Source organism: Pristis pectinata, chromosome 1 (assembly GCF_009764475.1).
Source record: "Pristis pectinata isolate sPriPec2 chromosome 1, sPriPec2.1.pri, whole genome shotgun sequence".
Classification (NCBI taxonomy): domain Eukaryota; kingdom Metazoa; phylum Chordata; class Chondrichthyes; order Rhinopristiformes; family Pristidae; genus Pristis; species Pristis pectinata.
In genome coordinates, this window is record NC_067405.1 from 144370059 (window position 1) to 144946774 (window position 576716).

Below are 576716 nucleotides of genomic sequence, written 5' to 3' on the forward strand. Positions count from 1 at the left end.
TTAGCTGACGGGAAATGTGTTGTTTTGCGGCAGTGGTACAGTGCAAAGGCAAAAATACTATAAATTACAAAAATAGATAAATAGTGCAAAAAAGGAATGATGAGGTAACGTTTATGGGTTCATGGACTGTTCAGAAATCTGATCACAAAGGGAAAGAAGCTGTTTCTGAATCATTGAATTTGAGTCTTCAAGCTCTTGGTAAATTGGCTTATTATTGTCATATGTACTGAGGTACAGTTTAAAAAAAAGCTTTGTTTTGCATGCCATCCATACAGATCATTTCATCACATCAGTGCATTGAGGTAGTACAAGGGAAAACAATAACAGAATGCAGAATAAAGTGTTCCAGTTACAGAGAAAGTGCAGTGCAGGCAGACAATAAGGTGCAAGGTCATAACCTCTTGAGGTCAAGAGTCAATCTTATGTGTGTCCTCCCCGATGGTAGTGACTAGAAGAGGGCATATCCCGGATGGTGAGGGTCCTTAGTGATGGATGCCACCTTCTCGAGGCACCACGAGGGGCAAAGACAGGGTAGATAGTAAGAAACGTTTCCCCATAGCAGAGGTATCTGGGCTTGGGGAAGGGGGGAGAGGTTTAGAGTGGATCTCAGGATGAATGTTTTCACCCAGTGGATGATTGGAACTGTGACCCACTGGTGGATGCAGAGACTCTCACATTTAACAAGCTCTCGAATGGCCAGGGCTTGGCAGGCTGTAGTGTAGTGTAGGCACGGTAGTGTAGCGGTTAGCATGACGCTATTACAGCACCAGCAACACGGGTTCAATTCTGGCCGCTGTCTGTAAAGAGTTTGTATGTTCTCCCCATGTCTGCGTGGGTTTCCTCCGGGTGCTCCGGTTTCTTCCCACATTCCAAAGACATACAGGTTAGGAAGTTGTGGGCATGCTACATTGGCGCCAGAAGCGTGGCGACACTTGCGGGCTGCCCCCAGCACATTCTCAGTAACACAAAAAGATGCATTTCACTGTGTTTCGATGTACATGCGACTAATAAATAAATATCTTATGTCGACCAAGTGTTGGGAAATGAGATTGGCCAAGGTAAGTACTTGATGGTTGACATGGACTTGGTGGGCCAAAGGGCCTGTTTCTGTGCTATGAGAATTAATGATTCAATGAATTAATAGCATTATTGTATTTTAAACATAATTATACTTGTTGCAGTTTAAATGTGACTGAGATTTCTATGGAAAAAGCTGTTAAACAGACTCACTTAAACCCAACATTTTCTGCTTACCAAGTACGTGGGAGCAAGAGGATCTTAACTCCTCCTTGGACCCATCTATTCAGGGTTCTCACAGAATGGTGGCTGGTGCACTGCCTGCCAATTCCCCACACCCACAGCCCAGGGTCATAGAGTCATACAGCATGGAAACAGGCCCTTGGGCCCAACTGGTCCGTGCCGACTGTGTTGCCCAGCGAGCTCGTCCCATCTGCCTGCGTTTGGCCCATACTCTCTAAACCTCCCCTATCCATGTACATATCTAGATGGCTTCTGAACATTGCTAATGTGCCCGCCTCAACCACTGTTTCTGGCAGCTCACTCCAAATACGCACCACCCTTTGCATGAAGAAGCTGCCTCATTTAAATCTCTCGCCTCTGATCTTAAACCTATGCCCTCTTCTTTTAACACCCCCCTCCTGGGAAAAAGACAATGTGTCTTCACCCTTTCTATGACCCTCATGATCTTATACACCTCTATCAGGTCACCCCTCAATCTCCTACGTTCCAGGGAATAAGGTCCTAGTCTACACAACCTCTCCTTGTAACTCAGGCCCAAGTCCAGGCAATATCCTGATAAATCTTTTCTGCATTCTATCTAGTTTAATAACTTCTTTCCTGTAACACGGTGACCAAAACTGTACACAATACTCTTAAGTGCAGTCTCACTAATGTCTTAACTGCAACATAACTTCCCAACTCCTGACTGACAAGTTCCCAACTCCTGTACTCAATGCCGTGACTGATGAAGGCCAGCCTGCCAAATGCCTTCTTATAAAAAAAAGTGAGAGACAACAGACAAGGCCCTTGAGAAATAGAAAGGAAGCAGGAAAGATCTGCAGATTTCTCAGGTCCTTGCAAGTTTGGGGGGTGGGGGGGGGGGGAATCAGGGGGTGAAGATGGTGTTGGGCACAAAAGAGGCAAGGATGGTGTCTCAGGTTAAATCCCATCCAATTTCAATTGATGTAGTTTGGCAAACAGAAGCTGGTCTGATGTAGTTGGAAACAGAACCAGTGCTTGTGATTGTATCAGGCCTGACCAATTGTGCTTGACAGATCTCTCCCTGCCTTTCTACATTTGTATATACTGGCCTTCTGGGCACGTCCCAGTAGACCAAACCAAACAACATCGTTCATGCTTCACAACATTCACCGCACATTGTACAAGATGCTGGTGAGGCCACACTTGGAGTATTGTGTGCAGTTCTGGTCACCACACTGTAGGAAGGATGTGATTAAGCTAGAAAAGATTCACAGGGATGTTACTGGGACTGGAGGGCTCAGATATTTATTTATTAGTCACACGTACATCGAAGCACACAGAGAAATGCATCTTTTTGCGTTTGAGAATGTGCTGGGGGCAGCCCGCAAGTGTTACCACGATTCCAGTGCCAACATAGCGTGCCCACAACTTCCTAACCTGTACGTCTTTGGAATGTGGGAGGAAACCAGAGCACCCGGATGAGATTCACACAGACACGGGGAGAAGGTACAAACTCCTTACAGACAGCGGCGGGAATTGAACCCGGGTCACAGGCGCTGTAAAGGGGACCTGAGGGGCAAGTTTTTCCATAGGGCGGTGGGTGTGTGGAATGATCTGCCAGAGGAGGTGGTAGAGGCAGCCACAATTACAATGCTTAAAAGACATTTGGACAGGTACGTGCATAGGAAAGGTTTAGAGGGATGTGGACCAAATGCAGGGAAGTGGGACTAGCTCCAGTTGGCACCTTGGTCAACATGGACGAGTTGGGCCGAAGGGCCTGTTTTGGTGCTGTGTAGCTTGATGACGTTATACAGACAAAGGAGCTGAACTGTCTATGCAATGACTGTCCAACGTTTCACCCTGTTACAGACATTTGCCCTCCCACCTTCTGTTACGTAGAACAACTTGCTTCCACTCTTTCTCAGTCCTGATGAAGGATCATTGACCTAGAACGATAACTGTTTCTCTCCCCACAGATGCTGCCTGACCTGCAGTGTTCCCAGAATATTCTGGTTTTTATTCCAGTGCCCTTTTGTTCATCTCCTGCCATCACCAGGTACAGGTTTCACTCCCCAACCTCCCTCCTCATGTTCAGTCAGTCAATCTCCGGGTTGGAAGGAGAAAATAAAAGTTACTTTCCTGTTGAAATCAATGCAGAAAATATCCAGAAATAAACATCAACTGTGGATGGCAGAAGGGTTTGAATGGCAATTCCAGATCGGGAGCATTTAATGGAGAATATGATGAAACCTACTTGAATCGCAGCCAACTTTCTAATTTATCTCTCGATGTTCCAGCAGTGGACAGGAAAGGCTAATCTGCCTTTTCCTGAAATCTCCAAGTTGTCTGCCTTTTGATCTGATGTTAAACTGAATAGAGAAACAGAAGACAAAGCAAAATAACTCAGCGGCTGAGGCAGCATCAATGGGGGCAAAGGGATGGTCATGACCCTGCTTGAATTTAGTGTCTTGATGCAGGGTCTCAACCCATAACTTCCACCACCCCTCTGCCTCCACAGAGGCCGCCTCACCTGCTGAGTTTCTTCAGTGGTTTGTTTCTTGATGCAGGGTCTCAACCCATAACTTCAACCACCCCTCTGCCTCCACAGAGGCCGCCTCACCTGCTGAGTTTCTTCAGTGGTTTGTTTTGTGCTCCACGTTTCAGCATCTGCAGTTCTCTCGTGTCTCCTGAGAAACAGAAGAACTCGGAGCATGAGTCAACCACGCAGCCCCGAGTCCACTCTGTCATTCAATATGACCTTGGCTGATCTGACCTTGGCCTCAGCTTTTCTTTCCTGCCACCATTCCCATACCCTTAGATTCTGCCGCAGACCAAAAATCTGTCAACCTCTGCCTGAAACGTATTTAATAACTCCACCTTACAGTTCTGTGGCGGAGAATTCCAAAGATCCACAACCCTCAGAAGAAAAATCCTTCTCATCTCTACCTGTCTATACTTCTCGCTGTCTCAGTAAAGCAGCCAGCATAATCAAAGACCCCACCCACTCCGGACATTCTCTCTTCTACCCCCTCCTATCGGGCAGAAGATACAAAAGCCTGAAAGCACGTACCACCAGGCTCAAGGACAGCTTCTATCCTGCTGTTCTAAGACTATTGAACGGTCCCCTAGTACACTAAGATGGACTCTTGACCTCACAATCTACCTTGTTATGACCTTGCACCTTATTGTCTGCCTGCACTGCACTTTCTCTGTAACTGTAACACTTTATTCTGCATTGTTATTATTTACCCTTGTACTACCTCAATGCACTGTGATGTAATGACGTTTTTCATTGTACCTCGGTTTATTATTGTCACGTGTACCAATTTATCTTAAATTGACAATCTCTTATTCTGAAACTGTGCTGCTGAATATGCTCTCTTGAGATGATCCATCCTTTTACCCTGTCAAGCCCTTTAAGATTCTAAGTTTCAATAAGATTGCTTGCCAATCTTTTTAACTCCAGATAGTATGGGCCCAATCTGTTCATGTTTTCCTCATGAGACAACATACAGGTTAGGAAGTTGTGGGCATGCTGTGTTGGCGCCGGAAATGTGGCGACACTTGCGGGCTGCCCCCAGAACACTCTATGCAAAAGATGCATTTCACTGTTTCGATGTACATGTGACTAATAAAGAGATCTCCTCTTACTTATCCCAGCAATTGACCTAGTGAACTTTCTCTGCTGCCAATGCAGGTATATCTCTCCTTAAATAAGGAGACCAAAGCTCTGTATTATACTCCTGGAGGACGATTTCCTTAACTCGTCTAAGAGGTCAAAACCGTACAATGGCCTGTACTTGTAACAAGAATCCCCTACATTTATACCCTGTCCCATTGACAATAAAGGTCAATACTCCATTTACCTTCCCAATCAGTTATACCAAAATCCTTTCCCTGACAGCCCTTGTTCAATCCTTTCTGATGGCTCCATGGTTGCAGCTATCACAAAGGATTGTTCTGATATTAAAATTTATTTTAAATTTTTGTATTAATGTAGATTAGACCCAATAACTACGTGAGCACCAAGCTGCACTCACCCAGGCAAGTGGATAGTAACCCATCATATTCCTGACTTGCCTTGCAGATGGTGGACAGCCTTTGGGGAGTAGGAGGGAAGTCACTCACTGCAGGACTCCCAGCCTCTGTCCTGCTCTTGTACCCACATTGTAGATATGGCCATTCCAGTTCAGTTTCAATGGAAAGGGTATACTTGCTGGAAATGCAGCAGAGATTCACCGGACTGGTTCCTGGGATGTTAGATCTGTCATCCGAGGGGAGGTTGAGTTGGCCAGGTCACTATCCTTTACAGTTTAGAAGAATGAGAGGTGACCTTCTTGAAATGCACAAAGTTCTTACAGGGCTGGATGCAGGGACGGCTGCTTCCCCTGGCTGAGGACTGTGGTACTAAGGATCAGAAATAAGAGGTAGACCATTTAAGACTGGAATAAGGAGAAATGTCTTCACTCAGAGGGTGAAGAATCCTTGAAATTCTCTATCCTGTATAGGACAAGTCATTGATTTCATCAAGGAAGAGACTAATAGATTTCTGATTACTAGAGGCATCATAGACCTGTACTGCACAGGAACAGGCCCTTTGGCTCACCATGTCTGTGCTGACCATGATGCCAAATTAAACTAAACCTATCTGCCTGCACATGATCCACATCCCTCCATTTCCTGCCTGTTCATGTGCTTGTCCAAATGCCTCAAACAACTCTATCATATCTGCTTCCACCACCACCCCTGGCAGCCTGTTCCAGGCACCCACCACTCTGTGTAAAAACTTGCCCCACACATCTCCTTTAAAGTTTCTCCCTCTCGCCTTAAAACTATGTCCTCTAGTATTTTACATTTCTACCCTGGGAAAATGACTGACTCTCTACTCTAGTTATGCATCTCATAATTTTATAAACCTCTATCAGGTCTCCTCTCAGCCTCCACTGCTCCAGAGGAAATAACCTAAGTTTGTTCAACCTCTCCTTATAGCTCATACCCTGTAATCCATGGGGGATATAGGGTTAAAGAAATGAAACGGTGTTGAGTTAGAACAGCTATTATCTTGTTGAACAGTGGAACATGTTGAAGGGACTGTGTGATCTATTCTCACAGTGATGTTTTCTGTTTGGATTGCAATCAATGGTTTTAGGCATGCAAACTTTATCCTTGCTGAAAATAGATTTAACAAACTTTGATGTTCCCAAGTTTAAGGAAAATATGGTCATGGTCATAAACAAATGTGAGATAGAAATTTGACTCTTCAAATTGAGTCCTCGCAAAATTAAACATAGAACAATACAGCTCAGGAATAGGCCCTTCGGCCCACAATGTCTGTGCCGAACACGGTGCCAAATTAAACTAAATCGCTTCTGCCTGCACATGGTCCACATCCCTCCATTCCCGGCATATTCGTGTGTCAATCCAAAAGCCTCTTAAATGCCACTGCCGTGTCTGCCTCCAGCACCATCCCTGGCAGCACTTTCCAGGCACCCACCGCTCTGTAAAAAAAAACTTACCCCATACATCTCCTTTATGAAATTGTCACGTCAGGCTTAAGTAAATTAGTCCACTTTATCGCAAGTTCTTTAATCTCTTCTGGTGACTTTTTTTTCATGACAGGAGCAGTTAAATTCTGCAAGGAGTGCATTTTGTTAACCATCACTCGATAGGCAACACTCTGGGCTCTGAGGCCGCAGGGAGTAAATTCAAATCCCACCACATCAACTTGAGCACAAAATCGCGGTGGGTTCTCAGTACTTGGGGGAGTGAGTGAGTGAGTTCTGCAGTGCCAAAGGTGCTCCTTTCCTGAGGCAATAGAAAGGGCTTCAGGAAGGGGGGGGGGTGGTGCACACGCTCCTGTCTACATCAATGGTGCTGAGGTCGAGAAGATTGAGAGCTTCTAGGAGTGAACATCACCAACAGCCTGTCCTGGTCCAACCATGTAGACACCATGACCAAGAAAGCTCACTAGTGCCTCTACTTCCTCAGAAGGTTAAAGAAATTTGGTATGTTCCCTTTTGACCCTCACCAATTTTTATTGATGCACCATAGACAGCATCCTATTCGGATGCTTTATGGCTTGGTATGGCAACTGCTCTGCCTGGGACCGCAAGAAACTGCAGAGAGTTGTGGACACAGCCCAGCACATCACGGACACCAGTCTCCCCTCCATGGACTCTGTCTGCACTTCACTTCCTCGATAAAGCAGCCAACATAATCACAGACCCCACCCACCCCGGACATTCTCTCTTCTCCCCACCTCCCATTGGGTAGAAGATACAAAAGCCTGAAAGCATGTACCACCAGGCTCAAGGACAGCTTCTATCCCACTGTTATAAGACTATTGAAAGGTCCCCTAGTGTGATTAGATGGACCCTTGACCTCACAATTTACCTCATTATGACCTTGCACCTTATTGTCTGCCTGCACTGCACTTTCTCTGTAACTGTAACACCTTATTCTGAATTCTGTTATTGTTTTCCCTTGTACTACCTCAATGCACTGTGTAATGAATTGATCTGAATTGATGGCATGCAAGACAAATTTTTCACTGCAGCTCAGTACATGTGAAAATAAACCAATTTAACAATTTACTAAATGCAAGTCTACTCAATGAGTTGTTAGAAATCCTGATGTGTAAAGTGGTGACAATTCCGAGAGTATGAAGGACACCCACACTTTCTCAGGGTTTTTATACTAAGAGTTTCATTGAAACACTCGTAGATTTTCCCCCCTTCTATTTGACATTTTGAAACAAGTTTTCAATTCTTCCACAAGCAAGACCACCATTTATTGCAAACCCCTAACTACCCTTGGGAAGGTGGCGGTGAGCTGCCTTCCAGAACTGCTGCAGTCCTTCTGAAGGTGCTCCCACAGTGCTGTTGGGGAGGGAGTTTTAGGATTTAGACCCAGAAGTGATCTACTTATGCAGCAGCACAGTGGCGCAGCGAGTAGAGTCACTGCCACAGTGACAGAGACCTGGGTTCGATTCCGACCTTGGGTGCTGTCTGTGTGGAGTTTGCACATTCTGTGTGACAGTGTGGGTTTCCCCCACGTGCTCTGGTTTCGTCCCACATCCCAAAGACATGTGGGTTGGTAGGTTAATTGGTCACTGTAAATTGCCCCTGGTGTGTAGGTGAGGGGTGGAATCTGGGGGGGGGGTTGATGGGAATGTTGGGAGAATAAAAAGATGGGAATAGTTTAAGATTGGTGTAAATGAGTTTGTGGTTGGCACAGACTCAATGGGCTGAAGGGTTGTAGCAGTTAGCATAACGCTATTACAGCACCAGCGACCCTAGTTCAATTCCCACCACTGTCTGCAAGGAGTTTGTACATTGTGTCTGCGTGGGTTTCCTCCGGGTGCTCCGGTTTCCTCCCACATTCCAAAGATGTACAGGTTAGGAAGTTGTGGGCATGCTATGTTAGCACTAGAAGTGTGGCAACACTTACAGGCTGCCCCCCAGAACACTCCACACAAAAAAAAATGCATTTCACTGTGTTTTGATGTACATGTGACTAAAAGATATCCTATCTTATCTCTCTGACTCTGTGAGGATGAGTCTCAAAGGAAGCAAACACAGCTCTGGGAACAGTTTTACAAATGATCTGATTGGGAAATCATAGCAGGGAGCAAATGTCACCGATGTCCGTGGAAGATGATATCAGGCAACAGTCTCGTGAGAAGTAAATCATTCCTTGATTACTGGAACTTGTGTATAATGTGTGGGAGGACATTTCAAAGTAACTGGAGCTTGTGAATTAATCAGGGCACATGTGGATATATTTTTCCAGCATTTGCTGTGCTTGGTCAAAACAACATAGAATTATGAAATTTAAGAAATAATCGATTACAGATGGGGACACAAGTTCTGCAGATGCTGGAATCTGGAGCAATACACAAGCAATGCTGGAGGGACTCAGCAGGTCAGGTAGCATCCATGGAGGTAAATAAACAGTCGATGTTTTGGGCCAAGACCCTTCAGGATTACAGATGGGTGTTCCAATCATTCTTAAGCTTGAAGAAAGCATTTTTTGAACCTGGCAGGTCTTTAGCAGGTGACACAGAAGAGCAGGGCAGGGGAAGCATGGTTATGGGGTTAATGACTGAGAGAAGATAGACCCAAGTATATTAAGCTACAACTTAAATATCTTAGAGCTGCATTCTAATTCAATTTCTAATTATGGCACATCTTGCTTAACTCAGTGACCAGATATTTGTTATGGCAGGCAGTGGGGATTCTGTCCTCTGCATTGCCTGCTTCTCTAACCAGAAGGGGCACAGATAGAGTGAATGCAGTCTTTTTCTCAGGGTTGGGGAATCAAAAACTAGGGGGCCCAGTTTTGAGGCTGGCACTCATTTACAAAAGAGTAATGATTTGGGCATCTTACAGCTCCAGAATGGATACAGTCATAGCATGAAACAGGCCCTTTGGCCCAACTTGATCATGCTGACTGGGTAATCCACCCAAGCTGGTCCCATTTGCCTGTGTTCGGCCCATATCCTTCTAAACCTTTCCTATCCACGTTTCACACATGCAGTGGTTAGCGTAACACTTATTACAGCACCAGTGACCCAGGTTCAATTCTGGCTGCTGTCTGTAAGGAGTTTGTATGTTCTCCCCATGTCTGTGTGGTTTCCCCCAGGTGCTCTGGTTTCCTCCCACATTCCAAAGACGTATGGGTTAGGGTGGGCATGCTATGTTAGTGCCAGAAGCGTGGTGACACTTGTGGGCTGCCCTCAGAACTCTCCACAAAAGATGCATTTCACTGTGTTTGATGTACATGTGACTAAGATCTTAATCTTAATTGTCCAAATGTCTTAATGTTATTGTACCTGCCTCAACCACTTCCACTGGCAGCTCATTCCATATACTCACCACCCTCTGTCTGAAGAAGTTGCCCCTCAGGTCCCTTTTAAATCTTTTCTTTCACCTTAAACCTATGCCATTTAGTTTTTGATTTCCCAACCCTGGGGAAAAAAGACTGTGCATTCACTCTATCTATGCCTCTTATGATTTCATACATCTCTAAGGCCACCCCTCAGTCTCCTACGCTCCAAGGAATAAAGTCCTAACCTGTCCAACCTCTCCCTGTAACGCAGTCCCTTGAATCCTGGGGACATTCTCATAAATCACTGGTAACTGAACTTCCCACCTGTGTCCTTTCAACCCCACCCACCACCCCAGTTCCAATGATACGGCCTCAGCCTGTCCTTTCATCCCAGATTCTGACTGACCAGAATTTGACATCCATCATTCTGCAAGTGCATGTCCAGTCTTGGAATTGGCCAGAATTTTACTTCAATGAGATAGGACGTCTGGTCCTCCAGGTCTGTACTGAAGTACATCCTCCTCCCTACCTTGATGGAAGATCTTTCCTTTGAGGACCATGTGCTTGGATCATTACAGTCTGACTCTGATTATCGTAGGCATCAACACATTGTGCAGAACTGGCATCCTGAATGAACCCTAACCCTACCTCAGCAACAGAACACTACAGACCACCTCTTGCACTGCCGTGGACTTGTCTCCGATAGTGTAAAAAAAAAGTCTGTTTTTCTCTCACATAGAATGCTGGAGGAACTCAGTGGGTCAGGCAGCATCTGTGGAGGGGAATGGACAGTCAATGTTCCGGGTCAAGACCTGACATCTGGACTGAAAGATAGGGGAGGTGGCTGGTCTAAAGAGGTGAGAGGGAGGGGTGGAGCAAGTGCTGGGAGGTGATAGGTGGACCCAGGTGAAGGGGGTTGATAGGCAATTGGGGGAGGGGAGAGTGGGAATGATGCCAGAAGCTGGAAGGCTGTAGATGGAGTCTGATAGAGGAGCAAGGAGCATGGGAGGTGGGGAGGGCAGAGGGGGAACCAGTGGGCAGTTGGGGAAGGGAAGAGGGGCATGGAAATAAGGAAAATCAGGAGGAGAGAGAAGGGACATAGAACACTGCAGCACAGTACAGGCCCTTCAGCCTATGTTGTGCTGACATTTTATCCTGCTGCAAGATCTATCTAACCCTTCCCTCCCACATAGCCCTCCATTTCTCCATTATTCATGTGTCTTAAATGTCCCTAATGTATCTTTGCCAGCAGTGCGTTCCACACACCCACCACTCAAAATCTTACCAACTTTTACCAATGCACCATAGAAAGCATCCTATCTGGATGCATCACAGCTTGGTATGGCAGCTGCTCTGTCCAGGACTGCAAGAAACTGAAGAGAGAGTTGTGGACACAGCCCAGCACATCACAGCAGCCAGCCTCCCCTCCTTGGACTCTGTCTATACCTCTCGTTGTCTTGGTGAAGCAGCCAGCATAATCAAAGACCTCACCCACCCAGGACGTTCTCTCTTCTTCCATTGGGTAGAAGATACAGGAGCCTGAGGGCATGTACCACCAGACTTAAGGACAGCTTCTACCCCACTTTGATAAGACTATTGAACGGTTCCCTTATATAATGAGATGGACTCTGACCTCATGATCTACCTTGTGACCTCGCACTTTATTGCACTGCACTCTGTAGCTGTGACATTTTACTCTGTACTGTTATTTTTACCTGTACTACATCAATGCACTCTGTACTAACTCAATGTAACTGCACTGTGGAATGAATTGACTTGTACAGTCAGTATGCAAGACAAGTTTTTCACTGCACAAGTGACATAATAAACCAATACTTACCTCTGACATCCCCTTATATCTTCTTCCAATCACCTTAAAATTATACCGCCTTGTATTAGCCATTGTTGCCCTGGGAGAAAGTCCGACTATCCACTTGATATTTGCCTCTTACCTTGTACACTCTCAAGTCACCTCTCATCCTCCTCTCCAAAGAGAAAAGCCCTAACTCGCTCAACCTATCCTCATAAGACATGCTCTCCAATCCAGGCAGCATCCTGGTAACTCTCCTGTGCACCCTCTCTAAAGCTTCCACATTCTTCCTTTAATGAGGCGACCAGAACTGAACACAATACTCCAGGTGTGGTTTAACCAGAGTTCTATAAAGCTGCAACATTACCTCGTGGCTCTTGAACTCAAAACCCCAACTAATGAAGGCCAACACACCACACGCCTTCTTAACAACCCTATTGACATGCACAGCAGCCTTGGGGGATCTATTGAGGTGGACCCCAAGATCCCTCTGTTCCTCCACACTGCTAAGAGTCCTGCCATTAACCTTGCATTCTGCCTTCGAATTCGATCTCCCGAAGTGTATCACTTCACACCTATCTGGGTTGAACGCCATCTGCCACTTCTCAGCCTAGCTCTGCATTCTATCAATATCCTGTTGTAATCTACAGCAACCTTCTACACTATCCACAACACCACCAACCTTTATCATCAGAAAACTTACCCACCCTTCCACATCCTCATCCAAGTCATTTATAATAAAAAAAAGTCAAGAGCAGGGGTGCCAGAACAGATCCCTGCAGAACACCACTGGTCACTGACCTCTAGGCAGAATACAATCCATCTACCACCACCCTCTGTCTTCTATGAGTGAACCAATTCTGAATCCACACAGCCAAGTTACCCTGAATCCCATGCCTCCTGACTTTCTGAATGAGCCTTCCATGAGACACCTTATGAAATGCCTTACTAAAATCCATGTACACCACATCCACTGCTCTACCTTCATCAATGTGCTTTGTCACATCCTCAAAGAGTTCAATTAGGTTCGTGAGGCACGACTTGCCCCTCAAAGACTGTCCCTAGTCAGCCTATGCTTCTCCAAATGCCCATAAATCTTGTCTGTAAGAATCTTCTCCAGTAATTTGCCCACCACTGAAGTAAGACTCACTGGTCTATAATTCCCAGGGTTATCCCTACTCCATTTCTTAAAGGAACCAACATTTGCCACCCTCCAATCATCTAGCACTACTCCTGTGGCCAGTGAAGATGCAAAGATCATCGCGAAAGACCAAGCAATCTCTTTCCTAATAACCTTGGATATATCCCATCCAACCCCAGTGACTTATCTATCTTCACGTGTTTCGAGAGTTCCAGCACATCCTCTTTCCACACATCGACATGCCCCAGCATGTCAGCCTGTTGTACGCCATCCTCACAATTGTCAAGATCTATCTGGTGCATTCTGAAGCAATGTATTCATTGAGGACCTCCCCTACCTCTTCTGACTCCAGGGACATGTTTCCTCTTTTATCCCTGATCGGTCCTACCCTCACTCTCGTCATCCTCCTATTCTTCACATGTGTAGAACACCTTGAGGTTTTCCTTGATCCTACTTGCCAAGGTCTTCTCATGCCCCCTTCTAGCTCTCCTAAGTCCATTCTTAAGCTCCTTCCTGGCTACCTTGTAACTCTCCAGAGCCCTGTCTGATCCATGCTTTCTAAACCTCAGGCAAGCTTCTTTCTTCCTCTTGAAGAGATATTCTACATCTCATCAACCACTGTTCCTTCACTCTATCATCTTTACCCTGTCTCAATGGGACTAACCTATCCAGAACCCCATGTAAGTACTCCCTAAACAGCCTTCACATTTCTGCTGTACACTTCCAAGAACATCTGTTCCCAATTTACGCTCCCAAGTTCCTGCCTAACAGCATCATAATTCCTCCTCCCCCAGTTAAATACTTTCCCATATCTACTCCTATCCCTCTCCAAGGCTATGGTAAAGGTCAAGGAGTTATAGTCACTATCTCCAAAATGCTCTCTCACCAAGAGATCTGAAACCTGATCAGGCTCATTGCCTAGTACCAGGTCCAGAATGGCCTCTCGTCTAGTCAGCCTGTCCACATACTTTGTCAGGAATCCTTCCTGGACACTCCTAACAAACCCCACCCCATCTATCCCCTTTATATAAAGGATGTGCCAATCAATTAGGGAAGTTGAAATCACCCATGACAACAACCCAGTATTTTTGCACCTCTCCAAAATCTGCCTCCCGATCTGCTCCTCAGTGTCTCTGCTGCTATTGGGGGGGTCTGTAGAATACTCCCAATAGAGTGATTGCTCCCTTCCTGTTTCTAACTTCCACCCACACTGACTCAGTAGACGATCCCTCCAGGACACCCTCCCTTTTTCCAGCTGTGATACTGTCCCTGATCAGCAAAGCCACTGCCCCACCTCTTTTACCTCCATCCCTGTCCCCTTTGAAACATCTAAAACCCAGAATATCCAGCAGCCATTCCTGGCCTTGCAGCAGCCAAGTCTCTGTAATGGCCATCACGACATAGAGCATAGGTAAGTATGTGGAACTAAGTTCATCACCCTTGTTCCTGATACTTCTCACATTAAAGTAGACACACCAGCCCATCCAACTGACTGCAATTTTGCCCTTTCAAATACTTATCCTTCCTCAGTCTTTCTACACTCTGTATCAACTTGTACACTAAATGAACCAACCTGACCCATCACTCTGGTTTCCATCCCCCTGACAAACTAGTTTAAACCCTCCCCAACAGTTCTAGCAAACCTGCCCGCAAGAATATTGGGCCCCCTCTAGTTCAAGTGTAACCTGTCCCTTTTTTTAGAAAGCAGGTCATACCTTCCCCAGGAGAGATCCCAATGATCAATAAACCTGAAACCCTGCCCTCAGCACCAATTTCTCAGCCACACGTTCATCTGCCAAATCATCCTATTCTTACCCTGACTGGCACGTGGCACAGGCAGCAATCCAGAGATTACTACCCTTGAGGTTCTGCTTTTCAGCTTCCTCCCTAACTCCCTGTATTCACTCTTCAGGACCTCATTTTTTTAAAAATCTATGTCATTGGTACCAGTATGTACCACGACCTCTGGCTGTTCACCCTCCCCCTTCAGAATGCTGTGGGCCCGATCCGAAACATCCCTGACCCTGGCACCAGGGAGGCAACATACCATCCAGGAGTCTTTCACATCCACAGCATCTCTTGTCTGCCCCTCTTACTATGGAATCCCCTATCACTACCAACCTCCTCTTCTCCCCCCTTCCCTTCTGCACCACACAACCTGGCTCAATCCATAATTGTCCCTGATTCTAATCCAATCTGAAGGCAGACCAGCAGGAATTGTACCCTGCACGGTTAGCCAGGAGACAATGGCATGGGCTGATCAGGGATAGGATGGGATTTTTTTTTATTCATTGTGAAATATGAGGTAGTCCAGTGTTAGTTGCCCGTCCTTGAGAAGGATGTCTGCAGCTTCTGCAGTCCTTCTGGGGAGGGTGCTCCCATCTTCCGGTACTTAGTCTAACTCCATCCATTCCCTGTATCTAGCGGTTAGCGTAACGCTTCACAGCGCCAGCGACCCAGGTTCAATTCCGGCCGCTGCCTGTAGGGAGTTTGTACGTTCTCCCCGTGTCTGCGTGGGTTTCCTCCGGGTGCTCCGGTTTCCTCCCACGTTCCAAAGACGTACGGGTTAGGAAGTCGTGGGCATGCTATGTTGGCGCCAGAAGCGTGGCGACACTTGCGGGCTGCCCCCAGAACACTACGCAAAAAGATGTATTGCACTGTGTGTTTCAATGTACATGTGACCAATAAAGAGATCTTATCTTATCTGTTCATGTGCCTGTCTAACTGTCTCTCAAATGTTGCTTTGTATCTGCTTCCACCTACCACCCCTGGTAGCGTGTTCCAGACACTCTCTGTGTAAAAACTTGCTGTATAAATCTCCTTTAAACTTTCCCCCTCAATCTCTGCCCTCTGGTATTTGAGACTTCCACCCTGGGAAAAAGATTCTGGCTGTCTACCCTATCTCTGCCTCTCATAGTTTTATAAACTCATATCAGGTCTCCCCTCACCCTCCGACGCTCCAGAGAAAACAATCTAAGTTTGTCCAACCTCTTCTTATAGCTAATACTCCAGTCCAGGCAACTTCCTGGTGAACCTCTTCTGCACCTTCTCCAAAGCCTCCACCTCCTTCCTGTAATGGGGCAACCAGAACTGCACACAATACTCCATATGTGGTCTAAGCAACGTTTTGTACAGCTGCAACATGATTTGCCAACTTTTATAGTCAAAACCCTGACCAATGAAGGCAAGCATGCCGTATGCCTTCTTTACCATCCTACCTACTTGTGTTGCCACTTTCAGGGAGCTCTGGGCTTGCACCCCAAGAACCCTCTGTACATCAATGCTCATAAAGGTCCTGCCATTAACTGTGTACTGGCCCTTGACGTTTGACCTCCCAAAGTGCAACACCTCACACTTGCCTGGACTAACCTCCATCTGCCATTTCTCCGCCCACATCTACAGCTGATCGATATCCTGCTGTATCCTTTGACGTTCTTCTACACCGTCCACAATACACCAATCTTTGTATCACCTGAAAACTTATTAACACACCCATCCACATCTGCCTCTGGGGCACTGAGGAAGTCTGCGTCAATATTGGAGTCATTAAAGTCACCCACTACCACAACCCTGTTTCTTTTACGTCTTTTCATAATCTATCTCCCGCTGGCTATTGGGCAGCCTCTGCTGCAACCCCATCATAGTGATGGCACCTTTCTTCTTCCTGAGCTCTACCCACATCACCTCACTGGATGAGCCCTTCCAGGACGTCCTCTTTCAGTGCCGCTGTGACATTCTCCCTGATCACAGCGGCGCGACTCCCCCACCTCTCTTACGTCCCACTATCGCGGCTGAATCCTGGATCGCTATCCAGTCCTGCCCTCCTCTCAACCAAGTCTCTGTCATGGCTACAACACCACAGTCCCAGACTTAAGAGAAAGGAAGAATCTTACCTTTTTGCTGCTTGGCCTCCCCACCGTGGATGAAGAAGCTGAAGGTGGCTGGGCCAGGACATTCCCTGAGGAATTCCTGCAGTGATATCCTGAGTCTGTGGTGATTGACCTCCAATGTGCAGAACCATCTCCCTTCGTGGACACTATGGCTCCAACCACTGGAGTGTTTTCCCACCGTGCCCATTGACTTCAATTTTACCAGGACTCGACACCCCTTTTGGTCAAACTCTGCCTTGATGTCAAGTGCCTCACTCTCAAAACCCCAACCACAATTCAGTCCATTGTCCATACCAGTTGTGATGAGGGCACAACCCTCCCCACCGTCGAAGACATCTTTAAGAGGCGGTGCCTCAAGAAGGCGGCATCCATCGCTAAGGACCCTCACCATCTGGGACATGCCGTCCTCTCGTTCGGGAGGTACAGGAGCCTGAAGACCCACACTCAACGATTCGGGAACAGCATCTTCCCCTCTGCCATCAGATTTCTGAATGATCCATGAACCCATGAACACTACTTCGTTATTCCTTTATTTTTGCATTATTTATTTTGTAATTTATGGTAATGTTATGTCTTTACACTGTACTGCTGCTGCAAAACAACACAATTCATGTTGTATAAGTCAGTGATAACAAACCTGATTCAGATTCTGAAATATTCCCCATGAAACCCAAAGTGACAACAGATCTGGACATTGACCTGACATGTTAACACAGTTTCTCTCTACAGATGCTGCCTGACCTCTTGAGTATTTCTGTTTTTATACCAGATGTACAACATCTGCAGTATTTTATTTTGGCCAAACTGAGTAGCAGCGAACAGTTTGCTGGCAGCATCTGTGAAAGGAGAAACAGTTAATGTTTTGAATCCAAGATCCTTTGTTGAAACCAGAGCCTTCATCTGCTTTTGGTGTGTTCGTTGTGCTTGTTCATGCCTTTGGTGACAAAACTCTTTGTTAATGATCAAGACCAGAGCTTCCATTCACTTTGGGAATGGTTTGAAGTGGAATGGAACAGGATGGAATGGGATGAAATGGGATGAGAAGGGAATTGAATGGGGTGTGATGGTATAGGATGAGATAGACCTGATGAAGGGTCTCCCATCTGAAACATAAACTCTGTTTCACTTTCCACAGATGCTGCCTGACCTGCTGAGTGTTTCCAGCATTTTCTGTTCTTATTTCCGATTTCCAGCATCTGCAGTTATTTTTGATTTCCAGAGTTTGAGATGGGGAGGGGTGGGATGGAACAGTTTGGGATGGATGGGAATGGATGGTTTCAGCTGGCTTGAGATGGTGTGGGTTTGGGTGGGACAGGATGGGTTGGTATTGGATAGTTTTAGCTGGGAGAGGATGGATGGTTTGGAATGGTTGAGAAGGGCATAGATGGGACAGGATGGGAAGTTGCAATTGGGAGAAACTGCAGAGAGTTGTGAACGCAGCCCAGTCCATCACGCAAACCAGCCTCCCCTCCACTGACTCCGTCCACACTTCCCGCTGCGTCGGGAAAGCAGCCAACATAATCAATGACCCCTCCCACCCCGGACATTCTCTCTTCTCCCTTCTCCCGTCGGGCAGAAGATACAAAAGCCTGAAAGCACGTACCACCAGGCTCAAGGACAGCTTCTATCCCACGGTAGTGTAGCGGTTAGTGTAACGCTATTACAGCACCAGCGACCCGGGTTCAGTTCCGGCCGCTGTCTGTAAGGAGTTTGTACGTTCTCCCCGTGTCTGCGTGGGTTTCCTCCGGGTGCTCTGGTTTCCTCCCACAATCCAAAGATGTACGGGTTAGGAAGTTGTGGGCATGCTATGTTGGCACCAGAAGCATGGCGACACTTGCGGGCTGCCCCCAGAACACTCGATGCATAAGATGCATTTCACTGTGTGTTTTGATGTACATGTGACTAATAGAGATATCTTATCAGACTCTCCAACAGACCTCTCAAACACTAAAAAAACGATCTCTTGATCTCCCAATCTATCTCGCTGTGGCCCTTTCACTTTATTTGTCTACCTGCACTGCACTTTCTCTGTAACTGCAACACTATATTCTGCATTCTGGTTTTCAGTTTTACTACCTTGATGTACTGATGTACGGCATGATCTGTCTGGATGGCACGTAAACAAAATCTTTTCACTGTATCTCGGTACATGTGACAATAATAAACCAATACCAATTCAAAGTGATGGAATAGCTTGGAATGGGATAAAAAACACTATGATGATGCTGGAGGAACTCAGCAGGCCAGGCAGCATCCATGGAGAAAAGCAGGCGGTCAACGTTTCGGGTCAGGACTGAAGATAGGAAAAGGGGAAGCCCAATATATAGGAGGGAAAAACAGAGCAGTGATAGGTGGACAGAAGAGGGGAGGTGGGGTGGGCACGGGGAGGTGATAGGTAGATGCAGGTAAGAGATAGCGATGGGCAGGTGCGGGGGAGGAGGGAAGAGCAGATCCACCGGGGGATGGGTCAAAGGTAAGGAGAAAAAGGAAATAAAGGTAGAAAAAAGAGAGGCTAGGAAAGGGAAGCATGGTGGGGGGGAGTGTGAGGGGGTTGTGGGGAAGGGGGTGGGGATTACCTAAAATGGGAGAATTCAATGTTCATGCCATTAGGCTGCAAGGTTCTAAGACGGAAAGTGAGGTGCTGTTCCTCCAGTTTGTGCTTGGAATTCTCCTGGCAGTGGAGGAGGCCGAGGACTGACATATCAGTGATAGTGTTGGGGCGGGTGGGAGTTGAAGTGACTGGCGACGGGGAGATGCAGATCGCAGTTATGGACAGAGCTCAGGTGTTCTGCGAAACTAGTCTGCGTTTGGTCTCACCAGTGTAGAGGAGGCCACACTCGGAGCACCGAATGCAGTAAGTGATACTAAGGGAGGTGCAGGTGAATCTCTGTCTCACCAGAAAAGACTGTTTGGGTCCCTGGATGGAGGTGGTGTAGGGGCAGGTGTTGTATGGCGGGGACAATGGAAAGTTCCCAGGGTTGGAGCAGGATGGGTGGGTGGCAGGGGAGAGGAGTGAACTCGGGAGTTGCAGAGAGAGCAGTCCCTGCAAAAGGCACAAAGGGGTGGGGAGGGGAAAATATGCTTGGTGGTGAGGTCCCATTGGAGATGGCAGAAGAGGCAGAGAATGTGAATGGGATAACTTTGGATTGTGTTGGGTCAGGAAGGTTGGGATGCCCACTTTATTCTACGCAGACTCTTGGTTTTACTTTGCTTAATTGCAGTGCTAATTGGGCATCGGATCTGGTGCCGATCCACATCAGGAGATTTAAGGGCAGTGAGGGGAGCTTAATCTGAGGAGTGGTGTTTGAGGAGGGGGTCCAAAATGAGCGCAAGCTGGAGAGGTGAAGGGAGGAGTTCCAGCACTTTGAACTAATAGCTGAAGGCATGGCCACCAATCAGGGAAGATGGACATCTCCCAGGGTGATAGGACTGGAGGAAATTGGTTTATTATTGTCACTTGTACCGAGGTACAGTGAAATACTTGTCTTGCACACCGATCGTACAGGTCAATTCATTACACAGGGCAGTTACATTGAGTTAGTACAGAGTGCATTGAGGTAGTGCAGGTAAAAACAATAACAGTACAGAGTAAAATGTCACAGCTACAGAGAAAGTGCAGTGCAATAAGGTGCAAGGTCACAAGGTAGATCGTGAGGTCAGAGTCCATCTCATTGTGTAAGGGAACCATTCAATATTCTTATCACAGTGGGGTAGAAGCTGTCCTTAAGCCTGGTGGTACATGCCATCAGGCTCCTGTATCTTCTACCTGATGGAAGAGAGAATGACCTGGGTGGGTGGGGTCTTTGATTATGCTGCCTGCTTCACCAAGGCAGCGAGAGGTAAGGACAGAGGAATGGAAAGGAAAATGCCAAGGAAGAGAATTTTAAAATAGAGGTGTTTCTTAATTGAGGGTGGAGAGCGAATGCAACAGAAAAGTTAATCGAACCTGAATATTACTAGCAAAACTCAATTTTGATCCTGACCTAACATTTTACTCTTAATCTCAATCCTTACAGGGAACCACCCTTAAACTTTGTTCAAACCTAAAAACGAAAGGTTTGTGGCTCAGTGTAAGAGTTCTAATACTAAGTTTTGGTTTTAAAGCAGTGAATTCTTTTTCAAAAAATACATTGATATTTAAGTAGAGCAACATCTTTGAACAGGAAAAAGTGCACAACATATTCTACTCCCCTTTAAAGGGCAGCAACCAGTTTGAGTGAGGTGGAGACTGGGAACATTTCCCCTGCTTTTCAAACAGATCCATGGACTATTTCATGTCCATCTGAAAGAGACAGCAGTTGATCTCTCTTGAAAGAAGGCATCTCTTGACAGTGCTCAGTACTGCCCTGGCAGGGTCAGGATTCATTCCACGTCCCAATTCTCACAGGAGTCGAGAGGATGCTAGCCCTCGAGGTAAAACTAGTGGTTTGGATATTAATGATACAGGATTTTGGTGTGTCGATCTGTTCCATCTCCTGTGCTTGCATGAGCTTCGCCATGGGCTCAAGGAGTCTCATCAGGATCCCCCGTGTACTCTCGGAGACGAAGGTGTAGAGAAGGGGGTCCGCCACACAGTTCAAACTGGTCAATAGCAGCCCAACGTGGTAAAAGTGGAACAACTTCTTCACGGAGGAGCAGTCATTCTCAAACAGAGTTCGGATCATCAGGAAGATGTGGTATGGGGCAAAACAAATACAGAAAATGGCAATGGCACTCAACACCAACTTTTTGATCCTTAACTTTTGGTCTTGTTGAATGCTTTCGCTCTTGTTTATTGATGTCAGCACCCTGTGGTACAAGAAGGACAACAGAATAATGGGGAGAAGGAACCCGACAGAGAGACGGTAGTAGTTAACGTTCCTCTGCCAGGGTTCAAGGGGATAATGTTCAAAGCACAGAATGTGGTTGTTTTGATCTTTCACTGTCTCGTTGTGGTTGAAGATGAAAAGACTTGTTCCGATCTCTTTACTCCAGACCAGGACACTGACCAGAACTGCAGCCTTCATGGTTCTCAAGGAATGGAATCTCAAAGGGTAGACCACAGCTAGGTAGCGATCCATGGATATGCAACAGAGAAAGGCGATGCTGACGTAGATATTCTCGTAGAGGACGAGACCAGTGAGCCTGCAGAGAAACTCACCGTGTACCCAGTTATCTTGCTTCAGTAGGTACTGAATCCACAGGGGCAAGCAAGCGAGGTGCAAGAGGTCGGAGATTGTTAGGTTGCAAAGGTAGACTCCCAGTTCGTTCCTCTGCCTCATTTGCAGATAGCTGTGGTACAGTGATAGGAGACTGGTGGGCAGGCTGATGATAAATATAAAGATGTAGACTGCCGAAAACAAGCCCTGGTGGACACTGTAATCTAGACTACAGTTGGTGCAGTTGGCTTCATTACACTGCCCTTGATTGGCCATCGTCAGGGAGAATCAGTTGGTTGGTTGGTTGGTTGGTTCTGATTGGTTCTCCTCACTGCAGTCTTGAAGTCGGAGAGAATGATCAAACTGGTTTGCTTTTTTACGGTCCTCCTAAGGGGTGGTAGAGCAAGGAAAATGGAAAATAATTTATTTAAATAAAACAGGTCGCAGGTTTTGTGTAATTTGGCAAGTGCAAATCTGAACTTTGGAAATACTGCTGAGCTGAAGGAAGGGCAACGAGGAGACAGGAGGAGACATGGATGGGACAGGGGAGAGAAAGGGGAAGCGGGGAGATACACAAGGGAGAACAGGAAGAACGGCAGAAGGGACTCAGCGGGGTCAGGAAGAGATACTGAGGAAGATGTGGACGGGATGCAATAGGGAGAGGAAGACACGCGATGGGGACAGGAAGTGGAAAAAACAGAACAGGAAGAGACGAATAGGGACAGGAAGTGGAGCAATGGGGACAGGAAGAGGGAAAAACGGGACAGGAAGGGGGACAAAAATGATAACAAGGCCATCTAACTCCTGTACATTGCCCGGCTAATTCGGCCTGATCAGCCTTTATCACCACTGCTTCGAATCCCAAACCTGGAATCCCAAAACCTTGCAAACCCAGTTTTGACATTTTCGCTTGACCCCCCCAGAGCCGACAGCTTTTGGGGAGACGATTCCCAATTCCCGCAACCATTTAGGTTATGAGTTGCTTCTGGTCTTTGATTTAAGGATCTGCTCCTCCCAGAAGTGACAGGTTACCTCCATCTACCTTGCCCACTCAGTTAAGCATAGTGCAAGTATGCATAATGGTTATAGCTGTGCATTATAAACCAGACGTCATGAACCTGCCCATAAATATGCCCCCCCCCCATTTTACACCCACACTGTCCAATGTACACCTGTTCCATGGACTTTGCATACCCCCGAGATCTGCATTCCATTTTATAATTGTGCCTTCTGCTTTACATTGCATCTTCTTATTTTTTTTCTTCCAAAATGTAACACTTTGCATCCCCTTTAATTCCCTTTAAAACCTCTTATGTAGGGTCCTCAAAAGCCAAATATACCTCGTCTGTATTTCTCTCGTCAGCCTTTCTGTCACTTCATCAAAGAACTCCATCGTTGGACACAATTTGCCTCTGACAACTCCATGTGGAATTTCCCCACCCGTGTCCGGGTGATTGCGAACTCAACATCCGATTATTGCTTTTAGTATTTTCCAACTGCCAAGGCTAAACTGACTGCTCTGAGGTTACTGATTCTGTCCAATGTATGCCGTGTCTTTCTCAGACACCCTGTCCAACCCACACCCCGATAATTTCATACACATGACCCAAAGTACACACCACCCTCTATATGCATACCTTGCCCAATATACAAACCACTGTCCACGTTATACACACTCTGCCCAATTGGTACTTTGCACCATTTACATCATACCCATTACACACACCTTGCCCAATGCCAATTAACATCCTGCTAATCAATGTACACCCTGCCCACTATACACCCCATACATTGGCCAACGTGCTCATTACAAACATAGTCAATAATTTCACCCACCATTGCACAGCACCTTAACCAATGCTACACCACATCTATTATATGGCCCCACCCAACATATGCTTCATCCATGGTACATTCCCCCACTGAATGCCTTGCCCATTTGTTGTACACCCGACCCGCTGTAAGCTCCATTATACATGGGCCAACAGAGGCGAATGATACATGGCTGGCAGTCCTGATCCTGATCACCAACCCAGGAGGAGCTACCTTTGCCACTTGTGGAAGTTCTCCCTGGAATAACACGGTCTAGCAGCCTTGGGTTTAACTCATTGTTGGCCCCTCGCGTCTTACTCTCCACAAAAGTGCTGATGAAAATTCTTCAACGGGAAACATTGGCAGTGCTTCCCTTTTCCCGGATGCTGAGCATGTCCAGCATGTTCAGTTTGTTTTATTTTATTCAACCTTATTAGGCACAATGGTCAATTCACACTTTTCTTGCAAAATGTCACGAGACGGCGGCGAAGCAGATCTGTGCAAATGAACTTTCTTAATTTGTCTTTAGGTTGCTGAGTCCCAGAGAGAATAGGATGAAATGAGTTTTAAGCCGTTAAAAAAGTAATGCATGATGATTTATAGGCAATAAACTTTAGGTCTACTGACCATGTTTCTGCTGGCGAGCAGGTAATGGGCAAGGTTTAACAGGTTGTTGCTGTCACTGACACTTGAAGAATGGGTTAAGCATCCAACAGGCTGGATGAACTTGCGAGATCGTGGAGAAGGTAGGGAAAAAAGAAATAGCTTCACTATTAAGAGGCACACGCTCCCTGCCCCTTCAAATACACAGTTAGATACCTGCACACACTGTCACACACTCAAGCACACGCTATGTTCTAACAAACAATCTGCTGGAGGAACTCAGCGGGTCGAGCAGCATCTGTGGGAGGAAAGGAACTGTCGACATTTCGGGTCAAACCCGTGCATCAGGACTGCTCAAACCTCCGAGTTCCTCCAGCAGATTGTTTGTTGCTCCAGGTTCCAGTCTCTGGTGTCTACACTTCTGTGTTCTATCAGTGTCTCTTTTGCTCAGCTTACATTGTCCTTTGACCTCTACACATCCATGCTCATTGGCTCTTGGAACTCTTTCTGTGAATACTGATTGAGTTGGATCTTTGCTCCATTATCGTAACCATTTTCCACCACTTTCTCGTGGCCCTGAGGTAAAAGTCTTGTTTTCGTGGTGACTGACGGTTTGACTTTCATCTCCAGTGTCTGAATTCCTTGCCTCCTTCTACAGCGGACGAGACTTGTTAAAGGATCTAGGAACCTGGCCAGCCAGCCTTGTGAGCTCCGAGAGATAAAACAGTACAGAATGGGATCGGCCACGCAGTTTAAACTGGTCAGCAGGAGCCCACAGTGGTAGACATCAAAAATATGATGAACAAAATCACAGCTTCGTTCAAATAAGGTCCGCACCATCAGAAAAATGTGGTAGGGAGCAAAGCAGACCAAGAAAATGATAATGGTCCCAGACACCAGCCTTTTGATCCTGAGCTTCCTCTCCATTTGGAGTCCGTGACTCCTGTGGACCACAGAGAGAACCTTGCAGTAGGAGAAGATTAACAAGATGAGCGGGAGAAAGAAGCCAATGGAGAGGCGGTAAATATTTAAGTTTATGTCCTTTGTGCGCAGGGGATAATGCTCAAAGCACAAGGTGTCATTCTCTTCGTCTTTACTGAGGACTTTGCTGCCAATGAAGAGGGTGCAGACCACTATCTCCTTGAGCCAGATGATGGCGCTGATGAGCAACGCGGCCTTCATGGTGTGCATGGACTTGAAGCTCATCGGGTAGGTCACAGCCAGGAACCGGTTGATGGAGATGAAACAGAGGAAGCCAATGCTGATGTAGATGTTCTGGTAGAGGAGCAGGCCGCTGAGCTTGCATAGCTCTGGCGAGAAGATCCAGTCGTCGTGCTGCAGGATGTACTGGACCCACAAGGGCAGGGAAATGAGGTAGAAGAGGTCAGAGATGGTCAGATTGCAGAGGTAGATTCCCAGCTCGTTCCTCTGCCTGATCTGCAGGTAGCTGTGGTATAGTGACAGGAGGTTAGTGGGCAAGCCGATGATGAAGACCAAGATATAAACAGTGGGGAACACCTTTTGATGGATCCCATGGTCAATAGAACAGTTGGTCATCTTCCAAAGTCAGGCAGAAACTTTCTTATAAAACTGGGCTCTGCTTCCCTGCCGGTAGACTGACTTATGTGATCAACTTTGTCCTGACACGATTTTATTTAAGTTCTTCTTCACTGACGCTTGTGTGACTGTGGGGAGAAGAAAGAAAACAGATAATGTATGAAACAATTGAATAATTTAAAATTACAATAACAAAAAGAGAAAATGCTGGAAAAACTCAGCAGGTCAGGCAGCATCTGTGGAGAAAGGAACAGGTAACGGAAGTGCTGAAGAGTCTTTGACTTGAAACATTAACTGTTCCTCTCTCCACAGATGCTGCCTGACCTGCTGAGTCTTTCCAGCACATTCTCATTTTATTTCACATTTCCAGCATCTGCAGCATTCTTGATTTTCATTTAGTTACAATGACATTGATAATTAAACTTACCGCATTACCTGTCATGTGCAAAACCTCAATACTAGCTCTAAAGCTCGGAGTTATAGGGTTATACAACACTTTGGCCCAACACCATCCATGCTGACCAAGGTGCCTACCTGAGCTGATCCCATTATAAGATGATGAGAGGCATAAATAGGGTAGACAGAATCTTTTTCCCAAGGCCAGAAATGTCAAATACTAAACATGCATTTAAGATGGCGGGGGGGGGGGGGGGGTAAGTTACAGGATCCTTGATTTCCTGACCAACAGACCGCAATCAGTGAGGACAGGCAGCAATACCTCCGGCACGATTATTCTCAACACTGGTGCCTCACAAGGCTGCGTCCTCAGCCCTCTACTCCCTATACACTCATGACTGTGTGGCCAGATTCTGCTCTAACTCCATCTAGAAGTTTGCGGATGATACCACCGTGGTAGGCCGTATCTCAAATAACGATGAGTTGGAGTATGTGAAGGAGATAGAGAACTTGTTGACATGGTGTCATGACAACAACCTTTCCCTCAATGTCAGCAAAACAAAAGAGCTGGTCATTGACTTCAGGAAGGGGGTCGGTGCACATCCTCCCACTTACATCAGCAGTGCTAAGGTCAAGAAGGTTGAGAGCTTCAAGTTCCCAGAAGTGAACATCACCAATAGCTTGTCCCGGTCCAACCACGTAGACACCACAGCCAAGAAAGCTCACCAGCGCCTCTACTTCCTCAGGAGACTAAAAAAATTCGGCATGTCCCCCTTGACACCAATTTTTAATCGATGCACCATAGAAAGCATCCTATCTGATGCATCACGGTTTGGTACGGCAACTGCTCTGCCCAGGACTGCAAGAAACTGCAGAGAGTTGTGGACACAGCCCAGCGCATCACAGAAACCAGCCTCCCCTCAATGGACTCTGTCTACATAATCAAAGACCCCACCTTTGGCCCCGTCCAAATATCTTTAAAACATTGCAATTGTACCCGCCTCTACCACTTCCTCTGGCAGCTCGTTCCACACACCCACCACCATCTGTGTGAAATACTCAGATCCCCTTTAAGTCTTTCCCCTCTCAATTTAAACCTATGCCCTCTAGTTTTAGACTCCCTTACCCTGGAGAAAAGACTGTGACCATCCACCTAATCTATGCCCCCAATGATCTTTGAAGTCACTTCCTTGGCCAAAGACCAGTCAAACTAGTGGAGAAAAATTTGGGACTAATGTTAAGCATTTGCTCAGCAATTTGAGACTCTCCCATAAGAACAAACACAAAGTTCACACGACAGAAACAACATTCGTATAAAACTTTGTAAAACTCTGGTTAGGCCGCATCCGGAGTATTGCATTCAATTCTGGTCGCCCCATTATAGGAAGGATGTGTGTGGGCCAAAGGGCCTGTTTCTGTGCTGTGCTGTTCTATGTTCTGTACGTAACTGGTCCCCTCACCTGTCCTGTGGCAAAGCCCGTGGATCTCACCTGCGGACCCACAGCACACTAATGTCATAAATACTTCCAGATTTTCTCACAACCCAGAAAGAGGCCATTTCGGCCCAGCAGGTCCATGCTGGTTCACTTTACTAATAAAATGTCTCGTGGTATTCAGTTATGGAATCTTAGTGTTATACAACAGGGAAACAAGCCCTTCAGTCCAACTCATCCATGCTGACCAAGATGCCTATCTGAGTGAGTCCCTGACATTGCCCATAATTAAACTAATGGAACACTGAGAATAGACCAGTACAGCACAGGAACAGGCCCTTCGGCCCACCATGTTGTGCCGAACTAATTAAACTAGTAATCAAATGTCCAACCAAACTAATCCCTTCTGCCTGCACATGTTCCATATCCCTCCATTCTCTGCACATTCATGTGCCTATCTAAGAGCCTCTTAAACACCTCTATCGTATCTGCCTCCACCACCACCCCTGGCAGCACATTCCAGGCACCCACCACTCTGCGTAAAAAAAACTTGCCCCGCACATCTCCTTTGAACTTACCCCCTCTCACCTTAAATGCATGCCCTCTGGTATCAGATATTTTGACCCTGGGAAAGAGATACTGGCTGTCTACTATATCTATGCCTCTCATAATTTTATAAACTTCTATATAATATAAGATTTCTTTATTAGTCACATGTTACATCGAAACACACAGGGAAATGCATCTTTTGCATGGAGTGTTCTGGGGGCAGCCCGCAAGTGTCATCACGTTTCCGGTGCCAACATAGCATGCCCACAACTTCCTAACCTGTACGTCTTTGGAATGTGGGAGGAAACCGGAGCACCCAGAGGAAACCCACGTAGACACAGGGAGAACGTACAACCTCCTTACAGACAGCGGCAGGAATTGAACCCGGGTCGCTGGTGCTGTAATAGCGTTACGCTAACCGCTACACTACTGTGCCGGCCCACTAATGTGTCAGTGTATTAGTTTAATTGTGGGTAGTGTTAGGGTGAATATTGGATGAAACAAAAGAATTATATCAAGTGTAGGTTGAGTATGGGTTACTACAGAAAATGGACGTTCTGACTTAGGGAGAAATCAGCTGACAGGCAGTTCTCAGAAACGGAAACCAGGGACTGCCTGTACTTATAGTGCAATGTCCCCACTAGGAAAACATCTGAAGTGTAGTCACAGCTGTAAAAAGGATAGTGTAGAGCTATGAGTGTACAGCAAGATCCAACAGTAATGAGACAAGAGGGTGGGTATAGATGCTCCCCAGCTTACGGAAGGTCTAGTTTACAGAAATACAACTTCACACATATTCTCCCATGAATTCTTAAAGCATTTTTAGTTTTAGATGTTAGTTACAAAAATGCAGATATCTTCAGAAGTTATTGGTAGCAGCTAGTTAATTCAAAAGACAACCAGTTTAAAAAAAAAATCTGTCCACACATAACCTCCCCACAGTAATCAAACATACAGACACGGCGAGAATGTACAAACTCCTTACAGACAGTGGCCAGAATTGAACCCGCGTCGCTGGTGCTGTAATAGTGGTTACGCTAACCACTACACTACCGTGCCTGCCAACTAATGTGTCAGTGTATTAATTTAATTGTGGGTAGTGTTAGGGTGAATATTGGATGAAACATAGTCTTCAAGAACGAAGGCTGACAGTTCACAGCAGGAGGTCGTTTAAGAGATTTGCTTTGGAAACTGACTAGGCAATCTCTTCTATCGATAGAACATAGAACATTACAGCACAGTACAGGCCCTTTGGCCCATTATGTTTACCCTCAACTTCCTATTAAATCTCTTCCCCTCTCACCTTAAACCTATGCCCTCTAGTTCTCGATTCCCCAATCCTGGGAAAAAGACTGTGTGCATTCACCCTATCCATGCCCCTCATGATTTTATACACCTCTATAAGATCATGTCTCAGTCTCCTACACTCCAAGGAATAAAGTCCTAGCCTGTCCAACCGCTCCCAATAACTCAGTCCCTCAAGTCCTGGCAGCATCCTTGTAAATCTTTACTGCACTCTTTCCAGTTTACTAACATCTTCCCGATAGCAGGGTGACCAAAACTGCACACAATTCTCCAAGTGCGGCCTCACCAGCGTCCTGTGCAACCGCACCATGACCTCCCAACTTTGATACTCAATGCCCTGACTTATGAAGGCCAGCGTGCCAAAAGCCTTCTTCACCACCCTTTCAGGGAACCTGTACCTGAGCACCAAACTCCCTCTGTTCTACAACACTCCATGGGGCACTACCGTTCACCGCGAAAGTCCCACCTTGATTTGACTTCCTAAAATGCAACACCTTGCACTGATCTGAATTAAACTCCATTTGCCATTCCTCAGCCCACTTACGAAACTGAACAAGATCCCCCGGTAATTTCTGTTAAACTTCTTCACTGTCCATTGGACTACCGACTAATGGAAAAAAAATCAATGTACGGATAGTTATCAGGAACAAAACCCTTATGTAACCCAGGGACTGCCTGTAGTCAGTTTCAATGATGATGGTCAAGGTTATATATTGGCCTCAGGACACCTGTGGAAACTCCAATCTGACCTTTGAAATAATGCTGTGGGATCTTGAATCAAGGAGCCTTGAACTAACATCACATTAAAAGATAAGGTCTCTGAGCAGGCAGCACTTCCTGAGCACTGGATTGTGTGCACTGCTCTACACTGCTTTGGACCTTGGTCTTGGTTCCTCTCTCCAGAGGGGGCAAAACCTTCCAGGGCACTAATAAAGGAAGACCTTTCTTCCCAAGATAAAGTGGGCAATTCATCTCACCTACACTCTGTGGGATCTTGCTGTGTGTGGATTAGCTGTCACTGAACAACATTGACAGCTGTTCCCACTCTAATCAGCACTGCTACTCCAATTTATGTCTTAAAACACAGACCAGTACAACTTAGGAACAGGCCCTTCGGCCCACAATGTCTGTGCCGATCACAATGTCAAATTAAAGTAAATCCCTTCTGCCTGCACGTGATCCATATCCCTCCATTCCCGGCATATTCGTGTGTCTTTCTAACAGCCTCTTAAACACCACTATTGTATCTGCTTCCACCACCACCCTTGGCAGCCCGTTCCAGGCACCCACCACTCTCTGTGTGAAAAAACAACACCCCACACATCTCCTTTAAACCTTCCCCTTCTCACCTTAAATGCATGTCCTCTAGCACTTGACATTTCTACCCTGGAAAAAAGATTCTGACTGAAAAGGCTTTGGTGAGTAGGATTAAGGAGAATCCCAAGGCTTTTTTCATGCACGTGAAGAGCAGAAGGATGACTAGAGTAAAGGTACGACTGATTAGAGACAAAGGTGGGAAGATGTGCCTGGAAGCTGTGGAAGTGGGTGAGGTTCTCAATGAATATTTCTCTTCAGTATTCACCAAGGAGATGGGCCTTGATAACGCAGAGGACAGTGTTGGGAAGGTTAATGTTCTAGAGCATGTAGATATCAAGAGAGAGGATGTGTTGGAGCTGTTAGAAAATATTAGGACAGATAAGACCCCGGGGCCAGACGGAATATTCCCCAGGCTGCTCCGCGAGGCGAGGGAGGAGATTGCTGAACCATTGGTTAGGATCTTTGAGTCCTTGTTGTCAACGGGGATGGTACCGGAGGATTGGAGGGTGGCAAATGTTGTCCCCTTATTCAAAAAAGGTAGTAGGGATAGTCCAGGGAATTACAGACCAGTGAGCCTTACATCTGTGGTGGGAAAGCTGTTGGAAAGGATTCTAAGAGATAGCATCTATGGGCGTTTAGAGAATCATGGACTGATTAGGGACAGCCAGCATAGAAACATAGAAAACCTACAACACAATACAGGCCCTTCGGCCCACAAAGCTGTGCCGAACATGTCCCTACCTTATAAATTACTAGGCTTACCCATAGCCCTCTATTTTTCTCAGCTCCATGTACCTATCCAAAAGTCTCTTAAAAGACCCTATCATATCCGCCTCCACCACCGTTGCCAGTAGCATGGCTTTGTGAAGGGAAGATCATGTCTCACAAACCTGATAGGGTTCTTTGAGGAGGTGACCAGGAAGATTGATGAGGGTAGTGCAGTAGATGTGGTCTACATGGATTTTAGTAAAGCGTTTGACAAGGTTCCACATGGTAGGCTTCTTCAGAAGGTCAGAGGGCATGGAATCCAGGGAGGCTTGGCCGTGTGGATTCAGAATTGGCTTGCCTGTAGAAAGCAGAGGGTTGTGGTGGAGGGAGTGCATTCGGATTGGAGGGCTGTGACTAGTGGTGCCCCACAAGGATCGGTTCTGGGACCTCTACTTTTTGTGATATTTATTAATGACTTGGATGAGGGGGTGGAAGGGTGGGTTATCAAGTTTGCAGATGACACAAAGGTCGGTGGTGTTGTGGATAGTGTGGAGGACTGTTGAAGCTTACAGAGGGATATTGATAGGATGCAGAGCTGGGCTGACAAGTGGCAGATGGAGTTCAATCCAGAGAAGTGTGAGGTGGTACACTTTGGAAGGACAAACTCCAAGGCGGAGTACAAGGTTAATGGCAGGATACTGGGTAGTGTGGAGGAGCAGAGGGATCTGGGGGTTCATATCCACAGATCCCTGAAAGTTGCCTCACAGGTGGATAGGGTAGTTAAGAAAGTTTATGGAATGTTAGCTTTCATAAGTCGTGGGATCGAGTTTAAGAGCCGCGAGGTAATGATGCAACTATACAAAACACTGGTTAGACCACACTTAGAGTACTGTGTTCAGTTCTGGTCGCCTCATTATAGGAAGGATGTGGAGGCATTGGAGAGGGTGCAGAGATTTACCAGGATGCTGCCTGGATTGGAGAGTACAGATTATGAGGAGAGACTAAGGGAGCTAGGGCTTTACTCTTTGGAGAGAAGGAGGATGAGAGGAGACATGATAGATGTGTACAAAATATTAAGAGCAATAGATAGAGTGGACAGCCAGCGCCTCTTTCCCAGGGCGCCAATGCTCAATACAAGAGGGCATGGCTTTAAAGTAATGGGTGGGAAGTTCAAGGGAGATATCAGAGGGAGGTTTTTCACCCAGAGAGTGGTTGGTGCATGGAATGCGCTGCCTGGGGTAGTGGTGGAGGCAGGTACGTTGTTCAAGTTCAAGAGATTGTTAGATAAGCATATGGAGGAATTTAAAATAGGGGGATATGTGGGAGGAAGGGGTTAAATAGTCAAGCATGGTTTAAAGGTCAGCACAATATGGTGGGCTGAAGGGCCTGTATTGTGCTGTATTGTTCTATGGTTTTTGGTTCTATGGTCTACCCTATCTATGCCTCTCATAATCTTATAAACTCCTATCAGGTCTCCCCTCAGCCTCCGACGCTCCAGAGAAAACAACCCAAGTTTGTACAATCTCTCCTATCACATGGCCTCTAATCCAGGCAGCATCTTGGTGAACCTCTTCTGCACCCTCTCCAAAGCCCCTACATCCTTCCTGTAATGGGGCGACCAGAACTGCACACAATACTCCAAGTGTGACCTGACCAAAGTTTTATACAGCTGCAACGTGACTTCCCGACTCAACTCAATGTCCCAATCTTATCTTCACTACTTCTATTTGTTTCCCATCCTTGCCCAACCTCCTGCTAGGTTTCTGGTGAAGCTATTAAGTCTGGAGTTTCTTTGAGGATAATTGCTTCCAGCTTTTCCACTGATTTCCCATTCTCCGGCACTGCAACCATTTGTTTCCAGAACACTTTTCCCATGATTTACCATTGCCTACACTTCTGTCTGACATTCACCTGGTCCATTGCTTGTAGGATCTCATCAACTGATCATTTTTCCTTTTTTGGAATCACTTCCAGGCTGTCAGGGATGGTCAGGGAATGTGAACGAGGATCACATTTGTATCCACAGCAAAGAAACAGGCTGTTTGGCCCATCTTGTTCCTGCTGGCACTTGATGCTCCACACAAGCCTCTTTCACCACACCAGCATGACTTCCTTTTGACATCTCCCCACAGGTCTTTGCAGAAAAGATCAAAGCAACTGGATGTGAACATAGAACATTACAGCACAGTACAGGCCCTTCAGCCCACATGTTGTGCCGACATTTTATCCCGCTCTAAGATCTATCTAACCCTTCCCTCCCACATAGCTCCCTATTTTTCTATCATTCATTTTTTTCCACAGAGGGAGGTTATAGTGTGGATGATGATCAGGGGCAGCTAGATAAGCACTCAAAGGAAAATAATTTGGAGGGCAAAGACTGAGGGAGTTAAATTAACTTAAAATTTAAATCTTGGTTTATTATTGTCACATAGTCAGACAGCACGAAAACAGGCCCTTCGTCCCAACTGCCTGTGTTTGGCCCAGAGCCCTCTAAACCTCTCCTATTCATGGACTTATCTAGATGGCTTTTAAATATTGCTACTGTGCCCGCCTCAACCACTATTTCTGGCAGCTCATTCCAAATACGCACCACGCTTTGTATGAAGAAGAATATCAAGGTACAGCACTGTATGGATGGCATACAAAACTTTTTTTTTGCATGCCATCCATACAGGTCGTTTCATTACAACAGTACATTGAGGTAGCACAAAGGAAAACAATAACAGAATGCAGAATAAAGTGTTACAGCTACAGAGAAAGTGCAGTGCAGGCAGACAATAAGGTGCAAGGTCATAACGAGGTAGATTGTGAGGTCAAGAGTCCATTTTATCGTACTAGGGTCCGTTCATTAGTCTTATAACAGCGGGATAGAAGCTGTCCTTGGTAAGTGCTCTCAGGCTTTTGTATCTTCTGCCTGATGGAAGAGGGGAGAAGAGAGAATGTCCGGGGTGGGAAGGGTCTTTGATTATGTTAGTTGCTTTACTGAGGCAGCGAGAATGTAGATAACAAGAATTGGACTGATGGGATTGTTCTACAGGAGCCAGCAAGGACTCAATGGGCCAAATGGCCTTATTTTGTGCTGTAATAATTCTGTGACTCTGAAATAGAAATAGTGAAGATAAGATTGGGACGTTGAGTATAAGAGCCCGGAAGTCACGTTGCAGCTGTATAAAACTTTGGTTAGGCCGCACTTGGAGTATTGACTGCAGTTCTGGTGCTTCGGCAAACCAAAGATCTAATCACATTTCTTTTGTGCTTTTCACGTTCTTGGGATGTCCCAGCAAATGAAATACTTGAAATGTAAGCACTGTTCTGGCTAGCGGCACAGTGGCACTGCTCATAGAGCCACTGCATCCCTAGCTCCAGAGACCCAGGTTCGATATTGACCTTGGGTGTTCATGTGGAGTTTGCACGTTCTCCCTGTGACAATGTGGGTTTCCTCCGGGTGCTCCGGTTTCCTCCCACATCCAAAGATGTGTGGGTCGGTGGGCTAACTGACCCCTGTAAATTGCCCCTGGTGTGTAGGATCTGGGAGGAATTGACGGGAACGAGGAGAGAATAGATTACAGGGAAAGTTAAGAGGGAAATGAGATGGAGACACAAGAGACCGCAGATGCTGGAATCTGGAGCAACACACAACCTGCTGGAGGGACTCAGTGGGTCAGGCAGCATCTGGGGAGGCAGAGGGATGGTGGACGTTTTGGGTTAGGACCCTGCGTCAGGGGAACGGGGTGCCTTTGTGAGCCAGGCATTTCTGCCTCTTATCTGGTTTGGAATCCACATGGAAATATAATGTGGGAATTGGTACACGGCAAGATCCCACAAATATCGACCAGATGATCTGTTATTATGTTGTGGGATAAATACCTGCCAGGACACCAGGGAGAACTCTCCTGCTTTTCTTCGAAAGAGACAGCACTGGGAGAATTGACAGGGACTGCAGATGAAGGTTTCCAAAGGAGGAGTCCCATGTACAGCCCCTCCAAGTCAGCAGCAGCTGTGGTCAGCTACACAGCTGAGGGCTGACAACCTGGACCCATCCTGCTGGGATACATTGTAGCCTCACCCAGATGTCCCACCCCTCCAGCACTTCCCACCCACATCTCATCAGGGTTACACAGACCCGGAGGATTAACTGCCTGACCCCCCTACCACCCCCCACCTTCCCCTCCAACTGCCTCGGTTTCCAAGTTTGCACAGAGATTGCCCATTCTTGGGTCGCTCCTGGAGACAAGCCAGCAACCTCTGAGGCAATGGTCCCAGAAGATTAGGACAGAGGACTAAAGAAGGAAGGAAACAACTCAGTCCTTTGATGCCTCCTTATTAATTCTTGGATAACCTTGGCTGATGAACAAAAAAACAAAAGACTGGCCATACCAATGACAGTGAAGGGCAAAGAGCCCAAGACAACAAATTTCTAGAGCAGGTCTCTGGGCACTGCACAGACTTCCTACCACTAAATCTTTCCTCTGAATGTGATTGAGGTGACCTTGCTCAATACAAGCCATAATTCGTTTGCAGGGAATCTGCTGAGACTAATCAGCCTGCAGAGTAAATAAGAGATTACTCATATCTAAGTGGTGCTCTATCACATCAAAATATCTTAAACTGCTGCACGCAAGACATCTAACCAAAGGGAGATCTTCACTGAGGCAGAGAAAATAGAATGTGTGTGAGATTTCTTCTGCCTATGTCCCTGGGTCAGGGATAGAACAGGCTCTGAGTCCTCAGGCTGGAAAGAGGCTGGTTTAATCTTATACCTGGGTGGACTTCGACTTCCGTTGGTGCTCAGCTAATGTCACGGGTAACGGTGCGGTCTCAGGTCAAAGGACACAACTGCCGGTCTTTGCTCAGAGTTGTCCCAAGCGACACGTCAGGAATGTTATTTAGAAATCAGTGGAGAACTTCCATTAGAATGCATCCCTGAGGGACTGCATCCCAATTATCTCTGCTTTGTGCTCACTTATCTTCTGCAATTTGTCTGTTGCATTACAAGTTGTAAGTTATGTAGAGTTTATGTTAATTTATGTTAGTTAACTTATGTTTGTCCTTGTCCTGTGCTGCTAAAAGCTAATTTCCATGGCATTTATATCCTGTGTATGTACGCCTAGTGCAACAATAAATTTGAACATTACCTCTGCAACAACAACACAAAATGTCTCCAGAACAACAGGGTAAACACTGAGTTTTCCAATTTTAGATAACCCTCTACCTCCAGTGTTTTTCCCCTCTCTCCTTCCAATCCTCCCATTTTTGTCCCCTTAACCCCTCCAGCCCCCATCTTGGACCCCCCCCCCCTCCTGGCTCCATACACCCACACACACAGTTCACCCCCTCCCCCACCCCCACCATACCCCACCCACCCCCACCCCCCCCCACCCACTATCTGGTTCTGATTCCACCTGTCATACACCTGTCCCCTAATGGTTCCCACTCTCACCACCTTTACTGATCAGAGTCCAGCGCTGGTGGCCCCGTGTTCCTGCTTATCTCCCTCCAGCAGCCGTCTCACACCTTGCTCCATCTGCCTCATTTTTTCTCCTCTCTCTTTGTCTGCTTCCATCTATTATCCACCTGCCATCATCTTCCAACTCAATCTCCCCTCCCCTCCCTGACACAACCTGCCTGTCATCTCAGACCCTTCCTCAGTCCATCAATCACCTCAGGCTCCTGTTTCACCACTTCCCCTCTCTTCTTTATACTGCCCAACTCCCGTCTCCACTCTCAGCCCTGGTGCAGGGTCTCGACACTGACAATTCCTTCCCCTCCCCTCTCCCCCGACAGACGCTGCTCGACCTGCTGAGTTCCGCCAGCAGATTGTTTGCTGCGACAAGCAAAAGCTACCTTGCGTGCAACAGCTTGACATAATTTGACGTGAAGGGAGACTGTTTAGAAGAAAATAATTATTTGTTGCTTCTGAGTTTGCCCTGATTTTGGGAAGGGTGCTATGAAAATGTACCTTGTTCTGCACACTGCTGCCTCCCAGTGTCAGAAACCCGGGTTCAATCCTAAACTTGGACTGACCACGTGGGTTTTCTCCAGGTACCCCGGGTTCCTTCCGCATCCCAGGGATGCGCAGGTTGGTGACTGTAAATTGCCCCTGGTGTGTAGGTTATTTGGGGGAAGTCGAGGGGAAGGTTAGGGAATAAAATGGGCGAAGGTATGATTAGTGTAAAAATGGGCGCTTGATGGCTGACATAGTCTAGTGGGCTGCCTCCATGTTGTTTCTTTCCTTCTATGACTATAGCCAGAGCATGTGTAGACACTACTGCAGTGTTGGAACCAAGGAACTGAATGTTCAGTCCTCCGTCGTACATTGGGTGGGGCAAGGAGACGAGAAAACATTACACCCTTGCATCAAATGCCCTGGTCCAACCATGTGGATGCCACAGCCAAGAAAGTTCACCAGTGCCTCTACTTCCTCAGGAGGCCAAAGAAATTCAGTTTGTTCCCTTTGACACTCACCAACTTTTATCGATGCACCATAGAAAGCATTCTATCCGGATGCATCACGGCTTGGTACAGCAACTGCTCTGCTCAGAACCTCAAGAAACTGCAGAGAGTTGTGAACACAGCTCAGGGTGTCACGGAAACCAGCCTCCCCTCCACGGACTCTGTGTCCACTTCTCGCTGCCTCGGTAAAGCAGCCAACGTAATCAAAAACCCCACCCACCCCAGACATTCTCTCTTCTCCCCTCTCCCATCGGGCAGAAGATACAAAAACCTGAAAGCACGTACCACCGGGCTCAAGGACAGCTTCTATCCTGCTGTTATGACTATTGAACGGTTTCCTAGTACAATAAGATGGACTCTTGACCTCACAATCTACCTCATTATGGCCTTGTACCTTACTGTCTGCCTGCACTTTCTCTGTAACTGTAAAACTTTATTCTGAATTCTGTTATTGTTTTTCCCTTGTACTATCTCAATGTACTGATGTGACCTGTATGGATGGCATGCAAAACAAAGTTTTTCACTGCACCTCGGTACATGTGACAATAATGAACCAATTTACCAACTTACCCTAGTTCAGAAAAGTACAAGGGTAAACTACAGGCCAGTGAGCTCAAGTTTGGTAGTGGGGAAGATGCTATAGTTGAAACTAATAATCATTCAGAGAAGTGCAGGTTAATGAAGGAAAGTCAGAAAAGATCTGTTAATAGTTAATCGTCCTCAGCTAACCTGAATGTTTGCGTTAGGGGACAGAGAGGGCTGAGGAGGGAATATGGTCGCTGTGGTTATGAAATGGAAAAAGACATTCGATATAATATCACTTATCTCCCGACAACCAAAAAGCCCTTTACAACAATAACAAGAGTTAGGAGTCTGACGAAACTCTCTCCATTTGCCTAGATGAGTGCAGCTCCAATAATACGGAGTTTGACATCATCCAGGATGATGCTGCCTGCTTGGTACTCATCTACCTTCCGAAACATTCATTGCCACTACCACTGGCACACAGTGACCACAGTGTGCTCCATCTGCAAAATGCACTGCAGTAACTCATGCATTGAAGGGCATGCATTTAAGTGAGAGGGGGGTAGGTTCAGAACTGACGTGAGGGGTACGTTTTTTACTGAGAGAGTGGTGGATGTCTGGAATGCGTTGCCTGATGGGGTGGTGGAGGCAAACTCATTGGGGGCTTTTAAGAGGGGCTTGGATGGGCACATGAATGAGAGGAAAATAGAGGAATATGGGCATTCTCTAGGTAGGAGGGATTAGCTATGTCAACACAACATTGTGGGCCGAAGGGCCTGTTCTGTGCTGTACCGTTCTATGTTCTAACTCGCTCAACTACTCCAGCTCTACTTCAAAGAAGGGCAAAGACACCAGGCAAAGATAAGGTAGATGATCAAAAGCTTTATAATCAGGTGAGAGGAAGGAGTTTCAGAGGGGATTTGAGGGGTTACTTTTTTTTCCTTTTTACACAGAGTGGTTGATATTTCTGCTGGAGGAGTCAGATACCAATACTACATCCAAGAGGTAAACCAAGAGGTATACTACATTCAACAGGCACTTAAATAGACAAGGCAGGCAAGTGGAGGTAACGTAGATGGACAAAAAGGCCAGTATTGTCCTGGTGGGCCTGTTTCCGTGCTGTACACCTCCTTGGATCTATGACTCCCGGCCCATGGGAACACCACCACCGACAAATTCCCTTTCATGTCACACACCATCCTGATCTGGAAATATATCACCGTCCCCGGAACTCCCTCCCCAACAGCGCTGTGGGAGCACCTTCACCAGAAGGACTGCAGAGGTTCAAGAAAGGCGGCTCATTGTCACCTTCTCGGGACTAGTAAGGGATGGACAATAAATACTGGTCTTGCCAGCGACTCTCACATTGTGACAAGCAACTAAATAAAGTATGTGGCGATGTTCCCCAGGAACTGACACACAGAACCTTGCTTTCCTTTAAGGTGCTTTGATGATTTGGACTTGGCAACATTTCAAGATACACAGATTTGGAGACACAAATCAGTGAGTCCAAGCACAGACTTTGTCAAACAACAGTGCTCCGTCTACCACGGATGTCTGGAGCTCTCGGTTGCCAGCCATGTTAACTTCCCAATCCCACACCGACCTGTCTGTCCTCAGCCTCCTCCACTGTCAGGACGAAGCTAAACGCAAACTCGAGGAACAGCACCTCATATTTTGCCTGGGTAGTCTACAACCTGACGGCGTGAACATTGAATTCTTCAGTTTCAGGTAATCTGTTCTTCCCCCCCACCTCTCCCTACTGTCCCTTTCTCTCTCCTCCTGATCTACCCAGGTCCTCCTACACTCATACCAGCCCCCATTACCCTGTTTCTTTCCTCTTTATTGTGTGCAGTTCTGGTCACCTAACTATAGGAAGGATATCAGTAAGATTGAAAGAGTGCAGAGAAGATTTACTAGTATGTTGCCGGGTCTTCAGGAGTTGAATTACAGGGAAAGATTGAACAGGTTAGGACTTTATTCCTTGGAACGTAGAAGAATAAGGGGAGATTTGATAGAGGTTTACAAAATTATGATGGGTATAGACAGAGTAAATGCAAGTAGGCTCTTTCCACCTAGATTAGGAGAGATAAGTACGAGAGGACATGGCTTTAGGGTGAAGGGGGAAAGGTTTAGGGGGAACATTAGGGGAACTTCTTCACTCAGAGAGTGGTGGGAGTGTGGAACGAGCTACCATCTGACGTGGTAAATGCGGGCTCACTCTTAAGTTTTAAGAATAAATTGGATGGATACATGGACGGAAGAGGTCTGTAGGGTCATGGACTAGCAGGTCGATGGGACTAGCGGAACAAAGTTTCGGCACAGACTAGAAGGGCCGAATGGCCTGTTTTCTGTGCTGTAGTGTCCTATGGTTCTATGGTTCCCCCCCCCCCCCACTATTCCCATCTGCCCTCCCCACCTCCCTCCCCTGGTTCCACCCTCCACCTTTCTTTCCTTTCAGCTTCTATCACGTGTAGCCCCTTGTTGACCCCATATAATGGATCGGTTCCCAATGCAGGAACTGGGGGCAGCTCAGTGCAAATCCTTACTCTGCTGGAGAAAGCAATTAAAAAAATGCATTTGGGTCCCTGAGTTTTGTGAACGGATCAAAGGACACAAAAGTAAAAAGGTTATATTGAACATTCAAGTTCACCTACAGCTAGAGTTCCTTCCTTCCTGAATGCCTTCATTGTGGATTGTTCCATCAGTGTCACAGATCACTACTTGCTGCCTGAAAATGGTCTTCCTCTGGGCTTTGGTGTTTTTGTTAATTATCTTAAATCAGTGTCACATGACTGTGGGTCCGTGTCAGAGTCACAGAGAGATAACAGCACAGAAAAAGGCCCTTTGGCCCACTGAGTCCGTTCTGACCATCAACCACCCAATTATACTAATCCTACGTTAATCCCGTTTTTTTGTTCTCCCCACATTCCCGTCAACTCATCCCGAATTCTACCACTCACCCACAGACTAGGGGCAATTTACAGTGACAATTAACCTACTAACCACATTCCTATTGAAAGGTGGAAGGAATCTGGAGGAGTCCCACACAGAGAATGAGCGAACTCCAGGCCAACAGCACCCGAGGTCAGGATCGTACCCGGCTCTCTGGCGCTGTGAGGCAGTAGCTCTACTCGCTGCGCCACTGTACGGCCGGTGCATACAATCTGCTCCACAGTGATGTTCCCCACACTCCAGCCTCATCCTGAGCACACACCACGTTCGAGGAAATGGGAGGGGGATCCTGGCAGCAATCAACATCAGGGATTTTGGGATGTGGGATGATCGAAGGGATGACCCACTGGGACAGGAATGGCCTTGGTCCTCCTGAATGGCAGAGCAGAGCTGTTGGAGTCCAACTGTTCCCTAACGAACTGCTGCCCCACAGCTCCGGAGACCCGGGTTTGATCCTGACTTCCAGCGCTGTCCGTGTGGAGTTTGCACTTTCTCGCTGTGACCACATGGTCTTCCAGTTTCATTCCATATCCCAAAGACATAGAACAGTACAGAACCTTCAACCCACGATGTTGTGCCGACCCAAATACACCTTATCACCATTCTATCTATCCCCTCTCTACTTCACCTCCCATAACCCTCTATTTTTCTTTCATCCATGTGCCTATCTAATAGTATCTTAAATGACCTTATCGTATCAGCCCCTACCACCACCCCCAGCAGTATGTTCCAGGCACCCACCACTCTCTGTGTGAAAAAAACCTTCTTCTGACATCTCCCCTGAACTTTCCTCCATGCATCTTAAACAGGTGACCTCTGGTATTGGCCACTACCGCCCTGGGGAAAAGATGCTGGCTGTCCACTCTGTCTATGCCTCTCATAATCTTATACAACTCCATCAAGTCTCCTCTCATCCTCCGTCTCTCCAAGGAGAAAAGCCCTAACTTGCTCAGCCTCTCCTCATAAGATGTGTTCTCCAATCCAGGCAGCATCCTGGTAAATCTCCTCTGCACCCTCTCTAAAGCTTCCACATCCTTCCTACAATGAGGTGACCAGAACTGAGCACAATACTCCAAGTGTGGTCTAACCAGAGTTTTATAGATCTGCAACATTACCTCTCGGCTCTTGAATTCAATCCCCCAGCTAACAAAGGCCAGCACACCCTACACCTTTTTAACCACCCTATCAATTTGTGATAGGTAGATTAACTGGCCACTGTAAATTGCCTCTCATGTGTAAATGAGGGGTAGAATCTGGGAGGGAGTTGATGGGAATGTGGGGAGAATAAAATGGGATTAGTGAAAATGAGTAGATGGTGGTCAGCACGGACTTGGTGGGCCAAAAGGCCTGTTTCCATGGTGTATCACCATGACACCAACCCCCCAGGAGGAAGAAGGGTGGTTGTACTGCTGACATCACTGTTTGCTCAGTGCAAACTTGAGTCAGAAGTTAGTGTTGCCCTAATCTCAGCAACCTATTGCTTCACCCTTCTTGGCCACTGGCTCACGGTTAGCTGCACACCCCTAGTCCCCTGGGAGCCAAGAAACCACACATCACCAAGCAACCCTGCCATGAGAGTGTGCAATCTCCCACATTTCACCCCGAGGGACAGATTCTGCAGTTGCACAACATAGATTCTACCTCCAGCCTGGAGCTCTTTAATTTGTCCCTAAAAGGCATGCTTTGTGCAAGGAAAGGCTGCGCTTTATTGACCAGATCTTTGCGTCTAAGTCACAGTGCTCACATGGCAACGAAAGCCAAGGACCAGGAGTGGGAGGGAGTTTAATTACAAGGTGACAGTAATTAGTTACTCAGGCAATGGACTGAGTAACCACCACAACCCTCCCTCTTAATGAGGGAGCACAACCCAGCCACACGCTATACTCAAAATTACTTCACTTCGCTGGCATTGGGGGAGGATTTACATAGAACACAGAACAGTACAGCCACAGGAACAGGCCCTTCAGCCCACAATGTCTGTGCCGACCATGATGTCAAATTAAACTAATCCCTTCTGCCTGCACGTGAACCATATCCCTCCGTTCCCTGCGCCTGTCTAAAAGGCTCTTGAGTTTCTTTCAGCTCCTCAGTATATTGTTTGGATAGAAGTAATCTTCCAATGTAATGTTTAACGTTGCAAGGCGCCAGTCCCCAGATGTACCAGCACATGGAGGGGAAGGGAGGGAGGCAGGGGGCAGTTATTTATAATAACCCCCGGCTGGTAGAGGCAGACCCTGGGATTGGTTGGAGCAGAGGGCTGGCAGGAGGCAGCCGAAGGTGTCCCAGCAAGAGGCAAGGGGCTCAGATGGAGGCAGCTCTCCTGCTGTTTCCCTGGAGGGGGCAACTGGTGTAGGATGGGCCGCTCCACATGGCTGAGGGATGGTCCTGTGTGACTCTATGGGACTTCATGCCCGTCACAGTGGCTCCTGCAGGAAGACTCGGGGGGCCCAATACAGGGACACCCCAAGATGTACACCCCTCAGCCCTTCCCTCACCGTCTCTGTAATCAAATCCAGCCCTACACACTCTCCAGCTCCAAGCCCTCTGAGTTACCAGCCCCACACATCCCTCCCTCCGAGACACCAGCCCCACTCACTCCCCTCCCTCCGAGACACCAGCCCCACTCACTCCCCTCCCTCCGAGGCACCAGCCCCACTCACTCCCCTCCCTCCGAGGCACCAGCCCCACTCACCCCCCTCTCTCCAAAGAACCAGCCCCACTCCCTCTTGAGGCCCCAGCCCCACTCACTCCCCTCGAGAACCCTGAGATATCAACCTCACTCACTCCGTCCAAGGTTTCAGCCCCACTCCCTCCCCCTTTCAACCTCCAGTGAGCAACCCCACTCACTCCCCACTACAACCCTCTGAGATATCAGCCCCACTCTAACCCTCCGAGGCGTCAAACTGGCTCACTCCAGACCTAATGGGAGATACTGATCCTGGGTTTAACATCTCCCCACTGGAACTGGAACCCAGGACCTTCTGACCCCGAGCTAGGAGTCAGCCCACCGATCCTGGACAGACCCTCACAGACCTGGAACCAGTGAGGGATTCTGTCATTTTCCAGCCGAGTTTACTCATTCCCTGTTGGAAAAACTGGTTCAGAAGCTTCAAGCTCATTCCTGTCACGGTAGGCGGTCTCTACCCACCCAACACCCGACTCACAATCTGGCGACCGTGTGAACCGTCTAAACGCAGCAGCGGAGAAAATCGGGGACTTGTTTTCGTCAACCTGACCGCTCAGAGACAGGAATTTGACCCGCTGGTTCTCAGGTACGGTTGAAAAAACAAGTCGCCCTGAAGGTTTGAAGGGGTTGACTCGCTCCGCCGTTACAAGGACAAAGGCAGCCGGGTTCAGAAAATACCTCAAGCAGAGCAAATCAGAAACTCAGTGCTTGTGAAATCTCACCCCTCGGGCACAGAATACCGCCAGTTGAATCAGGTCGAGCAATTCAACAATATGTTCCACACCTGGCGTGCACTTAAAAGTACATCCTCTTTAGAAGTAAACCACTACTGCTTTACACAGAAGTACTTAAACCTCAGACTGCCTTCACACTCTACCACATCTCGCACTACATTAGAGCTCTCTCCCCCCCCCCCCCCCCAGACAGAAAATTCCTGGCACAAAGCCCCACTGTGTTTGAAGTAGTGTAGTGGACTTGTTTGTCCCAGCTTTGCGAACTTAACTAATTTCTTCCTACGTGTATGAAGCAAAGTTAATACAAAACAGATGCTGCCTGACCTGCTGAATATCTCCCAACCGTTTTAACTTCTGTTCCAGATTTCCAACGTCTTTTTTTGCTTTACATTGAATGTTTTCTTCATCTCCTGAAACAATCTAAAGGTGGCTCCGGTCAAATTAAACTCAAGAGACTTACGCCAGGTTCACTTGGTTCCATCCTAGATCCCTGCGAATGTGCTTCAGTGGAGAAAAATTGGTGATATTGCCTAGTGGAGAATGGTGAAGAGACACACACCAGTCCTCGCCAGTTCTCTGGGAGTATCCGGAATCGTTCAAAGGTAATGTTTCGACAAATGTCCAAGGGTGGGACAGACTGAGTGTGGAGCTCTTTAATGAGTGCTCTTCGAGAGAGAGAGAGAGAGAGAGAGAGAGAGAGAAACTGGTTGTGTCAGGTCTCACTGCTTGAAGTGGAATCGAGCTGCAAGGCAGAGGAGGAAGCCACAAAGCAGACGCTTGGTTGGGTTTGGCATCGGTAGTCAGAGGGTGTGTTTAAATGCCGTCTAAATTGTGTCTCGGCACAAGAGGCCAGGAAGCACAAGAGTTTACGAATCTGTGGTGAAAGAATGGAATGCGGCGAAGGACGGGAATAAATAAAACCAGGCATTTCTGGGAAAGAGCGATGCTGTGATTCAATGACTGGCTCAGGATGGTCAGATTCTGTTGCTATGTTGGGCATTTGGGAATTCCAATGCATCACGAAAGATGTTCTGCCGCGTTACCAGTTATCAACGCGTCAGACAAACTCCCTCTGCGCCACAAGAGAAAGCAGAGGAACAGGAAGGCGAACGGGCCCTCTCACGCCTGCTCCACCATCCAGCAGCTCACCTTCACCCGGCGTTGCCTCAGTACCGTCGGGGATGCCTGCCATACCCTGGCCATTCCCTTCTCTCTCTCGCCTACCTCCTGGGAGAAGATACAGGAGGTTGAAAGCCCGGACGTCCAGACTCAAGGACAGCTTCTTCCCCACTGCTGTCCGACTTCTGAAACGTTCACCTCCTCTACATCCCCTTCCCGGTGGTGCTGCCAAGTCCCCGGACTCTTAATCCTACCTCTTCCACAAGTGTCACTTTGGCATCTCTTTCTGCACTGCCTCAGTGCGCAACACCATACTTGGCACCACCTCAGTGCGCACCAACATACTTGGCACCATTCCCTTGTGTTGAGCCTGTCGCTGTATTTATTATTACCATGTACACTGTTTATTCTGTGAGCTTCACACCAGCAAGGAATCTCACTGCACCCTGGTGTACAAGACAATAAACTAATCTGATCTAATCAAAATCATCTTCTGTCTCAGCACAATTTTCCTGCATTGTCCACTTAATATACAAAAATCTATCCATCTCCACTTTAAATGAACTCAATGACTGAACCCCCACAGACCTTAGAACATAGAACGCTACAGCACAGTACAGGCCCTTCAGCCCACAATGTTGTGCGGACATTTTATCCTGCTCTAAGATCTATCTAACCCTTCCCTCCCACATAGCCTGCCATTTCTCTATCATTCATGTGTCTATCTAAGAGTGTCTTAAATGTCCCTAATGTATCTGGCCCCACAGCCTCTGCAGGCAGTGCGTTCCACGCACCCACCACTCACTGTGTAAAGAACTTACCCCTGATATCCCCCTTATACCTTCCTCCAATCACCTTAAAATATGTCCCCTTGTGTTAGCCATTGTCGCCCTGGGAAAAAGTCTCTGTTTGTCCACTCAATCTATGCCTCTTATTATCTTGTAAACCTCTATCAAGTCACCACTCATCCTCCTTTTCTCCAAAGACAAAAGTCCTAGCTTGCTCAACCTATCCTCATAAGACATGCTCTCCAATCCAGGCAACATCCTGGTAAATCTCCTCTTCACCCTCTCTAAAGCTTCCACATCCTTTCTATAATGAGGCAACCAGAACTGAACACAATACTCCAAGTGTGGTCTGACCAGAGTTCAAAAGAGCTGCACCATCACCTCGAGGCTCTTGAACTTAATACCCCAACTAATGAAGGCCAACACTCCATATGCCTTAACAACCCTATCAACCTGCCTGGCAGCCTTGAGGGGTCTATGGACGTGGACCCCAAGATCCCTCTGTTCCTCCACACTGCTAAGAGTCCTGCCATTAACCTTGCATTCTGCCTTCGAATTTGATCTCCCAAAGTGTATCACTTCACACTTATCTGGGTTGAACTGCATCTGCCACTTCTCAGCCCAGGTCTGCATTCCATTAATATCCTGTTGTAAGCTACAGCAACCTTCTACACTATCCACAACACCACCGACCTTTGTATCATCAGCAATTTTACCAACCCACCCTTCCACATCCTCATCCAAGTCATTTATAAAAATCACAAAGAGCAGGGGTCCCAGAACAGATCCCTGCAGAACACCACTGATCACCAACCTCCAGGCAGAATACACTCCATCTACCACCACCCTCTGACTTCTATGGGTGAGCCAATTCTGAATCCATACAGCCAAGTTTCCCTTGATCCCATGCCTCCTGACTTTCTGAATAAACATTCCATGAGGAACCTTATCAAATGCCTTACTAAAATGCACGACCACTACAGCCACTGCTCTACCTTCAGGGATGATAATTCCAAAGAGTTACGATCCTATGTGAAGAAATTTCTCCTCGTCTCAGTCCTGAATGACCCACTCCTTATTCTGAGACGGTGATCCATGGTTCTAAACCTCTCAGCCAAGGGAAATGCCCCCTCTGTGTCCAGCCTGTTGAGCTCTGTGAGAATTTTGTGTTTCAATGAGATTACCTCAAGAGAACACAGGTGTAGTATATTCAATTTCTCCTATAAGGCAAAGCTGTCATACCAAAAAGCAGTCTACCACATCTTTGATTCCTTCCCTCTGCAGCAAGTACATCTATTATTAAATAAGGAGACTCCAACTGCAGTCTCACCAAGTTTGTACACATTTGCCATAAAATATCTTTACTCCGGTACCCAAATTGGTATATTATTGTCACTTGTAGCGAGGTACAGTGAAAAACGTGTCTTGCATACCGATCGTACAGGTCAATTCATTACACAGGGCAGTTACATTGAATTAGTACAGAGTGCATTGATGTAGTACAGGTAAAACAGTAACAGTACAGATTAAAATGTCACAGCTACAGAAAAGGTGCAGTGCAATAAGGTGCAAGGTCACAACAAGGTAGATCGTGAAGTCATAGTCCATCTCATCGTATAAGGGAACCATTCATCCTCTCATAATAATGGTCAACATAATATTTGAATTCCTAATTGCTTGCTGTACCTGTATGTTAGCTTTCAGAGACATACATCAACATTTCTCAATTGCTTACCATTCTAAAAATTCAGAGATACAAGAGACTGCAGATGCTGGAATCTGGAGCAAAAAAAAACTGCTGGAGGAACTCAGCGGGTCAGGCAGCATCTGTGGAGGGAACCGGACAGTCGACGTTTCAGGTCAAGACCCAACATCTGGACTGAAAGATAGAGGGGAGGTAGCCAGTATGAAAAGGTGAGGGGGAGGGATGGAGCAAGGGCTGGCAGGTGATAGGTGGATCCAGGTGAGGAGAGGTTGATAGGCAGTTGGAGGAGGGGAGGGTGGAGATAGCGACAGAGGCTGGGATGTGAGGGGCGGAGGTGACACAGGGCTGCAGATGGTGGGATCTGATAGGAGAGGAAGGTGGAAACGGAAAGTTTAAAAACATAGTTTGTTTTTCTGTTTTGTGGTAACAAGAATGACTTCCCATTTTGAATGACTTCACAGTTTTTCCACATTGCATATTACATCTACCATTTTCTCACCCACTCACTCAGCTTGTCTCAATTCTATTGAAGCCTCTGTACATCCTCCTCCATACCTACAATCCCACCCAGTTTTATTTCATCAGTAAACTTGGAAATATGATATTTGGTTTAGATTGTGAATAGCTGAGACCCAAGCAATGATCCCTGCTGTAATCCCCAGTAACAGCCAATAAACCGTTGCTCTTCACTCTTTGCTGATAACCAGTTCTCAATCCATGACAGTCCATTACCCCCAGTACCATGTTCTCCAATACTATCGATCAACCTGTTATGTGGGACCTTATCAAAAGCCATCTGAAAATTTAAGTGCCCTACATTTAGTTCCTGCTTATCTTCTCTACTTGATATGTCTTCAAAGAACCCCAGTGGTTTAGTTAAGTATGATACATTCTCTCTTCTCCCCTCTCCCATCACGTAGAAGATACAAAAGTCTGAAAGCACGTACCACCAGGCTCAAGGACAGCTTCTATCCTGCTGTTATAAGACTACTGAACGGTTCCCTAGTACGATAAGATGGACTCATAATCTACCTTGTTATAACCTTGCTCCTCATTGTCTACCTGCACTGTACTTTCTCTGTAGCTAGAATCATAAAGCACTACAGCACTGAAACAGGCCCTTCGGCCCATCTAGTCCATGCTGACCTGATCTTCTGCCTAGTCCCATCTACCTGCACCCAGACCCTATCCCTCCAAACCCCTCCCATCCATGTACCTATCCAAACCTCTCTTAAATGTTACAATTGAACCCGCATCCACCACTTCCGCAGGCAGCTCGTTCCACACTCGCACCACCCTCTGAGTGAAGTAGTTCCCCCTCAGATTCCCCTTATATATTTCATCTGTCACCCTAAACCTATGTCCTCTAGTTCTAGTCTCACCCAACTAGAAAAAGCCGACATGCATTATTATTATCTTATTATCTTGTACACCTCTATCAAGTCACCACTCATCCTCCTTTTCTCCAAAGAGAAAAGTCCTAGCTTGCTCAACCTATTCCTCATAAGACATGCTCTCCAATCCAGGCAACATCCTGGTAAATCTCCTCTGCACCCTCTCTAAAGCTTCCAAATCCTTCCTATAATGAGGCGACCAGAACTGAACACAATACCCCAAGTGTGGTCTGACCAGGGTGTTATGGAGCTGCAATGTCACCTCGTGGCTCTTGAGCTCAATACCCCCAACTAATGAAGGCCAACACATCATATGCCTTCTTAACAACCCTATCGACCTGCGTGGCAACCTTGAGGGATTTATGGACGTGGACCCCAAGATCCCTCTGTTTCTCCTTTCAGCCTGAGTAACCATGCACATTAAATCACCCCCTTGCAGCAAAAATGTAAACTTGACCATAACATTGACACCATATCAATCCAAAGGAGCAGAAATGATAGGCCTGATGCATTTTGGGAGGATTAATACGGGTAGGAGACATACTATGAATGGTATGGCCCCAGGGAGTATTGAGGAACAGAAAGACCTTGGTGTACAGGTCCAAAGATCCCCGAAGGTGGCAGCAGAAGTAGAGACAGGTGAAGCAAGCACAGGGGAAATGTCTTCATTAGCCGAGGCACAGAATACAGAGCAGGGAGGTTATAAAATGTTGGTCAGACCACACCTGCAGTATAGCATGCAGTTCTAGTCACCACACCAAAGGATGGGATTACACTGGAGAGGGTGCCAAAGAGATTCACCAGGACATTGCCTTGGGATGGGGCATCTCAGTTATGAGTAGATGGTGGGTTTGGATTGGAGGAGGCTGACGGGTGACCATTCAGAGGATTGTGAAATTGGGAGGGGCAGGTGGAAGGAAGGCTGCCTCTGCCGTGGGGAATGTCAAAACCAGAGGGCACAGGAGTATGGTGAGGTTTCGAGGGGATCTGAGGAAGAATTTTTTCACCTGGGTGGGGGGGGGGGGGGTGGTGTTGGAATCTGGAACGCACTGCCTGAGGGGGTGATGGAGGCAGAGACTTTCGCAACATATCGGAAGTATCTAGACGAGCGCTTGAATCACCGAGGCTTAAGAGGCTACAGACCAAGTTCTGGTAAATGGGGTTAGTGTACATAGAACATACAGCACAGGAACAGGCCCTTCAGCCCACAATGTTGTGCCGACATAGCTAATCCCTCCTACCTACAGAATACCCATATCCCTCCATCTTCCTCTCATTCATGTGCCCATCCAAGCCCCTCTTAAAAGCCCCCAATGAATTTGCCTCCACCACCCTATCAGGCAAGGCATTCCAGGCATCCACCACTCTCTCAGTAAAAAACGTACCCCTCACGTCTGTTCTGAACCTACCCCCTCTCACCTTAAATGCATGTCCTCTGGTATTGGATCGCTCAATAATGGGAAAAAAAGATATTGCTTGTCCACCCTATCTATGCCCCTCATAATTTTATACACTTCCAACAGATCACCCCTCAGCCTCCACTCCTCCAGAGAAAAGAGCCCAAGTTTGTCCAGCCTCTCCTGATAGCACATGTCCTCTAATCCAGGCAGCATCCTAGTAAACCTCCTCTGCACCCTCTCTAAAGCCTCAACATCCTTCCTGTCGTGAGGTGACCAGAATTGTTCTCAATACTCTAAATGCGGCCAAACCAGAGTTCGATAGAGATGCATCATAACGTCTTGACTCCTGTAGCGTAGATGGGTTTTTGATGGTCAGTACAAACAGTATGGGCTGAAGGGCCTGTTTCTGTGCTCAATGACCCCATGACTATGACTAAATATCTGGGATATCTGCGTGAGCACTGAAGTGGGGGCAAGCCAGGGGAAACATCAGCAGGCGGTTTGTTAGTGAAAAGGTTAAAATTAAAATTGACATACGATGTGGGCTGAGGGAGCTCCCTCTGACCCAGTGAGGTGGGATCTGGAGCCTGCTCCTGAGTGGGGTGCTGGCAGGAGATTCATTGGGGGAATTGGGTAACTATCTGAGGGTTGGTGACGTCGACGGCTGTAACCTTCCTAGCAGTGGAGCTGCTGGAAGCTGTGCAACAGACAGACAGATAGCTCAGTGCGGATGTGCAGCTGACCGTGGTTAGTGTGCCCGTGGAGATGGAGCCGTGAGATAGAATCAAACAGATCTTTCATGATGCACACAGCAAACCAAAGGCAGCACAGAGGGAGGGTTGTGGAGTTATACAGCACGGAAACAGGCCCTTCAGCCCACGAGTGCATGCTGTCCACCAAGTGCCCATGGTTTTACCCACATTCCCGTCAACTCCACCCATATCCAGAGTAAGGTCTGGCTTTCCTCGGAAAAGAACCCAACAGTCATGATGAGAAGTTTTGACTCCTCCTATACCTGTGGAGACTCTGTTCTAATATTAATCACAATGATAGAAAAGTAGGGGGCTATGTGGGAGGGAAGGGTTAGATAGATCCTAGAGTAGGATAAAATGTCAGCACAACTCAGAATGCAGGTGATGTCAGCCTCTGCACTAAGTGCTGCCCGTGGTTCTCAGATAAAGTTGTTTCACTACTCCCCATGTGCTCTCATACCTGATCAGTGTCAGTGGGGTTATTTGCTTCGCTCAGATATCTCCAGGTGTCTCCATTGCATCATTATTTCCAACAGCCTCTGTCTTAACATGATGGGTCAATGATACACACTTACATGCCCGTTTTGTCTCTCGCTGCCCTCCCACTCGTTTCTCTCTGTGCTAGACATTCCACTCTCTTCGTACTACCCCCATTCTATGTCCTCTCCTCTCCTCTACCTCCACTCCCTCTTTCTGGAATTGGAATTGGTTTATCATTGTAGAGAAATGGAGGGGCTATGTGGGAGGGAAGGGTTAGATAGATCTTAGAGCAGGATAAAATGTCGGCACAACATTGTGGGCCGAAGGGCCTGTAGTGTGCTGTTCTATGTTCCATGTACTGAGATACAGTGCAAAGCTTTTGTATGCGTGCCATCCAGACAGATCATTCCATACATAAGTATATCACACTCTTCCCCACCACCTCTCTCCTCTTCCCCACCACCTCTCTCCTCTTCCCCACCACCTCTCTCCTCTTCCCCACCACCTCTCTCCCCATTCCCTCTCTCTTTCTTTCCCTCCCCACCCATTTCTACACTCTTCCTATCCCTCTCCCTCCCTTCCTCGATCTCTTGCTCCTGCCCTGCCAACATTTTTTCTTTCTCCTGCTCCTGTACACTTAACTTATTTTTCCTGCACTCCCTGAGTCATGACCCTGGGAGATGGTTCTCTGAAGCTTCCCACCCCCAACTCTGCTAACGTTGTGCCTTCATTTCAGAAGAGCAGCAGGGCTAAGCCAGGGAACTACAGGCTGGTGAGCCTTACATCAGTGGTGGGAAAGATGCTGGCAGGGTTTACTTGCATTTGGAATGGCAAGGACTGACTAAGGATAGTCAGGAGACACAAGAGGCTGCAGACGCTGGAATCTGGAGCGACAAACAATCCACTGGAGAAACTCAGTGGGTTGGGCAGCATCAGGACTGACGCAGGGATTGGACCCAGAACATCGTTTCCCCCCCACGGATGCTGCTCGACTCACCGAGTTCCTCCGGCAGATTGTTCGTTGTGAGGGATAGTCGGCATGGCTTTGTGCACGGGTACACCTCTCCCCACCATCGAGGACGTCTACAAGAGGCGATGTCTCAGGAAGGCTACGTCCATCATCAGGGACCCCCACCATCCGGGCCATGCCTTCTTCTCGATGCTGCCATCAAGCAGGAGATACAGGATCCTGAAGACCCTCACCTCAAGGTTCAACAACAGCTTCTTCTACCTCAGACTATATTTCTCTCAGCTTGTACTAATGTTGTTATGGAAACACAAGAGGCTGCTGGAAATCTGGAGCTGGAGGTATTTTTTGTTTATTGTGTTGTGTAAGTTGTGTACAATTTATGTAACTTGTGTTTGTCATGTTTTGTAATGTACTGTTTTGCCTCTGCAAAAATCTAATCTTCAAGGCGTTTGTACCCAGGTATGTATACCCATGACAATAAACTTACATAGAACACTACATCACAGTACAGGCCCTTTGGCCCACAATGTTGTGCTGACATTTTATCCTGCTCTAAGATCTATCTAACCCTTCCCTCCCACATAGCCCTCCATTTTTCTATCATTCATGTGTCTACCTAAGAGTCTCTTAAATGTCCCTAATGCATCTGCCCCCACCATCTCTGCCAGCAGTGCGTTCCACGCACCCACCACTCTCTGTGTAAAAAAACCTACCCCTGACATCCTCCTTATACATTCCTCCAATCACCTTAAAATTATGTCCCCTCGTTTTAGCCATTGTCCCCCTGGGAAAAAGTCTCTGACTGTCCACTTGATCTATGCCTCTTATCATCTTGTACACCTCTATCAAGTCACCTCTCATCCTCCTCCTCTCCAACAAGAAAAGCCCTAGCTTGCTCAACCTATCCTCATAAGACATGTTCTCTAATCCAGGCAGCATCCTGGAAAATCTCCTCTGCACCCTCTCTAAAGCTTCCACATCCTTCCTATAATAAGGCAACCAGAACTGAACACAATACCCCAAGTGTGGTCTAACCAGAGTTCTATAGAGCTGCACCATCACCTCGTGGCTCTTGAACTCAATACCCCGGCCAATAAAGGCCAACTCTTATCATCTTGTACACCTCTAAACTTGACAATAAAGAATAAACTTGACAATAAAGAATAAACTTGAAATCGTGTCTCATGAATTTGAGTTTTTTGAAGAGGCGACCAGGAGGATTGACGAGGACAAGGCTGTCGAACTGTTTCTGTGCTGTGACTCTAGCTCACAAGAGTCTGATGGTCGAGCTGCTACCTGTCCTGGGTAACTGGGCAGATCTCCACCACCTCACCCAGTCGCTGTTGGGCGCAACTCCAGAGTTTATTTTGTCCCAACTTGGGGGAAGAAGGTTGGATTCAGTGGGTCAGCTGGAGAGTCAGACCACACTGGGGTCCCGGTTCTCCCAGTGCCAGGTTCCCACACGAGTCACTGGACGTGAGTGTGGGTTGATCGAAGGCCCCTCAGCTCTCCCAGGGGGAACGGAGGGCCAGGCCAGGGAAAGATCTGGCAGCTGCTCCTCTGGCAAGCGGCCTGAGCTCGGCTGCCTGCCAACTACCTTCATGTGGAGGCTCAGAGTCAACCCCATCAGAAGGAAAACAGTAACATCCCTGTGAATATCTCTCCAGCCACCTTTTATGGCCTTGCACACAACCAGATTCAATTCACATTAATCTGCCTTTTTGTTGGCGATGATTGAGACAGGAATATTACCATATTTTCTTACGACATAGAAGGAGGACATTCAGACAGTTGAGTCTATTCCAGATCACAGAACAATCCCTTTCCCCCACCAATTTTCCCTCTGATTTATTCTTCCCACATTCCCATCAACTCTGATAGAAGTTTATAAGGTTATGAGAGGCACAGATAGAATAGGCAGCCAGTATCTTTCTCCCAGGGTTGAAATGTCTAACACTAGAAGGGATTCATTTAAGGTGCGAGGGGGAAAGTTCAAAGGAGATGTGCAGGGCAGGTTTCTTTTACACAGAGAGCGGTGGGTGCCTGGAATGTGCTGCCTGGGGTGGTGGTGGAGGTGGATACGATAGAGGTGTTTAAGAGGCTCTTAGAGAGGCGCATGGATGTGCAGAGAATGGAGGGATATGGACCAAGTGCAGGCAGAAGGGATTCGTTTATTTTAGCATCGTGGTTGGCACAACTTTGTGGGCCGAAGGGCCTGTTCCTGAGCTGTACTGTTCTATCTTCTATGTTTAACTCCCCCTGCATTCTAACAGTCACCTAAATATTAGGGGCAATTTACAGCAGCCAATCAATCTTAATGGGGTGGACAGTACAACAGCCCTTCACCCTCCTGCAGATAGAGTCACAGTGATACAGCATGGAAACAGGCCCTTCAGCCCACTGAGTCCGTGCCAACCCATTTACATTAATCCTACTTCAACCATTTTTTTTTATTCTCCCCACGTTCCCATAACTCCCCCAGATTCTACCATAGGGAATTTACAGCAGCCAGTTAACCTACCAACCAGCATGTCTTTAGGACGTGGGAGGAAACCGGATCAACCAGGGGGAAACCCATGCAGTCACAGGGAGAATGTGCAAACTTGATTGAACCCAGGTCTTAGGGGTTGTGAGTCAGTGGCTCTGTTAACTGAGCAACTGTGCTCTCCTGTTGTCTCAGACAGTACAATAACGCTTGACTCGGTGTATAAGCTTTCAATTTTTACAGCAACTTCACCAAACTATGCAACAGTTAGTGCTATAACATTCCTTCTGGAGAGTGTCCCGCCTAAGAATGGAAAGAGTATAAAACTAGAGGGCATAGATTTAAGGTGAGAGGGGAAAAAATTTAAAGAGGGCCTCTGAAGGGCAACTTTTTCACACAGAGGACGGTAGGTGTGTGGAACAAACAGCCAGAGGAAGTGGTAGAGGCGGGTACAATTACAGTGTTTAAAAGACATGTAACATGGATAGGAAATGTGCTGAGGTCAAGAGGGTTGAGAGCTTCAAGTTCCGAGCAGTGAACATCACCAACAGCCTGTCCTGGTCCAACCACATAGATGCCACAGTCAAGAAAGCTCACCAGCGCCTCTACTTCCTCAGGAGGCTAAGGAAATTTGGCATGTCCCCTTTGACACTCACTAACTTTTATCGATGCACCTTAGAAAGCATCCTATCTGGATGCATCACAGCTTGGTACGGTAACTGCTCTGCCCGGGACCGCAAGAAACTTCAAAGAGTTGTGGACACAGCCCAGCACATCACAGAAACCAGCCTCCCCTCCACGGACCCTGTCTATACCTCTCGCTGCCTTGATGAAGCAGCCAGCATAAGACCCCACCCACCTGGGTCATTCTCTCTTCTCCCCTCTCCCATCAGGCAGAAGATACAGGAACCTGAGGGCACATATCACCAGGCTCAAGGACAGCTTCTACCCTACTGTTCTCAGACTATTGAACGGTTCCCTTATGGACTCTTGACCTCACAATCTACCTTGTTCCAACCTTGCTACCTGCACTGCACTTCCTCTGTAGCTGTGACACTTTACTCTGTATTCTGTTATTGTTTTTACCCTGTACTACCTTGATGCACTGTGTAATGAATGATCTGTACGAACGGTATGCAAGACAAGTTTTTCACTGTACCTCGGTACAAGTGACAATAATAAACCAATTCCAATACCAAACGTTTAGAGGGATATGGGCCAAATGCTAGCAAATGGGACTAGCTCGGATAGACAGGTACAATAACAACATTTAAAAGATACTTGGACAGGTACATGGATAGGAAAGGTTTAGAGGGATATGGACCAAACACGGGCAAATGGGACTAACTTAGGTGGGAATCTTGGACGGCATGGACGAGTTGGGCTGAAGGGCCTGTTTCCGTGCTGTGTGACTCTATGATTCTCTGACTCTAATAGGCTACTCCTTACTCTGAAAGTTCACCCCTAGCTCTGACATTGTTGTCTCTACTCTCCCCTCTGTCCTCAGTCAGCTCCAGCTGTTCGTACCTCCCTCAGACGGTCCGGCTGAGACTGACAAGCCTTCCACACCCTCTCTCAGTCAGCGCCTCAACACTTGTGTCATTCAGTCTTTTTTTGGTCTCCAGCCCATCACAGACTGCCCCTTGGCTCCCTCCGTCCCAATCCCTCCTCCACAACTCAAAGAATATTGGATTTCTAACTTCCCTACTTCTGCTGAGGAGTCATCAGTCTCAAACATTATCTCTTTTCCTCACACCACAGGTGCTGCCTGACCTGCTGCCAACCACACAGACTTCATATCTTCTCCATCACTGTCCTCCACAACAACAACCCTCATTTACTCCTTCAACAAAACAGCAAAATGCTTCACAGGAGTGTCAGCAGGCACACTATGGCACCAAGCCAGATGGAGAAACATTTAGGAGAAGTGACGAAGAGGAGATCTTGGGGTTCCCAAGGTGCTTTAGACTTCTGTGTCATCGTCACTGTTTTAACGTAGGCTGGTATTTTATCTAACCACATTGAAGTCTTTGATTATTGTAATTAGTCTGAGTGGAGGAGCAAGTGGGATTGGGAGGTGTTTGTTGTACTGTGTTGAAATTGTGGTTATTACAACACCTACAGGAAGCTGGTTTGAAGGCAACGACTTCAGATATTCTCTCTGGTGTGGGCTGATAAGGCAACAACTTAACGCTAAAGGTGGAATGACCTAGTCGCATGGGAACAATGGAAAATTCCACCACAGTGACGGCTTCTGAGGAGACCTAGAAGAAAATGAGACGAGGCAGTGGGACCTCCCCATTACTGCCCTGGGATATTGCACTAATTAAAATATAACTGAGCCTTGTACATCTAGTGGGAAGAGGCCACTCATCCCATCAATTCTATTCAGTCCAATCTTAGTTGATAACACAAGAAATAAGAGCAGGAATAGGCCTTCCTGTCCTTTGAGCTGCTTTCACCATTGCTCCACCATTCAACAACACTTTCTCTGTGGCCTATACTCTGCGCTCTGTTACCTTTGTACTACCTCGATGTACTTATGTATAGAATGAGCTGTCTGGATGGCATGCAGACAAAGCTTTTCACTGCATCTCGGTACACGTGACAATAATAAACCAATTACCAATTACTAATTACCAACTTCACGGTTGATGTGAACTTGCCCGACCTTCCACTGTCTGTCCTCCAGAACTCTTGACTCCCTTAAAAGTCTTGACCCCTCCCTTCTGTTCCTTCCTCCCTCCTTCTGATCTACCCAGGTCCTCTTGCGCCACCCCCCCCCCACCCCCACCCCCACCCTTCCAGCCCCTCTCACCAAGTTCCTTCCCCTTCTCCTATCTGGCTCCATCTGCCTACACCAACACACACACGCACACACACACACACACACACACACACGCACACACACACACACACACACACACACACACCCCCCCCCCCAGCCACCCCACTTGGTCCCTTTCTCCCTCCTCTCCCCCCCCCCCCCCCCCCCCGTTCCCATCTGCCCTCCCCACCTCCCTTATTGGTTCCAGGCTCCACCTTCCTCTCCAATCAGATCCCACCGTCTGCAGCCCTTTGTTGACTCACCTATCACCTCCCTCCTGGCTCCACCTGCCCGTCAACCCCTCCTCACCTGGATCCACCAATCGCTGGCCAGCTCCGCCTGACTCCTCCCCCTCACCTCTTTCACACTGGTTGTCTCCCCTCCGCACTCCCAGTCCTGAGGCAGGGTCTCGACCCGAAACGTCGACCATCCCTCTGCCTCCACAGATGCTGCCTGACCCGCTGAGTTCCTCCAGCAGTTTGTTTTTTGCCGAGATCCCAGCACCTGCCGTCTCTTGTGTCTCCCTTGGTCTTGAATAGATCTAGTGGTTCAGCTCCCTTTGGGCCAGAACATTCCAAAGATTCAAGATCCTCTGAGAAAAGAAATTCCCTCTCATCTCTGTCCTCCCCTTAGAGTCATAGAGCAATACAGCACGGATACAGGTCCTTCAGCCCAACCAGTCCATGCTGACCATGGTGCCCACCCAGCTAGTCCCAAATTCCTGCGTTCGGCCCATATCCCTCCAAGCCGCTCCCCTCCATGTACCTATCCAAGTGCTTCTTAATTGACACTATTGTACCTGCCTCAAACACTTCCTCTGGCAGCTCGTTCCATAGACTCACCACCCTCTGCGTGAAAAAGTTGCCCCTCAGGTCCATTTTAAATCTTTCCCTTCTCACCCTAAACCCATGCCCCCTAGTTTTGGACTCCCCAACCCTGGGGAAAAGACCGTTACCGTCCACCTAACCTATGCCCTTATCCTGAAACTGTGATCCTTGTTCTAGATTCCCCCACGGAGGGGAACATCCTCCCAGAGCAGTTGCCGTACCAAGCCATGATGCATCCAGATACGATGCTTTCTATGGTGCTTTGATAACAATTTGTAAGGGTCGACAGGGAAGTAGAGGCACTGGTGAGTTTTCTCAGCTGTGATGTCCCTGTGGTTGGACCAGGACAAGCTATTGGTGATGTTCACTCCTAGGAACATGAAGCACCATTGTCTGAGGTCCCATGAGTGACAACTGTAGTATGGGTCAAATGTCTGGTTTTTAGACCGCACATTCTATGCATGAAACAGTGTAGATATCGTCTAAGTATCACAAGTAGAAAATAAATGCTGGAACACCTACCTGAGTTCAGGTTTATTGCAGTCTCTGTTCCAAGCTTGGCCTCCGTGCACATCCTCTTCAGAATGCGTGTGGGTGAGAAGTATCAGAGGTGCCGTCTGATCGTCCGCAGTTGGGTTCCTCTCGCCCCTGACATGGAAGTCCACCTCTGCATGCTGAACCTCAAGTTGACCAGAAGAAGATTGATGCGCCGGTGTGAAAGTCTGCCGGTCAGACCAGTCTCCCGGTTCAATGACTGTGTGTCCCATTCATTGCTTCAGTGGTTCCACACGTAGATCGCTGCTGCGCTGTGCTCCGTGAGGTTCTGATGTGGAGATGTGGCAAAAGGCGGGTAACATCTGCCTCGGTGGTAGATTCCCATTTTCCTCCTTTGTCTCCAGGGTTCAAAGATTCCCGAATCGTTACAGATTTTAACTCCAAGACACCTTGGTCTCCACAGGGTGTGTGTAGTCCCTCTGACTACCATGGAGAGGAGCTGTCCAATGCCCCACTCCCTTCACACCACTCCATACAGTTCAGGTCAGCCCACCGCAGGGAGGAAGTGGTGGCTCTGGAGAAGGTGCGGAGGAGATTGACAGGGATGGTGTCAGGCCTGGGCAGTTGTAGTTCTGGGGGTGTTCTGTCCACATTGGGATTGTTTTGTTTGGAACAAAGGGGGGGAGAGGTTTAATTGCAGAGTATGTCATTATGAGAGGCCGTCAGGGTGAAGAGAGGGACCTTAAACTCCCTAGAAGAGAGGCCAGTAACCAGGGGATGTGGATTTAAGTTGACTGGTGGGAGGATTGGCAGGGGAAGGTGTGAGGATGGGGAAACTCTGCCTGCAGGGGGCAGGTGGGTCAGAGGTGGGGGCAGAAACCCTCGTCACCGTGGACACGTGGAGAGCTGGCCTGTGAGAATGAGGAGCACGAGTTCCCTCCCCTGATCTGGAATCAGATGCGATCGCTACGTTGAAGAGACATGCAGACGGGCACGGAATTCCTTGGGAGAGGAATGCAGGCCAACGGGATTAGGGCAAAAAAAGTCGGCATGGACGAGGTGGGCGAAGGGCCTGGTTCTGTGCTGTTCAACTCAGACTCCAGCTGGGAGGTGGTGTTAGTCCCAACACCTCTTCCACGGCTGGCAGAGTCATGACGGGCCAAATGGTCTCCTGATATCATAAATTTGTAAATTCTGCGATAATGGCTCAGAGGTCACCTCTGTCCGTCCTTAGACTAAGCGGATGGGGAACTTTCTAGAATTTGTCTTCTGGGGTTCTGGGGGAATTTTTAAGATTGTTTTTTTTTACTGATTCCCAAGGAATTTGTGCTGTGGGTGGACTGGGAGAACTTTCATGGTTATACCTCATGACCCAGGTGTGCCCTCTTTCATTTCTGCTGCCATCCTCCAAAGCACTGGAGATGGGGGACCTGACGTGGCCAGCAGAAGGCCTTCCCAGGTGGGACGAGCTCGATTCCGGTTCTTCACATGGGGCTGTGATCCCAAGGACATGGGTAGGCTTGGGGGGTGGTTCTGGTGGGGGGTTTAAACCCTCCCACCCATGGCCCTCCCTCAAAGCTTCCCACAGGCTGTCCGATTTCTTGGGGTGTTGTGCCCTTAAATTTAAGCTGGTCAGGGGAATCCCACACATTAAAATGACCAACTGATCTCCTGAGAGCTGATTGACTGCCTAAGTTCTCCTGACGACATTCAACTCTGAAGCAGCCTTGAGATTTAAAAAAAACTTTTCCTTTCCATACAACCACAAGCCAGTTGATTTTCAGTGCAAAGTGGAAGTGAAGAGGGAGAGGAGTGAGAAAGTGTCTCAAAGAGCAGTAAAGAGAAGGTGATAGGGAGCTACAGAGAGAGTTAAGAAACAGGGATAGACAGAGGCAGAGAGAATGAGTGAGACAGTGTGGGAGTAAGGTAAAGAGAGCATGAGAATCAGGGATAGACAGAGGCAGAGAGAATGAGACTGTGCGAGACAGTGTGGGAGTAAGGTAAAGAGAGAGGCGAGAGTGTGAGAATAAGAGATTGAGAGTGAGAAAGACTATGAACGAGAGAAAATTTGAGTGAGAAAGGGGAGTGGCAGAGAGAACAGAAGAAATACACATACATGCAGATGGAGACATGTGTGGCACACAGACACACATGCATGTGGAGACACATACACATAGAGAGAGAGAGAGAGACATACGTGTTATAGAGACGAACAGGCACATGAAATGCCAGAAACCAAAAAAAAAAATAAAAAGCTGCAGGTGCTGCAAATCTGAAATAAAATCGGGAAACGCCCCACACACACACACACACACACACACACACGCACACACGCACACACGCACGCCCACACACATGCACACGCACACACACACACACGCACGCACACACACGCACACACGCACGCACACACAGAGCAGGTCAGGCAGCATCTGTGGAGAGAGAAACAGAGTTACCGTTTCAGGTCGATGACATTAAATCTGCTTCTCCCTCCACAGCTGCTGCCTCTCACACTGAGTATTTCGATCTTCTCTTTTTATATCAGAGTGTAGGAAGAGTTGGGATGAGAGTTACCTTTCACATTTTGGGAGAGGTTCCATGACCGGAACATAGAACACAGAACATAGAACACAGAACAGTACAGCACAGGAACAGGCCCTTTGACACACTATCTGATATAAATTAAACCAATCCCTTCTGCCTGCCCATGATCCATATCCCTCCACTCCCTGCATATTCATGTGTCTTCCTAAAAGCCTCTTAAACGCCTCTATCGTATCTGCTTCCACCACCACCCCTGGCAGCCCATTCCAGGCACCCACCACTCTCTGTGTAAAAACTTGCCCCGCACATCTCCTCTGAACTTTCCCCCTTAAATGCATGTCCTCTAGTACTTGACATTTCTACCCTGGTAAAAAGATTCTGTCTACCCTACTTATGCCTCTCATAATTTTATAAACTTCTATCAGGTCTCCCCTCAGCCTCTGACACTCCAGAGAGAACAATCTAAGTTTATCCAAATTCTCCTTATAGGTAATACCCTCTAATCCAGGCAGCATCCTGGTGAACCTCTTCTGCACCCTCTCCAAAGCCTCCACATCCTTCCTGTAATGGGGTGACCAGAACTGCACACAATTCTCCAAAGGCGGCCTAACCAAAGTTTCAGTTTGGAAAAGTACAGCTGCAATATGATTTCTTGACGCTTATACTCAATGCCTCAACCAATAAAGGCAAACATCCCATACACCTTCTATACTTGTGTTGCTACTTTCAGTGAGCTCTCGACTTGGACTCCAAGGTCCCTCTGTACATCAATGCTGTTAAGGGTTTTGCCATTAACTTTCCCTTTACATTTGATCTCCCAAAGTGCAACACCTCACACTTGCCCAGATTAAACTCCATCTGCCATTTCTCTGCCCATATCTGCAACTGATCTATATCCTGCTGTATCCTTTGACAAGCTTCTTCACTGTCTGCAATGCCATCAACTTTTGTGTTGTTCTGTAGACTTACCAACCGTCTACATTTTCATCCAAGTCATTTATATGTATCACAAACAACAGACATCTCAGTGCTGATCATTGCAGAACACCACTGGTCACGGACCTCCAGCCAGAATAAACCCCTCCACCACTATCCTCTGTCTCCTATGGGCAAGCCAATTCCGAATACAATCTACCATGTTCCCATTCACCTTAATCTTCTGGATCATCCTACCATGAAGGACCTTGTGAAACGCCTTACTAAAGCCTATGTAGACAATATCCACTGTCCTCATCTCATCAATCATCTTCGTCACCTCCTCAAAAAACTCAATCACGTTTGTAAGACATGACCTTCTCTGCACAGAGCCATGCCGACTGCCCATATTTACCAAAAGTGAATAAATCCTAACTTTAAGAATCTTCTCCAGTAGCTTCCCTACCAATGATGTGAGGCTCATCAGCCTATTGGTATTGGAATTGGTTTATTATTGTCACTTGTACCGAGGTACAGTGAAAAACTTGTCTTGCACACCGATCATACAGGTCAATTCATTACACAGGGCAGTTACATTGGGTTAGTACAGAGCGCATTGAGGCAGTACAGGTAAGAACAATAACAGTACAGAGTAAAGTGTCACAGCTACAGAGAAAGTGCAGTGCAATAAGGTGCAAGGTCACAACAAGGTAGATCATCAGGTCAGAGTCCATTTCATCATATAATTTCCTGGAGTATCCCTATTTCTCTTCTTAAACAAAGGAAACAACATTGGCTACTCTCCTGTCCTCCGAGACCTTGCCTGTTGCTAGACTCACTGGGAACAAACTGGTTCACTGAGCATTCACAAGTGCTGGTGAGACAGAGAGACAGACAGGGAAAGGCAGGATAGAGAGAGAGAGAGAGAGAGAGAGATTGAAAGACAGATGGAAAAACAGAGAGACAGAGAGAAGACAGATAGAGAATTAGAAAGAGAATAGACAGGGAAAGGCAGGATAGAGAGAGAGAGAGAGAGAGAGAGATGAGAAGAGAAAAGAAGAAGAGAGAGACAGAGTTATTGAGAGAGAAGTTGTTTGAGAGAAAGAGAAATTAGAGAGGGACAGAGAGATTGAGAGATAGAGGGGAGAGATAGTGAGAGAGAGAGGGGAATAGAAAGGGAGAGAGATAGAGTAAGAGGAACAAAGAGATAGAGAGAGGGGAATAGAGAGACGGAAAAAGGTTGTCAGAAGGAATGATGGAGAGCTAGGGTAAGAGAGAGATAGAGAGAGAAAAAGATTGAGAGTGATAGAGAGAGAGAGATTGAGAGAGGGAGAGAGGGACAGAAAGAGACTGAGAGAGGGAGAGATCATCAGTCAGGCTTGACGGGTTGAAGGAATACCCCTGCTCCTATATTTTACATTCTCTGTTGCTGTGGTTTAAGATGAACTTACTGTGCAGAGGCAGTCGACATAGCAGTGCAGGAGAATGAATAGAAGCTCGCACCTAATGTTCTTTGGCTGCAACTTAGAGGAACACTAACACTTTGAGCAAATGTGTGGCGCTGGATAGTCACTGTCTGCACCAGTGGTGTGCAGTTCACATGCTGCTCGGTGGTTTTAACAGGAACCTCATTCTTTAAAGCTGTAACTACCTGGGAGGCACAGCCCGGTTCTATCCCGACCTCGGGTGCTGGCTGTGTGGAGTCTGCACGTTCTCCCTGTAACTGGGTGGTGCTCTGGTTTCCTCCTGCGTCCCAAAGATGTGCGGGTCGGTGGGTTAATTGGCAGCTGTGAGTTGCCCCCTGGTGTGTGTGTGAGGGGTAGAATCTGGGGGGAGTTTTTGGGAATGTGAGGAGAATAAAAAATGGAGCTAATGTAGGATTAATGTAAATTCATAATTGATGGTCAATGTTGACTCCATGTGCCAAAGGGCCTGTTCCCATGCTGCAACTATTTGACGTTGAAATTGAGATCAAATTAGAACATAAGAACATGAGAGGCATTGACTGTGTGGGTAGTCAGAGGCTTTTTCCCAGGGCTGAAATGGTGCCCACAAGAGGACACAGGTTTAAGGTGCTGGGGAGTAGGTACAGAGGAGATGTCAGGGGTAAGTTTTTTACTCAGAGAGCGGTGAGTGTGTGGAATGGGCTGCCGGCAACAGTGGTGGAGGCGGATACGATAGGGTCTTTTAAGAGACTTCTGGATGGGTACATGGAGCTGGGAAAAATAGAGGGCTATGGATAAGCCTAGTAATTTCTAAGGTAGGGACATGTTCGGCACAACTTTGTGGGCCGAAGGGCCCGTATGTGCTGTAGGTTTTCTATGTTTCTATCAGAAATAGGAGCGAGAGCAGACTATTTCACCCATCAAACCTGCCATTAACTTTCCCTTTACATTTGATCTCCCAAAGTGCAACACCTCACACTTGCCCAGATTAAACTCCATCTGCCATTTCTCTGCCCATATCTGCAACTGATCTATATCCCGCTGTATCCTTTGACAAGCTTCTTCACTGTCTGCAATGCCATCAACTTTTGTGTTGTTCTACAGACTTACCAACCGTCTACATTTTCATCCAAGTCATTTATATGTATCACAAACAACAGACATCTCAGTGCTGATCGTTGCAGAACACCACTGGTCATGGACCTCCAGCCAGAATAACACCCCTCCACCACTATCCTCTGTCTCCTATGGGCAAGCCAATTCCGAATACAATCTACCATGTCACACCATTATCAAAATCTTCTACCTCAGCACTATATCCCAGCACTATACCTCCCTTTTATCCCTTAATGTCCAGAAATCTACCCACCTCTATTTTAAATGAACTCGACGACTGAGCCCCCACAGCCCTCCAGAACAGAGAATCCCAAAGATTCATTAAGTTCTGAATGAAGAACTTTCTCCTCACCTCACCCTGAAATGGCTGACTCATTCTGAAATGGTGCCTCCCAACTCATAGACCACTCAGTCAGGGGGAAACACTCTCCCTGCAGTCAGCCTGACAATCACAGGAAGAATTTTCCATGCTTTGATGAGACTCCCTCTCACTTCCCAAGCTCTGAGCAGCACTGTTGCAGTCTGCACGATTGTTCCTCAAACAGCAAACCTGCCAAATTCTTTCAAAAGAACTTTGATAAACTTTCAGACAACATTACTTTGCATGCAGCAGACTTTGCTTCAGCGAAACAAAGCATGCTATCTTAACATCTCACTCTGATGCTGATGGTGCGATGGGCCACATCACACACTTCAGCGTCAGTTCTCAAAACTTCACAGTCGCTTTTTCAAGTTTTGTATCAGGGCAAAGGTGTCAAGATAATTTATGTAGCCCAGGGGAGTTTTTTGGAAAATATTTAGTGACTGTTGATGAGTAAGTAAATACCCTCTGCTGTTTACGCAGTGCGGTTTCAATGGGACAGTTTAAACTCTTAGGGTTTAACAGCAGGCAGACAGAAGATTCAGAACCAAGGGAGTCTGAGTAGGGAAAGGGTCTGTGACTCACCACTGACCTGAGAGTTCCTGTTGCTCAGAGAGTCATGGAGTCATACAGCATGGAAACGGGCATTTCACCCCAACTGGACCATACTGACCAAGATGCCCATCTAAGATAGTCCCATCTGCCCGCATTTGGCCCACATCCCTCCAAACCCTTCCTATCCATGTACCTGCCCAAGTACCTTTTAAATATTGTTGATGTACCTGCCTCAACCACTTCCTCTGGCAGCTCGTTCCATATACTGACCACCCTCTGGGTGAAAAAGTTGCCCCTCAGGTTTCTATTAACCTCCCCCCCCCTCTCATCTTAAACCTAGTTCTTGATTTCCCAATGCTGGGAGAAAGACTGTGCGCATTGACCTTACCTGTGCCCCTCATGAGTTCAGAGTTGTGGATCTTTGGAATTTTCTTCCCTGGAGGACTGCAGAATTGTTGAGAATGTTTAGAGTCATAAGAGACCCTACACTTAAGAGCAAAGGACTTTCAGAAAATGGTGGATTGCAGGGATGAGGATCTGGGTGGAAGGTGGAGGGATTAGATCAGGCATGATCTTTTTGGATGATACAACAGACTTGGGGAGCTCTGTGCCTATACCTGTTCATGTTTTCTAAATGTTTAAATGTGGCATCCATGTCAAACAGCGATGAGCTGACCCAACAGTTGGTTCAAATATGTGTGCATGTGTGCTAGTTTGTGTGGGTCAACATGTCTAAATGATATATATTACACATGTTTGTGATGTGTATGTTGGTTGTGTATGCCTGCATGATAGTCTGTATGTCCGTGTATATGAATGGGCGGCTGTGATCATGCATGTATGTGTTTGAATGTGTGTGTTGATGCACTCTGAGTGCATGTGTGTGTGTATATGTGTGTGTGTGGATATGTATGTGTGTATATGTGTGTGTATGTGTATATGTGTGTATGTAAATGTGTATGTATACTGTATGTGTGTGTGTGTGTGTATATGTGTGTGTGTGTATATGTGTGTGTACATGTGTTTATGTGTGTGTATTTTTGTGTTTGTGTGTGTGTGTGCACTCACATGCTTGGACCTCTGTACATGTACATTCATAAGTACACATATAAGCAAGTGCATTTACAGGTGTGCACTTGTGTGTACTCTTTGATGTATGTTTATATTGTGTGTGCTTGTGTGTGGTTTGCATGTTGTTACATGAACCAGGCAACAAGTTGAGGTAAGGAGGGAGAGGCAGAGAGAGAGACTGACTTACTGGAGTGGGTGGTGCTTTGAGCAGTCAGCTAACAGATTTTGATCACAGTGAGTGTGGGTGAGGATGCACTTCATTGGGACAGTGGTGGAGAAATCCTCTACTGTAATGTGATGAAACCCTGTGGTTAAATCTTTGCTAAGTTTAACCTCTGTGGTATTGCCTCTCCATCTGCACTGGATCAGCTGAAGGTTAAACTTTGGCTTCCCAAGTCTTAATTTCTCCAAAACTCTCTGAGCTTCAACTCCTGCTGTCCAACGTGCACATGGTCAAGGTCACTGGCACAACTTCCTGCCTTGTTTGGACCACCTAACACCTCCCCTTCCTCCATTACATGCTCCACCCTCATTACATACCTCTCCACCGCTGCACAACTTTACTTTACTACAAGCCCCCCCTTCATTACATGACATTACCATGCCTCTATCCAACTATCCATCACCAAATCCCCCACCCTCAGCAAAAGCCTCTCCTGCCCTATCCCGAGTCCCTCCCTCACCACACACCCCTTACCCACTGCACAACCTACTCCCACCAACCAGTTCCTATTCCCCACTACTCTTCAAGACCTCCAACCAATCCCCTCAGTAAGTTCTCCTTCCAGGCAACCCCACATGTCTTCTCAGTCGACATCATCAAAACCTACTGCATATTTTATTTGCCATAAACCCTGAACGTGCAGCCTTAACCTCAGACACAAATATTCTGTTTCTGGGACAGATTAAAGACAAACATTCAGGGCTTAAAAGAGAAAAAAGTACCTTCAAGTATCAAGATTCCCAGTGGACTCTCTCCTGATTTTCTGTGCTACGGTAGTCTGGTCAGGAAGTCTGCACACTCAACCCCTGCTCTTGTTGCAGGGACAGATTGTGACACTGTCTCAGCGTGCAGTGTGCTCTTGTGGCTTTTGTATAGGAAATGTCTGAATGTTGCTTGTCAGGCTGATTCACCCCTAGTGGCTGTGAGGAACTGGATGGTTGTACAGTCAGTACGATTGAAGTTTTCGATCACAGTCGTCTTTTGGCTGTGCACACTTTGCGGGCTGGAGCAGGGAACAGTGGCTGTGGCCGAGTAACGTCAAGAGCCCGTCAAACTACGTCATGGTAGGGGGGAAAACTGATTCAAGCCCAGCGGTTATACTGAAGGTCAGAAAAGCTGAAGATGCAAGAAATCTGGAATAAAGTCAGAAACTGGTAGAAACACTCAGCAGGTCAGGCAGCAACTGTGGAGAGAGAAACAGTTACTGTTTCAGGGTTGGGACCCTTCGTCAGAATTGAGGAAAGAAGGAAATGAGTCTAGGCAGCGGAGAGGGTGGCAGAGGGCGGTGCATGGAAACAAATGGAACATTTCTGATAGTCAAAGTCGGGTTTATTTTCATCTGCATAAGTCCATGTGTGCACAGGGGCAATGAAAAACTTACTTGCAGCAGCATCATAGGCACATAGCATCAGACACACAAAATTCAAAAGAAAAACATAAATTATACAAAATTATACAAGAGAGAACACAATTACAACAAAAAAAACATCCATTGTAGGACAAGGTGGTCCCGGTGTTGCTATACTGAGGTAGTAATTAGGGTTGTGCCGGTTGGTTCAAGAACCGAATGGTTGAAGGGAAGTAGCTGTTCCTGAACCTGGTGGTGTGGGACTTCAGGCTTCTGTACCTCCTGCCCGATAGGAGCTGCGAGAAGATGGCATGGCCCGGATGGTGGGGATCTTTGATGATGGATGTTGCCTTCTTGAGGCAGCGCCTCCTGTAGGTACCACCGATGGTGGGGAGGGATGTGCCTGAAATGTATTGGGCAGAGTCCACTACTCTCTGCAGCTTCTTATGTTCCTGCGCATTCGAATTGCCGTACCAGACCGTGATGCAACCCTTCAGGATACTTTCAACAGTGTTCTGTGACAAGCCGAACCTCCTTAACCTCCTAAGAAAGTGAAGATGCTGGCGCGCCTTCCTTGTGATTGCATCGATGTGCTGGGCCCAGGACAGGGCATCCAATATGTTAACGCCCAGGAATTTAAAGCTGCTGACTCTCTCCACCGCCGACCCCCCAATGTAGACTGGCGCGTGTTGATCATTAAGGGCAGTTAAGATCAGATTAAGCAATTTTGTCTGTGTAATGCGTTGCTAATATTGTATAGTCTGTGGAAAGTTGTGTTGGTCCATTGGGATGTAGAGAGAGACACGCTGGATGCTGGCATCTGGAGCAACAAACAATCGACTGGAGGAACTCAGCGGGTCGAGCAGCATCTGTGGGGGGGGAAGGAATTGTTGACGTTTTGGGTTGAAACTATAGGGATTGCCCAGTGCGCCAGACCATAGAAAAATGAAAAAGGAAAGGATTGCCATTCTGATACAGACAGAAAGAGAGAACGAGTTATCTAAGGCTGGAGGATTTGATATTGAGTCCTGCAGGCTGCAATGTACCCAGGCAGAAGCTGAGCCTCTGTTACCCAAACTTGCATTGGGTCTCATTGGGTGTTAACATATTGGATGACCAGTTCTGGGCCCAGCACATCACTGCAATCACAAGGAAAGCACACTAGCATCATTGTTATAGTGCAGGAGGTCACAGACAGAAGGGTCAGCGTGGGAGTGGGACGGGCAATTAAAGAGGCAGGCAATGGGAACCTTGGGGTCACTCCTGTGGACCAAACATAGGTGTTCCACAAAATGATCACCCAATCTCTGTCTTGTTTCTCCAGTGTTGAGGAGACCACGGAGCGAACATCAAATGCAGTTCACTCGGTTGGAAGGAGTGCAACTGAATCACTGCTGCACCTGGAAAGACTGTTTGGGTTTCTGGATGTTGGGAAGGGACGAGTTGAAAGGACCAGTGGAGCACCCCCTGTGGTTGCAAGGGAAAGAGCCATCGCAGAGGGAGTGGTGGATAGTGATGGAAGGGATCCCAAAGGGAGGGAAACCTTCAAAGTGCTGGAAGGAAGAGGATGGGGAATATGTGTCTGGTGGTGGAATCTTCTTGGAACTGGCAGAAAATGTAAATGGGAAAGGCTTGGAGCACGGAGTCAAGGTGGAACGAAAGAAGTTTGGTGAGGCAAGGGTAGGCTGAAATGGGTCTGCCATGGCAGTCCTGTTTTGGATCTCGGGCAGAAGGTAGAGGTGGGCTGTGTGGGGCTGGGGCCCCATAAAGCTGGAAACTACAGAGGGTAGGTGTCCTGAGGAAATGAGAAGTGCAGCTGTGTAGGAGGCAGTGGGCTGGTGTTTGAAGGTGGGCCTTGGTCTAGAGGGAGGTATGACGAAGTGTTTGAGGTCTGACATTGGGCCTCTGTGAATGGGAGTTCAGTTCTCCAGATCACAACAGCACCACCCTCGTTGGTAGACTTGATGATGATATCAGGGTTGGTTCCTAGATCGAATCAGAATCAGAATCAGGTTTATTATCACTGACATATGTCATGAAAGTTGTTGTTTTGCCACAGCAGTACAGTAAAAGATACAAAAAAAAGATAAACAGTGCAAAAGAGGAACAATGAGGTAGAGTTCATGAGTTCACGAACCTTTCAGAAATCTGAGGGCGGAGGGGAAGAAGCTGTTTCTGAATCGTTGAGTGTGAGTCTTCAGGCTCCTGTACCTCCTCCCCGATGCTGGTAACATGAAGAGGGCACGTCCTGGGTGGTGAGGGTCCTTAATAATGAATGCCACCATCTTGAGGCATAGCATCATATAAGCAGCATTCACGAGAGAAACGTAAATCATAGGCATTTTTTACAAGAAAGAACACAATTAAAACAAAATAAAAGTCCACTTCAGTGCAAAGTGATCAAAGTGGTCCCAGTGTTGCTATACTGAGGTAGTAATTAGGGTTGTGCCGGTTGGTTCAAGAACCGAATGGTTGAAGGGAAGTAGCTGTTCCTGAACCTGGTGGTGTGGGACTTCAGGCTTCTGTACCTCCTGCCCGATGGGAGCTGCGAGAAGATGGCACGGCCCGGATGGTGGGGATCTTTGATGATAGATTTTGCCTCCTTGAGGCAGAAGGCGGCATGCAGAGATGGGAGAAGAAAACAAATACAGAGGTGGGGTGGGGTGGGGGGTTGTGTGGTTGGGACGGGTAGTGTATGGAAGATAGAATGAGTGGATAAACCAGGAAGAGGGGAGCTGAGAGCTGGGGGAATGGGAGGAGGGTCTGGGTAGAAGGAAGGGATGGAGGGAGGGGTTACCTGAAATGGGAGAACTTAATATTCATACCATGGGGCTGAAGGCTACCCAGGCAGATAATCCCCTCCTCATTCAGTCATACCATTGAGGGAAGGATATCTGTTGGCTTTATCAGAATCAGAAGCAGGTTTATTATCTCTGACTTAAATGACATGAAGCGTGTTGGTTTGTGGCAGCAGTACAGTGCAAAGGTATAAAATTAGTGTAAATTACAAAAATAAATAAATGGTGCAAAAAAAAAAGTAGTGTTTATGGGTTCATGGACCGTTCAGAAATCTGATGGCGGAGGGGAAGAAGCTGTTCCTAAAATATTGAGTGTGGGTCTTCAGGCTCCTGTACCTCCTCCCCGATGGTAGTAACAGGAAGAGGGCATGTCCCGGATGGTGAGGGTCCTTAATGATGGATGCGGCCTTCTTGAGGCATCACCTCTTGAAGATGTCCTCGATGGTGGGGAGGGTTGTGCCCGTGATGGAGCTAGCTGAGTCTACAACCCTCTGCAGCCTCTTTTGATCCTGCACACTGGAGCCTCCGTACCAGGCGGTGATGCAACCAGTCAGAATGCTCTCCACTGTACATCTATAGAAATTTGTAAGAGACTTTGGTGACATACCAAATCTCCTCAAACTTCTAATGAAGTAGAGCCACTGGCGTGCCTTCTTCATGATCGCATCAATGTGTTGGGCCCAGGATAGATCCTCTGAGATGTTGACGCCCAGGAACTTGAAGCTGCTCACCCTTTCCACCGCTGACCCCTCAATGAGGACTGGTGTGTGTTCTCCTGACTTCCCCTTCCTGAAGTCCACGATCAATTCCTCAGTCTTGCTGACATTGAGTGCGACGTTGTTGTTGCGACACCACTCAACCAGCTGATCTATCTCTCTCATACTTGATCGAAACATACAATCTTGAGGAGACTTGGCAGGATAGAGAGAGAGGATGAAGTTTTCTCTTGTGGGACACTGTTTAAAAATAAGGGGATGACCATTTAAAATGGAGATGAGACTAATTTTTCTCTCAGAGGATTGTGAGTCTTTGGAACTCTCTTCATCAAAGGGCACTGGATGTGTTTAAGGCAAAAGGGGCCATTGGTAAAGCAGTGGGATTACATATGCAAGAATGTGGAGCTCAGGTGAAGGCACGCCAGCAGCTCCACTTCATTAGGAGTTTGAGGAGATTTAGTGTGTCACTAAACACTCTTACAAATTGTTATAGGTGGAGAGCATTCTGACTGTTTGCATCACAGCCTGGTACAGAGGCTCCAATGCACAGGCTAGCAAGCGGCTGCAGAGGGTTGTAGACTCAGCCAGCTCCATCACGGGCACAACCCTCCCCACCATCGAGGACATCTTCAAGAGGTGGTGCATCAAGAAGGCGGCATCCATCACTTAAGGACCCTCACCATCTGGGACGTGATTCTCGTTACTACCATCAGGGAGGAGGTACAGGGCCAAGGACATAGATGCATTCATAAGGAAAGTGCACCAGTGTCTTTACTTTCTTAGGAGGTTAAGGAGGTTCGGGTTGTCACCAAACACTCCAACACACTTCTACAGATGTACTGTTGAAAGTAGCCTGACTGGTTGCATCATGGTCTGGTACGGCAATTCGAATGTGTAGGAACATAAGAAGTTGCAGAGAGTTGTGGACTCAGCCCAATACATCACAGGCACATCCCTCCCCACCATCAGTGGTATCTACAGGAGGCGCTGCCTCAAGAAGGCAGCGTCCACCATCAAAGATCCCCACCATCCGAGCCATGCCATCTTCTCGCAGCTCCCATCGGGCAGGAGGTACAGAAGCCTGAAGTCCCACACCACCAGGTTCAGGAACAGCTACTTCCCTTCAACCATTCGGTTCTTGAACCAACCGGCACAACCCTAATCACTACAGCTTAGCAACACTATGACCACTTTCAATCACTTTGCACTAAAATGGACTTCGTTTTTTTTGTTCTAATTGTGTTTTCTTGTAAAAATTGTGTATAATTTATGTTTAATATGCTCTTCTTGTGAATGCTGCTTATATGATGCTAAGTGCCCGTGATGCTGCTGAAGGTAAGTTGTGCGTACGTGTACTGGCGCACATGACCTCGACTTTGAAGACCCACACTCAGTGATTCAGGGACAGCTTCTTCCCCTCCGCCATCAGATTCCTGAACGGTCCATGAACCCATGAACTCCACCTTGTTGTTCCTTTCTTTTTGCACTATTTATTTATTTTGTAATTTATAGCAATTTTATGTCTCGCACTGTACTGCTGCCGCAAACCAACAAATCTCACGTCACCTAAGTCAGTGATAATAAACCTGATTCTGATTCAGTTCAGCCACCTTATTAAGTGGAAGGAATTTAAAAAAAGAAATACTCAGCAGGTCAGGCAGCATTTGTGGAGAGAGAATCAGTTAACGTTTCAGGGTCTGGGACCCTTCATCAGAACTGAGAAAGAGAGAAATAAGGGAGACACAAGAGAGACGGCTGATGCTGGAAATCTGGAGCAACACACACGAAATGCTGGAGAAACTCAGTGGGTGAGGCAGCATCTGTGGAGGGAAATGAACAGTCGATGATTTGGACCGAGGACCTTCATCAAGACTGGCTGAAGGTTCCAGTCCTGATGAAAGGTCTCAGCCAGAAACATCGACTGTTCATTTCCGTCCATAGATGCTGCCTGACCCACTGAGTTCCTCCAGCGTTTCGTGTGTATTGCAAAGAGAGAAATAAGTTAGTCTAGGCAGCAGAGAAGTTGAGGGAACTTCTTTTTAACAGCATTTTCTATTTCTATTTCAGGTTTTTAATATATGCAGTTTTTTTGACTTTCTGTTCCTAAATGTCAAAGCAAGTTTAAGGGTGTGGTCTCCTGTCCTGATCTGTGTGTATGTTTGTGCTCTATCAATAAAAAGTAACTGCATGTTGCTGGTACAACCCCTTAGCTAACATTCAGACCTCTGCAATCTCTCATTATTTAGGTACAGTCATGTGCTTGCTTTATATTCTTGTATTTATGATCTTCCTCACAATGAAGCTCACCAAACCTATTCTTACAGTTATAATCTCAATTCTCAATCTATGTTCTGCCCACACTTCTTAGAACTGGATCCAGCACCAATGATTCGGAAGAAGTGTACTCTGATCTCACCAGAGCAACTTGAAGAACTCAAGTCTGTGTAGAAAGCAGTGGGCGGAATTTGAAGTTGCAAGCGGACAACCAGTTCCCAGATGCACCCCACGTGGTTGGCTCCTGTGAAGGGGCACCACAAGGTATGTGCTTGGATCAGATACACCTTCACTTTCCCACAGTGGTTAGTGATGGAGATTTAAACAACAGCTTCCTCCTCCAGCTCCCTCAGAGTTAAATGTTTAAAATCAGTGCACCATCTTAGATCTAGGTTGATCATCCAGCTTGATCCTGCCGTCAGTCAATGGAGGAGCAGCTCTTATTCAAACCCTAGGTTCCATTGCCGGAGGAAATGCTGGGAATTCCCTTGGGATTTTGCCAGCCCCCTAGATATTCTGTGCAAAAGGCATTCCCTAAATATGGGGTGAACGTTTGAATCACCCCAGCATTCTGTTCCTCTCCTGAATATTATGGTATGGTGATAAGGTGTCGGAATATTGTGAGCAATTTTGGACCCTGTATCTAAGGAGGATGTGCTGGCCCTGGAGGTGGTCCAGAGGAGGTTTACAAGAATGATCCCGGGAGTGAAAGGCTTAACCTATGAGAGACGTTTGATGTCTCTGGGCCTGTACTAGATGGAGTTCAGAAGGATGAGGGGGGGAAGCCTACCGGATACTGAAAGGCCTGGAGAGAGTAGATGTGGAGAGGATGTTGCCAGTCGTGGGAGAGTCCAGGATCTGAAGACACAGCCTCAGAATAAAAGGATGTCCCTTTAAAACTGAGATGGGGAGGAATTTCTTCAGCCAGAGGGCGGTGAATCTGTGGAATTCGTTGCCACAGACGGCTGTGGAGGCCAAGTCACTGGGTGTAGTTAAGGCAGAGGTTGATAGGTTCTTGATTGATAAGGGGGTTAAGGGTCACGGGGAGAAGATGGGAGAATGGGGTTGATAAAAAATCAGCCATGATTGAATGACAGAGCACACTCGATGGGCCGAATGGCCTAATTCTTCTTCTATATCTTATGGTCCTATGGCAACCAGACTTTGTCAGCTTGGACTGAAACAAGAGTTGACTAGTCCGCCCCTTAAGAATGCACTGCTGTTCAATAACATCAGATCAGCCGGGATCTCGCCCTCAGCTGGACTGCCCTACTTGTTCCCCATCAGCCTGTCCATCCCTGTGGACAGAAGAACTGTCTGTCTCAGTGTTGAATGGATTTGTTGACCCCAACAAAGATTGATGACACTCTGTAAGAGGGAATTCCTCTTCATTTTCACCATAACTGATGGCCTTGTATCGTGATCCAATGCTTCAGAATCTGTGAGATTTCCCCAGCAGCGGATTCATCTTTCAGTATCTACCTCAGGACCTTGTATGTTTCAGTAAGATCACGTCTCAGTCATAGAGTCGTACGACACAGAAACTACATCCACAAGATCACAAGACAAAGGAGCAGAAATAGGCCATTCAGCCCATCGAGTCTGCTCCGTCACTTCACCATGAGCTAAACTATTCTCCTATCTAGCCCCAATTCCCGGCCTTTTCCCCATGATACCCTGACTAATTGGATACCTATCAATCTCCGCCTTAAACGCCCCCAATGATCAGGCCTCCACACCTGTACGTGGCAACGAATTCCATAAATCCACGACCCTCTGGCTAAAGAAATTTCTCCGCATCTCTGTTCTAAATGGGTTCCCTTTAATTCTAAGACTGTACCCTCTTGTCCTGGACTCACCCACCAAGGTAAACAACTTCGCCACAACTACTCTGTCCAGTCCTTTCAATATTCAAAATGTTTCTGTGAGGTCCCCTCTCATTCTTCTGTACTTTTGTGAATACAGTCCAAGAGCCGACAAACACTCCTCGTATGTAAGCCCTTTCATTCTGGGAATCATCCTTGTAACTCTTCTCTGAACCCTCTCCAACATAAGTACATCCTTCCTAAGATAAGGGGCCCAAAACTGCACACAATATTCCAAATGAGGTCTCACCAGTGCCCCATAGGGCCTCATCAACACATCCTTTTATACGTCATTCCTCTCGAAATGAATGCCAACATGGCATTCGCTTTCTTTACTGCTGATCCAACCTGGCAGTTAACCTTTAGGGTATCCTGCACGAGGACCCCCAAGTCCCTTTGCACTTCCAAATTTTGAATTTTCTCCCCATCTAGATAATAATCTGCCCATTTATTTCTTCTTCCAAAGTGTACAACCGCACATTTCTCAATGTTGTATCTCATCTGCCATTTCTTTGCCCATTCTCCTAAACTGTCCAAGTCTCTCTGCAACCTCCAGCCTCCCCTCCTTGGACTCTTGTCTTTACCTCTCGCTGCTTTGGTGAAGCAGCCAGCATAATCAAAGACCCCACCCACCCGGGTCATTCTCTCTTCTCTCCTCTCCCATCAGGTAGAAGATACAGGAGCCTGAGGGCACGTACCACCAGGCTTAAGGACAGCTTTTATCCCACTGTGATAAGACTATTGAACAGTTCCCTTATACAATGAGATGGACTATGACCTCACGATCTACCTTGTTGTGACCTTGCACCTTACTGCACTGCACTTTCTCTGTAGATGTGACACTTTACTCTGTGCTGTTATTGTTTTTACCTGCACTACATCAATGCACTCTGTACTGACTCAATGTAACCGCACTGTGTAATGAATTGACCTGTACAATCGGTTTGTAAGACAAGCTTTTCACTGTAGCTCGGTACAAGTGACGATAATAAACCAATACCAATACCTTTCTGTTTCTTCAACACTTCCTGCTCCTCCACCTATCTTGGTGTCATCTGAAAACTTAGCCACAAAACCAGTTATTCCATAATCTAAATCATTGATATACAGTGTAAAAAGAAGTGGCCTCAACATCGACCTGTGCGGAACACCACCGGTAACCGGCAGCCAACCAGAACAGGATCCCTTTATTCCCACCCTCTGCTTTCTGCCTACCAGCCAATGCTCCACCCATTCTAATATCCTACCTGTAATTCCATGGGCTCTCATCTTATTAAGCAGCCTCTTGTGCGGCACCTTGTCGAAGGCCTTTTGAAAATCCAAATACACAACATCCACAGCCTCTCCCTTGTCCATCCTACTTGAGATTACCTCAAAAAATTCCAATAGGTTGGTCAGGCTGGATCTTCCCTTCATGAAACCATGCTGGCATATTAGATACATGATAATCATACTAGGCTTAATAGGCTGGGACTGTTTTCATAGAACAACATAGGGCATTACAGCACAGTACAGGCCCTTCGGCCCACAATATTGTGCTGACATGTTATCCTGCTCTAAGATCTATCTAACCCTTCCCTCCAACATAGACCCCCATTTCTCTGTCATTCATGTGTCTATCTAAGAGTCTCATAAATGTCCCTAATGTATCTGCCCCCACAACCTCTGCCGGCAGTGCGTTCCACGCACCCACCACTCTCTGTGTAAAAAACTTACCCCTGACATCCCCCTTATACCTTCCTCCAATCACCTTAAAATTATGTCCTCCCTGTGTTAGCCATTGTCGCCCTGGGAAAAAGTCTCTGACTGTCCATTCGATCTATGCCTCTTATCATCTTGTACACCTCTATCAAGTCACCTCTCCTCCTCTCCAAAGAGAAAAGCCCTAGCTCACTCAACCTATCCTCATAAGACACGCTCTCCAATCCAGGCAGCATCCTTGTAAATCTCCTCTGCACCCTCTCTAAAAGCTTCCACATCCTTCCTATAATGAGGCCACCAAACTGAACGCAATACACCAAGTGTGGTCTAACAGAGTTCTATAGAGCTCTGTAGAGTTTTCCCTGAAAGTAAAGGAGGCTGAGAGGTGGCCTTATAGAGGTTTATAAAATCATGAGGAGCATAGATAGACTAGACAGCTGTAGACTTTTTCCCAGGTAGGGGAGTTGAAAACAAGAGGGCATAGGTTTAAGGTGAAAGGGGAGAGATTTAAAGGTTGCACCGGGATTTAGACAGGATGCAGTGTTGGGCGGAGAAGTGGCAGATGGAGTTCAATCCAAAGAAGTGTGAAGTGATACACTTTGGAAGGTAGAACTTGAAGGCAGAGTACATGGTTTAATGGCAGGATTCTTAGCAGTGTGGAGGAACAGAGGGATCTTGGGGTCCAAGTCCACAGGTCCCTCAAAGTTGCCGCGCAAGTTCATAGGATGGTTAAGAAGGCGTGTGGTGTTCTGGTCTTCATGAGCCAGGGGATTGAGTTCAAGAGCCGCAAGGTTACGTTGCAGCTCCATGGAACTCTGGTTAGACCACACTTGGAGTATTGTGTTCAGTTCTGGTCACCACATTACAGGAAGGATGTGGAAGCTTTGGAGAGGGCATAGAGGAGATTTACAAGGATGCTGCCTGGGTTGAAGAGCATGTCTTACGAGGAGAGGCTGAGCGAGTTAGGGCTTTTCTCTTTGGAGCGATGGAGGATGAGAGGAGACTTGATAGAGGTTTAGAAGATTATGAGAGGCATAGACAGAGTGGACAGCCAGCACCTTTACCCCAGGGTGGCAGTGGCCAATACTAGAGGTCGCTCATTTAAAGTGTGTGGAGGAAAGTTCAGGCGGTGATGTCAGAGGTAATTTTTTTACACAGAGAGTGGTGGGTGCCTGGAAAGCACCGTTGTGGTGGGGGGTGCGGTGGGGGTGGGGGTGGTAGGGGCTGATACGATACGGTCATTTAAGAGACTCAGATAGGTATATGGATGAAAGAAAAATAGAGGGTTATGGGAGGTGAAGTAGAGAGGGGGATGGATGGAATGTGGATAAGGTTTATATTGGTCGGCACAACATTGTGGGCTGAAGGGCCTGTACTGTTCTGTACTGTTCTGTACTGTTCTATGGTCTATGGGACCTGAGGGACAAGTTTTTCACTTAGAGTGTTGTGGGTATGTGGAATGAGTTCCAGAGTTAGAACAGGTACAATTAAAATGTTTAAATGACACTTGGACAGGTAGATGCACAGGAAAGGTTTTGAGGGATATGGTCAAATGGTGAGCACCTTGGTCAGCATGAATGAGTTGGGTTGAAGGGCCTGTTGCCATGGCTAATCCCATTTGCCCACACCAAATCCATAGAGTCATAGAGTTGTCCATAGCTCTTTGTGCCTTGGCTATTCAAGTGCCTGTCCAAACACAGTTATATCTGCATCGACACCTCCTCGAGTTCCAGATATTAGCGACGGTCTGTATGAAAAACTTTCCCCTCTGATCCCACTACACCTTCTCCCTCCTCATCTTTAGCGTTCCTCTAAGCTCCAGACTGTGTAGATCCAGCTTGCTCAACTGTCCCTCACAGGACAATCCTTCCCCCTCAAGGATTGACCCAGTGAACCTTCTCTGCGCTCCCTCTACCATGTCCAACCTTTCTGACATACAAAGGTGAAAAGATTAGCGATCAAACGTGAGCTACACCTTTGAGAAGAGACAGTGGGCCACATAAGTAGGTAACTAAGAAAATTGAGGAAGGTTGAGCAGTAGACATGGTTTACATGGACTTAAGTAAGGCTTTTGCCACATGGTAGGCTGGTCCCGAAGGTTAAGGTACGAGGGATCCGAGATGTGTTGGTCCAAAATTGGTTAGGTGATTGCAGACAAAGGTGGTGGTGAACGGGTGTTTATCTGACTGGAAGTCTACAACCAGTGATGTGCTGCAGGGATTGGCGCTGGGATTGTTTGTAATATATATAAATGACTTGGATGAGAATGTAGGGGGTATGATTTGTAAGTCTGCAGACAATATAAAAACTGGTGGAACTGTGGGTAACAAAGAAGGCTTCTGGGGCATAGATCAGCTGGAGAGTTGGGTAGAGCAGTGGCAGATGAAATTTAATCGAGACAAGTATGAGGTAATTCCAAGCACAAACTGGAGGAACAGCACCTCATTTTCCGTCTTGGAACCTTGCAGCCTAACGGCATGAACATCTCCCATTTTAAGTAATCCCCACCCCCCTTCCCCACCCCCCCCTCCACCCCCACCACGCTTCTTCTCTTCTTCCCTTTCCTAGCCCTTTTCTACTTTTTTTCCCTCTCTCTCCTTACCTCTGACCCATCCCCCAGCGTATCTGCTCTCCCCTCCTCCCCCGCACCTGCCCATCACTATCTCTTACCTGCATCTACCCATCACCACCCTGTACCCACCCCACCTCCCCTCTTTTGTCCACCTATCACGGCTCTGCTTTTCCCTCCTATATATTGGGCTTCCCCTTCCCCTATCTTCAGTCCTGAAGAAGGGTCCTGACCCGAAACGTTGACCGCCTGCTTTTCTCCACGGATGCTGCCTGGCCCGCTGAGCTCCTCCGGCATCATCGTGTTTTGCATCTTGATTCCAGCATCTGCAGTCCTTTGTTTCTCTCTGAGGTAATGCACTTTGGAAAGTCAAATACCAATAGGACCTATGGAGTAAATAGCAGGGATCTTATGAGTACTTGTGTACAGAGGGACCTTGTGTGAAAGTCCATAGCTCCCTTGAAGTGGTGATACCAGTGGATAGGGTATTGAAGAAGGCATTTCATTTGCTTGTCTTCACAGGCATTGTATATAAGAGATGGGATCTCATGTTGCAGCTGTACAAAACATTGGTTAGATCACACATGGAGTATTGTGGACAATCCTCGTCACCACACTACAGAAAGGATGTGGTAGCATTAGAGAGAGTGCAGAAGAGATTCACCAGGACATTGCCTGGAATGGAGGGCTCTAATTATAAGGAGAGATTGGACGGGCAGGGGTTGCTCTCACTGGAATGTAGAAGGCTGGAAGGTGGCCTTATAGAGGCTTATTAAGTTAGAATTGGAAGTCAGAGTCATTTTCCCAGGGCAGGGGAGTCCAGAACTCAAGGACACAGGTTTAAGGTGAGAGGGGAGAAATTTAAAGTGGGTAAGTTTCTCCCACACAGAGGTTGGTGATCATCTGGGATGAGCTGCCAGAGGAGGTGGAAGATACCATTATTACAGTGCCAGCGACCCGGGTTCAATTCCGGCCGCTGTCTGTAAGGGGTTTGTACGTTCTCCTCGTGTCTGCGTGAGTTTCCTCCGGGTGCTCCGGTTTCCTCCCACATTCCAAAGACGTACAGGTTAGGAAGTTGTGGGCATGGTATGTTGGCGCCTGAAACGTGGCGACACTTGTGGGCTGCCCCCAGAACACTCTACGCAAAAGATGCATTTCACTGTGTGTTTCGATGTACATGTGACTAATAAAGAAATCTTATCTTATTACAATGTTTAAAAGGTGCTTGGGCAGGGACTTGGGTAGGAAAGGAGTGGAGGGACACAGGCCTAATGCAGGCAAATGGGACTCGCACTGATGGGTGTCATGGTTGGCATGGACCGAGGGGAGCTGCTTCGGTGCTGTACACGAGGAGTACGGGACATCAGATGTGTGTTGTGCAAGCCTGTAACAAGCGGTGTACCACAGGGGTCGGCGCATGCTGACAATCTGACGTCAGGGTTGGACAGGTAAACTACAACACCAGTCCGCATTTGAGGTCGGTTGCTGCCAGTTGTTCCCTCATCCTGGGCCCACATCACATGGGCGGACCTTTGGGACGACAAGGAATGGGCACCAAATGTACACATTGCCCCAGTTCTCACAGTAAACATGGTCACAGAGAGATACAGCATGGAAACAGGCCCTTTGGCCCATCGAGTCAATGCTGACCATCTCTGCCCATTTAGACTAATCCCACGTTAATTCAATGTCTTATTCTCCCACATTCCCATCACCTCCTCCTCCCCCCCCCCAAAATTCTACCTCTCACCCACACACTAGGGGCAATCCACAGCGGCCGATTAACCCACCGACCCGCACGTCTTCGGGACGTGGGAGGGAACTGGAGCACCTGGGGAAACCCCACAAGGTCACAGGGAGAGTGTGCAAACTCCATGCAGACAGCACCGGAGGTCGGGATCGAACTTGGATCTCTGTTGCTGTGAGTTGGCAGCTCTACTGGTTGCACCACTCTGTTGCCCTTAAACCTACCTACCTACCCATCTGCCTACCAACTCACTACCCTGGTTTCAATCCAATAGTGATCTCCCTTCTCTCTATATCTTGCTTGTAATCTAGTTTTCTTTTTAAACCTCAGGGCTTTCACTGTGGACGAACAATGGATACGTTCCTCACCTGGTACAGGTAACAGTTTCACCTGGGCTGTGTCAGTGGCTGAGGGTTTATGAATCATAAGTTTCAAAGTACAACTTCAGCCAGGAGACTTGGAATCTTTGAAAATGATTCTTCTTGGTAAATTGGTTTATTATTGTCACATGTACAGTGAAAAACTTGTCTTGCATTCTGTTCGTACAGATCAATTCATTAGAATCAGAATCAGGTTTATTATCACTGACATACATCGTGAAATTTGTTGTTTTGCGGCAGCCATACAGTGCGAGACATAAAGACATAAAAATTACTGTAGGTTACAAAAAATAAATAAATAGTGGAAAAGAGGAATTATAAGGTAGTGTTCATGGGTTCATGGACTGTTCAGAAATCTGATGGCGGATTACATCAGTGCATTGAGGTAGTACAAGGTAAAACAATAACAGAATGCAGAATAAAGTGTTATAGTTACAGAGAAAGGGCAGTGCAGGCAGACAATAAGGTGCAAGGTCATAACGAGGTAGATTGTGAGGTCAAGCGTCCACCTTATCGTACTAGGGGACCGTTCAATAGTCTTATAACAGCGGGATAGAGGTTTTCAGGCTTTTGTATCTTCTGCCCAATGGGAGGGGGGAGAAGAGAGAATATCCGGCGTGGGTGGGGTCTTTGATTATGCTGGCTGCTTTACCAAGGCAGTGAGAAGTGTAGACAGAGTCCATGGAGGGGAGGCTGGTTTCTGTGATGTGCTGAGCTATGCCCACAACTCACTGAAGTTTCTTGCGGTCTTGGGCAGAGCAGTTGCCATACCAAGCCGTGATGCATCCATGGTGCATCTTGCACAATGTAGTAGCATTTAGCTTCAGCTGTCAGCCTTAGAGCAGGGGAGGGTTCTGTTTGCGATGGCTGTTTGCCAGATCTCAACACTGCAACTGTATAAGCAAGGTACTGTTAAAGTTTCTCCCACCCTCTCACCTGGACAGGCAAAAGTGTGCCTTTTGTAAGGACCTGCATGTAAACTTTGGTTAATGAGCAACAAACACTGCTGGATCCAAATAAGCATTTAACTTCTCTTAACTTCTCCAAAGACCAGCGTGTTTTGGTCACAGTTTGATCTGTGGGAGTCGCTTTCATTAGTGGTTTACTGATTTACATACATTATATGGAATGAGCTGCCAGGGGAAGTGGTTGAGGCAGGTACATTAACAACATTTAAAAGACACTTGGACAGGTACACGGATGGAAAGAGATATGGGTCAAATGCGGGCAAACGGGACTAGCTTAGGTTGGCATCAGGGACCCCACCATCCGGGCCGTGCCCTCTTCTCAATGCTGCCATCAGGCAGGAGGTCCAGGAGCCTGAAGACCCCACACCTCACGGTTCAACAACAGCTTCTTCCCCACTGCCGTCAGGTTCTTGAACCCACCTGAAAAACCCCAGCTCTACCTTGGACTACACATTTTTTTCCCTCTCTCTTTCTCAATCTTGAACTAGTGTCATTATGTGTAAACACGTGTAAGTTATGCATAATTACGTTAATTTAAGTTTATGTTAACATATGTTTGTCCTCATTTTGTGATGCTGCTGCTGCGAAAAGCTAACTTTCATGGCATTTATACCCTGCGTATGTTGGCCTATGACAACAATATGATAAGGCTATTGAACGGTTCCCTTATACAATGAGATGGACTCTGACCTCACGATCTACTTTGTTATGACCTTGCACCTTATTGCACTGCACTTTCTCTGTAGCTGTGACACTTTACTCTGTACTGTTACTGTTTTTACCTGTACTGCATTGATGCACTCTGTACTAACTCAATGTAACTGCCCTGTGTAATGAATTGACCTGTACGATCGGTATGCAAGACAGTTTTTCACTGTACCTCGGTACAAGTGACAATAATAAACCAATACCAATACCAATACAATAAGCTTGAACTTGGTCAGCATGGACGAGTTGGGCCGAAGGGACCATTTCCGTGCTGTATGCCTCAATGACTTTATGACCCCTGTATGTTAGTGTTTTAACATGAAAGTTAAAATAAGCCAACCTCTGCCTCTTGAGGTCCAATTGCAGGCAAACATTGAGAAGACAGTGCGTGATTGCAATACTCTGGCATGCAAGTGGGCTTTTTAACAGAAGAGTTATAAAACAAAATACTGAAGATGTTGGAAATCTGAAATTAAATAAAACCAGAAAATGCTGGAAACACTCAGTGGGCCAGGCAGTGTCTGTGGAAGGAGAAATTATGTTTCAGGTCAAAGATCTTCCATCAAAGATTAACAGAAACATGGATTGGTAGCTGTGTCTTCAGCTATATGGAAATGGCCAGGGGTCACTTGTAGGCCAAACTAGGTCTTTAAACCTTCTCTTTGTTCAAACTTTAGAACATAGAACAGTACAACACAGGAACAGGCCCTTCAGCCCACAATATTGATAGGATAAGATAAGATACCTTTCTTAGTCACATGTACATTGAAACACACAGTGGAATGCACCTTTTGCGTGGAGTGTTCTGGGGGCAGCCCGCAAGTGTCGCCGCGCTTCTGGCACCAACACAGCATGCCCACAACTTTCTAACCTGTATGTCTTTGGAATGTGGGAGGAAACCGGAGCACCCGGAGGAAACCCACGCAGACACGGGGAGAACATACAAACTCCTTACAGACAGCAGCCAGAATTGAACCTGGTCACTGGTGCTGTAATAGCGTTACGCTAACCGCTACACTACCGTGTCTGCCAATTGTGCTGAGTTAATTAATCTAGTAATTAAACGCCTATCTACACTAATCCTTTCTGCCTACACAACGTCCATATCCCTCCATTCTCTGCATATTCATGTGCCTGTCTAAGAGCCTCTTAAACGCCTCTTATCGTATCAGCCTCCGCCACCACCCCAGGCAGCACATTCCAGGCACCCACCACTCTCTGTGTAAAAAATTTGCCCCACACCTCCTTTGAACTTACCCCCTTGCACCTTAAATGCATGTCCTCTAGTATTAGACATTTTGACCTTGGGAAAAAGATACCAGCTGTCTGCTCTATCTATGCCTCTCATAACCCTTTATCAGATCTCCCCCCAGCCTTCAGAGAAAACAACCCAAGTTTGTCCAACCTCTCCTTACAGCACATGCCCTCTAATCCAGGCAGCATCCCGGTGAACCTCTTCTGCTCCCTCTCCAAAGCCTCCACATCCTTCCTGTAATGGGGCGACCAGAACTGAATGCAATTCTCCAGATGTGGTGCAACTAGAGTTTTATAAAGCTGCAACAAAACTTCCTGAATCTTGAACTCAGTGCCTCAACTAATAAAGGTCATGTCTTTAAGTCATGCCTTCTCTTCGTGTGGCTTGGCTTCAAAGAAATTTGTGAGTTGCCGCAACTGACTGCAGTGCAGTTACTGGAATGATGCCAGAGCTATATAACTGGGTCAACTGTATTGACTTGGGTTGTATTCTGACGACGGATTATTCTGCTCTAATTGAGGCATTGAAGGATTTGCCTTGCCCAAGGGCCACTTCATTCTGCTTTCCTTCAATCAAAGAACATCCCTTTTTCCCACCTTTCCCTACAATTTGAATTGTAAAATTTGTTTTATCTTTACTACTTAAAGCGTGAAGTCTGCTTGTTTTCTTTTCTGGCTTGTTCTGACTTGACCAAATGAGCAGTTGAAGTAAGTCGCAATTTATTTAGTCTGTTGTAAACGTTGATGTGCAATCACAGTAAAAACCCTTCTTTGGATATGTAGCCTTCTTTGGAATCACTTGCACATTATCTCACTCTTGAGGTCAAGCCACTTTTTGACACATCTTGAATCTGGTGATTTTTCTATCTATTGGTTTAAGCACTGATTTTGCAGCAGATGTCTTCATGGCTTTACCTCAGAGATCTGGCAGCTCCCTTGGACCAGCGCTGACCCGAACCACGTCCTACCAGCAGATCAACATTTTGCATAGATCTGCAGCAACTGAGTTTGAAGTTCACAAAACACAGTCTGGCATTTCTTGGGAAGGGGTTTATCTCCCTCGAGTTAGTGAAAATCTAAATAAAAATTTGAGATGCCGGAAATGTGATCAAAATCAGAAAAGCACTCAAGTTCGACACGATACAGGACATAGCAGCTCACTTGACAGGCACCGCGTCCACACCCACTCACTCCCTCCACCACCGACACAGAGCAGCAGCAGTTTGTACCATCTACAGGATGCACTGCAGCAACTCACAGAGACTCCTCAGTCAGCACCTTCCAAACCCACCACCTCTACCAGCTAGAAGGACAAAGGCAGCAAAAGCACGGAAAACACCACCACCTGGAAGCTTCCCTTCAAGCCGCACACCATCCTGACTTGGAACTATATCGCCGTCCCTTCACCGTCGCTGGGTCAAAATCCTGGAACTCCCTCCCGAACAGCACTGTGGGTGTACCCCCACCTCAGGGACTGCAGCAGTCGAAGAATGCAGCTCACCACCACCTTCTCAGGGGCAACTAGGGACGGGCAATTAAATGCTGGCTCACATCCCTTGAATGAACACTAAACGCAAATCGTTGGAAATATAGGCAGCAGCTGTGCAAAGAGAAACAGGGTTTCAGGTGGGGACCCTTCGTCAGAATCGAGAAATTTGTTTAATCTCTAATATTTTCCAGTTTTAATGAAAGATCTGTGTTAAGTCTGTTATTTTCCCTTCCGTCGTGACTTCATTAATCTATCAACCAGACTGTTTTGTAAATAGTGTATCTTCATGACAACCCTGGTCTCACCCTGTCAGTGAGACTCCCTTTGAGCTATCCCATCCTTCTGCCATTCACTCCGATCTGACTTGCTTTCCCCTTTTCCCAGATCTGATGGAAGGTCTTTGATCTGAAGCGTTAAATCTGTTTCCCGTTCCACAGATGCTGTCTGAATATTTCCAGCATTTCCTTTTCCCATTCAAAATCAGAATCAGGTTTATCATCACTGACATATGACGTGAAGTCTGTTGTTCTGCGGTAGCAGTACAGCGCAAGGCATCAAAGTCTATCCATCACAAAAATAAATAATAGATACAAAATGAAAGGAAGAGTGAGGTAGTGTTCATGGATCGTTCAGAAATCTGATTAACGTTATTTCGTCCCGTTTGAGTTGAGATTAGGATATGATGGTTGGGTCCACTGTTTGACGTGAGCTGGCGCAGACTCAGGGAGAGGAGGGTCCCATCCGCCACTGAAGCATGCCCTTCACGAGTGGTCAAACACTGAACCCCCTTGCTGTCAGGTCCTGAATGAGTTCTTTGCTTTGGTCCGGTCTAGGCTCTTTCCCATTCACGGAGCAGCACAGCAGAGGGACAGGCCCTTTGGCCCACATGTCTGTGCCGACCGTGATGCCAAATGAAGCTAAACCTATCTGCCTGCACATGACCCACATCCCTCCATTGCCTGCACGCTCATGTGCCTGTCTAAATGCCTACTAAACGCCACTATCATATCTGCCTCCACCACACCGGCAGCCCGTTCCAGGCACCCAGCTCTCTCTGTGTAAAAAGAATACCCTGTACATCTTTAAATTTCTCCCCTCACAGCTTAAATGCATGTCCTCTATTCTATGACATTTCCACCCCGGGAAAAAGACTATTAAACTTAATTTATGCCTCTCATAATTGTATAAACCTCTGTTAGGTCTCTCCTGAGCATCCAGGGAAACTATTGAAGTTGATGACGCAAGGGTGGCGGGACCAGGGGGGATTCCTTAAGAGCGTGTGTGGTAGGGAGGATGGGGTGTGGTAGGTTGGAGGATGGGGTGTGGTAGGTTGGAGGATGGGATGTGGTAGGGAGGATGGGGTGTGGTAGGTTGAGTATGGGGTGAGGTGGGTTGGAAGGTGGGATGTGGTAGGAAGGATGGGGTGAGGTAGGTTGGAGAATGGGGTGAGGTTGGTTGGAGGATGGAGTGAGGTAGGTTGAGGATGGGGTGTGGTAGAGAGGATGGGATGTGGTAGGTTGGAGGATGGGGTGAGGTAGGTTGGAGGGTGGGGTGAGGTGGGTTGGAGGGTGGGGTGAGATGGTTAGAGGATGGGGTGAGGTAGGTTGGAGGATGGGGTGAGGTAGTTGGAGGATGGCTTGAGGTGGGTTGGAGGATGGCATGAGGTGGGTTGGAGGGTGGGGTGAGGTAGGTTGGAGGATGGGGTGAGGTGGGTTGGAGGATGGGGTGAGGTAGGTTGGAGGATGGGGTGGGGAAGGTTGGAGGATGGCTTGAGGTAGGTTGGAGGATGGGGTGAGGTAGGTTGGAGGATGGCGTGAGGTGGGTTGGAGGATGGGGTGAGGTAGGTTGGAGGATGGGGTGAGGTAGGTTGGAGGATGGCGTGAGGTGGGTTGGAGGATGGGGTGAGGTAGGTTGGAGGATGGGGTGAGGTAGGGTGGAGGATGGGGTGTGGTAGGTTGGAGGATGGCGTGTGGTAGGGAGGATGCGGTGAGGTAGGTTGGAGGATGGGGTGAGGTAGGTTGGAGGATGGGGTGTGGTAGGTTGGAGGATGGCGTGTGGTAGGGAGGATGCGGTGAGGTAGGTTGGAGGATGGGGTGTGGTTGGTTGGAGGATGGGGTGAGGTAGGTTGGAGGATGGGGTGAGGTAGGTTGGAGGATGGGGTGTGGTAGGTTGGAGGATGGCGTGTGGTAGGGAGGATGCGGTGAGGTAGGTTGGAGGATGGTGTGTGGTTGGTTGGAGGATGGGGTGTGGCAGGTAGGATGTGGTTAGTTAGGAAGGATGGGGTGACGTTGTTTGGACAGTAGGGTGAGGTAGGATGGAGGATGGGGTGAGGGATGGAGGATGGGTTGTGGTTGGGAGGATGGGGTTGTGTAGGTTGGAGGATGGGGTGAGGTAGTGAGGATGGAGTGTGGTTGGTTGGAGGATTGGGTGAGGTAGGTTGGAGGATGGGGTATGGTAGGGAGGATGGGGTGTGGTAGGGAGGATGGGGTGAGGTAGGTTGGAGGATGGGCTGTGGTAGTTTGGAAGATTGAGTGAGGTAGGGAGGATGGGCTGTGGTAGGTTGGAGGATGTGGTGGGGTAGGTTGGAGGATGGGGTTTGGTAGGGACAATGGGCTGTGCTAGGGAGGATGGGCTGTGGTAGGTTGGAGGATGGAGTGAGGTAGTTGGGTTGATGGGGTGTGGTGGGTTGGAGGATGGGGTGTGGTCAGAGAGATCTAGATGGGCAGAACCTCTGTGTGTCGCTGTACCTTAGCAGATACGAGGAGTGATATTCAGAAGCTATAGATCTTGGGTTGACATTTAAGATCTGGTAACTTGTCCGCACAGCCGTCTGTCAAGTAGTGGTGGTGATGGAGATGAATCGTCACCAACACATTGAGCAAGATTTCCATTCCATTTTGCGTACAAATGCAACACACCGATGCACTGAGGAATTTAGATTCCAGCTTCCAAAGTCTCAGCAGATAAATTCAAGGCTGACTAGTACATTGCAGGGTAACCTTCCCCACTGACCCAGCAGAAACACCACAGTGGACTGAGTAACCAATTTATCCAGTTTTCCAGCTATTGAGTCACCACCTTATGAGATTCACATTCATACACATCGAACGCCAGCTGCCAATTCCTTCTTCCCAGAGACCAGAATACAGCTGGCAACCTTCCCAGTATTAACAGGAATGTTTTCCTTTGATTCAGATGCCTTATAGGAATAGGAACACATCATTAAGCCTCTCGAATTTGCTCCAACCACCAGTTACATCATGGCTAATCTTTATTTTGGTTCAAATTCCACAATACAATTGCCAAATCAAAATCTCAGCTCTGCAATGTCCAATTGAACTCCAAACTCAACAGTTTATGTAAGGAGGGATTCCAGGTTTGAACTGCACTTGAGGGGTCGCAATGTTTCCTCCCAAACAACCTAACCCTGATGTTATAGTTGTGAACCATTGTTCTCGTCTCTCTGCTCAATCAGAGGAAATAGTTTCGGGCTAACTTGCCTCACAAAAATCCATTCCAAATGCCTCAGTTGGAACAGCACACACTCTTGCAAGCTCAAGGGAATATGTCCAGTCTGTTCAAATATGCACACAACATACTTTTAAGTGGAGATAATCATACAGGGGCAGAGAGGAAGAGAGGGTACCAGTTTCGTCTCCATAATGGACACAGAAGTCACAAAAATAATTAAGGAAAACCCCTTAGCGATCGAACTGATCTGGGACAAACCTCTGGCCCAGTTTTCAGAAGACGCAGGGGGTACCCAAAACATCTTGAAAATAATTAAAGGTCTTCGATGGTTCCCTGTGTTTCAGACCAGCACTCGAGGTTATAGGTATAAGAATAAATCCAGGACGCTGGAATTCACTAACAAGTGGAGTTAGTAAGGTGAATAGTATAGATACATCTCAGTCATTGAGGCATACAGCACAGAAACAGGCCCTTCGGCCCACCACGTCTATGCTGACCATTAGGTACCTGTCTATACGAATCCCATTTCGCAGCTGGATAAGAAAATGGGGCAGATCTGAATAGAAGGATAGAGATGGGGTGAGAAGGGTGGGCGAGAAATGCAAGCACGTCCCTGCTGGAGTACTGTCCCACTTCTGTGATGTACATTTTACGTAACTGACCCAAGGTGGGGCCAGTATTTCATATCAGCACAAACTCTATGCACTCTTTTTGAAAGTTACCTCTGGGAAAACTGTCTGAAGGTAAGGCATCCCACACCAGTACGACTTAAGGCCGGCCTACGGCAGTAAGGGCTATGACTATGACTCCAGCAAGCTTAGGGCATGTAGTTTGCCATCTGATTATCCTCTCAGGCAGATTAGGCCAGATGTAAATCAATGAATTGGTTGGTTTGCAAACCACAAATGGACAAACAGGGTGACTCTAACTCACATCCAGATTACATTCTTCATGGAATCAGTCATACAGCACAGAAACGGACCCTTCAGCCCACTAAGTCTGTGCCAACCATAAACCACCCATTTACACCAATCCAAACTCATTTTTCCCCCATTCCCATCAATTCTCCATGGATTCCACCAGTCGGGGCAATTTACAGCGGCCAATTAATCCACTGACTTGCATGTCTTTGGGATGTGGGAGGGAACCGGAGCACCTGGGGGTAACCCACAAGGTCACAGGGAGAACGTTCAAACTCCATACAGACAGCACCCGAGGTCAGGATTGAACCCGGTTCTCTGGATCTCTGAGGCAGCGGATCTACTGGCTGTGCCATCCCTTTGCAATAAATAAGTCTGTACTCCAGACTTGTCCACTCAGAAGGTAAACAAATAAAAACCGAAAACGCTGGAAACACTCAGCAGGTGAGGCAGCATCTGTGGAGGGAGGAAACAGGTTGAAAAACGTTCATCAGGTTTCCGGCATCTGCAGGTTTTTTTTGATTTTCAGAGGTGATCACCAAGGACCCCCCACCACCTAGGACTTGCCTTCTTCTTGTTACTACCATCGGGGAGGAGGTACAGGAGCCTGAAGACCCACACTCAACGATTCAAGAACAGCTTCTTCCCCTCCGCCATCAGATTTCTGAACGGTCCACAAACCCATGAACACTGCCTCGTTATTCCTCTTTTGCACTATTTGTTTTTGTAATTTATAGCAATTTTATGTCTTTGCACTGTACTGCTGCCACAAAACAACTAATTTCATGTCACATAAGTCAGTGATAATAAATCTGATTCTGAGAAAGTTGGAGTCAAAATTGGGTCAGTGGCAGGAAGCAAATGTAATATTTACTGTTTTAAATTGGTAAATTGGCTTATCCACCTGTGCTGCCACTTTCAGGTTTCTATGGACCTTTTTTTTGGACGTGGAATTGGTTTAGTATTGTCACACGCACTGAGATACAGTGAAAAACTTGTCTTGTATACCATTCATACAGTGCATTGAGGTAGTACAAGGGAAAACAATAATAGAATGCATAATAAAGTGTTACAGTTACAGAGAAAGTGCAGTGCATGCAGACAATAAGGTGCAAGATCATAACGAGGTAGATTGTGAGGTCAAGAGTCCATCTTATCGTACTGGAAACCATTCAATAGTCTTAGAACAGCAGGATAGAAGCTGTCCTTGAGCCTGGTGGTACGTGCTTTCAGGCTTTTGTATCTTCTGCCCAGTGGGAGGGGGGAGAAGACAGAATGAAAGCTGGAGGGCTGTTTACATGGTGGATCTGCAAGGCTCAGTGCTGGGTCTTGCCTTCTGCTATGTATGAGTGGCTTAAATTCAAACGTCAAAGTCATGATTAAGAAGCTTGTGCCGAGAATGCAAAAGTTGACAGTGTGGTCGGTAACAGGGAGAAAAACTGTGAACAGTGGGATCGTATCAGCGGACTGCTCCACAGAGGAGAAGTGACAAATGATGCTCAGTCCAGGGAGGTGTGGAATCATGCAATGGAGATGACAAACAGTGCAAGGGTATAGCAAATAAATGTCAGCCTACTGAGCAGTGTACGGGAACAGAGTGATCTTGGAACACACAGGTACATCCATAGAAAAGGCTTGGAGGAATGTGGGCCAAACACAGGTACATGTGTTTGATTAGACATCTTGGCCGTCATGAATCAGTGACGTTGAAGAGCCTTTTGCGTGCTGTATAACTCTATAAGAAGTCAACAGACAGAGCTTCAAGTTCCTAGGAGTGAACATCACCAATAGTACAGGAGCCTGAAGACCCACACTCAATGTTTCAGGAACAGCTTCTTCTCCTCTGCCATCTGATTTCTGAACGGTCCATGAACCCATGAACACAACCTTGTTATTCCTCTTTTGCACTGTTTATTTATTTTTGTAGTTTATAGATTTTTATGTCTTTGCACTGTACTGCTGCCGCAAAACAACACATTTCACGACATATGTCTGTGATGATAAACCTGATTCTGATTCTGTCCTGGTCCAACCACATAGACGCCACAGTCAAGAAAGCTCACCAGCACCTCTACTGGAGGCTAAAGAAATTTGGCATGTCCCCTTTGACCGTCACTTATTCTTATTGATGCACCATAGAAAGCATCCTATCCAGATGCATCATGGCTTAGTATGGCAACTGCTCTGCCCGGGACCACAAGAAACTGCCGAGACTTATGGACACAGCTCAGTCCTTCACCAAAACCAGCTTCCCCTCCATGGATTCTGTCTACACCTCACTGCCTCGGTAAAGCAGCCAGCATAATCAAAGACCCCACCCACTCTGGACATTCTCTCTTCTACCCCCTCCTATCGGGCAGAAGATACAAAAGCCTGAAAGCACGTACCACCAGGCTCAAGGACAGTTTCTATCCTCCTGTTATAAGACTATTGAATGATCCCCTAGTACAATAAAATGGACTCTTGACCTCACAATCTACCTCGTTATGGCCCTTGCACCTCATTGTCTGCCTGCACTGCACTTTCTCTGTAACTGTAACACTTTATTCTGCATTCTGTTATTGTTTTCCCTTGTACTACCTCAATGCACTGATGTGATGAAATGATCTGTATGGACGGCATGCAAAACAACGTTTTTCACTGTACCTCGGTACATGTGAGAATAATAAACCAATTTACCAAATTTGGTAGTGGGACAGATAGAAAAAAGTGATAAAAAGGCAGTGAAAAAATGTGGTAAAAACTTGAAAATTAAAAAACTGCAGATGCTAGAAGGAAATTGCTGAAAACACTGAAGTGCGTCGGTGGAAAGAGAAATAGTCGATGTCTCACGTCAGAGAGCCTTCATCAGGACTGGGGAAGGTAAAGAGATACTTGGCAGAGACATAGAATACAAGATCAAGGGGAACAGTGACATCAGTGAGGAGACAAGGAGAATGCTGTGTTCGATCCTGGACACCTCACTGTATGAAGCAACTGATCAAACTAGAGAGGGAGCAGAAGAGATTAACAAAGAGGATGCCAGGGAGGATAATATTATTTATGAAGAGCCTGGTTAGACACGGGTTGTTTTCCTTGGAACCTCGGGAACTGAGGAGATACTTCAGTGAGGTGAATAGAAAGGATTCATTTCCTTGCCTCAAGGTCTAGGGGGCATGGACTATGTTGGCATTCATCTCGAGAGGTATAGTGTATAAAAGTAAGGACGTGTTGATGAGGCTCTACGCGGCGCTAGTGAGGCCTCATTTGGAATACTGTGCGCAGTTTTGGGCCCCGCATCTTAGGAAGGATGTGCTGACGTTGGAGAGGGTTCAGAGGAGATTTACGAGAATGATTCCAGGAATGAAAGGGCTTAAGTATGATGAGCGTTTGTCGGCTCTTGGACTGTACTCGCTGGAGTACAGAAGGATGAGAGGGGACCTCGTAGCGACATTTAAAATGTTGACAGGTAAGGATAGAGTAGATGTGGCTAGGCTGTTTCCCTTGGTGGGCGTGTCCAGGACCAGAGGGCACAATCTTAGAATTAGAGGGTACAGTTTCAAGACAGAGATGAGGAGAAGTTTCTTTACCCAGAGGGTGGTGAAATTGTGGAACTCCTTGCCACGCACAGCAGTGGAGGCCAGATCAGTGGGGGTATTCAAGGAGGAGATAGACAGATATCTAAATAGTCAGGGTATCAAGGGATATGGGGATAAGGCTGGCAAATGGGATTAGAATAGTTTTTTTTCTCTCTTTTTTCCCACCCCATTTCTTTTTTCCCTTTTCCTTGGAGCAGACTCGATGGGCCGAATGGCCTGCTTCTGCTCCCTTATCTTGTGATCTTGTGACTTCAGGTAAAAGTACTTGAGGGGAACGGGAGTTAAGAACATTCTCCATCCTCCGACACAGCCTGGAAGTCTCACTGCGAACACCAGTTCTTGTGATCTACAAGGGCTACAACCTTAGACTGGTCAGGTTACTGAGCCATCCCAAACGTGATGGGTTAAATGCTTGCCTTTCTCTGTGGCAGATGCTTCGATAAGCCTTCATTATCCTGGGCTGGTATTGGTATTGGTTTATTATTGTCACGTACCGATGTACAGTGAAAAGCTTGTCTTACAAACCGATCGTACAGATCAATTCATTACACAGTGCAGTTACATTGAGTTAGTACAGAGTGCATTGATGTAGTACAGGTAAGAACAATAACAGTACAGAGTAAAGTGTCACAGCTACAGAGAAAGTGCAGTGCAATAAGGTGCAAGGTCATAACAAGATAGATCGTGAGGTCATAGTCCATCTCATCGTATAAGGGAACTGTTCAATAGTCTTATCACAGTGGGGTAGAAGCTGTCCTTAAGTCTGGTGGTACGTGCCTCAGGCTCCTGTATCTCCTACCCGATGGAAGAGGAGAGAAGAGAGAATGTCCCGGGTGGGTGGGGTCTTTGATTATGCTGGCTGCTTCACCAAGACAACGAGAGTCCAAGGAGGGGAGGCTGGTGTCTGTGATGCGCTGGGCTGTGTCCACAACTCTCTGCAGCTTCTTGTGGTCCTGGGCAGAGCAGTTGCCGTACCAAGCCGTGATACATCCAGATACGATGCTTTCTATGGTGCATCGATAAAAGTTGGTGAGAGTCGAAGGGGTCAAACCAAATTTCTGTAGCCTCCTGAGGAAGTAGAGGCACTGGTGGCGCTGGCCAACATGGACTAGGAGTTTTTTCTGTCTCTGTGGATCTAACAGCTCAGCCGACTTGCCTCTCTAATCGCATCCTCCCCTTGCTTCATAGGTGAATGGGAAATTGAACGCAACTAAAAGCAACTTGCATCATGCAGCCTCTTTCGCAAACTTGCAGTAGCATTTCTATTTTTTTCTGAAGTGTGGCCCCATTTGAGAAGACAGCTGGTTTGCACATTGTAAGCTCCCACCGACAGCAATAAGATAAAGAGCAGATGAACTTCCTGTGCAGTGTTGGTTGAGAGATAAACTTTGGCCAATGTACCAAAGAGAACTCTACAGCTCTTCAATATAATGGCACGGAATTCTTTTACATTTGTCCCAGGAAGCAGGTGGGACCTCGGTGTAACATCTCATCCATTAGGACTATGCAACATTTCTTCAGTGCCTCAACCCAATGGCGTGGACATTGAATGTTCCAATTCCAGGTAACCCACACCCCGTGTTCCTTTCCCACACCCAGCGGCCCACCCAGGTACTCCCCCATTACATAGATCCATTATTCTTCCCCACTTGGTTCCACCTGCCTGTCATCCCCCATTATCCGGTTCCACCAATCACTCACTCACCCCTCCCTCTCACATCTTTAAACTAGCCACCTTCCCTCTACACTCTGTCCCGATGTACGCCCTCGATCTGAAATGTCAACCATCCCTTTCCCTCCACAGATGCTGCCTGACCCGCTGAGTTCCTCCAGCAGTTTTTTTTTACACTACTTCTGTTCTGTACTGCGCAGTCAGCTTGGGTTCTGTGCTCGACTCTTCTGAAGAGAGGAGAGAGTGCCAGCCATGGCTTTCGCTGTGACTTCCATCCCGTGAACTCCCCCAAACCCCAGCTCTCCGAGTCCAAGGATTGGCCAGTTGAGTTGCCCGTTAAACTGGCCATGAAACTCTTGAGAATAGGTAGCAAGCAGCAGGGAGAGGAGAGTCCCCCACTGATGCACCCATTCCCCCCTTGACCACTTACCACTGATGTGTGAGGTTGCTTAAAAACCAAATACTCAACACTGGGCGGAGAAGATATTTAAATCACCATTCCAGGGAGCAACTTTGAACAATGAGGCGTTGGAGCTACCAATTAATAATAAAGAGGACTCGACGGTAAGAACAGAGTAAATGTCAAGAGACATGGGACTTTGCGGATGTCCTTTCTAGGAACCATCCAATGAATAACTTAATTCCAGAGTAGAATGATCTCAAAATTTATTGCAAAGAATTAAACTGTTAGCTGAAAAAGTAACATTTTCAAATTAAACTCCAATTTGCATCTTGGAGGCCAGTAATTATTGACAAAATTAATTACATCAAAGCCCTTCGTCCTGACCTTATCTACAAAAGGAAATGTACAACACAAAGGCAATTTCTTGTTCCTCAAAGAGCTTAAAACCCATGAGATTCTTTGAACACATAAGAAATTTCATTCAATTTCTCCACCCCCTCCCCCATCCCACCCGATCAGCAGAGAGACTTCTTCCAAAGTTGAACTATTTATTTTGGAGGGATAAGATCAATAGAACAATATACTCTCTTTGTTATTCTCCCAGCATTCCCGTTGGATCCCAAATTTGGATCTCATGTAAATTAACAAAACAATAACTGGGGGAATTACACAATTAATCCAGAACAGTATGAGATTCAATCAAGACTTGGAAAAGTACAGCAAGAACGCTGATCTTCGGACCAACAGATTAACCTGCTTGCTTTGTGTGTGCAGAGCTTGTGCATAACATCTCGCCTGGTTTCAGAATATACATTACAGCCAAAATTCCACTGCAATTACTCTCTCTCCCATTTACAGTTATTTACAGTATGCACAAGCCCAAGTATACACAAGGCAGCAAGAGTCAATGTTGGAACATGTGACGCCTTCCCAGAACAGGAGTGTTACCTCCCAGTAGCATTTGTCCCTTCTATTCCTTGAAAGACAATCAGCAGGTATGGTGGGGTTTCCATACCCACTGAGCACCCCGCTCTGTCCGACGTCTCCCTTCCTTCACCAGCTGTGCTGCTGGCTCCGATTTCTTTTGCTGTAGCACCTGTATGCTCGCAGCTTATCCCTTGCACAAATGGACAGAGTGCAGAAGTATCTTTGAGGGAATAGTTGGAAAGGAGGAAGGGAAATTGAAAGAGTAAACTTTCCACTGAAGGAGGTAGATTGAAAGTACTAAACAGCCATTGTTGAAGTACTAAACTATGACGTGGAAAGCACTGCCCAAAAGTGTGGAGAAATCAGATCTAACCATCTCTGATTCATGATAGGGGAAAGTTTTGCAAGGACACAGGAGAAGCAGAGTAAGATTTAACAAAAAATTCTGGGCTAAATGCAGAGTGCGATTCCATAGTCCAATGCCAATGGCAGAAGTCTGTCCAGAAGCCAAACTGGTTGAACGTTACATACGTGAATGAGTTAAACTGTTATGTCCTTCACTGTTGAAACTGGTTATTAGCTGTGTGAAGATAAACATGAAGAGCAGCCACATGAACCATTCTCCCTGACAGTCCAGTGCACACATTTCAAGGCACCTGTCTCAAATACCTTGCGTCTCCCAAGTTCCAGAAAAAGAAATAGTTTAGTCTTTCTTAATGAATTAAAACAGGAATCCAGATCATTCTGAACTAAACTTGTGTGCAGATTGCTTTCCTGCTGGGATAATGTTTAAATAAACTCTTGCCATTTAGTACTCAAAACGGAAAGGAACTTCTCATTACTTTGAGCCAATTCAGTGACCCAGCAGTGCCGCCTCCTCTATACACACCCGTACTCGTACCACACCGTCTGCTGGTCGCTGTTGGGATCGGGAGAAGCCGTCGTGTTTCTTGGTCCACCGGTGCTGCCCTTCCCTGGGTCCTCGGCGCTGCGGGAAGGATTGCCACACCCCGGAGACCTGCTCTGGGGGCTGGCGCTGGGATCCTCCTGTACCCTGCGACCCCAGCCCTTCTGCTCCTCGGTGGCCCTCGCGGGGGACACCAGGGCCCTGGGCTCGCTGGGGGTTGGGCTGCCTGGCCGGTGGCGCAGCGGCAGGGAGAGGACCTTGTCGTCCTTGGGGGCAGCCAGGGAGAGGCGCCTGGGGTCCAGGGTCCGGCAGCAGATGTCGATGGCGGGGGCGGAGCCCAGAGCCCTGGCAGACTGCGGTCTCTCCGGCTGGGACCCAGCACCCCTGCAGTCGCCCGTCGACTTCCAGCCGCTCTTCCTGCAGTCCCTGCCCAGTGGGGGGCCCTCCGCCTCCGCCCTGTGCGCCGGCTCTTGCTTGTGGCCCTCGAGCCGCAGGAGGTCGGCAGAGGCCAGGCTAAATGCCCGGCTGAGTGAGCTGCCTCTGCAAGCTCCGGACGCTGGGTGCTGAGGCTGCGCCACCTTCTCCACCAGCTTGGGCGTGCCTGGGGCCCCTCCGTGCCGGGGAGAGGAGGAAGAGGCCGGAGAGTCGTGCCCGGCCAGGCGGGGGTTTGGTCTGACGTACTGTCCCGGCTTGGAGACTCTCCCGTCCAGGGCGTCGGAAGAGGTCTTCGCAACGAGGCAGGTTGGCACTTTGGTCGCCTCCTTCCTGTTGTTGGGCTGTTCACTAATGAACGACGGCTTGCTTTTCTTCTTGAAGTAGTCACTCAGCAGGTCATCTCGGGAGCTCGCCTGCAAATGGCAACAGAGGACGGGTTAAAATGTGCCCCCTCCCGTGATTGGTAGCATAGCGGTTAGCGTGACGCTATTACAGCGTCAGTGACCTGGGTTCAATTCCTGCCGCTGCCTGTAAGGAGTTTGTACGTTCTCCCCGTGTCTGCGTGGGTTTCCTCCGGGTGCTCCGGTTTCGTCCCACATTCCAAAGACGTACGGTTTAGGAGCTGTGGGCATGCTTTGTTGGTGCCGGAAGAGTGGCGACACTTGTGGGCTGTCCCCGGCATGTCCTTAGTAACGCAAAAAGACGCATTTCACTGCGTGTTTCGATGTACATGTGACTAGTAAATAAATATCTAAAAAATATCTAAATGGGAATGGGGGTCAACTGTGGACACCTGAGCCTGTTCCTTCATTTAACAAGGCCACAGCGGGCTTTTCACCCCAGCACCCTTCACTTATTCCAACATCCTTTTAATTTCCTTGGTACCCATGCATATGTGTGTTGCTGTGTCTTTGTGTGAAGGTGTATCTCTGTAATGTAAATTTACATCTGTTTGTCATTTTGTCTGTGCACAATGAATGCTGCTCCTTATATATGTACACCTATGTTGCCGTGTGCATGCACGTATGTCATCATGCGTGTGTCGGTCTCTATAGCTCCCTTGTTCAGTGGCCCTTTCTCTCTCTCTCTCTCACTCACTCACTCACACACACACACACACACACACACACACTCAGTCTTTCTCCGTACCTCACTATCAACCTCTGGAAATGGAATTGGTTTATTATTGTCACTTGTACCGAGGTACAGTGAAAAACTTGTCTTGCACACCGATCGTACAGGTCAATTCGTTACACAGTGCATCGAGGTAGTACAGGGTAAAACTGTAACAGAATGCAGAATAAAGTGCAATGGCTACAGAGAAAGTGCAGTGGAGAATTCTTAGAGACATAGAATTTAGATTTTAAAAAATTAAGACAATTACAATAGATGTAATGAATGGATTTGCAGAGAGCACCCAGCAATGAGTTGCTATGCTCCAGACTGTTGTACATATTCTGTCCAAGCTTCACTTTTCAGCCATCTCTCTCCCTCCCCCCCCGGCAATCTCTCTCTCTCTCTGTTGCAATCTCTCTCTCTCTCTGTTGCAATCTCTCTCTCTCTCTCTCTCTCTCTCTCTCTCTCTCTCTCTATCATCCTTACATACTCATTTAGTTTTTCCACACTTGCTCCCTCCCTCCCTCCCCGTTTCTCACTTCCTCTCTGGGCTGACTTTTAACTTACAAAATCAGCTGGCTTGTGGTTGGTACAAGTTATTAAAAATATCAAGGCTGCTTCTGAGTGTAATGGTGCCAGGACAAGGTAGGCAGCCAGTCAGCTCTCAGAAGATAGGCTGGTCATTCGAGTAGCTGGGGGATATCCTTGACCAGATTAACTTCATCATTTATTGTTATAGAGTCACACAGCCCAGAAATGGGCCATTTGGCCCATCACATTCGTGCTGACCCTTTACCAGCACATGGTCTGTACCTTCCATCCAGAGCTCATCAGATACTTCTTCAAAGTTGTGAGGGTCTCTGCCTCCACCACACACTCAGACAGCACCTTCTAGACTCCATCTGGATAAAGGGTTCTTCCTCAAATCCCCTCTAAACCTCTTATCCCTTCCCTTAAACCCCCACGGTAATAAGACTATTGAACTGTTCCCTTATACGATGAGATGGACTCTTGACCTCACAATCTACCTTGTTATGACCTTGCACCTTATTGTCTACCTGCACTGCACTTCCCTGTAGCTGTGACACTTTACTCTGTAATCTGTTACTGTTTTTACCCTGTACTACCTCCATGCACAATTGATCTGTACGAACGGTATGCAAGACAAGTTTTTCACTGTACCTCGGTACAGGTGACAATAATAAACCAATACCAATAGTTTTGGACACCTATGGGGAACGTTTTCTACCATTCACCCAATCTATGCCCCTCATAATTTTGCCTCACTCCATTAGGTCCCACCTCAGCCTCAGCTGATCTGAGGAAAATAAACCCAGCCCATCCAGTTTCCCCTCATAACTGAACCACCCCGTCTCAAGCAGTATCCTGGTGAACGTCCTCCGAGTCAGTCTTCGTGTCATGAGCAGACTTACTTATCAGGCCACAGCCGTTCTCATCCAAGTCATTTAATGTACATGACAAACAACAATGGTCCCAGTACCAAACCCTGCGGTACACCACTGCTTAGACTCCCAGTCAGAGAAAAAACCCTCCCCTCTGCCTCCTACCACCAAACCAATTTTGGATCCAGTTTGCCAAAACACCTTGGATCCACGTGCCCTAACTTTCTGAACCAACCTACCACATGAGACCCCGTCAGCCTCCCTAAAAATCCATGTGTACCATATCTACCACCTTGCTTTCAACAGTTTCACTGGCAACCTCCTCAAAAACAAAATCAAATCAGATTCGATAGGCAGGGTTTCCCACACATAAAACCGTGCTGACTCCACCAGTCGGCCTTCGCCTTTCCAAGTGATCACAAATCCCATCCCGAAGAATATCTTTCCCCCAATATTTCACCCGCTACTGATGCAAGGCTCACTGATCTGTAGTTTCCTGGCTTATCCCTACCGCCATTCTTGAATATGGGAACATTAGCCACCCTCCGGTCTTCTGGTACCTCACCCATGGCTAAAGGTGCAAAAATCTTGTCCCTCAGAATTGTTCTGATAACTTACCTACCACCGACATTAGACTTACAGACCAACAATTAACTAGCCTATCACTACTGCCTTTCTTGAATAAAGGTACCACATCTGGAGGCTTCTGGTCATTTGGGACCTCACTGGTGGCTGAAGATTTGAAAGGCTCTGTCAGAGCCCCCGTGATCTCTTCCTTACCTCCCAAGTTGCTGAGATAAATCTCATCAGGCCAATGGATTTATCCATCTTTAAGCTCAGGAAGACATCTTTTTATTTATAAAATGTTCCAGAATTTCACTATTCCCCTCCCTGGATTCTCCTACAACAATGTGCTTCTCCTTAGTGAATACATGTGAGGAGTAGTCATTCCAACAGCATTTAAGAAGTGCCTGGATGAGCACATGAATCGCCTACGTATAGAAGACTACGGGCCAAGTGTTGGAAGGTGGGATTAATATGGATAAGTGCCCATTGGGCGACATGGACCAAATGGCGTGGTTCCAAGCTGTAGGACTCTATTTAAGATCTCATCTATATCCTCTGGTTACGGGCATGGATTGACACTTTGACCCTTAATAGCCCTACTCTTCCTCGATTACATTTGCCCTTAATATAGTTGTCTGGTTCGGTATCCCAAGAAACTCAACAGCTCAAGAGAAGCTTTGAGAAAAGGACCAGGGTGGGGCAGAGGTGGGAGGGCTGGGAGAGTTTAACAATCCCCCCAAGCTACCAGAACCTCCCCCAAGCCAACCCATGTCCCTGGGATCACAGCCCCATGTGAAGAACCAGAATCGGGCTCACCCCACCTGGGAAAGCCTTCTGCTGGCCACGTCAGGTCCCCCATCTCCAGTGCTTTGGAGGATGGCAGCAGAAATGAAAGAGGGCACACCTGGGTCATGAGGTATAACCATGAAAGTTCTCCCAGTCCACCCACAGCACAAATTCCTTGGGAATCAGTAAAAAAAAACAATCTTAAAAATTCCCCCAGAACCCCAGAAGATGAGACATTCTAGAAAGTTCCCCATCCGCTTAGTCTAAGGACGGACAGAGGTGACCTCTGAGCCATTATCGCAGAATTTACAAATTTATGAGATCAGGAGACCATTTGGCCCGTCATGACTCTGCCAGCCGTGGAAGAGGTGTTGGGACTAACACCACCTCCCAGCTGGAGTCTGAGTTGAACAGCACAGAACCAGGCCCTTCGGCCCACCTCGTCCATGCCGACTTTTTTTGCCCTAATCCCGTTGGCCTGCATTCCTCTCCCAAGGAATTCCGTGCCCGTCTGCATGTCTCTTCAACGTAGCGATCGCATCTGATTCCAGATCAGGGGAGGGAACTCGTGCTCCTCATTCTCACAGGCGCCAGCTCTCCACGTGTCCACGGTGACGAGGGTTTCTGCCCCCACCTCTGACCCACCTGCCCCCTGCAGGCAGAGTTTCCCCATCCTCACACCTTCCCCTGCCAATCCTCCCACCAGTCAACTTAAATCCACGTCCCCTGGTTACTGGCCTCTCTTCTAGGGAGTTTAAGGTCCCCTCTCTTCACCCTGACGGCCTCTCATAATGACATACTCTGCAATTAAACCTCTCCCCTCCCTTTGTTCCAAACAAAACAATCCCAATGTGGACAGAACACCCCCAGAACTACAACTGCCCAGGCCTGACACCATCCCTGTCAATCTCCTCCGCACCTTCTCCAGAGCCACCACTTCCTCCCTGCGGTGGGCTGACCTGAACTGTATGGAGTGGTGTGAAGGGAGTGGGGCATTGGACAGCTCCTCTCCATGGTAGTCAGAGGGACTACACACACCCTGTGGAGACCAAGGTGTTCTTGGAGTTAAAATCTGTAATGATTCAGGAATCTTTGAACCCTGGAGACAAAGGAGGAAAATGGGAATCTACCACCGAGGCAGATGTTACCCGCCTTTTGCCACATCTCCACATCAGAACCTCACGGAGCACAGCGCAGCAGCGATCTACGTGTGGAACCACTTGAAACAATCAATGGGACACACAGTCATTGAACCGGGAGATTGGTCTGACTGGCAGACTTTCACACTGGCGCATCAGGTGGCTTCCTGGGCAAAATTCGACCCGGAAAACTCACAAGGAGATATCCTGAGAGATGACCAAAGGCCCAGATGAAAGTGCGAGATTTTCATGGAATGACTGCGTGGGATCCCCCCCCCCACCCCACCGAGTGCTCCGGTTTCCTCCCACATCCCAAAGACATGCGGGGTCAGCGGGTTAACTGGCTGCTGTAGATTGCCCCCGGTGTGCGGGTGAGTGGTGGAGTCTGGGGGGAGTCGATGGGAACGTGGGGAGAATAACAAAAGTAAGATCAATGTAAGATTAGGGTAAATGGGTGGTTGATGGTCGGCAGGACTCAATGGGCTGAAGGGCCTGTTTCTATGCTGTATCTCTCTGTGATTCTATGAGAGGCCATCAGTAGTGGAAAGATGGAAATGAGGGTGAGCCAGCGGCCAGATCTGGAGGAGCATGGAGATTTTAGGGGGGGTTTTTTTGGGTGGTGTTGTAGAGGTTTGACTATTGAACTGGTTTGAATTTTGCCATCTTTGAATAATTATTTTTAAACACTCTAGCACCTTTCTTCACTGTTTCCTCTTTGTCCTCACACTGCGAGCTGCCAATGACGATGATCATGACAGCGGAAACCCAAAGATAACGCCTATGTCTTTTGCAGATCATGTGGGTTCTGAGTCAGAGCAATACAGGCCCTTCGGCCCATCAAGTCCATGCTGACCACGGTGCCCACCCAGCTAGTCCCAATTGCCTGTGTTCAGCCCATATTGCTTTAAGCCCTACCCCTGCGTGTACCTATCCAAGTGCTTCATTACAGAGGTCCCATTAGAGTCAATAAAATAATAATTTCATCAAATTTGCTGCACTGACTTTAACCCAATTGATTTGTGGTGTTTATGCTGTACGTCATCCTCATCCCACTCTCCACCGGCATCTTTCACCATTCCCTCATGTTTACTGAGCTGCTCCTTCAGTGCGGTCTCCTCAACCACTCCCTTGGGTACTGGGATGGAGGTCCATATTCCACTTTCTGTGAAGTTTCTCCTGAATTCCCATTGGATTTGTTACTGATCATCTTATATTTCGGACTTCTGCCGCAGGCAAGTTCATCTGGTTTGAAAGATGCAGATGGGGATGCCTAGGTAGGACGAGGGATGAGGTTCTGCTGAAAGAATGGGAACAGCTAGGGTCTAAGTTAATCAACGGAACCACACAAGGCGACTGCAGAGAGTTGTGTTCACAGCTCAGCACATCACGGAAACCAGTCTGCCCTCCTCTGATCAATACAGATCAATAGTCAAACCTCTACAACCCCACCCAAAAAAAAAAGCAGCATCTGGACAGTAAGGACACTTATGTTAGACTATTGTTTATTGACTACAGCTCTACCTTCAATACAATAATCCCAAGCAAACTTGTCACCAAACTCCGAGACCTAAGACTCAACACCTCCCTCTGTAACTGGATCCTTGAATTTCTAACCAACAGACTGCAATCAGTGAGGATAGGCAGCAATACCTCCGGCACGATTATTCTCAACACTGGTGCCCCACAAGGCTGTGTCCTCAGCCCTCTACTCTACTCCCTATATAATCATGACTGTGTGGCCAGATTCTGTTCTAACTCCATCTACAAGTTTGCAGATGATACCACCGCTGTAGGCCGTATCTCAAACAGCGATGAGTCGGAGTACAGGAAGGAGATAGAGAGCTTAGTGGAATGGTGTCATGACAACAACCTTTCCCTCAATGTCAAAAAAAGAGCTGGTCATTGACTTCAGGAAAGGGGGCAGTGTACATGCACCTGTCTACATCAATGGTGCTGAGGTCGAGAGGGTTGAGAGCTTCAAGTTCCTGGGAGTGAACATCACCAACAGCCTGTCCTGGTCAAATCACATAGATGCCACGGCCAAGAAAGCTCACCAGCGCCTCTACTTCCTCAGGAGGCTAAAGAAATTCAGTTTGTCCCCTTTGACTCTCACCAACTTTTACCGATGCACTATAGAAAGAATCCTATCTGATGCATCACAGCTTGGTACAGCAACTGCTCTGCCCAGGAGCGTAATAAACTGCAGAGAGTCGTGGACACAGCCCAGTGCATCACAGACACCAGCCTCCCCTCCTTGGACTCTGTCTACCTCTTGCTGCCTTGGTGAAGCAGCCAGCATAATCAAAGACCCCACCCACCCGGGTCATTCTCTCTTCTCTCCTATCCCATCAGGCAGAAGATACAGGAGCCTGAGGGCACATACCACCAGCCTCAAGGACAGCATCTATCCCATGGTGATAAGACTATTGAACTGTTCCCTTTTACGATGAGATGGACTCTTGACCTCACAATCTATCTTATTTGACCTTGCACCTTATTGTCTGCCTGCAATGCACTCCCCTGTATCTGTGACACTTTACTCTGTATTCTGTTATTGTTTTTACCCTGTACAACCTCAATGCACTGTGTAATGAATTGATCTGTATGAACAGAATGCAAGACGAGTTTTTCACTGTACCTTGGTACAAGTGACAATAATAAACCAATACCAATAATCTTTGGATTTCTACCTAAGCCATGTGCGATTTTGTACAGGATCAACAATATCAGAGTTGAATGCGTGGTGTGGAGCAAGTGGGTTTCAATTTATAGTCATGAAGTTATACAGCACGGAAACAGGCCCTTTGGCCCAACTTGTCCATGCTAACCAAGTAGCCTAGCTGAGCTAGTCCCATTTGCCTCTATTTGGCCCATATCCCTCCAAACTGTTCCTATCCATGTACCCGTACAAACATTGTAATTGTACCCGCCTCTACCACTTACTCTGGCAACTCGTTCCATATACCCACCACCCTCTGTGTGGAAGAGCTTGTCCCTTTAAATCATTCCCCTCCCACCTTAAACCTATGCGCTCGAGTTTTAGAATCCCCCACCCTGGGAAAAAGACTATGACCATTCACCATATCTATGCCCCTCATGATTTTAATCATTTAAATGATTAAAACCCTCAGCCGTCTTCTCTCAAAGGAAAAAGCCCCAGCCTATTCCGTCTCTTCTTACAACTCAAGCCCTCCAGTCCTGGTCACGTCCTGGTGAATCCTTCCTGCACCCTTTCCAGCTTAATCACATCCCTCTTATAGCTAGGCAACCAGAACTGCACACAATACTCCAAGTGTGGTCTCCCGATGTCTTGTGCAGTTGTAACATGACTTCACAAATCTTGTACTCAATGTCCTGACCAATGAAGGCCAGTGTGCCAAATGCCTTCTTCACCACCCTGTCTACCTGTGTCATCACTTTCAGGGAGTTATGTACGTGTACCCCTAGGTCCCTCTTTTCTACAACACTCGCCTGCCATTTACGATGCAAGTCCTACCCTGGTTTAAATTAACAAAATGCTATACTTTGCACTTGTCCAAGTTAAATTCCATCAATTCATTTGGCATAGAACAGTACAGTACAGGAACAGGCCCTTTGGCCCACCATGTTGTGCCGAACTAATTAAACTAGGAATTAAAAACCTACTGAACTAATCCCTTCTGCCTACACAAGGTCTGTATCCCTCCATTCACTGCACATTCATCTGCCTACCTAAAAGCCTCTTGAATGCCTCTATTGTATCTGCCTCCACCACCACTCCTGGCAGCGTATACCAGGCACCCACCACTCTCTGTGTAAAAAAAACCTGCCCCGCACATCTCCTTTGAATTTACTCAGCTTAAATGCATGCCCTCTGGCTTTGGACATTTCAATATACCAGCTGTCTACTCTATCTATGCCCCTCATAATCTTATAAACTTCTATCAGGTCTCCCCCTCAGCCTTCATCACTCCAGAGAAAACAACCTAACTTTGTGCAACCTCTCCTCATAGCTTATACCCTCTAATCCAGGCAGCATCCTGGTGAACCTCTTCTGCACCCTCTCCAAAGCCTCCACATCCTTCCTGTAATGGGGCGACCAGAATTGAATGCAATAGCACCAGTACTGGGAAAGGAGGGAGCTGTTGCACAGGATGGACTTGAACCAATTTGGGACCAGCATAATGCCAAATTGAATAACCAGGGCTAGATATTGGGGTTTAAGCTAAATAGTTTGGGAGTGGGGATCAAGTGAGGATAAACTGGGGAGATTAAAGAGAAAGGACAAGGCAGTAAGTACAGTGTAGTGACCTGGGTATTGATCACTGGAATGCAACAGAAAGGACAGAGCATACACACAAAAGAACATGCATGAAAGTGGAGTGAGAGCAGGGAGAAATTGTAAATGCACAAACCACAAACGTTCTTTATCTGCTGTCATTTAGCATTTGCTGCAAGATAAATGAACTGACGTCACAAATGAACCTAAATGGGTGTGATCTATTTTCAGAGACGCAACTGGAGGGTTATCTGACTAGATATTTCAGGGCACTGAAACCTCAGTAGGATAGACAGGAAGGAAAAAGTACAGACAGGTGATATTGATGCAGAAGATCAAGATGTAGAATCAGTTTGGGAGGTGATAAAGACATAGCAAGGAAGAGAAAGATCAGTGTGGGAGTAATCTTTAGACACATCCCCCTCCCCAAAAGTAGCTACTGTCCCTTGCTGTTGGATTTCAGTTATCAATACCCAGATCACTACACTGCACTACTGCCTTGTCCTTTCTCTTTTACCTCCCAAAAATTGTTGGATGATCATCAACAATCAACGGGACTTGCAAACAAGGTACTGCCGCCAGAGATTTTAATGAATGAATAAATGACCTCGCAATTAAATATCTCCCTGTGGAGCAGTGGTCACGACATGATAGAATTTCATATTCAGTTTGAGAGCGTGAAACTTTGGTCTGAAACTCGTATCTTCAACTTAAATAAAAGGCAATTACAAAGGCATGAATGCAGATTGGGTTAAAATGGGGAAGTAGTTTTAAAAATTCCATTGATTGCCATTGGGAGACATTGAAGGAGATATATCATAACTGTCAATGAAGATAAATTCCACTGATGAATAAAGACTACGAGATAGATGATCTCTCTCTGGCCAACTAAGGAAGTTAAGGATGACATTGCATTGAAAGAAAAGGCACAAAATGTTGCAAAGATTAGAGCGTATTGAATATGAGGAAAGGCTTAAGGTGCTAGGGCTTTATTCACTGGAAAGGAGGAGGATGAGAGGAGACATGATAGGGGTATATAAAATATTGAGAGGAATAGATAGAGTAGACAGTCAGCGCCTCCTTCCCAGGGCACCAGTGCTCAAGACGAGAGGGCATGGCTTTAAGGTTATGGGAGGGAGGTTCAGGGGAGATGTCAGGGGGAGGTTTTTCACCCAGAGAATGGTTGGTGCATGGAATGCACTGCCTGGGGTGGTGGTGGAGGCAGATACATTGGACAGGTTCAAGAGCTTGTTGGATAGGCATGTGGAGGAATGTGAGATAGAGGGATATGCGGGAGGAAAGGGTTAGGTAGTGTGAGGGTGGTTTGATGGACGGCACAACGTGGTGGGCCGAAGGGCCTGTTTTGTGCTGTATGGTTCTATGGATTAGTGGTAAACTGAACGATAGAGAATATTTTGAGATTAGCAGAGAGTGACTTTCAAAAAAGAGGGATAAGTACCCCATGAGTGTAAACTAGCAAGAAATGCTACAAAAAAAGACGGCAGGAGCTTCTAGTGTCTAAAAAGGAAGAGAGCAGCAAAGGGTAGATGTTGGTCCCTTAGAGGATAAGACTGGGGAATAAATAATGAGACATAATAGCAGAGACTTTGAACAAGTATTTAGTTTTCATTGTAACAAACACGAAAAGCATCCCGATAATTGTGGAAAATTCAGGGCAAAAAGGAGGGAAGAGCTTAAATCGATTATAATCAAGAGAGGGGGAAAAATATACTGAGGAAACTTATGGGACAAAAAACGAACTGCAGATGTTGGAAATCCAAAATAAAAACAGAAAATGCTGAAAATGATCAGCAGGTCAGGCGGCATCTGTGGGAAGAGAGACAGAGGCAACGTTGAAGGGTTGCTCAATGTTTCAAGCTGAAGAGCTGAAACATTCGCTCTGTTTTTCCCTCCATAGCTGTGGTCTGACCTGCTGAGTGTTTCCAGCATTTTCTTTTTTTATTAATGGGACTAAAGGCTGACAAGTCCCCCAGACCTAATGGTTGAAATCTCCCAGAAGAAGTGGCTGCAGAGTTAGCAGGTGCATTAGTTGTGATCGTCCATACGCCTCACCTGACTGTGCCATTCAACCTGACGGCTTCTCAATTCATCGAGTGGACCGTACAGAGTCCTCAGGCAAAGTTAAAGGTGGAGGGGTCTGCTTCTTAATCAATAACCTGTGGTGCTCAGACGTGACGGCCCTGGCGAGCTCCTGCTCACCCAGCCATGAATATCTAACGGTGGTGTCGACCATTCTACCTGCCAAGGGAGTTCGCTTCAGCTATCCTGATGGCAGTCTACATACCACCACAGACGGACATGAAGCCTGCACTCAATGAGCTATACTCCATGGTCTACAACCTTGAGACAGGATACCCTGAGGCCCTCTTCATCATCACAGGTGACTTCAATCAGGCCAACCTCAAGAGTGTGTTACCAAAATACTATCAGCACATCTCCTGCTCCACCAGGGGCGCCAACACCCTTGACCACTGCTATACAACCATCAAAGATGCCTTCCGAGCCACCCCTCGTCCTCACTTTGGGAAATCAGACCACCAGGCTGTGCTCCTCCCTGCATACAAACAGAAACTGAAACGGGAGGATCTGGTATGGAGAGTCGTGCAGTGCTGGTCTGAGGAAGCAGATGAGCTCCTACGTGACTGCTTTGAGACAGTGGACTGGACTATGTTCAAAGACTCAGCTGCCAGCCTTGATGAGTATGTCACCACCATCACAGACTTTATCAGCAAGTGTGTGGAGGACTGTGTACCAAAGACAACAATACGGGTGTTCCCAAACAGGAAGCCATGGATGAACCGGGAGATCCACTCCCTACTAAAGTCAAGAACTGCTGCACACAAATCTGGTGATCCTGATCTGTACAGGAAATCGAGGTATGACCTTGGTAAAGCTATCAGGGATGCCAAGAGGCAACACCAACTCAAAATTTAACAACAGCGCATACCTTCCTGATGAACCTAACACATTCTATGCGCTTTTTGAACAAAAGGGAAGTGGATTGTCACCATCCACCCACGCAGCTGAACCTGTGATCACAGTGGAGGGCGTAAGATCAGTCTTCCAGAGAGTGAACACAAGGAAAGCACCTGGCCCAGATGGTGTTCCGGGCCGCGTCCTCAGATCTTGTGCTGGTCAACTATTTGCGGACATATTCAACCTCTCCCTACTTCAATCTCAGGTTCCCTCCTGTTTTAAGAAGATCACTATCATCCTGGTCCCAAAGAAAAGCAAGGTAACGTGCCTCAATGACTACCAACCAGTGGCTCTGACATCCACCATCATGAAGTGCTTTGAGAGGTTGGTCATGGCACACATCAACTCCAGCCTCCCAGGCAACCTGGACCCATTGCAATTCGCCTATCGGCGAAACAGGTCTACAGCGGATGCCATCTCCCTGGCCCTACACTCAGCTCTGGAGCATCTGGACAGTAAAGACACATACGTTAGACTATTGTTTATTGACTACAGCTCTGCCTTCAATACAATAATTCCAAGCAAACTTGTCACCAAACTCTGAGACCTAGGACTCAACACCTCCCTCTGTAACTGGATCCTTGACTTTCTAACAAACAGACCGCAATCAGTGAGGATAGGCAGCAATACCTCCAACACGATTATTCTCAACAATGGTGCCCCACAAGGCTGCGTCCTCAGCCCTCTACTCTACTCCCTATACACTCACAACTGTGTGGCCAGATTCTGCTCTAACTCCATCTACAAGTTTGCAGATGATACCACCATTGTAGGCCGTATTTCAAACAGCGATGAGTTGGAGTACAGGAAGGAGATAGAGAGCTTAGTGGAATGGTGTCATGACAACAACCTTTCCCTCAATGTCAATAAAACTAAAGAGCTGGTCATTGGCTTCAGGAAAGGGGGCGGTGTACATGCACCTGTCTACATCGATGGTTCTGAGGTCGAGAGGGTTGAAAGCTTCAAGTTCCTGGGAGTGAACATCACCAACAGCCTGTCCTGGTCAAATCACGTAGATGCCACGGCCAAGAAAGCTCACCCGCGCCTCTACTTCCTCAGGAGGCTAAAGAAATTTGGTTTGTCCCCTTTGACTCTCACCAACTTTTACCGATGCACCATAGAAAGCATCCTATCTGGATGTATCAAGGCTTGGTACGGCAACTGCTCTGCCCAGGACCGCAAGAAGCTGCAGAGAGTTGTGGACACAGCCCAGCGCATCACGGACACCAACCTCCCCTCCTTGGATTCTGTCTTTACCTCTAGTTGTCTTGGTGAAGCAGCCAGCATAATCAAGGACCCCACCCACCCGGGACATTCTCTCTTCTCTCCTCTTCCATCGGGTAGAAAATACAGGAGCCTGAGGGCACGTACCACCAGACTTAAGACTATTGAATGGTTCCCTTATACAATGAGATGGACTATGACCTCACGATCTACCTTGTTGTGACCTTGCACCTTACTGCACTGCACTTTCTCTGTAGCTGTGACACTTCACTCTGTACTGTTATTGTTTTTACCTGTACTACATCAATGCACTCTGTACTAACTCAATGTAACTGCACTGTGGAATGAATTGACCTTTACGATCAGTGTGCAAGACAAATTTTTCACTGTACTTCGGTACAAGTGACAAATAATAAACCAATACCAATAACTAGAAGGTTGGTGGGGGGATTTCTTTCTCCTGTTGCTACTTCTGATATTCTGAGGATCTATGACTTACAATCAGAGGGGTTCCCCTCCTCTGAGTCACATTTGAACAGCTCCTGAAATAGACCATCATTTCCCTAACAGGACGCCTTCATTGAAATGACTTTAGTGAAGGAATTTACTGACATCAGATCTAACCCATGACTGTGACAGCTGGGTGTGGAGGACATATACGGTCTGACCTGCCGGGCATGTTCTCCTGCTCTGCACTTTGCAACTTCCACATCCTTTCGTCGATGTTTTCACTCTCTAACTGCTCCCCTTCACTCACTGACCAGATCACCTCGCTTACAGCTTATCCCCAGGTTTTACCCGATCAGAGACATCTCCCTCCTGCATCCTCCTTGCAGCTTAATGAGCTTCTCTTGTCTTCTTCCCAGTTCTGGCGAAGGCTCTTTGACCTGAAACATTGACTCTGTTTCTCTTCCTGCAGATGCTGCCCGAACTGCTGAGTATTTCAACCATTTTCTGTTTCTGTTTTAGATTTCCAGCACATGCAGTTTATTTGATTTTTGAAACACTCTCTGTATTGCCTGGATCCTGACCTGGAAATATATTGTTGTTCCTTCAGTGTTGCTGGGTCTAAATCCTAGAACCCAGTAATATCATGTTGCAGCTGTATAAAACTTTGGTCAGGCCGCACTTGGAGTACAGTGTGTAGTTCTGTATGGGGGAATTTAAAATAGAGGGATATGTGGGAGGAAGGGTTTAGATAGCCTTAGGTGAGGTTTAAAGGTCGGCACAACACTGTGGGCCAAAAGGCCTGTATTGTGCTGTACTGTTCTACGTTCTATGTTCTAGTTCTGGTCGCTGCATAGCAGGAAGGGTGTAGAGGCTTTAGAAAGGGTGCAGAAGAGGTCTGCTTGTGCTGGACTCTTCTAGAGGTTCACCAGGATGCTGAATGAATTAAAGGGTCTTTGCTGTAAGGAAAGGTAGGACAAACTTGGGTTGTTTTCTCTGGAGTTTTAGAGGCTCAGTGGAAACCTAATAGAAGTTTATAACATTGTGAGAGGCACAGATAGGGTAGACAGTCAGAATGAAAAACACGGTGATGTTGGAGGAGCTCAGCAGGCCAGGCAGCATCCGTGGAGAAAAGCCGGCGGTCAATGTTTCGGGTCACGACCCTTCTCCAGGACTGAAGATAGGAAAAGGGGAAGCCCAATATACAGGAGGGAAAGGCAGAGCAGTGATAGGTGGACAAAAGAGGGGAGGCGGGGTGGGCACAGGGTGGTGATAGGTAGACGCAGGTAAGAGATGGTGATGGGCAGGTGTGGGGGGAGGAGGGGAGAGTAGATCCACTGGGGAATGGGTCAAAGGTAAGGAAAGAGGGAAAATAAAGGTACAAGAAAAAGATAGACTGGGGAGGGGAAGGAGGGAAGAAGCGTGGTGTTTCTCCAGACAGTCAGAATCTTTTTTTCTAGGGTAGAAATGTCAAATACTAGAGGACTTTCATTTAAGGTGAGAGGGGGAAAGTTTAAAGAAGATATGTGGGGCAATTTTGTTTTACACAGAGAGTGGAACGGGCTGCCAGGGGAGGTGGCGGAAGCAGATACGATAGTGGTGTTTAAGAGGCTGTTAGACAGACACATGAACAGGCAGGGAATGGAGGGGTACGGATCATGTGCAGGCAGAAGAGATTTAGCGTAATTCGGCACCATGTTTAGCACAGACATGGTGGGCTGAAGGGCCTGTTCCTGTGCTGCACTGTTCTGTGTTCTATGTAACGCTTTCACCAGGACTTCAGTGGCCTATCTTGTCCAGGATTGTTACAGACGGCCAATGAATGTTGACCTTCCCTTCCCATCCCAAAAATGAACTTATAAAGATAACTTTTCCTTTAACTCCCTCCAAAAGGCAAACACATTAAAATAAATGGAATTACATCTTTTTCTAAATAAAAATGAGTCTTAGAACATAGAACATTACAGCACAGTACAGGCCCTTCGGCCCACAATGTTGTGCCAACCTATATAAACCTTATCCCCATTCAATCCATCCCCCTCTCTACTTCACCTCCCATAACCCTCTGTTTTTCTTTTGTCCATGTGCCTATCTAAGAGTCTCTTAAATGTCCCTATTGTATCAGCCCCTACCACCACCCCCGGCAGTGCGTTCCAGGCACTCACCACTCTCTGTGTAAAAAATGTACCTCTGACATCTCCCCTAAACTTTTCTCCTCTGACCTTAAAATGATGTCCTCTGGTATTGGCCATTGTCACCAAGGTGCTGGCTGTCCACTCTATCTCTGTCCCTCATAATCTTTTACCCGTCTATCAAGTCACCTCTCATCCTGTGTCACTCCAAAGAGAAAAGCCCTAGCTCACTCAACCTCTCCTCATAAGACATGCTCTCCAAGCCAGGCAGCATCCTGGTAAATCTGCTCTGCACCCTCTCTAAAGCTTCCACATCCTTCCTACAATGAGGTGACCAGAACTGAGCACAATACTCCAAGTGTGGTCTAACCAGGGTCTTATAGAGCTGCAACATTACCTCGCAGCTCTTGAACTCAATGCCCTGGCTAATGAAGGCCAACACACCATGCGCCTTCTTAACTGCCCTATCCACGTGAGGCAACCTTGAGGAATCTATGTACTTGGACCCCAAGATCTCTCTGTTCCTCCACACTGCTAAGAATCATGACATTAACCATGTACTCTGCCTTCAAGTTCAATCTTCCAAAGTGTATCACTTCACACTTTTCTGGATTGAACTCCATCTGCCACTTCTCTGCCCAGCTCTGCATCCTGTCTAAATCCTGTTGAAACCTACGACAACCTTCTTCATTATCTACTTCATCACCAACCTTCGTGTCATCTGCAAACTTACCAACCCACCCTTCCTCATCCAAATCACTTATAAAAATCACAAAGAGCAGGGGTCCAGAACAGTTCCCTGTGGAACACCACCAGTCACTGACCTCCAGGTTGAATACTCGTCTTCTACAACCACCCTCTGCCTTCTGTGGGCAAGCCAATTTCGAATCCACACAGCCAATTTTCCATGGACCCCATACCTCATGACTTTCTGGATGAGCCTACCATGGGGAACCTTTTCAAACACCTTGCTAAGATCCATATATACCACATCCACTGCACTACCTTCATCAATTTGTCTTGTTACTTCCTCAAAAAACTCTATTAGGCTTGTGAGGCATGACCTGCCCATCACAAAGCCATGTTGACTATTCCTAATAAGACTATACTTCTCCAAATGCTCATAAATCTTGTCCCTAAGAATCCTCTCCAATAGTTTGCCCACCACTGACGTAAGACTCACTGGTCTATAATTCCTGGGATTATCGCTTTTACCTTTCTTGAACAATGGAAAAACGTTTGCCATCCTCCAATCCTCCGGTACCACTCCTGTGGCCAGGGAGGACTTGAAGATCATCATTAATGCTCCAGCAATCTCTTCCCTCGCTTCCCATAGTAATCTGGGGTATATCCTGTCTGACCCTGGGGACTTATCTACCCTAATGCTTTTTAGTAGCTCCAACACTGCTTCTTTCTTAACCTTAACATGCTCCAACACATGTGCCTGTTCTACACTGACCTCCCCTTCATCCAAGTCCCTCTCACTGGTGAACACTGAAGCAAAATGTTCACTTAGGACCTCCCCCTACCTCCTTTGCCTCCAGACACATTTCTCCCCCCTTATCCCTGAGCCGTCCTACCCTCACCCTAGTCATCCTCTTGTTCCTCACACGTGTAAAATGCCTTTGGGTTTTCCTTAACCCTACTTGCCAAGGCCTTCTCATGTTCCCTTCTAGCTCTCCCTTTTTAAACTCCTTCTTGGCTACCTTATAACTCTCAAGAGCCCTGCCTGATTTTTGCTTCCTAAACCTTAAATATGCTTCCTTCTTCCCCTTTACTAAACCTTCCATCTCTCTTGTTAACCATGGTTCCTTCATGCTGCCATCCTTTCCTTGTCTCAGTGGGACAAACCTATCTAGAACCCCATGCAAGTGGTCCCTAAACAACCTCCACGTTTCTGTGGCGCATTTACCACAGAACATCTGATCCCAGTTTACACTCCCGCGTTCCTGCCTAATCCCATCATAATTTGCCCTCCCCCAATTAAATACTTTCCCATAATATCTGCTCCTATTCTTGTCCATGGTCACTATCCCCAAAATGCTCGCCCACCAAGAGGTCTTTCACCTGACCAGGTTCATTGCCTAGTACCAGATCCAGCATGGCCTCTCCTCTAGTCGGCCTGTCCACATACTGTGTCAGGAATCCTTCCTGTACACACCTAACAAATTGTGCCCCATCCAAACCTTTTGCACTAAGGAGGTGCTAATCAATACTAGGGAAGTTGAGGTCACCCATGACAACAACCCTGTTATTTTTGCACCTTTCCAAAATCTGCCTCCCGATCTGCTCCTCAGTGTCCCTGTGGCTATTTGGGGGCCTATAGAATACACCCAATAGAGTGATCGCTCCCTCCCGGTTTCTGACTTCCACCCGCACTGACTCAATAGGCGATCCTTCTATAATGTCCTCCCTTCCTACAGCTATGATATTATCTCTGATTAGCAATAACACCCCCCACCCCTTCTACCCCCTTCCCTATCCCTTTTGAAACATCTAAACCCCAGAACCTCAAGCAGCCACTCCTGCCCTGGCGACAACCAAATCTCTGTAATGGCCACGACATCGTAATTCCACGCATTGATCCGTGCTCTGAGTTCATCACCCCTATTCTTAACACTTCTCACATTAAGATAAACACATTTCAACCCATCTAACTGACTGCATTTATGCCCCGTCCCCTGCCTATCCTTCCTCACCTTCTCTGTACACCCGCAAATACTTCTACTCCAACTGATCCAGCGTCTAATCTGACACTCCGGTTCCCATTCACCTTGTCTCAACCTGGGTGTTATGGATCAATATTTAACCATCTGTTGGCACTCCAGCCTGATCCATAGACTGCAAACGAATAGCGTGTGATCCACACTGTTCTGAAGGGCTGACAGGAGCTTTGTGGCCCCAGTAAGGATGTGAGACCTTTATTTGAGATTTAATGATTTTGTTTTTAAACTTAAATTCTTTGGCTGTCATGGTGAGATTTTAATTCATGGCTCCAGACTATTAGTCCAGAACAAGTGATGGTCTGTGACTCTATAACAAGCGATAAGAATTCAGGCAGCATCTGAGGTGAAAAAGAGTGTTAAAAGTTTCAGGTTGATGACACTTCTACCTGAAAAACTGGAATCTCTAGACCTCTCCCTCTCTGGAGAAGAGAGAGGGAGAGAGGGGAGGGGGAGAGAGGGGAGGGGGAGAGAGGGGGAGAGGCGAGGGAGATGGGCGGAAGGGAGGAAGAGAAGAGAGAGATCTCTTTTCTCACCAGATTATAGATCCACATGGTCCAAGGGAGATCAGAGCACAAAGATACTATAACACTACTCAGCAAAGATTCTGCCAGTGTCAAGGCCATATTTTATCATTATTATTACTTCCTTGCTGCATAGGAGGAGGCCATTTGACCCATCAAGTTTATGCTGCCTTTCAGAAAAATGCCATCACTCCTATTCTCCCACTTATTTCCCTGCAACCTGTTCTCTCACACATGCTCATTAACACCCACTGATTCACAAACCAGGGGCGATTCACAGCAGCCAGTTAACCTGAGAACCAGCGGGTCATTGGGATGTGGGAAGCAGAGCAGAGCAGCCGGGGAAATCCATGTGGTCGCAGGGAGAATGTGCAAACTTCACACAGACACCACTAGTCAGGACGAAACTTGGGTTGGAACTGCAGGACAGCTGCACTACCCTCTGTGTTCCTTGTTCAAGTGCATCTAGAATACCGACTGTTTACATCACCATTTCTTAAGCAAACCAAACCCCAGGTGGCATTGGTACACATGTACTGCGCCTCAAATCACAAACACAAGTAATGTGACTGAGGAAGAACGTAAGTGAAAACATGAAGAGGAAATGAAAGTGGGCCCTAATTCTGAGTCACTCGGTCTGAACAATCACCCAAAACTGGCGGGAGAACAAAAACCCGAATCTGCCACTCACAGCCCAGTGCTAACAGAGCCCCGCTGTGGGAGTGCTGCACTGGCCGGGGTCCCCGCTGCGGGAGTGCTGCACTGGCAGGGGGTCCCGCTGATGGAGTGCTGCACTGGTTGGGGGGTCCCGCTGAGGGAGTGCTGCACTGGCTGGGGGGTCCCACTGAGGGTGTGCTGCACTGGCCGAGGGTCCTGCCGAGGGAGTGCTGCACCGGCTGAGGATCCCACCGAGGGAGTGCTGCACTGGCTGAGGGTCCCGCCGAGGGAGTGCTGCACTGACCGGGTGTCCTGCCGAGGGAGTGCTGCACTGGCTGAGGGTCCCGCTGAGGGAGTACTGCAGATGTCCATGGGGCAGCATTGTGGGAGTGCCATACCATTGGCAGGGGCAGGCTGCGGCGTCAGATGGGCAACGGTGAGGGAGAACTGTGCTGTGGGAGCAGCAGTGTTGAGGGAGTGCCACACTGTCGGAGGGTGGGTGCGAGGGCCAGTAATGATGGACTCCTTCACTGTTGGGGACGCCACTGTTAAGAAGATGACGAGTTAAAGCAAGATCCCACAGCCCTCTCTGGTGGCTGCAGAAGGCCCGTTTGATGAGTTGCAGGGGAGCCACAGTCCCAGGCTAATAAACAACCTGAATGAAAAAACCAGCTACCTGATCATTACCACATCCAGTACAGCACAGGAACAGGCCCTCGAGCCAATCATGTCTGTGCCAACCAAGATCCCAGTCTAACTAATCTCATCTGTCTACTAATGATCCATACCCCTCCATTCCATGCCTCTTCACGTGTCTACCTAAAAGCCTCTTAGACACCAATATCGTACCTTCTTCCACTACCTTGATGAAAGACACGATGATGCTGGAGGAGCTCAGCAGGCCAGGCAGCATCCGTGGAGAAAAGCAGGCGGTCAACGTTTCGGGTCAGGACCCTTCTCCAGGACTGAAGATAGGAAAAGGGGAAGCCCAATATATAGGAGGGAAAAGCAGAGCAGTGATAGGTGGACAAAAGAGGGGAGGCGGGGTGGGCACAGGGTGGTGATAGGTAGACGCAGGTAAGAGATGGTGATGGGCGGGTGCGGGGGAGGAGGGGAGAGCAGATCCACCGGGAGATGGGTCAAAAGTAAGGAGAGAAAGGAAATCAAGGTAGAAAAAAAGAGGCTAGGAAAGGGAAGAAGAGAAGAAGCGTGGTTGTTGGGGGGGTGGGGGAGTGTGTGGTGGGGTGTGGTTGTTGTGGGGAAGGGGGGGTGGTTACCTAAAGTGGGAGAATTCAATGTTCATGCCGTTAGGCTTCAAGGTTCCAAGACGGAAAATGAGGTGCTGTTCCTCCAGTTTGCGCTCGGAATTCTCCTGGCAGTGGGGGAGGCCGAGGACTGACATATCAGTGATAGTGTGGGAGGGGGAGTTGAAGTGACTGGCAACGGGGAGATGCAGATCGCGGTTACAGACAGAGCGCACGTGTTCTGTGAAATGGTCACCTAGTCTGCCTTTGGTCTCACCAATGTAGAGGAGGCCTCTTTTTCTCTTCCATGACCTTCCCTGGCAGCTTGTTCCAGGCTCCCACCACTCTCTGTGCTAAAGAAAAAATGCCCCGCACATCTCCTTTAAACTTTCTCCCGTGCACCTCAATGCTATCCCCTCTTGGATTTGACATTTGTACCCTGAGAAAAAGTCTCTGAATACCTACCCTATCTAAACCTCTCAAAATTTTACATTCTTCTGTCAGGACTCCCCTGAGTCTCTGATGCTTCAGAGAAAACAACCCAAGTTTGTCCAACCTCTCCTTATAGATAATACTCTCCAATCCAGGCAACATCCTGGTGAACCTCTTCTGCACCCTCTCCCAAGTCTCCACATCCTTCCTGTAATGGGGCGACCAGAACTGCACACAATACTCCAAATGTGCTCTAACCAAAGTTTTATAAAGCTGACCACACTTGGAGTATTCTGTTCAGTTCTGGTCGCCTCATTATAGGAAGGATGTGGAAGCTTTAGAGAGGGTGCAGAGGAGATTTACCAGGATGCTGCCTGGATTGCAGAGCATGTCTTATGACGATAGGTTGAGTGAGCTAGGGCTTTCCTCTTTGGAGAGGAGGAAGGTGAGAGGTGATTTGATACAGGTGTACAAGATGATAAGAGGCATAGATCAAGTGGACAGTCAGAGACTTTTTCTCAGGGTGACAATGGCTAACACAAGGGGACATAATTTTAAGGTGATTGGAGGAAGGTATAAGGGGGATGTCAGGGGTAAGTTTTTTTACACAGAGAGTGGTGGGTGTGTGGAACACACTGCCGGCAGAGGTTGTGGGGGCAGGTACATTAGGGACATTTAAGAGACTCTTAGACATATGATTGATATGAGACAGTGAAATGGGGTGCAATGAGGGAGGGAAGGGTTAGATCTTAGAGCAGGAATAAGATGTCGGCACAACATTGTGCTGCAGTGTTCTACGTAAACATGGGTTCCCGGCCGATGAACCCAAGTATGCCAGATGCCTTCTTTACCACCCTATCAACTTGTAATACCACTTTCAGGGAGCGATGGACTTGCACCCCAAGATCCCTCTGTACATCAGTGCTCCCAACTGTCCCACCATTTAGTACACTTTTCTCTTGCATCTGACCTCCCAAAATGCAACACCTCACACTTGTCCAGATTAAACTCCACCTGTCAGTCCTCGACTCAAGTTTCCAGCTGACCCACATCCTGCTGTATCCTTTGATGACATTCCCCACTATCCACAACGCCACCAACTCCGGCATCATCTGTCGACATTGTTGTTTGTGGGAGCTTGCTGTGCACGGTCTAGCCGCTGCGTTTGAAACCGCAGAGTAAAGACTTCAATCTGAAATGCTGCAGTTTCCTGCTCTACACTCTGCTCCTAGTAAATCCTGCAGCACGAACGATACCACAGCATTATTCAATAACAGAGGGTTTAGCTGGTGTCAAGAGTGAATTTGCCCTTTACACAACCCTGCACCAAGAATATCATTCATTTATGTTGCTATTAGTTAAGAAAACCATACTCCGTGTGGCACCGTTCAACATGCAGCCCACAGCATTCGGACGCAAGAACTTCATCTGAGGCATAACGTAAACACAAGTTTCTCCTTTTCACTGGAACAATGAAGGGGAAGTGAAAGACCTCTCAGTCGCTGGGTCAGGGGGTCAGGTCTCATGCAACTGGCGCGATACTAAAACCCCTGGCAGAAACTCACAGGGTGGTGCTGGGGGAGTGCTGCACTGTGGGTGCAGTGGTACTGGGGGAGTGCTGCACTGTGGGTGCAGTGGTACTGGGGGAGTGCTGCACTGGGAGGGGCGGTACTGAGGGAGTGCTGCACTGTGGGTACAGTGGTACTGGGGGAGTGCTGCACTGTGGGTGCAGTGGTACTGGGGGAGTGCTGCACTGTGGGTGCAGTGGTACTGGGGGAGTGCTGCACTGTGGGTGCAGTGGTACTGGGGGAGTGCTGCACTGTGGGTGCAGTGGTACTGGGGGAGTGCTGCACTGTGGGTGCAGTGGTACTGGGGGAGTGCTGCACTGTGGGAGGGGCGGTACTGAGGGAGTGCTGCACTGTGGGTACAGTGGTACTGGGGGAGTGCTGCACTGTGGGTGCAGTGGTACTGGGGGAGTGCTGCACTGTGGGTGCAGTGGTACTGGGGGAGTGCTGCACTGTGGGTACAGTGGTACTGGGGGAGTGCTGCACTGTGGGTGCAGTGGTACTGGGGGAGTGCTGCACTGTGGGTGCAGTGGTACTGGGGGAGTGCTGCACTGTGGGAGGGGCGGTACTGAGGGAGTGCTGCACTGTGGGTGCAGTGGTGCTGGGGGAGTGCTGCACTGTGGGTGCAGTGGTACTGGGGGAGTGCTGCACTGTGGGAGGGGCAGTACTGAGGGAGTGCTGCACTGTGGGTGCAGTGGTGCTGGGGGAGTGCTGTACTGTGGGTGCAGTGGTACTGGGGGAGTGCTGCACTGGGAGGGGCGGTACTGAGGGAGTGCTGCACTGTGGGTGCAGTGGTGCTGGGGGAGTGCTGCACTGTGGGTGCAGTGGTACTGGGGGAGTGCTGCACTGTGGGTGCAGTGGTACTGGGGGAGTGCTGCACTGTGGGTGCAGTGGTACTGAGGGAGTGCTGCACTGTGGGTGCAGTGGTACTGGGGGAGTGCTGCACTGTGGGTGCAGTGGTACTGGGGGAGTGCTGCACTGTGGGAGGGGCGGTACTGAGGGAGTGCTGCACTGTGGGTGCAGTGGTACTGGGGGAGTGCTGTACTGTGGGTGCAGTGGTACTGGGGGAGTGCTGCACTGTGGGAGGGGCGGTACTGAGGGAGTGCTGCACTGTGGGTGCAGTGGTACTGGGGGAGTGCTGTACTGTGGGTGCAGTGGTACTGAGGGAGTGCTGCACTGTGGGTGCAGTGGTACTGGGGGAGTGCTGCACTGTGGGTGCAGTGGTACTGGGGGAGTGCTGCACTGTGGGTGCAGTGGTACTGAGGGAGTGCTGCACTGTGGGTGCAGTGGTACTGGGGGAGTGCTGCACTGTGGGTGCAGTGGTACTGGGGGAGTGCTGCACTGTGGGTGCAGTGGTACTGGGGGAGTGCTGCACTGTGGGAGGGGCGGTACTGAGGGAGTGCTGCACTGTGGGTGCAGTGGTACTGGGGGAGTGCTGTACTGTGGGTGCAGTGGTACTGGCGGAGTGCTGCACTGTGGGAGGGGCGGTACTGAGGGAGTGCTGCACTGTGGGTACAGTGGTACTGGGGGAGTGCTGCACTGTGGGAGGGGCGGTACTGAGGGAGTGCTGCACTGTGGGTGCAGTGGTACTGGGGGAGTGCTGCACTGTGGGAGGGGCGGTACTGAGGGAGTGCTGCACTGTGGAAGGGGCCGTACTGAGGGACGGTCACACTGTGGGAGCAGTGGTACTGAGGGAGTGCTGCACTGTCAGAGGGGCAGTACTGAGGGAGCGCTGCACTGTTTGGAGAGGCAGTACTGAGGGACGGTCACACTATTAGAGGTGCAGTACTGAGGGTGTGCTGCACTGTCAACAGGGTGGTACTGAGGGAGTGCGGCATGGTTGTAGGGGCAACACTGAAGACATGATGTACCTTCACAGTATTGCAACATCAGGGCGAGGGACACAATGCTGTTGGTGGGACAGTTTTAAGGAAGCTCTGTTTTGTAAGGGAGAGCATTGTGCAGTCACTGTGGGAGTGCATGTGGGAATCGAGGCTCATTGTACCTCGATCAGTGTGAGGTGATTGTATGGGCAGCTGTACAGTCAGAGAGAGCTCCAGGAACTGCATCATATCCCAGTATGAGCAGAGAGCACGAGAGAGAGAGTGTGAGGGAGAGACACAGGGCACATGAGGTTTTTCTTGACATTTAGTAAAACCCAGAGTCAGGACTTCTGCATAAGTACTGGCCAGCTGTCAGTGCAGGGGAAACTCATCCTACAGTAGTGATGGGGGCCGTGTGAGTCTGTCACAGTGCAGCACTGAGGGGGTGCAGCACTGTCACAGGGGCAACACTGAGGGGGTGCAGCACTGTGGGAGGGGCAGCACTGAGGGGGTGCAGCACTGAGGGGGATTGCGCTGCTGGAGGGGCAACATTGAGGGAGTGTAGTGCTGTTGCAGAAGCAGTGCTGAGGGAGAGCCACACTGTTGAAGCGGCAGCTCTGTGGGTGTGCTGTGTTGTTACAGGGTGGCACAGAGGGTGTGCTGCACTGTCAGAGGGATATTACCAAGGGAGCATTACCCTGTCAGACGTGCAGCACAGGGAGCGCAGCACTGTCGTTGGGTCAATGATAAGGAAGGGCTGCTGTGTTTCAATGGTGCACTGCAGGAATTCTGCAGTATCAGAGGCCAACACTGAGGGAGCACAGTGTAGCCTGCTAGGAAAGGGGTGCACTACCTAGATAGACGGGGTGAGGTGATTGTACAGTCCGAGAGAGCACGAGCTTCACACCCCAGGAACTGAGCAGCACTGAGAGAACCAAGGAACTGTGAATGTAGAAGTGGGGGGGAAGGGGTAAAGAGGGTAGAAAGGGGGAGGAGAGGGCAAGGGGACAGAGGGCAGACGGATGGGAAAGTGAACGAGGGTTGGGGAAGAGGGGTGGGGGGAAAGAGGGGCAGGAGGGGGGAGGGGAGCGGAGGGGGGAGGAAAGAGAAGAATGGGTGTGAGAGAGTGCTGCACTGTGGGAGGATCAGCTGTTGGACAGGCAGTGCTGAGGCAGTGCCTGAGGGAGCGATGCATTGTGTGTGGTGCAGTGCAGAAGGAGCAGTGCCCTGTGGATGGAACGGTACCGAGGGCAGGGCTGCACTGTCGGTGGGGCTATCCTGAGGATGAAATGCCAAACCATCTGTTTTCTCATGTCAATTCGAAAGCTCCTAGGGCACCTTTGAAGAAGGTGAGGGGAGATTTGTCCACTGCCCTGAAGCTAATATTCACCCCTGGACAGCAGCAATTGGTTACAGGTCCTTGACTTATCTCCAGCCCGTACATACAAGTGAGCATTCGGGAGACCAGTGGGATGGATTTTCCAGCTGCCGGAGGTACCTTCTGCCAGGCGACAGCACAGTTTACGGCTCCGCTTCTGACTGGCGAACTGTCCGGCTTACAATCAGTTCACAGGAATGGAACCCTGCTGGAACCTGGTAGTTTGTGGGAGCTTGCTGTGCACACATAGACAGCCTTGTTTTTATAACATACAGCAGCGGGGGGATTTGTAAGACGTCAACGAGACGATGAGCAAAGGGGAAGTTGTTGCCAAGTTATGGGAAGTTGCCGAGCTCTGAGACGTTGCAGCTATATAGGACCCTGGTCAGACTTCACTTGGAGTACTGTGCTCAGTTCTGGTCACCTCACTACAGGAAGGATGTGGAAGCCATAGAAAGGGTGCAGAGGAAATTTACAAGGATGTTGCCTGGATTGGGCAGCATGCCTTATGAAAGCAGGTTGAGTGAACTCAGCCTTTTCTCCTTGGAGCGACGGAGGATGAGGGGGGACCTGATAGAGGTGTATAAGATGATGAGAAGCATTGATCGTGTGGATAGTCAGAGGCTTTTCCCCAGGGCTGAAATGGCTGCCACAAGAAGACACAGGTTTAAGGTGCTGGGGAGTAGGTACAGAGGAGGTGTCAGGGGTATGTTTTTCACTCAGAGAGTGGTGAGTGTGTGGAATGGGCTGCCGGCAGAGGTTGTGGAGGCGGATACGATAGGGTCTTTTTAGAGACTTTTGGATAGGTACATGGAGCTTAGGAAAATAGATGGCTATGGGTAAGCCTAGTAATTTCTAAGGTAGGGACATGTTCGCCACAGCTTTGTGGGCCGAAGGGCCTGTATTGTGCTGTAGGTTTTCTATGTTTCACCACTGTCTGTCTGCAGTAGTACTCGGAGATTACAGTAAAGTTTATATTTCTTTAGAAGAGCTCCACTGACGCTAAGGTGCTTGTGGACACTGAAGTGTCACAGAAAGGCGTCTATCTTTTTCCGAAATCTGGGAATTGAGGGAAGAGCAAGCCTGAGCTGAGAAGAACATTAGATCTCTGCTTACACTGGTTGCTGACTGTCCGCTCTCCTGTAGGAATTCCTCCAATGTCACCATTTCGCTGCCGGGCGAGGATGCCCTGGTCCTATTTTCCAGCTGCCTCTCTTTCACTCTCTGTAGCGTGCTGTATGACACAGGGCTCCTCTGAGGCATCGCAGGGTCCGGCTTGGTGCTGGGTAGCATGGTGGAACTGGACCGATAGAGAGCGTTCTCTTTGGGAGCAGCTCCCACATCTCGACTGGGGACCAGGTCGTCACTGCTGAGGCTGTCCGGTCTGCGGTCCACCAGGTCTGCAGCACCTGCCGAAAGAGGACACGGGTTAAACCGTTGCACACAATGAACAGGCGGCCGGGATGATTCACGGCTTGGTACGGCAACTGCTCTGCCCAGGACCGCAAGAAACTGCAGAGGGTTGTGGACACAGCCCAGTGCATCATGGAAACCAGCCTCCCCTCTTTGGACTCTGTCTATACCTCTCGCTGCCTTGGTGAAGCAGCCAGCATAATCAAAGACCCCACCCACCCCAGGTCATTCTCTCTTCTCCCCTCTTCCATCAGGCAGAAGATACAGGAGCCTGAGGGCACGTACCACCAGGCTCAAGGACAGCTTCTATCCCACGGCGATAAGACCATTGAACGGTTCCCTTATATGATGAGATGGATTCTTGACCTCACAATCTACCTTGTTGTGACCTTGCACCTTAATGCACTGCAATTTCTCTGTAGCTGTGACACTTTACTCTGTACTGTTATTGTTTTTACCTGCACTACATCAATGCACTCTGTACTAACTCAATGTAACTGCACTGTGTAATGAATTGACCTGTACGATCGGTATGCAAGACAAGTATTTCACTGTACCTCGGTACAAATGACAATAATAAACCAATACCATCTTGTATGATCCCAGTGAAAGCAGCCAAGGAGCCAACCTTGAAGGAAGAAATCACACTGGGGACTTAGCCAGCCTGGACCTGCTTGTGACTCATCCCAAACCACTGTGGTTGACCACTTTAAAATGGCCAGGAAAGCCACTCGGCTTGGAATGGACAACAAATGCTGGGCAGTCCAATAATGCCTGGGGTTGAGGAGGAGGGTGTCTAAAGGGATCGCTGCACATCATACATACAAGGCAAGGCATGGTAGTGTAGCGGTTAGCATAACGCTTTACAGCGCCAGCAACTCAGGTTCAATTCCTGCTGTTGTCTGTAAGGAGTTTGTACGTTCTCCCCGTGTCTGCTTGGGTTTCCTCCGGGTGCTCCGGTTTCTTCCCATATTCCAAAGACGTACGGGTTAGGAAGTTGTGGGCGTGCTATGTTGGCGCCGGAAGCGTGGTGACACTTGCGGGCTGCCCCCAGAACACTCTACGCAAAAGATGCATTTCACTGTGTGTTTCGATGTACATGTGACTAATAAAGAAATCTATAACTCCTGAACCCACGAGTGGAACAAACAACTCATGAACCAGAACTCACAAACCAAGAATGACCCACTGTGAAATTCCATTTCATGAGAAATAATATCATTTATTTGTTCATTGATGATTCAATAGCAACACACAAAGTGCTGGAGGAACTCAGCGGGTCAGGCAGCATCTATGGAGCGAAATGGACAGTCGCCGTTGCGGGTCAAGACCCTTCATCGGGACTGGAAAGAAAGATAGGAGGTGGCCGGTATAAAAAGGTGGGGGGAAGGGGTGGAGCAAGAGATGGCAGGTGGATCCAGGTGAGGAGGGGGGTGGCAGGTGGTGACAGCAGATGGGGAGCGGGGATGATGCCAGTTGGGAGGTGATAGGTGGAAGCGACAAAGGGCTGAAGAAGATGGAATCTGACAGGAGGGGAAGGTGGAGTAAAGGGAGGGAGGTGGGGAGGGAAACCAGTGGGAAGTGTGGGTGATGGGACAGGGAGGGGAGGAGATAGGGTGATGGGGGGGGGCGCAGGTGGATCAGGAGGAAAGAGAAAAGAAAATCAGAGGAAAAAGGCCAAAGGGGGAGCGGTTATCGGAAGTTTGAGAATCCGATGTTCCTGCCGCCGGGTTGGAGACTGCCCAGGCGGAATATGAGGTGCTGTTCCTCTGCGTTTAGCCTCGACCTGGCAGTGGAGGAGACCAGGAATGGGAAGTGGAATTTAAATGGCTGGACACGCGGAGATCCCGACTGGCACGGCAGACAGAGCTCGACACCTTCCTACGGTCTTCTACGCTGTGGCTGTTATGGATATCAAGTTGAACCTTAATGTCTTGAAGGATTCTCCCCTTTGTCCTGTTTCTCATTCCTTCTTGGGACTTTATGTAGCTTATTTCTGAGGATGGCAAGGCCCTTATATTGATCCCCAATTCCTAATTATAGCCAGACAGGTGCACAAAGTGATCTCCATCTGGGCTCCTCCTGGACCAGATGTTAGTCCTCCCCTTGTTTACCCTTTGCAGAGATATTTACTGAGGTTCTTCTGGATAGAACAACCACATAGGTAGACCTCACTGCCCCTGTCGCCAGTTCAACTCATGGTCAAAACAGGCGCCCATTTTCTGATGCTGCCCTTGGACCTCGTATGTAATCTGTTCCTGCACATTCCAGAGCTAGGATGATACAGCCAACCTCAATCTGCATTCATACACCCAGAAAATTTTGGGGACTATTGTGAAAGTCAACCTGCGCTGTAATAAAGCAGACAACAGCAGAACCAAGAAGTGTATAATTAATGCTTTATTATTTAACGCTAGTGGGAGTGAGGGATACAAGGAAAGAGTAAACAGTGTAACCCGAGCTCTGTACTGATCCCCACTCAGAGATTCGCATGTTAGTGTCCCTCCTTTTATACTTAATCCGTGGGAAGCCTTCGTGGGAAGTTGCATATACTAGGGCAGTTGCTTACAGCAAGCTTTTAGCAAAACAAAATGTGCCTTAAGCACATCTTTGTTTCTCACCAGCACATTATGCAGTCATAACTATACTTACATCATGGTAGAAGCAATATCACACCATGGTGGAACTACAGTCACGCCATTAACCCTTACATTCCCCGTCATTAACCCTTACATGTCCAGTTATCTTTTACACTAGCACTGAATGTAGTAGACCTAGTTCATCAGTACAAAGGGGAGAAACAATGGTGCGAGTTGGTGAAGAAAAGACTTGGTTATTTTCTACATTAAACAAGCGAGTTGAGCGAGTTAGGGCTTTTCTCTTTGGAATGACGTAGGATGAGAGGCGACTTGATAGAAGTGTACAAGATTATGAGGGGCATAGATAGAGTGGACAGCCAGCACCTTTTCCCTGGGGCGGCAACGACCAATACCAGAGGACATCAGTTTAAGGTCGGGGGAGGAAAGTTTAGGGGAGATGTCAGAGGTAGGTTTTTTCCACACAGAGAGTGGTGGGTGCCTGGAACGCACTGCCGGGTGGTAGAGGCTGATACAACAAGGGCATTTAAAAGACTATTAGATAGGCACATGGATGTAAAAAAAATGGAGGGTTATGGGCTGTGTAGGAGGGAAGGGTTGGATTGATTGTGGAATAGGTATTTATATAGGTCAGCACAACATTGTGGGCTGAAGGGCCCGTGCTGTACTGTTCTACGTTCTAAGATAATCAAGGCTTGGTCACCTCCAGCATTTTACTCAACTAGTGGTGCATTTAGTAAACTTGGATGGGTAGAACAGCAGAAATAATCTCCATGACTTACCCAGGCCTGCATTCCCGTTCTCGGTAAATTCCAATTCAAGCGACTGTGTCCGGAGGTCATCGTCCGAGTTAAAACCTTATTGAGTGAGACAAGGAGGAGAGAAATGAAACATTAACCAGATTCACCCGTGTAAGTCGCCAGTAATAGCTTTCCTTAATTGTAAAACTGCATACACTCTTCACAAAATCAAACTCTGTGGTGGCACCAATGATAACCACTAAGGTAGAGTTGGAGGGGACTTCCAATTGGCCTCTTTACACAGAGGAACCAGAGCATACAGAACTCACCTCTGAGACTACAGCAAGGTTTCCTGGTAACAGCAGGATTAGTTGGAAATCTTCAGCTGGAAAGTTACATAGTGCAAATGCCGTGCATAACATGAAGGGTCTCGACCTGAAACATTGATTGTCCATTTCCCTCCACGGATGCTGCCTGACCTGCTGAGTTACATAGAACATAGAACACCACAGCACAGTACAGGCCCCTCAGCCCACAATATTGTGCTGACATTTTATCCTGCTCTAAGAGCTATCTAACCCTTCCCTCCCACATAGCCCTCCATTTCTCTATCATTCACGTGTCTATCTAAGAGTCTCTTAAATGTCCCTAATGTATCTGCCCCCACAACCTCTGCCGGCAGTGCGTTCCACCCACCCACTACTCTCTGTGTAAAAAAACTTACCCCTGACATCCCCCTTATATCTTCCTCCAATCACCTTAAAATTATCTCCCCTCGTGTTAGCCATTGTCGCCCTGGGAAAAAGTCTCTGACTGTCCACTCGATCTATGCCTCTTATCATCTTGTTCACCTCTATCAAGTCACCTCTCATCCTCCTCCTCTCCAAAGGGAAAAGCCCCAGCTCGCTCAATCCATCCTCATACGACATGTTCTCCAATCCAGTTCCTCCAGCACTTTGTGTGTTGCTCCAGATTCCAGCATCGGCAGCCTCCCGTGGCTCCAGTTCCCTTGGCTGATGGGGGATTTATTGTACATGGCCTTCTGAAGTGATGGAAAATGTATTTTGCTCCCTATCGTACAGGGAAACTTTCTGCTATTCTCATTGGTAACCACAGCTGACAATCGGCTCCTGCCTGTGGAAGGACAGCTGCTTCTAACCAATGGGGAGTGGCCTCAAGTTCCACTTGAATCTGCTGCAGCACTCTAAAGCCAACGAACACAAGGTGCTGGAGGAACTCAGCGGGTCAGGCAGCATCTGTGGAGGGAAATGAAAAGTCGATGCTTCGGGCCAAGACCCTTCATCAGGATCTCGACCTGAAACGCCGACTGTTCATCTCCCTCCATAGATGCTGCCTGACCTATTGAGTTCCTCCAGCATTTTGAGCATGTTGCTCCAGATTTCCAGCATCTGCAGTCTCTTGCGTCTCTGGCATCATCCTACTCTCCCCCTCCCTCATCTGCCTGTCATTCCACCCCCCCCCCCCTCACATGGATCCACCTGCCAGCTCCTGCTCCACCTCTTCCCCCCACCTTTTTACACTGGCCATTTCCCAACTTTCCAGTCCTGATGGAGGGTCTCGATCCGAAACATCGACTGTCCATTTCCCTCCACAGATGCTGCCTGACCCACTGAGTTCCTCCAGACCTTTGTGTCTCTACCATCAAGCCAAGCTCTGGTGCGTTTTCATGAAGGGGTATCAGAGACAATCCATTTGGCTCCTTGTGCCTGCTGTAACATTCAATAAGATCTTTGCTGATCGTTTACCCAAGTGCAGGAAAGTGGCACTATCTCCATATCCCTTGATTCCATTTCTGAGCCATTCTCGAATCCAAGAGACCGCCTAAGAAGACGACCATACACACACATGAACTGGGGGGGCAGGAGGCCACTCAGCCCCTCAAACCTGTTCCGACAATCAATGGCTGATCTGAGTGTAACCTCCACGTTCCCATCTGCTCCTAGTACCCTTTCACCCCTTTGCTCTACAAGGATGTCACTAAGCTGGAAAGGGTGCAGAAAAGATTTACGGGGATGTTACTGGGACTGGAGGGTTTGAGAGACTGGGACTTTTCTCCCGCTGGAGCGAAGGAGGCTGAGGGGGTGACCTTATAGGGGTTTATAAAACTCTGAGGGTCATGGATAAGGTGATTGGTTACAGTCTTTCTTTGCAGGGTAGGGGAGTCTAAAACTAGAGGGCATAGGTTTAAGGTGAGAGGGGAAAGATTTACAAGGGACCTGAGGGGCAACTTTTTCCAAATGGAGGGTGGTGAGTACATGGAACGAGAGGACATGGTAGAGGCGGGTACATTTACAATGGTGAAAAGACATTTAGGCAGATTCATGAATAGAAAAGCTTTAGAGGGATTTGGGTCAAACACATGTAAATGGGACTATGGTAGACCCATGGATGAATTGGGTTGAAGGGTCTGTTTCCATGACCCTACTTATCTATTTTTGCCTTAAGAATACTCAAAACTTTTTCCACTACTCTTTGAGGAAGAGAACTCCAAAGACTTCCGACCCTCAGCAAAAACAATTGCCTTGCCTTTGCTGTCAATGGGTAACCCTTTATTTTTATACAGAGACCCCTAGATCTAGATTGTCCCACAAGAGAAAACACTTTCTCCACATCCAACCTGTCAAGACCACTCAGGATCTTGCCCACTTTCACTTTTCTAACCTCCAGAGACATTGAGTTGTTTCTGGACACAGGGAGTTGTTAAAACGTGGACTGCACTTCCTGAGAAAGTGGTGGAATCTGATTTCATCTGGAATTTCCAAGGATGGTTGAATTTGGAGTCAATTTTCAGGGGTAATTCAGGGCCCCATATCTAAGGAAAGATGTGCTGGCATTGGAGAGGGTCCAGAGGAGGTTTACGAGAATGATCCTGGGGATGAAAGGGTTACTGAGCGTTTAATGACTCTGGGCCTATACTCGCTGAAGCTCAGAAGGATCTCATTGAAACCTAATGAATATTGAAAGACCTGGATAGAGTGGACGTGGAGAAGATGTTTCTAGTAGTGGGGAAGTCTTAGACCAGAGGGCACAGCCACAGTCCCTTTAGAACAGAGAGGAGGAGGAATTTCTTTAGCCAGAGGGTGGTGAAGCTGTGAAATTCATTGCCACAGATGGCTGTGGAGACTAAGTCATTGGTCATTATTTAAAGTGGAGATTGATAGGTTCTTGATTAGTAAGGGCGTCAAAGTTTACGGGGAAAAGGCAGGAGAATGGGGTTGAGAGGGAAAAATAAATCTGCCATTAGGCTGAATGGCCTAAATCTGCTTCTATGTCTTATGGTCTAATTCTCAAATGTCAAAACACCAGATTATGTGATAGTACTGAACAGTCCCTTCATAGGGACCAGTGGACAATTATACTGATCAGGGCGATAGAATAAGTTGTGACATTTCTGGAGTAAAGCTTAGACTGAGAGGTGAAAAGCGATCGTCTTTGAGATAAAGCTGAGATTCTGTAGGGCAGAGATGGAGAGTTCAGTTCTACTTGCAGGTGACATCAGAACTCTGATGTAAACGAAACGTTGTAACCTTTCAATTCAAGAGAAAGTAGAAGTTGTGACCACAGCAGATAGCATAGAGGAGTTTAACGGGAAGTTGGACAGGCACACTTCAGAACTTTATAGAGATCTATATTGTTGGGCTTTGGTGAAGTGGAGTAGGAGGAGACCTACAGGTTCACCAAGACGCCAACAGTACTCCATTTCAGGTTTTCACCCTTAATCTCAGTAATTCTCTCATCTCTGGGTTCAAGCCTTGCTTCAGACCAAGGGAGTGCTGCACTGTAGGAAAAGCCGTCTTTTAGACGAGGTAGTAAACTTCCCACAAGTGGATGCAAACAATCTTGTCACTTGGAGCGAGCCAGGTTTCCCTCGGCTACTCCGGTTTCCTCCCACATCCCAAAGACGTGCGGGTTGGTAGGTTAATCGGCCGCTGTAACTGACCCCTAGTGTGTGGGTGAGTGGTGGAGTCCGGAGGTAGTCAAATACTGGAGGGCATAGCTTCAGGTGAGAATCGTAAGAGTCATACAGCACGGAGACAAGCCCTTTGGCACAACTGGTCCATGCACACCAAGATGCCCATCCAAGCTTGTCCCATTTGCCCTAGTTTGGCCCATATCCTGTGAGAGTGGGAAATTTAATGGGTGTGCAGGTAAGTTTTTTTCCCCACACAGAGAGCGGTAGGTGCCTGGATCGCTCTGCCAGGGGTGGTGGTGGAAGCAGGTACCACAGCAATATTTAAGAGGCATTTAGACAGGCACATGAACAGAAGGGAATGGAGAGTTATAGACGATGTACAGGCAGACGGGACTAGTTTCGATTGGCATCAAGGTTGGCACAGACATTGTGAGCCGAAGCATCTGTTCCCGTGCTGTACATTTCTACCTTCTATGAGTTCATGGGAATGTGGGAAGAAGAAAATGGGATTAGTAACAGGATGGTTGATGGTGGGCATGAATTCAGTGGGCTGAAGGGCCTGTTTCCATGCTGTATGACTCATTGACACAGGAGTGAGGGATGAATGGGATGGGGGTCAAGTTAGATCGTGGACAGCAGAACTTTGCATCAGGTGTTCAGTTTTGGACACCCTGCTACAGGAAAGATGTTACTAAACTGGAAATAGTGCAGAAAAGATTTACAAGGATGTTGCCAGGACTCGAGGGACTGAGTTATAGGGAGAGGTTGGGCAGGCTAGGACTTCATTCTTTGGAGTGTAGGAGACTGAGAGGTGATCTTATAGAGGTGTATAAAATCATGAGGGGCATAGACAGGGTTAATGTGCACAGTCTTTTTCCCAGGGTTGGGGAATCAAGAACTAGGGGGCATAGGTTTTAGGTGAGAGGGGAGAGATTTCATAGGAACCTGAGGGGCATCCATGTGGCTGTCTGAATGTCTTTGACGGATGAAGAAGTGAGATGCCTCTCTGGTGGCCATCAAACTTCTTCCATTAAATGGGAATTTTTTTTCCTCAGCAGTCTTGATCTCCCCCAACATGAAGTCCTGACATGATTTTCTAAACCAAACTTCTCCCTCAAAGGAAACTGTGCCCAACCAGTGCCAATTCTGATGCTCACTGCTTGCAGAACAGACAGCCTGTTTACCATGTTAACAACATTGCCAGCAGGTTAATAAGGCATAGATGAGAACATTTGGACTGGTCTTCAGGAGTTACTGCTATTAGGTTGTACTTTTCAACAAGGCAAAGTAGGCAGTCCTAGATTTACTTAATGTAATTCTTCTCACCGTTTTATCACTCGTCTAAAGCCTCATGACCATTAAACGTTGGCACAGTTGGACTCACAGTTGAGGTACTGCCTGAAGAAGGCAACATCCACCATCAAAGATCCCCACCATCCGGGCCATGCCATCTTCTTGCAGCTCCCATCGGGCAGGAGGTAAAGAAGCCTGAAGTCCCACACCACCAGGTTCAGGAACAGCTACTTCCCTTCAACCATTCAGTTCTTGAACCAACCGGCACAACCCTAATCACTACCCCAGTATAGCAACACTATGACCAGTTTGATCACTTTGCACTAAAATGGATAGATAGGGTGAATGCACTCAGTCTTTTTCCCAGGGCTGGGGAATCAAGAACTAGAGGGCATAGGTTTAAAGTGAGAGGGGAGAGATTTAATAAGAAAGGGCAACTTTTTACACATAGGGTGGTATCTATGTGGAATGAGCTGCCAGAGGAAGTGGTTGAGGCAGGTACAATAACAACTTCTGAAAGATAATTGGACAAGTACATGGATTGGAAAGATTTAGAAGGTTATGGTCCAAATGCTGGCAAATGGGGCTAGCTCGAATGGGGCATTTGGTCAGCATGGACCAGTTGGGCCGAAGGGCCTGTTTCCATGCTGTATGACTCTAGGTGGGAAGCCAGCCAGAACAGTGTTGGAATAACCATGAGCATACAATAAAGAAATTCGGCATGTCCCCTTTGACACGCACCAACTTTTATCGATGCACCATAGAAAGCATCCTATCCAGATGCATCACAGCTTGGTATGGCAAGTGCTCTGCCCGGGACCACAAGAAATTGCAGAGAGTTGTGGACACAGCCCAGCACATCATGGAAACCAGCCTCCCCTCCATGGACTCTGTCTACACTTCTTGCTGCCTTGGTGAAGCAGCCAACATAATCAAAGACCCCACCCACCTGAGTCATTCTCCCTTCTCTCCTCTCCCATCAGGCAGAAGATACAGGAGCCGGAGGGCACGTACCACCAGGCTCAAGGACAGCTTCTATCCCACGGTGATAAGACTATTGAACAGTTCCCTTATACGTTGAGATGAACTGTTGACCTCACAATCTACCTTGTTTGACCTTGCACCTTATTGCCTACCTGCAATGCACTTCCCTGTAGCTGTGATGTTTTCTCTGTATTCTGTTATTGTTTTACCCTGTACTACCTCAATGCACTCTGTAATAAATTGATCTGTACGATCGGTTTGCAAGACAAGTTGTTCACTGGACCTCGGTACAAGTGACAATAATAAACCAACACCAATAGTTAGAATGAGGACCTTGCTCTGACGGGGATTGGTTTGGTGGAATGGGATCAATACAGTTACAGGAAAGCTGGATAAACACGAGGGAGAGTGGAACAGAAGGATGTGCTGAAGGGGTTAAATTAGGTGGAGCTGGGTCCATCTCTGCATAACGTGTCCACCTTCCTTACTTTTGGTTTTGGTGTGTCGCCGGCTGTTGAACTTGGGAGTGGAGTGCAAGGCCGCGAGGTGGATGGCGGAGGTGGAGTACGCCATGGATCCCAGCTCCACCCGACGCTGCCGAGTCCCAAGGGTGCTCTCAGGGCTTGGATTGGTGCTGGGGGTGGGTGTTGAACTCCCGGAGAGCTCCCTGTGCTTCTGGCCTTCACTGGGGACTGAAAGAGACAAGAGCAGAGCGTGGTTACCAGAGCGAGTCAGCGTCCGTCGGAAAACTGAAGCACAGACTCAGCGGCTGAACAAGGTTTGGGTGGACTTGACGTTACTGCATCTGATGGATGGTGTGACAGTGATTAGATCATATCCAAACGTCCTGAGAGGGGAGTGGGTTACAGAAGACAAACACAACCAACTCTGAGCCTTGGAGAAATAAACACAAGCAGGAGGCAAAAAAGAAAACCAACACAGACGAACAGACCAGGCGGGATCCTCAATGCACGAGTGACCAGAATCTCAAAATCTCTTCAGGTCTGCCCTGGAACCTTCCGGATTTGAGGAGGTGGGTGGTGGGAGGGGGAGAGGGGGTTGTGTGTACTACAAACAAGAGGGCATAGGTTCAGGATCAGAGGTGAGAGATTTAAAAGGAACATCATGGGCAGCTTCTTCATGCGAAGGGTGGTGCGTATTTGGAATGAGCTGCCAGAAATAGTGGTTGAGGCGGGCACATTAGCAACGTTTAAAAGCCATCTACATAAGTCCATGGGTAGGAGATGTTTAGAGGGCTATGGGCCAAATGCGGGCAGATGGGACTGGGCAACACAGTCGGCATGGACGAGTTGGGCTGAAGGGCCTGTTTCCGTGCTGTATTTATCTATGACTCAATTAAGGGGTGAAGTTCTGTGGAGAGGGGAAAAACTGTGTTGAGAGATATTGGAAGATTTCCTTCTGAAAATGGGGAGTTTTCTGTTTAGGTGGGAGGACTTTCAGGTGTCTAATGGAGGGAGTGCTGTAGGGATCAAGTGATGGTGTAATGCAGGAACATATCACAGTGAAGGTATTTATAAACTATTATACTTTATGACTATTATAAACAAATGTGAGTCACTGTCTGATGTAGTTCCTGCCGTCACTAAAAGTTGACCAGAAAGTTTTCAGATTTCAGTGCGACTCTGTTGACAGAACACAATATCAGGCAGGTAATGTTGGGACTGCCTAAAGAACAAAGAATACGTGCAGTTCCTGTTTTCGCTTTACAGGAATGATGTGACTACACTGGGAGACTTACAGGAATGTTGCCAGAACTGGAAAATGTAGCTGCATATTTCTGAGAAAGGATAGGTTGGAGGTTTGTTCTGTTGGAACAGTTGAGGCTGAGTGCAAAACTTAACGCTGGTATTTAAGTGATGGAGACCCTGCACAGAGAAATAAGGAGGACCTGGTTCTCTCTGCACGGGTCAAAACCCTGGGGGCAAAGATTTAAAGTAACTGTGGGAGAGAATCGGTTGCAGGGGGGGGGGGGGGGGGGGGGGGGGGGGAGCCAAAAAGCTCTTTCCCCCAGAGAGTGATCTGAGACTTGTACAAAATGGCACTGGGCCTGTTGAGGCTGCTTCATCGCTCATTAAGGTAGTGGCCTGATCTTCCACCTTCATGCCATTTTTCCTTGCAGTATCTTCATTTTCCTTGACTTCTATCAAGAGTCTATCTTATCATGCTAGGGGACCGTTATAAAACTTTTGAATGGTTCTCTAGTACGATAAAAATGGACGCTTGACCTCACAATCTACCTCGTTATGGCCTTGTGCCTCATTGTCTGCCTGCACTGCACTTTCTCTGTAACTGTAACACTTTATTCCGCACTCCGTTACTGTTTTCCCTTGTACTACCTCAATGCACTGTTGATCTGTATGGATGGCATGCAAAATAAAAGTTTTTCACTGTACCTCGGTACGTGTGACAATAATACTGTTAACGTTACATGTACTGAGGTACAGTGGAAAACAATTTCCAGGAATCTCTCCTCCCCTGTTTTGAATGAACTCAATGACTCCACAACCCTCCAGGGTTAGTGAAGAAATTCCTCTTCATCTTGGTCTTAAATGACCTACCCCTTATTCTGAGACTGTGACCTCTGGTTTTAGGCTCTTCAGGCAGGGGGAACATCTTCCCTGTACCCAACTTGTCAAGTCCTGTCAGAATTCTGTAAGTTTCAATGAGATCTCCACTATTTCTTCTAAACACTGCAGAATATGGTCCAAGTCTACTCTAATCTCTCGTCACACAGCAAACCAGGCAGTTGAATCTTTGCTGCAAGACAACTTCTTTCAAAGACAACTCCATCCTTTTTTGTTTAGGGAAGGAGACTTGAACTGCATCTTACTCCTTTATACACATCCTCTTGTGCTAACAGGCCAACATACCAGTTGCCCAGCTAATTGCTTCCTGCAGCTGTATGTTGGCCTTCAGTGACGTGTGTACAAGGACACAAGAGGTCCCTTTGAACCTCAACATAACTCAATCTCCCACTGTTTAAAAAATACCCCATTTTCTGTTTTGTGCACCATAACGGATAACTTTACATTTTTCCACAATATATTGCCTCAGCCATGTTCTTGCCTGTTTACTCATCAACATCCTCTTGAAGCCTCTTTCCAGCCTCTTCCCCAATCACCAGTTTTGTATCATCGATGTACTTAGAAACATGATACTTGGTTTTCTCAACCAAATCATTGACGTATACTGTGAATAGCTGGGGCCCAGGCACCTGTAATACAACAGTCAGTCCCCCACAAACCTGAGAAAGATCTAATCACCCTCACCCTTGCTTTCTGTCTGATAATGGAATCTCAATGCATGTCGCTATATTACCGCCAATTGCACATGTTCTAACCTGCTTGACCAACCTTCAATGTGAGACGAAAGCCTTCTGGAATTCTACATATCCACATCTTCAAACAATGTCATCAGATTAGTCAAATGTAATTTTTCTTTAATAAATCTGTGCTGACTATGCTCAATTCTATTACCCTTTTTAAGGTCTTCTGTTGGCCTTTACTGACTTGTGTCCTTCGTTCAACATTTCCGAGCTAGGGGGACATGAGCTCAAGGTTTATTCCAGCGACTTGACCACTATGTCTAGACTGAAGCTCCAGCTGATTACTGAGAGAGTGTCATAAGGGCAGTGGGGAGGGAGCACTGCACTGTGGGAGGGGTGGTACTGAGGGAGTGCTGCACTGTAGGAGGGCGGTACTGAGGGAGGGTCACACTGTGGGAGGGGTGGTACTGAGGGAGTCACACTATGGGAGGGGCAGTACTGAGGGAGTGCCGCACTGTGGGAGGGGCTGTACTATGGGAGGAGCAGTGCTGAGGGAGTGTCACACTGTGGGAGGGGTGGTACTGAGGGAGTGCTGCACTGCGGGAGGGGCAATAGGGAGATCCTGTTGTCCTCTCAGCTGGGTGTAGTAGAGACAATACTAAGGAGGTGCTGCACTGCGAGGGACAACATCAAACCACTGGCACCATTTCTTACCTCCTATCTAAAACATCTCACCACCAGCTGTTCTAGCCAGCGTAATACAGACTAAAGCTCTCTCAGGACCTGAACTGGTGCCAGAGCACAGAAAATCTAGACCACAAAGATTGCCCTGATCACCTTCCACTGAGCAGGAGAACTGTTCTCTATAAGTACAGACACTCCCCGGGTCACGTAAGCGTCCCAAGAACCATCCGTCACCCAAAGCTTCTGTAAGTGGGAAATGCTGTTGGCTGAGATTGCACTGGTAGGTTAATTAGCTTAGTTCATTCTAGATCTCAGTTGCACCTTAGTTAGAATTAGTTAATTTGTACAGATCTGCATCACAGCTTCAAAACATGCCCGACTGCAGAAGCTGTGGACTGGAGTTTCAACCTGTTATTTTGCTGTGTGCAGATTGCATGCCTTGTGTTCTTTAAGCTGCATTATTTTCCTTTTATGCTTCAAGTGTCACAGATGTGCAATACTAAACCGTCCAGTGAGGAGATACTGACTGATATATTTGGTCCTGAGGCAAGGTTTTTATACTAAGCATCCCTTGGCAATAAGTAGATGGGATGGTGGTGGAGGGGGGAGGGGTAAAGGGGAGAAAATAGAGAATCCAAAATTGACTATTTAAACTAACAACTGCAAGTTGGGATGATCAGGATTACTCTGGAGATGTTCCTACAGTCCAGTCGCTCATCGGTATTCATTGCCTGGGTTCTCAAATAAAGGGTATCCATGTGGGCAAACTGTAAGGGCGTAAGGCAGCTCTAAGAGAGTGGGAGTCTGTTGGTGGCGCTCGATGGACTAAGTCATAACTTGGCTTTGGTCCAGGCACTTTTCAATCTATTATTTACCACCCTTCAACAAGTCTTTTATTCAATACTGGCACAAGTTTAATCTTGATTTTTAACTGTTAAAATGACCACCAGATCTAAAGCCTCTGTTAATGGTAAAGGTATTAGAGACCAACCTACTTTGGGAGCTATTTCTAATCTGGATAGAAAGTTTGATCGGAGCTTTGCCAAATTGAAGTCTATTTTAAAAGAGTTTGAAGACAAACAAAATACTCTTATCCAGGAGAATGCCAAACAAATGCAATTAATTGCTGAACTCGACCAAGCTGGTAAAGAGAGAGATGCCAAACTCCATTCACTTGAAAAAGCCTTAATTACGACCAAGCAAAACCTGTAAAAGCAGCAACCAAGGATCATCGACCTGGAAGGACGCAGCAGAAAGAAAAATTTAAGGATCATCAATTTTCCAGAGAACACCGAGACTGGTAACCCTATGGAATTCTTTTCTAATCTTTTGGTCGATGTGTTTGGTTCCCAAATGTTCCCTGTTCAGCCCATTCTGGATAGGGCTCACAGAGCATTACGATCTAAACCTGCTCCGGATCAAAAACCTCAGCCAGTAATACTGAGATTCCATTTTGTCAGGATCAAGGAACTCCTGATTCGTACCGCTTGTAGACGTGGAATGATCCAATTTAAACAATGGAAGTTTTGAATAGTTGAAGATTACACCCCAGAAGTTATGAAAGAAAGGCTGACCTACAAACCAATTATGGCTCATCTCCATCAAAGCAATTATCATCCTGCATTATTATTCCCAGCAAGGTTGAGAATTTCATTACCTGATAAATCTCGCAAATGATTTAAATCCATTCAAGAAGCCGAGAATTTTCTTTTGAATTAGCTTTTAATTTTAGAAGCTAAGAAATGTGGAAGAGACAGTGTTTTTCCTTTGATTTACTACCTACTTGTTTTATTATCTAATTAATTTTTAGATTTAAACTTTTCTTTTTTTTCTTTTAATATTTTTAATGTTTTGTTTTAATAACAATTAAGAATTTAACAAAATGACTGATCGTTTGCTTTCTTTTTGAAATAATTATTAAACTGTATTTTTTAATTGTCAGCTGTTAACGCCCTTTGGCTCTGTTTCAATCTCACAACTATGTTATGAGTTTGATATCTCTGTTTGTATTATGTTGTTCATTTTTAGACAAAACATGGGTGGTTTATATATTTTTTTCCAATTTGGACTACTGCCACCAATAGAACTGGGGTTACTTCAATTAGAGGGTAGCTTTCTGGCTGCCTATTGGCCAATTTTCGGGCTGTTGGGGGAGGAGGGTGGGGTGGTTTTCAGGTTTTTTTTTCTTCTGGGCTAAACTACAAATTTTTCTAAATTGTCGTCACATCCGTTTCCTCTTTGAATATTTTTTTTACTTCTTCCTGTTGGTAAGACTCGGAAATACCAAGATTAACCCTTTACATACTATGTGTTTTTTAATCTGTTAAAATGGATAAGACTATTAACTTTATTTCATGGAATGTTAATGGCTTAAATAATCTGCTTAAACGCAAGAAGATTTTTAAAGATTTTCATAGATTAAATGCTCAGATTATTTTCGTTCAGGAGACTCACATCAGGAAGAAAGATAATCAATGTTTTTTTAGATTTTGGAGGGGTCAACAGTTCCATCCAAATTCACAAGCAAAGGTGAAAGAAGTTTCTATTTTTATAGACTCCTCAATTTTGTTTGTCCATCATGAGACAATATCAGACCCAAATAATGGCCGAACGATCCATTTTGCTTAAATGGAAGGATCCAATACCCCCTACTACTTTTCAATGGTTTTCTCAAACTATATCATGTTTAAACTTGGAAAAAATTAGGAGTGGTACTGTTGATCCTTCGCTTAAATTTGAAGATATTTGGAGTCCATTTATTCAATATTTTCACATGATGTAGATCCCCTTTCAATAACTTTCCAACTTAGAGGAACGGAGTTGATGACATAATATTGCTCTGTTTCTACTGAGAAATTTTAGCTCAGTTTTTTTTTGTTGTTTGTTTTTTTTGGCAATTTTTCTGTTTAGTTTAGTTTATATTCTTTATAATTTTTCTTATTGATTTGGGTTTTTTCTTCTTTTTTAAATTTATATAATAAATCTTTTTCTTTCCTTTCTTTTATATTATATTCATTTACGAAGAGATTGTTGGATCTACAGATTTTTTAAAAATATATTTTATTGTTCTTTATGATTATCTATGCCATGATTGTTCTCCTGATCTCTTTGTATTACGTGTAAATATTGATGCTATATATCAATCTGTATTAATTTGAAAACTAATAAAAAGATTGAAAAAGAAAAAATGAGGTTAAAATGGCTCAGGAAAGGGCAATGGGTAGAACTTACAAGCAGAATTTTATAAATCTTGCACTCATTTCCCAATGGTTGACAGCCCTGGGTTCTAGAACCACCTGCTGGTCCAGTCACAAACAGCAGCTCAGCCGGGTAGATCTGCTGCTCATTTAATGCAGGTTACAAGTCACACTCACTCTCCATGTTTGTCACTATGCTGAGCATTTTATTGTACGGTAAAGAAGGCCAGTCCTCAATATCTGACAGGGGGTATACAGAGGAAGGGTGTGTATGGGGAGGAGGTTGTCGGATCAAAGTGTGCAATTCTGGTCGCCCCCATTGCAGAATATGGAGTTTTGGAAGAGGGTGCAGGAGAGGTTCACCAGGATGCTGCTTGGATTAGAGGGTAGTAACTATGAGGAGAGGTTGGACAAGCTTGGGTTGTTTTCTCTGGAGCATCGGAGGCTGAGGGGAGACCTGATAGGACTTTGTAAAATTATGAGAGGCATTGATAGGGTAGACAGGCAGAATCTTTATCCCAGGGTGGAAATGCCGAGTACTAGAGGTCATGCATTTAAGGTGAGAGGGGGAAAGTTTAAAGCAGATGTGCAGGGCAACTTTTTTTTTACACAGAGAGTGGTGGGCGCCTGGAACGGGCTGCCAGGGGTGGTGGTGAAAGCAGATATGATAGTGGTGTTTAAGAGGCTTTTATAATGACACATGAATATGCCGGGAATGAGGGGATATGGATCATGTGCAGGCAGAAGAGATTTAGTTAAATTTGACTGGCACAGACATTGTGGACTGAAGGGCCTGTTCTGTGCTGTACTGGTCTGTATTCTATGTCCGAAAGGCATACATCATTCTGAAATATTATGTTCATTCGTTATAAATTCTTAAGTATACATTTACAAAGGGAATGGCCCATGCAAACTCGTACGGTGCAGGGAGGGTGTCCAACAGGTTGACCAATTTCCATTAAAAACATGAATTTTTCATAGAAAACAATGATGTGGTGTGCACAGACAATAGACATACAAAACATTAACATAACTAATCACTGTCACATAATGCTCGCAGTTGAAATGATCATTGTGTTTAAGATACATATTTATTTTTAAAAAATCTTTAAAACCTTCTGGAGCCCAGTTCAGCGACTGTGCACTATTAGCAAAGCTCAAACAACACAAGGGCTGGAAGCAGTGCGCAGATCCAACGAGACACAGACCTAGCTCAGGAGAGAGACAATAAGCTACATATGTCCCTGCCCCACCTTCTCGCTAATGCACAGAGCCTCTCGGGTCAGTAACTTTACTCAGATGATCATCACGTATACAACACCCATGTATCAGTGGCTCAGCCATCGCTGGGAGCTTGACTGTTGTTCTCATTCACTGTCCACACACACACACACACACACACACACACACACACACACACACACAGGGACTCTGGACGGTTTCCTCTGTGTCTCGTTATAAAATCTGCCAAGGTCAACCTAGTCGAGGTGAGCACAGGCCAGGGATCGAACCTGGAGCACTCATGATCAGCACAGCTGAGCTGCCCCCACCTCCACCCCGCCCCGCACCCCCCCCCACCGCCCCACCCTCCACCCTTAGGAGAGGCCCTGTATGAGTGTACATCAAACATCTCCAGAATTCTTCCACCACAAGTCAGAGATACAGGTCCTTCAGCTCACCAGGTCCACGCCGACTATTGAGTGCCCATCTACATTAATTCCATTACTAGCACTTCATCCGTAGCCTTCTGTGCCTTGGTGATCCCAGGTGATCCTTAAAATATCACGAGAGACTCTGCCTCCACCATCCCCCCCCCCCCCCCCCCCCCCCCCAGGCAGTCTGTTACGGATTCCAACCACCCTCTGGGTGAAAAAATTCTTCCTTGTAGAGTCATAGAATTATACAGCACGAAACAGGCCTTTCAGCCCAACTAGTTCATGCTGACCAAGTTGCCTACCCGTGAGCAATTCCCATTTCCCTGCATTTGGCCCATATCCCTCTAAACCTTTCCTATCCATGTACCTGTCCAAATGCCTTTTAAACATTGTAATTGTACCTGCCTCAACCACTTCCTCTGGCAGCTTGTTGCACACACTCACCACCCTGTGTGTGAAAAACTTGCCCCTCAGGTCCCCTTTAAATCTTTTCCCTCTCACCTTAAACCAATGCCCTCTAGTTTTAGACTCCACTATCTAGGGAAAAAGACTGTGACGATCTCCCTTAAATATGCCCCTTATGATTTTATATAGTGCAGCGGTTAGCGTAACGCTTTACAGCACCAGTGACTCGGGTTCAAATCCGGCCGCTGTCTGTAAGGAGTTTGTACGTTCTCCCCGTGTCTGCCTGGGTTTCCTTCGGGTGCTCCGGTTTCTTCCCACATTCCAAAGACGTATGGGTTAGGAGGTTGTGGGCATGCTATGTTGGCGCTGGAAGCGTGGCGACACTTGCGGGCTGCCCCCAGAACACTACGCAAAAAGACGTATTTCACTGTGTCTTTCGATGTACATGTCACTAATGAAGATATCTTATCTTACCTCCTCTAAACCTATATCACTAAACCCCCTACTCTTTCCTTTAACCCACACCCTTCTGTTAAGGAGAAAAGTCTCCTGTAACTTTGTCCTTGATAACTTTGTACACCTAGAGAGAATAGACAGGCAGGTGCACAAAGACAGCACCCCTTCAAGTCACACACCGTCTCGACTTGGACTGACAGCAGCCAGACCCTCATGGTCTAAATCCTACCTCACTGTAGATCAGCAGTTTCAAATCCAGACTGCTGTCCAACAAGGTGGTGAGCCACCACCTTCTCAAGGCTAGAGGGGGGTAGGCAACAAATGGGAACTTTGCCAGCGATGTCCACACCCCACAAATTAAATTTTGGAAAGGTCATCGGGAGCTGGATACTTCTGAGGATGCCGTCTTACCCTGTGTGGAATAGTCACTGTATTGCAATTAAGTCTTTGGTGAAAGCAAAACAATGGGTGTCAAGTACTAGAGGACATGCATTTAAGGTGAGAGGGGGGAAAAGTTTAAAGGCAATGTACAGGTTAAATTTTTGTTTTACACAGAGAGTGGTGGGTGCCTGGAGTGTGCTGCCAGGCGTGGTGGTGGAGGCAGATACAATAGTGGCATTTTAAGAGGCTTTTAGACAGACACGTGAATATGCAGGGAATGGAGGGATATGGACCATGCACAGGCAGAAGGGATTTAGTTTAACTTGGCATCATGTTTGGCACAGACATTGTGGCCCGAAGGGCCTGTTCTGTGCTGTACTGTTCTATATTCTAGAACATAGAACAGTACAGCACAGGAACAGGCCCTTCAGCCCACAATGTTGTGCCGACATAGCTAATCCCTCCTACCTACAGAATGCCCATATCTCTCCATTTTCCTCTCATTCATGTGCCCATCCAAGCCCCTCTTAAAAGCTCCCAGTGAATTGGGACCAAAGGCAACACATTCCAGGCATCCACCACTCTCTCAGTAAAAAAAACGTACCCCTCACATCCTACCCCCTCTCACCTTAAATGCATGCCCTCTGGTATTGGATCACCCAATAATGGGAAAGAGATATTGCTTGTCCAATTCTATTTAATTAACACTGTCTCAGAACTAGCTAACAGGAGTTAGAGTTTAGGTCTGTGGGCACGTTGGTTCTTCCTTGATGTTATGTGCCTGTGATGCTGCTGCAAGTAAGTTTTTCAGTACACCTGTGCACACATGGACGTGCATCTGACAGCAAACTTGACTTTGATTTTTTTTTTGGTTTCAATGCTAACCGCTCCTATGATCGTCCCGCACTCTTCGCTGCCTTCAGTTGAGCTCCACTTGCCGTCAGGACTACAAACTGAATGATAGCTATTGGTGAGACAAGGGGGGGAGAAGAAACATCACACCAAGTGGAATTCAAGGCAGCAACAAGAGCAGCAGCATGGCACACAACAGGACGGGCAGGGAACCGGTCAATCCTGAGGCACGAGTTCTGGAAGAGCTTGGCGAAAGGAGAGCACAAGACGGGCAGCTTCACGGGCAACATTCATCGCATTGTAGCGGGCTCACTTACAAACATACGTGTCAGCCAAGTGATAAAGTTTGTAATTTGGGGTAAACTTTTCATATACAGTGAAACTTGTACATTTTGAGGACTTCTGAGAGGGATGTCAGTTGTTCCCTACTTACCTGCCCGAAGGTCATGACTCGTGTTGGAAAAATATTCTCAGCCAAACGGAGAGCTCTTTACCCAGCATGCAAGAAACTGCTCTATTCGCTACATGGAGCTGTACAGGCAACCAGTCCCCCAAATAGAGAGGTTTCTCTGTCACTGTGCATGCTGGGTAAAATGCTCCTCCATTGCAGCAAAGTCATCTCCTTCACCAAACCCCGCGCTGAACTGGTTTCTGTCATATGTTGTGCATACCAAGGCTGTCTGTAGTTTGGAAGCTGAGCGTGTCTGTGACGTCAATGTGCTGCTTGTGTGCCTTAGTGTGCAAGTAACCTGCGTATCTCAATAACCGTTTGTGTCTGTAGGTGTCTGGTGTGAGCAGTGCGGGGCACCATCTGTTCTGTAGCCACTGTCGCTGTCTACTGTGGGGGCAAGTGGATGAGGATACCCTTCCAAATCTGTCTGGCAAAGGAGGGGGTGGCTGAGCGAGGGGCAATGTCTGTCCTCTGAATGAGCACGGGGCTGCGTCTGCCTGCCTGACAGAGTGTGGGGCGGTGTCTGTCCGAGTGCCGGGCAGTGTGCATTGTCCGTCAGTGTCCATTTGTACAGGTTTCACTGTTTTATTAAAAATGCCAGATGCGACAAATTCAAAAGGTAAAAAGAAGTCCCACTCCCGCCCTTTACTGAAGTTTTCAATTCTTACTTCAGAAACACACTGAATTTGGGTTCTTTAGCGAAATAAAACATTAATGCGTTGCAGCACAGAAGCACATTACTACTTACATCTGAACTGCTCAGAGAGCCAAGTGCTTTGTTTAATTCTGTGTTGCACAGTCTCGAATGATGGGTGAATGGTTCTACTTTGAAACCCCTGGCACTAATGTGCCTGGTGTGTCAGATGTAGCATCTCAATGGATCTGTCTTTAATTTAATTTTAATTGCTTTACACGTTTACTCGTGTGCCTCCGTTCTGTGTCAGCCTTGGTGGGGACGGTGAAGGGACACGAGAGGTGGAGGACTCAGAAATTGCCACAGTCAGAGATGTGCAGAGGTGAATCAATAGTAGAGTCCGACATGTCACTGGAAGACCACAAACGGAGACGCAGGGGCAGCGATTGTCGTTGGTTGTTTGGGCTCAACGGTTTCTCCTGGAGTTTGTCTTTGCTCTTATTCCTCAGAAATGCAAACCTTTTCCGGGCAGCCACTTAAGTGAGAAATCAGGAAAAAAAATCCAGCACCCCAGTAATCGGGGGGAGCAGAGAAAGAGAAATAAGGGGAGAAGAGTGAAATTTAAAACAAAAATGACATTAAATAAAATAAATGCAACGATTCCCCCGTCCCAACCAGAGATAACTTCATTCAGACTAGAATCACTACGGAAAAACAGTTTGCTTCATCGTTTCAGTAACTTAATAATGCAGACTTTTCAAAAACATTTTCCAAATGTATTCCTTGGCTCTTATCTATGTATAGTCTTTGTCCCAGGGAAGGGGAACTAGAGGGCATCGGTTTAAGGTGAGAGGTGAGAGATTTAACAGGGACCTGAGGGGCAACTTCTTCATGCAGGGAGTGGTGCGTATATGGAACGAGCTGCAAGAGGCAGTGGTTGAGGCAGGTACAATAACAACACTTAACAGACATTTGGATAAGAACGTGGATAGGAAGGGTTTAGAGGGATATGGGCCAAACGCGGGCAAATAGGACTAGCTTGGTGGGCACCATGGTTGGCATGGATGAGTTGGGCCGAAGGGCCTGTTTCCGTGCTGTATGTCTCTATGACTTTGTAATTAAGTAGAAGGCTAAAATTTGGACATTTGTCAATGGAGTTACAGAGTCACACAGCACAGAAACAGGCCCTTCGGCCCACCATGTCCATGCCAGCCATCGTACTCATCTATGCTAATCCTTCAACAGCTGTCCCTTCACGATTCAAGTGCTCATCCAGATGCTTCTTAAATGTCGTGAGAGTCTCTGCCTCCACCATCCCCTCAGGCAGCGCGTTCCAGGTTCCAACCCACCTCTGGGTAAAAAAAATTCTTCCTCGGATCTCCTCTAAATCTCTTAATCATCGCCTTAACCTATGCCCTCTAGTTTCAGATGTCCCTACTACAGGTAAAAGCTTCTTAACATCTGACCCATCTATGCTTCTGGTAATTTTGTAAACCTCTTTCAGGTGCCTCCTCTGCTCCAAGGAAAACAATTCCAGTCTGTCCTCATAACTAAAGCACTCCATCCCGGAGTGTGAGCAACTGTTCAAATGCTCTCAATTTCTGACCACTTGAGTGGCAACATACCAAACCGTATTCTGTGCATTCAATGAGGGGCCTGTTGACTTAACTTCAGCGCGAACATAGCTAAATTCTGCCAATCCAGGACACTCTGACAGAACTGGGGAGGGAACGGGGTGGACCTACACCACTCTACCTGCTTCCGGTCATTGAACATGAACTCAGAGTAGTCAATGCCCCTACCAGAAACTTCCTCAAATTAGTCCAGCTCAATTGCAGTAACTAGACTCTAGGTAAGAAGGGAGCCTTGGCTCTGAGTCCCCTAACAGTCAAGTATCTCCTGGGCTGTCGTGGTGGTGCAGTAGTTAAATTACGAGCTTGTAATCTCAAGGTCTATAGAAACAATCAGTAGACACAAGTTCAAATCCAATGACAACAAAGGTAATAATCTGGGATTTGAAAACTGTTCATTATTAATGATGGCCACAAAAATTACTGGACTATTGTAAGCCCATCTTGTTCCATCAGGGGAGGAGATTGCTGAGTTGATTAAACTTGACAAATACTACTACATTAAACAGCTGACAGTGCAAATTGATCACTAGCCAATGAAACAGTCACTGGGTCAGGCTGTTCTGCATGGCTGGACTATTCCATGAGGGGTCGCCGCTCATCCCCCACCTTACCTTTACTGGGCGTACTTGCAGCTGGTTCCTCCAGCGAGCTGGACCCTTGCGAGGAGTTGTCCAAACTCGCTCTCTGTACCGGTGAAGCAGTTGGAACCTTTGCCGCCTCTGTCAGTTCTGTTTGGCGGACCTGGCCTTCAGGGGAAAGCTTTAGGCGCTCCTTGGCACTCTCCTTCTTGGGTTTCATGAGCTTAACCAGTGCCTTTGCAGCCACCCAGTTATTTTTCCTTTAGGAAAGGACAATTAAACTCATTACCACCCTTAAAGTGCATCTTATTTTGCTGTTGAACGTTAGCCTGAAGGAAACAGTGACAATTTCATGTTATACCCAGACCCCAACAACCTCAAAATACTCAAGTCCTATCAGCGCTACTGTGTTCAGAGGGATGTGAGCCAAACACGGACAAATGGGACTAACTTAGATGGGAATCTTGGTTGGCATGGACTAGTTGGGCCGAAGGGCCTGTTTCCATGCTGTATGACTCTGAGCCCTTGATTAAGAGTTTAATTTAGATGGACGGGTTTCATAAACTTGTCTTGCGTGACCTTGACATATGAAGCTTAGGAGGAGATCTGATCGGATCTGAGTTACTCATTTTTCTAAATGCGAGCATTGCTGGGCAAGCATTTATCAGTCGTACGGGTTAGGAAGTTGTGGGCATGCAATGTTGGCGCCGGAAGCGTGGCAACACTTGTGGGCTGCCCCCAGCACACTCTACGCAAAAGATGCATTTCACTGTGTGTTTCATAGAACCCCTTAGAGCAAGTACATCTGAGGTTCAGGAGGCAATAGAATGGTGACTGTCAGGGGAGGGAAGAGGAAGAAGAAGTCAGGCAGGCAGACAAAGCAGGGAACCCCGGAGGCTGTTCCCCTCAGTAACAAGTTTTCTGCTTTGGAAGCTGTTGAGGAGGATGACCTGCAGGGGCCTAGCTGCAGTTACCAGGCCTCTGGCACTGGGACTGGTACTGCTGCTCAGAAGGGAAGGGTGGGAAAGAGACATGCGGTAGTGATAGGGGACTCGATAGTCAGGGAAACAGACAGGAGGTTCTGTGGCAGTGAGCATGAATCTCAGATGGTATGTTGCCTCCCAGGTGCCAGGGTCCGGGATGTCACTGATCGGGTCCACAGGATTCTTGAGCAGGAGGGAGATCAGCCAGAAGTTGTGGTCCATGTTGGCACCAACAGCATAGGTAGGAAGGGGGATGAGGTCCTGAAGAGTGAGTTCAGGGAGCTAGGCAGAAAATTGAGGAACAGGACCTCAAGGGTAGCAATCTCGGGACTGTGAAGGAATCCCTTCACGCGATAGTGAAGGAAGGAATAGGAGGAGGTGGCAGATAAATGCGTGGCTGAGAAGTTGGTGCAGGAGGGAGGGTTTTAGATTTCTGGATCATTGGGATCTCTTCTTGGGAAGGTGGGACCTGTACAGAGAGGACGGGTTACACCCGAACCAGAAGGGGGCCAATATCCTCGCGGCGAGATTTGCTAGGGTGGTTCAGGAGGGTTTAAACTAGTTTGTGAGGGGGAAGGGAACCGGAGGAGTAGGTCAGAGGAAGAAGGGGATGGGGAAAAGTTAGATCAAACAGGTAGAGAGGCTTTGGGGAAGGAGAAGCAGAATACAGGCTATAACAGTAGTAAGGTAGATGGACTGAAGTGTGTTTACTTAAATGCAAGAAGTGTCAGGAATAAGGGGGATGAACTGAGGGCTTGGATAAGTATGGGAGACTATGATATCGTGGCTATTACTGAGACGTGGCTGACGTCAGGAGAGGAGTGGATATTGAATATTCCTGGTGTTTTAAGAGGGATAGGGAGGGGGGAAGAAGAGGAGGAGGGGTGGCGATACTGGTCAGGGACACTGTTACGGTTGTGGAAAAGATGGATGTTGTAGAAGGATCATCTCTAGAGTCCGTATGGGTGGAATTAAGGAACAAGAAAGGAGCAGTTACTCTACTAGGAGTATTCTATAGGCCCCCCGGTAGCAGTAGAGATATAGAGGAGCAGATTGGCAGGCAGTGTTTGGAGAGAAGCAAAAATAACAGGGTTGTTATAACGGGAGACTTCAACTTCCCAAATATGGACTGGAACCTGCTTTGTGCCAAAGGTTTAGATGGGACGGAATTTGTTAAATGTGTCCAGGAGGGATTCCTGACGCAGTATGTTGACAGGCCGACTAGAGGGAATGCCATGCCAGATCTAGTTTTAGGAAATGAACTGGGATAGGTGAAGGATCTATTGGTGGGTGAGCATTTGGGGGACAGTGACCATTGCTCCATAACCTTTAAAATTGTCATGGACAGGGACAGGTGCAGAGAGGACAAGAGGATTTTCAATTGGGGAAGGGCGAACTATGAGGCTATAAGGAGAGAACTTGGGAGTGTAAATTGGGATGTCCTTTTTGAAGGAAAATGTACCATGGAGACGTGGTCGATGTTCAGGGATCTTATGCAGGATGTTAGGGATAAATATGTCCCGGTGAGGCAGAGAAGGAATGGCAGGGTGAAGGAACCGTGGGTGACGAGAGAGGTGGAATGACTTGTTAGGGAGAAGAAGGTAGCATACGTGAGGTATAAGCAGCAAGGTTCAGACAGGGCCCGTGAGGAATATAGGGTAGCGAGGAAGGAACAAGAAGGGGCTGAGGAGAGCTAGAAGGGGACATGAAGAGGCGTTGGCTAGTAGGGTTAAGGAAAATCCCAAGGCCTTTTTCAAGTACGTGAAGGGTAGGAGGATGGCTAGAGTAAAGGTAGGTCCGATTAAGGACAAAGGTGGGAAAATTTGCCTGGAGGCGGCGGAAGTGGGAGAAGTTCTCAATGAGTACTTCTCTTCGGTATTCACCAGGGAGAGGGGTCTTGATGACGTGGAAGGGAGTGCTGGTAGGGGTAATGTTCTTGAGGTTGTAGATATCAAGAGAGAGGATGTGTTGAAGTTGTTAAATAATATTAAGACAGATAAATCTCTAGGGCCTGATGGGATTTTCCCCAGGCTGCTTCGAGAGGCTAGGGAGGAGATTGTTGAACCGCTGGTAAGGATCTTTGAGTCCTCGTTGTCCACGGGGATGGTGCCAGAGGATTGGAGGGTTGCGAATGTTGTCCCCTTGTTCAAAAAAGGTAATAGGGATAGGCCAGGGAATTATAGACCGGTGAGTCTCACGTCTGTGGTGGGTAAGCTGTTAGAAAGGATTCTAAGGGATAGGATTTATGAACATCTAGAGAATCATGGACTGATTAGGGACAGCCAGCATGGCTTTGTGAGGGGAAGATCTTGCCTCACAAGCCTGATAGAGTTCTTTGAGGAGGTGACCAGGAAGATTGATGAGGGCAGTGTGGTGGATGTGGTTTACATGGATTTTAGTAAGGCGTTTGATAAGGTTCCTCATGGTAGGCTTCTTCAGAAGGTCAGAGGCCAAGGGATCCAAGGAAGCTTGGCTGTGTGGATTAGGAATTGGCTTGCATGTAGAAAGCAGCGGGTTGTGGTGGAAGGAGTGCCCTCGGATTGGAAGGCAGTGACTAGTGGTGTCCCGCAGGGATCGGTTCTGGGACCTCTACTTTTTGTGATATTTATAGATGACTTAGATGAGGGGGTGGAGGGCTGGGTTAGTAAGTTTGCAGACGACACTAAGATAGGCGGTGTTGTGGATAGTGTGGAGGGCTGTTGGAGCTTACAGAGGGATATTGATAGGATGCAGAGTTGGGCTGACAAGTGGCAGATGGAGTTCAATCCGGAGAAGTGTGAGGTGGTACACTTTGGAAGGACAAACTCCAGGGCAGAGTACTGGGTGAATGGCAAGGTACTTGGCAGTGTGGAGGAGCAGAGGGATCTGGGGGTTCATATTCACAGTTCATTGAAAGTTACCTCAGAGATGGAAAGAGCAGTTAAGAAGGCCAATGGGATGTTGGCTTTCATAAATCGCGGGATTGAGTTTAAGAGCCGCGAGGTGATGATGCAGCTTTACAAAACTCTAGTTAGGCCACACTTAAGAGTACTGTGTTCAGTTCTGGTCGCCTCATTATAGGAAGGATGTGGAGGCGTTGGAGAGGGTGCAGAGGAGATTTACCAGGATGCTGCCTGGATTAGAGAGTACTGAATATGAGGAGAGGCTTAAGGTGCTAGGGCTTTATTCACTGGAAAGGAGGAGGATGAGAGGAGACATGATAGAGGTATATAAAATATTGAGAGGAATAGATAGGGTAGACAGTCAGCGCCTCCTTCTCAGGGCACCAATACTCAAGACGAGAGGGCATGGCTTTAAGGTTATGGGTGGGAGGTTCAGGGGAGATGTCAGGGGGAGGTTTTTCACCCAGAGAGTGGTTGGTGCATGGAATGCACTGCCTGGGGTGGTGGTGGAGGCAGATACATTGGACAGGTTCAAGAGCTTGTTAGATAGGCATATGGAGGAATGTGGGATGGGGGAATATGCGGGAGGAAGGGGTTAGGTAGTGTGAGGGTGGTTTGATGGACGGCACAACATGGTGGGTGGAAGGGCCTGTTTTTGTGCTGTATGGTTCTATGGTTTATAACAGCACAGTACAGGCCCTTCGGCCCACAACGTTGTGCTGACATTTTATCCTGCTCTAATATCTATCTAACCCTTCCCTCCCACATAGCCCTCCATTTCTCTATGTACATGTAAGTAATAAAGATATCTTATCTTATCAGCAATCCTTAATCGGTTTTGAGGTGGTGGTGGTGGTGAACTGCCATGTATGAATCACTGTAGGTGAAGGTGCTCCCACAGTGCTGATGGGTAGGGTGTTCTTTGATAGTCTTGCTCTCAGTCATAAGCATGAGACAGAGGTCTAAATTATGAAAGGTTTGGTAGGATAAATGTGGGTAACATCTTATCTTAGCTAACTTTCTTCACATGGGTGAAACCAGGAGCCATAAATTTACGACAGCCACTAATGAATCCAGACGAGAATGGCAGGGACCTCACTGATGAACAGAAGCGTTTTGTGGTGCAAGTCCAGAGCTCACATTGGTGACAGAGATGGACAGGGTAGTGAAGAAGGCACATGGGGTAGACACAAGAGACTGCAGCTGCTGGAATCTGGAGCAACAAATAATCTGCTGGAGGAACTCAGCGGGTCGAGCAGCGTCTATGTGGGGGGGAATGGAATTTTCCACGTTTCTGGTCAAAACGCTGCATCAGGACTGATGTGCTTGCCTTCAGAGGCAGAGGCGTTAAGCACAAGGGTTGGGATGTCACGTTGCAACCGTACAAGACATTGGTCAGATGACACTTAGAACATTGTGCACAGTTCTGGTTGCCACTCTGTTGGAAAGATGTGCTGGCAATGGAGAGAGCACAGAAGAGATTCACTAGGATGTTGCCTGGAATTGGAGAGCTGTAGTTATAAGGAGGAATTGGATAGGCTGGGTTTGTTCTCGCTGGAATGTCGGAGGCTGAAGGATGACCTGTTTACGAAGATACGAGGGGCATAGACTGGATAATTATTCAAAGTCTTTTTCCCCAGGGGAGTCTAGAACTAGAGGGCACAGAACTGAGAGGCAAGTTTTCCCACACAGAGGGCAGTGGGTATGTGGAATGAGTTGCCAGAGGAGGTGGTAAAGGCAGGTACTATTACAACGTTTAGAAGACATTTGGAGAAGTACTTAGACAAGAAAGGTGTAGAGGGATATGGGCCTAATGCAGGCGAATGGAATTAGCGTAGATGGGCATCACAGTTAGCAAGGACAAGATGGGGTGATAGGGCCTGCTCCTGTGATGCACAATTGTATGATTCTAATTCAGCCAAAACTTCTGTAGCCAGAGTTGAGGATGTGGAACTCACTCCCACGGGAAGTGGCTGAGAAGAACCATGCGTGGATTGTAACTGTGCGCGCGGACCAGCAGTGTGACTAGCTTGTCGCAGTGCCATGTAGTCTGAGTAACTCCCTCAGTGACTGCCCAAGGATTCTGTGAGTCAACAATCACCAAAACACAAAACTTCTTTGCCATAAAGTCATACAACATAGAAATAGGGCCTACAGCCCATTGTGTCTATGCCGACCATCAAGTATATAGAAAGCATCCTATCTGGATGCATCATGGCTTGGTATGGCAACTGCTCCGCCCATGACCACAAGAAACTGCAGAGAGTTGTGGACACAGCCCAGCACACCATGGAAACCAGCCTCCCCTCCATGGACTCTGTCTACACTTCTCGCTGCCTCGGTAAAGCAGCCAACATAATCAAAGACCCCACCCACCCGGGTCATTCTCTCTTCTCCCCCTTTCCATCGGGCAGAAGATGAAAAAGCCTGAAAGCACATGCCACCAGGCTCAAGGACAGCTTCTATCCCACTGTTATAAGACTATTGAACGGTTCCCTAGTACGCTCAGATGGACACTTGACCTCACAATCTCCCTCGTTATGACCTTGCACCTTATTGTCTGCCTGCACTGCACTTTCTCTGTAACTGTAACACTTTATTCTGCATTACGTATTGTTTTTCCTTGTACTGCCTCAATGCACTGTGTAATGAATTGATCTGAATGAACGGTACGCAAGACAAGTTTTTCACTAGCGGTTAGCGGAACGCTTTACAGCGCCAGCGACCCGGGTTCAATTCCGGCCGCTGTCTGTAAGGAGTTTATACGTTCTCCCCGTGTCTGCGTAGGTTTCCTCCGGGTGCTCCGGTTTCCTCCAATGTTCCAAAGACGTACGGGTTAGGAAGTTGTGGGCGTGCTATGCTGGCGCCAGAAGCGTGGCGACACTTGCGGGCTGCCCCCAGAACGCCCTACGCAAAAGGTGCATTTCACTGTGTGTTTCGATGTGCATGTGCTAATCAAGATATCATCTTATTATTTATCTTACGAGACAATAATAAACCAATTCCAAACAGGCTCTTCAGCCCTTTGTGTCTATGCTGACCATCAAGTACCCATCTATAGTCATCCCTCCCATTCGCCAGACCTTGGTTCACACCCTTCAATGCTTTGGCAATTCAAGTGCTCGTCCAGATGCTTCATAAATGTTGTGAGATTACCTGTCTCCACCACCCCCCCCCAGGCAGTGCGTTCCAGGTTCCAACCACCCTCTGGGTGAAAAGGTTCTACCTCAGATCCCCTCTAAACCCTGTACCCCTTACCCTAAAGCTACGCCCTTTAGTTTTAAATACCTCTACTATGGGAAAATGCCTCCGTCTGGTCTCTCCTCAGCCACTTTGAGGAAAACATTCCCAGCCTATTCAGTCTCTCCCCATGATGCTGTACCCCAGGCAACATCCTGGTGAATCTCCACTACACCCTCTCCAGTGCAATCACATCCTTCCTACAGTGTGGTGACCAGAACTCCATACAGTACTCCAGCTATGGCATAACAAATATTTTATAAGGTTGTACTCTCATCTCCCTGTTCTTATATCCTTTGCCCAGCTAATGAAGGGAAGCATCCCATACACCTTCTTCACCACCTTATATACCTCAGCTTCAGGGGACCTTGGACTCGTACATCCCTCTGTTCCTCAATACTCCCTAAGGCTCTACCATTCATTTGCTATATTTTACCCTTATTAGTCCTCCCAAAATCACCCTAAATTTACCAGGATTAAATTCTGTCTGCCAATGTTCTGCCCATCTCACCAACTGATCGAGATCATCCAGCAGCCTGGCCCATCCTGGTCAGCATGGACCAGTTGGGCCAAAGAGCCTGTTTCCCCGTTGTATGACTCCATGGCTATCCTCCTCACTAGCAATAACACTACTGATTATTGTATAAACTGCAAACTTACTGACCATACCTCCTACGTTTGTACCTAACTTGTTAATGTATAGAACAGTAAGGGTCCCCAGTACCGATCCCTGTGCTACACCACTGGTCACAGGCTTCCAATCGCACAAACCTCCTATTAATAAGTCAATGTTGCAACCAATTTGCCAACTTGCTCTGGATCCCATGAGCTTCAACTTTTAACCAGTTCCCCACGTGGGACCCTGTCAGAGGCCTTACTGAAGTCCATGTAGACCACATAAACCACACTGCCCTCATCAAAACGTCTTGTCCACGTCAAGGGAGGGATTCACCCATTACCTCTGATGTAGAACCACCTCACGGACAAGTCAATTTGCAAAGTAAGGCAATACCTTTTTGGAGTTGACTCGTAGAATTTATACTGGTCCATTATTTTCTCTTCTAATTTCTCCTTTTGTCTTCGAAGGGAATTTAACCTGTCACTGGAGGAGGAAATGAACGTACAATAGTTGATTAGCACAGGATTCTTGAGGTTTAGATATCAAACATGAACAAGTCGCCAAGTTCTGTAAATATTCCAATCTAGGGACACGGACTGTTAACTTATTGCCTGCCCCTGGTTGCTCTGAGAGATCTTCTGCTTGAGATGCCACAGTCCATCTGATGGGAACTCCTAGTACTGCTAAGAATGAAACTTGCTTTTCAACCAGCCATGGCGAAGGAAGGGTCACTGCCCTGGCTAGCTTGGTGTGTGATTTGGAGGGGATCCTGGAAACGTTGGTGTTTTCCTGCACATTATCATCAGGTTGCCTGGTCAAGAGCTTTGTGATTATGTCTCAGTCGGATTGTTCCTGCCTCTTCATTTGACTCCTTGACAGGTTTTCATGGAATCGGGAATGTGCTATGCCGGTTACATCACTGAACTAGCAATGCAGATAATGGGAATAATGATTGACAGAAGCGAGTTCAAATCCCACTATTTACTGAGTTAATTTTGCAGCTGCTTTGTCTACTTGCTCTAGATCCCATGAACTTTAACTTTTAACCAATTTCCCACATGGGTCCTTGTCAGAGGCCTTACTGAATTCCATGTAGACCACATAAACCACACTGCCCTCATCAATATGTCTTGTCCATGGAATTTAAGTTTAACAAAGTGAAAATGAGAATAGAGAACTATTACTGGCAATGGTGACCAACAAACTATTGGATTATTATAAAAACCCATTTGATTCAGTCAGAAGAAGCCAGTCAGGCCTCTATTTAACTCTAGATTTTGATTCCCTAATGCACCCTTCCAGGTGGCCTTGTTGGTGACCCTCTTCAAGATGCATTAGTGATAATTAAACACTGGTCCAAGTGCAATTGGAAGAAACTACACCAATATCCTCCCTACAGTAACACCAGCCCATTGATACGGGGCTGACTTGCACCAGGCCAAGGAACATCCTACATTCCGGTTCAATTCCATGCATATCCTGCAGCAAGACCAGCCACAAGGGCTAGAGGATACTCAGTCAGTATTACTCAGCTGACCTCTCAAAGACCAGGACTTGCTGTCTCATGTCTCTCCACAAAAATCTATTGCTAAAGGTTAAGCACAAGGGTACTTGAATTGGTCTCAACTTAGAGACCAATCCAGGCCATGCCATCTTCTCGCAGCTCCCATCGGGCAGGAGGTACAGAAGCCTGAAGTCCCACACCACCAGGTTCAGGAACATCTACTTCCCTTCAACCATTCGGTTCTTGAACCAACCGGCACAACCCTAATCACTACAGTTTAGCAACACATGATCACTTTGCACTAAAACGGATAGATAGGGTGAATGCACTCAGTCTTTTTCCCAGGGTTAATGTTCTAATTGTGTTCTTTCTTGTAAACATTGTGTTTAATTTATGTTTTTCTTGTGAATGCTGCTTATCTGATGCTATGTGCCTGTGATGCTGCTGCAAGTAAGGTTTTCATTGCACCTGTGCACATAACAAAAAACTCAGCTTTGACTTTGAGAATGTCAAAGTGAGCAAGAACAAAAAAAAACAGGCCAAATAAGCCCTTAACTCACATATACTGCTTCTGTTCCTCATGGTAGAGTTCCTTGCTCTCCATGGACCGCTCCAGGAGGTTTTGGTTCTGCTGGTTCAGTGACTGAACCTGATTCAGCAGATAATGATTCTCCTCCTCCAGGTTGCTCTTCAGTTGGGTCAGCAGCTTTGCAAAAGGAAGATATCTTTATCAGTCACATGTACATCGAAACACACAGTGAAATGCATCTCTTGCATAGAGTGTTCTGGGGGCAGCCCGCAAATGTCGCCACGCTTCCGGCGCCAACATAGCATGCCCACAACTTCCTAACCCGTACACCTTTGGAATGTGGGAGGAAACTGGAGCACCCGGAGGAAACCCATGCAGTCATGGGGAGAACGTACAAACTCCTTACAGACAGCGGCCGGAATTGAACCCGGGTCGCTGGCGCTGTAACAGCGCTACTCTAACTGCTACACTACCGTGCCTGCCGTGGACCAGAAAAAGAAAGCAAGAGTGAAGGTTGGAGTTGGAAACCAAAGTCCGTCTCCTCAGTCTGAACCTGAAGAGACCTGACAATGTGTGTCTGAAAAAGATCACGAAGTCCTTGGCTTGGAACAGCCCACCACCACATAAATAAATGTCTTACCATTCAGGAATCTATAAATATTTCATAATTACTCTATTGCACATTACAGCCACATGATACAAGCTTTGACTTGAAACATCCACAATTCCTTTCCTCCCACAGATGCTGCTCGACCTGCTGAGTTGCTGCAGCGTCCGGTATTTTCTGTTTCATTTTAAGATTTTTGACATCTGCGGTTCTTCTGTGCTTCTCAGTAAAGTGAGAAACAGTTATCCCTGCTTCCAAGGGTAAAACAATCTTCATGTAACTGGCCTCCTGCCCCAGCCACCCTTCCTTCTCCTCTCCAATGGGGGAACCAACCAGTGGGGACATGGTGGGTTCAGACCCACTAGTTCAGGTTCAGTGCATCCTGAACAAAGCAGAGATCGAGATTCCAAGGACGACGTTGGTTCCACCCCTGCCCCAATGAGGGGGCTGTTGGACTGCGTGGATCGTCACTCACCCTCTCTCCCCCTACAGAGAGTGCAATTGAGCGAGGGTTCAAAACCAGCCCTCCACCCTCTGTCACCAGATGCCCTAGGGTTGGGTTGAAACCTCATCCCATGAGAATTAACGCAAGTAAACCGGGACCTTTTACTACACGGAAGACGTCATTATCTCAACAGGAGCAGTTGATGCCATCTCTGTGCACAGTGACACACACTGTGTTGACCTCTGGTTCTTGTGTTAACCTGTTCATTCTAAATGGAGGATTTCAACAGCAAGACTCACACAACCATTAGTAACATTACACCGTTAAAGCATTGCCAACTTACATTGTTGGGATTTCCTTGCACATTATTCTGGTTTAATTGGAGACACCAGGACTGCATTGTGTTGCTGCTGCTAAAAGCTCATTTTCGTGACGTTTATACCCTATGTACGTATGCCTATGACAATGAACTTGGACTCCACATCACACACCCCCAGCATGATTGCAAACTTCCATAAGGTGTGTTGCACTTTGGGAGATTAAATGTGAAGGGACAGTACACTGTTAATTGCAAGACCCTTAACAATGTTGACCTACAGAGGGATCTTGGGGTCCAAGTCCATAGCTCCCTGAAAGTGGCTGCACAGGTTGACAGGGTGGTAAAGAGGGCGTACAGCACGCTTGCCTTCATTAGTCGAGGCATTGTGTTCAAGAGTCAGGAAATTATGCTGCAGCTCAAGAAAACTCTAGTTAGGCCAAATCAGGAGCATTGCATTCAGTTCTGGTTGCCCCCTTACAGGAAGGCTGTGGAGGCTTTGGAAGGAGTGCAGAAGAGGTTTACCAGGATGCTGCCTGGATTAGAGGGCATGAGCTACAAGGAGAGGTTGGACAAACTTGGGTTGTTTTCTCTGGAGCGGCAGAGGCTGAGGGGAGACCTGATAGAGGTTTATAAGATTATGAGAGGCATAGGTAGAGTAGACAGCCGATATCTTTTTCCCAGGATAGAAATGTCTAATACCAGAGGACATGCATTTAAGGTGAGAGGGGGTAAGTTCAAAGGAGATGTGTGGGGCAAGTTTTGTTTTACGCAGAGAGTGGTGGGTGTCTGGAATGTGCTGCCAGGGGTGGTGGTGGAGGCAGATACGATAGAGGTATTCAAGATGCTCTTAGATAGACACATGAATGTGCAAAGAATGGAGGGATATGGACATTGTGCAGGCAGAAGGGATTAGTTGAGTTAGGCATTTGATTACTAGTTTAATTAGTTCATCACAACATGGTGCTGTTCTATGTTGTGACGAACTAACACCCGTTCTATGACACAAGAGATTCTGCAGATGCTTGAATCTGGAGCAACACACACAAAATGCTGGAGGAACTCAGCAGGTCAGGCAGCATCTATGGAGGGAAATAAATAGTAGACGTCTCAGGTCGAGATCCTGACGAAGGGTCTCGACCTGAAACGTCGACTGTTTATTTCCCTCCATAGATGCTGCCTGACTTGCTGAGTTCCTCCAGCATTTTGTGTCTGTACTGTTCTATGTTGCACCAGTACCTCACAATGATTGCCCATCTTGGTCTGCGAGATGTCCAGGTTCTGGTGCTGCTCCTTCAGCTCGTGATACTGTGCCTTCCACCTCTCCAGCTCCAGCTCAGTGCTGTTCAGACTGCTCCTGCACTCCTTGGTGACGCTCTGCAACCGGTCATACTCTTCCTTCAGTGTGCCATTCATCGAGTGCAGCCTGCAACACACAGGTCACAAAGTGTGAAATGCACCATTGCACCTTCAGTGTCAGACGAGGCATGGAATACAGCAGCAGGGAGCTCACACCAGAACACCAGTTACACCTCAGCTGGAAGATGGTGTACAGTTCTGGGCACCACACAGCAGGAAGGATGTGACCACACGGAGGAGATTAACAAGGATTGTAGATAACTAGTTATGAAGGAAGTTTGACTAGGTTGGTGGTGGTTGCTTTTAAGTCGAGCCTAACACCTACTGTTAAAAATTGAGGGAGTCACTTTGAACCAAGGTGCCATCTGCTCACTTGAATGGACCACAAAGATCCTTAAAGTTGAGGAAGAGTAGGGAGATCTCCCTGGTGTCCAGAGAATGGTTATTGCTCACCAAATGGCTGTTTGTTACTGGTTTGTTCTGGGAGCTTGCTGTGCGTGAATTGGCTGTCTCAGCATCCCATTGGTTGTGAAACGTTTCAAGTTTGTAAAAGGGACCATGTGAAAGCAATAATCATTATCGGATCCTCACCAGTGAAGTCACACAAAGATCTGGAGTTTGTTTCTTCCGCAAACTTCCAGTGATGAATCCTCAGCTCCACCTCTTCTCCACCCACCTGCCCGCCAGACTCCGCCCCCACCTGCCCGCCAGACTCCGCCCCCACCTGCCCGCCAGACTCCGCCCACACCTGCCCACCTGCCCGCCAGACTCCGCCCCCCACCTGCCCACCTGCCCGCCAGACTCTGCCCACACCTGCCCGCCAGACTCCGCCCACACCTGCCTGCATAGACTCAGAACCTCCACCTGCCCACACAGACTCCGCCCACACCACCTGCCCGCACAGACTCCGCCCACACCACCTGCCCGCACAGACTCCGCCCACACCTACCTACACAGACCCTGCCCTCCCACCTGCCCATAGACCCCGCCACTCCCACCTGCCCTCACAGACTCTGCCTCTACCCGGGCTCGGTCCCATTCGAATGCAGAGGCTAGGCTCCACCCTCATGTTTGCATAAATCCAGGCCCCACTCCGATTTGAATGCAATGAGTTTAGGCTCCGCCTCCTTGCTTGCACAGACCCGAGTGCACACAGCCCCATCCGATTTTGGGCACCCCCCCCACCCCATGTACCTGACCCCTCACCTGCTCACGTCAGCCTTCAGCTGCCTGTTCTCCTCGGTGATGACGGCGTTCCTCCTGGACTCCCGCTGCAGGCTCTCCCTCTGCGCTCGCAGTTCTGAGTCCAGCTGCTGCAGCTTGGCCTGCTCCTTCCGCAACCCCAGGTACCTGCAGGCGGAGACATAACACAACAGTCACACCAGGTCACCACAACGTCCGCAGCCCCAGGTACCTGCGGGAGGAGACACGAGACAACAGTCACACCGGGTCACCACAACGTCTGCAGCCCCAGGTACCTGCGGGTGGAGACACGAGATAACAGTCACACCGGGTCACCACAACGTCCACAGCCCCAGGTACCTGCGGGAGGAGACATAACACAACAGTCACACCAGGTCACCACAACGTCCGCAGCAAGCAACTGGGGGAGGAAACGAACAAGGGGCACCCACTGCAGCACAGGCAGGCAGTGTGAGTCACTCCCTCCCTCCCTCCCGAGTGTATGTAATGGGAGTTTATAGATAAGGTACCACAATGACCAAGAACGATTTTAATTATCGAATACATTGGACACAAATCAAATTGGCAAGGGTAGTCTTGAGAACAAGTTCATAGAGTGTATTATGGATCGTGGGACGCTGTGGGGTGACCTATAGAACTTTATAAAATCATGAGGGGCATAGATAAGGTAAACTTTTCCCAGGGTAGGGGAGTCCAAAACTCGAGGGCATGGGTTTAAGGTGAGAGGGGAAAGATTTAAAAGGGACCTGAGGGGCAACTTTCTCATGCAGAGGGTGGGTTTATGGAACGAGCTGCCAGAGGAAGTAGTAGAACATTACAACGTTTAACAGACACTTGGGCAGGAAAGGTTTCGAGGGATAAGGGCCAAATGGGACTAGCTCAGTTAGGCAACTTGGTCGGCATAGACAAGTTGGGCTGAAGGGCCTGTTTCCATGCTGTATAACTTGGGATAGCTTCTCAACGCAATAAAGTAAGGAATCAACTCGGGAGCAAGCTACTAAGGTCAGGCAGCATCTGTAGAGGGAAATGGACAGTCAACATTTTTAGTTGAGACCCTTCATCTGATTTTAAATATGATATTGTGCAACAGGACAGGATTAATTAATGATTTTGTTTTAAAGGATTGCCAAGGAGAGGGTAATAATAGCTTGGTAGAATTTCAAATTCAGTTTGAGCGTTGAGAAAATTGGGTCCTAAATTAAAATGAAAGGAATTAACAATGGTGTGACAACAGGGTGGATTAAACTGGACTGGGAAATGAGATTCAAGGTTCAGATGAAAGGTCAACGGCAGCAGCCATTTAAGGAGATATTTCATAGATCTCAGCAAAAATATATGTATAAGGCTCTACGAGGCGGTCACGCCATCCAGGGTTAACTAAGGATGTTAAGGATTGAATTAAAAAGACATACAATGCTACAAAGATTAGCGTTGGGCCAGAGGACTGGGGAATATTTAGAATCCAGCAAAGGATGACTAAAATAAAGGGGGAATAAAATAGAGCAAACTAGCAAATAAGTAAACAGATCAGAAGAATTCACACTGGTATATAAAAAGGGCAGCTAAAGAAACATCGGAAACAGGGAATTAATAATGGGAAATCGAGAAGTGGGAGGGATTCTGAATAATTATTTTGGATTGGTCTTCATGGGAAAAGACACCAAAAGCATAATTAATAATAGCTAATCAAGGGCCTATCGGGAGGAAGGAACTCAAAACAACCGCTATCACTGGAGAAAAGTGCAAGCCAAGCTAAAGGGGCTTGAAGCTGACAGGTGTCTTATACCCAATGGTCTGCATCCTAGAGTCTTAAAGGAAGTCACTACAGAAATTTACTGGTTGCATTATAGAACAAAGAACAGTACATCACAGGAACAGGCCCTTTGGCCCACGATGTCTGTGCCGAACATGGTGCCGATTTCACCTAAATCTCTTCTGCCTGCACATGATCCACATCCCTCCACTCCCTGCACATTCATGTATCTAACAGTCTCTCATACACCACGATCATATCTGCCTCCACCACCACCCCGGCAGCCCTTTCCAGGCACCCACCACTATCTGTGTAAATAAAAACTTGCCTCGCACATCTCCTTTAAACTTTCCCCCTCTCACCTTAAATGCATGTCCTCTAGTATTCGAATGAAATGAAGAATAAAGTATAGAAGTTGATGGACACGTGTGAAAGAATAGATTACTGGGGCAGGCACGGTGGTGTAGCGGTTAGTGTAACACTATTACAGCACCAGCGACCCGGGTTCAATTTCGGCCACTGTCTGTAAGGAGTTTGTACGTTCTCCCCGTGTCTGCGTGGGTTTCCTCCGGGTGCTCCGGTTTCCTCCCACATTCCAAAGGCGTACGGGTTAGGAAGTTGTGGGCACGCTATGTTGGCACTGGAAGCGTGATGATTCACAGGGATGTTACTATGGACTGGAAGGTTTGAGTTAAAAGGAGAGGCTGGGGCTTTTTTGTCCTGAGCATAGGAGGCTGAGGGGTGACCTTACAGAGCTTTATAAAGTCACAAAGTGAATGGTCACAGTCTTTTTTCCCCAGAAGAGGGAAGTCTAGGAGGGCATAGGTTTAAGGTGAGAGGGGAAAGATTTGAACAGGATCAGAGGGACAACAGAGAGTGGTGAGTACATGGAACGAGCTGCCAGAGGAAGGGGTAGAAGCGGGGACAATTACAAAGTTTAAAAGACATTTGGACAGGTACGTGGGTAGGAAAGGTTCAGAGGGATATGGGCCAAACGCGGGGAAATGGGACTAGTTTAGCTAGGCATCTTGGTCGGTATGAACGAGTTGGGCCGAAGGGCCTTCTTTCCATGCTGGATAGCTCTATGACATACACACCCAAAATATAGACACATGCAAAGATACACACTTATACAACACAGGAACAGACAAACACACACACACACACACAAAAGGAGGCAGACACATACACTGCACACACACACACACACACAGAGGCAGACACATGCACTCCACACACACACACACACACACACACAGGCAGACACATGCACTCCACACACACACTAAGCTGCTGGAGCTCCTGGCACACCACAGGCAGATACATGTGCACACACGAGCTGCAGTATTTAATGTCAACCACTGGAGGTCACGGGAGCAGATGGATCCATGCACCATCTACAGGTGAGGTGGAGTCTTTCCTCAAGGGTACAAATTGAAGGTGAGTCTTCACACTGGAACAAATTCACCAACCCTTCACCCTGAGTCATTGCACAAGGCCACTGATTCACACAAGTCATGCTCTTCAAGAGCAGAACCCCACTGGAAGGCAGGTGCATCTATCGCTGGAGTTCATCACTTGGCTAAGTCACTTACTTAAAAAGTCAAACAGAAAGCAGAACGCTGGAAGAACTCAGCAGGTCAGGCAGCCTCTGGGGAGGTAAAAGGCTGAGACCATGCATCAGGACTGTGAGGGAAGGGGAAAGATTGTCAGTGGAGAGCAGTATGAAGGGGGGTGCGATGGAGGCTGGAAGGCGATAGGTGGAACCAGACGAGGAGGGGATGGGGTGGGCGGAGGGAGAGGGGGGAGGTGATGGGGAAGGGGAACAAGGGGAGAGGGAACTAGGCAGGCAGGTGGAAATTCGACATGCATAGTGTACATCCCTCACAGAACTGGAGAAAGAGGGGCGCTAATGCTGCAACAAATAACTTGCATTTCTGCAACATTTCACACGACGACCTCGAAGGTTCACAAGGTGAAGGGAGGGCAGGATTGGAATTGTGTAATTTTCGTAAGTTGGACTGAGGTGAAAGAGCAGGGCTGAGTCCAGCACAGAGTGGGGCGGGGGTCAGTCCAGGGGTCAGTAGAGCAGGGGTCAGTCCAGGGGAGGGTGCGGCAGGGGTCAGTGGGACAGTGGGGCAGGGGTCAGAAGTCAGTCCAGGGGAGAGTGGGGCAGGGGTTAGTCCATGGATCAGGGGTCAGTGGGATAGGGTTTAGTCCAGGGGTCAGTGGGGCTGGGGTCAGTCATGCAGAGAGTGGGGCAGGGGTCAGTCCATGGGTCAGGGGACAGTGGGGCAGTGTTCAGTCCAGGGGTAAGTCCAGCAGAGAGTGGGGCAGGGCTCAGTCCAGTAGAAAGAGGTGGTGGAGGTGGGAACAGAGCTAGCCGAGGTTAGAACATAGAACAGTACAGCACAGGAACAGGCCTCATGGCCCACAATGTTATGCCGAACTAATTAAGATAATGACACCTAATCCCTTCTGCCTGCATATGGACCATATCCCTCCATTTCCTGCACAATCAGGTGCCCATCTAAGAGCCTCTTAAACACCTCTATCGTATCTGCCTCCACCACCACCCCTGGCAGCACATTCCAGGCACCCACCACTCCCCGTGTAAAAAAAACCTGCCCCGCACTGAACCCTCTCACCTTAAGTACATGCCCTCTAGTATTAGACATTTCGACCCCGGTTGAATCAGGTCACGGACAAGAGTCTGAGGGGGAGCGGGTCTCGACAGGCGTGAGTGCTCTGTGGTCATCAAGCCAGACCTCTGGTGCAATGCAACCTCCTGGGTGAGAATTACCTGCCCTCCAGGTCCTTGTGCTTGGACTCCAGGCTCTTGTACGAGGCCTTGAAGCCGGCCTGCTGGGCGATGAGCGCTTCGCACTCCGCAGACTGCCGCTCATTGAGCAGCATCAGCTTCTCGTGGTCCTGGAGCAGGGAGTCGTGGGTGGCCTTCAGCTCCTCCTTCTGCCTGGCCAGCTTCTCCTTCTCGTTCTCCAGTCCCGACTGCGCGTTCTGCAGCATTGCGTTCTGGCCCATCAGCGCGGCGCTCTGCGAGTTCAGCGTCGAGTTCTCAACCTGAGAAACCCATCCCCGCCACACACCCAACAACGTTAGATGTCAAGAGGGACAAGCACTTCCGGACAGCGGCGTCAACCGACACGGGGGGAAGCGTGTTCTACACACCGAGAGCAATGGGTGAATGGGCAGAATGACAGAGACATGGGGGGGCTACGTGGGAGGGAAGGGTTGGATAGAGCAGGACAAAATGTCGGCACAACATCGTGGGCCGCAGGGCCTGTACTGCGCTATGGTGTTCTATGATGCAAGGGGAGAGGGGGTAAAGGGGAGGGAAGGAGGGAGTGGAGGGGGGAAATAATCATGGGAAGTGGGGAGGGGGAGGGAAGGAGGAAGGAAGAGGGGTGGGGTGAGCGAGAGGATTTTGAGGGACAATAGGAGGGAAAAGAAGAGGCAGGGAGGCTGGGAGGTGGGGCAGGGAGGTCGGGGAGGGTCAGGGAGGTCCGGGGGGGCAGGGATGCGGACACGGGCGTGTGGGAAGGCAGTGGCTACCTGAAGCTTGGCGTTCTGAATCTGCAGAGCATTGCTGTGCTCCTGCATGGATGCCGCCTGTCGCTGCAGGATGACGATCTGGGAGTTGACAGCACTGTTCTGTGCTTCCAGCTGCTTTATTTGGTCCTTTAGCAGCTCCTTCTCAGCCTGCAATGCTGCATTCTGCGAATACAAGAGGCAGCTCAGATGTGGCTTCAGCAACTCCTCGGAGAAACACCGACTCAGCCGCACTACGGATTGGTAATTGGTTTATTATTGTCACATGTACCAAGGTACAGTGAAGAGCTTTGATCGAGTAGGCACAGTAGTGTAGCAGTTAGCGTAACGCTATCACAGCGTCAGTGACCCGGGTTCAATTCCGGCCACTGTCTGTAAGGAGCTTGTACGTTCTCCCCTTGTCTGCGTGGGTTTCCTCCGGGTGCTCTGGTTTCCTCCCACATTCCAAAGATGTACGGGTTAGGAAGTTGTGGGCATGCTATGTTGGTGCCGGAAGCGTGGCGACACTTGCGGGCTGCCCCCAGAACACTCCACGCAAAAAGATGCATTTCACTGTGTGTTTCGATGTACATGTGACTAATAAAGATATCTTATCTCATCAGATCATTCTACACATAAGTACATCGAGGTAGTACAAAGGGAAAAGCAATAACAGAATGCAGAAAATAGTGTTACAGTTAGAGATAAAGTGCAGTGCAGGCAGATAAGTGCAAGACGAGGAAGATTGGGAGATCAAGAGTTCATCTTTAGTGTACAAGAGACTTCTGATGAAACATGAAAAGAAGCTTCAGAAGAGGAAACACCTGGGCTTCAGTCTCGATGGAATGAAGCAGGCATTTGCAACCCAGCATAAAAATAATTTCCTTTAAGACAGAAGATGTCAGCATTTTCCAAAAGGAGGGGTGTTGGCACGGTCATGGTTTTGGGATGGGGGAGGTGGGAGGGAAGATTTACAATGGAAATTAAGTCGAGTTGTTTGCAAAAACATTTATAATTGTCGTGTATTCTGTGAGCTTGGGACTATCCAAGGGAACGTTATGGAAACAGAGTGGTGCAGCTACTAAAGCCACTACTTCACAGATCCAGCGATCCTGACCTCCGGTGCTGTCCGTGTGGAGTTTGCACGTTCTCCCTGTGACTGCGTGGGTTTCCTCTGGGTGCTCTGCCTTCCTCCCACATCCCAAAGATCCGCGGGTTGGTAAGTTGATTGGCCGCTGTAAATTGCCCCTTGTGTGTGGGTGACTGATAGAATCTGGGGGGCAGTTGATGGAAATGTGAGGAGCATAAAATGGGATTGGTGTAGATTAATGTGGTTGACAAGAGCCTGTACCTGTGCAGTGTGACTCAATGAACATCCAAGGAAACGCTTTCGAAATGTAACTAACAGTGAAGTGTGAAAGATAAGATTTTGCTTGCTGCAACCATCAACATGGCAATCTGATAATGACCAATAATCTGTTTAATTTATCAGGGAGGGATACGACAAACAATCTGCTGGAGGAACTCAGCAGGTCGAGCAGCATCTGTGGCAGGGGCGGGGGTGGGGGAGGAATTGGTGACGTTTTGGGTCAAAACCCGACATCAGGTATAAACATTCCAGGACACTCTTGCTCTTTACAATTGTGGCATTGTTTTCAGCCCGAGAGATCCTCCATTAGATATCTTTATTAGTCAGATGTACATCGAAACACACAGTGAAATGTATCTTTTGCGTAGAGTGTTCTGGGGGCAGCCCGCAAGTGTCGCCACGCTTCCAGCGCCAACATAGCATGCCCACAACTTCCTAACCTGTACGTCTTTGGAATGTGGGAGGAAACCGGAGCACCCAGAGGAAACCCACGCAGACACGGGGAGAACGTACAAACTCCTTACAGACAGCAGCGGGAATTGAACCCGGGTCACTGGCGCTGTAATAGCATTACGCTAACCGCTACACTACCGTGTAGCCTTCTCTCTGCCCACCCACAATATCCCCACCCCTCACGGGGTTACACCCTGTGGTCCCACTGCTGGCACTCACGTTCCTCTCAACCTCGATGACGGTGTCCTTTACTTTCAGCAGCTCCAGGGTGGTCTCCCACTTTTCCTTCTCGCCGCTGCTCGACTGGGAGAAGCCCACGGGGGAATTAGGCGAAAGTTTTTCCTCTTCCTGACGCTGCAACAGAGCTTCCAGATTCCACTTCACCTGGGAAACATGGGGCAGGATGAGAAAGTTACAAGACTTGCCTTTATGAGCAAAAAAATACAGAGACAGGAGAGACCGCAGATGCTGGAATCTGGAGCAACACACAAGGAGCTGGAGGAACACAGCGGATCGGGCAGCATCTGTGGAGGGAAATGGACAGTCGACGTTTCAGGCCAAGACACTTTCTCCTGGATCATTTAGCAAAAAAAAACAAACTTCTGGAGGAACTCAGCAGGTCAAGCAGCATCTGTGGGGGGGGAAAGGAATTGGTGACGTTTTGGGTCGAAACCCTGCATCAGGTATAAGTAGAGTCCACCTTCCATCATTCTCAAGTGATACAACAATAATGGAGTATCTGACCAACCCCAGCCAGCAACCTCTGTCAATGTGCCTCCTACAGACCCGGGCACAAGATAAGAAAACACCATTGGTGGAGATGTTGAGTCTAAGATCACCTGTTCCTTCTGAGAATATATGTATCACAATAGCCCTAAACTAAGCAAAAATATTATAGAACATAGACCAGTACAGCACAGGAACAGGCCCTTCGGCCCACGATGTCTGTGCTGAACATGGTGCCAAATTAAACTAAATCACTTCAGCCTGTACATGATCCAAATCCCTCCATTCCCTGCACATTCATGTGTCTGTCTAACAGCCCCTTAAATGCCATTATTGTATCTGCTTCCACCACCATCCCTAGCAGCCCGTTCCAGGCACCCACACTCTCTGTGTGAAAAAAAAGTATCCCCCTCTCACCTTAAATGCATGCCCTCTAGTATTAGACATTTCTACCCTGGGGAAAAGACTTCATCTACCCTATCTCTGCCTCTCATAATTTTATAAACTTCTATCAGGTCTCCCCTCAGCCTCTGACTTTCCAGAGAAAACAATCCAAGTTTGTCCAACCTTTCCTTTAAGCTCATACCCTCTAATACAGGCAGCATCCTGGTGAACCTCTTTTGTACCCTCTCCAAAGCCTCCACATCCTTCCTGTAATGAGGCAACTGGGATTACACATGATATTCCAAGTGCGGCCTAACCAAAGTTTTACGCAATTGCATCATGACTTCTGGACTCTTCTACTCAACGCCCCAACCAATGAAGGCATGCGCACTGTACGCCTTCTTTACCACCTTATTGCGTGGCCACTTTCAGGGAGCTATGGACTTGGACTCCAATAGCTCCGTCCGCCGCAACAGCCAGGACCTCCCGGTGGCCACCCACATCAATTCCACATCCCACTCCCACACTTACACGTCCATCCACGGCCTCCTCTACTGCCACGTTGAGGCCAGACGCAGGTTGGAGGAACAACACCTCATATTCCGCCTTGAGAGTCTCCAACCTGAAGGCCTCAACATTAACTTCCAGTAACCCCTCCCCTTCTTTTTCTTCCCCACCCCTACCCACTCCTTTGTCTTCCCTTATTCCTGGGGCTCCCTTCCTCCGCCTTGATGACCTGCCCATCTCCTCTCCTCCCCTCCCCTCCCCCCCATCCTTTATTCCATGGTCCACTGCCCTCTTCTACCAGATTCCTCCTTCTTCAGCCCTTTGCCTCTTCAACCTATCACCTCTCAGCTTATTACATCTTCTCCCCCTCCCCCGCCCACCTACCTTCCCCCTCTCACCTGGACTCACCTCTCCCCTGCCTGCGTGTGCTCCTCCCCCTCCCCTCCCCCCCCACCACCTTCTTATTCTGGCTTCTGCCCTCTTCCTTTCCAGTCCTGATGAAGGGTCTCGGCCCGAAACGTCGACTGTTTATTTCCCTCCATGGATGCTGCCTGACTTGCTGAGTTCCTCCAGCACTTTGTGTGTGTTGCTCCAGATTCCAGCATCTGCAGAGTTTCTTGTGTATCCCTCTGTACATCACACTTGCTGAAATAAATCCATCGATGCACTCTGTCTTTGAGTGCATTGAACAGTTCCCTCCATTGCTCCAGGGAGTTCGATCCATCCTGTGGTTGCTGGCCCCTACAGAGTGACCGCCCTCCTTACCGTGCTCAGCTCAATCCGCAGTTGCTGGTTGAGGTTGCTGGACTCAGCCAGTCGAGACTCGAGTGCTTGGACCTTCTCCTCCTTAATGTCTAGTGTTTTCTTCAGTGTGGATTCGATCCTGGTCTCCAGGAGCTTGTATTTACTGAGAGCAACACAGAAAAAAAAAACAGAAGTATTGGTCTTTGGCATGTCGAACTCTTTCTTGGGGTTAGCATCTGAAGGAAGCCAAGACTTTCATTCTTCATCCTCCCCAACAAATCCCCTTCCCACCAACGGCACCACAGGGCAAGCTCCAAGCGACTGGTGGGTCTGTCTCCTTCTGCACAAATCGGTAAATCAGTTTATTATTGTCACTTGTACCGAGGTAAAGTAAAAAAACTTGTCTTGCATACCGTTCGTACAGGTCAATTCGTTACACAGTGCATTGAGGTAGTACAGGGTAAAACAAATAACAGAATGCAGAGTAAAGTGTCACAGCTACAGGCAAGTGCATTGCAGGTAGGCAATAAGGTGCAAGATCATAACGAGGTAGATTGTGAGATTGAGAGTCCATTTTATCGTATAAGGGAACAGTTCAATAGTCTTGCATGCCATTCATGCAGATCATTTCATCACATCAGTGCATTGAGGTAGTACAAGGGAAAACAATAACAGAATGCAGAAAAAAGTGTTATAGTTACAGAGAAAGTGCAGTGCAGGCAGACAATAAGGTGCAAGGCCATAACAAGGTAGATTGTGAGATCAAGAGTCCATCTTATTGCACTAGGGGACCGTTCAATAGTCTCTTAACAGTGGGATAGAAGCCGTCCTTGAGCCCGGTAGTACGTGCTTTCAGGCTTTTGTATCTTCTGTCCGATGGGAGGGGAGAGAAGAGAGAATGTCCGGGGTGGGTGGGGTCTTTGATTATGTTGGCTGCTTTACCGAGGCAGCGAGAAGCGTAGACAGAGTCCATGGAGGGGAGGCTGGCTTCTGTGATGTGCTGAGCTGTGTCCACAACTCTCTGCAGTTTCTTGCGGTCTCAGGCAGAGCAGTTGCCATGCCAAGCTGTGATGCATCCAGATAGGATGCTTTCTATGGTGCATTGATAAAAATTGGTGAGAATCAAAGGGAATATGCCACATTTCTTTAGCCTCCTGAGGAAGTAGAGATTTCTTGGCTTCCTGAGGAAGTAGAGGCACTGGTTAGCTTTCTTGGCCGTGGTGTTTCTGGTGGTTGGACCAGGACAGGCTATTGGAACAAAGGGAAGGAGTGATCAGGGACTATAGAGGTGGTTTGCAGAGTATCGATAAATACTTGAGGGGCGTGCTGGGGGAATGGGAAGGTTAAATGAAACGGAGAGCTGAAGTATTCTTACAGCACCTCAAAGTATTTACATCCAGTAAAGTCTTGTAATGGAGGAAAGGTAATACCCAAGTTGTGCTCAGAAAGATCCCATGAATAGTAATGCTGATGATGTTCTGGGTAATCAGCCTTGGTGTTTTTTCCCCAGGGATGTTGTCCAGGAAATCAAGGTGAACTGCCCTACTCTTCTTCGTGTTGGGACCTTTTACTTCTGCTTGAGAGAGCAATTTAACATCTCATCTGAAAGAAAACACCTCCCAAATGTGTGGCACTCCCCCAGTAGTGCGCTATAGTATCAGCGTAGATTTTTGTACTCAAACAGCTGATAAGGAATGGCAAATAGACAAAGGAACTTGGGAGCCCAGGTAAGGAAATCACAGATACAACAAGTAGTCGACCTGATGCTAGAACATTAGCTGGATTACAAAGCTGTGGTGGGGGAAGATTAGATAAGATTTCTTTATTAGTCACATGTACATCGAAACACACAGTGAAATACATCTTTTGTGTAGAGTGTTCTGGGGGCAGCCCGCAAGTGTCGTCATGCTTCCGGCGCCAACATAGCATGCCCACAACTTCCTAACCCATACGTCTTTGGAACGTGGGAAGAAACCGGAGCACCCGGAGGAAACCCACGCAGTCACGGGGAGAACGTACAAACTCCTTGCAGACAGCGGCTGGAATTGAATCTGGGTTGGTGGCGCTGTAATAGCGTTACGCTAACCACTACACTACCGTTGGGTGAAGGGAAGAGAATCTGATGATTCATCAGTATTGATCCTGGGTCAGATCCCGTCTGCAGTGACCACACTTGGTTCTGACCATTGTACCTCAGGAAGGAAGTAGTGGCCATGAAACATGAGAGTGGTGGGTGCCTTGAATGCCCTCTCAGGGGAAGTGGTGGAAGCAGATACGACAGCAACATTTAAGAGGCTTTTAGACGGGCGCATGAACGGGCAGGGACTGGAAGGAGACAGACCACATGTAGACAGATGGGATTAGATTAAATTAGCATCATGGTTGGCAGAGACGTGGGGGGCTGAAGGGCCTGTTCCTATGGTGTACTGTTCTATGTTCTGTGTTCTATTTATAGCATTGTCTACCTGCACTGCACTTCCCTGTAGCTGTGACACCTTACTCTGTATTCTGTGATTGCTTTTACCCTGTGCTACCTCAATGCCCTGTGTAATGAATTGATCTGTACGAACGATATACAAGACAAGTTTTTCACTGTACCTAGGTTAGCGTAACGCTTTACAGCAACAGCGACCTGGGTTCAAATCCAGCCACTGTCTGTAAGGAGTTTGTACATTCTTCCCGTGTCTGTGTGGGTTTCCTCCGGGTGCTCCGATTTCCTCCCACGTTCCAAAGATGTATGGGTTAGGAAGTTGTGGGCATGCTATGTTGGCGCCGGAAACGTGGCGACACCTGCAGGCTGCCCCCAGAACACTCTACACAAAAGATGCATTTCACTGTGTGTTTCGATGTACATCTGACTAATAAAGATATCTTACCTTACAAGTGATAATAATAAGCCGATACCAATCTGTAGTCTTTTGATATTGGTTGTGAAGTGAATATGAATGCAGAATTGGGAGATCAGTTGAAGCCCAATTCTGTAGCACCTTCTGCCAGTGAATGGGGCAGGAGCTATGGGAGGCAGCACACACAGGGATCATCAACGACCCTTGTTCTACACTTCTCGCTGCCTCGGTAAAGCAGCCAACATAATCAAAGACCCCACCCACTCCAGACATTCTCTCCTAACACCAGACCCACACTCAACGTTTCAGGAACAGCTTCTTCCCCTCCGCGAGCAGATTTCTGAATGGTCCACGAACCCATGAACACTACCTCGTTATTCCTCTTTTGCACTGTTTATTTTGGTAACAGAGTAATTTTTATGTCTTGTGCTGTACTGCTGCCGCAAAACAACACATTTCACAACATATGTCAGTGATAATAAATCTGATTCTGATTCTTCTCCCCCTCCCATCGGGCAGAAGATACAAAAGCCTGAAAGCTTGTACCAGCAGGCTCAAGGACAGCTTCTATCCTGCTGTTATGAGACTATTGAACAGTTCCCTAGAACAATAAGATGGACTCTTGACCTCACAATCCACCTCGTTATGACCTTGCACCTTATTGTCTGCCTGCACTGCACTTTCTCTGTAACTGTAACGCTTTATTCTGCATTCTGTTATTGTTTTCCCTTGTACTACCTCAATGTACTGTTGTAATAAATTGATCTCTATGAACGGTATGCAAGACAAGTTTTACACTGTACCTCGGTACATGTGACAATAATAAACCAATTTCTACTGAGAAAGCATATGTTGGGAGGCAGCAGGTCAATTATATGGGGATGTTTGATGGATATAACGGCACTTTGGCATGCTATGTTGGCGTTGGAAGCGTGGCAACACTTGTGGGCTGCCCCAGAACACTCTACGCAAAAAGATGTATTTCACTGTGTGTTTCGATGTACATGTGACTAATAAAGATATCTTATCTATTTTATCTTATCTAGAACATAAAAGCAAGGATGTAATGCTGAGGCTTTATAATGCGTTGGTCAGACCGCATTTGGAGTATTGTGAGCAGTTTTGGGCTCCTCGGTATCTAAGGAAGGATGTGCTGGCATTGCAGAGGGTCCAGAGGAGGTTTACAAAAACGATCCCGGGAATGAAAGGGTATGAGGAGCGTGTGATGACTCTGGGCCTGTACTCACTGGAGTTTAGAAGGATGAGGGGGGATCACATTGAAACCTACCAAATATTGAAAGGCCTGGATAGAGTGGACGTGGAGAGGATGTTTCCAGTTGTGGGAGAGTCTGGGACCAGAGGGCATAGCCTCAGAATAAAAGGAGGTCCCTTTAGAAGAGAGATGAGGAGGAATTTCTTTAGCCAGAAGGTGGTGAATCTGTGGAATTCATTGCCACAGACGGCTGTGGAGGCCAAGTCATTGGGTATACTTAAATTGGCGGTTGATAGGTTCTTGATTAGTAAGGGCATCAAAGTTTACGGGGAGAAGCAGGAGAATGGGGTTGAGAGGGAAAAATAAATCAGCCATGATCGAATGGCGGAGCAGAATTGATGGGCCGAATGGCCTAATTCTGCTCCTATGTCTTGTGGTCTTATTATGGATATCTATGGCCTACAAGTACTTATACAGGCCACATCTTCTCCCCCCACCCGCCCCCCCCCACCCCACCATCCCACTTAATTTACCAATCGTAAAAATCCACAGCAGAGAGAATTATTTAGTCATATTTCAGGGACTGGTAATCAGCTGGAAGGTCAGAATTTATTCTCTACCCCTCATGGACCGGGAGAAGCAGTTCTTGAACTGCTGTTGGTGAAGGTGACCCCCTCAGTGATGTCAGAGAGGAAGCTTCAGAACTTCCACCCAGCGACGATGAAGAATGGGCAATACATTTCCAAACAGGGGAGAGCGTGCCACGCCACAGGGAGGAGTGCAGCCCACGATAGGGGAGAGCGCGCTTGAACTGCGGGTGGAGATGCAGTGGGCGGGTGGAGAACGCATAGGGGCCAATAAATGAGAAACAAGAACGCTGCAGATGCCAGAAATGTGAAATACAAATACAAAATTCTCTAAATACTCAGCAGGTCAGGCAGTAGCTGTGGGGGAAGGAATTGTCAACGCTTTGGGTCGAAACCCTCCGTTCGTCCTGATCTTGGATTTTGACCCGAAACGTCAACAATTCCTTTCCCCCCCGCAGATGCTGCTCGACCCGCTGAGTTCCTCCAGCAGATTGTCTGTGGCTCCAGATTCCAGCATCTGCGGTCTCTTGTGTCTCCAACAGTTGAGGCTGATGACCTTGAAAGTGGAAATAAAAGGCTGATGAAATCCATTCAATTAAACTGGCAACCATGGGGTTAAACAAAGAGTAATAAATGGCCTCAATCTGAATCAAACTTCACCAATTATTGTTGTTTAGAGTTAAATTTACTCAGCACCTGCCTTGCCAACACACAGACCACTTCTGAGGATGCATTTCGTCAGCTCCTGTTGTGGCCAGCAGATGGGGTGCTTCACCGCAGTGAGGGTACTCCCGGCTCAGGCACCTGCCTGCCTGCATTATGTGGACTACCCCAGCACCACTCATAGGTCCAAGGAGCCAGGCAAGTCCTGTCCATGGGGAGACGCAGTGTCCCCGACAGCTGTTGGCTGCAGAGTCCAATTTCATTATCGCCTCGCTTACAGTCTCACACTAATAAATTCAGTCTTAACTGGCTAGCAAGGAGGAGGACAGGGCAGTTCCCGGTGAAACAGACCGAGAGAAGAAACTAAACATAGATTCCGAATCAGATTTACTGTCACTGACCTAGGTGACACGTTGTTGTTTTGTGGCAGCAGTACAGTGCAAAGATATAAAATTACTGTAATTTACAAAAATAGTGCAAGAAAAAGGAATAACGAGGTAGTGTTAATGGACTGTTCATAGATCTGGTGGTGAAGGGTCCATTGTACCATAGTGCAGACATTGAAACCACTTCTAAATTTGTCAACCTGCACTGCTCTTTCTCTGTTACTATAACACTACATTCTGCATTCTGTTTTCCTTTCGTACGACCTCGATGCACTTACGTATGGAATGATCTATCTGGATGGCATGCAGACAAAAGCTTTTCACTGTATATCGGTACGTGCGACAAGTAAATACCAATTACCAAGTACAGGTGTTTCCCCAATTACAAATGACTGAACAGAAATCCTACCTGACGCAAATTCTCCCATCTATTTTTCATAAGTGTTTTTCAAGATAGAAGTGATAATAATAAAATGTTTCATGGTATTCATTTGTGACTGATGCTGGGGTGAATGTTGGATGAAATGAAATTTCTACCCCACTGTGATAAGACTATTGAACGGTTCCCTTACACAATGAGATGGACTCTGACCTCATGATCTACCTTGTTGTGACCTTGCACCTTATTGTCTACCAGCACTGCACTTCCTCTGTAGCTGTGACACTTTACTCTGTACTGTTATTGTTTTTACCTGTACTACCTCAATGCACTCTGTACTAACTCTATGTATCTGCACTGTGTAATGAATTGACCTGTACGATCGGTACAAGTTTTTCACTGTTCCTCGGTACAAGTGACAATAATAAACCAATACCAATTATAGCAAGTGTGGAGTGTTACAATATGGGCGGCTATAGAAAACGGATGTTCTGACTTAGTGAAATCAGCCTATGGACAGTTCTCGGGAACGGAACCCTTGCGTGACCCGGGGACTGCCTGTGCAGTCACTGTTGCACAGACAACTTGCACATTGCAGAACCCCCACAAGCAGCAGTGGGATAAGTGGGGAGACGATCTGTTTTAATGAACTTACTAAAGGAAGGAAGGGTGTTGTCCGAGTCACGGAAACAGGACCCCTCAGCCCTTGTTGTCCATGCTGACTAAGATGTCTATCCAAGCTGGTCCCATTTGCTTGTGTTTGGCCCATTTCCCTCTAAACCTTTCCTATCGTGTACCTGTCCAAATGTCTTTTAAATTTTGTAGTCGTACCCGCCTCTGCCACTCCCTCTGGCAGCTGCCCATAGACCACTTCAGAAAAAGTTGCCCTTCAGATCCCCTTTAAATCTTCCCCCCTCACCTTGAACCTATGTCTTCTGGTTTTAGACCCCCCCGCTACCCTGGGAAAGAATATACTGGGAGAAGGGGGGAATTGCAGAGGAGTGGGACTGACTTGTGTCTCCTGAAGCCTCCTTCACTGCAGGGTCAGCGGGTTGTGTTTGGGAAGAGACAAGCTCAATTATCAACACTCGTGCTCCCAGTGCAGAATAAAGTAGATGCCACCCTGTCTTTTCAATGCAATGTTAGAACAAGGTGCAGCGTGCTCACTCAGGAGGATCCGGGTGCTATTAAAGTCATAGAGTCACACAGCATGGTATCAGCCCCTTCAGCCCTACTTTTCCATGCTGACCAACATAAGATAGATATCTTTATTAGTCACATACACATTGAAACACACAGCGAAATGCATCTTTTGCGTAGAGTGTTCTGGGGGCAGCCCGCAAGTGTCGCCACGCTTCCAGCGCCAACATAGCATGCCCGCAACTTCCTACCCCGTACGTCTTCGGAATGTAGGAGGAAACTGGAGCACCCGGAGGAAACCGGAGCACCCGGAGGAAACCTATCTAAGCCAGTCCCATTTGCCTGCGTTTGGCCCATATCCCTCTGAACCTTTCCTATCCATGTACCTGTCCAAGTATCTTTTAAATGTTGTTATTGTACCTGCCTCAACCGCTTCCTCTGGCAGCTCGTTCCATATACTGACCATCCTCTGTGTGAAGAAGTTGTCCCTCAGGTCCCTATTAAATTTTTCCCCTCTCACTTTAAACCTGTGCCCTCTAATTCTTGATTCCCCAACCCTGGGAAAAAGACTGTGTGCATTCACCCTATCTATGCCCCTCATGATTTTATACACCTCTGTAATGTCTCCCCTCAGTCTCTTACGTTCCAAGGAATAAAATCCTAGCTGCCCAACCCATCCCTATAACTCAAGCCCTCATGTCCCAACAACATTCTCGTAAATCTTCTTTGCACTTTTTCAAGTTCAATGCCATCTATTCTGAAGGTTAGAGGAGCATTCTTCCAGTTTCCTGCCTAATATTTATACTTCAACCAATGTCAAAGAACTGACGCCCTGCCTGTTATCACATTGCTGCCTGTGGGAGCTTGCTGTGCCCAGTTCTCCATCTCCAATATCAGAATGGTCTATACTTCAGAAAGTATTGCATTGGCAATAACGATTTTGGAAAGTCAGGAGATTCTGAAAGGTGTCATAGAAATGCAATGCCATGGAGAAAATCAGGCAGTCAACATTTCTTCAGGTCTTGAAGAAGGGTCCTGACCAGAAACGTTGACCGCTTGCTTTTCTCCACGGATGCTGCCTGGCCTGCTGAGTTCCTCCAGCATCATCGTGTTTTTCATCTAGATTCCAGCATCTGCAGTCCTTTGTTTCTCATACAGATGCAAGTCTTTCTTGTTAAAGAGGCAGCACAGTGAGCTCAATAACCTGTGTTGTGTGAAAGATGGAGAGAACGCGAGAGTACAAGTGAGAAAGAGTGCAAGTGAGAGAGAGTGAATGAAAAATAATGAGAAAGAATGACTGAATGAGAGATAATGAAAGAGAAAGAGAGAGTGCAAGGTGGAGAGGGAGGTCAGCTATAACATTAGCCAGACCTCAGACTGAGAAAGATGACCCTGTGGAATTCATTAGCCATGGATACATCCCCTCTCACTGTACCATGCCAAGAGGTTATCAGAATAGAAAGACTGGGTTTGCTGAGGCAGATGATCTCCAACTCTAACTGCAGTGTAAAGATAGCTCGGCCCAAGAGTTGCAGTCTTCTCCTCCAATACACCAGCCACTGGCCCTCAAAGCTCAAGGGGAAAACCCTTAATAAAGAACTATTAGAGTGAATAGAATTTCTCCCCAAGTTGCTTTGCAAAGTTCCTCTGATCTATGCAGCTCCCTAACTACTTTTAAGCTCTTTGCTCTATTGTTTTAGCTATTATTTAAGCTCTTTGCAGTTGAGTGAAACTTGGATGTTTCTGCAGTGCTCAGAGGCAACAGGGAGTGCCACCACTTACAATCACCTTGTGTCAAACCTTCTGTGGAGAGACTGCACTCTCTCACTGTCTTGCAATCCCACAGGCAGTTAATTAAGTTGAAGATGAACCACAATCTCATCAAAAGACAGACAGGCTCAAGGAGTTAAATCGCCACTGAGACACCACCCCACCGTTGAATAACTAAGGACCTGTTGTCATGTTAACTTCTCTCCTGGCCAGATTCCAGCTTTGATCATCTGGAGGATCCAAGATGGAACGTGCTGGGTCCAATCCTGGGAACCCTTTCCCCCGACAACACTTGGGGGATGGGGGGGGGGGGGGGGGGGACATCTTCCCCAGAAGGACTGCCATGGTTCCAAAAAGGCATCTCACCACCACCTTCTCAGGGCCAATGAAAGATGGGCAATACATGGTGGTCTTGCCAATGATGTTCACATCTCGAGAAATGAATTTAAATAAAAAATGCAAAGTATTCCCAAGGATGTAATGACCTCTAAAACAAGACTGACGACAACTGTAGTGTTCACGAGTGGATGAAGCCAGGGATTCCTACATGTCTGACCTCCTTACTTTGACCAAGCAAGACAGGGTTACATTTTAATTCCTTCCCCCAGCAAAAAAATTATCACATCCCAGAGATTTTGCCACATTCCAAGGTCTTTGTGATGTGTCTTATCCACAAACCCCTTTTGCTTTTCTTTATGCAAGGGAGCATAACGTGGCTGGCCTCGCGCCCAGGACAATACACACTCTATCGACTCTACCCCTTCAGTAGACCTCTCATTTTGGCTGTTTCTGACCCCATGAGGGCTGCTGACTCCATACGGATACAAGTCTGGAGGTTCTAACAAAACAGGAGCTCCTGCTACCAAATGCCTGCCCAATGAGCTACGGCCTAAGCCCTGTCCAATCAGCAACGGCCGCTGAGAGCCCTGTCCAATCAGCAATGGCCGCTGAGAGCCCTGTCCAATCAGCAACGCCGCTGAGAGCCCTGTCCAATCAGCAACGGCCACTCGTGGCCCCATCCAATCAGCAATTCTGCCCCTCAGCCTCTGGGTGGATGCTTCAACTGGTTAACCTCAAACACTTCCAGTGGCAGCAAGTTCCACATTCTTAACATTCTGAGTAAAAAAATAAATCCCCTATTAGATTTGCAACTATTCAACATTTGACCCCTATTTTTGGACCTTTTTGGAAAATATGCCCAACTGATCCATAACCTTAAAGAACGCTAGCAGGTCACTGTGTTATTATGTGTTGTTATGTAGTTATAATAAAGAACTACAATTCCCAGTAAGCAATGCAAGGGGTGGTAACATGGCGGAAACAGGAAGTGGCTGGAAAGAGCAGGAGAGCAGCCAGCCTGTCTGGTGCACGTCTGTTGCAGCCTGTTGTTTTGTTGTTTTAATAAATGTTCAGATATTAAACCCATGCCAAGTTTGTCTCGTGGTGAAGAACAAACATAACAGTCACCACAAAGTCCCTCTTTTCGAAGGAAGCACTCAACCTCTCCTCTCATCCAACAGTGACAATTTCCTTATTCCAATATTAGCCTTGGAAATCTTTCTGCATTTCAGTGTCTTCACATCTAATGTGACCTGAACTGAGAACTGTATCCAAGAACACATCCGACCAAGATCTACAGTGAGATTTAACATTGCTGAACTACTTTTATATTTTAATCTCCAGTAACAAATACTTTTTTATTGGTATTTTTAATGGCTTTGATGATCTGTGATGCTGCTTTTAAGGATGTGTTCATCTATACTCAGTGATTCATTAGTTGTCACATCTTATTCTGTTTATTTTACAAGTTGCTGGTGTTTTTCTGATTTCGAACTCTGTCATCGGAGAAGATTAGATATTTAGATATTTTAGATATTTATTTATTAGTCACATGTACATCGAAACACACAGTGAATTGCATCTTTTACGTTACTGAGAATGTGCTGGGGGCAGCCTGCAAGTGTCGCCCGCTTCTGGCACCAACATAGGATGCCCACAACTTCCTAACCCGTACGTCTTTGGAATGTGGGAGGAAACCGGAGCACCCGGAGGAAACCCACGCAGACACAGGGAGAACGTACAAACTCCTTACAGACAGCGGCAGGAATTGAACCCGGGTCACTGGCGCTGTAATAGTTTTACGTTAACCGCTACACTGCCGTGCCTGCCCACAAGATGACCAGGAAGACAGAGAAAATGATTAAAGGATGCACTCAAAGTCTCCTTGAAAAATAGCAACATCCCCGCTGATTCTTGGGAATACCTGGTCCATGACTGTCCAAAGTGGAGAAGGAACGTTCAGGATGGTATGGAGTACCTTGTGTTTGTTCGTTGGGAGCACACAGAGGCTTGGTATAATGACAGAAGGATTGTACCATTGGACATAGAACAGTACAGCACAGGAACAGGCCCTTCGGCCCACAATATTGTGCTGACCGCAATGCCAATTTGAACTAATCCCATCTGCCTGCACATGATCCATATAACTCCATTCCCTGCATGTCTAAGTGCCTGTCTAAATGCCCCTTAAGCTTTGCTTTCGCATCTGCTTCCACCATCTCCCAGGCATCTACCACACTCTGTGTAAAAAAAAACTTCCCTCACACGTCCCCTGAAAACTTTCCCACCCCTGCACAAACTACCCATCCCTCACGATCTTGTGACCTCACGATCTACCTTGTTGCGACCTTGCACCTTATTGCACTGCACTTTCTCTGTAGCTGTGACACTTTACTCTGTACTGTTATTGTTTTTACCTGTACTACATCAATGCACTCTGTACTAACTCAATGTAACTGCACTGTGTAATGAATTGACCTGTACGATCAGTATGCAAGACAAGTTTTTCACTGTACCTCGGTACAAGTGACAATAATAAACCAATACCAATTATCATCCACCTCATCACCCATCTCCTGTCTCACTACTGAAGATTCAGAGTTTCCCCACATTGGCCTCACTGGAACCAATAAGTTGGAGTGGAAGTCTTCCTTGTCCTGAGGGACTGCCTAAGGTGAAGGTGTTCGCTCGATCAGCATCCTTCACTTCACATTTAACCGACTTAAAATATGCACATTTCTAATACTCTGCCAATTTTCTAAAGCCTTCCTCGCCTGACATCTTGCATCTTCCCACACTCAGCCAACCACGACATCTCAGCTTGCTTTTAAAGGAACCAATTGACCCAAAAATTAGCCAATGGTTTCCTGTACACATCCTCAGTGGTGGTAATCACGGTAAGTATGGCAGATGTGAGAGGCAGGGAGGAGAACAGAGAGGAAGTTCTCCATTCTATAATATTTACCAGTGATTTCCAGAGAAGAGTTGAGGCTGTTTCAAGGGCCAGAGAACAGGGAGAGGCTGCCTAGGCTGGGGTTAGTTTCTTTGGAACAAAAGGCGTACAAAATGATCCAAACCCTGGACATAGTGAATGTTAAAGATCTATTTTCCTTAACAGAGAAGTCAATAACTTAAGGGCACAGGCTTAAAGTAAAAGGTAGAAGGATTAGAGGGGGGTTTTGAGGAAAGGCATTTTCACCCCCTTATTCACAATTCTTGAGATAAGGTCTGGAACTCACCGCCTGAAACATAGTGGAGATTGAAACCCTCAGAACATTAAGACGGAGACACAAGAGACTGCAGATACTGGAACCTGGAGCAAAAAACGAGTTGCTGGAGGAACAACATCCGTAGAGGGAAATGGACAGTCAACGTTTCGGGTCGAGACCCTTCATCTTGAGAACCTCCAGATGGAGGGTCTCAACCTGAAATGTCAACTGTCCACTTCCCTCTACAGATGCTGCCTGGCCTGCTGAGTTCCTCAATCAGTTTGTTTTCTGCCCTTGTAACACTAAGCAGGTACGTGGATGAACAATTGATGAGTTCTCACCTAAAAAGTTACAAACTGAGAGATGGGAAGTGTGATTAGGCTAAATATCTTTTTGTTTTACCCAGCATGAACACAATGAGCTTAAATACCTCCTTCTGTGCCATAAATTTATGATCCAGTTTCAAGAACTTCCTGTTTGAAGTTGTTCACTTTGGTAGGTCAAGTATGATGGCAGAGTACAGTATTAATGGTAGGACTCTTGGCAGTGTGGAGGATCAGAGGGATCTTGGGGTCCAAGTCCATAGGACACTCAAAGCAGCTGCACAGGTTGACTCTGTGGTTAGGAAGGCATGTGGTGTATTGCCCTTCATCAATCGTGGAATTGAATTTAGGAGCCGAGAGGTCAGACCCCACTTGGAGTACCGTGCTCAGTTCTGGTCGCTTCACTACAGGAAGGATGTGGAAGCCATAGAAAGGGTGCAGAGGAGATTTACAAGGATGTTGCCTGGATTGGGGAGTATGCCTTATGAAAACAGGTTGAGTGAACTTGGCCTTTTCTCCTTGGAGAAATGGAGGATGAGGGGTGACCTGATAGAGGTGTATTAGATGATGAGAGGCATTGATCATGTGGATAGTCAGAGGCTTTTTCCCAGGGCTGAACTGGTGGCCACAAGAGGACACAGGTTTAAGGTGCTGGGGAGTAGGTACAGAGGAGATGTCAGGGTTAAGTTTTTTTATTCAGAGAGTGGTGAGTGCGTGGAATGGGCTGCCGGCAACGGTGGTGGAGGCGGATACGATAGGGTCTTTTAAGAGACTTTTGGATAGGTACATGGAGCTGAGAAAAATAGAGGGCTATGGGTAAGCCTAGTAACTTCTAAGGTAGGGACATGTTTGGCACAGCTTTGTGGGCCGAAGGGCCTGAATTGTGCTGTAGGTTTTCTATGTTTCTATGTTCTAAGATATCCAAATAGGAAGAGGAGTGTTCTTACTTATCATCACTGTTGTGTTCCTCTTGCAGAAGTCTCTCCTTGGTTAGTCCGATTTTCTCCAACTCCTGATTGAGCTTTTCCAACTCATTGGAGAGCTCCTGGCTCCTGAGCTTCTCGTGGAAGAGTTCCTGGAATTCAGACGCACAGATCAGCTCTGACCCGCATAACCGGATTACCAGCGTTCTTAGCACGGTAATCCAATAACCAGAGAAAATCTCAATTCTGCTGCCCCAATCAACACACCAAACTGAGTGCAGGAGGCAAAGACTGGGAAGTAGTTCTGAAGCGTTTTCAGGAGAACTTTCTTGACTAGCATATTTCGAGAGCCGCGAAGTGATGTTGCAGCTCTATAGAACTGCACACAATACTCCAAGTGTGGTCAGACTACACTTGGAGTACTGTGTTCAGTTCTGGTCACCTCATTAAGGGAAGGATGTGGAAGCTTTAGAGAGGGTGCAGAGGAGATTTACCAGGATGTTGCCTGGATTGGAGAGCATGTCTTATGAGGATAGGTTGAGTGAGCTAGGGCTTTTCTCTTTGGAGAGGAGGAGGATGAGAGGTGACTTGATAGAGGTGTACAAGATGATAAGAGGCATAGATCGAGTGGACAGTCAGAGACTTTTTCCCAGGGCGACAATGGCTAACATGAGGGGACATAATTTTAAGGTGATTGGAGGAATGTATAAGGGGGATGTCAGGGGTAAGTTTTTTTTTTACACAGAGAGTGGTGGGTTCATGGAACACACTGCCTGCAGAGGTTGTGGGGGCAGATACATTAGGGACATTTAAGAGACTCTTAGATAGACATATGAATGATAGAGAAATGGGGGGGTGATGTGGGAGGGAAGGGTTAGATAGATCTTAGAGGAGGATAAAATGTCGGCACAACATTGTTGGCCGAAGGGCCTGTACTACACTGTAGTGTTCTACTTTCTATATCAACTTAATAAGAAAGAAGGCAATGCTTTTGGAGAAATTATAGGGAGTTATAGGGAGAGGTTGGCCAGGCTAGGTCTTTATTCCTTGGAATGTAGGAAAATGTGGGGCGACCTTATAGAAGTGTTTAAAATTATGAGGCATAGATAAGGTGGACGGTAACAGTCTTTTCCCCGGGGTAGGGGAGTCCAAAACTGGGGGGCATAGGTTTAGGGTGAGAGGGAAAAGATTTAAAAGGGGCCTGAGGGGCAACTTTTTCACACAGAGGGTGGTGAGTATATGGAACGAGCTGCCAGAGGAAGTGGGTGAGGCAGGTACAACAGTATCATTTAAGAAGCACTTGGATAGGTACGTGGAGGGGCGGGGATTGGAGGGATATGGGCCAAACTCAGGAAATTGGGACTTGCTGGGTGGGCAGCGTGGTCAGCATGGACTGGTTGGGCTGAAGGCCTGTACGTATGCTGTATTGCTCCGTGACTCTATGACTAAATGAGGCAGGTCAAATGGAGCAATTGTCAGAGAGCATTTAGGGTATGGCAATCAGAGTATTAAAATGTTTGAAGTATTACCTCAAAGGACAGGAAGCACTAAGAATAGTAAGGAGAAGGGTCAATTTCGATGAGATGATTGCAGATCTAGCTTAGCTAAATTGGAATCAAAAACTGACAGGCAAAACTGTACAGTTATTGGACAATGGGTGAGCTTTGAGGAGGAGGTGGTTCAAATTCTAGGTACATTCCCATGAAGGAGAGAGGTAGGGCAATTGATAGAGGTGTGTAAGATTATGAGGGGCATAGACAGAGTGGACAGCCAGCACCTTCTCCCCCAGGGCGGCAGTGGCGAATACCAGAGGACATCCGTTTAAGGTGAGTGGAGGTAAGTTTAGGGGAGATGTCAGAGGTAGGTTTTATTTTACACAGAGAGTGGTGGGTGCCTGGAACGCACTGCCGGGGGTGGTGGTAGAGGCTGATACAAAAGGGGCATTTAAAAGACTCTTGGATAGGCACATGGATGTAAGAAAGATGGAGGGTTATGGACTGTGTAGGAGGGAAGGGTTAGATTGATCGTGGAATCGGTTTGTATGGGTCAGCACAACATCGGGGGCTGAAGGTCCCGTACTGTGCTGTATTGTTCTATGTTCTAAAAACCAAAACACCCTGGAAGATAAAAATAGTGTAAAATAAAGCATTAGAAAGAGGGATCTATCACATGTATAAGCATTGATATATTAATCTGTATTAATTTGAAAACTAATAAAAAGAGAAAGAAAGAGAGAAATAGAGAGAGAGAGAGAAATAGAGAGAGAGAGAGAGCGAGAGAGAGAGACATGACAACTGGTCGGAGAATGAAGCTCATTATAGGAGGATCAGGGAGAGGTTTTAAAAAGAGTGGCAAAGGGAGAGCTCAAGAGCACGGACAGCACAGTGGCGCAGAGAGTAGAGCCACTGCTTCACAGGTCCAGTGATCCAGGTTCGAATCTGACCACTGGCGCTGTCTGTGTGAAGTTTGCATAGATGTATATTGGTAGGAATAGGTAAATTGGCCACTGTAAATTGTCCTTGGGTATAAGTGAGTGGCAGAATCTGGGGGGGTGGGAGGGGTGGTGGTGGGGTGGTTGATGAGAAAGTGGGGAGAATAAAATGGGACCAGTGTAGGATTCATGTAAATGGGTGCCTGATGGTTGGCATGGAATAGCTGGGCTGAAGGGCCTGTCTCATGCTGTATGACTCCATGAGAAAAGACTGACAGCAAATGTAGAAGGGAACCCAAAGATATTCTATACACACGCGAACAGTAAAGGGTTAAGTAGAGAGCTGGGATCGATCAAGGACCGAAAGGAAGATCTGCTCACGGAAGCAGAGGGAATGAAAGCGGCAGTTCCTGGAGTCTCAGCGAAGGAAGATGTAGTCAAGATGTTAGATGAGTTAAACATTGATCAAGAGGAACTACTAGAGAGTTCAGTTGTATTTAAAGTGGATAAATCCCCTGGTGCAGATGGAATGTATCCCATGTTGGTGAACAATAAAGAAATTGCAGAAGCCCTGGCCATAATCTTTCATCTATAGATTCAGGGGTAGTGCTTGAGGGGGAAAGAACTGGAAATGTTACACCCTTGTTCAAAAATGAATTGCAAGGAGAAACCCAGCAACTACAGGGTAAAAACACGATGATGCTGGAGGAACTCAGCAGGCCAGGCAGCATCCGCGGAGAAAAGCAGGCAGTCAATGTTTCGGGTCAGGACCCTTCTTCAGGACTGCAGGGTAATTAATTTAACCCGATGGAGCAGAAACATTTAGAAATGATACTTTTGTCCTTGATTATCATTTCTAAATGTTAATCAGGGACAAAAGTAACAGTCACTTGGCCAAGTATGAACTGATTAGGCAAATCCCACATGATGGAGTTGTAACGAACGGTAGTTTTTTTGATGAAGTAAGAGAGAGTCAAAGAGAGAAATGTTGTGGCATGCATTGTTGAAAACTGTAACAGTTCCTCCAGGTGCTCCAGATTCCTCCCACATCCCAAAAATGCGCGAGTTAGTTGGTTAAGTGGCCACATAAATTGTCCCTAGCATAGGCAACAGAATCAGGTAGAAGTTAATATGGAACATAGAACAGCACAGGAACAGGCCCTTCGGCCCACTGTCTGTGCCAAACATAAACTAAATCTCTTCTGCCTATACATGATCCATATCCATGTCTTTAACAGCCTCTTAAATGCTACTGTCACATCTGCCTCCACCACCACCCCTGGCAGCTCGCTCCAGGCACCCACCACTCTCTGTGTAAGAAAAACTTGCCTCGCACATCTCCTTTAAACTTTCCCCCTCTCACCTTAAATGCATGCCCTCTAGTATTCGAAAGAAGTGAAGAACTTGATGGACACGTGAAAGAATGGATTACTGGTAAATAACTGGTTATTTGGGACTGATGGGAATGTTCTGACATCCAGCATAGAATTAATGGGCTGAATGGTCTCCTATAATGTCATAAGAAAATACAATGTGAGGAAACAACTTAGAGGAGAGCAGTTTTAATGTTCAACAGGCAGCCCTCTTCCTTACTATACTGGACTTAGCCCAGAGACTTGGGCTATTCATTTGAAGGGGACATGTTCAAATGTCTCCCTGCAGCAGTTGGGGAATTTAAATTCAGTCAAATAAGTGATCTGGAACTTAGAATAAAACTAGTGTCAGTCATGGTGACCATGAAACAACCAGAATGGTGTAAAGTCTCATCTGGTTCACTAATGTCCCTCACTGCAGGACCCAGTTTTTACCTATTCTGGCTTCTGATGGCTCATCCTCAAGTGCCCTCTGAAATGGTCTAGCATGGCATTCAACTGTATCAAGACTACTGAGCTGAGAAACAATAAGGAGGACTTCAGTGGTTCAAGGAGCATCTCAAGACTACCTTCTCACAGGTAATCAGAGATGCTAGCCTTGCCAGTGATGTCCATAGCCTGCAAAAGTGACTAAAGAACATCCTACCTCCCTGAGAGTTGCTAGTGTCCTTGTATTAATTGTAGATTGCTTGACCACTTCCTTGTAGTTAACCTCCAGCTCCTTTAGCTTGGTTGTGCTCTCCTTGTATCTGACCACTTCCTTCTCTAGTGTTCGTTTCTCCTTCTCCAGGCTCGACAGCTTTTGGCTGTTCTCGTCCAGGACCGCATCCTTCAGCTCCACCTGCTGCCACAGCCGCTTGTTCTCCTTGTCCAGCGTGGCCTTGTCCTTCTCCAGCTGTGCTGCTTCGTGTTCCAGTGTCTTGTTGTCCTTCTCTAGCGTCTCCAGCCTTTTGCTGGAGAACTTCAGCTCCTCCAGGTTCTTCTTAAGAACGTGGTTCTCATTCTCGGTGTCCTGGAGCTCCTTCTCAAGCTGGCGGACTTTGGCATCGCTGTTGTCCAGGACCTTCTGAAGTCTCTGGTTTTCCGAATCCAGACTTTGATAGCTGATCTCCAGCCGCTCAGATTTCCGATTCAAGGACTTCAACAGCTCCACGCTTTTCCTAAGTTCATCTTTCTCCTTTTCCAGCTCCCGCTTCTCCATCTCCTCTTTGATCAGCTTTGTCCTCGTGAACTTCATGGTCTCCACCATCCTCCTCAGCTCCACATTCTCTTCGTCCAGCTGCTTATTGTCCTTCTTCACCGACTCCAACTTGATCAGCGAGTTTTGCAAGCTGTTGAGAGACTTCTTCAGCTTGCTGTTCTCCAGCTCGAGGTTCGAAACCTCTTGTTCCAAGGCCCCGACACCCTCACACGTGATCTTCAAGGAAGCAATCTTCTTCTGAAGCTGTTCGTTGTCTTGTTCGAGCCTGTGGACATCCTTTTCCAGTGCTTCGGCCCTCTCCTCCTTCTCCTTGTACTGCAGGATCTCCTTGTGGGCCTGCTTCTTCTCAAATTCCAGCTTGGCTAACTGGCTGCTCGTCTCCGTGATGGTCTCGTGAAGGATTTTGTTCTCCTTCTCAATGTCCTTCACCCTGGCTTCCGCACTGATTTCTGAACGTTCCCTGAGTGAAGTGATGGCCCGGTTTAAGTGTTCATTCTCCTGCTCCAGTGCCTTTACCTGGAGACAAGAGGAGAAAGTATCAAAGGTTACTACACTAATGAAAACTCACACATCAAGCAAGACAAAAACGTAATCCCTACACATACAACATTTCTTCCTCTCCTTTATAGATATGAAAGCAAGTTAGAGTCATAGAGTTATACAACACAGAAGTAGGCTCTTTGGCCCAACTTGTCCATGCCGTACCAATACCCTTTGATTCTTACCAACTTTTATTGATGCACCATAGAAAGCATCCTATCTGGATGCATCACAGCTTGTAATGGCAACTGATCTGCCCGGAACTGCAAGAAACTGCAGAGTGTTGTGGACACAGTTCAGCGCATCACGGACACCAGCCTCCCCTCCTCGGACTCTGCCTTTACCTCTCGCTGCCTTGGTGTAGCAGCCAGCATAATCGAAGACCCCACCGACCCGGGTCATTCTCTCTTCTCTCCTCTTCCATCGGGTAGAAGATACAGGAGCCTGAGGGCACGTACCACCAGATTTAAGGACAGCTTCTACCCGACTGTGATAAGACTATTGAACGGTTCCCTTATATGATGAGATGGACTATGACCTCACGGTCTACCTTGTTGTGACCTTGCACCTTATTGCACTGCACTTTCTCTGTAGCTGTAACACTCTGTATCGTTTTTACCTGTACTACATCAATGCACTCTGTACTAACTCAATGTAACTGCACTGTGTAATGAATTGACCTGTATGATCGGTGTGCAAGACAAGTTTTTCACTGTACCTCGGTACAAGTGACAATAATAAACCAATACCAATACCGACCAAGATGCCTACCTAAACTAATCCCATTTGTCTGCGTTTGGCCCATATCCCTCTAAACCTTTCCTATCCATGTACCTGTCCGAATGTCTTTTAAACATTGCAATCATACCTGCCTCAACCACTTCCTCCGGCAGCTCACTTCACATACGCACCACCCTGTGTGTGGAAAAAGTTGTCCCTCAGGTCTCCTTTAAATCTTTGCCCTCCAGCTTTAGACTCTCCTACCCTGGGAGAAAAAACATTCACCTTGTCTATGCCCCTCATGATTTTATAAACCTCTACAAGGTCACCCCTCAGCCTCCTTCACTCCAGGGAAAACAGTCCCAGACTATCCAGTCTCTCCTCTAGCCCTTCAGTCCCAGCAATGTCCTTGTGGATCTTTTCTGCATCCTCCAGCTTAATCACGCCCTGCTTCCATATGACCTTACAGAAGGCAATTGGATAGGAACTGGTTTGGAGGTTGTTGGGACAAAGCTGGTGATGGAGTGTTGGCCTTCATTTGTCAGGGTATTGAGTTCAAGAGCTGCCAGGTAATGTTGCAGGTCTATAGAACTCTGGTTAGACCACACTTGGAGTATTGTGTTCAGTTCTGGTCACCTCATTATAGGAAGGATGTGGAAGCTTTAGAGAGGGTGCAGAGGAGATTTACCAAGATATTGCCTGGATTGGAGAGCATATCTTACGAGGATAGGTTGAGTGAGCTAGGGCTTTTCTCTTTGGAGAGAAGGAGGAATGAGAGGTGACTTGATAGAGGTGTACAATATGATAAGAGGCATAGATCGAGTGGACAGTCAGAGACCTTTTTCCCAGGATGACAATGGCTCACACGAGGGGGCATAATTTTAAGGTGATTGGAGGAAGGTATAAGGGGGATGTCAGGGGCAAGTTTTTTTTTAAATGCAGAGAGTGGTGGGTGCGTGGAACGCACTGCCGGCAGAGCTTGTGGGGGCAGATACATTAGGGGCATTTAAGAGACTCTTAGATAGCCACATAAACGATAGAAAAATGGAGGGTTATGTGGGAGGGAAGGGTTAGATAGATATTGGAGGAGGATATAATGTTGGCACAACATCGTGGGCCGAAGGGCCTGTACTGTGCTGTAATGTTCTATGTTCTATGAGCAGCGAAATAGAACAGCCCTTTGTTTGTCAAGGTGCAGAGAGTGAGAAATCAGAAAAATTCTCTCTTCTCCCCCATCCCATCAGGCAGAAGATACAAAAGCCTGAAAGCACGTACCACCAGGCTCAAGGACAGCTTCTATCCCACTGTTATTAGACTATTGAAAGGTGCCCTAGTACAATAAGATGGACTCTTGACCTTACAATCTACCTCGTTATGACCTTGCACCTTATTGTCTCCCTGCACTGCACTTTCTCTGTAGCTGTAACACTTTATTCTGCATTCTGTTATTGTTTTCCTTTGTACTACCTCGATGCACTGTGTAATGAAATGATCTGTAGGGATGGCATGCAAAACAACGTTTTTCACTGTGCCTCGGTACATGTGACAATAATAAACTAATTTACCGATTTAACCTCATCCACTCTGTCCTTCTTTAAGATGTGCCCTGAAACCTACTTCTCCTACACCATTTTTGGCTAATCACATTGTCAGACAGAGCATCCACTGAACAATGCAATCAGATCACTTGGGTCGATGATGTTTTCTTTTACCTGCCGCTCTTTCTCAGCTTGGAGAATGTCCATGCTTTCCTTTAACTTGGCTTTGTCCTGCAGAAGCTCCTCACTCAGGCTCCCCATGTCTTGGTTGCTTTGCTTCTCCTGTTCAAGCTCCGTCTGAAGGTTTCCCACCTGACAATGAAGCAAGAGATCACAAGTCAACTTGGTCAACACGGAAGGAGAAAGCTGGCGGTCTTTCGTGCCTTTCACAGAATGCCCTCAGGTATTTGATGGCCATTCAGTTATCGAGTCATTCAGCACGGAAGCAGTCCCTTCGGCCCAACTAGTCCATGCCGTCCAACACACCCATCCAAGCTCGTTCCACTGTCTGCATTGACCCATATCCCTCTAAACTTTTCCAATCTGTGTACCTGTCCAACTGTCTGTTAAAAGCCATTATTGTACCTACCTCAACCACTTCCCCTGGTAGCTCATTCCATATATGGACCACCCTCTGTGTAAAAAATGTTGCCCCTCAAGTTCCTATTGAATCTTCTTTTAGATGTGTATAAAATCATGAGGGGCATAGATAGGGTGAATGCACTCAGTCTCTTTTTCCCAGGGTTGGGAAGTCAAGAACTAGGGGGCACAGGTTTAAGGTCACAGAAGAGAGATTTAATAGGAACCTGAGGGGCAACTTTTTTTTATACACACAGAGGGTGGTCCGTATATGGAATGAGCCACCAGAGGAAGTGGTTGAGACAGGTACAAATAACAACTTTTAAAAGACATTTAGACAGGTACATAGATAGGAAAGGTTTAGAAGGATATGGGCCAAACGCAGGCAAATGGGATTAGCTTGGATGGGCATCTTGGTTGGCATGGACCAGTTAGGCCGAAGGGCCTGTTTCCAGGTTGTATAAATCTTTGCCAAACATCAAACATCCATTTCCACTTATCCCGTTTTATTTCACCCCCATTCCCATCAACTCCCCCAAATTCTACTACACTTTCTCACCTACACTTGGGGCAATGGACAGTGGGCAATTAACCCACCATCCCGCACATCTTTGGGATGTGGGAGGAAATTAAACTACCCTTCTAGGGATAGACATCCGGGTTTGGACGAGTTGGGCCGAAGGGCCTGTTTCCATGCTGTATAACTAACTCACCCACATCCTTCACATCCACGTGAGAGAACAGCCGGATGTTGAGTTTAACTTCTCAAACAAAGAATGTCAAGTTCACATCCACGTGAGAGAACAGCCGGATGTTGAGTTTAACTTCTCAAACAAAGAATGTCAAGTCCAACACTGCAGATATTTATTGGGCTTGTGCTCAAACCATTTGAGGAAGACTGGAAATGCGTTCTTGGGGTTAGAAACTGTGCCTAGAGCTACAGCTGAAGAACAATAGGGTTTTGACCTGTTGTTCCCATAGAGATCCCTCAACACCAAGTTACTTTTATCAATGGGGATGGGTGATCTGGATAAGATGGGAATATGTTGTTGGCTTTCAAAAATAGCACAAGTTAATAAATACATGTTATAAAATCTTGGCTGAGTAATGATCGAAAAAGGCTAATCCTGAGAGGGTGGTGTTGGCACCTTCAACAGCAACCATCCAAATGAAATTGGCTGGAACTGTGCAAACCACTGGCTGAGAACTGCCTTCAGATCTAATAAGGCAGGCACGGTAGTGTAGCGGTAAGCGTAACGCTTTACAGCGCCAGTGACCCGGGTTCAATTCCGGCCGCTGTCTGTAAGGAGTTTGTATGTCCTCCCCGTGTCCACATGGATTTCCTCCAGGTGCTCCGGTTTCCTCCCACATTCCAAAGACATACGGGTTAGGAAGTTGTGGGCATGCTATGTTGGCGCCGGAAGCGTGGCGACACTTGCGGGCTGCCCCCAGAACACTCAACGCAAAAGATGCATTTCACTGTGTGTTTCGGTGTACATGTGACTGATAAAGAAATCTCATCTTATGGGAAGGATGCGTTAGGGGAGAGTGGATGCAGAGGGGGTTTACCAGATGTTCTCAAGGCTGAGGAAGCTTTGCTCTGATGATTGACTGGTTAAGACTGGGTTGTTTTCTTTGAAACAAAAGAGGTTGAGCGGAGAATTAAATGAGGTTATATAAGATCATGAGAGCCCAGGCAGGGTGAATAGGAAAGAGCTATTTTCCTCAGCCAAGAGGTCGATAATCAAGGACATGGATTTAAAGTAATATTAGGGGACATGTTTCCACCCAGAAGGCGGGTTCACTCCTTGGATTGGCGCTGGAAGAAACAACCCTCGCGGTGTTCAAGAAGGATTCACCTCTGCAATGAGTGTGGCAGCCTACAAGACTATGGACTAAGTATGCCAGCATACAAGAGTAGCAGGTAATAAGGAAGGCTGATAGAATTTTGGCCCTTATTGCAAGAAAGTTGTTGTATAAACATTGTCAGAGTCAGAGTTAGAGTTGTACAGCATGGAAACAGGCCCTTCGGCCCAACACATCCATGCTGACCAAGTTGCCCATTTGAGCTTGTCCCATTTGCCAGCATTTGGCTCCTATCCCTCTAAACCTTTCCTATCCATGTACCTGTCCAAATGCCTTTTAAATGTCATAATTGTGCCTGCTTTAGCACTTTGGCAGCTTGTTCCATATACCCACCATCCTCTGTGTGAAAAACTTGCCCCTCATCTCCCGTTTAAATCTTTCCTCTCTCACCTTAAACCTATGCCCTCTGGTTTTAGACTCCCCCTACCTTGGGAAAAAGACCGTGACCATCCTCCTTATTCATGCCCCTCATGATTTTATGATCATAGGGAAGTTTTACTATAACTGTGCAATTCAGTAGTGAGGCCACACCAGGAGTATTGCAGGTTTTGGCCCCCCTGCTTAAGGGAAGATTTAATTGGAGACGACTCAGAGAAACTTTGTTGGGGGTGATTGTGAATGATGGAGGGGTTGTGAAGGAATGATGAGGGAATGATGGATAGGTTGAGGGACACTTAAGAGACTCTTAGATAGACACGTGAATGATAGAGAAATGGGGAGCTATGTGGGAGGGAAGGGTTAGATAGATCTTAGAGCAGGATAAAATGTCGGCACAACATTGTGGACCAAAGGGCCTGTACTGTTCTTGTCCTCTGAGGAAAGGCCAAACAGGTTGGGACTTATTGGAGTTTGGTTGAATGGAAGATGATCTTACTGAAAGATATAAGATTTTCAGGGATTAACCAGTGTAAATGCTGAGAGGTTGTTTCCTCTCATGGGAGAGTCAAGAACCACAGGGCATGGTCTCAGACTAAGGCAATGCCCATTCAAAACTGAGATAGAGAGTCATACAGGCCCTTCGGCCCATCTGTTCCATGCTGATTCCCATCTAAGCTAGTACTATCGCCCGCGTTTGGCACCATATCCCTCTAAACCTTTTCTATCCATGTACCTGTCCAAGGGTCGTTTAAATGCTGTTAATGTACCCATCTCAACCACTTCCTCTGGCAGCTCATTCCGTATACAGACCACTTTCTGGGTGAAAAAGTTGCCCCTCAACCTCTCCCTTCTCGATTTGGATGATGGAATAAATGGTTTCGTGGCTAAGTTTGCGGATGACACCAAGGTAGGGGGAGGAGTAGGGAGTATTGAAGAGATAGGAAGGTTGCAGAGGGACCTAGATAGTTTAGGAGAATGGGCAAGGAAATGGCAGATGAGATTCAATGTAGGGAAATGTGCAGTTGTACACTTTGGAAGCAGAAATAAGCGAGCAGATTATTATCTAGGAGGAGAGAAAATCCAAAGCACGGAAGTATAAAGGGACTTGGGGGTACTCGTGCAGGATACCTTAAAGGTTAACCACCAGGTCGGATCGGTGGTAAAGAAAGCGAATGCTATGTTGGCATTCATTTCGAGAGGTATAGTGTATAAAAGTAAGGAAGTGTTGATGAGGCTCTACGGGGCACTAGTGAGGCCTCATTTGTAATATTGTGCGCAGTTTTGGGCCCCACATCTTAGGAAGGATGTGCTGACGTTGGAGAGGGTTCAGTGGAGATTTACGAGGATGATTCCAGGAATGAAAGGGCTTACGTTTGAGGAGCGTTTGTCGGCTCTTGGACTGTACTCACTGGAATACAGAAGAATGAGAGGGGACCTCATAGCGACATTTAAAATATTGATAGGAAAGGACAGAGTAAATGTGGCTAGGCTGTTTCCCTCGGTGGGTGAGTCCAGGACCAGAGGGCACAATCTTAGAATTAGAGGGTACAGTTTCAAAACAGAGATGAGGAAAAATTTCTTTAGCCAAAGGGTGGTGAACTTGTGGAACTCCTTGCCACGTACAGCAGTGGAGGCCAGATCAGTGGGGGCTTTCAAGGAGGAGATAGATAGATATCTAAATAGTCAGGATATCAAGGGATATGGGGATAAGGCCGGAAATTGGGATTAGAATAGTTTTTTTTTCCTTCTTCTTCCCCCATTCCCCATTTCTCATTTCTATTTCCCTTTCTTTGGAGCAGACTCGATGGGCCGAATGGCCTGCTTCTGCTCCCTTGTCTTGTGATCTTCTCACCATATCCCCCAACCCTGGGATAAAGGCTGATTTTATACAACTCTACAAGATCACCCCTCATTCTCCTACACTCCAGTGAATAAAGCCCCAGCCTGCTCAACCTCTCTCCATTACTCATTCCCTTGAGTCCCAGCAACATCCTCGTAAATCTTCTCTGTGCTCTTTCCAGCTTAATGGCATCTTTCCTAGAGGAAGAAGCACGAGGAAGAAATTTTTCTCAGAGGGTTGAGAGTCTTCGTAACACCTTGTCTCAGAGATCTATGGGAACAGAGTCCTTGTGTATATTTCAAGTCGATATCGATAGATTTTTAATCAGTGAGAATCATGAGGTATGGGGAAAGGGCAGGAAAATAGACCTGAGGAATGCTGGATCATCCACAATCCTACTGATTGGTGGGACAGGTGCTGAATGGCCTACTCCTGCTCCAACTTCTTATGGTTTTAAGTGGTGGAGATGGTTCTTGGCTGGATAATTCTTGCAGACAAGTTTAGCTGACTGCCCCAGCCCAGCCCTGAGATCCTACGACATTGAAATCTTTGCTGACTATTGATAGCCACAGTGTCTGGATTCCAATTCAGACCTTTGCGCTGAGAAGCTTGTTCTCCGTCTCCAGCTCGGCAATCCTGGCTTTGCTCTCCTCTGCTGACAGTAAGGCTTGTCGGAGTTCTTGAACCCCGTGTTGCAGGCTCTGGTTTTCCTTCTCCAGCTTCAGGATCCGGCTTGAAGCAGACTCGTTCATCTCAAGCACGAACGACTTGCGCCCAGCTGCAAAGGAGATCAGAATACAAGCGGGGACTTAGTGGTGGAGTTCTATCTTTTCTATCCATGTACCTGTCCAAGGGTCGTTTAAATGCTGTTTTTCTTTCTTTTATATTTTATAAGAAATCTTTTTCTTTTATATTATATTCATTCACTAACAGATCATTGGATCTACAGATTTTTTTTATACTTTATTGTTCTTTATGATTATCCATGTCATGATTGTTCTCATGATCTCTTTGTATTACATGTATAAACATTGATATATTAATCTGTATTAATCTGAAAACTAATAAAAAGATTGAAAAAGAAAAAGAAGCTGCAAAGTGATTTTAAAAGTTCTCATCATCCTTTCCAAATTCATCAATAACCATGGCCCTCCCTATCCCTGTGAAACACTCCAACCCCTCCCTATCTCTGTAAACCCCTTCAGTTCCAACACCCCTTCCTATTTATGTAGTCCCCGCCAGCCTCTACATCCCCTCACTATTTTAACCCCTCCAGCCCTATCAGCCCCCTCTCTGTGTAACCTCCTTCAGCTCTCGATCCTCTATCCCCGACACCTCCTTCCTATCTCTGTAACCCTCTCCCAACCAGCACCCTTCTCAGTAATTGTAACCCTCTCCAGCCCCTGTACCTCCCTCTCAATCCCTGTAAACCCCTCTACCCTGACATCACACTCCATCTCTGTAACCTGCTCTAGCACCTACACCTCTCCCAATCACTGTAACCTCTCCCTATCTCTGTAATCCCCTCCAGTCCTATACTCCTGCTCTAACTCTGGCCTCTTTCTAATGTACCTACATTTAATCCTTGCATCAAATGCCTTCAGCAACTGGGGACATTAAACCTCCCTGCTCCTCCTTAAACCTGCTCTAAAGCTCTTGTTATGGAGCTCAGTGTCACCTTTTACCTGAAGATGCTCCTCTGAAGCCCCTGCGATGTTGATACAAGTTGTATTGATCTGGCTCACGAGGGCAATATCTACTCTCCAATTAATAGCCCACAGTGTGAATCACGTGATCATTTTCTGATGTGAGATTATGAGCTTTAGATGGAAAGACCATCATAGAACCCCACACCTCAGGGACTGCAACGGTTCAAGGAGGAAGTTCACCACCTCCTTCTCAAGGGCAACTAGAGATGGGCAATTAAATGCTGGCTCAGCCTGCAAAGCCCACATCCCTTGAATGAATAGAGAAAGGAAATCTCCAAGATACTATATGGTCCTTGTAACCATTTTCTTAGCCTTCTCAAGACATATGAAGGCTTTTAGCACACTGGCCTTCATAAGTCAGGGCATTGAGTATAAAGGTTGCGAGGTCATGGTATAGGATGCTGGTGAGGACACACTTGGGAGTATTCTGCTCAGTTTTGGTCACCCTGCGATAGGAAAGATTTTATTAAACCAGAAAGAGTGCAGAAAAGATTTACAAGGATGCTGCCAGGACTTGAGGGACTGAGTTATGAGGAGAGGTTGGACAGGCTAGGACTTGAGCATAGGAGACTGAGAGGTGATCTTATGGAGATGTATAAAATCATGAGGGCCATAGACAGGGTGAATGCACTCAGTCTTTTTCCCAGGGTTGGGGAATCAAGAACTGGAGGGCATAGGTTTAAGAACTAGAGGGCATAGGTTTAAGGTGAGAGTGGAAAGATTTAATAAGAACTTGAGGGGCAACTTTTTCCACACAAAGGTTGGTATGTATGTGGAACAAGCTGCCAGAGGAAGTGGTTGAGGCAGGTACAATAACAACTTTGAAACGACAGTTGGACAGGTACATGGATTGGAAACGTTTGGAAATTTATGGGCAAATGCTGGCAAATGGGACTAGCTTGGTTGGGGCATATTGGTCGGCATGGACCAGTTGGGCTGAAGGGCCTGTTTCCGTGCTGCATGACTCTAATGCATTGCTGCTTTCAATGATTTATGCGTTTATAACGGTGGATCTAACGTTTATGCCCGTCTGATTTATATTGTGCCTTTTCTCCACCTAAAACCAGCCACAGAAACACGTGAGCTATGTAGATGGGACAACCATTTGATGAAATTGGGTAACTGGCCAGAAGTGGGGAAGAAGGTAGTTGAAGAAGGTATAGAAAATACATCAAGGTGGTTAGCAAAAGAACCAGGAGAGGATGGCCAACATGTTTCCGTATGTGAAAAGTTGCTGCGTTGCACTGTTGGAAAGATTTCATATTTCCTCATGACACAAAAGAGGCCATTCTGCCCATCGAGTCCAAGTCAGCTCTCATTGCAATCTCATCAGTCCCGTTCCACCACTGTAACCTATTCTTTCTCACATTCCCATCAACATCCTCCCAATTCTCCTATCACCCCATACACCACAGGTAACTTTAGCGGCCAATTAACCAGCCAACCAGCATGTCTTTGAGATGTAGCAGGTAACAGAGTGCCTGATGGGGACCCCTGCAGACTCGGGGAGAACGTGTGGGAGCTGAATGGAAAGGGTCCCCTGGGGAGGAGGTAGATTTACGGATACAATTTTAAAAGGTAACTAAAGCAATAACCTTGAAAGAAGGATGAACAGGCCATGAGAAGAGGAGAGGCATAACTACACTTAGACCAGAGGATATAGGAACATAATTAGGCCATTCAGCCCATCGATTTAATTATAGCTGATTTTTTTCCAACCCCATTCTCCTGCCTTCTACCCATAACTCTCAACACCATCCCCCCCCCACCCCCCTCCTTACCAATACAGGACCTATCGATCTCTGCCTTCAATACACCCAATGACATGGCCTCCGCAGCCCTCTGTGGCAATAAATTCCACAGGTTCACCACCCTTTGGCTGAAGAAATTCCTCCTCATCTCAGTTCTAAAGGGACGTCTCTTTATATTGAGGGATCATTCTCGTTATCCACGAGGGATAGGGACACAGACTTCCCACTGGCAACAAAAGCATGGATACCACTAACACTGTAACCTATATATTCACCAAAAACACATAAATATGCCCTATAAGGTTCTAACATGCATTAATAAACACATGGACCTAAAAGGAAACATTAGATATTTCCATTGAATGTATAGATACTTGCAAGCAGTGTTAGGTTTTGAATTCACAAAGTGCAGCTGTGTAACAAAGGCCAATCTCTGTTAGAACAGGGTACATCAGACTGTCTCTTGGCACATGCAGTGTGGAAACTGATCACTATTTATACAGACAATAATTGTTTCCTGAATGTGTGTGTGTAAATAGACATATGTGCACAAAAAAAAATTTGAGATGGGACTGGGGACGACCTCACAAGAAGGTGGATAGAAAACAGCTAAGAACGAGGACTGAGTGGAATGGGATAGTTCCTCAAATGACCTGCTGCAGGCACAAGGGCCAAATGGCTCCCTTCTGTGTGGTACAGAACTATTGTGCTCTTGGGAGAAAGGGTAAGCAGGTTGAAAAGTGACTGAACTAATGAACATCAATAAAGAACGAGTACAAGAGTATTACTGAATGCAAAAAGCAGCAGGTTGCAGACATTTCATCAACATATCTCATACCAACAATGTGACTCTTGCTCGAATCAAGAATCTTTTTTCTACAATAGTTAGAAATAGACACCATCTTAAGTAAACGGCATTTCCACAGCTATAAATGTAAGCAAGGAGAAGTCTGCACTTTTGACAGAGTTAGGCTTCCTTTGTACAAGATTTCCCACTAAATAAACCCACAGCATCTTCTCACTAAAGGCTTGAGGGGTCAGGTCGTGAATTCAGCATCAGTAACCTGATGAAAATTCAGTACATTCGACCCGAAGGCAGGGACAATCAAAATACAAACACTGAGCCTATTTTGAAATGAGTTTTGAAGGGAACCAGGTCATTACTTTCCGAGGAGGTTTTTGTTATGGAAGTGAAGAGTTCAGTCACTTTCAGATCTGCAACAAAACCCTCTCTCCTGAGGAGATAAGTCCCTCTCCGGAAGTCGTTAATGGGGATTGCTGAGGGAAAGATTGCTCGACCATCAATTCATCAGATTCTTTCTGCAAGCTGATGGAATAAAAGGTTTTTGTCCATCACAGAGTTGTTCAGCACTAAACTCATGAGGCAATAAGCTATAATGAATTCTCCCAGTCACAAAACACTGCTTCAGGTCAGAACTATCCAAATGTCAAACAATATATTCCAAAAATATATTTGTTTTATTTCTGGTCTATTCTCTGTAAGATGACAGACTGTTTTTTTAAGAAATTTGTGGCTTGCTGGTTATTCACTTAAGATCCACCTGGGTGGAGTGGGACTGACATGTTAGGTTATGTGACAGGAACCTCTTATAGTACATTGCTGAATCAGACTTCAACACCAGAGGTTTGAGCATTCAGTGCTGAGGGAGCACTGCACCATTGGAGGTGCCAGCTTCTAGTTGAAACATTGACCTCCACCTCACCTGCCCTATCAAGTGGATGCAGAACGACTGCTCTGAAGAGGAGCCAGGGACGTTCTTCCCTGGCCAACAGTTATCCCTCAATTATTATCACTAAAACAGATTATCTGATCATTATCACAGAACTGCTTGCTGTTGACAAACTGTGTTTCCTCCATTGCCACAGTGACTACCAAAGTGCCTCATTGGCAGGAAAGTGCTTTGTGATGTCCTGAGGTCATGAAAGTCACTGCAGATTGGTCAAGTCTTCTTCTTAAAGTGACATGGGTAAGCCATTTGAGCTTTGACCACTATCCACATGCTTCACTGGCATGTTAACCAGTGCCAGATGTTACCTCGAGTTGCTAGGGTGGGACTTGAACCCACATACGCTGGCCTGTCCTCTACTAACCCAGCCTTGTCCATCTGCCCATGAACCCTCATCACTGCAGTGCCTGCCCACAGTATATGCCTGCGACAGTGACAAGCCAGGAACTTGGCTACAGTCCTGATAAAACACCACCTTTTCCAGTGTAATTGAGAGGGATCAGAGCTTCAATTTCCTAGGGGTGAACATCACCAATAGCCTGTCCTGGTCCAACCACGTAGATGCCACGGCCAAGAAAGCTCACCAGCGCCTCTACTTCCTCAGGAGGCCAAAGAAATTCGGCATGTCCCCTTTGACACTCACCAACTTTATCAATGCACCATAGAAAGCATCCTATCTGGATGCATCATGGCTTGGTACAGCAACTGCTCTGCCCAGGATCTCAAGAAACTGCAGAGAGTTGTGGACACATCTCAGCACATCACAGAAACCAGCCTCCCCTCCATCGACCCTGTCTGCACTTCTCGCAGTCTCAGTAAAGCAGCCAGCATAATCAAAGACCCCACCCACCCCGGACATTCTCTTTTCTCCCCCCCCTCCATTGGACAGAAGATACAAAATCCTGAAAGCACGTAGCACCAGGCTCATGGACAGCTTCTATCCTGCTGTTATAAGACAATTGAACGGTTCCCTAGTACAATAAGATGGACTCTTCACCTCACAATCTACCTCGTTGTGACCTTGCATCTTATTGTCTGCCTGCACTGCACTTTCTCTGTAACTGTAACACTTTATTCTGCATTCTGTTATTGTTTTACCTTGTACTACCTCAATGCAGTGTAGTGAATTGACCTGTACGAACGGTATGCAAGACAAGTTTTTTTTACTGTACCTTGGTACATGTGACAGTAATAAACCAATTTACCAATCTAAACCACCAGGCTTGTCCTCCTGGTCTGACCGATACAAGAACACGAAGATATATAGGAGCAGAGGAGGCCACTCTACCCTCAAGCCAGCCCCACTACGCAATACAATCATGGCCACATGTGCCAATTCCTCATAACCCGCAATTCCCCGATCTTTCAAAGATTTATCCACCTCCTCTCTAAATACCCCCCATGATCTCGTTTCCACAATCCTACATTGCAGAGAATTCCAGAGATTCACCACCCTCTGCAAGAAGGAATTCTTACACAGCTCAGTTTTAAACAACCCTCTCCTCAATATTGTAACTATGTCCCTCATTTGAGCCTCTCCCACTTACCCATTCCCTTGCTGCCTGCGGCTGCTTAAGGTGTGGAGTTACCATTGATTGTGATGTCAAATGCTGCTCAGGGTCCCAGAGCAGAATGCTGAGACCTTCCAGCTCATAACTACTTGGTCAGAGGCCAGGCATCCTGCAATGAATGATTCACCTCTCCACACCACAGCCATCAGCAAGGCAAAGTCCAGCAGCTCAATGGAATGCTCTCCCCTTACCTGTTTGAGTACAGCTCCAACAACTTTCAATACAGTGGCTGCAGTGTGTGCACAGTGTTTGTCCAAACTCTCACTCACCCAGGCTATTCCAACAGTACCTTCCAAACCCACAACCTCGACTAGCAAGGACAAGGGCGGCAGGTGCAGGGGATCACCTCCCCCTCAGGTTCCTCTCCAAGTTATATTCCATTTTGAATTGGAAATCTGACCTTAATCCTTTGTCTGCCTTCGCTGCGTCTATAATCCTGGAACTTCCTCGCCAACAGCACCCCTGAAGCACGTGCAAACAGCATACAAGGTGGTGGCTCACTACTTCCTTCTTAAGGGTAACGAAGGATGGACAAAAAATGCCAGTCTTGTCAGAGATACCCAGATCCCAAAAAAATGGATAGATAACTAAACGAAAAGTTGACAATGCTTCCTGCATATATGGATGCCTGGAACACAAAAGGCATCTGTGATTTCCCACCTGGCACAAGATGTGCATTTAATTAAACTTAGGAGCTCTGACAGGCCAGATGAACTAAATATCCAACAATTATTGCAAATTAACAACAGGTCAATCAAGGACGTTCAGCGCGGATTCGTAAATAAGCACCTGATTGGTCAAGGAGCTTTTTTCGACAAGGTAAATATGAGGTCGATGAGAGTTGGCACATGGAGTTTAGCAACAGATTTGACAAAGTCCTAGCTGGTAAACTGTGCAGGAAACTAAACACCCATGGAAACCATTGAAGAGTTGGATTCAAAGTTGGTTCATCAGGGTAATGGTTGCCAGGAGTTTTGGAGACTGGATGGTAATGTCCGAAGGGGTTCAACAGGACTTGGGACTTGATGCCTTGTCTTTTATGGTATGTGACTTGGACAAATGTTGGGCAATGATTAAGGAGCCTGCAGAAGATACCAAAATTAGCAGTGGTTCACAGTGAAGAAGAAAGTTGTACACTGCAGCAAGACTGATGGGGAACAGGGTGATTCTTACAGCTCCAGTGATCCAGGTTCAATCCTGAGCTCAGGTGCTGTTTGTGTGGAGTCTGCATGTTCTCCCTGTGACCATGTGGTGTCTGGTTTCCTCCCACATCCCAATGACATGCAGGTTGAGAAGTTAATTGGGTGCTGCAAATTGCCCCTAGTGTGTGGGTGGATGAGGGGAGTTGACGGGAATATGGGATGAATAAAATAGGATTTGTGTGGGATTAGTGTAATTGGGCAGGCGTGGTAGTGTAGTGGTCAGCATAACGCTATTACAGCGCCAGCGACCCGGGTTCAATTCTGGCCACTGTCTGTAAGGAGCTTGTACGTTCTCCCCGTGTCTGCGTGGGTTTCCTCCGGGTGCTCTGGTTTCCTCCTACATTCCAAAGACGTAGAGGTTAGGAAGTTGTGGGCACGCTATTTTGGCACCAGAAGCATGGCGACACTTACTGGCTGCCCCCAGAACACTCTACACAAAAGACGCATTTCACTGTGTGTTTTGATGTACATGTGACTAATAAAGAGATCTTATCTTACTCAGTGGTTGGCAGAGACTCGGTGGGCAGAGGGGCCTGTTTCTGTGAGATGTCAATGGAAAAGGCAGGCACAAAAGAAGCAAATGGAATTCAATTCAGAGAAGTGTGAAGGGAAATAATTGTTGAGGGACAGAGGGAGGTTGGAGTATGGCAGCAAGACAGGTGGATAAGGTGGTTAACACACAGTAGGGGATACTTGCTGTTTATTGACAAAGAAACATAACATGGAAAAACTGTAAGAAGCATTGTAGCACATTACAGAGAGGGTGTAATTGTACAGGAGAAGGGCAGAGAGGAAACTAATAAGGATTGGAAAATTTTAGTATCCGTAGAGACCGTCTAGACTGGAATTGTTTAATTTGGAACTAAAGTGATTGAGGGGAGATTTAATTGTGGGATAGACAGGAAGCTGGAAGGGTCTACCTGTACGGTCTACCTCTTGCCCCCTCTACTTTCCTACCATTTAGAGGGGACAATAACCAAGGGATAGAACAGGCAGGCACGGTAGTGTAGCGGTTAGCGTAACGCTTTACAACACCAGCGACCCGGGTTCAATTCCGGCCGCTGTCTGCAAGGAGTTTGTACGTTCTCCCCGTGTCAGCGTGGGTTTCCTCTGGGTGTGCTGGTTTCCTCCCACATTCCAAAGACGTACGGGTTAGGAAGTTGTGGGCAATGTTACGTTGGCACCGGAAGCGTGGCGACACTTGCGGGCTGCCCCCAGAACACTCTACGCAAAAGATGTGTGTTTCAATGTACATGTGACTAATAAAGATATCTTATCTTAACTGGAGGAAAGAAAATTAGTCAAAGAATGCTGCCTGAAAGGCAGGTGGGGCGGGACTTTCATCACATTTGAAAGGTACGTCAGTGAAGCCATAACCTCCAAAGATGCTGAACTGAGAGTCAAGAAATGGGGTGAATACAAAGAGTTCAGTTTTTGGCCAGTGTGGACCAAATGACCTCCGTTTCGTGCCATGAATTTTAATCACAAGTGCACTCTACCCCTTCCTTCTCAACTCAACCACCTTGCCCACCCTCTGCAACGATGTGTTGGAGACGATTTGTCTCTCCCTGCCATCCAGTCAATCACTGACCGTCTGACCCACACGACACCTACTATCCAGGAGGTCGGTGCTCTTGGACATCTGCTCCAGCTCCCAGCCCAGGTGCGCCGACTCGTTCATACTCTGCTTCTTCTCAATTTCCAGCACCATGTTCTCCTCGAGCAGCTCTTCGATGCGCTTCCTATCCGCCTCCCGGTCCTGCCCAAGGTGGAAGCAGATACAAGAGCAAGGTTTAATGGGCATTTAGACAGGCACATGAACATGCAGGAAATGAAGGGATATAGGGCACCTGTAGGAAGATGGGATTAGTCTCAATTGGCATCATGTTCAGGCAGATGGAATTAGTCTAAACTGGCATCATGGTCGGCACAGACATGATGGGCTGAAGGGCCTCTTCCTATGCTATGTTCTGAATACCCTCTGATACGGGTCAGCAAGATAGTCAGCTCTGGGAACAGATTATTGATGGTCTTGGTAGTGGGAGCATATCCCACGAACCCAAAACTGGGAAAAAAAGATATAAGTTACAAAACAACAATTCAAAAGAAAATAGGAAATGACATTGGAGGGATTATTGTGTGCAGTATTTATGTGCAGTTCTGGTCACCTAACTATAGGAAGGATATCAGTAAGATTGAAAGAGTGCAGAGAATATTTACTAGAATGTTGCCAGGTCTTCAGGGGTTGAGTTACAGGAAAAGATTGAACAGGTTAGGACTTTATTCCCTGGAACGTAGAAGAATGAGGGGAGATTTGATAGAGGTTTACAAAATTATGAGGGGTATAGACAGAGTAAATGCGAGTAGGCTCTGTCCACCTAGATTAGGAGAGACAAGTATGAGAAGACATGGCTTTAGGGTGAAAGGGGAAAGATTTAGGGGAACATTAGGGGGAACTTCTTCACTCAGAGAGTGGTGGGAGTGTGGAACGAGCTGCCATCTGACGTGGTAAATATGGGCTCACTCTTAAGTCTTAAGAATAAATTGGATGGATACATGGACGGGAGAGGTCTAGAGGGGTATGGACTGGGTGCAGGTCAATGGGACTAGTGGAATAAAGTTTCGGCACAGACTAGAAGGGTTGAATGGCCTGTTTTCTGTGCTGTAGTGTTCTATGGTTCTATGGATGGGTAACTGGAGTAAACCTACAACATCCACCTCATGGGAATCCAACACTACGCAGCACAAATACTCTAGACTCATTGATACACCTCAAGCAAAGCCCCTGTTATAAGCCTCAGCACCAATTTGGCCTTTAACTACGTTCAATGCAGTGAGCGTTCTCTTCAAGTTGGGTGGAGACAGTGAGGTGCAGCACTCACCATTTCTAGGTCCTGCAGCTTGGATTTGAGCTGGAGGTTTTCCTTTTCCAGGTCGTGCAACTTATCACAACGAGCCCTCGCGACGATGAGCTGCTCCTCCAGCATGGTCTTCGTCTCGATCAGGACTATGTTGTCCTCACGGAGTTCCTGGGAAACAAGCAAGGTTCAAGTTAGGCCCCCTCATGGGTTCAATACCCAAACCCTTCCTTGATTCTGAACAACTTAGACAGGTACATGGATAGGAAAGGCTCAGAGGGATAGGGGCCAAACGCAGGCAAATGGTACCAGCTCAGGCAGACATCTCAGTTGTGTTGGGCCCAAGGAGCCTGGTTCTGTGCTGTATGGGCAGGCACGGTAGTGTAGTGGTTAGCGTAACGCTTTACAGTGTCAGCGACCCGGGTTCAATTCTGGCCACTGTCTGTAAGGAGTTTGTACGCTCTCCCCGTGTCTGCGTGGGTTTCCTCCGAGTGCGCCGGTTTCCTCCCACATTCCAAAGACGTACGGGTTAGGAAGTTGTGGGTATGCTATGTTGGTGCCGGAAGCGTGGCGACACTTGCGGGCTGCCCCCAGAACACTCTACGCAAAAGATGCATTTCACTGTGTGCTCCAGTGTACATGTGACGAATAAAGATATCTTATCTTATCTATGGCACTCTGTCATATATAATCTCAGAAATGCATATTTCCTTACATTATAAGGAAGCCATTCAGCCCATCATGTCGATACAATTCTCAAAGCAATCCCATCAATCTCATTCCCCACTTAATTCTCTGAAACCTATTTCTTTCACACACATGCCCATTGACACCCCATTCTACTGCCATTCACTGACCCTACAGGTAATTTACACTGGCCAATTTACACCTGTCAACCAGCTCGTCTTTGGGATGTGGCAAGAAACCAGGGAGCCCTTGGGGAAAAAACCCACGCGATCACAAGGCAAACAGACAGACTCCATACAGACAGCACCAGAGACCAAGATTGAATCCGAATCGCTGCAACTGTGAGACAGCTACTTTACTAGCTGCACCATCGTGTTTCCCCCTGCCCCCCACCCCCAGTTATTGATCCATTAACTATTTAAAACACCGTTTTTTATTTACTTCATCTAAACTGTTGATTACTCTAAATTACATCGGTATGCAAGACAAGTTTTTCACTGTACCTCAGTAGAAGTGACAATAATAAACCAATACCAATAAATTAAATGTGAGGGATTCTAACACCACTTCTTGACATGGTTCCCTTCCCTGGAAACAGACCAAAAGCAGGAAATGTACCACCTGCTTTGCTAGCTCAATCTGGGCTATTCTGCATGCATGGATACAGACACCATCGGAGTAATTTTGGTATTGGTAAATTGGTTTATTATTGTCACTTGTACCGAGGTACAGTGAAAAACTAGTCTTGCATACCATTCATACAGATCAATTCATTACACAGTGCATTGAAGTAGTACAGGGTAAAAACAATAACAGAATATAGAGTACAGTGTCACAGCTACAGGGAAGTGCAGTGCAGGTGGACAATAAGGTGCAAGGTCATAACAAGGTAGATTGTGAGGTCAAGAGTCCACCTCATCGTATAAGGGAACCATTCAATAGTCTTATCACTGTGGTATAGAAGCTGTCCTTGAGCCTGGAGGGGTACGTGCCCTCAGGCTTCTGTATCTTCTGCCTGATGGGAGAGGGAAGAAGAGAGAATGACCCGGGTGGGTGGGGTCTTTAAATTTATCCAAACCTTAAGTGTTCTTTTCTTTGTAATACGGGTTCAGTGGAGGGGGTGTTTAACTGAGGCCCAGAGTAGGCAGGAAGATGCCATTTCCAGGGACAGAAGGGCCAACGATTAGGGAGTGGACAGTTTGGCTTTCAATGTTAGTTCAGATTCATAAAATCATACAAGGGGAGAGATAGGATGGGCTCTGGAGTGAAGGAGGCTGAGGGGCAAGCCTCAGATAATTACAAGATATTGAGGGGCATAGATAGGGTGGAGAGTCAGAATCTTTTTCCTAGGGTATGGGTGTCAAAAACAACAGGGCATAGATTTAAGGTGAGAGGAAGGAGTCTTAAAGGGTATCTGAGGGGTAAGTTTTTTTTATATATACAGAGAATGGTTGATATCTGGAACTTGCTGTCAGAGGAGGTGGTGGAGTCAAATACAACTACTATGCTTAACAGATACTTAAACAAGCAAGGCATAGACCGATACAACCCTAATGCAGGCAAATGGAATTAGTTTTTTGGACAAAGGGTCAGCTTGGGTGTGGTGGGCCAAACAGAACCTTTTCTGTGTTGTACAACCTTGTGACTCATGAGGAGGGCATTGGGCCAATCGAAGAGGTATTCAACTTCAATCCACTTCCCAGCTCTAGGCCCATATGTTCACAAGATCACAAGACAAGGGAGCAGAAGCAGGCCATTTGGCCCATCGAGTCTGCTTCAAGGAAAAAGGAAAAAAAGAAGTGAGAAATGGGGAATGGGGGGGGGGGGGGAACAAAACAAAAAAAAACCTATTCTAATCCCAATTTCCGGCCTTATCCCCATATCCCTTGATACCCTGACTATTTAGATATCTATCTATCTCCTCCTTGAACACCCCAACTGATCTGGCCTCCACTGCTGTACGTGGCAAGGAGTTCCACAAATTCACCACCCTCTGGCTAAAGAAATTTCTCCTCATCTCTGTTTTGAAACTGTACCCTCTAATTCTAAGATTGTGCCCTCTGGTCCTGGACTCACCCACCAAGGAAAACAGCCTAGCCACATCTACTCTGTCCTTTCCCATCAACATTTTAAATGTCGCTATGAGGTCCCCTCTCATTCTTCTGTACTCCAGTGAGTACAGTCCAAGAGCCGACAAACGCTCATCAGACGTAAGCACTTTCATTCCTGGAATCATCCTCGTAAATCTCCTCTGAACCCTCTCCAACGTCAGCACATCCTTCCTAAGATGTGGGGCCCAAAACTGCGCACAATATTCCAAATGAGGCCTCACTTGTGCCCCGTAGAGCCTCATCAACACTTCCTTACTTTTATACACTATACCTCTCGAAATGAATGCCAACATAGCATTCGCTTTCTTTACCACCGATCCGACCTGGTGGTTAACCTTTAAGGTATCCTGCACGAGTACCCCCAAGTCCCTTTGTACTTCTGTACTTTGAATTTTCTCTCCTTCTAGATAATAATCTGCCCGTTTATTTCTGCTTCCAAAGTGTACAACTGCACATTTCTCAACATTGAATCTCATCTGCCATTTCCTTGCCCATTCTCCTAAACTATCTAGGTCTCTCTGCAACCTTCCTATCTCCTCAATAATCCCTACTCCTCCACCTATCTTGGTGTCATCCGCAAACTTAGCCACAAAACCATTTATTCCATCATCCAAATCATTAATGTACAAGGTAAAAAGGAACGGCCCCAACACCGACCCCTGCGGCACACCACTAGTAACCGGTAACCAACCAGAACTAGATCCTTTTATTTCCACTCTCTGCTTCCTGCCAACCAGCCAATGCTCCACCCATTCTGTTATCCTACCCATAATTCCATGACCTCTCATTTTATTAATCAGTCTCTTGCGAGGCACCTTATCGAAGGCCTTTTGAAAGTCTAAATACACAACATCTACCGCCTCTCCCTTATCCACCCTACCTGTGATTTCTTCAAAAAATTCCAATAGGTTGGTCAGGCAGGATCTTCCCTTCACAAAACCATGTTGGCTAGGACCTATCTTGCCTTGCGCCTCTAGGTATTCCGTAACCCCATCCTTGAGGATAGATTCCAATAACTTTCCCATCACTGACGTCAGACTAATAAGTCTGTAATTTCCTTTATGCTGCCTCCCTCCTTTCTTATACAGCGGAACTACATTTGCGACCCTCCAGTCCTCCGGAACCATGCCGGAATCTATCGATTCCTGGAAAATTATCACTAATGCCTCCGCTATCTTTAAAGCCACCTCCTTCAGAACCCAGGGATGCACCTCATCCGGTCCGGATGGATTACGGCACTTCAAGTGCTCACTAAATGTCATGAGAACTTTGGCCTTGTTAACCTTTCAGACAGCGAGTTCCCCACCTCCACTGGTACTCTAAGTGGGGAAAAAATGTCCTATCAATTCTTCTGCTATCAACCATCTTTAAGCTGCACGTTGGGTGGCACAGCTGAAGGAGATATATTGGTCAGGAGACCTCCTTGGGTTTCTGAAAAGGATGGTGGTATTTTGTGTAAACACCTCATTGGAGGAATGGTACCACGGACAATGTAGCCCAGCCTCAACAATACATTCTGGAGACTGCAGATGTTGGAATTCCACCTGGATAGTCTATAACCCAATGGGATGAACACTGAATTCTCCAATTTCAGGTAAACTGCTCCCCCTCTGTCCCTTCTCTCTCTCCTCCTGGTCCACCCAGTTCTTCCTACACTCACCCCAGTCCATCACCATCCCCCACCACCCCCCACCCCCGTTTCTTTCCCTCCCTCCATCCACACCATGTGCCCATCACCCACACACCCCTCCCACTGGGTCCCCTCCCCCCCCCCCCCGTTCCCATCTGCCCTGCCCTCCTCCCTTATCCGGTTCCAGGCTCCACCTTCCTCTCCTATCAGATCTCACCGTCTGCAGGCCTTTGTTGCTCCACCCATCACCTCCCAGCCTCTGTCGCTATCTCCACCCTCCCCTCCTCCATCTGCCTATCACCCCTCCTCACGTGATCCACCCATCACCTGCCGGCTGTTGCTCCACCCATCACCAGCCAGCTCTTTATACCGGCTATCTCCCCTCAATATCTTCTTTATATCTTCTTTATATTTTCTTCTAGTCCAGATGAAGGGTCTCAACCAGAAACGTCGACTGTCCATTTCCCTCCATAGATGCTGCCTGACTTGTTGAGTTCCTCCAGCATTTTGTTTGTTGCTCTACAATGCATTGCCTGGTTTCTAGGTTCAAACAGGTCTCAAACCCAAAGTGGGAGACATTAGGATCAATGTTGACTTGCAGAGCTGGTGATCCCAACCTCCCATTGTGTTCCCTGATGTCTATCTCCCCTCCACGGACTTCAAAGGACACAAGACAATGGTAAAGAGCAGACCATGGAACCACTGACACCGGCAAGTTAAAATGAACACTACACAAATAACTATGGAACAAAAGTTACTAATAAACTTTGTAATCAAAGAGAACTTCATGATGTAATTAATAAGCAGAAGCTGGACAAACACAGTTTATCCAGAGAGATAGGAATAGAAAGAAATGCTATTTGCGCTCTTGTGAACCATGGGCCCGATGGGTCAAATGGTCTGGTCGTTGTGCCTTGCATTTGATGTGAAAGAAATGGATTTATACATGCATGCACCCAACTCACAGCAGTTTGGTTCCATTGTGTCCTACCATCCATAAAGGCAGACAGCTAACTACTTATTTAACTTGGCACTGAGCCAGTCAATAGTAGGAGCGTCTCCACAGAACAAAGCGAGGAACACCCCAGGCATGAAATTTCCACAACTGTTTATGTCACAATTGAACATAAAAAGCAGAACTCACAAAGACTGTTGGCAAGGATTCAGCCCTCCATCTTAGAGTTTCATCTGGGAGACCCCACCACCCCACTGTTTAATCAGAGACCCCACAATTCCAGTGTGTAATCAGCAGAGACCCCACAACCCCACTGTTTAATCAGAGACCCCGCAACCCCACTGTTTAATCAGAGACCCCGCAACCCCACTGTTTAATCAGAGACCCCACAACCCCAGTGTGTAATCAGCAGAGACCCCACAACCCCACTGTTTAATCAGAGACCCCACAACCCCACTGTTTAATCAGACACCCTGCAACCCCACAGTTTCATCAGAGACCCCACAACCCCACTGTTTCATCAACAGACCCCACAACCCCACTATTTAATCAGCAGAGACCCCACAACCCCACTATTTAATCAGCAGAGACCCCACAACCCCAGTGTTTTGTCTGTACATCTACACTGCCAACACCATGTCTGCAAAGTACAACAGCTTGTCCTCACTGATCTAAGTTGGCAATGTCATTGAGCATTGTGTCATCAAACGAGTGCCATTCGCTTCTCTGAGCTCGGCTGTTCCAAACTTTTGCTCCAGTGGCTTGCTCTCTATTGAAGACCGCTATTTTTACATTTGAGCCCTCTTTGCCCTCAATTTAAATACAATGTGCTGCAGTCCTCAAAGGATTCCCGTTTACCCACTTGTTCGACACAGTCCTGGTGTGTGTTCTCTACCTACTGTGGTTTGCATTCCAATGAAGCCTATAAATCAAAACATTTTTTGTATATATTATTAAGGATTCAATTCGCTTGCCAAGGAACAAGCTGATGTAGGTATATGGGGAAAATGCAACTCAGATATAGATTTTTCAGAACAGAGGTCAGAGACCTTTGTAAACCAGAGCAAATGAGTTAATAAGGTCTTGCTCACGAGTTCATCTGCACACCACACTGGGTCATGTTGCGGTGAAAAAGATCAACTGTGTATATTTTGGCAGGGCTTGGGGAGGTTTTATTGTACATTAACTTCAGGGTACTGGTCCTAAGACACAACCCACTGTGCACGCATATAATCTAACCCACTGCTGTGCAGGATAAGTGGGGTTGGGTAAATTAACTGTGCTAACTACTGAATTTTCGAAACACAGAACATGGAACAGTTGAGCACAGGAACGGGCCCTTCGGCCCACTATGTCTGTGCTGACCACGATGCCAAATTAAACCAAATCTATCTGCCTGCATGTTGTCCATATCCCTCCATCCCCTGCATGTTCACGTGTCTGTCCAAAAGCATCTTAAAGGCCACCACATCCACTTCTTCCACCACCCTTGGCAGCAAGTTCCAGGCACCCGCCACTCTGTGTAAAAGAAAAACTTCTCTCGCACATCTCCTTTAAAAGACAGTTGGACAGGCCATTGGGTTTGGAAGGTTATGGGCCAAATGCTGGCAAATGGGACTAGATTGGAAGGGTCATCTTGGTCAGCCTGGACCAGTTGGACCAAAGGGCCTGTTTCCACGCTGAATAACTCTATGACTCTAAACTTTCTTCCTCTCACCTTAAAGCTATGTTCTCTAGTATCTGACATTTCCACCTGGGAAAAAGATTATATGCCTCTCATAATTTTATATAGTTCTCAGCCTCTGCTGCTCCAGAGAAAACAATCCAAATTTGTCCAACCGTCCTTCTAGTTTATACTCTCTAATCCAGGCAGCATCCTGGTGAGCCTCTTCTGCACCCTCTCCAAAGCCTCCACATCCCTCCTGTAATGGGGCAACCAGAACTGCACTCAATACTCCAAGTGTGGCCCAACCAAAGTTCCACACCACTGCAACACTAATTCACGACCCTCACACTCAGTGCCCTGACCGATGAAGGCAGGCATCCCGTACGCCTTCTTTATCACCCTCTTCATCCACGTTGCCTCTCTCTGAGAAGTTCAGGATTTGAGTGACATCCCCGTTGAAACATCCAAGTGCTCCTCCGCACACCCTCCAACCCCGTGGTCAGGAATTATCCGAGCAGCAGATAATTCTGGCGGAGGTTGAGGGGTGATCTGTTGGGAGTGTATAAAATTATGAGGGGCATAGATAGGGTGGACAAGCAGTATCTTTTTCCCATTATTGAGTGATCCAATACCAGAAGGCATGCACTTAAGGTGAGGGGGGTAGGTTCAGAACAGACGTGAGGGGTACGTTTTTTTTTACTGAGAGAGTGGTGGATGCCTGGAATGCGTTGCCTGATAGAGTGGTGGAGGCACATTCATTGGGGGCTTGGATGGGCACATAAATGAGAGGAAAATGGAGAGATATGGGCATTCTGTAGGTAGGAGGGATTAGCTATGTCAGCACAACATTGTGGGCCGAAGGGCCTGTTCTGTGCTGTACTGTTCTATGTTCAGAGACAGCAGCTTTACTTGGATGGTACAGATAAGATTTCAACTGAGTGCTGCACAACGACTCAAAGGGAAACAATGAACAGGAATAATCAGGGTGTGGATGGACACAACTGTGGAGTTAACATAGGGGGAAGGAAAGTAGAGGGCATCACAGTGCCACAGTACTCAGCACTGCTGCCTCACAGCACCAGGGACCAAAGTTTGACCCTGGCTCACTGGTGCTGAGGCAGTGGTGTTAATGCAGACACAAGAGGCTGCAGAAAATCTGGAGCAAAGATGCAGCCTGGTGCTGTCTGTATGGAGCTTGCGTGTTCTCTCTGTGACTTTGTGGGCTTTCCCTGGATGCTTCAGTTTCCTCCGACGTCCCAGACACATGCTGGTAAGAAAATAGTAACTTAATGTAGGCGAGTAGCAAAGGAATTGAAGTGGAGTTGATGGGTGCCTGAAAGAAAAGTAGTTCAGGAGTGAAGGGAAATAAGGAGAGGAGAGAAGGGACTGACGGGTAGCACAGTGGGGCAGCTCAAAGAGCTGTTGTCTCAATACTCCAGTGACCTGGGTTCAATCCTGACCTCGGGTGCCGTCTGTGTGGAGTTTGCATGTACTCCTGACCTCAGGTGCTGTCTGTGTGGAGTTTGCACGTACTCCTGACCTCAGGTGCTGTCTGTGTGGAGTTTGCACGTACTCCCATGTCAGCATGGGTTTCCTCCCGCATACTCTCTAATCCAGGCAGCATCCTGGTGAGCCTCTTCTGCACCCTCTCCAAAGCCTCCACATCCCTCCTGTAATGGGGCGACCAGAACTGCACTCAATACTCCAAGTGTGGCCCAACCAAAGTTCCACACCACTGCAACACTAATTCACGACCCTCACACTCAGTGCCCTGACCGATGAAGGCAAGCATCCCGTATGCCTTCTTTATCACCCTCTTCATCCACGTTGCCTCTTTCTGAGAAGTCCAGGATTTGAGTGACATCCCTGTTGAAACATCAAGTGCTCCTCTGCACACCCTCCAACCTCGTGGTCAGGAATTATCCAAGCAGCAGATAACTCTGGTGGAGGCTGAGGGGTGATCTGTTGGAAGTGTATAAAATTAAGAGGGGCATAGATAGGGTGGACAAGCAGTATCTTTTTCCCATTATTGAGCGATCCAATACCAGAGGACATGCATTTAAGGTGAGAGGGGGTAGGTTCAGAACAGACGTAAGGTGTACGTTTTTTACTGAGAGAGCGGTGGATGCCTGGAATGCGTTGCCTGATAGAGTGGTGGGGGCAAATTCATTGGGGGCTTTTAAGAGGGGCTTGGATGGGCACATGAATGAGAGGAAGATGGAGAGATATGGGCATTCTGTAGGTAGGAGGGATTAGCTATGTCGGCGCAACATTTTGGGCTGAAGGGCCTGTCCTGTGCTGTACTGTTCTATATGTTACCCCTAGTGTGTAGGTGAGTGGTAGAATCTGGGGGGGGGCAGGCGGGGGGAGTTGATGGGCATGTGGGGAGAATAAAATGGGGTCAGTGTAAGATTAATGTCAAATAGATAGTCAGTGGGCCAAAGGGCCCATTTCCATTCAATGTGACCCTGCTGAGGGTCAGCATTTACCCAACGGTCTCCTTTCTGTGCATCAACAAACATGTAAGAAGAGCTCTCAGTAAGTGGTTAAGTATGTTGATGGAACTCAAAAAGCAAAAACTGCATGTGCTGGAAATCTGTTCCAGGAAAGATCATCAACCTGAATCATTGAATCTGCTTCTCTCTCCAGAGGTGCTGCCTGACTTGTTGAGTATTTCCAGCGTTTTCTGTTTACCTCACAGAGAACTCTCAGTCAATTTTACGAATCAGTTCTGGTTATTCAGCAGTCCACAGATTATCTCTGGACTGCAGCAAAAACAATTCTTGATCTCACCGACAGCCAGGTCTTCAGATAAAATTAATTTCTTCAAAAAAATGCATTGAATAGAGGATGGTACTCAAGTCTGAGGATGGACAGCGAGGAAAGCTATCAAAGCTTGCAAAGTGATCTGGACTAGCTGGGAAAATGGGCTGAAAAATGGCAGATGGAATTTAATGCAGACAAGCGTGAGGTGATGTACTTTGGGAGGACAAACCAGGGTAAGTCTTACACAGTGAGTGGTAGGACACTAAAGTGCGTGGTAGAACAAAGAGACCTGGGAATACAGATTCATAATTCCTTGAAAGTGGCATCACAGGTAGATAGGGTCGTAAAGAGAGCTTTTGGCATATTGGCCTTCATAACTCAGGGCACTGAGTACAGGAGTTGGGATGTTATGTTGAAGTTGTACAAGATGTTGGTGAGGCCAAACTTTGTACACAGGTATTTTATACACAAGTATTGTGTGCAGTTCTGGTCACCTACCTACAGGAAAGATATCAATAAATTTGGAAGAGTGCAGAGAAAATTTACACGGATGTTGCCGGGACTTGAGGACCTGAGTTATAGGGAAAGGTTGAATAGGTCAGGACTTTATTCCCTGGAGCATAGGAGAATGAGGGGAGATCATATAGAGGTATACAAAATTATGAGGGGTATAGATAGGGTGAATGCATGCAGGCTTTTTCCCCCCAGGTTGGGTGAAACTAGAACTAAAGGTCATAGGTTTAGGGTGAAAGGTGAAATATTTAAGGGGGATCTGAGGGGGAACTACTTCACTCAGAGGGTGGTGCGAGTGTGGAACGAGCTGCCAGCGGAAGTGGTGGATGCGGGTTCAATTGTAACACTTAAGAGAAGTTTGGATAGGTACATGGATGGGAGGGGTGTGGAGGGATATGGTCTGGGTGCAGGTAGATGGGACTAGGCAGAAAACCAGGCCGGCATGGACAAGATGGACCGAAGGGCCTGTTTCTGTGCTGTAGTGCTCCATGGCTCTATGGTGTATGCAGTAGAGTTGAGTTGAGTTTATTGTGATGTGCACAAGTACAGATACAAATGATGTAGATACAGATACAATGAAAAACTTGTTTGCAGCAGCATCACAGACAAATAGGTTCAGACAACACACAGAACATAAATTGTACGTAAATTATACAAGACAGTGAAGGCAGAGAAAAAAAGACTGCAAAAACAAGAGCTTAGTGCATAAAACAAAAACACAATCAAAGACAAGTCCATGGTGGTGCAAGAGGTGGTCCATAGTGTTCCATTGCTGAGGTAGGGTTAGGGTTGCACAGGTCAGTTCAAGAACCTGATGATTGTAGGAAAGTAGTTGTTCCTGAACCTGGTGGTGTGGGACTTCAGGCTTCTGTACCTCCTGCCTGATGGTAGCAGCGAGAAGAGGGCATGACCCGGCATAATTAATAGGAGGATTACTCGTGTCCATTTTGCCTGGGAATATTAGAAATGAATAAAAAAAGGAAGGAACTTACTTCCATTCTGGCCTTGTAGAAATCCACATCGTGTAGCCTCTCTCTGCACCGTGTGAGCTCATTTTCTAGTCTGTCCACCCGGTTCGCTTTCTCTCGCAGCGAGTCCAGCTCATCTTGATACGCTCTCACCGAACGTGCATCTGAGGTCAACTGCATGTTCTGAGTAAGAACCAAAAGAATTTTGTGGTTAAACCATTAATTTTTCTGCCTTCATCCCAGTGCCAAGTTCAGAATCCAAACAGTGCAACACTCCATCCTGCAGCACAACAAATTCCATTTTCCTAAAGGAATCAAGGGTCGAGGGAGAATGAGGAACTGAGTATTGGTCAAAATAAAAAGGTAGAGCGGCTGGTGAGCTTGAAGGCTGATAAATCCCAAGGACCCGATGGTCCACATCCCAGAGTTTTGAGGAAGGGGCTTTATTTAGAGATGGTGGATGCTCTGGTAAGCATCTTCCAAAGTTCTGCAGATCCTAGAATTGTTCCTGCAGATTGGAGGGTAGGAAATCTGATCTGACTATTTAAGGAGGGAGGGGAGAGAGAAAATGGGGAACTACTGATCTGTCAGCCTAAGTGGTTGGGAAAATGTTTAAATCCATAATAGCAGAACACTTTGGAAAGAACAATAGGATTGAGCAGAGTCAACGTGGATTTCACCTCTTTCACACTCCCTGCTGCACATTCTCCTACTCTTATCTCTTCCTCTGTTATTCCATAATTATCACTTTATTACTTTTCGTGCACTGCTTCAGATTGCACTACAACCTTTGCACCATTCTGGAGAAAATCATTTTTGACTAATTTATTGGATTTCTTTGAAGATGCAATGAGTAGAATCGACAAGAAAGGTACCAGTGCACGTGGTGTATTTGCTGCCTGGATCGGAGGGCATGTCTTATGAGGATACGTTGACAGAGCTGGGGCTTTTCTCTTTGGTGAGGTGACTTGATAGAGGTGTACAAGATGATAAGAGGCATAGATCGGGTGAACAGAGACTTTTTCCCAGGGTGACAATGGCTAACACGAGGGGACATAATTTTAAGGTGATTGGAGGAAGGTATAAGGGATGTCAGGGGTAAGTTTTTTTACACAGAGAGTGGTGGGTGTGTGGAACACACTGCCGGCAGAGGTTGTGGGGGCAGATACATTAGGGACATTTAAGAGACTCTTTGATAGCCATGATAGAAAAATGGAGGGCTATATGGGAGGGAAGGGTTAGATAGATATTAGAGCAGGATAAGATGTTGGCACATTGTGGGCCGAAGGGCCTGTACTGTGCTGTAATGTTCTATGTTCTATGTCCATTCTGCTGTTTTGCGCTCGATATATTTATTGTTGCATCATTACCATGTACACCGATTATGTTGTGAGCTTCACGCAAGCATGGAATTTCACTGCACCCTGGTGTATATGACAATAAACTAATCTAATCTGATTGGGAAAGTCATTTTGGACTGATTTATTGGATTTTCTTGAAGATGCAAAGAGTAGAATTGACAAGAGGGGTACAAGTGTATGTGGTGTGTTTGGATTTCTGGAAGAATTTCAATAAAGTGCCACTGAGACGATGGTTAATGTGGAAGTGGAGGCAATGAACTGACATGGACTGAGAGCTGGTCATCAGACAGGAACCAAGGAGTGCGAATAAACAGACCTTTCTCTAGTAGGCAGACGGAGACGAGTGGGGTATGGCTGGGATCAGAGCCCGAGCCTCAGCTATTCACAATCCACAATGACAATTTGGTCGTGGGACTGAAATGTTACATTTCCAAGTTTGCTGATGATGCTAAACTAAGTGGGGTTGTTTGTATGGTGGAGGATGTTAAAGAGGCTTCAAGGGGACAAGGCGGATGGAATGTAATGTGGAAAAATGTGAGGCCATCCATTTTGGTACACAAAACAGAAAAGCAGAGTATTTGTTAAGTGGTGAGAGATTGGGTAGCGTTGATAGAACGTAACAGCACAGTACAGGCCCTTCTGCCCACAATGTTGTGCCTACACTTTATCCTGCTCTATCTAACCCTTCCCTCCCACATAGTCCTCCATTTCCCTATTATTCATGTGGTTATCTAAGAGTCTCTGAAATGTCCCTAATGTATCTGCCCCCACAACTTCTGCCAGCAGTGCGTTCCACGCACCCACCACTCTCTGTGTAAAGAACTTACCCCTGACATCCCCCTTGTATCTTCCTCCAACCACCTTAAAATTATGCTCCCTTGTGTTAGCCATAGTCGCCCTGGGAAAAAGTATTTGACTGTCCACTTGATCTATGCCTCTTATCATCTTGTACACATCTATCAAGTCACCTCTCAACCTCCTTCTCTCCAAAGAGAAAAGCCCTAGCTCACTCAACCTATCCTCATAGACATGCTCTCCAATCCAGGCAGCATCCCGTTAAATCTGCTCTGCATCCTCTCTAAAGCTTCCACATCCCTTGTATAATGAGGTGACCAGAACTGAACACAATACTCCAAGTGTGCCCTAACCAGAGTTCTATAGAGCTGCAACATTACCTTGCGGATCTTGAACTCAATACCCCCGACTAATGACACACCGCACGCCTCCTTAACAACCCTATCAACCTGCGCATCAACCTTGAGAGATCTATGGATGTGGACCCCAAGATCCCTCTGTTCCTCCACACTGCTAAGAGTCCTGCCACTAACCTGGTATTCTGCCTTCAAATTCAACCTCCCGAGGTGTATCACTGTTTGGAGGATGATCGGAGGGACATAGGTGTGCTTGTAGACAATTCACCAATGGGCAACATGCTGGTGCTTCAAGGATCAGGAGGTCAAATGGCATTAGCCTATATTACAAGACGGTTTGGTTACAGGAGTAGGGAAGTCATTTTGCAATTGTGTAGGGCCTAGGTGAGACTGCAGCTGGAGTATTGTGAAGAGTTTTGGTCTTCTTACCCAAGCAAGGGTGCACTTGCTCAGAGAGAGTGCAGTGAAGTCTCACTGGACTAGTTCCAGAGATGGTTTTGCTGTATATCAATGTCACCCAGAACGGAAACAGGCCCTTCAGCCCACCAATTCTGGGCTGACCATTAACCCCATTTTATTCATCCCACATTCACATCAACTCTCCCCAAGATTCTACCACTCATCTACACTCTTGCAGCGATTTACAACAGCCATTTATCCCGCACATCTTTGGGACGTGGGAGGAAACAGGTTCACCCAGGGGAAACCCAAGCGGTCACAGGGAGAATGTGCAAACCCCACACACAGACGGCGCCCGAGTTCAGGATTAAGCCCAGGTTGCTGGCACTACTTGCTGTGCTGTGCTGCCTTTGGGGGAAGGTACTTAGGAATGAGATGAGGAAAAATATCTTCACCCAGATGTAGACTCATTGTGTTTATTCAAAACAGAGATCAATAGATCTCTGGGAATTGAGTCAAGGGATAAGGGATATTGCTGGACAAGGGAGCCAAGGTGGAAGATCAGCCGCCATGTGGTCTACCCCTGCTCTTATGACCTTATGCTATGATCCCCCAGTAACCTCCCGACATCTCATTTTCAAAGGCCTGCTGAACATCTGACGTTGCTCCTCCACCCTCCCCTCCTAGCTCCTGCTCAGCGTCCTCTTCCCCCACCCCCGCCGCCCCCCCATCACATACCTTATTGTCAGCCACGGCTCAGTGGGCCAAATCGAATGTTCAAGGGTTCAAGTCCCACTCCAGAGACGAGTGTAAATCGATGTGGAAGGAGTGCAGTATTCCCAGAGGTATCATCTTATGGTTATGTCAAACTGAAGTCCTGGCTGTGTTCTCAGGTGGATATCAAAGCCTACAGCCACCTTTTTTTACAGGTCAGGGGAGTTTTCAATGGTTACGTTTGGCTTATATTCATACCCCAATTAATTATCACAATTAATTAGCTGCTCATTATCAACTTGTTGTTGATGGGATTATGCCATGTCCCATGTCACAAAGATTTCTGGATGGAAAGGCTTTGGGATGTCCCAAACCCCCTAAAGGTGTGTGGAACTGCAAGTCGTTCTTGAGATACCCAACTAGTAGCACAGAATATACAGCAGTAAAACAGCCCAATTGGTTCTTGCTGGCATCTATGCTCCATATAAACCTCTTCTCAACTGAATACCAAAGGACACTTCTGCTTTTCTTTGAGGGGGCAGGCAGGGCTGTGGTTTAGCACTTCACCTGAAGGACAGCAAGTCTAATAGCAAAGCAATCCCAGCATATTCCACTGCATTTCCAGCCTGGACCACACTATATCCTGCACTCTGTTTTCTTTTTACGACCTCAATGTACTTATGTATGGCATGATCTGTCTAGATGGCAATGCAAACTAAAATTTTTCACTGTATTTCAGTACATGTGACAATAATAAATCAATAGACTTTTTGTGCTCAAGTCTCTGGAGTGGAACTTGAACCCCCAACCTCTGAATCACAGGTGAAGAGTATGACCCATTGAATCATGCTTGACAGTGTGCAATGTGCTAGCACGGTAGTGTAGCAGTTAGTGTAACACTATTACAGCGCCAGCGACCCGAGTTCAATTCTGGCCACTGTCTGTAAGGAGTTTGTACATTCTCCCCGTGTCTGCGTGGGTTTCCTCCGGGTGCTCCGATTTCCCCCCACATTCCAAAGACGTACGGGTTAGGGAGTTGTGGGCATGCTATGTTGGCGCCGGAAGCGTGGCGACACTTGCGGGCTGCCCCCAGAACACTCTACGCTAAAGATGCATTTCACTGTGTGTTTCAATAAAGATATCTTATCTTATCTTGACTGCACTGAGTCGACAGGACTCTTGGAGCAGACTCCTTACCTCCTGTCGCAACCTCTGCGACTCTGCATCGAGTCGCTCCACTTCATGCTTGGAGTCAATGAGCTGCTCTGCCTTTTCTTCCCTAGGGATGTTTCAGGAGGAAGGAAAAGACATTGTTAAGAGACCAAATACCTCCTGTTCAACAAATTACTATGCATTGTGAAGCACCACCAGCTTTTCAAAGATAACCTCCTTCAACACACCTACTAGATGCACTTTTGTATTGGCCTGGAGATAATCTCTGTTACACTGTGGGCAATAGTGAATAAGCAGGTGCAACCTCTTTATTCGTTCTTTGTAAGAACAGCTTTAACTGGTGGAACAAGTAGTTGAGTAATTTAGGCACAACTGCAGTTAAGGAGAGACTGGAAATCTGGCACCTTTCATTTGCAATCCAAATTACCAGTCTTGCTGCTTTTTCAATTCCTTTTCAGTGGAGTCAACATAAGCTCTGCTCCTTCTATGGGTATCTCTGCAGTCCCTAACCAGTGAGGACGGGGCTTCAGAAATACCTGTAACCCAACACCATAAATAGTTAACCATTGTCAATTTACGTTGAGCGTGCCAAACCTCTAATTCAATGTCATAATTATCAAGGAGTCAGCTTTCAAGCTGCTTAGATTGGGCAGCCTCCTTGGGGCAGTCTTATTACGATTGAGGGAGCATTCATGAATCTCAGACCTTGCCTTTCAACAAAGTGGTCAACTTAGGAAACATGGCGGCAAATTTCTGCACAGAAATACCCCACGTGAATGACCAGACTTTCCACTTCAGAGATGTTGGTCTGTTGATCACGAAGGATAATAAGGAAAACTCTCCTGCTCTTTGTAGGGTATTGCAGTGGCATCATTAACACCTGCCTGAGAGGGCAGTTTGAGGTGGGGGGGGGGGGTGGGGTGGAGGGGCTTCATTTTAATGTTTCATCTGAACAACCTCCCTGTAAAAGATAGGTGCTCCAAGAAGTTCAAGATTGGTGTGACCTCTTGCATCAAACAATCTGCTGGAAGAACAGAGGACAGAGCAGTATCTGTCGGGGGGGTAGGGGAGGAATTGTCTATGTTTCGAGTCAGAACCCTGCATAAAGACGGCCTTACCGACAATTCCTCTGCACACCCCACAAAGGCTGCTTGACCTGCTGAGCTCCTCCAGCAGATTGTTGGTTGCTCCAAATTCCAGCATCTGCAGTCTCTTGTTAGTGTAACGATTTACGGTGCCAGCGACCCGGGTTCAATTCCAGCCACTGTCCGTAAGGAGTTTGTATGTTCTCCCCATGTCTGTGTGGGTTTCCTCCGGGTGCTCCGGTTTCCTCCCACGTTACAAAGACGTACAAGGTTAGGAAGTTGTGGGCATGTTATGTTGGTGCCGGAAGCATGGCGACACTTGCGGGCTGCCCCCCAGAACACTCTACACAAAAGATGCATTTCACTGTGTGTTTTGATGTACATGTTACTAATAAAGAAATCTTATCTCATCTCTCTCTCTCGGTGCGACCTTTTGCTCAGTTCCAGGAAATTTCCCACAACTATTTCACCCCCGAGTGGTCCATACTATAAATGGCTAGGGTGGAAAGTGTGTATGCAGTGAGACACAAGCTATCACAATAACATGGGAGAGGCTGAGCAGCTGAAGGGTTTATGCTGTCATTATGTGTGAGACCAAGTGGTGCACTGTGATGGATGTATTATGTTGAGGTGTCACCCTATGCTTTAAATCTACAATCTTCTGACTTGATCCCGAGACCCAGAACTGAAGCAAATTTTAGTTCTTAAATTCAGAGGATGGGAATGTTACTGGGAAGAATAGTATTTAACGCTCATCCCCTATTACCCATTAACTGTGTGGAATCAGGGGGCAGTTTAAGAGTCAACCTTGGTCCTGCAAGTTACTTCTAGGCCAGACTAGGTGAGCACACAAGACACAAGGGAGACTGCAGATGCTGGATTATCTGGAGCAATACACACGAAATGCTAGAGGAACTAGGCAGGTCAGGCAGCATCTATGGAGGAAAATAAACAGTCGATGTTTCGGGCTGAGACTAGGTGGGCATGTTAAATTTCTTCTCCTAAAGGGATATTAATGATTTTGTTTGAAACAACAATCCACAAGCACTAATTAGCTTTCTATTACAAAGTTATTTGTAATAGAAATAACTGGGGCAGACACGGTCGTGTAGGGGGGAGGCACAGTAGTGTAGCAGTTAGAGTAACGCTATCACAGCGCCAGCGACCTGGGTTCAATTCCGGCCACTGTCTGTAAGGGGTTTGTAGTTTTGGGTCCCATATCTTAGGAAGGATGTACTGATGTTGGAGAGGGTTCAGAGGAGATTTACGAGGATGATTCCCGGAATGAAAGGGCTTACATACGATGAGCGTTTGTCGGCTCTTGGAATGTACTCACTGAAGTACAGAAGAATGAGAGGGGACCTCATAGAAACATTTAGAATGTTGAAAGGTGGACAGAGTAGATGTGGCTAAGCTGTTTCCCTTGGTGGGTGAGTCCAGGACTAGAGGGCAAAATCTTAGAATTAGAGGGTACCCATTTAAAACAGAAATGAGGAGAAATTTCTTTAGCCAGAGGGTAGTGAAATTATGGAATTCTTTGCCACATACAGCTGTGGAGGCCTGATCATTGGGGGCATTTAAGGAGGAGATGGATAGGTATCTAATTAGTCAAGGTATCAAGGGATATGGGGACAAAGCCGAAAATTGGGGCTAGATAGGAATAGTTTTAGTGTAGCTCATGGAGCAGACTCGATGGGCTGAATGGCCTACTTCTGCTCCTTTGTCTTGTGATCTTGTACGTTCTCCCCGTGACTGCGTGGGTTTCCTCCCATATTCCAAAGACGTACGGGTTAGGAAGTTGTGGGCATGCTATGTTGGCGCTGGAAACGTGGCGACACTTGCGGGCTGCCCCCAGAACACTCCACGCAAAAGATGCATTTCACTGTGTGTTTCAATGTACATGTGACTAATAAAGATATCTTATATTTTATCTTATTTAAACAACTGGATATGAATTTCCCAGCTTGCGAGATCTGAACTTGTGTCTCATTAGTCCAAGGATTGCTGATCCAGTAACAGAACCACCATGAGAATAAGCTGGCAGTGGATACTAACAGTTCTTGTCTGATCCTCCTGAGTTTTGCCTTGGTGTCAGCCAGGTCCACCGCGAGATGCTGCTTCTCCCCTTTGTCGAGCTTTCCGTTGGGACTAGGTGGACAGTCGGGGTTTGGGGACTTCACAGGACTTGAGTCTAGCTGCTGCATCTGTAAGTAGTCACGGTCTTGGGTAAGCTCCACTATCATCTGCCAAAAAACAAAGCAATTAACAGTGTGGACCTTCAGGTGCTGATTCTTTGTTTGGCCAGATGAAAGTCCAAAGAGCTTTAGGAGGCATCTGCCTGGATTGTTAAGTATCATGGGGAGGTAAGGAAAATAAGATAAAAGACAATGGAACATAGTTTTTACTATCTAGAGACCAGGGCAAAAGGCATTTTACAGGCCTGGTTTTAAAAATCATGAAAACTTTAGATAAAGTAAATAAAGAACAATGTTTTAAATAGTTAATGGATAATAACCAGAGGGGACACGATGGTGCAGCTAGTACAGCCGCTGTCTCACAGCTCCAGCAACCCAGGATCAATTCTGGTCTCTGGTGCTACCTGTGTGGAGCTTGCCTGTTCTCCCTGTGACGGCGTGGGTTTCTCCTGAGCGCTCCCTGGTTTCTTCCCACATCCCAAAACTGAGCTGGTTGATGGGTTAATTGATCAGTTTAACTTGCTCCGACTGTCAGCGAGTGACAGGAGGTTCGGTGGAGTGTCAGTGGACATGTGTAGGTTACAGAGAAATAAGTGGGAAATGGGATTGATGGGATTGCTCTGAGAATTGGCATAGACATGATGGGCTGAATGGCCTCCCTCTATGATGTAAGGAAATATATATTTCTGAAATTATATATAACTGTGTCATAGAGTATACAGCACAGGCCCTTCAATCCAACTTGTCCATGCTGACCAAGATGTCTATCTAAGCTAATCCTATTTGCCTGTGTTTGGCCCATATCCCTCTAAACCTTTCCTAACCTGTCCAAATGTCTTTTAAACATTGTAATTGTACCGACTGTGGTGAGGTAGATTCAATAGAACCCTTCAAAAGGGGGTTGGAGAAATACTTGTGGAGAAAACACTGCATACATAAAAAGAGCGTGTGATGAACTGATAGTTCTTGGCAGATTCAGCAGACTTAATGGCCTTCTATCTTGTACTAGACTATGGTTCTATAGTATGACATCTTTCCAAACCTGCCTCTTCTCCTTCCAAAGTTCCTATCATTCAAGTACAAGTTGTACAGGGTCCTGGTGAGACTACACCAGGAACATGCTCTGGTCGCCCTAAGGAAGGATATACTTGCCATAGAGAGAACGCAGTGAAGGTTCACCAGAATGATTCCTGGCATGGATGATTTGCCCTGAAGTGGTTGAGGCCTATACATAGACCAGTATAGCACAGGAACAGGCCCTCAGCCCACGATGTTGTGCCGAACTAATTAAACTAGTAATTAAAAGCCTACTAAACTGGCCCCCTCTGCCAACACAATGCCCATATCCCCCCATTCTTTGTGTATTCACATGACTATCTAAGAGCCTCTTAAACGCCTCTATCGTATTTGCTTCCACCACCACCCCAGTAGCACATTGCAGGCACCCACCTTTCTCAGTGTAAAATACTTGCCCCGCATTTCGACCCTGGGGAAAAGATACTGGCTGTCTATAAATTTCGATCAGGCTTCCGCCGCTCCAGAGAAAACAACCCATCTTTGTCCAACCTCTCCTCATAGCACATGCCCTCTGATCCAGGCAGAATCCTGGTAAACCTCTACTGCACCCTGTCCAAAGCCTCCACATCCTTCCTATAATGGAACAACCAGAATTGAATGCAATACTCCAAGTGAAGCCTAACCTAAGTTTTCTAAAGCTACAACATAACTTCCTGACTCTTGAACTCAATGCCTCAACTAATAAAGGCAAGCATGTCATATGCCGCCTTTACTACCCTATCAACTTGTGCAGCCACTTTCAGGGAGCTATGGACATGGACCCCAAGATACAGAGGGATCATCAACTCTGTTAAGGGTATTGCCATTAACAGTGTACTGTCCCTTTATGTTTGATCTCCCAAAGTGCAGCACCTCATACTTGACCAGATTAAACTCCATTCACCATTTCCCCACCCACATCTGCATCTGATCTACATCCTACTGTATCCTTTGGCAATCTTTTACACTATCCACAACGCCACCAATCTTTGTATCGTCTGCGAACCTACTAACCCACCCATGCATGTTTTCATCCAAGTATGTATGGCCCCAGTACGGATCCCTGCAGAACACCACTAGTCATGGGCCTCCAGCCAGAATAAGACCCATCGACCACTACCCTCTCTCTTCTATGGGGCAAGCCAATTCTGAATCCAAATGGCCAAGTCACCGTGGATCCCATCCATCTCAATCTTCTGGATGAGCCTACCATGTGGGATCTTGTCAAACACCTTACTAAAACTGTACTCTCTAGGGTTAGAAAAATGAGAGACGATCTCATCGAAACATACAAAATTCTTACAGGGTAGATGTGTCCCCTGGCTGGGATGTTTAAAACCAGGGGTCACAAGGCTTTGAAGAAGGGTTGGAGGTGGACAGGAATTTCCTCACCCGGAGGGTAGTAAATCCTTGGAATTCTTTACCTGTGAAAGCTGTGCAGGCTCACTTGTTGAGTCTATTCAAGACAGAAATCAAAAAAAGATGTTTTGATATTAAGGCATCAAGGGACATGGAATTACTGCAGGAAAGTGCCACTGAGGAAAAATAATAGCCTTGATTTTATATAATGACTGAGCAGGCAGGAGGGGCTGAATGACCTGCTCCTACTTCTGTGTTCTTAACCATACTCATTAAAGTGAATGTCCTCCAGAGCGGCTTACAGAAAGGAAGAGAGACGACATAAGATTTCTTTATTAGTCACGTGTACATCAAAACACACTGTGAAATGCATCTCTTGCATAGAGTGTTCTGGGGGCAGCCTGCAAGTGTCGCCACGCTTCTGCCGCCAACATAGCATGCCCACAACTTCCTAACCCGTATGTCTTTGGAATATGGGAGGAAACCAGAGCACCGAGAGGAAACCCACGCAGACACAGGGAGAATGTACAAACTCCTTACGGACAGTGGCCGGAATTGAACCTGGGTCGCTAGCACTATAAAGCGTTATGCTAACCACTACACTACCGTGCCTTTTTACGATTTGCATTTCTAATGCACCTTTCCTGACCTCAGAACGTCCCTGAGCACTCCCCAGCCAATGCAATGCCTTTGAAGTGCAGCCAATCACAAGGAGCCACTGCGCAGCCAGTTGCAAACTCCTCAGGTTCATTAAAAGCTTTTGTGAATCATTAACTTCTCTCTCCCTCTCAGGGTTGCAATGAAGCAGAAATAATTTGCCACGTCATAAAGCACAGTGTGAGTGAGCACTGCTGGCTGGAAGCAATGCAAAAGTTTGTTGCGAAACAACTGCTTAATTATCAGCGATCGGAATGGAAGGGACACAGATTGTGGTGTGAACAACACCTCATATTCTGCCTTGGGAGTTTCTAACCTGACGGCCTCGACATTGATTTCTCTAACTTCTGGTAACCCCTCCCCTTCTTCTTCCCCCTCATTCCTTTGTCTTCCCTTATTCCTGTGGCTCCCTTCCCCCACCTTACCTGCCCATCTCCTCTCCTCCCCCCCATCCTTTATTCCATGGCCCACTGCCCTCTCCTACCGGATTCCTTCTCCTTCAGCCCTTTGCCTCTTCTACCCATCACTTCTCAGGTGTGGTAGTGCGCAGACACAGTAGTGTAGCGGTTAGCATAACACTATTACAGCGCCAGAGACCCGGGTTCGATTCCGACCGCTGTCTGTAAGGAGTTTGTACATTCTCCCCGTGTCTGCGTGGGTTTCCTCCGGGTGCTCCGGTTTCCTCCCACGTTCCAAACATGTACGAGTTAGGAAGTTGTGGGCATTGTGTGTTGGCGCCGGAAACAAGGCAACGCTTGTGGGCTGCCCCCAGAACACTACGCAAAAAATGTATTTCACTGTGTGTTTCGATGTCCATGTAACTAATAAAGAAATATTATCTTATTACATCTTCCCTCACTCCTTCTCCCCTCCCCCCTCACCTGGACTCATCTATCACCTGAATTCACCTATGACCTGCCTGCGTGTGCTCCTCCCCCTCCCCCCACCTTCTGCCCTCTTCCTTTCCAGTCCTGATAAAGGCTTTCGGCCCAAAATGTCGACTGTTTATTTCCCTCCATGGATGCTGCCTGACCTGCTGAGTCCCTCCAGCACTTTTTGTGTATTGCTCCAGATTCCAGCATCTGCAGAATTCCTTGTGGTAACCACATGTTACTGCCTACTTTGTAACTAGATCGTAATCGCTGGAACAATGGAAGGGATCCCAGAAAAAGGTTCACGCACCAAGATGATTAACTCCTTTAGAGGAAGAAGTGCTGGATGAATTCAGACTGGAAAAGTAACTCCTAGCGATAGGGAGAAGTGCTGACAGACGAGTGCAAATATTTCTTAGTGCATCGCAGTGGCACAGCTAGAAGATCTGCTGCCTTGCAGCGCCTGAGACATGGGCTTGATCCTGACCTCAAGAATCGTCTGCGTGGAGTTTGCACATTCTACTTGTAACCATGTGGGGTTCCCGTGGGTGCTCCAGTTCTCTCCCACATCCCAAAGATGTGCGGGTTGGTAGGTTAATTGGCTGCTGTAAATTGCCCCTAGTATGTGGGTGAGTGGTAGAATCTGGGAGGAATTAGTGAGAATGTCGGATTAATGGGTCCCTTGATGCCTTAATATAAGAAAATCTTTTTGATTTCTGTCTTGAATAAATTCAGCGCCAGCGACCCGGGTTCAATTCCAGCCACTGCCTGTAAGGAGTTTGTACGTTCTCCCCCTGTCTGCGTGGGTCTCCTCCGGGTGCTCCGGTTTCCTCCCACATTCCAAAGACATAGGGGTTAGGAAGTAGTGGGCATGCTATGTTGGCGCTGGAAGCGTGGCGACACTTGCAGGCTGCCCCCAGAACTTTCTATGCAAAGATGCATTTCACTGTGTGTTTTGATGTACATGTGACTAATAAAGAAATCTTATCTCATCAAACAACTGAGCCTCCACAGCTTTCACAGGTAAAGGATTCCAAAGATTTACTACCCTCTGGGTGAGGAATTTAATGGGTGGTTGGTGGTCAGGAAGGACCTGGTGGGCTAAAGGGCTCTTTTCCGTACTGGTGACTCCCTTTTCACAAGAGAACATTCATTCAGTCTCTGCTTCAGAGCGATTAACAAACCTCCATTCTCTCCCTGTTGATCAAATGTGCCGACGATTGCAAGATCACGGCTTCCGATGTTCTGAGTAAAGTATGCACATCCTCACCTCTGAGTACTCATCCCGATCATCAAGAAGCCTCTTCAGGTGGAAGACCATTGACCGTGACAGAGTCTCCAGATCTTCTGCATTCACCTCAGTCAGTTCCATCCACTGAAGGTCAAACACATTCTCCTGGTTATGGGTGATCTGCGAGGGCAAGGTTTAAAAGGAACATCAAGGTTACAACACAGAAATGGGCCGTAGTACAGGCTCCACATAAGCCTTCTCCCACCACACTCTGTTTCACCCGATCAGTACAACAGCTTCCCCTTCAATGCATCAATGGTATATGCCTCAACTATGCCCTGTGGTACAAAGTGGTAAATTCTCATCACACTCTCAATTTCCTATTGCATTAATTTGAAGCTGACTTGTATTTATGGACCTTGGATTTGTCTGTCTTCATACCATAGAACAGTACAGCACAGGAACAGGCCCTTTGGCCCACAATGTTGTGCCGAACTAATTAAATTAGTAATAATATGCCCAACTAAACTAATCCCTTCTGCCTACACAATGTCCATATCCCTGCATTTCCTGCACATTCATGTGTCTATCTAGGAGCCCCTAAACACCTCTATCGTATCTGCCTCCACCACCACCCCTGGCAGCGCATTCCAGGCACCCACCACTCTCTGTGTCAAAAAACTTGCCCCACACATCTCCTTTGAACTTGCCCCCTCTCACCTTAAATGCATGGCCTCTAGTATTAGATATTTTAACCCTGGGAAAACGATACTGGCTGTCTACTCTATCTATGCCTCTCATAATCTTATAAACCTCTATCGGATCTCCCCTCAGCCTCCGCTGCTCCAGAGAAATCAACCCAAGTTTGTCCAACCTCTCCTTATAGCTCATGCCCTCTAATCCAGGTAGCATCCTGGTGAACCTCTTCTGCATCCTCTCCAAAGTCTCCACATCCTTCCAAAAATAGGGTGACCAGAACTGAATACAATACTCCAGATGCGGCCTAACTAGAGTTTTATAAAGCTGCAGCATAACTTCCTGACTCTTCAGTTCCATGCCTCGACTAATGAAGGCAAGCATGCCCAATGTCTTCTTTACCACTCTATCAACCTGTGTAGCTACTTTCAGGGAGCTACGTACTTGGATCCCAAGATCCCTCTGCTCATCAACACTGTTAAGTGTCTTGGCATTAACAGTGTACTGTCTGTTGAAGTGGAAATATCTTCTCTATGTCTACGCTATTAAGTTATTAGTATCTGTTGGGTTCTGGCTTGACCAGCATATCCTGAGATGGACTTCTGCACTCAGCAAAGCCAAATCTATAAGCATGGAGCCTGCAGTGAAGAGAACAAAAGAGGCTGCAGATGTTGGAATCTAGAACAAAAACAGAACGGTGGAAGGACTCAGTGGGTCAAGGTTGGTTACAAGCCGTAACGTTGACTTGCACTTTTCACCTCTACAGATGCTGCTTGACTGGCGAGTTCTTCATTCTGTTTTTGTTATGCAACCACTTGCCCCAATTCAACACTCAATAACCCATCTATATTAGGAAAGAGAGATGGCACATCCAAAATTTTCATGCGTGTAGAAGTGGTGCCTGTGAAACTCCCTTTGTGGTGGGTTCAGGTGGGTCTGTTGGAGTGATCTGGGTATCTAGATTTCATTCAAGCCTTCCCTATCCTCGAGCAGTAACACCAACCAACCCTCTCACCCAACTGTTCTTGCCTCATCCAGTGTTCACTTCCACACAACCCCACCTACCAATCTGCTGACCTGACCCCCACTCCCTCGACCACTGGCTCCCCCCACACCTCAGACCACCACCATCACAGCTCCTCCACCTTGACTACCCAATGCAACCTCCCACCTACCAATCCTACCCCCACCACTCACCGCCTTTCCCACCCAGTCCCAAACTGCCAACCTCAGTCCTTGGAGGATGACTCTTGTCCTCTTTGCTCCATCCATTGACTGACCCGGAGAATTCCCAGTCCACAAACCCAACCCTAAGGGGGTTCTCCTGCCTGATGCCTGTTCCCCATTATCCTCCACCCCCACCCGATTTCCTTTCCCGAATGGGTCCCAAAAAGCTCATTGGCTCACTCAGACTGTAAGACCCACTTCAGAGGATCAATATATCAGGACAGATTTTGCAAATGGAAGAAGAGCAGGTGATTTCTCCCAGTGCCCTGACCAACATTTATATATCAATAGCTGTTGGTCGGGCCATGCTGTGGCTAAATTGCTTACCATATTCTTGCTGTACGTTGAACAGTCTCTGTTCCATGCATACTCCGGCCCCATTCCTCAACTCCTTCTCCGCTATATCAATGACTGCATCGGTGCCACCTCTTGTAACCGGGTGGGACTCAACACTTTCATAAACTTCGCCACTAATTTTCACCCAACTCTCCAATTCACTTGGACTACCTCTGACACCTCTCTCTCCTTCCTCGATCTACCCGTCTCCATCTCAGGAGATTGCTTATCCACCGACAGCTTCTACAAACCCACTGACGTCCACAGCTACCTTGATTACAGTTCCTCCCACCCTGTCTCTTGCAAGGACGCGATCCCTTTTTATCAATTTCTCCGCCTCTGCCCTATCTGCTCCCATGATGAGGCTTTTCACTCCAGGACATCCGAGATGTCCAAGTTCTTTTCTAACCGGGGCTTCCCCCCCCGACTGTGGTCGAGAGAGCTCTCACCCTTATCTCTGCCATTTCCCGCACCTCCGATCTCACCCCTACCCCTCCCAGACCCAACAGGGATGGGGTCCTCCTTGTCCACACATCATTCTCTGCACTTCTGGCATCTCCAACGGGACCCCACCAGCAAGCATATCTTCCCCTCCCCACCCCTTTCTGCCTTTTGCAGGGACCGCTCTCTCCGCGACTCCCTAGCTCCCTCCCCATTCCACCCCCCACCCATCCTGCTCCCAGCTCGGGAACTTTCCACTGCCCCCGCCATAGGTGCAACACCTGCCCCTACACCACCTCCATCCAGGGACCCCAACAGTCCTTTCAGGTGAGGCAGAGATTTACCTGCACCTCCCTTAATATCATCTACTGCATTCGGTGCTCCAAGTGTGGCCTCCTCTAAACTGGTGAGACCAAACGCAGACTAGGTGACCGTCTCACAGGAGACGTGCACTCCATCTGTAACCATGATCTGCATCTCTCCATTGCCAGTCACTTCAACTCCCCCTCCCACACTATCACTGATATGTCAGTCCTCGGCCTCCTCCACTGCCAGGAGAATTCCAAGCGCAAACTGGAGGAACAGCACCTCGATTTCCATCTTGGAACCTTGCAGCCTAACGGCATGAACATTGAATTCTCCCACTTTAGGTAATCCCCACCCTCCTTCCCCACAAATCCATTCCCCCCCCCCACCACCGTGCTTCTTCTCTTCTTCCCTTTCCCGGCCTCTTTTCCCTGTCTCTCCATACCTTTGACCCATCCCCTGGCGGATCTGCTCTCCCCTCCTCCCCCACACCTGCCCATCACTATCTCTTACCTACATCTACCCATTACCACCCTGTGCCCACCCTGCCTCCCCTCTTCTGTCCACCTATCACTGCTCTGCTTTTCCCTCCTAACTATAGGGCTTCCCCTTTTCCTATCTTCAGTCCTGAAGAAGGGTGCTGACCCAAAACGTCGTTTGCCTGCTTTTCTCCACGGATGCTGCCTGGCTTGCTGAGTTCCTCCAGCATCATTGTGTTTTTCAATGTATTCAGATGTTGACATAGCCACAGGTCATCCCAACTGGACTATTTTTAAGTGCTGTTCGGAAGGCACACTTCAGGTACAAGGGAGAGAAAGTATTAGAGTATTCTAATTTGCACTAAGTCCTGTGTGGCCATCACTCGGAGCTCATGGCTGTACGCTGGCTTGCAGTGCAGTGCAGTGGTGCAGTGGGTAGTGTGGCTGTCTCATAGTTCAGGTGGCTTGGCTTTCTGTGTGGAGTTTGTACGTTCTCCCTGTGACTGCCTGAGTTTCCCTGGGCTGCTCTGGTTTCGCCCGTCACCCAAGAGATGCAGCTAGGTTAATCAGCCCCCCAGTATCAAAAGAATCAAAGGGGCAGAGGGTGGGGGTTAGGGGGGTAATTGGTGGAGAAAAGAGTTGATGGTCAACTGGGAGAGAATAAGTTACACAGTTACAGCAAAGTAAGAAGGGAATGGGACTGTGGGAATTGCTCTGCTGGGAGCCATCATGGAACTGATGGGCTGAATTACCTCACCACGTGATAGTAGGTAAAGTATGTTTGCACGTTTCTCAAACTGATCTTCAAACGCCTGTGGTCTCTCCCTCCCCATCTCTGTGGCCTCTTCCAGTCCTACTAACTGAACATAGACCCCTCAGCTTTATACACCTCACTTAGATCTCTCCTTTGTATGGCAGGCACGGTAGTGTAGCGGTTAGCGTAACGCTATTGCAGTGCCAACAACCCGGGTTCAATTCCCGCCGCTATCTGTAAGGAGTTTGTAGATTCTCCCCGTGTCTGTGTGGGTTTCCTCCGGGTGCTCCGGTTTCCTCCCACATTCCAAAGACGTACGGGTTAGGAAGTTGTGGGAATGCTATGTTGCCGCCGGAAGCGTGGAGACACTTGTGGGCTGCCCCAGAACACTCTACGCAAAAGATGCATTTCACTGTGTGTTTCGATGTACATGTGACTGATAAAGATATCTTATCTTCATTCGGTATCAGTCAGGATAACTCTCCCACTCCCAAAAATGACGTGGGTTTTTTTACGTCCATCCAAGAACATTTGGGCCCTCAATTCATCCAGAGGTCAGCACCCCTGACAGTGGAACACTCGACCCGTATACACTGATCTGCCAACCTGGGTTACGTGCTCAAATTTCTAGAGTTGGATCAGAACTCATATCCTGAGGCAATGACACCACCAGGTTCAGGAACAGCTACTTTCCATCCACCATTCGGTTCTTGAACCAACCGGCACAACCCTAATCACTACAGTTTAGCAACACTATGACCACTTTGATCACTTTGCATTACAATGGACTTTGTTCTAATTCTGTCCTTTCTTGTAAAAATTGTGTATAATTTATGTTAAATTTATGTTTTTTTGTGAATGTTGTGCATCTGATGCTCTGTGCCTGTGATGTTACTGCAAGAAGGTTTATAATTGCACCTGTGCAGATATTTACTTGTGCAGATGACAATAAACTTGACTTTGACTTTGAAAGCCTACTAATTGATGCAAACACATGAGGCCTAAACAAGCTCACCAGCGCCTCTACTTCCTCAGGAGCCTAAAGAAATTTGGCATGTCCCCTTTGACCCTCACCAATTTTTATCGATGCACCATAGAAAGCATCCTATCCAGATACATCACGGCTTGGTATGGCAACTGCTCTGCCCATGACCGCAAGAAACTGCAGAGAGTTGTGGACACAGCTCAGCACATCACGGAAACTAGCTTCCCCTCCATGGACTCTGTCTACACTTCTCACTGCCTTGGGAAAGCAGCCAACATAATCAAAGACCCCACCCACCCCGGACATTCTCTCTTCTCCCCTTTCCCATTGAACAGAAGATACAAAAGCCTGAAAGCACGGACCACCAGGCTCAAGGACATCTTCTATCCCGCTGTTATAAGACTATTGAACGGTCCCCTAATACGATAAGGTGAACTCTTGACCTCACAATTTACCTCGTTATGAACTTGTACCTTATTGCCTGCCTGCACTGCACTTTCTCTGTAACTTTATTCTGCATTCTGTTACTGTTTTCCCTTGTACTACCTCAATGAACTGATGTAATGAATTGATCTGTATGAATGGTATGCAAGACAAGTTTTTCACTGTACCTCGGTACATCTGACAATAATAAACCCATTTAAAGGTGCTGGAGAGATCAGAGGTCAACGTAAAGGTTTACCTGAGTAACACCGAGGGATTACATTATGATTACATTAATTACAAGGGCTACAATAGCAGAATACAGTGATTTTGGTAATGGGTTGCCTATCACACTCAGCTCAGGTCAACTGGGGATGTAATGCATCATCTGTGCCAACACCACGAAATGGATTTTCAATCTGAACCACACATTTTATTTGGATTCATCCTCAACCGTACAATTACAATTTACCAGTGTGCCCTGCACACCATCCCTCTTACCGACAGCAACAAGTTTTCGCTGAGACTCACCTCTTGTATGTGAGCAACTATGGCTGTCTGAGTTGTAATGTCCAACTGTTTGATCCGTTCAATGAATTCTTCCTTTCGTTCGCACTGTGTTGGATAGGGAGAAGAATAACTTATTTCAAATTACTGTAATTCTTGTTCAAATCCCACCTGCTGAGGACATTCTCCCCTTTCCCCTCTCTCATCGGGCAGAAGATGCAAAAGCCTGAAAGCACCTACCACCAGGCTCAAGGACAGCTTCTACCCCGCTGTTATAAGACTACTGAACGGTCCCCTAGCACAATAAGATGGACTCTTGACCTCACAATCTACTTCGATATGGCCTTGCACCTTATTGTCTACCTGCACTGCACTTTCTCTGTAACTGTAACACTTTATTGTGTATTCCGTTATTGTTTTCACCTGTACTAACTCAGTACTACGCACTGATGTGATGAAATGATCTGTATGGATGGCATGCAAAATAATGTTTTTCTACCGTACCTCGGTACATGTAACAATAATAAACCAATTTACCAAATCACAGTATTTAATAACTAAGGGTACACATGTACAGACAAGCACACGCATGCATACACACGTCAGTTTCTGAAGAAGTTTGTATCTGGTTTAAAAAATGGACTCTGGCAGAAAGAGAGGAAGGAACTTTCACTGCAGTTATACAGGCATAGATAGGGTGAATGCACACTGTCTTTTTCCCAGGGAAAGGGAACCAAAAACTAGAGGGCATAGGTTTTAAGGTGAGAGGGGAAAGATTTAAAAGGGGACCTGAGGGGCAACTTCTTGACACAGAGAGTGGTGGGTACATGGATCGAGCTGCCAGAGAAAGTGGTTGAGGCAGATACAATAACAACATTTAAAAGACATTTGACAGGTACATGGATAGGAAAGGTTTAGAGATATGGGCCAAATGTGGGCAAATGGGAGGAGCTTAGATGGGCACCTTGGTCAGCATGAACTAGTTGGGCCGAAGGGCCTGCTTCCGTGCTGTATTACTCTATGACCGTAGGCTTGGTAAAATCACGTTGGAGGGGAGGAATAGTGATGAAACTTGAAGAACTGCTGCCTCACAGGTTAAATTCTGATCACCAATTCTGTCTGTGTAGAGTTTGCACGTTCCCTCTGTGGTGCACGAGTTTCCTCCGGGTGCTCCGGCTTCCTGCCGCATCCCAATGATGTGGGGGTTGGTAGGTTAATTGGCCGCTATAAATTGCCCCCAGTGTGTAGATGAGTGGTAGAACCTGGGGGGAGCTGATGGGAGTGTAGGGAGAATGAATCGGGATGAGTGTAGGATTGGTGTAGATGATCAGCGGGGACCTGATAGGCCTATTTCCATGCCGAATGTCTCTGCAGTGGGCAGTTTTGGTCCTGGTATGAAAGAAAGGACATACTTGGAGACTGTGCAGCTTAGATTTCCTCCATCAATTCTCGAGAACGAAGGCAGGGAGGCAAAAATGAGGAGAGGGCTGGGGAGATATCTTGTGAGGAGAGAATGAGTGGTGTTGACCTATACCATCTGGAGTTTAGAAGAATGAGTGGTCAGCTCGTTAAGATGACCAAGATTCAGACAGGGGTAGAAGGACATCCACTGAGAAATTGTTTCCTCAGACAGAAGAGTCTGGAATTAGAGAACCATAGTCTCAGGATGAGAGGTTATCCATTTGAGACAAGGAGCAATCTCTGTGCACAGAGAGTTATAAATCTTTGGAATTATCTCCATAGTAAAAGAACAGACAACAGTACAGCACAGGAAAAGGCCCTTTGGCCCACCATGTCTGTGCTGAACACAATGCCAAATTAAACTAAATCTCTTCTGCTTGCACATGACCCATATCCCTCCATTCCCTGCATATTCATGCATCTCTTAAACGTCTTTATCATATCTGCTTCCACCACCACCCCTGGCAGCTTGTTCCAGGCACCCACCACTCTCTGTAAAAAAAAACTTGCCCCACACATCTCCTGTAAACTTTCCCCCTCTCATCTTAAATGCATATCCTCTAGTATTTGACATTTCTACCTTGGCAGAAAGATTCTGACTGTCTACCCTATCAGTGCCTCTCATAATTTTCTAAACCTCTATCAGGTCTCCCCTCAGCCTCCGCTGCTCCAGAGGAAACAACCCTAGTTTGTCCAACCTCTCCTTGTGGCTCATACCCTCTAATCTAGGCAGCATCCTGGTGAACCTCTTCTGCACCCTCTCCAAAGCCTCCATCCTTCCTGTAACGGGGCAACCAGAACTGCACACAATACTCCTTGTAGCTGAGATCAAGATACTGGAAAATCAAGGGATATGAGGATCAGCCCAGAAAATTAATTAGGTACAGGATCACCCATGATCTCCTTGAGTGACAATGCAAGCCCAAGGGACCTTGTGGCCGACACCTGCCTTTATACAGACGCTGAAATCTGGAGTTGTTTGGAATCATCAGGAATTGTTTGTTCCTCCTGCTTTGATGCCTTTTGTGAGTATGCCTTTTCTGTTTGGATATCACACAAAGGAAAGGATCGGGACGACAAAGAGCACCAGTAATAACACTTGCATATCCAGAGTCCTTTTCTTGACCTTGCGAAGTCCAACAGTCCTTGAGGACAAGGAAGAGTTTTGAAGTCGATTGTTGTAATGCTGGGATTGTGGCAGACAATACATGCACAGAAAAATCCCACAAACAAAATGAAAACGTGATATCAAATTGAATAATTTGCTTCCAGCAATTTTAGTTGAGGGATAAGCGTTGGTAAGAACTCTTCCGCACTCCTTTAACAGTGCTACGTGATCTCTTACATGAGTGGGCAGGAGGTTTAACAGATAATCTTTAAGGTGGCCTCCTGAAGGGCGGAGGTCATTCAGTGCTTAGAACACAGCACAGGAACAGGCCCTTTGGCCCACAGTGTTGTGCCGACCATAATGCTAAATTAAACTAAACCTTTGTGCCTGCACATGATCCACATCCCTCCATTCCCTGCCTGTTCACGTGCCTGTCCTAATGCCTCTTAAACACCAACAATCATGTCTGCTCCCACCACCACCCCTGGCAGCGCATTCCAGACACCCACCACTCTCTGTGTAAAAAGCTTACCCCACACATCTCCTCTCAACTTTCCCCCTCTCAATTTAAAGCTACGTCCTCTAGCATTTGAAATTTATACCCTGGGAAGAAGACTATCAACCCTGTCTATACCTCTCATAATTTTATAAACCTAGATTCATCCCACTTCCAGAAGATATAGTAGGCCTATATATTGGGCCCATGGTCCAAACATTGTTAAAAAGCTGGGGCTATGGAACTGTAAACTAGCAAGTTTAAAGGAAAGGGAAATGCAATCATTTTGCAAGCTCTGAGTAGAGCAGTGCAGTGGGCTGGTTCAATACCTCTTCCAAAAATCCATCACAGGAAGGATGGGTCAAAAAGCCTCTTCCTCTTTTGCAGTTCTGGGAATCCATGAATTAGCAGAGATCCCTGTCGTCTGGGCTTCACTTACTTAACATCCTTTTCAGTATTAAGCAAATGTTAAGATTTTGTTTTCCCTTGAAGCTGCTTTTTTTTTTGGTGATTCTGCTATAACACACGTTTCCAGAACGCGAATTGGTTACAGTACAATTAATGGATTAGGGAGCACTATTTAAAATAACATGGGGTACATTGATCAGAATCAGAATTGTTATCACTGACTAATACATCGTGAAATTTGTTGTTTTGCAGCAGTAGTACAGTGCAAAGACATAAAATTACTGCAAGTTACAAAATAGGTAAATAGTGCAAAACGAAAGGAATAACAAGGTAGTGTTCATGGGCCGTTCAGAAATCTGATGGCGGAGGGGAAGCAGCTGTTCCCAAATCACTGAGTGTGGGTCTTCACGCTCCTGTGCCTCCTCCCTGATGATAGTAACGAGAAGAGGGTATGTCCCGGATGGTGAGGGATGCCGCCTTCTTGAGGTCATAGCACAATCGCGATTGGGAAAACCTGTTCAAGTCTGTGGTTTGAAGGTGGCTACTACCTGTTCTGCTATAACATATCTTTGTATAACGCGAGGTTTTTAGGAACATAACTATCACGTTATGGCAGAACTGCTTGCATGAGCAAAAGAAAAATCCACAAACTATTCCTTCAACAGCTTCTTTCCTGCACACGTGACAAATCCATGAACGCCACCCTGAAGTTGCAGAAGGTTTTTTTAAAGGGATCGCTCTTGCTCAACAGAATCTGTTGCGAGCCCAGAAGCACACTGAAGGCTTAATTTTGTCACATTCCTGCAAGTTTATCAGGCCAGGCAGTGCTACTTACCTGCACAGCACACCCCAGCATGAGTAACAGCACTTTCTTGATTTCATCCATGCTTTTTCCTGAAGGGGGGTAAAGAGAGGGAAAAACCATAGTGAAAGTCACTCCTTATATGGAAACTGCAAACTTTAAATTAGACCAGCTTTGTAAAAGTAATCAAATGGATATACATAGCCAATTTTCTAGTCGTGATCTCTGCACAAGGAATTCCAATGGAAAAGGAACGTTTGGCTATCACACAAAGGTGGGCAGGCACGGTAGTGTAGCGGTTACCATAACACTATTACAGTGCCAGCGACCCAGGTTCAATTCCGACCGCTGTCTGTAAGGAGTTTGTACGTTCTTCCCGTGTCTGCGTGGGTTTCCTCCGGGTGCTCCGGTTTCCTCCCACATTCCAAAGACGTACGGTTTAGGAAGTTGTGGATGTGCTATGTTGGCGCCTGAAGCGTGGCGACACTTGCGGGCTGCCCCCAGAACACTCTACGCAAAAGGTGTATTTCTCTGTGTGTTTTGATGTACATGTGATTAATAAAGAAATCTTATAAAGAATCGAGATAACAAAGAGGATCGGTAATAACACTTGCATATCCAGAGTCCTTTTCTTGACCTTGCGAAGTCCAACAGTCCTTGAGGACAAGGAAAAGTTCTGAAGTCAATTGTTGTTATGCTGGGATTGTGGCAGACAATACATGCACAGAAATCGGATAATTTGTTTCCAGCAATTTTAGTTGAGGGATAAACGTTGGTAAGAATTCTTCTGCACTCCTATAACAGTGCTACGTGATCTCTTATGAGCGGGCAGGAAGTTTAACAGATAATCTTTAAGGTGGCCTCCTGAAGGGCAGAAGTCACTTGGTACTTAGAACACAGAACGAAAACAGGCCCTTCGGCCCACAGTGTTGTGCCGACCATAATGCTAAATTAAACTAAACCTTTGTGCCTGCACATGATCCACATCCCTCTATTCCCTGCCTGTTCACGTGCCTGTCTAAATGCCTCTTAAACACCAACAATCATGTCTGCTCCCACCACCACCCCTGGCAGCGCATTCCAGACACCCACACATCTCCTCTCAACTTTCCCCCTCTCAATTTAAAGCTACGTCCTCTAGCATTTGACATTTATACCCTGAGAAAAATACTCTATCTACCCTGTCTATGCCTCTCATAATTTTATAAACTTAGATTCATCCCACTTCCATATGAAATAGGAGCAGAATTAGGCCATTTGGCCCATCGAGTCTGCTCTGTGTCACAAACCAGCAACAAAAGAAACACACTGAGCATGATTCAGTGTTAAAAACTATTTTATTAATCACTACTTATGATAATACGTAAAATAAAAGTAAAAAAAAATGTTAGTATGTTAGAATTCAAGAATGTTAAACCTCGAACATTAACCCCAAAACTAAACTCTTCGTGTGTGTGTGTGACAAAGTCCAAAACTCCCAGTTCCTGAATGGTTCTTAAAGTTCAGTTCCGCAAGCCATAAGGTGAAACATGAGCAAGGGCTTCTTCAACAACCACCGTTGTCTGAAGATAAGATGTAGATGTAGAAAAACATAGAGAGAGTACATACGAAATCCAAATGTTCCATGATGGAACCCAAACGACACTTCAGTGTTTACTCGGTAGTGACTTCCTCACCCCGAAAAGCATCCGAACCGTGGTCGTCCACACACAAATACCTGTTTCCTTCTACAGGTCAGCAACAAAGTGAACTCCACTGGATTACTTCCAACTTCCATACATGGATTTCAGTGGTAAACACAGTTATTGTTTCTCATCCATCGATAGAGAAAACAAGCAGGCTGGTGTCTCTCTCCCTTCTCTCTCTCTCTTCTTCTTCTTCAACAACGTCATTACGTCCTTTATCTTCTATTGACGTAAGCACGCCCCACACACACATACACACACACTCTCTATCTTAAAGGGACTTTCACTGAGTCCGTAACATCTGCTATTCAATCATGGCTGATTCTTTTTTCAACCCCATTCTGCTGCATTCTCCCCGTAATCTTGAACCCAACAATCTCTACCTAAATACACCCAATGACTTGGCCTCCACAGTCCTCTGTGGCAATGAATTCCACAGATTCACCACCCTCTGGCTGAAGAAATTCCTCCTCATCTCAGTTTTAAAGGGACGTCCCTTTATTCTGAGGCTGTGCCCTCGGATCCTGGACCGTCCCACTGATGGAAACATCCTCTCCATGTCCACTCTATCCAGGCCTTTCAGTATCCAGTAGGATTAAGATAAGATATCTTTATTAGTTACATGTACATTGAAACACACAGTGAAATGCACCTTTCGCGTAGAGTGCCCTGGGGGCAGCCCACAAGTGTCACCACACATCCGGCGCCAACATACCATGCTCACAACTTCCTAATCCAGATGTCTTTGGAATGTGGGAGGAAACCGGAGCACCCAGAGGAAACCCATGCAGACAGGGGGAGAATGTACAAACTCCTACTCCAGTAGGTTTCAATGAGATCCCACCTCATCCTTCTGAATTCTATTGAGTACTTTATCCTAGATTTTGTGCTCAAGTCTAGGATTTGAACCCACAGCCTTCCCCTGCTGACTCAGGCGAGCCTGATAGAGCAACCATTGACACCAAGACTCGTATCCCTGAACAAATCATCAAGGTTAACACTCGGGTGCTACAGCGTTGGGGACGACATATTTTGGATGAGATGTTAAACAAAAGCCCTCTGAGGCGAATGTAAAACAGCCCAGGATTGCCTATCTGAAGAAGAGCATTTTATCTGCGTGGGTTTCCTCCAGGTGCTCTGGTTTCCTCCCACATTCCAAAGACGTACGGGTTAGGAAGTTGTGGCTTGCATGTTGGCGCCGGAAGCGTGGCGACACTTGCCAGCTGCCTCCAGAACACTCTACGCAAAAGATGCATTTCACTGTGTGTTTTGATGTACGTGTGACTAATAAAGATATCTTATTCTTTCCTACTTGCACACAACTTGTCCTCTGCATTTGTTGAATTACAACTGTAATTATAATTACAAACAGGTTCATTGACTGTGAAGTCTCACTGACATGCTGAGATTGGGAAACACAAATTATATTTTTTCTTTAATTACTCTGTGAAGTACTAAGCAATATCACACTAGGTGTTGGTTAAGGCTTTGAGTGAATGTTAATGAACTCCAGCAGAAAAAAACTGCTGGAGGAACTTGGCAAGTCGAGCAACATCCGTGGAGGCGAAGGGATGGTTGATGTTTTGGGTCAAGACCCTGCATCAGGACTGGAGGACCCAAAATGTTGATTTCTGCGTAGATGCTGCCTGACCCAGAGTTCCTCCGACGGCTTTTTTTTCCGCTCGGGATTCCGGCATCCACAGTCCCTTGTGTCTCCGTGACCTGGAGTGCGTGACTTTGGTGTTTGAGTCACTGGGGTGGGGGAGGGCTTGAACCTGTCACATTCCATCTCCCCAGTCCAGATGAAGGGTCTTGACCCGAAATGCCAACTGTCCATTTCCCTCCACGGACGCTGCCTGACCCGCTGAGTCCCTCCAGCTCCTTTGTGTGTTGCTCTGGATTTCCAGCATCTGTGGTCTCTTGTGCCTACATTCCATGTGAGGTCTCTTGTGTCTCTATAGTGAACTCCAGTAGTACAAAGATATCAATGAGAAGCAGGAGGATGCCACTCGGCCCCTCAAGCTTGTTCTGCCATATATCATGACTCATCCGAATGTAACTGCAACACATTCCTATCCACTCAGGAAACCTTTCACCCCTTGCTTACCAAAATCTATCTACATCTACCTTAAAAATATTCCAAAGCTGCTTCTCCTGCCCTTCGAGGGTTCCAACGACTCACAATTCTCAGAGAAGAAAGATTGCCTCATCTCCATTGTAAATGAGGGACTACCAGATTTAGATTCTCCCACAACAGGAAGTGTCCTCCACACATCTTCTCTGACAGGACCTCTCAGTCTGTTGAATATAGCTTCAACCGAATCTCACACCCCGTCATTCACATTGTTGGGGTAAGTTACCAAACTCTTTATAAACCAAAGTTCTCTGAATGAAGCTCAGTGAAACACAGTGGATTCAGTTGGAGATTTCTCCGAGCAGATTGTCGAAGGCACTTGACAGAATAACTCATTGCCAGAACTCCCCAACAAGTCCCAAGACCTTAATTGGCTGGTGGCGGGAAGAGGCCTCTATTAGATCCTACACAGCTAAATTCTCATAGAGTAATACAGCACGGAAACAGGCCCTTCGGCCCAACCAGTCCATGCCGACCATGGTGCCCACCCAGCTAGTCCCAATTTCCTGCGTTCAGCCCATATCCCTCCGAGCACTGCCCCTCCTTGTACCTATCCCAGTGCTTCTTAAATGATACTGTTGTACCTGCCTTAACCACTTCCTCTGGTAGCTCATTCCATATACTCACCACCCTCTGCATCAAAAAGTTGCCCCTCAGGTCCCTTTTAAACCTTTCCTCTCTCACCCTAAATCTCTAGTTTTTGGCTCCGCTACCCTGGGGAAAAGGCTGTTACCGTCCACCTTATCTATGCCTCTCATAATTTTAAACACTTCTCCTCATTTAATATGCTGGAAGGAGAGCAGAGAAGGTGGCTGCTTTGTGGAGATGGTCAAGGTGGCTGCTTTGTGGATGAGGTGGTCAAGGTGGCTGCTTTGTGAATGAGGTGGTCAAGGTGGCTGCTTTGTGAATGAGGTGGTCAAGGTGGCTGCTTTGCGGATGAGGTGGTCAAGGTGGCTGCTTTGCGGATGAGGTGGTCAAGGTGGCTGCTTTGTGGATGAGATGGTCAAGGTGGCTGCTTTGTGAATGAGGTGGTCAAGGTGGCTGCTTTGTGGATGAGATGGTCATCCTTTGCCTTGTGGACTGTATGTTTGCCAAAAAGGTCTGGAAAGGGATGCAGTGGTCTTTGCGCATGTTCATCCTGAACAGCTGAGTGACATAGACTCTACAGGCTGTTCCCAGGGACACACACTGAGACAAACATTAACTGCTGCTGGAAGATCATCAGCTCGGTGGAGGATGCTCTTAGGTCTGCCCGAAAGTCGTTGGTCTTCCAGTGTGAGGAGATGTCTGCAACTGAATGCTGCTGCAGGACGCACTGAAACTCAGTGATGCCACTACAAAGTCTCCAGGGAAAAGGCACCACCAGACCTGGCAGGGCCCTGGGGAGTGCTGTAGAACAGAGGGACCCAGGACTACAAGGATATAGTTCCCTGAGAGTGGTGTCGGAGGTAAACAGGTTGGTGAAGAAGGCTCTTGGCACACTGGGCTTCATCAGTCAGGGCACTGAGTACAGAAGTTGGGATGTTACGCTGCAGTTGTACAAGACGTTGGTGAGGCCCCATTTGGAGTATTGTGTTCAGCTTCGGACACCCTGCTATAGGAAAGATGCCATTATGCTGGAAAGAGTGCAGAGGAGGTTTACGAGGATGTCGCCATGACTCGAGGGACTGAGTCACAGAGAGAGACTGAGCAGGCTATGACCTTATTCACTGGAGCATTGAAGAATGAGAGGTGATTTTATAGAGGTGTATAACATCACGAGGGGTCATAGACAGAGTGAATGCACACAGTCTTTTTCTGCAGGCTTAGGGAATCAAGAACTAGAGGGTACAGGTTCAAGGTGAGAGGGGAGAGATTTAATGGGGACCCGAGGAGAAACTTTTTCACTCAGGGATGGTCCGTATATGGAACGAGCTACCAGAGGAAGTGGTCGAGGCAGGTACATTAACAACATTTAAAAGACACTTGGACAAATGCAAGGATAGGAAAGGTTTCGAGGGATATGGACCAAAGGCAGGCAAATGGGACGAGTTTAGGTGGGCATTTTGGTCGGCATGCACCAGTTGGGCCTGAAGCTGAGAGGTAGAAACCTGTGTAAAAACCTCAGAGTTATCACTCGTGGGATGTTTGTGAAAGCAAATAGATGCCATGTTGATGTAATGTAAAGTTTGTAAACAATTGATATGCTAGGAGCAGTTAATGGTAACATATACCATTATGTATACATGGTAGTGTAGTGGTTAGCGTAATGCTTTACAGAGCCAGTGACCCGGGTTCAATTCCCGCCGCTGTCTGTAAGGAGTTTGTACGTTCTCTCTGTGTCTGTGTGGGTTTCCTCTGGGTGCTCCGATTTCCTCCTACATTCCAAAGACATATGGGTTAGGAAGTTGTGGGCATGCTATGTTGGCGCCGGAAGCGTGGCGACACTTGTGGGCTGCCCCCAGAACATTCTACGCAAAAAGATGTATTTCACTGTGTGTTTCGATGTACATGTGACTAATAAAGATATCTTATGTAAATGTCCTGTTTTATCAACGTCCGCAATGTTTTGAAATACACTGGTGATATACTGGGGAAGAGTATTTCACTGTCAAAGAAAGCTGCAACTTCAAGGAGTTACCGAAGTGACTAATGGAAAATTTCATGCCAGTTTGCTTAAACCCAACATTGGCAAAAACAACAAGTCCAGGTAAAATGTTCAGCCGACAGCAACTGCACAGCTACAGTGAGGTAGCTCACAGTATAAACATTCCACAGTGACAATGAACTCCACCCTGCAAAGCAAATCAATAGCGGCCTCATTTTCTTTTCAGCGTGGTTTCCCTGACAATAAGACACACCCAGTTGGGCCAGCTGATTCACTTGGTCCTGGAATGAGTGAGAGGACGTGCTTGTATGTTCAAGGATATCCCCCTTCAAACAATCTTCCCAATTAGCTCCAGTTTCATAAAGAAAGGCTCAGCCTTCTGTCAACACTTTATTGTAGAAGAGGGTACAAGCCAGAGAAACTTGTTTACCGGGAGCTATTGCTGCAGCACCGAAGGACATTCTGGGATTCAAAAGCTTTAAATCATCGCTGACACATGGAGGTTGCAACAAGATTGAATAAAAGGAAGCAAATTAGCATGTCAGTTTAACAAAATTGAGGAGATTTGGCAGTCAAGTAGCTTCCTGCAAAGGCCAAGCAACATGTGCATCTTTCAATAAAGGTCAAGGCAGCCTTTGGTTTACGTCTGGAGTGCCACTTCCTTCGTTGCAGACCTTGCAACCTGCAGTTACTTCAAACTACAAACTACAAGGAGGGTTTCAAGCCCAGCATCAAACAAAGCCTCCTTGTAGTTTGACACTACTGACTAGCTGCTGTGAGATGACAGAGATACCTTTATTAGTCACATGTACATCAAAACACACAGTGAAATGCATCTTTTTGCGTAGAGTGTTCTGGGGGCAGCCCGCAAGTGTCGCCATGCTTCCGGCACCAGCATGGCATGCCCTCAACTTCCTAACCCATACGTCTTTGGAATGTGGGAGGAAACCGGAGCACCCGGAGGAAACCCACACAGACACAGGGAGAACGTACAAACTCCTTACAGACAGCAGCGGGAATTGAACCCAGGTCGCTGGTGCTGTAAAGTGTTATGCTGACCGCTACACCACTGTGCTCGGCATTCCGCAGCAGGCTCGGCAGTCATCGAGGGATACGACACGGAAACAGGCCCTTCGGCCCACCAAGTCCATGCCAACCATCAACTACCCACTTACACTACCCCTACACTAATCCCATTTTATTCTGGAGCCACAAAAGACTGCAGATGCTGGAATCTGGAGCAACACACAAAAGCGTCGGAGGAATTCAGCAGGTCAGGCAGCATCTGTGGAGGGAAATGGACAGTCGAAGTTTGGGGTCGACACCCTTCATCTGGACTGAATTTCTTTCTTTCCACATTCTCATCAACTCCCCTCAGATTCTACCCCTCACCAACACGCTAGGGGCAGTTTACAGTGGCCGGTTTAACTACCAATCCAGAAACCCATGCGGTCGCAGGAAGAACATGCAAATTCCGCATGGGAAAGCGTCAGAGGTTGGGATCGAACCCGACACTGGGAGCCAGCAGCTCCACTAATTGCGCCATGGTGCCATTCATCAGATTGGTGTGAGGCTTGACTACAGGATAGCAATGGCAGCTCCCAACCATAAAGAAAATTGGAGAAGTTTTTGCATTTTTATGATCGCATGATCATGATGTGATTTTTATTTCCGTTCTTAGTAAAATTTAACGATCTTGAACGATCACAGAGGAAGCAGACCCTGAGAAATAGGAATAGGAGCAGTGACAGGATGTAGAGCTCCAAATTAACTCTGCGTTAAAGCTCTGGTACTGCTCTGTGTACACAGTCTGGGTCCAGACACAAACCTGCCAGTGGATCGTGAACTGCAAGCATTGGAGTAGCAGTGTGCTGTGACCATGCAAGTCATTGACCATCATGCTTCTACCCTGATGCAGGCGGAGTCAGCGACACTCTGTCCATTACTTATTTGGATGTTAACACAACAAACAAGCTGCTGGAGGAACTCAGCGGGTCAGGCAGCATCTGTGGAGGGAAATGGACAATCGACATTTTGGGTAGTGGGGGGAGGTAGCCTGTATCAAGAGGTGAGGGGAAGGGGTGGAGCACGAGCCGGCAGGTGATGGGTGGATCCAGGTGAGGAGGGGTGATAGGCAGACGGAGGAGGGGAGGGTGGGAGTAGCGACAGAGGCTGGGAGGTGAGAGGTGGAGGTGACACAGGGCTGCAGATGGTGGGATCTGATAGGAGAGGAAGGTGGAGCCTGGAACCAGATAAGGGAGGTGGGGAGGGCAGGTGGGAACAGTGGGGGGGGGAGGGGACCCAGGGGGTGGGGTGCGTGGGTGATGGGCAGATGGAGAGGATTGGGGGGGGTAAAGAAACAGGGTGATGGGGGCTGTGGGGGAGGGGAGATGGAGGAGGAACTTTCCAGCATCTGCAATCTGATGTGGGGTTTCAACCTAAAACGTCAGCAGTTCCTTCCCCCCCACAGATGCTGCTCAGCTGCTGAGTTCCTCCAGCAGGTTGCTTGTTTCTGCACTCTTGTCTCCTCTCTGATATTCTTTACACGTCTATTATGAAAAGACTCCTAATTGCCAATTAAGCCGCACACCATTTCCTTCCATCCAGAACACCATGCTGATAGCACACAAATTTACTTCAGACCAGAATTATGTCAACATCATTAGAGCACTTGAGGGTTATAAAGAAGCCAGAAAGGAACTCAGAAAGGGAATTAGGAAATCCAGGAGAGGCCATGAAAAGTAGGACTAAAGAGAACCCCAAGGCATTCCATACATACATCAAGAGCAAGAGGAAAACTAGGGAGAGGGTAGGAACATGCAAGGGTAACGGAGGGAACATGTGCTTGGAAGCGGTGGAGGTGGGCGAGGTCCTTCATGAGGACTTTGCATCAGTATTTACCAAGAAGGAGGATGTGGATGGGGAGATCAGTGTGGAGCGTGCTAACATACTGGGGCATTTCAAGATAAAGGAGGAGGTAGTGTTGGGTCTCTTAAATAGCAGTAAGGTGGATAAATCCTCGGGGCCTGATGGGATATACTCCAGGTTGTTGAGAGAGGCAAGAGGTGAGATTGCTGGGGCCTTGACCAATATCTTCGTGTCCTCTCTAGCCACAAGCAAGGTCCTCAGGAATCCGTAAAGGGACCTCTGCTGTTTGTGATGTATATAAATGACCTGGATGAAAACGTAGATGGGTGGGTTAGTAAGTTTGCAGATGATACAAAGATTGGTGGCATTACGGACAGCGTAGAAGATTGCCAAAGGACACAGCAAGATATAGAGCAGTTGCAGATATGGGCGGAGAAATGGCAGATGGAGTTCAACCCAGCCAGATATGAAGTGTTGCACCTTGGGAGATCAAATGTAAAGAGAAAGGATGCTGTTAATGGCAAGACTCTCAACAATATTGATGAGCAGAGGGATCTTGGGGTCCATGTTCATAGCTCCCTGAAAGTAGCTACACAGGTTGATAGGGTGGTAAAGAAGGTGTAGCGCATGCTTGCCTTCATTAGTCGAGTTCAAGAGTCAGGAAGTTAAGCTACAGCTTTATAAAACTCTAGTTGGGCTGCATCTGGAGTATTGCATTCAGTTCTGGTTGCACCATTACAGGAAGGATGTGGAGGCTTTGGAGAGAGGTTTACCAAGATGCTGCCTGGATTACAGACCATGAGCTATAAGGAGAGGTTGGACAAACCTGGGTTATTTTCTCTGGAGCGGCGGAGGCTGAGGGGAGAACTGATAGAGGTTTATAAGGCATAGGTAGAGTAGACAGCTGGTATCTTTTTCCCAGGGTTGGAATGTCTACTACCAGAGGGCTTGCATTTAAGGTGAGAGGGGCTAAGTTCAAAGGAGATGTGTGGGGCAAGCTTTTTCTCCCCCCCACAGAGTTGTGGGTGCCTGGAATGCACTGCCGGGGTGGTGGTGGAGCGCATTGTGTAGGCAGAAGGGATTAGTTTAGTTGGGCATTTGATTACTGATTTATTGGTTCAGCGCAACATCGTGGGCCGAAGGGCCTGTTCCTGTGCTGTACTTTTCTATGTCCATCAGAATCGGTGAAATGAAGGACAAAATGTCACTGACTCCACCTATGTGGAAAGTATGATGGGCACTGGTCATAGCTCACTGCAACTCTATTGCCTGCAGCTACACAATCCGCTGGCAGGTTTATGTCTGAACCAGGACTACACTCAATGTCTACACAGTGCCGGAGAGAGAGCTTTAATTAATAGATTCTGATATTAACACAGGTCTTTACAAGTATTTCAGAAAAGCCATGTGATTAGAAAATGGGGGTGGTTCAACTCCTTTTCTAGTAACCTGAACGTGTGATCCAAGCATTGGTGCTACTGAGGGAGTGCTGAACTGTCAGGGGTGTGTCTTTCAAATGTAACATTAAACCAAGGCCCCAATTTCTTCCCCGAATAAAGATTCCAAGCCAATACTCTGAGCTGCTGCGGTGTTAAACCCTGGCGTCCTGGTTTTTATTTCCCCTCACAATCAGCCTTAGTAAAAATCTGATTATCTCCCGATGCAGGATCTCGACCCAAAACATTGACAATTCCTCCTCCTCACCAGCCCCCCCCCCCCCCGCACCCCCCCACAGATGCTGCTCGACCCACTGAGTTCCTCCAGCAGATCGTTTGTTGCTCCAGATTCCAGCATCTGTAGTCTCTTGTCTCTCTCCGATTATCTACTTGTTATCACATTGCTGCACATGGGACCTTGTTGAACTATGTTGACTGTATTACAATTACTTGATCCCCAATCATACCAATGAAATTCCAATAATCAATTTGCAACAGACTCTGACACAAGGCAAGGAAACCCCAGAAGGTGAAGAGCTTTGGGACCCAGAGGTCCATAGTCACCTGTTCCTCCAAAGCAAGACACAGTTTGCCACATATCATGCCCCAAATTATTCAAATACTGTGCCATAAATTATTATTTACCGTTTTAAGCAATCAGAAACTCAAGAGCTGTATCAGGCTTGCCTGTGCCATGTTCTATGGAGGGAACATTTGGCAATTTTAGTTACATATTAACAATAAAACAATCTTGTGTATGATATCAGGAAGTGGCCAAAGGCAGTTTCTCACAGGACCAGAGACCCCGGTTCAAACCTGACCTCTGGTGCTATTTGTGCAGAGTTTGCACGTTCTCCCTGTGACCGTGTGGGTTTCCTCTGGGTCATCCACTTTCCTCACACATCCCAAAGACGTGTGGATTGAAAGGTCAACTGGCCACTGCGTATTGTTCTTAGTGTGTAGACTAGTGGTAGAATCTTGGGGGGGGAGCTGATGAGAATGTAGGGAGAATAGAAAATGGGATTTATAAAACTCTAGTTAGGCCGCATCCGGAGTACCGCATTCAATTCCGGTCGCCCCATTACATGAAGGACGTGGAGGCTTTGGAGAGGGTGAAGAAGAGGTTCACCAGGATGCTGCCTGGATTAGAGGGCATGTGCTATAAGGAGAGGTTGGACAAACTAGGGTTGTTTTCTCTGGAGCGGCAGAGGCCGAGGGGAGATCTGATGGAGGTTTATAAGATTACAAGAGGCATAGATAGAGTAGACAACTGGTATCTTTTTTCCTGGGGTTGAAATGTCTAATACCAGAGGGCATGCATTTAACATGCAAGGGAGTACGTTTAGCAGAGACGTACAGGGCAAGTTTTTATTTTACACAGAGAGCAGTGGGTGTCTGGAATACACTGCCAGGGGTGGTGGTGGAGGCAGACACAATAGAGGTGTTCAAGAGGTTCTTAGGTAGGCACATGAATGTTCAGGAAATGGGGAGATATGGACATTGTGTAGGCAGAAGGGATTAGTTCAGTTGGAAATTTGAGTACTAATTTAATTAGTTTGGTACACAATAATTAGCTGACGGGCTTGTAGCTGTGCTGTACTCTTCTATGTTCTGTTAATGTAGGATTAGTGTAACTGAGTGATTGATGGCTGACAGAGACTCAGTGGGCCGAAGGGCCTATTTCCGCGCTGCATCTTTCTAAGACTGCTGTGCTCAACTTCATGAATCGCAAGGGGTGGTTAGAATAAGGAAAACTGAATCAGACCTCACAATGGTCCATCATTGGTTAAGGATTGAAGGCACTCACCTGAGAGTGGATCTTTTGCAATCAGGAGTACATTCGGCAGATTCATTACCACCAACTGTTGCAGACACTCCTGTTAATAAAACACACAGCAAAATGCCCTGATTACTTTCAAAGAAGTGCACTTCCAGTCAGTACATTTACTTAGCAAGCAAATATCAATCTTGCCAAAATTGACTCAGTCTCAATGACCTCAAACTCTATATTGAGATATAATGGAAAGTTCTCACACGGGGACACGAGGAGGAGACAAGCAATTTCCACAACAGAAACAACTTCTTTCTTTATCACATTCCATAGTACCTTCACAGAATAATATTTCTTTTGTTCAAGTAATTATCGCTGGGCACAGACTGTCCCAGTGTTGTCAGTTACCTGCTGACATGATGATAGAGATTGTCTGAGTACAACAGGATACAAAGCATATTCCTGTTGAGAATTTTTTATAAGTTGGTCTCTCTGCTCCTCAAAACGAACAGGTCGGAAAGGTAAGTGTCTCCTGGGGTCTGGTTACAGCGGGAGCTAAACAACGCGATAATGTTTGCCGTGCACTGGGGCTGTTATACCACAGGGAGTTTGTGAGGGGGTGGTGAGAGCATCCTGCTGTGGTACGTCAGTAAGAGCTGGGACCTCCTTGTACTTCAAACAAAATGCTGGAGGAACCCAGCAGGTCAGGCAGCATCTTGGAAATGGAATATTATTGTCACGTGTACCGAGGTACAGTGAAAACCTGTCCTGCATACTGCTCATACAGATCAATTCATTACACAGTGCATTGAGGTAGTACAAGCTAAAACAATACAGAATGTAGAATAAAGTGTTACAGTTACAGAGAAAGTGCAGTGCAGGCAGACAATAAGGTGCAAGGTCATAACGAGGTGGATTGTGAGGTCAAGAGTCCATTTTATTGTACTAGGGTACCATTCAATAGTCTTATAACAGCGGGGTAGAAGCCGTCCTTGAGTCTGGTGGTCCGTGTTTTCAGGATTTTGTATCTTCTGCCCGATGGGGAAGGGGAGAAGAGAGAATGTCCGGGGTGGGTGGGGTCTTTGATTATGTTGGCTGCTTCACCAAGGCAGTGAGAAGTCCATGGAGGGGAGGCTGGTTTCCGTGATGTGCTGAGCTGTGTCCACAACTCTGAGGTTTCTTGTGATCACGGGCAGAGCAGTTGCCGTACCGAGCCGTGATACATCCAGATAGGATGCTTTCGGAAGGAAACGGACAGTTGCCGTTTCAAGTCGAGACCCTTCAATTGGACTAGATCAGGGCCCTGCTGTGTTTTGTTCCGACTGTGTATCAGTCTGACGAAAATTAACGCAGTGACAGCTGTGCAGAGGTAAAGTCCAGACAAAGGGTCTTGACCCGAAACGTCAACTGAACATTTCCCTCCATAGATGCTGCCTGACCCGCTGAGCTCCTCCAGCATCTTGTCTGTTGCTCCAGGTTCCAGCCTCTGCAGTCTCATGTCTCCAGTGGTTGTACTTCCTTGCTTGCACGTTCCTTGGGATATCTCCCACAAGTAAAACTCCGATAATCTGACATGCTCAGGAATTTGGTGGTTCTGGAGTTTAAAGGGAGCATGGGAACGAGGCCCCCATGAGTTTAAAGGGAGGGCAGAAAATAGGGTTCTGGTGAGCCAGATGCTGAACTATTGTGATTTCCAACTAGCAGGATGGTGAATTATCGAGGCTTTACTGCAGCTTTCCCCAGTACATTGTTTAGGACTCCTTGATTTAAGAAGTCGTGGTCCAAACAGTCTGCAGTTGATACCTGTGGAATGAAGCTCTGCTCCATTACAGGGCTGAATTATACTGGAGCACTTGTTTTTGTTGTCCACAGCACAGCAACTAATCGCCTGACTGAAACATTATCACAGACCTAGAAGTAATAAAGATCCTGCAAAATGATGCATGTCTAAACCCCCTGACCTCTAAAACATCTATCATAGAAAGGACAAGGAAAATGTGTTTTCATAAAGCAGCCTTTCTAAAGTTCCTGGATTTATACGACATGGACATTGTTGCTTGTAGGAAACTGATGAAGGAATTGGTAAGATCTAAACTCCTATGAGCAGCAGTGAGGTAAATGATCACGTATTGGGTTGCTGGTAGTATTCTGGATGGATAAGTATCAGGCAAGCCACCATCTCCTGCTCTGCTTCAGACTTCCTCAGGGTTCCTTAATATCCACTTGAATGCGTTAGGCAAGCTCTTGGTTTAATACCTAACCCAAGAGTCATCACCTGCAACAATACAGTACTCACCTTAGTACTCTTGTGCTGAGTCTTAACCTTGCTTAAGACATCAGGAGAATGAGAGAAGTAACACTGAGCCATAGCCGACACACAGCAGAATTTCTACTTGCTGCACTTTGCTTCAGTAAGGGAACCTTAACAAATGGTTTACGCACTAACGTTTTCAGCAGGCCAAAGTGATGAACCTCACATTTATTATATAACCACCTCCCTGGGCCTTTAACCGATAGTAATGTCTCAGGTTTGCCTAGCTTGCATGGGAATGGTTCTCACCACCGACTCCTCTGTGGGTGAGCTACCATAACTATCTCTTCATCTGCATTACAGCAACGGGACTGTTAGCCCACGGAAGCCAAGAAAATCCCAATTCCCCATGGCAGGGGAAACTCCAGAGACACAGAGTAACAAAAAAACTGCTGGAGGAATTCAGTGGATCGAGCAGCGTCTGTGGAGGCAGAGCGATGGTCGATGTTTCAGGTTGAGATGTCGATCATCCCTACTGTTTTGTTTTTTGCTCCAGATTCCAGCACCTGTGGTCTCGTGTCTCCAGAGACACAGGCGCTGGCTGAAGACGGAATGTTGCTCCACAGGGATTTCCTCCTTGCCACCAACTGTGTGTCCCAAATTCATTCCACCACTGGCAAAGCTCACTGCCAAATAATGCCCAATAAAACTCATGGGATGTAAAGGTATAAGCCTTCTTTAACCAATAACTCACTGGACATAGTTACACAAGCAGGCACAGAGAACATTGAGCAAAGGGCTAGAGGATGGAATCAGTTCTTGGGACACTGGGTCTATTATAAAAGCAGAGATCAAAAGAGATTAGACTTCTAAAGGTTCATTAAATCGTACAAAATTCTTAGTGGACGCAACAGGGTAGATGCTTCTCCTGGCTGTGGAGGCTAAAATTAGAGGGACATTGACTCAAAAGAAGGGTAGGCCATTTAGGACTGAAAAGTGAAGAAATCGTTTCACTCAAAGTGGGTTAATCTTTGGAATTCCTGACCCTGGAAGGACATGAAGCGTTAATGATTGGCTGCATTTAAAACAGATCTCGACAGATTTCTGAATATTAAGGGAATCAAGGAAAATGGAGCTGAGGTAGAGCATCAGCCATGAATTTGTTGAATGGCAGAACAGGCTTAAGGGACTGAATAGCCTACTTCTGCTCGTATTTCTTATGTACTTTTCCTTTGATGCCCTTTGACTTCAGTTTTACCAAGGCACCTTGATGCCACACTCGGTCAAATGCTGCCTCGATGTGATGGGCAGTCACTCCCACTGCACCTCAGGAATCCAGCCCTTCGCTCCACTTCACTGGTCTCCAGTCTACTTGTGCAACCTGGTAATGTGTGACCCTTTTGTCTGTGTTCCAAGTGTCATGAATTGTTTGACGGTTTGAAATTTGATCTTTGCAAATCAACTTTCTTAAAACTGTCACGGCAACATTAATGCAAGGACACACACACACACACACACACACGCACACGCACACGCACACGCACACACTGTTCAAGTCAGCACATGCTGGTAGGAGCCCAACCCCACCCTATAAACAAAGCACCATCAATTTTCCTGTCTAGATTGCTCCTCTGATTCACCACTAGGGCCATGAAGGGAGAACAAAGAGTAACAGCAGTGGTCGAGAACTTCACCACAAGGAAAAGGCAACAATTAAATATTTAGCATAAACCTTTCCTTTAACTTTCCTTCCTAGTTGCTTACACAAATCTAGGCTAACACTTCAAAAAATTACCAAAGGGGCATTAGAGATACGTTTCACTCATCAAGACACTTGCCAATCCACTCTCTCAAGTGGATTAAAAGATCCCAAAGCATCACATGGAATCCACATTGGTGTTTTGGTCAACATTTATCCAACTTCACAAAAAAAAACAAATTACAGTAAACCTACAAAATCAGACACACTCGGGGCTTTGTTGGTGTTGGATTAGCAAATTTTCTGGACAATTGGATGTTATTCAAATGTAACAGGCACAGGAGCATAGCGGTTAGCGTAACATAGAACAGTACAGCACAATGCAGGCCCTTCGGCCCACAATGTTGTGCTGATCTTTAAACCTCGCCTAAGACTATCTAACCCCTTCCTCCCACATATCCATCTATTTTAAATTCCTCCATATGCTTATCTAGCAATCTCTTGAATTTGACCAATGTACCTGCCTCCACCACCGCCCCAGGCAGCGCATTCCATGCCCCAACCACTCTTTGGTTAACAAACCTCCCTCTGATATCTCCCTTGAACTTCCCACCCATTACTTTAAAGCCATGCCCTCTTGTATTGAGCATTGGTGCCCTGGGAAAGAGGCGGTGGCTGTCCATGCTATCTATTCCTCTTAATATTTTGTACACCTCTATCATGTCTCCTCTCATCCTCCAGCTCTCCAAAGAGTAAAGCCCTAGCTCCCTTAGTCTCTCCTCATAATGCATACTCTCTAATCCAGGCAGCATCCTGGTAAATCTCCTCTGCACCCTTTCTAATGCTTCCACATCCTTCCTATAATGAGGCGACCATTGATGGTATCTCTTGACATCACAATCTACCTCATTATGGTCCTTGCACCTTATTGTCTGCCTGCACTGCGCTTTCTCTGTAACTGTAACAGTTGATTCTGCATTCTGTTATTGTTTTCCCTTGTACTACCTCAATTCACTGTTGTAATGAATTGATCTGTATGGATGGCATGCAAAACAGTTCACTGTACTTTGGTTCATGTGACAATAATACACCAATTTACCAAATACCAGTAGCACTCAGCAGAGATAGTTAACATTTCACGCAAGTTACCCTTCATCAGAAGGTACAAGTGTGCAAGTCTCTCATAAAATGCAGAGGACACTACTCTCAATTAATCATTGTGAATCAGTCACCAACAAATGTTTGATAGACTAGGTCAGTAAGGGAAATGCAACCAATGACAGAATGGATTTAGGACAAGGGTCAACCATGAGGAGTGACCTTATACAAAATCATTAGGGGCGTAGATCAGGGGAGTAGCCACAGTTATTTCCCCAGCGGAGGAGAGTCGAAAACATAAGGGCATAGGTTTAAATAGAGAGGGGAAAGATTTAAAGGGGACCCGAGAGGCAACTTTTTCATTTAGAGGGTGGTCCGTATGTGAAATGAGCTTCCAGGTTAAGTGGTAGAGATGGGTACAATTATGACATTTAAAAGACCTTTGGGCAGGAACATGGATAGGAAAGGGATATGGGCCAAACACAGGCACATGGGACTAGCTCAGTTAGGCAACTTGGTCAGCACGGACAAGTTGGGCCGAAGGGCTCTATAGCTCTATGTTCTTGCCAAATGCCTCTTGAGTTATAACCTCAACCTGATTCTGTGACAATAGATTGCAAAGATCAGGTTAGAAAGTCCACTGATGGCAAGAACTTCTTTAAGAATTCCCAGCCAGGGGGTACTGATACTTTTAAGATGAGAAACATGCAAATATTTGACACAATCCTTTTTGATGACTCCCACACACTGACTGCCAGCTTTCCTCAGTTTTAAACAGAGATCAAAGTAACCAGAATTTACTGATCTCTAGCAGCATTGGGTTGAATCCAGCGTCCCTGCCAATGAGATTACAATGAACAGCTCCAAAAGAAAAACAAGCTAAACTTGCGAAAGAACCATTCATAACTTGAAAACAAACATTTACATTTTCCACTTTGAGTAAAGGGCAAGTGCAAAACCCAAACAGTATGTTTTATAATTCTTCCATTGCTTGTACAGCCAGAATTCCTCTATGGAGTCCTAGAGATATACAGCACGGAAACAGGCCCTTTGGCCCAACTGATCCATGTCGACCATCGACCATTGACCATCCATTTACACTAATCCTAGCCCCAGATTCTACCCCTCACCTGCACACCAGGGGCAATTTACAGCGGCCAATTAACCTACTCACCCACGCATCTTTGGGGCACGGGAGGAAACCAGAGCACGTGGAGGAAACCCACGCGGTCACAGGGAGAACGTGCAAACTCCACACAGACAACCCCCAATGTCAGGATTGAACCTGGGTCTGTGGAGCTGTGAGGCAGGGGCTCTAACACCTGCACCAATGTGCCGCCCTTCCCTAACATTCCTTGAGGTGGTGATAGTGAGCCCCTGCCTTTAAAACTGCTGCTCTCCCTGTGGTCAGGAGGAATCTGCAGGTGGTGATGACCTTGTCTTTCAAGGTCAGACATTCTGGAAATGCTGTGAAAGAATCCTTGATGATGATAAACACGATGATGCTGGAGGAGCTCAGCAGGCTGGGCAGCATCTGTGGAGAAAAGCAGGCGGTCAATGTTTCGGGTCAGGACCCTTCTTCAGGACCGAAGGTAGGAAAAGGGAAAGCCTAATATATAGGAGGGAAAAGCAGAGCAGTGATAGGTGGACAAAAGAGGGGAGGCGGGGTGGGCACAGGGTGGTGATAGGTAGATGCAGGTAAGAGATAGTGATAGGCAGGTGTGGGGGAGGAGGGGAGAGCAGGGGTTAGAAAAAAGAGATTGGCTAGGAAAGGGAAGAAAAAAAGAGGCATGGTTGGGGGGGGGGGGGGTGGAAGGGGTATAGGGATGTTAGGTGTGAGAATTGATGATGTTCAGCTGCCTGTCTTATAACTAGAGGTGGAGGGAAGGAGCTTAAAGTTTGAATGCTTTTCAAACAGATGGTGTTGCACTGGATGGCATCAAGCTTCTAGTGTGTTGGTGCTTTGCACTGGATGGTGTTGAGCTTCCAGTGTGTTGGTGCTGTGCACTGGATGGCATCAAGCTTCTAGTGTGTTGGTGCTGTGCACTGGATGGTGTTGAGCTTCTAGTGTGTTGGTGCTGTGCACTGGATGGCATCAAGCTTCTAGTGTGTTGGTGCTTTGCACTGGATGGCATCGAGCTTCTAGTGTGTTGGTGCTTTGCACTGGATGGTGTTGAGCTTCTAGTGTTGTTGGTGCTGTGCTCATACAGACAATTACAGGCAGGATACATAAGGGATCCATTTCTGGGTTCTATCCATAAGCTGATATGTCCGTTTTCCATAGTAACCGGTAACGTATCACTAGACAAACACTTGCTACAATTCTTTCAGTTCATTCAATAATCACTCATAATTAAACTAATGGATTTGGCCATCCTTGGGGCAAGGACACCCAACTTATGGAAACCATCTACATACGAATGAGCTCCCATAACATTATTAAATTCATAAGTCCGATGTATGTACATATGAAAAGTAGAACTAGTTTCCTCTCTCTCTCTCTCCACTTTTAGTAATTGTTCTTTCTTGTCAGCCTTGTGTACGTTTGATGCCATTCATGACAATACTGTAGGGGTGTGGTTACCATAGAGTGATTTTTGTATTTTCCAGCTTATGGACAAAATCGACTTATGGACGTCTGTAAAAAGCCACTCGTTATCTGGGGATGACCTGTATATAGTGTATCCAGTCAGTAATGAATACCATGAAGCATTTTATCATAATTATTACCAGCTTGAAAAAATGCTTTGAAAATGTATGGGAGAAGTCAGATTTCCGTAAATCATGTCATTCTTAACCCGGAGAACCCCTGAATTCCACACCCCTGATCTGCACCACCTAAAGCTTCATGGTACCAGGAGGTGAGGCACCCCTGCACGATCCCAGCCTCTCTGACCTCCTCTTGTAGGCACAGCACTTATGCCATCCGAGCTACAAGGAGAGGTTGGACAAAATTGGGTTGTTTTCTCTGGAGTGTCAGAGGCTGAGGGGAGAACTGATAGAAGTTTATATAGTTTATGAGAGGCATAGACAGGAGACATTCAGATCTTTTTCCCCAGGGTCAAAACGTCAAGTACTGGAGGATGTGCATTTAAGGTGAGAGGAGGAAAGTTTAAAGGAGATGTGCGGGGCAAGTTTTTTTCTTACACAGAGAGTGGCGGGTGCATGGAACGGGCTGCCAGGGGTGGTGGTGGAAGCAGATACAACAGTGGTGTTTAAGATGCTGTTAAGACAGGCACATGAATATGCAGGAAATGGAGGGATATGGATCATGTGCAGGCAGAAGGGATTTAGTTGAATTCAGCACTGTGCTTGGCACAGACATTGTGGGCTGAAGGGCCTGTTCCTGTGCTGCACTGTTCTACGTCTCTGGTCCAGTTAAGTTCCTGGTTAACAGTGACCTCCTGATGATGGAGGACTGGCTGATGGAAACGGCCATTGAGTGTCACCACCTTCCCCTGACATTCGGTCTTGCTAGAGATGGGCTTTGCCCGACACTCATGGAGTGCAAACTTTACTTCCCACTCACTACTCCATGCATGGACATTGCCAACGGACTGATCAAGATAGCAGGTTCAATTCCTGCTCTGGCAGATTGAGAATCTCAATTCTGTTTGATGAAATCTGGAATGAAGCAGCTAGTATCTGTAATGATGATCATGAAGCTAATCGAAAACATATTTTAAGTCAGGAAATCCACAGTCCTTATCCTGACTAGCCCATGTTCACCTCTAGAATCACCCACCCACCCCCCAGTGATCTTCTTGACTCTTAACTGTCTTGAATTTTCACAGCTGTAACCAGGACTGGCTAATAAAGGGCAGCCTGTCCAGTAACATTCACATGAGAAGAATACAGTTCTGAAAAGCCCTAGACAGATATCTCAGCATGTTCAAACTGTACTCCCCAGGAAGCACAAGCCAAGGAAACCAGCAGTCTCCCAGACTAAATCTGGAGTCTGGGCAGAGCAAGTCACATTCACCCAGACTCCCAAGGACACGTACATATATATCTCAGTGTGTTTCTTCAACAACACTGATGGAAGCTGGCATGGTAGTTTTTCACTGTACCTCGGTACAAGTGACAATAATAAACCAATACCAAGCCACCTTAAATGGAGCAAACAATTACATTTCAAGATTTTTATCCTGCAAAGATGAAGGAACTCCCTGTCTAATGGCACCCAGGAGGATACCTTTACTACATAGACCGTAGCAGTTTGAGGGCCCGACATTATCTTCTGAAAGGCAACGAGAGAGACATGGCCCTTGCCAGCAATGTGACATGGCATACTTGGTAAACTCACAGTTATGCAATATAACTACAATTTAAAAAGCCACAGTGATGCTAGTCAGTATTATTGACTATCATTCCAATTGGAGAATACAATGATTCAGAAAAATAACACAACAGCATTAAATTTTTCCGACATAGACTCAAAGTGTCATAGAGTTATAGAGCTCTTTGGCCCAACTGGTCCATGCCGACCAAGATGTGCCATCCAAGCTAGTCCCATTTGCCAGTGTTTGGCCCATAACCTTCGAAACCTTTCCTATCCATGTACCTGTCCAACTGTCTTTTAAAAGTTGTTATTGTACCTGCCTCAACCACTTCCTCTGGCAGTTCATTCCACATACATACCACCCTTTGTGTGTAAAAAAAAGTTGTCCTTCAAGTTCCTATTAAATCTCTCCCCTCTCACCTTGAACCTATGCCCTCTAGTTTTTGATTCCCCAACCCTGGGTAAAAGACAGAGTGCATTCATCCTATCTATGCCCCTTGATTTTATACACCTCTATAAGATCACCTCTCAGTCTCCTACACTCTAAGGAACAAAGTCCAAGCCCATCCAACATCTCCTTATAATTCAGTCCCTCAAGTCCTGGCAACATCCTTGTAAATCTTTTCTGTACTCGTTCCAGTTTAATAACATCTTTCCTATAGCAGGGCGACCAAAACTGAACACAATACTCCAAGTGCGGCCTCACTAACATCCTGTACAACCGCACCATGACCTCCCAACTTTTATATTTAATGCCCTGACTTATGATAACATTCTTTAATATTATGAAAGTGATACCTTCTAGTACAAGACAAGTGGATTCAAAAAGAGATGGGAGAACATGGCATTTCGTTGAGCAGTAAAACTTACCTTGGTCAACAGTGGCCATACCTCTACAATGACATTCAGCTCTGGAACGTAACATTGGCTAGCATGGACAGGTTGAGCTGAAGGACATGTTTACGTGCTGTGTAACTATTACTCTATAGCAACAAAGCTCCACATCCAGCACTTGCAGAAGAGTTTCTTAGATTGTATCACTTAGCCTGCCCAATTAAAGTTTAGAACCATAGAACACTACAGCACAGAAAACAGGCTATTCGGCCCTTCTAGTCTGTGCCGAAACTTTATTCCGCTAGTCCCATTGACCTGCACCCAGTCCATAGCCCTCCAGACCTCTCCCATCCATGTATCCATCCAATTTATTCTTAAAACTTAAGTGAGCCCGCATTTACATCAGATGGCAGCTCGTTCCACACTCCCACCATTCTCTGAGTGAAGAAGTTCCCCCTAATGTTCCCCCAAACCTTTCCCCTTTCACCCTAAAGTCATGTCCTCTTATCTCTCCTAATCTAGGTGGAAAGAGCCTATTGGCACTTACTCTGTCTATACTCCTCATAATTTTGTAAACCTCTATCAAATCTCTCCTCATTTAATTTAGGAAACTTGATCAACACAGGAAAAGATGACCGTGGAGGGGTTAACATGGCACTGATCCAGCCGGGAAGCATGAGCCTATTTACTCATGGGCTGGTCTCTCTCCCTGAACTCATTCTATTCAGTCAAAGGCAAGGAACAGTGGCAGAAACCCATTAATCATGCAGCCAAGTTTGTGTACGCGCTGGGAGCAGATTGACAAGACCTATAATCAGGCAAAACCTCCCAGCTTGTACAGAAAGACCTTCCAACCGTACCAGACGGCTGTGACAATTTGCCAAGACCTGCATCAGGGTGTAAACAAGTTTACTTCAGGGTTTGGCAAAAACAGTCTGAAACCAGTGTACGGGTCTGCTCCACTGCAGGCGAATCAGACTGCAAATCCTCGCCCCGCATAGCTGGATGAGAGATAGTGCAACAACCAGGTGCTATAGCAACCTTCACTGACTGTTGTAACTGTAGACATGGAAAAAGAAACTATAAAACAATAAATCACTTCAGTAGGTTGAGAAGTGATCACAAGCACATTCCAATTTGTAACATAGAGGAGACCATTCCGAATGGCTTCAAAAACCTTCATTAGGAAATCGTAATCAGGTCAAAGAATTACAGAAGGGTAAAGTACTGGAGTAAAAATCTGTATCACTACAAATCTTAATTTCTTTAACTCCTTTATGAATAAACTAGATCTACTTGTGCAACAAGCTGCCTCAGGGCACCTTATTCCAAGACACATGTTCTTATTACAGTTGCTTTTGATTCATTACATTTTGCAACCTTCCCACTGGTAAAATGTGGATCCAGTTAATTGTTCAATTATTTCTTTAAATAACCGACAATCAACTAGAATATCCAGCTTCGAAACCAAACCATTCTTGATACATTATCTCCACACTGAAAGGAAGAGGCAGCATTTATGGAACAACATTTGCAACTTTGGGACATCAGAAAAAGCAATGAAGGGCATCTGGCGTGGGTCCTTTTGTAGTGTAGGAAACAATTTGCACACAGAAAGCTCCATAAACAATGATGCAATAAAGACTGGATAATCTGTTTTGAATACACTGCTTGAAAGATAAATATTAGGTCAGGATACAGGGGAGAAATTTTGTTTATCCAACCCTTTGATATTCAGGGTTCCTTGGAATTGTTGGCAACTTCCACCTTAAAGGGTGCACATGAGTCCCAAGTGCATGAAACACAAAGGCTTGGCATGCAGGTAACAACGAGTAATTGGGAAGGCTCGTGGCTAAAGTAGATTAGTTTTGATGCACCTGGAATACTGTGTAGAGTTTACGGTTGTAGAGTTAAACAGCACAGAAATATTTCCATGTTGGAGGTAGAATATAGTTGCATTGGAGACAATACAGGGACGTTTAAGTACATTGATTCACGAGGTGAAGAGTTTGATGTATAAAGAGAGCTTGAGCCAATATTCTCTGGAGTTTAGAAGAAAGAGAGGTGATCATAGAAACAAAAATAAGGGGAATTGATAGGCTAGATGCTGAGGGAATGTATCCCGTAGTGGGAGTATGTATATCTAGATGCCAGAATAAGTAGTTGCCCATTTTAGGTGGAAAGTGAAGGAATTTCTTCACTCTAAGAGCTGTAACTCTTTGGAATTCGCTACCCGAGAGTTGTGGAGGCTGTCTTTGGATACATTCATCAGACATTTGAAATACAAAGGAAGAGTCAAGGGCAAGAGCAGGAAAAAAGTGCCGGAGAGTCATAGAGCTATACAGCACGGAAACAGGCCCTTCGGCCCAACTTGTCCGTGCCAACCAAGTTGCCCAACTAAGCTAGTCCCATTTGCTTGGGTTTGGGCCTTCTCCCTCTAAACTTTTCCTATCCATGAATCTGTCCGAATGTCTTTCAATCATTGTGATTGTACCCGCCTCTACCACTCCCTCTGGCAGGTCATTCCATATACCCACCACCGTCTGTGTGAAAGCATTGCCCCTCAGATCCCTTTTACATCTTCCCCCTCTCACTACTTTGTAATTTACAGTAATTTTATGTCTTTGGATGGTACTGAGCCCCAAAACAAATTTCACAACATACACGTCAGTGATAATAAACCTGATTCTGATTTAAACCTATGCCCTCCAGCACTTAGATTGGATCAGCTATGATCTGACTGAATGGTATTGGTTTATTATTGTCACTTGTACCGAGGTACAGTGAAAAACTTGTCTTGCATACCATTCGTATAGATCAATTCTTTATACAGTACATTGAGGTAGTATAAGGTAAAAACAATATCAGAATACAGAGTAAAGTGTCACAGCTACAGGGAAGTGCATTGCAGGTAGACAATAAGGTGCAAGGTCATAACAAGGTACATTGTGAGGTCAAGAGTCCATCTCATCATATAAGGGAACCATTTAATAGTCTTATCACCGTGGGTTAGAAGCTGTCGTTGAGCCTGGTGGTACGTGCCCTCAAGCTCCTGTATCTTCTGCCTGATGGGAGAGGGGAGAAGAGAGAATGACCTGGGTGGTTGGGGTCTTTGATTGTGCTGGATGCTTCACCAAGGCAGCGAGAAGTGTAGACAAGAGTCCATTGTGGGGAGGCTGGTTTCCGTGATGTGCTGGGCTGTGTCAACAGCTCTCTGCAGTTTCTTGCGGTCCCGGGCAGAGCAGTTGCCATACCAAGCCATGATGCATCCAGATTGGATGCTTTGGTGAAAGTCAAAGGGGACATGCCAAATTTCTTTAGCCTCCTGAGGAAATAGAGGCGCTGGTGAGCTTTCTTGGGTGTGGTGTCTACGTGGTTGGACCAAGACAGGCTATTGGTGATGTTCACTGCTAGGAACTTGCAGCTCTCAACCTTCTCGACCTCAGCACCATTGACGTAGACAGGAGCGTGTACACCGCCCCCTTTCCTGAAGTCAATGACCAGCTCTTTTATTTTGCTGACATTGAGGGAGCAAAACAAAAGAACTGGTCATTGACTTCAGCAATGGTGGTGCTAGTTCAAGGGACTGATTGGCTGACTCCTGCTGCTGCTTCTTATGTGAAGTGCCCTGGAACATTTTACTACATTATAGGTGCTAAATAAATGCAAGTTGTTGTTGCATGACCAAATCCTAGAAACCAGTACGTCTCAAAAGTAGAACCCGAATGTGAACAACAGCATTTGTGCATGTGACTGAACTTAGAAGGTCACCAAACAATAAGACTTGGGTTCCTTGCATGTGGGTTTATATGGAATCAGAATTATTGGTGTAACATTTCAGGATGAGCTGACAAAGGTTTCGGGCAATGGGAATGCGTCTGACACTCATGCAACATACTCAACCCATTTTTTTTGGCGCCTTTACCAAAGTAACAGCTCGAGCAAGTAAAGTTTCTAAAAGGTGACAACAGATGTATTTATGTTTGCAAGCATCACAAAAACAAATCGCAGCGAAGGTCAGGACAATAACCTGCAGATCCTCACAGTGCCTGTCAAGGCACCAAAACATTGTAAAGACAGATCAAGAGGGGGAAGAAAGGGACACCAGAGGTGAAGGGTGTTGACTAAAGCTCCAAAATTCCCTCATCGCCAATAATCACCCCAAAAAATACGTTAAAAAGAAAATTAAAAGCATTTATTTTTTTCTCATGAAAGTTGCTTGGAGCTGGGCCCTGGAGATCAAATTTAATTTCCTGGAACCTCAGGCCAATCCTGAGGTGATGTTAGAGGCAACACATAAAAGGCGCTGGAGGAACTCAGCGGGTCGGCAGCATCAATGGAGGGAAATGGACAGTCAACGTTTCATGTCGAGACCCTTCATTTGGACTGTCCATTTCCCTCCATAGATGCTGCCTGACCCACTGAGCTCCTCCAGTACCTTTGTGTGTTGCTCCAGATTTCCAGCATCTGCAGTGTCTTGTGTCTCCATGATGTTAGAGGCAGTGGGAAGGGTTAGCAACCCTATTAAGATGCAGAGGATGAAAGGAAACCTCCAGACAGAGGAGCAGAGAGACAGACAGAGGATATGTAAGTGTAAGCCTAAATCTGAGGAATCATGGGTCACAGAATTAGGTGCAGCAAAGGAGCCAGAGGAGACGAGATGAGACATTCTGATAAGGAGCGAGTTGCTCTTGAACAGGAAAGCACTGTCTGAAGGTATGATGGAAGCAGATTCGGCTCCAATCTGCAAAAGGGAACCAAGTAAACACTGTGCAGAGCCTTGGGAGTAACAAGCAATCTGCTGGAGGAACTCAGCGGGTCGAGCAGCATCCGTGCGAGTAAAGGAATTGTCGACGTTCCGGGTTGAACGCCTGCATCAGGATCAATCCTTGGACAAACTTGGGCTCTTTTCTCTGGAGCAGTGGAGGCTGAGGGGTGATCTGTTGGAAGTGTATAAAATTATGAGGGGTATAGATAGGGTGGACAAGCAATATCTTTTTCCCATTACTGAGCGATCCAATGCCAGAGGGCATGCATTTAAGGTGAGAGGGGGTAGGTTCAGAACAGACATGAGGGGTATGTTTTTTACTCAGGGAGTGGTGCATGCCTGGAATGCGTTGCCCGATAGGGTGGTGGAGGCAAATTCATTGTGGGCTTTTAAGAGGGGCTTGGATGTGCACATGCAGGAGAGGAAAATAGAGAGATCTGGGCATTTTGTAGGTAGGAGGGATTAGCTATGTCGACACAACATTGTGGGCCAAAGGGCCTGTTCTGTGCTGCACTGTTCTATGTTCAACATTAACGACAATATTAACAACATTTAAAAGGCACTCGGATAGGTACCTGGATAGGAAAGGTTTCGAGGAACACGGGCCAAACGCGGGCAAATGGGACTAGCTTAGATGGGCATCTTGGTTGGCGTGGACTAGTCGGACTGAAGGGCCTGTTTCTGTGCTGTGTGGCTCTATACTGCTCAACCAGCTGAGTTCCTCCAGCAGATTGTTGGTTAGTCCAGACTCCAGCATATGTAGTCTCTTGAGTCTGTGGGAGAGTCGAGTCTGTACCACATCAATCTGAATGAAAATTCTAAAACAAGTCTTTCTCCCGAGCTTTACAGTTTCCATTTTTGCCTCCAATTTCCAGTGTTGTTGCCCGCTCTGTTTCTGTCCTACATCAATATTTAAAGTACAAACTCAGAAATTGAAGCGCCAGTGCTGATTTTTTCCAGTTACTGAATCAGCAAGAGCAAAAACATTTTACCATCGGCATTGCTTGCCTAGTTACTGTGGGGTGGCGAAGTCAATTTCAAGCATGTTCGCTCATTGTTTTACAAAGTGTAGTCAGTGCCTAGCACATCACACAAGTTTTTTGGTCACAGAACGAATTGATTTCCCTAAGCAGATGACCAATAACTACTGGGGCACAGGATTAAGGTCAATAACCAGGGGGTAAAAGATTAACATTGCAGGTAGAAGGAACTGAGGGGAGTGGAGAAAATATTTTCTCTGAACCAAAGTACAGTAGGGATTTGGATCTCACTGCCCTAATGAAAGATGGAGGCAGAAACCCCCACCATTTTATAAAGTCTCTGGGTGAGCACTTGATGTGCCAATAACCTCCAGGGCTATGGATCAAGAGCTGGAAAACAAGATTAGTCTCAATAACCGTTTCTAAGCCAGCATGGACACAAATGGGTTGAATGGCCTCTTTCTGTGCTGGAAACACCAACCACCGTTCATGCCAAAAGACCAAGTTATAATGGAAAACTATCGAATCTTGGGTGTTGAAAGGAGGTGCAGCAAAATATCAAACTCCATGTGAAAGTTGATCTTAACTGATGTTAAAATTTTGACGCGGATCAATTAGACCAAAGCATCAGCTCCTGTGCTGTATACACTGTCAATCCATGCAACAAACCTAACATAGAACAGAAGATACAACCAGCAAGAGGCAACTTTGGGTGGACTCTACAATGACTGGGAAACTTGGAATTATTTAAGAATGATTAAATATTAATAAAGCCAATATATTTAAGGTGAGGGGGTGGGGGTAAGTTCAAAGGAGATGTGTGGGGCAAGATTTTTTTTTACACAGAGAGTGGTGGGTGCCTGGAATGTGCTACCAGGGGTGGTGGTGGAGGCAGATATGATAGAGGTGTTTAAGAGGCTCTTTAGATAGGAACATGGATGTGCAGGAAATGCAGGGATATGGGCATTGTGCAGGCAGAAGGGATTAGTTTAGTTGGGCATTTGATTACTATTTTAATTAGTTCAGCACAACATTGTGGGCCAAAGGGCCTGTTCTGTACTGTTCTATGTTCTAATGAGGTCCTCGAACTGTGATGCAAGGGTCATTATGAATGGATGAACCAATCTCCATCCCTATTGAAAGACCTGGATAGAGTGGACGTGGAGAGGATATTTCCATCAGTAGGAAAGTCTAGGATCTGAGGGCACAGCCTCAGAATAAAGGGATATCCCTTTAGAACTGAGATGAGGAGGAATTTCTTCAGCCAGAGGGTGGCAAATCTGTGGAATTCATTGCCGCAAATGGCTGTGGAGGCCAAGTCATTGGGTGTATTTAAGGCAGGGATTAATTAGATTCTTGACTGGTAAAGGGGTTATGGGTGACTGGGAGAAGGTGGGAACTAAATAAAATGGCCATGATTAAATGGCAGAACAGACTTGATGGGCCAAATGGCCTACTTCTGCTCCTATATCTTATGATCTTGGTTAGTACTCCAGCTGGAATAAGGAACGCATTACTTTAGATTATCATTACAGAATCTTGCTGATTCAGAGGACAATGAGTCAGGAGATTGTAGGTTCAAGCCCACCTTTGTAGGAGAGCCCAGAATTCATGCTAACGGAGTGTCACATAGTCCTTTGTGGACTGAGGTGTTAAACTGAAGTGACAACTGCCTGTTCAGGTAGACGATAAGATTCCCAAAGACCAGTTTGAAGAGAAGGCACCCCAACCAGAATTCTGCCTTGGATGCTGCCAAAAACATTACTTAATCATTCATTTCACTGCTACTGATCAAAGACTGGTGTACAAAATGAGTGCTGTGTTCACCCTTTTGAATATGCCAGACCACATATTAGAGCAAGGCCTTAGCTCTCCCTTCGAAATCTGGCTTCTCCCAGACTGCTGGCCAGTGTCTCAGAGCTAATGACTTTGATTAAACTAAGGCACAAGAAAGAATTTAATATTGCATCAAATTGCTGCAGTTGAGTTCATACTTTATTCAGCAATCGGGGGTCAGGGGTCGGCTGACATGTGCTTTTGTGGTTCAATACCAAGGTCTTTTGGGATCTCTTCACAAGAACATTCTGCAAGAGGAGATGTGGGGGCAGGAACTGGGGAATTGAGATCTTCCAGAGATTGACTCGTTAGTCACATGTGCCCAAATGATTTGAACCAGGGGCCCCCATTTTCCCTACTAAGGGCATCCATCGAACATTACTAAGGCATCCATCACTGAGGACCCTCACCATCCTGGACATGCCCCCTTCTTGTTACTACCATTGGGGAGAAGGTACAGGATCCTAAAGACCCACATGCAATGAGTCAGGAACAGCTTCTTCCCCTCTGCCATTAGATTTTTGAACGGTCCATGAACCCATGTACACTACCTTGTTATTCCTTTTTTTTGCACTATTTATCTATTTCTGTAATTTATAGTAATTTTATATCTTTGCACTGTACTGCTACCACAGAACAACACATTTCACATCATATAAGTCAGTGATAATAAATCTGATTCTGACTTTTGGTATTTTAACATAAACAGAGGCAGCATAAGCAGAGTGTGGCCAACACAGAACTTCTTTGATGCATCGGGCTTCACCTGCTGTGCATCGAGCAGACTAAATGGCCACATCCAGCCCCTGTGTCCAGACAATTTTGTTCCTTTTTAAAATAATGAGACCACTTGAGGGCAGTTGGCCTCCTCTCCCAAAGAAACAAGATCGTGTACAAGCCCAACACGTGGCAGAAACAGAAGAGAAAGTTCCCATTATCTCGATCGAAGTAGTGGCTGGCACACCAGGTCTGGGAAGTGGCTGTGCCGTATTATTAGCCAGTGGTGGGTTCCTTCGTACAGTGCACACTCCTACTGCTCGGATGGTTCCTTCACAGCCCATCAGTCATCTTCAAAGTCAAAGTTGAGTTTATTGTCACATGCACACGTATGCACAGGGGCAATGAAAAACTTTATTGCAGCCACATGACATCACATAAGCAGCATTCAACAAGAAAAGCATAAATTAAACATAAACTACACCAATTTTTATAAGAAAGAACACAATTAGAACAAAAAAAATGTCCATTTTAGTGCAAAGTGGTCACAGTGTTGCTAAACTGTAGTGATTATGGTTTTGCCGGTTGGTTCAAGAACTGATTGGTTGAAGGGCAGTAGGTCCGGGTGAATGTAAGTGGCTGCTCTCTCTCGCTACCCTTCAGAGCGTCTTGGTCACACAGCCTCACATGCAGAGGAACAACAACAAAAAACAAAGTGCAAAATGACAGGTAGAATTAGATGAGATAAGATGTCTTTATCAGTCACATGTACATTGAAACACACAGTGAAATGCATCTTTTGCGTAGTGTGTTCTGGGGGCAGCCCACAAGTGTCGCCACACTTCCGGCGCCAACATAGCATGTCCACAACTTCCTAACCTGTACATTTTTGGAATCTGGGAGGAAACCAGAGCACCCAGAGGAAACCCACGCAGACACAGGGAGAACGTACAAACTCCTTACAGACAGTGGCCGGAATTGAACCCAGGTCGCTGGCGCTGTAATAGCGTTACACTAACCGCTACACTACCGTGCCTGCCTTCTTTTCCACTTGCAAGTGACGTGGGTGACACCGGCATTCCCTGGGAATGCTCCTGGTGAACCACTGAGGTTCTTATGTCGGGGGTGGTGTTCAGTACAACACAGAGTCCCTCTGGATGAATTTTATGCAGTTGTTGAGTATTTTCTGCTTTACTGCTGACTTGTAGTACTTAGATTTGACATTACTGCGTGCTTGGATTAACACAGGCTGGGTCAGGCAAAGGGATTAGGTTTCCTGAAAGACATTAGTGAACCAGATGGGTGTTTATAACAACCTGGTAGTTTCTTGGCAACCAATTATCTTTTTATTCCAGATTATTGAAGTGAATTTAAATCCCTAGTTGCCATGATGGGATTTCAACTCACATCTGGCCTTTTCACTCATCTGTGAGTTTAAATGTATTTACTTTAAAAATAATAATTTAACCCTTTTAATTTGTTTTAATCACCAAGCCTGTTTTGTAATATCACAAACATTCAACTGCAATGACAGCTTTGGCAGCCGTTATGCCCAAGTTTGGGGGCGGGGCTTCACCAGCAGTCGAAGCCACTCCGAGATGGCCATTCGGCCCCTTGTTCCGCACTAGGCTTTGCCGCGCATTTGGGACCCTGTAAGCCTGTGGAAGACTGTTGCTGGGACCACGTTGGGGTAGCCATGGGCAAGAGGCCAGCATCTCAGGATCAGCAGATCTACCCATCAGGATGCACGAGGAATGGCTGGGGAAGCAGGTTTCACAATGGGTCCTAACAAAGTGGAAAAATTTAGGAAGGGTAATACAGCACAGAAACAGGCTCTTCAGCTCACTAATCCATGCTGACCATCAGTACCCATCTATGCCACAAGTCCTTCCCAGGTAATGTGAGGGTTCCATTCCCAAGAACTGTTCGTAACCCAAACAGTTCGCAACAGTACAATAAGACGGACTCTTGACCTCACAATCTACCTTGTTGTGACCTTGCACCTTATTGTCTATCTGCAATGCACTTTCTCTGTAGCCATGACACTTTGTACTGTTATTGTTTTCACCTGTACTATCTCAATGTAACTGCACTGTGCTCTGTATGATCGGTATGCAGGACAAGTTTTTCACTGTACCTCAGTATAAGTGACAATAATAAACCAATACCGTCAGAAATGCAGCCATCCGGTAATATATTTAAATAAAAACATTGGCCAGCCAAGGGCAACGTTTAGTCAAACCAGGGTGTTTAACTCGAGCATTCAGATATTGACGCAAACTGAGTTCCCAGACAGAAGATACCTGCAGCTCCGCAGCAGCTGGCAAATCCATCCTGCCAGTCTCCCAAACACTCGCTCATACATATAGGCTGTCCTCAAGTTGGGCGCTCGTCACCTAGGGAGGACCTGTAATCCAATTTACCTGCACTAGACCCACAGCCTTCTATGCCCTGGTGATTCATGTGCTCATCCAGGTGCTTCTTAAATGTTATGAGATGACCTGCCTCCTCCGACCCCTCAGGCAGCGCATTCCAGATTCCAAGCATCTTATGGGTGAAGAAGGTTCTCCCTCAGATCCCCTCTAAACCCCTTAGGCCTTTACCTTAAAGGAGACACAACGGTAGTGTAGCGGTTAGCGTAACGCTATTACAGCGCCAGCGACCCGGGTTCAATTCTGGCCACTGTCTGTAAGGAGTTTTTACGTTCTGCCCAGGTCTGCGTGGGTTTCCTCCAGGGGCTCCGGTTTCCTCCCACATTCCAAAGATGCACAGGTTAGGAAGTTGCGGGCGTGCTATGTTGGCACTGGAAGCGTGGCGACACTTCCGGGCTGCCCCCAGAACACTCTACACAAAAAGATGCATTTCACTGTGTGTTTTGATGTACAAGTGACTTGGAGCGACGGAGGATGAGGGGGGACCTGATAGAGGTATATCAGATGATGAGGGGTATTGATCAGGTAGATAGTCAGAGGTTTTTCCCCAGGGCTGAAATGGTTGCCACAAGAGGACATAGGTTTAAGGTGCTGGGGAGCAGGTACAGAGGAGGTGTCAGGGGTAAGTTTTTTTACTCAGAGAGTGGTAAGTGCGTGGAATGGGCTGCCGGCAACAGTGGTGGAGGCGGATACGATAGGGTCTGTTAAGAGACTTTTGGATAGGTTCATGGAGCTGAGAAAAATAGAGGGCTATGGGTAAGCCTAGTAATTTCTAGGGTAGGGACATGCTCGGCACAGCTTTGTGGGCCGAAGGGCCTGAATTGTGCTGTAGGTTTTCTATGTTCTATGTTCTAAAGATCTCTCTCTTATCTGGAGCAACAGACAAAACACTGGAGGAACTCAGCGGGTCAGGCAGCATCTATGGAGGAAAGTATACAGCTGACATTTCATGCCACGACCCTTAGATGCTGCCTGACCCATTGAGTTCCTCCAGCACTTTTTGTGTTGCACCTTACCAGAAATCTATGGCCTCTGGTCTTACACACCCCTGCCATGGGTATAAGACTTTTTTACTATCCACTCTATCTGTGCCTCTCATAATTTTGTATACCTCTATCGGGCTCCCCCCCACCTCAGCCTCCTCCATTCCAAGGAAAACAAATTCAGCCTGTCCAGTCTCCCCTTATAACTGAAATACTCCAATCCAGGGCATGTCCTGGTGAACCTCCTCTGCACCCTCTCCAGTGTAATCACGTCCTTCCTTAGAGTGTGGTGACCAGAATCACGCACAACCCCAACCAATGTTTTATGCAGTTGCACCAAGACCTCCCTTCTATAATACTCTATGCCCTGGCTAATGAAGGCAAGTATTCCAAGCTTCCTCTTCACCACTTGTCTACCTGTGCTGTGTTGGTAGTGAGAGGCCATGCAGTCTGCAGTCAGCCACATCCTCAGAATAAGTACAATCCATGGTTCTACCACCTGTCGGTGGTTTCCTGGGACAAGGCAACGCACAGGAAACCGGTAGTTGGATAGAGAATGAAAATTTCAAAGGCCACGTTAACACTTCATTGAAATACAAGTGCAGTCCGTCCCCAGGTAACAAACAGATTCAGTGTTTACAGACGTCCATAAGTCGGAAAATACATAAAAATCACTCAACATGGTAACCATCATCTCTAAAGTATTGTAATTGGCTAGGTACAGCAATTCCAATGCACAGGAACGCAAGAGGCTGCAGAGTAGCGGACACAGCCCAGTCCATCACGGGCACAGCCCTCCCTACCACTGACAGCATCTACAGGAGGAGCTGCCGCACAAAGGCGGCATTTATCGTCAAGGATCCCCACCATCCGGGTCATGCCATTTTCTCACTGCTATCATCAGGCAGGAGGTACAGAAGCCTGAGGTCCCACACCACCAGGTTCATGAACAGCTACTTTCCTACAACCATCAGGTTCTTAAACCGACCTGCACAACCCTAACCCTACCCTCAGCAACGGGACACTACGGACCACCTCTTCTTGCACTACCATGGACTTGCCTCTGATTGTGGGGTTTTTTTTGCACTGTCTTGTTATTGCATGGTCTGTTTTTCTCCCTCTCTTCACTGTCTTGTATAATTTATGTTCTGTGTGTTGTCTGTACCTACGTGCCCGTGGTGCTGCTGCAAGCAAGTTTTTCATTTTACCTGTACCGTACTTGTGGACATTACAATAAACTCGACTTGATTTGATGAATGGCATCAAAAGCCCATAAGACTGATAAGAAAGAACAGTTACTAAAAGTGGAGAGAGGGAGAGAGAGAGGAAACTAGTTCTGCTGTTTGTAAGAACGAACAAATGTATTAAAATCAAAGATGAGTTTATCGTCATGGTAGGGGAGTCCAGTACAAGAGGGCACGACTTCAGGATTGAAGGGCGCCCATTCAGAACAGAGAGGCGGAGAAATTTCTTTAGCCAGAGAGTGGTGAATCTCTGGAACTTGTTGCCACGGGCGGCTGTGGAGGCAAAGTCATTGGGTGTATTTAAGGCAGAGATTGATAGGTATCTGAGTAGCCAGGGCATCAAACTTTATGGTGAGAAGGCGGGGGAGTGGGGCTAAATGGGAGAATGGATCAACTGATGATAGAATGGCGGAGCAGACTCGAAGGGCCGAATGGCCGACTTCTGCTCCTTTGTCTTATGGTCTTATATGCACAGGTACATGTACAGTAATGCACAGGTGCAAAGAAAAACTTACTTGAAGCAGCATCATGGGCACATAAGATAAGACATAGCATCATTCACAAGAGAAACGTAAATTAAACATAAATTATGCACAATTTTTACAAGAAAGGACACAATTAGAACCAGGTCCACAAAGTGGTCCCAGTGTTGTTATACTGAGGTAGTGATTAGAGTTGTGCAGGTTGGTTCAAGAACTGAATGGTTGAAGGGAAGTAGCTGTTCTTGAACCTGGTGGTGTGGGACTTCAGGCTTCTGTACCTCCTGCCCGATGGGAGCTGTGAAAAGATGGTATGACCCATACGTCCGTGAGATTTTTGAATTTAGTAATATTATGGGAGTTTGTTTGTATGGTTGGGTGTCTATAACTCAGGAGTTCATAACCCAGGGACTGCCTGCAGAGGACTGCTGGATTGCCAGTGTGGGAAGAAGGAACAAGGTCAAGATGCAGCGGCATCAGGTTAAACCACAGCCACTGTGTAACAGAGACAGAGGAAGACATCCCCCCAAACTCTCTTCACACAATTGAACGATGTAAAACTCCACCCACCCACCATTAAACTTCACTGAAATCACAGCAAGCCCTCTGGCCTGACAACTTCTGCACAATTAGACATGGCACCGGCCTCTCTCACATCACACGGTGCCAATTCATTCTCCAGAAGCTTGGGGATGGGCCAAGACCATGAAAATTAGACAGGGAAATCATTACACCAGGAAGTTAGACAAAGCCAGTAAACCACAGGGGACGGATTTAAAATGCGCACGTCAAATTTAATATTCAATTAAAGGATTTGGGCAATTTACTTGAAATACTAATTTATTTCAAATACACTCATCAACCCTGTAAATTAAGCTCAGCTCACAAAGAATATGTGCTAGCCACTCTGCATCTATTGCGCCCATGAAGACATTAATGAAAGGCTGTCGTGGTCACTGACACCAATCACTTGGGCATAGCTAAGACACTCAGACAAGCTCCCCAACAATATATATTGCAGAAGGCAAGGATGGAGTTGAGGCAAGGATTGAGTAGAGGGAGAAATACATTCAGCAAATACTTTTTCATCGGGGGTGGGGGGGGGGGGGTTGCAATAAGTGAATCACATCAGCAGGAACTCCAAGGCAAGAGGTACTTGCTCTGGGGTTATGCAGTTTGTTGTGTAACCTTTTGGCCACAGTCCTTCTTCCAACCCGAAGACTGGAATCCCACAAACCTGATGCAACGTAATACATGATCACAGGAAAATTATAAAACAGGAGGCCAGTCAGCTCCGTGTGACCATGCTGGTTGAAAAGAGTTATCCGCGAAACTTATTTAGCAGATCCTATTAGTAAATAAAATTTCTCACCATCCTGGACACTCTTGCTTCTCCCCCCTCCCATCGGGCAGAAGATACAAAGGCCTGAAAGCACGTACCACCAGGCTCAAGGACAGCTTCTATCCCACTGTTATAAGACAGTTGAACGGTTCCCTAGTGTGATAAGACGGACTCTTGACCTCACAATCTACCTCGTTATGATCTTGCACCTTATTGTCTGCCTGCACTGCACTTTCTCTGTAACTAACACTTTATTCTGCATTGTTTTACCTTGTACTACCTCAATGCACTGATGTGATGAATTGATCTGTATGGATGGCACGCAAAACAAAGTTTTTCCACTGTACCTCGGTACATGTGACAATAATAAACCAATTCGCCACATTTTATGCTGCTATCTGGGCCCTCCTGAATAGAATAGTTTCCTCCCACATCCCAAAGACACGTAGGTTGGTAGGTTAATTGGCCGCTGGAAATTGCCCCGAGTGGTGGGATCTGGGGAGGTTGATGGGAATATGGGGAGAATAAAATGGGATTCATGTAGGGTTAATGTAAATCAGTGGCTGATGGTCAGTGTGGACTTGTTGGGCTGAAGGGCCTGCTTCTGCGCTGCATCTCTGAGAGAATCTCATGCTTCAGCACAAATTGACTCAAAGCCATCAGATTGGGAGTTCTAGATACCTCCAAATAAAAGATCACGACTGTGGGGGGAGTGATTCTCATTACAAATCAGGAAATATGGCAATTTATGCACACGGCTCCCACATGTAGCCATGTGATGGACGCCAGTAATTTGCTTTTAAAAGAGATGCTGATAGACAATGGGCATAATTCCCTGCTCTTCCAAGTAGTACCGTGGGATATTTTATCTCTATCAAAGAGGGCTGATGCATCTCATCTGAAAGACGGCACTTCTGACAAGGCGGCACTCTCTCGGTACTGCACTGGAGTATTGGCCTAGATTTCCGTGCACATGCTTGCGGAGTGGATATCAAACCTTGAACCTTCTGACCTTGCTACCTGGCACTCTCATGAACCCCAGAGGTAACAACAGGCGACACAAGAAATTCTGCAGATGCTGGAATCTGAAGCAATACACAAAAAGTGCTGGAGGAACTCAGCAGGTCAGGCAGCATCCGTGGATGGAAATAAACAGTCGACGTTTCGGGTCGAGACCCTTCAGACCCTAGTGGTTAGCATAACGCTATTACAGTGCCAGTGACCAGAGTTCAATTCCGGCTGCTGCCTGTAAGGAGTTTGTACGTTCTCCCCGTGTCTGCATGGGTTTCCTCCGGGTGCTCCAGTTTCCTCCCACATTCCAAAGATGTACGGGTTAGGAAGTTGTGGGCATGCTATGTTGGCGCCGGAAGCGTGGTGACACTTGCGGGCAGCCCCCAGAACACTCTACGCAAAAGATGCATTTCACTGTGTGTTTCGATGTACATGTGACTAATAAAGAAATCTCATCTTATATCAGGTGTTGTCTTAATAAGATTTCATCAAACCTGGTGCTGTAGCTGTGTCAAACCATCTGCTGAGCATCGTACTTGTTCAGCAAGATCCCAACTTACTGGGATGCAAGGGAGGGCAAACAGCAAAGCTTCTGTGCCTCGTAAATCTGATTACTGAAACTGAGCCCAGCTTCCATAATGGAGATGATTGATTTATTCTCACCACACACTGGGGCAGGGGTATGGATAAAAACAGTATAGACGCAGTGTGATTCACGCATTTCACACTCCAAACCACCAGCCTCCATGTGCTCAATCTGCAAATCCAACAGCAACAGTTCACAAGGGCCAATGTTACGTTGACATTGAACTTGTTCCAAAAGCTGATCTCCACAAGAAGCCAGAAAGAAGGAAGAGACATTGATGCAAGATCCTGAATGGCCTCTCATCGCGTTCCCCTGGTGCCTTGAACAGTATCCATTCCTCAGTCAACAACTCTAAAACAGTGACCTACCTCGCTGCTTATGGGACCTTGTGGTGCTCAAATGACAGGAGATTTCAAAGGCTGCACGGTGGCGCATCAAGTAGAGCTACTGCTTCACAGCACCAGAGGCCCGGGTTCAATCCCGACATCGGGCGCTGTCAGTGTGAAGTTTGCACGCTCTCCCTGTGACTGCGTGGGTTTCCCCCTGGGGTGCTCCTGTTTCCTCCCGCAAGCCAAAGACACATGGGTTGGAAGGTTAATTGGCTGCTGTAAATTGCCGCTAGTGTGTAGGTGAGGAGGAAGATGATACGAATGTGGGGAGAATAAAATGGGATTCACGTGGGATTAATGCAAATGGGTAGCTGATGGTCATGGTGGGTTGAAGGGCCTGCTTCCTTACTGTATCTCTCTGAGAGATCCTTATGCTGCAGCACAGTTTGATTCAGAATCACAGTCACGTCATTGGGAGTTCTGGCTACCTTCAAACAAATGTCACACTGAGGTCAATGGGACTAGCAGAATAAAGTTTCAGCACAGACTAGAAGGGCCGAATGGCCTGTTTTCTGTGCTGTAGCGTTCTATGGTTCTAAGGAGGGTTGGTTGCTCTGGATTTGCTTCCTTCTCTGTCATCCCCTCAACAACAGCTGGCATTACTGTGGCAACTTGAATGAAGGAACAAAAAAAAGAGTCCAGACTAAACTTGAGAGCGAGCCAAAAGAGAAGTTTGGCAAGTGACCAACAGCTCGTGCAAAGAGGCAGGTTTTTAGGGAGAGCCCAAAAGAGAGAGACAGAGCTTGAGGGAGGGAATTCCAGAGTGGAGGCTTTCGGCTGCTGGAGCTGAGTGTGGACGTACAGGGAACAAAGAGATCTTAGAGGTTCAAGATTAAAGGAAGGCGTTGGTGATCAGTCACTGGAAACAAGAGACTGCAGATGCTGGAAGCTGGAGCAACACAAAAAGCGCTGGAGGATAAGATAAGATATTTATTTATTAGTCACATGTACATCGAAACACACGGTGAAATGCGTCTTTTTATGTTACTGAGAATGTGCTGGGGGCAGCCCACAAGTGTCACCACTCTTCTGGCGCCAACATAGCATGCCCACAGCTACTAACCCGTACGTCTTTGGAATGTGGGAGGAAACCGGAGCACCCGGAGGAAACCCACGCAGACACGGGGAGAAGGTACAAACTCCTTACAGACAGCGGTGGGACTCAGCAGGTCAGGCAGTATCAATGGAGGGAAATGGACAGTTGATGATTTGGGTCAAGATGTCGGCCAGTGATCAGTTACTGGTTGGTTTAGGGATAGATATAGGGAGAACATGCACCTCTTGAAGATAATCCCTTGGAAACTCTTATAGACAGGGCCACAATCTAATACCTCATCTGAGAAACAGCATCTCCAACAGTGCAGCACTCCCTCTGTACCACACCGAGTGTCAGTCGAGATATTTGTGCTCAAGTTACTGAAGCATTTTTCCTCAAAAACCCAAACCTCATCTTCTTTCTTAGACAGCCCCTCAGGATCAAGGATAACTCAGTTCCACTCCAGTTCCAGGGGTTCGGAGGTGGCTGGCAGGACCAACAATAGGAACTGCAGAATGTCCTACAGAGGGGGAGAGGTTGGACTGGCGAGGACTTTAGGAGACTGAGAGGTGATGTTATAGAAGTGCACAAAATCATGAGGGGGGAAAGATAGGGTGAATGTGCTCACTCTTTTTCCCAGGGTTGGGGAATCAAGAACTAGAGGGCATAGGTTTAAGGTGAAAGGGGAGAGATTTCATAGGAACCTGAGGGGCAACTTTTTTTTAAACACACAACCACACACACACACACACACCCACACACACCCACAGAAAGAGTGGTATACATAGAACACTACAGCACAGTACAGGTCCTACGGCCAACAACGTTGTGCCGACATCTTGTCCTGCTCTAATATCTATCTAACCCTTCCCTCCCACATAGCCCCCCATTTCTCTATCATTCATGTGGCCATCCAAGAGTCTCTTAAATGTCCCCAAAGTATCTGCCCCCACAACCTCTGCCGGCAGTGCGTTCCACGCACCCACCACTCTCTGCGTAAAAGACTTACCCTTGACATCCCCCTTATACCTTCCTCCAATCACCTTAAAATTATGCCCCCTCGTGTTAGCCATTGTTGCCCTGGGAAAAAGTCTCTGACTGTCCACTTGATCTGTGCCTCTTATCATCTTGTACACCTCTATCAAATCACCTCTCATCCTCCTTCTCTCCAAAGAGAAAAGCCCGAGCTCGCTCAACCTATCCTCATAAGACATGCTCTCCAATCCAGGCAGCATCCTGGTATGTATATGGAATGAGCTGCCAGAGGGAGTGGTTGAGGCAGGTACAACAACAACCTATGAAAGACAGTTGGACAGCTACATGGATTGGAAAGGTTGAGAAGGTTATGGGCCAAACACTGGCAAATCGGACTGGCTTGGATGGGGCATCATGGAGCAGTTGGGCTGAAGGGCCTGTTTCCGTGCTGTATAACTCTATGAGCAGGGGCAGGAAGTGCTTGACACTTAGTTTGGGAGGTGGGACACTCCTTCCGCTGCTTACTTTGGGTTTCTGCGTGCTCCTAGTGAAGAGACTCGAGGGCCTCAGTGCCAGCTCAACCGCTCCCCCTCCATTCTGAATGCTCAGGGGCCACGGACTCCCCGGGGTCAGAGGGGTTGTTGCACATTTTTTCCCCCCGAGAAGGCTTTGAGAGGAAGCCAATAAGGTGCTAATTAACAGCATATTTATTGACTTTCTCCACATCATGTACATGCAAGAAAAATAAAACAATCGTTCAGCTAAGGTTACTTGGCATGAGCTCGTAACATCCCCGACACTGTGGACACGGTGTGGCACAAGGTCATTCCAGCTCCCAGGTCCTGAAAGATTGGCATGGTTGATGTTGCCATGGATATATGTCTACTGTAACAGACAACCCTTCTTTCAGGCAGACAAGACTTCAGTGTTTAGAGAGAGGTGCACAGGATATAAATACAGCAAAAGCATTTAAAATATTCCATTGCAGGCTGCTTGGAAAAACGTTGCGGTACATTTAATAAATTCTTCAGCTGCATAAAGAAGTTTGTGAAGGCAGCAAAACGCAGTTACAAACTGTTTGAGAATCAGATGAGATATCGGGCCCTGACGACAGCGGCCAAGATGACAAAGGCAAGGAGATTATGTGAAACACTGACACAAACGTTGGCACTGCAGCTTCCCAGAAATTCGAGGGCATGGGCTACAGGGATCGGTTGGACAAACTTGGGTTGTTTTCTCTGGAGCAGCGGAGGCTGAGAGGAGACCTGATAGAGGTTTAAGATTTCTTTATTGGTCACATTTACATCAAAACACACAGTGAAATGCATCCTTTTTGCAGCGAGTGTTCTGGGGGCAGCCCACAAGTGTCACCACTCTTCCGGCGCCAACATAGCACGCCCACAACTTCCTAACCCATACGTCTTTGGAATGTGGGAGGAAACCGGAGCACCCGGAGGAAACCCACGCAGACACGGGGAGAACGTACAAAATCCTTACAGACAGCGGCCGGAATTGAACCCAGGTCGCTAGTGCTGTAATAGCGTTACACTAACAGCTACACTACCGCTCCTGACCATGTAAGATTATGAGAGGCATAGGTAGAGTAGACAGCTGATATCTTTACCCCTGGGTCAAAATGTCTAATACTAGAGGGCATGCACTTAAGGTAAATAAGGGGTGGTAAGTTCAAAGGAGGTGTGCGGGGCAGGTTTTTTTTACACAGAGAGCAGTGGGTGCCTGGAATGTGCTGCCAGGGGTGGTGGTGGAGGCAGATACGATAGAGGTGTTTAAGAGGCTCTTAGATAGGCACATGAATGTGCAGAGAATGGAGGGATGGACATTGTGTAGACAGAAGGGATGAGTTTAGTTAGGCGTTTAATAACTAGTTTAATTAGTTCTGCACAACATCGTGGGCCGAAGGGCCTGTTCCTGTGCTGTACTGTTCTATGTTCTATTCATAAGTCACTAGGGAGGTCTCAGTTATGAGGTCCTGTCCCCTCACCCACACACTAGGGAGGACACCAAAGGCTTGGACAGACAGAAGTGGTTCCCTAGACTAGCACTAGCTTCAACAGAATGCCGAGACTGGGACCGCTTCCATTAGCAAGAAGGTTGGTAACCAGAGGGTAAGGTAGTTAATAAAAGGGAAGATATTTTTTATATTTATGTATAAACACTGAATATGAAGATCAGGAATGTACCAGAAAGAGGTTGCTGAAAGGATATTTAATCGCAACTCTCTAAAGGAAGAATTGGACAAATACTTGGAAGTAGAAAGTACAATGTACAGGCCTGTGAGAATGGGACCACTTGGTTCATCTTTGCCAAAGGGCTGGCAGAGATACGATACCAGCCCCCAGCAAAGCTAACAGGATGTCAAATAGCCTCCTGTGCTGTATTATTCGATAATTCTTGGGACTATTTAGAACATAGAACAGTACAGCACAGGACAGGTCCTTCGGCCCACGATGCTATGCCAAACTAATTAAACCAATGACTCCTAATTAATCTAATCCCTCTTCCCCACACGTCGACCATATCCCTCCCTCCTCTGCATAGTCATGTGCCTATCTAAGTCTCTTAAACTCTCCTATGCTATCTGCCTCCACCACCACCCCTGGCAGCACACTCCAGGCACCTACCATTCTCTATGTAAAAAAAAACTTACCCTGCACATCTCCTTTGTACTTTCCCCTCTCTCCTTCACTACATGCCCTCTAGTACTATACATGTCAACCTGGGGAAATGTTACTGGCTTTCGACTTTATCTATGCCTCTCATAACTTAATATTTGGCTTTAGCATGCCAATGCCATTGAAAGAAAATGGTTACTGCTCATTCCAGGTGGCAACATCACCTTCCATATTAGGAAAATGCCCCACATCACTCCTCAAGAGCGTTATCAAACAAACCCTGACACCAAGCTGCTTAGTAGTTAACTAGTTACCAAAATGGCTCAGTTTCAGGAGCATATTAAAAGGGCAAGGGGAAAGGATTAGGAGGGAAAGGATTAGGAGGGAAAGGATTAGGAGGGAAAGGATTAGGAGGGAAAGGATTAGGAGGGAAAGGATTAGGAGGGAACTCCAGAGTTTAGCTTCAGCAATACGGAGCAACAAACAAACTGCTGGAGGAGCTCAGCAGGTCGAGCAGCATCTGTGTGTGTGTGGGGGGGGGGGGGGGGGGGGGGGGGGGGGGGGGGGGGGGGGGGGGGGGTGGGGGGAGGAACTGTTGACGTTTTGCGTCAAAGCCCTGCATTATGTTTTGACCCAAAATGTTGACAATTCCTTCCTCTCCCCCCCACTACAGATACAGCTTGACCCGCTGAGTTCCTCCAATAGGTTGCTTTGATGCTCCAGTTTCCTGCATCTGCAGTCTAGTGTGTCTCCAGAAATACGCAAGAGGCTGGGGGGGGGGGTGGTGGGGATATATATGGAGTTCACAATATCAGCACCAAGATCCATACCTTAAAATTGAAGTATTGCAGGACCAGGATCTAATGTACATTGCAGTACAGAGTGAATAGCAATGGTGCAAGTTTGGATATTGACAGCAGAGATTGTAAGTCAAACTCACAGTGAATTTGCAGTGCCGTTGACCAGGAAAGCACAGGAGTAACTAAATCTGCATATAATAAAGCCACAGGCTAGGGTCTCCGCAGCAGACATGCTGAGGCAGGCGCCAGAGAGGTCACGGAGATGATGCATGGTACAGGTATGATTCAGAAGCCCAGCCTGGGTCAAAGAGGATGCCAAACGTACTGTCTGAGACCGTACCCATGTAGGTGAAGAGTGGCTAGGGTGCATGATACAATATGGGAACTGCATTGACTTTACTTCCTATAGCAGGCATTTCATTACATTCACTAACAATATTTACAAGTTCAAGTTACTTTATTGTCATTCACCCATATGCGATAAAAACACATGGAGGAATGAAACGTCGTTTCCCCCAAACTCACAGGACAAAGGAACAGAATACAGATTTAGTGCAGAGTTAGTGCAAAACCGATATAGTGCAATATATCAACATATCATTCCCAAACATTGCATCAGCTACAGTATTACACAGGCCCAGTCAATGTGCGGGGGGGTGAAAGGTGAGGATCTTATACTGTGGCCAGCCCTTGTGGACACTTTGCAGTAACTGCACCAAGCTTCATTATGTCCCTCAGCGTGTGGAGTCACAGAGTCATGGAAACAGGCCCTTCAGCCCACCGAGTCTGTGCCAACCATCAAGCATCCACTTATACTAATCCTGCCTCAATTCCGCTCAATCTTCCCCACACTCCCGTCAACAACACCCCCCCGCACGCCAGACGTCTGCAATCAAACACTGGAGAACCGACATGTTTCAGGCAGACCAAAGTGCGTCTTTCACTGAGCTGACGACCTTCCAGTCTCCATGTGTGTCCCCGAGTTGCACGGATGCTCGCTTTGAACCTCGACAGAACCGTGATGTCCCTTTGCACAGTAGACAAGGTGGTGGACGGCAGATTCCCCTGTACCGCCGTCCTTTGCAGGCAGTGCAGGGTGGGATTGTGATGGGGTTGGAAGAATTGAAGAAACCCAACTATTATTCAGCCTAGACATTAAACCAAGATACAGTCTGCTCTCTCAGGTGGATGTGAAGATCCTCTGGCAGCTGTTCCATAAGGCCACAGAGTTACATAGCATGGAAACAGGCCGTTCAGCCCAACTCACCCATGCCAACCAAGATGTTTATCTAAACTATTCTCATTTGTTTGCATTTGGCCCATATCCCTTTAAACCTTTCCGATCCACGTCCCTGTCTATATCTTTTAAACACGGTAGTGTAGCGGTTAGTGTAATGCTATTACAGCGCCAGAGACCCGGGTTCAATTCCGGCCACTGTCTGTAAGGAGTTTGTACATTCTCCCCGTGTCTGTGTGGGTTTCCTCCGGGTGCTCCGGTTTCCTCCCACATTCCAAAGATGTATGGGTCAGGAAGTTGTGGGCGTGCTATGTTAGCACCGGAAGCCTGGCGACACTTACGGGCTGCCCCCCAGAACACTCTACGCAAAAGATGCATTTCACTGTGTGTTTCGATGTACATGCGACTAATAAAGAAATCTTATCTTCTACCCACCTCTGCCACTTCCTCTGGCAGCTCGTTCCACATACCCACCACCCTCTGTGTGAAAAAAGTTGCCCCTCGGATTCCATTTAAATCTTTCCCCTCTCACCTTAGACCTATGCCCTCTAGTTTTAGACTCCACTACCCTGGGAAAAACACTGTGACAATCCACCCCTCATAATCTTATAAACCTCTACAAGGTCACCGCCTAACCTCCTACGCTCCAGGGAAAACAGTCCTAGCCTATCCAGTCTCTCCTTGTAACTCAAACCCTCCAGTCCTGGTAACATCCTCGTGAATATTTGCCTGCACCCTTTCCAGCTTAATACCATCAGATTTCTGAACGGTCCATGAACACTACCTCATTATTCCTTTTATCTTGCACTGTTTATTTTTGTAATTTATAGTAATTTTTATGTCTTTACACTGTACTGCTACCGCAAAACAACACATTTCACGATAAGGTAAGCCTAGTAATTTCTAAGGTCGGGACATGTTCGGCACAACCTTGTGGGCCAAAGGGCCTGAATTGTGCTGTAGGTTTTCTATGTTCTATGTTTCTATACGTCAGTGATAATAGACCTGATTCTAATTCCTGTTGCAGTGTGTCATTATTCGTATCACTGATGCTGATGATAGCCATGTAATCATGGTACTATATGCAAAAGGGACAAAGTGACTGCTGCATTTCCTATATCACAGCAGTGACCACACATTAAAAGTACTTTGGGAATATAAATACAATTCTTAACTAAGCAAGCACTGGTTTCAAAGCCTATGGGAACCAAGAACCAGACATTATACGTGCCTGCAGGATACACTGGCAATCCTGCACATCTCATTTGTTTACTCATTAAGTACTACAGTTTGCATAACACGCTATGCAAATTGGATACAAATGCAAACAGACGCTCTCTAATTTCCATGTTTGATCTACTTCACGTTGAGCTAACTGCGCTGAAGCAGTGGTGTTGTCCCAACCTTGAACGAATCAAAAATAAAGAGCCAGTGCTCTGGGTCCCCGTTGAAAGACTCCTGTGGGAAATGTACACTCTTGGCTACAAAGAGCAAACAGTCTGCTACACTGATAGTTGAGGGTTACAAGCGAGGCATGACCACTATGCAATGCCAGGCACACAGCTACAGGGCTGACATTTGACTGCCCTCTGAAATGTTCCAGACAACCGTTCATTTTGAGACCAGGATATTAAGATGAAGCATAGATGAGGTTTTGCCTCATGAACATTTCTGATTTAATTAAACAAGACGCCCCATTACAGGAAGGATGTGGCGGCTTTGCAGAGGGTGCAGAAGAGGTTTACCAGGATGCTGCCTGGTTTAGAGGTCATGTGCTATAAGGAGAAGTTGGACAAACTAGGGTTGTTTTCTCTGGAGCGGCAGAGGCTGAGGGGAGACTTGACAGAAGTTTATAAGATTATGAGGGGCATAGATAGAGTAGACAGCCGGTAGGGTAGGCACAGTAGTGTAGTGGTTAGCATAACGCTGTTACAGCACCTGGGTTCAATTCCGACTGCTGTCTGTAAGGAGTTTGTACGTTCTCCCCGTGACTGCGTGGGTTTCCTCCGGGTGCTCCGGTTTCCTCCCACATTCCAAAGACATACGGGTTAGGAAGTTGTGGGCATGCTATGTTGGCACCAGAAATGTGGCGACACTTGCGGGCTGCCCCCAGAACACTCTACGCAAAAGATGCATTTCACTGTGTGTTTTGATGTACATGTGACTAATAAAGAAATCTCATCTTATCACTTTGCACTAAAACGGACTTTATTCTTTTTTGTTCTAATTGTGTTCTTTCTTTATGAAGATAGGTTGAGTGAGCTAGGGCTTTTCTCTTTGGAGAGGAGGAGAATGAGAGATGACTTGATAGAGGTGTAAAAGATGATAAGAGGCATAGATCGAGTGGACAGTCAGAGACCTTTGTCCCAGGGCAACAATGGCTAACACGAGGGGACATAATTTTAAGGTGATTGGAGGAAGATACAAGGGGGATGATAGGGATAAGTTTTTTTTTACACAGAGAGGGGTGCAGGCGTGGAACGCACTGCCAGCAGAGGTTGTGGGGGCAGATACATTAGGGACATTAAAGGGACTCTTAGATAGACACAAGAATGATAGAGAAATGGAGGGCTATGTGGAGGGAAGGGTCAGATAGATCTTAGAGCAGGATAAAATGGTCGCACAACATTGTGGGCCGAAGGGCCTGTACTGTGCTGTAATGTTCTATGTTCTTGTAAAAATTGTATATAATTTAACGTTTTTCTTGTGAATGCTGCTTATCTGATGCTATGTGCCTGTGATGCTGCTGCAAGTAAGTTTTTCATTGCACCTGTGCACACATGGACTTGTGCAAACAACAATAAACTCAACTTTGAGAAGTGCTAAGGTCTGACACTACTTTTTCCTTTGGACCCAGGAGGTGCAAGATACAAACAGCGAGTCAATATTGACTTTTCACATGCTGATGCCATCCAAGGGCTCCCTTCCCCATCGCTTTTCCCAGAAGCAAGTTTCATGGAAACTCGAGAGATGAATTTGTTCTCTTCAGTTGGGTTACCGAAATGTCAATCTTAAGGCTGCTGTATAATTAAACAGAAGATGGCTTTCAAAAGAAAAATCGCTTCATTTGTATTCACTTCAAGATGGTAACCAGTTTTATTTTTAAAATGGTGTACTGTATTTTCCAGTTGCTCAGTGTGTCTGACCGTTATGGGTTTGAGTCACAGAAGGCAAGGGTCAAAGGTTTAACTCACTGACCTCTTAAATTAGCTGATCGTAACTACAGTGGGTGTGAAGCTTTGGGAATAATTAAACTTCTGGGTCGAGAAAGCAAACAAATAAGGTCTGACAGAGCTTCTACAACACACAAAGGAACTCTGCATCAGGGACCTGGGCACTTGTCCCCACTGCCATCTTGTCCCACACGTCTTCCAGCCTCCCAGTTGGGTCCCGGCAAGGATCCTAGGTAGTTATGTCTCATTGACTGGATCTCTCTCCCTAGGCTATGAGCTACCCTCACTGCAATGCGCAGATATCTGCTGGCCCAAGTGCTCACCCAGAGCTTCTACAACTTGCCTTTTGCCGAGGCCCTTTGTTCTGCTCCCGCAACTGTAACCCAGAAAGGCACAGCCCGGTAGGAGGCTCTTTGGCCCAGCTTCTCTTTGGCCGATCAGGAACAATCCCTGCCCTTCTTCCAGAGGTGAAATAGGAGCAAGCTTTTTGGCCCCTTTACCCTTCAAGATCCTCCTCCATCTCCTTAAGCAATCCCTTGGGATCGAGGACGATTGCTCCTACTCCGATTTTGTGGGGTTTTGAGGTGGTTGTTGATGTGACCTCTCCTGGTCCCTCCATACTGAAGGCAGCACACCAGCACGTGAACGTTCTTGGGCATCTGAGAAGATTCGGCTTGTCCACGAGGATTCTCTCGAACTTCTGCAGATGCGCTACAGGAAGTATCCTGACGGGTTGCATCTCCACCTGGAGTGGCAACTGCTCTGCTCTGGACCATCAGAACCTGCAGAGAGTGGTAAACACTGCCCAGTCCGTCACGGGCTCGTCACTCCCTTCCAAGCAGTCCATCTTCACTCTGCGTTGCTTCAGGAAGGATGGTGGCAGTGTCGGGGATGCCTGCCACCCTGGATATTCCCTTTTCTCTCTTCTCCCTTCTAGAAGTTATAGAAGCTTGAAAGCCAAGATGACCAGACTCAAGAGCAGCTTCTTCCCCACTACTATCAGACTTCTGAATCAATCACCTCTTCCCGGCGTTACTGCCATGTTCCCATACTCTTAATGCTACCTCTTCCAGTATTGTCACTTCAGCATTTCTTTTTGCACCAGGGGCAATTTATAGTGGACACTTGGCCTACCAACCTGCAACACCTTTGGGATATGGAAGGAAACTAGAGCATCCGGGGGAAACCCACGCGGTCACAGGGAGAACATGCACACTCCACACAGACAGCACTGGGGGTCAGTATTGAACCCAGGTCTCTGGAGCTGTGAGGCAGCGGCTCTACCCGCTGTGCCCCTGTACGTTTTTGTCCCCCCTCCTCACCAGGAAAACATTTGGGCTGACACTTGAGGCTTTGGTCATAGCTATGATGGACCACTAATGCCTTCTCTGCATCTTGAGGAAGATTTGCTCAAATCTGATCAATCTGGTCATTGATTAATTGACCAATCTGGTCATCCGTTGCTCCCTGGAGCTAATCACTACTTCAGCAACGAAAAGATGCATTTTTGCAAAATCAGAATTAGTTTACATCAAAACTCTTCTGCCTTCATCTTAACCTGAAGGGATTCCCATTGCCCCCGAATCCTAGTACTGCCCAGGTCTACACTGATTCCCATTCCCTAATTCTCATCCTGGTAATACAGCATGTCTCCTTGGCCTCTCCCCTTCCCATCTCTCAAATGTCCTCAAACGCAGCAGGTCTCCGACAACTCCGTGTTCCTCCAACTTTTGGCGCCGGAAGCGTGGCGACACTTGCGGGCTGCCCCCAGAACACTCTATGCAAGGATGCATTTCACTGTGTGTTTTGATGTACGTGTGACTAATAAAGATCTTATCTTGGTGCTCTTACACCACTTAGTTTCCTTTTACCCTCCATTTGAAGCCTACAACTTCTGCTGGTGTGGCATTAAGTTTGGAAATTCCCTCCCAAAATCTCTCCTGTTTAAAACCCCACTTAAAATTCAAGGTCAATGTCAGTATCTTTCCGCCCATTTCATTGACCCAGTCTCATTTGACTTCACACCTCTGAAGTACCATGTCGTCATTACTAAGTGAAAAGATCTCTAATCAACACAACTTGTTGGTGTTTATTGCACAATTCTGTGTAGCCTGGTGGATTCTGCTGTGGAGACACACGAGACAGCAAATGCTGGAATCTGGAGCAACAAGCAAACTGCTGGAGGAACTCAGTGGGTTGCACAGCATCTGTGGAGGGAGAGGAATTGTCAGAGTCTCGAGATCCTGCATCAGGATTCTGCTGTGTTCAGTCCAGCTGTTCTTTCTGTTCGTCCATGGGGTGAGAGTGTGAATGGCAAGGCTAGAATTTCACATCCATCCCTAAATGCCCTTCAACTGAGCAGGTTGACTCGTTGGGCCAACCTGGAGGACAGTCAAACCCAACCAGGGTCTGGAACCTTAGATGGATGGTACCAAATTTTCATTATGCAAAATGGATTTTTAAGACAATAGCTTCATTCATTATTTAATTCCTTGTATTTAAATTTCTCTCCAGACACCAGGGTGGGATTTGAACTCATGCTTCAAATCACTAATCCAGGAATCCAAATACTGATGAAGAGTCTTCGATCTGAAACTTTGACTCTCTTCCCACAGTTGTGGCCTGACCCGCTCAGTATTTCCAGTGTTTTCTGTTTTTATTTTAGATTTGCAACATCTACAGTTTCTGGTTATTTCCAAATACTGGTGGCATATCATACTGCCCCGTATTACCACATGGTTGCCTGAACACCAAATATGTAAATTACATGCGCATTATTTTTTTTAATTGTAGATGAGAGGTAGGATCTTTTTCCAAAGCCTTGTCCTTTTTTTCCTGCAAAGCTTGGCTTAACATACGAGGGTCTGTACTCAATGGAGTTCAGAAGGATGGGGGAGGTCTCACTGAAACCTACCGGATACTGAAAGGCCTGGATAGAGTGGACGTGGAGAGGATGTTTCCATCAGTGGGAGAGTCCAGGATCCGAGGGCACAGCCTCAGAATAAAGGGACATCCCTTTAAAACTGAGGTGAGGAGGAATTTCTTCAGCCAGAGGGTGGTGAACCTGTGGAATTCGTTGCCACAGAGGGCTGTGGAGACCAAGTCATTGGGTGTATTTAAGGCAGAGATTGATAGGTTCTTGATTGGTATGGGGGGTGGGGGTTAAGGGTTACAGGGAGAAGGCAGGAGAATGGGGTTGAAAAAAAATCAGCCATGATTGAACGGCAGAGCAGACTCGATGGGCCAAATGGCCTAATTCTGTTCCTATATTTTATGGTCTTATGTTTCGATGGAATCTTCTTGCACGCTCTTTTGGATGACACATATTGAAGCTCGGGAAATGCTCCCACTAAGGTGTCCAAAACAAAATCATCTGTTCTTATTGAAAGGTACCCGCCACCACTGTGGTCTTGAAGGAGTTAAATTAACTTGGTTGGTAAACTGCTGAGTGTAACCTTTGACACGACTGACTTTCTGCAGATTATCTGATTCCCAGAGGTGTCCGGTTTCCAATAAACTATTCACCTAGATCGCGTTTAAAAACGCCATTCTCCAAGGCAGCTTACAAGTGGAACAGTCCCGAGTTCAGCTGTTGTTCGAATCTTCTGCCAGTGATGTGATGTAAGGCTCGATAATGTTACAGCACAGCCTCTCACCCAGATGTACGCTGGAACGGGGAGCAGAGACCTTGTTTCTCTGTAGTTTTGAAAGCATAGAGCTTGGTGTCACAACAATAGCCCTGCAGCCTCTGGGTCACGAGGATCACCTCACACGTCTAGGCTGGGATCTTGCTGGGTCTAAATTAGCCATAGTGACTACATTTTGAAAGCATTTAGCCTGAACTGCACCATCTGAAACTACCCCCATCACCAGGGACCGCCTCCTTGCACCTGCCCACCATCTTAGACCATCTGCTGAAACAATGCTCCAAGCTTTTGTCACCTCAAGGACTAACCATAGAACATTATAGTGATAGGCAGGTGCGGGGAAGGAGGGCAGAGCAGATCCACCGGGGGATGGGTCAAAGAACACAGAACATTACAGCATAGTACACGATGTTGTGCCGACGTTTTATCCTGCTCTAAGATCCATCTAACCCTTCCCTCCCACATAGCCCTCTCTATCATCTGTCTATCTAAGAGTCCCTTAAATGTCCCTAGTGTATCTACCCCCACAACCTCTGCCGGCAGTGCGGTCCACGCACCCACCACTCTTTGTGTAAAAAACTTACCCCTGACGTCCTCCTTATATCTTCCTCCAATCACCTTAAAATTATGGCCCCTCATATTAGCCATTGTCGCCCTGGGAAAAAGTCTCTGACTGTCCACTCGATCTATGCCTCTTATCACTATTGTTCTCCTGGTTGTTTCCATCCTCCAGACCTCAGCCAGAACCCCACCTGTATCCTACCACCCCCCCACCCGTCTCATTGTCCATCACCTCCTCTGTAATCATCGACTTCCATTTGCCTCCAATGTAATATTTCCCCTGCTTAAATCCTTCTCCCTTGCTGCATTCTCTTCCAGCTCTCAATCTCCCACCAACTCTGGCTTCATGAGGTAGAATGAGGACACAAGAGATTCAGCAGATGTTGGAGTCCAGGGCAACACACGAGATGCTGGAGGAACCCAGTGGGTCAGGCAGCATCTGTGGAGGGAAATGGATAGTCGACGATTTGGGTCAAAACCCTTCATCTGGACTGAAAGGTAGAGGGAAGATGGCCGGTATAAAAAGGTTGGGGGGGAAGGGGCGGAGCAAGAGCTGGCAGGTGATAGGTGGATTTTGGTGTTTTCCTCCATAGATGTCCATGCTAACCAAGGTGCCTACCTGAGCTCATCCAACTTACCTGCTTTTGAACCATCTCTCTCTAATTAATTCTCTTTCCCTGGGAAAAAGACTGTGTACATTCACCCTACCTCTGCACCTCATGATTTGATACACCACTGTAAGGTTACCCCTCAGACTCCTGCGTTCCAAGGAACAAAGCCCCAGTTTGGAGGGATATGGGCCAAACACAGGCAAATGGGGTTAGCTTAGATGGGCATCTTGGTCAGCATGGACGAGTTGGGCCAAAGGGCCTGTTTCTGTGCTGCATAACTCTATGAAATGAAATCAGATTCAAAGTACATTTAACAGCAGAGAGTTCGCACCCAAATATCTAATCCAGGCCACAGCTTCGGTTGTAACAAGATCAAAATTTGCCTGTTATCTTCAAAACACAAAGATTGTGTCCATAAAGACAAGGAAACTGCAAACTAGTGAAAGACAAGTGTGGAGCATTTTGACTGGTTGCATCACCGCCTGGTGTGGAGGCTCCAATGCACAGGATCGCAAGAGGCTGCAGAGGGTTGTAGACTCAGCCAGGTCCATCACGGGCACAACCCTCCCCACCATCGAGGACATCTTCAAGAGGTGGTGCCTCACTAAGGATCCTCACCATCCAGGACATACCCTCTTCTCGTTACTACCATCGGGGAGGAGGTACAGGAGCCTGAAGACCCACATTCAATGTTTCAGGAACAGCTTCTTCCCCCTCCACCATCAAGAAAGATAGATCTCTTTATTAGTCACATGTACATCGAAACACACAGTGAAATGCATCTTTTGCGTAGAGTGTTCTGGGGGCAGCCCGCAAGTGTCGCCATGCTTCCAGCGCCGACATAGCATGCCCACAACTTCCTAACCCGTACGTCTTTGGAATGTGGGAGGAAACCAGAGCACCCGGAGGAAACCCACACAGACACGAGGAAAACTTACTGACAGCGGCTGGAATTGAACCTGGGTCACTGGTGCTGTAATAGCGTTATGCTAACCGCTACACTATGCTACGCCACCTGATTTCTGAATGGTTCATGAACTGACGAACGCTACCTTGTTATTCCTATTTTTTGTACTATTTATTTATTTTGTAATTTATAGTAATTTTATGTCTTTGCACTGTACTGCTGCCATAAAACAACAAATTTCACAACATATAAATCAGTGATAATAAACCTGATTCTGACAGTGAGACCTGGCCCTTTCAGTGGGTTCTCGGAGCAGAGACCACATAGACTTGTTACAGTCTCAAAGGCTGACAAAACCATTGACCAGTATGTTCCTCGAGTTTGTTACAAAGGTGGTGTATACACCTGAAAACCTACACATGTGCAAGTACACACACACACACACACACACACACACACACACACACACACACACACACACAAATGGCTGTATATTTGTAGATTAAAAACTCACCACAAATTTTAAGTACAAAAAAAATTTTTTTTGAAAGGGGAACACAAGCCACAAATTATCTTTCTCTGTTTTATGATGACGTTGCTTAGATGTTGAGATAAACTGGAAGCTCGTTGCCCAGAAGAGAAATTACAACCAGCATAAAACTAAGCCACATGACGTCAACTCGACAGCTTTACAAGCAAGGCTGTGTTAGATGGAGGTCCTGGGAGTTAATCTGGCATTACTTTCCAAATTTTTTTCCAGAAATTTGTTGTATTGTCTCAGTTTCCTTGTTTTCCAGAGTTCCAGCCTTGGAAGTGAGCAGGGAGAGATGGAGATTGAGGCTAAGATTCTACTGAAGTGTGTTAAATATGCAAAATCATCAACCGTCTTATAATGCTGTTCTCTACAGTGTTGGTGTGTGTAGGGTGTGGGGGCGGGGGTGGCTGGGAGCACATGGTTACTGGAGGTAGCACTCTTGAGTGTTGGAATGGACAAAGTAATCTTTAGCCATCATTGGCATCACTGGTCTCCGAGTCAGGAGGTTCTGGGTTTAAATCCCACCTTCAGTGACTGGTACAAAACCTGGGCTCGTGGAAGGATTATGAATCTTTGGAACTCTCTTCCTTAAAGGTCAGACTCTGATTTTTTTTTAAGCAGAAGTAGATTGACACTGGTTAGACAGTGAAAGGTTTCCATGGATAGACAGGAACATGAAGTTGAGGTTATAATAAGATCAGCCATGGTCTTAGAGAAACAAAAGGACTGCAGATGCTGGAATCTAGATGAAAAAACACTATGATGCTGAGTTCCTCCAGCATCATACTATTTATCAGCCATGGTCTCATTGAATGATGGATAGGGTTCAAGGGGCTGACTGCTCTGCTCTTAACATAAACATAGAACATACAGCACAGGAACAGGCCCTTCAGCCCGTGATGTCCGTGCCAACCATGATGCCAAATTGAACTAAACCTACAAACTTGCAAATGGTCCATATCCCTCCATTCCCTGTACGTTCATCTGTCTGTCTAAATACCTCTTAAACGCCACTATCGTATCCGCTTTCACCACCACCCCTGGCAGCCTGTTCCAGGCACCCACCAGTCTCAGTATAAAAAAACCTGTCCCACACATCTACCCTAAACCTTCCCCCCACCTTAAAGCTATGTCCTCTCATATTTGACATGTCTATGCTGGGGAAAAGACTCTGTTTATGCTGTCTATGCCTCCAAATATCTTTGAGGATTGGAGACAGGAGACTGCAGATGCTGGCATCTGCATCATGGCACAATAAATGGACTCTTGACCTCACAATCTACCTCGTTATGATCTTGCACCTTATTGTCTGCCTGCACTGCACTTTCTCTGTAGCTGTGACATTTTATTCTGCATTCTGTTATTGTTTTCCCTTGTGCTACCTCAATGCACTGATGTGATGAAATGACCTGTATGGACGGCATGCAAAACAAAGTTTTTCATGGTACAAGTAACAGTAATAAACCAACGAATAATGAATTCAATGAGTGAATCTGGAGCAAAGAACGAGCTGCTGGAGGAACTCAATGGGTCAGGCAGCATCTGTGGAAGCAGAGGGATGGTAGATGTTTCAGGTCAAGATCACGCACCAGGATTTCTCATTACTCTGGTTTCTGGAGACCAAAACAGTCAAAAGATCCATTAAAAAAAAATCTCCTAACCTACGTAAAATAAAAGGCTGACCGGGGAAAGTCTTCTTCATGTTGCTGTGCATCAGGGACCATAATGAGATTGCTAATGCTGTAATTTTGAAACAAGCCTGCAGCAGGATCAGACCAGGCTCTGTGAATCTGCCGCTGGCATTTGGAAAGCAGATTTAACAGCATATGACAGACACCTGGGAACTTACCACACCACCAAACCAAACCACACCACTCAGAATAATATCCTCCAGCTCTACAAACAGTTAACAAGCTCAATTAATGCTTTAATATTAGTGTTAATTGAGTCACAGCTTCAGAGAGATATAGTACAGAAACAGGCCCTTCAGCCCATCGAGATTGTGCCTACCATCAACCACCTATTTACGCTAATCCTACATTAATCCTTTTTTTTATTCCCACATGCTGTTCATCTACCTCCAGATTCTGCCACCCACCTACACACTAAGGGCAATTTACAGTGGGCAATTAACCTACTGACCTGCATGTCTTTGGGATGTGGGGGGAAACCGGAGCACCCAGGGGAAACCCACGCCGTCACGAAGAGAACATGCAAACTCCACACAGACAGCACCTGGGGTCAGGATTGAACCAGGTTTCTGTCACTCTGAGGTAGTGGCTTTATTAGCTGCACCACTGTGCTGCCCAGTTAATATCACACATCCTCATAACAGTGACGTTGACAAAGGCAAGTTCAAAGCAAGTTCACAGAACTTGGCCATTCAACCCATCAGTTCTGCACCGACTCTCTGCCAGAGCACCTCTCTAGTTCCACCCCACCTCTTTCTCCATGAACTTGCCCATTTTTCTTCACCTTAAATTTATCAAATTCTCTCTTGAAGACCACAGTGGAACCTGCCTCCCTCACATCTGCAGGCAAACATTCCAAGCAGACACTGCTTGAAAAAAGTTTTTCCTCATGACCACCTTAACCTTTTCCCCCCTTTTATTTTTAAACCTGTGACCTCTAGTCCTTGACCCTCCAGAGGAACAGCCTTCCACTTACCACTCAGTCCAGCCTCATTATGTTAAGTAATTCTATCAAACCTCCTCTTATCCTTCCCTTTACCCCTTCACATCTTTCTTCTGCTGCCTCAGAGGGTGGCATTTGCAATACAGTGACTGTGACTCAAGATAATGATGGCTAGGAAATTGCAGTGTTTCGACTGAGACATTGGGAATCACTCTCTCTTCCCCCCAAGATGGAATCTAACTTGGACAAGTGCGAGGTGATGCATTTTGGCAAGTTATGCCAGGCCAGGACTTGCACAGTAAATGATAGAACCCTGGAGAGTGTTGTAGAACAGAGACACCCAGGGGTGCAGGTACATAGTTCCCTGAAAGTAGCGACACAGGTAGACAGGGTGGCGAAGAAGGCATTTGGCACACTTGCCTTCATCAGTTAGGGTACTGAGTACAGGAGTTGGGACAGGATGTTGCAACTGTCCCAAATCACTGATGGGACTACACTTGAAGTATTGTGCACAGCTCTGATCGCCCAGCTATAGGACAGATGTCATTAAGCTGGAAAAGGTGCACAAAAGATTCACGAGGATGTTACCAGGACTGGAGGACTTGAGAGACTGGATAGGCCGGGACTGTTTTCCCTGGAGTGCAGGAGGCCAAGGGGTGATCTTATAGCAGTATATGAAATCTGTGGATGGTCACAGATAAGGTGGATGGTCACAGTCTTTTCCCTGGGGTAGGGAAGTCTAAAACTAGAGGACATAGATTTAAGGTGAGAGGGGAAAAATTTAAAAGGGTCCCTGAGGGGCAACTTTTTCCATGCAGAGTGTGGTGAGTATATGGAGCGAGCTGCCAGAGGAAGTGGTAGAGGTGGGTACAATTCCAACATTTGGAAGGCATTTGGACAGGTACATGGATAGGAAAGATTTAGAGGGATACGGACCAAACACAGGCAAATAGGAGTAACTCAGATAGACATCTTGGTCAGCATGGACAAGTTGGGCTGAAGGCCCTGCTTCCGTGTACAACTCCATGACTCTTGGACTCTCCCCATCTCCCTTCCAGCACTGGCTAATCAGCAAATCTCTGTAACAGGGAAAGTTGCTGTGGTATGAAGAATTTACAGATTCAGATAGCATGAGTGCGTTCATCAATCAATACCCTAATGAAGGAACTATAATTAGCTTCCATTCTCACTGCTGAGCAAAATCATTCTTCTGAACAGTTCTGCGCCCTCTGAGATTTGTACTATCAGCCAACAGAAAATTGAGAGACTACAGTCAGTTGAAGTTCCATCACTGGCACAGCTCAGCTCATTGCTGCAGTAAACCCACCATTAAGTGAATCCTGTAAGCAAGTATCGAAGCTCCAGCTTCATTTTCACCTGATAAATGCAAAATAAAATCTACATCACAACTTTCACAATCTCAGGATGTCCCAAATCCACAGCAAGTACTCCTGAAAGTTAGTCCTTTGTTTTAATATTGGTATTGGTTTATTATTGTCCCTCGTACCGAGGTACAGTGAAAAACTTGTCTTGCATACCGATCGTACAGATCAATTCATTACACAGTGCATTGAGGTAGAAACAATAACAGTGAAGTGTCACAGCTACAGAGAAAGTGCAGTGCAACAAGGTAGATTGTGAGGTCAGAGTCCATCTCATCATATGAGGGAACCGTTCAATAGTCTTATCACAGTGGGGTAGAAGCTGTCCTTAAGTCTGGTGGTACGTGCCCTCAGGCTCCTGTATCTTCTACTTGATGGAACAGGAGAGAGGAGAGAATGACCTGGGTGGGTGGGGTCTTTGATTATGTTGGCTGCTTTAGCAAGCTCCCACAAATGCCAATGCTTTTCCCAGAGCACGTCTATTGAGAGATGAATGTTGGCCAGAATCCTGGGGATGACTTTTTAGATTAGAGCCTTGTGACCGGTCAGATCCATCTTAGACACATCCTCAGTCTCGCACTTCACCTGACAGACACCACATCAGACAGTTTAGCTTTCCCTCAGTAAAACAGCCTCGAATTCTGTGCTAAAGTGTCTGGAGAGATATCTTAATCATCAACCAGCTGACCCAATTGTGATTGTGACCCACTAAATCATAGAAGACAACAAACAGACTCCTACAGTCAATGAATCCTTGTTTAAAACTCCACTTAGCTAGTTATTATTATAAAATTTGTTCCATTAGCCACTTCAATAAGCTACACAATTCTTGCAACCGACTGATTATTTCTGCAAAGTGAAATGCCTCACCCTTTATACTCTGATTATGACCAGGTGTATACAACACAGGCTTCTAGTGGCTGGATTATTTAGCTACACCTTGGACAATGAGAAACTCCATCCAGCCCAACAGACAAGGCAACAGTTAAACATAACAGGCTGAGATTTTCAAAATTAATCAAAGTATTTAAGAACAGATTTATATCTTTAAGGAAACGAAGGAAGCATAAAGCAGAATTGTGTGTTGATCAGTTCTACACAACTAAGGCTCTCAAAATGTAGATTAACTTGGTGTTTATTAGATTATAATCAAACCTTGAGAATAAATGGGAGATAAACCAATTAAATAAAACTGAGCAACAAACCTTTGGGAATACATTTTCAAACCCAATTAAAATGGGCCATTACAGAGAGCAGAGTTCAAATGCCCAAGATAATTGCATTGTAAGCTAATCATATTTCTTCACAAGGGCCAGAGGAAATCACTTTACTTTCCAGACGAGAGGTCACACATCACAAAAAGCTTTTAATGCTGTGGAGGTTCAGTCACTGATTCCACTTGAAGCAGAGAGATAGATTAAGATAGATCTTGATCAAGAGAATCAAGAGACACGAGGATAGTGCAGGCAGATGGTGTTTGTACTAGAAAGTCAGGAAAGGGAGCGGTGCACACGATCCTGTCTGCATCAACGGTGCTGAGGTCGAGAGGGTTGAGAGCTTCGAATACCTGGGACTGAACATCACCAACAGCCTGTCCTGGTCAAATCACGTCGATGCCACGGCCAAGAAAACTCACCAGCGCCTCTACTTCCTCAGGAGGCTAAAGAAATTCGGTGTGTCCCCTTTGACACTCACCAACTTTTATCGATGCACCATAGAAAGCATCCTATCCGGATGCATCACGGCTTGGTATGGCAACTGCTCTGCCCAGGACCACAAGAAACTGCAGAGAGTTGTGGACACAGCCCAGCTCGTCATGGAAACCAGCCTCCCCTCCTTAGACTCTGTCTATACCTCTCGCTGCCTTGGTGAAGCAGCCAACATAATCAAAGACCCCACCCACCTGGGTCATTCTCTCTTCTCTCCTCTTCCATCAGGTAGAAGATACAGGAGCCCAAGGGCACATACCACCAGGCTTAAGGACAGCTTCTATCCCACTGTGATAAGAATATTGAACGGTTCCCTTATACAATGAGATGGATTCTGACCTCACAATCTACCTTGTTATGACCTTGCACCTTATTGCACTGCACTTCCTCTGTAGCTGTGACACTTTACTCTGTACTGTTATTGTTTTTACTTGTACTACATCAATGCACTCTGTACTAACTCAATGTAACTGCACTGTGTAATGAATTGACCTGTACGATCGGTTTGCAAGACAAGTTTTTCACTGTACCTCGGTACAAGTGACAATAATAAACCAATACACGATCATGTCAAATGGCAGAGCAAATTTGTACATGAGGCACTGTCTCAAGGAGGCAACACCTATCATCAAAGATCCCCACCATCCGGCCCATGAAATCTTCTCACAGCTGCCATTGAGCAGAAGCCTGAAGTCTTAACAGGACTTAAAGTCTTAGCAGGAGGTACAGAAACAACGCAGATGTTGGGACGGTGATGGATCAGCTCCAACAACTGTCAAGACCTCAGCGCCATCCAGGACAAAGCCCACCCGAATGACACCCTGCTAGATAATATTCCGTCCGTGACCAGTGCAGTGGCTGCAGTGGGTACCGTCTACAACATGCACGGCGGTTACTCACCTAGGCACCTCCCAAACCAGTGATATCGATCCAGACTTAGAAATAGATCACCACTAGTTATTCATTGCTGGGGCCAACTGCTGGAACTCCCTCCATAACAACGAAGTGTGATGGGTTAAGATGACATAAAATCCCCAGGTTCACTTGTTAAGATATGCAGTATGCCATTCCCCAGTTGTGCACATATCAAGCTTTCATGTGCCTAGCCCAAAAACACCTCTTCATTTGGTTTAGTCTAACAGCTCTTGTATCAACGAGTGCTGGACATTTGAGTTCTGTATGAGTCATACAGCATGGAAACAGGCCCTGTGGTCCAACTGACGCACAAGAGATTCTTCAGATGCCGGAATCTGGAGCAACACACACAAAATGCTGGAGGAGCTCCGCAGGTCAGGTAGCATCTATAGAGGGAAAGTCTCGACCTGAAACATCAACTGTTTATTTCCCTCCATGGATGCTGCCTGACCTGCTGAGTTCCTCCAGCATTTTTTGTGTGTTGCTTTGGCCCAACTGGTCCATGCCAACAAAGATTCCCATCTAAAGCTAATCCCAGTTGTTCGTGTATGTACTACCTCAATGCACTGTATAATGAATTGATCTGTACGATCGGTATGCAAGACAAGTTTTCTGCTGTACATCAATATAAACCAATACCAATAAATCTTTCCTATCACTGTACCTGTCCAAATACCCTTCCAATGTTATTAAGGTACCCGCTTCAACCACTTCCTCTGGCAGCTACGGTAGTGTAGTGGTTAGCGTAACGCTATTACAGCGCCAGCGACCCGGGTTCAATTCCGGCCGCTGTCGGTAAGGAATTTGTACGTTCTCCCTGTATCTGCATCTGTTGTGTTTCCTCCAGGTGCTCCGGTTTCCTCCCACATTCCAACGACATACGGGTTAGGAAGTTGTGGGCATGCTATGTTGGCGACAGAAGCGTGGCGACACTTGTGGGCTGTCCCCAGAACACTCTATGCAAAAGATGCATTTCACTGTGTTTCGATGTACATGTGACTAATAAAGATAACTTATCTTAATTCCAAATACTGACCACCCTAAGGCTCTGCATGCACTCAGATTACATCAACCTGGCCCACTGGAATCCAAACTAACTCGGGTCAGGTTCAGGTTGAAAGCCGGCAGTGCTGGTTTGGAGTGGACCAGAGGACGTTTCAGTTTACTTCGTGTGGTTCTCAACTTCATTTTGCGCACTGCTGACACATTATTCAGTCAGCTGTCCTCGTATCTCCTTCCCTGGCTTGTTGTTGAACTGGTTTGGTGACACTTCAGTGAAACCCCATAGGATGTTTTGCAGCATCTATCACTCGTGATGTGTTTGAAAAAATACAATCAGCAATGTGATCTGTGCAGCAGTCCATTGCCTCATTGTCCTTCAATGTTAGAACATAGAACATTACAGCACAGTACAGGCCCTTTGGCCCACAATGTTGTGCTGACATTTTATCCTGCTCTAAGATATATCTACCCCTTCCCTCCCACATAGCTCCCCATTTCTCTATCATTCATGTGTCTATCTAAGAGTCTCTTAAATGTCCCTAATGTATCTGTCTCACAATCTCTGCCGGCAGTGCGTTCCACGCACCCAACACTCTCTGTGTAAAAAACTTACCCCTGACATCCCCCTTATACCTTCCTCCAGTCACCTTACAATTATGTCCCCTCGTGGTAGCCATTGTCGCACTGGGATGGGTTGCCAGGGGTGGTGGTGGAAGCAAGTATGATAGAGGCATTTAAGAGGCTCTTAGATAGGCACATGAATGTGCAAAGAATGAGGGGATATGGGCATTGTGTAAGGCAGAAGGGATTAGTTTAGTTAAGTGTTTAATTACTAGTTTAATTAGTTTGGCGCAACATCGTGGGCCGAAGGGCCTGTTCTTGTGCTGTACTGTTCTATGTTTTATTGGTATTGGTTTATTATTGTCACTTGTACCAAGGTACAGTGAAAAGCTTGTCTTACAAACCAACCGTACAGGTCAATTCATTACACAGTGCAGTTACATTGAGTTAGTACAGAGTGCATTGATGTAGTACAGGTAAAAACAGTCCCTCATCAGAAGATTGGCACCTTTAACTGCACAGTGCTCTGTCAGTCCTGTAGTAGGATGTCATCTTGGATTTTTATGCTCTTGGACTAATGGAGAGATACAGCACAGACACAGGATGTCCAGCTCACTGAGTCCATGCCGACCGTCAACAATCTATATACACTAATCCTACACTAACCTATTTTATTCTCCCCACATCCACAAGTCACCCACACACCAGGGGCAATTTACAGCATACAATTAACCTAGCAAACCGCAATTTTGGGGTGTGGGAGGAAACCGGAGCATTCAGCAAAAACCACGCAGCCTCAGGGAGAATGTGCAAACTCCACCCATACAGCACCAGAGGTCAGGAGTGAACCTGGGTCACTGGAGCTGTGAGGCAGCAGCTCGACCAGCTACATCACTGTGCTGCCACTCGAGGTTTACACCTGCAGCCTCTGGGCAAAGGAGCAAAATTGTTTTCTACCAAGACACAAGCCAATTCTGTACATCATGGAAACCAGCCTCCCCTCCAATGGATTCTGTCCACACTTCTCGCTGCCTCAGTAAAGCAGCCAACATAATCAAAGACCCCACCCACCCCGGACATTCTCTCTTCTCCCCTCTTCCATCAGGCAGAAGATACAAAAGCATGAAAGCACGTACTACCAGGCTCAAGGACAGCTTCTATCCCACTGTTATAAGACTACTGAATGGTCCCCAGTATGAGAAGATGGGCCCTTGACCTCAGAATCTACCTCGTCATAGCCTTGCACCTTATTGTCTACCTGCACTGCACTTTCTCTGTAGCTGTTAACACTTTATTCTGCATTCTGTTATTGTTTTACCTTGTATGACCTCAATGCACTGTGTAATGAATTGATCTGTATGAAAGGTATGCCAGGCAAGTTTCCCACTGTAGCTCAGTACATGTGAGAATAATAAACCAGTTCCAAGCATTGCAGTGGCACAGAATCTGCATGTGCCCAGGACACCAGCAACCTCCCCCTCAGTTTCCGTGCCAAAATGGAAAGTAGCACAGGTACGGAGGGTCAAAGTGCCCTGTATGAATAAAGATAAATTGGTCCATTGATTTAAGAGATTTGTTGCCATGGAAGCAAAATACCACTCTCAAAGGAATACTCGGGCGAGAATTCAGAATAAACTAACCAGGAAGTGTGATTAGAGTCTGTTACTCCCATCCAGAGCACACACCCAGTGCAGTTCGAAAGTAGTACTGCAGAGTTGCGGGAAGAATAAAGGTGTAGACTATTTTCTAAATTGGGAGGAGATTCAGAAATCAGAGGTGCAAAGGGACCTGGGTGTCCTATTCAGGATTCCCTCGAGGTTAACACAGCTTGAGTCAGTATTAAGGAAGGCAAATGCATTGTTAGCATTCATTTCAAGAGGACTAGAATATAAAAGGAAGGATGTAATGCAGAGGCTTTATAAGGCGTTGGTCAGACCGCATTTGGAATATTGTAGCAATTTTGGGCCCCGTATCTAAGGAAGGATGTGTTGGCCCGGGAGAGGGTCCAGAGGGGGTTCACAAGAATGACAGGCTTAACATATGAGGAGTGTTTGATGTCTCTGGGCCTGTACTCACTAGAGTTCAGAAGGATGAGGGGGGATCTCATTAAAACCTACCGGATACTGAAAGGCCTGGATAGAGTGGACATGGAGAGGATGTTTCCATCAGTGGGACAGTCCAGGATCCGAGGGCACAGCCTCAGAATAAAGGGACGGCCCTTTAAAACTGAGATGAGGAGGAATTTCTCCAACCAGAGAGCGGTGAATCTGTGGAATTCATTGCCACAGACGGCTGTGGAGGCCAAGTCATTGGGTATATTTAAGACAGAGATTGACAGGTTCTTGATTGGTAAGGGGGGTTAAGGGTTACAGGGAGAAGGCAGGAGAATGGGGATGAAAAAAGCATGATTGAATGGTGAAGCAGACTGAAGGTCAGGCACGGTAGAGTAGCGGTTAGCGTAACGCTTTCCAGCTCCAGCAACCCGGGTTCAATTCCCACCGCTGTCTGTAAGGAGTTTGTACGTTCTCCCCATGTCTGCGTGGGTTTCCTCCGGGTGCTCCGGTTTCCTCCCACATTCCAAAGACGTACGGGTTAGGAAGTTGTGGGCATGCTATGTTGATGCCGGAAGCGTGGTGACACTTGCGGGCTGCCCCCAGAACACTCTATGCAAAAAAAGCATTTCACTGTGTGTTTCGATGTACGTATGACTAATAAAGAAATCTTATCTTATCAGAGGGCCCGATGGCCTAATTCTACTCCTATATCTTATTGTCTATGGTCTAAAGTGTGAAATTAAACTGAGACCATCCGTCCAAAGTTATCTGGTCTCTGCTGTCGTGAGATCTTGTTGTGTGCATATTAGTTGCACAAAAGTGACTATGCTTCAAAAGTACCTCACTGGCTGCAAGTTGCTTTCTGAAATTGAGGGTTTGGAGGGTGCAATCTCCGTATAAAGAGGCAACAAATTCCCAAACATCGAGATGGCCTCCACCGAGACCAATATTATGCTCAGAAGTGATGGCTTCGTGTAAAAATTCATTCATACATGTGACATTGCTGGCAAGGCCAGTGAATTACCCATCCCTAATTACCCCTGACCTGAGAAGCTCACTGGATCATTTAAGAAAGCAGTTGAGTCATACAGTCACACAGCTCAGCGGCAGGTCCTTTGGCCAACCAAGTCTGTGCTAACCATCAACAATTTATTTACACTAACCCAACGTTAATCTTACTTTTTATTATTCTCCCCACATTCCCATCAACTTCCTCCCACCACCCCCAATTCTACCATTTACCCACACTAGGGGCAATTAACGCACCAACCGCGCATGTTTGGGATGTGGGAGGAAACCGGAGCACGGGGGGGGGGGGGGGGGGATCCCACAGGGAGAACGTGTAAACTCCACACAGGCAGCACCCAAGGTCGGGATTGAACCCGGGTCCCTGGCCCCGAGAGGCTGTTCTTACCCGCTGCGCCACTGTAGATTCACATTGATGCATGAGGATCACAAAGGCTGGACTGGGCAAGGACAGTCGTGAAATAGATGGGGTTTTTACGACAAATCTGCCCATTTCATCGCCATTGTTTCCTGTCCCTAGCTTTTTATTCCAGATTATTTAAAGCAGAGGGGAAGGAGAAAGTGAGGAAAAGGATCAACTTTCCCAAGAAGCCAACAAGTGCCGAACTCGCCACCAGCAGGCCTCGCAAGGACGAGCATTGCGACATTCTGACTGCACAAGTAAACCCTGAAGTTCAAAAGAAGTGTGGACTACCTCTCAACCCCTCAGAAAATTTGACCCAGGTCACAAAAAGTAGAGAACAATGCCCTATTTTTGGCAGCAAGGTAAAAAAGCAACACTCCTCAAAGAGGAACTCCAGTGAAGTACAGAGTAGATTACGTCTCTGCAAAGCTTCAAGCACTCAGATACATTAAGATGGCTTATACTCCAGTTGATAAATATACAAGTTTTTAAATTGAATCATTCTTGGGATGCAGTTGCTGCTGGCCATGATTCCATTTTCTCGCAACCTTAAATCAATAAATTATTTAACTGCCAAATCTCTTGGTGGCATTTGATTATATTAAAGTCATTATATTAATGTTCTAGTAGACTCTTATAGTATTGAACCAGCTGCATTTTTATTACAATCTGACAGCTCCACGGCCCCTTATATGGAGACAAGACTTATAATTCCTGTTCTTAAAACAAGAATAAACCGAATTCAAATCCTCAAACAACCAGCGGATTAATTTTCCTTGTCTTTTGGATCATTAGTTCAGGAACATTTACCCTGCAGGGTGCTCAAGGGTGCAGGTGGAATTTTCTACGGTTCTAATGTAATTGTAAAATTAATCAAAACCAAACTTTTATTTAATCGTACACAGAAAGGCGGAGAGATATAGCGAGGGAAATCAAAGGGTCAATCAATACTGCAGATGCACTGCATCACATCGCTGGGAAACTGCACACCAGATATTTAGATACTTATTTGTTAGTCACATGTACATCAAAACACACAGTAAAATGTGTCTTTTTGCGTTACTGAGAATGTGCTGGGGGCAGCCCGCAAGTGTCGCCACGCTTCCGGCACCAACATAGCACGCCCACAACTTCCTAACCCGTACATCTTTGGAATGTGGGAGGAAACCAGAACACCCGGAGAAAACCCACGCAGACACGGGGAGAAGGTACAAACTCCTTACAGGCAGTCGCGGGAATTGAACCCAGGTCACTGGCACTGTAATAGTGTTACATTAACTGCTACACTACTATGCCACCCCTGTGTTGCATATATTAACAAATTAACATGGGGATTTTACGTCACCTTAACCCATCAGACTTTGGAATGCCAGTCTGCCAAATGTTCGTATGATCGAGTACAGATCATACCAAAGTTACAACCACCTGACTTACAGAAGCCCCTATATACTACTGAGCTCCCATAATAATAAACTCAAAAGTCTGATGTACGTATACACGTTTGCTTCATTGTACACACCTATCTCGTTATGGATAACGAGATAGGAATTCAGAAGAATGGGAGGGGATCTTGTAGAAACATATAAAATTATGAAAGGGATAGACAGGATACAGGCAGGAAGGTTGTTTCCACTGATCGGTGAGACTAGAACCAGGGGACATAGGCTCAAGATTCGGGGGAATAGATCTAGATTCAGAGATGAGGAGAAACTGCTTTTCCCAGGGAGTAGTTAATCTGTGGAATTCTCTGCCCAGGGAAGCAGCAGAGGCTACCTCACTGATAGATAGAATATCTATCTCATTATGGCCTTGCACCTTATTGTCTGCCTGCACTGCACTCTCTCTGTAACTGTAACACTATATTCTGCATTCTGTTATTGTTTTTCCCTTGTACCATCTCAATGCACTGATGTGATGAAATGATCTCTATGGACGGCATGAGAAACAAGTTTTTCACTGTACTTCGGTACATGCAACAATAAACCAATTTTCTACGAACGCAAAACTAGATTCCTCTCTCTCCACTTTTAGTAATTGTTCTTTCTTATTAGTCTTATGTGCTTTTGTTGCCATTCATTACAATACCATCAGATATAGGAGCAATATTGGGCCATTCGGCCCATCGAGTCTGCTCCACCATTCAATCATGGCTGTTTTTTTTCAACCCCATTCTCCCGCCTTCTTCCTGTAACCCTTAAGCCCCCCCCCCCCTTACCAATCAAGAACCAATCTACCTCTGCCTTAAATACACCCAATGACTTGGTCTCCACAGCCCTCTGTGGCAATGAATTCCACAGATTCACCACCCTCTGGCTGAAGAAATTCCACCTCATCTCAGTTCTAAAGGGACGTCCCTTTATTCTGAGGCTGTGCCCTCTGGCCCTGGACTCTCCCCCTGATGGAAACATCCTCTCCATGTCCGCTCTGTCCAGGCCTTTCAGTGTCCAGAAGGTTTCAATGAGATCCTCCCTCATCGGTCTGAACTCCATCGAGTACAGGCCCAGAGACATCAAACGCTCCTCAGAGATTAAAAATACTGTGGAGGTACGGTTACCATTTCGGGCATTTGTGAGGTCAAGAGTCCATCCTATTGTACTAGGGGACTATTTAATAGTCTCATAACAGTGGGATATAAGCTGTCCTTGAGCCTAGTGGTACGTGCTTTCAGGCTCCTATATCTTCTGCCCACTGGGAGGGGGGAGAAGAGGGAATGACCGGGGGGATCTTTGATTATGTTGGCTGCTTTTCCAAGGCAGCGAGAAGTGTAGACAGAATCCATGGAGGGGAGGCTGGTTTCTGTGATGTGCTGGGCTGTGTCCACAACTCTCTGCAGTTTCTTGGGGTCATGGGCAGAGCAGCTGACGTACCAAGCTGTGATGCATCCAGATAGGATGCTTTCTATGGTGCAACGATAAAAGTTGGTGAGTGTCAAAGGGGACATGCCAAATTTCTTTAGCCTCCTGAGGAAGTAGAGGTGCTGGCGCATTTTCTTGGCCATGGCGTCCATATGGTTGGACCAGGACAGGCTATTGGTGATGTTCACTCCAAGGAACTTGAAGCTCTCAACCCTCTCGACCTCAGCACCATTGATGTAAACAGGAGCCTGTGCACCGCCCCCTTCCTGAAATCAATGACCAGCTCTGACTGACGCATGGATCTGGAATCATACGCAGAGCAGGTCAAAGGAGCCCCACACGTTGCTGGGACTGGGCAACAGATCCCATTAACGAGGGAAAGATTGGCAGTTCTGCCAGCAATGTCCATGTGAATGAATAAATAAAGGGCAGCTACATGAATAGAAAAAAAAGAAAAATACAGCACAATACAGGCCCATTGGCCCAAATGCAGGGTCCAGTTTCAGAAGCGGTTCCTGCAGGGCAGATGTGATGCACAGAGCAATAATTCTGCTGCTTTGAGAGCAGCAAGTCCCCAAAAGCCCACAGGTCCGGCTCTTCCTCCATCTGTCTAAAACCAGCACATCAAACCCTGCAGCGGTTCAAAACTGCAGATGCTGGAAATCTGAAACTAAAAACGGAAAATGCTGAAAACACTCAGCAGGTCAGGCAGCATCTGTGGAGAGGTGAAGGATCTTTGATCCGAAATAACTTTGTTCTCTCTCCACAGATGCTGTCTGGCCTGTTGAGTGTTTCCAGCGTTTTCTGTTCTTAAACACACTAGCGTAGCATCATCACTGTGAGGTAGACGAGCCTCTAAAGGGGGAAAGAGTGGCGCAGCGGGTAGAGCCGCTGCCTCACGGCACCGGAGACCCAGGTTCGATCCTGACCTCCGGCACTGTCCATGTGGAGTTTGCACGTTCTCCCTGTCACCATGTGGGTTTCCCCCGGGTGCTCTAGTTTTCTCCCACATCCCAATGACTTGTGGGTTGGTAGATTAATTGGCCACTCTAATGTGGGCAGGCACGGTGGTGTAGTGGTTAGCGTAACGCTATTACAGCGCCAGCAACTAGAGTTCAATTCCCGCCGCTGTCTGTAAGGAGTTCGTACGTTCTCCCCGTGTCTGCGTGGGTTTCCTCCGGGTGCTCCGGTGTCCTCCCACATTCCAAAGATGTACGGGTTAGGAAGTTGTGGGCGTGCTATGCTGGCGCCGGAAGCGTGGCGACACTTGTGGGCTGCCCCCAGAACACTCCACGCAAAAGATGGATTTCACTGTGTGTTTCGATGTACATCTGACTAATGCATCTTATAAATTGCTCCTAGTGTGTGGGTGAGTGGCAGAATCTGGGGGAGTCAAGGGGAATGTAGGGCGAATTAAAAATGGGATTAATGTAGGGATAATGTAAATGAAAGGTTGATGGCCAATGAGTCAAAGAGCCCGCTTCTATGCTGTATCTCTGTATGACGATGACTGCGCTGCCTTCCACAGTCAAGTAGTTTGGCATCCCCTAGCATGGATCACAGGTGAGAGGGTGGCTGGTTCCTCCAGAGTCATTCCCCAGGAGTCAGTGCCTTCGGAGGACGAGGGGGAGGGAGATATAACTGAATGAATGGCTCCGTGAGACAGGCTTATGCACAAATAACAGAGGAGTTGTTCACCTGTGAACAGGTGTGCTTCAGCGAGAAATCTGCTTGCAACATAACTTGTTACTTAAAATGATGCAGGAAGTAAAAAATCAAGACCTTGTCATCAGATTGAAGGCAGAGCTGTGGTGAATGTGTGATGGCCAGAGTCCCAAAGCAACGGCAGCCATTAAAGTAGAAACAATAGCACAGCTGCTCCTAATAAAGCAGCCATCACCCCCAGGAACCTTGCTGGGAGATGATCAGAGAGAGCTATAGGGGCAGGGAGGAGAGACAGAGACACAGAGAGGGAGGAAGGAGGTGCAGTTGGAGGGAGGGGGCAGAGAGAGAGAGAGAGAGAGAGAGAGAGAGAGAGAGAGAGAGAGAGAGAGAGAGAGAGAGAGACAGAGGGGGGGAGGGGCAGAGAGAGAGAGGGAGGGGGCAGAGAGAGCGAGGGAGGGAGGGAGGGAGCATAGAGAGAGAGAGAGGGAGGGAGGGAGGGGGCAGAGAGGGAGGGAGGGAGGGGCAGAGAGGGAGAGGGAGGGAGGGGGAGAGGGAGGGGGGAGAGGGAGGGAGGGAGGGGGCAGAGAGAGGGGGAGGGGGAGGGGTCAGAGAGAGAGAGAGAAAGGGGGAGGGGAGAGAGAGAAAGAGGGGGGGAGGGGAGAGAGGGAGGCAGGGGGAGAGAGGGAGGGGGCAGAGAGAGGGGGGAGGGGGCAGAGAGAGAGAGGGGGAGGGGGCAGGAGAGAGGGAAGGAGGTGGCAGAGAGAGGGAGAGGGAGCTGGCAGAGAGAGGGAGAGGGAGATGGCAGAGAGAGGGAGAGGGAGATGGCAGAGAGAGAGGGAGGGGGCAGAGAGAGAGGGGAGGGGAAGGGGGCAGGGGGCAGAGAGAGAGGGGGAGGAGGGGAGGGGGAGGGGCAGAGAGAGAGAGGGAGGGAGGGGGCAGATCCCTCAACACATTCCAAACCTTTTATTTGCTGTTTTACCACAAACCAATAACCCAATGAGTGTGTTAGTGCCTCAACCAAATCGGGGGCAAAGAAACGTTCTCTTTTACTGTTGTTTTATGAAGCAGATCAGAAGCTGCCAGTAGCACATTGAGGACCACTGATGAAACACTTGGCTCTATGGTATTTCCTGCCTCTCCTTGTGGGATGCATTCCAACTGGAGAGGTTTCCAAAGGCTATGGGACAAAGGTGGAGAAGTGGTGTTGAGGTATAAACTTTTGAGCAAATGCAGGGGTGGAGCAGGACATAGGGGCTGAACGGGCTACTCCTGTTCCTCTGCACAGACGAGCTGAGGGAAGTTTAAGCCTTAAGGACACACAAGAGACTACAGATGCTGGAGTCTGGAGCAAAAAACAAGAACTCAGTGGGTCGAGCACATCTGTGGGAGGAAAGGGATCGTCAACGTTTCAGGCTGAGACCCTGCATCAGGACCGAGTGGAGGGGGAAGATAGACGATATGAAGAGGAGGGGGGGGAGTGGCGAGACAAGGGCTGGACACTGATCGGTGGACCGAGGTGGAGTGAGGGATGGTGGACAGATGGAGTGAGTTGGGGGGTGGGGAGGGGGGAGGCACAGAGGTGGTGTTGGAAGACAGAGGCGGTGGTGTGGGGGGGGGGGGGGGTGGGGTGGGGGGTGATTGGTAGAAAAGGACAAGGAAAATACAGCAGAGAGAGCCAGACAAGGGGAGGGTGAAGACAGAGAAGAGAGGCTAGAGGGAGATATGTGGAGACGCAAGAGATGCAAAGGCTGGACGCTGATAGAACATAGAAAACCTACAGCACAATTCAGGCCCTTCAGCCCACAAAGCTGCGCCGAACATGTCCCTACCCTAGAAATTACTAGGCTTACCCATAGCCCTCTATTCCATCCAAAAGTCTCTTAGAAGACCCTATCGTATCCGCCTCCACCACCGTTGCCGGCAGCCCATTCCACACACTCACCGCTCTCTGAGTAAAAAACTGACCCCTGACGTCTCCTCTGTACCTACTCCCCAGCACCTTAAACCCGTGTCCTCTTGTGGCCACCATTTCAGCCCTGGGGAAAAGCCTCTGACTATCCACACGATCAATGCCTCTCATCGTCTTATATGCCTCTGTCAGGTCACCCCTCATCCTCCGTCACTCCAAGGAGAAAAGGTAAATAAGTAAAGTAGGAGGTAAGTGGAACCAGATAAGGGAGAGATGGTGGGGATCTGGAACCAGGTGGGGAAGGGAGAGGAGACCCTGTGGGGAAAGGTGAGTGGGTGACAGGCGGATGGAACCAGAAGGGAGGGGCAGGGAGACAAAACTGACGGGGTATGTTCTTTTGTGTACGTTCCCACTTTCTAGCTGCTCCCATTCACTCATCGACCAGATATCACGAATGAAAAACATGATGCTCAGCGGGCCAGGCGGCATCCGTGGAGAAAAGCCGGCGGTCAACGTTTCGGGTCAGGACCCTTCTTCAGTGCTGAAGATAGGAAAAGGGGAAGCCCAATATATAGGGGGGAAAAGCAGAGCAGTGACAGGTGGACAAAAGAGGGGAGGTGGGGTGGGCACAGGGTGGTGATAGGCAGATGCAGGTAAGAAGTAGTGATAGGCAGGTGTGGGGGAGGAGGGTAGAGCAGATCCACCGGGAGATGGGTCAAACAACATAGAACATCACAGCACTGTACAAGCCCTTTGGCCCACAATGTTGTGCCGACATTTTATCCCGCTCTAAGATCTATCTATCCCTTCCCTCCCACATAGCCCTCCATTTCTCTATCATTCATGTGTCTATCTAGAGTCTCTTAAATGTCCCTAATGTATCTGCCCCCACAACCTCTGCCAGCAGTGCGTTCCACGCACCCACTGAGTTCATCTAAGTGAGGAGAAAAATAGAGGAGGATAGGAAAAAGAGAGATAGGCTTGGAAAGGGAAGAAAAGAAGAGGCGTGATTGAGTGTGGGGATTACTTAAAATGGGAGAAATCCATGTTCATGCCGTTAGGCTTCAAGGTTCAAAGACAGAAAATGAGGTGCTGTTCCTCCAGTTTGCGCTTGGAATTCTCCTGGCAGTGGAGGAGGCCGAGGACTGACATATCAGTGATAGTGTGGGAGGGGGAGTTGAAGTGACTGGCAACGGGGAGATGCAAGTCGTGGTTACAGACGGACCAGATATCATTGTTTACACCTTGTCGCCATGTTTGACACAAGAGTCTGCAGATGCTGGAATCTGGAGCAACACACACACACAATCTGCTGGAGGAACTCAGCGGGTCGAGACATCTGTGGGAGGGGAAGGAACTGTCGATGTTTCGGGTTGAAACCCTGCATCAGGATTGAGATTGGATATCCACGATACAGGGCTTCAACCTGAAACATTGACCATTCCTACCCCCTCCTCCCCTCACAGATGCTGCTCGACCTGCTGAGTTCTTCCAGCTGTTTGTCTGTTATCCCCATGGTCCCCTCGATTTTACCCTGTCAGCGACATCCCTCCTCCAGCTTAACGGAACTCCTTTCTCCCCCTTCCCAGTTCTGATGAAGGGTCTTCCACCCAAAACATTAGCTCCGTTTCTCTGCCCAGAGATCCGGCCTGACCTGTGGAATGTTTCCAACATGTTCGGTCTTTATTAACGGTCCCTAAAGGCAGCACAAGGTAAACAGGCATCGATGGAAGGGCACGGAGCAATGAACACTCCAGTCATCATCTCCGCAATGCTGAGTGAACCTTTCCGATTGAATTTTCCCAGCACCGGGCGTGTAATGTCATGAACTTCCCCCCTCTGCTAACATGTTATTTTGGTTAAAACCCCACCTCATAACAGAGACCAGTTGCTGCTTCAGAGATTTTAAAAAAACACAACAAATGTTCACCCTTTCACACAGCCAGGTCTCACCGGACCTTTTAAATCACTCCATTATTTTCTTTTGAAATAACAGGATGCTCCCTTCTATTTCCTTCTGGGTTATTTTTGTCAGTTTGCAAGTGAAGGGACAGGATTAACCTGCTGTGAAGTAGGTTTATTCCCACTGAATGATTAGGCAGAATGCCATAAATATCAAAGCTCATCATTGAACATTTCTACTAAATGATAGACATTTATTCATGGGCTTAATGACAACAATTAATACCAGCCTGAATGAGAGAGGACTTGCATTTCCAGCATCCAACCTCGGGATATCCCAAAGCATCTGTGGCCAAGTTTTGAAGCATTTTTCACAGCCCTCTTGCATTGTTGTGTAGATGTCAACTCCTCTCCTGTTAATACACTCTCATTTTCCTTTCCCATTGTAAATACTTGGTTTAACCTGTCAGCTGAGAAATGTACTTCTGAATCAGATTTATTATCACTGACTTAAATGATGTTAAATTTGTTGTTTTGCAGCAGTAGTACAGTGCAAAGATAAAAAATTACTAAGATTACAAAAATAAATAAATAGAGCAAAAAAAGAGTAACGAGGGAGTGTTCATGGGTTCATGGACCATTCAGAAATCTGACGGCAGAGGGGAAGAAGCTGTTCCTGAATCATTGAGTGTGGGTCTTCAGGCTCCTGTACCTCCTCCCTGATGGTAGTAATGACAAGAGGGCATGTCCCAGATGGTGAGGGTCCTTAATGATTGATGACACCTTCCTGAGGCACCGCTTCTTGAAGATGACTTTGTAACATAAAGTTGACTTAAAGTTCATTGGCGTTTTTGTTTCTCTTGCACAAACATGAACTTTGCAGCAGTCAATTTGCTGCCACGAACTTAAAACCAGACTGAGCATTTACCTTAAAGCTGGTCTCACTTGAAAAATTAATGCCTCTCATTGGTGCCTTTTGGTCTTCCTCATGCTAGAACTGTTCTAACCACTGTCGTACAGCCACTTCATCAGGTTTCTAATGTCAGAGAGGTTAGCAGACAGTAAGATCCCACAGATAGCAGTGCACCATCACATCACAGCAGCTAGGAACCATAAATGCCGGCACAGACTCAAGGGCCAAATGGCCTCCTTCTGTGCCATAATAATTCGATTCATTTTTAGGTGATGTAGACAGAAGGATAATTAGTGGTCAGGACAACAGGGAAGAACTGCCCTGCCTTTATTTAAAATGGTGTTTGTGATTATATTGAGATTTTTAACCCTCAATCTTCTAACTCAGCAGGCAAGCTTACTACCCACTGAGGCACAGGAAAACCACGAATAGCTGTCCGCCTGCCAGTCACCATCTGGGCCAAATTATCCACAAAAATAACTGATCCTATTTACACATGCACTGCGAAACAATAATAGGGCAGGCATCATCAGATGGGTATCCTGCCTAGGTCAGTGGGAGAAGAATAGAAACTCCCAATTAACCTTCTGATGAAAATGGCTCATGACAGCGGTTAAGTACAAGGAATCAGAATCAGGTTTATTATCACTGACTTGTGACGTGAAATTTGTTGTTTTGCGGCAGCAGTACAGTGCAAAGATATAAAAATTACTATAAATTACAAAAATAAATAGTACAAAACAAAAGGAATAACAAGGTCATGTGCATGGACCGTTCAGAAATCTGACAGCAGAGGGGAAGAAGCAGTTCCTGAATCGTTGAGTGTGGGTCTTCAGGCTCCTGTACCTCAGAATAAGGTTTATTATCTCTGACATATGTCGTGAAATTTGTTGCTTTGTGGCAGCAGTACAGTGCAAAGACATAAAATTACTATAAGTTACAAAAATAAATAAATAGTGCAAAAGAGGAATAATGAGGTGGTGTTTATGGGTTCATGGATGGTTCAGAAATCTGATGGCAGAGGGGAAGAAGCTGTTCCTAAATCGTTGAGTGTGGGTCTTCAGGCTCCTGGACTTCCTCCCTGGTGGTAGTAACGAGAAGAGGGCACGTCCCGGGTGGTGAGGGTCCTTAGTGATGGATGTCGCCTTCTTGAGGCATCACCTCTTGAAGATGTCCTCGATGGTGGGGAGGGTTGTGCCCGTGATGGAGCTGGCTGAGTCTACAACCCTCTGCAGCCTCTTGTGAGCCTGTGCATTGGAGCCTCCATACCAGGCTGTGATGCAACCAGTCAGAATGCTCTCCACCGTACATCTGTAGAAACTTGCAAGAGTCTTTGGTGACGTACCAAATCTCCTCAAACTCCAACAAGGCACCAACTGAAAGCATTAATTTTTCCAAGTGAGACCAGCTTTAAAGTGAATTGCTCAGCCTGGTAATAAAGTCTTGACAGAAAATTGATGTTTACACAAGAGAAACCTAAAGAGAATGCCAGTCAACTTAATCTCTGTTTAGACTCTTGAACAGACCTCTCATACACTAAAAGATGAACTCCTGATCTCCCACATCGTGGCCCTTACACTTTATTTGTCTACCTGCCCTGCACTTTCCTTGTAACTGTAACACTATGTTCTGCAATCTGTTTTTCTTTTTACTACCTCGATGTACTTATGTATGGAACGATCTGTCTGGATGGCACGCAAAACAAAATCTTTTCACTGTATCTCGGTACATGTGACAATATTAAACCAATCCAAATATCTTGTTCTTGGCTGACAGGAAACCACATTTGTACAATGAGAAAGGAAAATTAAGACTGAATTTTCATGAGATGAATAGAGGGACTGACATCAAGAGCAAGAGGTCACAAGGCCAATGGTCATTCCTCCGAGACTCTAGTACTGGAGTGGACTCACAGGGAGTGACTTATTTGCCAGCTTGCTACCTTCTTACCTTCACCACTGTCAAATTACCTAATCTGGACACAAATCTCATCCAGTTGCCTCTGCAATCAGTTCAGTCATGGCCTTATTAAATGACACAGCAGTTATGAGTGGGCAAGTGGCCAATTTCTGCCCCAATTTCCTGTGTTTGTCTGCATCAGCTCACATGTTAACACCTAGAAGACAAATTGCTGAAACTGGTTGAAGTGGAGTAGCAGCTTAGGGATCAGAAGGGAGGGCGACACAGTAGTGTAGCGGTTAGTGTAACGCTTTACAGCGCCAGCGACCCAGGTTCAATTCCAGCCGCTGTCTGTAACGAGTTTGTACGTTCTCCCCGTGTCTGCGTGGGTTTCCTCCGGGTGCTCTGGTTTCCTCCCATATTCCAAAGACGTATGGGTTAGGAAGTTGTGGGCATGCTATGTTGTTGCCGGAAGTGTGGTGACACTTGTGGGCTGCCCCCGGAACACTAGGCAAAAGATGCATTTCACTGTGTGTTTCAATGTACATGTGACTGATAAAGATATCTTATCTTACTGATTGATGGAGCAGGTTCGATGGGCTGAGTGGTCTACTCCATTTCTGATGCAAGGGGGCAGTGGACATCATTGACTTCTTGCAGATCTCGACTTGCTAGAGGTGTATAAGATTATGAGGGACATAGATAGAGTGGACAGCCAGCACCTTTTCCCCAGGGCGGCAATGGCCAATATCGAAGGACATCAGTCAGAGGAGGAATGTTTAGGGGAGACGTCAGAGGTAGGTTTTGCTTTTACACAGTGGTGGATGCCTGGAACGCACTGGCAGGGGTGGCGGTAGAGGCTGATGCAACAGAGAATTTTAAAAGACTCTTAGATAGACACATGGAAGTAAGTAAAATGGAGGGCTATGGGCTATGTCGGAGGGAAGGGTTAGACTTATATATGTTGGCACAACATCGTGGACCAAAGGACCTGTACTGCACTGTTCTATGACAGGATGAATAGACCGTGGCTTCAAGAGCAGAGCTCACTTTCTGATCAAAGCTCAAGTCAAGAGTGTAACAGAATGGTCACTCACTTGGATCCACATAGCTGCAACACTCAAGAAGCTCAACACTGCCCAGGATGGAACAACTTGCCCCATTAAGGCTACCCCCCCATGATCAACCTTCCATCTACAATCTACAGCGTGCAATGCATGAACGTGCCAATCCTTCCAACGCTGAGGGAACAAGAACTGCTACTTCTCCCAAACACACACCATTCTGGTGAGGAACACCTCCCCAGTTTCTCTTCACTGCAGGGACAACATCCTGGAATCTACTATCTAACGTCATTGTGGGACTGTCACAGAGTTGTACAGCATAGAAACAAGGTCCTTTGGCCCACAGTGTCTATGCTAACCATCATGCCAATCTAAACTGATCCCACTTGCCTGCATTAATTCCATATCCCTTTATTCAAGTACCTCTCAAGATGCCTCTTAAATGTTCCTGGCAGTTCATTCCAGTTACCAACTACTGTGTGAAAAAGTTGCCCCTCAGATCCCCTTTAAACCATCTCCCACTCACCTTAAACCTATGCCCTCTGGTTTTAGATATCCCTACCATGGGAAACAGACTCTGGCTATCTTCACTATCGATGACTCTCATAATTTTATAGAACATAGAAAAGTACAGCACAGAACAGACCCTTCAGCCCAAAATGTTGTGCAGACATAGCTATTCCCTCCTACCTACAGAATACCCATATCCCTCCATCTTCCCCTCATTCATGTGCCCATCCAAGCCCCTCTTAAAAGCCCCCAATGAATTTGCCTCCACTACCCTATCAGGCAACACATTCCAGGCATCCACCACTCTCTCAGTAAAAAATGTACCCCTCACATCTGTTCTGAACCTACCCCCTCTCACCTTAAATGCATGCCCTCTGGTATCGGATCGCTCAATAATGGGAAAAAGATACTGCTTGTCCACCCTATCTATGCCCCTCATAATTTTATACACTTCCAACAGATCACCCCTCAACCTCCGCCGCTCCAGAGAAAAGAACCCAAGTTTGTCCAGCCTCTCTTGATAGCAGATGCCCTCTAATCCAGACAGCATCCTAGTAAACCTCCTCTGCACCCTCTCTAAAGCCTCGACATCCTTCCTGTAGTGAGGTGACCGGAACTGCATGCTAAATGCAGCCTAACCAGAGTTCTATAGAGATGCATCTTAATTTCTGGACTCAATACCCCAATTAATAAATGCAAGCATTCCATAAGACTTCTTAACCACAAAAGGTTATGTACCTAAACCACAAAAACTGTGGAGAATCAAAGCCCACAATCTCATGACAACAAATGCAATTTTCTGAGGCCCTGAGGGATTATCAATTCAAAGTTCACTCCAGAGACTGGGGCTCAAAACTCTAGCCTGATATTCCACCACAAGACTGAGGGGGTGCTGCATAATCACAGGGTACAGTTTTCAGGCGAGACATTAAACTGAGGATCTCCCTGTCCTATCAAGTGAACTAAAAGATCAATAACAAGAGGACTAGGGAAATTATTTCCCCTGTCCTGGTCAATACTTAACCCCATAATCTTTATAAAAAAAAGATACCTGGACATTCACATTTCACCTCAGGTCTCGAAAAAGAATCTGCCTATTACCACATCTATGCTTCTTATACGGATATTGTCGGGACACGAGGACTTGAGTTACAGAGATAGGTTGAATAGGACTTTATTCCCTGGAGCGCAGGAGAATGAAGGGAAATCTTATAGAGGTGTACAAAATTATGAGGGGTATAGATAGGGTTTATGCATGCAGGCTTTTTCCCCCTCAGGTTGGGTGAGACTAGAACTAGAGGTCATAGGTTTAATGAAAGGTGAAATATTTAAGGGGAATCTACTTCACTCACAGGGCGGTACGAGTGTGGAACGAGCTGCCAGCAGAAGTGGTAAATGCGGGTTCAATTGCAACATCTAAGAGAAGTTTGAACAGGTGCATGGATGAGAGGTATGGAGGGATACAGTCCAGGTGTAGGTAGATGGGACAAGGCAGAAAACCAGGCTGGCATGGAATAGATGGGCCAAATGGTCTTTTTTTGTGCTGTAGTGCTCCATGACAGGACATGGCTTTCGGGTGAAAGGGGAAAGGTTTAGGGGGAACTTTTTCACTCAGAGTGGTGAGAGTGTGGAACAAGCTGCCATCTGATGTCGTAACTGCGGGCTCACTCTTAGTTCTAAGAATAAATTGGATAGATACATGGACGGGAGAGGTCTGGAGGGTGCTGGACTGGGTGCAAGTCAATGGAACTAGCGGAATAAAGTTTCAGCACAGACTAGAAGGGCCAAATGCCCTGTTTTCTGTGCTGTAGTGTTCTATGGTTCTATGACTCTATGTACCTCTATAGGGTCACCCCTCATCTTCCTGTGTTCCAGGGAAAAAAAAAGCCCAGTCTATCCAATCTCTCCCCATACCAAATCCCTCCATCCAGGCAACATTCTTGTTGATAAACTAAAAAAAATTGATTTCCTTCAAATTCAATATGCTAGAAATGAACTCAAAAAGGCCTTGTTAGAGGTGTACAAGATGATAAGGGGCATAGATCGAGTGGACAGTTAGAGACTTTTTTCCCAGGGCGACAATGCCTAACACGAGGGGGCATAATTTTAAGGTGATTGGAGGAAGGTATAAGGGGGATGTCAGGGGTAAGATTTTTAAAAACACAGAGTGGCGGGTGCATGGAACACTGCCAGCAGAGGTTGTGGGGGCAGATACATTAGGGACATTTGAAAGAGTCTTAGATAGACACATACATGATAGAGAAATGTTGGGCTATGTGGGAGGGAAGGGTAAGATAGATATTAGAGCATGATAAAATGTCAGCACACTATCATGGGCCGAAGGGCCTGTACTGTGCTGTAATATTCTGTAACTAAAGTGCATCGAGAAGCCATTACCCAGTTTATAATGAGTGGGGACACACGAGACTGCAGATGCTGGAATCTGAAGCAAAAAACAAACTGCTGGAGAGACTCAGTGGGTCGAGCAGCATCTGTGGAGGCAGAGGGATGAGTGACATTTCAGGACTAGGTGCAGCGTCTTAACCCAAAACATCAGCCCTCCCTTTGCCTCCACAGATGCTGCCTGACCCACTGAGTTCCTCCAGCAGCTTGTTTTTTGCTTGTAATCAGAGCGCTTTGAACAAATAGACTCTTTTGCTGGCACAGCAAGTACTTGTTCAGGTGCTCAAACCCTCTCTACAGAATGCATCAAGCTTGCAAAGTAAGGCAACTGGTCCTCAGCATCCAGGACATTACTTTCCCATAGGAATTAGATACAAAATCTTCACAATTCTGGAGCAAAAAACGAACTGGCAGATTGATTTATTATTGTCACTTGTACTGAGGTACAGTGAAAAACTTGTCTTGCATACCATTCATACAGATCAATTCATTACAACAGTGCATTGAGGTAGTACAAGGGAAAACAATAACAGAATGCATAATAAAGTGTTACAGTTACAGAGAAAGTGCAGTGCAGGTAGACAATAAGGTGCAAGGCCATAACGAGGTAGGTTATGAGGTCAAGAGTCCATTTTATCGTACTAGGGAACCATTCAATAGTCTCATTACATCGTTGGAGGAACTCAGCAGGTCAGACAGCATCTGTGGAAGGAAATGGACAGTCGATGTTTCAGGTCTAAACCCTTCACCTGCCTGACCCGCTGAGTTCCTCCAGCAGTTTGTGCTTTGCTCCAGATTCCAGCACCTGCAGTCCCTTGTATCTCTATTTTAGCAATTCTCCACTCTTCCAAACTCTCAGGGATGCCTTCCGATTTAAACTACTGCATCAGACCATAATCCTCACCCTCTCCTAACGAGAGCACGGCTACCTGACCCAAGTCTGAAGGAAGCCGACTATGGATTTGGGATGAGTGCACAGTCTGGTACATTTGGCTATAGTGTGATTCCCAGCTCGGTATTTTATATTTAATCGCTTATAATTACTGCTGTTCTTGATCTATATTTTGTGCTTAATCCTGAAACTGAAGGAGATTGTTCTAATTATGATGATGGTTGGGTATACAAAAAATTAATAACTCAGACTTGTGTTCAGATTGACTGTGGTCAAGCTGGGTTCTCAGGTACATGGATAAGAAAGGTTTCGAGGGATAGGGGCCAAACGCAGGCAAATGGGACTAGCTTAGATGGGCACCTCGATCAGCGTGGCCGAGCCGAGCCGAAGGCCGTGTTTCTGTGCTTTATTACTCCATAACTCTAACTCCAAACCACCTTCTCACAAGTAGGGAAGAGCAAGTGCTCCTGACACTCAAACCCATTATCTAAGCTGATGATACTTTGGAGTACTAAGGGAGTGCTGCACTGCTGGAGGTACCATGTCCAAATGAGATGTTAAACCCAAACCCCATTACCCTCTTGGGTGGAAATAAAAGATCCCAAGGTACAACCAGAAACAAGAAGCGCCCTGAAGCGCCTCAGACTTATTTTTCAACAAAGCTATTTAAAATCGGAATATCTCTCCATTTGCTTAAATCAGTTGCTATATTTTCCAGCTGCTCAGCACATCTAAATCATTGGTTGTAAAGAACTTTGAAAAGTGATCCCAGGAGATTTTTTTCTTGCCAACAACAGGAGAGAGTGCCAAGGAAGGTTCGTGGCCAAGCTGTGAACATTATCGCTTGACATTGTGGCGCTGAGCATGAATTAATCGAGGCTCTTGCAAAGCATGCCTACAATAGCTCCAAAACTGCAGATCGTGCACGTGGTGTACAAGTTGATGGCTCAGCATCACCTTGCACACTTAATCATGCATTGCACCATCTTTCTCAGGCTCTCTGGCAGTTCCACCAGTACCTCAGAATTCTCGTGGGGACACGAGAGAGACTGCAGATGCTGAAAAACATGATGATGCTGGAGGAATTCAGCAGGCCAGGCAGCATCCGTGGAGAAAAGCAGGCGGTCAACGTTTCGGGTCAGGACCCTTCTTCAGGACGGAAGATAGGAAAAGGGGAAGCCCGATATATAGGAGGGAAAAGCAGAGCAGTGATAGGTGGACAAAAGAGGGCAGGCGGGGTGGGCAGAAGGTGATGATAGGTAGATGCAGGTAAGAGATAGTGATGGGCAGGTGCGGGGGAGGAGGGGAGAGCAGATCCACCGGGGGGGATGGGTCAAAGGTAAGGAGAGAGAGGGAAAAAAGGCTAGGAAAGGGAAGAAGAGATTAAGCGTGTGGGGTGGGGGGTCTGCGGGGAAGGACTGCAGATGCTCGTGGGATTACACACATTCAGATTAAAGGGAAGCATTCAGAAACCAGATTAACGTACAGTAAATCTTGGTTACCTGGCACTTCACTAACCACCACATTCCAGTAACTAGCACTTCAGAGAGAGAGAGTGTCCTTCAGACATTGCTTTAACAAGCATATTTGTTTAACTAGCACCTGTCACGTCCAGTGTTTGCCAGATAACTAGAGGTGACAGTAAACTGGTGTAGGCTGGCATGGCTCACTAGTAGGAAAGTGACCAACACATTTGGCACAAGTGGGTTAAATCAGCAATGTCAGTCATGGGCTCTTATCTGTAAGAAATTTACATTACTTTCACGTATAATGGAGTGATTTGAGAAAATAATGCATGGAACCTTAACACGCATCTGGGCGAGCACTTGAATCGTCAATACGTAGAAGGCCACAGATCAAGTGTTTATAAATGGGATCAGTTATAGAGTCAGAGAGTTGTACAACACAGAAACAGGCCCTTCAGCCCAACTCATCCATGCCCACCAGGTCGCCTACCTGAGCTAGTCCCATTTGCCTGCGTTTGGCCCATATCCCTCTAAACCTTTCCTATCCATGTACCTGTCCAAATGTCTTTTAAATATTGTAATCGTACCCACTTCTCCCATTTCCTCTGGCAGCTTGTTCCACATACCCGCCACCCTCTGTGGAAAAACTTGCCCCTCAGGTCCCCTTTAAATCTTTCCCCTCTCACATTAAATCTCTGCCCTCTCGTTTTAGACTCCCCTATCCTGGGAAAAAGACTGTGGCTATTTGCCTCCTTCGCTCCAGCTAAAACAGCCTCAGTCTATCCAGTCTCTCCACATAACTTAAGCCGCCCAGTCCCGGCAACATCCTCGTGAACCTCAGTGTGGTCTCACCAACGTCCTTTACAGCTGAAACGTGATGCCCCAACTCGTATACTCAGTGCCCTGACCGATGAAGGCAAGCATGCCAAGTGCCTTCTTCACCACCGTCGATCTGTGTCACCACTTTCAGAGAACTAAGTACTTGTACCCAGAGGTCTCTTTCTGTTCCACAACAGTCTCCAGGGCCCTGCCATTTACTGTGCAAGTCCTGCCCTGCTTTAACCTCCCAAAATGCCACACTTTGCACTTGTTCAGGTACACACAGGTAGTTTGATGGCTGACAGAGACATGGTATGCTGTATGACTATGGATAACCCTCAAAAAAGATAATTGCAGGTTTGAAGGTAACCACAAGTGCAAACCTTCACAGGTTTATAGACTTGAAAAGACCAATGAGAATATTTTGAATAAATTCACACATTGGCTCAAAGAGATTTGGGAAGATTTGGGAAAATTTGGAAATCAGCATCAATCTGAACCGAGTTACCAAAGTTCATTGTAAATTGCCCCTAGTGGTGTTGTGGATAGTGTAGATGACAGCAGAACATTGATAGAATTCAGACCTGGGCTGAGTAGCAGATGGAGTTCAACCCGGAAAAGTGTGAAGTGATACACTTAGCAGTGTGGAGGAACAGAGGGGTCTTGGGGTCCACCTCCATAGATTCCACAAGGTTGCCGCGCGGGTCGATAGGGTTGTTAAGAAGGCATATGGTGTGTTGGCCTTCATTAGTCGGGTTATTGAGTTCAAGAGCTGTGAGGTAATGTTGTAGCTCTATAGAACTCTGGTTAGACTACACTTGGAAGTATTGTGTTCAGTTCTGGTTGCCTCATTATAGGAGGGATGTGGAAGCTTTAGACAGGGTGCAGAGGAGATCTACCAGGATGCTACCTGGATTGGAGAGCATGTCTTATGAAGATAGGTTGAGTGAGCTCAGGCTTTTCTCTTTGGAGTGGAGGACGATGAGAGGTGACTTGATAGAGGTGTACAAGATGATGAGAGGCATAGATTGAGTGGACAGTCAGAGACTTTTTCCCCAGGGAGACAATGGCTAACACGAGGGGACATAATTTTAAGGTGATTGGAGGAAGGTATAAGGGGGATGTCAGGGGTAAGTTTTTTTTACACAGAGCGTGGTGGGTGCGTGGAACGCACTGCCGGCAGAGGTTGTGGGGGCAGATACATTAGGGACATTTAAGAGACACTTAGATAGGCACATAAATGATAGAAAAATGGAGGGGCTATGTGGGAGGGAAGGGTTAGCTAGATCTTAGAGCAGGATAAAATGTCGGCACAACATAGTGGGCCGAAGGGCCTGTAATGTTCTATGTTCTAGTGTAGGTAGGTGGTAGAACTATCGGGGGGGGAGTACATGGGTACGTGTGAGAGAATAGTTACAGGGGAATAAATGGGGGAATGGGATTGATGGGGATTGCTCTGAGAGATAGCATAGCCTCGATAGGCCAAAGGACCTTCTTCCACAACAAAAGGGAAGTAAGGAGCAATCCAAATTCCTGAATCACAATTAAAACCAGGGCTGCTTTAATGGATGATAACCAACCTGAAACTCTTGATCCCAATATCTGAGATGGACACTACCAGCATAGAGCAGCAAGTAACAGACCCTGCACCCTCCAACTGTCGAGTGCATATACATTGCAAAACATCACAGGAGTGCATTGGATTAAATAAAAATGGATATTAAGCCACATAAAGAGAATTGCATCTGGAAGCATTTACTTCTGTGACAGTGCAATGGTTGGAGCAAATCTCTCTCATCTCCAAGATTCACTTCCAATCCAAGCTATCCAGAGGGGAAAAAAAAATCAGGATCAAAGCCCTCACTAATGCAAATCAAAAAGTATTCAAATCGTTCCAACATATTTTCCAGTTACCAAGTTCAAAGATAGTAACTATATCAACCTCATTATTCACCAAAAGGCAAACATTATTTGGATATACAAGTTATAATTCAGAACAGAATTTGTTTTTTTTAAATAAAAGTTGCTGACTATTTAACCCATTATGACTTGAAGTCAAGTCGAGTTTATTGTCACGTGCACAAGTACAGTGAGGTACGGGTACAATGAAAAACTTGCTTGCTGCAGCATCACAGGCAGGTAAGTTCAGACAACACACGAACATAAATTGTACAAGAGAGTGAAGAGAGAAAAAAAACTGCTAAAACAAGACCTTAGTGCAAAAACAAAGACACAAGTCCTCAGTAGTGCAAGAGGAGGTCTGTAGTGTCCCGTTGCTGAGATAGGATTAGGGTTGTGCAGGTCAGTTCAAGAACCTGATGGTTAGGGAAGTGGCTGTTGAATTTATAAAGTGCTTTTAATCTAGTAAACTGTATCAAGGCACCACTGAAGTAAACACAAACAATTTGCACATTGCAAGCTCCTATGAACGGGAATGGAATTCTCTCTGGATACCATGTTTTAGTGCTGTTAAGGATAAAGATCAGCCAAGACTCACGAGGTCCACTTCAAAATGAGATTGGATGGCTGTTGTACCTTCTCAGACAGTACACCACTGAGGGTGCAATGCTCTCTCAGTATTCCAATAGCGACAGCAACCTAGTTTATTCTTGGGGGGACCCAAACCCAAGGCAGGGTCTTGACCCGAAATGTTGACTGTCCCTTTGCCTCCATAGATGCTGCTCGATTTGCCAAGTTCCTCCAGTGGTTTGTGTTTTGATCCAGATTCCAGCATCTGCAGTCACTATATTCTGAATTCTGTTATTGCTTTTCCCTTGTACTACCTCGATGTACTAATGTGATGTGATCTGTATGGATGGCATGCAAAACAAAGTTTTTCACTGTACCTCAGTACACATGATTGGTATTGGTTTATTATTGTCACTTGTACTGAGGTACAGTGAAAAACTTGTCTTGCACACCGTTCGTACAGGTCAATTCATTACACAGTGCAGTTACATTGGGTTAGTACAGAGAGCATTGAGGTAGTACAGGTAAAAACAATAACAGTACAGAGTAACGAGTCACAGCTACAGACAAAGTGCAGTGCAGGTAGACAATAAGGTGCAAGGTCACAACAAGGTGGATCGTGAGGTCAGAGTCCATCTCATCATATAAGGGAACCGTTCAATAGTCTTATCACAGTGGGATAGAAGCTGTCCTTAAGCCTGGTGGTATGTACCCTCAAGCTCCTGTATCTTCTGCCTGATGGGAGAGGAGAGAAGAGAGAATGACCCAGGCGGGTGATTATGCTGGCTGTTTCGCCAAGGCAGCGAGAGGTAAAGACAGAGTCTAAGGAGGGGAGGCTGGTTTCCCTGACAATAATAAACCAATTACCAATCTCGTGTGTCCTTGTAACCTTCCAGCTCAGCTACAACTTTCACTACTCTCTCTGTACATGCTTATTGAGCTGAGTGCTCTGAGCAAACACCAAGAATCAAATCCATGGATGTGGGCTGTATTGAAGGTCCGTGCACTCCCAACCCTTCCAATGAGACTTTTTACACAATCATAGAGTACAGAAACAGGTCCTTCAACTCACCAAGTTCACACTGACCATCAAGCATCCATTTCCACTAACCCCATTTTATTTATTCCCCACAAATTCCCCTCAATTCCTCCAAGATTCTACCACTTACCTGCACACCAGGGACAATTTACAGCAACCAATTAACCTACCAACCTGCACATCTGGAGGCACAAAACACTGTAGATGCTGGAATCTGGAGCAACAAAATCCGCTGGAGGAACTCAGCAGGTCAGACAGCATTGGTGGGAAGAAAGGAACTGTCGACATTTCGGGTTGAAACCCTGATGTTCGACCCCAAACATCGACAATTCCTTTCCTCCCTCAGATGCTGCTCGACCTGCTGAGTTCCCTCTGCTGATTGTTCGTTGCTGCACGTCTTTGGGACGGGGAAGGAAACCAGAGCAGCTGGGGAAATCTCACACGGTCACAGGGAGAACATGCAATCTCGACACAGGCAGCACCCAAGGTCAGGATTGAACCTGGGTCACTGGAGCTGCAAGGCAGCAGCTTTCCTGGATGAACGACTGTGCCTCCCTTGCAAGGTGGAGCTTCACATTCTCGTCCAAGGCAAGTAGCATTCCTCGAGGCAAAACAGTCAATTCCTCACACTAATCCTGTCATTCAGTGAAGGACGAGGCGCCTATTTTGCCAGCAGATGCCTGCGCAGAAACTTTTAAATAGAGCACACTGAGGTAGCATGAGCAAATTTATAGAGTTAAGGTTGTGCAGGTCCATTCAAGAACCCAGAGCAACAAACAATGTGCTGGAGGAACTCAGCGGGTCGAGCAGCATCTGTGGGAGGAAAGAAATTGTCTAAGTTTCGGGTTGAAACCCTGCATCAGGACTGAGAGGGGAAATGGCCGGTATCAGGAGAAGGGGAGGCTTGGTATATTATTGTCACTTGTACAATGAAAAACTTGTCTTGCATATCGATCGTACAAGTTAAGTCACTACACAGTGCAGTTACATTGAGGTAGTACAGAGTGCATTGAGGTAGTACAGGTAAAAACAATAACAGTACAGAGTAAAGCGTCACAGCTACAGAGAAAGTGCAGTGCAATAAGGTGCAAGGTCACAACAAGGTAGATCGTGAAGTCAGAGTCCATCTCATTGTATAAGGGAACCGTTCAATAGTCTTATCACAGTGGGGTAGAAGCTGTCCTTAAGTCTGGTGGTCCGTGCCCTCAGGCTCCTGTATCTTCTACCCGATGGAAGAGTAGAGAAAAGAGAATGACCAGGGTGGGCGGGGTCTTTGATTATGCTGGGCGGATTTGTGAGATGTGCTCTCCCCCTGCGTAAAACCACGCTGACTCCTCGTAAATCAGTCCCTGCATTTCCACGTGAACGTAAATGCTGACCCTCAGAATCTTATTCACCAACTTCCCTATCACTAGTGTAAGCTCACCGGCCTTTACATCAAAACTCCTGGCATCCCTACCATTTACCTTATACGTCCTGACAGAACTTGACCCCCCAAAAAGATGATTCCCAGGCAATTGGTGGACTCAGGGAGGTGGGGTGTAAGGTGACAGGCAGGTATGGCCAGGTGGAGCGGAGGGGGTGGGGGGGTGGAGTTGGGAGACAGTGGCAGGTGAACGATAGATGGGGGCAGACAGAGAGAGAGAGGAAAAAGATGGAGCAAGGGGAGGGGGAGGTGGGAGGCAGCTACAACCATCAGAAACAATTTGCACATTGCAAGCTCCTGTGAACTCTGGATAATGTGTTTTAGTGTTGTTATAATTCCTTTGGACCTGTGAAACTGTAGTGCGTTACTTTAAATTTGTAGGAAAGAATCTCACTGACCCCAAAAGGCAGGTTTCCTGAGTGGTTAATGAGTGTGAATCCATCCGAACTTATCACTTACAGTGGTGTGAATGGTTGGCTGTTAACATTGCTGGGTTCTAGTGCAAAGTATGTGCAAAACATTTCCTTTCATGAACACAAGAACAACAGGCCTGAACTGGGTTAGTTACCATCATTGATAAGTGAATGTACTAGCTGGCAAACCCAGAGATCAATTCTCATCACGGCAAGCAGTTGTAACACCGACTTCAAAAGGGTAATTTGAATGCTGACACCAGGAGAGCAGCTGGATTATAAAGCCCCCAACCAGCTCACCGTCCCACCCAGCAGGGAACTCACTGTCCTTATCACATGACTGAGCCAACACCCTCTTGGAAAGAGGCCCAATAAAACTCTCTCAGCTCATCAGCATGTGTTCACATGGCAAATGCCATGAGCCACAAACAGTTTAAAACATTTGTCAGCCTCTGTGCCTCCAAGGGATCTATTACACAGGAAGTCGATGTGGAATGACTAAATCCCTTCTCACTTTTGAAGGTGGAACATAATCTGGGTTTCGCATTGCCACAGCCAAAGAGGATAAAGCAGAAATTTTGCCAGCTGAATATTTCACAAAAGAGCATGGACAGAGATAAGATTTCTTTATTAGTCACATGTACATTGAAACACACAGTGAAATGCATCTTTTGCGTAGAGTGTTCTGGGGGCAGCCCGCAAGTGTCGCCACGCTTCCGGCGTCAACATAGCATGCCCACAGCTTCCCAACCCGTACATCTCTGGAATGTGGGAGGAAACCGGAGCACCCGGAGGAAACCCACGCAGACACGGGGAGAACGTACAAACTCCTTACAGACAGCGGCCAGAATTGAAAGCCGGTCGCTGGCGCTGTAAAGCGTTACGCTAACCGCTACACCACCATGCCGAGTCCGATTGCAGTCTACTCCAGTGGATCATGGGAGCAGCGGCTGCAGGGTCTTCGACTTGAAACACCCAAGTTTCTTTCTCCACAGATGCTGACTGACCTGCTGAGTTTTTCCAGCATTTTTGGTTTTTACTTAAGCTAGTAACGGTGACCCATTCTTTCAAAGGATGTGATGTCAACTCAATTAATTCTTTCAGATCTCAGTTGCTTACTAGTCAAAAGTACAAAGAACATGGAGCCCAAGAAGGCTAAGCGGAGTTACAGTCCAGATCAGCCTTTATGATCCTTCTGATTAACAAAAACACAAGTTTAATAACAACTTTTAAAAGACAGTTGGACAGATACACAGAGAGGAAAGGTTTAGAGGGATATGGGCCAAATGCATGCAAGTGGGACTAGCTTAGATGGGCATCTTGATCAGCATGGATGAGTTGGGCTGAAGGGACTGTTTCCATGTTGTATAGAGTTACAACAGCCAGGACCTCCCAGTGGCCACCCACTTCGATTCCACATCCCACTCCCATACTGACATGTCTATCCACGGCCTCCTCCACTGCCACGTTTGAGGCCAGACGTAGGCTGGAGGAACAACACCTCATTCCGTCTTGGGAATCTCCAACCTGACGGCCTTAACATCAATTTCTCTAATTTACAATAACCCCACCCCTTTTTCTCTCCCTCCCCCTCCCCCTCCCCCCCCCCCATTCCTCTGTCTTCCCTTAATCCTGTGGCTTCCTTCCCCCACCTTGATGACCTGCCCATCTCCTCTCCTCCCCCATCCTTTATTCGGGTCCACTGCCGTCTCCTACCAGATTCCTTCTTCATCAGCCCTTTGCCTCTTCTACCCATCACCTCTCAGCTTCTTACATCTCCCCCCTCCCCCACCCACCTACCTTCCCCCTCTCACCTGGACTCACCTGTCCCCTGCCTGCGTGTGCTCCTCCCCCTCCCCTCACCTTCTGATTCTGGCTTCTGCCCTCTTCCTTTCCAGTCCTGATGAAGGGTCTCGGCCTGAAACGCTGACTGTTTATTTCCCTCCATGGATGCTGCCTGACCTGCTGAGTTCCTCCAGCACTTTTTGTGCTTTGCTCCAGATTCCAGTATCTGCAGAATCTCTTGTGTCTCTGTATAGAGTCATAGAGCTACATGAAGAGTTATGAATGTTGTGTTGGCACAGGAACTTTGAAGTTAGTCCCTTTTCATGACATCAGGTGCAATGTCTCTTACTGGAAAGGTTGCAAGGTGTGAAAGTTAGCTAATTTTATTAGAGGCTGGAAAGCAGATTAGTTGTAGCAGGAAATGGTTGTCTCCTAATAAACTACCTAACTCACAAATACTCAGTTAACTGCAGCACAGGACCCGATGGCATTCACATGGAACAAACGCCTGGGCTCTTCGAAGTGAGATCCCGGGATGCGAGCGGGGCCAGTGTCGTGCATGGACCCATGCCGCCTCTTTACTCCAATTGTGTGGGTACAGCTGTCTGTACAGAGGAAGTGCCATGCCAAGCAATCAACACAGTGACTAACAAATCAGAAGCTGGAACTTCCTGCAAACAACAGTTTCATAATAGAAGTATCAGTCTGATTATAGACTTCCAGAATGCAAATCAACCATTGAAGCTGCCTGCCACTTGTAGCAGTGGTAAACACTGAGGCTTTGTTACTACCAACTGATTATTCGGTTACTTGTGCCCAACCCCATAAACGTTCGTGAGGATATCATCGCAGTCACTTTATCACTGTGTGCACCTTCTGAAAACAATAGACTAGCATTTCAGTAACATGTTTCCCAGCCTCAAAACAACACAAAACTGCTTTACAGATACAATAACTTCTTTCTGAACTGCGATCACTGTTGCAGTGGCGGAAATGCAACAGCCTATTGGCAAACACAACAGTGACAATGACCAGATTAGTAGCTTTGATGGTTCATGTGCTGAGGGAATTTCCAACACCCAGGCTCACTCATCCAACGCCTCTTCCCGAGGAAGCACAAGCTTTGCAGTCCCTGTTCTTTCACCCCTTCCCTTCCCAAAATGCCCCTTCCGTGAAAAGCAGCAGTTTATAGAACATAGAACAGTACAGCACAACACAGGCCCTTTGGCCCACAATGTTGTGCTGACCTTTAAACCTCCCCTAAGACTATCTAACCCCTTCCTCCCACATATCCCTCTATTTTAAATTCTTTCATATGCTTATCTAACAATCTCTTGAATTTGACAAGTGTACCTGTCTCCACCACTACCCCAGGCAGCGCATTCCATGCACCAACCACGCTCTGGGTAAAAAACCTCCCTGTGATATCTCCCTTGAACTTCCCACCCAGTACTTTGAAGCCATGCCCTCTTGTACTGAGCATTGGTGCCCTGGGAAAGAGGCACTGGCTGTCCACTCTACCTATTCCTCTTAATTGAGGAGACACAAGGGACTGCAGATGCTGGAATCTGGAGCAACAAACAATCTGCTGGAGGAACTCAGTGGGTTGAGCAGCATCCTGGGGGGGGGGGTGGGTTGGTGGGGAAGGAACTGTTGATGTGTCAGGTCGACATCCTGCATCAGGACAGAGTGGAGAGGGGAGATGGTCAGTATAAAGAGGAGAGGGGGAGGGGTGAGACAGGAGTCTGTGGTGATTGATGGACTCCCTTTCTCTTTATACTGGCCAACTCCCCTCTCCACTCTCAGTCCTGATGCAGGGTTTCAAGTCGAAATGTCAACAGTTCCTTGCCTCCCACAGATGCTGCTTGAGCTGCTGATTCTGATGCAGGGATTGACCTGAAACCTCGACAATTCCTTCCCCACCCCCACACAGAGGCTGCTGGACCTGCTGAGTTCCTCCAGCAGATTGTTTGTTGCACTTTATGGAGCTTTTTTTGTTACATTCACTGCTTGTTGTGGCCTCTTTTGCAATGGGGAGACTAAACACCGAGTGGGTTAGCCCTTTGCTGAGCGCTCCTTTGAGTCTGCGAGCATGCCTACGATCTCCCAGTCGTCTCTCACCAACTCCCTGTCTCTCCCCCACCCAAGTTCTGATGCTGCAGTAGGGAAGCATGGTGGAACACTTCACCTTTCAATTGCAGACATTATAACCTTCAGAATACAATTAGCTCAATAATTTCAGGTGCTGCTGATGACTTTGCCATTGGATGACCAGCCCTGGATTCCAAATCACAGACCTTATATCTTGTTTCTTTCTAAAGCCCTAACAAATAATCCATCAACCCAAGTTCCCAGGAGTGAACATCACCAATAGCCTGTCCTGCTCCAACCACGTAGACACCATGACCAAGAGAGCGTACCAGCACCTCTACTTCCTCAGGAGGCAAAAGAAATTTAGTATGTTCCCATTGACCCTCACCAATTATCATAGATGTACGATTCAAAGCATCTTATCTGGATGCATCACGGCTTGGTATGGCAAATGGTCTGCCCAAGACCGCAAGAAACTGCAGAGACTTGTGGGCACAGCTCAGCACATCACGGAAACCAGCCTCCCCTCCATGGACTCTGTCTATACCTCTCGCTGCCTCGGTAAAGCAGTCAACGTAATCAAAGACCCCAGCCACTCCTGACATTCTCTCATTTTCCCCACCCCCCCATTGGGCAGAAGATACAAAAGCCTGTACCACCAGGCTGAAGGACAGCTTCTATCCTGCTGTTATAAAACCATTGAACATGGACGCTTGACCTCACAATCTACCTCGTTATGACCTTGCACCTTATTGTCTGCCTGCACTGCACTTTCTCTGTAGCTGTAACACTTTATTCTGCATTCTGTTATTGTTTTCCCTTGTACTGCCTCAATGTGATGAAATGATCTAAATGAACGGCATACAAAACACAATTTTTCACTGTACCTGGGTACATGTGACAATAGTAAACCAATTTACCATCACATCTTCAACCTCCTGTTCTTGTACCAATGTCATTTCCCTCTCCACTGATGCTGTTCGGCCTGCCAAACACCAGTCTTGCACTAGTATCATCATTTATTGTTGTTCATTTTATATACGTATAAATTATGCATAATTATGTTAATTTAAGTTTATGCTCACTTATGTTTGTCCTCATCCTCTAATGTACCATGCTGCTGCTGCGAAAAGCTAATTTTCATGACATTTTTACCCCATGCATGTACACCTGTGACAACAATAAACTTGAACATTTTCTGGTTTTATTTCAGAAATCCAGAGGAAAGAGATGCACAGCTTCTGCTGCTCTCAGCAACACACGCCACAGCGATGAAGCCAACAATGCCCGGTCAACTTCCCAAACTCTCACTGTTAGTCCCCTGGAAGGTTGCGAGGGGTCAGTGAAGGGCTCGTTCTCGACTGCTTGCTTCAGAACTAATGGCCCTCACTCAGCCCTGGCTTTGTTCCACACAACGATAAGCATCTGACAATTGGTCCTGAGCAACAAAGATCTCAGGGTGAGCCACACCTGCAAGTGGAAACAGAGAGTCCCCATTTCTCACAGGGTGTCAGTCAGCAAGTCTATTCTATACATTATGCCGACATGCAAAGGGGATGAAGAGTAAACAGGAGATAGTGTCGTGTAGTGTCACGGTTAGCGTAACACTATTACAGCACCAGCGACCCGGGTTCAATTCCGGCTGCTGTCTGTAAGGAGTTTGTATGTTCTCCACGTCTCTCTGTGGATTTCCTCCGGGTGCTCCGGTTTCCTCCCACATTCCAAAGACGTACGGGTTAGGAAGTTGTGGGCATGCTATGTTGGCGACGGAAGCGTGGCAACACTTCTAGATAAAGTTTTGTATCTTAAGGGATCTTAAGTTATCTCAAAGATGGGCAGATATTTATATTCCCTTAGAGGAAGGAAACTTGCTATGGAAATGTACTCTTGTAGATAAAGTTTCTCAAGTGGCCAATGAACTCTAGAACCTTAATCTAGTCAGCATGCTTGTAACACGGATGGATGACAAATGTGAAGACTGTTAAAAAGCCATCAGCTCATTAAAAATAACCAGCAAATAGACACATTTAAGTCTCAAAATGAAAAACACAGGCAGCACAACAGGAAATGGTTGGGGGTTGGGAGAGACGGTGTTCGAGGGTGAGCGAATAGAACGACAGCCTTCACAACCCTTCTGAAGATAAAACCACAAGAGGCAGGAAGCAGTGTGCAGCCACGTACCTGGTAGTAGTTCTTTATATGCCTCACTAATATGGTGAGGTTCTGAATACGCAAGTTGACATCATTATTGATGTGCTTGTTGACTCTTTGATTCGTTGGTCTTGGGTCTCTAAAACAGGGGAAAAGAACAGAAATATCATTAAATCTCAGTTCTGATCATCTGAAACATGACCTCTAGTTTTCTCTCCAAAGACACTGGATTCCCCAATGAGTGTTTCCAGCATTCATTTTTTTATTTCTGATTTTCCAACTAAATATATTTAGAACATACAACAGTACAGCACAGGAACAGGCCCACGATATTGTAGAACATAGAACAATTACCGCACAATTCAGGCCCTTCGGCCCACAAAGCTGTGCCGAACATGTCCCTACCCTAGAAATTGTGTCCAGCTAAATAAATTAGTAGTTAAATGCCTAACTAAACTAATCCCTTCTGCCTACACAATGTCCATATGCCTCCATTCTCTGCACATTCATGTGCCTATCTAAGAGACTCTATCGTATCTGCCTTCACCGTCACCCCTGGCAGCACATTCCAGGCACCCACCACCCTCTGTAAAAAAAAGAACCTGCCCCGCACATCTCCTTTCAACTTTCCCCCTCTCAGCTTAAATGCATGTCCTCTAGTACGAGGCATTTTGACCCTGGGAAAAAGATACCAGCTGGGTACTCTGGCTATCAGTGGGCGAGCATTTGGGGGACAGTGACCATTGCTCCATAACCTTTAGAATTGTCATGGACAGGGATAGGAGCAAAGAGGACGGGAAGATATTTAATTGGGGGAAGGCGAATTATGAGGCTATAAAGTGAGAACTTGGGAGTGTAAATTGGGGTGAAATTTTTTTAAGGGAAATGTACTATGGAGATGTGGTCGATGTTCAGGGATCTTTTGCAGGATGTCAGGGATAAATTTGTCCCGGTGAGGCAGAGAAGGAATGGTAGGGTGAAGGAACCGTGGGTGACGAGAGAGGTGGAATAACTAGTTAGGAAGAAGAGGGCAGCATACATAAGGTGTAAGAAGCAAGGATCGGACAGGGCTCGTGAGGAATAGAGTAGCAAGGATGGATAGAAAGGGTGAGGAGAGCGAGAAAGGGACATGAAAAGGCTTCGGCGAGTAGAGTTAAGGAGAATCCCAAGGCTTTTTTCTCGTACATAAATAGCAGGAGGATGGCTAGGGTAAAGGTAGGTCCTATTAAAGACAAAGGTGGGAGGATGTGCCTGGAAGCTGTGGAAGTGGGTGAGGTTCTCAATGAATACTTCTCTTCAGTATTCACCAAGGAGAGGGGTCTTGATGATCCTGAGAACAGTGTCGGTGAGGGTAATGTTCTAGAGTATGTAGATATCAAGAGAGAGGATGTGTTGGAGTTGCTAGAAAATATTAGGACAGATAAGTCCCCGGGGCCTGACGGAATATTCCCCAGGCTGCTTCATGAGGCGAGGGAGGAGATTGCTGAACTGTTGGTTAGGATCTTTGAGTCCTTGTTGTCCACGGGGATGGTACCGGAGGATTGGAGGGTGGCGAATGTTGTCCCCTTATTCAAAAAAGGTAGTAGGGATAGTCCAGGGAATTACAGACCAGTGAGCCTTACGTCTGTGGTGGGTAAGCTGTTGGAAAGGATTCTAAGAGATAGGATCTATGAGCATTTGGAGAAACATGGACTGATTAGGGACAGCCAGCATGGCTTTGTGAAGGGAAGATCTTGCCTCACAAGCCTGATAGGGTTCTTTGAGGTGGTGACCAGGAAGATTGATGAGGGTAGTGCAGTGGATGTGGCCTACATGGATTTTAGTAAGGCGTTTGACAAGTTTCCACATGGTAGGCTTCTTTAGAAGGTCAGAGGCCAAGGGGCTGGGGAAGCTTGGCCGTGTGGATTCAAAATTGGCTTGCCTGTAGAAAGCAGAGGGTTGTGGTGGAGGGAGTGCATTCAGATTGGAGGGCTGTGACTAGTGGTGTCCCACAGGGATCGGTTCTGGGACCTCTACTTTTTGTGATATTTATTAACGACTTAGATGAGGGGGTGGAAGTTTGGGTTAGCAAGTTTGCAGATGACACAAAGATCGGTGGTGTTGTGGATAGTGTGGAGGGCTGTAGAAGCTTGCAGAGGGATAGTGATAGGATGCAGGGCTGGGCTGAGAAGTGGCAGATGGAGTTCAATCCAGAGAAGAGTGAGGTGGTACACTTTGGAAGGACAAACTCCAAGGCAGAGTACAAGGTAAGTGGCAGGATTCTGGGCAGTGTAGAGGAGCAGAGGGATCTGGGGGTTCATATCCACAGATCACTGAAAGTTGCCTCGCAGGTGGATAGGGTAGTTAAGAAAGCTTATGGGATGTTAGCTTTCATAAGTTAGGGGATCGAGTTTAAGAGCCGCAAAGCGATGATGCAGCTTTAAAAAAACTCTGGTTAGGCCACACTTAGAGTGCTGTGTCCAATTCTGATAGCCTCATTATAGGAAGGATGTGGAGACGTTGGAAAGGGTGCAGAGGAGATTTACCAGGATGCTGCCTGGATTAGAGGGCATGGATTATAAAGAGAGACTAAAGGAGCTAGGGCTGTTCTCATTGGAGAGGAGGAGGATGAGGGGAGACATGATAGAGGTGTACAAAATATTGAGAGGAATAGATAGAGTGGACAGCCAGTGCCTCTTTCCCAGGGCACCAATGCTCAATACAAGAGGGCATGGCTTTAAGGTATTGGGTGGGAAGTTCAAGGGTGATGTCAGAGGGAGGCTTTTCACCCAGAGAGTGGTTGGTGCATGGAATGCGTTGCCTGGGGTGGTGGTGGAGGCTGATACATTGGACAAGTTCAAGAGATTGTTAGATAAGCATTTGGAGGAATTTAAGTTAGAGGGATATGTGGGAGGAAGGGGTTAGATAGTCTTAGGTGTGCTTTGAAGGGCGGCACAACATGGTGGGCCGAAGGGCCTGTATTGTGCTGTATTGTTCTATGGTTCTATACTCATAATCTTATAATCTTCTATCAGGTCTCCCTTCAGCCTCCACTGCTCCAGAGAAAGAAAAAAACCCAAGTTTGTCCAACCTCTCCTTATAGCACATGTTTATCTTCTCGCCTCTCCCATCGGGCAGAAGATACAAAAGCCTGAAAGCACGTACCACCAGGCTCAAGGACAGCTTCTATCCCATTGTCATAAGGCTATTGAACAGTCCCCTATTACGATAAGATGGACTCTTGACCTCACTATCCACCTCGTTATGACCTTGCACCTTATAGTCTGCCTGCACTGCACTTTCTCTGTAGCTGTGACACTTTACTCTGCATTCTGTTATTGTTTTACTTTGTACTGCCTCAATGCACTGTGTAATGAATTGATCTGTATGAATGGTATGCAAGACAATTTTTTCACTGTACCTCAGTACAAGTGACAATAATAAACCAATTCCAATTCCCTCTAATCCAGGCAGCATCCTGGTAAACTTCTTCTGTACCCTCTCCACATCCTTCCTGTAATGGGGTGACTAGAAATGAATGCAATACTCTAGATGCGGCCTAACGAGAGTTGTATAAAGCTGCAACATAACTTCCTGACTCTTGAACTCAGTGCTTCAATTAATAAAGGCAAGCATACCAAACGCCTTCTTTACCATCCTACCAACCTGTGCAGCCACTTTCAGGGAGCTATGGACTTGGACCCAGATATTTTGCTTCATGACTAAATCAATCTGTGGGCTCACTTCGTAGCAGACTATTACAAATTCTGGGTTACAGAATGGTGGATAACATTAAAAAAAATGCACTGTGAATCTATGGAAACGGAGGGAGGAATCTGTTTTGTCTTTAGCTCAGCACGTCCAGGAGTTCTACTCCCATTAAGCCACAGCCCCGTCACTGTTTGTTGCTGTGTTATTCATTAACTAACAGCAACATGCCACAGTTCAAGGCCTCAGTGCATAGGAGTCAGACTCAAGAATCTAATCTCCTTTTCTCATCTGGTTTTGAAGGCACCACATGCTAACACCGTCTCATGTTTCCCTCCAACACAGTAGGAGGGCAATCGGCCCATCAGTCAATGCCAGCTCTCAGAACACACCCATTGGTCCTACCCTCCCACTTACCTCCCTGTCTCCAGCCAGCACTTGACAAGATTACACCAGCAATCTGCCAATTAAGTAATGAAGCTACTCAAGTGCTCCTACATGGAAAATGCCCCACCTTCCCTCTCCCCTCCTGCTCAACACCATCACCAATCCACACTGTCAATCACACGTTTCATTTTCTTCAATCAATGGCCAAAGATCTGGAGGGGAATCTAGAAGAAACACTGCGCCTGAATCAGAGGCTGATCCCATAAATAATCTAACCAGGAGGTTGGACTGGGCTTCAAGGATGAGGACGTTGTAGGATTACAAGGATGAGGCATACACCATGAATGGTAAGGTCCTAGGGAACATAGAACATTACAGCACAGTACAGGCCCTTCGGCCCACGATGTTCTGCCGACATTTTATCCTGCTCTAAGATATATCTAACCCGTCCCTCCCACATAGCCCCCCATTTCTCTATCATTCAGGTGTCTATCTGAGAGTCTCTTAAATATCCCAAATGTATCTGCCCCCACAACCTCTGCCGGCAGTGCGTTCCACGCACCCACCACTCTCTGTGTAAAAAAACACCCCTGACATCTCCCTTATACCTTCCTCCAATCACCTTAAAATTATGCCCTATTGTTTTAGCCATTGTCGCCCTGAGAAAAGGTCTCTGACTGTCCACTCGATCTCTGCCTCTTATCATCTTGTACACCTCTATCAAGTCACCTCTCATCCTCCTCCTCTCCAAAAAGGAAAACCCTAGCTCACTCAACCTATCCTCATAAGACGTGCTCTCCAATCCAGGCAACATCCTGCTAAATCTCCTCTGCACCCTCTCTAAAGCTTCCACATCAGAAATGAACACAATACTCCAAGTGTGGTCTATAGAGCTGCAACATTACCTGGCAGTTCTTGAACTCAGTACCCCAACCAATAAAGGCCAACACACCATAGGCCTTCTTACAACCCTATCGACCTGCGCAGCAACCTTGAGGGATCTATGGATGTAGACCCCAAGATCCCTCTGTTCCTCCACACTGCTAAGAGTCCTGCCATTAACCTTGCATTCTGCCTTCGAATTCGATCTCCCAAAGTGCATCACTTCACACTTATCCAGGTTGAACTGCATCTGCCATTTCTCAGCCTAGGTCTGCAATCTATCAATATCCTGTTGTAACCTACAGCAACCTCCTACAGTATCCAAACTTACTAACCCACCCTTCCACATCCTCATCCAAGTCATAGTGGATAAGCATAGTCATAGGGAGTATTGAGGAACAGAGGGTGTACAAGTCTAAAGATCCTTAAAGGTGGCAGCATACATCGACAATGTGGTTAAGAAGGCATATGGGACACTGGCCTTCATTAGTTGGGGCATTGAACACAAGACCAGAGAGGTTATGCTCTAACTTTATAAAACATTGGTCAGATGTTTTGGAGTACTGCGAGTTGTTCTGGCCACCACACCATATGTGATAACGTTGGAGAAGGTGCAGTGGAGATTCAGCAGGATGTTGCCTGGGATGGAGCAGTTCAGTTATGAGGAGAGATTGGAGAAGCTGGGTCTGTTTTCCCTGGAGCGGAGGAGGTTAAGGGGAGACATGATTGAGGTATATAAAACTACGAGAAGGATAGATATGGTGGACTGCAGGAAACTTCCCATTGGAGGTAAATAAAAGAAGAGGACAGAGATTTGGAGTTAGGGGTAAGCGGCGACCTGAGGGAGACCTTTTATCACCCAGAGAATGACGAGTGCCTGGAATACACTGTCTGAGAGAGTGGTGGAAGCAGAGTCACTGACGATGTTTAAGGCGTGTCTAGATGAGCACCTGAATTGCCTCTGCATGGAAGGCTACGGGCCAAGTGCTGGAAGGTGGGATTAACACGGATGGGTGCCCACCGGTTGGCATGGTGGGCCAAATGGCCCATTTTCATGTGGTACAGCGCTATGGACAGAAAGCAAAACTTGGGTCTTGCAATGTCAGCATTCATTCATTTCAAGAGGACTAGAACATAAAAGGATGTAATGCTGAGGCTTTATAAGGCGTTAGTCAGACCACATCTGGAGTATTGTGGGCAGTTTTGGGCCCCATATCTCAGGAAGGATGTGCTGGCGTTGGAGACGGTCCAGAGGTGGTTTACAAGAATGATCCCGGGAGTGAAAGTTAATGTATGAGGAGCATTTGATGGCTCTGGGCCTGTACTCACTGGAGTTTAGAAGGACAAGGGGGGATCTCATTGAAACCTACCGAATATTGAAAGGCCTGGATAGAGTGGACATGGAGAGGATGTTTCCAGTAGTGGGAGAGTCTAGGACCAGAGGACACAGCCTCAGAATAAAAGGATGTCCCTTTAGAACAGAGATGAGGAGGAATTTCTTGAGCCAGAGAGAGGTGAATCTGTGGAATTCATTGCCACAGACAGCTGTGGAGGCCAAGTCATTGGGTATATTTAAAGCGGAGGTTGATAGGTTCTTGATTAGTAAGGGCATCAAAGGTTATGGGAAGAAGGCAGGAGAATGGGGTTGAGAGGGAAAAATAAATCAGCCATGACTGAATGGCAGAGCAGACGATGGGCCAAATGGCCCCTTCCAGTACTACACGTTGGTGGGATTCCTGCACAGTTGGGTCATTTGTCAGCTTTGGCCTCTGGGTTCTGATGCCTGCCTGGGACCATCGAACAAGAGCAACAGTCTGGTGTGGACCGGGCACTGATGCAAGAACAGATTGGGCTTTGGTGCAAAGGATTCCTACAACAAGGTGACCAGAAATGAACACCCTCAAGACCAGGCCATATTTTATAATGACTTCCGTGCTTTTACACTCTATGCCTCTGTTGATAAAGCCCAGAAGTGTGCATGTCTTGCTAACCACTTTGTCATCCTGCCTTGCCACTTTCAACGACGTGTGCTCCCACACTCCCAGTTCCCTCTGCTCCAGCATCCCTTCTACACCAACAACTTTTATTCTACCTTGCCTCTCCTCATTTTCCCCACCTAAATAGATCACCTCGCATTTGCTAGCATTTAAATTCATCTGCCACACATCTGCGCATTCCCCCAGCCTATTTACGTCCTGCTGTCATCACTATCCCTCTTTGCATTCATTATGCTTTCAAATTATGTGTCGTTTGCAAATTCAGAAGTAGTTGCTTGCACTCCCAAATCGAGGTCGTTAAAGCAACAGTCCCCACTCCAATCCCCGGAGCACAGCATTATTGACCTTGCTCCAGTCCGAGAAACAACCCCGCACCCTGGCTCTGTTGTCTGTTGCGTAGCCAACTCAGGATCCATGCGGTCAGTGTCCCTTTTATGCCAAGTGCTTCTACTCTGCCGATAAGCCTTTTATATGGAACCTTATCAAAAGCCTTCCGGAAGTACACCACATCAACTGCATTGCCCTCAATAACTCCATTTGCTGCCTCACCTATGTTATCGCTACCCTTTAAACAGTTTCAAATCTCTTGATCAGAGAAACCCCTCCATTTTCCAACCTGAAAAGATAATGAGTTGGCACAGAATATGGACCCCGTTGGCACTACCAGCATTTAGCAATTGCCCTAAAACTGAACGTCATGCTTAGAACTTCAGAATTAACCTCTTGGGAGGGCTCAAAATCACATATAGTAATTGGTTTATTGCTGTCACGTGTACCAAGATACAGTGAAAAAGCTTTGTTTTGCATGCCGTCCAAACAGATCATTCCAAAACATCAGTACATCGAGGTAATACAAGGGAAAAATCAATAACAGAATGTGGAACAGTGTTACAGTTACATAGAAAGTGTAGGTAGACAGATAAAGGTGCAGATATAGGACAGGCCTACAAAGGCAGTGATATCCTCCCGTGAAGCAATGATTTTCTTTTACAATGATCCAATGGTTTCATTGACACTATCACTGTGATAAGCATTTTATTTCAAAATTTAATTTAAATTCTTCAGATGCCACAGTGGGATTCGAACCCAAGTCTCCAGCTCAATGGTACTGTGGATACCACAATCCAATTTAACCCACCAAAAAAAAAATCATCCTGAAACAAATTAGACAGCCTTGGACATTAGACATCTCAGGGTTAAAATTAAAGCTTCCTTGGCACCCTTCACTTGGTGTTTTGACACATCAGTAGTCAGTGTTCTGAGTCCTGTTCCCCTACAGACGTTAATTACTGAACAGTGTTGACACAGTTAGGCAACTGCATACATGTATGAAATTAAATTGATGGAAGCAGAGTCTGCTATCAGCTGTCAGTGGGCCTGAGGAACAGCTGTAGACACGAGCACTAACTAGTGCTGCGAGAGACTGGAAGTACATTGTTCTACCATGGCCAGTTTGCATTGATGCCTCATCTAATTGGGAACTTGATTACCCACCGTTCCTTTAACACTGCTCCCCACAAACCCAACCCCCACATTGCAAACGTCCTCTGGTAATGGGTCTGTGCAAAAGGAAATCCCACTGAATTTTATTAAATCACAGCAATTGACATCCCACACCAGGTTCAGGAACAGCTAATTTCCTACAACCATCAAGTTCTTGTACCAACCTGCACAACCCTAACCCTAACCCTACCTCGTGACAGAACACTACGGAACACCTCTTGCACTCCCATGGACTTGTTCTCAAGTGTGTATTTGTTTCTATTTGCACTAAGGGCTTGCTTTTGCACAGGTTTTTATCCCCCCTTCACGGTATAGTTCATATTCTGTGTGTTGTCTGTACTACATGTCTGTGATGTTGCTGCAAGCAAGTCTTTCATTGCACCTGTACCTCACGTGACAATAAACTCAACTTGACAATTTTTACAAACACATGAAGATTACCCAGCAGTTCTTTATTCAGCTTCCATCATTCACCCTGCACCAATTCTAGCCACTCGGGCTGAATCAGCTGACTTTACCATGTCTGCTTGGATGGGGTTGTGTGGAGTGGCCACTGTGCATTTTTGTGGACTCAATTAATACAGGTCTACACAATGTAGGCGACCGCACCTGGGTAAGGCAACAGTGCAGTAGAATTACCTACCACCCAGTGCATTTAATGACAGCTTTACTCTGTATTAAATGAAGGAGAACAGAAGTCAAGCGTCCAGGACTGTTTAACGGTCCCCTAGTACGATAAGATGGCCTCTTGACCACCTCATCATGGCCTTGCACCTTATTGTCTGCCTGCACTGCACTTTCTCTGAAACTGTAGCACTTTATTCTGCATTCTGTTATTGTTTTCCCTTGTACGACCTCAATACACTGATGTGATGAAATGATCTGTATGGACGGCATGCAAAACAAAGTTTTTCACCGTACCTCGGTACATGTGACAATAATAAACCAATTTACCAAGTGTCTCTATCCTTTGTACCAGCAGTTAAATCTCCTCGTAGAACAACAAATTTTATGGCAACATTATCATGTATTCCCATCTAGAATAAATGATCAATAAATCAATTGAGGTTTGGACTTTGGGCCGGAAATTCCGAGTTCAGTGCTAGCTGAAATCAAACGGTCTCTTGGCAAGGTTGAACAAAGTGGCCTTGAACCTTGCGTCTGCCTCTTGATGCAAGGCGTGACTGCATGACCCTGATTGGGCACGATCACCAACATTAACACAGCAAGTTTCACAACTCAGAACAACAAGGCTTCCATAGGCTACTTTGTTTTGATTTAAAATCTTTGGAATTCCCCTTGCCTGGATCCATGGGAGAGAGAGTGGGGTGGGGGAGAAAGGGATACAAAGACAGAAATTACTATGGGCATTCAGGTCAGCCCGTTCTACAATTACCAAAACCAATCTGCTTCTGATTTCTTTGCATTTCTGTTTTCACACCATAGAAGCTGTCGTGTGGCCAATCAAAGCCCATGCATAGAATCATTTGATGACAAGCGGGAATGTATCATGCATTGCACATGAACGTGTTGCTAAAAGTTGATGATAAGACATGCTGACAGGTCTGGGCCCTTGGTAAGCTTCTATCAGAACTACAGACACAAGGGACTGCAGATGCTGGAATCTGGAGCAACACACAAGATGCTGGAGGAACTCAGCGGCATCCGTGGAGGGAAATGGACAGTCGACATTTCGGCTCCAGATCTCAGCCCAGAAATGCCGACTATTCAATACATCAATGGTACATCCCTCCCCACCATCAATACCATCAATAGTATCCACATGCAATCCATGGGCCATCTTCCAGTTACCATTGGGTAGGAGGTACAGGAGCCTGAAGTCCCACATCACCAGGTTCAAGAACAGCTATTTCCCTTCAACCATTCGGTTCTTGAACCAACCAGTACAACCCTAATCACTACGGTTTAGCAACATTATGAACACTTTGCACTAAAATGGGCTTTGTTCTTTTTGATCTAATTGTGTCCTTTCTTGTAAAAATTGTGTTTAATTTATATTTTTCTTGTGAATGCTGCTTATATGATGCTACGTGCCTGTGATGCTGTAAGTTTTTCATTGCACCTGTCCATGTACCTGTGCAATGACAATAAACTCGACTTTGGCATAACACTGCCTTCCTATGGTGTGGTGATCACAGTTCTCCCAACGAGCTCTCACCAAGGCCCCATACAACTGAGACATCATTTCCTCCCTTTTGTCTTGCACTCCCTAAGATACAAGCCAACGTTTCATGCGTCTTCCTGCTTGCTCTTTGAACCTGTGCTATGGCTTCCAGTGATGTGTGCGCACAGAAGCCCGAATCTCCCAAGCTCACACTCCTTGGAAAGTACTCATAGACACAAAGTGCAGGACTTGATAACTAATCCTCTGGACAGGCAGCAGCGGATGGCCTCGATTCAAGTCACCAGACAACAGCCATTAATTCTCTTAACAGCTCAATGAATTGCTAACCAGTCTCTGAGGAACAGGGCCACATCCCCCCCCCCAAAAAAACAGACAATAAACCCTTTGTACTTATCACCAGCATTATTTACAAAGCTGTTCTCGGCATATAAACCCATCATTTACACAAACAACACAACGAATCATCCTATAGTCCCACAGTAGAAGTTCACTTGCAGAGAAGTTAACCCTGGGTTTAACCTCATACAAAAAAAAAGGACACTTGAAGTACTTGTGTTTACAATACAAAATATTTCAGACTGCAGTTTCAAACTATTTCACTGGCTGTTAAGGCTTCAGGATACTCCAAGTTTGTAAACTTCTGGTCACTATAGAAATGCAGAGTCTGTCACTTAGTATAATAACATTAAAAATTAATTAGGAGTGCTTTTTGACACGGTATGTAGATGGACCAATGAGGGAAGGAGCATCACTGGGCTTTATACAGAGGACTGTAGATGGTCAGGTGGAGGGAGAGTCAGTGGGGAAGCATTTTGGATATAGTGACCAAACATATTTCAAAGTGGTCGTGAAAAAGATAGGGTTACACCAGGAATAAAGGTCTTAAATTGGGGGAAGGGCTAATTTCATTAAAATGAGGCATGACCTGGCGAAGGTAGCCTGGTAGCATCTACCTGCAGGTAAGTTTACATCTGCACATGGGAAGCAGTCAAAGGAGGAGTAATGAGAATTCAAGGCCAATGTGTTCCTGTAAGAGTAGAATTCAATGTATAAGTGAGGCCCTGAATGAATGTTTTTCATCAGTATCCACAAAGGAAACAAACTTTGTCGTTGGAGAACTCAGAGAAGGGAAAGGTGAACTTGGCAAATGGATTTATTATTGTCATATATACTGAGGTACAGTGAAAAACTTTGCTCTACATGCCATCGATACAGATCATTTCATCACATCAGTACATTGAGGTAGTAGAAGGGAAAACAATAACAGAATACAGAATAAAGTGTTACAGCTACAGAGAAAGTGCAGTGCAGGGAGACAATAAGGTGCAAGGTCATAACGAGGTAGATTGTGAGGTCAAGAGTCCATTTTATCGTACTAGGGGACCATTCAATAGGCTTATAACAGCGGGATAGAAGCTGTCCTTGAGCCTGGTGGTACATGCTTTCAGGCTTTTGTATCTTCTGCCCGATGGGGTGGGGGGGGGGGGGGGGGGGGGTGGAAGAAGAGAGAATGTCCAGGGTGGGTGGGGTCTTTGATTACGTTGGCTGCTTTACTGAGACAGCGAGAAGTGTAGACAGAGTCCATGGAGGGGAGGCTGGTTTCTGCGATGCGCCCACAACTGTGCAGTTTCTTGGAGTCACGGGCAAACAGTTCTAGTGCAAGTCTCCGTGAATAAAGAAGAGGTACTCTAGCATCTGCAGTCCTTTGTTTCTCGAGAAGAGATACTCAATAGTTTAAGGGGGCTTAAAAGGTGGATAAATCCTCAAAGCTGAATGAGATTTATGCCAGACTGCTGCAAGAGGGAAGGGAAGAGACTGCTGCAGCTCTGGGTGAGATTTGTAAACCTTTGTTGGACACACAAAGTACTGGAGAATGGCAAACGTGGTCTCTTTTCAGGAAGGCAGCGGGGAAAAAGCCTGACAATTACAGACCTGCCAGCCTAACATAGGGAAGTCATTGGGAAAAATACTGAGATGATTAATGGTCATCTAGAAAGGAAGGTCAGAAATGGCCAGCATGGCTTTGTCAAGGGCAGATCCTGTCTCACCAATCTGACTGAATTTCTTTGAGAAGGTAAAAAAAAGTGTATAGAATAGGGCAGTACGGTAGATGTGATTTACATAGACTTCAGCAAGGCCTCTGAAAAATGTCCCACATGGGAGACTGGTCCGAAAGGTTAGGGTCCATGCGATCTAGGGCAAATTGGATCCAAAACTGGCTTGGCGATAGGAGAGAGGTAATGGTAGAGGAGTGTTTTTGAAATTAGATGCCCGTGACTAGTGGTGTCCCGCAGGGACATTTTGTTGTTTGTAATATATGTAAGTGATTTGGATGTGATGTGGGTGGCATGATCAATGAGTTCATGGGCGACACAAAAACTGGTGAAGTTGTTGATGTGAGGTGGGTAGTCAGGCTGCAGAGTGAGACCGATGCATTCGTGAAATGGGCAGAGAAGTGGCAGATGGTGTTTAATCCTGATCAACGTGAGGGGATGTATTTTGGGAGTATTAATGAGGCTGGGGCATACACCAGGGAAGGCAAGGTATTGGTATTGGTTTATTATTGTCACTTGTACTGAGGTACAGTGAAAAACTTGTCTTACAAACCGATCTTACAGGTCAATTCATTACACAGTGCAGTTACATCAAGTTAGTACAGAGTGCATTGATGTAGTACAAGTAAAAAAAATAACAACAGTACAGAGTAAAGTGTCACAGCTACAGAGAAAGTGCAGTGCAATAAGGTGCAAGGTCACAACAAGGTAGATCGTGAGGTCATGAGGTCATAGTCCATCTCATTGTATAAGGGAACTGTTCAATAGTCTTATCACAGTGGAGTAGAAGCTGTTCTTAAGTCTGGTGATACGTGCCTTCAGGCTCCTGTATCTTCTACCCGATGGAAGAGGAGAGAAGAGAGAATGACCCGGGTGGGTGGGGTCTTTGATTATGCTGGCTGCTTCACCAAGACAATGAGAGGTAAAGACAGAGTCCAAGGAGGGGAGGCTGGTGTCCGTGATGCGCTGGGCTGTGTCCACAACTCTCTGCAGCTTCTTGCGGTCTTGGGCAGAGCAGTTGCCATACCAAGCCGTGATACATCCTGATAGGATGTTTTCTATGGTGCATCGATAAAAGTTGGTGAGAGTCAAAGGGGACAAACCAAATTTCTTTAGCCTCCTGAGGAAGTAGAGGCGCAGGTGAGCTTTCTTGGCCATGGCATCCACATGGTTTGTCCAGGACAGGTTGTTAGTGATGTTCACACCCAGGAACTTGAAGCTCTCGACCTCAGCACCATTGATGTAGACAGGTGCATGTACACTGCCCCCTTTCCTGAAGTCAATGACCAGCTCTTTAGTTTTGTTGACATTGAGGAAAAGGTTGTTGTCATGACACCATTCCACTAAGCTCTCTATCTCCTTCCTGTACTCCGATTCATCACTGTTTGAGATACGGCCTACAACGGTGGTATCATCTGCAAACTTGTTGATGGAGTTAGAGCAGAATCTGGCCACACAGTCATGAGTGTATAGGGAGTAGAGTAGAGGGCTGAGGACGCAGCCTTGAGTGGCAACAGTGTTGAGAATAATCGCGCCGGAGGAATTACTGCCTATCCTCACTGATTGCGGTCTGTTTGTTAGAAAGTCAAGGATCCAGTTACAGAGGGAGTTGTTGAGTCCTAGGTCTCGGAGTTTGGTGACAAGCTTGCTTGGTATTATTGTATTGAAGGCAGAGCTGTAGTCAATAAACAGTAGTCCTTACTGTATTGTAGTATGTGTCTTTACTGTCCAGATGCTCCAGAGCTGAGTGAAGGGCCAGGGAGATGGCATCCGCTGTAGACCTGTTTCACCGATAGGTGAATTGCAATGGGTCCAGGTTGTCTGGTAGGCTAGAGTTGATGAGTGCCATGACCAACCTCTCAAAGCACTTCATGATGGTGGATGTCAGAGCCACTGGTCAGTAGTCATTGAGGCATGTTACCTTGCTTTTTTTTGGGACCGGGATGATAGTGGTCTTCTTAAAACAGGTGGGAACCTGAGATTGAAGCAAGGAGAGGTTAAATATGTCCGCAAATACTTCTGCCAGCAGATCAGTACAAGATCTGAGCACGCGGCCCGGGACACCATCTGGGCCAGGTGCTTTCCTCATGTTCACCCTTTGGAAGACTCATCTTACATCCTCCACTGTGACCACAGGTTCAGCTGCGTTGGTGGCTGTCAGAGTGGATGGTGACAATCCACTTCCTTTTTGTTCAAAACATGCATAGAATGCGTTAAGTTCATCAGGAAGGGATGCACTGTTGTTAGCTATGCAGCCTGACTTTGTCTTGTAGCCTGTTATGGCATGTAAGCCCTGTCATAACTGGCGGCTGGTCAGGGACTCTATTTTGAGTTGGTATTGCCTCTTGGCATCCCTGATAGCTTTCCGAAGGTCATACCTCGCTTTCTTGTACAGATCAGGATTACCAGATTTGTGTGCAGCAGTCCTCTCCTTCAGTAGGGAGTGGATCTCCTGGTTCATCCATGGCTTCCTGTTTGGGAACACCCGTATTGTTGTCTTTGGTACACAGTCCTCCACACACTTGCTGATAAAGTCAGTGATGGTGGTGACATTCTCATCAAGGCTGGCAGTTGAGTCTTTGAACATAGTCCAGTCCACTGTCTCAAAGCAGTCACGTAGAAGCTCATCTGCTTCCTCAGACCAGCATTGCACGACTCTCTGTACCGGACCCTCCCGTTTCAGCTAATGTTTTTATGCAGGGAGAAGGAGCACAGCCTGGTGGTCTGATTTCCCAAAGTGAGGACAAGGGATGGCTCGGAAGGCATCTTTGATGGTTGTATAGCAGTGGTCAAGGGTGTTGGCGCCCCTGGTGGAGCAGGAGATGTGCTGATAGTATTTTGGTAACACACTCCTGAGGTTGGCCTGATTGAAGTCCCCCGCGATGATGAAGAGGGCCTCAGGGTATCCTGTCTCAAGATTGTTGACCACGGAGTATAGCTCATTGAGTGCAGGCTTCATGTCCGTCTGTGGTGGTATGTAGACTGCCATCAGGATAGCTGAAGCGAACTCCCTTGGCAGATAGAATGGTCGACACTTCACCGTTAGATATTCCAGGCTGGGTGAGCAGGAGCTCGCCAGGATCATCACGTCCGAGCACCACAGGTTATTGATTAAGAAGCAGCCCCCTCCACCTTTAACTTTGCCTGAGGACTCTGTACAGTCCATTCGATGAATTGAGAAGCCGTCAGGTTGAATGGCACGGTCAGGTGAGGCAGGTGTAAGCCACGTTTCAGTGAGACATAGTACACAACAGTCCCTCAGTTCTCTTTGGTAGGTCAGTCTTGCCCTTAGTTCATCAACTTTGTTCTCAATAGACTGGACGTTAGCTAGAAGTAAGCTGGGGAGGGGGGTCTTGTAACCACGTTGTTTCAGCCTCGCCTGCAGCCCAGCCCCCTTGCCACGTTTCCGAGATACGCGGCGGCGACTCTTCGGTCCTGAAGTGGAGCCACCAGGTAAGTTATTGTTGAGGGTCAGACCTGTAAGACCTGGAGTGGATTCCCCTGGACTGGATGGTAAGTATCTCCTCCTTGCTAGACTTTGAAGACCTGGTGCTAGGTGAACTACCTCAATGCACCGTGCAATGAAATGATCTGTATGAACGGTATGCAAGACAAGCTTTTCACTGCACCTCAGTACAAGCAACAATAATAAACCAATACCTTGGTCAGACCTCAGCTGGAGCACTGCATGCAGTTCTGGTCACCACACTATAGGAAGGATGTGATAGAGGAGATTCACCAGGATGTTGCCCAGCATGGAGTGTTTCAGTTATGAAGTGAGACTGGAGAGGCTGGGTCTGGTATCCTTGGAGCTGAGGAGGTTAAGAGGGGGCATGATTGAGGTACGAGTGCAGGAAACTTTTCCCCTTGGAGGTGAATAAAGTAAGAGGACATGAATTTAGGGTAAGGGGTGAAAGACTTAGAGGGGATCTGAGGGGGAATCTTGTTTGCCCAGAAACTGGTGAGTACCTGGGATGCACTGCCTAAGAGAATGGAAGAAGCAGAGTCACCGACAGCATTTAAGAAGTGTCTAGATGAGCACTTGAACTGTCCAAGGCATAGAAGGCTATGGGGCAAGTGTTGGAAGATGGATTAGTACAGATGGGTGCCTGCTGGTCAGCCTGGTGGGGCCAATGGCCTGTTTCTATGCTGTACGACTCTCCAACTAATGAGCAGGACATGATGCTGTAGACACAGCAGCTATCAGAGGAAGGATCAATGCACCTATTGGGCAGTGAAAATATTGGCTTGAAACCTAGATCTTCATCCAACTAGAAGACTGAACCTCTTGACAATGTAGCACTCCTTAGGGAATGTGACCCATGCAATCCCGGCCTGCAAGTGTTTCATGGATCAATGTACGAGGAACTTCACTCTGTGTATCCACTATCTGCTGTAGCTGTCTAGGAGGTGCAGTCAATGTGGATTGTTTTGGAGGCTGGAAGTGAAGTCCCACCCTCTACTCGGTCTTGAGGAATTGTTTAACAGTAGGAAAATAACAGAATCATGGAAATTTACTAGCTATAAAGTTCTGTCCAGCTGGCACCTTCCAGCTCTCAGTATCTGGCAGTTGTGCTTCACCCAGGTCCCTTTCAATGGTGAGGAGGCTTTCTGCCTCCACCATTCTTTTAACCAGCACCCCCGAATTCTCAAATCCTACAACCAATTCCCTCAAATCCAAGGCGTCCTGTGTCTGCATGGGTTTCATCCGGGTGTTCCGGTTTCCTCCAAAGACATACAGGTTGGGAAGTTGTGGGCATGCTATGTTGGCGCTGGAAGCGTGGTGACACCTGCGGGCTGCCCCCAGAACACTGTGCAAAAGATGCATTTCACTCTGTTGTTTCAATGTACATGTGACTAATAAAGATTTCTTTAAAAATGTTGAAAAAAGTGTGAAATGTTAAAGGTGTTAAGTGAAACAGGTGCTTCCAATCCACTCTGAGCCTCTCCATTTTTTTTTGAATGAACAACAGTTTCACTACCAGGATTGGGGAAGTCCTACATTTATTACCCTTTGCCGTTAAAAAGCACAGCAGATGTGATCACCACAAATCCAGCCCTAGGCTACATCTCAGCTGAAACATCGGCAATTCCTCTCCACTGCAAGATACTGCTCGAGCCACTGATTTCCTCCAGCAGTTTGTTTGTTGCTCCAAATTCCAGCATCTGCGGTCTCTTGTGTCTCTAAATCCAACCTGGAATGGGAAGGTTGTTTTCAGAGCAAAGGGTGTACCAGCTAAGCTTGTATCGGCTGGAGTGAGAGGGGACCTGAGCGAAGCAGGTGAGATCCAGAGGGGTCTCGACACGGTAGATGTGACCATAAGACAAAGGAGCAGAAGTCGGCCATTCAGCCCATCGAGTCTGCTCCGCCATTCTATCATGAGCTGATCCATTCTCCCATTTAGCCCCATTCCCCCACCTTCTTACCGTAACCTTTGATGCCCTGGCTACTCAGATACCTATCAATCTCTGTCTTAAATACACCCAATGACTTTGCCTCCACAGCTGCCCGTGGCAACAAATTCCACAGATTCACCACTCTCCGGCTAAAGAAATTTTTCCGCGTCTCTGTTCTGAATGGACACCCTTCAATCCTGAAGTCATGCCCTCTTGTACTGGACTCCCCTACCATGGGAAACAACTTTGCCACATCTACTCTGTCCAGGCCTTTTAAGATTCGATATGTTTCTATGAGGTCCCCCCTCATTCTTCTGAACTCCAAGGAGTACAGCCCAAGAGCCGACAAATGTTCCTCACATGGTAACCCTCTCATTCCTGGAATCGTTCTAGTGAATCTTCTCTGAACGCTCTGGAGAGGACGTTTCTTCTTGAAGACAAGTTTTGTTCCAGCCCTTGGCTCCTGTGTCTGCCAGATCATTGCAACTCTGTGCACAGTCATTTGTTACCACAACTAACATCTGAACATACAAATTAGGAGCAGGAATAGATGACTCGGCCCAAACAGCCTGCTCCACCATTCAATGAGGTCACAGCTGCAACCTCAACTCTGCATTTCTGTAGCCCCGGTAACCTTTCATCCACTTGCTCATCAAGAATCTACCTACCTCTACGTTAAAAACATTCAGACTATTTTTGCTGCCCTTTGAAGAGAAACATCCAAAGACTCAAAAATTTGACCTCATCACTAAATGGGTGAACCCTCATTTTTAAACACAAGACACTAAAAAATAGGAGCAGGAGGCCACTCGGCCCCTCAAGCCTGCCCTGCCTTTCAATGTGATCACGGCTGATGAGTCCCAGATCTCATCTCTTCACCAGCCCTCAATTCCGCAACCTTTCAGAAAATTTATCTACCTCTCTTTAATTCCCTCCAGCGATCTAACCTCCATAACCACCCAGGGTAAAGAATTCCAGAGAGTTGCCACTTTAGTGACGTCTAGTTCTGGATTTGACTCCAAGAAGAAACATCCTCTCCACATCCACCGTGTCAAGATCCCTCTGCATCTTACCCATTTCAATCTGATCCCCTCTCACTCTACCTGATACAAGCTTAGCTGGTACAACCTTTGCTTGGAAGACAATCTGTCCATTCCAGGTTGGATTTAGATCTCCATGGACGTGATCCAGTTTGTTGTCTTTGAAACTGCTCCAACAACTTCCAGACACTGGTCTATACCACTCTTCCTACAGCACAGGAGTCTCCTCCCATTTAGCCTTATAGAGGTTTATAAAATCATAAGGTGGATGATTACAGTCTTTTCCCCAGGGTAGGGGAGTCTAAAACTAGAGGGCAGAGCTTTAAGGTGAGAGGGGAAAGATTTAAAAAGGGACCCAAGGGGCAGGTTTTTCCCCCACACAGAGGGCGGTGGGTGTGTGGAATGAGCTGCCAGAGGAAGTGGTAGAGGCAGCTACAATTACAATATCTAAAAGACATTTGGACAGGTACGTGGAAAGGAAAGGTTTAGAGGGATATGGGCCAAACACAGGTAAATGGGACTAACTTAGATGGGCATCTTGGTCAGCATGGACGAGTTGGGCTGATGGGCCTGTTTCTGTGCTTCATAATTCTATGCCTTATATTGCCTTCACACCTCCCTTTAAATTCAATGAGGCTTAGTATTTCAAACACTCCCTGTGGCAAAACGTTCACTCACGGCGGGGAGCAGATCATCACCACTCATTATAAATAAGTCAGTCGATAATTTTCTTTACTTTGATAAGACTCTCTTATCAAAGGCACTGCACGGTAGCATAGCGGTTAGCGTAACGCTATTACAGTGCCAGCGACCTGGGTTCAATTCCCGCCACTGCCTGTAAGGAGTTTGCACATTCTTCCCGTGTCTGCGTGGGTTTCCTCCAGGTGCTCCGGTTTCCTCCCACCTTCCAAAGACGTACGGGTTAGGAAGTCGTGGGCATGCTATGTGGGTGCTGGAAGTGTGGCGACACTTGCGGGCTGCCCCCAGCCCATCTTTAGCAATGCAAAAAGATGCATTTCACTGTGTGTTTCAATGTACATGTGACTAATAAATAAATATATATATTTTACACACACACACACACACACACACACACACACACACACACACACACGTCCAATGTTCCCAGTAACTCTGAAATCCACTACTTGGTTCAGATTAGCTGTGAAGAGATGGTCCTGTATCTTTATCCAGCACCACAGAGAACCTAGAACAATAAGGGCCATGAAACTCATTGGGCCCAAGTCAGCTCCATGGAAGTCCACTCTCCAGATCTTTCCCAGAGCCCTGTAACATATTATCCCCTCAAATATTTATCCAACCCAGTTTAATATACAGTTTCACGAGAGATTCTGCAGATGTTGGAATCTGGAGCAACACACACAAAATGCTGGAGGAACTCAGCAGGTCAGGCAGCATCTATGGAGGGAAAGGAAGAGGACAAAAGCCAGAAGAGGGTGGGGGGGAGGGGGAGGAGCACAGGCAGGCAGGGGAAAGGTGAGTCCTGGTGAGAGGCGGAAGGTAGGTGGGTGGGGGAGGGGGGAGATGTAAGAAGCAGAGGTGATGGATAGAAGAGGCGAGGGGCTGAAGGAAGGAAGGAAGGAAGGAATCCGGTAGGAGAGGGCAGTGGACCATGAAGAAAAGGGAAGGAAGTGGGGAATGGATGGCAGGTCATGAGGCCAGGGGGAGGGGAAAGAGAAGGGGTGAATGGGCCACAGGAATGAGGGAAAACATACAGTTAATATACAGTTTTCCTGCATTGAAGACAGTGCATTCAACATTACCTCCCACTGCATCAACAGGCACCAGCCCCTGGGAACTGTGGTGGGACAGAACGTTATTCCATGCAGAACTAATTCTAGTAAGAGGAGACAACATGGGCACCATGGTCGGCATGGACAGGTTGGGCCAAAGGGCCCGTATCCGTGCTGTATTACCCCACAATTAATGACAACCAAGGCACTAAGAATGTAAAAAGTTTCTGCACTGTGTTACTCTTTGTGTAAATATATTTTATTGTGAGCAAACTTTATTTTTGAAACAAACTTGGGATTTAAATTGCACCCTTAAACGTGCCAAAGTGCCACACATGCTCAAAATCTGACACCGAGACACACAAGGAGATGCTCGAACTAGGAACAGGAAATGTTCAAAATAGCTACCAAGCCAAGCAGCGTCTCTAGGGAGAGAAAGAACTTCATGTCTCAGGTGGATAACCTTCTAGCAGAATCTCTCAGAATTAGTGCAGGCGGAGAGACAACCAAATGCTCAATTTTGGGCAGCTAAAGGAGGGAGCTATCAGGTTTAGGACCCAGTCTCAGCTGCCAATGGTGAGCCAGAGGGAGTGGAGCATGGGTGAGATAGCCAGAGAACTCAGAAGGCCCCAGAGAGTTGTGGGGCCTGAGGATCTTACATAATAGTGAGGGAGCAGAATTTCTACCCAACTGGTAAAGGGTGGATTCAAACTCACTTTCTAGCACACTGAGCCACACCAATTCCTTGCCACAACAGTGCTATCTGATTGCAACATATATCATCTACAAAGTGCACTGCAGCAACTCCCAAACCCATGACCTCCATCACCAGGACATCAGGCACATGGGAACACCACCTGCAACAGGTTCCCCTCCAAGCCACACATCATCCCAACTTGGAAACACACGGCCATTGGGTCCAAATCCTGGAAATCTCTCCCCAAAAGCACCTTCATCAGAAGGAGTGCAGTTGGTCACCACCACTTCAAGGATTATTACAGGTGGAACACATACGAAATGCTTGAGGAACTTAGCGGGTCAGGCAGCATCTATGGAGGGAAATAAACAGTCAACGTTTCAGGCCAAGGCCCTTCATCAGGCCTGAATAAACATCGACCGTTTATTTCCCACCATGGATGCAGCCTGACCTGCTGAGTTCCTCCAGCATTTTGTGTGTGTTGCTCCAGATTCCAGCATCTGCAGAATCTCATGTCTCCCTAATACAATAAATGCTGGCATTGCTAGCAGCACCCACATCTGATAAGTAGAAACAAAAAACTCCATTACCCTAACCTTCCATTGGTGAAAAGGGCATTTAGCACGCTGGCCTTCACCAGTCAGGGCATTGAGTATAGGAGTTGGGACGTTATGTTGCAGTTGTACAAGTCGTTGGTTAGGCCGCACTTGGAGCACTGTGCACAGTTTTGGTCGCCCTGTTATAGGAAAGACGTGGTGAAACTGGAAAGAGCGCAGAGAAGATTTACGAGGACGTGGCCAGGACGAGAGGGTCTGAGTTATAGGGAGAGGTTGGCCAGGCTGGGTCTTTATTCCTTGGAATGTTGGAGAATGAGGGGAGACCTTATAGAAATGTTTAAAATTACGAGAGGCATAGATAAGGTGGACGGTAACGGTCTTTTCCCCAGGGTAGGGGAGTCCAAAACTAGGGGGCATAGGATTAGGGTAAGAGGGAAAGATTTAAAAAGGGACCTGAGGGGCAACATTCTCCCCACAAGAGGGTGGTGGGTATGTGGAACGAGGAAGTGTTTGAGGCAGGTACAATAGTATCATTTAAGAAGCACTTGGATAGGTACATGGAGGGCCGGGGCTTGGAGGGAAATGGGGCAAATGCAGGAAATTGGGACTAGCTGGGAGGACACCATGGTTGGCATGGACCGGTTGGGCTGAAGGGCCTGTATCCGTGCTGTATTGTTCTATTACTCTCTGGTCTCCCAGCAAACAGACAGTATCTTGGTGAGAGCAAAGCTTTAATATAGACTTAATAATGCCAGCGAAAGCTGAACAGGATCTTCCAGTGAGCTGATCTTGCATACTCCTCATTGTCGAGATGAGATCAGGAGATATTGAGCTTTGTGCTCTTGCGGTTTGCAATTGAACCAAAAATACTTTTTATCAGTTAGAGCCAGACCAATAACTTCAAATCATTTCTACTGAAACTCAAAAATTTCCAGACTTGGGAAGTCTCAAGCAAAAAAAAATTTCCCAAACTCTTTAGAACAAGTACCAAAGCAATCAACAGTAGCAGGAGCTCCACAATAATACATGCACTGTGTTTAATTACTGCTGAACTATTGTTCTGTGTGTGGTTGCCATTTTATACCAGCGAGTATTTACTCTGATGACAACAACCACTGAATAACCAGCACTGGCTGGTTTAGAATGACACATCATGCAAGGAGACAACATGACTCACCACAACTGTGTCAGCTCTTTGAAAGATCTCTCCAACTAGACCCATTGCTCCTACATCACAAGACAAAGGAGCAGAAGTAGGCCATTCAGCCCATCGAGTCTGCTCTGCGACCTCACCATGAACTAAATTATTCCCCCACCTCGCCCCAATTCCCAGCCTTTTCCCCATATCCCTGACTAATTACATACCTATCAATCCCCACCTTAAAGATCTCCAATGATGGGGCCTCCACAGCTGTATGTGGCAACAAATTCCATAAATCCACAACACTCTGGCTAAAGAGATTTCTCCTCATCTCTGTTCTAAATGGGTACCCTCTAATTTTAAGACTGTGCTCTCTTGTCCTGGACTCACCCACGAAGGGAAACAACTTAGCCACATCTCTGTCCATCTTTTCAACATTCGAAATGTTTTTATGAGCTCCCCTCCTGTTCTCTTCTATATGTTCCTAGCTCGATATACATATGTATGGCATGTATCTGCCTGGATGCCACGCAGACAAAAGCTTTTCACTGTATTGCAGTACATGTGACAATAATAAACCAATACCAATTGCATAATTATGGACTCATGCAGTGGGGAAACAGGCCCTTCAGCCCATCGAGCTCATGCTGACTGTAAAGCACCAATTTACACTAGTCCCATTTTTTTTATTCTCCCCACACCGGAGGACGGCACGGTAGTGTAGTGGTTAGCGTAACACTATTAACAGCACCAGTGACCCAGGTTCAATTCCGGCTGCTGTCTGTAAGGAGTTTGTACGTTCTCCCCACGTGTCTGCGTGGGTTTCCTCCAGGTGCTTCGGTTTCAGAACATAGAACAGTACAGCACAGGAACAGGCCCTTCGGCCCACAATGTTGTGCCAAACCAATTAAATTAGTAATCAGATGCCCAACTAAAATAATACATTCTGCCTACAATATGTCCATATCCTTCCATTTCCCCTCACATTCATGTGCCTATCAAAGAGCTTCTTGAATGCCCCTACCGTGTTTCCTCCATTACCAGCCCAGGCAGCACACTCCAGGCACTCACCACTCTCTGTGTAAAAAACCTACGCCACACATCTCCTTTGAACTTTCCCCCCTCACCTTAAATGCATGCCCTGTGGCATTAGGCGTTTCAACCCTGGGAAAATGATACTGGCTGTCTCCTCTGTCTATGCCTCTCATAATCTTCTCATAAACCTCTGTCAGGTCTCCTCTCAGCCTCCACCGCTCCAGAGAGAACAACCCAAGTTTGTCCAACCTCTCCTCATAGCACATGCCCTCTAATCCAGGCAGCATCCTGGTGAACCTCTTCTGCTCCCTCTCTAAAGCCTCCACATCCTTCCTCCTCCCACATTCCAAAGACATACGGGTTAGGAAGTTGTGGGTATGTTATGTTGGTGCCGGAAGCGTGGTGACACTTGTGGGCTGCCCCCAGCACATTCTCACTAACGCAAAAAAATGTATTTCACTGTGTGTTTCGATGTACATGTGACTAGTAAATAAACATCCTATCTTATCAAACCACACGTCTTTGGGATGAACAAGCCACAGCATCATCGGGAGAGTTTGTAAACTTTAGACAGACAGTACTCGCGCTCAGGATCGAACCGGGGTCACGGGAGCTGCCAGGGAGGCAGCTCTACTAGCTGCACCACTCTGCCTTGCAAATCTTCCCCTTCTAATATTCACCAACGTCCTCTGTGGCTCGGTGCTTCAACGACTTGGCAGCAGAAGACTCTGGATTAGCTCAACTTGGGAGAATTGGGCATTAAAATCTCAGCTGAAGCCCAAGTGCATTATTGCAAACAGAATCACTGGGAGGTTAAAGTATGGAAGCAGGCCATTCAGCCCACTAAATCTGTGTTGGCTTTAGGTAAGAGCAACTCAGGATGACCCCCATCCCCTACCACCATCCTCTCCTCCCCCACTACTTACCCAGTTCTGTTCAAATGCCACAATTAAATTTGCACCCACTACACTCTACAACAGATCCGAACTGCTCACTGTATATAAACACTTTTTGGTTCTTACACTAATCGCCTTCATTCTATGCCCCATTTCTTGACCCCTCTACCAAGAGAAAGTTTCTCTCGATTCACTCTGTCTATGCCTTTCATGATTTTAAAATACCTCTGACAGATCTCCTCACAACTTCCAGGGAGAACAACTCCAGCTTCTCCAAGCAACAAACAATCTGCTGGAAGAACTCAGCGGGTCAGGCAGCATCTGCAGGGGTGGGTGGAGGGATTGTCGACGTCTTGGGTCAAAACCCTGCAGGACCTGAAAGGTCAACAGTTCCTTTCCCTCCACAGATGCTGCCTGACCCGCCGAGTTCCTTCAGCAGATTGTTTGTTGCTCCGATTCCAGCAACTGCAGTCTCGTGTCTCCAGATAAAAAGTCTCCAATTCCAGGAATCATTCCAATCGACCTCTCTGCCCCTCCTTCACCTCCTTCCTAAATTATGGCACCTAAAAAGTCTATTATTCCATACACTTCCATTGCTTTCTCGACAACATCTCATTGTTCCTCTAACTCTTTTCAAATTGTATTCTTCAGTTTACATTCCCTCTCTCAGAACAGTACAAGAACAGGCCCTTCGGCCCACAATGTCTGTGCCGGCCAGGATGCCAGATTAAACTAAACCAATCTGCCTGCACATGATCCACATCCCTCCACGTTCATGCACCTGTCTAAACACCCCTTAATGCCAATAACGTGTCTCCTCTCCTCGTTCTTCCCACTGAAGTTAAATACGTCACAATTTTCTGCGTTAAATTCTACCTACCACACTTGGGCCCTGTCGATACCCTCTTGAAGATTTTTACCCCCCTTTGCGTGGTTCAGCATGCTTCCAAATTCTGCATCACCTTCATGACTGGAAATAGTGACCTGTGCACCAGAGTCAGTAATATAGAGCAAGCAGTGGTCCTCACACTGATCCCTAGGGAATTCTGATGTCCAGAGAGTCATACCGCACAGAAACAGGCCCTTTGGCCCAACTGGTCCACGTCGACCAAGATACCCATCCAAGCTAGTCCCATTTGCCCGCGTTTGGCCCATATCCCTCGAAACCTTTCCTATCCGTGTACCCGTCCAACTGTCTTTTAAATGTTGGTAATGTACCTGCTTTAACCACTTCCTCTGGCAGCTCATTCAAGTACACTGACCACCCTCTGTGCAAAAAAAGTTGCCCCTCAGGTTCCTATTAAATCTCTCCCCTCTCACCTTAAACGTGCCCTCTAGTTCTTGATTCCCCAACCCTGGGAAAAAGACTGCGCGCATTCACCCTGTCTCTGCTCCTCATGATTTTATACACCTCTTTAAGATCACTCATTCTCCTACACTCCAATGAATAAAGTCCTAGCCTGTCCAACTTCTCTATAACTCAGTCCCTCGAGTCAGGAACACAACCTTTCACGGCACAGTTTTATGGTACTTGGCCAGATTTCTCTCCTTCCTTTTTCATGGGCTTCAGTCTTGCTGGCGAGCCTACATATAAACACATTGACAAACACTTTTTGGAAGTCCATATACATCACATCAACCCTGTAACCTCTTCAAAAAGCCCTACCAAAGTTAGGACACAATGAACCATTTTCTCTAGTTTAATGTTTCTGCCAGACCAGAAACATTGAACTAGAGAGATTTAAAGGGGACCTGAGGGGCAAGTTTTTCCACACAGAGAATGGTTGGGTGTGTGGAACGAGCTGCCAGAGGAAGTGGTTGAGGCGGGTACAATTACAACGCTTAAAAGACACTTGGACAGGTACATGGATAGGAAGGGTTTAGAGGGATAGGGGCCAAATGTAGGCAAATAAGACTTGCTGAGGTAGGTCAATTGGTTGGCACGGACGAGTTGGGCCGAAGGGCCTGCTTCTGTGCTCTATAACTCTAAGGTTCCATCAGCTGGATGCTAAGGGTCCCAGGGCACAACTCTGAAGAAGAACTGGGGAGTTCCCTCTGGTGCCCTGACCGACATTTGATCCTCAATCAACGTTCCCAAAATAGACCACCTGATCATTGACATGTTGCTGTCTGTGGGAGCTTGCTGCGTACCAAATGCCACATTTCTCACAATATAACAATGATTGGTAGATTGTACAAGTGCAGTGGGACATTCTGAAAGGTGTACGCATAAGAACATGACAAAATAGAAGCAGGAAGAGGCTATTCAGCCCCTCAATCCTACCCCACCATTCAATATGGTCATGGAAAATCTGATGAGGGCCTCGTCTGTCCCGGTCACCCACAGCCCTCAATTGCCAGATCTTTTATAAAGGCATCAACATTCACAACAAGCACCCTAAATCATCCAGCCTCCACATCCCTCCAGGGTAGAGAATTCCAGAGATTCACCATCCTCTGAGAGAAGTTCCTACACACCTTCATTTTGAGTGACCACCGCCGAACTTTCAATTATGTCCATTTGTTCAAGTTTCTCCTACCCATGGAAATATCTTGATAACCGATGTCTCGTCTGTTTCAATAAGATTAACCCCCTATGTGTACAGTACTCCAGGTGTGGTCTCACCAGTACCCTGTACAATTGTAACAATACTTCCCCATTTCTAAACTCCAACCCACTTTTGCAATAAAGGCCAACATGCTATTTGCCTTCCTACCAACCTTTTGCACTTGCCTGCAAACTACTCTTAGCAGTGTGGAGGAACAGAGGGATCTTGGGGTCCAGGTCCATAGATCCCTCAAGGTTGCCACGCAGGTCGACAGTGTTGCTAAGAAGGCGTATGGACTGTTGGCCTTCATTAGTCGGGGGACTGAGTTCAAGAGCCGCGAGGTGATGTTGCAGATCTATAGAACTCTGGTCAGACCACACTTGGAGTATTGTGTTCAGTTCTGGTCGCCTCATTATAGGAAGGATGTGGAAGCTTTAGAAAGGGTGCAGAGGAGATTAACGAGGATGTTGCCTGGATTGGAGAGCATATCTTATGAGGATAGGTTGAGTGAGCTAGGGCTTTTCTCTTTGGAGAGGAGGAGAGGTGACTTGATAGAGGTGTACAAGATGATAAGAGGCATAGATCGAGTGGACAGTCAGAGACTTTTTCCCAGGGCGACAATGGCTAACACGAGGGGACATAATTTTAAGGTGATTGGAGGAAGATATAAGGGGGACGTCAGAGGTAAGTTGTTTTTTTTTACACACAGAGAGTGGTGGGTGCTTGGAACGCCCTGCCGGCAGAAGTTCTGGGGGCAGATACATTAGGGACACTTAAGAGACTCTTAGATAGGCACATAAATGATAGAGAAATGGGAGCTATGTGGGAGGGAAGGGTTAGATAGATCTTAGAGCAGGATAAAATGAAGGCACAACATTGTGGGCCGAAGGGCCTGTGCTGTGCTGTAGTGTTCTATGTTCTATGCTTAGCCCTGATGGATGCTATTTAAATACTCTTTCTTCTTCATAGAGCAAAAGACTCTAAAATGTGCCCTCTGCAATTACAGACCTTTCCACACAGCTCTGCTTTACTTACTCAATCAAAACCTTTACGGATCTTAAACACTGCTACCAAGTTCTCTTGTAACGAGTGACACTGGGTCTCTGGCTGACCCGATAGTGGTCTTTACAATTAGGAAGGGTTGCAAGCTGATACAGAGAGCATCTTTCCACTTGTGGCAAAGAACACAGCTCATGTCCAACGTTGGGGCAGCACAGTGGCTCAGCTGGTGGAGCCGCTGCCCGACAGCACCAGTGACCCTGGTTCAATTCCCGACCTCAAGCGCTGTGTGTGTGTGTGGAGTTTGCACGTTCTCCCTGTGACCCCAGGTGCTCCGGTTTCCACCCACGTCCCAAAGACGTGCAGGATGGTGGGTTAATTGGCTGCTGTGGATCGCCCCTGGTGTGTGGGTGAGGGGTAGAATCTGGGGGGGAGTTGATGGGATTGTGGGGAGAATAGAATGGGATTGGTGTCAGATTAGTGTAAATGTGTGGTCGTTGATAGGTGTAGACTTGGCGGATCAGTGAGCCCGTTTTATGCTGTACCTCAATGTTTCTATTATAAAACAGCCCCAACAGGTAATTCAAAATATATATCTTTTACTAAATAGGGGCAAGAATGTGGAAGAGAAACCAGTTGAAGGTACAATTAAGGCAAGGTTGAGCAACCAAATAAGGGAGAAGGGAGTAGAGGGTCACACTGATAGAGATGAGGAGAGACAGAAGCTTGAGTAGAATGGGAAAGCTGGCAGAGACTAGGGGTCAATAGCCCACGTGTGTTGTCTATCTACATAGTCCTCTGTAATCTGTTCAAGGAGGAAGCTCAGCTTCTCTGGGTAACCTACTCCTGTAGTGGTTAGCATAACACTATTGCAGAGCCAGCAACCCACGTTCAACTCCTGCTGCTGTCTGTAAGGAGTTTGTACGTTCTCCCCGTGTCTGCGTGGGTTTCCTCCGGGTGCTCCAGTTTCCTCCCACATGCTACGTTGGCGCTGGAAGAGTGGCGACACTTGCGGGCTCCCCCCAGCACGTTCTCAGTAACGCAAAAAGATGCATTTCACTGTGTTTTTCTATGTACGTGTGACTATTAAATAATTGTTCCAATAAATCTCACCTGCAACCTCTCCAAGACATTCAACTCCAAGCCAGACTAGTAGGTCAATAGACACAAGGTGACCTCCATCACACATGTACCACTCCCTCCAGGGTCACCCCAAACACATTTGCAGCCAACTTTACTGAGATTCCAAAACTGACCACATCTGCCCTTGCATAGCGACAGCTAGTCAACCTCAACCTGCAATATGCGTTTCAAACCGGGAGGGGAGGAAGACTTCCATTCCTATAACACCATGCTCCATCACAGCTCACCCCAAAGTCCTTCAGAGCCAACCACATACTTCTGATGTGTTGTCACTGTTGTGACAATGTGCAGTAAGATCCCACAGTATAATATTCAATCTGTCATTGGAACGATGTTGGTTGACAACCATTCTGGCTGGGACTTCACGAATCCCTTTGCTTTTTTTTTGAGTAGCGTTATAGATCTTCTACCAGAGAGCAGAAGCAGGAGTTGTGTATTATCTCCCACCTCAGTGTAAGCACCGTGGAGACTGCAGTCCACTCATGGTGCTGTACGGGAGCAGCAGTTTGTATACCTTGTACACCAGTTTGTAAGTTTCAGGACTATCACTTCGACCGACAACACCACAATCACTCGACGACCCACCAAGCCATCACTGAGATGGGTGCCGAGCGCGGTTCTCTCGCTGGGTGAACGGACCTTCCTCAGCCAGGACCCAATAGTCCACCCGGAGATTCTCCCCAGCTTTTCACGGAGGAGGTTCCAGTCTGGTTGAACCAGCAGGTAGGGAGTGGGAGATGGTGGCCAAGGGGGGGGGGGGAAGGAATGAGAGAGAGAGGGATCCCCTATGGATAAGAACAAGGAGGACTACTACTTTGGAAAGCGTTGGACCTCAACCCAAAAGGCAACAAAAATGTTGCCACATGAAAATCAACATCACAGGTTTCAAGGGCCTGATGAGTAAATCTTTTCTCTGGTGGGGTCTTTTGGTTACAACCAACAAGAACCGTGGTGCCAGGACTGCCCGAGGGTCACCATTAACAAGGCAAACCACGAGCATCACTCCCATGAGAACAACCCAGCAACTCAGAAGCTACTTAGCTCTAAACACAAGACTTTCTTCAACTGGAAACTCCAGCACACCTCAGGGGAAAAAAGAACATATAAAAGTCACACAGTCATGCATGCAGAAATAGAGGAGTCCACAGATGTTTTAGAACAACTGTTCAACCTCGGCTACTGCAGTTTCCGCCAACGCTACAATGCAATCAGTGGATGAGGGTAGGGAGATCACACACACACACACACACACACACACACACACAGGACAGGGAAAATCCTCAAACTCCATCAATCCTCACAAACGATGAAAAACACGATGATGCTGTAGGGACTCAGCAGGCCAGGCAGCATCCGTGGAGAAAAGCAGGCGGTCAACATTTCGGGTCAGGACCCTCTTCTGTCCTTGAAGAAGGGTCCTGACCCGAAACGTTGACCGCCTGCTTTTCTCCACGGATGCTGCCTGGCCTGCTGAGTTCCTCCAGCATCATCGTGTTTGTCATCTAGATTCCAGCAACAGTTTCTCTACCCTTACAAACTGTTCCCTAATCCGCTGCCCAGTTCCAATGGAGCTACAGGTTCTGGCTGGGTTCCCAGGATAATGAAGCCTAGATCCAAAGTTCAGGAATTCCCTCCATAACTGTTCTTGCTCCTTTAAGGCTACCTCTTTGTCCAAGCTGTTCGACAAAACTTGATGTGGCTCAACGATAGATTTGCTCTGACCACACCATTGGACACAGGCAGCATGCAGCTGGTAGAGCCACTGCCTCACCGGAGACCCAGGTTCAATCCTCACCTCCAACAACACGTGTGTGCAGATTGCACATCCTCCCCGTGACCATGTGGGTCTCCTCAGTGTGCTCCCATCCCCTCCCACATCCCGAACACGTGCAGGCGGTGGGTTAACTGGCTGCCGTGAATTGCCCCTGGTGTGTGGGTGAGGGGGTAGAATCTGGGTGGGGTTGATGGGAATGTGGGGAGAATAAAATGGGATCAGTGTAGTATGGTGTAAGCGGTTGATGGTCAGTATAGACCCAGTGGGCACAAGGGCCTGTTTCTATGCTGGATGACTGTAAAACACCTTCCCACAGAAGGCACATCCCTGTTGACCCTCACCAATATTTATAGATGTACCATAGAAAGCATCCTATCCGGATGCATCACGGCTTGGTACCGCAACTGCTCTGTCCATGACCACAAGAAACTGCAGCGAGTTGTGGACACAGCTCAGCACATCATGGAAACCAACCTCCCCTCCATGGACTCTTGTCTATACCTCTCACTGCCTCAGTAAAGCAGCCAGCATAATCAAAGACCCCAGCCACCCCGGACATTCTTTCTTCTCCCCCCTCCCATCAGGCAGAAGATACAAAAGCCAGAAAGCACATACCACTAGGCTCAAGGACAGCTTCATTGAACGGACCCTTAGTACAATAAGATGGACTCTTGACCTCACAATCTACCTCGTTTTGACCTTGCACCTTATTGTCTGTCTGCACTGCACTTTGTAACTGTAACACTTTATTCTGCCTTCTGTTACCGGTTTCCCTTGTAGTACTTCAATGTGATGAACTGATCTGTCTGGATGACATACAAAACAAAGTTTTTCACTGTACCTCAGTACATGTGACAACAATAAACCAATTTACCAAATACAAGCTATCGGCTGTTGAAGGTGAGAGAACAGGAGGGCCTCACGCGTCTGAGGGAGACCTCAGTGCACCTATTGCTTCGCACTATATTTGGGAAGTGGTTTTAGAAATCACCACTCTCATTAGAGGGAGTTTCTTCTCCGATCACTCCTTTAGATAATAAGCCAGTATCCAAGAACATCAGCTCTAAACTCAAACCCGATCACCGCCATCAACCCATGCACCACACAATCCCCTGGTCTGTATAACCGGCACAGACTCTCACCTACCCCTTCCTACAACCCACTTCCCCCCGTCAACAGCCCTTGTTCACAAGGTTCTCTCTCCCTCTCTCTGGCTATTCCTGATTCGAGCGTCTAGTAAGATCTGTGCTGGGAACTCCGGGAGAGATCAGAAATCTTTCGACCTTCGCAGGGAGACTTCGTCAATCGCTTTCTGCAAGAATCAAAGCTGCCGCCTCGACGCGGATGTGGTTTTTAAATGATGCCGCCGTTAAAACGGTAAAGTCAAAGCGAAAGCGAGAAACTCACATCTCCAACATGATGTCGTGTAGGAAGACACCATCGACCAGATCCATGTACATGGTCCCGTTCTCCTCGCTTGTCCCGCCCAGCGGGCCAAAGGTTTTCACCTGGAAGATGATTTTTTAAAGTTCTCGGTTAGAAGGTGTTCATTGATGATCCACCAGATGGTTAGAATTTCTCTGCAGTGTCAGAAGAGGCTGCAAAGCAACAGCCAGACACCCGTCACGTTTAGGAGCGAGCATTTGCAGTTGTTAAACTGAACTTGGCAGACACGGGCTCGCTGATGGACCCCTGACTCAGTGACACATCTCCCCTGCCCCAGCGCTGAGAGACCCCACACTAACACAGCCATCCCCATCTCCCACACAGTCTGACAGATCCCCCTTTCTCCCTCCACACAGTCTAAGGCATCCCTCTTCCCCACTTCCTTCCCCTCCCCTCTTACCCCTCTCCCCCACTCCCTGCCCCTTCTCTCTCTCCCCCTCCCGTACACACAGATTCCCCTCTCCCTCCTTCACACAGTCTAATACATCCTCTCTTCCCCCTCCTTCCCCTCTCTCCCTCTTCCCCCCTCTCCCTCCCCCTCTCTCCCTCCTTCACACAGTCTAATACATCCTCTCTCTTTCTTCCCCCTCTCTCCCTTCCCTCTTCCCCCTCTCTCCCTCCCCTCTTCCCCCTCTTCCCCCTCTCTCCCTCCCACACACACACACACCCTCCCCCGCCGCAGGTGCCGAGCCCCCGCCTTCACTCACCCAGGTGACCAGCGGGCTCCCCAGGAACTGCCCCAGCAGCTCAGAAATGGTCACATCCATGGTGAGCATCGAGGAGATCCGAGCCAGAGGGGGAGGGAGGGAGCTGCGGGCCGGGAGCTGCTCAGGGCACGGAGAGAGGGATCCGGGCAGCCCGACCCCTCATCACCCGCGGTGCGGCTGGGGCTGGGGCTCCGGCTCCCCCCGGCCGCCGCCGGGACCCCGCGACGATTCACCGAGTGCCGCCGCAAGCCCGGGCCGGCACCATGGCAACGCGGCGCGCCGCCGGTTTATGTTTCCATGGGGAGGGGCGGGCGGGGAGAAGTTGCTGCGAGGTGCCCGGGCTTCGGGTCACCACGTCCCGCCGATGGAATCCCGAGACTCGGCGAACTGATACAAAGCGGCGGAACAAAGCGGCGCCCGCAACATTGTAACCAGCGCCTGCGACCCGCCGGCCCGAGCGACAGCGCGCTCCGCCAATCGCCGCTCGCCGCCGCTCTCCGCTGCGGGAGGGGCCTCAGCCAATCGGGGGACGGGTGGGGTGAGGTGGGCGGGGCTTTCGGCCGCTTTGTGAACTGAGCGGCGGTGGGGGGGGCGGGGCCTGGGGGCCGGGTGCCCCCTGGCGGGACGCGACGTGTACTGCAAGCGCATGGTGAGAGGGACGGGGGTGGGGTTGGGGTTGGGGTTGGGGTTGGGGTTGTTGGGGTTGTTGGGGTTGGGGTAGTTGGGGTTGGGGGGTTGGGAGGGTTGGTATTGGGGTGGTGGGGGTTGGGGTAGTTGGGGTTGGGGGGTTGGGGTAGTTGGGGTTGGGGGGTTGGGGTAGTTGGGGTTGGGGGGTTGGGGTGGGGGTGTTGGGGGGTTGGGGTGGGGGGGTTGGGGGGTTGGGGGGTAGGGGGGTGGGGGGGTGGGGGGTAGGGGGGTGGGGGTGTAGGGGGGTGGGGGGGTTGGGGTGGGGGGGTTGGGGGGTTGGGGTGGGGGGGTTGGGGGGTTGGGGGGTAGGGGGGTGGGGGGGTTGGGGGGTAGGGGGGTAGGGGGGTGGGGGGGTTGGGGGGTAGGGGGGTGGGGGGTTGGGGGGTAGGGGGGTGGGGGGGTTGGGGGGTAGGGGGGTTGGGGGGTAGGGGGGTGGGGGGTTGGGGTTGGGGGGTAGGGGGGTTGGGGTTGGGGGGGTTGGGGTTGGGGTTGGGGGGGTTGGGGTTGGGATGGTTGGGGTTGGGGTGGTTGGGGTTGGGATGGTTGGGGTTGGGGAAGCTTCTCCGGCAGGACACTGGCTGTTACTGCACTCGGTCCCTGCTGGGCTTGGGATATGGACAACACACTGCCGTGGAGACACAAGAGACTGCAGATGCTGGAATCTGGAGCAAAAAGTACAAACTGCTGGAGGAACTCAGCGGGTCAGGCAGCACCATGCACCTGTCTACATCAATGATGCTAAGGTCAAGAGGTTTGCGAGTTTCAAGTTCCTAGGAGTGAACCTCACCAATAGCCTGTCCTGGTCCAACCACGTAGATGCTACGGCTAAGAAAGCTCACCAGCGCCTCTACTTCCTCAGGAAGCTAAAGAAATTTGTCATGTCCCCTTTGACACTCACCAACTTTTACCGATGCACCATAGAAAGCATCCTATCCAGATGCATCACGGCTTGGAATGGCAACTGCTCTGCCCGCGACCGCAGGAAACTGCAGAGAGTTCTGGACATCATGGAAACCAGCCTCCCCTCCACGGACTCTGTCTTTACCTCTCGCTGCCTTGGTGAAGCAGCCAGCATAATCGAAGACCCCACTCACCCAGGTCATTCTCTCTTCTCCCCTCTCCCATCAGGCAGAAGATACAGGAGCCTGAGGGAACGTACCACCAGGCTCAAGGACAGCTTCTATCCCACGGTGATAAGACTATTGAACAGTTCCCTTATATGATGAGATGGACTCTTGACCTCACAATCTACCTTGTTGTGACCTTGCACCTTATTGTCTACCTGCACTGCACTTCCCTGTAGCTGTGACACTTTACTCTGCATTCTGTTATTGTTTTACCCTGTACTACCTCAGTGCACTGTGTAATGTATTGATCTGTACGAACGGTAGGCAAGACACATTTTTCAATAATAAACCAATTCCAATAAAATAATAAACCAATTCCAATACCAACCTGTGGAGGGAAATGGACAGTCGGCATATCAGATTGAGACCCTTCATCTGGATGAAGCTGAACCCAGTGGATCGAGGGGCATCTGTGGAGACGAAGAGACAATCGACATTTCGAGTGGAGACACTGTCCTCTTTATCTGTCCTCTTCAGATTCCAGAGTCTGCAGCCTCTTGTGTCTCCAGGGATCAGAATGCGCGGCCACCACTGGAGACCTGGAGAAATGCTAACTTCTACTCACCTGGACCTCATCCTTTCTCCCCAGATCCAGTCTCTCCCCAATTACACACGTGTCAGTTCACCATTGTGGACGTACCCACACCTCAGCAGTTCAAGAAGGCAGCTCACCACCACCTTCTCACAGGTAATTAGGGACGGGCAATTAAATGTGAAGCCCACATCCCTTGAATAAGAATCAGAATCAGGTTTACTTATCACTGACATTTGTCATGAAATGTGTTGTTTTGCAACAGCAGTACAGTGCAAGACATAAAGACGTAAAAATTACTGTAAGTTCCAAAAATAAATAGTGCAAAAGAGGAATAACGAGTCGGCCATTTGGCCCGTCGAGCCTGCTCCGCCATTCAATAAGATCACGGCTGATCTGGCCGTGGACTCAGATCCACCTACCTGCCTTTTCCCCAAAACCCTTAATTCCCAACTATGCAAACATCCGTCTAACTGTGTCTTAATGAGGTCGCCTCTTCTGCTTCCCTGGGCAGAGAATTCCACGGATTCACTGCTCTCTGCGAAAAGCAGTTCCTCATCATCTCCGTCCTAAATCTACTCCCCCGAAACTTGAGGCTATGTCCCCCTGGTTCTAGTCTCACTCTGCAGACTCTCCGCAATGAATCAAAGAAAGATGCCCTCTGCCTCTTTGACAATTTCCAATTTCCTGGACCCAACCAATTTGTGTCCGACCAATAAACAAACTGCTGGAGGAACTCAGTGGGTCAGGCAGCATCTGTGGAGGGAATTGGTATTGGTTTATTATTGTCACATGTACCAAGGTACAGTGAAAAAGCTTGCCTTGCATACCATTCGTACAGATCAATTCATTACACAGTGCATTGAGGTAGCACAAGGTAAAACAACAGAGCATGCAGAGCAAAGTGTAATGGCTACAGAGAAAGTGTTGTGCAGGCAGACAATAAGGTACGAGATCATAATGAGGTAAATTGTGAGGTTAAGAGTCCATCTTATCGCACTAGGGAACCGTTCAATAGTCTTATAACAGTGGGATAGAAGCTGTCCTTGAGCCTGGTGGTACGTGCTTTCAGACTTTTGTATCTTCTACCCAATGGGAGGTTTGCACTGTTTTTATTGTTGTATATAGTTTGTTTTTTATGATGAATAAAGTTTATTTTGGAATTTAAAAATAAAAGAAGGGTTTCGGACCTGAATCATGAACTCTGTTCCTCTCCCCATGGCTGCTGCCTGACCTGCTGAGTATCTCCAGCATTTTCTGCTTTATTGGAGCAAGGCATTTGCCACAGGAAAGAGGCTCCTACTGCAGGACACAGGGTACACTGCACCCACGGTCTGACAGGCGCACCATCTGCAGGACATGGCCTGCACTGCAACTACTGGGAGCTCAGAGCGAGATGGAATTGGTTTATTATTGTCACTTGTACCGAGGTACAGTGAAAAACTTGTCTTGCATACCGTTCATACAGGTCAATTCATTACACAGTGCATCGAGGTAGTACAAGGTAAACCAATACAGAATGCAGAATAAAGTGTCACAGCTACAGAAAGTGCAGGTTGACAGAATCAGAATCAGGTTTATTATCACTGACGTACGTCGTGAAATTTGTTGTTTTGCAGCAGCAGTACAGTGCAAAGACATAAAGACGTAAAAATTACTATAATTTACAAATATAAATAAATAGTGCAAAACAGGAATAACGAGGTAATGTTCATGGACCGTTCAGAAATCTGATGGTGAAGGGGAAGAAGCTGTTCCTGAAACATTGAGTAGAAATTTGCAAGATGACTTTCTCACGTTTCCAGAATTGGTAAATTGGTTTATTATTTTCACATGTACTGAGGTACAGTGGAAAACATTCCCTGCATACCAATCAATTCTTTACACAGTGCAGTAAATAGCTTCTTCCTCTCCACCGTCAGATTTCTGAACAATCCATGAACACTACCTCATTATTCCCTTAGTTTCACATTATTTATTTATTTATTGTGATTTATTGATTTTTATGCCTTAGCATTGTACTACAAATTTCATGAAATTTTCTAACATGAAGGATAGAAAAATAGGGGGCTATGTGGGAGGGAAGGGTTAGATAGATTTTAGAGCAGGATAAAATGTTGGCACAACGTTGTGGGCCGAAGGGCCTGTACTGTGCTGTAGTGTTCTATGTTCTATATGTCAGTGATAATAAATCTGATTCTGAATTCTGAGGTAAGATAAGATATCTTTATTAGTCACATGTACATTGAAACACACAGTGAAATACATCTTTTTGCGTAGAGTGTTCTGGGGGCAGCCCGCAAGTGTCGCCGCGCTTCCGGTGCCAACATAGCACGCCCACAACTTCCTAACCCGTACGTCTTTGGAATGCGGGAGGAAACCGGAGCACCCGGAGGAAACCCACGCAGACACGGGGAGAACATACAAAACTCCTTACAGACAGCAGCCGGAATTGAACCCGGGTCGCTGACGCTGTAATAGCGTTACGCTAACCACTACACTACCGTGCCTACCCCTGTCGCCAAGCTTCTGGAGCCAACATAGCATGCCCACAACTTCCTAACCTGTACATCCTTGGAATGTGGGAGGAAACCGGAGCACCCGGAGGAAACCCACACAGACACGGGGAGAATGTACAAACTCTATGCTGCTGCAGGTAAGTTTTTCATTGCACCTGTGCATACTGTACTTGTGCATATGGCAATAAACTGACTTTAACATTGACTTTGAACACCCTGTATGGCACCTGATCAAAATCCTTCTGAAAATCTGAGTAGAATCATATGAGTTAAACTGAACCAGGCCAAGTTGTTCACCTGAGCTCATTCCCATTTCCCCATGTTGGCCCATATCCCTCTACATCTTTCCTATCCATGTACCTATCCAAGTGTCTTTTAGACAATGTACACTACATCCACTGAATCAGCCTTTTCTCATATTCAAATCCTCAAAGAACTCCAGTAGTTTACAAATTTTCCTTTCAGACTCCCATGATTACTCTGCTCGATCTAATATAGGTCTTCGGGCTCTTGTACCTCCTCCCCGATGGTAGTAACGAGAAGAGGGCATGTCCCGGGTGGTGAGGGTCCTTAGTCATGGATGCCGCCTTCTTGAGGCACCGCCTCTTGAAGATGCCCTCGATGGTGGGGAGGGTTGTGCCTGTGATGGAGCTGGCTGAGTCTACAACCCTCTGCAGCCTCTTGCGATCCTGTGCATCTCACCATCCGGGACATGCCCTCTTCTCATTACTACCATCGGGGAGGAGGTACAGGAGCCTGAAGACCCACACTCAATGATTCAGGAACAGCTTCTTCCCCCCCTGCCATCAGATTTCTGAACGGTCCATGAACCCATGCACACTACCTCATTATTCCTTCTTTTTGCTCACGTGAAGCTCACAGAGTAAACAATATACATGGTAAATAATAAATGCAACAATAAATGCAACGACGATCACGAAACAACAGATTGGTGCAAAGATAAGATTTACCTATTCATCACATGTACATCGAAACACACAGTGAAATGCGTCTTTTTGCGTTACTGAGAATGTGCTGGGGGCAGCCCGTAAGTGTCGCCACGCTTCCGGCGCCAACATACCATGCCCACAACTTCCTAACCCGGACTTCTTTGGAATGTGGGAGGAAACCGGAGCACCCGGAGGAAACCAACGCAGACACGGGGAGAACGTACAAACTCCTTACAGACAGCAGCGGGAACTGAACCCGGGTCACTGGCGCTGTAATAGCGTTGCACTAACCGCTACACTACTGTGCAAACTGAAGTAGTGCAAAAAGAAGCACTGAAGTGACTATAATGGAACAACTGAGAGAGGTAGAATTAAGAGCGTGAGAACGTGGCAGCTCTGTTTTTCAATTTGCTTCTCTTTTTCTTTTGTCTCTAACTATCATTTTTTAAAGTAATTGTAACCTTGACAAATTTGGTCTGTATCCTATCACAGACATTGCCTCTGTTTTAGGGTCGTAGAGTCACAGAGCTATACAGCACTGAATTCTGCACACTCCCCCTCTCCACAACATCAAAACACACTTTGTTCCTAATTTTCAGCAATACTCATAGTCAGTGATACTCAGCGGGTCAGGCAGCAACTGTGGAGAAATGGACAGTTGACGTTTTGGGTCGAGAGCCTTTATCTGGACTGAGAGATTGAGGGGAGATGGCCGGTACAAAGAGGTGAGGGGAAGGGGTGGAGCAAGAGCTGGCAGGTGATAGGTGAGGGGGATGATAGACAGATGGGGGGCGGGGAGTGGGAATGATGTCAGAAGCCGGGAGGTGATGGGTGGAAGTGACAAAGGGCTGAAGAACCATAGGACACTACAGCACAGAAAACAGGCTATTTGGCCCTTCTAGTCCATGCCGTAACATTATTCCGCTAGTCCCATTGACCTGCACCCAGTCCATAACCTTCCAGACCTCTCCCATCCATGTATCTATCCAATTTATTCTTAATTCCCCCTAATGTTCCCCCTAAACCTTTCCCCCTTCACCCTAAAGCCATGTCCTCTCGTACTTATCTCTCCTAATCTAGGTGGAAAGAGCCTACTCGCATTTACTCTGTCAATGCCCCTCATAATTTTGTAAACCTCTATCAAATCCCCCTCATTCTTCTGCGCTCCAAGGAATAAAGTCCTAACCTGTTCAATCTTTCCCTGTAACTCAACTCCTGAAGACCCGGCAACATTCTATAAATGTCCTCCGCACTTTCAATCTTACTGATATCCTTCCTATAGTTAGGTGACCAGAACTGCACGCAATACTCCAAATTTGGCCTCACCAATGTCTTGTACAACCTCACCATAACATCCCAACATGAAGATGATGGAATCTGATCGGAGAGGAAGGTGGAGCACGGAATGAAGGGATGGGGAGGGGAACCAGTGGGAGGAGTGCGTGGGTGCTGGGCAGCTGGAGAGGGTAAGGGAGGGGAAAGAGAGGGTGATGGGGGTCAGGTGGATCAGGAGATGAGGAATCCTTGCCCACTGTTTCTCTTTCAGCAGATGCTGACTGATCTGTTGCACACTTTCACGAGAGGTGTTTTTGCACTGCCCAGCCATCATCCCCTGCTACCCCACTCTCAGCTGGTGACACACAGTCCCCACGGGAACCTCCAACCACTTGGAGATTTAAACTTGTAAATTGGTTTATTATTGTCACATGTACCGAGGTGCAGCAAAAAATTTGTCTTGCATACCGTTTGTACAGATCAATTCATTGCACAGTACATTGAGGTAGTACAAGGGAAAACAATAACAGAATGCAGAATGAAGTGTTACAGTTACAGAGAAAGTGCAGTGCAGGCAGACAATAAGGTGCAAGGTCATAACAAGGTAGACTGTGAGGTCAAGAGTCCATCTTATCGCATTAGGGAACCATTCAATAGTCTTATAACAGCGGGATAGAAGCTGTCCTTGAGCCTGGTGGTACGTGCTTTCAGGCTTTTTCCCTCTCACTTTCCTCATGTAATTGAGCTGAAACATTAACTCCACAGTGAAAAACGTTGTTTTGCATGTCATCCATACACTACAGTACATCGAGGTAGTACAAGGGAAAACAATAACCGAGTGCAGAATAAAGTGTTACAGTTACGGAGAAAGTGCAGTGCAGGCAGACAATAAGGTGCAAGGGCCATGACGAGGTGGATAGTGAGGTCAAGATCTGGAGCAAGGCAACCCTTGCAGGGTACAGGGGTGCAGTCTATTTACAAGGTGACAGGTCATTCACATGCAGGATACGCTGCAGCCATTGGGGAGATCTGCAGCAAGGTGTCTCCTGCAGGAAATGGGATGCATTAAATTCCAAGCAGAAGATACAAAAGTCTGAAAGCATGTACCACCAGGCTCAAGAATGCTGTTATAAGACTACTGAATGCTCTCCTAGTGCGATAAGATGGACTCGACCTCACAATCTACCTGGATATGTCCTTGTGCCTTATTGTCTGCCTGCACAGCACTTTCTCTGTAACTGTGACACTTTATTCTGCATTCTGTTATTGTTTTCCCTTGTACTACTTCAATGCACTGATGTGATGAAATGATCTGTATGGATGGCATGCAAAACAAAACTTTTGACATTAATAAACCAACTTACAGATGCTGCCTCCTGCAGGACACAGTCTGCACTGCAGCTACCGGGAGATCAGCAGCAACCACAGGCAATGCAGCACGTGCCATTTCACCTCTTTCCTTTTCGCCATCCAGGGACCCAAACACTCTTTCCCGGTGAAGCAGCGATTCACTGGCACTTCATCCGACCCAGTGCACTGAATCCAGTGTTCACGATGCCACTACCTCTACAGTGGACAAACCAAACACAGATTGGATAATCACTTTGCAGAGTGCTGGCACTCACTACACAGGAGTGACCCTGTCCCTTTAATTCTCCATCCCAGTCCCACCCTCAGCGCTCTGTGGCTTCCAGCACTGTTCTAACCAGGCCCGGCATAACCTTGAAGAACAGACCCTCATCCTCTGCCTGGGCATATATTGCAGCCTTTGGGACTCAATATTGAATTCAAAATTGGTAATTGGTAATGGTATAGTCCATGGAGGGGAGGCTGGTTCCGTGATGTGCTGGGCTCTGTCCACAACTCTATGCAGTTTCTTGAGGATTTCAGGTAACTCACCAGTTCTGCTCTGGGTTACCCATTTGTATTGATGCTCAATTTTTCTCTTTCTTCTAACACTGCCTGACCTTCTGGAAATTTCCTGCAGGTCTGACCTGCAGTTCAGCTTTTACATCTCCCCTTGTTTGTTTCCACTCTCTGCAACTTCCCTTACTGATCTATCAACTAGATCGTTTCATTAACAACTTACCACCACTGCAACCCTGGCCTCACCCTATCGGAGATATTTCCTTTGTCCTATCCATCCAACCTCACCCTCCCTGCAAGTTTAAACCTTTTTGCAGTTTCCCAGCTTGAATGGTGGGTCTTTGCCCTGAAATGTTAACTCTTGTTTCTCTTTCCACAGATGCTGCCTGACCTATTGAGTATTTTGCTGTGTTTATTTCAGATTTTCAGCATCTGCAGTTTTTTTGATGTTCAGAAACTGATTCTGTTGATTGTGAAGTCCAGAACAAGGATACAAGGATGAAATCACAAACACTTCTACACCCACAGAGTGGTAGATATTTAGAACTCTCTCTCATAGGTGACAATTGAGCCTCCCCTCCATGGACTCTGTCTACACTTCTCACTGCCTCAATAAAGCAGCCAACATAATCAAAGACCCCATCCACCCCCAGCATTCTCTCTTCTCCCCCCTCCCATCGGGCAGAAGATACAAAAGCCTGAAAGCACGTACCACCAGGCTCAAGGATAGCTTCAATCCCACTGTTGTAAGACTATTGAACAGTTCCCTAGTACGATAAGATGGACTCTTGACCTCACAATCTACCTCGTCATGGCCCTTGCACCTTATTGTCTGCCTGCACTGCACTCTCTCTGTAACTGTAACACTTTATTCTGCATTCTGTTATTGTTTTCCCTTGTACTACCTCAATGCACTGTGTAATGAATTGATCAAAGTTTTTCACTGTACCTCAGCACATGTGACAATAATAAACTAATTTACCAATATAAATTTACCAAGTTGAGGTTGATAGATTTTGGTTACCTATTCAGAATAGGGTTGGACGATCAAATGGAATCTTATTGGCTGGTGGAATAGGCTGAATGGTGTTGTGCTGGCCCTGTTCCAATATTTCTCATTAATCCTAAATGGAATCAGCTGCATTGTGCAGAGCAACTTTTAAACCTGGCATCCTTTGTACACTGCCCCACAGTACTTTTAGTGAGCTCTAATCTTCAACTGTACACTGATTACTTGGCCAAGGTTAACTATCTGCTTTATTGAATTATCCCAGAACACTCGATATACATTTAATGATTTAAAGCTTGCTAATTGGATGAAGCAATGTAAGCCACAAGAGTATAACAGCAGGAGAGAGACTCACCATGTACACCAAGACTTCTTGTCAATGATTGTGCAAATGTATGAGAGAAGCAATTGTTTATAAATCTCGCAACATATTGAACTTCAAATTCCACAATTGTTACGTATTTCTCTGCGCCTTGCATTTGTCAGAGTAAGGAACGCAACCAGTTCATCACGGAAACCAGCCTCCCCTCCATGGACTCTGTCTACATACCTTGCTGCCTCGGGAAAGCAGCCAACGTAATCAAAGACCCCACCCATCCTGGACATTCTCTCTTCTCCCCCCTCCCATCGGGCAGGAGATACAAAAGCCTGAAAGCACGTACCACCAGGCTCAAGGACAGCTTCTATCCCACTGAACAGATCTCTCATACACTAACAATGGAACTCTTGATCTCCATGCTACCTTGTGGCCTTTGCACTTCAATTGTCTACCTGCACTGCCCTTTCTCTGTGATTGCAACACTATGTTCTAAAATAGGATGAGATTTCTTTATTAGCCACATGTACATCGAAACACACAGTGGTGTGGGATTTCAGGCTTCTGTACCTCCTGCCTGATGGTAGCAGTGAGAAGATCGCATTGGCCTGGATGGTGGGGATCCTTGACAATAGATGCTGCCTTCTTGAGGCAGCTCCTCCTGTAGGTGCTGTCAGTGGTGGGGAGGGCTGTGTCTACTACTCTCTGAGGCCTTCTGTGCGTTGGAGTTGCCATACCAGACCATGATGCAACCAGTCAGGACACTTTCAACAGTGCATCTGTGGAAGTTTGAGTTTTTGGTGACACGCCGGATCTCCTTAAGCTTCTAAGAACGTAGAGAAGCTGGTGCGCCATCTTCGTGATTGCATCTATGTGCTGGGTCCAGGGCAGGTCAGCCGAGATGTTCACACCCAGGAATTTGAAGCAGCTGTCTATGGCCTGTTTGCACCAAGTCTTCATCACACTCTCACTGTCTAACATCGATCCAGCAGCCTGTTGTGTGAAAAGGTTCTTTTGGAATCTTAAAGATGGAGCACTCTGGACACAGGCTTTGGATTTTAAAAGTAGTTTAATCAAAGGCAAACACGGGGACAGAATGAATGGGAACGGATGCGCACTCTCTCACACACACACGCAGGAGACCATGAACATGATCAGCTGGCAGAAGTATTTGCGGACATATTCAACCTCTCCCTGCTTCAATCTCAGGTTGAAGACCACTATCATCCCGGTCCCAAAGAAGAGCAAGGTAACGTGCCTCAGTGACTACCAACCAGTGGCTTTGACATCCACCATCATGAAGTGCTTTGAGAGGTTGGTCATGGCACACATCAACTCCAGCCTACTAGACAACCTGGACCCATTGCAATTCACCTATCAGCAAAACAGGTCTACAGCAGATGCCATCTCCCTGGCCCTACACTCAGCTCTGGAGCATCTGGACTACAAGCTTGCTTCGAATTATTGTATTGAAGGCAGAGCTGTAGTCAATAAACAATAGTCTAACGTTTGTGTCTTTACTAACGTTAGACTATTGTTTATTGACTACAGCTCTGCCTTCAATACAATAATTCGAAGCAAGCTTGTCACCAAACTCTGAGACCTAGGACTCAACACCTCCCTCTGTAACTGGATCCTTGACTTTCTAACAAACAGACCGCAATCAGTGAGGATAGGCAGCAATACCTCCGGCACGATTATTCTCAACACTGGTGCCCCACAAAGCTGTGTCCTCAGCCCTCTACTCTACTCCCTATACACTCTCAACTGTATGGCCAGATTCTGCTCTAACTCCATCTACAAGTCTGCAGATGATACCACCATTGTAGGCCGTATCCCAAACAGCGATGAGTTGGAGTACAGGAGGAGACAGAAAGCTTAGTGGAATGGTGTCATGATAACAATCTTTCCCTCAATGTGAACAAAACTAAAGAGCTGGTCATTGACTTCAGGAAAGGGGGCGGTGTACATGCACCTGTCTATGTCAATGGTACTGAGGTCAAGAGGGTTGACAGCTTCAAGTTCCTGGGAGTGAACATCACCAACAGCCTGTCCTGGTCAAATCATGTAGATGCCATGGCCAAGAAAGCTCACCAGCACCTCTACTTCCTCAGGAGGCTTAAGAAATTTGGTTTGTCCCCTTTGAATCTCAACAGCTTTTATCGATGCACCATAGAAAGCATCCTATCTGGATGTATCACGGCTTGGTACGGCAACTGCTCTGTCCAAGACTGCAAGAAGCTGCAGAGAGTTGTGGACACCAGCCTCCCCTCCTTGGACTCTTGTCTTTACCTCTCGCTGCCTTGGTGAAGCAGCCAGCATAATCAAAGACCCCACCCACCCAGGTCATTCTCTCTTCTCTACTCTTCCATCGGGTAGGAGATACAGGAGCCTTAGGGGCATGTACCACCAGACTTAAGGACAGCTTCTACCCCATTGTGTTAAGACTATTGAATGGTTCTCTTATACGATGAGGTGGACTTTGACCTCATGATCTACCTTGTTGTGACCTTGCACCTTATTGCACTGCACTTTCTCTGTAGCTGTGACACTCTGTACTGTTATTGTTTTTACCTGCACTACCTCAATGCACTCTGTACTAACTCAATGTAACTGCACTGTGGAATGAATTGACCTGTACGATCGGTTTGTAAGACAAGCTTTTCACTGTAACTCGGTACAAGTGACTATAATAAACCAATACCAATAAATCACCAGCAATAGTTAATTTACTTGAACATTTCAGATCACAAACTAGCTTTATTGACCTACCAACATCTGTAGTTCTCCTTTCCTGCTCCAAGTTTTACTGTTCTTCTGCTATTCACTATTTTACAGTTATGTGTCCTCCTTCAGTCACCATGGTCTGTGACTTATTGCACACAGATCAATACCCTCAAACATCTTCTCTCCTCTTCCATCAGGTAGAAGATACAGGAGCCTGAGGGCACGTACCACCAGACTTAAGGACAGCTTCTACCCCACTGTGTTAAGACTATTGAATGGTTCCCTTATACGATGAGATGGACTCTGACCTCACGATCTACCTTGTGACCTTGCACATTATTGCACTGCACTCTCTCTGTAGCTGTGACACTTTACTCTGTACTGTTATTGTTTTTACCTGTACTACCTCAATGCACTCTGTACTAACCCAATGTAGCTGCACTGTGAAATGAATTGACCTGTATGATCAGTATGCAAGACAAGTTTTTCATTGTTCCTTAGTACAAGTGACAATAATAAACCAATACATGATTTGTTGTCCAACTGAGATCAGATGGAACATCCTCTCAGCATCTACCGTTAATCTCCTTCAGTCTTTGAATGTTTCAGTTTCATCCTTCTGCACTCCACAGAATACAGGTCTAATTTACTTGATCTTTGCTCTAAGACAGTACTTCTACCTCAAATGAATCTTGCCTGCAGTGCCTCAAAGTACATTTCCCTAAGGAGGCCAAAAATGTGTGCAGTACCCTAGGGCTCACTAAGCCCTGTACAATTGTGGCAACACTTCTCTTTTATATTCTATAACTCTTATAAGAGTTGGGAGCAGGCCATTCAGCCCTTCAAGCGTGCTCTGCCATTTAATTACAAGTTGCAATCAAAGGTGAAGTGTCAGAGAATACAGCACGGAAACAGGCCCTTTGGCCCAACTGGACCATGCCAATCAATGTGCCCAGCCAAGCTGGTCCCATTTGCCTGCATTTGTCTTGTATCCTTATAAACCTTTCCTATCCATATACTTAACCAAATGTCTCTTAAATATCATTATTGTACCTACTTTCTCTGGCAGCTCGTTCCATGTGCACTACCCGCTGCGTGAAGTAGTTGCCCCTCCGATCCCTTTTAAGTCTTTCCCATGGGCTCAGAAGTTGCAAGCAGTGTTTCCAAATTGAAGGTACTGACTTGATCTGAGAAATTCCAGATGTTTTTTTTTACCCCCACTTCTAACAGTAACTGCAGTTTCTCTTTTTCAGCCTTCTCCTCGCTTCCCCCCTGAAGGGGATCTCCTGTTACCGCTATGAAGCCGAACATCTGCAACATTTTCCACCGGGCAAAAATGAGGACTTGTTACCACACGAAATAAAAGCGGGAGAGAAACCCAGGAACAACAACAATTTAAAAACCAGAGTGCCAGTGGATGAAGATGTTGACAATATTTCAAACCAGAATCTCCACTGCACAAATAAATTTTGTACAGCTGTACAGCAGGGATGCAGCTTTTAAAATGTTATTCTCACCTTTGTTCCAATATTTATACTGGTATGCTGAACAATGGCTTACTGTTGTGGAGACCCTGTGGAATGGGAGTACTTTGGTTTCATTAACCATTACTTCTAATTACTTTTGAGAATTGCATTGGCACAGGTTCTAAAACGGCAAAAATTGCTACAGAGCAATACATTCAAATTATGGCTCTTGGGTACTGGTGCTCACACAGAGCCTAGCCAACTCAATTTTATTCAGTTCTGTACTCAAGCTTTCCCTTGTTGGAATTTTGTAACGATTCTTAGGGTTATACTCCCAATAATCGATGACCCTAGAATCACTACATTAACTGTTAGTCAACTTGTGGCTGTTGACTGTAATGCCTTGATCATAAATTAGTGCTGCACTGGATGAGGTCATGCAATTCACTGGCTTACAAAAGACCAGTCTAGTTAGTACTACAGCTTCTGCTCTTTTTCCCCATACTCCTGCAATATTTACTCTTTTAACTATTCATTAGAAAGCTTAAGTCTGTATCCATCCCCCTGCACTCCAGATCCAATTATTCATTGGAAAACTCTGGTTAGTGAACCTCTGCCAAACAAATTCTCTACCTAAACCATGTATGATTTTAAACACCTCTTTCAAATCTGCTTGCCTAGCCTCTGCTGCTCCAAGGAAATCGCCCCAGCTTACGCATCCAACCGCAATCTCTAAAGTCTAGCGTGTTACTTTCGTATCGTCATATTTTTCCTAAAATATTGTTTCTGTTGGCCACAATGCCCCAGATCTTCCACTGATCAGCGAGCTGCCCAAACACAATGGGTGCCTACTTCTCAAAGCCCGTTCCTGCTCAGGTCTATGGACACCATCTTTTGTGGGAGGTCAGCAGTCAGGTGATCAGTGGGGTGCAGATTGTAACTGGCAGGTCCTGTCCATAGTGTAGCTTTGAGAGCTGCTTAAGCCCTGACCTCAGGAGTTCTGTCTGTGAAAGCAATCGATGTTATGGAATACTTAATATTCAAATCTCAAAAATCTATTAAAAATGAAAAATTCTCAGTTAAAAATTATAAAATCAAGAAAAATAAAATCAAGCACTGTCAACTTCATCAAATCAAAATGGAAATGAGTGATAATATTTTGGTACAGTGTATTCTCTGGGCAGTGAGTGACACGACGTTCATTATAATGAGACAGATTTGTAAGTTGAAGACACGTACCCCGAAGAATCAATGGGGCGATAACAAAAATTTGTAAAGTGTACGTTTGCAAATTGATGAATGCCTGGCTGCTGTTTTCCCGTGTTTACTAGACCTTCATTTTTCCACGTTTTGCACAAATTTCAAGATTTTGCCCTGTATTCCCGAATCATTCATGTGGTGTCAAAAGCAGCAGTGGCTCTAGTAGTAAAACTATACCTCCCAAAAGTCCAAAAATCAGCCATTTACTACAATTCTCTACTTTCTAATGCTTAGCCAATTTTACATCCATTTTGATAAAAAACATACCTGATATCATCAAAATATTGGCATATAATGGTCTTTTTAAAAAGACCAACCATTCTTCACAACTTAAATGTCAATTAGTGCAAAACCAGCACCCCACAAATACACGCAATAAATGGTTCCATACAACAGGAAGAAATACATTACATCAAAGAATTTCTTTAATGGTCCCAAATATACTTAAACAACTAAGTGTACACTCAAGAAAAAAATTGAAGAAAATGTAAGATATGAAACAAAAATGATCACATCTAGAAATTCCATTCACTTTTTAGTCAGAAGGGATGGGGGGTTTTTCAAAAAATTATGCAGTTGTAAAGATCACAGGTTAAAAAGAGAAAATTTGAGTACTCTTAGCCCTCCCCACAGAGGTTCCTTTAAAATGCCTTCTTTCATCGTGATCATCGATGTCCTGAATATACAATGTAAAGGAAAGTCTTTGAACAATGAGAAAAACTGCTGGCACTCCAGGGAGGAATTACTGCAGGATAACACCATGCTCTCCCAGGCTCCCAAAGACCTACCCAACACACCGTTACAGACTCAACCAAAACCAGTAGGTCATGCTACTTTTCATAGCACTAGAAAAAAAACTCTCCACCCTCACGAGCTGCTGTTTTGTTTCTTCCTTCCCTGAGAAAGGGGGTAGAGCGAGGTCAAAGCCTGGATACACATGGGTATCAACAAGTCCCAATTCCTTTGTTCTGATGTCTTTTTGTTTTTGCATCCTTTCCCGTTTCGATGGATTGGCACTTGATCAGCAGAATTCCATGTGTACGTTTATCTGTGAGAGATGACGGTTCAGACACCCCTTTTTGTTGTTTTGAGTCTGGTGATTTTTGCAGGTCAGTAAGAGTCACTGGGCAAGGTTGAAGGGGATCGTCATTAGGATCCAAGCCTGGACTTCTTTGTCAAAGGCGCTGACTGCTCTTTCTCTTCACCATCTTCCTCCTCCTCTTCTTCCTCCTCATCATCATCATCTGGGTAATCTACAAGACCGATTAGACCGCCCTGGACAAGAAATAAAAAGTTATTAGAACACAGAACACTACAGCACAGTACAGACCCTTCAGCCCACAATGTCGTGCCGACATTTTATCCTGCTCTAATATCTATCCAATCCTTCCCTCCCAATGTTAGCCCTTCCCTCCCATTCCTCTATCATTCATGTGTCTGAGAGTCTCTTAAATGTCCCTAATGTACCTGCCCCCACAACCTCTGCCGGCAGTGTGTTCCACGCACCCACCACTGTCTGTGTAAAAAAACGTACCCCTGACATCCCCCTTATACCTTCCTCCAATCACCTTAAAATTAAGTCCCCTCATGTTAGCCATTGTCGCCCTGGGAAAAAGTCTCTGACTGTCCACTTGATCTATGCCTCTTATCATCTTGTACACCTCTATCAAGTCACCTCTCATCCTCCTCCTCTCCATGGAGATATTATTACAGAATTACTGTAATCACAAAGAGCACAGTGTTGCATCAGTCTTCTAACCGCAACATTTATTCTGAACATGAGTTGGGAAATCTGATCAAATCATTAATATATATTAGAAATGGCAGTGGTCTTAGCACCACCCCTTCAGGAATATAAATGCCTCTTTACGGTAAGGTGTAACAGGTATAGAGGGAGAACTTTCTCCACTCAGAAGGTGGTTGGAATCTGGAACACGTTGCCTGAGGGGGTGGTGGAGACAGAAACTCTCACAACATTTAAGTATCTGGATTAGCACTTGAATCGCCAACACACACAAGGGTATGGACCAAGGGCTGGTAAATGGGATTTGTGTAGCTAGGATCTGATGGTCAGCATGGATATGTTGAGCTAAAGGGCCTGCTTCTGAGCTCTACGATTCCCTTGTCTGTACCCAAACTAGCATTCTATTTATGTTTTCTTTGTGCAACCACTCTATCTTGTGGTTCCACATTTGATCAGTTCATGTGTGATAAGGGTACAAACACTTAACGAAGGCAACAGAACTCAGGGAAAAGCACTCTTTTCTACTGCCTCCTGTTATTTCATAACCAATCACAAAACTTTTCTTAAAGTCAGGGCAAACATTGTCAATTGTGAGAGTTGTTATGAAATAGGAACAATGACAGTACATTGAAAAAATAATTTATTTCATCTCATGTTAAGTTAGATCATGTCAAAGGACTGAGGAGGGGAGCAATTGACTGTTAAATGGTATTGTGATGGATGAGAAGCTATAGCATCAAATTACCTCTCAGGTTGACAGAATGTAAGCTTTGGCTCCTGAGGCAAGGGAGAAAGAACTAGTCTATCCCAACCTCGACTGTGACTAGTGATCAAGTGGTAATGATCAGAAAGTTTGGCAGTGAAGGGATAAGAAAATTCAGGCTTACTTTGCTGAGTCAAGCCCGACTTCAATTCAGATCGAGGGGGTCAGATTGTAGTAATCAAGCTTGAAATGGTCTCATGATTTAAGGAATCATTTAAGTCCAACATGATACCTTGGTTGTAATAGCTGCCATGTGAGGTGTGCTTTTGGCTATTGTTCCGGGTGACCCTGGAGATCCCGGAGAGCCTGGAGACCCAGGTGAATTGCTTGAGGCTGACTGGCTGGTGAGGCTGGACTTGCTGCTTCCACTGCTGGTGCTGGAGAAGGAAAGCTTGAAACTGGGGCTCTGTCTTCCTGTCAGAGTGCTCTTCGTTAGGACCTCCTTCTCATCCCCATCTTTCACTAAAAGGCATGTTCAAAATTTAAATGGAATAAATTTAGAAGGGTACCTTACAGTATCACCCATTTAACTTTATATAAAAACACAGATTTCAACGTATATCAGGGTCTCTCTTCAAAACTGAAGAGAGACAAATTTAACTACAGAGTTTAACCACCCAACTCCAATGAACAATTTAACCCCACCTTCAATTCAGATCAAGGGCCCATACTGCAGCAATTAAGCCTGAAATGGTCTCATGATTTCAAGTGTTCAAAGTGAACTGCAAATTTGATCCTGGTGTTAAAGAAAAAAAAATCTCTGGCATCCGAATTTCTAACAAGTTTCCACTGCAAAACTAATTGCACTCTTAAAACAATCTTGCAGGACATTTTCCCCATAAAAGAGAGTAACACAATGCAAGTGTAAAATCATGAATTAAGTAGAATACAATTTAAGGTGAGAGCGGTGAGATGTGTGGGGCAAGTTTCTTCTACCCCCCCCCCCCCAACACAGAGGGTGGTGGGTGCCTGGAATGTGCTGCAGACATGATGATGGCAGTGTTTAAGAGGCAATTTAGACAGGCACGTGAACGTGCAGGGAATAGCTGGACATGTATCATGTCCAGGCAGATGAGATTAGTTTAATTTGGCGTCATGGGGCGGTGTTCTGTTCAGAATCAGGTTCATTATCACCTACATATATCGTGAAATTGGTTCTATGATGGGGTGGGTGGGGAAGAGGTGTGGAATCTGGTTCATTATGCCATGGAGAAAGTAGGAAAGTAAGATTAGAGAGTAGTTGGCTATGGAGGCACGAGGTGCAAATCCATCTGCTGTGATGACATTTCCAGCATTCTAGAAATGAATACAGTGGGCAAGTGGAGTCTAAATCAAAGCAAAATCAGAAACCCCACCTCCCACCACTGCATTAAATAGATTCCTTTCAATACACCGTCTCTTCCGACATTCTGTGAAGAAGTTCAATGTGCATGCACGACCTTAATTTTGGTTCTCAAAGTTTTATTTGAGATGCAAGGTGTGGTTTCACATTTACAATCTGGAATGGTGCTTTAAATCTACAATATCAAAACATACCTTGCTTTCCATTTTCTCCCCCGATTCTCCGACCAGTATCGGATGTTAATGTTGTAGAGTTTGATGGATGTCAACAGTATTGCTTCCCCATGACTCATTCAATTATCGTGAAGGCAGGCTTTAACAAGGTATTCATCCCTTACAGGTGGTCAAAGGATTGGGGTTGAAGGTTAAAAAAAAAATCACAGCCAAGGCCAATTCAGCCTTCAGCTGGCATCTGTGAACTTGGCCAATGTTGATGCCCAGCAAAAGCTGAGAATAATACAATCCCACCCATTGTGTAGTAAGTTTTCCCCCAAGAGATGCGAGGTCAGATCACTTCCCAAGCAAATTTTTAAACAGTACCACAATTCATTCATGTCCACGACAAAGAGCTAGGACATTTATGGCCAAGAATGAACTGGCCCTGAAGAAACTCTCTATATGTGGAGTGTTCTGCTCAATAGACACTTGTCTTTTGATGTTAAGCAATTCAGAAAAAAAGCATTTACACTTAATTGCCAGATTTCATACATTTTTTCCGCTCCATAAATTTGCCGAAATGATCCATGATTTCATCATCGTTTTTTGACTTGTCAGTTGGTAGTAGTACTGGCTCTCCATCTTCCATTTCATCCTCTTCAGTGTTGAACCACATCTCCTCCTCTTCCTCCAGGGTGCGGGCATCTCTTCGGTACCTGTTATTTCGCAAGATGGAACGCATACTAAATACCAAATGGGGGGAAAAAATAAAGAGGTGTGAGGGCACTCTGATAGAGTGGGAATCACAATTTTTAAGACCTGGTTTAAGTATGATTAAATCAACTGAGAACACAAGTCCAAATCCCACTACAGCAACAAGAATTTCAATAATTGAAAAAGATGTGGAAATAAATAGCTGGCATTATGAGAGTGATGTCTAATATTTGCAAAATCCCAAATGGCCTGCTAATATGCTTTACACAAGTTACTGTCTTTATCTGGTCTGACCCACCGGGTATCCCAATATAGCTTGTGGTTGACTCTCTTAGATGCTCCTTGGAGATTTTGGTTGCATTCTACACACTATTTCCCAGGTTCTCAGCATGCATTCGTACATTAGATTTTTACACTATTCCTACAATGGTCTAAATTCCAGGTTTGACATCAACTTACAACTTTTGATTCACCTCCTTTTCCCTTTATTCAGTTTCGACCATATCTTGTGCCCAAAACTTACTTTTTACATCACCCATCAAGGAAAAGAACACCTTTTAAAAGAAGCTTCACCTGTCAAGTTTCGGATTATCTTGTCTTTCCCTTTGTTGCTCATAACGCAATTTCAGTCCTTTGAATGTCTGCACATAATCCACGTCTTCAAGTGCTTTCCAGTAATTTTCTATGACATGAGCTGTTAGGGACTTGATATCTTCCTGTATATCAGAAGACACTGCTTTAACCAATAATATAAATATGTAACCGCCACGTTCCAGAATAACAGAATTCAGTAAATATTTTGTGCCCCAATAATTTGTGCACCTTGATTTTCAAGAGGTTGAAGTGGGATGACAATATTTAGAGGATAATATTATTTATATAAAATATTTTACTCCAGCTTCCTAATGAAAGTACTAATTATATAAAACTCCAAGATAATGAATGGCTAAAGCATCAGCCGGTATTTATGCATCTTGATGCAGCAGATCCATGTGTATTTCTTGCTATTATTCCATATTTGCAGCATTAATAATTTGCTCCATGGTTACAAAAGAACCCAAATTTGAATAGAAAATGCCACTCCAAAATTTGCTTTTAACAATGCACAACAAAAAAATTCTCTCCTCAGCTTTAATTCCTATGTATGCCAAGGATGCCTAAGTGGCCTGCTCTCTTCCAATACATCACGGGCGCACCCCTCCTCACCATCAGCAGTATCTACAGGAGGTGCTGCCTCAAGAAGGCAACATCTGTCATCAAAGATCCCCACCATCCGGGCCGTGCCACCTTCTCACAGCTCCCATCGGGCAGGAGGTACAGAAGCCTGAAGTCCCGCACCACCAGGTTCAGGAACAGCTACTTCCCTTCAACCATTCAGTTCTTGAACCAACCGGCACAACCCTGATCACTAGAACACTAGACCACTTTGCACTAAAACAGATTTCGTTGCTTTCTTTTGTTCTAATTGTGTTCTTTCTTGTAAAAATTGGCGATAATTTGTGTTTATGTTTTTCTTGTGAATGCTGCATATCTGATGCTATGTGCCTGTGATGCTGCTGCAAGTAAGATTTTCATCACACCGGTGCATATGGCAAAAACCTTGACTTTGACTTTGTTCTTGATGGTGAACTAACTGAAGATACGACAGCAGACTGCTGATGCACACCATCCCACTTTCTCCATTTCGGATAGCACTCTTTATCAATGTACTAAGGTGAGGTGCTCAGCAGTATGCAAGACTGAATCTGCCCCTTGGTGACAGAAGTGAGGATGGTGTTGCTGTTTCCTGACTGAAAAGAGGGCACTCTCAGAATATGGAAAGAACCTGCTCCTCCACAGACTGCTTTCTGTGCGCAACTGTGACAGGATAGGCATTAGAACACAGAGAAGAACTTCTTCTTGGTCAGGTTCAATGCCTCTCTCTGACATTGTGGTCAAATTTGGGCACAGGACAGGGAGATCAATTCAAGTGACATCACGCAAACCAGCCTCAGATCCATTGACTCTGTTTACACTTCCTGCTGCCTTGGGAAAGCAGCCAACATGATCAAGGATAAGAATATCTTTATTAGCCACACACACATCGAAACACACAGTGAAATGCATCTTTTGTGTAGAGTGTTCTGGGGGGCAGCCTGCAAGTATCACCACGTTTCCGGCGCCAACATAGCATGCCCACAACTTCCTAACCCGTACGTCTTTGGAATGTGGGAGGAAACTGGAGGAAACCCACTCAGTCACGGGGAGAACGTACAAACTCCTTACAGACAGTGGCCAGAATTGTTAAGCTAACCGTTACACCACTGTGCCTGTCCTCTCACCCCAGTCATTCTCCACTGCCATATCCCTCCCCTCTCCACCAATTGGGCAGAATGTATAAAAGCTTGAAAGCACATACCACCAGGCTCAAGGACAGTTTCTGTCCCACTGTTATCAGTCTTGAACGGACCTCTCATACGCTAAATAATGAACTCTTGAACTCCCAATCTACCTTGTCATGGCCCTTGCACTTTGTTTGTCCACCTGCACTGCACTCTCTCTGTAACTGCAATACTATATTTTGGATTGTTTTCTTTTTCACTTATGAATGGAATAATCTGTCTGGATGGCACGCAAACAAAAGCTTTTCACTGCATCTCAGTACACGTGACAACAGTAAACCAAATCAATTCAACTGACTGCGTTTTTGCACATTCTGTCAATGTTCCCAGACCACTAGCCACACAAGTTTGTCCGTGAGCTGGGAAAACTTACCACTCTGATGAATTCAAACATTTCAATGATTGCTGAATTGAGCAAGTTGTAGCGGGACCCGTTGTTCAGAAATGCCTTCACCACAGCTTCAAACAGAAAAGCTTTCATAATGTAGCGATTGTAGAACTCATCTTTTAAACCAATTATTTTCCTCATGAAGCGAAGTGCACCTGAAAGTAAAAGTAAATTTAAGTTATCACATCTAATAAAGGATAATCTGAGAAAAGGTCAGCAAATGAATTAAAAATCATTAGACTTTGACTTACACAAGGCCACAAAGGCATGCTTTGAGCCCATGAGTACAAGCACTCTCCGTAAAATGTCCTTGTTTATAATGTAGTTCTTAATATGATAGGTGTGATGCTCCACGCAGAAGGTGAGTAATTCCAAAATTAAGGCTAAAAGCTGAGCTGTCTGGAAGTCATCTGAAGAGTAAAACGAGAATGTGATCTGAACAACTTGTACTCAAAACTTCTCTCTTTAAAAAAAAGCAAACAAGACAAATCGACAATGACTAGCTTGCCTTAAAGCTCTGATTTTTACATTGTATACTGTGCTGTGAAAAAAATCAAAATAGCAGTATAATTAAAGTCAAGATGCATAATGTGATAAAATACAATATAATTTAACAGAAGTAACTAATTTCCAAAGCTACGAACCAAAGATTAGTGAATGGAGATTATAACACAGCGAGATTCTCTCCACAGAACGGTACAGCACAAGGAAAGGTTTGACCCACCATGTCTGTGCCGACCATGATGCCAATCTAATCCCCATCTGCCTGCACATGGTCCATGTGCCTCTATTCCTTGCCCGTCATGTTTCTGTCTAAGGGCCTCTGAAATTCTGCTATCCCATCTACTTCCACTACCTCCCTTGTCAGCGCATTCCAGGCACCTATCACTTCGTGTAAAAGCCTTGCCTTGCATATCTCCTTTAAAAGCTTTCTCCCGCTCACCTTATGTACCACCCTCTAGTATTTGACATTTCCACCCTGGGAAAAAGACTCACTAATCTATGCTTCTCATAATTTTATATACTTCTAGCAGGTTGCCCCTCAGCTTCTGATAGTCCAGAGAAAACAATCCAAGTTTGTCCAACCTCTCCAAATAGCCAGTATACTCCAATCCAGTCAGCATGCTGGTGAACCTTTGCTGCACCCTCTCCAAAGCCTCCACATTGTTTCAACAGCATGGTGACCAGAACTGCACACAATACTCCAAAAGTGGCCCAAACAAAGTTTTATACAGTTGCAACCTGACTTCCCAACTTTTCTACTCAACACCCTGATTGATAAAGGCAACCTTCTATACCACCCTATCCACTTGTGTTGCCACTTTCAGGGAGCTATGGACTTTAACCCCAAGATCCCTCTGTACATCAAAGCCACTATTTTATTTTTAACAAATCACAGATAGGAAATCTTTAAAGCTTAAAGCTATCTCCTCTCAAGCACACACCAGTTAGTCATTTATGATAGTACGGGTCACCCTGGGTTGCGAACACCTGGCTTATGAACACCCGTAGATATGAACAAGCTCCCATAATGTTATTACATTCAAAAGTTTCCCCCCTCTCTCTCTCCACTTTTAGTAATTGTTCTTTCTTATCAGTCTTGTGTGTTTTTAATGCCATTCACTACAATACTGTGGCATACTGTGGAGGTTATGGTTATCACATTGAACGATTTTTACTTATTTTCGGACATGGACAAGTCAACTTAAGGACATTTGTAAAGATGGAACCAGATTGTTACCTAGGGGCGAACTCTATGTGGGATCTTTCCTTTATTCAAAATGATTATCCAGTTTAATCAAGCAACAGTAACCGTTATATCTAATTTCGTCAATGTGAAGTGCCGCAGGATGATTCAGACTCCAACAGGGTGCAATATAAACAGGTTAGCAGAGCACCACTAACAAAATGAGGCCATCAATTGTGCCTCTAGAACATAGAACAGTACAACACAGGAACAGGCTCTTCAGCCCAGATGTTGTGCCAAACTAATTAAACTAGTAATTAAACGCCTAAACTAATCCCTTCTGCCTACACAATGTACATATCCCTCCATTTCCTGCACATTCATGTGCCTATCTAAGAGCCTTTTAAACACCTCTATTGCATTTGCCTCCACTGTCACCCTGGCAGCACATTCCAGGCACCCACCACTCTCTGTTTAAAAAAAAACTTGCCCCGCACATCTCCTTTGAACTTACCCCCTCTCACCTTAAATGCATGCCCTCTTAGACATTTCGACCCTGGGAAAAAGATGCTGGCTGCCTCTCATAATCTTCTCTCAGGTCTCCCCTCAGCCTCCGATGCTCCAGAAAAAACAACCCAAGTTTGCCAAACCTCTCCTTATAGCATATATCTTTAATTCAAATGTTAATCACTGTCCTCTGAGGCCATGATTTAAACTGCTAATACTGAGCAATGGATTTCCAAACCTTCTCCCTCTTTCTTTAAGACACTGCCTTAAGACTACCTACTCCTTTTCAAGAATACTTTTGGTCATCTGTCCCAATATGTTTGCATTATTTGATTGGTGGTAGTTTTCATTCAATAATGTTTTTGTGAAGTACTTTGGAATGTTAAAGGTGCAAAATGGAAGATGCTGTAGCAATAGAAGATGCAGGCTGTGATCATGGTAACTGGAATATAGTTATTCTTCCGGCAAGCTGAAATCTACATCATATGGGGCTATACTCCTCCTTTCAAGGAAACAGATGTCACATTTTCAGACGTCTGCTAGAAGATTGTAGATTCAACCTCCACATACCTGCATTTCAGCACACTGAAGCTGACACTTCACTGCACTCTCTCTTTGAGAAAGGGACTACCCACTCTGGTGGTGAAGATTTTTCGATGTTTTAACCAATATATCTTACTCACGACCAACCAAAAAAAACTGTCAACCTTTTAGCCCATTGCAATCATCATTATAATTTAAGTATTTATCCTCTAAAATTAACACTAAAATTTTTACATCTCCACAAACACACACACAATCACACATTCAATATACCGACATTATTCGAGTCACTCAGTGACACAGTCTAAATGTAATTAACTTTCATCTGGTAATGCACTTTATAACTATGACATAATGCATAAAAAAAAAACAGATTTTTATAATTAAATTCTTTAGCACAGTGGCTATTATTAGAAAAAAAACAAGTAATATTTTGTGCAAGAGATTCCATGATCAGCAACAAGATGAATCACCAGTTAACAACAAAAGGCAATCAAAAAAATGAAGATGCTGATAAACTAAAATAAAAATAGATAAAGCTGGAAATACACAGGTCAGGCATCATCCGTGGAAAGAGAAGCCGTCAGCATTCCGGGTCCTGGGCCTTTTGTCAAAATTGGAAAAGACAAACAAGTTAGCTTTCAGTGGGACAAGAGAGGTGGAACAGTTAGTTAGGAGGAAGAAGGCAGCATACATAAGGTGTAGGCAACAAGGATCAGATAGGGCTCATGAAGAATATAGGGTAGCAAGGAAGGAAGGAACTTAAGAAGGGGCTGAGGAGAGCAAGAAGGGGACAAGGCCTTGGCGAGTAGGGATAAGGAAAATCCCAAGGCTTTTTTCACGTATGTGAAGAGCAAAAGGATGACGAGAGTAAAGGTAGGACTGATTAGAGACAAAGGTGGGAAGATGTGCCTGGAAGCTGTGGAAGTGGGTGAGGTTCTCAATGAATACTTGTCTTCAATATTCACCAAGAAGAGGGGCCTTGATAGTGCAGAGGACAGTGTTGGTAAGGTTAATGTTCTAGAGTATGTAGATATCAAGAGAGAGGATGTGTTGGAGCTGTTAGAAAATATTAGGACAGATAAGACCCTGGGGCCTGACGGAATATTCCCCAGGCTGCTCCGCGAGGCGAGGGAGGAGATTGCTGAACCGTTGGCTAAGATCTTTGAGTCCTCGTTGTCCACCGGAATGGTACCGGAGGATTGGAGGGTGGCAAATGTTGTCCTCTTGTTCAAAAAAGGTAGTAGGGATAGTCCAGGGAATTACAGACCAGTGAGCCTTACGTCTGTGGGGGGCAAGCTGTTGGAAAGGATTCTTAGAGACAGGATCTATGAGCATTTAGAGAATCATGGACTGATTAGGAACTGCCAGCATGGCTTTGTGAAGGGAAGATCATGTCTCACAAGCCTGATAGGATCCTTTGAGGAAGTGACCAGGAAGATTGATGAGGTTAGTGCAGTAGATGTGGTCTACGTGGATTTTAGTAAGGTGTTTGACAAGGTTCCACATGGTAGGCTTCTTCAGAAGGTCAGAGGCCAAGGGATCCGGGGAAGCTTGGCCGTGTGGATTCAGAATTGGCTTGCCTGTAGAAAGCAGAGGGTTGTAGTGGAGGGAGTGCATTCAGATTGGAGGGCTGTGACTAGTGGTTTCCCACAAGGATCGGTTCTGGGACCTCTACTTTTCGTGATATCTATTAATGACTTGGATGAGGGGGTAGAAGGGTGGGTTGGCAAGTTTGCAGATGACAAAGGTCGGTGGTGTTGTGGATAGTGTGGAGGATTGTCGAAGATTGTGGAGGGATATTGATAGGATGCAGAGCTGGGCTGAGAAATGGCAGATGGAGTTCAATCCGGAGAAGTGTGAGGTAGTACACTTTGGAAGGACAAATTCCAAGGCGGAGTACAAGGTTAATGGCAGGATTTTGGGTAGTGTGGAGGAGCAGAGGGATCTGGGTGTTCATATCCACAGATCCCTGAAAGTTGCCTCACTGATGGATAGGGTAGTTAAGAAAGCTTATGGGATGTTAGCTTTCATAAGTCGGGGGATCGAGTTTAAGAGCCGCGAGGTAATGATGCAGCTCTACAAAACTCTGGTTAGACCACACTTGGAGTATTGTGTCCAGTTCTGGTCACCTCATTATAGGAAGGATGTGGAAGCGTTGGAAAGGGTGCAGAGATTTACCAGGGTGCTGCCTGGTTTGGAGAGTATGCATTATGAGGAGAGACTAAGGGAGCTAGGGCTTTACTCTTTGGAGAGAAGGAGGATGAGAGGAGGCATGATAGGAGGTATACAACATATTAAGAGGAATAGATAGAATAGACAGCCAGCACCTCTTTCCCAGGGCACCAATGGGTGGGAAGTTCAAGGGAGATAACAGAGGAAGGTTTTTCACCCAGAGAGTGGTTGGGGCATGGAATGCGCTGCCTGGGGTAGTGGTGGAGGGAGGTACGTTGGTCAAGTTCAAGAGATTGTTAGATAAGCATATGGAGGAATTTAAAATAGGGGGATATGTGGGAGGAAGGGGTTAGATAGTCTTAAGCATGGTTTAAAGGTCGGCACAACATGGTGGGCCGAAGGGCCTGTATTGTGCTGTATTGTTCTATGGTTCTATGAGAGAGGCGGAGGAGGAGTGGTTAGAACAAAAGGAACATCTCTGATCAGGCAAATCTAAAAGGGTACATTGTGTAATGTGTTGTAAATAGTGGGATTATGGAACACGCCCAGCGCACTTGACTGTACAAATAGAATTACAGAAACTCAGCCAACACTGGCTGGAGACACAAGAGATTGCAGATGATGGAATCTGCAGCAAAAGACAACTGCTGGAGGAACTCAGTGGGTCAAAAAGCATCTGTGGAGGTGAGGATGGTTGATGTTTCGGGTTGAGACCCTGCATCAGGATTGAGAGTGTAGAGGGAAGATAACCAGGATAAAGAGGTGAGAGGGAGGGGTGAGACAGGTAGGTGACTGGCAGGAGTGGCCAGTTCTGATACAGAAAGATAGATAGAGCTATCTAAAGGAAAAGACAGCAAGTCAACTCTGCAATTGACTGATGTAAATAAAGTAGCTGAACTTCGTACTTTCAGGTTAATGAAAATACAGACATTTCAATAAATTATTTAAAATATCTTGCCCCACAGCATCAACTGCATGTTCTGTGAAAGGGTCACGACAGGTATAACCGAAGGCAGTTCTTCACATTCAGACTGCAACCTTACAAAACATTATCTCTTTTTGCTAATGGCTGCTGGTTCCTTAATCAAGTTCTGCCCTAACTTTGTTCACTTTGAAGTTGACTAAACCCATTGGAGAAATTAAAAAACAAACTGCTGGAGGAACTCAGTGGGTCAGGCAGCATCTGTGAATGCAAAGGGATAGTCGATGGTTCAGGTCAAGACTTGGCATAACGACTGAGGGTGTAAAAGCAAGACAGCCAGTATAAAGAGGTGAGGGGGAGGAAAGGATGGATACAGCAACAGAGCCTGAGATTTAATGTGGAGAGAGCTGCAGATTATGGAATCTTATAAGGTAGGTAGATGACGAGTGGAACCAGATAAGGCCAGGATGGTAGGCAGATGGGACCACTAGGGGGAGGGGAAATGGGACCCCTCGTGTTGAATGTATGGGTGATGAGCAGATGGAAGCAGGTGGGGGAGTAGTAACAGGGGGCTGGAAGGGGGGCTTGGAAAGAAGGGGTTAGGATCTGCAGTCTCTTGTGTTTCTATTGGAGAAATATTTCCCAACTGCTTTAAATTTGCTATTAGCAACACTGCACTGCATGTTCTCATCCTGCTACTCTGACAGATCTGAGCACAGATTTAATTGTTTAGTTTCGTCTTCCATCAAATTGTTTTCATTTCATAATAATATCCCCTAATATTTTTTTAAAAGCACAAAGAACCATTCTTAACAACAACTTGTGACCAACCTGTTGCATTCCTGTGCACCTAATGACATTGCAGTGTATGCAGTAGTCCAACTGCTCCCTGATGAAAACATTCTTATAAGCATTAACATGGGGAAAATTCAGTTTATTTCAAAATTTTTTCCTGGCATCTAATGACTTAGATTTGAAAAGTGACATGTCAACTAACACTCCAAATCTCTGATAATCTCCCCCATAGGATTTACTTCCAACATATTCAGCCCCTTGCACCTGTTTACAGTAAATGTCACCCATCAGCGATTTTGCAATGGGGGGCTGTACTTCCAATGCAAGACCATGGTTGCCTCCACATGACAATCCTTGGGCTGAGACTGTAAGTGGAGATTCTCCCTGGCCTACCTCAGTTCTTTGTTGCACTGAGTATATGGTCCACGTCCAAGTCTTGCCCATGATATCTGCCGAACTTAGTCAGCAATACTTTATGCAATCCCTTTTAGGAGTTCAGGCACACTTCAATATTTACCTTCCTTTACTAATTTTAGATGTTTCTTCTCTCAAAGATGCCAGACAGGCAGCATCTACCTCTTCATCAATCTTATGAAAATTACAACGTGTGCATAATAAATGTTAAGTAACTATGTTTTTGTGGCTTATCTGGAACATCTCCTTCAGTAATATTCATAGTACAGGAATGTGGTTGATGTTGGAAACTAAATGGTTAGTGTCCTTCCTGCTTGAGGAAGAAAAACAGGTAGTTATGTAGAACATTAACTATTGCTCGTTCATCCCTATGTTCAACTGCAAGGTTCCACTGATGTCCTTCCTTCCTGAAACGGTAATGAGTGGCTCTGTTGTAAAGGAGGAGGAACAATGAGCTCATTTCTTACTGTTGCCGAGCAAAGCAGCTGATGTCAGACCTTTACATACCTATGGCTTTTTAAGGCCAAGGGTGACATCGTTAGTTTCTTCTTTGGTACACCATAGTGCAGATGTTTCCAGATGAAGTCCTTCACTTCTGGTCTAGCACAGGAAGCACTTCTAGGAGCAGCCAAATAAAAACTCAAAGGTTTGGTATCATTGAAATTGACTTTTATGAATGACTGCATAGAATATCAGGGCTTCTGTGGATTTTTGGAGTGGGGGAGGTAGCTCTGAGAATAAGTAACTGGAACAGAACCAGTTGAATGTGGCAACAAGGTTTTTAAAGCGAAAAGCTAATGGCATTGTCTACTGCCATGATTCTTAAAATCTTGGATAGGTTTTCTACAAGTTCTGACAACAGCAGCTCTGCTCAACTGGAACCGTTTTTAAAACTGATTCAAAACTACTAAACAAGTCAGAAGATTGTATATTTGAAATTCCACATTGCTCCATTTGTAACACAACATGCCAATTCAGTATATTTAAACATTTAGCATTATGGAGGTATAATCAGCAACAATTACCAAATTCAACAGTATAACAAGTATCCTACACACTAGAATGTTGGGAACACAATGGCTAGGAGATGGGGTGTGGGGTGAGGAGGTGGGACTGGAGTGGGGGAGAAAGTCTTAACCCAAAAGGAACACAAAAATAGTTTAGAAAGAAATAGAGGCCTTTTGATTAGCAAAGTTCAGCACTTGCTACAAACCTTCTTCAGAGCACTTGGTTAAAATCTGTCCATTTGGTTTGTATCAACCTAGTGGCTTGTGTCTTAAGAGGCTTGCCTTAGCAAATCCAAATTATGGAGAGAATTTAACATTCAAAATGCATTCATAAATTTGGCATGCTCAAATTGTACAAACAAGTCCAAGATACACCAAAATAATCTATTACATCTTATATACTGTGCAACTTCATCCCCTCCAACAGAGCTAACTCTGCCCTCTAATTCCCTGAACCATGCTTCATTTAAGTTCATACTGTACCACAGCACTAAAAAAAAAGCTTAATATATACAGCTAGAAAACAGCTATCTTACACTGAAGAGAATTTGCTGCTTGGTGCTGCCCAACACCTATTTCAGTTCATCCCCCCATCAGATCCTAGCACCAAAAATCAATCTCTGTTACTTAGGTGGTGTGTAGCCTTTAGGGTATGGCCCAGATAACATCATTTAGAGGTGACCAATAGACTTTTTATATTTTTCAAGACCAAGTGAAATTGTTAATTCAGGAAAGCACCAAGTAAGTACAGGGGGGGAAACATTCTCGGAATATTTAGAAAATGACATTAAGTACGGTTACTTTTTGATCTCAATTGAAACAGATAATTTTCCAATTCATTGATAGCATAGCTGGGATGAGGGTTGCATTGTCGGTTTCCTTTCCTCAGCAGAGCTGTTCTGTCTTGGAATGGACAAGAAAAGCTCTCCACAGTCATTGCTGCCTGAGTTTAGAAACAGGCAATGCTAGGACTTGAGTAGCGGAGCAAGTACCTTCATCACCACTCAACATTTTAATAGAAGTGTATTTGCATGCCACAGGCTGAAGATAAGATGATTGGTACTGACCATTATACGGAGATGGCTCACCTTTGCTGGGCTTCTCCTCAGTGGTATTCGCCAGCAAGGGGGCAGTCAGGACATGCATGCAGTGTTTGTAAAAGAAACTCAGAAATTCGGTCTTCTCTGTTTTCTATGGAAGAAAATTAGTCATTCTTAATTACGTCAAAATATTAAATGCAAACAGTGCCAATATTGTAAAAAAAAAATCATTTAGAATACAAAGATCCACACCAGGAAACACAGCAAAGAGCTCTTTGGATACAAGCATGATGTACCTGACTAATGCACATTGAAATCTGATTTTCTAATTTCAAATTTTCAGCAACTGCCAAGTTCTGTATCCCAGATCTCCAGTGTTGATTCTCCTCCCCCCACCCCCCACTCTCCATTTTAATTCATCTCCCTATATTTACAACTCCTCCAGACAGATTAGCTGCAATTTACAAAATTTTGCTGTGACCCCAGTTGGCATCACCATCATTTGTGTCAGTCAGTCTCTCTTGGTCATTGTTCTCGCCACTCCTCGTTCTCCTTCTCTGCAACTTAAAACGTGCTGGTTTTCTAATGTTTCCCAGTTCTGATGAAAGGTCGTTGACCTGAAAATTTAACTCAGTTTCTCCCTCCATAGATGCTGACTGAGCAGCTTAAATGCTTTACAGCATTTTCTGTCTTTCTTTCAGATCTCTGCATCTGCAGTCGTTTTGCTTTTTGATTTTTTTTTTAAAGTATATGCCAAATCAGTTCAGATAAGATTTCTTTATTCGTCACATGTACGTCGAAACACACAGTGAAATACATCTTTTGTGTAGTGTTCTGGGGGCAGCCCGCAAGTGTCACCCTTCCAGCACCAAGATAGCATATCCACAACTTCCTAACCCATACGTCTTTGGAATGTGGGAGGAAACCCTCGCAGACACGGGGAGAACGTACAAACTCCTTACAGACAGTGGCCGGAATTGAACCCGGGTCGCTGATGCTGTAATAGCGTTACACTAACTGCTACACTTCCGTACAATTCTGTGGTTCTGACAATAATACCAAGAAATGGTCAATAAAGGATTGGTCTCTGATCCTTTCTAAATAGAAGAATAAAAATGACAGCCATCACTGTGCTAAACTAGTCAAAAACATTCACAAGTGCTGCTGTTTGTTTTGTTCCTCAGTTACCCAGCAGAGGGAACTATTGTGTTTTATGGATACATTAAACAGACTCATTTTCCATAAATCCATCTAATAAAAGGGACTAAAGGCTTGTTAAATAGTAAAATCATGTCTTTGACTAATAACTGTTGACAAAATTCAGTTGACACTTCTGAACATTAAAACAATGAACGAGTATCTTCATTTTACACCATTTTAACTCAATAATTGGCTAGATCACAGTTGTAAATAGCTCTGTCTAGAACAACTACCAGGGAAGAATACCAGCTTAGTAGTAGCTGAAGGGGTGATACACCATCTGGCAGAGTACAAGAAGAATGTATTCCTCTGCCTTGCAGGATGTACGGGGTCATCTCATTTGAGCTTTCACATCCAGAAAAAGTCCAAACCAGGTAGTCCAACTTGATCTGGCCCATTAGTTCAGTGAGATAAATGTGTGCTCACGAGTTATCAAAACTTATTCTGTATCGAATTCTTTGTCAGATACTGTTTGCTTTCTTTCCACATAACGATCTCTATTAGTGAACACTTGTATTAGCATACAGCTTCTGGTACTTCAGATTGTAGTCCATCAGGGGAACATACCAACGTGCAACTTGGTTTGCAAAGGAGATCCTGACCCAACAAATTAGCCAGAGGGTGCTATGCTGCAAGAAACTAATGCTCCCCTTGGGAGTCCCTGAAGCTGATAAGTAACCTTCTGAGAAACAGGTAAAGAGACTGGCTGTCCCGAAAGTCCCACAATGCTTACTGACTCTTTCCCAAATGATGCTAGTGGCCAATCGGAAACATAAATTGTGGAATAAGCGGCTCCAGTATCAATTAAGAAATCAAGTTGTTGTCCATTTACAGTCAAAGAAATAGGAGGCTCCAAAATCTTCTTAACGGCCAGAATTTGGGCGTGGCACCCCTCTTGTGGCGGCTGGGGATGCTGATCAAATGGGTTATTTAAAGTGAATTGTGCAGCCTGTGGTGGCGGTGGCAGTCTGGAGCCCAGTAGCCGGGCTGTCAGCAAACAAAATAAACCCCTCGTGGACATCCCCGTCCTCTACCCCTACCTCGTCCGCCGCCCCGACCCCAGGCTGACTGATGCGGAGTAACCGCTGGTGCTGACACGAGTAACATGACCCCACCTCCTTCAGCATGTTTAGATTCCTGGTGTTGTAACTGCCTTTGACAATGTTGCAAAACACTCACAATATTAAATCAAATCACTACCTTAAAGTTAAATCTTCGCCTTCCCATCCCACACAAGTAACAGTGAATATTTCCTATAACCTGGGTTGCAACCCATTTAACATTTATCAAGGCAGGAGTCCCACCTTTGGGGTTGTTCCAGAATGCTTTTGAAATATGGTATGTATGCGTTCTACATATTCGTTAACATCCTCATCTGTCTTTTGCACCGTACTGCGCATCTTAAGCCAATCAACAGTGCAAGGGGAAACCACTCCCTCAAAGCATTTAAAGTTATAACACAGAAAAGCAGGTTGTTAGGGAACCTCCGACTGCAGTGGGACAGTGGCTGATGCCAGCTCTGCTGAGTATTCAGGGGGTGACACTTGTTTTCTTGTATTAGATTCAGTGTTGTAAACTGTATGGAATAACTTTAGTTTGTGGCACATTTGCTTGGCAACTACACTGCTGCATTGTGGTTTTAATATTACTTCATTTACATTTCACCCAGTATTTACCCTCCCTGATTATCCACACCATAACGGGTGCAAGTTGTAACCGTGGCTGAGGGAAGCAAGAGTGCAGAGGGTTATAGTCATCCATTTCATCCTCTGATTCCGGTACCGGTTGTTTCTTTTTAAACACAGACACCATTATCTTTCTCTGTTCTTTCCATCTTTCCCATTTCTCCAGCACCTTTTGTACACTTTCCCTGTTCTTCCTGGGAGATTCAACTAACTGCTTCTGCATCTCACTTTCCCAGTGAATAAATGTAGACCAACCCACATTTTTCTTACATATTTTTTCTCTCTGCTAATGCCTTCTGTGACACTCCAGATGGTCTGCATTAGAAGTACTGTCGGGAGGGAAACTCTTATCTACTCCCTCGGTCCACATCACCCACTCATCAACATACTTTAACACTTTCTGGTCTATAATGCAAAAACATGTTCACCGCCAGTGTCCCCTTAGGGGGTCTGGGGCAGTCTTTTGACAGGGCTCCTATTTTTGCTTTAAAAAATACACATTCATTCACACTCACACATGGTAAAGAAAATATTTTACTCTTATCCACAACGATCCTTCTCCCTATTCCTCTTTTGTTATTTTCATTTCTTTTCTTTGTGGACCCAGCCCACAGGTGCTCACTCGCGCGACAAGAACCCGGCCTGAGGCACCCTGGTTGGGGACTCGAACCTCTGACTGCTGCGGCCTTCTTCGTTTCTGAATGGGGGACTCAAACTTCCCGTCGCAATTACTCAGCCAATTGCTATCCCTTTCGGCGACTATACGATGGTGTACTTCAACTACCCCACACGGGAAGAAATTAAGCGTTCCAGCAACAGACACAGTTCCACTTGTTCAAATATGAGCTGCCGCAGACTCCAGACTGATCGGTCACCAGGGCTCAACTCAGTTTTCCCAAATAGTGACGCTAAAGGTTAGCCATCTTGGCAGAAGCTCCAAGAAACTATCATCGCCAATTAACTGGACTCTGATAACTTGTACTCATTTCTCAATCACACTTTATATACTTGTGCACAAGGAGGACAGTCTGGCCCCCGTCACCAAACTATTCTCAAGTTTCAACAGAGTTATCTTTTTTAAACAGATATTGACCAATTAATATCTTTGTGCATCTTAGAATCCCTCGTTTGCCTACATAAAATACCAATCACATTCCATTAATATAGGTGTTAATGACCAATAGAAACTACATGTTAATGACTAATAATACCTTCGAGTTAGTAATGTAATTGTCCAATAGTTAGTGTGTGCCCTGCAATCCTTCATTTGCATCCTTATCTTGGTATGCCTGGTGATCTCGGCTCCCATGCTGTACAAAGAGAAGCTATGCTCTCAAGGACTTTGCTCAGCACAGGTGACTGCAGACTGTCTGCAAACCATCTCCGCCTGTACACTATCTTAACCCTTTCCTTGCAGCTTCTACCCCACTGTGGTAAGACTATTGAATGGTTCCCTCATACAATGAGATGGACTATGACCTCACGTCACTTGTTGTGACCTTGTACCTTATTACACTGCACTTTCTCTAGCTGTAACACTTTGTACTGTTACTGTTTTTACCTGTACTACATCAATGCACTTTGTACTAACTCAATGTAACTGCACTGTGTAATGAATTGGTACGATTGGTTTGTAAGACAAGCTTTTCACTGTACCTCAGTACAAGTGACAATAATAAACCAATAACAAACCAATACAGCGTCCACACCTGAACAGGTGCAAGTTCAACAACACGAAAAGAATCTCAACACCATCCAGAGCAAAGTTGCTCAAATGCCGAAACATTCACCTCCTCCATCACCATCACACCATGACTACATTGTGTGACATCTACTAAATAAACTACACTTACAAGCCTCCTTGTATGTCCCATTATTGTTGCTGGGTTTAAATCCTAGAAATCCCTACCCTCCTTTCTTAGTCAGCAGGTTCCATCCTGATAAAGTGTGGTTATTTTGCACCTTTCTTCCCCACCTCCCCATGTTAATCTCCATCTCCCCTTAAGACACTATCTGATGCAAGGTTTAAACCCTCCTTAAGTGGAGGTGAAGTACACATCTCAATCACAACACGACTTTTCATATGTGAAGATATGTGGCAGAATAGATGCAGAAGGAAAAAGAGCTCTTAGGATAGGGTGAATGTGTGATCAAGTATTTAGTGCTTTAATAAGTTTCCTTGTTTGCCACTGTCACTGCTTAAGGATGGAGATACAAGGGATGAAGGAATGTCAATGGTAAAACAAAGAATCAGATAAGTACCAAGGAGAGGAGGAGGCAGGATTGGGAAAGTCCAAGGAATAATGTCACACTGGACTATGGCAATCATGAGTGAATAATGTTTATGCAGACCACGCAGACGTGTGGATGACTAGGCAGGATGAAGTGGGAAGGCCAGCAATGGTATACTGGGGAAATTCACCTTCAGGAGATAAAAGTTAGAATATGATCTTTTGTGGCAGGCACATAGGGAGGTCAATGAAAACAATCTTGATAAAGAATAATTACAGTGAAAGAGACTGAGTAAAGTAGCAAAGTTCCATATCTCAGACTTGGTAGAGGTGGCAATCAGGGGCTCTGCTACACTTGAGGCTGGAGGTGTCAGGGAATGAGAGCAAACTCACACTTTATTATATATAAAACTAAACAGATAAAATAGAAAATGCAATGTAATAAACACTGAATGAGATATTTTAAAAAAATACTTACATTGGCGGTGGCCAACATGTTCTCGGGGTCAACCAGAGTGCGGAGCAGTCCCATAAGCTGGACTGCACCGCCGAGCTCAGGATCGGGATCACAAATCATATGTTCAATGATGAGATTAATGAGGAGGATATCCTAAAAGAAAGAACAATAGCTATGAGTTTCATATTTAAACCAAGATGCAAACTGGTCTAACCATGCATTGATCAAGTGGCCAAAATTATCTCAACAAAGGTAGATGAATAACCATAATTACACAACACACATAACAAATGGACTGAGATAAAAGCTTGGGACTAAATTGAATAAAAATGGCACAAGCTCACCCATTCTTGTTTTTGCTGAAATTCAAGTTCACGTATGATGACTAATTTAGGTTATCATACATACCCATCCTGCCTAATGGTTTTTAATGATGCTTTGAAGAGTCCAAAGCTCATGGTTCTGCAAGGCCCTTGTTTTACAACGAATTAAAATCTTTTACTGCATGACTTTTGAAACTTTACAAGCATTCCATCATTGTCTGCTGTGAGATAACTCAAATATCAAGTGATTTTCATTCTGAATGTACCGACAGTTCTACTATTCCCTTTAGGGTGACTTGGATCATAAGTGAGTAACATGATGAAATGCACCTCTACTACAGACTATTTTGTGATTGTACATATGAATTAGGAGCAGGAGTAGGGCAGATGGGCCCTTGACCATTTAATATCATGGATAGTCTGATTATCACCTCAACTACACATCACTGTCCACCTGCAGTAACCTTTCAATCCCTTGCTTATCAAGAACTTATCTACTTTTACCTTAAAGATGTTCATAAGCTTTGCTGCCACCATTTTTCAGGGAGAGAGTGCCAAAGACTCATGATCCTCTGAGAGAAACAAAATGACTCCGCTGTCTTAGACAAGTGACCCCCAGCTCTAGCTTCTTCCACAGGAGGAAATATCGTCTCTATACCCACCCTGTCCAGGTCACCAAGGTTCTCAAGTGTTTCAAGACTCTTCCAAACTTGAATGGATACAAGTCTGGTCAGCTAACCTTTCCTCATAAAACAATCCACCCAGAACAGCAAACCTCTGAGGCAGGCACGGTGGTGTAGCAGTTAGCGTAACGTTTTACAGCGCCAGAGACCGGGATTCAATTCCCACCGCTGTCTATAAGGAGTTTGTACGTTCTCCCCATGTCTGCGTGGGTTTCCTCTGGGTGCTCTGGTTTCCTCCCACATTCCAAAAGACGTACGGGTTAGGAAGTTATGGGCATGCTATATTGGCATCGGAGGTGTGGCGACACTTGCAGGCTGCCCCCAGAACACTCTATGCAAAAGATGCATTTCACTGTGTGTTTCGATGTACATGTGACTAATAAAGAAATCTTATCTTATCTAATACATTAATATCCCTCCTTAAATAAGGAAATAAACACTGTATTCCAGACTAAGGCATAACCTCTCTATCGTTGTATACAATTTCTCTTTTAATAACTGATAACTAGCACAAAAGAACCACAAACCAAATGGTTTGAACCAATATCTGCAAAGATACACTTTGCAGTAAATATCAGAACTTTCAGTATACAAGCTTTCATGTAAACATTACTGGGATATCACTGCACATGGACACAGAGAACTCCAAGTCAAAATAAGTTTCCTGATCATTTCCTATAATATTACAATTTCTGATTCCAAACTTCAATTTGTGAATGAGCTTTGAGTAGGTGTACTATACTTGGAGCTGTACTCTAACTTCTTTTTTGCCTCAAGCAATTTATTCAAAGAAAGGAGAGCAAATAATTAGAACATCCAATTACAGAATGGTATATCTTATATAACTAGTTTTCAATACTGTAATTAAACCAAGTTGAATATCAGTTTACTTTGGAATACAAAAATGGAGTACGTGATAAAATTAACAAATTCAATGGAGCACAGGAGTAGAGAGACCTTAGTGTGCAGGCACAAGTCATTAAAAGGGTGACAGCTTAATCTGATGAATCAAATGAAAAAAGAAACACAATTTTCAATTCTGAAATTGTATAGTTCACAAGATAATGCTAATGGTGTATAAGATCTTAATTTATGCACTGGAACAGGGGTTACATTTACAAAAGTAGACGACAAATTCAGGAATAAACATGCCTTTTTCAGAAAAGGTGGCGGGTTTAATCACGCAGATCTCCAAGGGAAATTAGTCAGTTATTTGAAAATGATGTTTTGTTTTGAGGAAGTGTAGTAGAAGGACAGTGCTGTCGAATAGGAAGAAGCATTGAGAGAGGTGCACCAAAATGAGTGTGTGATAATCTTATGTCTACAAGAGACTTTGGTGATTCTCAAGTTTCAACTGTTCCAGAAAGTGAACTGAAAGTTTCATACAAGTCAGAATCAGGGCTTTCAAAAGGCCCAATTCATATCGATATATCCTTTTGAGTCTTTCTGCCATGTGCTTTTCTAATTTCTCCTTAAACGCAGTTAATCTTTTCACATCAACTACTCCCTGTGGTAAGCACCATGCTATTTAATAGAATTTTGAGAAGCAGAGAAAAGTAACATGCAGTAGAAATTTTTGAAAAGGCAATCGAATTAACATGTATTTTTTCAAGATGTGACCTTCTGTTCCCCTATTCCAGAGCAGCAAATAGTGGGCATCACGTAGGGTGCACCACATCAGTCCTTCATTTGCTAGCCAAAGCATTTCCTTTATGGAGTTAGAAGACTGGGTATAATGCCAAGTGCGGTACAAATATCGTCACTGAGCCAAATATTTAAGAGGGCTGTTCCAAGTATGCATTGTTCAAGCACCAAGATGGTTTTCCCTGTTCAATTTTTGTGTCCAGCTCCAATTATGTACATGTTTATTTATTTCCAAAAGAAAAAAAAACAAAGGAACAGATATGACTGATGTTCACATTTCAGAGTGGTTTCTATTTCTATACAAGGTCACGTCTGTTGAGGCAGAAGAGATATCCTCAGCACTAAACTCCCAGGATCTTGCTGCACTGCAGAAGCACCAATAATTCTCTCATTTTCAATGACTCAACTCCCCCAAATTATCAGTGATGACAACAACGTGTGTATGTGGATGGGATGGGGGGAGGGGTTGATAAAAGAAAAATGAGATACTTTGCCCTTCCTAAATAAACAATAATGTACTGATGGCTCCTTACAATAAACCATTCAACCATTTGCATTCATGCAGCTATATTCTGTGAATTTGTGCTACATTGCACATCATCCTTAATACTCAAGTATTCAACCACATAATCACTGATATTTCTCATGCAACAACTTCAGAACTATAAACATGTCCCACAAAGATCATCTTTCGGTTTCACAGTCTGAGATTGGTGCAAGTCAATTGTTGAGAAAATGAGAGATTTGTTTTTCTTTTTCTTTTGAGAGAAATGCTTTATTCAGAAATTCGTGAATATTAAATGGATACTTTTTTGGGTTAAAATGACCCCAGGTATACACTCTGATTTATACAGCATGCCAAGTCAGGCACGAGTAGACAACATCATTGGCATTTTAGAGAAATAAAGACGAGGGCTGCAGAGGGTTGTAGACTCAGCTAGCTCCATCACAGGCACAACCCTCCCACCATCAAGGACACATCCATCACTAAGGACCCTCACTATCTGGGACATGACCTCTTCTCGTTACTACCATCGGGGAGGTGGTACAGGAGCCTGAAGACCCACACTCAATTCAGAAACAGCTTCTTCCTGTCCGCCATCAGATTTCTGAACAGTCCATGAACACTACCTCGTTATTCCTTTTTTTTGCACTATTTACTTCTGTAATTTATAATAATTTTGTCTTTGCACTGTTCTGCTGTTGCAAAATAACAAATTTCACATCGTACAAGTCAGTGATAATAAATCCGATTCTGATTGGGTTTACTTTTTTGTAGAAATATCTGTAATTTTTCAAAAAAAAAGTAAATTGATTATACATTTCCACACGAAATAAATTTAAATGGCATTAGGTCAGTGTCCTCAGCAAGCCCTCATATTTTCTGACCGTTACCTCAGTAAATTCGATCAGCCAAAATGGATCTCAAAAAACCTAAGATTAAAAACTGTCGGTTTACAGTGTATCAGGATGGTTCTAATAAGTTGTTACAGAGCTATTAATCCAGACACTTGGACAAATCATCCCATCATCATAAGAGGATTCTAAATTTAGTTAATTAAATGATCCAAGTAGAAAAAGCTAGCAATAGTAATAGTGATCTTGAAATTACCAGGTTGTATTAAAATCATATGGTAGCAACAGTATACTGAAATTTTAGAGACACAAGAGATTCTGTAGATGCTGGAATCTGGAGCAATACATGCAAAATGCTGGAGGAACTCAGCAGGTCAGGCAGCATCCGTGGAGGAAAATAAAGAGTCGACATTTCTGGTCAAGACTCTTTATCAGGGCTGGAAAGGAAGAGGGCAGAAGCCGGAATAAGGTCGGGGGAAGGGGAGGAGCAAAGGCTGGCAAGTGATAGGCGAGTCAAGATGAGAGGAGGAAGGTTGGTGGGTGGGGAGGGGAGGGGACGAAAAGGAATGATGCAAGAAGCTGAGAGGTGATAGGTAGAAGAGGCAAGAGGGCTGAAGAAGGAATCCAGTAGGAGAGGGCAGTAGATCATTGGGAAGAAAGGAAAGCAGGTGGGGAATAGATGGGCAGGTCATGAGGGCAGGGGAGGGGAAAGAGAAGGGGTGAGAGGGCCACAGGAATGAGGGAAGACAGGGGCAGGTAGAAAAGGGGAAAAAGGGGTTACTGGAAGTTAATGTTGAGGCTGTCAGGTTGGAGACTACCAAGATGGAATATGAGGTGGTGTTCCTCCAACCTGCGTCTGGCCTCAACATGGCAGTAGAGGAGGCCGAGTATACTCAGCTATACCATAGTGCCAAGTCTAAACCTAAAAATAAAACTGGATGGAATAGCTATCATTAAACTAAGGACAGGTTGCAGACACAGCTGAGGCACAGACAGTCCAGTTGGTCCTGCAAGACCTCCTCAAAAGCAACTGGAGGTTGATACCCAATTTGGAGAATTGTTCCAGCATAAATGGCAGTGATGCTTCACTCCCCGACAACTCTGTGATCTCTGTCTTGGAGGCTGATATCAGAACATCCTTCAAGAGGGTGAACCCTCACAAGGCATCAGGCCCTGACAGTGTACCTGGCCGGGTACTGAAAACCTGTGCCAACCAACTGGCTGGAGTATTCAAGAACATCTTCAACCTCTCACTGCTGCGGTCTGGGGTTCACACCTGCCTCAAAAGGGCAGTAACCATACCAGTGCCTAAGAAGAAAAGGGTGAGCTGCCTCAACGACTGTTGACCGGTAGCACTTACATCTACCATAACGAAGTGCTCTGAGAGGTTGGTTATGGCTAGGATTAACTCCTGCCTAAGCAAAGACCTGGACCCACGTCAATTTGCCTACCACAACAGGTCTACAGCAGACGCAATCTCACTGGCTCTCCACTCTGCTTTGAAGCACCTAGACAACAGCAAAGCACATCTCAGGCTGCTGTTTAACGATTATAGCTCTGTGGTCAATACCATCATCCCCTCAGTATTAATCATCAAGCCTCAAAACCTTGGCCTCTGTACCTCCCTCTACAAATGAATCCTCGACTTCCAACATCTCCTCCTCGCTGACAATCAACGCAGGCCACTACTCACTCTACACTCATGACTGTGTAGCTAAGCACAGCTCATTTATAAATTTGCAATGACATCACTGTTGTTGGTAAAATCTCAGATGGTAACAAGGAGGCGTACAGGAGTGAGATAGATCAGCTGGTTGAGTGGTGTTGCAACAACAACCTCGCACTCATCGAGAGCCAGACCAAGGAATTGGTTGTGGTCTTCAGGAAGGGGAAGTCAGGAGAACATGCACCAGTGCACGTTGAGGGGTCAGCTGTGGAAAGGGTGAGCAGCTTCAAGTTCCTGGGCGTCAGCATCTCAGAGGATCTGTCCTGGGGCCAACACGTTGATGCAATCACAAAGAAGGCAAGCCAGCAGCTCTACTTTGTTAGGAGTTTGAGCAGATTTGGTATGTCACCAAACTTCCATAGATGTACAGTGGAGAGTTGCATCACAGCCTGATATGGAGGCTCCAATGCACAGGATTGCATGAGGCTGCAGAGGGTTGTAGACTCAGCCAGCTCCACCACAGGCACAACCCTCTGAGATGCCTTAAGGCATCGGCATCCATCATTAAGGACTCTCACCATCTGGGACATGCGCTCTTCTCATTACTACCATCGGGGAGGAAGTACAGGAGTCTGAAGACACACACTCAATGATTCATAAATAGCTTCTTCCCCACAGCCATCAGATTTCCGAACACTACCTCATTGTTCCTTTTTTTTTTGCACTATTTATTTTGTAATTTATAGTTTTTACGTCTTTGCAAGTACTGCTGCTGCAAAACAATAAATTTCACGTTATATTAGACAGTGATAATAAACCTGATTCTGACTAGAAAAGCAACAGCCTGAGGAAACACTTAGAGTCTCAGCCAACATCCTCAGGTATGTCTGTCTCACTGGCTGGTCATACCCACCAGAGTGATCGCACCAAGTTACACAACAGTAAGGAGAGGAGAGATGAGTAAAGTCCGCAACATTGACTCTGGACCCAATGATGTCTCGTGCCTTCAGGTCAACCGTGGGCAAGGAAACCACCTACTATTTACCATCTACTGCCCTCCCTCAGCTGATATATTAGTACACATTCACAGTAAACACCATTTGGAAGAAGTACTGAGTAACAAGAGCAAAGAATGCATTCTGGGTGAGGACCAAGAATGCAACAGGTGGTGAGAAAAGCAATACAAAGAGAATCTTGCTCCAACTTGTACTCGCCAATCCATCCATTTCAGATGCATCTGTACATGTTGGTACTGATCAATAACCACAACAGAGACCTTGTGAAGACAAAGCTCCGTCTTCACGCCTACACCAAATCCACAACTCAAACACTTAAGGACATGGAAATGCCATCATCTTCAAGTTTCCTTTAATGTCATGTGGCATCCTGACTTGGAGCTACATCTGTAATGCTTACACCCCATGTGGAAATTAAAAAAAAATTTGAAACAGCAGAAAATTATTGATTCAAGCTCAAAAATGCAAGATAAAGCACAGAATGACTTAGTACCAGACACAAGACACTACAGATGCTGGAATCTGGAGCAGCAAACAATCTGCTGGAGGAACTCAGTGGGTCACGCAGCATCTGTGGGGAGAAAAGAATTGTCTATATTTCAGGTTGAAACCCTGCATCAGGACATAGATCTGATGCAGGGGTTCGACCCAAAATGCCAACAATTCTGCCCCCTCCACTGACAGATGCAACTCGACCCGCTGAGTTCCTCCAACAGATTGTTTGTTGACATTGCCAGATATGTTATTCAAGTGGGGTGCCAAACTAAGGCTCTGCCCATTAAAAGTCCCAAGGCATCATTTGAAAAAGACCTGGGAGCTCCCGTTGCCCTGGCCAACACAGGTCCTTCAAAATAAAACAAGCCTGAAACAAAGATTCAAGTGGTTACTCCTCTGTTCATTGCAGTTGGGTAAAGGACAAGCAAAATAAATTTTGCTTTTGACGACAAAATAGTAATGTGGACTTCATAAAGTAAGTCACTGTACAAAATGAGATATATTCAGATGTTCAATGACGTACCAACCACAAGTAACTATAATCCAGTTGAAATGGGATGTCATCACTTCTGGCAGATAGATATTCTGTGTGGTTCAGAAAGCACAACCTATAGTTAACCTAAAGTTTAGGATGGCTTAATGTTTATGAATAAACATTGCTTCAGTCTCTAGTACAAACATCCCCTGCCTTAACAAGCACAGAATACATAAAACAGTGAACATTTAAATCATTTACATTCAAAAGTACCATTCAGACATACTGATATTTATCCTCCACAAGAGCAGGAATTGTAATCCCAAATGTCCAACTTATTCCTATATTCCTTTACCCCTTTATTTCAACTGCCAATCTAACTCATGCTTATATTTCAACGTAGTTTCTACTTGTATCAATAACTCCACTTATACGCCCTCCAATCTCAATTCTACAAATATAAACGTTTCTGTTTTCTTTCAAACAATTCAGGGGGTACCTGTCCATTTTTCCCAGGCCCCAATGTTGTTTGGGAGCATTTCCCATAGCATCATACAACACAGATAGGCCCTTTGGCCCAATGACCATCAAGCACCCATTTACACTAAACCCACATTTTTATTCTCTCCATATTCCCATCAACTTTCCTCAGATTCTACCCTTTACCAACACATTGGGGCAATTTGCAGTAGCCAGTAAACCTACTGACCCGTACGTCATTGCAATGTGGATGGAAATTGGAGCACCCAGGGGAAACACACGTGGTGACAGGGTGAAGGTGCGAACCCCACACAGACCATATTGGAATCAGGATCAAATATGCATCAATGGAGCTGCAAGGCTGCACCTCTACTAGCTGCGTCACTATGCTGGTTCCACGAGTGACTGGAATTAGCTGTCAGCAACATTAGACAGATTAGGAGGAATTTATTCTCTCCTACAGTTATGAATCTTTGGAATTTTCCATCCAGAGCATTGTGAAAGGGGAATCATCAAGTATATTTAATGCTGAGGAAAATTTTTGGACTGTAATACAGTTAGGGGCCAAAGACAAAATCAACTATGATTTAAACGGGAGAGCACACTTGGGCTGTATTTCTCAACATCATCAATATGCCACCATCCACACCGCCACCGCCCCCCCCCCCCCCCCCCCCCCCATTCACTTAACCTGCCCGCATACCTTTGCGGATTATTTGTACTGTCAGAAAACTTGAATACAATTGCATTTGGTTCCTTCATCTAACATATCAGGTAATCTATTACATAATCTGCTGAAAGAAGAAACAGGCCAGGACACAGGAAGAACTTTTCTGCACTTCACCCTGAGGTTCTTTTTTTGGAATTGGCATTCCAGAGGCAAGGATAGACCTTTGATTAATATCTCCTTTGAAAGATTGCACCTCCAATCTGATGGCCTGGATTATGTACACAATTCTCTGAAAGTGGGATTAAAACCAGATTATTTTAATAATAAATTACTACATCTTGATACTTTCAATGCATCCATATCTCAGTCTAAAATATACAATAAATCAGTAATAATCCATCTAATCTGTGTAATGCAAAACAGACTGTCCCAGCAAAGTTCAAACTTTTTTTTTGCAATCACAGCTTCCAAGTACTCACATCATCGTTTTGTTGAGCTTCCTGCATGACAAACTCTCGTACCATGGAGGGATTATACTCAACCAAATAGGAAAATATATCAGTGGCTGCACTTCGCACCTGAACGTCATCCATACCCTGCAAATCAATATTTGCAAAGTTATTAAAGTACACAGTTACCATGCAACAGGGAAGTTTGGAAATGAAACAGTACTTTGACTGAGGCACAATTATCAGAGCCTTCACACTGCTCGTGCAAATTAACTGGTACAATATAGTAGAGTGGTGATAAAGATCATTGGAGGCCTAGAAGATTAGGCCAGATACTGAATCTAGTTTCTCTATGGCTATTTAAGAACATGATACCCTTTATCTTATTTCCTAAGAGGAATTCTTCCAGTCAATTTCTAAACACTGTCATGCTTTCTGTTCCATCCTCCCTTGGTAATCTGTCTCACAATATGCCTTTGATGCTGCTGCAAGTAAGTTTTTCATCACACTGTGCACACATTAACTTGTGTATGACAATAAACTCGACTTTGACCTCACATTTCAACCACCCTTGCTATAACTGCCCTGATTTTTCATAACCCAACCTTGAGGCAGCACCCCTCCTGGAATATGGAGAACAATATCATTTGGTACTCCAGATATAGCTTCATCAGGACATCACTTCAACATCACCTCCTCAGGCTTGTGAGACACAACTTAGCTATAGCTCAAAATTTTATTTCCTTTTATTTTCCTGAGCTTGCAAAGAGACAATACCCAGTTAATGGTAAGACTCTTAACAGTGTTGATGTAGAGAGGCATCTAGGGGTTTAAGTCCATAATGGCTGCACAGTTTGATAAGGTAGTAAAGGCGGCGTATGGCATGCTTGCCTTTATTAGTTGAGGCACTGAGTTCAAGAGTCAGGAAGTTAGGTGCAGCTTTATAAACTTTATAAATCTGATATTGTGTAATGAGACAGGATTAATCAGTGATCTAATAGCAAAGAGTTTTCCAGGAAAGAGTGACTGGAGCATGGTAGAATTTCAAATTCAGTTTGAAGACTAGAACTGTGGCCTGAAACTAGTGTCAAAAATTTAAATGAAAGGCATTAACCTGGTAAGAAGACAGAGTTGGCTAAAACAGACTGGGAAGGTAAATTAAAGGGCAAGATGGTAGATTAGCAGCAGCTGCCATTTAAATAGGTATTTCATAAAACTCATAAAAGGTATATTCAGGAAAGGATGCATTACCCTTGACAAACTAAGGTAGAATGGTATCAAATTAGAAAAACAGACATACAATATTGTGATTAACCATGGTAGTCTAGAGGATAGGGAAATATTTAGAAACCAGCAAATAGTGACTAAAATATTAGAGGGAGAAGGCAGAATATGAAATAATATAAAAACAGACAGCAAGAGCTTCTATAGGTATATAAAAAGGAAAAGTAGCCAAAGTAAATAAAAATAAAGGAACTGCAGATGCTGGAAATCTGAAATAAAAACAGAAGAGAAACACTGTAGAAAGAGAAACAGAGTTGAGTGTTTTATGATGCTTGAGTATTGAGACACTTTCCTGTTTTCAGCCTAGGGAATTAATAAAGAGAAACAGAAAAATGGCAGAGATTCTTACTAATTATTTTGGATCAATCTTTGTTGTAGAAAACACTGTAAACATCCCAACAATGATAAATAATCAGGGGGCTATAGGTAGAAAAGAACTTAAAACAATTTCCATCATTAAGAAAGAGTACAAGGCCAAAGACCAACAGATCCACTGGATTTAAAAACCTGCATCCTAGGGACTTAAGGGAAGTGGCTAAAGAGAGTTTGGCTGTAATTTATTAAAGTTCCCTGGATTCTGGAGAGGCCCCAAAGGACTGAAAAACCATAAACATAACACAGCTATTCAAAGAAAAGGGAGACAGAAAGCAGGAAACATAAGCCAGTTAGCCTATCATTGGGAAAATCATGAATTCGTTATTATTCAGGTAATAATTGGATATTTAGAAATCATAAGACTATCAGGTTAAAGGCAACATGGTTTTAGGAAAAGTACTTGAATTTGCACTGATAGAGCAGTGGATATTGTCTACATGGATTTTAGTAAGGCATTTGATAAGGTCCCTCATGGTAAACTCATCCAGAAGATTAAGATGCATGGGATCAGCAGTGACTTGGCCATCTGGAATCAGAATTGGCTTACCCATAGAAGACAGAGGGTAGTGGTTGATGGGACTTATCCTGGCTGGAGGTCCATGACTAGTGGTGCTCCGCAGGGATCTGTACTGGGATCTCTGCTGTTTGTGATATGACAAATGAAAACTTGATGGGTGGGTTAGTAAATTTGCAGATGTCACAAAGATTGATGGTGTTGTGGATAGTGTAGAAGGTTGCCAAAGGATACAGTGGGAGATAGATCAGTTGCAGATATGGGCGGAGAAATGGCAGATGGAGTTTAATTCAGCTAAATGCGAGGTGTTGCACTTTGGGAGACCAAGTGCAAAGGGGCAGTACACTGTTAAGGGCAGAACCCTTAATAGTGTTAACATACAGGGAGATTTTGGGGTCCAAGTCCATAGCTCCCTGAAAGTGGCTGAACAAGTTGATAGGGTGGTAAAGGCGGCATATGGCATGCTTGCTTTTATTAGTTGAGGCAGTGAGTACAAGAGTCAGGAAGTTACATTGCAGCTTTATAAAAATCTGGTTATAAAGATTTGGAGCATTGCATTCAATTCAGGAAGGATGTGGAGGCTTTGGAGAGGGTGCAGAAGAGATTTACCAGGATGCTGCCTAGATTAGAGGACACGTGCTGTAAGGAGAGGGTGGACAAACTATGGTCATTTTCTCTGGAGCAGTAGAGACTGAGGGGAGACCTGACAGAAGTTCATAAAATTATGAGAGGCACAGACAGTAGAGCCAGTATCTTTTTCCCCCAGAGTTGAAATGTCTAATATTAGAGAGCATGCATTTAAGGTGAGAGGGGGAAAGTTCAAAGGGGGATGTCACAGAGCAGTGGGTGCCTGGAATGCATTGTCAGGGATGCTGGTGGAGGCAGATACAATAGGAAGTATTTAAGAGGTTCTCAGATAGGCACATGAATATGCAGAGAATGGAAAGATATCGACCATGTGCAGGCAGAAAGGATTAATTTAATTAAGTGTCATTAGCTTAATTAGTTTGGCACAACATCGTGGGCTGAAGGGACTGTTCCTGTGCTGTACTATTCTATGTTCTTTAAGCATGGTGGAATAAGAAGGAACCTGTAGACGTAGTGTACTTGGATTTCAGAAGTCATTTGATAAAGAGTGCACAGGGTTGGGAATAATATATTGCCATCCTGTAACTCCTCCTTGAAATGTGTACATATGTTGGCACAACATCATGGGCTGTAGGGCCTGATCATGTGCTGTACTGTTCAATGTTCTGTGTGTGTGGGGGTCAGGTGAGTGCAAAAGTGGGCTTCCCTTCATCGACCAGCTTACCATAGTCATGATTTGGCTCCATTAGAAACTTCAGTCTGATGAGACACTGAAAGGCTACTGTTATCTGTGGACATGTACCCATCACAATTCATGCACTTTGATAATAAACTCACCAAAATCACCTCAAGGGCTGGCAATATGCCCATATTTGATAATGTCTTGAAGAACGAATCTCTGTTTTGAGGTTGCAAGGTTTGAGAAAATGCACAAAATTCCTTCAGAAAATTCACCTGAAACAAAAGCATATTGCGTTTTGCCGATCAATTAGTTCAAATAGCAACATTCATTCCACTCATCCACAAGACAGAAAATTTGCTCCAGGTATCACAAACATAATTCCATGTTTTTATAACATCTGAACACAATTCACCATGAGTGATGGGACATGGGACAACATCTCCAATTCTTTAGTCATTTAGATCCTTGACATATGTTGCTTCTTCATAGAATGCGCTAAAGAGCTGCATGCTGAACCCATTCATCATGCGTCAAATCTGCTCAGGTCTCCTACAGACATGGTCGACCATGTGGCAGTCTTAATTCTAAAGTCACACTGGTCATCCTGAAGTCCCACACCACCAGGTTCAAGAACAGCTACTTCCCTTCAACCATCGGATTCTTGAACCAACCAGCACAACCCTAATCATTACAGTTTAGCAATACTATGACCACTTTGATCACTTTGCACTAAAAATAGACTTTGGTTTTTTGTCTTAATTGTGTTCTTTCTTATAAAAATTGTATGTAATTTATATTTAATTTAGGTTTTTCATGTGAATGCTGCTTATACGATGTTATGTGCTTATGATGCTGCTACAAGTAAGTTTTTCATTGCACCTGTGCACACATATATTTGTGCATGTGACAATAAACTTAACTTTGACTTTATGCCTTGCAAAAGAATTTAATTGAAAAGTAGCCATTAATATTTTTACTTGCTATAGATATTGGCACATATGCATTATAAAAGAATCTTTCAGGAAAAGAGCTTGTAATTAGATAAACCACCACAAATGTTCACAATAAACATCTTAAAAACTAAAAAGTTTGTCAAAACTGTAACCTTTTCCCATTTTATCAAAGCACCACTGTAGGCAACTCTTGCCAAAGTCTTACCAAAAAGCTCAAACCGAAGACAGCATCAAAAAGTGATGCATGCTGACATGGACAGGCTTGAACAATGCTGGTTAAGAACATGCAGTTTTACGATAGATCTGTACTACCTGTTAATGTTCCAGGCAGTGGCCAGTGGAACAGTAAAACATGGGAATTTTGTTTCCTTCTGGGTGATTTTGGGGATTGTACATGTTTGAGTGGGAATTACCAATGCTGTTGCATCATAGTGCAATTCCCACTTTTAGCAGCTGGTTTTGGGTATACATACGCACAAAACTATGTGTTTATTTCAAGAAATCAAAGTACGTGTATTTAATCATCTTGGTTTGTAAATGGTACTGCTTCCAAAGACTACATATACAGGTATATTCCTGAATATTATTTGGGGATCTGAGTAAGATTTTTTCTCTACCCAGAGGGTGGGTGGAATTTGGAATGAACAGCCTGAGTGGATGGTGGAGACAAGAAAACCTCATCACATATTATCTGGTATCTGGATGAACACTTGAATTGCCAAAGCATAGAAGGTACAGTATGGATCAAACACTGGTAAATCAGATTAGTACAGATGGGTACTTGATGGTCATGGTAACCAAAGGGGTCTGTTTCTGTGCTGTATGACTATCTACAACTCTACTATCTTTAGTCCTGAGAGATAAATACCAGCCTAAAATGCAATTACGAAGGCATGCTCAAATTCTGTGCACATCCCCAATGACTCTTACATACTTTAGGTCATGTTCACACTTACCAGTTCCTGTCTTTTGTCATCATCTGTGCTATCATCCGTTAACTGTGCAAAAAGTTCTGTCAGGAACTTCTCATCTTCCTGGAAGTTGTTAAAAAGAAATGCAAGATGTACTAAATGAATAGATAGAAATCTACATCTAAGTCACAGAACTGGGATTTTTGTAAATACACCGATAATACACCGATACAATAAACCCACAAACCTATGACCAATGCAATGATGAGAAATAGATTTATACTTCAAAAGCTATAATCATTGTGACAATGAAGATTCTATCACTCAACGGCACTAAATACATTTGACTGTGGACGTCTAGTCAGTTAGGTATATCGATTTTCAATTAGATTCCTTTAGAAATACATTGAAATTCCACTTCCATACAAATAGGCAGGGTTGCAGACCAGTAACAATAAAGTTACAAGCTTGAAATTAATCAAAAACAAATCTGATGATTTTTGGGAAAGCAGGTTTAAAAACAAATAACCACAAATGTAGCCAAAGTATGATGAAGTACATTCACTAAGTGGTGTGTGTGTGTGTGTGTGTGTGTGTGTGTGTGTGTGTGTGTGTATATGAAATATTCATATCATGTCCATTTACTACATACACTCAGCAACACAACTGTTGATTTTGTTTCCTGCACCTAGAGACAACATTGTGAGACCAGGGTAACATTGTAATAGGTAAGGTATGGTGGCTGGTAATTACGGAAAAAATTAAAACCATGGTTGGGGGCTTGAATTCAAATGTTATGAAGGCATGAATTTATGCAAGTATAGGCAGGGTTAGGCCAAATGTTCCTGCAAGCCTGGTGCATCACCCCATAAGATCCTGTCCATTTCTTCTTCCAATTTCTAGTGTGCAAATTCTACCGATCTCAACCCTAAATGTATCAGGGCATCCACAGCCTCCTGAGGAAAAGAATTCCAAAGGTACATCCTCATTAAAGAAAGCTTTCCTTGCATCAGTCCTAGATGGCAAAATTCTTATTCTGAGAATAGAGGAATTAGCTTAACACCTCCTCTACCAATCCCTATGTCACAGAGATTGCATACAATTCTTCCAAATACCATGTGTAGGCCTTCATAGGACTATCCCTGATTTCAGGAATCAAAATAGCAAATTTAAGCTGCACTGACTCCAAGGCAAACGTTTCCTTTTAAAAAAAGGAAGGAAACCAAAACTGTACAGGTTAGTGCAAATGAGTTTTTGCCAATGCTCAGTACAACTTCAGGAAGACTTGCTTACTTTTGAACTCCTCTAACCCCCGGCACTAAAAATTATTTAGATCCACTTCATAGAACGCTATTCTGAAGGTGGCTGTCCTGCAGGCTGAGACTGCAGCTATTTTTCAGACAAGACACCGAAATCAAAGAGAAAAATGCCTACTAGCTGCAAAAACCAAGAATACTGACTGGGGCACGAAGAAGTTCTGGCTTCTTTGAAGCTGTCATCTCAGAAATTAGGAGAAAGTTAGGAAAGGGCACAATTGTGATTCTAATCATTCACTAAAGATTTCCAGTAACACAGCTAACTCAACAAACAAATTCAACCTCATTCTCAGGATTTAGTTTGAGGGAATCTGCTCATATCAAAAAATAGTCTACAGTACATCACTAGTGAGGCTACAACTGAAGCACTGATAGTTTGAAGATATGGAGGTATTTTTCCTGTGCTTTTGGTTATTGCATCTTAAAGTATGTCACACAAAAAAGACCGGTATGATTGCGAACACTGTAGCCATTTGGAAGTTTTTTTCTTAAATAAAAAGGAAAGCACCAGTAGCCAAAATATTAATGAATTCTACTCATCTACACATTTTTTGACAAGGTCATACTGGAATAGTTGAATTCTTATGTAAACTAGATCACCATCACTTGCATTAACATCTCACTAGCCACAGGAACAATAATTTTTAAGTGTGAATACAAAGGATGAAATGCTTGATGCAGTCCTCAAATTCTACAGATTTCAATAGAAATATTAATATAAACAACAGAAGCGATTTCTTTGGTTCTGTAACACAATCAATTTTGGAAACACTGGTAGAGAGGCATCTTCCAAAGTTCAGGAATGAGCTGAATGGAATTTGCTACTGATCTGGCTAATGAATTAATGCCATAACCTTCCCGAATTTGCCTGAAGTTTTAAAAGTACTGAATCCAGCCAAATGCACACACAATCCAATGCACAACTGAAATGATCTCTTAAAAACTTCTGAAGCAGATCAGGAACTGCAATTTTATTCATTAAAAATATCAAGGCAAAAGCAATTAAATATCCCGTTTTTCCACTGCTCCAGACAATCCTTCTGCAGACAAAACAGGCTTCTTCCTTGCATCAAAATCAAAACTAGGTTTCACCAAGGCTTCAAAAAGTTAAATACTTCCCCTATCATAGGGCTCAGCACCACTCAAGACAAAAATTTATTTTTATACACCACCCAATTTACCATAAGATAGAGAAGAAGAATTAGGCCATTCGGCCCAGTGAGTCTGCTCTCTCATTCAATCATGGCTGATTTTTTTTTCCGAGCCCCATTTCCCCACCTTCTCCCCATAACCTTTAACCACCCCCCCCCCCCCCCCCGCCCAACCAATCAAGAAGCTTATCAATCTCTGCCTTAAATACACCCAATGATTTGGCCTCCACAGCCCTCTTGGCAACGATTTCCACAGATTCACCACCCTTTGGCTGAAGAAATTCCTCCTCAACTCAGTTTTAAAAGGGATGTCTGTTTATTCTGAGACTGTGCCCTTGGATCCTAGACTCCTACTACTGGAAAAATCTTCTCCTTCTACCTTTTAACTCTTTGTTCATTAAAATAGAGGGATATGTGGGAGGAAGGGGTTAGATAGTCTTAGGTGAGGTTTAAAGGTCGGCACAACCGTGGGCCAAAGGGCCTGTATTGTGCTGTATTGTTCTATTTTCTATGTTCTATGTTCATCTTTCATGGGGTTTTATAGAACACAGAACAGTATTGCACAGGAACAGGCCCTTCAGCTCACAGTGTCTGTGCCAACCATTATGCAAATGAAACTAATCCATTTGCAGCAGTTCCAGGCGCCAACCACCCTGTGTAAAAAACTTTCCCCCGCTCACCTTACAGATATGCCATCAAGTACTTGACATTTCTACCTGGAAAACTGACTCTGACTGTCTACCCTATCAACACCTCTCATAATTTTATAAACTTCTATCAGATTGCCCCTCAGCCTCGAAAGCTCTGGAGAAAACAATCCAAGTCTGTCACAAGATCACAAGATAAGGGAGCAGAAGCAGGCCATTCGGCCCATCGAGTCTGCTCCAAGGAAAAGGGAAAAAGAAATGGGGTGGGAAAAAAAGAGAGAGAAAAAAAAAACTATTCTAATCCCATTTGCCAGCCTTATCCCCATATCCCTTGATACCCTGACTATTTAGATATCTGTCTATCTCCTCCTTGAACACCCCCACTGATCTGGCCTCCACTGCTGTGCGTGGCAAGGAGTTCCACAATTTCACCACCCTCTGGGTAAAGAAACTTCTCCTCATCTCTGTCTTGAAACTGTACCCTCTAATTCTAAGATTGTGCCCTCTGGTCCTGGACACGCCCACCAAGGGAAACAGCCTAGCCACATCTACTCTATCCTTACCTGTCAACATTTTAAATGTCGCTACGAGGTCCCCTCTCATCCTTCTGTACTCCAGCGAGTACAGTCCAAGAGCCGACAAACGCTCATCGTACTTAAGCCCTTTCATTCCTGGAATCATTCTCGTAAATCTCCTCTGAACCCTCTCCAACGTCAGCACATCCTTCCTAAGATGCGGGGCCCAAAACTGCGCACAGTATTCCAAATGAGGCCTCACTAGCGCCCCGTAGAGCCTCATCAACACTTCCTTACTTTTATACACTATACCTCTCGAGATGAATGCCAACATAGCATTCGCTTTCTTAACCACCGATCCAACCTGGTGGTTAACTTTTAAGGTATCTTGTATAAGTACCCCCAAGTCCCTTTGTACTACCGCACTATCAATCTTCTCTCCTTCTAGATAATAATCTACCCGCTTATTTCTACTTCCAAAGTGTACAACTGCACATTTCTCAACATTGAATCTCATCTGCCATTTTCTTGCCCATTCTCCTAAACTGTCTAGGTCCCTCTGCATTCTTTCTATTTCCTCTATGCTCCCTACTCCTCCACTTATCTTGGTGTCATCCGCAAACTTAGCCACACAACCATTTATTCCATCATCCAAATCATTGATGTACAAGGTAAAAAGGAGAGGCCCCAACACCGACCCTTGCGGCACACCACTAGTAACCGGTAACCAACCAGAACGAGATCCTTTTATTTCCACCCTTTGCTTCCTGCCAACCAGCCAATTCTCCACCCATTTTGCTACCCTGCCCATAATTCCATGACCTCTCATCTTATTAATCAGTCTCTTGTGAGGCACCTTATCAAAGGCCTTTTGAAAGTCTAAATACACAACATCTACCGCCTCTCCCTTATCCACCCTACCTGTGATTTCTTCAAAAAACTCCAATAGGTTGGTCAGACAGGACCTCCCCTTCACAAAACCATGTTGACTAGGTCCTATCTTGCCTTGCGCCTCTAGGTATTCGGTAACCTCCTCCTTGAGGATAGACTCCAATAATTTTCCCACCACTGACGTCAGACTAATAGGTCTGTAATTGCCTTTGTGCTGCCTCCCACTTTTCTTATATAACGGAACTACATTCGCTACCCTCCAGTCCTCCGGAACCATGCCAGAATCTATCGATTCCTGAAAAATAATCGCCAACGCCTCCGCTATCTCCACAGCCACCTCCTTCAGAACCCGGGGATGCACCTCATCCGGTCCGGGAGACTTATCAGCCTTAAGCCCCTTTAGTTTTCCAAGCACCTTCTCCCTATTAATCTCAATTGAACTCAGCTCCAATTCGTGAGACTCCTGACTAATGGGCACATTGCTTATGTCCTCCACGGTGAAGACCGATGCAAAATATTCATTCAATTCCCTTGCCATCTCACTATCATCCATTATAATACCTCCTGCACCGTTATCAATTGGTCCTATGTCAACCCGTGTCTCTCTTTTATTCCTTATGTATTTAAAAAAACTCTTAGAATCCTTCCGAATGTTGTCCGCCAGCTTCCTTTCGTAACTCATCTTTGCTTTCCTAATGACCTTCTTAGTTTCTCTCTGCAGATTTTTAAAATCGTTCCAATCTTCTGTTTTCCCACTAATTTTTGCTACTTTGTACGCCGCCCCTTTTGCTTTTATTTTATCCTTCACCTCCCTCGTTATCCACATCTGTGCCTTTTTTCCATTCAAAACCTTCTTTTTTCTTGGAATATATCTGTCCTGCATTGTCCTTATTTCCTGTAGAAATTTCTTCCATTTTTCCTCTGCCGTCCCTCCAGCTAACTTACTCCTCCAATCAATTTGGGCCAACTCATCTCTCATACCTTTGTAATTTCCCTTATTCCACTGAAATATCGATACACCAGTTATCAGCTTCTCCTTCTCAAACTTGAAACTAAACTCAATCATATTGTGATCACTTGTTCCCAGTGGTTCCTTTACCTTTAGTTCCCTAATCACCTCGGGTTCACTACACAGCACCCAATCCAAAACAGCCGATCCCCTGGTGGGCTCCTCAATAAGTTGCTCCAGAAAAACATCCCTTAGACATTCCACAAACTCACTCTCCTGAGTACTACCGCCTTGCTGCATTTCCCAGTCCACCTTCATGTTAAAATCCCCCATAATTATCTTCACATTGTCACTCTGACATGCTTTTTCTATCTCAATCTGCAACTTATGGTCCACTTCCTGACTGCTGTTCGGGGGCCTATATATGACTGCTATTATTGTTCTTTTACCCTTGCTATTTCTCAGCTCCACCCATAAGGATTCCACCTCCTCTGACCCAATGTCCTTCCTTTCTATTGATTTTATATCGCTACTAACCATCATGGCCACACCTCCCCCTCTGCCTACCCTCCTATCCTTCCTATATACTGTATACCCCTTGACATTCAGTTCCCAATCACATCCATCATGAAGCCACGACTCAGTGATTGCAACGATGTCATATTTATTAACCTGTAGTTGTGCCACTAGGTCATCTACTAGGTCCAATCTCTCCTTACAGCTAATACTCATTAATCTAGGCAGCATCCTGGCAAGCGTCCTCTGCACCCTCTCCAAAGCCTCCATATCCTTCCTGTAATGGGATGACCAGAACTGAACATAATACAACAAATGTGGCCGAACTGAAGTCCTATACTGCTGCAAAACGAGTTCCTTACTCTTATTCAATGCCCTGACTAATGAAGGAAAGCATGCCATACACCTTCTTTACCACCCTATCTACTTGCATCGCCACTTTCAGAAAGGCATGGACCCCAAGATCCATCTGTACATCAATGTTCGCAAGGGTCCTGCCATTTACTGTGTATGCTCTCCTTACAGTTGACTTCCCAAAGTGCAATACCTCACACTTGCCCGAATTAATCTCCATCTGCCATTGTCTGCCCATATCTGCAACTAATCTGTATCCTGTTGTATCCTTTGATAACCTTCTACACTATCCACAACTCCACCAATTTATGTTGTCTGCAAACTTACTAGTCAGCCCATCTACATTTTTGTCCAAGTCATTTATATGCATCACAAACAACATAGATCCCAGCACTGATCCCTGTGAAACACCACTGGTCACAGAACTGTAGTCAGAATAACACCCCTTCCCCACTACCTCATGTCTTCTATGGCCAAGCCAATTTTGAATCCCACACTTTGGTTACTTAATGAAAAAGCAACTACTGATAATTAACATTTTTAAAAACTTTAGAAATATGTCAGTGAATAACCAGTTCAATACAATTCCAAATTGTATTGAACTAGAGTCATTGTGTAAATGTTAAGAAACTCAAAACGGCAAAAGATTCTTGATCAGGAAGTAAATGCTCATCCAACAGCCATGAGCTAAAGGAAAAAAATGCTTTTACAGAAATATTACTGCGTTACGACATCGTGCAGACATGATGTTCTTTGCCACTTCAATAGTTGATTAAGAATAGGGGATGAGGACTCTTTTGAAATAATGGGAAGATATCATGAGATTCTGCTATCATACTTGGTCCAGTCTTTTAAGGAAACCATCATATATTACCACCGTCAGTTTATTCAAGAAATCTACATCAATTAGTTTTTTGTAAAAGCTCTGCAGCCTTGACACCGTGATAATTTAATATTTTTTGATTTCATATTTCAAATATATTGTTGAAAGGGTATAAATAAACCAACCAGCTACACAAGAAAGTAGTTTATAAAAAACACAAATTTCTGATAAGTCTGTTCAACTTTTTCCATTGTCAAATGTATAGACCAGTTCCCTGCTCAAGCCTGTTTTCTTCTGTAAATGCATAGTGAATCCAATCGAAACAAAATTAAAATGATCTTTGTCATTACTCTGAAAGAATTGTTCTCAGGATGTCTTAAAAGTCTTAATAGTGAAGTTTTTTTTCTGAAGTGTGAATGGTGGACAATCAATTACTATGGTGCTAGTTATGGTTTTGGGATGCATGTTGGTCAAGGAATAAGAACATCAGAATTGGGAACAGGATCTATCCCTTCAAGCCTGCATCATCACTTATCAAGATAATGGCTGATGGAGGATCTCAGCTCCATTTTGCTGAACTATTCACGTAGAATTCTGAATACTAAAGATAATTAAGGATAATCTATTTTAGATGAACTAAACAATGGCGCCACCACGGCCCTCTGGGGTAGAGATTTCCAAAGATTTGTCATGGAATTTCTCATTTCAGTCCTAAATGGCCTACCCCTTATTCTGAGACAAGCAGAATGTTTAGCAGTGTAACAGCACTGAAGTAACTTAGAATAACAACATGTTCAAATGTTACAGCAGTGCTTGAATATAACATTTAACAAGTTTGCTTTTAAGAACCACTTAAAAGGGGGAACAAAAACATTTTTTTCCAACCAAATATGGGGACAATGATATAATGTTGACCTTCAACATAAATGAAGCCAGATGGCAACATGCTTCTCAGTTTAGATCTCAGCTGGATATGTACCCTCCCAAGGCAATGCTACAAATTTGGAAAATTTTGCATTGCTGATGTATAACATGGCAACTCAAATTCTAGTCACTGTTACTGTAAAACTTTATACATTGAATGCAGTAATAGAGATACGGTAGTTGACTGGCAAAAGCAAGGTTAATAAAGGCAAGTACACAAATTACACAAACTATGAAAGGTGGATGTACATTTTCAATTTTATAGAAAGCAATTAAATTCGGCAAAATGGCGACATAACAGATGAATAACGATTGGATCCATTGCGGTGTCCTATTTAAATTAGCAGCGGGAGATTCTCAAGGACCTAGAGTACAAGCAATGCTGTCTGCTTAAGATTCTGCACAAATATTCAAGTCATAAGATTAACATTATCTTCCTCTCCTCAAGTGAACGCAACATGCCACAAAGCAGTGATCTGCTATGAACTTTGTCGGGCAGCAAAGCCCCAGGTTCCAGACGCAAGCACTTGAGCTCAGCCATAACTCCTCCTCAAGAAGAGGGCAAAAACCAAGGAAGTTCTTAAGGCAAAAGGTGAAATACTGGAATATCTACACCAACTCACAGATTATTGCCCAGGTCTGCATCATATAATGACAACAAGAAAAGCATTAACAGTGTTGTGGACCAGATCAATAAACAATCCACTGGGAAATGGGTGTTCAAGTTGCAATATAGTCTGATCAGCCATTTATGGACCTACAGATAAAGTATTCTTTGAGAGTCAATCATCCTCAACTCTAAGGGATAGTCAGTGAATGAATAAACAACTTACATAACATAGCTTCAATAATTAAAGGATAGTTCAACAAGTTGGTGCAGATGAGAGATTAACTTTTCCGATTTCTGTGGGTCAGGAACTTTCTGTAAGCCCTGTAAGCAGCTAGGAGACCATCTGAGTAATTTAATTGTTTGATTTTATACTCTATCCTAGAATGATTCTTTACTACAAAGTAAAGTATTGAATTACTAGCAAAGTAATCTGATGTTTTCTGATGAGTACTAATCCCCTCCACTCCACATCAACCTACTTAGGACAGGTCAAGATTTGCACTAATAGTCCAATGCTTTCTAACCTGCCCTCCCATTCTCCGCTCAACCAAAAACTTTGACTGCCTGTTCCTATCAAGTTCCAAACACTATTAGTGACCTATAATAGCTCACATTTCTGTCTCTCTTCATTATCAATTGCAAGAACATTAGAACCCAACCCCAAGCTCCACTTTCCACCCTTCATTAAAGGTCTTGTTTAAAATTTCTTACAAAATTTCTTTGTGGACTTGCCATTGCACAACCCACATCTTCCCAACCCCCTAATGTCTATAACCTTTCCTTGTAGGTGAGGTAGAGAGAGATGAGCAAAATCTTATAAGTAAAAGTCAGCAATCTATAAGACTGAGGATGTGAACATACATAGAACAGTAGGGCACTGGACAGGCCATTCGGCCCACAATGTCGTACCAATCTTGATGCCAATTTATACTAAATGTCCTCTTCCTGTGCATCATCCATATACCTTCATATTCATGTGTCTATCTAAAAGCCTCAAATTCTAAACTGCCCATTTCCACTACTACCCCTAGTAACCCATTCTAGGCACCTACCACTTCTTGTATAGAAAACTTGCCCCTCACATCATCTTTAAACATTCCCCCCCTCTAACCTTAAAAGCATGTCCTCTGATATTTCTATTCTGGGGAAAAGATTCGGACTGTCTACCCTATCTATGCCTCTCATAAATTTTAAAAACCTCTATCAGGTCTCCCCTCAGTCTCTGATGCCCTAGTGAGAACAACTCAAGTTTGTCCAACTTTTGTGAGATAGAATGAGGATGCCAATCCTTAGCTAAAATTACCTCAGAGGCAGCAATACAGAAATAACATCAGTTAAAAGCAAAAAATCAGTTTTGGTTTTCTAATCATAATTTTACTTCATCACTGATGAACCAAGAAATATCTTTTCATAAAACCAAATGCAACCACATTTCCTTTTAAGATGGCTGTACACAGAGAAGTTTAAACAGGGATAGGTTTAATGTGGCTTCTCAATTTAGAATAAGCATTGAAAACTTGCCAATTTAGCATTCATCATCACTATTCAAGATAAAAATTTGCACTGAAATCAATATGCTTCTGGTGTGCTTTTAACTTAGCACTACAAATTGGGTTCAATGGTATCAAAAGTCTTGAAATATTAGTGAAGACCATTACTTCATTCCAACATTAAAACAGGTCAAAAATGCATACTCCAGAAAAGGTTTGCAAGGACAAAAATCTACATTTGTATTGCCAAATGTTTTTAACTAATTCAGAAGTTTCACAGATCTCGCATTAAAGTCCGGTGAAATACCTGTAAGGAAACCAGCATCAAAACTTAGTCATATCTCTATGCCATACTTGGCCAATTTTTCCTTTGTGTGATGAAAGATGCAATGTGCTTACCTGAAGCATACCAACTATTTCAACTTTATTAAAAAAGATGAAGGAGTGAAGTGTTGATAACATGTTTTCCTCAAATACGGAGGGGGTAGGTAGAACCATATCCTGTATGTACTGCACTCTGTACGTCTGATGGATTTTCTGTTTAAGTTCTGGATCAGATATGGGAATCACCTCTTTAAACTTAGCTGTCTTTGTCAGGAATTCTCTGTGTTTTCTTGGCAGGGATAAAGAAGGGTCATATTCTAGGCATCCTATTACGTCCATTATACATTCTTCTGAAAACATGACTTCAAAAAGTGCAGTTCTGTTCAAAAGGAAAATTCCCTTGATTATTTCGTACAAGTGGTGTAGTCCTTCGACATTTTCCAAGTCCTCACACACGTGAAAAAGTTCCAAGAGCTTCTTAATATAGCCCTCATTTTCCAGTGCAAGTGCAAGCTTCTCTCGCCGCAGGGGTGAAGGTAGCGATGCAGCAACCAGTTCTGCCAGCTCTTCCAGTCTGCTCAACTCACATGGTGGAAGCTCCAAACCTGGAGATGACATGTCATCGAAACGCTCCTCCTCAGACTCGTCCACAAGGTCCTGCGTAATGTCCACTGAGGGATCCTTACCTTGAACCTGGCAGGAAAGAACAAGCAGAATTATGTTGGAGTAAAATCTTTGAAGTAAGGATGCAAGAGTTAACAGCATTTATTGTGACTTAAGAATATCAACTAAAGATACAATTAATTGGGAGATTCTGTGGTTAGAAAATTCTTCCTTCATACTCAGATGTTCTTGCAATTAATTCTAATGGAGTTCACCAAGGATCAAGACTGGAAATGCTGCAGGCAGAAAAAAAACAGCATACCCCCAGCAAACTAATCACCTTGTTTTTGGAATCCAGTGGTCCTGATGAAACTCAAATTCAGCAGTGGCAAGCAGATTATTAAAATTACTAAGTGCTGCTTGATAGCACCTGCCGATGACATCTTCCATCACTTTGCTGATGACAGGATAAAGTGAATGGCTGGTAATTAGCTAATTTGCATCTGTTCTGCTTTTTGTGAACAGGAAGATGCCAGTATTGTACTGAAACAGTTTGGCTGGAGACGTTCTTTGGTATTATACCTCAGATCCTATCTGCTCTCATAGCCTTTGTTGTATCCAATGCTTTCATCCATTCCTTGATATGTTACAGAGGCAACTGAAAATCCACTTCCATGATAGTGAAGATCTGAGGAAGAGGCCGAGATGGATTAACCACTCAGCACTCTGAAATGTACACGGTTGTAGATGCTTTGGCTTCTTTATTTTTCACTGACTAGGCCCCAAAATTGATGAGGATGGGGTATTCTTAGAGCCACCTCTTCCTGTTAGCTGTTTGATTGCCCATTATCATTCACATGTGACAAGTCGGAAGAGCTTTGATTTGATCGTGATTGTGAGATCACTTTGTTCTACTACATGCCTTTTTCCCCGTTTAGTTTGCATGTGTTATAGCTTCACCAGGTTGGCAGCTCATTTTTAGGTATGCCTGGTACTGCACTCCTTGTTGATGCAATGGTATACTGGACTACAAGGTTATGGATTGTGGTGGTGTACATTTCTGCTGCTACTGATGGTCCAAGGATATCACAGCTGGGCAATTTTGAGTTCGTCTCATTTAATGCCACAAAAAAAAATGCAGGGTGCTCTCAGTGTGAAGAAAGGACTTTGTCTCAACAATGACTGTGCTGTGGCCACTTCTCCCAATGCTTTCATGGATGAATTCAAATGCCACAAGTAGACTGGCAAGGAGAAGGTTAAGTTGTTTGATGTGTCATGTTGATTTATTCACATGCAGACCAATTCTGGGCACCATGTTCTTCAGGAATGGCTAGCTCACTCAATGGTGACACTACCAGGTCATTCTAGGTGATGGATACTAATATCCCCTTATCCAAAAATAGATTTCATAATTTTGCTATTTCCTGTGCTTCTGCTAAATGTTATTAATTGCACATGTATGGCAAAAGACATAGCTAAGACAGCAAGTACTAGTTTACCCGGCAGAACAAGGTAATTTTAATCAGAATCACATTACAACAAATTTAAATCAAACAGATGAACTTTTTCTTCCAAAATCTGATAAATTACCAAAACATATATATTACAGACCTGCACAGGAGAAAACAATCCAGTTGTGTTGTCAGCGTACATTTCTATCAAGGCAGAATTATAGGAAGCAACTTTATAGCATGAAATTTTGCATTTCAGTCCACTTTCTTTATAGCAACTGCAGAGTTTATATCCTACCACAGTACTATTTATTTTGAACATATGATACAATATATCATAACCTCAGGACATTTCTAAATAGTTATTAGTTAATGAAATACTTTTGAAAGGTAGTAACTGCTGTAACATTTACAATCTCAGCAATCAATTCATGTGCAATAAATAAATCATGTGAATTCAATTAATTATGGCCCCTTCAGTTCATAATCTCATCCAAAAACACAGTGCAATATTCTGTAGAACTTCAACGAATGTCATTATCAATTTATATGCTCAAACCCTAGAACATTGCTTGAAGTTGCAAGCTTCTTGTCTAGAGGAGAGAATGGTACCAGCCGAGCTATGCCAAAACTATAATTTTGAGATGTTTCTTTCCTTAGCACATTCTTCAAAGGCAAATTAACTAACTTCAGTAGGCTATCATGCTGTGGCTAAATAACAGAAACCACTTACTGTTTGTAATTAGATGTAAAGTCATTGTCATTTTCTCCACAGGTGCACAGAGAAAGAAAAAGTGTGCCCTGAGATAAGCCAAAATGGCAATGACCAGGGACTGAACACAGGAATTCTTGTCCATATAGTTCAGTTACAAATAGCACTTTTAAGTTGTGGAGCACCACAGCACCCTCACTTTTCAACTTATCCACTTATTTTCAACTTATATATGGAGGCCCAGCCACCATTTACTGCTCATCTCTGATTACCCCCAACCAACTCCAAACCTTTTCAAAAGGCCAGGTCCGTTCAGCCAACTACATTGCTGTGGGTCACAGAGCAAGATTTACTTTCCTGAAGGACATTTACAAATCAGATTATTTCTGACAATCCAGAAGCTTCATGTTCATCAATGATACTTGCTTTTTAATTCCCAATTTACTTAGCTACTTGGAATTGATGGGATTTAATACTTCTCCAAATTTTTCTGGACAAGCATTCAGAGTCCAAGCCTCTGAGTGCTAATAGTTTAACCAATTTGCTATCAGTATACTGAAAGACAGAGCAGACTACATTTAATTAGGGACCTTAATTACAAAACAGGATTGAAGGTACAAGCATACTACACCGAGGAAGTGATTCAATGCAGCTGACCACGTATGCTTTGATTTAACCATAGTGCAGTCATGTTAAAAATTAAATAATGTGCAAGCATTTATTTTTAAACTGGTAAGAACAAAGAAAAGCACAAAGAGAAAATGGGTTTTCAAACCCTGCAAAGCACTTGAAATTACTTAGAAAGTGCAATCACTTATTATGTAGGCAGTAGCTAATTTGCACATAGCAAGATCTCACAAACAGTGATGACATTGACTGGGTATTTATCTGGTTCGACAATGTTGCCCGAGGTTAGAATGCTTACAAGGACGTGAATTATAGCTTAAGCTTATTTTTAAAGTTTAAGAAAGTAAGAAGAGCACATAGGACTTAAAAACAAAATCACTAGAGAAGCAACCACAATCGCCATCAACCTCTAAAATAACTTTACAAGACAGACTCATACTTCAATATGCAAATATCAGGGGTCACTTAGGAAGATGGGAAGAACATTTTCTACTGACAACTATCGAAGGGGATGTTATCAATGAGTAACAGATAACAAAAAACTGAAAGTGAAGAGACTGTCCTTGATGTAGCTCTCATTATAGAAGGGCCAATGTAATGGGCCTAATAGTTCACTGCATTCCAAAAATTCTGTTTCAAGAATTCCCCAAAATTGAGTTTACTGTAACAAAACATGGACAAGGGAAGACTGCAAGAGGGGGCAGGGCAGTAATTTGATAATAGATTGAAGGAATTGAAAATAATTAACCTTCTTTCATTCTTACTCATCTCATGAATGTCTTTTTCAGCTTCTGAATGCCAAACTGCGAACCTTTGTATTCCTGAAGCTGAACAAGCCACTGCCATGACAGCCCAAAAACAGGATTTCAATATTCTCAATCTGATACTAATATAAATATAAGACCACTACGTAGTTATCATACAACTGCAGTGCTGTTTTACACCACTGACTGGAGTTACTTCCTGTATGGGAAAGTTTTCCCTCCATATTCATTGGGGGGGGGGGGGTGGCGGTGGCGGGAGGGAGGGAGGTATTACTGAGAGGTAAATCAGCTAATTCCTGCCCATCTTAGAAGTAGCTACTTTCAGTAGGCAGTACAAAGAGAGAGTCTTGATAAAAATATATTTACTTAGACACATTGTGGTGTTATATAAAGGCAAGCTTGGGATTTTGATTATCAGTGGTAAGTTAAGTCAGCCATTCTGAATTTAATTTACTCCTCTCATTTTGTTTCTAACCAAACACCATCATTGAGTCCTTCACGTCAGCTGCAGTTCAATCAACTCTACCACACAGAATAAGATATTTGGCAAATAAAGAATATTTACTTTAAATTAGTTAGTGCAATAAATATAGCAGTACACCATTTTAATACAAGTAGCATACAGCAATTCCTGTACACGCGGGAAGACAAAAGCACGAGGGCATTCTTGATGAAAACAGTAAACCGTGCTGAAAATAGCCATTACATCATTCTACACAAACAGCACCATTTTGTTATTTCAGATTTTAAAAAAATCCTGTAATTAAATCTATTCCTGCTCCAATTTTAGCCCATGTTATCAATTTTTTCTCCCACTCCACCCAAACCTATCTGTTTATTTTTTTTAAAAAAATAGGGCAAAATGTTGTAACTGTAATAGATCTTTTCTAGGTTAAAAAACAAACAGTGCATGTACTTGTGTTTTTTCTAGAAATCTTTGAGTTTAATTATAATTTTAGGAATATTCACAAATATAGCACTGTTAAATACAGAAGGAGGAAAAAAATCCTGTTTGATATCTGACCCATTCTCTAGAATGAGTACATGTGATCATTAGACGAGGAGAGAACAGTCTTGTGTGGATTAGTTCTCCATAGTCAAAATTCAGCAAACAGAACCATTTAGGCCAACATTAGAAAAATGGAAAGCATCTGAGGATGTTGGTACCTGCAAAGCTAGCATGAGTAAACAGTACAAGGCCACATCCAAGATGCCCACTGTCACTCTCAGTACAAGTACAAAAAGAACCCATTCAGTCCATTTTGGCTCCCTGTAGAGCAATCTATCCAATCTCACTCCCCCACTCTTTCCCAGGTTCTGTATGTCAGGTCCACCGCAAGTCCACCAAATTCTTTTTTTGAGGTCTTGAGTGGCTGCGTTCACCACTCTTGTAGCCAATGAGTTTCTGATTATTACCATTCCCTGCATGAAAAAACAAATTCTTTACATCACCTGCATCTTCCACCCTTCACTTTAAACCTCTTCTCCTTGTCCTTGAACCAGTTGCTCTTGGAAACATCATTCTGTTTATTTCAACCAGATTTTTAAAACAATATTACGGTTTGTTGCTGCTGCAATAGGATTCAAAAGCAGCAAAGAGCAGTGAAGTTACCCCAAAACAAAAGCAACATGCTGCAGATGCTGGAAAATCTGAAATAAAACAGTGGAAGTACTCAGTAGATCATTTAAAAAAAATTATTATCCATTCAAGGGATGTGAGATTCCAGCCGAGGGAGAGACTTGATAGAGGAATTTAGATTATCAACAGGTTCAAATACAATGGACATAGAGAACATATTTCCAGTTTGGGCCTGACCATAAATAGAAGCCATAAATATATAAAACTGTTGACAATAAAACCAATAGAGTGGCTAAAATAAATGGAACATTGTCATATATTTATCCATCTTTCCCTTAAATGCCCAAGAGGGAAAAAAAATCAATTGTACTGCTTGGGTCAGATGGTTGTAGAAGGCACAACACAGGATGGATCACTTGGGTCGAACAGTCTGGTTCTAAGCTGTCCCTTCTATGTGATTCAATTTGATGCCTTTTACCTGTTTTTACACCTGTACACAAAACAATCAACTTCTAGACAAAATTGATTTCTTGCAACACTGCCATAACAGAACACAAATATTTGCAGAGATTTGTAACTTCTGAACCACTAAGTTACAAATTCAACCTTCAGCAATTTACATTATTGTCACTTACAAAATGAACAAAATTTTATACCAATGAATTTAATATTTGGAAAAATAATTTCAACCCAAAAGCTCAAGGATCAGTTTATTAAAAACAGAAGCCCCAACAACCTGAAACAGTGACAAAGTTTCAATAAAATAATCATAAAAGAGAGTTGGTGTCCTAGAAGGGGCAGGCGCAGTAGTGTAGCGGTTAGTGCAGTACTACTACAGTGTCAGCAACCTGGGTTCAAGTTCAGCTGCCGTTTGTAAGGAGTTTGTACGTTCTCCCCGTGTCTGCCTGGGTTTCTTCCAGGTGCTCTGGTTTCCTCCCACATTCCAAAGACGTACAGGTTAGGAAGTTGTGGGCATGCTATGTTGGCGCCGGAAACGTGGCGACACTTGTGGGCTGCCCCCTGAATACTCTACGGAAAAGATGCATTTCACTGTGTGTTTCAATGTACATGTGACTAATAAAGATATCTTATATTAAAAAGATTCAACATATTCCAAAATGACAGAATAAACTTGATTTTATGGGTTTTAGTATTTTTGAAAGTGGATAAGTTACCAATCTCATATAAAATACATTTCAGACTGTGAAAAGAAGCAAGGGAGGAAACAGCAGAGGCTCTGACTACAATCTTCAGTCCTCAAAATACAAAACAAAACTCAGAAGTTGTAAGTCTGAAATAAATACAGGAAAAAGGTCAGGCAGCACCTACAGAGAGAAACAGAGTTTACTTTTTAGATTGATGACCTTTCTTCAGAACAGTTCTGATGAAAGAACATCAATCTAAAAAGTTAACTGTTTTTCTCCCCACAGATGCTGAATGACCAGCTGAGTACTTGTAGCATTTTTTCACTCCTCCCTGTCTATAGCGGTACTCTCAAAGGATAGAAAGACTGCTGATATTACACACATTAAAAAAAACTCAGAAGGGGAAAATAAAGAATAAAATCAGGACAGAAACGATTTAACTTTAGTGGTAAGCACATTATTGCAATCAGTTTGAGGGAATAATAAAATTTATTTTAGAAGGCATAGATTAATCAAGGATAACCTGGATAGATCTATTAGGGAACAATATGACTATATTAAAGCTACTTCCTGCACTCGTAAGGAACTCAAAAATTTTGTTACATTTGTTGCCAATTTCTAACTTCACACTGTCCTTCTGAACTCTCTTTCTGGATCTCTCTCCATCTCAGAGAATGATAAGCTACCAACATCCATTACAAAGCTCACCCACAGCAATCTTGACAATGCATCTCCCACCCAGCTTCCCACAAGGGCTCCATTCCATTCTCCTACTTTGTCTATCTCTGTTGTATCTAAGATAAGATTTCCTTATTAGTCACATGTACATCGAAACACACAGGGAAATGCATCTTTGCATAGAATGTTCTGGGGGCAGCCCGCAAGTGTCGGCATGCTTCCGATGTCAACATAGCATGCCCACAACTTCCCAACCTGTACGTCTTTGGAATGTGGGAAGAAACCGGAGCACCCGGAGGAAACCCACAGACACAGGCAGAACGTACAAACTCCTTACAGACAGCAGCCGGAATTGAACCCAGGTTGCTGGCGCTGTAATAGTGTTACACTAACCGCTACACTATGTGACAAGACATCTTACACAGGTGCTTGTGAGACGTTCCCTCCATGACATTCTAATCCACTCCTTCATTTCCCCATGCAACAAGAAATGTAACACCTAATCCTTCACCTCATCTCTTTCCACCATCCAGGAGATGCAGTGATTTTCTTGTTATTCTTCCAATCTAGTTTATTACATTCAGTCTCCACTACACTGGAGAAACCGAAAGCAGATTAGGTGACCACTTTGCAGAGTGCCTTCATTCAGGTGATAGGCCTGACCATGAGCTACCAGTCTCCCATCACTTAATTCTCCATCCCACACCCACCTATCTACCTGTGGCCTCCTGCACTGTTCCAATGAGGTCCAATGTACAGTGGCATGCAGAAATTTGGGCACCATGGTCAAAATTTCTGTTACTGTAAATAGCTAAGTGAGTAAAAGATGACCTGACTTCCAAAAGGCATAAAATTAAAGATGACACATTTCCTTAATATTTTAGGCAAGATTACTTTTTTATTTCCATCTTTTACAGTTTCAAAATAACAAAAAAGGAAAGGGCCCGAAGCAAAAGTTTGGGCACCCTGCATGGTCAGTACTTAGTAACACCCCCTTTGGCAAGTAGCCAGCTAAGAGTTTCTCAATTCTTGTTTGGGGGATTTTTGCCCATTCTTCCTTGCAAAAGGCTTCTAGTTCTGTGAGATTCTTGGGCCGTCCTGCATGCACTGCTCTTTTGAGGTCTATCCACAGATATTCAATGATGTTTAGGTCGGGGGACTGTGAGGGCCATGGCAAAACCTTCAGCTTGTGCCTCTTGAGGTAGTTCATTGTGGATTTTGAGGTGTGTTTAGGATCGTTATCCTGTTGTAGAAGCCATCCTCTTTTCACCTTCAGCATTTTCAGCAGTTGTTTGCTTCCAGAATTTGCTTGTACTTAATTGAATTTATTCTTCCCTCTACCAGCGAAATGTTCCCCGTGCCACTGGCTGCAACACAAGCCCAAAGCATGATTGATCCACCCCCGTGCTTAACAGTTGGAGAGGTGTTCTTTTCATGAAATTCTGCACCTTTTTTTCTCCAAACATACCTTTGCTCATTGCAGCCAAAAAGTTCTATTTTAACTTCATCAGTCCACAGGACGTGTTTCCAAAATGCATCAGGCTTGTTTCGATGTTCCTTTGCAAACTTCTGATGCTGAATTTTGCGGTGAGGACGGAGGAAACATTTTCTTCTGATGACTCTTCCATGAAGGTCCTATTTGTGCAGGTGTCGCTGCACAGTAGAACAGTGCACCACCACTCCAGAGTCTGCTAAATCTTCCTAAAGGTCTTTTGTAGTCAAACGAGGGTTTTGATCTGCCTTTCTAGCAATCCTATGAGCAGTTCTCTCAAAGTTTTCTTGGTCTTCCAGACCTCAACTTGACCTCCATCGTTCCTGTTAACTGCCATTTCTTAATTACATTATGAACTGAGGAAATGGCTACCTGAAAACACTTTGCTATCTTCTTATAGCCTTCTCCTACTTTGTGGGCATCATTTATTTAATTTTCAGAGTGCTAGGCAGCTGCTTAGAGGAGCCCATGGCTGCTGATTGTTGGGATAAGGTTTGAGGAGTCAGGGTATTTATAAAGCTTTGAAATTTGCATCACTTGGCCTTTCCTAACGATGACTGCGAACAAGCCATAGCCCTAACAAGCTAATGAAGGTAAAAGTTATCTGAGAGCTCAAATCTCTTGGGGTGCCCAAACTTTTGCATGGTGCCTTCCTTTTTTCACTCTAAAATTGTACAAGACAAAAATAATACACTAATCTTGCACAAAATTTTGAAAAGAATGTTTCATCTTTAACTTTGACTTTTGGAGATCAGTTCATCTTCTACTCACTTAACTATTCACAGTAACAGAAATTTTGACCAGGGGTGCCCAAACTTTTGCATGCCACTGTATAGAACATAGAACACTACAGCACAGTACAGGCCCTTCGGCCCACAATGTTGTGCCGATATTTTATCCTGCTAAGATCTATCTAAGCCTTCCCTCCCACATAGCCCCTTATTTTTCTATCATTCATGTGTTTATCATTATTTTCTATCATTAAGAGTCTCGTAAATGTCCTTAATGTATCTGCCCCCCACAACCTCTGCTGGCAGTGTGTTTCACACACCCACCACTTCTCTGTGTACACTTGAGGAAATGTTCTTCATCTTCTGGTCAGACAAGTTGAAGCCTGTGGGACTGAATACTGAGTTCAACAGATTCAGGCAACTCGCTTTGTATCAGAACCGACCATAGACGATAAGATTATTCGACTGCAGTATTATCTGGGTTTTTCCTCTCTCCATAGACAGTCCTTGATCTGCTAGGCACTTCCAACATTTTCCATTTGATTCTGTTTCTCTGCAACAGTCTGACCTGCAGCACACAGCTTTTACAGATTTCTTTGTTTTCTCTCCAGCTTAACAGTCCTCATTAAAATTAACTAGATGACCTTTTGTACAGCATATCCCCACAGCAACCCTGGCCTCTTCATATCAGAGATATTCCCTTTGGCCCACCACCTCTCCCCCACTCACTGCAATTTAAAACTATGTTTTGTCACTTTCGCAGTTCAACACTGAAGTGTCTTCAGCTTTACTTCTCTTTCCACAGATGATACCAGACCTGCTCATTGTTTCTAGCTTTTGAGCATGGCTAACTTGACTATATTTTTTTTGAAGAGCTAGCAAGGAGGTCATTTGAACTGCAGCAAGGCTTTTGACAAGGCTACCTGATGGGCTAGACAGAAAAGTAAAAACCCATGGAATCCAAGGGAGAGTGCTAAAATGGATCTGAAAATCAGCTTACTTGAAGCAAAATCTTTTGGTTGAAACACTTTTAATAATTGGATTGTTATTGCTAGCAGAGTTCCACAGTGCTCAGTATTTGGTTGCTTTTCGTAAGATACATTAAGGATTTAGATTTAAATTTGGGGGGGGGGGGGGGGGCACCATAAAACAAATTTGCCGGATGACAAAAATTGACTCTGTTGGTGATATGTAGGGTAGTTTTAAGACTGCAAGAAGATATAGATAGCCTGCTCAATTGGGCAAGAAAGCATTAAATGAAAGAGAAAAGGAGGTAATACAATTAGGGAGGTGTAACAAGGCCAGGGAATATGCAATAAATGGGAGGATACGGAGTTATCTAGAGGAACAAAAAGGTAATCTTGGGAGTGTACATTCACAGACGCTCAGAAGCTAATAGGAGAGGTCCATAAGGTTGTTTAAAAAAAGGGATCATTTCCTCCATTAGCTGGAGGCTAATCAAAATCAGGGAGCTTATGCTAGGACAGTGTTCCATACGAGGTAGGCCAAGCTCAAGTATTTTGTATAATTCTGATCACTGCATAGCAGGAATTACGTAATTGGAGTGCAGAGAGTGCAAGGGCTATAAAGATGTCTGCAACTTTCCAATCATGCCAACATGAGGAAAGACTGGTTAAACTGGGATTGTTTTCATGTATTAATCTCCTTGTGCGATGAGACAAAAACTGAAGACTAAACTTGGCCACGCTCAAGCTTAATTAGTTTATAGAGTACAATCAACTGGAGTGTGATACTGGTGTCAGTAGAATGCATTCCCAATTAATGAACAATACATTACAGCACAAGGTGGCTAAGGGGAGCCAAGAGAATGTCTTCAGGAGGCTAGCATCCTTTTGCCTAAAACTGGAGAGATCATATATACTGACATAGAACATCCATTCATCCCATTGCATTTATGCTAGCTCTCAGAGCAATCCCACTCCAACAATTATTTCCCTATAACCTTTTCTTTCCTCACATGCCCATTGACAACTGCACCTCCCTTCCCCAACACACACACACACACAATTCTACCACCAACATGTTTGGGATGTAGGAGGAAAACAGCATCTGAGGGAAAGCTCTGTTGTTACAGGGAGAACATGCAAAATCTACAAAGTCAGCAAGAGGTCAGAAGTAAACTCCAGTCACTGGAGCAACAGTGTAGGTAGTTACAGTGTCACTGTAAAATGGGAGTCTGTTGCTATTTATGGATCCACATTCACCTATAATTGCCTTTCCAGTCATTGCTGCCACTACCAACTCTAGTGCTGAAGTCTCCCAGCAGAACGAATTTATCACCTGTAGGGATTAACTGGACGATAGTGCCCAGGTCAGAGCAGAGCTACTCCTTGCAACTCAGATTCACAATAGTGATGCGCCATGAGGAATTCAGGGTGGGTCAGGTGATAGAGGATGGCAGGAGTGAGCGTTGATGTGAAGCTTTATGAATCATTCATTCAAGCTAAATTCAGGGGAGATATTCGGATGGCAAATTCAGCTCCAAGGGTCCTGTCTTCATGCTCTTCCTTTGAAAGTATGGTCACCTCAACTCAATGATAAAAATTTCTCTGGCCAGTCTAGTTTGACATTATCATATAAATATTGCAGTGGAAGGTTCTCTACTGACAAAAGAAGAAATATTCTCAGACTTTCTTGCTTTGTCTTAGTCTTTAAGGGTGCAGACATTTCAAACTATTGGACTGAGCTTGTTTCTCCACCATTATGAAGATGATTTGCCTGCTGTGTTAATCTGAGCAGATAATTTCATTTTCAGGTAGGCACTACTTAGGACACCTTTTCTAACACTTTGATCAGTGCTATCCTAAAAAGAATGATCAATTGCCTGAAACAACATCTCAATATATGACCATCAGTCCCAGGACTACCTCAGTGAGCGTAAATGCCAATGGTCATCTTCTTGTGTTGCTTCACTGGTTTACCAAACAACTGACAGGATGAGATTTGCAAAAGAAATGTGGGCAGGAAATTTGTTTGAGCAGGAAACCCACTGAACAGGGACAGTTTATACTTGACCTGCCAAAGAACATTTGTTTCAGCGGCAGGAAGAAGCTAAAGCCTTGCCATACTTGCCCACATCACAGCATGTTGCTGAACCGCCTTCAAGGCCACTGAATGACATTGGATTTCTTCTATTCATTCCTCTAGAACAGCCTTCATGTGCCAGATTTCCTACTTCCCCTGGGCCAGACTCCTAGGCTACTTCCATTGGTATAGCATACTTAAAGCAGCTTGCCCAGGTGGGGCTGCTTACAACAGCCAGGTGAATTGAGTCCAGGTCAATAAATGCTGGCAAATGAGATTAGCTTGGATGGCAAGGGCCAGTTGGGCCAAGGGGCCTGTTTCCATGCTGTATAACTATGATTCTATGAATAAAAAGGGATGTGATCATTCTTTGATCTCATGCCAAGATTCCTGATCAGTACTGATGAGAAACTACTGGATGAGCCACATGGCTCTACAACCTTCAAAGGACAAAAGGGGGTACAGGCACTGAATAGTCCATTACATAATCCATCAGAATACTCACAGACACAGAAAGAGCAGGAGATACCTGATGATGCAGACACATGACCATAAGACATTGGAACAGAATTAGGCCATCTGCTCTGCCATTCGGTCATGGCTGATTTATTTTTCCCTCTCAACCCCATTCTCCTGCTTCTCCCCGTAAACTTTGACACCCTTACTAATCAAGAACCTATCAACCTCTGCTTTAAGTATACCCAATGACTTGGTCTCCACAGCTGTCTGTGGCAATGTATTCCATAGATTCACTACCCACTGACTAAAGAAATTCCTCCTCATCTCAGTTCTCCTTTTATTCTGAGGTTGTGCCCTCTGGTCCTAGATTCTCCCACTACTGGAAACATCCTCTCCACGTCCACTCTATCCAGGCCTTTTAATATTCTGTAGGTATCAATGAGATCCCCCCGATTCTTCTAAACTCCAGCAAGTACAGGCCCAGAGGCATCAAACACTCCTCATACGTTAACTCTTTCACCCCCGGAATATTCTCGTAAACCACCTCTGGACCCTCTCCAATGCCAGCACATTCTTCCTTAGATATTGGGCCCAAAACTGCTTGCAATACTCCAAATGTGGTCTGACCAACACCTTATAAAGCCTCAGCATTACATCCTTGCTTTTATATTCTAGTCCTCTCCAAATGAATGCAAACATTGCATTTGCCTTCCTTACTACCGACTCAACCTGCAAGTTAACCTTTAGGGAATCCTGCACTAGGACTCCCAAGTCCCTTTGGACTTCTGATTTCTGAATACTCTCCAAGTTTAGAAAATAGTCTACGCCTTTATTCCTTCTACCAAAATGCATGACCATACACTTCCCTACACTGTATTCCATCAGCTGCTTCTTTGCCCATTCTCCCAACCAGACAAAAGTCCTTCTGCAGACACTCTGCTTCCTCAATACTACCTGCTCCTCCACCTATCTTTGTATCATCTGCAAACTTGGCCACAAAGCCATCAATTCTGTCATCCAGATCATTAACATAGTGTGAAAAGTAGTGGACCCAACACTGACCCGAAGAACACCACTAGTTACCGGCTGCCAACCAGAAAAGGCCGCCTTTATTCCCATTCCTTGCCTACTGGCAGTCAGCCAATCTTCTACCCATGCTAGTACCTTTCCTTTAATACCATGGGCTTCTATCTTGTTTAGCAGCCTCCAGGAGCAGCTTGTGAGATTAATATGGAAAAGCCATCTGCATTGACTGGCGACTTGGCAACAATAACAGAATAAATACAAGATCATTAAAAACCACGAAGAGTCAGGGTGCTTTTATATTTATATGCACAGGGATTTTCAAGTCATGAAAATACCCCCCACACACAAAACAATGGTGGAAGCCAAGTCTAGATAAGCCAAGTCAAAATAAAGATCTGTGGTTGGAATTTAAATCTACAGTGCACCATTTAAATAATAATTCCAAACCTCTTCTTTGGATGTGGTTTTCAAAAATACCCCACAGAAAGCAAAATATATAATTAAGCAGGAAATGTGGTATTAATATTGAAAACTAAGTTTTATTTTCAGCAGCAATTGACACCCATGACCTTTATAAATGTCACACTTTGTAGGACAGATTCATATAGACTTGGGTCAAAAAAAAATATAGGCTGTTGCAAGAGATAGCCAGGTCAGAGGGTTAATCACTAATTTTGAAATGTGTGTTATGTGCAGAAAATTAATACTATTTCCAAATTAAACCTCTCAATTAGGAATTTACATTTTATTTTGAAAAGTTAAAGCCAAGCTAGAAGTTAAACAAAAAGGAATTCAGAAAAAAATAGGGTAAAAGGGTCTTTGGCATTAGAGTGTCACTACCACAATTACATCAAAAAGACATACAACCAGCATTTGGTAAAATTTGTACTTTTAACACATTTTAAAAACTCAAATTGTCGGGTTATGAATACTTTGGAAACAAACTTTCAGAAGGTAGCTTGTAACCAATAACACAAGTAGAAGTTGGATAGATATATGGAGGGGAGAGGTCTGGAGGGTTATGGGTCAAGTGCAGGTCAATGGGACTAGTGGAAAAAGTTTCAGCACAGACTAGAAGGGCCGAATGGCCTGTTTTCTGTGCCGTAGAGTTCTATGGTTTTATGGTTCGAAGTGGGAAAAGGCTATTTGGCCCCTTGTGTCTCATTCACTATTCAGTAACGCTGTAGCTGATCTTTTACCACTATGCCACTTTGCTGCATCAACTCATTTCAGAAGTCCTTTAAAATCTAAAAATCACCTTCTTGAATATACTCCGTGATTGATAATTAATTCCAAAGATTCATTACGTTCTGAGTGAAGAAATTTCTTCTCATCATCTAGAAATAGATGATCCCTAATTTTGTAGATTGAGGTTCCCGGTTCTAGATAACCCAGCCAAAGGAAACATCATCCACACATCAATGCAGTTAACTCCTTAATAATTTATGTTTCAAGAAGATCACCTCCCATTCTTCTAAACTCAGAATGCGTAACCTCTCCTCATTTAACAAACTTGCTGTCCCAGTAATCAATCTGATGACCCTAGCGCACACTCCCCCAACCACAAGTATATACTTCCTTGGGTAGGGAAGCCACATGTACACAAAATTCCAGATACATTCGCACTATGGCCCCATGGAATTGGAGCAAGATAGTTTACTCTTGTACTCAAAGTTCTTGCAATACAGGCCAACGTATTGTTTTCAATCCTAATTGCTTGCTGTACCTGCGCATTAACATCAGGGATTCCTAGGTCCCTCTGAAAATCAGTATTTTTTTTTAAATGGTTAGAGTTTTAAAAGACAAATCTTTTTTTTATCTATCAAAAGTGGATGACGTCACAGTTTCCACACTACATTCAATCTTTGGAATGGATTTCTGCTTTTGTTATGAATAATCTTGTCCTTCCAAAATGTTGTGTGCAACAATCACCAGGACCAAGTAACATGAGAGTTATTGAATACTGGAAGTAGCCAGAAGTATACTGCACAGAAAGAAAGAGAATACCTTGGGAAAATATTACAAGCATTGGCCAACTGCCATTTTTAGTATATATACACCATTAAATCTAGACGATAATGGATGAAAAAAATGCCACATGGATCGAAAGGGAAGATTCACTGGCAAAACAGAATATCCAATAACACTCAGTCTGGAAGTATAATTTTCTATTTTACAGCTAAAACACCATTAACTCGGTCTCAAGTGCCAAAATAGCCATCTTCTACATTGAAAACTACAGAAGGTAGAAATTAGGTGTAAAACATTATCGATAATTATGGTTAATTTGGTTCATATTTCTGAATCTTTATGTGAACAACAGCAACACAGTACTTAAGTCCCGCCCTAGTTGCTCTCAGGGAATCAAGAGGTAACTCCATAATGTGGACCTAAGTAAATAGTGTAGACTTGACTATGCAGAAGTGGCACGTTCAAATCCTTGCAGGGCATCAATGAATTTTAAATAACGATTTGCTTAATTCAATTTTACGAAGTCAATGATAGGTTTTAGTTCAATTCCAGCAAGTTTCTGTAATTTCCCTTAGATTCAGTCTAGGAAACATACCCAGAAGAAACATAACCTTGCTCCACAGAGTTTCTGCATTATTTAAGTCCATTCCACTCAGTGATGAAGAATGTCCTGTTATTAATCCTAAACTTGCCTTCAACTAATTTGAACTCATGAATATTTTTCCCTCACTCTCACAATTTAAAATTGGCAGAGTAGTTAATGAACTGGTATCCAGTGGTCTCCATTGCTGATAGCAACACAAATTCAAATTCCCATTGCACTTAAATTCAGCTAATTAAATTCATCTATAATTAAAGTTGGTATTGGTAATGGTCATCATGAGACTAACACATCGCTGCAAAAATCCAACTGGTTCACTGATGCTCTTCAGCAATGGGAATCTTCGATCCATACTCGGTTTGGCCGATGTGTGACCCCAGCCCCCTAAATGTGGTTGATTCTTAGCTTCAAAAGTAATGTATTTTGGGAAGTTAAATCGGATAAGGACTTGCACAGCGAGTGGCAGGGCCCTGGGGAGTGTTATTGAACAGAAAGACTTGGGGGTACAAGTACATAGTTCCCCTGAACGTGGCGACACAGGTAGACAGGGTAGTGAAGGCGGCATATGGCATGCTTGCTGTGGTATTGAGTACAAGAGTTGGGATGTCGTTACAGTTGTACAAAAAGTCAATTAGATAACACTTAGAGTATTGAATACAGTAAAGATTTACGAGAATGTTGCCTGGATTGGAGGATTTGAGTTAGAAGGATAGGCTGGGACTATTTTCCTTGGAGCAAAGGAGGCTGAGGGGTAACCTTGTAGAGGTTTATAAAATCATGAGGGACTTAAGTAGGGTAGAAGGTCACAGTCTTTCTCCCCCAGGGTAGGGGAATCTAGAAGTAGAGGACATAGGTTTAAGGTGATGGGGAAAAATTTAAGGGGGACCCAAGGGGCAAGTTTTTCTACACAGAGGGTGGTGGGTATATGGAACGAGCTGCCAGTGGTGGTTAAGGCAGGTACAATCACAACACTTAAAAGACATTTGGACAGATACACAGATAGGAAAGGTTTAGAGAGATATCGAGAGAGAGAGAGATAGGCATCATGGATGAGCTGGGCTGAAGAGCCTGATTCTGTCCGGTATAACTCCATGACTCTTCTCTTTAAAATTGCTTAAAAAGCTAGAAATCCAGGAAACAAATGGTGATGGACAAACAAAAAAAATTGCTAGTTTGACCACAGGCAATCCAACATTAAATTAAAATCTCAGGTGACCATGTCCCACCTGAACCCAACCAGAGCCATAGGACTTATTACTTTGTTGGTACCCAACCCAAACCTGACACAGAGACAGGTTTCACAGAGTTCAAGTCGGGTAGCTAGGCTCTACACAGGACTATCTTGACAATGCAGTCAGCAGAAATATACCTTCTATGGAAATTTAAAATCCAGCAAGCATCTTGCATATATAGGCAACCCCCACGTTATGGCCATGCGAGTAATGGAAATTCGCCCTTACAGAATTTACAAATCACTACTCAAAAATTAGTTACGGAATAAAATTCACTCTCACGGAATGTGAGTAAGCGAATCAACAAAAGTATACATTTTTTTTCAACTCGTGTTTCTTGATGCACGAGCAGATGAGGAGGATTTGTGTTATGGGAAAAAAAATCACAATACAGGCTGTTTCCTAGGAATGCAACCCCCCCCCCCCTCCCCCTTACCACCATGGTAAGTGTGAGTAATGAGTATTTATGAAGAGTGAGGTTTAAAAACACAGCAACACCTGTGCAATGAAGAGACAACTCACATCTGAAAAATCTAAAGGCGGTGAGACTCCAGCTGCTGGGATGCACGAGGAAGGGTAAACATTGAGATGTCACTTCCCTCAATCTTACCAATGGCATCACCACAGCTATGGTGCAATGGAACACTGTGTCCAATCCCTGGAGTATTATCGTGACAGGGAAAGAAAGGTTTTCTGCTCCCCTCAGCCAATCATAGCCCTGCTATGGCAGATGGCAGCTTTATAAAACCCACATCTGGCAGGTGGAAGATAGCAGTGGCCAGCTCTACAGTGGCAATATATCTCACCTAAATGGGACCCTTTACAGATCTGTTTCTCTTTTTAATCCAGATGATCACATTCAACAGTATAACTGGGAATATATATTTTAATACAAATATTTGCACGCGTAATGATTTTCCATCTCTGACCCATCCTAAACCTAACATAAATACTTGGGTGTAGCAGTCAGGTTTTAATTCATATTCTGTGAACAAATAAACAAACCTCTGTACTGCTTATACAAGATTATATTTCCAGTTCCACAGATGACAAACTTTACAATACAATCCAGTGTTGTACAGTATATAAAAGGCTAAGACCAATAATGGGGTCCGCCAACCATCATACAAATATATAGCATTTCAATCAAATGCCATTAAATAACAGTACATCCAGCAAAAATACAAATACCTCACCCTGTTTTTACTTAAATCTTGATTAACCATTTTAAATGTAATATTGAGCTCCTACAAACACAACATGCTGAACATGACAATAATCCACACATATCAAGTCAGACAAAATTTGTGAAATGGTTTAAAAAAAATGGTACAAATTCCATCAACATCAATGAGATACTCACCTGGCATATCTTTTCCCATATTTCATCACAGCCTGCCTTTTCTTGAAAGCTGAGGGCCAAGTCATAGTTTTCCGCTTCTGACCACACAATCAATGTATCCTAAAAATATATTAAGATCAATAAAACAAATACACAAATATCAACATCAGTACAAAATACTATCAGTTTTCAAAACAGCATATTTTGAATTATAGCAATAATAATTATAAGGAGAGTTAAAGAATACTATGCAAACTCCCACAAATATAGATGAAACAATAAATTCTGCAAGCAAAAATGACATTACAATCATCTTAAGATGCAAAATTATATTTCTGTTCTTTTTGATTATTTCCCAATGCATCAACTAACATGTCGGCCTTTGGCTAGATGTCAATCTTCTTATACCTTTCAAATTTTCCCCACCAAAAAGAGGCTCATTCTTAAATTATGGTTCAACATATACTAGTAGGTATCTAGAAGGAAGCTATCATCTGAGCACCCATGTACAAGCCTTGGTAACCTAATTAATAGTGAATGCCAGGAAAAACAAAGGACAACTAGGTCCACAATGTGCTTTACAGTTCTGGTCAGCATCAGGAGCGTGAAGGTATTGACCCAAGAAGTTTTTTTTTATAATTTTTTTTCTTCCACTCTATATTATTACATCCACCAAAATTCTTCATATTAAAAGAGCATACAAAGTGTAACATGTGTAGTTGTTGTGACTGCCATTAATTACCCACCAAACTTCAAGTGATTGAAGTGAGGAATTGGACAAGCACCTGCTTACAACAATGCATGCCAGCTTAATGCAAACTGTATAGTCTGAGAGAGATCAAAATAAATTCTCCACTTTACAATTAGTATTCTACAATTTAACTAATTAGAAGGTAACTGTCCTCCAACAAGACAGGAGCTAAAGGGTTAAAAGAAATAATTACCAGTTGATACACAAAAATAAAAAATTTGCCAAGTACCCATTTTTTTTATTTCATAGCAATGTACAAATGAACAGCACTCTGATATGGTTTCTATACTTTTGCAGCATCATAATTAGAAATAATGTTATAACTATTTATAACTATTCTAATAACCTCACTTATGTAGGCGAAGATGGTGGCAGGAGAAAACTATTCTTCTGTGGGAGTATTTTTTTAACCTCTTAACCATGATTAATTTTGTGCTATAATTTTTCCACACTTTTTCATGCCATTTTTTCCATTAAAAGATTGTGAATATTGTAGCAATATATGCAGTGTAGGTTAGTGATTACAGAGCTGAACTAATACTCTAAATGTGAAATTAAATACACCCAGGTGCAACATGAATGAAATCTGGGAGAGGCACCAGCATAAAGGGCAAGCAGCAGCAACTGCTCCCCAACATAATCTTGTTTAGTGCCCAGTTGCTTTGCCAAGACATTTTTCCTTAACTTACTCTTACCTTGATTTTAAGTTTTTCTTAGCCCATTATATTCAATTCTCATTTCTCCCCCCACTCCCCCCCAAAATATCCGAGAGATCGGAATGAAGCAAACTATCTGGGCAATTCTTTCAAGCACAAATGCAAAATATGGATTTTGTTCCCCCTTCTATTCTGGTTAACTAAGCACAAGTACAAAAACAGGAGAACCAACAACATACAGGTGAAATGAAAGTTTCCAAGCTATTTACTATTATCAGGTAAAATCTGACAGTCACAAAAGGAAGAGATGGGCATAAGATTGGTCAAAGAGTTACATTTTTGAGTGTTTCTGAAGGAGTGGAAAGGTTTAGAGAGAAAATTACAAAGCTAAGATCTTTCTCTTGGGCTGTCCAATTTTGTGGGTATGGAGGTGTTGGATGAAGTTGGTGTGAGAACTACAGATTTTCCCTTTGGTAATTGGTTTATTATCACTAAGATACAGTGAAAACCTTTGTTTTGCATGCCATCCATTCAGATAATTTCAAAACACAAGTATATCAAGGTAGTGTAAAGGGAACAGCAATAACAGAATGCAGTTACAGAGAAAGTAACGTGCAGTTAGACTAAGGTGAAAGGACCACAATGAGGTAGCTGGCTGATTTTCCGAGGCAGGGAGAAGTGTAGAGTCCACGGAGGGGAGGCCCGTTTTCGTTATTGACTTACCCGTGTCCGTAACTCTCTGCAATTTTGTGCAGTCTTAGGCACAACACTTGTCATACCAAGCAGTGAGGAATCAGATAGGATGCTTTCTATGGTGCATCTATAATAATTGGTGAGGGTCAACGGGGACATGCTGAATCTCCTTAGCCTTTTGAGGAAGTAGAGGCTCTGGTGTGCTTCCTTGGACATTATAGCTATGTGGTTGGACCAGGACAAAGTAATGGTGATGTTTACACCTAATTTGGGCAGGAGATGCTTGCAGGCTGGGCAGGTGGTTGGATTCAGTGATGGGGTACTTTTTCTGTCACTTATGCTAGGCTTTGCATACCCAATATTCTCTGTGGCATCCCAAATACTCCTTCTATACTTTGAATGATCATAGACCAGGAATGCCATGGGGATGATGCACTTTTTCCAAGGATATATTGAGACCATCCATTAATAGTTTCTACTATCTATCTGGTAATCACTCATCATAAAAGTTCAGAATAGAGTGCCTCTTTCAGAAGCCTGGTGTTAAGATGTGAATGATGTGGCCTGTCCAACAGAACTGACTTGAATATTATTATTGACTCAATATAGAGGATTTTGATCTAGAGAGGATACTGACATTGGTTCGCTTACCCTGGCTGTGGATTCTAGGAAACTTTCAGGCACAGCATAGGTGTAATTTTTGCAGTGCTTTGAGATGCTTGCTATTAGTAGTCCAAGTCTCAGAAACAGATAGCAGGGCAGAGGTCACTGCTGCCGAGTAGACCACAAGCTTTGTGCCAGGTTTGGAGGTCTTGACCCCTAATTATCCATTTTCGCAGTCCATCAAAGACCAGAGGGTATCCTGAAGGCAATGGCGAATTTCATCATTGACATTTGCCTTCGCTGAAAGACAACTCCTAATATGTGGTAAGTGGTTCACATTTTCCAGGGTGAAATACAGACTTGAACCCTGGAATTTCAGGTTACAAGTTTGACACCCTATTGACCAACCCATCAAGGCTCCAGGGCCCAGGTCTTGAGTAGTTGAAGGCAAGGCCATAAATGGTGGAATGATTAAAAATGTTATATTATTTAAGAACAAATCAAAACTCTTCTGGAAAACCATACTAGAATATTAATTTTACAACTATTATTTCACTGCAAACTTAATGACAATGGTACACATTAGTGCATTCAAGTCAATTACACTGTCATTAACCTGGTCGTAAACTTATTAATTTTTACGTGTTAATGGGAAAAGAGTCGGCAAGTGTGGAGTAGAGACAGGACTGTGAGCCCCAGCTCTGGGGCTGACTGTAACATTTTCTGTATCCCTCCTTCCCTCATCCCCCTCAAATCGGGAACCACCTTTCAGAATCCTTACTCAACTCCCCTTCAATATGTTACTCACCTCCCCCCCCTCACAAAAATGTTGTTAGTTTAGAAGTATAACCAGGGTATTTGTCTGTGGGTTTCATTATTGCCAACAGTGGGGCAAAGATGCAACCCACAAACAAATCAGGAATGCACAACAGGACACAATATTACGTGAATGCAGAGATTTGAACTTTATAGGACAATGGGGCCATGATGTGAATTTTAAATCATTATTAGCTCATCAAGGCACAGAAATTTCCATTAGACCATTCAAGATTTAAAATCACAGTGTTTTCCTTTAGACCATTTAAACAAAAACATTGGTATTCTAATATTTGTTTACAGTGCAAGTTAAGCTGCAATATGAGATTCTTTTTCCAATCCTTTTCAAAAATAAATCACTCGTCAGCCCAACTGAAATGTATCAGTCAACTGCAAGCCTCCTGTGAGCCAAATAAAAAGCTTTGTATAATAACCTGTACAAGTATAAATAGTGTGCACAGAAGTCATATTTTAATTCTTTTATTAAGTCATTTAGTTTCCTACAACATCTGCTGAAATTTTAAATTTGATATATCTAATTTCACTAAATGTCAAATTAAAAAAAATCCAAATGCATGCGGACGTTTAACTGGAACTTTCTTGACGATAACTGCTAGTGGACCTTCTATGTTGTACCAGTGACACAGTGGGACTACTGCACACAGCAGGTCCAGAAAGCAGGTATGATAATATGTGCTGGTTATCTTATACAGAACATGTAATTTGTTCTATGTAATGGAGATAGCAATCTGACCAAAACTGCTTCCAGCTAGCCACCAGTTGTTTAAAAATACATCAAAACAGCTGTGCACTCACACTAAGTGCATGACTGTATCCATAGCAACTCCCTCATTATGGCTACCCTCTAAGCAGAGAGAAAATATTCACTGCTACTTCACAGCTGATTAACAGTTCAAAAATCAGAACCCAAATTAAAATCAAGCCTCCTGACCAAGATCTCGTGTACCAAAAAAAAATCTGGCATCATGACATTCAGCAATCAAATCTACAGACCAAAACCAAATTTTAGCTTGGGTGTGTGAAGGGTACTGCAGGGAGGGGGTGGGGAGAAGAACGAAGGAAAAACAAACACTGCTGTATTTTTCACATTGCCTCATTTGCCGTGAGGTGCTTCAATGGAAAATGCACTTTAATGAAAAAACTTCAGTTGCTAGGCTCCTTCAAAAGACAACTATGGATCAACAATGTATTGTCTGCAGAACTTCAGTTTCATTAATTGGATTTAAACAACAAACTAACAACATTCATGGTTAATTTCCTCATGCCAGAACACACACAACCAGATTTACTGAATTCATTTTCACAACTTGCCATAGCAGTATTTGATCTTGTATTCTCTGGTTTACCACAATAAATACTAAAAATAATGCATGCTGAAAAACAAATTGTGAATTTCATTTAATTGATGACTCCAACTTTAAGCATGATAATTGTCTACTCATAAAACCTGGGATCCCTACACTTCATATGTCTATGATTATAATCCATAGCAACAAGTAACAAAAAACATACAATATCCACGATATAATGGGAGTTCTGAAGCAGAAGCCAGAAATGACTGAACGACTTGAATTTCATATTGTTATGGTGATTCAGCCCATGGCATCCATACTGGTTTCTTATAACCTATTCAATCCCATTCCCCTCTTCTTTCCTTATAGCCCTACAAATTACTTTTGCTTATTTATAGAGTTATAGAGCACGGAAACAGGCCCTTCAGCCCAACTGGTCCATACTGACCAAAATTTCCATCCAAGCTAGTCCCATTTGCTTGCTTTTGGCCCATATCCCTCTAAACCTTTCCTATTCGGATAACTCTCCAAGTACCTTTTTGTTATTAAAGTACCTGCCTCAACTACGTCCTCTGGCAGCTCATTCCATTTACTGACCACCCTCTGGATGAATAAATTGCCCTTCAGGTTCCTATTAAATCTCTCCCCTCACCTTAAACCTATGCCCTCCAGTTCTTGAGTCCCCAACCCTGGGAAAAAGACTGTGCGCACTGACCCTATCTATGCCCCTCAATTTTGTACACCTCTCGAAGATCACCCCTCATTCTCCTACTCTCTAATGATGAGAGTCCCAACCTGCTCAGCCACCCTTCATAAATGAGTCCCTTGAGTGCTGGCAACATCCTCAAATCTCCTCTGCATTCTTTGAATTCCTCATTGACTGTTTCCATCACCCTTACAAGCAGTGAGTTTCAGATAATTACTACACTGCATTAAAAAGATATTCCTCACACATTCTCCCCATTGCTTTAAACCTGTGCCCCCTAATCTTTGGATAATCTGCTGATGGCAATAGTTTCATTCAATTCACCTAACCCTGTATGTGATTGGAAGATTGCAAAGGATTTGATTGCAATCTTGTATGCCTCAATTAAATCTCTTTTCAATCTTCTCTGTTCCAAGAAGAGAAACCCAGATAAAGTCTAACCCTATAATGGAAGTCCCTCAAAGCTGGAACCATACTGAAAAATCTTCTCTGCACCCTTTCTAGGACCTTTACATTCTTCCTAATTATGGTAGTCAGAAATGAATGAATTACTAGTGTGAATTTAGCAGAATTGTCATCATGGTGGCTGAAGCCAAGCACTGATGTGGTTAAGCATGTGGCTGGAGTGGGGCATCAGTGTGGTGAATTGTGTTACCAGAACTAGGGACCAGAACTTGGTTAAGCTTGTGACCAGTGCCAGGACTGGAATGCAGTTAGGCATGTGGCCTGAGTCAGCGACTGGAATACAGTCAAGTATGTGGGCAAAATGGGGATTAGGGACACAAACATTTTTAGGTGAGTGGCAGGAGCAAAGAACCGGGAATGTGGTTAGGTGTGCAGGTGGAACCATGGGGCAAGAATGAGAGATGGGCTCATGAGCATAGCCAGGAGTGTGGGCATGAAGTTGGTGGGGCGGTGCTGGTGAAGCCTGGAAGTGAGGCAGAAAGGAGGCTCTTGTGCCCAAGTCTACATGTATGAGTGAGTGTACACATGCCAGGCAGCACCTCCACTTGTGCCCACTGATATGAGAGCATTAATATCCATACAGCAGAGCCTGGTCTTCAGCCATCTTGGGCACTCTTGCCATTGAACCAAGACCTTGTCTGTGAAATACTGGTGTACAACAGCTACCCCACTTCTAAAGTGGGGTAGCCATTGTAACCCAGGCACAGACTACTTCTGATCCACAATATGAAGTTTGGGACTGGAATGTCAAGACGCTCACAGGCAATCCCAAAAGCAACAGACCTGAATGCTATTCTGCTATCATAGCTTGGGAACTCAGATTCTTTAATATTAACAATGCAACAATGGACGAGGCACGTCGGGCCAGTGGCCAGTTTAAAGAAGGTGGTGCAGAAACAAACTGGTAAATGCCATCTTACCGAGTGAACTTCACCATCAAATCAGAATCAGACTCAAACAGATTTACTATCACTGTCTTATATGATGTGAAATTTGTTGTTTTGCAGCAGCAGTACAGTGCAAAGACATAAAAATTACTATAAATTATAAAAATAAATAGTGCGGAAAAAAATTCGAGGTAGTGTCCATGAACTGTTCAGAAATCTGATGGAGGAGGGAAGAAGCTATTCCTGAATTTTTGACCATGGGTCTTCAGGCTCCTGTATCTCCTCCCTGATGGTAGTAACAAGAAGAGGGCATGTCCCAAATGGTGAGGATCCTTAATGATGGATGTCTCCTCCTTGAGGCACAGGCTCTTGACGAGGTCTTCGATAATGGAGAGGGTTGTGACCATGATGGAGCTGGCTGAGTCTGCTCTCTGCAGCCTCTTGCAATCCTGTACATTGGACCCTCCATACAGGATGTGACGCAACCAGTCAGAATGCTCTCCACCACACATCTACAGAAATTTGTAATAGTTGTTGCTGACATACCAAATCTCCTCAAACTCCTAACGAAGTAGAGCCACTAGCGTGCCTTCTTCATGACTGCATCTATGTATTGGGCCCGGGATAGATCTTCAGAGATGTTGACGCCCAGGAACTTGCTCACCCTTTCCACCGCTGAAGGACTGGTGTGTGTTCTCCCAACTTCCCCTTCCTGAAGTCCACAATAAATTCTGTGGTTTAGCTGATGTTAAGTGCAAGGTTGCTGTTGCGACACCACTCAACCAGCCAATCTATCAATGTTAGTATGTTAGAATTCAAAAATGTTAAACCTCGAACGTTAACCCCAAAACTAAACTCTTCGTGTGTGTGTGACAAAGTCCCAAACTCCAAGTTCCGGAATGGTTCTTAAAGTTCAGTTCCGCAAGCCATAAGGTGAAACATGAGCAAGGGCTTCTTCAACAACCACCGTTGTCTGAAGATAAGACGTAGATGTAGAGAAACATAGAGAGAGTAAATACGAAATCCAAATGTTCCACGATGGAACCCAAGCGACACTTCAGTGTTTACTCGGTAGTGACTTCCTCACCCCGAAAAGCATCCGAATCGTGGTCGTCCACACACATCGCCAACAACAGTGGTGTCATCGGGGAATTTATAGATGTCATTTGAGCTGTGCTTAACCACAGAGTCATGAAAAAGTTAGCTCAAAAAGGAGAAGCTAATCCAGTGTATCAGCCTACAGAATTAGTGAATGCCTTATGACCTTTCAGCTCACCTCAACAGGTGATCACCGTGCTACTGTCATCACTGCATACACGCCAACATCTGAAGCTTTGGGTGAAAAGCAGGGGAGACTTCTACTCTAACAATGAAAAAGTCCTGGCTGCATCTTGAAAAGGGAAAGAAAACAATTCTCCTGGGCAACTTCAATACCAGAGTGGAAAGGAATGCAACTCTCCAGCATGATGTGATCAGCAAGTAAAGAGCAGCAAAGACCAATTTCAAGGAGGGTCCTTTTCTTGACAAAATGGTCAGAGCACAGCACTGTCATAATGAATACCACTTCTTCAGTGAGTCAAGCACAAGACACCATGGTCCAAGCATTGGGACTTGCTAGATTACTTGGTTATCTGAGTCAGGGTCTGCAAAGATGTCCACATCACCCGCACCATGAGAGGTTGGTCTGACCATCTAATCTACTCTATCTTGATTAATCTGGCACCTAACAGCAGTTGAGGACGATCCATGTCAAAGTTCTCAAGGACAAAGCTGCATCTTCTCAAACAGAACTTCACAACTCCCAAATTACAGAAGATGTAAAGTATTTATTTATGGGTAGTGCTGAAGTCTGCCAAAATTGGCACCCGTGAAGAGACTCTTGGCTGCTCTAACAGAAAGAACTAGCACTTGTTAGATGAGAATGATCAGGAGATCGAGGAACCAATTAAACGAAAACAGAAGGCTAGACTGGAAGCACCATCTTTCTGAGAAGGAAAAGACACAGCTTTACAAGTACCTTAAGATGGAGGTCCAGTAGAAAATCTGGGACTCAAGAACAGATGGTGGATAAGGAGGCTCAGCGAATTGCTGATAGCCATGATACGCACAGTTTTCTCAGTGCTGCAAAAGCCATCTGCAGCCCCAACACGCAAGGCCAGACCCCACTGCAAGCCAGGCATCAGGTGAATCACATGATAGACAGAGAGGCAGTCAACACGCGCTGAAAAGGACACATTGAAAATCTCCTCAGTCTGTATGGTCTTTGATGTGAATGCACTCAACTCTATTCACAGCAGCCAATGTGGGTCAGACTTCCTGACAAACTGTCAAGATGACCATATTGCAACTAAAAAAAATAACAAGGGCTCAGGAAATGGCACCCCTACTGAAATCCTAAAACTAGGCAGTGATAAGGTTCAATCTCAAATCCACTGCCTCATCCCTCATACTAGGAAGAGGAAGATGTTCCGGGGATCTCAGACATGCAGAAATCATGACCATTTTCAAGGAGACCGTCAATCTCAAAACTATAGAAAGGTCTTCCTGCTCTCCATCACATGGAAAGATACCGCCAGTATCCTCCTTAATTGCTTCCTCCAAGTGGCTGAAGAGCTGCTCCCCAAATCAAAGTGTGGATTCAGTCCATCCAGAGGTACAGTGGACACAATCTTCACTACACAACAACTCCAAAAAAAGTGGAGAGCAGCACCAGCCACTATACATGGCTTTCACCAAAGCTTTTGACTCTAGTGGGAATGACTGTGGAACAGAGTCATCAACTTTGACTGCCCACAGAAATTTGTCCATGCTTGCTCCACAGTGGCATGAAACCTATGATATTAACCAAAGGCAACAAACAAGATGCTGGAGAAATGCAGGCCCTCCAGCATTTAGTTTGTTGCTCCAGATTCAAGGGTAATGGCAGTCTTTTGTGTCTCCATGTTAACCAATGGGTCTACCACAGATCTATTCTCAGTGTAGACTAGGGTGAAACCACAACTGCCCCAACACTTTTCAACCTTGCTGCAATGTTTCATTTCACTTCCAATGGCAACAGAGCCAATCTTCAAAACTAATGGGAAATTATTCAAGTTATGGTGACTACATTCCAGAAACAAGGATACCCAAACCCGAGTACTCGAGCTGTAGTATGCAATTGACCCCCATGTTTGCACATAGAGGCCAAGCAATTGCCAATGCTTTTACTGAAGCCTACCAGAGGACAGGTGTTACACTTCTCAGAATCTCTGGACCATGACAACAAAATGAAGCAGCATTCAAAATAGCATTTACAAACTCAAAGCACAGACAACCTTCCAATCTACTCATTTGCCTGCCCCATCGGCCACCACCTGCCCCATAGATTCAGTTATACAAAATGGAAATAGGCCTTATCGATCCAGCTCATTCATGCCAACTGAGATGCCTACTATGCGAATCCCACTTGCCTGCATTTGGCCCATATCCCTCTAAACCTTTCCTATTCATGTACCTCTTCAAATATTTTTCAAACATTGTAATTATTGCTAACTCTACCATCTATCACCTTAAACCTAAGCCCTCTAGTTTTAGACTCCCCTATCCTGGGAAAAAGACTGCAACTATCTATGCCCTCAATTTTCTAAACCTCTATAAAGGTCACCCTCAGCCTCCTTCTCTCCAGGAGTCCCAGCCTATCGAATCTCTCCCAAGACACCCATGAACTTGCAGGTCAAAGAGAGAGATTTTATGAAGCAGCTTTAAAAAGATAAAAAGGTTCAGAGAAGGAATTCAAAAACTTAGGGCCTAAGCGGCTGAAGGCATGCCATCCAATGGTGGGGAAAAAAAAACAAGACTGCACAAGGAGAACAGGAAGTAGCGCAGAAAACTTACAAGGCTGCAAGAAATTAAAGACAGAAAAGGTTGCCTAAGTAGGAAGCATACGAACATAAAAGCAATGATAATTTTCAAACAATTAGTTGTTTCCAGAATGGGTCCCAATGCAGGTCAGTTTTGTAATATAGTCCTACTGCCAAACTACAACGTGTTTATCTAGGTGCCTTACCTGTTGTTTTTGATAAGCTGTATTAGGATTTATTTTCGATTCAAGGAGAAGAGAACCTAAAGAGAAAAGAAAAATAAAATTAGATGATAATTTAGCTGGCCAAGCATGTTTTGTTATTTGAACAAACAAGATATTTTAAAATTACCGACATGTTACCTGAAGGTACTGGCTTATGCAGGAAAATACTTACTGAGGCACCCTCTGCCCCTTCCCCATAACTTTACCCATAGCCTAGACAATGAATAAGACCCAGTAAAGAACATTAACAGCAATTCAAATGTAAAGACTATTCCTATCTTCTCTTGATATCCGTTTTGCATTTACCAGCAAGGAAGCTGAAACAATGAATAGAAACATTGACCATTCCCCCCCCCCCTTACTTGCCCCAGCACTGATACCATTTGCAGTGCCTAAATGGTGCTCAAAAAGGTTTAAGCTAACTCAGCAGAATTTGACCCTGTTAGCTATTCTTAAGATATTATAGAAGAGTAATTTGAATAATTGGTGATCAGGTTAAGTCAGCAGAATGATTTTATGAAAGAGAGCAACACACAAAGGAGCTGGAGGAACTCAGTGGGTCAGGCAGTATCTATGGAGGGAAATGGACAGTCAACATTTCAGGTCAAGCCCTTCATCTGGACTGGTGAAAGAGAAATCACGTTTCACCAACTGAGTTCTTTGAAGAAGTACTGAGGATAGAAAGGAAATCCTACACTTCGATTTTCAGAAAACGCATCAAAGATTATTGCAGAAAATAAATGCACGCGATTTTGGAGACATGGTACGGGCGGCACGGTAGCATAGCAGTTAGCGTAACACTATTACAGCATCAGCGATTGGGGTTCAATTCCCATCGCCGTGTATGTTCTCCCTGTGTCTGTGTGGATTTCCTCGGTGTGCTCTGGTTTCCTCCCACATCCCAAAGGTGCATGAGTAGGTTAACATGGGTTTAAGTTGGCGGCACAGACTCGCTCGACAGGAAGGGCCTATTACCATGCTGTAAATAAAGTTTAAAAAAAGTTTAACATGTTGATATGTGTAGAAGACTAGCTGTCAACTGGAAACATTAAAAAGGCATAAATGGGACTTAATCACTTTGGCAAAATGTTTATGAGTAGTGTGCCACAGGGAGTGTTAGTGCTCCAACTTGTTTTAGCAATTTAAATATATATGATTTAGATGAAGGCAGCATAGGTATTATTAAATTTGCTGAGGCACAAAGGAAATTAAGTTGTGAAGAGCATATAAGGAAGCTATAAAAAGAGATATTGATAGGTTAAGAGAGTGGGAAAAGACCCGACAAATGGAGTATCATGTGGGAAAGATCTGGATGTCAGACTGCAGTTCGCAAAAGGCTATTACCAGCGACATCCACATTACAGGGGGGGGGGGGTTTGTGTTCCTAGTTCACAGGCCACATTGTGATTTTCCATAACGTGAGGCCGCGTCATCTGTGTGTATATCAAGAAATGAGAGTTGAAAACAAAAATTGTGACGATGCATTTACTCCTTCCCCCACACCACCACCCACCCCCACAAACGAATTCCGTGAAATCAAATTTTGTTCCATATCTCAAATTTTTGGGTAGTGATTTGCGAATTCTTTAAGTGCGAATTTCCGTAACATTGAATGGCAGTAAATCAGGGGTCACCTGAATGCAGATATAACAAGTAGGAAAGCTAACAGAATGTTATCATTTATTGCGAGGAGGAAATTAATACAAAAGTGGTAAGGTCTGTCCGATTGTACTGGCCTGCTTATTTAAGGATGTATGTGAATGCATTGCTTTTTACCTGGAATGGGCAAGTTGTCTTATGGGGAATGGTTGGATAGGTTAGGCTAATTTCTGCTGGTGTTTAGAAGAGCGAGAGGGGGCTTGTTTGAAACAAAATCTTCAAGGGTCTTAGTGCGGATGTGGAGAAAATTTTTTCTCTTGTGGGAGAATCTAGAACTAGGGAGTTACTGCTTAAAATAAAGAGTTACCCACTGAAGCCATAAGAGGTGATTTTTTTCCCCTCTCAGGGTTATAGGCCTTTGGAGCGCTCTTCCTGGAAGGGCAGTGGACAAAGTCTTTGAATATTTTTAAGGCAAATGTAGACAATTTCTTGATAAGCGAGAAAGGTTACTGAGGTTGGAGGAAATGCAGAGATGAGGTTACTGTCAGAACAGCCATAATTTTACTGAATTGCTGAACAAGCTCAAGGGCCCAAGTAGCCTAATCTGTACGTTGGAATTATCAGTTTCAAAACTTCATCGACTCCTGGGAATATCTGGCCCATGATCACGAAAAGTAGAGGAGGAACATTTGGGATGCCTTGAGAACCTGGAAGTTATGCATCAGGAGCCCACAGAAACCCTGCCCTAGAAAGCATGAACAACCTCAAAAATCCCACTCTCCAACCACCTTTGCCACCTCACTAGTCACTGCAGAACCCACAAAGCCAGAGAGGAAGCAAGTCATCCTCAATCCAGAGGACTGCCTAAGAAGGAGAATGACAGGTGAATAAAATGTTTGGACAGGAAAGAAAAGTCTGGGTGACACAGATTTATTCAAGATAACAATAAAATATAGAAAGTCATGTCATTTGGCTATTTCATGAATTGATGCAGTCCAGTATAACTAAGTACAATACTACATTTCAGATAAAGAAACGCATACGAGATTATCGTCTTAAATGACAGGAAAATTACAGAGAAAAAGATAGTGATTCAGAAAGGTCTTTAAAAGCCAACCTGAAGTGGAAAAAATGTAATCAAGATGGTTAATGGGATATAAAAGCAAAATACTGCAAATACAATGAATCTGAAAATTGAAAATGCTGGAAATATTCAGGTCAGGCACCACAAATGGAGAGAGAAAAACAGAAATAATTTTTCAAGTTGATGAACTTTCTTCAGGAGGTTAATGGGATGCTGAGCTTTATCACAAGTGGTTTCAAATAAAAATACAAGCAAGCACTAGGACAATTATCAGGTTCAAGGAGAAAGCCTTAATTAATCATCTTCTTATGAAGGGAAAAAAGTGACCAGAATGTTACAGAATTTACAAATTAACGAAGGAAACTATGAAGTATTAGGGGCAAGAGAGCTGCTGGGAGTTGGAAAACATCATTAAAAGGTATGACAATTGTCAGACAAATACTCATATTTAAAAGAAATAATAGTACAATATTAAGTGTATTGACAGGGCCGTGCAGTAGATATGGTCTATATGGACTTCAGGCAGGTCTTTGACAAGGTCCCACATAGGAGACTGTTCCAACAGGTAAGGTTCATGGAATCCCAGGGAAGTTTGCAAACTGGATCCAAAGTTGACTTCAGAATAAGAAACAGAGGGTGATGGTGGAGGACTGTTTTTGTGATTGGATGCCTATGATTGTGGCATTCCACAGTGATTGGTGCTGGGACCAAAGCTGTTTGTTATATATGTCAATGATTTGGACATGGATGTTGGTGGCATGATCAGCAAGCTTGCAGATTGATGGGGTTGTTGGCAATGTGGAAGGTAGTCTTAGGCTACAGAGTGAAATCGATGTTTTTGTGAAATGGGCTGAGGAATGGCAGACGGAGTTTAATTCTAATAAATATGAGGAAATGCATTTTGGGAGTACTAATAAGGCTAGGATATACACCATGAATGGCCAGGGTCCTGGGAGTACTGAATAACAAAGGGGTATTGGTGTGCAAATCCAAAGATCCTTGAAGGTGGCTGGACAGGTAGTTAACATGGTTAAGCAGGCATATGGGATGATGGCCTTTGTTAGCCAAGGTTATGCTCGAACTTTATGAAATATTGGTCAGACCTTAGATGGAGTACTTTGTGCAGTTCTGGTCACCACACTAAAGGATGTGATAGAGTTGGAGTGGGTGCAAAGGAGATTCACCAGGATGTTGCCAGGCATGGAGTGTTTCAGTTATGAGGAGAGATTGGAGAGGCAAGTTCTGTTTTCCCTGGAGCAGAGGAGGTTGGGGGGGGGGGGGGGGGGGGGGGGGAACATCACTGAGGTATATAAAATGTGGGGTATAATTAGGGTTAAATAAGAAATCTTTCCCCATGGAGGTTAATAAAACTAAAGGATATAGATTTAGGCTAAGAAGCAAAAGATTTAGAGGGGGTCTCAGGGGGACCTTTTTCACCCAGAGAGTAGAGAGTACCTGGAATATGCTGTCTGGGCGAGTGGAGAAAGCAGAGTCGCTAATAGCATTTAAAAGATATCTAGATAAGCACCTGTATTTTCATTGTAAGCTATGGGCCAAGTGCTGGAAGATGTGATTAATACAGATGGGTACCCACTGGTTGGCATGGATGATGTGGGCCAAATGGCTAGTTTCCATGCTATACGGCTCTAATATATGATTTGTAACTGATATAATATTGTTTTAAGACAATAAAGACACACCTAGAACAGTGATCCTATTACGGACTAAAGAAGAAATTAAAAGATAGCGTTAAGTCTAAGGAAAAGAGTTCAAAAGCTGCAGAAAAAAAGCAACAAGCCTTAAAATTGGAAGAGCTTTAAGTTAGCAAAGAATAACCAATTAATTGAAAAAAGAATATGGAGAATAAACTAGCGAGAAACATAAAACAGCCTGCAAGGGTTGCTGTAGGTACGAAAAAAAGAAAGTAAATGGGAGACCCATGGAGATAGAGATGTAAGAAATTATAATGGGGAATAAGGAAAAGTTGAAGCTGTTAAACAAATACTTTGCCAGTCCTCACTGAAGTCAGAAAAGACCTGAAAATACTGGAGAACCAAGGGCTCATGCAAATGAGGTAGTAAAATGAATTAGCATTTGTAAAGAAATACTACTAGAAATACTACTACTAGAAAAACTGATAAATCCCAAGAGTTTTGAAAGAGGTAGCTACAGAGATAATGATTCTCCAGATATCTTACAAAATTCTATAGATTCTAGAATGGTTAATGACATTGGAGGGTGGCAAATGTGACCCCATTATTTAAGAAAAGGATGAAGTGAGAAAACAGGGTACTAATTATTTGTTAGCCTGGCATCAGTAGTTGGGAAGATATGAGAATCTTGATGTTTTATCAATAATATGATTGCACACTGCCAAGATGATTTGTGAAAGGGAAATCAAATTTGACTAATCTAATGGTTTTTGTTGAGGATGTATCGAGCAGAGTAGATGAAGGGTTTAAAACAGAAGATGTGATGCATTTGGATTTTCAGAAGGCTTTCAATATGTTCCCACATGGGAAGCTGGTAAACAACATCAGAACACATCAAATTGGGGGGCAACTTACTAATATGGTTTGATAGTTAATTAACAGAGAACAAGCAGACATAAATAGGTGCTTCTCAGGTTGACAGGCTATGAGTAGTGGCATAATGCAGAGATCAGTGTTTTTGCCCCAACTACTCACAATCTATATCAATGAGTTGGCTAAAAGAACCAAATGTAATATTTCCAAGTCTGATGAAGACACAAGCGGGAATGTGGTAGTGATGAGGTTGCAGACTTCAAGGGGAAAAGCAAAATTAATGGCCGCTGTAGTACATGGAAACATGCAAGATTATCCAAAAAAAAACACAAGTACATTTAAAACAAAATGAAAGACAGGAAAATGCTGAGATTCACAAGGGACCTGAGGGTATCGTACTCAAATCCCTAAAGGCTAACGTGCAGCAGGCAATTTGGAAGGCAAATGGTACATTGCTCTTTCATGCAAGATAATCTCAATACAAGAATAAAGACATCTTACGTTACAAAGCAAAAATCTGCAGATGTTGGAAATCTGATGTAAAAATACAAAGATCAAGACCGCATCCAAGAGACAAACAGTTAACATTTCAGGCCAATGCCCTTTCACTTGTCACCCTCCCATCATCTACTGAGGTAGAAAATCAGCTATATGTTCTCACAAAAGGTCACTGACCTTAAATGTCAAGTCAGTTCCCCCATCCACACATGCTGCCTGACATGCTGAGTATTTTCAGCACTTATGTAGGATAATTTTAGCCTTCTTACCCAAAGCAGGATATTACCTGCTATTGAGGAAATGCATTGAAGATTCATCAGACTTTTTCCGGGATAGCTGTCCTGTTATGAGAAAATATTGTGCAGGCTTCAACTCAGTTTAGAAAAATGAGAGGTAACCTCACTGAAATATAAAAAAATTCTCTGAGAGCTTGGCAGAGTATGTACAGGAGGACACTTCACCTGAGAAGGTAAAGCATCAAAATAAGTAGATCATATGGTAGTGAAATGAGGAGTAATATCTTCACTTGGGAGACCGATGAATCTTTGGAATTCTCTACTTTGGAAAGCTTTGGAGGCCTAGTCGCTAACTGTATTCAAAGCAATGATTGAAAGATTTCTGGATCATAGAAGAATCAAAAAGGGGTATGGGGATATTGCCGGAAAGTGATGTAGAAGACCAGCCATGATACTGGTAGAGCTGGCTCCAGTGGGCCAAATGAACTACTGCGGTTCCTAAATCTTATGTTCTCACACTGCTATTTGTGGAAGCTTGTATGCAAATTGACCCATTTCCTTCCCCCAACACTAACAATGCATGAAAAAGTACTTGATTGCAAAACATGCTTTACAAATCAAGCCTCACTTTTAATAATTAAAAAAAAGAAATTACAACATGAAACAGTCTGTTCTGCTCCAATTGATTAATTCCTTAGAATGCAACTGAAGTATTGTTGAGGAGAAATAGGATTAAAGAGACAATTGACAGAATAGAAAGTGGCAGAGTATGCTCCAGGAGCCAAGTGGCCTGGACAGTGGAGGCAATTAAGAGAAAAGATAGAGAAAAAGAAAAATAAAATCTCAGTTTAGACTAATCTGGTTGCCAGCTGACGTCTATGCAAAAATTCTGTTGTTGTATTGGTCTTGGTTTATTATTGTCACTTGTACCGAGGTACAGTGAAAAGCTTGTCTTACAAACCGATCTTACAGGTCAATTCATTACACAGTGCAGTTACATCAAGTTAGTACAGAGTGCATTGATGTAGTACAGGTAAAAACAGTAACAGTACCAAGTGTCACAGCTACAGAGAAAGTGCAGTGCAATAAGGTGCAAGGTCACAACAAGGTAGATCGTGAGGTCATGAGGTCATAGTCCATCTCATTGTATAAGGGAATTGTTCAATAGTCTTATCACAGTGGGGTAGAAGCTGTCCTTAAGTCTGGTGGTACATGCCCTCAGGCTCCTGTATCTTCTACCTGATGGAAGAGGAGAGAAAAGAGGATGTCCCAGGTGGGTGGGGTCTTTGATTATGCTGGCTGCTTCACCAAGACAACGAGAGGTAAAGACAGAGTCCAAGGAGGGGAGACTGGTGTCCGTGATGCGCTGGGCTGTGTCCACAACTCTCTGCACCTTTCAATTCGTTGGTTTGGTTTCTGTAAAAACAGAAGTGGCTAATCAAGCCAATTTATGCTTTGTATTGTGAAACACAAAGCAAGAGATGCTATTTAGGGTTGCACAATTTATAGCCGATAGGATGCTCTAGCTGGATTTATGCTGTATGTGGTTCTGGTCTCCATCAGCAATTCTCCTCTGCTTACAGATAGCAGGACAAACTTCTAAAAGGGAGTGAGACCCTCCAAGACCCCAGGTCAATGTTGAAATGCTTCAAGGCCAAGCTGAAGGAGTACTTGAATTGCTTCTTCTCTCTCTCTCCCAGCCCTTTCACTCATTGGAGATGAACAACTTTAGCAGTGACTCATCTGGTGACATGCCATGCTCCTCAGTGATTTTATCAACATGAGGATGATACTTCAAATACATGAAAACAAGAACCACCTTATATTCAAGAGTTTCCCTAGATAGTTCATGAGAAAGTCTTTCCTCTTTGGAGAAATACATGTATTTTGCATACATGCGTCAGGATTGAAAACACAATAGATTTTAAAAGACCAGTTTTATTTGTTGATTGATGCACAGGAACAAGTGGACCTTGGTGTATATACTGTACACATAAATCCTTGAAAGTGGAAGGGCATGTGAGGAAATTGTTAGAAAAGTATATGGGACCCAATGATTAACTAAAAAGAGGCACAGAAACATATGTGGGATCCAGCGATTCAGAAAGAGAGGCATAACATAGCTATGTCCAATTCTGAAGGTTGGTCTTCTGCATCACTTTCCTGCAATATCCCCATACCCTTTTTGATTCTGTGAAGGTTTCATACAGGGGTTCAGAATAGATTTGTTAAAATGGTTCTATGGATTTCAGCTACAAAGCTAAACTATTGAAAATGAAGTCATCCTCAATGGAGCAAAGATTAGAAGAACAGTTTTAGATAGGGTGGATAGAGAGAAGCTGATCCCATAAGGCTCATGGACCAGGGGATACATATTTAAAATTTGGGACTAAAAGATAAAAGGGGGAAAACACGGAATTTTTTTAAAAAAATAAAAGCTCAGAGGGCACTTAGGATCTAGAATTCATTGCATGGAGGGGGGTGGAAACAGAATCTGTATTTTGTAGATAATTGCATTGTCACGAGAGAATACTTTGCAGGGCTAAAAAAAGAAAAGAGCAAAGAAATGGGTCCACAAAAAGTTCACTGAGCTGAAATGTTAATTCTATTTCTCTCTCCACAAATGCTGCCTAAACTGCTGATTATTTCTAGCACTTTGTTTTTATAGAAGGGAATAGGTTTGACAGGATTACTCTACTTGGAGCCAACAGCTTCATTAGGTCCCCTTCCACGTCATTATCACTCTAGGATGCCTCTGTGCTCCCACAAAGTTGCACTTAATTTTCTAAAGGCTTCATATTCTTTGGCATTTCTGGTGATAATTTCATTACTGGTGTGACTATACTGCCAAGGTAGGTTAACTTGTCTACTGCCTGGAAAGTTTGGTCACTTACTGATGATTTTATGCAAGACTCTCCTGGTGTATTATTTCTGTCTTTTTGATGCTAACTGTGAAACCAAGCTGAAGAGGCCCAGAGTCTAATATGCAGAGCTGATCTGGCATTCAGAGAAAAGTCACCAACAAACAAAAAGATCAAGATCTGTCATATCCTGCAACTTGAAGACTCTGTAAAACAAGGATGTACAGGAAACTATTTTCCTTTCCACTTCTCCTACCTTTGAGGAACCAATCATATGTCAACTACAGACTTCGATCACATCCTTTAACTTAATGCAAACTGCAATTATCCACAAGATCGGAGGAACTGGATTTCATGGTTTGAAATTGCAGTCAGGAATGGTGCAGTGCAGCCCTTTAAGCAAAAGATGTGCTTTCCAGAGAAAAATATATTAAACTACTGCAAACAGAGGTTTTGCACCAACATTTACTAATTTTGGTTGAAATCATAAACCATCTCAACTCTCCAATTTGAATACAAGTTTGCAGTCACAGTTACAGCTATCTAATCTCAATATACAGAGTCTGGGGCCCAACAGTTTAGAGGCTTCCAGGTCTGTGCTAATAGGTGTACATAGAAACAATCCAGACTGTAAATGGCCAGTTAATTCTTACTTATATTGATTTTTCGTAGCTGTTCAGACAGTTTATGAGCAAAAAGGTTTAAAGTTTTCAGGTACTTGCACTCTGGTGATCTTTCTTGTGGCAATAGAGATTCTTTATAGGGAGGGTGGGGAACAAATTTACTTTGCAACGTTGAGTGGAAGGTTTCAGCTACAAAGGTCTACAGTAGCTGTTAACACTGCTATCAATTCAGTCTCATTGAAATTAAAACTAAACAGTAACTGAACCTCCTCAGTGAATAACTCTGCATTAGCAATTGTGGATTAATACATTAATCCTAGCTCTAAGTCATTAAACTCCCGAGGCCATGTCCTTACATCAATATCTTTTCACCAGGGCAAACAACCTCATAGCAGTAACCTGTCTGGCCCTGCAGAATCTCACATGTTTAAATGAGGTCCACCTCCATTTTTTTTTGAAAACTCCAAACAGGAAAAGATAGTTCTGCTCAGCCTCCATTTGTAGAGCAAACCCCAGTACCAAGGATCAACCAACTGAACCTTTATTGCACCACCTCAAAAGGACAATAAACTTTTCATAGTTAGAGTCACCAAAATTGCACATAAACCTCCATGCATACTGTCACCAAAGTCCCATACAACTATGGTAAGATTCCTTTGCCCTTCCAATTTCTCTTCTGGAAAGGCTAACATATTATCTTTCTACCCATCTGCCTACACATTTGTGATTTGCACGCAAGGACACACAATCTCCTAAACAGCAGTATTCAAGTTTCTCACTTTCATTTAAAAAAATGGTTATTCTATTCTTCCCAACAAAATGAATTTCACATTATACTCCACATATTACAGACAACTCCTGAATTATGCGAGGGAAGTAGTGGGGGGGGGGGGGTCCTAGTAAACCACCCATATTGCAATCTTCCATGACACAAAGCCACATCATCTATGCATAGGTCAACAAATGTAAGTTGAAAAAATTTCTTCCACACGTCCCCCCCCCCCCCCAACATACATTTCACAAGAGCGTTTTTATTCCGTACCTCAGATTTTCTGAAAGTAATTTATGAATTCCGCAAGGATGAGTTTGTTACCTGGCTATAATGCAGGGTTACAACCTTGTAAACTCTTTTTGCGCTGTGACAACTGATTCTGTAGCACTTATTGAATGTCCTGGGTGCAAAATGCATCAGGGGGTATAAAGAAAACAAGGAAATATGGTATTGAGACAGATGATCAATTGTAATCTTATTACATGGCAGAGGAGGCTCTATGAGCCAAATGGCCTACTGTTCCTATTTCCCGTTTCTAAACCCCTTGAAGATCTAAAGTAATGCTGCATCCATTGGTTTCTATTTGTTACATCTTGCTCATTACATTCTCAAATTCCTTAAAATGACTCACTGAGAAGTAAAAATAAAATATCTATGATGTTTCAGTCCTTCCCTTATTCCAATATAATTTCTCCCAAGGGTTACAATATACCTAGATGGAAGGTGAGGAACAGTACCTCATTTTCCACCTGGGCATGGGTCCATGTTGGCTCCTGATGGAGCAATCAGCCCCATTTTACCTTTTTATTGCAACCTTGCAACTTATTCTATGTCAAATACCCATCAATTCATCTGATTCATTTGGCACTGACGTACACTACAGAAAAATTCACAGTAGCCAATTCACTTGCCAGCACATATTTACGACATCTTTGCCATTTGAGTCAGAACTAGTTGGTACAGGATGCAAGGAGGTCTACCTGTAACATTAACTCAGTTTTCCACACTCCATTAATGCTACCTGATATGCTGCACAGTTCCAGCATTTTCTTTTTTTAATCCCAGATTTCCAGTAACTCTGGTTTTGCACCTCACTGTGAGTATTGTTGTTCCCTTCTGCCCTCATTCATCTCCCTTTACCTACACTCCTGCAGACAGATCAGCTCCGATTAGTGAGTATTCATCACCTCTCAGCATTTGTGACACTTGTTCTTGAGTCTATCACAAATATTCCTTTTGTTCTCTCCACCCCTCTTCAGTACAACTGAAGCACACTTGCTCTCCCGCTTTTCCTGTTTGAAAGGTCATTAATCTGAAAAGTCAAATCTGTTTCTCTCTCCACTGATGCTGCTTGACTGCTGACAACCTCCAATGTTTTCTGATTTTGTCATACTTTCTCCTGCCTCAGCCTCCAAGAGCCCCATTTACTTTCGCTACTCTATTTACGTACTTGTAGAACTTCAATCTATTTTTATATTTTGTATGTTCAGAAGAAAGCCTTTATGTTCATCAAGTCTATGCCAGCTCCAAGTAGAGAAATCACGTCAATCCCATTCCCCATAGCCCTGCAAATTATTCTATCTCAGCATGCTTCTAATTCCCTTCCAAAAGCAAGAATTTATTCTGCTTCCACAGCCAATACAGCAGTGAATTCTAGGTTATAATTATGCAGAGTAAAAAGAAGTTTTTCCTCATATTTCCCCTTGTATCTTTTAAATCTGTATTCCTGATCCATGAACATCCACTAATGGGAACAGCCTCTCTCCATATGCTTTGTCTAAACCAGTCATGATCCCTGTTAAATCCCTTAACCTTCTTTGCTCCAAGGAAAAAGATGGGGATGATGTCTTCACAACTGTAACCCTACACCTCAGCCAAAGGGCATGTTTCTGTGAAGTACTATTCTATATTCTTAAGTTATAGTTAATTTAGATTTTTCTTTTGTTTTGTTTTTATATCCTTCCTGTACTGGGTGTTGAAGACAACTAGGCAGCACAATGGTGCAGCTAGCAGAGCTGCTGCGTCACACCAGGCACTGTCTGTGTGGAGTTTGCATGTTCTTCCTGTAACATGGGTTTCTTCTCACATCCCAAAGATGTCGGGGCTGTTAGGTTAACTGGAGTGTAGGTGAATGGTAGAATCTGGGGGGACTTGATGGTATGTGGAAAGAATAAAAATGGGATTGGTGTAAATGAGTGGTTGATGGTTGGCACAGATTTACTGAACCAAACGTCCTGTTTCCATGCTGTATCTCTATGGCTCAAAGAATATTCCAACTATGCATTAATATACAATTTTATAATTTTCCAGTCTTAGTGCCTTCCAAATTGTGCTATAAGTAAATCAAAACAACACTTTAGGAACGATGAGTCACTTTAAGAATAGGCAGTTTACAAATGATTGATGTACCATATTATGTAAGACAACACTAGCTGTTCCAAATAAATGTACAACCACCACCACTAAAAAGATCAAAAGATACATGGGATTTATTTTAAATACCGATGACTGTTAAGCTATGAGAATGACTTGTTAAAAACATGGGCAAAAACAGAATCTGTAACAGTTTTTAAACTGAGGTAATGAAAAGATTTGAAAATAATGTTAAACATGGGAGAGTTTAGCTTTTTCCAGAGACCCAGCGTAACATAGATGAGTCAAATAGACCTTTTTGGTGTGAAAGCCCTGGTTTCAAAATTTGTGTATTCAAAAAGAAAATGTGAGAGAGGTAAAAATACATTTGAAAAAGGTTCTGGGTATACAGCAAGTAATACAAAAGACATTAAACCCATTCTAAAAATTGGGAAACAATGAAGTTAGTAAACTGAAAAACAAAACAAAATACAGCATGCTGGAAATCTGAAATAGAAACAGTGTTGGTAATAGTCAGCAAGATAGGCAGCTTCTGCGAATAGAAATTTAAAGTTTCAGGTCTGATGAAGAGTCCTTGATTTGCAATGTTAACTCTTTCTCTCTTCACAGATGAAAAAGACTGATGCTGGAGGAAGTCAGCAGGCCAGGCAGCATCCGTGGAGAAAAGCAGGCGGTCAATGTTTCAGGTCAGGACCCTTCTTCAGAACTTTATGCTGCCTGGCCTGCTGAGTTCCTCCAGCATCATGGTGTTTTTCATCTAGATTCCCAGCGCATCTGAGTATTTCCACTGCTAACTTTAAAAATAATAACAAGTTTAGTGGCAAAAATTATAGTGTATAAAAGAATTCTAGAATCATTCAATTGCCGTCAATGATAAGCATTTGGTAATTAACTTAAGTAACTAAATAAGTAATTACAAGTCTTTTAACCCATCCTGTAACACTAATTGATTGTGATGAACATAATCTATACTTCCCTGACTGCTGAATTATCTGACAGGTGACTCCTCCAACATCTCTGCATAATTGTTCTATTCTTACCTATCCAATTGATGGCAATATTATGATCTTGCCCCATGCCCACAGCATTGCCTCTCCCCAACATCTACCTTTGGACCACCTCATTTCTCACCTACATGTTCCAAAATCTCACAAAATAGCAACAATTTCCACTTGTGCAATGACGACATACAGCTATACCTCACCAGCACCTCCACCAACTTCAAACAGAAACTGTTCGTTTAGTAATGAATTAGCAGAAATTTCCTCTGAGTAAACACAATTTACGCCATCACAATTTTTGTTCTCCACACCATCTATGTCTTTGGCAAGTGTTCAAGTCATATTCAAAGATTATTCACAAGCTTGTTGGCATACTTAACCCCTAGATAAGTTTTTGATCCTGTTCCTACACTTTTCATTACAATAAAAATTGCTAAATAAATGCAAGTTGTTGGAAGACAACTTTGATCCAGTAAAAGCCAAGCGTAACTGACAGAATGAAGTTAGACAAACTCATAATTTAGCACCTGCAAATGGAAAGCCCAACAATTACCAAGGGCTCAGAGTCATTACACAGCATCTTTTAAGTTGGATAGTTGAATAAGTGAATGGAGATCTTTGGTATATTCAGAAAGTGTAACCCATAGCATCAAATTCAAAACCTTGTTGCATGGTCCTCTGGCTTGCAGAAGAGAGTCAAAATAGAAACTGTTCAGGGTGCATCTACTCACCCTCAACTCCTGATACAGCTTCTTTCAAATCAGCAAAACGTAGTGGCAGTCTAACACATACAGTGAATTAGGGGATGCTACATCATTCAAATGATAGCATCTCTTACTTCAGTGCAACTTTTATTGCCCCAACCTTGTGTAACCAAATTAAGAAACTCATTATGTTTCACTTAGTAATGGTGTTAACTATTTCTCATGAAGACCAAAATATTGCAACAGTATTTTGAAATTAGCGTAACATATAAAATGGTCGTCAGCTCATCAAGTCTCTCACAATTCTTTCAAACATCAATTTGTTGTGATTCACTCTCATCCTATTTCCACCACTGTGCCAACTTCGCCATAGACAATAAATGTCCCCTCCAACTTTCCAAGACTTGTCTCTTCTTAAAGGCTAGTATTGAATCTATATCCACAACAACATCAAAATCTTCACCCAAATCCTAATCATTTATTATGTAAATGTTTTTCCATGATGTTGCATCTGGTTCTTCTGCCGACCATTTCAAATCTGCATTTTCTGATTACTGATCATTCAGACACAGGAAACAAATTGTGTGTTTTAAAACACCCTTAAATCTTCTTCACTTAAGGTGTACATCCATACCTTAACACATAGCTGGAAACAGTCTAACCTTTCCTGTTGCTTTTTCAAAGTCTTCCTAAAATGCGATATCCAGAATTAAATGCAATATTCCAGCTGCATTTTGTATAGGTTTGGCCTAACATCTTGTTACCTACATTGGTACTTGTATAAAAAATACAGGACCCCACATGCTACATTGCTTGAAGAATACATTTATGACAAAACCAACCTTGGTTAACTGGTTTTGGCACAAATGTATTTTTCAAGCACAGCTTTTAAAATTGCATCACCTAGTGTGTATTGCTTCCCCTCATTCTCTCTGAATGAAAAACATCATAATTTAACTACAGTGTATTTCATTTACCACATTCTCACCTACTCCATCATTTTCATGTGCTCTTAACTTGTATTACAATTTACTCAATCTTTTACTTTTTCCAAATATTGCCAAGGATAAGCCACTAATGATTATCAAAATCATTAGTGCAAGTAGTAAGGTTTGGATTAATTTGCATATCTGGAGCCACTCCAAGTGAAAGCAGAACTTGCCTTGTACAATTACTGGCACTCAGAAGAAAAAGCATTTGAAGATCAAGACCTCAAATCTCAGCACAAAACTCATGGTCCATCAGACAGCAGTGATCACTGCACTCCTATATGCTCGAGTAATGGACTACCTGCATCAGGTACCTTAAAACATTGGATAGATACCATCAATACCATCTCCACAAAATCCTTCAAATCCACTGGCAGGGTTAGCAAACCCATGTCAGCACCCCAGACCAACATTCTAAGCTTTGAGGACCTAGGTAGTCAGAGGAAAAGATTCAAGGATGGTTCTCAAAGCCTCCTAGATAAAGTGTAACATCTTCACCAATCCTTTGCCTATAACATCTCAGTGGAAAAGCAGCATTCAAGAATCCATGGATAAGATCAAGTTCAAATGCCGGTAGCACACAGTTGCCCCGACCATCTGCCTGCCCCACCTGTGACAAATTTGGAGGGCCTTACATCAACCTCAGCAGTTACCCAAGAGCTCACAAAATGGGAGCAGAAACAAGTCATCCTTCATTCTGAGAGACAGCCAAAGCAATAGTAGCAGCTGTCTTGGATAAGTCAAACTGTAGATGCACTCCAGTCCCTAAAACTGGCTTTGACCACAAATCCAGTTTCTTTCTGCTGCCAAATTTGTATTGATTACAAGATTACCTAAATCTTATCCCACTGAATTGAAAATGTCCAGTTACAATGCAGCATAGAAGACAGAAGGATAGATACCATTTTAAAGCTTGTCCCAAATGTGGCTATAAATGAATTCCAAGAACAGACGAATTAACCATGCCTTTGTCTGTGGAGGAAGAATAATCCCCATAAAAGATTCTATAGATGTGCATGTCTCTTTTTTCCTTGCAATAGTAAGACTAAAGCATTTGTATCTTATTTATATTCATTTTCTTTGTTTGATTAGATGGCTTTTCAGACTCCAGTAAACTATGAACGCAAGAGTTTAAAAAGTAAGCTATAACACAAACAACTAAATTTATAAATCATTTTTGTTTCTAATGTAACTATTTTTGTCAACAACACAGCTAACCCTCAGCTTGCAATTTCAAGAAGGTATTTAGCAATAGGCTGAGATTCAATGGAATTGTTGGCTCTTGTTGAGAGGTCAGGCTTAGGTTACATATTCTTAAAACAAAAGTTCTTTTAATAAACTGTCATAACTTTGAAAAAAGCAAATTGGCAGGTAACATTAATTTTAACTTCAGTAATTAGAATGCCATTATGGCAAACTATTTTAAGAAAAATTTTCAATATCGTGAGTCACACAACAAATACAAGATGAACACTTGTGATGCTGAAATCACTAGCAATTTATAACAAAAAAATATGGAACAGTGAAGTTTAACTCAAATTGTTCTGGAACACACATCAAACTGAAACGAACAGAACAAAAACAATGTTTATAATCAGTTTAAATCAAGTGCAGCTGAAGTGGTGCAGAATGGCACAAACACCTCTTTTGAACTGGGGATTGTTTACAGGGCCTCAGGATGGGATAAGGAAATAATAAGTCTCTGGGTTTGCCAATGTCAGAAAAAATAGCTTTGGTTCATCAAGGAAAATTACATTTGAAGAAACCTGGCAAAAAACCCATGATCTACTGGTAGTGATCCCTGGCCTCCTAAATGCTTCTGAAAATTGGACCGCTACTGCAGACAACTCAAAGCACTGGAACAATACTACTAATTCTGTCTCTGCAAATTCACTGAAGGGACAAGTGAACCAACATCAGTGCCTTCTCCCGGGCCAACATCCCCAGTACAGTTCTGACTGAGTGTAATGAGGACCTCATCGGGTAGGCCACATTGTTTGTAAACCTGACACAAGGCTCAGAAGACAGACATTACTCTGAGCTTGGTCATGGGGAAAAGATCAAGTAGATTCAAGGCAGTACTCTTAAGTAATGCCACGTCCCCACTGACTCCTGGGAATCTGACCCATGACCACAAAGTGGAGAAGTTCCAGGTGTTATTAAGAATCTTGCTGCTATACATCAGGAGAACACAGAAGTCCTACATAAGTGGCAGAAGGAGCAGACCATCTCACAACTACCCACCTGCCTGCCCGATTGGCCAGCACATGCCTCACCTCCGCAGTTCCATATTAGTTATCTTGGAAACAATGAAACCAGAGTGGAAACAAATCATCCTTAATCCTAAACTGTCCAAGAGGTGGTACTCTTCCTGTATTTCTCCTGCTCACAAGCTACTGAAACATTTTTAAGAAACAGAAACTTTTAACAATTTCTTCACAAAGAAGCTTGAGCAAATGAGAAAAATCCATTGCACAGGAATGCATGCTGGCTAATATTCCTTTGAGAAGCTGCATCACATGCTGCAGTTTGATTGTTGCTTACCAGGGTAACACATCTGTGGAAATCCATGGCAGACTTTGAGATTGCAATCTCAAGGGGCATGTAAGCATTTGAAAGGGAATGAATCATGACTGTACAGGTGGAAAATTTAATAAGCAGTGTCAAGCACAATGCATCAAGAATTTCTAGGTGCCAGCTGACAGAGCAAAATTAGTGATAACTGTTTGTCCCAGAGACAAAAAAAAAGTGCTCAGGACAGTCAAATAGCTTAACTAATTGGAAGACGTAATTGAATTTATTGACATAGTCAAAAATGTGTACTCTTATCTCAAACAGATTCTTGCGGTACATTCAAACAATTCAATTCAAATAAAATTTTACCATAGAACCATACAGCAGAAAACAGGCCCTTCGGCCCACCATGTTGTGCCGTCCATCAAACCACCTTCACACTACCTAACCCCTTCCTCCTGCATATCCCCCCATCCCACACTCCTCCATATGCCTATCCAACAAGCTCTTGAACCTGTCCAATGTATCTGCCTCCACCACCACCCCAGGCAGTGCATTCCATGCACCAACCACTCTCTGGGTGAAAAACCTCCCCCTGACATCTCCCCTGAACCTCCCTCCCATAACCTTAAAGCCATGCCCTCTCGTCTTGAGCATTGGTGCCCTGAGAAGGAGGCGCTGACTGTCTACTCTATCTATTCCTCTCAATATTTTATATACCTCTATCATATCTCCTCTCATCCTCCTCCTTTCCAGTGAATAAAGCCCTAGCACCTTAAGCCTCTCCTCATATTCAATACTCTCTAATCCAGGCAGCATCCTGGTAAATCTCCTCTGCACCCTCTCCAACACCTCCACATCCTTCCTATAATGAGGCAACCAGAACTGAACACAGTACTCTAAGTGTGGCCTAACTAGAGTTTTGTAAAGCTGCATCATCACCTCGCGGCTCTTAAACTCAATCCCGCGACTTATGAAAGCCAACATCCCATTGGCCTTCTTAACTGCTCTTTCCACCTGTGAAGCAACTTTCAATGAACTGTGAATATGAACCCCCAGATCCCTCTGCTCTTCCACACTGCCAAGTACCTTGCCATTTACCCAGTACTCTGCCCTGGAGTTTGTCCTTCCAAAGTGTACCACCTCACACTTCTCCGGATTGAACTCCATCTGCCACTTGTCAGCCCAGCTCTGCATCCTATCAATATCCCTCTGTAAGCTCCGACAGCCCTCCACACTATCCACAACACCGCTGATCTTAGTGTTGTCTGCAAACTTACTAACCCAGCCCTCCACCCCCTCATCTAAGTCATCTATAAATATCACAAAAAGTAGAGGTCCCAGAACCGATCACTGCGGGACACCACTAGTCACTGCCTTCCAATCCGAGGGCACTCCTTCCACCACAACCCTCTGCTTTCTACATGCAAGCCAATTCCTAATCCACACAGCCAAGCTTCCTTGGATCCCTTGGCGTCTGACCTGCTGAAGAAGCCTACCATGAGGAACCTTATCAAACGCCTTACTAAAATCCATGTAAACCACATCCACCGCACTACCCTCATCAATCTTCCTGGTCACCTCCTCAAAGAACTCTATCAGGCTTGTGAGGCAAGATCTTCCCTTCACAAAGCCATGCTGACTGTCCCTAATCAGTCCATGATTCTCTAGGTGTTCATAAATCCTATCCCTTAGAATCCTTTCTAACAGCTTACCCACCACAGACGTGAGACTCACTGGTCTACAATTCCCTGGACTATCCCTATTACCTTTTTTTGAACAAGGGGACAACATTCACAACCCTCCAATCCTCTGGCACCATCCCCGTGGACAACGAGGACTCAAAGATCCTTACCAGCGGTTCAACAATCTCCTCCCTAGCCTCTTGAAGCAGCCTGGGGAAAATCCCATCAGGCCCCGGAGATTTATGTCTTAATATTATTTAACAACTTCAACACATCCTCTCTCTTGATATCTACAACCTCGAGAACATTACCCCTACCAGCACTCCCTTCCACATCATCAAGACCCCTCTCCCTGGTGAATACCGAAGAGAAGTACTCAGTGAGAACTTCTCCCACTTCCGCCGCCTCCAGGCAAATTCTCCCACCTTTGTCCTTAATCGGACCTACCTTTACCCTAGCCATCCTCCTACCCTTCACGTACTTGAAAAAGGCCTTGGGATTTTCCTTAACCCTACTAGCCAACGCCTCTTCATGTCCCCTTCTAGCTCTCCTCAGCCCCTTCTTAAGTTCCTTCCTCGCTACCTATATTCCTCACAGGCCCTGTCTGAACCTTGCTGCTCATACCTCATGTACGCTACCTTCTTCTCCCTAACAAGTCATTCCACCTCTCTCGTCACCCACGGTTCCTTCACTCTGCCATTCCTTCTCTGCCTCACCGGGACATATTTATCCCTAACATCCTGCATAAGATCCCTGAACATCGACCACGTCTCCATGGTACATTTTCCTTCAAAAAGGACATCCCAATTTACACTCCCAAGTTCTCTCCTTATAGCCTCATAGTTCGCCCTTCCCCAATTAAAAATCCTCTTGTCCTCTCTGCACCTGTCCCTGTCCATGACAATTTTAAAGGTTATGGAGCAATGGTCACTGTCCCCCAAATGCTCACCCACCAATAGATCCTTCACCTGTCCCGGTTCATTTCCTAAAACTAGATCTAACATGGCATTCTCTCTAGTCAGCACTAGATCTAACATGGCATTCCCTCTAGTCGGCAATTGATTTCATTACTTTTTTAGAATCACTAAATTATACAGAATTACAATTTTTTCAGAATCAGTTCAAATTGGAGATTCTGAAGATCGTAAAGAAAAATAAAATTGGACCAGAATCCTTCTATGGATAGCAAGGGAAAAAAAAACACATCAGAAGACTCATCACAGGAAATTGTGACACTATAAATTTGTGCAGTACTTAGGTATTTTTACTTAACCAAATAAATAAGTTTCAGAACTGATGTATCATGTGTCTAACTTTAAAGCAGTGTTCTGTTTGGTTGAAGGGCATACAAGATACCCAATGCAAGTGCACAACTAAACTGCGTGAATACAAGAGAAAAGTAAAATGTTTCTATAGTGTCTAAGTACTAATTTCCTTGAATAATAAACTGGAATCCGGTCTCAGATTCAGAAGACAGTTTCAAAGCTATTCAATTTTGTTCCTGCTTTACCCTAACTGGGTTAGATTACAGCCACAGAGAGACACAGCATGGAAACAGCCTACTGAATCCACATTGACCATCAACCACCCATCTACTACAAAATCAAATCTAGGCCACTGTATTAATATGCACTCTTAATACGATGGCTTAGACTTGGCTATCAGTGCTGAAGTTGATAATGAAGAAAGCTGTGCATAAAGATCTAGGGGGCTATATATTGATAAAAGACTTTTCCAAACATCAATTGCTGTCATGCTTCAGTCTTCAACCATTTCAAGCCATCAGTGATGATGACAACAGTCACAAGGCCAAGGAGCCAATCATATTCAAGAATGCTCAGGCAACAAACCAGGAAGAAAATAAGAACTTATTTTAAGGTAAATTATCCGAGGGAATGACAAAATCAAAAATTTGTTATTCAGGGCCAGATGTGATTAAGCAGAAATTAAGACTTTAACAGATAAAAACCTTATCAACAAAGGCAGGAAGTGCTGGAAACACTCAGCAGGTTAGACTACATCTGTGAAGCAAGAACTAGTTAATATTTTGGGTCAAAGACCTTTGATCAGTTCTGACTGACTTCAGTTGATAAAGTTATTTCTCCCTTCACAGTTGCAACTTCACCTGGTGAGTATTTTTTTTGATTTTTTTTAAAAAGCATTTGCAGTTTTTTTTGTTTTTCAAATGTAGCAAAGCAAAAGGTTTTGGAGTATAGCGCTGATGAAAAGTCAAAAGTGAGAAATGTTATCTGCTTCCACATCCATAGAGTGCTGAATATTTCCAGTATTTACAGCTTTATTTCAGATTTTGCAATATTTTGCTTTTGTCTAACATTTAAAGATTTTATACCTGACATGCACTTCACCAATTCCTTCAAATTACGTCAAAGGTAAGTGCAAAAATAACACCCCAGGAGGGGCAGGGAGTCACTGGGGTGGAAGCTTTTGGATTTCAGCTGCGCATGTGCCTACTCCAGAGATTGCTGTCGGATTACATCATGCTGATGATCTCACCACAAGTTCTTACCAATGTACCAAAAACCATAAGGTGAATAGAATACCTGCACATCTATCAACAGGTGACCTCAGTTCTTCAAAGCATCTGGCCAAATAAAAGAATGATATAAAATCAATCCAAAAAATGTGGAAAGGGGAATCCAACAGTCATCCTGAAGTACTCATCGCTTTGACTATTAAAGACGACTCTCTTCCCTTCTCCGATGCTGAGCATTTCTAGCATTTTCTGTTTATATTTCAGTCTTCCTGAATCTGCAGATTTTTTGATTTCCATTAATAGTCATGATAGTGTGTTTTGGAACACTGTGGAGGTAATCTCACATCATCTACGACCAGCTATTTCAACATTAATGTGACAAGACTTTAAAATTTCACAAGCAACTAGTCTGTGAAAAATTTACAGAATTACAAATGTACACCCACACAGACAAATCTACAGAAAATAAAGAAAAACATTTACTAGGCTGTAACAGTAAATTCCAACAAAAGAGGTCAAATTCTTCAGCAAAATTACAAATGATTTATTATGTACTCCTTAATTATCCCACTGTAGCGACTCACCGTCTGGGTAAGCGAACCGGCTCAGCAGTCGGGTCGCACAGCGTCGGAGCGGCGAGGCCCAAGATAGCGGCAGGCCTTAGTCTTCCCCGAGCGATGGGGAGAACCCACACGATGGAAAGACTTGATGACGTAGCATATACATCATTGCTGGTTGCATTGGGCGGGAACAGTCTCCCTTAAAAGGCCCGCGCAAGGCGGGAAAATAGTTCTGTTCTGACACTCTACGACTCGCGTCGTGTTCATTCCGCGGTAGTGGCCGCAACATTGGTGACTCCGACGGTCCAAACGGATTTTGGACCTGCACGATGGACGGTAACGCAGCATCCAATGCAGTGGCGCTCGAGCTGCCCACCTTTTGGACGCTTCGTCCCAGCGTCTGGTTTGACCAGGCCAAAGCGCAATTCCACCTTCAGCGGACCACCTCCGACTCCACAAAGTACTACCATGTGGTCAGCCCTCTGGACCAGGAGACAGCCGCCCAGGTCAGTGATTTCATCCAGTCCCCTCCGGAGGAACATAAGTACCCGGCTTTCAAAGACCACCTGATTCGGACCTTCGGCCTCTCCCGTCGTGAGCGCGCCACCCACCTGCTTCATCTCGATGGCCTGGGGAACAGATCCCCATTCGCGCTAATGAATGAGATGCTGGCATTGGCCGAGGGGCACAAGCCCTGCCTAATGTTCGAACAGGCCTTCCTCGAACGACTACCCGATGACATTCACTTGCTGTTGGCCGACGCTGATTTCAGCAACCCTCGTGAGGTGGCTGCCTGGGCAGACGTCCTGTGGAAGGTCAAATGCAAGCGTGGTTCGTCCAAATCGCCAGGCCGCAAGCCCAACGCCCGCCTGAACCAGTCCCAGCAACTGGGCGACCACACCCCAGAAACACAGACGACAACACTGCCAACCAACTGTGTTTCTACCATCAGAGGTGGGGCGCGGAGGCCTGATGCCGACCACCCTGCAAGTCAGGGAAACGCCAGCGCCAGCCGCCGCTAACAGCTACGGCGGCTGGCCACCAACAAAGCCTCCTATTCATTCGGGACAAGCAGTCCGGGCAGCGTTTCCTCGTCGATACTGGAGCAGAGGTCAGTATTTTGCCCCCGACCGGCCGCGACACTCGTAACAGGCAACAAGGTCCGGTACTCAACGCTGCAAACAGCACAACGATACAGACTTTCGGTACCCGTACACTTCAGTTACAATTCGGCGGTAGCCGTTTCACCTGGACCTTCACCCTTGCCACCGTCACCCGACCACTCCTAGGAGCCGATTTCCTTCGGGCCCACAACCTGTTAGTCGACCTGCGAGGGAAACGGCTAGTCCACTCCACAACCTTCCAGACCTACCCCCTGGGAGAAACCAGCCTACCAGCCCCGCTCTTGGACTCCATTTTCCTGTCCGGCAACGAGTTCACCAAGCTCCTAGCCGAATTCCCATCAGTTTTGGCACCTCAGTTTACGAATTCTATGCCCAAACACGGGGTCCAACACCACATCATTACCACAGGGCCACCATTTCATGCCCGAGCTCGACGCCTACCTCCAGACAAGCTCCGCCTGGCAAAGGAAGAGTTCTGTCGCATGGAGGAGCTGGGGATTGTTCGCAGGTCAGACAGCCCCTGGGCCTCCCCCCTGCACATGGTCACCAAAGCCACCGGCGGGTGGAGGCCCTGCGGCAACTACCGCAGGCTGAATGATGCCACCACCCCGGACTGCTATCCCATCCCTCACATCCAGGACTTCGCAGCGAACCTACATGGGGCCCGCATCTTTTCCAAAGTGGACCTCATTTGGGGATAGCACCAAATCCCGGTCCATCCGGATGACGTCCCCAAAACTGCAATTATCACCCCATTTGGCCTTTTTGAATTCCTTCGAATGCTATTCGGCCTTAAGAACGCCGCGCAGACCTTCCAGCGGCTGATGGACGCGGTAGGCTGAGACCTGGACTTCGTGTTCATTTACTTAGATGACATACTAATCGCCAGCCGTGACCGCCAAGAACACCTTTCCCACCTCCGCCAGCTGTATTCCCGTCTCTGTGATTTTGGCCTCACAATCAACCCGGCCAAGTGCCAATTCGGGCTTGACTCTATCGATTTCCTCGGCCACAGAATCACCAGCGACGGAGCAACACCCCTACCTGCCAAGGTGGACACTATCCGCCATTTTGCCCGCCTCAGCATGGTCAAAGGCCTACAGGAATTCCTGGGGATGGTCAACTTTTACCATCGGTTCATCCCTGCAGCAGCCCGTATCCTGCACCCTTTGTTCACGCTGATGGCTGGTAAGGGCAAGGACATCGCCTGGAACGACGAGGCTGCGGCTGCCTTTGTTAAGGCCAAGGACGCCCTAGCAAACGCCATGATGCTTGTACACCCTAGGACAGACGTCCCAACCGCCCTCATGGTGGACGCATCCAGCACCGCGGTTGGTGGGGTACTGGAACAACTAATCGAAGGCAGTTGGCAACCTTAGCATTTTTCAGCAGGCACCTTAGAGCACCCGAGCTGAAATACAGTGCTTTTGATCGGGAACTTCTAGCGCTGTACCTGGCGGTCCGGCATTTCTGGTACTTTTTGGAAGGCAGGCCTTTCACCGCCTTCACCGACCATAAGCCTTTGTCCTTCACCTTCTCCAAAGCCTCTGATCCCTGGTCAGCTCATCAGCAGAGACATTTGTCCTATTTTTCCAAATTCACAACAGATGTCCAACATGTCTCTGGGAAGGACAATGTCGTTGCTGACGCACTTTCCAGACCAACCATCCACAGCTTATCCCTGGGTATCGACTACAAGGCCCTGGCTGCCGCACAGCAAGCCGACGACAAACTGCCCAGCTACAAAACCACAATCTCGGGCCTGCAGCTCCAAGATTTCTTGGTTGGTCCTGGTCAGCAGACCCTCCTTTGCGACATCGCAGCAGGTCAACCCTGCCCTATAGTTCCTGCAGCCTGGCGGAAACGCGTTTTCGATTCGATAAATGGGTTGGCGCACCCGTCCATCAGATCCACTGTCCGGCTGGTCGCCAGCAAGTCCAACGACACACCAAGGTTCCGCCACAGCAATTCGAGCCTACCCGTAGAAGGTTCGACCACATCCACATCGACCTCGTAGGCCCTCCGCCTGTTTCAAGAGGGGCTCGGTACCTCCTTACCATCGTGGACCGGTTCACAAGGTGGCCAGAGACAACCCCTCTATCTGACATCACAACTGATTCCTGCGCCCGGGCACTGCTCACAACTTGGATCTCACGTTCCAGCTCACATCACTTCAGACAGAGGCACACAATTTACCTACAGCCTCTGGTCTGCATTAGCAAACATGCTGGGGACGCAGCTGCACACCACCACGGCCTACCACCCTCAATCAAACGGGTTAATGGAACGTTTTTGCCGCCATCTGAAATCAGCCTTGATGGCCCGCCTGAGGGGTCCTAACTGGGTTGACGAACTGCCTTGGGTCCTGCTCGGCATACGCACTGCCCCCAAAGAAGACCTCCGCACTTCGTCAGCTGAGCTTGTGTACGGGGCGCCCCTAGTTGTCCCAGGGGATTTCATACCTGCCCTTCGAGACCAAGGGGAACAACCCCCAGCAGTCCTACAAAGACTGCACGAGAAGCTCGGCAACTTGGCCCCGATCCCCACCTCACGGCACGGTCAAGCCCCATCCTGTCAGCCCAAAGAACTACGAGACTGTAAGTTTGTTTTCGTTCGCAGGGGCACACCTCAGGCGCCGTTGCAACGACCATACGAGGGACCGTTCCGAGTCATCAGGAATAATGGATCCACCTTTATTTTGGACGTTGGGGGAAGGGAACAGGTTTTCATGACAGACCGCCTCAAACCGGCCCACTTAGATCTGTAACAACCGGTCGAGGTTTCAACGCCGCGACGCAGAGGCCAACCCCCTAAGCAGCAGCTGGCACAGCCCGCGGACCTTGGGGACTGTATCGCCAGTTCTGGGGGGGGGGGGGGTAGAGATTGTGTAGCGACTCACCGTCCGGGTAAGCAAACTGGCTCGGCAGTCAGGTCGCACGGCGTCGGAGTGGTGAGGCCCAAGATGGCAGCCGTCCTTCATCTTCCCCGAGCGACAGGGAGAACCCACGCACAGGAAAGACTTGATGATGTAACATATACGTCATTGCCGGTTGCATTGGGCGGGAACAGTCTCCCTTAAAAGGCCCGCGCAAGGCGGGAAAATAAACCAGTTCTGTTCTGAAACTCTACGACTCGCGTCGTGTTCATTCCGCGGTAGCAGCCTCTACACTACCAAATAAAACGGCTTGATTTTCAAACTGGTAATATACCTCATCATGACGTCGGCACTTCCTGAGAAATATTCTGCTGTTCACCTGGAAGTGCTTCAAACAAGTCCAAACTTGTCTTTATTACATGGTATTCATGAATATCAATTATCTGGCCAACAAAGGAGATTAAAATCGTTGTTCTACTCATGTTACAGAGATGATTTATATTTATTTTCCACATGCAATAATGAATCTTTCCCATTTACAAACACTTAATCCAACAAGATAGTTTAATGATACTTAAATCAGCCTTCTTGAACTGCTCCAGTCCTTCCGGTGCAGATACTCAAAATTAGGGAACACCACAATTTAAGACCATGAAGGAACAATGTGTTTCCAAGTCGAGACTGAATGACTAGGAGTGGAGCTTCAAGTGATGGTGCTTTTGTGTGACTGTAGCCCTTGCTTGCCTGATGGTGGAAGCAGTGGGTTTGGGGAGGCAGTTTTGGTATGAACTAAGTAACTTCAATGTAAATTGTAACAATGCAGCAGTGGTGGAAAAAGTGAATGTATGGGTAATGGGTGTGGTCCACGGTGCCAAGCTTTTTAAGTGTTGGAGGCACACTCGTTCAGGCAAGTAGGCAGTATTCCTCACACTCCTGGCTTGTGCATTGTCGGTAGTGGAAAGGGTTTGGAGTCAGGAGACAAAAAACAAAATCACTTTAAGGATAAAATGCCTTTAACTTACTTTTGTAGTCACAGTATTTAACTGGCTGGTTCAGTTGAGTTTCTGATCAGAGGATTCCAGGATGTTAGTGGAAAGGGCTGTAAAAGGTAACCCCGTTGAATGTTAGTACTTGGCACAAATGTTACTTGCCACTGGCCAATCCATGCCCAAATGTTGTCTTGGTGTTACTACAGGCAGAGGTGGGTGGCTTCACATTGATGAGCTCTGAATGGAATTGACCATTCTGCAATCAACAGTGAACATCTCCACTTCTGACCATGATGGAAGGGAAGTTATAGATGAAGCAGCTGAAGATTATTGGGCCTTGGGCACTTAAGAGGGTAGTAGCAATCTGGGACTTGCTATCTGAAAAGGGTGAAGGTGGTGAAAGCCCTAACCAGATTTAAAATGATGCCTGGATATGTACTTGAAAAGTCATGACCTGTAGCACTACAGATCAAATGATGAAAGGTGGGATTGCTCATTATTGACCAACATGGATGCAGACAAATGATCTTCTATGTTGTAATGATTCTCTGACACTGCCTGAGAAAATCCTACAGTGACATCCTAAACCCGAGCTGAATGACCTTCAACCCATTAGTCATTCCTCATACCAAGTAACATTGCTGTAATTGTTGCAGAGTTTATCTGAATTTCTAGATAGTACATTTGTCAAAATTCTGTCTTGTAATTAAAGCCAATCACTCTTACCTCATGTCTTTATTTCCTAACGCTGTAGATGGGAACCGTTGAGGTCTGGAGCCAAGTAATCCACGCAAAACCAAAACCGAGCATCAGTCAGGAAGTTATTAATAAGTACATGCTGCTGGAGAGCACAGTCAATGACAGCTTTTGTAATTTTCCCACTGATGAGAGTAGGCTAATCAGATTCAATTAGGTGAATTGGTTTTCTCCTGCTTTTTTGTGGACAGATGTATCTAAGTAATTTGCCACACTGCCAAGTAGATGCCAATCTGGTAACTAGACCAGGGCAGCTTGTTTAGAGGCACAGCTAGTTTTGAAATGCAGGTTATCTGTACTATAGACATGAAGCTGTCTGGTTTCGTAGCCTTTTCTGTATCATGCTACTTTCTTCATTTAGCACATGCAATCTTAGGTCACAGCAACTTCACCATTTTTAAATACACACCTGGCAAGCCCTCCTACACAACTCATTGAACAAATGTTTTGTGTTATTTGTATTTTTCAAGATGTGAGGACTGCCACCAAGACCAACATCTACTTCCCTTTACTAACTGCACCTGAATAGATTGGCTTGCTGTGCCATTTCAGGGGATATTTAAAAGTCAGCTACATTACTGTGGGACTAGAGACAAAGGGCAGAGGGAAGGATGGCAAACCTTCCTCAAAGACATCTAGTATATGTTTTTTTTAAAATGACAATCAGTAGTTTTGTAGTCATTATTGCCAAGACTAGCCATTATTTTGCACATTATGTATAGTATGTTAGATATTGTGTCATGGATTCCCAAAGTTATACAGCATGGAAACAGGCCCTTTGGCCCAACTCGTCCATGCCTACCAAGATGTCTGCCTATGCCAATCTCATTTCCAGCATTTTGTCCATATCCTAAACCTTTTTCATCCATGTAACTTTCCAAATGGCTGTTAAATTTTGTAATTCTACATCCTTCTACTACCTCCTCATTCTTTGTGTGAAAAGCTTGCCCTTCATATCCCCTTTAAATCTTTACCCTCTCACTCAAAACCTATGCTCTCTAATTTTAGACTCGCCTAGCTCGGGAAAAAGACCGAATATTTACTCTATATATGCTCCTCATAATTTTATAAACCTCTACAAGGTCACCTCTCAGCCTCTTTTGCGAGGGAAAACAGTCCCTGCCTAACCACTCTCTCCTTATAATTAATAGGACAAACTGGTTTAAATGTTTTACCAGTCTTTAAAAATACATGGACTTGGACAGTAAACAACAAGATGAAGAAATTTGGACTATCTGTGCATAAACCCATTCTGGTCAATGAACAGTATCTACTAGGCTAGCCAACATTACCCATGAATTATCAACAGTTGGCAATTTTGAGATGATCCCAGAAACAAAATAAAAATCATGTAATGTGTTGATTTGTCCACAATGATAGAATGGCACATCCATGTTCTGAAGTCAGATTACAGCATCAGACACTGTCAGGTGGAACATTTTGGAAAATCAGCCAGCTTTCATTTTGGGACAATGGTTCCACAACTAATTGGTTTTCACCATTGTGGGTGGATTTAATTTTCCAGTGGAGGAGGAAGTAGCAGTCTTTCCCCATGGTTAGTTTAGCACTAGTTGTCGGCAGCCCAAATAGACTGTGAAGGGTCTAAGCCTGTAGTCTTGTTTGCACAACCAGCAAGGAACTGTTTGTAGCATCAGTAGGCGCTATTTGTTGGGAATATCCTTCCTGTCCCAATATTCCCCCCCTCAGGCTTCACTGGTCAACGATAATGGATTGATGGTCCCACAGATAGATTCATATGAATCGGGAGGAGAAATAGGCCATCTGGTCCCTGAACCTACTTCACCTTTGAATATGATCAAGGCTGATCTGCATCCCCATTGCTACACCCCCAGCAACCTTTCAAACAAATCAAACGATTGCAAATTCTGTTAGTAAAATTGCAATTCCAAATGGCCAAATTTCTCTCAATTTTTTTGTAACTTCAGAGATTTTGCCTTAAAATATTAATCTGAAGTGACATTCAACTAACATACAGACTGTTTGATATCAACAAGGAAGAACACATGCCATCTGCTGAAGTCTCAATCAAATGCAATTATCAGACCAGGAAAGACAACCAGAAGTTTGGACAGCTTTGACAAACTAGGATACTTTACTGAAAAATTTGCATTTCATGCTAAGTTTTCATCCAAAAATTAAATAAATACTCTGAACACTTTTTTTCAAGTGGTAAATAACTAGTTGTAAAATTGATTCTTTGGACTAATCAAAACTGTGAGGTCATAATATCTGTGCAATGTTAAGACAAGTGAGGAAGACTAATTTCAGTTAAGTTATTGAAATGATTATTCTCTTTGAAAGGAAGAACACTGTACTGGCCAAAAAATAAATGCACCAAGGAGCACAATTTCACAGGCCACCTTTATATTCTGGTAGGAGTTTGCACTCATTTGTCAATGCAACTGAAAACTTAATTATACTGGTGGCATACAAATTTGCTCAATTATTCTAGTTATTTGACAACAGCTTCCAGGTACTAAGGAACAGCTGCGAAATTCAATGCTTTCTGCTGGAGCTGCTTTGACAGAATGAAAAGAACCACTGCAGTGAATAAGGGATCACCACTGTGGTTAAGTCAAGTAAATGAAGTGATAGGCATTCAGATTCAGCAAAATCTTGGTTTTACAATTGCCATATTACTCACCAAGGCAAACCTACTTAAAACACTTCAGGGTACATTTGACATCGCTCACGTGAACATCACTGTGTGCTCTAGGTAAATGAGGTTCAAACAGGATTCACAAAGAAATATTTTTACATACTCCTCGACCACACAAAATTACGAAGACCAAATAAGCTTGATTAAAAGCTTAAGTCATCTTAATTTCACAAAGCAAGTCAGAAAAATGATAAAATATTTCCCTTAATGGAAAGCAAATAAATTAACACCTTCAATAGGGCAAAGAACAAACTTTGCTTACTTCTACAACCCCAACAACTTCTGAAATTAACATTCACTCTCTCTGTCAACTGCACTGTAACTATAATAAATATTGTCTACCAGAGCCACCACAGTTTGGGAAGACACTATCTCCAAAGTCACAGATCATCCTGGTTCTTCAGAAAAGTGCTACAGTCCTAACTTCAATAATGCATCACTGATTCTTCATTATCACCAGATAAATTTCTTGGCATTCACCACCCAATTCCAAAATGGGGGCAGTGTCACCATCACTGTTTAAAGGTGATCAACCATCACTGTTTAAAGGTGATCAACCATCACTGTTTAAAGGTGATCAACCATCACCTTCTCCAAGGCAGCATTCAATGGACAATAATATAACCTTGAGAGCATTACTGAACAATCTGATAATTAAAATCTGCAAGGAGAAGGCCATGTGCAATAGATTACAATTTACTGCAAAACTATTTTCAGTCAGTAAAAGAAACACCAACAAATGTCAAATAGGCACAGGATTAAAGAGGTGCTGTCAAGCAAACTACCTCAGGAGATCACAGAAGGTCAATTCTCTGCTTGAAATTTGAACACCAAAATATTCGGTAATGTTTGCTATATTTTTCTCAATCTCTTATAATAATGCACGTCAGTAAAATCTACAATAGCAAATCACATTGCTGCTAAAGTAAATAAAGCAACCAAGGAGGGTGAAGTCTTTGTTATTCATTTCATCACTTCAAAAAAAAGCCTTTCCAGCCACCAAGAAAAATAGTGTAACCTCAGAAGAAAGATAACACAATCTTCCCACTCAATTTATCAACAAGCTTAGAATCTTTGTGTGGGCTGGTTTATTCAGAAGCAAGTCAACCAGACTTAAGGCAAAATCAATTTTAGACTTTTTCAGTGCTGCTCAGGATTGGATTACGCTCATCAACATAACCCTTAACCTTTTTAGAAAAAAGGTGTTTGCAGACTTTGGAAGTCACTGGCGTGGCCAGCCTTCATTGTCAATTCCCAACTGTTCTCTACAAGGTGTTAATAAGCTTCTACCATTTACTTGATGAAGGTGTTCCCACAATGCACGCTGGTGCAATTCTGAAAACTTGATAATTATTCATTAGCTTAGTGCTGAAAAAATGAATTTGACAGTGGCCTTTCAGGCCTTAATTCTCATTGCAAACTACACTAGTACATACAGACCTCAGGATCGAATCTAATCAATTGGAGCTTGTACCTTTTTTACAAATACTTTTATAGCCATGATAGGGGGGGGGGGGGGGGGGGGTGTGAAAAGAAGGGATGGCAGGTTCACATGATAGCAATTAGTACCAAAGCCTTGAGCTAATTTTTTCCTCCCCCTCTCTACCAAAAAATGTTTTGAACCTCATTCCTAATGACACCTCGGCTGAGATCAACTAACTGAGTGCAAGTTGGGTAGCACCATCTATTTTAGGCTTGGAAGACCACATATTAGTCAGATCACCTTTACAGGCTATGATGATTAACTTTGATTACACTGAGGAAAATAGGATTATCAAAAACAAATACAACGTAAAATTCATCAATTGTTTCCTTTAATAAATTGGAAATACAGTTATTCATTCTTTCAATTAGTGCAAGGACAGCACTCAATCATTCTTACACTGACGATGCTCAAGTGCATTACCTACTGGCATTCTAAATAGCCACATTAACATTTTATTTTAAATAAAAAATAGTAAATAAATAGTCAAAACTCCCAGCTGGTGCAAGGGGCAAGTTTCATGTATGATAGAGGGCAACTGACTCAAAGTGCATCAATAGCAATTAGTGGAATTTTCAAAAGGTAGCATTTTACAAAGCCTAAAACATTAGTATCAGTAAAAAATCCCAATATGCCAACTTACAGAACTATTCACCTCTACACATGTAATATTTTCGAAGGAGCAGAAGCCGAGATGACAAACTATTGTAGTTTTGAGATGAAACTGTAAATACGTGCATCAATGTAGCACTTGTGTATAGACAGTAAAGCAGGCAACTGATCAAACTTCATTTGCATATTTTTAACTAACTACCAACATTAGTATCTGATGGAAGTGTCCTGGATAACCCAAGATATGAACAATTAAAAATTCTCTGCTGTGTAGGAATAAGACCTCACTGCTAAGAGCTTTAAGGATAAAATCAGGTACCATTAGGTAGATCACATCATACTATTTGCATGACTCTTTCAGTGAGAAACTATTAACACAAGTGCCATGATGTCACTGACTAGGCTTTTTGAAAATAATTCATGGAAGCAAAGTCAGAAAATAAGGGATAGGATGGAGAGGGAATGCCAATATACATTAACGTAATGCAATAGGCTTCTTGTGCGATGGCCCATAATTAATTACTTCAAACTGCTTGCAACATTTGGAAAACCTCCAATCAGTGTGGCATCATAGAATTATAATTTAGAAGGCTCTGCAACAAGTCTGGAAATGCAAAAACGTGGAGTTATAACATGGGTGTTTCTCACAGTGAGAAGAAAGGCACAAAAATTTCCCCATATCTATTATTTGTTTAATAGATGTATTAGCCACAAATAAAGCAACACATCATTAAAGTAAACCTACATTATTAAAAAAAGAGAAACAACCAAAAAAAGATTGCTGCCATACTATTGCAATGCTGCACCTGCATCAATATACAGGCTTAAACCTACACTGTATAAACAATAATGCAACACACCAAATGAATTCATTAATAAATATTCACTGATATGTCAGTCCTCGGCCTCTTCCACTGCCAAGAGAAGTCCAAGTGCAAACTGGAGGAACAGCACCTCATTTTCTGTCTTGGAACCTTGAAGCCTAATGGCATGAACATTGAATTCTCCCACTTTAGGTAATTCCCACCCCCCATGCTTCTTCCCTTTCCTAGCCCCTCTCTCTTTTTTTCTCCCCTTTTATCCTTTCTCTCCTTACCTCTGACCCATCCCCCAGTGGATCTGCACTCCCCTCCTCCCCCACACCTGCCTATCACTATCTCTTACCTACACCTACCTATCACCACCTTGTGCCCACCCCACCTTCCCTCTTTTGTCCACCTATCACTGCTCGGTTTTGCCCTCCTATATATTGGGCTTCCCCTTTTCGCATCTTCAGTCCTGAAGAAGGGTCCTGACCCGAAACGTTGACCGCCTGCTTTTCTCCACGGATACTGCCTGGCCTGCTGAGTTCCTCCAGCATCATCATAGTGTTTTTCATTAATAAATGTTAATGTTCTTTGTAATCCCATTTCCAGTTATGAAGGGAAAAATGCTTTTCTTTTGTGACTTTTAGTGATCCACCCATTTACTGATCCTTGATATGCACAATTCTATCATACAAAAAAATCTCATTCAATTTATAAAACCAGTTAGATTGAGTGGTTCATCCCACTAGAACTTCATGTACTGATGGCATAGTGGTTTCTGTGGATTGTGATATTCAGTTCGCTAAGTTATTCAGTTTGCTGTGCAATAGCATTATTCAAGAAATAAGGGGTTTTCTGCAAAGAAAAACTTGCACAAGTTTCACTTAAGAGTGTAACATTTTTATCATAAAAGAAAACCTGTTGCTTTCCCAAACAGGTAACAAGACTGATTAAAAGAACTTAGATTTATGTAACAGTTTTCACATTCTCAGGACAAGCTGCTTCACTGTCAACTGGTTAAATATAGCCAGTGCTATTGAGACAAACTGGGAATGAGATGAGAAGAAATTTCTTTACTCAGGGGGCTGTGAATACTTGAAATTCTCCATGCCAGGGGGTTTTGGATGCTCAGTCCTTAAGGCTGCGATTGATTTTTTGACACAAAAGGAAATCAAGGAATCAAAGGGAGATCAACATGAAAGAAGATTTGAAGCAGAGAATCAGAGCAGGTTTGAGCTTGTACATGGCCAATTCCTGCTCCCATTTTTTTTTACAATTAAACAAATAAACAATTTGAGTACAGCAGTCTTACAGTGATATAAATGACAATAATTATGTATTAATAGTGCTATTTTAAATTAAGGAAGCATTCAGGTGATCAATGAGTGGTGTATCTGCACTTCTAAAATGCAGGTTTCCACCTGTTTGGATACACTGCTGCCCAGATGAACCCAAAATATTTTATGCAAAAATGCTTTGGAATCAATTCTCTTGATCCTTCAGCAATGCCACTATATTCACTTAAATGTGCATGCAAAATTATTTCTGCTTTACTGCAAAAAAGAATCAGCAGCGGAGTTAATAAGAAGAAATTTGTGTAAGGTAGTGAGATATCAACAGACTGGTCCAAAAAAAACACACAAAAATATTAGTGGATGGCATTGCAATTGCCATGAGATAGTGCATTTGCGGAAGAGCAAATAAGCCAAGGGAACACACAATAAATGCTCGGATACTGAAAGGCGTAGAGGAACAGAGGGATCTTGAAGCAAACGTTCACAGATCACTGAAGGCACCAGGACAGCATGACAAGGTGGTTAAGGAAGCACATGTCTTTATTAGTTGAAACACAAAATACAAGAGCAGAGCTGGAACTGTAATTAGGCAATAGCAGGGGCAGTTTATATATCTGGACTCTCACTATGGGAAGGAGGTGACAGAACTGGAGAAACTGCAGAGGAAATCCACAACAACGTGGCCACGGCAGGAGAATTTAAGTTATGGAAAGACACCGACTAGGCTGTGGGTGTTTTCTTTTAAATAGAACAGAGCAAGGGGAAATCGAACCGAGGTGTGAAAAATTCTGAGGACATGGACTGGAAGGCTCCGTTCCCTCGGCAAAAATGTCAATACATAGAGAATTTAAGGATTCAGGGAGATGTTGAGGAATTTCCTTTTCAATCAGTTAAAGGCTACCTGGAATGCTCTGTCTCTATAGGGTGATGGAAGTAGAAACCTACATCACAGTTAAAAAGTAACAGAGGAGCACAAAGTGCATTGCTTACAAGACCACAGACTGAGTAACAGGATGTGGGAATAACCTAAATAACTCTTCTGCTTGGTTTGGACATAATGGACTAAAAGGCATGCTTCTGTCCTGTAAACTGCTATGATATCATTTGTTGCACCTTAAGAACATCATGATCAAAATTTTAGGTCATATTGCCAATGTTAACCAAACCATGGATAGTTAAACATTATTCTCTCTCATGTCCATTTACCTACACCAAGGGCTAATTTACAGCAGCCAATTAATCTACCAGCAGGTCTTTGGGATGTAGGACGAAACCAGAGCATCTGGAGAAAACCCACATGGTCATGGGAGAACAATAAACTCAACAAAAACAGCATCAACCTGGAGTCCTTGGAGCTATAAGACAGCAGCACTAAATTCTGTGCCACTGTGGCATCCCTAACTTGTTATATCTGAGTAAATGGGGAACAACTGACCTACAACTCACCTTGAACCAATATGAATCTAGATTATCCCACCCTACTCAAACAGTAACAGAGCATCAATCACTATCAAAAGTGCAAAAACACAGATGTTAGATGATTATTTTTAAATACCTATTTAGAATATTCTCAAAAGTAATACCCCCCCCAAAGTAAAATCCAACAAATACTGGTAAATAAAAATGTAACAGGGAATTATGGATTATGAATTTATAGATCATTCCCTTCAAATATAAACTACCCACTTAAGAACACAACTTTCAAAGTACACTGGGAGAACTCTTATTCCACTATACATCTGGCAACTTTGAGTGCATAAGAAATAACCCTGCAAAAGTATCATCACCAACTGAATTATCTTTCATCCGGAGTATGCAGAACACCACTCTAGAATCTGACTAGTGATGTGCAGCCAAAGTACCTCCTCACAACAAAAACTCCCAGCACAGGAGAGCCGGATAAATAAGAAGTGGTTCTCAACAAATAACTTCTTTCCAGTTTGGGATAGGGCGGGGTGATCTCAGAGGAAGAACCTGGAGGGTGTACAAATATAAAGATTTCGTCTGATGGGTATAGCAGATATAACCTGTAACACAGCCCAGTGCAGCTCTATGGCCAAGGCCTTTGCCCCCAGCTTCATCAGGTCAGTGATCCCGGGTTCTTACCATCAGACTCGGCTCGTACCAGCAGGGACATTCCCTTCAGGCGCTCCACATAGCTGGAAGAGACGTGCCCGGTGCCACGATCGTCCCACTGCCGGTCCTCGTTGAGCGTGTAAACCTTCACCCGCCGCCGGGTGTCCGCCATGGCCGCGGCGCAGCGCGGCAGGAGGAAAGCAGGACGACGCGATCGGCCGCCGATCTCCCCGCTTCAAACAAACAATAAGAGCCACAACCCCAATTAAAAAAACGGCGGAGGAAAAATAAATCGCCTCACACGGCGCTCATTCTCCCACAGACTAGGCCCGAGACCAAGCCACGGGCCCCCGCTGACAGGGGGCCGGACAAAGCGCTTCCCGCTGCCGGCCCGCCGCCTCCTCACGGCCGCTTTCTCGTGTTAAACCCTCATGGCGCCGCCACTTCCTCTGCCGATCGTCTTATCCCGCTGCCGGCGGCCGGGCTCCGGTATTTATCCGTCCTCTTCGCGGCCGCGCTGACTCCACTCGGACTCCCTCCTCCCCCGCCCGCCAGGCTCAGCCTACAGCCGCCATCTTGCCGCCTCCCCGACTGGCAGCACGGGGTCTCCCGCGCGGGGCGGCGCGCGCAGCACGGGCCGCCTCCCGCCTCCCGCCCAGAGCGGGCCCGCGCCGCACCGCGCCGGCAACGGCCGGAGCACCGAGTGACCGGCGGGGACCGGGCCACTGAGGGGGCCGGAGCCGGAGCACCGAGTGACCGGCGGGGACCGGGCCACCGAGGGAGCCGGAGCACCGAGTGACCGGCGGGGACCGGGCCACCGAGGGGGCCGGAGCCGGAGCACCGAGTGACCGGCGGGGACCGGGCCACCGAGGGGGCCGGAGTCGGAGCACCGAGGGACCGGAGTCGGAGCACCGAGTGACCGGCGGGGCCGGGCCACCGAGGGGGCCGGAGTCGGAGCACCGAGTGACCGGCGGGGCCGGGCCACCGAGTGACCAGCGGGGACCGGGCCACCGAGGGGGCCGGAGTCGGAGCACCGAGTGACCGGCGGGGCCGGGCCACCGAGTGACCGGCGGGGACCGGGCCACCGAGGGAGCCGGAGCACCGAGTGACCGGCGGGGACCGGGCCACCGAGGGAGCCGGAGCACCGAGTGACCGGCGGGGACCGGGCCACCGAGGGGGCCGGAGTCGGAGCACCGAGTGACCGGCGGGGACCGGGCCACCGAGGGGGCCGGAGTCGGAGCACCGAGTGACCGGCGGGGCCGGGCCACCGAGTGACCAGCGGGGACCGGGCCACCGAGGGGGCCGGAGTCGGAGCACCGAGTGACCGGCGGGGCCGGGCCACCGAGTGACCGGCGGGGACCGGGCCACCGAGGGGGCCGGAGCCGGAGCACCGAGTGACCGGCGGGGACCGGGCCACCGAGGGGGCCGGAGTCGGAGCACCGAGTGACCGGCGGGGACCGGGTCACCGAGTGACCAGTGGGGACCGGGCCACCGAGAGGGCCGGAGCCGGAGCCGCAGCGCCGAGTGACCGGCCGGGACTGGGCCACCAAGGGGGCCGGAGCACCGAGAGACCGGCGGGGCCGGGCTGGAGCCGCAGCACCGAGTGACCGGCGGGGACCGGGGCACCGAGTGACCGGCGGGGACCAGGCTACCGAGGGGACCTGGGCACTGAGTGACCGGCTGGGACCGGGCCACCGAGGGGGCTGGAGCATCGTGACCGGTGGGGACCGGGTCACCGAGTGACCAGTGGGGACCGGGCCACCGAGAGGGCCGGAGCCGGAGCCGCAGCGCCGAGTGACCGGCCGGGACTGGGCCACCAAGGGGGCCGGAGCACCGAGAGACCGGCGGGGCCGGGCTGGAGCCGCAGCACCGAGTGACCGGCGGGGACCGGGGCACCGAGTGACCGGCGGGGACCAGGCTACCGAGGGGACCTGGGCACTGAGTGACCGGCTGGGACCGGGCCACCGAGGGGGCTGGAGCATCGTGACCGGTGGGGACCGGGTCACTGAGGGGGCCGGAGCACCAAGTGACCGACGGGGACCGGAGCACCGAGGGGGCCGGAGCAGGAGCACCGAATGACCATCCGGGATCGGGGCACCGAGTGACCAGCGGGTCCAGAGCACCGAGGGGACCGGGGCACCGAGTGACCGGCAGGGACCGGGCCACCGAGGGGGCCGGAGCACCGAGTGACCGGTGGGGCCGGAGCCACAACACCGAGTGACCGGCGGGGCTGGGCCACTGAGGGAGCCGGAGCACCGAGTGACCGACAGGGACCGGGCCACCGAGGGGGCTGGAGCACCGTGACCAGTGGGGATCGGGTCACCAAGGGAGCCAGAGTCGGAGCACCGAGTGACAGGCGGGGCCGGAGCACCGAGTGACAGGCGGGGCCGGAGCACCGAGTGACAGGCGGGGCCGGAGCACCGAGTGACAGGCGGGGCCGGAGCACCGAGTGACCGGTGGGGACCGGAGCACCGAGGGGGCCGGAACACCGAGAGACCAGCGGGGACCGGGCCACCGAGGGGGCTGGAGCACCGAGTGACCGGCTGGGACCGGGCCACCGAGGGGGCTGGAGCATCGTGACCGGTGGGGACCGGGTCACTGAGGGGGCCGGAGCACCAAGTGACCGACGGGGACCGGAGCACCGAGGGGGCCGGAGCAGGAGCACCGAATGACCATCCGGGATCGGGGCACCGAGTGACCAGCGGGTCCAGAGCACCGAGGGGACCGGGGCACCGAGTGACCGGCAGGGACCGGGCCACCGAGGGGGCCGGATCACCGAGTGACGGGCGGGGACCGGAGCACCAAGTGACCGGCGGGGCCGGAGCCACAACACCGAGTGACCGGTGGGGCTGGGCCACTGAGGGAGCCGGAGCACCGAGTGACCGACAGGGACCGGGCGACTGAGGGGGCCGGAGCACCGTGACCAGTGGGGATCGGGTCAGCAAGGGAGCCAGAGCCGGAGCACCGAGTGACAGGCGGGGCCGGAGCACCGAGTGACCGGTGGGGACCGGAGCACCGAGGGGGCCGGAACACTGAGAGACCAGCGGGGACTGGGCCACCGAGGGGGTTGGAGCACCGAGTGCCCGGCCTGGACCGGGCCACCGAGGGGGCCAGAGCACCGAGTGACTGTCCAGGGCCAGAGCACCAAATTACCGACCGGGACCGGTCCACCGAGGGGGCAGGAGCACAGAGTCACTGGCCGGGACCGGGCCACCGAGGGGGCCGGAGCACCGAGTGTCCAACTGGGACCGGGCCATTGAGGGGGCCGGAGACCATGACTGTCCGGGGCCAGAGCACCAAATGACTGGCCAGGACCGGGCCGCCAAGGGGGCGGAGAACGGAGTGACCGTCCAGGGCCGGAGTACCGAGTGACCGGCTGGGACCGGGCCACCGAGGGGGGTCGGACCACCGTGACCGTCCAGGGCCGGGGCACCGAGTGACAGTCCAGGGCTGGGGCACCGAGTGACCGTCCGGGACCGGAGCTACGAGTGACTGGCCAGGACCAGGTCACCGAGTACCCAGCCGGGGCAGGGGCACTGGGACCGTGGCACTGAGTTACCGGCCGGGGCCAGACCACTGAGTGGAGCCGGAGCACTGTGTGACAACTGGGGCCAGGCCACTGTCCGGAGCTGGACCACTGAGTGACTGCTGATGCCGGACTGCTGAGTGACTGTCTGGGGCTGGACCACTGAGCGACCACTGGGTCCAGACCACTGTGACCACTGGATCCAGGCCAATCAGTGACTGTCCGGAGCTGGACTACTGAGTGACTGTCCAGAGCTGGACCACAGTGACTGCTGGGGCCAGAACACTGAGTGACTGCCAGGGCTGGACTACTGAGTGACCATCTGAAGCTGGACCATGGAGTGACCATCTGGCGCTGGGCCACTGTGACTGCTGGGGCCGGAGCAGTGTCACCACTGGGGCCAAGCTACTGAGTGACCGCTGGGACCAGGCCACTGAGTGACCGTCTGGAGCTGGACCACTGAGTGACCACTGGGCAAGGCCACTGACTGCAGGGGCCAGGTCACTGATTGACAATTTGGGCCGGACCACTGTGACCACTGGGGCAGGGCTACTAAGTGACCGCCAGGACCAGCCCACTGAGTGACTGTCCGGAGCCAGACCACTGGGTGACCACTGGCACTGGACTACTGTGACCATCCAGAGCCAGGCCACTGAGTGACCACTGGGGCTGGACCACTGAGTGATCATTGGGACTGGACTACAGAGTGACCATCAGTAGCCAGACTACTGTGTGACTGCCCAGAGCCGGACTACTAAGTGACTGCTGGGGCTGGACTACTGAGTGACCACCCAGAGCTGGAATACAGTGACTGCTGGGGCTGGACTACTAGTGACCACCCAGAGCCGAACCACTGAGTGACCACTAGGACCTGACTACTGAGAGACCGCCCAGAGCCGAACCACTGAGTGACCACTAGGGCCTGACTACTGAGTGACCGCCCAGAGCCGGACTACTGGATTCCGGACACTGAGTAACCATCCAGACCACCTCGTGACTACCCAGAGCCGGACTACTGAATGACTACTGGATCTCAGCCACTGAGCCTGATCGAGTGACCACCCAGAGCTGGACTATCAAGTGACCACCTGGACTGTTTGGAGACAGCACTGAGTGGCTGCCTGAAGCTGGAACAAGGAGTAATCATCCGTACAGGAGCACTGAATGACTTCCCAGACTGGATATTGACCACCCAGAGCCAGACCCATGAGTGATTGCCTAGAGCCTGATAGAGTGACCGCCTGGACTGGATCACTGAGTGACCAACCGTAGCCAGATAGCGTGACCACCTGAAGCTGGATAGACTGACCACCTGGATCAGACCAGTGAATGACTACCTGGAACAGATCGCCAAGTTATCGTCCAGAGCGAGATAGTGACCACTATTTTGGATCACTGATTGACCACCCCGATTGAACCACAGTGAACACTCGGAGCCGAATAGTGACCACCCACACTGGGCCACTGAGTGACCACCAGAGCCAAATAATGACCACCTAGAGCCTAACCGCTGAGTGATCAGCTGGATCAGACCACTGTGTGACCACCTGCAGCCCAGTAGAGTGACCATTAGACATGGGACAAGAGTGATAGCTTGTAGCCAGACCACTGTCTGACCATCTGGAGCTGAATGGACAGTCACCACAATAAGGGATTTCAATTTCCCAAATATTAACTAACTGGGATTAGTTTAATTTGGCATCATGGTGGGCACAGACACGGTGGGCAGTACTTTTCTATGTTCTGTTTCCATGTTGTTATTGCCTTAGTGTAGAAGGATCAGAAGGGGTGGATTTTTTGAGGTGTGTCCAGGGGAGCTTTTTGAAACAGTATGTAGATAAACCAATGTGAGAAGGGGCATTGCTGGTCCTTGTCTTGGGGAATGTAACTGGTCCAGTGGAATGAGTGTCAGTGGGGAAACTTCTTGGAGATAGTGACCATAACTCCATATATTGCAAAGTAGTTATGGAAAAAGATAGGGAAGGACAAGGAATAAAGGTCTAGAATTGGAGGATGACCAATTTCATTAAAATAAGCAGGACCTGGCAAAGGTAGACTGGCAGCTTCTGTACAGTGCTTCCCATCTGTACAGTGGGAAGCATTCAAAGGCAAGGGCTGGTTAATGAGAAAAAAGGTAGCAGCAGGTGTAGTGAACTAAAGACAATGAAGGCTCATCAACAGTATAAGAAGTGTTGGGAGACATTAAAAAAGGAAATTAGGAAGGCAAGCAGGAATCACAAAATATCATTGGCAGACAGGGAAATCCAAGGGCATTTTATAAGTATGTTGAGGACAAAAGAATAGTCAGGGAAAGAGTAGAACCCATGAGGGACAACAGGGGCAATCTGTGTGGAGTCAGAAGCTATAAGTGAGGTCCTAAGTGAATACTTCTCAAATGTATTTACAAAGGAAACGGACTTCATCGTTGGAGAACTCGGTGAAGAGGTAGCTGAAATTTTAGTGCAAGTCTCCATAAATATAGAGGAGGTACTTAATATCTCAGAAGGCTGAAAAGTGGATAAGTGAGATTTCTCCCAGCTGCTTCAGGAGGTAGGGGAAGAGCTTGCAGCTCTAGCTGAGATTTTTATATCCTCACTGGCCACAAATGAGGTACCAGAGGACTGGAAGATGGTAAATGTGATTCCCCTTTTCAAGAAGGGTAGCAGGGAAAAGCCTGGTAATTACAGACATGTGAGCCTAATATCAGTAGTATTGAAGTTATTGGGAAAAATTTCTGAGAGACAGGGTTAAGGATCACACAGACAGGGACTAATCAGAGATAATGAGTGACCACCTAGGTCCTGATGCAGAGTGACCTCCAGGACTGGATACAGAATGACTGACGGGAGCCAAACTCCAGAGTGAGGTCCCGGAGTCTGTCCACTAAGTGTGCACCTGAACCCAGAGTCCTGAATGACTGACTAGAGCCTAAGACAGCGACAGATACAGTGTGACTACATGGATTCAGACCGCCGAGTGACCATTCGGAGCTGGTATGATCCTCCAGACCCCAATCCAGACTCCTGCCTCGAAACCCACTACAGACTAACTACTGCTTTGAGCCAGAAGCTGGGAGGCCACCTGGAGCTGAAACACTTGAGTGACCACACAAAACCCAACCCAGAGTGAACAGCCATAACTGGACCTTGATTGGCCTCCTGCAGCCAGAGCTCTGAGTGACCACCCAGAGCCCAATCGCAAGCGACCACCCAGATCCAGACGACTACCCAGATCCAGACGACTGAATGACCAACATAAACTGGACACACAGAGAACGCAGAGCAGGCCACTGAGTGACTATCCAGAGCTAGAGCACTCTGACCACCCAGAGTCAGACACAGAGCAATCTTCACGGCACCACAAAGGGTGGCACAGTGGCGCAACTAGTAGAACTCCTGCCTCACATCTCCCAACGACCCAGGTTTGATCCTGACCTCAGGTGCTGTCTGTGTGGAGTTTACACGTTCTCACTGTGACTGCATGGGTCTCCATGGGTGCTCCAATTTCCTCCCACATCCCAAAGACGAGCAGGTTGGTAGGTAAATTGCCCCTAGTGTGTAGGAGATTGTAATTAGTAATTGGTTTATTATTGTCACATGTACTGAGGTACAGTAAAAAACTTTGTTTTGCATGCCGTCAATCAGATCATTTCATCACATCAGTACATTGAGGTAGTACAAGGTAAAACAATACAGAATGCAGAATAAAATGTTAAAAGTTACAGAGAGAGTGCAGAGCAGGCAGACAATAAGTTTCAAGGCCATGACAAAGTAGGTTGTGAGGTCAAGAGTCCATCTTATCGTACTGTTCAGTAGTCTCATAACAGTGGGATAGAAGCTGTCCTTGAGCCTGGTGGTACGTGCTTTCAGGCTTTTGTATCTTCTGCCTGATTTTGGGGGTGGGGGGGGAGAGGAGTGGGGGGTGTAGAAGAGAGAATGTCTGGGGTGAGTGGGGTCTTTGATTATGTTGGCTGCTTTACTGAGGCAGTAAGAAGTGTAGACAGGGTGAGTGGTAGAGCCTGGGGAGTGTTGATGAGGATGTAGGGAGAAGCGCAATGGTGGGCTGAAGAGCCAGAATTTGTGTTGTATCTATGACTCATGGAGCCAGACCTCTGAGTGACCTTCTGGATCTGGATCACTGAGTGATTGCTGGGAGCCAGAACACAGAGTGACCATGGAGCCAAACCAAGGTGTAATCATCTGAATCCAGGCCACTGGATGTCTGCCCAAGAGTCAGAACACTGAGTGACTCTGCAGAACCAGGCCACAGAGTAACTGACTGGAGCCAGACCACTGAGTGACCACAGAACCAAACCACAGTGTACACCTGGAGCCAGACCACTGAGTGGCTGTCTAGAGGCAGAATTAGGTGACCTCCACGGATCCTACATCAATCCTTCATTGAGGGTCTGTTGGTGAGTGACCACAATAACCAGACTTTGAGGGGCAGTGAGTGACCGCATCATTGATGAATCAGCAAGTGGTTGAGCAAGGGAGAGCCTGGGCCTTTATATAACCAACTGCTAAGGGACTGATGAATTCATGACCACTTATGTAGTCAAATACTGGGGATTCAGGGAGTGACAAATCAAAATAAACTGGGATCAATGAGTGACCTTTTTTTTAATTGACGGTGGTTACAGAAAGAGTGACCACTAATAAATACCGAACAACCAGTGAAAGAATGCCTTTTATCATATACTGAGATGTCCGTGAATGATCACTTATATCGTCATACACTAAGGAATTAATGAGTTATCATTTATTTGGTTGTAAATTGAGGTGTTAGTGAGAAAGTGACTACTAGTATGGCTGGAGGCTGTGCAGAAGGAGGACTTTATTGCTGAGATTTCTGGGGCAGGAGCATCTACAAATGAACAGGGTAACCTCAACAGGACTGGGACCAATATCCTTGTGGGGCATTTGATCGTGCTTTCGGGGAGGTTTAGGCATGCCTTTTGGGGGCTGGGAACCGAAGAAAGGAGAGAAACAGATCTAAAAGTTGATGTTAGAAATGTAGTAAGAAACTTAAATAGGTAGTGGAAACAAAACTAGCGGCAAATATGGTCAGAGTATGAAAAACATTAAAATGCTAAATTTAAAGGCACTACATTTAAATGTACACTGCATCTGCAAACAGGGTGAGTGAATTGATGGCACAAATACTTGTAAGAAGATATGGTCAAATTTCCATAATAGAAGTATGGCTGCAGGGTTACCAGAACTGGGAACTATATATTTCAGGGTATTCAACGTTTAGGAAGTATTGGCAAAGGAAGAGGAGGTGGAGTAATGCTGTTAATAAGCGATAGCATCAGCACAGTGGTGAGAAAAGATCTTGACTCAGGAGATTGTGGCATAAAATTAGGTTCAGTTTGGGTGGGGCTAATAAGCAGCAAAGGCCCAAAAACGTGTTTGCCGTGCATAGGTCTCTGAATAGAAGTAGTGATATAAGGCATGTTATAAATGAGGAACGTACAGGTGCATCCAGCAGATAATACCATAGTCATGTTGACTTTACATGTAGACTGGGAAAATCAAATTGACACTAACAAGGTAGAAAATGGATTCCTGGACTATATATTAGCAAATGGGACTAGCTTGGATCTTGGTTGGCTTTGACCAGTTGGGCCAAAGGGCCCGTTTCTGTGCTGTGTAAATCTATGACTCCTATTAGATGGATTTCTAGATAACTATATTGAGGAACTGACTAGGAAACAGGCTATTTTAGATCTAGTACTGTGCAGCAAAAATCTTGTTGTAAAGGGACTCCTAAGGAAAAGTGACAATAATATGATAGAATTTTACATTAAGTTTAAATGATGTAATTCAATCTAAACAAAGGAATTGGAATTAGTTTATTGTCCCGTACTGAGGTACAGTGAAAAATTTGTCTTGCGCACTGTTCATAAAGATTAATTTATAGCACAGTGCATTGAGGTAGTACAAGGTTAAACAATACAGAATGCAGAATAAAGTGTCACAGCTGCAAAGAAAGTGCAGTGCAGGCAGACAGACAATAAGGTGCAAAGTCATAATGAGGTAGATTGTGAGGTCAAGAGTCCATATTATTGGACTAGTCTCATAACAGCGAGATAGAAGCTGCCCTTGAGCCTGGTGGTACGTGCTTTCAGGCTTTTGTATCTTCTGCTCAAAGGGAGGGGGAGAAGAGAGAATGGGTGGGGTCTTCGATTATGCCGGCTGCTTTACCGAGGCAGTAAGAAGCGTAGACAGAGTCCATGGAAGAAAGGCATGAGGGACAGGTTGGCTGTGGTTGATTTGGGAAACCATATTAAAAGATATATTACAGTAGCTGATATTTAAAGAAATAACACAATTTGCAACAAATGTATGTTTTTTTATGGCGCAAAGAGACAATGGGAACAGTGATCCATCCAAGAATTGCAGGCAAAATTGAAGATATTATTAAATCTAAGGAGAATGATTATAAAGTTGCCAGAAAAAGCAGTAAGCCCAAGGATTGGAAGTGATTTAGAATTCAGCAGCAAAGATTCACCAGGTTGATTCCAAGGATGGCAGGTCTGTCATATGCAGTGAGAGTAAATAGGCTAGGCATCTACTCTCTGGAGTTTAGAAGAATGAGACCTGGCCTCATCAAAATGTACAAAATTCTTAGTGAGTTTGATAGGCTAGATATGGGGAAAATGCTTCCCCTGATAGAACTAGGGTCACAGACTTAAGGGGTAGAAATTAATGACTGAGATGAGGAGAATTTTTTGTTTACTCAGTGGGTGTTGAATCTTTGTAATTCTCTACCACAGAGGGCTGTGGAGGCTTGGTCAAAACAGAGATCAATTGATCTCTGGATATTAAGGGGAACCAAGGGAAGTTGGGGAAGAGAAGGAAAACTGTATTGAACTCAAAGATCAGTCGTGATCTTGTTGAATGGTGGTGCAGGCTCTGGGTGCTGAAAGGCCTACTCCTGCTCATATTTCTCATGTTCTCTTATCCAACAGCTGACAGTTCAGGCTGAGAATGACAGATTACTTCTCTATTATAAAACTACACAGCAGTCAATCAGTGACCATTAATATATCACCCTCATCTCATGAATGAGAAATAATCCTGAATCTTTGTAAATAACCATTTAGGACTTAAGCACTGAAATTTTTTTAAATTGTTATGTTGGGTTTGTGGAAACTTCAGTTAGGATCACTGTGCAGTTTGATTTCCATAAGAACAAGCGTTAATAAGATTTACAAGAATAATCTCAGAACTAAATTACAATTATCAGGCTATTTTCCCAACAAAAGTGAAGTGACCAATTAGATGGCAAAGGGAGCTTAAAGATGCAACATAATGCACACAATCATTTTGTAAATTGTTTGGATTGAACATGCACCTTGATCATGCTGCAGATGGAACCAGGTGGGGGAGGGGCGGGTGGGACAGAGACCGGTAGGTAATAGGTGGAACAAGGGGGAAGGAGGGGAGGGGAAGGGATGCGAGAGACGAAAAAAGTGAGAAGAATTCTAGGTGGACAAATAAATGTGTGTGGGAGGAGAACACCAGGGGTGTGGGTTACCTGAAATGGAAAACTAAATGTTCATATCCTTGGGTTGTAAGCTACCCAAGCAGAATGTGACTAGTTGTTCTTCCAATTTGTGTTTGGCGTCTCCATAACAAGGACAGACAGGTAGGAGTGGGAAGGAGAGTTAAAATGACATCCCCCCTTCCCCACCTGGTTCCATCTGCCCATCATCCCCTCACCGTCTGGTTCCACCCAATGCCTACCAGCCTCTATCCCACCCCTCTTTGTACTGCTATATACTGCTAATCTTTCCTGTTCCCTCTGAGTCCGGATACTTACACCTTTCGCCTCCACAGATGCTTCTTGACCCACCGAGTGCTTCCAGCATTCTGTTCGTTGTTCCAACTTCCAGCATCTGTGGTCTCTTTTGTCTATAGGGACCTCAGAAGTGTTAATGTACAGAGGGACCTTGGGTGCAAGGTCAGAGCTCCTTGAAAATGGCGACACAGGTGGATAGGGTGGTGAAGAAGGCTTTTGGCATGCTTGTCTTCAGAAGCTGAGGCATTGAGTGTAAGACTTGGGATTTCATGTTGCTGTACAAATCATTGATCAGGCCGCTCAGACTAATATGTATAGTTCTGGTTGCCACATTACAGGAAGGATATGGTAGCATTAGAAAGAGTGCAGAAGAGGTTCACCAGGACGTTGCCTGAAATGGAAGGCTTTACTTATCAGGTGAGGTTGGATAGGCTGGGTTTATTCTCACTGGAACATAGAAGGCTGAGGAGTGACTTTGTTGAGGTTCATAAAATTATGAGGGGTATAGATAGGGTAGATAGTCTTTTTCCTCAGGTAGGGGAATCTAAAACTAGACGGTGTGGGTTTAAGCTGAGAGGGGAAAAATTTAAAGGAGATCTGAGGGGAAACTTTTCATACAGAGGGTGGTAGTTACATGGAATGAGCTGCCAGAAGGAGTTGTAGAAGCAGGTACAATTACGGTATTTAAAAGGTATTTGGACAGGGAGAGGAAATGAGCAAAGAAATATGGGTCTAATATGGGAAAATTAGATTAGCTTAGGTAGGCATCGGCTGGTTGAGTGGTGTCACAACAGCAATCTTGCACTCAACGTCAGCAAGACCAATGAATTGATTGTGGACTTAAGGAAGGGGAAGTCAGGAGAACACACCCCAGTCCTCATTGAGGGCTCAGCGGTGGAAAGGGTGAGTAGCTTCAAGTTCCTGGGCATCAACATCTCGGAGGATCTATCCTGGGCCAAACACATTGATGTAATCATGAAGAAGGCATGCCAGTGGTTCTACTTTGTTCGGAGTTTGAGGAGATTTGGTATGTCACCAAAGATTCATACAAATTTCTATAGATGTACGGTGGAGAGCATTCTGATTGGTTGCATCACAGCCTGGTATGGAGGCACCAATGCACAAAATCGCAAGAGGCTGCAGAGAGTTGTAGATTCAGCCAGCTCCACCACGGGTACAACCCTCCCTACCATTGAGGACATCTTCAAGAGGTGGTACATCAAGAAGGTGGCATCCATCACTGAGGACCCTCACCATCCGGGACAATACACAAAAGGTGCTGGAGGAACTCAGCAGGTCAGGCAGCATCCATGGAAGGAAATAAACAGTCGATGTTTTGGGCTGAGACCCTTCATCAGCACTGAAACGTCGACCGTTTATTTCCCTCCACGGTTGCTGCCTGACCTGCTGAGTTCCTCCAGCACTTTTTGTGTATTGCTCCAGATTCCAGCATCTGCAGAATTTTTTTGTCTCTCACCATCTGGGACATGCTCTCTTCTCATTACTACCATAGGCGAGGAGGTACAGGAGCCTGAAGACCCACACTCAATGATTCAGGAACAGTTTCTTCCCCTCCGCCATCAGATTTCTGAATAGCCCATGATCACTTTTGTTATTCCTTTTTTTTCACTATTTTTGTCATTTATAGTAATTTTATGTCTTTGCACTGTACTGCTGTCGCAAAACAACAAATTTCATGACACATAAGTGATAATAAATCTGATTCTGATTCTTGGTCAGTGTGGATGAGTTAGGTTGAAGGACATGTTCCTGTGCTGTATAACTCTATGACTCTAAATATGGAGACCAAAACTGCACATAATACTTTAGGCATGATCTGTAAATTTGCATCAAAGCTTTTTCCAGTCGATACCCCTTACAAAAAGTGCCAATATTCCATTCATCTTTCTAACGAGCCAACATTTAGTGTTCCATGGAGTAACTCCCCAGATCCCTTTGTACTGCAGCATTTTGTAGTCTCAATCCACTTAAATAATAATTTGCTATTCCATTCTTCCTTCCAGAGTGTATATCTTCACATTTTCCTTCATTATCCTCTCTCTGCCAACTACTTGGTGACTCACTTAAGCTGTAGGACTCTTCACATCTTTCTCACTACTTGCTAAGCCACCTATTTTTGTATCAGCAAATTTAACTGTAGTACATTGAATCTCTTCATTCAAGTTATCAACACAGGTTATAAATAGTTGAGGCCCCATCACAAATCCTGTGGCACCACTCTAGTCACTGAATGCCATTCCAAAAATGACACATTTATTCTAACATTTTTTATTCTGTTAGTTAGCCAATCCCTTATGTTATGCCCAACCCCATGCACTCTTGTGCAGTAACCATTTATGAGGCACCTTATTGAATGCCTTATGGAAATCAAATATATTACACCCAATCATTCTCTTTATCCAACCTGTTTGTTACAACCTCGTTGTGACCTTGCACTTTATTGTCGACCTGCACTGCACTTTCTCTATACTGAAACACTTTATTCTGCACTCTGTTATTGTTTTTACCTTGTACTACCTCAATGCACTATTGTAATGAATTGATCTGTATCGACGGTATGCAAGACAAGTTTTTCACTGTACCGCGGTACATGTGACATTAATAAACCAATTTACTTCCTCAAAGAACTCTAGAAGATTTGTCAAAAATAATTTTCTCTGAGGAGTCTCTGCTGGCCGTTGATGGAGTAACAGCTATTTGCTGCTGCTCTCACTGTATCTAACCTTTTCAACCCAACTTGAAATTCTTCCTTTTCACCCTTGGTAAGTAAATTTAAATGTGATTTTATTTTACTATGAATACAAGGGGTGCTAAGGCTATGAAAACCACTTAAGGAAGATGTTCCTCCTGTAACTTTAGAAGCTATTTTTGAGCAGCTTCAACGAATTAATGCCAAACTTGATTCCTTTCAAAGAAGACTGGAAGATCATGAAGGACGAATTGAAGTGAACAAAGCCTCTCTTTCAGTCTTGGATGGGAAAATCGATGATTTACAGAGCCTTTATAAAAAAAAGCCAAAGACAACGAAAGATTAAAGCTAAAGATTATTGACTTAGAAAACAGGAGCAGAAGATCCAATCTTCGTATTCTAGGATTACCAGAGAAGACTGAAGGTAATCAACAGATGGAATTTCTTGCAAAGTTTTTGGCTCAATTATTCCCTGGTATTCTAGAATCTTTGCCTAAGATTGATCGAGCACACAGAATACCTTTTTTCAAACCTCCCACGCAAGTTAAACCCAGATCAATTATCATCTCTCCATGATTTTCAAACTAAGGAGCTTCTAATTCGGGAGGCACGTCATCGAGGGATGATTAATCTCCAAGACTATCAAATTAGAATTGTTGAAGATTACTCACCAGAGGTTATGAAGGAACGGGTTAAATTCAAAAAGGTTATGTCGGATCTGTATCAGAAAGGGTACAAGCCGTCACTTCGATTCCCAGCAAGACTCAGGATCATACTTAAAAATGGCTCGCAAAAATGGTTTCGATCCTTGATAGAAGCCCAGAGTTTTCTGGAAACTCCAACTGAATGATTTCACATTTCTCGTTATGAATACTTTCTGTTTTCTATTTTTTTTCTCTTGGTTTCTTTTTCTAGTAACCACTTACTAATTTTTGGGATGATTATGTTTCTTATTGATTCTTTTCTATTTTCTTTTTTTTGAATTTTTTTTGTAATATAGTTCGAAATAAAAAAGCAACATTTTAAGTTGTATTGAACTAAGAACACTTGTTTTTACATTGTTTACTTCTGGTTTCATTGTTTATCTCATTGCTATGTCTGGGTTGGAACTTTATTAACCTTGAAGTTAATTAGCAGAGATAATTTGGGGTTATGATGTCTGTAGGTAGCTGCCAGCTGGTTCTAAGCTGGTTTCTTTGGGTGTTGCGGAGGGGTTTTCTTGGGAAGTTGTTTTGGGCTGTCAGCCAAATCTGCTGCCTAGTTACTTTATTTGTAATTCTACTGTAGTACTTTTTACCAGTTTTTTTCAATGGTTTGCTCATCATTCTTTTTTTTACCTACATTCAAATAATATTATAATGGATCAAGTTATTAATTTACTTAGTTTTAATGTGAAAGGCTTAAATTATCCTTTAAAGTGAAAAAAGATTTTTGCCTATATTAAAAAACTTAAAGCCTCTATTATCTTTTTACAAGAAACTCATATTTGCAATTGTGATATTTCATGTTTTTTTTAATCAATGGAATGGACTCCAATTTCATTCTTCTTTTCAAGCTAAATCTAGAGGGGTTTCAATTTTTATAGATAGGACAGTTTCATTTGACTGACATAAGGTCATAACTGATACTAATGGTCGTTTCGTTATAATATCAGGGAAAATAAATAATAGACCAATGGTATTGGCTAATATTTATGCTCCAAATACGGATGACCAAGGATTTTTTGAACGATTTTTGTCATTTCTACCAGACTTGAACTTTTATTCTTTGGTCTTGGGAGGAGATTTTAATCTCTGGTTAGATCCCAAATTAGATAGGTCATCTACTAAATTAGCGGTTCCTAATAAATCAGCTTTATTTCTTCAATCATTTTTAATGAAAACTGGGGTTATTGACCCCTGGCGTTTTTTGCATCCAGAGGATAAGGAATATTCCTTTTTCTCTCATGTTCACCATACATATTCCAGGATTGATTACTTTTTTATTGATAACCAAATGATTTCATCAGTTCGATCCTGTGACTATAAAGAGATTGTTCTTTCAGATCATGCTCCTGTGCTTCTTAAATTTTCCTGGGCTCCCTCAGACAAATAGATTTTGGCGTTTTAACCTAACTTTGTTATCTGATAAAAAATTTTTCCAATTTATGGAGAAACAAATTACTCTTTTTAAAGAGAATTCATCAGACGAGATTTCTAGTCATTGTTTGGGATACTTTCAAAGCCTTTATTAGATGTCAAATTATTTCTTACACTGCAAGCATTAAGAAAAAAGCTGACAGAGAAAGAGCTGATCTAGTTGATCAATTGAAACTATTAGATCAAAAATATGCTTTGGATCCAGATCCGGCTTTATATAAAAGGCGAGTTGAAATTAAAACTAAATATGATCTTCTTTTAACTTATCCAATTGAAAGTCAACTTTTAAAAGATAAAAGTCAATTTTACATTCATGGAGATAAAACAGGTAAATTACTGGCTAACCAATTAAAAATTTCCAGAGTGAGACGACAAATTAAAGAAATTTTGAAAGCCAATGGTGAGAGGACAACTGATCTTTTAGAAATAAATGATACCTTTAGAGAATTCTGTTCTAAACTTTACAGTTCTAATTTTCCTAAAGATAATACTGTAATGGATAATTTCTTTGACCAATTAAATGTTCCTACACTTTCCACTGAAAATCGAAAACAGTTGGATCAATCTATTACATATGAGGAAATTGCCGAGCTTGTGCGATCTTTACATTCTGGAAAGTCTCTGGGTCTGGATGGATTTCCCGGAGAATTCTATAAGGCCTTTTCCTCTTTACTTATACCTCATTTATGTGCTGTCTTTTCAGATTCTTTTAAATTAGGTAGACTAACACAATCTTTTTATGAAGCTTCTATTTCACTTAGTCTTAAGAAAAATAAGAACCCAACAGAATGTGCTTCGTATAGACCAATTTCGCTACTTAATGTGGATGTTACAATTTTATCTAAAGTTCTAGCTCGTAGATTGGAAAATATTTTACCTTCAATTATATCTGATGATCAGACTGGTTTTATTAAAAATCGATATTCTCATTTTAATATTTGTTGTTTATTGAATATTATTTATTCTCCCTCTAAGGAAATATCAGAATGTGTGATATCTTTAGATGCCGAGAAGGCCTTTGATGGAATTACTTATTTAAAACCTTAGAGAAATTTAATTTTGGGCCTGATTTTATCCAATGGATTAAATTACTTTATTTATCCCCTTCTGCTCGAATTCTTACTAATTTTCAAAATTCTAAACCTTTTAAACTTCAACGTGGAACCAGACAAGGATGTCCTTTGAGCCCTTTGCTCTTTGACTTGGCCTTAGAACCTTTAGCTATTTCTCTCCGAGAATCTACAGATATCTTTGGTATTTCCAGAAGAGGTATTAACCATAAAGTTTCTCTATATGCTGATGATTTATTACTCTTTATATCTAATGTTGAAGCCTCCTTACCTCTTGTGCTTTCTTTACTTTCTTGCTTTAGTCATTTTTCAGGCTACAAATTGAACTTATACAAGAGTGAACTTTTTCCTCTGAATAATTTGGTACCATTTGATATTAATATTCCTTTTAAAATTGTAAGAAATCATTTTACCTATTTGGGAGTGTCAATTACTAAAAATTATAAGCATTTATTTAAAGAAATTTTTTTTACCTTATTACACTATGTGAAAAGGGTTTTATCAAGTTGGTCTCCCCTTTCTATATCATTGATTGGCGGAATTAATGTTATTAAAATTAATATTTTACCTAAATTTATGTATCTATTTCAGGCTTTACCTGTTTCTATTCTTAAATCTTTCTTTGACTCTCTTGAGTCAATTATATCTTCTTACATATGGAATAATAAACATCCTAAATTAAATAAAGTTCACCTTCAGAAGGTTAAAAAGAATGGAGGTTTAGCCTTACCTAATTTTAGATTTTATTACTGGGCAGTCAATATATGAAATCTTACGTTTTGGTTATATTACATTAATCGAGAGGCTTGTCCAGTATGGGTCTCTTCTGAAATTAACTCTGTTAAAAAATTTTCTATTATTTCTCTGCTTGATTCTCCACTTCCTTTATCATTAATTAAACTAACAGATAATTTAGTAGTTAAACATGCCTTGAGGATTTGCTTACAATTTAGAAAATAGTTTGGTTTATTGAGTTTTTCTTTGTCCAGTCCAATTTCTCTAATTTTTTAAACTTTCTATGACTGATGTAGTTTTTAAAGAGTGGGACAAATTAGGTATTACTTGTTTTCAAGATCTGTTTGTTGGAGCAATTGTCTTCGTTTGAACAATTGTCTACCAAGTATAATTTACCAAAAACTCATTTTTTTAGATATTTACAAATTAGAGATCTTCTTTGATCTTAATTACATTCTTTTCCTTTGTGTCCCGATAAGAATTTATGAGATGTAATTTTTAAGTTGGAACCCTTTCAGGATGGGTCAATATCTAATATTTATGACAGATTACTAGGAATGAGTAAGGTGCCACTAGATAAAATTAAAAACGCTTGGGAACAAGATTTGCAGATGTCAATTTCCGAGGAAACTTGGAATGAAATTTTCAAGTTGGTTAATACTTCATCATTATGTGCTCGTCACTCTCTCCTTCAATTTAAAGTGGTCCATGGAGCTCACTTGTCTAAAGATAAACTATCCCTAAACTCCAAAGGGTCCAATATCCTGGCGAGAATGTTTAATTTAATTGTAAGGGAGGGTTTAAACTGATCTGGCAGGGGGATGGAAACCAGGATTTTAGGTTACAAGATGCTAAGGCAAGGGAGGAAGTTTATAGAAACAAGTCCAATGAGGATGGCAAGAAGGACAGGCAGGTGAGAAGTCAAGATAATTTGCTGAATAATAGAAATACAACAAATCAGGATATTAGGATACAGAATGTTAGGATAGGGGATGAGGTATATAGGAACATGTCTAAGATAGTATGTGGTGAAGATGGTAAGAAGGATAATCTGCTGAACAATAGAAGTACAACAAAATCAATAGCAGATACCGGACTAAACGTACTATATTTAAATGCACGTAGCATTAGGAATAAAGTAGATGACCTAGTGGCACAACTACAGATTAATAAATACGACATTGTGGCAATCACCGAGTCATGGCTTTATGATGGATGTGATTGGGAACTGAATGTCCAGGGGTACACAGTGTATAGGAAGGATAGGCGGGTAGGCAGAGGGGGAGGTGTGGCCATGATGGTTAGTAGTGATGTAAAATCAATAGACAGGAAAGACATTGGGTCAGAGGAGGTGGAATCCTTATGGGTGGAGCTAAGAAGTAGCAAGGGTAAAAGGACAATAGTAGCAGTCATATATAGGCCCCCTAATAGCGGTCAGGAAGTGGACAATAAGTTGCAGTTTGAGATAGAAAAAGCATGCCAGAAGGACAATGTGAAGGTAATTATGGGGGATTTTAACATGAAGGTGGACTGGGAAATCCAGCAAGGCGGTAGAACTCAGGAGAGTGAGTTTGTGGAATGTCTAAGGGACATTTTTCTGGAGCAACTTGTTGAAGAGCCCACCAGGGGATCGGCTGTTTTGGATTGGGTGCTGTGTAATGAACCGGAGGTGATTAGGGAACTAAAGGTAAAGGAACCACTGGGAACCAGTGATCACAATATGATTGAGTTCAGTTTCAAGTTTGAGAAGGAGAAACTGATAACTGGTGTATCGATATTTCAGTGGAACAAAGGAAATTACAATGGTATGAGAGAAGAGTTGGCCCAAATTGATTGGAAGAGTAAGCTAGCTGGAGGGATGGTGGAGGAGAAATGGAAGGAATTTCTACAGGAAATAAGGAAAATGCAGGGTAGATATATTCCAAGAAAAAAGAAGGTTTTGAATGGAAAAAAGGCACAAATGTGGATAACGAGAGAGGTGAAGGCTAAAATAAAAGCAAAAGGGGCGGCGTACAAAGAAGCAAAAATTAGTGGGAAAACAGAAGACTGGGAAGCTTTTAAAAACCTGCAGAGAGAAACTAAGAAGGTCATTAGGAAAGAAAAGATGAATTATGAAAGGAAGTTGGCGGATAACATTCGAAAGGATACTAAGAGTTTTTTTAAATACATAAGGAGTAAAAGAGAGACACGGGTTGATATAGGACCAATTGATAACGGTGCAGGAGGTATTGTAATGGATGATAGAGGGATGGCAGAGGAATTGAATGAATGTTTTGCATCGGTCTTCACCATGGAGGACATCAGCAATGTGCCGGTTAGTCAGAAGTCTCACGAAATGGAACTGAGTTCAGTTAAGATTACTAGGGAGAAGGTGCTAGGAAAACTAAAGGGGCTAAAGACTGATAAGTCTCCCGGACCGGATGAGGTGCATCCCTGGGTTCTGAAGGAGGTGGCTTTAGAGATAGCGGAGGCATTGGCGATAATTTTCCAGGAATCGATAGATTCCGGCATGGTTCCGGAGGACTGGAGGGTCGCAAATGTAGTTCCGTTGTATAAGAAAGGTGGGAGGCAGCATAAAGGAAATTACAGACCTATTAGTCCGACGTCAGTGGTGGGAAAATTATTGGAATCTATCCTCAAGGATGGGGTTACGGGATACCTAGAGGCGCAAGGCAAGATAGGTCCTAGCCAACATGGTTTTGTGAAGGGAAGATCCTGCCTGACCAACCTATTGGAGTTTTTTGAAGAAATCACAGGTAGGGTGGATAAGGGAGAGGCGGTAGATGTTGTGTATTTAGACTTTCAAAAGGCCTTTGATAAGGTGCCTCACAAGAGACTGATTAATAAGATGAGAGGTCATGGAATTACGGGTAAGATAACAGAATGGGTGGAGCATTGGCTGGTTGGCAGGAAGCAGAGAGTGGAAATAAAGGATCTCGTTCTGGTTGGTTACCGGTTACTTGTGGTGTGCCGCAGGGGTCGGTGTTGGGACTGCTCCTTTTTACCTTGTACATCAACGATTTGGATAATGGAATAAATGGTTTCGTGGCTAAGTTTGCGGATGACACCAAGATAGGTGGAGGAGTAGGGAGTATTGAGGAGATAGGAAGGTTGCAGAGGGACCTAGACAGTTTAGGAGAATGGACAAGGAAATGGCAGATGAGATTCAATGTTGAGAAATGTGCAGTTGTACACTTTGGAAGCAGAAATAAGTGGGCAGATTATTATCTAGAAGGAGAGAAAATTCAAAGTATGGAAGTACAAAGGGACTTGGGGGTACTCGTGCAGGAAACCTTAAAGGTTAACCACCAGGTCGGATCGGTGGTAAAGAAAGCGAATGCTATGTTGGCATTCATTTTGCGAGGTATAGTGTATAAAAGTAAGGAAGTGTTGATGAGGCTCTACGGGGCACTAGTGAGGCCTCATTTGGAATACTGTGCGCAGTTTTGGGCCCCACATCTTAGGAAGGATGTGTTGACATTGGAGAGAGTTCAGAGGAGATTTAGGAGGAAGATTCCAGGAATGAAAGGGCTTACGTATGATGAGCGTTTGTCGGCTCTTGGACTGTACTCACTGGAGTACAGAAGAATGAGAGGAGACCTCATAGCGACATTTAAAATGTTGATAGGAAAGGACAGAGTAGATGTGGCTAGGCTGTTTCCCTTGGTGGGTGAGTCCAGGACCAGAGGGCACAATCTTATAATTAGAGGGTACAGTTTCAAAACAGAGATGAGGAGAAATTTCTTTAGCCAGAGGGTGGTGAATTTGTGGAACTCCTTGCCACGTACAGCAGTGGAGGCCAGGTCAGTGGGGGCGTTCAAGGAAGAGATAGATAGATATCTAAATAGTCAGGGTATCAAGGGATATGGGGATAAGGCCAGAAATTGGGATTAGAATAGGGTTTTTTTCCTCCCCATTTCCCATTTCTTTTTCCCTTTTCCTTGGAGCAGACTCGATGGGCCGAATGGCCTGCTTCTGCTCCCTTGTCTTATGTGATCTTGTGATCCTGTTTTTATTCTGATATATCTCCTTACTGTGATAAATGCAATAACAGAGTCGCTTCCTTAATTCACATGTTTTAGACTTGTGAGAGTCTTAAAAAATATTGGACAGAGGTCTTTCATACTTTTTCTGTACTTTTTAAAATGTTTGAAACTTAATCCTTTGACTGCATTATTTGGGATTGTTGGAGAAAAAGATATAACTTTGAAGGCTTCTGATTTACATATTCTGGCTTTTACTTCTTTTATAGCCAGGAGAGCTGTATTGCTTAAATGGAAGGAAGCTACTCCGCCTACGCGTGTTCAATGGTTATGGGATGTTATGTCATACTTGAATCTAGAGGAAGATTCGCTGTTCAGTTTTTGAATCTACCTAGACTTTCAAACCCTGTGGGGACCCTTTTTGAATTATTTTCAAAATCTCTGATTTGGGGACTAAAATGCAGATATTGGCTGACACTGTTACGTTTCTTTAAGGTTTTTCCTTGCTGTTTCTTCTATCTAACAGCTTCGGGTTTTGGTAGTGGGGGTAGATTTTTTTTGTAATAAAATATTTCAATTTTTTCTTTCCTTATTAACTAACTAGTGTATGTGATTATTGAGAAAGAGCATTGTAATCCTAAGTAATGTATTAAGTAGTATTTTTACTTTTTTGATGCATGTACTCTATTTTTTCATGGATTTAATAAAAATATTGTAAAGAGAGAAAAGTAATTTTTCTCTTCATAAAATCATGTTGGCTCTACTTAATTACCTTAAGATTTCCTAAAGGTCCTACTATCACCCCCTTAATTATAGATTCCAGCATTTTCCCAGTGACAGACGTTAGACTACAAGCCAATAATAATTTTCTGTCCTTTCTTGAATAGTGACATTACATTTGTGATAGAGACCCTTTTGAGTTCTCCCCTCTCTTTTGATATACCTGTAAAAGCTCTTACTGTCTGTTTTTATGTTATTTGCTAGTTTACTCTCGTACTTTGTCTTCTCTATATAATTTTTTACCTATCCTTTTCTGGTTTCTAGAAATTTCCTAATCCTCTGGCCAAACACTGATCTTTACAACTTTTCGTTCCTTTCCTTTTAATTTAATATCATTCTTAACTTCCTTAGTTAACCCCAAATGGTGCATCCTTCTCTTCCTCACTGGAGTGTGCCTTTGCTGAGATTTATGATGCATCTCCTGAAAAATCTGCTACTGCTGAGCCTTTTATCCCTTAATCTATCTTACCAGTCCACCTTAGCCAACTCCGTTCTACCACTGTAATTGCCTTTATGTAAATTTAGAACACCAATTTCAGACTCGGGTTTCTTACTCTCAAACTGAATATAAAATTCTACCATGATGTGATCATTCTTTTCTTTGGGATTCTCCACTATGAGATCATTACTTAATTTTGTGTTCTTACATGAGATCATGTCTAAAATAGCCTACTCCCTTCTTGGTTCCTCAATGTACTGCGCTAAGAAACAACGTTGTGCCGACATCTTATCCTGCAGAGTCCTGATGCAGGGTTTCAACCTGAAATGTCAACAATTCCTTTTCCTCCCACAGATGCTGCTCAACCCGCTGAGTTCCTCCAACAGATTGTTGTTCTAGATTCCAAAATCAGCAGTCTCATGTGTCCCCAGATGGTCTGTATTTTAATGATGTACTCTGAATGCAAATGATCACATGGTGGACCGAAAAAGAGATTCAAAGACTCCCTTGGAACATCCCCGAAGAGCTTCAACATTGATACATAACACTGGAAACAGCAAGCATTTGATCATCCAGTTTGGTGTACTCATATGTAAAAAAATGCTCACTCATACGAGGAAGCTAGAACGAAGCAAGCAAAGAGAATCTCGAAAATCAAGAATCACTGATGGTACAGCATCCCCACACATCTGTTACTAGTGTGAAAGGAACCTTCAAGCCCAGATTTGGTCTCATCAGCAATCTCTATACACATCGCAGCACTATAGACTGGATGTCATGGTCTCACTCAAGAACGAGTGACGAACAACAACAAATTTGAATGATAAATGTCAGCCAAGGTACTGAGCAGGATACCTCTTGTTCTGCTTCAAATGGAGCCATTCCATAGAATATAGAACACTACAGCACATAACAGGCCTGTCAGCCCACAATGTTGTGCCGACATTTTATCCTGCTCTAAGATCTATCTAACCCTTCCCTCTCACATAGCCCCCTACTTTTCTATCATTCATGTGTCTAAGAGTCTCTTAAATGTCCCTAATGTATCTGCCCCCACAACCTCTGCCGGCAGTGTGTTCCACGCACCCACCACTCTCTGTGTAAAAAAACTTATCTCTGACATCCCCCTTATACCTTCCTCCAATCACTTAAAATTATGTCCCCTCGTGTTAGCCATTGTCACCCTGGGGGAAAAAAGTCTCTGACTGTCCACTCGATCTATGCCTCGTATCATCTTGTACACTTCTATCAAGTCACCTCTCATCCTCCTCCTCTCCAAAGAGAAATGCTCTAGCTCGCTTAACCTATCCTCATAAGATATGCTCTCCAATCCAGGCAACAATCTGGTAAGTCTCCTCTGCACCCTCTCTAAAGCTTCCACATACTTCCTATAATGAGGCGACTAGAACTGAACACAATACTCCAAGTGTGGTCTGACCAGAGATCTGTAGAGCTGCAACGTCACCTCGTGGCTCTTGAATCAATCCCCCGACTAATGAAGGCCAACACTCCATACGCCTTCTTAACAACCCCATCGACCTGCGTAGCAACCTTGAGGGATCTATGGACATGGACCCCAAGTTCCCTCTCTTCTGCTTAGAGTCCTGCCATTAAACGTATTCTGCCTTCAAATTCGATCTCCCGAAGTGTATCACATCACACTTATCCGGGTTGAACTCTATCTGCCACTTCTCAGCCCAGCTCTTCATTCTATCAATATCCTGTTGTAATCTACAGCAACCTCCTACACTATCCACAACACCACCAACCTTTGTATCATCAGCTAACTTACTAACCTCCCCTTCCACATTCTCATCCAAGTCATTTATTGATGTGACTCATTTCACCATTGATGTGCAGTGAGAGTGCAGAGGGGATTTACCAGCATGTTGCCTGTGAAGGAACGTTTCAGTTATGAGAGGCTCGATAGGCTGGGTTTGTTTTCCCTTGAATGGAAGAGGCTGAGCAGGGACCTGATGGAGGTATATATAAACTGGGTTGTGGACACAACCCAGCGCATCACGAAAACCAGCATCCCCTCCTTGGACTTTACCTCTTATTGTCTTGGTGAAGCAGCCAGCATAATCAAAGACCCCACCCACCCGGGACATTCTCTCTTCTCTTCCATTGGGTAGAAGATACAGGAGCCTGAGGGCACGTACCACCATACTTAAGGACAGCTTCTATCCCACTGTGATAAGACTATTGAACGGTTCCCTTATACAATGAGATAGACTATGACCTCACGACCTACCTTGTTGTGACCTTGCACCTTATTGCACTGCACTTTCTCTGTAGCTGTGACACTTTACTCTGTACTGTTATTGTTTTTACCTGTACTACATCAATGCACTCTGTACTAACCCAATGTAATTGCACTGTGTAATGAATTGACCTGTACGATCGGTTTATAAGACAAGCTTTTCACTGTACCTTGGTGCAAGTGACTATAATAAACCAATACCAATCAATCAAAAATCGACATCAAGCCACAAATAAAGTGGCTTGATATCTTGGCAGATTCTTGGCCCAAGAGGTAGATTATAAGGAGTAAAAAATTACTTGCTTATTACAACATGGGAGACCATCCATCCCATCTGGTTCATGCTTGCATCTAGGGGAGCCATCCCATTTGTCCCAGTCTCCCTCTCCTTATTTCCCAGTAGGACTAGAATTTATTCCCTCTTACATTCTTATCAACTCCCCCTTGATTCTTTTCTCCATCTACCTGTACTGAGGAGTAACTTCAGAGGACTTTCCGGTGGGAGGAGGTGTGGTAGTCACTCCCAGGCATCCAACCTAAGGACCTGGATCCTGTGGCACAAAACCTCAATAACTACCCTCCAATGTTCAGTGTCAGGAATAGTTTTTTCAAATGTCATATCTGACTGCTGCATCACAGCCTTAGACACTGCTCAATGCAACACCCCTCCGCCGCTCAACAACCAACAATAGTCAGGACACATGTAACATTCATATTGGTATTGGTTTATTGTTGTCACTTGTACTGAGGTACAGTGAAAAACTTGCCTTGCATACTGATCGTACAGGTCAATTCATTACACAGTGCAGTTACATTGAGTTAGTACAGAGTGCATTGAGGTAGTACAGGTAAAAACAATAACAGTACAGAGTAAAGTGTCACAGCTACAGAGAAAGTGCAGTGCAATAAGGTGCAAGGTCACAACAAGGTAGATTGTGAGGTCATAGTCCATCTCATTGTATAAGGGAACCGTTCAATAGTCTTATCACAGTGGGATAGAAGCTGTCCTTGAGCCTGGTGGTACGTGCCCTCAGGCTCCTGTATCTTCTGCCAGATGGGAGAGGAGAGAAGAGAGAATAACCTGGGTGGGTGGGGTCTTTGACTATGCTGGCTGCTTCACCAAGGCGGTGAGAGTCCATGGAGGGGAGGCTGGTTTCCATGATGCGCTGGGCTGTGTCCACAACTCTCTGCAGTTTGTTGCTCCTTCACAGCACCACATGGGTGGTACAGCTCATAGAGCTGCTGCCTCACAGCACCAGACACCTGGGTTCAATCTAGACCTCCAGTGCTGTCTGTGTGGAGTCTGCACGTTCTCCCTGTGACCGTGTGGGTTTCTGCCAGGTGCTCCGGTTTCCTCCCACATCCCAATGATATGTGCATTGGTAGGTTAGTTGGCCACCGTAAATTGCTCTTGCTGCATAGGTGAGGAATAGAATCTGGGGCAAATTGATGGGAATGTGGGGAGAAAAGATCATAGGGAAAAATAATTAATGGGTGAATGGGAAATTTGGAAGTCATAATGCAATATTTGACAAAGGATCTTTGATCTGAAACGTCAACTTGTTGGTACTGCCTGACCTGCTAAATGTTTCCAGCATTTTCTGTTTTTACCTCAGATTTCCAGCATCTGCAGTGTTTTGGATTTACATAAATGCAACATCTGATGGCCAGTATCACAGTGTACATTGATTTACAGATTTGGCTTTGAATGTCAACTTTGTGTTGGTCTTTATTTAGGCATTATGGCTGAAGTGAGCAGCAGGAGAATGGTAAGGTGTAGGACTGAAGGTTGTATTTTCTGATTGCGTTCTGTATGTTCATAGACAACCTGGTCTAAATGCAGTTACAGTAAAACTGATAATCTTGCATGCCCTGGACTTTGGTGGTACTAAGCTAGCAAATTTTCTGGAATATGGGATATTCGTTCATATTAGTAGCCCAACACATTTTAATTCACTTTTTTAGAGATGTTACACAGTATTATAATAAATTTCCCAGTGAACCTGATAATTAGAGGGTGTGTGGGAAATGGGACTCTAGTCAGTTTAAACAGAGTGGGTTGAAAAACATAGAACACTACAGCACAGTACAGGCCCTTCAGCCCACGATGTTGTGCTGACATTTTACCCTGCTCTAAGATCTATCTAACCCTTCCCTCCCACATAGTCCTCCATTTCTCTCTCATCATTTGCTATCTAAGCATCTCTTAAATGTCCCTAATGTATCTGCCCCCACAACCTCTGCCGGCAGTGCGTTCCACACACCCACCACTCTCTGTGTAAAAAAAAACTTACCCCTGACATCCCCCTTATACATTACTCCAATCGCCTTAAAATTATGCCCCCTTGCATTAGAAATTTTCGCCCTGGGAAAAGGTCTCTGACTGTCCACTCGATCTATTGCCTCTTATCACTTTGGAAGTCTAGTCACTTTAGAATGAGTTGAATGGGAGTGCTGGAACCAGGGTCCTGATGAGTCAGAATTAGTTTTATTATCACTAACTTATATAGAAACCAGAGAACCATAGAAACAGTACAGCACAATGCAGGCCCTTCAGCCCACAATGTTGTGCTGACCTTTAAACCTTGCCTAAGTCTATCTGACCCCTTCCTCCCACATATCCCCCATTTTAAATTCCTCCATGTGCTTATCTAACAATCTCTTGAATTTAACCAATATAAACCTGCCTCCACCCACCACCCTTTCCAACGCTTCCACATCCTTCCTATAATGAGGGCAACCAGAACTGGACACAATACTCCAAGTGTGGTCTAACCAGTGTTTTGTAAAGCTGCATCATTACCTCGCAGCTCTTAAACTCGATCCCACGACTTATGAAAGCCAACATCCCATAAGCTTTCTTAACTACCCTATCCACCTGTGAGGCAACTTTCAGTGATCTGTGGATATGAACCCCCAGATCCCTCTGCTCCTCCACACTACCCAGTATCCTGCCATTAACTGTTTACTCCACCTTGTGGTTTGTCCTTCCAAAGTGTACCACCTCACACTTCTCCGGATTGAACTCCATCTGCCACTTCTCAGCCTAGCTCTGCATCCTATCAATATCCCTCCGCAATCTTCGACAGGTCTCCACACTATCCACAACACCACTGACCTTTGTGTCGTCTGCAAACTTGCCAACCCACCCTTCTACCCCCTCATCCAAGTCATTAATAAAAATCATGAAAAGTAGAGGTCCCAGAACCGATCCTTGTGGGACACTGCTAGTCACAACCCTCCAATCTGAATGCACTCCCTCCACCACAACCCTCTGCTTTCTACATGCAAGCCAATCTTGAATCCACACAGCTAAGCTTCCCTGGATCCCATGTCCCCTGACCTTCTGAAGAAACCTACCATGGGGAACCTTGTCAAATACCATGAAATATGTTGTGAAATTTGTTGTTTTGCAGCAGCAGTACAGTACAAAGACATAAAAATTAATATAAATTACAAAATAAATAAATAGTACAAGATAAAAGGTATAATGAAGTAGTGAGAATTAAGAAGTATTCGGAAGGGAGCGTGGCAACCAGGACCCCTGCAGGTGGAAGAAACACCACGAACCATGGCCGATGAGTCAGAAGGGAGTGTGGCAAACGTTACCTGCTGAGCCACATTCTGAACCAGCAGGATTTCCAAACTGCCAGATAGTGGATTAGTGGAGTTTTACTGTGGCCAGCTACCAGCCTCCTGCTCGGCAGCTGCTCACCGTATAACTGGAGGCAAGGCCTGAGCCATGATGATGGAACAGTACAGCATACAGCAGACTACCATGATCTGTTCAGACAGTGGAATATTTGGAACAGCATGCCAATGGTCTACTACATCATGTTTTGTGGCAGCAAAACAATTGATATGTGTACCTTTCCCAGGAGCGTGTGGGTTTGCAATGGATTCATGAATCACATTATCAGCGAATAGGTCTTATCACCCGGGTTTATCATGACAGCTCATGCAGATAGAACCATGAGCTGTCTGAGAAAATAGGAAGAGTAGGTTTGGGATGAATATATATTTGCCCAATGTCATTTTGATTTCCAATACTGTAAACCTTGATAGGGATTAAGCTGTGAAAATATCTGCATGTGATAACTTAAAATGCAAGTCAGCATGGATTTAGCAGGATTGTATCTCACCTGGTAAATCAATAGGGCAGAACAGCACAGAAGAAGGCCATCAGCCCATTGAATCTGCATTGACTCTTCGATAAGAACAGAAGAACACATGAAATAGAAGTAGGAGTAGGCCATTTGGTCTCTCATGCCTGCAGCACTATTCACTCAGATAAGTTGTGAGCAGCTGGTGTTCTGGCACTAATCCCTGCAGCACCCTATTATTGCAGCCTCCCAACTAAAAATGGACCATTTATTTCCACTTTTTATCCATTAATGAATCATCAATCCACACCAGCCCCCCAAGCTTGCTCTGCCATTCAACACAATGATAGCTGGTCATCTATCTGAATTATTACCCCCAATATCATGTACTCTAACTTTGTTTAAAATCTCTTGTGTGGCCTTTATTGAAGGCCTTCTGAAATATATCATATCCACTGATTCAGCCCTATCTATTCTGCTAGTATCAATCTCAAAAAGTTCTGACAGATTTGTCAAGCCTTAAGTCCCTTTCATAAATCCAATCTCACTGAACTGACATTCATCATTCATGGTGTCAGAGGACCTATCGACCCAGGGGATGCATCTTCTGATATTCCCAGCTACACCTTTCCTCCCCTCACTTCTTCAATGATAAACCAATAAACACTATTTTATAGTATGTTTCTTATCTCTGAGACTCAATGCACATTTTATTTCTTAAACCAGACTATCACCACTGGGACATGGTTATTTATTTCTGTGACATTCCTGTCAGAAAAACACACTGTAACACACTGAGTTTTGTATTTTCTTCATCCAACTCGGTTTTGTATTCTATATATACCGTTTTTTGCACTATTTGTACTTGCACAAATTTTTTGTTTGCGTTTATTGTATGTCTTCTGTTTTATGTATGTCCTCTGTTGTGTGAGTCTGGGGGAAACGACATTTTGTTCTTCCGTGTGTTTTTATAGCATATGGGTGAATGACAATAAAGTAACTTGAATCCTTGAACGTATAGGTCCTCCCCAGGTGACGGCAGGGTTCCGTTCCTGTGAACTGTTTGTAACCCGGACAGTTTGCAAGTCGGAAATACGGCCCCAAACCAAGTTTCCAGGAAGAAGGAGATACCTGCAGCCCCACAGCAGCCAGCAAATCCATCCCGCCGGTCTCCCAAACACTGTTCATAAGTCAGGCATTCGTAACCTGGGGAGGACTTGTACTAATAACTGAGGAGGAAAAATTCTATTCACCGATCATCTTGTGGAAGGCAACAGCTCTTAACTCCACAAAAATTGAGTCTGTACAACACTGAAATGCTGCTTCTCTACCCAGGGAAGCTCTTGTTAGGTCTAAGATAGGTTTTCTCTTGCATTTACTGGTATCAGCTGATCTTTGATACGCATTTCCTCTGCGAATCACCTTGTGACCTTTTTGTGCTTTAGTGATACAATATAAAAGCAAAAACAAAAAAAAATCTACAGATACAGGAAACATGAAATAAAACAGAAAATGCTCAGCAGGACAGGCAGTATCTGAGCACAGTGAAACAGAGTTAACCTTTCAAATGACTGACTTTTCAATGCAAATCTAAGTTGCCTTTGCCTTAAACTGAGCATTTATCACTCCATTTACCAACTCATCCACTCAGAATGCTGGCTCAGGATACATGCAAGGGATAGTGTCCATGATGTATCCAGAGGGAGAAGTCTTGTCAAGCTGAGTGGCTAAACATTGTTCGAATCATTCCTGTTAGTCTGAGGAAGCTCTCTAAGGAGAATGCAATGAAGTTTAATCACCAGCATGGTTTGGAATTGCAGTTGTCAATATCTTGTCGTGGTGAATCATTGGCTGTGCATTTGACTTGAGAACAATGAAGGGTCAGCATAGTCCCAATAACATTGTGGAGACAAAGGAGGCTGCAGATACTGGAATCTGGAGCAAGAGACAAGATGCTGAAGGAACTTGACAGGTCAGGCAGCATCTGTGGAAGGAAATGGACAGTCAACATTTTGAGTCAAGACCCTTCATCTGGACCTTTCAGTAGTCCAGACGAAGGGTCTCGACCTGAAACATCAACTATCCATTTCCCTCCACAGAAGCTACAATAACATTGTAATTAAGTTACTGTGAGTACCTCCTCTCTGACTAGTGTGAATGGTGATAATGGCAATGCTTTGAGAACATACAAACTCCACACAGCACTGGAGGTTAGGAGCAACCCAGAGTCCACTTCATTAGCTGGAGACACATACAGGCCAGACTGGGTTAGGAAGGCAGATTTCCTTCACTGAAGAAAGTTAATGAACCAGATGGTTTTTGCAAGATTCTGGTTGTTTCATGGTCATTATGACTAGTTTTAAATGTTCCTGATTATTTAAATTCTGCAGCTGCCAAGATTTCAACTCACATTCTGGATTTTCACTCCAGAACTCTGGGTTATTAGTCTAGTAACAACTACTGCACCACCACCTTACTCTCTGAGTGGAAACTAGCAGGGAGGATGAACCAATGACGTGTAGAACAAGTGTCAACCAGGGAGGCTGGGAATCTTCACCAGCTCATATAAAATGTACACTGAAAATGGCAACTCATCTATCACCTGCAATAATTCAAGAGTACAAAAATCTGAGTTTTTAGCAGTTTATTGAAGCTAACAGCCTATGTACAGGAACAAACATATTCCATTATACTCAGAGAACAACTTGAAAGCTCATGGTACACTTGAATTTGTTCGTGATAATTCTGATGATATCTCTACAATGTCAGACGACCTTTCCTGAACACCTCCATTCAAAGTGTGCGACCCTGAGCTTCCATTTTGATCGGCCATCCCAACCCCCAATCTGACCTGACATCAGCCTACTACACAGATCTATTGAAGCTCAAGAAACAACACACCATCTTCACATTAGGCACTTTACAAACTTCTGGTCTCAGTGGTAAGTTTAACAATTTCAGATTAAATCTACTGCCATTTTGTTTTGGACAGGCAATGCCAGTAATGATTCTCCTGTTGCCATTTGGTATTGGTATTGGTATTGGTTTATTATTGTCACTTGTACCGAGGTACAGTGAAAAACTTGTCTTACAAACCGATCGTACAGGTCAATTCATTACACAGTGCAGTTACATTGAGTTAGTACAGAGTGCATTGATGTAGTACAGGTAAAAACAATAACAGTACAGAGTAAAGTGTCACAGCTACAGATAACATGCAGTGCAATAAGGTGCAAGGTCACAACAAGGTAGATCGTGAGGTCAGAGTCCATCTCATTATATAAGGGAACTGTTCAATAGTCTTTTCACAGTGGGGTAGAAGCTGTCCTTAAGTCTGGTGGTATGTGCCCTCAGGCTCCTGTATCTTCTACTCGATGGAAGAGGAGAGAAGAATGTCCCAGGTGGGTGGGGTCTTTGATTATGCTGGCTGCTTCACCAAGACAGCGAGAGGTAAAGACAGAGTCCAAGGAGGGGAGGCTGGTGTCTGTGATGCACTGGGCTGTGTCCACAACTCTCTGCAGCTTCTTGTGGTCCTGGACAGAGCAGTTGCCGTACCAAGCCATGATACATCCAGATAGGATGCTTTCTATGGTCCATCGGTAAAAGTTGGTGAGAGTCAAAGGGGACAAATCAAATTTCTTTAGCCTCCTGAGGAAGTAGAGGTGCTGGTGAGCTTTCTTGGCTGTGGCATCTACGTGATTTGACCAGGACAGGCTGTTGGTGATGTTCACTCCCAGGAACTTGAAGATCTCAACCCTCTCGACCTCAGCACCATTGAAGTAGACAGGTGCGTGTACACCACCCCCTTTCCTGAAGACAATGGCCAGCTCTTTAGCTTTGTTGACATTGAGAGAGAAGTTGTTATCATGACACCATTCCACTAAGCACTCTATCTCCTCCTGTACTCCAACTCATTGCTGTTTGAGATACAGCCTACAACGGTGGTATCATCTGCAAACTTGTAGATGGAGTTAGAGCAGAATCTGGCCACACAGTTGTGAGTGTATAGGGAGTAGAGTAGAGGGCTGAGGACGCAGCCTTGTGGGGCACCAGTGTTGAGAATAATTGTGCTGGAGGTGTTGCTGCCTATCCTCACTGATTGCGGTCTGTTTGTTAGAAAGTCAAGGATCCAGTTACAGAGGGAGGTGTTGAGTCCTAGGTCTTGGAGTTTGGTGACAAGCTTACTTGGAATTATTGTATTGAAGGCAGAGCTGTAGTCAATAAACAATAGTCTCACGTATGTGTCTTTACTGTCCAGATGCTCCAGAGCTAAGTGTAGGGCCAGGGAGATGGCATCCGCTGTAGACCTGTTTCGGTGATAGGCGAATTGCAATGGGTCCAGGTTTGTCTGGTAGGCTGGAGGTTTCTCAAAACACTTCATGATGGTGGATGTCAGGCAATTTACACCCAGTCTTGACCCATTTTTGGTTTTCTTAATGGATTACAGTATAATGTTCATTCATTACAGTAATGAGTGTTAACTCACATAAATTTTGATACACATAAATTCATACTAGAAAGAGGGCAGCAAAGATTTACCAGGATGCTGCCTGGACTTGGGGGCCTGAGTTACAAGGAGAGGTTGTGTGGACTAGGACTTCATTCCCTGAAACGTGGGAGATTGAGGGGTGACCTGATTGAGGTCCACAAGATCATGAGGGGCATAGACAGAGAGGGGGTGCTAAAAACAAGAGTGTGTAGGTTTAAGATTTGAGGCAAGAGAGTTAAAAGGGACATCAGGGGCATTTCTACATGAAAAGGGTGGTGCGTATTTAGAATGAGCTGCCAGAAATAGTGGTTGAGGCGGGCACATTAGCAACATTTAAAAGCCATCTAGATCAGTACATGGAGAGGTTTAGAGGGCTATGGGCCAAACATGGGCAGATGGGATGAGCTCACTGGGCATGTTGGGCTGAAGGGCCTGTTTCCATGCTGTATGAAAATCTTTAACAAAATTTCTACCCTCATATTCGAAGAGGAGGAGTGAGAAAGAAAATTGCCAAGAGTTTGTTGTCCTTTATTGAATTTTGATTTGCCATTGGTCCTTGCCTATGATCTGCAGTGGGTGGTTGGCAGGAGATAGCTTAGTAGCAACTAATGGAAGGTGAGTGGTGGGCAGTGATTGACAGGAGAAAACTGATGTGAAGTGAGTAACAGGAGATGACTGACAGGGTGGTGACTGACCAGAAATTAATTGTATGAATGTCAGAAAACTTGCAATGTGAGGGTATGGCAATTCAATCTTAGATGGATAGAAGATTGGCTGACTGGCGGAAGTGGGGATAAAGGAGTCCTTTCCAGGATGGATGTCGGTGACAGGTGGAATTCCACAGGATTCAGTGTTGGGACAACAACTTTTCGCTTTATACACCAGTGATCTGGATGAAGGAACCGATGGCACAGTAGCCAGGTTTGCAGACGATACCAAGATAGGTGGAGGAACAGGTAGTGTCGCAGAGGCAGGGAGTCTGCAGAAGGACTTGGACAGGTTAGGAGAGTGAGTAAAAAAGTGGCGGATGGGATACAGCATAGGGAAGTGTGGGGTTATGCACTTTGGTAGGAAGAATAAAGGTTTAGATTATTTTCTAAACAGGGAGAGAATTTGGGAAATCAGAGGTGCAAAGGGACTTGGGAGTCTTAGTTCAGGATTTCCTTAAGGTTAACTTGCAGGTTGAGTCGGTAGTAAGGAAGGCAAATCCAATGTTAGCATTTATTTTGAGTACCAGAATATAAAAGCAAGGATAAACTGCTGAGGCTTTGTAAGGTGTTGGTCAGACTGCATTTGGAATATTGTGAGGAATTTTGGGCCCCGTATCTAAGGAAAGGTGTATTGGCCCTGGAGAGGGTCCAGAGGAGGTTCACAAGAATGACCCCAGAAATGAAAGGCTTAACATATGAGGAGCTTTTGATGTCTCTGGGGTTCAGAAGAATGAGGGGGGGATATCATTGAAACCTACTAGTTACTGAAAAGCCTGGATAGAATGGACGTGGAGAGGCTGTTTCCATTAGTAGGAGAATCTAGGATCCAAGGGCACAGCCTCAGATTAAAGGGACATTTATTTAAAACTGAGATGAGGAGGAATTTCTTCAGCCAGAGGGTGGTGAATCTGTGGAATTCGTTGCCTCAGAGGCCTGTGGAGGCCAAGTCATTGGGTTTACTTAAGGCAGAGATTGACAGGTTCTTGATTGGTAAGGGGGTTTAGGGTTACGGGCAGAAGGCAGGAGAATGGGGTTGAGAAAAAAATCAGCCATGACTGAATGGTGAGGGGGGGGTTCGATGGGCTGAATGGTCTAATTCTGCTTCTATGTCTTATGGTGTTATGCTTGTGCTGAAAATGCGATATAGTAATAATTACGCATCATGCACTGCTTCTGACATTTGGTCTCACTGAAGTCAAACAACCGAGGATGAATTCCTACCCCACCAGTTTCACCATTACTAGTTCTTAGTCTTCATTTCCCTTAATGGTGTGGCTTGTAGGATGTGCAAGGAAGTAGCTGGGCTAGACCTGCTCACAGGGGCTCTCTCCGCGTTGGAGATCACACTAGGACATGACAGAGAATGCACGCGTGATTTGGGCACCATTTTGGGCTGTGAAGTCGAGTGCGTCCAAGGGGAAGAACCCAACCTGGCGGCAGGAACCAAGGGGGTTTTACTGGAATAGCTCAACTGGCGGTGCACCTGAACACTGCTCAGGGTTGGTGCTGAGTGCCGAGTGCTACTTGAGACCACCACACGGTGCCACAAACTCAGCGGTGTGGCAGACAAGTGCCGGGAGCTAGAAGACTTGAGCGGATGGATGTCTGGCAGCTTAACCTGACTGGATGAGATGACAGTGGAACCACGGGGAGTGATGGCCTTTATTGCACTTCTGAATGTTTTCAGCACCCGCTGTGTCTTCTGTTTCTCGTTCCTCTGCCTGGTTTCCTCCTTGCGGAGTTGCTCCCGATGCGCTTGGATCATTTGATTCCTGGTGTCGACCAGCTTCCTGTTCAGCTCGGAGATGGGTTGAAAGGAGAGGGTCAAAGGGGTTGAGGGAAGGATGGAAAACGAGGCCGAGAAAAGAGGAATTATTTTAAAAATTGCTTAAAAAAAAGCAGATTAATCACAACTAAAGATTTAAAAATTGACAGCATGAGGGAGTGGCTATCAACCAGTGGAGGAACATGCACACTGAAGAACACCATGGCTGAGCCTTTCAGCATTGGAAAGGTCAGGGTGAAGTCAAACATGGTAATTGGACCCACCGACATTGGAGAGGCCAGGTGATCTAAACATTGGACCCATCAACATTGGAGAGGTTGGATGACATCAAATGCCAGAGGTGGAACCCCCTCAACACTGGAGAGGCAAGAATAAGGTCAAACACCAAGGCTGAGCTCTTCAATGTTGGAGAAGTTAGGATAATCTCAAACACCATGGATGGACCGATCAACATTGAAGAGATCAGGGTGAGGTCAAACATCACAGTTGGATCCGTCAAGATTGAAGAGATCAGGGTGAGGTGAAACATCATAATTGGACCCATCAGCCTTGGGGAGGCCAGATGATCCCAAACACTGCGGATGAACCAATCAGTATTGGAGAGGTTGGGTGAGGTCAAGTGTCAAAGGTGGAACCCTTCGACATTGGAGAGGTAAGGCTGAGGTCAAACACCGAACTCTTCAGTGTTGGAGAAGTTAAGATAATCTCAAACACAAACAAAAAGGAAGAGATCAGGGTGAAGTCAAACTTCACAGCTGGATCCAGCAAGAGTGAAGAGGTCAGGGTGAGGTCAAACACCAAGGGTAATACCTTAAGTATTGGAGAGGGTTGGGTGATGTCAAATAGTATGGATGGGTCAGTCAACATTGGGTGAGGTCAAACACCAAGGTGGAACCCATCTACTTTGGAGAGGCCAAGGTGAGCTCTTCTAATTTCTAAGCATCAGAAAATGTATTCAGCCAACTGGGAATGGGCAGGATTAGGAAGCAAAGACATTGGAACCAACCTCTCCCTGAAAGCATCTGGCCAATTAACTAATTGTAACAAAAATGTAATGTCTTCCTTGGAGCCCCCACTTCCTCAGTTTGTCCCCTCACTTGTCCTTGTTGATCTTGTCCCCACTGACAGGTCAGGATGTGCCTAGATTTCTAACTCTAATTAGACATAGTCCTAGAAGTCTCATCACATGACCTTCTGGTTCCAAGTGCCCTCTCTCCATGCATCCAACACAACCGTAAATGGATACCTGCCTTCCATTTACCAATCAGAAAGTGAACAGACTCTGAATTATCTGTCTGGATCGTTTTTGACTCTGTCAAACAGCCCTTTCTCTTCTCAAGTACAACCAAGTAATCAAAAGAAATTCCTTTTTAAAGCCGTAATTTTTAACACCCCTTTGATATTTCTCCTGAATCACTCACAGCAATGCCTTGGAGATTAGATGTTATTTCCTGGTGACACCAGGAAAATCCATGGTGACTGAAGAGTAAATGTGGGAATTCTCGAGCTCAGTTTTTGACCTTGGCCATTACTCTTCACAGGCGAAAGCAGAAGACAGGCATGTCTCCAGCTTCTGAGGCCAATTGGTAATTCTCACAGTAGGCTAGAATCCTGCATAAAAGACATCTGGGACGATTGTGGAAGAGTGTTGGGGCAGATTGTCCGATTGTTTTACCGTTATTCCATCTGCTATTGTCTCCCAGAAACAGCAGAACCAGATGTGCCAATTTACGCCTACCTGTTCTGCTCTTCGGTGTTGTGGCTGAGCCGTGACCACATCTATATACCTCTTCCCCATAGCCGTACATACCACCAACATCAGAAAGGTCAGAGTGAGGTCAAATGAGTGCACTAATATTGGAGGGGTTAACAACACCTATCAGGCACAGATTTAAAATTGACAACTAACCTAGCATCAATTTCCGCCTGCGATGGAGAATTCAAACTTTAATCATTTGTGTGTTTCCCAACTTCACTTTTGAAAAGCCTGCATCTAATTTTTAGACCAAGCCTTCTAATCCTAGATTCCAACAACCAACAGTGGTTGCCCTCCTGAGCTATAACCATTCTACTTCTAACACTGATTACCGTTACAGTATGAGCCTCCTAAATCACAACAAGATAATTCTATATTTGAGTTATGTGTCGTCTGCCCCTTCACCCGGAGTGCACTCATTGTGAAGAATTCTTTTCAGCTAATAATTATCAGTGTGCCTGGGCCACCTCTCCCAGAGAATGATTTTATTTTGCTTCAAATAGTGTGGACTACTAGCAAGTTTATACAATATAATTTCAGCAAGGTATTTCAGGGAGTGGACAATTGTGGGCTCGTATTTGGGGAAACTGCAGACAACCCTATTACCATGGAATACATAAGATCATGGATAAATTCTCTTAACTTCAAATATCCCTTAAGAGAAAATATGGAAAGAACAACAATTTAATATTTCTTTTTAATAGTAAAGTAAAATAAATAGGTAATTAAAAGATCTTAACACAACATACAGTGTTTTGTAGTAAACCTTATCTTCTCTCCATTTTTGCACTAGTTGACTTTTACTTTCTGGCACATATCACCTGACTTATCAAAATCTATGCTTCTTGACGCAGAGTGAAGCTAGTTTGAAAAGAGACAAGGAACAATTTACTGTGAAGATAAGGTAAATTAATTTCCCTTTTTATAAATCCCAATCTCACCTCCCTCTGTCATTCCATTCACCCTAAGTTGTCAGGATGCATGTCCGAAAACCAGTACAGTCTGAGCAGAAATTTCCCCAAACTAACTATTCGAAAGCAAGATATTACAAATGCTGGAAACACTCAGAAGGTCAGTCAGCATCTGTGGAGTGGAAACTTGCTAATATTTCAGATCGATGGCCTCTCATCATAACAGATTGGAGGAAAACTAAATAGGACAAATTTCACATCATAAGACAGTGATAATAAATCTGATTCTGAGAGAGGAAGGCAGGAAAAATGAAAGGAGAACATTCAGAGCTGAAACAGAATCATTACTGAAATTACTAAAATACCGTGTAATTTGAGGTAACGATTCTGCTCCTTCCATTGACATCTCTTTTGGACTGACCTGTTTTATTGCTTGTCCCATTACCACTCTCTTTTAATTTGCACTAACACCCCTTGTTGTCATTTACTCCCTCTTGCCTGTGCTTGCCTTACAGTCAGGCTGTGGAAGATCACTCTGGAATGCACCTCCAGATTGGTCCGGTCATTAAAAGCTCTCCTACAGCAGTAGAGACGGTGCTCTTATGGTGGTCACCTGGCTTTCCTTGTATGCACACTCCTCTCATTTTCTTGCAGTCTGGAATAAACTGAGGAGCCAATATAGAACAGAGAACAGTACAGCACAAGCTCTTCAGCCCCACGATATCTATACTGACCATGATGTCAAGTTACACTAAACCTATCTAACTGCACATGATCCATGACCCTACATCCCCTGCCCGTTCATGTGCCCATCTAAATGCCTCTTAAACACCACAATCATGTCCGTTTCCACCACTCTACCTGGCAACCCGTTCGAGGCACCTACCACTGTGTAAAAAAACACCCTGCACATCTTTAAACTTTCCCACTCTCACCTTAAACCTATGCCCTCTGGTATTTGACATTTCTGCCCTGGGAAAAAAGACCCTGACTATCTACCTCATAGTTTTATAAACCTCTATCAGGTCTCAGCAGTAAATGGGATAGGGGATCCACCACTGTCACCGTGGCTCAAATGTGGGATACAACAATTTAATGGATTGTGCAATTATTAGAAGCTGTTGGGTGAAGCCCCTTTTGATTCCTCTGGCATTCTGAATTGTTTGGCAGAGCCTTTGATGTGATTTGGATGTAATCTGTCACTCTCTGCCTCATGGGGTAGCCTGCTACCCCAACAAAGCTCCATATTCACAATGCCTGCAGCTCACCCACCAAGGAAAATAGGGAAATCTTCCCTATCCTTAAGCAGGGAGCCACTGTAATCTCTCAGATGCATTGGGGGGCATCACAGGGGAATCATTAGTAATATCTGTTTCCAGCCTAGAAGGAGGCAGAGACAAAAAAAAACAACACTATAACCTTGCCATGCTTAGCATGAGCCAAGAATAGTCTTGCAGTCACAGGACCTGAGGGTCTGAATTATAGGGAGAGGTTGGGTAGGCTAGGTACACGGATACGAAAGGTTGAGAGGGATATGGGCCAAATGCGGGCTAGCTTAGATGAGCACCTTGATCATCATAGATAGGTTGAGCCGAAAAGGGCCTGTTTCCATGCTGTACAACTCTATGACTCTGTGACAGCTTTGCCTGTGATCTGTATGATCACCACTGCGTCTCCACAGACACTGCTGCTGTAAGAAATCCACAGACACATTGTACTCTCCAAAACACTCTGGCCAGAGCCCTTCTCCCTCTCCTCTCACTGACACCTTGGCCTGGTGTCCAGGCCCTCTCTTCCATCTTACTGTCATGATGGAGACCCTGCAGAATGACCACCAAAGCTCCTTCTTTTTCAGGCAGGAGGGATCACCAGCTTAGCCACAGCATTCCGGGCAAACATAAAGATCAAAATTTCTGACCTGCCGAGAGTTTCCAGCATTTTGTTTCAGATTTCCAGCATCCACAGTTTTTTTAAAAATTGCTGCCTGACCTGCTTCGTCTTTTCCAGCACGTTCCATTTCCTTTTCCCTTATCAGACGCGCACGTCTAGCTTGCCAGGCCAGGATGCTGCCTGGATTAGAGGGCTTGAACTATAAGGACAGGTTGGACAAACTTAGGTTGTTCTCCTTAGAGCGTTGGAGGCTGAGGGGAGACCTGATAGAGGTTTTTAAAATTATGAGAGGTATAAATAGGATAGATAGAATTTTTTCCCCAGGGTAGAAATGTGTTACCAGGGGTAGTGGTGGAAGCAGGCAGTTTGGTGGAGTTTTAGATAGACACATGAATATGAAGGGGATGGAGGGAAATGGATGGTACACAAGAGGAGGACACTTAGTATAAATTGGCATCGATTGGCACAACATCATGGGACAAATGGCCTGACATGTGCTGTACTGTACTGTTCTATGTTCTATGTACCAATAACAACCCTTTCCACAGACCTAGAAGCTTAATGTGCTTCTAACTCTCCTCATTAGGCCATTTCGGCACATCCTACCACAGACACTTCCTCCACACTTCCTTCCCCCACTTTCCCTGCTACTGAAGACTAACTTTCATCCCTCCCTTTCCCAGTTCCGATGAAGGGTCACAAGCTTGAAACGTTGACAGTTTCTCCCTCCACAGATGCTGCCTGACCTGCTGAGTGTTTTCAGCATTTTCTATTTTTGTGCAGGTTTGAGATGTATGTTACCTCCTCCCTCAGTAAGCTTCCCTCAGTATCATCCCGTTGAACCAATTAAGATAATTAATCTTCAGCATAATTGCAAGTTATTTTGCTTACCCTACATCTTCCCTAAGAAATCTGTCTTGTGTCTGACCAGCAAATTACCCTCTTAATAACATGCCATTCCTTCATTCCTGATGAAAAATAATTGACTAAAATGCTTTCTCTAATTCTATCACCACAGATACTGCCTGTCCGGCTAAGTATTTCCAGCATTTTGAGTTTTTATTTCATATTTCATGTTTTACTTTGAACATAGCTTGCTGTTCTTTTCGTCAAGGCTAGGTTGAGATCCTGGTTGCCTAACAGCCGCGTATCTTCACCACGTGACCAGTAGCCAATGAGGATGCAGGCACACAACCAAGGACCACCTGGGATGGACCATAACTGTTGACTTTGGAAGTGATACTCAAATGCTGTACTGTATTTTCTTTAAAAATAAGAGGAAGCGGTTGAGGTGGGTACATTAACAACATTTAAAAGGTACTTGGACAGGTACATGGATAGGAAAGGTTTAGTGGGATATGGGCCAAAAGCGGGCAAATGGGACGAGCTTAGATCAGAATCTTGGTCAGCATGGACCAGATGGGCCAAAAGGCTGGTTTCCATGCTGGTTTCTGTGACTCTACTCTGTTCCATCTTTCCTTACAGGCAATTTTCTCTGAAAAAAAACTGACGAATTACCGCAAACGCTGGTGCTGTAGAATGGCCATTCTGACCTTACAGCACATCTCTGACATCAGTGTTGCATTGAAAGAAAACTCAAAAGAAGTGAAGGAACTGGAGAAGTCGGTATTCCTTGGAAGTTAGAAGAATGAGGGGTGACCTTATTGAAACATAAACGATTCCAAGGGGCCTTGACGGGGTAGTTGTTGAGATGTTTTCACTAGTGGGGGAGTCATGAACAAGGGGACAGAGTTTCAAAATAAGGGGCCGGTCATTTAAAACTGAGGTGGGTAGAAATTTCTTCGAGTGTAACAAACCTCTGGAATTCTCTGCCCCCAAGGGTGGTGGAGGCCAGATCATTAGATATAATAGAAACATAGAAAACTACAGCACGATACAGGCCCTTCAGCCCACAAAGTTGTGCCAAACATGTCCCTACCTTAGAAATGACTAGGCTTACCCATAGCCTTCTATTTTTCTCAGCTCCATGTACCTATCCAAAAGTCTCTTAAAAGACCCTATCACATCCGCCTCCACCACTGCCGGCAGCCCATTCCACACACTCACCACTCTCTGAGTAAAAAACTTACCCCTGACATCTCCCCTGTACCTACTCCCCAGCACCTTAATCCTATGTCCTCTTGTGGCAACCACTTCAGCCCTGGGAAAAAGCCTCTGACTATCCACATGATCAATGCCTCTTATCATCTTATACACCTCTATCGGGTCCCCCCTCATCCTCCGTCGCTCCAAGGAGAAAAGGCCGAGTTCCCTCAACCTGTTTTCATAAGGCATGCTCCCCAATCCAGGCAACATCCTTGTAAATCTCCTCTGCACCCTTTCTATGGCTTCCACATACAAATGGGCTCGTCTGGGATGTGGAGGTGTGGAGACCGGTAAGGTGGAGATAGATAAATATTTGAAAGATTGAGGAATTTAGGGTTATGGGGAACTGGCACAGAAGAGGCCGGCAGAGATCAGCCATGATCATATTGAATGGCAGGGCAGGCTTGAGGGGCCGAGTGGCCTCCTCCTGCCTCTAGTCTCTTGTGAGAACTTTTCTCGAAAGCGTCCTAAACGAGATCAGAAATGAATCAAAAGAATATTTTTAGAGAAAGGTAGAAAAGTTGTTTCCATGTAATAGTCACCTGCCATAAAATCCATCCGGAGGTGTGACTCTGAACTCCCAGGTGGAAAAGAAAACATTCCCCACACCGGATCTCAACAGTGGATACTTCATTGTTCAACCCCCTACCTGTAGTCAATTGCTCCAGTATTTTCCTTATCAAGTTTGTTGATTAGTTCCTCAACCTGAATGAGGTCCAATGGAATGTTGAATTGCTGGTGGAATAAGTTCCAGAAACAAACAGTAAGAGACACAGAACTCTTGCCTTTTCGATATATTTCTATAGTAGACCTAACGTGGAATCAGCACAACCAGTCACTGGTGGCATCGATATCCCCAGTGAGGAAATAGTTGTAACGCCTGCCCCTCCAGCCCATAATCTAGCAATATGATGGAGGTGGGGAGTGGGAAGGTTTGATGAGGTAGGTGAAAGGGTGTACCCTCAGACTGACTCATTCATGCCGTCCCCCTTCCATTCGGCCAGAGACTGAAATTCCCACCATATGATTCTACGATGTGTGTATTTTCAGCAGCATATTTACACAAGGACACCTCCCCATCCCCAACCTGTAAAGCTCTTCGGAAGTCAGAGACTGGCACGCTCATATTTCCTGCTTTGTCCATGTTTCGGAAGAAATCGGAGAGTCGGAGTTTACGCTTATCGAGGTAATCCTGCCGGAAAGCAATAGCACAACAGTCAGGGCCAACTTTAATGCCTTTGCCTATCAAATGTAAGTCCTGCTTTATTTTTTCTGAAAGTATTAGTAATGAGGAGTATTAGTAATAAGGCTAATGTTCTTGTACAAGAGGCTGGCCAGTGATTTGACCAGGTGGATGTGACCAATTTCCCACTCCAACACTGACAGAAATCCAGGAAGTGATAAATATGACCGTCATCTCCCAGAAAATTTGGGATTGTCCCACCATAATTACACCCTGCATCCAGTAAAACCCATTTGGTGACTTTGAGCATGGGCATCAGTCTTGATATGAACATAGAACAGTAGAGCACAAGAACAGGCCCTTTGGCCCACCATGATGCCAATCTAACTAATCCCATCTACGTGATCATGGCCTATATCCCTCCATTCCCTGCCTGTTCACGTGTCTGTCTAAACGCCTCTTAAACGTTGCTGTTGTATCTGCTTCCACCACCACCCCTGGCAGCACCTTCCAGGTACCCAGCACTCTCTGTTTAAAAAAACTTGCCTTGCTCATCTCCTTTAAACTTCCCCCCCCCCCCCCCCATCACCTTAAACCTATGCCCTCTAGTATTTGACCCTGGGAAAAAGACACCAACTATCTACGCTATCTGTGCCTCTTGTAATTTTATAAACTTTTATCAGGTCTCCCCTCAGCCTCCAGTGCTCTAGAGAAACCAATCCCAAGTTTGTCCAATCTCTCCATGTAGCTAGTACCCTCCAATCCAGGGGCGACATGCTGGTAAACCTCTTCTTCTCCCTTTCTAAAGCCTCCACGTCCAGTCGTATGGTGACCAGAACTGCACTCTATATTCCAAATGTGGCCTAATTAAAGTTTTATACAGCTACAATGTGACTTCCTGACATTTATAATAACGCCCTGATCTATGAAAGCAAGTATGCTGTGTGGTTTCTTACCTTACCCACCCTATCCACTTGTGTTGCCATTTTCAGAGAGCTATGGTATAAATAGCTAAATAAAGCTGGCAGTTCAGCTGTTGGCTAATATGTTTGCCTACCAAGTAACATGAGTACACATCAGCAGTGACTTATTGGTTGTGAAGCACTTTGGCACATCCTGAGAATATGAGATAACAACAGAAGATGCTGGAAGCGGTCAGGGAGCATCTGCGGAGAGAGAAACAGTATTTTAGGGTGAAGACCCTTCATCAGAACGAGGAAAGAGAAAACAAGTTAGTTTTAAACTGCAGAGAGAGGGGGGATGGCCAGGACAAAGGAAATATGTCTGATAGGGTGAAGCCAGGATGGCCCTGGGGATAAGTTGTTGATGCTTATCTGATTGATAGGTTAATGAAAGTTAGAGAGAGAAAACATGGATAAAGGCATGCAAAATGAGGGCAGTTAGAACAACAAAGAAATAAAAGCTGTGAAATGTGGACAGTTTGAACACAAAGGAACATAAAAGTTGTGAAGTGCAGGTCTGTAGGAAATATCCAAAGGGTGAGACCATGATATGGAGAGAGAAAAACTGTCAATATTAAGACTGATGACCTACAGCAGAACCCACCAGTTCTGATACAAAATGAAAAAAATAGTTACTAAAATCCGATATTGAATCCCAAAGGTTGTTATGTGCCTAGATGAAAGATGAGCTACTGTTCCTCAGGCTTACATTGAGCCTCATGTAACAGTGCAGGAGGCCACAGACAAGGTGAAAGTATGCAAGTTACTACACACAAGTTTTTCTTCACTTCTAAACTCAGTTTGGTTACACTGATATGACTGCATTCATAAAGGTTTACATTCATAGGCTTTCTTACCTGGATCACCTTCATTGGATCAAGTCGGTGTGTCCTCCCTCCAGACACAAAGCCACCAACCCCTCTAATTTCAATCTGAAACTGAGGACGATTATTAGTAATGCCTTTCAGCAGTTCCATGAAGTTTTCATTCACCAGTACGTTCTACAAATGAAGAAGAACTTTACACATAAAGCAAGAGAAAGTTTTTATGATGCGCAGCCATAAACACTCCCAAACATTATTCCACTTTCTCCCTTCAACTTTCCACTACCTGGAATAAAATAATTCACCTCATGGCTCAGATGATGTTGCAGGATCACTGATCAGATAGTTTACCTCCTTCCCTCTCCACAGATTCTGCCAGAGTCTTTCTATCATACACAGTGACGAGCAAGGTTCCTATATTCCATTTCTGCCCTCTCTAGGTATCCTTGCTTACTTATGAGCAGAATTGTGTTCAGTGCCATTGGTGTACAATTGGAGGAGAAATTGAGTAGTGTAGCGGTTAGCGTAATGCTATTACAGCGCCAGCGACATGGGTTCAATTCCCCCTGCTGTATGTAAGGAGTTTGTACGTTCTCCCCGTGACTGTGTGGGTTTCCTCTGGCTGCTCTGGTTCCCTCCTACATTCTAAAGACGTACGGGTTAGTAGGTTAACATGGCTGTAATTGGGCGACGTGGGCTCCTTGGGCAAGAAGGACCTGTTACTGTGCTGTATAAGTAAACTTTAAAAAAAAGTTTTAAAAATTTATTCTTGATCACTCATGCTAACCTCAAGTTCAGTGACGTCAGTTAAACCAAATGTTGGGAGCCGAGTATCACTTCTAATAGTAGCTCATCTTCTTGTCCAGTAGGGATCATAGAAGAATTTTCTTTTGTTAATACTTCTTTTGTTCTGGTGCTCTGTCCAATAGTCCAGAATCCGATTGATTTGCTTTTCCTTGTGGTTGTCAGACAGTGCACCCAAAATTGTTACCCTTTTGCTTTCATTGCCTTAACTCCTTTCTTATTATGTATTTTAACTATGAGTTTCTTCCTTAGTCAGAGTCATACTGCACAGTGAGTGCGCAGCAATCATCAACACCCACTTACACTCATCCTACACGGATCCCACTTTATATTTCCCCACACTTCCATCAATGCCAACTAATTGGTAATTGGTTCATTATTGTCACATGTACCAAGTTACAGTGAAAAGCTTTTGTATTGGTATTGGTATTGGTTTATTATAGTCACTTGTACCGAGGTACAGTGAAAAGCTTGTCTTACAAACCGATCGTACAGGTCAATTCATTACACAGTGCAGTTACATTGAGTCAGTACAGAGTGCATTGATGTAGTACAGGTAAAAACAATAACAGTACAGAGTAAAGTGTCACAGCCACAGAGAAAGTGCAGTGCAATAAGGTGCGAGGTCACGACAGGGTAGATCGTGAGGTCATAGTCCATCTCATTGTATAAGGGAACCGTTCAATAGTCTTATCACAGTGGGGTAGAAGCCGTCCTTAAGTCTGGTGGTACATGCCTTCAGGCTCCTGTATCTTCTACCCGATGGAAGAGGAGAGGAGAGAGAATGTCCCGGGTGGGTGGGGTCTTTGATTATACTGGCTGCTACGCCAAGACAACGAGAGGTAAAGACAGAATCCAAGGAGGGGAGGCTGGTGTCCGTGATGCGCTGGGCTGTGTCCACAACTCTCTGCAGTTTCTTGTGGTCCTGGACAGAGCAGTTGCCGTACCAAGCCATGATACATCCAGATAGGATGCTTTCTATGGTGCATCTGTAAAAGTTGGTGAGAGTTAAAGGGGACAAATCAAATTTCTTTAGCCTCCTGAGGAAGTAGAGGTGCTGGTGAGCTTTCTTGGCCGTGGCATCTACGTGATTTGACCAGGACAGGCTGTTGGTGATGTTCACTCCCAGGAACTTGAAGCTGTCAACCCCTCTCGACCTCAGCACCATTGATGTAGACAGGTGCATGTACACCACCCCCTTTCCTGAAGTCAATGACCAGCTCTTTAGTTTTGTTGACATTGAGAAAAAAGTTGTTGTCATGATACCATTCCACTAAGCTCTCTATCTCCTCCTGTACTCCGACTCATCGCTGTTTGAGATACGGCCTACAATGGTGGTATCATCTGCAAACTTGTAGATGGAGTTAGAGCTGAATCTGGCCACACAGTCATGAGTGTATAGGGAGTAGAGTAGAGGGCTGAGGACGCAGCCTTGTGGGGCACCAGTGTTGAGAATAATCATGCCGGAGGTATTGCTGCCTATCCTCATTGATTGCGGTCTGTTTGTTAGAAAGTCAAGGATCCAGTTACAGAGGGAGGTGTTGAGTCCTAGGTCTGAGTTTGGTGACAAGCTTGCTTGGAATTATTGTATTGAAGGCAGAGCTGTAGTCAATAAACAATAGTCTAACATAGGTGTCTTTACCGTTGTTTGCGTGTCATCCAGACAGATCATTCCAAACATAAGTACATCGAGGTAGTACAAAAGCAAAACATAACGGAATGCAGGATATAGTGTTACAGTTACAGAGAAAGTGCAGTGCAAGGGCCACGACGAGGTAAATTAAGAGATCAAGAGTTCATCTTTATCTTGTAAGAGGTCTGTTCTCATAACAGCGAGATAGAAGCTGTCCTTGTGCCTGGTGGTACGTGTTCTCAAGCTTTTGTATCTTCTGCCCGATGGGATGGGGAGAAGAGAGAATGACTGGGGTGGGAGGGGTCTTTGATTATGTTGGCTGCTTTCTTGAGGCAACGGGAAGTGTAGACAGAGTCAATGGAGGGGAGGCTGGTTTCTGTGAAAAACTAGGCTGCGTTCACAACTCTACAATTTCTTGCTGTCTTGGGCAGAGCAGTTGCCTTACCAAGCTGTGGTGCATCCAGATAGGATGCTTTCTATGGTGCATCTGTAAAAATTGGTGAGGGTCATTAGGGACATGCCAAATTTCCTTAACCTTCTGAGGAAGGAGAGACACTGCTGTGCTTTCTTGGCCATAGCATCTATGTAGCTGGACCAGGACAAATTGTTGGTGACATTTGTACCTTGGAACAACCTACCTACACACTAAGGACAATTCACAGTGTATGTCTTTGGCATGTGGGAAGAAACCAGAGCACAGAGAGCAAACCCATGCATTCACAAGGAGAATTCCATGCAGATAGCACAAGAAATCAGATTAAACCTGGGTCACTGGAGCTGTGAGGCAGCAGTTCTACAGGTGCACCACTGTGACTCTCCTGTAATGTTGTTACCTAGCATGGAATAAAGAAATCATATGGCCGTGTTTTTGGCCAAGCACCACACCACTGCCTGATTTTAGTGTTCACTGTTTATGGGTGTTCTCAAAAGACCTATTCACCCCATGTATACCAACTTGCTTGGTTAATCCCATCTATTACCAGTTCAATACCTTTCCCAAATAAAGAGTGAGACTCACTTGAATGCTGATCTTCTCCAGGTTTGTCTTTTCATTCTTCTGCATGACCTCTAAAAGACGGAGGGCACCCTCCACGGTTATAGGGTTGTTATTCAGCTGAAACAGCGAAGAAGAGTCAGTCAGAAGGGAGCCAAAATGATGTCAGACTACATCGGAACGTCAGAGTCAGGAGTGTGATTGATTGTGGTTGCTCTTATTTTTTTGTTCACCCTTCCTTTGATAGGTTTCTTTTCACTTTCCTTCCAATTTTCTCACCAGATTACAGGAAGGATGTGAAGGCTTTGCAGAGGGTACAGAAGAAGTTCACCAGTACATTGCTTGGATTGGAGATTATTAGCTGTAAGGAGAGGTAAGACAGACTCTAGGGCGTCGGAGGCTGAGGGGAGACCTGATAGAAGTTTATAAAACTATGAGAGGCATAGATAGGGTAGTTAGTCAGAGTCTGTTTCCCAGGGTGGAGATGTCACATACAGTATTAGAGGGCATAGGTTTAAGCTGAGAGGGGGAAGGTTTAAAGGAGATTCACGAGCCAAGTCTTTTACGCAGAGAGTGGTAGGTGATGCCAGGGGAAGGTAACTATTAAGAGGGATTTAGACAGGCATGCGAACATGCAGGGAATGGAGGGATACAGACCATGTGCAGGCAGATGGAATTAGTTTAGATTGGCATAATGGTCAGCACAGACATATTGGGCCGAAGGGCCTGTTCCTGCGCTATACTGTTCTATGTTCCTTTTCTTCCCCTCATTTCTCTTTTAAGATTCTCTTTAAATTCTACTTCTTTGTCCACGCTTTTGGACAGGCCCCCTAATATCTGTTCAGTGTTAACTTTTGTTTGATGACGTTCCTTCAAAGTATCAATGTTAAAGGAGTTATGTAAATGCAAGTTGTTGTTTTCTGGACTGGCAGCCAACCTTGCGCAAAGTGACACGTACATACAGGAACTTAACATTGTCGTTGACATCCAGTCCTTTACAGAGATTGGAAACGCCCTCATTGTTGATGTGGTTGGTGCTGAGGTTGAGCTCAAGTAGAGTGTTGTTGTACTTCAACGTCTCTCCTATGGCCAACGCGCCTTCATTTCCAAACCCATTACAGGAAAGATCGAGGACCTTCAAGGTGATGTTGATCTAAAGACAGAAGACACGCTGCAACTGTGTGGAAATGGCAAACTGAATTTAGTAGAATAATGATAATAATTACTGTGAGGTTACAAATACAACCATGGGTAAATTCACCTACGGCCAGCAACAGATTACTTCTTTGTGAGTCTCAGCCATAAGTCATTATCCACTCTGTTGAGGATATAGGCAGGAACAGGACACTTAGTGTTCCTTACTGTGCAATGACAAAACGGCACACTCTCTGTGTTGAAGCCTGCGCCATGGTGAATGGTCTTACAGAGTCACACAGCACAGAAACAGACCATTCTGCCCACTGGGATCACACCGACCATCAAGCACCCTTGTACACTAATCCATTTTTTAAATTGTCTCCACATTTCCATCAACATTCTTCGGATTCTACCACTCGTCTACACACTAGGGGCAATCTACACTACTGGCTGTGCCACTGAGCTGCCCTATAAAAGCATGGGTTTATTGACCCTGTCGTTACCTTTATACCTCACATGAGGAGAATAGCACAGAAGGAGGCATTCAGAGATTGTTAGATAAGCATATAGAGGAATTTGAGGGATATGGGGGAGGAAGGGGTTGGATAGTCATAGGTGTGGTTTGAAGGTCGGCACAACATGGTGGGCCGAAGGGCCTGTATTGTGCCGTATTGTTCTACGGTTGTAACTCATTGAGCCTCTGCTATATTGTGAAAAAACCGTCCAATTAGTGGTCTCCTGAAATCTTTCCTTTTCAGTTTATTATCCAGCTCCTACAACAGAGTCGGCAGAGGGCATTTCTTAGGTAGCTTGTAAAATCATGGTTTTACCCAATGCCAAGGGTTCCCTGCCTTCCAAGTTAAGTTAAACAGTCAGAATCTTTTTCCTGGGGTAGAAATGTCAAATACTTGAGGACATGTGTTTTAGGTGAGGGGGGTAAGTTTAAGGGAGATGTGTGGGGCAAGTGTTTAAAGACGTGTGAGAGCAGTAGGTGCCTGGACTGCACTGCCAGGGGTCGTGGTGGAGGCAGATACGATAAAGGTGTTTAAGAAGCTTTTAGATAGACACGTAAATATGCAGGGAATGGAGGGATATGGATCATCTGCTGGCAGAAGGGATTTAGTTTAATTTGTCATCGTGTTTGGCAAGACATTGTGGGCCGAAGGGTTTGTTCATGTGCTGTACTTTTCTATGTTCTATGTAAGTTAGAACACCCCCTCAGTTTCTGGACTCCACACATGCACTGGAGGCCAATCTGTGCTGGTGGGACCATTCCCAACCAGAAGGTTCTGCCTTCAGGAGAAGAATCAAAAGGCAAGATGAGCAAGCATTATCTGCACCGAGCGAAGGAGTTTCCGTTCTTACCCGTAATCCTGCGCTTAAAGCCACCGCCCCCTGTGTTTGGATTTGGTTCCAGCTCAGGTTCAATCTTTCCAAACTTTCATTGTTTGCTTCAAATAAGGAGAAAAAAAGGACACCGTAAATTGAGCAGGTAGATAAGAAGGCAAGTGGTATATTGGCCTTGGTTGCAAGGGGTTTTGAATACAGGAGCAAGGAGGTCTTGCTGCAGTTATACGGGGCTATGGCGATACCACACCCGGAACATTATGCCCAGTTTTGGTCTCCTTACTTAAGAAAGGATATGCCCGTAAAACTCCAATAATCCACTATCTGATTATTTGGAAATCCCGCTGGTATACACATGGCTCATTGCAGCCTTGGTCCCTGAGCTTCCCTGAAGCTCAGCAGAGTCCCAGTTCCCACTCTCCCTGGAGACTGACTGGAATCCCAGTTCCCACTCTCCCTTAAAATTCACTGGGACCCCAGTTCCCACTCTCCCTTGAACCTCACTGGGACCCCAGTTCCCACTCTCCCTTAAAATTCACTGGGACCCCAGTTCCCACTCTCCCTTGAAACTGACTGGGACCCCAGTTCCCACTCTCCCTTGAACCTCACTGGGACCCCAGTTCCCACTCTCCCTGGAGACTGACTGGGTCCCCAGTTCCCACTCTCCCTTGAACCTCACTGGGACCCCAGTTCCCACTCTCCCTGGAGACTGACCGGGTCCCCAGTTCCCACTCTCCCTTGAACCTCACTGGGATCCCAGTTCCCATGCTCCATTGAACCTCACTTGAGGCCCTTGGAAAATGTATTATGTTACTGCCTAACAATGAAAAAAAATGAATTAAAAGTTTGACAAGGTTTGTATCCACTCGAGTTCGGAAAAAATGAGAGGGGATCATTTTGAAATGTACAATGTTGTGACAGGGCTCAACAGATTGGATGTGAGGAGGATGTTTCCCCTGTCTGGGGGATCCAGAATGAGGGGTCACAGACTCAGGGCAAGAGATCCAGGGCTGAGATGAGGGAGGATGGGGTGTGGAGGGGGTTAGACTACTGAGTGCATTGTTGAAGAAAGGAACATGTGTACACGGACCTCTGTCTCTTATCTACAGGAAAAAGTCTGTATTGCATAGACAGACAAAGCCAAGTGAAGAAATGATAACTAGAAATTTAATGCTCACCTAACATGTGTCCCAAGAATTCTGCTCCTTTATTTCCAAACTCATTGTAACTAAGATCCAGCTCGGAAATTCTGAAATTCGACTGCAGGTGCAAATTTGAACAAAATAACTAAAAATACATTTTTGAATCTTTCATCAAATTTACAAAGCAGTTGTCAACTGTGTTTCCCCGAGCTTAATAACTGTGATGAGCAGGAACTCGGTAAGAAGAGCAGTGTGAGTAACGTTGTTACCCCTCACTGTGGTTCCCCCCAATGTGGAAGTCAGCCTCCAGCCCTGGGAAACAGATGACTTCACCGAAGATGTCATGGGCTCTGGGTCCTGACAGTTCTCCAGGCATAACGTAGAAAATCTGTTTACAAGAGCTAGGTGCCCACTATCCACAACCCAATGAAGCCAGCAGAGGTATGATGCAGGTGCCAGAGATATCCTATTCATAAAAAAATACCAGCAACGACAACAAAAGCCATTTGGCATTGACAATCTGCAAGCTCATTCCATTTTCAAGCACGGTACCAGCCAACTGTCTTTCAGCCTTCAAAAGGAACTGGTTATTAGTCACGCACAATATCCCTTGTGGTCCCAGCACTGGAAGAGTCATTGTGTGCCCTGGAGTGTTTGCCATAGTGGTTAGAGCACCGGTCCTGTAAACCAGGGGTGGCGAGTTCGATCCTCGCTGGGGCCTCCCGACGTTTTGGGGCAGGCACGGTAGTGTAGCGGTTAGCGTAACGCTTTACAGCGCCAGCGACCCGGGTTCAATTCCGGCCGCTGTCTGTAAGGAGTTTGTACGTTCTCCCCATGACTGCGTGGGTTTCCTCCGGGTGCTCTGGTTTCCTCCCACATTCCAAAGGCATATGGGTTAGGAAGTTGTGGGCATGTTCTGTTGGCGCCGGAAGTGTGGGGACACTTGTGGGCTGCCCCCAGAATGCTCTACGCAAAAGTGTGTTTCGACGTACCTGTGACTAATAAAGATATCTTATTGCTGGAAGCTTCAAATGCCATCCCAAAACCAACCTATATTTTTGACCAGAGCATCCCATCCCAGGTGCTGATAAAGCTCATCTGGCTGCTGTCTTGTTGCGGAAGTTACATTATATGCGCGGAACACTCACGAAGGGAAAAGGGCGGGTTATCACATAATCTGTATCGCAAACAATATAAAGCATTTTGCACTCGATTCTTCATCCAACTAGGGCCTATGATAGAGAAACATGCAATGAACTCACCAAAAAAAAAACCCTGTTGGAAATAGTTTTCCAAAAGTTTTCCTCTTTACTTACTGATAAAACGTCATCAAAAAATGCAGCATCACTGTTAATCAATTTGTTTCCTGAAAGTGGAAAATAAAATGAAATGAAATAAAATAAAAGTTGTATAAGTTACCCTGGGGTATAATCCTGTGAGTGACTTCTTGTCATGGATTTAGCGGGATGAACACTGGCTTTTCCAATTTCAGGTAACCCTTACCTCCTGCATTCGCCTCCCTCTCTCCTTCTGATCCATCTCTCGTCCTCCCATTTTTCTTCCCGTTCCCGTACCCCCCAGCCCCCCCATCACCCATCTTTTGTCTCCCTCCCTCTCTTGGTTTGTCTGCCTACTACCCACAAACCTCACCCACCAGACCCCTTCCCCCAGCTGTTAACATCTGCCATGCACCTCTCCCCTAATGGTTCCCAATATCACCTTCCTTACTTATCAGATTCCAGCACTGGTAGCCCGTTTATCACCACCCCACCTTCACCCTCCTCTCCCCCCACCTGGCCCCCTCTTCTCTTTTTTCCCCTCGACTGCTTCCATCTATCGCAACACCTGCCTCTGTCTCCCAACTCCACCCCTCCCATTCCCCCCTCTGCCCCTCATCCTTCACCCCTCCTCGGTCCACCAATCACCTACTGGCCCCCGCCTCACCGCTCCCCCCCCAATCCTCTTTACACTGGCTATCTTCCCTCTCCACTCTCAGTCCTGATGCAGGGCCTCGACCTAAAGCATCGGCAATTCCTCCCCCCCCCCCACCCCACAGATGCTGTTCGACCTGCTGAGTTCCTCCAGCTGTTTGTATTTTGCATTGATTTAGTTGTCTGAAGACGTAATAACACACAAATGGTAACCATGGAGAAAAGGCACGGAGAGAAAGACCAATTGGATAGCTCTTCATCACCTCAATGCACTGAATGTTCTCCCTTTTGTGCTGTGTCATCTCCCCGTTTATTAATACAGTTGCTTTCTCATTCATTTGCAGTTAGGGATGGAATTATAGAATTTAGTGCCCATCACCAATTGGCTTTGAGTTGGGTCATTTCAGAGGGCAGTGAACCATATCATTGTGAGTCTGGAGTCACATTCTGGACAGCAGATTATTTCCTTGCAAGACATTGGTGAACCAGAAGGTGTCTGAAGAAAATCCAGCAGTTTCTCAGTTACCTTTCAGTTCCAGTTTTATTTCTATTAACAGAATATAGTTATTATTGGTTTATTATTATTGTACCATGTACCAAGGTGTTTTGTTTTGCATGACTTTGTTTTGCATGCTATCCACACAGATCATTTCATCACATCAGTACATCGAGGTAGTACAAGGGAAAACAGTAACAGAATGCAGAATAAAGTGTTACAGTTACAGAGAGAGTACAGTGCAAGTAGGCAATAAGGTGCAAGGCCATAACGAGGTAGATTGTGAGGTCAAGAGAAAATCTCATTGTACTAGGGGACCATTCACTAGTCTTATAACAGCGGGAAGCTATCCTTGAGCCTGGTGATACGTACTTTCAGGTTTTTGTATCTTCTACCTGATGGGAGGGGGGAGAAGAGAGAATCAGTTGTGTTGGGATTTGTACTCATGCTTTTGGGCTGCTGATCCAGTAACATAACCATTACATAACCATGAGTGTTAGTATCAGCACTGATGTATCTTTAAAAACCCAGCTATAGTAAGAAGTGCACCCAGGCATCTGTCCACCTTGCTGGCATCAACAGGTCAATTAAGTTGGCTTAGAGTTTACTATTATAACGGGTCTGGACTCCCTGATGGGACCCTCATCCTCGAATCCCAGGTCTGGCATTCTCAGTCAAGGTTGGTGCACAAGGAACTTTGTCCCAAATTTCAGCCAAGAGTCACATTTGGATTGGACAAAGGGGTCAGCCAAAGTGGTACCCTCTTCTGAAAATTCCAGCCAAGGCTGAGACCTGTATTCTGTCCTACCTCTGCATAGAAGTCCTGGAGAAGGAGCACCCTGGATGTTGTTAAGAACCTTGAGTCTGTGCAATGGGAGCCCAGCATAAATGGCAGACGGAGTCCACCACCTCTTATCCCCACCCATTCGCCCATCACCCACATCCTGCCCCAGCTGTGGCGGAGTCTGCATCAGCCATCTCAAAACCCACAGAACCAGAGTGGTCAACTCTGAGGGTCTGCCTAAGTAGTAACAAGGAGTGAGTCCCTGCTGACGAGCAATAGGGGAGTTGCCAAACCAATGGGGTTATTCAGGAGAGTCCAGGAATTGAAGAAAGGCACGTCTGTGAACTACAGGAAAGGAGAAAAAAAAGTTATAAGACTGCAAGAGAGAAGTTGCGAGATCCTTCTGACTTTAATTTGAATGCCTTCACTTACTGGCCGTGGAGAAGCAGAAGTGAGTTCTCCCGAGATGACAGGTCGGGCAGACTATGCATGGAACCTGTAGGTGGCGGTGTTTCCCTGCGCCTGCTGCCTTTGTGCTTGGTGGTAGAGACTGTGGTTTGGAAGATGCTGTTGGGAGTAGCCTGGGTAAATACTGTAACTGCAGGACAGTACACACTGCACCCACTGTGCACTGGTGCAGGAGGAATACTTAGAGTCGCTGATGGGTTGCCAGTCAAACGGACTACCTTGTCCCCGATGATGTCAAGCTTCTTGAGCTTAGTGCTCCACTTATCTAGGCAAGTGGAGAGTATTTCATCACACTCCTGACTTGTAGCCTTGGTATTTATGTGGCTGGTCTGATTGAGTTTCTGATCGATGATCCCATCCAGGATATTGACGGTGGCAGACCTAGCGATGGTAATGCCATTGAATGTCAAAGGTTGGTGGTTATTGGAGACAGACATTGTCTGGCATGAACATTCCTTGCCACTTAGCAGCCCATGCCTGAATGTTGCCTAGGTGTGCTGCATGCAAATACGGAATACTTCATTTGCTGACAGGCTTTGAATGGAATTGAACATTATTCACTCATCAAAGAGCATCCCTACTTCAGACCTCACAATGGAAGGGATGTCTTGATGAAGCAACTGAAGATGGTTTGGCCCAGGACACTGCCCTGAGGAGCCTCTGCAGTGATGTCGTGTGGCTGGGATGATCGACCCCCCCAACAACCACAGCCACCTTCCTATGGCATTACCATTGCCACATCTGCCACCGTCTACCAGGTGTGACTCTAAACACTGAAGTGCTTTCCCCTTGATGCTCACTGACCAAGTTTACCAGGGCTCCTTGATGCCACACTTGGTCAAATGGTGCCTTTATGTTAGGGGCAGTCACACTCTCCTCACCTCTTGAATTCAACTCTTTGGTCCATGTTTGGACCAAGGCTGTGATGAGATCTGCAGCCAAGCGGTGCTGGTGAACAAGTCTGGGTATGGGTATGTTTGTACATGTACAAAATGTGCTTGAATTTCAATTGGTCAGTGGCGATCCCGCTCGCTTTCCAATTATCCTGGGAAGGTGAGGATGGGTGACTAATAGCAGAGGTGTGTGTGTGTGTGTGTGTGTGTGTGTGTGTGTGTGTGTGTGTGTGTGTGTGTGTGTGTGTGTGTGTGTGTGTGTGTGTGAGTGTGTGTGCGCGCGCGTGTGTGTGTGTGTGTGGGGGGGGGGTGGGAATGGGGGGGTTGGTAACAGATGAAGCTGGTAGATCATCTCAGGAAACATGTTAGGATATGTTCGACCAGAGCTGGTAACCTCAAGCTTTGGAGCTCCTGTTACCCTCAGAATTGGAATTGGTTTATTATTGTCACATGTACTGAGGTACAGTGAAAAACTTGCCTTGCATACTGTTCATACAGATCAATTCATTACACAGTGCGTCGAGGTAGTACAAGGAAAAACAATAACAGAATGCAGAATATAGTGTAACTGCTACAGAGAAAGTGCAGTGCAGGCAGACAGATAATAAGGTGCAAGATCATAACAAGGTAGATTGTGAGGTCAAGAGTCCATCTTATCGTCCTAGGGGACCATTCAATAGTCTTAGTGGGATAGAAGCTGTCCTTGAGCCTGGTGGTACGTGCTTTTAGGCTTTTGTATCTTCTGCCCGATGGGAGGGGGGAGAAGAGAGAATGTCCGGGGTGGGTGGGGTCTTTGATTATGCTGGCTGCTTTACCGAGGCAGCAAGAAGTAGAGACAGAGCGCATGGAGTATAGACAGAGTCTATTGTTGGTCTTTGGTCCAGTTATCCCTTGTCAGTTATACATGGTCATTGTTGGAAGAGCAAAAAGGGAGGGTTTGCTCTGAAAAAGACATCAGCAATGACAGATCTAACTGGTAAGTAGTAATGTTGGGCACGAAATCCCCGGTAGGTTTGGAAGCAACCACATTACAGACAGGTCTGCTGGCTTCTCCAAGACTTTCAGTGTCTGTGACCCTAACCATTTCTACTTTCCCAAACTCCAAAGCTCTGCCTAAACAGCCATCAGTGGTCAGTATAGTAAGTAAGAAAGGTTCCTGAATGTAGGAATACAGCACTTACCTGCTAGTTTGATGCACTTGAGGGAGATGTTCAGTGGAAGCATTCTGCACAACACTTCTGCTCCCTGTGTTCGCAGCTCATTGTTGGACAAGTTCTGTAACGGCAGGAATTAATGTAGCATAGTGTGAGAGTACAGGAGGGAGAAATCGCTTGTAACAGGAAAAACATTGACTTTGTAAGGTTGGGTAATGCAGTGTCTTACATCTTTTCCAATGGAGTCAATGAAAGCAAAAGATTTATGTAGTATCCTTCATGACCACAGGAGGTCCCAAAACATTTTGCAGCTAATGAAGTCCTTCTGAATTTTAAGCACTGTAGGAAGTGCAACAGTCAATTTGCACACTCTCAACAACAGCAATGTCGTAATGATCAGTTAAGGGAAGGAAAATGAGTGATAAATATTGATTGACTCTTTGGAGATAACCCTCCTGCTTTCTAACAGTGCCTTGGGATTTTTTATGTCCGGCTGAGACAACAGGCAGGGGCTTGGTTTAACACGGAGACACAAGAGACTGCAAACGCTGGAATTTGGAGCAAGAAACAATCTACAGGAGGAACTGAGCGGGTCGAGCAGCATCTGTGGGAGGAAAGGAATTTGTCGACGTTTCAGGTCGAAACCCGGCATCTCCCGAACCGTCGACAATTCCTTTCCTCTCACAGATGCTGCTCGACCCACTGAGTTCCTCCAGCAGATGGTTTGTTGCTTGGTTTAACATGGTTTCCAACAGTGCAGCAGTCGTGCAGTAGTGCACATCAATGTCAGTCTAGACTTTGGGGGTGGGGGGGGGGTGGGGTGTTACTGTTGTTCATTAAGGTTAGTAACAAGGATAACAAAGCAGCCTTTACTGTAGGCGACCAACACTCAGTTCTCAGCAGTGGCTGGTACAACAATGTATTAAAGGTCATACCCACATGCTACACACAATTCTTAAAGGGACACCCACAGTCATAAACACTGCAGGCTTTGCCCTTCAACCCTCTGATTCAGGAGTGCTATCACTGGGCTTGATTACACCGCACCCAAATCATTATCACACAAGGTCAAAACCTACATCAAACACAGGCCTTCAACAAATGTACACATGGACTTTGAAGTGAGAATATATGCCTAGACAAATTAACATGAGATTGTTGCCATGACTTGAGACACGGTTGAAGGATGGGCAGGATTGGCAACTCAGTACCCCAGGGTATGGAACTTTCAGGTGAGACAGAGGGGGAAGTAAAAAGGCAAGAAGTATGCACTGTTAGTCAAAGACTGCAGTATTGAGGGAAGACAGCCCAGAAGACTCCTCAAGCAAGGCCATCAGGGTAGATATTAGAACTTATATTCTAATAAAGTCCCTCTAATGAAGAGGGATGCATTACAGATCTCCCAACTGTCAGCAGGAGCTTGAGGAACAGATATCAACAAAAATAGGGTTATTGTACTTGGGGATTTCAATTTTGCAAATATTAATTGGGATTGTCTTAGTGTTAAAGATTCAGAAGGGACGGGATTACTGAGGTGTGTCCACGAGAGCTTTTTGACACAGTATGTAGATTGACCGACGAGGGAAGGGACATTACTGGACCTTATCTTGGGGAAGGTAGCTGGTCAAGTGGAGGGAGTGTCAGTAGGGGAACCTTTTGGAGATAGTGACCATAGCTCCATATATTTTAAAGTGGTGATGGGAAAGGATAGGGATAGACCAGTAACAAAGGTCTTAAATTGGGGGAAGGCCAATTTCATTAACACAAGGAAGGACCTGGCAAAGGTAGATTGGGAGCATCTACTTACAGGCAAGTCTACCTCTAAAGTCACAGAGTCATAGAGCACTACAGCACAGAAATAGGACCTTTGACCATCTAGACTCTTGTGAATGACTTGGACGTGAACGTGGGTGGCATGGTCAGTAAGTTTGCGGATGACACAAAGATTGGCAGAGTTGTTGACAGTGGGGAAGGATAGTCTTAGGCTGCAGAGATATCAATGTTTTAGTGAAATGGGCTGCAAAATAGTGGAATTTATTCCAGACAAATGCGAGGTAATGCAGTTTGGGAACACTAATGAGGCTAGGACATACACAATAGTAGGATCTTAGGGAGTACTGAGGAAGAGAGGGACCTTGGAGTACAAGTCCAAAGAGCCAAAGATCCTTGAAGGTAGCAACACAAGTAGACAAGTGGTCAGGAAGGCATTCAGTATACTGGCCTTCACTATTCAGGGCAATGGATACAGAAGTAGGGAGGTTATGCTCCAACTTTATAAAGCCTTGGTCAGACGTCAGCTGGAGGACTGCGAGCAGCTCTGGTCACCACACTGTAGGAAGGATGTGATAGCACTGGAGTGGATGCAGAGGAGGTTCACCAGGATGTTGCCTGGAATGGAGCAGCTATGAGGAGAGACTGGAGAGGCTGGGTCTGTTGTCCCTGGAGCGGAGGAGGTTTAGAAGCAACGTGATTGAGGTCTTTAAAATTATGAGCGGCATAGGTAGGGTAGACTGCAGGAAAATTTTCACATTGATACGGCAGATAAAACCGGAGGACATAGATTTAGGGTAAGGGGGAAGAGATTCAGAGGAGATATGAGGGAACCTTCTTTGCCCAGAGAGTGGTAAGCATCTAGAATGCACTGCCTGAGAGAGTGGTTCAAGCTGGGTTGTCGACAGCATTTAAGAAGTGTCTAGATGTGCACTTGAATCACTTGGCATAGAGAGAAATGACCAAGTGCTGGGCAATAGGATTAATACAGAAGGGTACAGACTAGAAGGGCCGAATGGTCTGTTTTCTGTGCTGTAGTGTTCTATGGTTCTATGGTTCTATGGGTGCCTGCTGGTTAGCATGGACAAGTTGGACCGTATGTCCTGTTTCCATGCTGGATGATTCTATGATTCTAAGTAGAGTGCTCAGTTGGTGACCCACAAAGTGGGAGGTTGGGGATAACCAACTGCCAGAGGCTTTCAGCATGGATCATTGCAGTAAAACGACCTGCACGGTTCTCAATGACAACTGCGGAGATATCACAGGTCTTGCATCATTGCTTTGCTGATCGCTGGGAACTGAGTCTCCCTTAAAGGGCACTCTTTGTGGCAGCTAACATGTGGCAGAATAAAAGGTGCTGCAGAAGGGACGGAGAACTGGATGGGGAGAAGGGGAGGGGAACGCCACATACTCTGGGTATCCCCCATGCCAGAGTCCGCCGCACTGGATCTCCCTGTCATGAGCGATCCAGTACAACAGGCTTATAAAGGGTCCAGTGATTGCACTGAGAAATATAATATATAGTAGTTGTGATCATTGTCAGTGATGCTTGTAGACAGAAGAATGGGTCTAGCAACAGGTTTGGGGAAAACACCGTTTTCATGGGGACTCTTTAATTAGACTTGCTTTCCCAACTTGCTGAGGACTTCCTTTTTGCTTCACTGTGAGTGATAAACACAGGTGATAGGTCACGCCTTTACCAGTGAATTTCTGTCACGTGAGTGCTGTGATGTAATCAGATGAATGCCTGACACCAGACGAACATCAGGGTGAATTGCTCTCAGAACTGCCCAGGCTAGTTTTCAAATAGTCGCTAATCAACATAACATGCATGTAGAAATCGGCCACAATTAACATGTGCAAATGGATCCATTTCCTAGGCAACACTTCCTCACATACTTACATGCACACACACACACACACACACACACACACACACACACACACACACACACACACACACACACACGTGTAAATATGCACATAATGAAACACACATAGACTACCAAAGATCTGGCATCTTACTGCAGCCTAGTATAGGCCAATGGCATTCAGTTACACTGTGAGACCCTGGCTTGACAAACTCAACCTGAGGGTGCACCTCACTCTCTGCCATGCGTACAACAAAATACGAAAATATATTTCATGGGAAGAGTAACGATCATGTGTATTGGTGGAATTACTTTCACCAGGTCTGGATAAAGAGTCTCCAAATAAATTTAGATTTGTGATTATTCCCGTGTGTCTTTAGTACTTTGGAAGGAGATGTAATGGAGTGTTGCAAGCCAAAGTAATTCCACCTTGGAAAGATTACAAATATGGAAAAAGTAGTTGCCCAGATTACATTACAATTTACACAGCTTACTCTCCACTGCAGTTTAACCCCAGGCACACAACTTTTTTCATTTAGTTCTAATTTAATCAGTATCTCTGTTATCTTTGCTTTGATATTTTCAGTATTAACCTGTTGTTCTGTTCCAAAGTAGAAACAGAAGAAGCTGGAAACACTCAGCCAGTTCGGGAGCTTCACGAGGGCACGGAACAATACTGTCCTCTGGGCAGAACTAGGTGTATTCATCGTAATTTTTTTTTCGACCTATCCGATTTCACCAGATTCAATTTGTACATCAGCATTAAGCACCCACATTTATTCATTTATAGAGAAAACAGAACAAAAAATAATCAGAGGCGTTGTATCAAATCCAGACAAGGGCCCCAAGGGCAAATACACAAGCTCCTATTGTACTTGGCTAAGCATTTTGCCCGGAAAATTGAAAAGGCTGCAGATGCTGAAAATCTGAATAACAATGCTGGAAGCACTCAACAGGTCAGGCAGCGTCTGGGGAAAGAGAAACAGTTTCAGGTCCCAGATGCTTTGCCAGAATGGTTCTGATGAAGACATTCTGCACTCATTACCGAGAGAAGGGTGGGTTTAGCACAGTGTGGGTTAGTCACATTTACCATGTAAGATAGTGGATTCTTGTTACACTTGCAACTGATTTGAAAAGCTGGAGGCAGCACTTCTTTCACTAACACTCTTCACGTATCTGCTGGAGAAACTCAGTGGGTCGAACAGCATCTGTGGGGGAAAGGAATTGTTGACGTTTCGGGTCGAAACCCTGCATCAAGCCCCGATGCAGCGTGTTGACTTGAAACATCGACAATTCCTTTCCTCCCACAGATGCTGCTCGACCCGCTGAGTTTCTCCAGTGGATTGTTTGTTGCTCCAGATTCAAGCGTCTGCAGTCCCTTGTGTCTCCTCTCCACTTATCGTTGGCCAAAGGCTCCTCTTAAAAAGCTGCAGAAATCCATACCTGCCTACTTACTAATCCTCATCTATAGGTTTTAAATTGAGCAGGCACGGTAGTGTAACGGTTAGCGTAACGCTATTACAGCGCCAGCGACCTGGGTTCAATTCCGGCCGCTGTCTGTAAGGAGTTTTGTACGTTCTCCCCGTGTCTGCGTGGGTTTCCTCCGGGTGCTCCGGTTTCCTCCCACATTCCAAAGACGTACGGATTAGGAAGTTGTGGGCATGCTATGTTGGCGCCCGAAACGTGGCGACACTTGTGGGCTGCCCCCAAAACACTCTACGCAAAGATGCATTTCACTGTGTGTTTCGATGCACGTGTGACTAATAAAGAAATAGAACATAGAACATAGAACAATTACAGCACAATTCAGGCCCTTCGGCCCACAAAGCTGTGCCGAACATGTCCCTACCCTAGAAATTACTAGGCTTACCCATAGCCCTCTATTTTACTCAGCTCCATGTACCTATCTAACAGTCTCTTGAAAGACCCTTTCGTATCCGCCTCCACCACCGTTTCCGGCAGCCCATTCCACACACTCACCACTCTCTGAGTGAAAAACTTACCCCTGACATCTCCTCTATATCTACTCCCCAGCACCTTAAACCTATGTCATCTTGTGGCCACCAATTCAGCCCTGGGGAAAAGCCTCTGACCATCTACCCTATCAATACCTCTCATCATCTTATACACCTCTATCGGGTCCCCCCTCATCCTCCGTCTCTCCAAGGAGAAAAGGCCGAGTTCCCTCAACCTGCTTTCATAAGGCATGCTCCGCATTCCAGGCAGCATCCTTGTAAATCTCCTCTGCACCCTCTCTATGGTTTCCACATCCTTCCTGTAGTGAGGCGACCAGAACTGAGCACAATACTCCAAGTGGGATCTGACCAGGGACCTATATAGCTGCAACAATACCTCTTGGCTCCTAAATTCAATTCCCTGATTGATGAAGGACAATACACCATATGCCTTCTTAACCACAGAGTCAACCTGCGCAGCCACCTTGAGCGTCCTATGGACTCGGATCCCAAGATCCCCCTGATCCTCCACACTGCCGAGTCCTACCATTAAGACTATATTCCGCCAACATATTTGACCTACCAAAATGAACCACTTCACACTTATCTGGGTTGAACTGCATCTGCCACTTCTCAGCCCAACTCTGCATCCTATCTATGTCCCTCTGTAACCTCTGACAGCCCTCCAAACTATCCACAACACCCCCAACCTTCGTGTCATCTGCAAAAAAAGTCTTATCTTATCTTATGAAAATGGCAGCTCCAACTCAGTTGTTTCCACTGATATTTGGAGATAGCATAAGATCTTCCTAATAAAGATTTTCTTGTAAGATTTTTCTTCTCATGACTTCCCAGTGAAAGCAACTCCATCTGATGTTTTATAATCACACTGCTTAAAGGCTTTTTTAGAACAAAGAAAAATAATACAGTTTATCACATAGATGACCTTTTGGCCCATCTTGTCTGTGCTGGTTCAAAAACCACCCATACTAACCCCATCTTCCAGCACTGGGTCCATAGCTCTGCCGGTTATAGTTCTTTAAGTACACATCCACGTCTAAAAGTGCAGGGGGTTTCTGCCTCGCCCACTCTCTCAGGCAGTGAGTTCAAGACTTTCAGTACCCTCTGGTTGAAAAATATATTTCCCCCATCTTCATTCTAATCCTACCAAATTCTTTAAATCTTTGCCCTTTGCTCCTTCGGCTAAAGGAATTGTCCTTCCCATTGCCTCTGTCTCAGCCCCTCATAATTTTGTACTCCTCATAGAGACATACAGCATAGAAATAGGCCTCTCCTTAATAAAGCAACCACTTATTAACCCGCCCCAAAGAACCCCTTGTGAACCACTGATCGATCACCCCTGGAGAACCCCTTGTGAACCACTGGTCGATCAGCTCTGGTGAATCTCTCAGGAACCACTGACTGAGCAGCCCTGGAGAATCCCTTGTGAACCACTGATTGACCAGCCCAGATGAATCTCTCGTGAACCACTAATCAACCAGCCCTGGTGAACCTCTTGTGAACCACTAATCGACCAGCCCTGGTACCCTTAAGGATCTGCAGACACTTACTCCAAGGCTGGACAGGTCATGCCGAGGAAGTGTTCTTACCAGAGTCTGGATGAAGCAGTTCTCGGCTAACATTTCCATCAGGTACTGCACTCCTTCAGTATCGATCCCATCGTATTCCAGGTCCAGTATAGTCACTGTTGTGTTGGTCTGCAGGAAACCAAAGGTTGTGTTTACTCTGTCTCTCCTCTCTCTGCCTCTCTTTTTCTAGAGTACCTCTCCCAGTGTCACGGTAATCAGACTTTCTGCTTTGGACTTTGAAGGCCTTTCCTGCGTGGGTAAGTACGTGGCGTTAAACAAAGGTTAGTGGCTGGACATGGGCCTCCCCAGTGTCGTCCTGATCGGCTGTAACCCCTCCAGCACCATCTGTTCATGCACGTTCCTAACTGCTGGTGAACTTCGGCACCTGTTCAGATGGGTGACGTGGGAAACGGAATGCAGACAGGGACAGGCCCTTCGGCCCACGATGTCTGTGCTGACCATGATGCCAAATAAAACTAATCTGCACATGATCCATATCCCTCCATTCCCTGCATGTTCATGTGTCCGTCTAAATGGCTCTTAAATGCCACTATTCCACCACCACCCCTGGCAGCCTGTTCCAGGCACCCACCGCGCTCTGTGTAAAAAAACTAGCCCCGCACATCTCCCTTAAACCTTTCCCCTCTCACCTTCAACCTATACCTTCTGGTATTTGAGACTTCCAACCTGGGAAATCTATCAGGTCTATCTAACTTATCAGGTCTCCCCTCAGCCTCTGATTCTCCAGAAAATACAATTCAAGTCTGTCTAACCTCTCCTTATAGTTAATACTTTCCAATACAAGCAGCGTCCTGGTGAACCTCCTCTTCACCCCCTCCAAAGGCTCCACATCTTTCCTATAATGAGGTGACCAGAACTGCACACAATACTCCAAGTGCAGGCTAACCAAAGTTTTATATAGCTGCAAAATGACTTCTTGGCTCTTATACTCAATGCCCCAACCAATGAAGGCAAGCATGCCGTATGCCTTCTTTGCAAAAGGTCATCGACCTCAATCATTAACTCTATTTCTCTCTGTCTAACCCTCTGAGCATTTCTGTCATTTTCAGATCTATTTCCAATTTCCTGCATCTGTTGTATTTAGCTTCTGGTGATGTGAGGAATTTCACAAGTGAAATCCATCCTTTAAGGACCCCAGTGTTCTTATCCTGCATGGGTCCACTAGCCCATACTTCTCTAAACCACAGACCCCACCCCACATGGGCCCCATCTCATCCCTGTCTCATTCAAATCCCCTGTCTCTCAATACCTCTCTCTCCCGCTAAAGGGTGTCACGCTGTGCTTGGGCTCAGGCTAGATGTGGATGAACGTTGTGGTGGGTGATGGCACATAACTGGTGAGCTTGCTTTATAGTGAGGAAAGTCACACTGGCTCTAAAGCAGGCTGACAATTCATTGTTATTCTAATGTTCAAGAGAAAATTCACATGCATTGCTTCTTCTATCTCTTCCTATTTCACTCAGTCCCTTGCCTTCTTTGCCTCCACAATAACTCACAGTGTCTAGGAACTTGTTAAGAAGATATCCTATCCTGATGCATCAGGGCTTGGTATGGCAAATGCTCTGCCTGGGAACGCAAGAAACTGCAGAGAGTTGTGGACACATCTCAGCACATCACGCAAACCAGCTTCCCCTCCATGGACTCTGTCTACAGTTCTCGCTGCCTCGGTAAAGCAGCCAACATAATCAAAGACCCCACCCACCCCGGACATTCTCTCTTCTCGCCCTCCCACTGGGCGGAAAATACAAAAGCCTGAAAGCACGTACCACCAGGCTCAAGGACAGCTTCTATCCCGCTGTTATAAGACTATT

At 45.5% G+C, this 576716-nt stretch overlaps 6 protein-coding genes across 11 annotated transcripts; all 6 read right to left on the reverse strand.

The window, feature by feature from the left end:
• Positions 1–17403: 17403 nt before the first annotated feature.
• Positions 17404–69373, reverse strand: LOC127578205 (ovarian cancer G-protein coupled receptor 1). 3 transcript variants are annotated; one of them, XM_052029975.1, is made up of 2 exons: positions 69257–69373; positions 17404–22416 (listed from the first exon to the last, which is right to left on the reverse strand). In XM_052029975.1, the coding sequence occupies exon 2, from the start codon at positions 22303–22305 to the stop codon at positions 21247–21249; it is 1059 nt and encodes a 352-aa protein (XP_051885935.1). In that variant the 5' UTR covers positions 22306–22416; positions 69257–69373; the 3' UTR covers positions 17404–21246. The 3 variants fall into 3 exon arrangements, with proteins under 3 accessions (XP_051885935.1, XP_051886111.1, XP_051886017.1); XM_052030151.1 differs by lacking the exon at positions 69257–69373 and adding an exon at positions 45523–45651; XM_052030057.1 differs by lacking the exon at positions 69257–69373 and adding an exon at positions 23370–23444.
• On the reverse strand, positions 22307–46337 carry LOC127578001 (ovarian cancer G-protein coupled receptor 1-like). Of its 3 annotated transcripts, none has more exons than XM_052029833.1 (3): positions 46212–46337; positions 24076–26129; positions 22307–22416 (listed from the first exon to the last, which is right to left on the reverse strand). In XM_052029833.1, exon 2 carries the CDS (start codon positions 25999–26001, stop codon positions 24916–24918), a length of 1086 nt encoding a protein of 361 aa, XP_051885793.1. In that variant the 5' UTR covers positions 26002–26129; positions 46212–46337; the 3' UTR covers positions 22307–22416; positions 24076–24915. The 3 variants fall into 3 exon arrangements, with proteins under 3 accessions (XP_051885793.1, XP_051885696.1, XP_051885708.1); XM_052029736.1 differs by lacking the exon at positions 46212–46337 and adding an exon at positions 45523–45653; XM_052029748.1 differs by lacking the exon at positions 46212–46337 and adding an exon at positions 45387–45533.
• A 29304-nt stretch (positions 69374–98677) lies between the features above and the next one.
• On the reverse strand, positions 98678–378621 carry LOC127577919 (protein Daple-like). Its single transcript, XM_052029632.1, has 29 exons — positions 378162–378621; positions 377416–377516; positions 344401–344509; positions 260004–260073; positions 247520–247578; positions 243236–243319; positions 237097–237237; positions 231743–231930; positions 228627–228708; positions 223829–223987; positions 212533–212679; positions 211265–211409; positions 202263–202447; positions 197181–197318; positions 193654–194724; positions 189228–189355; positions 175447–175588; positions 173284–173448; positions 171267–171428; positions 170497–170774; positions 165944–166087; positions 164618–164804; positions 162042–162187; positions 160371–160460; positions 152287–152513; positions 138529–138732; positions 131872–131946; positions 128196–128488; positions 98678–101077 (listed from the first exon to the last, which is right to left on the reverse strand). The coding sequence occupies exons 1-29, from the start codon at positions 378228–378230 to the stop codon at positions 100202–100204; spliced, it is 5865 nt and encodes a 1954-aa protein (XP_051885592.1). The 5' UTR covers positions 378231–378621; the 3' UTR covers positions 98678–100201.
• A 15677-nt stretch (positions 378622–394298) lies between these two features.
• Positions 394299–509355, reverse strand: smek1 (SMEK homolog 1, suppressor of mek1 (Dictyostelium)). 2 transcript variants are annotated; one of them, XM_052039395.1, is made up of 15 exons: positions 508775–509337; positions 471513–471568; positions 460599–460697; positions 441195–441812; positions 430655–430732; positions 428901–429017; positions 425333–425449; positions 416067–416198; positions 410521–410623; positions 401634–401792; positions 401368–401537; positions 399187–399329; positions 398452–398642; positions 396635–396864; positions 394299–395170 (listed from the first exon to the last, which is right to left on the reverse strand). In XM_052039395.1, the coding sequence occupies exons 1-15, from the start codon at positions 508914–508916 to the stop codon at positions 395045–395047; spliced, it is 2481 nt and encodes an 826-aa protein (XP_051895355.1). In that variant the 5' UTR covers positions 508917–509337; the 3' UTR covers positions 394299–395044. The 2 variants fall into 2 exon arrangements, with proteins under 2 accessions (XP_051895355.1, XP_051895264.1); XM_052039304.1 differs by having other exon boundaries at positions 394300–395170; positions 410500–410623; positions 508775–509355.
• Positions 509302–511880, reverse strand: LOC127583460 (basic proline-rich protein-like). Its single transcript, XM_052039523.1, has 2 exons — positions 509690–511880; positions 509302–509602 (listed from the first exon to the last, which is right to left on the reverse strand). Exons 1-2 carry the CDS (start codon positions 510724–510726, stop codon positions 509302–509304), a joined length of 1338 nt encoding a protein of 445 aa, XP_051895483.1. The 5' UTR covers positions 510727–511880.
• Positions 511881–544739: 32859 nt separating this feature from the next.
• LOC127572386 (leucine-rich repeat-containing protein 74A) lies at positions 544740–575022 on the reverse strand. The gene is made up of 11 exons (XM_052019621.1): positions 574907–575022; positions 567728–567821; positions 563291–563340; positions 562011–562092; positions 560851–560936; positions 559307–559501; positions 558373–558468; positions 554951–555094; positions 553036–553140; positions 552598–552683; positions 544740–545289 (listed from the first exon to the last, which is right to left on the reverse strand). Exons 1-11 carry the CDS (start codon positions 574943–574945, stop codon positions 544740–544742), a joined length of 1527 nt encoding a protein of 508 aa, XP_051875581.1. The 5' UTR covers positions 574946–575022.
• Positions 575023–576716: the final 1694 nt, after the last annotated feature.

Bases quoted from the DNA above. Each gene is read 5' to 3' on its own strand.
- LOC127577919 (XM_052029632.1), bottom strand. From the start codon at position 378,230: ATGCTCACCATGGATGTGACCATTTCTGAGCTGCTGGGGCAGTTCCTG. The intron at 344,510-377,415 runs GTGAGTTTCTCG...CCCCTGTTTTAG, and splicing joins CACGACATCATGTTGGAGAT to AGACCCAAGACCAACGAATC. The intron at 101,078-128,195 runs GTAAGCAGAGAT...TGCCATTTGCAG, and splicing joins GCGGACAGTCAGCAACCAGT to GCGAGCTCCCGAGATGACCT.
- smek1 (XM_052039304.1), bottom strand. From the start codon at position 508,916: ATGGCGGACACCCGGCGGCGGGTGAAGGTTTACACGCTCAACGAGGAC. The intron at 471,569-508,774 runs GTAAGAACCCGG...TTTTCTCTTTAG, and splicing joins GGTACGAGCCGAGTCTGATG to GTTCTCTTCTCCTTGAATCG. The intron at 401,793-410,499 runs GTCAGTACCAAT...TTTACTCTTCAG, and splicing joins TGAGCCATCTCCGTATAATG to ATGACTTCCAGACAGCTCAG.
- LOC127583460 (XM_052039523.1), bottom strand. From the start codon at position 510,726: ATGCTCCAGCCCCCTCGGTGGCCCGGTCCCAGCCGGTCACTCAGTGCC. The intron at 509,603-509,689 runs CCCCCTCGGTGG...TCGGTGGCCCGG, and splicing joins ACTCGGTGCTCCGACTCCGG to TCCCCGCCGGTCACTCGGTG.
- LOC127572386 (XM_052019621.1), bottom strand. From the start codon at position 574,945: ATGGAAATGTTAGCCGAGAACTGCTTCATCCAGACTCTG. The intron at 560,937-562,010 runs GTGAGCATTAAA...CCTTATTTGAAG, and splicing joins ATTCTTGGGACACATGTTAG to CAAACAATGAAAGTTTGGAA. The intron at 555,095-558,372 runs GTGAGTCTCACT...CTTCATTTGTAG, and splicing joins TGGAGAAGATCAGCATTCAA to AACGTACTGGTGAATGAAAA.
- LOC127578001 (XM_052029833.1), bottom strand. From the start codon at position 26,001: ATGACCAACTGTTCTATTGACCATGGGATCCATCAAAAGGTGTTCCCC.
- LOC127578205 (XM_052029975.1), bottom strand. From the start codon at position 22,305: ATGGCCAATCAAGGGCAGTGTAATGAAGCCAACTGCACCAACTGTAGT.